Source organism: Oncorhynchus nerka, linkage group LG4 (genome assembly GCF_034236695.1).
Source record: "Oncorhynchus nerka isolate Pitt River linkage group LG4, Oner_Uvic_2.0, whole genome shotgun sequence".
Taxonomy (NCBI): Eukaryota; Metazoa; Chordata; class Actinopteri; order Salmoniformes; family Salmonidae; genus Oncorhynchus; species Oncorhynchus nerka.
In genome coordinates, this window is record NC_088399.1 from 50,201,307 (window position 1) to 50,778,022 (window position 576,716).

At 43.0% G+C, this 576,716-nt stretch overlaps 15 protein-coding genes, 4 long non-coding RNA genes and 1 other non-coding gene across 31 annotated transcripts; 10 read left to right on the plus strand and 10 right to left on the minus strand.

Annotated features, from left to right (window-relative positions):
* Nucleotides 1-2,694: 2,694 nt before the first annotated feature.
* LOC135571518 (cryptic protein-like) lies at nt 2,695-6,670 on the plus strand. Its single transcript, XM_065018115.1, is given in 6 exon segments — nt 2,695-2,764; nt 4,553-4,732; nt 5,304-5,412; nt 5,558-5,672; nt 6,574-6,611; nt 6,613-6,670. Coding segments are annotated over 6 exon segments (570 nt in total).
* Nucleotides 6,671-13,101: 6,431 nt separating this feature from the next.
* LOC135571297 (uncharacterized) lies at nt 13,102-14,764 on the plus strand. Its single transcript, XR_010463708.1, has 3 exons — nt 13,102-13,198; nt 13,889-14,219; nt 14,371-14,764. It is a non-coding gene; the product is annotated as an uncharacterized LOC135571297 (long non-coding RNA).
* Nucleotides 14,765-49,951: 35,187 nt separating this feature from the next.
* Nucleotides 49,952-91,519, minus strand: LOC115127043 (hippocampus abundant transcript 1 protein-like). 2 transcript variants are annotated; one of them, XM_029656695.2, is made up of 12 exons: nt 91,343-91,519; nt 73,243-73,341; nt 70,589-70,651; nt 70,080-70,207; nt 58,977-59,091; nt 58,149-58,367; nt 57,896-58,009; nt 57,299-57,370; nt 56,818-56,930; nt 56,381-56,478; nt 55,781-55,944; nt 49,952-51,823 (listed from the first exon to the last, which is right to left on the minus strand). In XM_029656695.2, the coding sequence occupies exons 1-12, from the start codon at nt 91,397-91,399 to the stop codon at nt 51,581-51,583; spliced, it is 1,485 nt and encodes a 494-aa protein (XP_029512555.1). In that variant the 5' UTR covers nt 91,400-91,519; the 3' UTR covers nt 49,952-51,580. The 2 variants fall into 2 exon arrangements, with proteins under 2 accessions (XP_029512555.1, XP_029512549.1); XM_029656689.2 differs by lacking the exon at nt 91,343-91,519 and adding an exon at nt 76,763-77,207.
* Nucleotides 90,881-118,672, plus strand: LOC115127059 (spindlin-Z-like). The gene is made up of 6 exons (XM_029656702.2): nt 90,881-91,042; nt 97,811-98,538; nt 110,255-110,300; nt 111,914-112,173; nt 112,433-112,666; nt 113,026-118,672. Exons 2-6 carry the CDS (start codon nt 98,484-98,486, stop codon nt 113,223-113,225), a joined length of 795 nt encoding a protein of 264 aa, XP_029512562.1. The 5' UTR covers nt 90,881-91,042; nt 97,811-98,483; the 3' UTR covers nt 113,226-118,672.
* Nucleotides 118,673-118,871: 199 nt separating this feature from the next.
* Nucleotides 118,872-120,258, plus strand: LOC115128961 (nucleoredoxin-like protein 2). Its single transcript, XM_029659099.1, has 2 exons — nt 118,872-119,418; nt 119,780-120,258. Exons 1-2 carry the CDS (start codon nt 119,117-119,119, stop codon nt 119,949-119,951), a joined length of 474 nt encoding a protein of 157 aa, XP_029514959.1. The 5' UTR covers nt 118,872-119,116; the 3' UTR covers nt 119,952-120,258.
* A 4,564-nt stretch (nt 120,259-124,822) lies between these two features.
* LOC115127070 (chondroitin sulfate N-acetylgalactosaminyltransferase 1-like) lies at nt 124,823-172,617 on the plus strand. 2 transcript variants are annotated; one of them, XM_029656717.2, is made up of 9 exons: nt 124,823-125,518; nt 132,464-132,583; nt 136,728-138,087; nt 152,196-152,412; nt 153,855-153,956; nt 168,004-168,182; nt 168,380-168,474; nt 168,580-168,661; nt 170,693-172,617. In XM_029656717.2, exons 3-9 carry the CDS (start codon nt 137,361-137,363, stop codon nt 170,983-170,985), a joined length of 1,695 nt encoding a protein of 564 aa, XP_029512577.1. In that variant the 5' UTR covers nt 124,823-125,518; nt 132,464-132,583; nt 136,728-137,360; the 3' UTR covers nt 170,986-172,617. The 2 variants fall into 2 exon arrangements, with proteins under 2 accessions (XP_029512577.1, XP_029512568.1); XM_029656708.2 differs by having other exon boundaries at nt 132,467-132,583.
* A 10,429-nt stretch (nt 172,618-183,046) lies between these two features.
* On the minus strand, nt 183,047-189,537 carry LOC115127113 (uncharacterized). Of its 2 annotated transcripts, none has more exons than XR_003863311.2 (4): nt 188,361-189,537; nt 188,056-188,245; nt 187,676-187,947; nt 183,047-183,783 (listed from the first exon to the last, which is right to left on the minus strand). It is a non-coding gene; the product is annotated as an uncharacterized LOC115127113 (long non-coding RNA). The 2 variants fall into 2 exon arrangements; XR_003863310.2 differs by having other exon boundaries at nt 188,060-188,245; nt 188,361-189,534.
* Nucleotides 189,538-190,492: 955 nt separating this feature from the next.
* LOC115127098 (phospholipid phosphatase 1-like) lies at nt 190,493-226,456 on the plus strand. Its single transcript, XM_029656744.2, has 6 exons — nt 190,493-191,004; nt 216,337-216,488; nt 219,314-219,597; nt 223,247-223,304; nt 225,346-225,522; nt 225,813-226,456. The coding sequence occupies exons 1-6, from the start codon at nt 190,947-190,949 to the stop codon at nt 225,933-225,935; spliced, it is 852 nt and encodes a 283-aa protein (XP_029512604.1). The 5' UTR covers nt 190,493-190,946; the 3' UTR covers nt 225,936-226,456.
* LOC115127087 (exosome RNA helicase MTR4) lies at nt 226,308-275,541 on the minus strand. Its single transcript, XM_029656727.2, has 26 exons — nt 275,403-275,541; nt 274,671-274,814; nt 273,023-273,089; nt 272,818-272,880; nt 272,556-272,668; nt 271,815-271,989; nt 271,426-271,641; nt 270,803-270,901; nt 269,867-269,987; nt 269,575-269,706; nt 263,937-264,016; nt 262,810-262,920; nt 262,484-262,585; nt 254,685-254,810; nt 247,298-247,448; nt 246,095-246,267; nt 245,800-245,868; nt 245,452-245,580; nt 243,260-243,370; nt 242,630-242,818; nt 238,458-238,621; nt 235,511-235,616; nt 229,248-229,304; nt 228,303-228,465; nt 226,984-227,088; nt 226,308-226,536 (listed from the first exon to the last, which is right to left on the minus strand). Exons 1-26 carry the CDS (start codon nt 275,492-275,494, stop codon nt 226,484-226,486), a joined length of 3,111 nt encoding a protein of 1,036 aa, XP_029512587.1. The 5' UTR covers nt 275,495-275,541; the 3' UTR covers nt 226,308-226,483.
* LOC115129103 (small nucleolar RNA SNORA35) lies at nt 271,106-271,234 on the minus strand. The gene has a single exon (XR_003863625.1). It is a non-coding gene; the product is annotated as a small nucleolar RNA SNORA35 (small nucleolar RNA).
* A 5,063-nt stretch (nt 275,542-280,604) lies between the features above and the next one.
* Nucleotides 280,605-282,567, minus strand: LOC135571298 (uncharacterized). Its single transcript, XR_010463709.1, has 2 exons — nt 282,312-282,567; nt 280,605-281,831 (listed from the first exon to the last, which is right to left on the minus strand). It is a non-coding gene; the product is annotated as an uncharacterized LOC135571298 (long non-coding RNA).
* Nucleotides 282,568-287,210: 4,643 nt separating this feature from the next.
* On the plus strand, nt 287,211-296,530 carry LOC115128962 (uncharacterized). The gene is made up of 5 exons (XR_003863574.2): nt 287,211-287,387; nt 287,567-287,727; nt 288,001-288,825; nt 289,609-290,038; nt 295,399-296,530. It is a non-coding gene; the product is annotated as an uncharacterized LOC115128962 (long non-coding RNA).
* Nucleotides 296,531-303,822: 7,292 nt separating this feature from the next.
* LOC115127122 (proline-serine-threonine phosphatase-interacting protein 2-like) lies at nt 303,823-321,986 on the minus strand. 5 transcript variants are annotated; one of them, XM_029656777.2, is made up of 14 exons: nt 321,849-321,986; nt 320,829-320,929; nt 312,631-312,705; nt 311,801-311,835; nt 311,559-311,665; nt 311,225-311,287; nt 307,739-307,837; nt 306,463-306,508; nt 306,253-306,332; nt 305,095-305,193; nt 304,810-304,906; nt 304,499-304,583; nt 304,284-304,315; nt 303,823-304,141 (listed from the first exon to the last, which is right to left on the minus strand). In XM_029656777.2, exons 1-14 carry the CDS (start codon nt 321,879-321,881, stop codon nt 304,125-304,127), a joined length of 969 nt encoding a protein of 322 aa, XP_029512637.1. In that variant the 5' UTR covers nt 321,882-321,986; the 3' UTR covers nt 303,823-304,124. The 5 variants fall into 5 exon arrangements, with proteins under 5 accessions (XP_029512637.1, XP_029512631.1, XP_029512624.1 ...); XM_029656771.2 differs by having other exon boundaries at nt 304,279-304,315; XM_029656764.2 differs by having other exon boundaries at nt 304,273-304,315.
* Nucleotides 321,987-322,894: 908 nt separating this feature from the next.
* On the minus strand, nt 322,895-337,466 carry LOC115127157 (activated RNA polymerase II transcriptional coactivator p15-like). Its single transcript, XM_029656802.2, has 5 exons — nt 337,337-337,466; nt 335,236-335,317; nt 332,427-332,555; nt 323,656-323,764; nt 322,895-323,277 (listed from the first exon to the last, which is right to left on the minus strand). Exons 2-5 carry the CDS (start codon nt 335,314-335,316, stop codon nt 323,198-323,200), a joined length of 399 nt encoding a protein of 132 aa, XP_029512662.2. The 5' UTR covers nt 335,317; nt 337,337-337,466; the 3' UTR covers nt 322,895-323,197.
* Nucleotides 337,467-342,511: 5,045 nt separating this feature from the next.
* Nucleotides 342,512-352,269, minus strand: LOC115127167 (Golgi phosphoprotein 3-like). Its single transcript, XM_029656812.2, has 4 exons — nt 351,757-352,269; nt 351,104-351,235; nt 344,862-344,976; nt 342,512-344,581 (listed from the first exon to the last, which is right to left on the minus strand). Exons 1-4 carry the CDS (start codon nt 351,958-351,960, stop codon nt 344,157-344,159), a joined length of 876 nt encoding a protein of 291 aa, XP_029512672.1. The 5' UTR covers nt 351,961-352,269; the 3' UTR covers nt 342,512-344,156.
* A 24,487-nt stretch (nt 352,270-376,756) lies between these two features.
* Nucleotides 376,757-441,685, plus strand: LOC115127174 (integrin alpha-1-like). 2 transcript variants are annotated; one of them, XM_029656823.2, is made up of 30 exons: nt 376,757-377,106; nt 411,502-411,622; nt 415,852-415,964; nt 417,288-417,376; nt 418,041-418,155; nt 419,294-419,421; nt 420,272-420,420; nt 420,569-420,719; nt 421,207-421,381; nt 422,385-422,458; nt 425,015-425,159; nt 426,236-426,378; nt 426,856-426,999; nt 427,277-427,534; nt 427,826-427,956; nt 429,069-429,244; nt 429,496-429,641; nt 432,273-432,380; nt 433,732-433,808; nt 433,985-434,111; nt 434,901-434,981; nt 436,945-437,021; nt 437,137-437,226; nt 437,354-437,462; nt 439,007-439,120; nt 439,322-439,426; nt 439,508-439,612; nt 439,715-439,810; nt 439,911-440,024; nt 440,248-441,685. In XM_029656823.2, the coding sequence occupies exons 1-30, from the start codon at nt 377,064-377,066 to the stop codon at nt 440,305-440,307; spliced, it is 3,564 nt and encodes a 1,187-aa protein (XP_029512683.1). In that variant the 5' UTR covers nt 376,757-377,063; the 3' UTR covers nt 440,308-441,685. The 2 variants fall into 2 exon arrangements, with proteins under 2 accessions (XP_029512683.1, XP_064873709.1); XM_065017637.1 differs by having other exon boundaries at nt 376,758-377,106; nt 427,274-427,534.
* A 6,308-nt stretch (nt 441,686-447,993) lies between these two features.
* LOC115127184 (integrin alpha-2-like) lies at nt 447,994-481,112 on the plus strand. The gene is made up of 29 exons (XM_029656834.2): nt 447,994-448,407; nt 456,062-456,185; nt 460,993-461,102; nt 463,349-463,440; nt 464,641-464,755; nt 466,556-466,683; nt 466,929-467,077; nt 467,889-468,039; nt 468,297-468,462; nt 468,610-468,683; nt 468,859-468,997; nt 469,259-469,404; nt 470,387-470,530; nt 470,849-471,052; nt 471,576-471,706; nt 472,410-472,573; nt 472,720-472,868; nt 474,273-474,383; nt 475,922-476,007; nt 476,934-477,075; nt 477,179-477,271; nt 477,365-477,441; nt 477,551-477,737; nt 477,877-477,987; nt 478,876-478,986; nt 479,104-479,217; nt 479,338-479,427; nt 479,669-479,785; nt 479,962-481,112. Exons 1-29 carry the CDS (start codon nt 448,359-448,361, stop codon nt 480,052-480,054), a joined length of 3,567 nt encoding a protein of 1,188 aa, XP_029512694.1. The 5' UTR covers nt 447,994-448,358; the 3' UTR covers nt 480,055-481,112.
* Nucleotides 481,113-485,756, minus strand: LOC115127209 (molybdopterin synthase catalytic subunit). 2 transcript variants are annotated; one of them, XM_065017638.1, is made up of 5 exons: nt 485,667-485,756; nt 485,337-485,457; nt 482,668-482,821; nt 482,367-482,490; nt 481,113-481,553 (listed from the first exon to the last, which is right to left on the minus strand). In XM_065017638.1, the coding sequence occupies exons 2-5, from the start codon at nt 485,455-485,457 to the stop codon at nt 481,485-481,487; spliced, it is 468 nt and encodes a 155-aa protein (XP_064873710.1). In that variant the 5' UTR covers nt 485,667-485,756; the 3' UTR covers nt 481,113-481,484. The 2 variants fall into 2 exon arrangements, with proteins under 2 accessions (XP_064873710.1, XP_029512716.1); XM_029656856.2 differs by having other exon boundaries at nt 485,337-485,482.
* A 2,975-nt stretch (nt 485,757-488,731) lies between these two features.
* Nucleotides 488,732-496,028, plus strand: LOC115127194 (follistatin-A-like). Of its 2 annotated transcripts, XR_003863328.2 has the most exons (7): nt 488,732-488,966; nt 489,765-489,956; nt 490,239-490,457; nt 491,306-491,530; nt 493,274-493,504; nt 494,332-494,498; nt 494,604-496,028. XR_003863328.2 is itself a non-coding variant. In XM_029656843.2 (6 exons), exons 1-6 carry the CDS (start codon nt 488,873-488,875, stop codon nt 494,346-494,348), a joined length of 978 nt encoding a protein of 325 aa, XP_029512703.1. In that variant the 5' UTR covers nt 488,732-488,872; the 3' UTR covers nt 494,349-496,028. The 2 variants fall into 2 exon arrangements, 1 of the variants encoding a protein (XP_029512703.1); XM_029656843.2 differs by having other exon boundaries at nt 494,332-496,028.
* Nucleotides 496,029-509,700: 13,672 nt separating this feature from the next.
* On the minus strand, nt 509,701-575,102 carry LOC115127244 (ADP-ribosylation factor-like protein 15). 2 transcript variants are annotated; one of them, XM_029656880.2, is made up of 6 exons: nt 574,727-575,102; nt 562,819-563,073; nt 547,354-547,498; nt 547,013-547,072; nt 540,073-540,281; nt 509,701-512,257 (listed from the first exon to the last, which is right to left on the minus strand). In XM_029656880.2, the coding sequence occupies exons 2-6, from the start codon at nt 562,870-562,872 to the stop codon at nt 512,105-512,107; spliced, it is 621 nt and encodes a 206-aa protein (XP_029512740.1). In that variant the 5' UTR covers nt 562,873-563,073; nt 574,727-575,102; the 3' UTR covers nt 509,701-512,104. The 2 variants fall into 2 exon arrangements, with proteins under 2 accessions (XP_029512740.1, XP_029512745.1); XM_029656885.2 differs by lacking the exon at nt 562,819-563,073.
* Between the last annotated feature and the right edge of the window lie 1,614 nt (nt 575,103-576,716).

Sequence of the window (576,716 nt, forward strand, 5' to 3'; positions counted from 1 at the left end):
CACAGGTGCATGTTCATGGATCATTGAACAAGCATGGGAAACCGTGTTTAAACCCTTTACAATGAAGATCTGTGAGGTTATTTGGATTCTTACGAATTATCTTTGAAAGACAGGGTCCTGAAAAAAGGACGTTTACATACATATATGTCAGAACGGCATTGGGCTAAGATGCAGTGACATCGTATAGAGTACAGTATATTTATATGACATGGGTGTCGCAATATTTGCAAACAATTAAAATGACTAAGATACCGTAGAATAGCATAGAGTACAGTTTACACATATGAGGTGAGTAATGCAAGATACAGAGACATTATATACATATAAAATGGGTGATTCGATATGTAGACACAATTGAAAAGTGACTGAGATATCTTAGAATAGTGTTGTGTACGGTTTATACATATGAGAAGAGTAATGATAGATACGAGAACATTATTAAAGTGGCTACTGGTCCATTTCTAAAAGGGGCCCATGATTCCTAATCTATGTCTATAGGCAGCTGCCTCTAATGTGCCAGTCATGGCTGTTTTGCAGTCTGGTGGCCTTGAGATCGAAGATGTTTTTCACTCTTGATCCCAGCTTTGATGCACCTGTACTGACCTCGCCTTCTGGATGATAACATGGTGAACAGGCAGTGGCTCGGGTGGTTGATGTCCTTGATGATCTTTTTGGCCTCCCTATGGCATCGGGTGCTGTAGGTGTCTAGGAGGATGGGAGGTTTGCCCCTGGTGATGCGTTGGGCAGACCGCACCACCCTCTGGAAAGCTTTGCAGTTGTGGGTGGTGCAGTCACCACACCAGGCGGTGATAAAGGTTTGTGAGGGTTTTAGGTGTTAAGCCACAATTCTTTAGCCTCCCAAGATTGAAGAGGCGCTGTTGCGCCTTCTTCACCACACTGTCTGTGTGGGTGGACTATTTCAGTTATTCAGTGATGTGTAAGCCGAGAAACTTGAAGCTTTCCACCTTCTCCACTGTGGTCCCATCGATGTGGATATGGGGGTGTGCCCTCTGCTGTTTCTTGAAGTCCACGATCATCTCCTTAGTTTTGTTGACGTTAAGTGAGAGGTTATTTTCCTGGCACCACACTCCCAGAGCCCTCACCTCCTCCCTGTAGGCTGTCTCATCTTGTGTTTGTAATCAATCAAATTTCAATCAAATGTATTTATAAAGCCCTTTTTACATCAGCCGATGTCACAAAGTGCTATATAGAAACCCAGCCTAAAACCACAAACAGTAGGCAAAGCAGATGTAGAAGCACGGTGGCTAGGAAAACCCCCCTAGAAAGGCAGGAACCGAGAAAGAAACCTAGAGAGGAACCAGGGTTTTGGGGGGCGGCCTGTCCTCTTCTGGCTGTGCCAGGTGGAGATTATAACACGACATGGCCAAGATGTTCAAACGTTCATAGATGACCAGCAGGGTCAAATAATAATAATCACAGTGGTTGTAGAGGGTGCAACAGGTCAGCACCTCAGAAGTGAATGCCAGTTGGCTTTTCATAGCTGATCATTCAGAGTTAGAGACAGCAGGTGCGGTAGAGAGAGAAAACAGCAGGTCTGGGACAGGTAGCACGTCCGGTGAACAGGTCAGTGTTCCATAGCCACAGACAGACCAGTTGAAACTGGAGCAGCAGGACGACTAGGTGGACTGGGGACAGCAAGGAGTCATCCGGTCAGGTAGTATTGAGGCATGGCCCTAGGGCTCTGGTCCTCCGAGAGAAGACAGAAAAGAGAGAAAGTAAGAGAGTTAGAAGGAGCATACTTAAATTCACACAAGACACTGGATAAGACAGGAGAAATACTCCAGATATAACAGACTGACCCTAGCCCCCCGACACAAACTATTGCAGCATAAATACAGAAGGATGAGACAGGAGGGGTCGGGAGACACTGTGGCCCCGTTCGACGATACCCCGGGACAGGGCCAACGAGGCAGGATATAACCCCACCCACTTTGCTAAAGCACATCCCCCCCACCACTAGAGGGATATCTTCAAACCACCAACTTACTACCCTGAGACAAGGCCGAGTATAGCCCATGAAGATCTACCCCACGGCACAACCCCGAGGGGGGCGTCAACCCGGACGGGAAGATTATGTCAGTGACTCAACCCACTCAAGTGACGCACCCCTCCTAGGGACGGCATGGAAGAGCACCAGTAAGCCAGTGACTCAGCCCCCATAATAGGGTTAGAGGCAGAGATCAAGCCTACTACTGTTGTGTCATCTGCAAACTTGATTGAGTTGGAGGTGTGCTAGGCTATGCAGTCACAGGTGAACAGGGAGTAGAGGATGGGGCTGAGCCCCAGTGTTGAGGATCAGCGAAGAGGAGGTGTTGTTTCCTACCTTCACCACCTGGGGACGACCCATCAGGAAGTCCAGGACCCAGTTGCACAGAGCGGGGTTCAAACCCAGGGCCTTGAGCTTGATGATGAGCTTGGAGGGTACTATGGTGTTGAATGCTGAGTTAATATCAATGAACAGCATTCTTACTTGTGTGCAGTGTGTGGGCGATTGCATTGTCTGTGGATCTATTGGGGCGGTAAGCAAATTGAAGTGGGTCTAGGGTGGCAGGTGAGGTGGAGGTGATATGATCCTTGACTAGTCTCTCAAAGCACTTCATGATGACAGAGGTGAGTGCTACGGAACGATAGTAATTTAGTTCAATTACCTTTGCCTTCTTAGGTACAGGGACAATGGTGGCCATCTTGAAGCATGTGGGGACAACAATGCTGGATGGATGCTTTTCTCCAGAGAGTATCGCATGTGAGGAGCAGTATTTCTTTTTATTTATTTCTCTTTATTTTACCTTTATTTAACGAGGCAAGTCAGTTTAAGAACAAATTCTTATTCTCAATGACGGCCTCGGAACAGTGGGTTACGTAACTGCCTGTATCACGTGTTAACTACTAATACTGTGAACCATCAGATCCTCCTCTCCACCCTCTCCGAGTTGGGCATCTCCGGCGCGGCCCACGCTTGGATTGCGTCCTACCTGACAGGTCGCTCCTACCAGGTGGCGTGGCGAGAATCTGTCTCCTCACCACGCGCTCTCACCACTGGCGTCCCCCAGGGCTCTGTTCTAAGCCCTCTCCTATTCTCGCTATACACCAAGTCACTTGGCTCTGTCATAACCTCACATGGTCTCTCCTATCATTGCTATGCAGACGACACACAATTAATCTTCTCCTTTCCCCCTTCTGATGACCAGGTGGCGAATCGCATCTCTGCATGTCTGGCAGACATATCAGTGTGGATGACGGATCACCACCTCAAGCTGAACCTCGGCAAGACGGAGCTGCTCTTCCTCCCGGGGAAGGACTGCCCGTTCCATGATCTCGCCATCACGGTTGACAACTCCATTGTGTCCTCCTCCCAGAGCGCTAAGAACCTTGGCGTGATCCTGGACAACACCCTGTCGTTCTCAACTAACATCAAGGCGGTGGCCCGTTCTTGTAGGTTCATGCTCTACAACATCCGCAGAGTACGACCCTGCCTCACACAGGAAGCGGCGCAGGTCCTAATCCAGGCACTTGTCATCTCCCGTCTGGATTACTGCAACTCGCTGTTGGCTGGGCTCCCTGCCTGTGCCATTAAACCTCTACAACTCATCCAGAACGCCGCAGCCCGTCTGGTGTTCAACCTTCCCAAGTTCTCTCACGTCACCCCGCTCCTCCGCTCTCTCCACTGGCTTCCAGTTGAAGCTCGCATCCGCTACAAGACCATGGTGCTTGCCTACGGAGCTGTGAGGGGAACGGCACCTCAGTACCTCCAGGCTCTGATCAGGCCCTACACCCAAACAAGGGCACTGCGTTCATCCACCTCTGGCCTGCTCGCCTCCCTACCACTGAGGAAGTACAGTTCCCGCGCAGCCCAGTCAAAACTGTTCGCTGCTCTGGCCCCCCAATGGTGGAACAAACTCCCTCACGACGCCAGGACAGCGGAGTCAATCACCACCTTCCGGAGACACCTGAAACCCCACCTCTTTCAGGAATACCTAGGATAGGATAAAGTAATCCTTCTCACCCCCCCCTTGAAAGATTTTGAAAGATTTAGATGCACTATTGTAAAGTGGCTGTTCCACTGGATGTCTTAAGGTGAACGCACCAATTTGTAAGTCGCTCTGGATAAGAGCGTCTGCTAAATGACTTAAATGTAAATGTAAATGTTAACTGAATGTTTACTTTAGCCTGTTGCAATAGGCCTAGAAAAAGCATTCTGCATGTGAGCTTGGATTATTGGCAAACTCCGGGAGAACAGAATGAGTTTGGCAACTTTTTGGGTCGGCCATGTGTACAGATGGATTTTTTTGTCACATTTGTTTTAAGTTCAGAAATGTCTGTAGCCTATATTTATTTCAACATCAAATCAAATAAACGACCCCCTCATGTATTTTATGGTTTTCTTGTCGGCAGTTGTTGCAATTACAATTGGATCACGTAGGCCTTTGTCAATATTTTGTTAACAATTTGAAACTGGCCCTTGGCCCTAGTTTGCTCATCTGAAACTGTTTACACGCTATACCTAAATATTAGCCATTCTCTCTTATCCAAGGCTGTGAAGGATCTGAATGTACCAAAACCATAGAGGTATTGACCAGAGCAGTAGACTCTGGGAAAACGATCCAGCAGAACGCTGATTACCTGAACCAGTTCAAAGAGATGAACTCTCCTGCTGGGGACAGAAAACATTGTGATGCGGGCTTGGTCTTACCCTTCGTCGGCCTCACTGGAAGTAAGTTGGGAATTAATTGCGTAACATTACTGATATCAACCTACATGGCCTCCATAAACTCACTGCAGTGAATTTGAGTTTGACTTTGGGTGAATTTATTTGGCCTGTCTTGCCTTGTAATACGATTTATGTTCCCTCTTTATCGCACGTTCGTTATCCTGCATCATTTGTTTGTTTGTCTTACTTCACCAAAACAACATAGCCTAAGCCTCAGTCAAGCTGTTTTCTCAGCTGTTATCGCTCTGTCATTGAAAACATGGTTCTGAAGGAATGTGTTAAAACTGTGTTTGCCAGTCTGATGGCCAGCATTCTGGACAGTGTCTCCAGGGCCATCTTCAGTAGGCAAATGTTGTGAAACATTGCAGATAGAAATGTCATGAATAGAACCAACATGATTCCTTATTCTACATGTCAGAGAGGCATGTCTGTTCTACATGCTATATCTCTATCTCAACGTTGTACAATTGCTGTGCCCTGCTGAATGTACCCCAGGGCTAAAGCCTGAGTGTAAATACAACACTCACAACATCCATATTAAACTTCTACCCTATGTCTTTCTCTTTTCCCGAAGGTCCAAAGCATAGTCGAAACTGTGGTAAAAATGGTGGCACCTGTATTTTGGGAAGCTTTTGCGCATGCCCGCCACCCTTCATTGACCGGAGCTGTGAATACCACGAACGTCGGGTCATTTAATTTCCCAATAATTAACATCCCAATATTTCCAGGCCTGTTTGACCGTGGAGGAAACACATATTCAGTCGTCTAAAGTGATGTAATCGAGCCTGTTTTGACGTGTATCTCTCTGCTCTGCTCTGCTCCCTGTCCCTGCAGGAGCTGTGGTATCATTCCCCATGGAGAGTGGGTGCAGAAAGGCTACTCATACTGCAGGTGTGGATTTGGGGTCCTGCACTGTTTCCCCCGGGTGTTCCATGAGGACTGTGTTAAGAGAAGACACTTTATGACACTGACGGATGTTTTTTTAAATTCTCTCCAAAATGTCACAAAATTGTTTGAAACACACTGGCCTATGCTTTTGAGGCTCAGATAAGAGCGACAGACCTTGTTGTGCAACTGGCATCAGTTGAAGAACTGTGCTCTCCATTTAATTTGTGGCATTCCTATTGTAGCCTGCTGTTTGCTGATTGTAAACTAAAAATGGCATCATTCACATTTAAACACGAGCTAGCCTGTATAACCTCAATGGTATATCTGCTAAGGCCTTCTTACTTAAAAGCTCCTGAGTGGCGCAGTGGTCTAAGGCACTGCATCTCAGTGCTAGTGGCATCTCAACAGACCCTGGTTTGTATCATAACCGGCCATGATTGGGAGTCCCATAGGGCGGCGCTCAGATTGGTTAGGTTTTGGTAAGCCGTCATTGTAAATAAGAATTTGTTCTTATTTGACTTGGCTAGTTAAATAAAAAATTAAATAAATGCACAAGTGTCTCAATTCATATCACCCAGACATGGTTTGTGTTGATAAAAAAAGGAGTGGTCGAGCAGGTTTCTTTGCTAATGCCTTTGTGAGGGGCAGCTATTATCAGAGGTGGCACCAGTTTGGCTGATGATAAAAACCATTTTCACCTCACTGGGCAGCCAAATGGGCTCCTGTGATTCATCACAGGTTCCTGTTCTGCCCTGAAAAGCCACAAAAGATTATTCAGAGACCACAGAGGCCTGGTTTTCAGGTCTGAGGATGTGTTAACGGACATTTTTCACTGATTCACATTCCTCCATTTCAGTTCATGCTAAAGTTACTGTCATTTTTCTTTCTCTCCTCTCTTTCCATTTCAGTTTAGTCCCCTTCATTTATGCTAAGTTCCTGTATTTCTTCTCTTTTCAGATGAGGACCAGGAAGTCCGCTGGTTTCGTTCGATGGGTGTTGCAGACTAAGTAACTACTGTGTCTAGTACCTCTGTTTCTTAGTTTGCTCATTTGAGAAGCTAGGGATGAATTAGATGGATTTCAGCCTCAAAGGCCTCAGAATGAAATGACTACTGGTTTTGGGCAGCGTACTGAAATATCTGCGTCACTGAAATTAAAATGTTAATCCTAGTGGAAGTCGGAGCTACAACTTGCTGGGTTAAAAGCAACTGTCTTGTAAGTGTGAAGGAGGCTGTACATAAGATTTTTATAACAACTATTTTGTATTGTGCTTTTTATTCTCAATCTTTCTAGATTTGATGAATATGTGTTTTGGTGGTTGAACGCCTCAATCATTTCATGTGTCCTTTGTTGTACATTCTTGCTTTACAAATGGAAAATTATGAAGTACACTATATATACAAAGTATGTGGACACTCCTTAAAATTAGTGAATTCGGCAATTTATACACCTGATATTGACAGGTGTATAAAATCGACCACACAGCCAATGCAATCTCCATGAACAAACATTAGCAGTAGAATGGCCTTACTAAAGAGTTCAGTCACTTTCGATGTTGCACCGTCATAGGATGCCACCTTTCCAACAAGTCTGTTAGTCAACCTTCTGCCCAAGTGGTAGGCCACACAAGCTCACAGAACCAGACTGCTGAGTGCTGAAGCACATCACAATTGTCTGTCCTCGGTTGCAACACTCACTACCGAGTTCCAAACTGCCTCTTGAAGCAACGGCAACACAAGAACTGTACGTCAGGAGCTTCTTGAAATGGGTTTCCATGGCCGAGCAGCCGCACAAAAGCCTTAGATCGCCATGAGCAATGCCAAAAATGGGTCCCCCTGTCACCACCCCATGGGTCTCCCGGTTGTGGCCGGCTGCAACAGAGCCTGGTCTCGAACCCGGATCTGTAGTGGCACAGCTAGAACCGCAATGCAGTGCCTTAGACCACTGTGCCACTCAGGAGGCCTGGAATGAGATGTTTGACGAGCAGGCGTCCACAAACGTTCATGTAGTGTATGTTTGTCTCTGGTAGTACACATTGTGACCAGTATTAATTATTGCATTTTTTTACTGTTTTAAATGTATTCTCAACAGACTTATTCACTCTGAACCATGTTCTCTTTGACTCATCTTATTAGTTGTATTTGCAGTTAAAACATCTGTTTAATGTTCCTATCTGCAGGGACTGGGAGAGAGCTTGCGCGACCTGTGATTGTTGACCTTTTGCCTGTATTCCCTTATCTAAGATAAACAATTAGACCAGCCAATTGATCACCAGCGTTGACGGTCCAGGTTGGTGTGTTAAAACTTGATTTTATTTTATTAATAGTCGCTGCTTGGTCAAAGCTGTTTGTATTGGATGTTGACCTCTTTTCAGAGCAGGGGTCTCTCCTCCTTCAACTGGGCAGGTGTCCTATGTTGACCTCTTTTCAGAGCAGGGGTCTTTCCTCCTTCAACTGGGAAGGTGTCCTATGTCGACCTCTTCTCAGAGCAGGGGGCTCTTCTCCTTCAACTGGGACGGTTTCCTACTTTGTTCTCCCCTCAGAGCAGGTGTCTGAGAAGAATTCTATCCTTTGTGTTCCCTTCCAAACCCACAGCACTGCCAGTGAAGCGGAGCTTAGACTTCATCCCCATTTCCTCCATTGACGGTCCGATCAGAATGTGTTACTTGCGTCTTTCTCTCAGCCTAGCAGACATGTCCTGGATGAATCGGATGGACTGGCCATGGGTTCATGTCATTCAAATTCAGATAACTTGATATTGACTGTTTATTTGTGCAATCATATTATCATAGAACAACTGGGCATCTGGTATGGCTGATAAGGTTGACCCTATGCAATTTGCTGGCATAATTAATTGGAATGCAGGCAAACCAACAGAGATCCTATTATTGGATTCTATGTGTAATAATATTGTCAAACCCATTAAAAAAAGTTTGTAATGTGGCATGGTAAAACAAAATAAATGGACTTAATAGCAATAGCATTTAATAGTAAAGAATTTGTAATGTGAATCAGAACGCCAGAGAATCTTTTTTTATAATTGAATCTCCATTTTTAAGAGTTGTAAATAAAACATGTTTAAACAAACTACCAATTGATTGGTTTTGTAAATATAATTTGGCCCATTGTCTCTCCCAGCTAGTGCTGAAACACAAGGACCCCTCAAAGCTCTATTTTGTTATTTTATTTATCTGTTTTAGTTTCTGCAGAACATAACACAGATTAGATTTGGCACTGAGTCGTGACACAAGGGGAGGGAGAATAAAGTAGACTTTCGAGTTAATCAAACGTTTGTTGTCTATGTGCTGCTATGCCCATGTCAGGACTGAAGGTCCACTTCCTGCTCTTCCGCTGTGACAGGCTGAACAAATCAAGGGGTCAGCCACTGAACACTCTTCAGAAATAGAAAGGGACATAGTTAGAACTCCCAGCTCACTGATGGCTCTCCTTCTTTGGCACTTCCTCGGTCTACAAGGTCAACTGGATGTTGGTTCAATCAGCCTCAGCCAGAAACCCAAAACCACTGATGGCTCTTCCTGTGTAGTGTGTACCAGGTCTGAGTAAACAGCCTCAGCTTAGACAAACTCTAAATCACTGATGGCTTTCCCTGTGTACCATGACTGAATGTTGGGTCAGACAGAGACAGACGGACAGACAGAGATTTTCAGCGCTAAAACAGCATTTTGATTTACTTTCTTAGTGACAAGAAGCATTTGTGGGCCAGTTTCATAGACAGAGATTAAGCCTAGTCCTGGGCAGTTGTTTAAAGTATTTAAGTATGGCAGGTAGCCTAGTGGTTAGAACGTTGGACCAGTAACCAAAAGGTTGCTGGATTGAATCCCTGAGCTGACAAGGTAAAAATATGTTGTCCTGCCCCTGAACAAGGCAGTTAACCTACTATTCCCCGGTAGGCCGTCATTGTAAATAATAATTTGTTCTTAACTGACTTGACTAGTTGAATAAAGTTTTTTTTTAAATATATAAAAAAAATAAAAGTGCTTTAATAAAGTATTTTTATTTAAGTATTTTGAGGGGTATCTGTACTTTACTTTACTATTTATATTTCTGACAACTTTTACTTTTGCTTCACTCCATTCTTGAAGAAAGAATGTACTATTCCTGACACACAAAGGTACTTGTTACATTTTGAATGCTTAGCAGGACCAGACAATGGTCCAATTTACGCACGTATCAAGAGAACATCCCTGGTCATCCCTATTGCCTCTGATATGGCGGACTCACGAAACACAAATGCTTTGTTTGTAAATGATGTTGGAGTGTGCCCCTGGCAATCCGTAAATACATAAAAACAACAAAATTGTGTTGTCTGATTTGCTTAATATAAGGAATTTGAAATGATTTATACTTTTTCTATACTATTTATACCAAATACTTTTAGACTTTTACTCAAGTATTATTTTACTGGGTGAACTTCACTTGAGTAATTTTCTATGAAGGTATCTTTACTTTTACTCAAGTATGACAATTGGGTACTTTTTCCATCAATTATCCTGGGCAAATAAGCATTGTCAGTGAAAATTATTATTGAAAAGGTTCTTCTTACTGGAGGACCCATGAAACTGGCCCTGTAATGCAATGAGGATTGTTAACGTATAAATTGACAGACTGTATAGGAGGCCCATGTCATGTCTTACTCTTTGTCATGATGGGATTGAGTTGCTGGTAAAGAGATGGTAGCTAAATGCCCTGGACTAATCCCCCCATCCAACACAGTGATTTATTGAGCTGGTCCTGTGTGCTGCCTCTCTCTCTATCTGCCTCTCTATCTCTGCCTCTCTCTCTCTGCCTCTCTCTCTCTGCCTCCCTCTCTCTGCCTCCCTCTCTCTGCCTCCCCCCCCCTCTCTCTCTCTCTCCCTCTCTCTCTCTCTCTCTCTCTCTCTGCCCCTCTCTCTGCCTCTCTCTCTGCCTCTCTCTCTGCCTCTCTCTCTGCCTCCCTCTCTGCCTCTCTCTCTGCCTCTCTCTGCCTCCCTCTCTCTCTCTCTGCCTCTCTCTATGCCTCTCTCTATGCCTCTCTCTCTGCCTCTCTCTCTGCCTCTCTCTCTCTGCCTCTCTCTCTCTGCCTCTCTGCCTCTCTCTCTCTCTCCATTCACCGAGGGGACAGGACAGTAGAGTCAGGGAAATCGAAGAGGGGAGGGATTTGCCTCTTCATCAACAACAAATGGTGACTCGAGCGCAGTGGAAGTCTCGACACGTTTTGGAATACCTGATGGTCAAATATCGACCTTTCCACCTCTCCAGGGAGTTTTCAGATGTTATCTTGACTGTTCTATAAATTACACAAGAAACAAGTAATATAGAATCATCAAATGAGCTAAAGGACCTCTGTATCAGGTGGTGTGAAAGGAATGCCAGGAAAATCTTTAAAAATCCAGCCGCCTAAACCATAGACTGTTTTCTCTGCTTCTGCGGTACCGGTGCATAAAGTCTGACACCAACAGGCTCCTAAAAAGCTTCTATCCCCAATCCAATAAGACTACTAAATAGCTAACAAAATGGCCACATGCACTATGTGAGTAGACCGTTTAATATTTGCACACTCACAGGAATCTATACAGTTACACACACTGACACTCCAACACACACATAGCATGCACACACATGTAAACTGACTATGCACACATGCACACCCACTCACATACAATCCTCATTTGCGTTGATTTTACTCTGTTTATCATACATCCTGATACCTAGTCACCTAATATACTACCTAAATCCCTTCAGTGTCCCTGCACATTGTAAATACTATAGTTTCTTACTTAAAAAAAAAAACTTTTTTCTTACTTATTACTTTTTTTTTCCTACCTTATTTTATTTTTAGTGCTTGTGGCGGAAGAATCAGAATTACTTGGGTAACATAGATAATTCAGATATCTTATCTGCATAATATGCTTATATTATATACTTGTTATTAGAATATATCCCGTCGGACTCTGGTGTTGGCAGTTGCACTTCTTCCCTCAGCTGGGGCTCAGTCACCTGGGGCCCAGAGAGGGGAGAGGTCAGGCTTGTCTTTCACATGTCCCTGGTGCTATGCAGAATATCAGAAAGGGAAGAGGACAGGAGGGAGCATTGTCTTCCGGCGCCGACAGAGATGGCCGCCTCGCTTCGCGTTCCTAGGAAACTATGCAGTTTTTAGTTTTTTTACGTGTTATTTCTTACATTGGTACCCCAAGTCATCTTAGGTTTCATTACATACAGTCGAGAAGAACTACTGAATATAAGAGCAGCGTCAACTCACCATCAGTACGACCAAGAATATGACTTTCGCGAAGCGGATCCTGTGTTCTGCCGAAGCGGTCTTCTGGTCAGACTCCGGAGACGGGCACATCGTGCACCACTCCCTAGCATACTTCTCGCAAATGTCCAGTCTCTTGACAACAAGGTTGATGAAATCCGAGCAAGGGTAGCATTCCAGAGGGACATCAGAGACTGTAACGTTCTTTGCTTCACGGAAACATGGCTCACTGGAGAGACGCTATCGGAGTCGGTGCAGCCAGCTGGTTTCTCCACGCATCGCGCCGACAGAAACAAACATCTTTCTGGTAAGAAGAGGGGCGGGGGCGTATGCTTCATGGTTAACGAGACGTGGTGTGGTCACAACAACATACAGGAAATCAAGTCCTTCTGTTCACCTGATTTAGAATTCCTCACAATCAAATGTCGACCGCATTATCTACCAAGGGAATTCTCTTCGATTATAATCACAGCCGTATATATTCCCCCCCAAGCAGACACATCGATGGCTCTGAACGAACTTTATTTGACTCTTTGCAAACTGGAATCCATATATCCTGAGGCTGCATTCATTGTAGCTGGGGATTTGAACCCTTTCATGCGTGAGTTCCAAATATCTCTAACGGTCGCCCCAGCGTGAGTTTTTTTATGCACGTGATGTTAGAATGTTCTCTCCATTCCAGAATGTGATTGATACGTAACAGTACATTTTATCCGCGCTGCCCTCAAACTAAAGCACGCAGCCTGTTTATATTTATAGGTTGTTTTAACTTCAATTTCAAATGATTTTCAAACAAGTTTTTATTTTCTAGGTGTGTTCCGCCTCCTCATTCATTCACATAAAAATAGTCATTTTTACTTTTGCGGATAATTACATTTTTGGGACATTTTTGACACGGACAAAATTCCCCAAGCACTTCCCAATTGTTTGTGCAGTTCACGTCTGCAGACATTTGCTCATCTCCCGTCAGAACAGGATCTGCACACGTGTTCACATTTTCTATTCCACATTTCTATTGTAGCGTACTGTATGTATGGAGCATAATATATTTGTGTATATTCTTTATCACCGCGGACACGTGAGGTAACGTTACTCATTTTATAACCTTTATGGTGTTATAGTCAATCGTGCTTATGTAGCCACATTCTTCTATTAGCTCTGTAAAACAATGCTAAATGCGTCAGAGAAGTATTATCTTGTGTTGCATTTTGAAGCTACCATGGCCTTATGACTCTCAAGTGGCGCAGCGGTCAAAGGCACAGCACATCAGTACTAGAGGTGTCACTACAGACTCCCTGGTTCAAATCCAGGCTGCGTTTCCATCAAAGTAAGTGCCTTATTACGTTATAATAGTTATAATAATAGTTTCCGTATGCCGTTTCTGCTGTAGCTGTAGATCATAATATATTCCTTATAACTGCGGACACGTGAGGTAACGTTACACATTTTATAACCTTTATGGTGTTATTGTCAATCATGCTTACCTAGCTACATTATTCTATTAGCTCTGTAAAACAATGCTAGTTGCGTCAGAAAACTATTAGATTGTGTTGTATTTTGAAGCTACCCTGGCCTTATGACTCCCAAGTGGCGCAGCGGTCTATGGCACTACAGACACCCTGGTTCAAATCCAGGCTGTATCACAACTGGCTGTGATTGGGAGTCCCATAGTGCAGCGCACAATTGGCCCAGCGTTGTCCGAGTTTGGCCGGTGTAGGCCATCATTGTAAATAATAATTTGTTCTTAAATTACTTGCCTAGTTAAATAAATACAAAATATGACCATGGTTTGTTTATTTGGTCTATTCAGCAAAGCTCTGTTCTGCCCTGCCTTGCCCCCTTGTGGAGCTCAAAAGTTAGTTTCTTACTGTTATAACTCAAATCTGTGATTTTGTCAATCCAATAAACTATTTTTTTATAGCAGTGTTTATTATGTTACTTCTTTGTAGTTTTGTTTTATTGCTATATCCTTATATTGTATTCTAATGAATAATTCCTCTTTATTCTGTACTTTCAGAAACCAGAAACATTATTTGCCAATATCATAACTGGAGCTGGACATCTTTGGAGCTGAAGAATGAGGACAGCTTTTGTATGCTAACGTACACTCCTTAACAGTTGTACTGGATGAAAACACAGCAAGAAAACACATATGCCAATATGTAATATTCATCTATTTTATTGCAGTACTGGTAGTTGGTTCAACAACTTGTTTTACTAGAGGACAAAAAACTGAATATGCATAACCCATATTTAATATCCATGCAGTGACTGAACAACAACTGCATTTCCACCCCCATCTCTAACGCATAGTATCATGGCTGGTCACCTGTCAAGTCACATGTCAGGTCAGTCAGTCATCTATTGCTGCAGATGTGCTCAATAATGCTTGAGCATGTGATACTCCTCAAAGCATGGTGAAATACATAGAGGTGTATCACAAGCTAGACACATGTATTTTGTCATCTTCCTCTGCTTACTTCTCCTGGCGCCAGACAGGCAGACTTTGCAATGCCTCCGTGTGCGACTACCTTGAGAAGCAGTTTGAGGGACTTTGCAGGGAAAATGTCGTGCAGTGAGGCGTAGGGGATTGTCTACAGCAGGACGACCCCCAGTGGATGGGCGCCGAGGGGTGTGGTGCTCCTCCGGCAGCTCTCTCATGAGGTTCTCTCTGTATTTTTGGTAGGTAATTACTTTACCTATGAGGGAGTGGGGAGGATGAGGAAAGTTAGAGGATGATGAGGCAGTGGGTAGGTGGGTGAGATATTGTCACTATAATTGCATAATGGATTTGTATGTGAACTGTACATCCAATTACAAAAATACCTTGTTCAGTAATCATCTCACCTGTTAGTTGGCGGTGAACTATGCTGCCGTTGAGGACAGCAGTGTCGATCAGATGGAAAAATATCTTCTTATACCACTTGTTCGTTTTCCGTGTGCATTCCACAAACCTGTTTATCATGTCTGCCTTATCCACGGCCCCCATTTTGAGGTTATAATCAAGCACACAATCTGGTTTGATCTTTCTCTCTCCGGTCAGGTGGTCCACCTTCCCTGTGGCCGACATGGTTACTGTATGGACAGTGGAGAGGACATGGACATCTCGCTTGTCATGCCACTTTACTGCCAGCTGTTGACCGTTCTCCTGGAATTCCACCTCCCCTCTCTGCATCTTCCTGCATCCGAATGCCGGCATCCCCTTCCGGTTCGACCTGACTGTGCCACAGGCCCCTGTGCTGTTGGAGAGCAGATGCTGGAAGAGTGTGGGACTGCTGTACCAATTGTCCACGTACAAAGTGTGTCCCTTGCCGAGATGAGGAGCCAGCATGGTCATCACCACGGACCCTGACACCCCAAGCCTCTCATAATGTTTGATGTCAGTGGTGGACCCTGTGTAAACTATAATATCCTGGACAAATCCTGTCTTCACGTCGCACATGACAAAGAACTTGACTCCAAACCTGTGCCTTTTGGAGGGAATATATTGACGGAACGCCAGCCTACCTTTCCATAACATCAGGGACTCATCAATGCATAGGTCCTTGTATGGCACAAAGACCCGACCAAATGCTGATGTCAGGCTGATAAGAACATTTCTTATGTTGTATAACGGGTCACTTAGGATTGCAGTAGCATTGTTGACAAAATGCAGGCATCGCAGCAGAACTAGGAAGCGATCTTGGGAAAAGAGGGAGGCAAAGAAGGGAGTTGCAAACATAGGATCTGTGCTCCAGTATTCTCTTAGGGAGTTCTTCTTTACTATTCCCATGAGAAGGACTGTCACCAGGAAGGTATACATTTCACTAATTGTGGTTGTCACCCATTTAGCGAGTTTCCTCCTCACTCCTGGCTCTCTCTTCTCCTGTAGCTCTAAGGCATAGCGATTGGTCTCCTCAACTATCTCTCCCACCAGCTCCTCTGTCAGAAACAACTTGAAGCACTCTGCCTCAGTTGGAAATGGCAAGGGGCGTTGCACTCCAGACTGGGACTCGTCAAAGCAGACAGCAGGGCCAGGTGGGGTGAAATGACTGGCGGCCTTCCAGCTACCACAGAACTCCGGTACTTCATCCACTGTCGGTCTGCCTCCATCACCACCAGCATCTTCAAAGGGACCTGGTACTTCCTCAGTTGACAAGGGAAATTCAGATTCAGGGTTCTCAATGGCTACAAGGTTGAGGGGCAGCTCCTCACTGTCACTGTCAGAATCTGATTCCTGACTTTCATACTCAGACTCATTGTCAGAATTCTAAAAAATCTCCAGAATTTCCACATTTGTGAGTTGTCTCCTTTTGAAAGACATTGTTGTAATGCTACAGCTTAGCTCACTAGCTACATACATAAACAACAACACTGAATGGCGCAGAGTGGGAGGTTACGTGGTTGACTGCCGGCACGCGCCACTTGTATCAATAAATCACTATCAGAAAATGTTTTGTGTGGTAATTATTTGTGTATTTACGATTTTATTCACATGTTTTCAATTCTAGGTGACAACTCATGCATTCCGATTCTTGCACAGATTGTAATGGGCACATATTATGTGTGTAAAATACTTTTTTGAAGGTTGTACTGATTATGATGAGCTAAGCTAATTCTGGCTGTGTAGCCATGTTTGTTGACATACAATGCATTCTGGGATTCACGTCTGTTTGACCAAAGATGTTATAACAAAATGAGGTGAGTAAGAGTTCACAAATTTTTTGAGGACTTCCGGAAATTAATGGTGGGATGTGAACGACGGTAGATGACACACCCCTTCAACATGCATACTACAAACAGACCAAACTCATCTCGTCTTCTCTTATTAACTTTGGTTTCTGTGAGGAAAAAATGCATGGCTGCGCGCTGAAACTAATCGTCGGATTACTTTCGATTTCTATAAAGTGTTTAACCTAGTTATTTCGATCAATGGTGAGCTCACCCGTGATGTGATTAATTATATATAGTAATTGCTATTAGCTAATTCATATTGTAGTTTACGTCAGCCGAGAGTTAGAAAATAAATCTTTCCTCAGCGCTAGGACAAATGTAGCCTACATTTTTCCGGTTAGGATGATTGTGTTATGCTATATTTACTTCTGTGAATATCTGAACAATGCATCCAAAAATAAACTGCTGACATTCTGGACATAACTTTGTAAGGACTGTGTTTGTGTAAATAGTTTCTGAAAAAAAGTGTGGCCAGCTCAAACGCTGATTGTTGCGTCATTCGAAACTGCCGTTCTAAACGAGCATTCTAAATGAGTGTTCTAAACACACGGGTGTGATCGTACACTTCAGGGACCACTGTAGAACGATCACACCCGTGTGATGGTACGTGTAAAAGGGTTAACAAGGCTAATCTGAAAACAAGACTCCCTAAATTGTATCAGCATATCGATTGCGCAACCAGGGCTGGCAAAACCTTGGATCATTGCTATTCTAACTTCTGCGACGCATATAAGGCCCTCCCCCGCTCTCCTTTCAGAAAAGCTGACCACGACTCAATTTTGTTGCTCCCTGCGTACAGACAGAAACTAAAACAAGAAACTCCTGCGCTGAGGTCTGTTCAACGCTGGTCCGACCAATCTGATTCCACACTCCAAGACTGCTTCCATCACGTGGACTGGGATATGTTTCGTATTGCGTCAAACAACAACATTGACGAATAAGCTGATTCAGTGAGCGAGTTCATTAGAACGTGCGTTGAAGATGTCGTTCCCATAGCAACGATTAAAACATTCCCAAACCAGAAACCGTGGATTGATGGCAGCATTCGCGTGAAACTGAAAGCGCGAACCACTGCTTTACCGGAAACATGACCGAATACAAACAGTGTAGCTATTCCCTCCGCAAAGCAATCAAACAAGCTAAGCGTCAGTATAGAGACAAAGTAGAATCACAATTCAATGGCTCAGACACAAGAGGTATGTGGCAGGGTCTACAGTCAACGGACCAGGATGTCTTGCTCCCAGGCAGACCAAATAACTTTTTTGCCCACTTTGAGGACAATACAGTGCCACTGACACGGCCCGCAACCAAAACATGCGGACTCTCCTTCACTGCAGCTGACGTGAGGAAAACATTTAAACGTGTTAACCCTCGCAAGGCTGCAGGCCCAGACGGCATCCCCAGCCGCGCCCTCAGAGCATGCGCAGACCAGCTGGCTGGTATGTTTACGGACATATTCAATCAATCCCTATCCCAGTCTGCTGTTCCCACATGCTTCAAGAGGGCCACCATTGTTCCTGTTCCCAAGAAAGCTAAGGTAACTGAGCTAAACGACTACCGCCCCGTAGCACTCACTTCCGTCATCATGAAGTGCTTTGAGAGACTAGTCAAGGACCATATCACCTCCACCCTACCTGACACCCTAGACCCACTCCAATTTGCTTACCGCCCGAATAGGTTCACAGACGATGCAATCTCAACCACACTGCACACTGCCCTAACCCATCTGGACAAGAGGAATACCTATGTGAGAATGCTGTTCATCGACTACAGCTCGGCATTCAACACCATAGTACCCTCCAAGCTCGTCATCAAGCTCGAAACCCTGGGTCTCGACCCCGCCCTGTGCAACTGGGTACTGGACTTCCTGACGGGCCGCCCCCAGGTGGTGAGGGTAGGCAACAACATCTCCACCCCGCTGATCCTCAACACAGGGGCCCCACAAGGGTGCGTTCTGAGCCCTCTCCTGTACTCCCTGTTCACCCACGACTGCGTGGCCACGCACGCCTCCAACTCAATCATCAAGTTTGCGGACGACACAACAGTGGTAGGCTTGATTACCAACAACGACGAGACGGCCTACAGGGAGGAGGTGAGGGCCCTCGGAGTGTGGTGTCAGGAAAATATCCTCACACTCAACGTCAACAAAACTAAGGAGATGATCGTGGACTTCAGGAAACACCCCCCTATCCACATTGATGGAACAGTAGTGGAGAGGGTGGTAAGTTTTAAGTTCATCTACAAGACCCTGCTAGGTAAAGTCCCCCCTTATCTCAGCTCGCTGGTCACCATAGCATCTCCCACCTGTAGCACACGCTCCAGCAGGTATATCTCTCGTCACCCCCAAAACCAATTCTTTCTTTGGCCGCCTCTCCTTCGGGTTCTCTGCTGCCAATGACTGGAACGAACTACAAAAATCTCTGAAACTGGAAACACTTATCTCCCTCACTAGCTTTAAGCACCAACTGTCAGAGCATCTTACAGATTACTGCACCTGTACATAGCCCACCTATAATTTAGCCCAAACAACTACCTCTTTCCCAACTGTATTTTATTTATTTATTTATTTTGCTCCTTTGCACCCCATTATTTTTATTTCTACTTTGCACATTCTTCCATTGCAAAACTACCATTCCAGTGTTTTACTTGCTATATTGTATTTACTTTGCCACCATGGCCTTTTTTGCCTTTACCTCCCTTCTCACCTAATTTGCTCACATTGTATATAGACTTGTTTATACTGTATTATTGACTGTATGTTTGTTTTACTCCATGTGTAACTCTGTGTCGTTGTATGTGTCGAACTGCTTTGCTTTATCTTGGCCAGGTCGCAATTGTAAATGAGAACTTGTTCTCAACTTGCCTACCTGGTTAAATAAAGGTGAAATAAAAAAATAAAAAATAAATACACATCACGGACAAACTGAATTGGTCCACCCACACAGACAGCATCGTGAATAAGGCGCAGCAGCGCCTCTTCAACCTCAAGAGGCTGGAGAAATTCGGCTTGTCACCAAAAGCACTCACAAACTTCTACAGATGCACAATCGAGAGCATCCTGGCGGGCTGTATCACCGCCTGGTATGGCAACTGCTCCGCCCACAACCGTAAGGCTCTCCAGAGGGTAGTGAGGTCTGCACAACGTATCACCGGGGGCAAACTACCTGCCCTCCAGGACACCTACACCACCCGATGTCACAGGAAGGCCATAAAGATCATCAAGGACAACAACCACCCGAGCCACTGCCTGTTCACCCCGCTATCATCCAGAAGGCGAGCTCAGTACAGGTGCATCAAAGCTGGGACCGAGAGACTGAAAAACAGCTTCTATCTCAAGGCCATCAGACTGTTAAACAGCCACCACTAACATTGAGTGGCTGCTGCCAACACACTGACTCAACTCCAGCCACTTTAATAATGGGAATTGATGGGAAATTATGTAAAATATATCACTAGCCACTTTAAACAATGCTACCTAATATAATGTTTACATACCCTACATTATTCATCTCATATATATACGTATATACTATACTCTATATCATCTACTGCATCTTTATGTAATACATGTATCACTAGCCACTTTAACTATGCCACTTTGTTTACATACTCATCTCATATGTATATACTGTACTCGATACCATCTACTGTATCTTGCCTATGCCGCTCTGTACCATCACTCATTCATATATCTTTATGTACATATTCTTTATCCCCTTACACTTGTGTGTATAAGGTAGTAGTTTTGGAATTGTTAGTTAGATTACTAGTTGGTTATTACTGCATTGTCGGAACTAGAAGCACAAGTATTTCGCTACTCTCGCATTTACATCTGCTAACCATGTGTATGTGACAAATAAAATTGGATTTGATTTTATTTGAATGTGTCTTTACCTATTCTTAAACCATGTGAAGGGATGGCGTGATTAATGGGGAAACAATTACTTGTCTCCACATTGTCTGTGCGCCAGTCACTCCCTCCTTTGGCGTTGGGGAGATAAGGTTTGAGACAGATGTGTGGGGTAGTGTCTGGAACCATTGTATGTCATCTCTGATGTTGCACTTATCCTGGGATAGTGTATGACCAAGAGGCTCACTCCCCTCAGTGAGCTTGTCCATGAGTGGGGTCAAGAAGGGGTTTTACTTGAGATGGGAGTATCTGGAGTTGACAATTGATTTATGCCATTGGATGAGTTGGTGTTTTTGTGCTATGATGTACCAGGAACGAGATTGTAACCTCGTTTTAGAAGCCAAACTGAACGATAAGAACAGAATTTATAGTGAATGCTATCTGGCTACGGGATACTCCTTTCTCATTGAAAAAGTCTCACCTTGTGACCCGTTCCAAACATCTGTGGTTTGTTATGTCGCCTAGAGGGTGGAACTTTGCCATAAAAGATCTCAGTAGCCTTTGTGTTGTGGCTCTCAACAAATCATCTGAGGGTGATTCATCGACCAGCCATCGCTATTGCAAAGCTCTTACTAATAAAGATTCAGTTGAAGTATAACTCTGACTTGTATGATAAGTTTGTCTCTCCTCATTTGATAATACAGAAATGAACCACCACACGCTACATTGATATTGATTACTGCATTGTTGGGTTTGGAGCTTACAAGAAAGGCACTTCACTGTACTTGTGTGGGGGGAGGCAGTTTGCTCTTTGGTTCTCTAGTGCTCCTCTATTTTTCCTCAAGCAAGGGGGAAGGCTGATGACATCATGGATTACCATCAGACCAACTCCTTGAATGGCCTGCTCTTTGGAAGTTTGCAGTTGTGTGTAAAAAAATAAAAATAACACTATTGTACCCTTTAGTGTGTACTTTACTGTATTTATACTTGGGATATTGCTTTTCAACAGTAAAAGTGTTTTTATACGTGGCATCTACTGTTCTTCAGAATTCTAAAAGGTTCTTGAAATGTATGGAAGCCTGCAGATGTGTCCCTTTCATTGCACACAGCACATTGGTTAGTGTTGATTTTTCAGTGTAACATTTCTAATGTTGATTCAAGAGTTTAATTACAACTCAGTGGTGTAAAATAACCCCAGGTTTGGTGTTAATAACCATCCTTGAACTAAAACCACTCCCATCATTATCATATGTCCCAGCATGCTCTATTGCAGGTAGATTTTTAGAATTGTTAGTTTCCGTATCTATGTTTTTGCATGTACATGGTTTGATTAATTCATAATATCCTACTCAAATATACATTTTTCTAAATTATTCCAATCTCTTACTTGGACTTATTGCACCTGTTACTCAAATGGTTGTTCCAAATGGTTGTTCCAGTTTTGATGTCTAAAATAGTTTCAAATCTTAATCTTCCCAACCCTGGCAATTATTCTGGCAGTGAATAAAAATGCTGGACTTGAAGGCCTGATATGGCCTTTAAACTATGAGTTTCAGGCCACCGTATTGGGGTAAAACTAGACCCTCAAAAGAAGGCCTTATGAAATATAAATCGTCTTAAACAATGCAATTTTAATGGCAACATATTCACTTAGGATCTCACTTGGTGAAGGCCAGAGGACTGAAAATGAATGAACACAACAACCATGTCTCTGTCAGTAGAAATCACAGTCATCGGTGGTACTGGTAACTAAAATTCATTCGAAAGGCACCGGGTGAAATATGCAAATAAGGCTTGAAAACCGACAGCAGGGCTATTTAATTCCGGTCCTGGAAGGAAGAAACATTTCTTGTTTGGGATTTTTGTATGTTTTTAAAATAAAAAAACTCCCATTTATGGTTCTTCCGAAACAGCCGACCCTAAAATGGTTCTCCTATGGCATCGCTCTCAAGAACCTTATTTGGTTCCAAATTCCGTCTTTATTACGTCTTTTCTGTCTTTATAGTCTATGACAGGTCCTCCTGAATCGACTGGGTCCCAACCAATGCCTGCTGACCTGGGAGCATATAAACTCAATCACCAGCAATGCTCATGTCTGGATCAGTCTTGACAAGTCACGGCTAGATCTCATAACATGATAACACACATACCCTATTTAGGCCGACAACTATCCCCACAAACATCCTTATAAACTCCTCACTATTATAATGGAGATGGAGTCACAACTGATCCAGGTTTTTTTTTTAAAGGGATTTTCTAGTGAGCCAATAGTAGTGAGATTCCACCATGCTAGTTTTGAGGATGCCGCCCACCATTCAGGACAAGTCTTAAATCCATGGAGTCCTTCTTCAGAGATAGTGTATTTCTTTTCTTTTATCTCCTTCACCCCACTGGCACACAGGGGCAGAGTCAATGACCCTACTACACGTAATCATGAGAAGCTCTGAGATGTGTGTGTGTTGTGTGTGTGTGCTCGTGCATGTCTGCGTGCCTGCCTGCTTGCGTTTATGCGTGTGTGTGCGTGCCAGCGAGGGATTTAGTTTTGAAAGTGAAACTAAACTGAGTTTGTAACAGATTAAAGATGCCTAGGGTTACAACCAAGAAATCTTTAGAATCCCATGGAGATGGACTCATGCATGGGCAGACTGATCTCTCTCCTTCTGATTCAATGTCCTCTGAGGCAGGAGTCCACGGTACAGTCAATAGATACATGTCAAGAATCGTAGAAACACATTTTATACAAGAATTCATGTGATCCATAAAATCGGTATAGCATTTTACAGTTGAGATGTGAGCTGCACACTGCTTCATGAAAGGCAGAAAAATCTGCTTCTCCAAAGAGAATTGCAATCTTTCTTTTGTGTATGATGTCTTGATTATTCCATAAGGGTTGAAGAGAACATAAGATGAAAACAAGAAACATTAAAAGCTTCTCGCAAGGCTTCAAATCATCACCCTAAAGTGTGTCCTTCCTTATCTGTTATTTTTTATGTTTTATACCAAGAGCATGCAGAATGAAAATGAAATCGAATGGAAGGAAGGAAGGATAATAGGGAAATCTTTAAAGTGAAGAAGTGTTTCTTTCATTGAACAACAAACATCAATTTACACAATAATTTATGTTACATTTTCAACAATCTCTAATGCATTTTCTAGTAGGCCTACATTACAAATGTGTTAAAAGCAAAGACCTTACACTTTTCTTGACTTCTTTGTAAGGCCTGAACCCTAAAATGTATATTTTCTCTCCCTTCTTTGGGACAGTTGAGAGAGTTATTTGTGGAAGAGAGAAGGTCCTATCTGGACTTGATAAGACAACATGAAAGATGCTTCCGTATCCCCTCTGTAAGTGGAAACCCTTAGTCACTGGGCATGAACTCAGTGCTTCAAGTGGCTGAATTCTACAGTAAGTTGTGCTTCTCTGAGCAAGGTTAATAGGGGGTTTCTGAATTTAGCTGCCCTCCTCTAACCTCACAAACCCATTTAGAATTGTGAAATAAGCCCTTTGTCTTTGGTGAATTAATATAGGCCATATTGGATCTAATTCAGTGCACATGACATTTTCTTGCAAAACTTGCAAAAGCACATCAACATGTTTGATTTTCAGAAGAGAAAATGATCCAAATGCTGGATTAATGCTTCTCTTTCAAATTGTAATGTGTTTTTAATCAGATCCAATTATGAGAGAGAAAGGGTAGCATCTAAATTTCTCTCTCGCACCCTCCCACTTTCCCTTTACCTCTCCCTCTCCCCCCTATTTTCATCCCTATCCTCTCACTGTCTCTTTCTGGAAGGATCAGAGTGTCCATCCATTGTGACAGAGTGACAGTGGTGAATGTGTCTATTCTTTGGCAGTAAAGGCAGAGCTTGGTAAACAGACAGGCTGGCAGCCAGGGGATGGGATGGGGCTGGCCGGTGGGAGTTCATCAGGCGCGGGGTCTGAGTGTGTGTCCCAAATGGCACCCTATTGCCTATATAGTGCACTACTTTGACCAGGGTCCATAGGGTTTTGGTTAAAAAAAAAATGCACACTACATAGGCAATAGGGTACTATATTATAAGCAAAAGTGTGCCACTTGGGATGCACTTTAAGATGGGAATCTAAACAACACAAGGGGGAGAGGATGGGATAGCAGGAGAGTGCTGTGTGACGTACAATAACACAGCAGACAACATTATACATCACACTGGCAGGGGACGTATTTACCCTTAACAAGCTAATGGGGGAAGGAGTTGGAGAGGTTAGAGAGAGGAGAGCGAGGGGGGGGGTGGTAATCTATAATGAAATTAAACACTTTTCCAAGATACTGTACTGGAATCTAAATACAAGTATTTAGTCAGCCACCAGTTGTGCAAGTTCTCCCACTTAAAAAGATGAGAGAGGCCTCTACTTTTCATCATAGGTACACTTTAACTATGACAGACAAAATGAGAAAAAAAATCGAGAAAATCACATTGTAGGATTATTAATGAATTTATTTGCAAATTATGGTGGAAAATAAGTATATGGTCACCTACAGACAAGCAAGATTTCTGGCTCTCACAGACCTGTAACTTCTTCTTTAACCTCTTACGTCGACCCGACACGCATGCGTCCCATCTAGCCATCTGGAAATGCAAATGCGCTACGCTAAATGCTAATAGCACTCGTTAAAACTCAAACGTTCATTAAAACACACATGCAGGGTACTGAATTAAAGCTACACTCGTTGTGAATCCAGCCAACAAGTCAGATTTTTAAAATGCTTTTCGGTGAAAGCATGAGAAGCTATTATCTGATAGCATGCAACACCCCGAAATACCCAAAGGGGACGTAAACAAAATAATTAGCATAGCCGGCGCTACACAAAACGCAGAAATAAAATATAAAACATTCATTACCTTTGACGATCTTCTTTGTTGGCACTCCTAGATGTCCCATAAACATCACTATTGGGTCTTTTTTTCGATTAAATCGGTCCATATATACCCTAAATATCGATCTATGGAAAGTGTGTGATCAAGGAAAAAACAGCTTTTTAAAACGCAACGTCATTTTTTTAAATTAAAAAAGTTGACGATAAACTTTCTCAAAACACTTCGAAATACTTTTGTAATGCAACTTTAGGCATTAGTAAACGTTAATAATCTATCAAATTGATCACGGGGCGATGTGTATTCAATAGCTCCACGTCTTGAAATCATGTCCGGAAATTTCTCATCCAAAACATCCTGTCGGAGACCGGAAGGAATGGGCTCTCTCTTACTCGTTTGGCCAAGAAACAAAGCGCAGGCAATTGACAAGACTGGCAACATCCTGTGGAAGCTGTAGGACTTGCAATATCAGCCCCATTTAATTTGCTTTCTAATAGACAATATATGCAAGTGGCGCATTGATATATTTTCCAGTTTTCAGTGATCAGTTTTTCTTCCGCTTTTCGATGAGACACACGTTCTGTTATAGTCACAGCCGTGATTTAACCAGTTTTAGAAACATCAGAGTGTTTTCTATCCACACATACTAATCATATGCATATACTATATTCCTGGCATGAGTAGCAGGACGCTGAAATGTTGCGAGATTTTTAACAGAATGTTCGAAAAAGTAGGGGGTAGACTTAACAGGTTTTAAGAGGCTCCTCTGTCCTCCACTCGTTACCTGTATTAATGGCACCTGTTTGAACTTGTTATCAGTTTAAAGGACACCTGTCCACAACCTCAAACAGTCACACTCCAAACTCCACTATGGACAAGACCAAAGAGCTGTCAAAGGACACCAGAAACAACATTGTAGATCTGCACCAGGCTAGGAAGACTGAATCTGCAATAGGTAAGCAGCTTGGTTTGAAGGAATCAACTGTGGGAGCAATTATTAGGAAATGGAAGACATACAAGACCACTGATAATCTCCCTCGATCTGGGGCTCCACGCAAGATCTCATCCCGTGGGGTTAAAATGATCACAAGAACGGTGAGCAAAAATCCCAGAACCACACGGGGGGACCTAGTGAATGAACTGCAGAGAGCTGGGACCAAAGTAACAAAGCCTACCATCAGTAACACACTACGCCGCCAGGGACTCAAATCCTGCAGTGCCAGACGTGTCTCCCTGCTTAAGCCAGTACATGTCCAGGCCCATCTGAAGTTTGCTAGAGAGAATTTGGATGATCCAGAAGAAGATTGGGAGAATGTCATACGGTCAGATCAAACCAAAATATAACTTTTTGGTAAAAACTCAACTCGTCGTGTTTGGAGGACAAAGAATTCTGAGTTGCATCCAAAGAACGCCATACCTACTGTGAAGCATGGGGGTGGAAACATCATGCTTTGGGGCTGTTTCTCTTCAAAGGGACCAGGACGACTGATCCGTGTAAAGGAAAGAATGAATGGGGCCATGTATCGTGAGATTTTGAGTGAAAACCTCCTTCCATCAGCAAGGGCATTGAAGATGAAACGTGGCTGGGTCTTTCTGGGTCTTTCAGCATGACAATGATCCCAAACACACCATCCGGGCAACGAAGGAGTGGCTTCGTAAGAAGCATTTCAAGGTCCTGGAGTGGCCTAGCCAGTCTCCAGATCTCAACCCCATAGAAAATATTTGGAGGGAGTTGAAAGTCCGTGTTGCCCAGCAACAGCCCCAAAACATCACTGCTCTAGAGGAGATATGCATGGAGGAATGGGCCAAAATACCAGCAACAGTGTGTAAAAAACTTGTGAAGACTTACAAAAAATGTTTGACCTCTGTCATTGCCAACAAAGTGTATATAACAAAGTATTGAGATAAACTTTTATTATTGACCAAATACTTATTTTCCACCATAATTTGCAAATAAATTCATTAAAAATCCTACAATGTGATTTTCTTGATTTTTTCTCTCATTTTGTCCGTCATAGTTGAAGTGTACCTATGATGAAAATTACAGGCCTCTCTCATCATTTTAAGTGGGAGAACATGCACAATTGGTGGCTGACTAAATACTTTTTTGCCCCACTGTATATGGTATTGTCAGACGTAATGAATAGGCTTGTGGGTAACATGCTGACCACACCACTCGTGTCGCGCTAGTATTTCCAAATAAATTTACAATCATTCAATCATTGCACACACACTGCTTGCGCGCCTCAGCGAGCGTCTGGCCAGGCGTTAAAATAGAAATTGGTTCTATTTGTGACGCTCAACACGCTGCAAGTCCGGCCTCTCCCATCTCCTCATTGGTTTTTAGGAGCATATACCCACATGCCATCTCCTCATTGGTTTTTAGAAGCATATACCCACATGGGTGATTGAAAGATGAACTTAGGTCCACACTCCGGTCGGTTGTGGTAATGCTGTAAAGTTGGTTGCCAAACACCATATAAAGTCCAAAGAAGAAAAAGAAGCCTGAAGGAAGGAGATGACTAGAAACAAATTTGGTTTACCGTTTTATCTGTGGATTAATTGTCAGAGTCGAGGACCTTGTGCATTTCAGGTAAAATAACAACCCAATGTTTATATACCAGGACAAATTAGTTAGCAACAGCAAGCTAGTTAAGCTATATTGTAATAAATGTTCAATGCTTTTTGACCTGTCCCCAAATTAATATAATTTGTTCAGAGTTTGTTTTAATATTTAAATCTGCATGTCCTGATCGCTTCTGGTGTGGGTGAACTAAATCAACGTGTGTAACGCGATGACACATGTGCGCAACCAGTTTGGTCAGCATATTAGAAAGCAAATGGAAGCGGAATGAGAAAAGGGGAAGTTGTGGGAAAGTATGTTTTTGGTTTCACATTGGTTGTGTAAACGAATCCATAAGTTTCCTGACTGGTAAAACTGAATGTTTTATAAACATTCTGAGAAGTGAAAGGGAACATTTATTTTTTGGTTGCAGTGAGGTTCTGAGAATGTTTTTACTCTGGTTTCTTGAAAGTTTTCCTGGAAAGTTTTATTAACACTCAGAGAACGGAAATTACAGTTATTTGAAAGTAATTTAATAACATCCTGAGAATGTTTTCTGAACGTTACTAAAGTTTTTTCTTGTGGTTTTTTATGTAACATTTTCTTAACTAAATGTAAAAAAAAATTGAGTTTTTTGAATAACCATCTTAAAACTTTCACCAGATGTTTCAATAAAACTTTAATAACACTACTGGCACAGATACAGTAGGACACATTAACTTCTAATGGCTGCAGGGGCACTATTGAGTAGCTTGGATGAAAGGTGCCCAGAGGTGCCCAGAGTAAACGGCCTGCTCCTCAGTCTCAGTTGCTAATATATGCATATTATTATTAGTATTGGATAGAAAACACTCTGAAGTTTCTAAAAGTGTTTGAATGATGTCTGTGAGTATAACAGAACTCATATGTTAGGCAAAAATCCGAGACGAAATCCAAACAGGAAGTGAGAAATCTGAGATTGGTATATTTTTAACCCATTACCTATTGAAATCCCGTTGGGATATGAATGAAGATACATTTCCTAGGGCTTCCACTAGATGTCAACCATCTATAGAAATGAGGCATCTACTGTGTTTTGGGACTGAATAAGAGGGGAATGAATCAGACTACTGGCAGAGAGCCAGTTTCAGGTCACGCACATAGTACATGATATCTTCCTGCGTTCCGTTCCTCCTCAAGACACAAAGGAATTCTCAGTTTGGAACTTTATTGAATATTTATGATAAAAACATACTAATGATAGATACTGTACTTAGTTTGAAATGTTTCTTCGACCTGTAATATAACTTTTTGAAGTTTTTGTCCAAAGAAAAGGTCGACCAGCACCAGCATTTGGATAGGTGTACAAAAGTAGCTAATTGGACATAAATAACGCACATTATCGAACAAATCAAGCATTTATTGTGGACCTGGGATTCCTGGGATGCATTCTGATGAAGATCATCAAAGGTAAGGGAATATTTATCATGTAATTTCTGGTTTATGTTGACTCCAACAATGGCGGCTAATTTGACTATTTTTCTGAGCGCCGTCTCAGATTATTGCATGGTTTGCTTTTTCCGTAAAGTTTTTTTGAAATCTGACACAGCGGTTGCATTAAGGAGAGGTATATCTATAATTCCATGTGTATAACTTGTATTATCATCTACATTTATGATGAGTATTTCTGTTGAATCAACGTGGTTATGCATAATCACTGGATGTTTTTGGAACTAGTGAATGTAACGTGCCAATGTAAACTCAGATTTATTAACTTTATCAAACAAAACATACATGTATTGTGTAACATGAAGTCCTATGAGTGTCATCTGATGAAGATCATCAAAGGTTAGTGATTAATTATATCTCTATTTGTGCTTTTTGTGACTCCTCTCTTTGGCTGGAAAAATGGCTGTGTTTATTGTGGTTTGGTGGTGACCTAACATAATCGTTTGTGGTGCTTTTGCTGAAAAGCATATTTGAAATCGGAACAGTGTGGTGGGATTAACAACAAGACTCCCTTTAAAACGGTATAAGATACATGTATGTTTGAGGAATTTTAATTATGAGATTTCTGTTGTTTTGAATTTGGCGCCCTGCACTTTCACTGACTGTTGTCATATCATCCTGTGAACGGGATTGCAGCCCAAATGTATTTGCTTAAGCATGCAAACATTTCTCATCAGTGAGCTTCAAACCTATGATCTTCTGTTCTCTATCCCTGGAATCAGTCTACTGTGCCACCAGGATGGAGCTAGCATGCCATGTGTTTTGATGCAAACATAGCTGTTCATTTGAATCTATTCAACCAGACCCTATTTCAAAGGAAACAAGCACTCATTAAGAGCAGGTATGGCTGATTAGTGGGCACAGCCAGCAAACCTGAACACACTTAACCAAATACAGGATAGAGAGAGTTTTGTTGATGTTGAGAACGTAATGTACCGTATGTTTTTAAAAAACATTCTTAGAACATTTTCTGAACATTACTAACATTTCGTGTGTTTTTTAAGGACATCTTTCTTCATGTTATGAGAATGGGATGTACATGGTTTAAAATAACATTCTTAGAACGTTAACTGATACTAACTTTTTTGTGTTTGTTATGGAACGTTTTCTTCATGTTCTGAGAATGGAATTTAGAGATAATTGATGTTAATATAGAGAAGTACATTTGTTTAGAACATTCCCAGAATATTGCCAAGAACTGACATAAAAGGGAACCATAGATTCTTTGAACGTTCTGAGAACATCGCTTAAATCACACAATTTTTTGAGAACGTTCCCAGAATGTAGTAAAAACATTACATTTTTGTAGAATGTTCTGTGGAAGAACTGAAATCCCCACAGAAGAATGTTGTTTCTTAATGGGTTTTTGTACTATTTGAGAACATTCCCAAAGTGAAACCAGTTGGAGAATGTTCATAGAACATTACCAACAATGAAATGAAAGGTGCAATATGCATAACTCGCTCCACTATTTCCTGGTTGCTAAAATTGTAATAGTTTACCTAATTTCAGTTTGTGACATCTCATTGTACCATCTAAACTGTGAAATATTAAATTAATCACGTAACAATTAACTCATTAGGATTTGGGGCGCCACGGTTAAAACCTGTTTGGGAGTAGGGGGCAGTATTTTCACATCCGGATGAAAAGCGTGCCCAAAGTAAACTGCCTGGTACTCAGGCCCAGAAGCTAGGATATGCATATAATTGGTAGATTTGGATAGAAAACACTCTACAGTTTCGAAAACTGTTAATATAATGTCTGTGCATATAACAGAACTTATTTGGTAAGCAAAACCCCGATGACAAACCATCCAGAAAAAAATAAAATTGAGTTCACTGTGCTTTCAATTAATTTTCTATGGGAACCTAGATTTCTGTGGGACTTGGTTGCAATTCCTATTGCTTCCACTAACAGTCTTTAGAAATTGGTTGATGTTTTTCTTTAGAGAAATTAAGAAGTATGGCTATTCAGAACGAGGGTCCAGCCTAGTGTACTCCTTTGTTTAGGGCGCGTGACCTGAAGCTCTCTCCACTTTTATTTTATCAGCTATTGAACACAGTGTATTCTGTCTTAAATTATATTGATTACTTACGTTTTAAAATACCTAAAGATGGATTAGGAAAGTTGTTTGAAATGTTTGGACCAAGATTACAGGTAATTTATTAGATAAATGGTAGTCATGTTGGGCGAGTTGGAACCGGTGTTTTTCTTAATCAAATGCGCCAAATAAATGGACATTGGAGATATAACAACGGAATTAATCAAACAAAAGGACCATGTGTGATGTTTATGGGACATTTTGGAGTGCCAACAGAAGAATATCTTCAAAAGTAAGGCATGAATTATATTGTTATTTCTTAGTTATGTGTCGCGCCTGGCGGGTTGAATTATGATTGGCATGTGATTGTTTGATGGGGTGCTATCCTCAGATAACAGCATGGTTTGCTTTCGCCGTAAAGCCTTTTTGAAATCTGACACATTAAAGTCAAGCTTTAATATGGTGTATTGCACTTGTGATTGTATGAAAGTTAAATATTTCAAATAATTGTTTTTGAATTTCGCGCTCTGCAATTTCACTGGATGTTGTCGAAACGTTCCGCTAGCGGAACCACCAGCCGTAACAGGTTTTAAGAGTTACCATCTCCCGAATTAAACTCTATAAGGTATACATCTATTACATTGATAAACAGTCATCTTATTAATCATTACCTCTTATCATATCATCATTCTGAACAGTCGTAACCTTGGATCTACAAAAACCCTGGCCTTTCTAACAATTCAGTACTACATAAATTAGTTAATTATTTATTTACTAGCTAAATTTACTAGTTAAATGCAGAAGACACATTTCAGTTGAATACATTCTGTTGGACAACTGAATAGCTTTTCTCCTATTGTCGTGCCGTTCATCCACTGCTATTACCTTCTGCTTCAGCATGATAATGCGTAGATCCTGCAACCATGGAGCAGTACATACCTGTCTATTTATGGAAAACAACTGATTAGCTCCTTAGTCATATTTCTGTTTATTCACTTACGTATGGCGCTGCCTACATGTATATATTATCTCAATTACCTCGACTAACCGGTGCCCCTGTATACCTGTACCCCCCTGGAATATAGCCTCGCTACTGTTATTTCATTGTGGCTCCTTAGTAATTATTATATATTTTTTTACTTCAGTTTATTTTAATAAACACTTAACCAACAATGAAGTTAAGAAAAAAATTGTTAAGGGCTTGTAAGTAAGCATTTCACTGTTTGGTCTACACCTGTTGTATTCGGCGCATGTGACAAATAACATTTGATTTGATTCATATTTAGCAGGTGTTATTGCAGGTGTAGAGAAATTCTTGTGTTCCTAGCTCCAACAGTGCTTAAGTATGTAATAATGTTTACATACTGTTTTGCTCATTTCATGTGTATATTCTGTATTCTACTGTGTTTTAGTCAATGCCACTCCGACGTTGCTCGTCCATTCTTTCACTTTTAGATTTGTGTGTATTGTTATGAATTGTTAAAGTGACTCGTGTTCCATTATTAATGTGACCAGTGATTCCATATCTATCTGCATAGGGCAGCAGCCTCTAAGGTGCAGGTTTGAGTAAACGGGTGGTAGCCGGCTAGTGGTGGCTATTTAACAGTCTGATGGCCTTGGGATAGAAGCTGTTTTAAGTCTTTACCTTTACTGACCTTGCCTTCTGAATAGGCCGTGGCTCGGGTGGCTGATGTCCTTGATGATCTTTTTGTCCTTTTTGTCCTATGACATCGGGTGCTGTAGGTTTCCTGGAGGGCAGGCAGTGTGCCCACAACGATGCATTGGGCAGTCCGCACTACCCTCTGGATAGCCCTGCGGTTGTGGGCGGTGCAGTTGCTGTACAGACAGAATGCTCTCAATTGTGCATCTGTAAAAGTTTGTGAGGTTCTTAGGGGCCAAGACAAATTTCTTCAGTCTCCTGAGGTTGAAGAGGCGCTGTTGCGCTTCTTCACCACACTGTCTGTGTGGGTGGACCTTTTCAGATGGTCTGTGATTAAAAATCATATGAGCAAAAAATATTTAGCTTTATCTGGGACACATGCCTAGATACAGTATATAATTAATATGACATGGGTGGTGTGCAAAGCTGTCAGCAAGGTAAAGGCTGGCTACTTTGAAGAATCTCAACCATAAAATATATTTGATTTGTTAAACACTTTTTTTGGTTGCTAAATGATTCCATATGTTTTTATTTCATAGTTTTGATGTTGTCACTATTATTCTACGATGTAGAAAATTGTACAAATACACTTTTGTCCAAACTTTTGACTGGTACTGTACATAAATTCTGTTAGTTTTAGTTTTGGGGTTTTCAAGCTTTTTTTTCGACTGGGGTTTTCGAGCTTCTGAATCTGGTGGGTAAATGCTGCCAGCAAACTGCCGATGTTTCAAACAGGCCTAGCTTGTGCATCACTATCACTAGCTATCACTAGCGAACAGGGAAGAAATACTGAGTACGGATTGTGACTGGGCCAAGCTAGAACAGCTTGTGAAGATTCTGGAGCTGTTCACAATCCACACTGACCAACTTCAAACTGATAGCCAGGCGTTGTCTGGTGCCGTGCCTTCTCAACTTTGAGGCACACTTGCAGTCAACTACTGTTGTAAAACAGTTGGCACAGGTCCTCCTGAAGTCACAGCAGGAGTGTTCCGCATGCATAGGGCAGTTTAAAACTCTGTTGTTAAATAAATTCAGTGAAGTGTGCAATTGTTTCAATTGATTATTATAACTTGTTGTAATTACCTGATGTAATGTATTTATAGCTGTCTTGTAGTTGTTGTTTTTTATATACTTTTGTTGTTGCTTTATTAATGTAATATTTGTCATCAGGGCACCATTGTAAATGAGACAATGGCCTCAATTGGGTTCCCCTGAAGTAATACAAGTAAATCAAAATATATGGGACTTTGAGCAAACTGTTGCTTTGAATTTCACCAACACGTCGCCTGTGCCACAAGGGGAGAGAAGAAGCTTGATCACTGTTATTCTCCCTTCCCGAAATGACTACAAGGCCCATCCCCAACCACCCATTGGCAAATCAGATCACGGCTCCAATCTGCTTCTCCCCGCTTTACATGCAGAAATTAATCAAATCAAATTGCATTTGTCACATGCTTCATAAACAACAGGTGTAAACTAACAGTGAAGTGCTCACTTAAGCACCCATGGTAAGGTCTGTGCAATGTTGGCCTGACCAATCTGAATCCATGCTACAAGATTGATTTGATCACATGGACTGGGATATGTTCCAGGTCACCTCTGTGAGTAACATTGACAACTACACTGACTCTGTCACCGTGTTCATCCGGAAGTGCATAGAGCAGTGGACAAAACATTGATATAAAAAAACAACAACGATAAAGCCTTGCATTCCTATTTTTTTCTGTCTCACGCTGTTGGCAGTAGGTGCACTTGTTTCACAGCACAGGCAGTGCTGCAGCAAATGTACATTATCCCAGGGGCATTGGCAGACACAATGTAAGTAACTGAATTTATGTCCCTCTCACTGCCTCTGTTGATCCTACAGCTATTGTATGCAGTAATCATGTGCCTATGAACCAGCGTCATGCTGTTAGCACTGAGACAGTGTGCCCTAGTAGGAAGTCTACTGTGTGCTGCTCGCCGTGTGCTATCAGCTCAAACATAAATAACATGAGCATGTCTACTTCTGATAAGCTTCCCAGTAAAGCAATAAAAACAATCAAGCATCCCAGAAAAGTGCTAAAAATAGCACACATTAACGTATGTAGCCTACGGAACAAGTTTCAAACTATAACCAGTGCCTGCTACTTGGTTCAGGTTGTCAGTCAACCCACCAGGGTAGTTACAAACAGCACAGAAACGAAATCATCAAACATGTATTGATCACATTTTTACTAATGCTGCAGAAGTGTGCTTTAAAGCCCTATCCAAATCCATCAGATGTAGTGAACACAATATAGTAGCCATATCTAGGAAAACCAAAGTTCCAAAGGCTGGGCCTAATATAGTGTATAAGAGGTCATACAAGAAGTTTAGTAGAGTTTCCTATATTGATAACGTGAATAATATTTGCTGGTCTGTGGTGTTTGATAAGGAGCAACCTGACTCTGCAATTGACACATTTATAAAATGGATTATTCCAGTTACTAATATGAAAGCACCCATTAAGAAAACAACTTTAAAAATGGTTAAATCCCCTTGGGTTGATGAGGGATTGAAAAATTGTATGGTTGAGAGGGATGAGACAAAAGGAACTACAAATAAGTCTGGCTGCACAACTGAATGGCAAACACACTGCAAATTGAGCAATCATGTGACTAAACTGAGTAAAAAGAATAAGAAACTATTCTATGTACAGTGGGGCAAAAAAGTATTTAGTCAGCCACCAATTGTGCAAGTTCTCCCACTTAAAAAGATGAGAGAGGCCTGTAATGTTATCATAGGTACACTTCAACTATGACATACAAAATTAGGAAAAAAATCCAGAAAATCACATTGTAGGATTTTTAATGAATTTATTTGCAAATTATGGTGGAAAATAAGCAAGATTTCTGGCTCTCACAGACCTGTAACTTCTTATTTAAGAGGCTCCTCTGTCCTCCACTCATTACCTGTATTAATGGCACCTGTTTGAACTTGTTATCAGTATAAAAGACCTGTCCACAACCTCAAACAGTCACACTCCAAACTCCACTATGGCCAAGACCAAAGAGCTGTCCAAGGACACCAGAAACAAAATTGTAGACCTGCACCAGGCTGGGAAGGCTGAATCTGCAATAGGTAAGCAGCTTGGTTTGAAGAAATCAACTGTGGGAACAATTATTAGGAAATGGAAGACATACAAGACCACTGATAATCTCCCTCGATCTGGGGCTCCACGCAAGATCTCACCCCGTGGGGTCAAAATGATCACAAGAACGGTGAGCAAAAATCCCAGAACCACACGGGGGGACCTAGTGAATGACCTGCAGAGAGCTGGGACCAAAGTAACAAAGCCTACCATCAGTAACACACTACGCCGCCAGGGACTCAAATCCTACAGTGCCAGACGTGTCTCCCTGCTTAAGCCAGTACATGTCCAGGCCCGTCTGAAGTTTGCTAGAGAGCATTTGGATGATCCAGAAGAAGATATGGTCAGATCAAACCAAAATAGAACTTTTTAGTAAAAACTCAACTCGTCGTGTTTGGAGGACAAAGAATGCTGAGTTGCATCGTAAGAACATCATACCTACTGTGAAGCATGGGGGTGGAAACATCATGCTTTTGGGCTGTTTTTCTGCAAAGGACCAGGACGACTGATCCGTGTAAAGGAAAAAATGGAAAGTAGAAAATCTTTGGAGGGAGTTGAAAGTCCGTGTTGCCCAGCAACAGCCCCAAAACATCACTGCTCTAGAGGAGGAATGGGCCAAAATACCAGCAACAGTGTGTGAAAACCTTGTGAAGACTTACAGAAAACATTTGACCTCTGTCATTGCCAACAAAAAGTATATAACAAAGTATTGATCAACTTTTGTTATTGACCAAATACTTATTTCCACCATAACTTGCAAATAAATTCATTAAAAATCCTACAATGTGATTTTCTGGATTTTTTTCCTACTTTTTTGCCCCACTGTAAATAGTCTCCCAGTCCCTGTCACTGAAAAACATATCCACAGGATGATTCTGCCACCACCATGCTTCGCCGTAGGGGTGGTGCCAGAATTCCTCCAGGTGTGAATCTTGGCATTCAGGGCAAAGAGTTCAGTCTTGGTTTCATCAGACCAGAGAATTTTGTTTCTCATGGTCTGAGAGTCTTTAGGTGCCTTTTGGCAAACTCCAAGCTGTCTGTCATGTGCCTTTTACTAAGGAGTGGCTTCTGTCTGGCCACTCTACGAAACAGTCTGCCCCAGAGGTAATTGTCCTTCTGTAAGGTTCTCCCATCTCCACAAAGGAACTCTACAGCTCAGATTGACCATCAGGTTCTTGGTCACCTCCCTGACCAAGGCCCTTCTCCCGCGATTGCTCAGTTTGGCAGGTCAGCCAGCTCTAGGAAGAGTCTTGGTGATTCCAAACGTCTTCCATTTAAGAATGATGGAGGCCACTGTGTTCTTGGGGACCTTCAATACTGCATAAATGTACCCTTCCCCAGATCTGTGCCTTGACCCAATCCTGTCTCGGCTCTCTACAGACAATTCCTTCAACCTCATGGCTTGGTTTTTGCTCTGATATGCACTGTCAACTGTGGGACCTTATATAGACAGACTACCTGCCCTCCAGGACACCTACACCACCCGATGTCACAGGAAGGCCATAAAGATCATCAAGGACAACAACCACCCGAGCCATTGCCTGTTCACACCGCTATCATCCAAAAGGCGAGGTCAGTACAGGTGCATCAAAGCAGGGGCCGAGAGACTGAAAAACAGCTTCTGTCTCAAGGCCATCAAACTGTTAAACAGCCACCACTAACATTGAGTGGCTGCTGCCAACATACTGACTCAACTCCAGCCACTTTAATAATGGACAAATTGATGTAAAAAAATGTATCACTAGCCACTTTAAACAATGCCACATTATGTCATGTTTACATACCCTACATTACTCATCTCATATGTATACACTGTACTCGATACCATCTACTGCATCTTGCCTATGCCGTTCTGTACCATCACTCATTCATATATTTGTATGTACATATTCTTCATACCTTTACACTTATGTGTATAAGGTAGTTGTGAAATTGTTAGGTTATATTACTCGTTGGTTATTACTTACTGAACTAGAAGCACAAGCATTTTGCTACACTCGCATTAACATCTGCTAACCATGTGTATGTGACAAATAAAATTTGATTTGATTTGGGGGTCCCTGATAAATGCAAATACAAACCCAGGTTTAACATTTAAAGCATTAGACCTCTCACTAAAGGCATTAGTCATACAAAAGTTATACTTAAATCTGATCTGGTTCTCTAGTAAATTAGTAAGAATGTCTCATCCCATGTTCAAGAATGGCCTTTTTCCCTTTATTCAGATTGCAACCGCTCATTTTCGTTAATTTGAAAGCAAAATAATAATCCAAAATATCGTTATTTTTTAAACAAGCCATAGAAACTTGGTTGCAATTTCATTCTTTGACTGGTGATTGTTACAAGTTGTTTGAATGAATGCTTTTGTTTTTTGGTAATTGTTTGTATTTGATTCACTTAAGTGGGATTGGTTATTTGTTTGAAATGTATACTGTTTAATTCATTTGATTAGAAATTTTAACATGTAACCAAAGTAATTGACCTTCAACACCATACTGCCCTCCAAGCTTGTAACTAAGCTCAGGGCCCTGGGTCTGAACCCCTCCCTGGGCAACTGGTTCCTAGACTTCCTGATGGGCTGACCCCAGGTGGTAAGGTTAGGCAACAACTCCTCTGCCATGCTGATCCTCAACACGGGGGCCCCCCAGTGGTGTGTGCTCAGTCCCCTCCTCTACTCCCTCCGTACCCAAGACTGCGTGGCTACGCACAACTCCAACTCAATCATCAAGTTTGCTGATGACATGACAGTGGTAGGCCTGATTACCAACAACAATGAGACAGGAAGGAGGTTAGAGCCTGGGTGGAGTGGTGTCAGGAAAATAACCTCTCCCTCAATATAACAAAAAAAACAGGAGCTGATCGTGGCCTACCGGAGACAGAGGAGGGAGTGGAGAGGGTGAACAGCTTCAAGTTCCATGGCTTGAAATAGTCCGACCACACCAACACCATGGTGAAGAAGGCCCAACATCGCCTTTATAACCTCAGGTGGCTGAAGAAATTCGGGATGCTCAGCCACCTGAATCACGGTCTGTTCACTCTGCTACCATATTGCAGACAGAGACAGTACAGGAGCATCAAAGCAGGGACCAAAAGACTGAAAAACAGCTTCTATCTCCAGTCCACAGACTGTTGAACAGTTATCACGACATTTCCTGTAGTAAGAGACAAAGAAAGACTCACTCACACAAAATGCACACACACACACACACTTCATACACACGCAGACTCCTGCACTCACATATAGACTCACAGACGCATATGCCTATGCCCACAAACACACAAACTCACCGCCAATGCTGCTGTCCCATGTATATAGATACATTCAACACTGAAGCATGTATTTTATACTATTATTCATACTGCGTATTCATCCAATGTGTTCTTCAATTAGCTTATTCTAATATATCAACTACTGTACATTGCATTTTGTTACACTATTTACAGTTGAAGTCGGACATTTAGATACACCTTAGCCAAATACATTTAAACTCAGTTTACCACAATTCCTGACATTTAATCCTAGTAAAAATCCCTGTCTTAGGTCAGTTAGGATCAACACTTTATTTTAAGAATGTGAAATGTCAAAATACTAAAGAGAATAATTTATTTCTGCTTTTATTTATTTCATCACATTCCCAGTGGGTCAGAAGTTTACATACACTCAATTAATATTTGGTAGCATTGCCTATAAATTGTTTAACCTGGATCAAACATTTTGGGTAGCCTTCCACAAGCTTTCCACAATAAGTTGGGTGAATTTTCTCCCATTTCTTCTGACAGCTGGTGTAACCGAGTCAGGTTTGTAGGCCTCCTTGCTCGCACACGCTTTTTCAGTTCTACCACACATTTTCTATGGGATTATGGTCCGGGCTTTGTGATGGCCACTCCAATAACTTGACTTTGTTGTCCTTAAGCCATTTTGCCACAACTTTGGAAGTATGCTTGGGGTCATTGTCCATTTGGAAGACCCATTTGCGACCAAGCTGTAACTTCCTGACTGATGTCTTGAGATGTTGCTTCAATATATCCGCATATTTTTCCTGCCTCATGATGCCATCTATTTTGTGAAGTGCACCAGTCCCTCATGCAGCAAAGCACCCCCACAACACAATGCTGCCACCCCCGTGCTTCACGGTTGGGATGGTGTTCATCGGCTCTCTTCGGGTTGTTCTTCGGTCCTTTTTTCCTCCAAACATAACGATGGTCATTATGGCCAAACAGCTCTATTTTTGTTTCATCAGACCAGAGGACATTTTTCCAAAAAGTACAATCTTTGTCCCCATGGGGGTTTTGGAGCAGTGGCCTCTTCTTTGCTGAGCGGCCTTTCAGGTTGTGTCGATATAGGACTAGTTTTTACTGTGGATATAGATACTTTGTGCCTGTGTCCTCCAACATCTTCACAAGGTCCTTTGCTGTTGTTCTGGGATTGATTTGCTCTTTTCGCACCAAAGTACATTCATCTCTAGGAGACGCATCTCCTTTCTGAGCGGTATGACGGCTGCGTGGTCCCATGGTGTTTATACTTACGTACTATTGTTTGTACGGATGAATGTGGTACCTTCAGGCATTTGGAAATTACTCCCAAGGATGAACCAGACTTGTGGAGGGCTACAATTTTTTTCAGAGGTCTTGGCTGATTTCTTTTGATTTTCCCATGATGTCAAGCAAAGAGGCACTGAATTTGAAGGTAGGCCTTGAAATACATCCACAGGTACACCTCCAATTGACAAGAATTATGTCAATTAGCCTATCAGAAGCTTCTAAATCATTCTCTGGAATTTTCCAAGCTGTTTAAAAAGGCACAGTCAACTTAGTGTACGTAAACTTCTGACCCACTGGAATTGTGATACAGTGAATTATAAGTGAAATAATCTGTCAACAATTGTTGGAAGAACTACTTGTGTCATGCACAAAGTAGATGTCCTAACCGACTTGCCAAAACTGTAGTTTGTTAACGAGAAATTTGTGGAGTGGTTGAAAAACTAGTTTGAATGACTATGTGTATGTAAACGTCTGACTTCAACTGTATATAGTGGACTATATCTGTAATATATCTACTGCTGTACATATCATTCTTTGTGTGTCTTTTTGGTCATAGATTTTATTTCAGTTGTTAACTGAATTCGTTCTGCCATTCATAATTTCTTGTTCCTAGTCGTTTGACATTTTTGCTGCACTGTCAGGAACTAGTAACACAAGCATTTTGCACCCACTAGAACATCTGCTGAACTGTGTACGCGATCTCTAAACTTTGATTTGTGTATCAAGCTGCGATCCTAAGTCTGTCACTTCATGTGACCTGGAGTCACCACGGAAAGGAATGTGAGGGGAGGGAAAAGCATTTCCTCAACTGATGATCTGAAACATAACAACTATCCTCAGCAAGGCATCATACATGTGTCTGCCTTGAGGGAAAACACTGTCCAAACAGACATTTCACACTGGCAGCACAAATCTCGCATCGGGATTTCTGTTGGGAAAACACAGTAAACTACACTGCACACCACTGCCACCAAGTGATCAAAATATGAACACGCAGCTTAAAAAAAAGAAAAAAAGGTTACTTCCGTCATGTTGTTTTTATTAATAATTAAACCATATTTTTTTAAGACAAGACATAAAATGTATACATAGCCCATGTACATCTAATTTGTTTGTGCTATCATGAGCAATAACATCCACTCCATGTACACCGTCAGCATTTACATATGCTCCGTCCCCAAATTGCACCCTATTCCCCATATGGTGCACTACTTTTTGACCAGGGCCCGTAGGGCACTATATAGGCTATAGGGTGCCATTTGGGACAAACTTCTAGTTATTTTTCTGATCTTCAAAAATGAACATGTTCACTTGTTAGGCACGTTTTGTATAATAACCCTCTCGTAAAGATGCTGGGTGCAGACACGGACATAAAGAACACACGGTGGAATGTGTTGTCTCGTGGTTTGAAACCATCCTGCAAACACAACTATGAAGTTGATGTGTTGTTCTAATCATTTTACACCGCACAAAAGCGACAAAAAAATACTTCATGGGTGCATTTTAGATTTGTGGGCAAAAGCGTTCTAGAACTGTTCCAAAACTATAGCGGTCATAGAGATATCTACTACAACCATTCCCGAGATACTTTTCCATAACATATACATTACAACGCAATAGTCTTCATCATAGAATTCATTATACTAATATACTGTACATAGTTCATTTTACTCTTACAGGCTGGGTACAATATAACACTGGAGGAAATTCAACAACAGTCACTCTGACTGACAGTAGGGGAGAGCGGGGTCAATTGAGAATTTCTTTACATTCCGCGTCACTCTGGCAAGGGAAATAAACAGTATTGTTTTAACTAACAAAGATGTCTACATATATTTCAGGATGTTGTGTATCCCTGGCAATAATCAGAATTCATTAAAAATATTACAGTTTCCAAAACATAGCTTGTCCAAAGAATGTGGTCTCTTGGTACAATTTACACCAGGTATGGGGTAAGTTGAGCCACGGGACAGGGTGTTAAGGCGCTTTCAAATGTCTTTATTGAATGAAATGCTAACACTACCTTTTTAAAATCATGTCTATGTCTATTTCCCAAACATAAACAGAATCAGCATAGTTTTTGTTGTTGTCTGGTAATTGTTTTAAGAATTTTTTAACACAGGCTTAACACCTAACAAATACATTAACATCGGCAAAGCCCTGTTATCTCATATCCCAGCGAAAATGCGTTGCATTAAACCGGTCAAGAAAACACTTACATTTGCTCAATTTACCATTGGATCAACTTACCCCAAGGCAAACATTTAGTCTATATTAGCCCACACAGCTACAAGGTTGTACTTTCAAGCTTGGTTTAGGACCTCATATTGAAGCTTATAGAGACCCCAATTGATATATAGAACAATCTTAAAATGATCTACTTTGCTTTAGATACAAGCATCATGAAACCTCAAACAATAAATTCCTTTGACTTCTTGAAAATATGTTTTTTTTTAGATCTAGCTTGCTTATCACCTTTTCCATGTGGTATCTTCCTTCACAGACTCCATGAAATGATGGCATCTTCCTAAATATTTGGTCAAATTATACATTTGTGTATGGTTTGCTAGAAACCCCTTTGGTTCAACTTACCCCCACTGTTAACCTCCTCCACTGTTAACCGCTCGCTCCGGGTTGGAGCGAGCGGTCGCATCTGCACTCGGTCCGCAGGTAGTATTACATTTCATTATAGTACAACGGTTTGATTTGTCTAATCTTAGCAATTTTTCTTCTTAGCTAGCTACATAGCCGTCTTTGTATCATAGATAATTGCGTAATTATCGTATTTCGTCGTCCTAACGCAGTCTACACCGCCCTGCAGCTAGCTAGCTAGTCCACCGTCTACCGATTAGCAGCACAACTTACACTCAACTGAACGACTTGATTAGTGTAGTGTTAGCTAGCTACATAGTTGTCTTTGCTGTCTTCGTATCCAAGATAATTGTGTAGTTTAGAGTGTGTAGTTTCAGAGTGATTATCTTAATTTACCGAGGTTAGCTAGCCAGCTATTTGTCGTCCTTAACGTAACAGAACTTCCGCACTCAACAATCCGGTCGCATTTCGCTTCGCTCCACAGGTAGTATCTCATTTTTCATTTCATTACAGTACAGCGGCTTGATTTGTTTGATCGTAGCTAGCTACATAGCTAGCTACATAGCCGTCTTTGTATCAAAGATAATTGTGTAGTCTTGAGCGATTTCCTAGGTTAGCTAGCCAGCTATTGTCGTTCTTTTAACGCAACGTAACGTAAATCAACACTGCTAGCTAGCCAGCTAGCCCCGAATTGCAGCACAGTAGCACAGTAGAAACCATTACACTCAACGGAACGACTTGATTAGTGTAGTGTCAACAACGCAGACACTGCCAGCTAGCCTACATAGTCAACAACGCAGCCTCTGCCAGCTAGCCTACTTCAGCAGTACTGTATCATTTTAATCATTTTAGTCAATAAGATTCTTGCTACGTAAGCTTAACTTTCTGAACACTCGAGACGTGTAGTCCACTTGTCATTCCAATCTCCTTTGCATTAGCGTAGCCTCTTGTGTAGCCTGTCAACTATGTGTCTGTCTATCCCTGTTCTCTCCTCTCTGCACAGACCATACAAACGCTCCACACCGCGTGGCCGCGGCCACCCTAATCTGGTGGTCCCAGCGCGCACGACCCACGTGGAGTTCCAGGTCTCCGGTAGCCTCTGGAACTGCCGATCTGCGGCCAACAAGGCAGAGTTCATCTCAGCCTATGCCTCCCTCCAGTCCCTCGACTTCTTGGCACTGACGGAAACATGGATCACCACAGAAAACACTGCTACTCCTACTGCTCTCTCTTCGTCTGCCCACGTGTTCTCGCACACCCCGAGAGCTTCTGGTCAGCGGGGTGGTGGCACCGGGATCCTCATCTCTCCCAAGTGGTCATTCTCTCTTTCTCCCCTTACCCATCTGTCTATCGCCTCCTTTGAATTCCATGCTGTCACAGTTACCAGCCCTTTCAAGCTTAACATCCTTATCATTTATCGCCCTCCAGGTTCCCTCGGAGAGTTCATCAATGAGCTTGATGCCTTGATAAGCTCCTTTCCTGAGGACGGCTCACCTCTCACAGTTCTGGGCGACTTTAACCTCCCCACGTCTACCTTTGACTCATTCCTCTCTGCCTCCTTCTTTCCACTCCTCTCCTCTTTTGACCTCACCCTCTCACCTTCCCCCCTACTCACAAGGCAGGAAATACGCTCGACCTCATCTTTACTAGATGCTGTTCTTCCACTAACCTCATTGCAACTCCCCTCCAAGTCTCCGACCACTACCTTGTATCCTTTTCCCTCTCGCTCTCATCCAACACTTCCCACACTGCCCCTACTCGGATGGTATCGCGCCGTCCCAACCTTCGCTCTCTCTCCCCCGCTACTCTCTCCTCTTCCATCCTATCATCTCTTCCCTCTGCTCAAACCTTCTCCAACCTATCTCCTGATTCTGCCTCCTCAACCCTCCTCTCCTCCCTTTCTGCATCCTTTAACTCTCTATGTCCCCTATCCTCCAGGCCGGCTCGGTCCTCCCCTCCCGCTCCGTGGCTCGACGACTCATTGCGAGCTCACAGAACAGGGCTCCGGGCAGCCGAGCGGAAATGGAGGAAAACTCGCCTCCCTGCGGACCTGACATCCTTTCACTCCCTCCTCTCTACATTTTCCTCTTCTCTCTCTGCTGCTAAAGCCACTTTCTACCACTCTAAATTCCAAGCATCTGCCTCTAACCCTAGGAAGCTCTTTGCAACCTTCTCCTCCCTCCTGAATCCTCCTCCCCCCCTCCTCCCTCTCTGCAGATGACTTCGTCAACCATTTTGAAAAGAAGGTCGACGACATCCGATCCTCGTTTGCTAAGTCAAACGACACCGCTGGTTCTGCTCACACTGCCCTACCCTGTGCTCTGACCTCTTTCTCCCCCTCTCTCCAGATGAAATCTCGCGTCTTGTGACGGCCGGCCGCCCAACAACCTGCCCGCTTGACCCTATCCCCTCCTCTCTTCTCCAGACCATTTCCGGAGACCTTCTCCCTTACCTCACCTCGCTCATCAACTCATCCCTGACCGCTGGCTACGTCCCTTCCGTCTTCAAGAGAGCGAGAGTTGCACCCCTTCTGAAAAAACCTACACTCGATCCCTCCGATGTCAACAACTACAGACCAGTATCCCTTCTTTCTTTTCTCTCCAAAACTCTTGAACGTGCCGTCCTTGGCCAGCTCTCCCGCTATCTCTCTCAGAATGACCTTCTTGATCCAAATCAGTCAGGTTTCAAGACTAGTCATTCAACTGAGACTGCTCTTCTCTGTATCACGGAGGCGCTCCGCACTGCTAAAGCTAACTCTCTCTCCTCTGCTCTCATCCTTCTAGACCTATCGGCTGCCTTCGATACTGTGAACCATCAGATCCTCCTCTCCACCCTCTCCCTGGGCATCTCCGGCGCGGCCCACGCTTGGATTGCGTCCTACCTGACAGGTCGCTCCTACCAGGTGGCGTGGCGAGAATCCGTCTCCACACCACGTGCTCTCACCACTGGTGTCCCCCAGGGCTCTGTTCTAGGCCCTCTCCTATTCTCGCTATACACCAAGTCACTTGGCTCTGTCATAACCTCACATGGTCTCTCCTATCATTGCTATGCAGACGACACACAATTAATCTTCTCCTTTCCCCCTTCTGATGATCAGGTGGCGAATCGCATCTCTGCATGTCTGGCAGACATATCAGTGTGGATGACGGATCACCACCTCAAGCTGAACCTCGGCAAGACGGAGCTGCTCTTCCTCCCGGGAAGGACTGCCCGTTCCATGATCTCGCCATCACGGTTGACAACTCCATTGTGTCCTCCTCCCAGAGCGCTAAGAACCTTGGCGTGATCCTGGACAACACCCTGTCGTTCTCAACTAACATCAAGGCGGTGGCCCGTTCCTGTAGGTTCATGCTCTACAACATCCGCAGAGTACGACCCTGCCTCACACAGGAAGCGGCGCAGGTCCTAATCCAGGCACTCGTCATCTCCCGTCTGGATTACTGCAACTCGCTGTTGGCTGGGCTCCCTGCCTGTGCCATTAAACCCCTACAACTCATCCAGAACGCCGCAGCCCGTCTGGTGTTCAACCTTCCCAAGTTCTCTCACGTCACCCCGCTCCTCCGCTCTCTCCATTGGCTTCCAGTTGAAGCTCGCATCCGCTACAAGACCATGGTGCTTGCCTACGGAGCTGTGAGGGGAACGGCACCTCAGTACCTCCAGGCTCTGATCAGGCCCTACACCCAAACAAGGGCACTGCGTTCATCCACCTCTGGCCTGCTCGCCTCCCTACCACTGAGGAAGTACAGTTCCCGCTCAGCCCAGTCAAAACAGTTCGCTGCTCTGGCCCCTCAATGGTGGAACAAACTCCCTCACGACGCCAGGACAGCGGAGTCAATCACCACCTTCCGGAGACACCTGAAACCCCACCTCTTTAAGGAATACCTAGGATAGGATAAAGTAATCCCTCTCACCCCCCTTAAAAGATTTAGATGCACTACTGTTCCACTGGATGTCATAAGGTGAATGCACCAATTTGTAAGTCGCTCTGGATAAGAGCGTCTGCTAAATGACTTAAATGTTAAATGATGTAAATGTAATTTATGGATTCTTGGTCAAGATATTTCATAACAGGATTGGGGTTGGAGGTGACAGATGGTAAAGCTTTACCTTCTCCTGCTCACTTCAACAATGCGTACAGGTCCCATAGCATAGAAAACAAGGACATGACTGGCAACCCGTAAGGGCAAAGCAGAAGCACTGACACATTCTACTGTCTGGGCACAGGCAATAACCTGGTATAATAAAACGGTATACCTAATATGCTGTCCATCATATCATTTCAGGGACAGTCAAGAAGACATGCTGTATATGTAGCTCTGTCTTCTGTCCCATTGGCCACTTTGTTTGAAATATAAATACCTTCACACAATAAGTTCACATACAAGTATGACACATTTTTGGAACTTTCTAATATTATACTCTTTTCAAAATCCAGATGTCCCATGGACAGCTATTTACGATTCATGTATTCAAACAGGAATCTCCTTCAGTAAATATTCAACTTAACACAGGCATGAGCCTCGATCGATCGATAGATCGAAAGATAGATAGATACAGTGTGGCAAAAAAGTATTTAGTCAGCCACCAATTGTGCAAGTTATCCCACTTAAAAAGATGAGAGAGGCCTGTCATTTTCATCATAGGTACACTTCAACTATGACAGACAAAATGAAAAAAGAAATCCAGAAAATCACATTGTAGGATTTTTTATGAATTTATTTGCAAATTATGGTGGAAAATAAGTGTTTGGCCAATAACAAAAGTTTATCTCAATACTTTGTTATATACCCTTTGTTGGCAATGACAGAGGTCAAACGTTTTCTGTAAGTCTTCACAAGGTTTTCACACACTGTTGCTGGTATTTTGGCCCATTCCTCCATGCAGATCTCCTCTAGAGCAGTGATGTTTTGGGGCTGTTGCTGGGCAACACAGACTTTTAACTCCCTCCAAAGATTTTCTATGGGCTTGAGATCTGGAGACTGGCTAGGCCACTCCAGGACCTTGAAATGCTTCTTACGAAGCCACTCCTTCATTGCCCAGGTGGTGTGTTTAGGATCATTGTCATGCTGAAAGACCCAGCCACGTTTCATCTTCAATGCCCTTGCTGATGGAAGGAGGTTTTCACTCAAAATCTCACGATACATGGCCCCATTCATTCTTTCCTTTACACGGATCAGTCGTCCTGGTCCCTTTGCAGAAAAACAGCCCCAAAGCATGATGTTTCCACCCCCATGCGTCACAGTAGGTATGGTGTTCTTTGGATGCAACTCAGCATTCTTTGTCCTCCAAACACGACGAGTTGAGTTTTTACCAAAAAGTTATAGTTTGGTTTCATTTGACCATATGACATTCTCCCCATCTTCTTCTGGATCATCCAAATGCTCTCTAGCCCTGGCGGCGTAGTGTGTTACTGATGGTAGGCTTTGTTACTTTGGTCCCAGCTCTCTGCAGGTCATTCACTAGGTCCCCCCGTGTGGTTCTGGGATTTTTGCTCAACATTCTTGAGATCATTTTGACCCCACGGGTGAGATCTTGCGTGGAGCCCCAGATCAAGGGAGATTATCAGTGGTCTTGTATGTCTTCCATTTCATAATAATTGCTCCCACAGTTGATTTCTTCAAACCAAGCTGCTTACCTATTGCAGATTCAGTCTTCCCAGACTGGTGCAGGTCTACAATTTTGTTTCTGGTGTCCTTTGACAGCTCTTTGGTCTTTGCCATAGTGGAGTTTGGAGTGTGACTGTTTGAGGTTGTGGACAGGTGTCTTTTATACTGATAACAGGTTCAAACAGGTGCCATTAATACAGGTAACGAGTGGAGGACAGAGGAGCCTCTTAAAGAAGAAGTTACAGGTCTGTGAGAGTCAGAAATCTTGCTTGTTTGTAGGTGACCAAATACTTATTTTCCACCATAATTTGTAAATAAATTCATTAAAAATCCTACAATGTGATTTTCTGGATTTATTTTTCTCATTTTGTCTGTCATAGTTGAAGTGTACCTATGATTAAAATTACAGGCCTCTCTCATCTTTTTTAAGTGGGAGAACTTGCACAACTGGTGGCTGACTAAATACTTTTTTGCCCCACTGTAGGTAGGTAGGTAGGTAGGTAGGTAGGTAGGTACGAATAGTTTGCCTAATTTCAGTTTATGTGACAAAACAAGCAATGCATAGTGTGGAGAATCATTGCATCATCTAAACCGCTGTGAAATAGTATTTTCAGCTGTTTGAAGCTGGTATACAAAACTGAAAGTAAATTTAGATGCAAAAATGAAACAGAAAGGGAAGCGTAGAATAATGCACATAGAACAGATCTACGCTTTCAATGAGAATGACAGATCTATAACTCATATTTCTATGTGAATTTGGTCAGGTAGACCAAAAAGTTACAAATTGCAGCTTTAATTCAATACAGTATGTACATATAAAACATGAACTATGGACATTTACACATTGTGACAACCTCACAGGAAAGAGAAGGATGATTGTGTACCATAATAACGTGCAACTCATGTATTTGATCGGATGAAATAGTTTTCACTTCATTTATATTTTATAAACCCTGGGTTAGTTAAATTTGACTCTTGGGGTGTGAAAACTATTTGAGCTAACGATGGTTTTGCAGATGTTAAAATCAGACTTCAAAATAAGGAATTTGAGTTAGCTAGTAACACTTGGACATATTTATTGATGGAAAAAAAACAATGATTGAAATTCATGATTTTGTCATCCAAATAAAAAAGGAAACCTCACCTTATATCCACCCCTATAATATACTTCAGAGTAAGGTTATACTTAAGTGACCATGAAGAATCCTCCCAAAAATTACAAAATGAAAACCAGTAAAAATGTGTCTCACTCAAAGTTGAATATAATATTTTTACTACCAAAGTAGCCTAGACATTTCAGTCAATATGTTGCAGAATGTTAGCAATATTATTTTTACAGCATGGATAACAGGGTTGGGTCAATTCAGGAAATACACTAAAATTCAAACTCGAATTCCAATTCTCTTCAATGCTTTTCAATGAGGAAAATGTGGAATACTTTCTAAATTGACTGGAATTGCCCCCAGCCCTGATGTATAATATCAATAAAATACATCATAAATACATCTTATAAATTATATTCTTCAAGATAAAAAAACTTTTTTTTATACAGTAACAATCAAGATTTCACAGACTGAACAGAAACCGCAGGGCACTGCATGAAACCATAACGCTCAGCAAAAATTATGGCATCATTAACACCTCAATTCTGCCTCAAAATACTGTAGTTCCATGTTCTCACCATACAGTAACACTTTTAGCAGTTTCTCTAGGAGCGGTGGTTCAAGTACCAAAACTCTGCACAATAAAGTGTGAGATGAGATCTTGGGAGTAAAAGAATTACATCAAGATCTCATCTTCCTATGCCAACTACTCTACCATCCTAATCCCCCATGTCTCCCTACCCCTTATAAGACAATGATATGATAAGTGCTCTCTGAAAAAAAATGTGAGTTGTTGTAAGGCTCGTGAACAGAAGATCCCATGGAAATATCGGACTAATATCTGAGCCCTTTTAATTATGTCATAATCGTACGGCTGCTCATAGTGACATAGTTCCTCTATGAACAGTCTTCTAAAGTAAATATGTTAAGTGTTGTTGACTACTGGCACAGTTCTCCTTCTTGTAATCGAAATGATGCGCAGCGGAGTTTGAAAATGCGTTGAAGCAATCAAATGCAGGGCACAGCAAGCTCTTTCTGTTCTACCACCATTAAACATAGTGCTATAAAAAATAAAAATTTGAAAAAAAACAAAAAAACGCTCAATCTCCCCAGCGGGCAAAGCTGGTTGAAATGGCATCATTACAACCAGATTTACAACCAGTAACCAGTTTTGCCCGCTGAATCCACTATCTCCGCTATCTCTCCTTTCAGACTCTTGCAGCAAAAACAAGGTCCAGAGTCCTATAGGTGAAAAACTAAAAACACTGGGGTAACCATCCCCCAAAAGATCACAACATCATAAACAGTTTATCAAATCCTCTTAAATAAATAAATAATTACTAGTTCCTATTGGGTAAGGGCGGAGACAGGGGCGTAGACCAGGGAATTAATGGTTGGTTGTGCAGTGCAGAGTTGCACACAAAATTGAGTTAGGTTAGCTAGGCCCCTGTCCCATCCCTATTGCCCCCTTTCTCTCTCTCTCCTCCTCCTCCATTGGGGATAGATAGGCTACATAATTGGCGTGTTGGGGTAGTTCCAATAGCTGGGTGTAACAATACCAAAGCCGCCTGCTGCCCGCCCTCAGTCACACGACGCTGTCCTGCAGCAGGGGCTCAAAGTCCTCATCGCTGGTCGGCACCTGCGTGTCCTCGTCGCTGCCCGGCAACGGGGTGTTGATGTGGACGCCAGCGAGCGTGGAGGTTTCCTTGGAATCGGCGCAGGTTACAACTGGAGACTCAGTGTGTTCGGGGATAAACAAGGCTACCAGGAACGCCACGACAACCGTGCACGAGCCCAGGAGGAAGGGAGGGCCGGGGATCAGTGATTTCTGTATGGAGAGAGACAGTATATTATAGATATGAAGAGTTTGATTCCAAAACAAGATATAGCCATTTTCAGAAATGTTGTCAAATTGACATGATTTAAAAACACATCTTGTGAAAGACCTAGAGCTAGAATTCTTTCATCTTACCATGACATGAGTTAGTGAAAACCCAGACATGATTTTGACCAGGTATACATCGACCAGTTAAATCAAGGTGAAAGCTATGATCCATTATTGATGTCAATTGTTAAATTCACTTTAAATCAGCAGAGATGAAGGGGAGGAGAAGGGTTAAATAAGTATTTTTAAGCCTTGAGACAGTTGATGTATGGATTATGTGTGTGTATCATCCAGATGGTGAATGGGCAAGACAAAATATTTAAGTGCCTTTGAATGGGTTATGGTGGTAGGTGCCAGGCGCACCAGTTTGTGTCAAGAACTGGACGCCGCTGGGTTTTTCACGCTCAACAGTCTCTCGTGTGTATCAAGAATGGTGAACAACCCAAAGGACATCCAGCTAACTTGACACAACTGTAGGAAGCATTGGAGTCGACATGGGCCAGCATCCCTGTGAAATGCTTTCGACAACTTGTAGAGTCCATTCTGTTCTGAGGGCAAAAGGGGGGGTTGCAACCCAATATTAAGAAGGTGTTCTTAATGTTTTGTACACTCAGTGTATACTGCAAGGTCATTTTATTTTAGAGTGACAAAATGCTATTTTTCCACCCCAAACAACAGAACTCCCGATTGGGTTTTAAACAGTTACATGTAATAAAGTAGGCCTATCTATACATAAATAAATATGAAATGATCCCAAACAGTAAGTCTGATTACATGTAAAATAGCCTTTTGAGTGACTAAAATATAACCCATAATCTTTATTGGGGCTAGAAATGTTCAAACTAGCAGGAAGTTTGAAAATCCAGGAGTCGATGGAGCTGTTGGAGGAGGGAGATCAGAGTGAGATGTTGTTCAGGTGTATTCTGCACCACACTCGCCCTGAAGAGCGTGTCATCAGTCCGGTGAAACCTGTGCCGGCTCCATGCACCAGGCCTCCAGTGCGCTTCCTCAGCCCGGTACGTCCTGTGCCGGCTCCCCACGCTCGTCCTGAAGAGCGTGTCATCAGTCCGATGAAACCTGTGCCAGCTCCAGGCACCAGGCCTCCAGTGCGCCTTCCCAGCCCGGTAAGTCCTGTGCCGGCTCCCCACACTCGCCCTGAAGAGTGTGTCACCAGCCCTGAGCCTCTGCGCTGGTGCACAATCCAGGCGCGGCCTCCAGTCCCGCTCCATGGCCGGAGCCTTCCTCTGCACCGGTGCCCAGTCCAGGCACGGCGTCCAGTCCCACTCCATGGCCGGAGCCTTCCTCTGCACCGGTGCCCAGTCCAGGCACGGCGTCCAGTCCCACTCCTTGGCCAGAGCCGTCCTCTGCGCTGGTGCACAATCCAGGCGCGCCCTCCAGTCCCGCTCCATGGCCGGAGCCTTCCTCTGCACCGGTGCCCAGTCCAGGCACGGCGTCCAGTCCCACTCCATGGCGGAGCCTTCCATAGGCCAGGGTATGACTAGGGGGTGTTCTAGTCTTTAATTTCTGTTGGTGTGAGTATGGCTCCCAATTGGAGGCATCTGATGATCGTTGCCTCTAATTGGGGATCATACTTAGTGTGGTCCTTCTCCCACCTGCGTTGTGGGATATTGTTTCGTTTAGTGCTTATGTGCGTTAAGTACTGCACGTTCGTTTATTTATTTGTTCTTTGAAGTTTCACCTTAATAAATATGTGGAACTCTACGCACGCTGCGCCTTGGTCCGCTCATTTCTACAACGAACGTGACAATCACATAGCGATTTATTGTATCCAGAGTATACAATGTGTTCTCTCTTTTTGGATATTTAAGCAATTAAAAAAAATGTTATGGGAGTTTTACGGGGTTTTCTGCTAGGATAAAACACAGGAAGGTTTTTGAGTTTTATTATGTACACTTTAGGAAAGTATTTAAGGATTAATAAGGACGCAGTTGTTTGCAGTGTTTCCCGCCGCTGGATCTTGGTTTTCTCCTTTTCATGAACATGTTTAGAAAGTTATCTTTCGGCCAACAGGAACAGATATCACAGACTCCAAAAACTGTTGAAGGGATCCATAATAATCAAAAGGTCAAAAAGTCCATGACACTCAAAGCTAACATAATGCTAGTTAGCCAATGTGCAAACAGCTGAGATAGAAAGCTTTCTATCACTGCAGGTTAGCCATATACAGTGCAGTGCCTTCAGAAAGTATTCGCACTAGTGATGTAATTATAATGTCAAAGTCAAATGATGTTTTCCTCAATGTTTACAAATTAATAAAAAATGAAAAGCTGAAATAAGTTCAGGAGTAAAAATGTGCTTAACAAGTCACATGCTGCTAACATTTACAAGTGACTTTGTGCAATTAACAAAAGTTTTGATGCATGCTTGTCTGCCCTGCGAAGATAGGGGAGGAGCACAATGGCCGAGAACAGAGGAGAAAAGCGCAAGGAAATCAAAAGATGTCTGTACATCTGCCACTGCTAACTCATCCGAAGGGCTTTGACTTCTCAAACACTGCAGAAAGCTTACACAATATGATGCCCCGTCACCTTACTAATTTAGTAACTTACTTAGATAGCAAGCTAAACTTAGGTGTCACGTTAACGCAAAATGTGTTATTTTTAATACAGGAAAGAAATATTAAATGTGTAAGATTTCTCTTGCTGCATTTTGTAAACGCAGATCTAAAATGCTTCTTATTGTAATTTCTGCCCAGCATCAGACATCGTGCTTCTACACCTGCATTGCTTGCTGTTTGTGGTTTTAGGCTGGGTTTCTGTACAGCACTTTGTGACATCAGCTGATGTAAGAAGGGCTTTATAAATAAATTTGATTGATTGATGAAAACTGTCTGAAGGCACTGTATCTAGAGAGTTGGGACAACTTTTCTATTTTTTTAAAATGTTGTTCTAATTCTAGGCATTCGGAAACATGGCATTTAAAAAATATATATTCCCTGTGTAATGATAATCGGATGAGAACATGGCTGCCATAGAATGTTGTCGTGTCATGTAAATGCATCATAATGCAGAAAACCCAATGTCCCAACTCTCTATACACATGGCTCTGGATATAGCTCATTTTGGTATGAAACAAGTGTGTCGCATATCGCCTTTAGCAACAAAAAAAATGTTGTGGTATCCAATTGTTAGTCGTTACTGTCTTGTCTCATCGCTACAACTCCTGTACGGGCTCGGGAGAGGCGAAGGTCGAGAGCCTTGAGTCCTCCGAAACGCAACCCAACCAAGCCGCACTGCTTCTTAACACAGCGCGCATCCAACCCGGAAGCCAGCTGCACCAATGTGTTGGAGGAAACACCGTACACCAAGCGACCTGGTCAGCGTGCACTGCGCCCGGCCCGCCACAGGAGTCGCTAGTGCGCGATGAGACAAGGATATCCCTACCGGCCAAACCGGCCCTAACCCGGACGACACTAGGCCAATAAAAAAACACATTTTAAAGAACATCTAAAGTAAATGTTATAAAAGTATGAGAACAACCATAATTCATACACATAGAAAGGGATCCCGAGCATTCATTTCAGACAGTGACCCACGAGCATTCATTTCAGACAGCAACCCATGAGCATTCATTTCAGACAGCGACCCATGAGCAATTTCATTTCAAAATGTGTGTTTATCGTGTTTTGTGAATCAAACCCTTCAGATATAACTTGTTTTTCTGTAGGAACTTGATTTCACATTCATATAAAACACAAATAACATAATCCATCTCTGAATAAAGAAACAGAATGATTCAGGATTACAGCTAAGGAAAGATTGCAAGTGCTTACTTGTTATAAATATGTTTTAAAGCTAAAGAAGATAGATGTATACGACTAGTCTGCCTGGCCCGAGAGGCAGAATGAGAATGTGATATTGGTTTTAGTAATCCATTTACCTCAGCCGGTGGGTTTATAGGTATAGGGTCGATGGGGTATTCTCCCTGGATGGGGTCAATGGTGTTCAGCTCTACGTTGAACATGAAGAAGATAAGGCCATACAGCGCTGGGCCCAGACCGTTACACAGGCCCCGGATACCAGTGATCATTCCTTGCACCAGACCTGAGGAGAGAAAGGTTAGTCGTTTATTTGTCAGTAACGATGTGTAAACACATGTAGCTACATAGACCATCTGCGGTTCCTGGGCAGAACACACAAAACAGCATGACATCACAGAAAACACAGCATATACATAACCATCCATGAGGGTCTGGTTCTGATAAATAGTCTATTATTTAAAAAAAAACAAATTCAAACGATAACAGGATTTGTCTGCTATGAAATCAAACAGTCCACTTTAAAAACATCCATGCATTCATACGCTGTGATGTGTCTTAATGGAAAATGGTAGTAAAAGAAAAAAATGTCTCCAAAAATTAAATAACATTTATTCACTTTCAAAAAAGGGTAACGGCGGAGGAAAGGTAGTACCGTAGAGAACGGGATGAATGGATAGATTACATACAGTAAAGGGCAATAAGGGGAATGTTTTATTTACCCTGCTTATCTGGGTCTGCGCTGTGAGACACCAGGGCGCTCACTGCAGGAAAGGTGATACTAGACATGGCTGCTACTGCACCCGCTGCCCACATCATCCTAAAAGCCACAGCGAGAGAGAAAGAGACACAGAGGAGACCGTGGTTAGCTACAGACACATACCGTACGAGACATCACTTAGCTAAATGGACCCACTCTAAGGAGTCGCACCCTCATGACCAGCCCTACTGAGCATGCTCAATGATCTTTGACAAAAATCGATTCCCGATCCTCCTTCTCTTTTCTTTTCATTTTAGATAGATTCTAAAGACGGGGTGGGGGGGAAGATATACCAGTAGCTACATAAACATACACATTTTGACATGTAACACATTTTAGGACAGCTCTGTAGATCATACTCCACTAACCACAGTGAAGAGAGAGTTAAAGGTGACCCACCATGGCTCTGACCCAAAACCGTACCAGGCCAGCTGTAGAATCTGGAAGCCCAGCCCCAGTAGAACTGTGTTCTTGTTCCCGATCGTTCTCATCAAGACTGTCAGGATAAGTGTCTGCAACGACAAATAATCAATGAATCAAACAAAATGTATTTATAATGCCCATTTTGTATCAGAAGTTGTCATTGGTGCTTTACAGATGGCCAATTCATTTCTTCAGAAATATTGTATGCATAGGAATGACACGAGTTGCTACATTACATTAGAATGCTTTTCTTTTAAGTAGGATAGACCGGGCTATGTCGACATGATGTACATCTAAACGTGGAGCTCGATTAAATACATTCCAAAGGACAGTCACACAGTTGAACTGAGACACATGCTGTTAACCTAAGAAACGGATTGTTCGTTAACACATTGCAGTTCCCCACAGACACAGTTAAATGGACTAGCAGAAGGTCACCATTGAGTCAGATACGTACCTGGGCTATGATGGAGAGGATTCCAACCACCCCGATGAACACCGCGATCGTTGCCGATGAGAAGTTAATGACCTGAGTCGGGGTAGAGAGAGAAAAAAAAGAAAGAAGGAGAGAGAAAGAGAGAGAAAAAGAGAGAAAGAGAAAGGACAGAGAGAAAAAAGAAAGAACGAACGATAGAACGACAGCATTAGCCTCTCTTTCTCTCTTTGCTCCAAGGGTCCAATGCAAAGTAACAGAACTATGCTAAATGACTAGCACTTGAATGTGCTCAATGGAGATAGAGCTGTACAAGTGGATCTAAAAAGAACAGCGAAAGAACACTCTCTATAATTATAGTCACCGTACTAAAACGAACTGAACCAGAGGTACTTTGAACACTGTGCATTGAAATAACTTTGCTGTTCTTCATCTCTTGTTGTTGCACTTGTAGTTTATGTAGATGATGTTATCATTTGCAATTATGGCATGTCTTTCTTAATTTCCCCTAAGGGGATAAATAAAGTTTTACTGAATTGAATCTTATGTTTACTGCCAGATGGTGCAGGTAAATGTAGAGGAGTTGTTCTGCCTAAGATACAGGACAAGCTGGATATTTACCTGTCTAAGGTAGAGAAAAAAGCTGGAGTATTGGCCCGCTTCGGGTAGGTAGGACAGGAACACGGTTATACAGATGAGAAGAACCGTGGGATCCTTCCCCACTTTCCTCATCGACTGCAAACAAGAGATAGACCAAAGACTTTTAAACAACAGAGAGACACCAAAGTCTTTAAAAAAAGGACACACCCTAATGAAACCATTAGCTGATGTAGCCTTCTCAGCATAGCATGGCATGTCATGGCATAGCACTCACCTGGAAGGGGTCGGCCTGCTCCCAGGTGATGGGTGCACCCCAGGTGTTGAGCCTCATCTTCTCCGGGAGGGACTCTGGCACGGCCAGCAGGATGAAACAGATGTCTGCCAAAGCAACCAGTGTAGCCACCAACACCACCAGGTTGTCACCGTAACACGCGGACAGGTACGCCCCGATGGCTGGACTCGTCACCAGGCTGGCAGCAAACGTAGCCGATACCTAGGGACACAGGAGGAGAATTTAGTTTCAAACACAGTTGTTTCGAGGTCAGTTTATATTTCATCATGATAGTCCACTCAGTGACAATTGTCACTGTTTTCCATCAAGTCCTGTCGTATGTTTTGTGTTGTGTAATTTTAGAATTGTATGGGAGCCAATAGCTGTCAACGACCCAATTGTCAGGGATGCAGTATTTTTTTTTTTTACAAGTGGTTGAGCTACAAAGGAAACGGAATTTATGTTCATTCAATGCCAGGGCTCAAAATACAAAGAGAAAAGGGAGGAAGAATTCAATGGGATATGGTATACTACGAGCATTTGGCTGCACCTGCTACCATCTACTAATCATGCTGTGACCTCAAGGGATCCATCATGACACAACAGTATGAGATATGAAAACCACCGTGTGAAGGATAGGCTTGCAGAAACGTGACACTACCAACATCTATTCTCAGCACAAAAGGGCACTTTGCATGACCCTTATAGAATTACAGAACTTGATCTTTACTCACATAGATAGAAAAGTTAAATGATCCAGTACCCTCTTCCCCAATCGACATGGGAATCAAATGAGACAGATACTGGGCATCATAATTAAAAACTTTTTACCAATCCGTATGCGGTGCTTCTCTCATGCTCCTCCGTGACATCAGCGACATAAGCGAAGATGACAGAGAAGGTGACAGAGAAAGCCCCTGACATGGAAATCGCTGCAAAGTACCACCTGAGGGAGGGAACATTGTCAGTTAGACTCTTTTCAAACTACCAGTCAGTCACATTCAAGCAAGAGAATTTCACCCCATGTACTTGACAAATAACATCAACAAATAATCATTCAGACTCTAAAGATAAAGATTCCGTGACCGATTCCATGACAGTCTTAAAGTGTTTACCAATTACAAATGCTGACTAAAATTGGTTTTTAAAAAAGCTATATGGTGGTATGTGCATGAGGGATAATACAGTATTTTAATCTAAAACAGCACTGTTACATTTGGACAAAGACTACACTCTTAGACAAAATTTGTGAGGGATAGGGTTCTACCATCTGAAGATCCCTTTTTGGAAGACAATGGTTCTTTGTAAGGCAAAGCGTTCTACCTAGAACCTTTAATTTCCTAAGAACTGTTTTTTGGAAGAAGGGTTCTTTGATGATTCTTTGGAAGGCAAGAAATATTATTTGGAATAGAAGAAAGATTCTTTGGAAGGCAAGAAAGATTCTTTAGAAGGCAAGAAAGATTCTTTGGAAGGCAAGAATGATTCTTTGGAAGGCAAGAATGATTCTTTGGAAGGCAAGAATGATTCTTTGGAAGGCAAGAATGATTCTTTGGAAGGCAAGAAGGGTTCTACATACAGAGCATTCTGAAAGTATTCAGACCCCTTGACTTTTCCACATGTTGTTGCGTTACAGCCTTATTCTAAAATGTAATACATTTTGAACAGCCATTTTTGCAAATATATATAAAAAATTAAAATAAAACAGAAATATACATTTACATAAGTGTTCAGAGCAATACTCAATACTTTGTTGAAGCACATATAGCACCTATAGCAGCGACTACATCCTCAAGTCTTCTTGGGTGTGACATTACAAGCTTGGGAGTTACTCCCATTCTTCTCTCCAGATCCTCTCAAGCTATGTCAGACTGGATTGGGAGTGTTGCTGCACAGCTATTTTCAGGTCTCTCCAGAGATGTTTGATCGGGTTCAAGTCCAGGGTCTGGCTGGGCCACTCAAGGACATTCAGAGACTTGTCCCAAAGCCACTCCTGCATTGTCTTGGCTGTGTGCTTAGAGTCGTTGTCCTGTTGAAAGGTGAACCTTGGCCCCAGTCTGAGGTCCTGAGCGCTCTGGGGCAGGTCTTCATCAAGGATCTCTCTGTACTTTGCTCCATTCATCTTTCCCTTGAGCCTGACGAGTCTCCCAGTCCCTGCTGCTGAAAAACATCCGTCCTCAACTGGCAGCTTCATTAAATAGTACCCGCAAAACACCAGTCTCAACGTCAACAGTGAAGAGGCGACTCCGGGATGCTGGCCTTCTAGGCAGAGTTGCAAAGAAAAAGCCATATTTCAGACTAGCCAAAAAAAATAAAAGATTGGAAAAAAAGTGTTACAGACAGACTAATCTAAGTTTGAGGTGTTCAGATCACAAAGAAAAACATTCGTGAGACGAAGAAAAAATGAAGATGCTGGAGTGCTTGATGCCATCTGTCAAGCATGGTGGGGGCAATGTGATGTCTGGGGGTGCTTTGATGGTGGTAAAGTGGGAGATTTGTGCATGGTAAAAGGGATCTTGAAGAAGGAAGGCTATCACTCCATTATGCAACGCCATGCCATACCCTGTGGACGTAGCTTAATTGGAGCCAATGTCCTCCCACAACAGGACAATGACCCAAAGCACAGCTCCAAACTATGCAAGAACTAAAATGACTGGCAATGCACAAACAATACTTTACAAAATGTAAACAATATAATTATTGAGATAAACCAACATGAGAGAAATATTGAACTTTATTACTGTTTCAATGGAACCAACCAAAATCATACAATTATTTAATACAAAATAAATGAATTTTTTTTTCATAATTATTGGCACTCCTCATTTAATACTTAGTGCCACCACCTCTGGCAAGGATAACAGCATGGAGTCTTTCCTGTAATGTTTGACAAGGTTAAGGAACACATTTGGAGGGATTTTGGACCATTCCTCTATGCAGATCCTTTCAAGATCCTTCACATTCTTGGGTTTGCGCTTATCAACTGCCCTCTTCCACTCAGCCCACAGGTTTTCGATTGGATTGAGGTCTACTGAGATGGCCATGGCAGAACATTGATTTTGTTTTCACAGAACCATTTCTGTGTGGATCTTGAAGTATGTTTCGGGTCATTGTCTTGTTGAAAAGTCCACCTGCGGCCAAGTCCCAGCCTTCTGGCAGAAGCAACCAGATTGTCAGCCAAAATTGCCTGATACTTGGTGGAATTATTTATGCCGTCATTCTTAACCAGTGCCCCTGGACCTCTGGAATTAAAACAGCCCCAAAACATCACTGACCCCCCCTCCATGTTTCACCGTGGGTATGAGGTGCCTCTCCTTGTATGCATCTCTGTTTCGATGCCAAACATGCCAAAGCTGTATCTTACCAAAACGTTCAATTTAGGTCTCATCTTACCAGAACACCTTCTTCCAGTCAAATTTTAAATGACTTTTGGCAAACTCCAAGGGCTTGGGGTTAGAAATGACTTTCTTCTGGCAACCCTTCCAATGTGCCTGTGGTTGTGGAGGTGGCGTCTGATGGTTCTTTTTGAAACCTAGTGACCCCAAGGCCTGCAATTCTTTCACAGTGATTCTTGGGGATTTTGCTGCTTCTCTCACCATACTCCTCCCTATCCTGGGGGGCAAAATGCATATGCGTCCTCTACCCGTGAGGTTTTCAACTGTTTCATATCTTTTGCATTTTTTAATAATTGCCCTGACAGTGCTCAGTGGTATATTCAATCGTTTGTGGATCTTCTTGTAGCCATTGCTTCAACACCTGCATTGCTTGCTGTTTGGGGTTTTAGGCTGGGTTTCTGTACAGCACTTTGAGATATCAGCTGATGTACGAAGGGCTATATAAATACATTTGATTTGATTACCAGATTTATGAAGGTCTACGACCATCTGTCTCCTTTGAACAGCCAGTTCTTTTCTTGTCTTTCATGGTGTTGGATGACAGCGGGATATTGCGTGTGTTACCTCATTTTTATACCCTAGTGAAACAGGAAGTGATGTAATGGCTCAATATAGTTCCTTAAGACTTAGATAAACTTAAATAAGTGGAATTTAATTTGTGGTTAAATTTTGGTAGATGTTATTTACAATAATCTTTAAGGGTGCCATTAATTGTGAAACCTTGATTTGGAGGACATTGATTTTTAATTAAATCAATACATTATTTTGGTTGGTTCCATTGAAACATTAATAAAGTACATTATTTCTCACATGTTGGTATTTTGAGTTTATCTCTATAATTATGTTGTTTATATTTGTTTAAACATTGTTTGTGCATCGCCAGTCAAGGGTGCCAGTAATGTTGGGGACCACTGTATTTAGGGGATAAGCAGTCAGCTGGTATTCTGTCTATAATGGAGTGGCCAGCACAGTCACCAGATCTCAACCCTATTGAGCTGTTGTGGGAGCAACCTGACCGTAAGAAGTACCCATCAAGCCATTCCAACTTCTGGGAGGTTCTTCAGTAAGCATGGAGTGAAACCTCTTCAGATAACCACAACAAATTGACAACTAGAATGCTAAAGGTCTGCAAGCTGTAATTGCTGCAAATGGAGGATTCTTTGAAGAAAGCAAAGTTTGAAGGACACAATTATTATTTCAATGAAAAAACATTATTTATAACCTTGTCAACATCTTGACTATATTTCCTATTCATTTTGGAAGTTCATGTATGTTTTCATTGAAAACAAGGACATTTCTAAGTGACCCAAACCTTTTGAACGGTGTATATATATATATATATATATATATATATATATATATATATATATATATACACATATATATACATATGTGTGTGTATATATATATATATATATATATATATATATATATATATATATATAAAATATAAATATATATATACACACACACACACACACACATATATATATATATATAAACATTGGGGAGGGGGGCTTGCCTGTTTTGCAGGTTATTTTAATACGTGTCACATATCAGTTTGCAAACAATGTAGAAAATGATATATATATCATTGAGTTAATAAAGCCGCATACAAACATGGACTGTTTCTTGTTTTCTTGAGTAAGGCAGCTCCAAAATGCAGGTGTTTCAGCCTCGCTCAGTGTTTTCTGTGGTGGTAAGGCACACCAGCAGAAAATAGGAGCATTGCACCGTGAATGACTCAGCATTTCACCGTGATTGGCTCAGTGTTCTGTCACTCATGGGGACACACGTCACCTGCCTTTAGTAAGGGTAGACATCAAGAATGTGAGCCCTTTGGGTCCTGCCATAGACTTAGATTAGAAGTGCCCTTCCAAAAATGCTCAAGGTCATTTGCCACATATAAAATGACGTCAAATCACGTTATATCTACAGTAGCTTTGATTGGATCATCAACATTAAATCAAGTAGACAATCTACTGGCAAATCCTTTTTAATCATTGTCATATAAAGAGAAATAATGAAGAGAAATTATAGATAAAACGTATCGGTGCTCATTAGCCATTGGACATAAAAATTACACAACAAGTTGGAAATCGCAAATTCAACAATGAGTCGTTTGGAAGGAATCACTGGCTAACTGCAAGTGTTGCAAAAAAATAAACATTAACGTTAGCCTGCTATTCAATGGTATGGCTGTGAGTTCCCACCATAAATCCAGAGAATGCCAGACTACGATGACAAAGTTTGATGACAAAATTTTCCCACAAAGGACCTCTGCGCCACTGTAATATGCAAGGGATAAATGTATACTGTCGCTAAGAAAGTAATACCAAGTGTATGTTGTGTAGTAAGCTGTTAGTAGACCATATGTGTCTCACCCTAATAATTTGGTCTATTTTCGCCAAAGCGGTATTGTAAACACATCACTGGTGGTCCGGTGAGTGCTTGTTTGGATACTTTCTGTACATCTTTGACAGTGCTACTGATAGTAGTGGTGGTGCATAGCTTGCACGTGCAAATTCAGCACATACAGGATTATATAATAGAATTGTGTTATTTGATGTGTTCAAATTAAAAGCTTATTTAACGCGTCAAATAGTGTTATATGATGTGTATATTTTTTGATACGCAAAGACCTAAATGGCGTTCAATGTGCCTCACCCTAATAATTTGGTCTATTTTCACCTCTTGATTTCGCCTACTGTTCTAACTTGGTGGTGCACCTAAAGCCTACAACCTGTTTCAGAGAAATGTAATCATTGAATATTGTAAGAGCTTTCATTGTCTGTTTATATGGCCCCTTTATTTATCCTACGGTTTTGACTTGTACAGGGAGTACACTGTAAGAACGGCCCAAGTTCTGAATTCAGTCGCTGCACATTTCAAAAGTGCTGATCAAATAGTTATATTGACTATGTCCGGCGTCGCTTGCTCTTTAATGTCTTAATCGAAATTACGGATTGCCTCTTATCTGCTTGTCGTTCACTTATGCCATAATTTGTACATCTCAATTGTCAGTAGACACCACATTTGTTTAAGTAAGTCAGCCATATCAGCTATGTTTTTTTTAAAAGCAGTAAATGAGGCTGAATTAACTGTTTTGCTACCAGACAAGGCTCTGCTGAAAGCCAGGTGTAGCAGTGGTAAGGTGTGGGGACTCTGCTGTTGGGACTCTGCTGTTGGGACTCTGCTGTTGGGACTCTGCTGTTGGGCCAGCTTTATGTAGGCCCTAACAGTTTGTGGGCACCGTTTGTCACCGTTATAGTGCAAGTCATGTCTTGTTTAGTGTTGTGTCGTGTAGTGGCTTTGCTGGCATGCATCCCACATTTTTTTGTTTGCCCCCAACAAGATTTACATGCTAAAATCGCCACTGAGCTGAGCTCAATTTTGAGTCTCATAGCAAAGTGTCTGAATAATTACGTAAATAAGGTATTTCTGTTTTTAATACATTTGCAAAAATGTCTAAAAACCTATTTTCGCTTTGTCATTATGGGGTATTGTGTGTAGATTGATGATAAAAAATAAATAAAAATTAATCCATTTTATAATAAGGCTGTAAAGTATCATAATGTGGAAAAAGTCGAGGGGTAAAAATACTTTCCAAATGCACGGTATAGACATAGGATTAGGATGCTGTACAAAGCATTTTAAGATATTACAACAAAAGCGATAAACAATACTTGTCCAGACTTTGCTGCTATGCTTGCAGATGTGCATGATATGCTGCGCCCCTAATCAAAAAAAGTATTTAATAACTTACAACATCCTATAGCTACCTTTTGGTTATTTTAACATTTAAACTAAAAACATGGTTTACAAAATTTTTTTGCACTGCATGGATCACTTGAGTGGTGCAAGGCAGCATTGCTGTGTGGTGCACTCAAAATGTCCTGCAGTTGAGTAGCCAACTTAGGCTACTGCTCAAATGTTACTGTAACAGGCTTACATTTTTCTCTTTTACATTTTGTTTTGCTGCAGTTAAAAAAAATATATATATATATATATACATTTTTAAGCTTTAAAAACTGAAGCCAGACTGCAACATTTTAGTAGCCTAGCTAGGACTGTGGCGTGTGTCTGTGCACTTTCCCTCCCCTGCGCGCTGTAAATGGGATGGGACACATGAAAGCAGCACAGTTGAAGTTTGAATTAATGATAGGAGCACATCAGGCTGCAATTTCATAAAGTAGAACTGTTGACTCATTTGTAAGTCGCTCTGGATAAGAGCGTCTGCTAAATGACTTAAATGTAAATGTAAATTTATACTCGCTTGCTTGTGTGTCCTACTTGGCCCGCAGGCCTTGTGTTGTGTCTACAGTCAATCACGGACTACAAGAAGAAAACCAGCCCAGTCACGGACCAGGATGTCTTGCTCCCAGGCAGACTAAATTACTTTTTTGCCCGCTTTGAGGACAATACAGTGCCACTGACAGGCCTGCAACGAAAACATGCGGACTCTCCTTCACTGCAGCCTAGGTGAGTAAAACATTTAAAACATTTAAACGTGTTAACCCTTGCAAGGCTGCAGGCCCAGACGGCATCCCCAGCCGCGCCCTCAGAGCTTGCGCAGACCAGCTGGCCGGTGTGTTTACGGACATATTCAATCAATCCCTATACCAGTCTGCTGTTCCCACATGCTTCAAGAGGGCCACCATTGTTCCTGTTCCCAAGAAAGCTAAGGTACAGTGCCTTGCGAAAGTATTCGGCCCCCTTGAACTTTGCGACCTTTTGCCACATTTCAGGCTTCAAACATAAAGATATAAAACTGTATTTTTTTGTGAAGAATCAACAACAAGTGGGACACAATCATAAAGTGGAACGACATTTATTGGATATTTCAAACTTTTTTAACAAATCGAAAACTGAAAAATTGGGCCTGCAAAATTATTACTTTCGCAAGGCACTGTAACTGAGCTAAACGACTACTGCCCCGTAGCACTCACTTCCGTCATCATGAAGTGCTTTGAGAGACTAGTCAAGGACCATATCACCTCCACCCTACCTGACACCCTAGACCCACTCCAATTTGCTTACCGCCCAAATAGGTCCACAGACGATGCAATCTCAACCACACTGCACACTGCCCTAACCCATCTGGACAAGAGGAATACCTATGTGAGAATGCTGTTCATCGACTACAGCTCGGCATTCAACACCATAGTACCCTCCAAGCTCGTCATCAAGCTCGAGACCCTGGGTCTCGACCCCGCCCTGTGCAAATGGGTACTGGACTTCCTGACGGGCCGCCCCCAGGTGGTGAGGGTAGGCAACAACATCTCCACCCCGCTGATCCTCAACACTGGGGCCCCACAAGGGTGCGTTCTGAGCCCTCTCCTGTACTCCCTGTTCACCCACGACTGCGTGGCCACGCACGCCTCCAACTCAATCATCAAGTTTGCGGACGACACAACAGTGGTAGGCTTGATTACCAACAACGACGAGACGGCCTACAGGGAGGAAGTGAGGGCCCTCGGAGTGTGGTGTCAGGAAAATAACCTCACACTCAACATCAAAAAACCAAGGAGATGATTGTGGACTTCAGGAAACAGCAGAGGGAACACCCCCCTATCCACATCGATGGAACAGTAGTGGAGAGGGTAGTAAGTTTTAAGTTCCTCGGCATACACATCACAGACAAACTGAATTGGTCCACTCACACAGACAGCATCGTGAAGAAGGCGCAGCAGCGCCTCTTCAACCTCAGGAGGCTGAAGAAATTTGGCTTGTCACCAAAAGCACTCACAAACTTCTACAGATGCACAATCGAGAGCATCCTGGCGGGCTGTATCACCGCCTGGTACAGCAACTGCTCCGCCCACAACCGTAAGGCTCTCCAGAGGGTAGTGAGGTCTGCACAACGCATCACCGGGGGCAAACTACCTGCCCTCCAGGACACCTACACCACCCGATGTTACAGGAAGGCCATAAAGATCATCAAGGACAACAACCACCCGAGCCACTGCATGTTCACCCCGCTATCATCCAGAAGGCGAGGTCAGTACAGGTGCATCAAAGCTGGGACCGAGAGACTGAAAAACAGCTTCTATCTCAAGGCCATCAGACTGTTAAACAGCCACCACTAACATTGAGTGGCTGCTGCCAACACACTGACTCAACTCCAGCCACTTTAATAATGGGAATTGATGGGAAATGATGTAAAATATATCACTAGCCACTTTAAACAATGTTACCTAATATAATGTTTACATACCCTACATTATTCATCTCATATGTATACATATATACTGTACTCTATATCATCTACTGCATCCTTATGTAATACATGTATCACTAGCCACTTTAACTATGCCACTTTGTTTACATACTCATCTCATATGTACATACTGTACCTGATACCATCTACTGTATCTTGCCTATGCTGCTCTGTACCATCACTCATTCATATATCTTTATGTACATATTCTTTATCCCCTTACACTGTGTATAAGAAGTAGTTTTGGAATTGTTAGTTAGATTACTTGTTGGTTATTACTGCATTGTCGGAACTAGAAGCACAAGCATTTCGCTACACTCGCATTAACATCTGCTAACCATGTGTATGTGACAAATACAATTTGATTTGATTTGATTTGACACATGTGCGCTAGCCTATTAACCATGTTATGACTGACTTGTGATCACTGCCCTTGCTAGTTTGATTGTATTGTGTCTAGTTAGAGTAGTCCGTTTTGTTAAAAATATTGACTCACTGAAACGGTGGTGGAGGCAAACAATGTACCAGGCCAGCTGATATTTACAACCTGATAGCAATAGTTTTTTGGACTACCAAGAAATGTATTGGTGTATTATACTAAGCATGCATTGGTATTAAGATTGTCTGTTTCATACTGTATACGCAAAGTAGTTAAACAGTTCCACTTTAAATACTGCCTAAGCATTCGTATTTCCCTCAGTGTTTCAACGTAACATCAGGAGTATGAGTAATCTGATTAATTTAAAAAGATAGGTGTGAGAATGTTTTAATAAGCAGAGTTGAGTGAGATTGTGTTATTTTTACTAGAGTAAAAGACTAAACCATGCCAATTATTAGCATATTTCCCAGCATGCTCTATTGAAGGTAGAATTTCAGAATTGTTTCAATATCTGTATTTTTGCATGTACAGTGAATGGTTGATAAATAGCATGCATTTTTATAAACTATTCCAATCTGTTAGTAGTTGGATTTATTGTACCCGTTACTGAGATTATTATTCCAGTTAAGAAGTTTCAGGTAGACTCTTCTCTACCATAGGAGTCATTTTCAATGCAGATTGCTAGTGATGTTACGTTTGATATAACGGAGCTCTGAGACATATGTCGAAATTGTTAACCAGTTTACTTCAAAGCAGTGTGCCGGTATCAATTTTTCAGACTCACGTGATCAATGACAACCGAAGTTTTGTTTAGTCAAACAACCACCTGAATGGTTTGATATTGGTTTCGGTAGAAAACATAAAGACTACCCTGCGTACGGGCTGCTCTGTTTGGGATGTCATATATAATAATTTGGCTGCTCTAAATTCTTTTGACCAGCAGGTGCCACTAGTGTACACTTTGTTGATCAAAGCCTTGAGTATTAACCTATTTTCGACACAATGGGCTGGATAGCCTCAATGCTTCAAGAAGCTTAGTTTCCCCATCACGAAGGATTGAGGGTGATCAAAAGTTTCAATTGTGAGATATCCTCAATCTGGCTGGATTCCAACAGGAATTACACTTCACATTCCAAAGTGAGCATTACCGTGCCTTGCAGGCCTGATGTGGCCTGTAGACAAGGAGTATAACTAGGCCCTCAAAGATAAGGCTTTAGATATATGTAATTTACTGTCATAAAGGCTTTTAACTTTAAAGGTTAATACGGCTGGTGCAAACACTCATTGAGGGTTCTAGGAAGAACCCTTCAAAGATTAAAGGGTTCTTAGTAGAACTGTTAATATCAAACCAAATCCAATTTTATTGGTCACATGCGCCGAATACAGGTGAATACCGTGAAATGCTTACTTACATGCCCTTAACCAAACAATGCAGTTCAAGAAATAGAGTCAAGAAAGTATTAACTAAATAAACTAAAGTAAAAAATGTAATAAAAAGTAACACAAAATAATAACTTGGCTATATATAGGAGGTATCGGTACCGAGTCAATGTGCGGGGGTACAGGTTAGTTGAGGTCATTTGTACATGTAGGTAGGGGTAAAGGGTCTATTCATAGATAATAAACAGCAATGTAAATAGTCCGGGTGGCCATTTGATTAATTGTTCAGCAGCCTTATGGCTTGGGGATGGAAGCTGTAATAGAGGGTTCTAGGAAGAACACTTCAAAGAGGGTACATAGAGGGTACTAGGTAGCACCAAAAAGGGTTTCCCTATGAGGACAACCCGAAGAACCCTATGTGGTTTTACTTTGACTCTTTGTCTAACTGTATATTTCATGTTTAAATGTGCTTATTGTTTAATTCTAATCAAATAAACAATGAATACTAAACCAAATCACAACAGTGATTTTTTTTCTTGGCCAGCAGAAACGGGCGGTCTTACCAGGGACTGAGTCTCATTAGCGGGATGGGGGCGCAGGTGAAGAACACAGTGACCAATAGGAAGGACCGTCTGCCCCACACGTCTGACAAGGCACCAATCAGAGGGGCGCTCATGAAGGACAGAAGACCCTGTTGAGGAGGAGGGTGAAGAAGGTAGGAGCCTCTGTTAAAATTGCCATGGTTACCGGGAACCCATAATGAGAAGGCTCATTCATCTTTAAAGGAAATGAGAGCGAGCTTGATTACAATCATGTTGCAGCACAAAAATGGCTCATTTTATGACCTATAATAAACCTACAATAAACATGCACTTGATATGAAATAATAAGATACTGAAAAAAGATCAGCTGGAGTACACAGAATAAAGAATGTGCTGCTTTTGTTCAACTCTATGGGGGGGTCCTCTGTAGCATAGAGGTGATCAATAAATGGCATTGTTGGTTCATTTTTTGGGGAGATATACTGTTCATAGTCTTTGCTAAATAGTTATTTCTAAGCCTGATGTCTTACCTTCACCCCTTGAATGAGACCATTCATCAGAAACGTGTGCTGTGGAAAAGTTTCATGTAAAACCTGCAAAGAACAGAAAAACCACAAACATCTTAAACAGGGCTGTTCGATGGAAAGGCTGCCAAGAAACCATAACAGTCACAGACACACACACACACACACACACACACACACACACAGTATTTTAACAAGACAAGAAACCTACCCTAAAAAACAACACAGGTGCGTTTTACTAGAACATTCAAAAGGGAAGGTTGACAGAGAGGGAAGGTGAGAATAGAAAGTAGAAGAGGAAAATAAGAGCAAGAGAAGGATGACTGTACAGTGTCAGAAAGAACAAGATAGAGAGCGATAGAGACCTATAGACAATTAGTATTTCTGTAATTCCTCATTACCTCCTTTCTCGCCTCCTTCTCAACCGTATTGGAGGGAAAGGCCAAGGGCCATCGGTCCCAATGAGTTTTGAGAAGATTTATCTCAGTTAACCGAGAACACTCTGGGTCCATATGTGTTAAGAGAAGAGATAGAATGAGGATCGGAACAGAATAGGAGTAAAAAGCTCCACCCTGTCTCTTTGCAAGTTAAGGGAAAGTCTATGGGCCAAATGTCCCCTCCACTTCCAAAATTTGAAAAGATGCTAACACCTGCGAAGTCATGATTTGTCCAAAGCACCAGAACAAATGCTGCTAATTATCTCACGCATCCCCTTGTATCATGACAGACCTCTGGTACCATTTACAGTTGAAGTCAGAAGTTTACATACACTTAGGTTGTAGTCTTTAAAACTCATTTTTCAACCACTCCACAAATGTATTGTTAACAAACTATAGTTTTGGCAAGTTGGGTTAGGACATCTACTTTGTGCATGACACAAGTAATTCTTCCAACAATTGTTTACAGACAGATTATTTCACTTATAATTCACTGTATCACAATTCCAGTGGGTCAGAAGTTTACATACACTAAGTTGACTGTGCCTTTAAACAGCTTGGAAATCTCCAGAAAAAGATGTCATGGCTTTAGAAGCTTCTGATAGGCTAATTGACATAATTTTAGTTAATTGGAGGTGTACCTGTGGATGTATTTCAAGGCCTACCTTCAAACTCAGTGCCTCTTTGCTTGACATCATGGGAAAGTCAAAAGAAATCAGCCAAGACCTTAGAAAAAAATTTGTAGACATCCACAAGTCTGGTTCGTCCTTGGGAGCAATTTCCAAACGCCTGAAGGTATCACGTTCATCTGTACAAACAATAGTATGCAAGTATAAACACCATGGGACCATGCAGCCGTCATACCGCTCAAAAAGGAGACGCATTCTGTCTCCTAGAGATGAACGAAAATCAATCCCAGAACAACAGCAAAGGACCTTGTGAAGATGCTGGAGGAAACAGGTACAAAGGTATCTATATTCACAGTAAAATGAGTCCTATATCGACATAACCCGAAAGGCCGCTCAGCAAGGAAGATGCCACTGCTCCAAAGCCGCCATCAAAAAGACAGACTACAGTTTGCAACTGCACATGGGGACAAAGATAGTAGTTTTTGATTTGATTTTTGATTTGATTTGATTTACTTTTGGAGAAATGTCCTCTGGTCTGATGAAACAAAAATAGAACTGTTTGGCCATAATGACCATTGTTATGTTTGGAGTATAAAGGGGGTGGCTTGCAAGATGAAGATCCCCATCCCAACCGTGAAGCACGGGGGTGGCAGCATCATGTTGTGGCGGTGCTTTGCTGCAGGAGGGACACGTGTACTTCACAAAATAGATGGCAGCATGAGGAAGGAAAATGATGTGGATATATTGAAGCAACATCTCAAGATATCAGCCAGGAAGTTAAAGCTTGGTCGCAAATGGGTCTTCCAAATGGACAATGACCCCAAGCATACTTCCAAAGTTGTGGCAAATTGGCTTAAGGACAACAAAGTCAAGGTATTGGAGTGGCCATCGCAAAGCCCTGACCTCAATCCTATGGAGCGAGCAAGGCGGCCTACAAACCTGACTCAGTTTCACCAGCTCTGTCAGGAGGAATGAGCCATAAGTCACCCAACACATTGTGGGCAGCTTGTAGAAGGCCACCCGAAACATTTGAACCAAGTTAAACTATTTAAAGGCAATGCTACCAAATACTAATTGATTGTATGTAAACGTCTGACCCACTGGGAATGTGATGAAAGAAATAAAAGCTGAAATAAATCATGCTCTCTCCTTTTATTCTGACATTCCACATTCTTAAAATAAAGTGGTGATCCTAAATGACCTAAAACAGGGAATATTTACAGGGATTAAATGTCAGGAATTGTGAAAAACTAAGTTTAAATGTATTTGGCTAAGGTGTATGTAAACTTCTACACTGTAAATAGACCTGGAGAGACCTAGCTAGCCCAATTCTGATATTTTGCCAAATTACGGTCAAAAGAGCTTATCTGATTCATCAAAATACCAATTACTGGAAAAAGATCTGAATTAGGCTGATGTGTAAATGGAAAAATATCATAATTAGGCAGAGGCAGTCTACGTTTTATTACAAAAATTTGTATTTTGACCAATCGCATCAGATCTTTTCACATCAGCTCTTTTTCAAAGCTGATCTGGTTGGTCAAAATACCCATTTGAAAGATAGGCAGGCAAGCCAGATAGAGATGGAACTCACTGTCAGCATTGGAGTGGTAAGGAGACCCCAGGCAAAGAACTCCAGGAAGATGACCACCACAGCATGGGAAACACTGGGTCTGCCAATACCCTGGCCCGGCTGCAACACACAGTAAAGAAAGTCAGCCATTTTAGAACATATTGTATTCCATGTTAAAACATACACTATGGAAATGAGCAGCTCTTACAGTGTTAGAAAAATGTAAACAGCTTTTCAAAAAGGTAACTTGAGATGATCAACATCCACCATGTCACCATACTCACAAAGCATATAAAAAAAACACTATCAGGACCCTGTAAATCGGTTTGCTGTATTTGAGTGCCTAGACTTATTTTGACAAATGCAGTCTATTCTTTTGGGAAGCAGACATACAATATGCACTATTAGGAAAACAATTTACTAAGGCAACCATTTATTGATCTCCACTCTATACTGTAGATCGTTCTTCTGAATGGGATGGTCAAGAGGAGTCCAAACAAAAATTATCAATAAAAAAAGCCCACTGCTTCTCTATCAATATGAATCAGTCACTTTGCTATTTGAAGACATCCACGTGGCCATTGTCTCCCAGGACACCCCTGAGCAAGGACAGACAGCAGTGGTATTTGAGGAAGGCAGTGGCATAGAAAAGATAGATAGATTAGCACAGGCCCCTAGCTACTTCACAGCACAGCGTGAGGCAGCCTGCAGCTTGGGAAGCTTGGGACATGGCCGTTACATAACAGTGGAGACGAGATGGGCCCCCCAATTCCCTAGTCCTCACAACTTGAGTGCACCAAGTTTGCTGTGTGTATGTAATATGTATGCGTGAGTGAGGACTGGAGGAGATTGAGACGTGGTTGTGTTCTCAGCTCGCTGTCACGCAAAGAGCAAATCACGTCATCGTCACCTAGTCTAAACTGAGAAATTAGACATACAGTGGGGCAAAAAAGTATTTAGTCAGTCACCAATTGTGCAAGTTCTCCCATTTAAAAAGATGAGAGAGGCCTGTAATTTTCATCATAGGTACACTTCAACTATGACAGACAAAATGAGAAGAAAAAAAAAGAAAGAAATCGAGAAAATCACATTGTAGGATTTTTTATGAATTTATTTGCAAATTATGGTGGAAAATAAGTATTTGGTCACCTACAAACAAGCAAGATTTCTGGCTCTCACAGACCTGTAACTTCTTCTTTAAAGAGGCTCTTCTGTCCTCCACTCGTTACCTGTATTAATGGCACCTATTTGTACTTGTTAGCAGTATAAAATACAACTGTCCACAACCTTAAACAGTCACACTCCAAACTCCACTATGGCCAAGACCAAAGAGCTGTCAAAGAAACAAAATTGTAGACCTGCACCAGGCTGGGAAGACTGAATCTGCAATAGGTAAGCAGCTTGGTTTGAAGAAATCAACTGTGGGAGCAATTATTAGGAAATGGAAGACATACAAGATCACTGATAATCTCCCTCTATCTGGAGCTCCACGCAAGATCTCACCCCGTGGGGTCAAAATGATCACAAGAACAGTGAGCAAAAATCCCAGAACCACACGGGGGGACCTAGTGAATGACCTGCAGAGAGCTGGGACCAAAGTAACAAAGCCTACCATCAGTAACACACTACGCCGCCAGGGACTCAAATCCTGCAGTGCCAGACGTGTCCCCCTGCTTAAGCCAGTACATGTCCAGGCCCATCTGAAGTTTGCTAGAGAGAATTTGGATGATCCAGAAGAAGATTGGGAGAATGTCATATGGTCAGATGAAACCAAAATATAACTTTTTGGTAAAAACTCAACTCGTCATGTTTGGAGGACAAAGAATGCTGAGTTGCATCCAAAGAACACCATACCTATTGTGAAGCATGGGGGTGGAAACATCATGCTTTGGGGCTGTTTCTCTTCAAAGGGACCAGGACGACTGATCCGTGTAAAGGAAAGAATGAATGGGGCCATGTATCGTGAGATTTTGAGTGAAAACCTCCTTCCATCAGCAAGGGCATTGAAGATGAAACGTGGCTGGGTCTTTCAGCATGACAATGATCCCAAACACACCATCCGGGCAACGAAGGAGTGGCTTCGTAAGAAGCATTTCAAGGTCCTGGAGTGGCCTAGCCAGTCTCCAGATCTCAACCCCATAGAAAATCTTTGGAGGGAGTTGAATGTTGCCCAGCAACAGCCCCTAAACATCACTGCTCTAGAGGAGATCTGCATGGAGGAATGGGCCAAAATACCAGCAACAGTGTGTGAAAACCTTGTGAAGACTTACAAAAAATGTTTGACCTCTGTCATTGCCAACAAAGGGTATATAACAAAGTATTGAGAAACTTTTGTTATTGACCAAACACTTATTTTCCACCATAATTTGCAAATAAATTCATAAAAAATCCTACAATGTGATTTTCTGGATTTTTTTCTCATTTTGTCTGTCATAGTTGAAGTGTACATATGATGAAAATTACTGGCCTCTCTCATATTTTTAAGTGGGAGAACTTGCACAATTGGTGTCTGACTAAATACTTTTTTGCCCTACTGTACATTGTAGCCAGGCCTAATGGAGATTGAATCACTGTTTTCTTACCATGCTGTGAAAAATAGATTTAGGCCTAAACGTTAATTTGTGTTGTTTGCTACAAATTAAACCACTGATCTAAAATGAATGTCCCAATCCACTTTGCTGTGATAGCTCAGATTACATAATAGAATAGAATCTTGTTTATTTTTAAATTAGGCCATCTGTAATTTTGTTTTTGGTCCAGGTCCCCTTTCCAAGGAAACACCATGGTAACACCTTTTATGGTCCTCACAGCTGGCTATTGGCTAGTGTTTAGCCTATGAGGAGGTTTAAATCCGAGGGCACTGTGGGACACACAACTTGCCTGGAGCACCTCCAACATCATCAACACCAACAGTTCATGAAAGGATAGAGGTTACTGCAATAAAAAAAAGTGTCTTATTTTTATTGCAGGGGATCTGGACTCTATTATCTATACATAAAATAAACAAATAGGCTTTAAGCATTTTTATGGCATTATCATGATAATGCACCAGTCAATGAATATGATTATGGAATTATCATGCAAACAGATTGCGTTGAGAGGGTGTTATGTAATACAGTAGGCTAATGGCAGCCGCATGACAATGTTATACAGTCTTCATTCAATACGCTATCTGCAGCTAGGCCGACTGAAAGACGCAACCCCGATATATTACCGGACGCGTCCTTCCAATAGAGGTTGCAATGTACCCATCTCCTATCACTATCTATTAACAAATTGATACAAATTTCAAAGCTGTTTGGCAATAGCATTACGTAAAACTGTGGTGCACTGTACGCTGACAGAGCCGTAAAATGTTTCACAAGGTACAGTATCTCGAGCGCATAATGTCCGTTTATGTCATAACCTGCCGCTACCGCAGGCGCACTCACAGCTGATGTTGCATCCTTTGCCGTTTATGTGAAAACCAGTTACATTGTTGCATACACATTCCCGGTTACAATTGGTAGGATACCGAAATAAAGACAATTAATTCACATACCGTGGGCCCATCTTTCATGATAATTTTCTTGACCAACACTATACGGCTGGTACCCTGATGATCTTTCTCTCCCGGAGCCATCTCCTCATTACATTTTACCGGAGTTACATAGAATCCATGCTGCGTAGGGATCTTCGGTGCACCCGTTTCGTCCAGGATGCCTTCTGATTTAGCCTTGAAAGGCTAGCGGTTATTAAATGACGTGTTTATAACCCAGTAGCCCAAACCGAATTGACAACACCGGCAAATGTACAAAATGGATATTGCACACGTCCTCTCGAATGTCTCTCTGTGCCGAGGACAGCGCACTATGCGATTGAATTTTAGAGCGGTGCTGAAGGACTGACTGTGGATCAGTGCGCGGTTTAATGGCGTCATTTTATGCATCGGCTTGGTGTAGGCTGAAGGTTGGAAAAGCTGGTCTGAAATCAGATTTATGGCTAAGCAGCGCTTCTTTCTGCAGCCACAGTAGACTACGGGAAACCACGTGGCACTTGTCTATTAAGGTTTATTCTCCCTCTGGTACAAATAAGACATTAATTTGTGGTTAAATGTATTGAACTGAAAGTACATGACCTAATTTTGGCCTATTCTGAGAAAACATGAGCTGTGATCAGTTATTCAAAATAATATAATTGGGAGGCTCTATGAAATATGCTGCATTGAATTCTATTGTTTTAGTCTTACATTCACTGTCAAAAAAAGGTTATATCCACTTGCATTCTATTGACAAATCATGCAGTGTCTGTTTTTCTTCCAGCTTTTGCATTCTAGGCTATCAAGTGTAGCATTCTGCATTCACAAGGTCATTTTTTCTTCTGATATATTTATATTCCATGCCCATAAAGTGTGTACTAGGTGGGTAAGTCATGTGAAATAAATTGCTTTACTTTCTGCTCCATGGGGTCTGTTTGTGGTCATTGCTAGGGTTTAGCCAGCAAACTATACTAGGATCTCCTAAGGCAAATTCCTTCTCCTCCACAATACTTATGGTAAAGCAAATAAGATCAAATAACATCTTTAGACCGACCCACTTGTGTCTGTTTCTATAGACAGAATGGCCTTAGCAAGTGGACACAGGGTTGACAAGGAAATAAAATATGAACCGCCAAGCCCCAGGTAAGTAACTCACTCTGTCTGTCTGTCTGAAACATGAGAGAACATGATCCTCTAGAACAGAGTTTCCCCAAACTCAGTCCGAAGGCTGGGTCCTGGGGCCTTCCCTGGGTGCACATTTCATTTTTTTGCCCTAGCAATACACAGTTGATTCAAGTAACCAACCCATCATCAAGCTTGGATTATTCAGCTGTATAGCGCTACTGCAAAAACCAAAGGTTCACTATGCCCCAGGACTGAGTTTGGGGAAACACTTTTCTAGAGGATCATGTACCCTCAAACATACACATTTTTATTGTATCCTCAGACAAGCACACCTGATTCAACTTGTCAGCTAATCATCAGGCCCTCAATGAGTTGAGTTATGTTTGTCAGGGACCACAACAAAAATGTGTGCTGCTGGGGGTACTCGAGGACTGGAGTTGGGAAGCACTGTTAGAGGCAGATGGAGAAATGTGTGCTGCTGGGGGTACTCGAGGACTGGAGTTGGGAAGCACTGTTAGAGGCAGATGGAGAAAGTTGTTTCCATGTTATTTCTCCATTACCACGTCTCTACCTCCCCAGGCATGGCCATGCACTAGCAGTGGCTGGGAATATAGCTTTCGTGATTGGAGAGGTATCCACCATGTTCCATTAAGTAAATCCCACTACTTTTATTTTACCAATTGGTATCAGTAGAACATGCTAATGAACCTAAAAATGTATTTCCCTGTCTTTTGTAGGATGACCTGTCAGTATATCTGAATAACTTCTACATGCTCACAGTTTCAGTATAATTCTACTCTATGAGCTAAACAAAACACATGTAGGCTATGACTAATACCCTTGGTGATGGCCTGGTTAAATCATAATTCCAGCCTTCTTAAAAATGCACTGTGATGTGATTATATCCATGATTACTCACTTCACTTAACAAGTTGTATTGTGTTGTAGTTTCACCCACTCATCACATGCGAGGCGATGCCACAGAATGGTAAATTATATAGTGTATACAGCATCTGAACAATTAAATACAATTGTCACACCATACTATTACTGTATGCAATCTGTCTTCAAATCAATCACGGACACATTCATTGACACATCAGTTGAGATGTACTACATACCAGAGGTTGACCGATTAATCGGAATGGCCGATTAATTAGGACCAATTTCAAGTTTTCATAACAATCAGAAATCTGTATTTTTGGCCGATTTTATTTTTAATATATATATATATATATATTTTACACCTTTATTTAACTTGGCAAGTCAGTTAAGAACATGTTCTTATTTTCAATGACGGCCTAGGGTTGGTGGGTTAACTGCCTTGTTCAGGGGCAGAATGACAGATTTTTACCTTGTCAGCTCGGGGAATCAATCTTGCAACCTTACAACCTAGTCCAACGCTCTAACCACCTGCCTCTCATTGCACTCCACGAGGAGCCTGCCTGTTACGCGAATGCAGTAAGAAGCCAAGGTAAGTTGCTAGCTAGCATTAAACTTATCTTATAAAAAACAATCAATCAATCCTAATCACTAGTTAACTACACGTGGTTGATGATATTACTAGTTTATCTCGCGTGTCCTGCGTTGCATATAATCGATGCGGTGCGCATTCGCGGAAAAAGGACTGTCGTTGCTCCAACGTGTACCTAACCCTAAACATGAAAATGCCTTTAAGGTTTTTAAACCTGCATATTTAGCTAAAAGAAATCCAGGTTAGCAGGCAATATTAACCAGGTGAAATTGTGTCACTTGTCTTGCGTTCATTGCACGCAGAGTCAGGGTATATGCGATAATAATAAACGTTTTGTTTTCGAAATGATAGTTTCCGGATTCTACCATATTAATCACAAAAGGCTCGTATTTCTGTGTGTTATGTTATAATTAAGTCTATGATTTGATATTTGATAGAACAGTCTGACTGAGCGGTGGTAGGCAGCAGCAGGCTCGTAAGCATTCGTTCAAACAGCACTTTCATGCGTTTTGCCAGCAGCTCTTCCCTGTGCTTCAAGCATTGCGATGTTTATGACTTCAAGCCTATCAACTCCTGAGATTAGGCTGGTGTAACCGATGTGAAATGACTAGCTAGTTAGCGGGGTGCACGCTAATAGCGTTTCAAACGTCATTCGCTCTGAGACTTGGGGTAGTTGTTCCCCTTGCTCTGCATGGGTAACACTGCTTCGAGGGTGGCTGTTGTCTAAAGTGCCTATAAGAACATCCAATAGTCAAGGTATATGGAATACAAGTGTTATAAAGAGAAATAGTCCTATAATTCCTATAATAACTACAACCTAAAACTTCTTACCTGGGAATATTGAAGTCTCATGTTAAAAGGAACCACCAGCTTTCATATGTTCTCATGTTCTGAGCAAGGAACTTAAACGTTTAGCTTTCTTACATGGCACATATTGCACTTTTACTTTCTTCTCCAACACTTTGTTTTTGCATTATTTAAACCAAATTGAACATGTTTCATTATTTATTTGAGGCTAAATAGATTTTTATTGCTGTATTATATTAAGTTAAAATAAGAGTTCATTCAGTATTGTTGTAATTGTCATTATTACAAATATATATATATTTTTTAAATCGGCCGATTAATCGGTCTTGGCATTTTTTGGTCCTCCAATAAATCGGTATCGGCGTTGAAAAACCATAATTGGTCGACCTCTACTACATACCTTACACAGCCATATACTGTACATGTACGGCTGATATCTATTCTCCCTCCCTCCACAGTGGGGTTAAAGGCAAGCACTACCTATTTGGAGATGTCCAATCTGCAAGCTGGAGAATGTCTTTCTGCACTCTTAAAATAAAGGTGCAAATTGGAACCCAACTCCAGTCCTTGAGTACCTCCTGCAGTACACATTTTATTGTAGCCCTGGACAAGCACACCTGATTTAACTTGTCAACTAATCATCAGGCCCTCAATGAGTTGAATTAGGTATGTTTGTCTAGGGATACAACAAAAATGTGTGCTGTTGGGGATACTCGAGAACCGGAGTAGGGAACCACTGCCATAAGGGAACCATTTTATGATCTCTGAAGAACCAGAAATGGGATGGGATGGTTTCTTTTTGAAGAACCATACTAAAAATCTATGTCAGAAATGTTTCTGCCCTCCAGGACAGGAATTGAATAGCCCTGCTTTAGGGGTTTAAGCCTTATTTGCATATTTCCCAGGGTGCCTTTCGAATTAATTTTAAAGTTACCAGTACCACTCATGAGTCTGTTTGCTAGTGACAGAAACATGGTTGTTCCATTCATTAATTTTCAGTCCTGTGGCCTTCACCAAGTGAGATCCTAAGTAAATACGTTGTCATACATTTTTTATTCTTAAACACAAAGCAATACATATTTCATAAGGACTTCTTTTGAGGGCCTAGTTTTACCCTAACACAGTGACCTGAAACTTAGTTTACAGGCCACATTATGCTGGCTTGCAAACTGATATATAATTCATATTGGAATCCAGCCAGAGTGGGGATATACAGTGGGGAGAACAAGTATTTGACACACTGCCGATTTTACAAACATAAAAATCATAGAATGTGATATTCTGGATTTAAGTAATTAATTTGCATTTTATTGCATGTCATAAGTATTTATTATCACCTACCAACCAGTAAGAATTCCGGCTCTCACAGACCTGTTAGTTTTTCTTTAAGAAGCCCTCCTGTTCTCCACTCATTACCTGTATTAACTGCACCTGTTTGAACTCGTTACCTGTATAAAAGACACCTGTCCACACACTCAATCAAACAGACTCCAACCTCTCCACAATGTTCAAGAGCAGAGAGCTGTGTAAGGACATCAGGGGTAAAATTGTAGACCTGCACAAGGCTGGGATGGGCTACAGGACAATAGGCAAGCAGCTTGGTGAGAAGGCAACAACTGTTGGCGCAATTATTAGAAAATGGAAGAAGTTCAAGATGACGGTCATTCACCCTCTGTCTGGGGCTCCATGCAAGATCTCACCTCGTGGGGCATCAATGATCACGAGGAAGGTGAGGGATCAGCCCAGAACTACACAGCAGGACCAGGTCAATGACCTGAAGAGAGCTGGGACCATAGTCTCAAAGAAAACCATCAGTAACACACTACGCCGTCATGGATTAAAATCCTGCAGCGCACGCATGTCCAGGTCCGTCTGAAGTTTGCCAATGACCATCTGGATGATTCAGAGGAGGAATGGGAGAAGGTCATGTGGTCTGATGAGACAAAAATATAGCTTTTTGGTCTAAACTCCACTCGTCGTGTTTGGAGGAAGAAGGATGAGTACAACCCCAAGAACACCATCCCAACCGTGAAGCATGGAGGTGGAAACATCATTCTTTGGGGATGCTTTTCTGCAAAGGGGACAGGACGACTGCACCGTATTGAGGGGAGGATGGATGGGGCCATGTATCGCGAGATCTTTGCCAACAACCTCCTTCCCTCAGTAAGAGCATTGAAGATGGGTCGTGGCTGGGTCTTCCAGCATGACAACGACCCAAAACACACAGCCAGGGCAACTAAGGAGTGGCTCCGTAAGAAGCATCTCAAGGTCCTGGAGTGGCCTAGCCAGTCTCCAGACATTTTTGGAGGGAGCTGAAAGTTGTATTGCCCAGAGACAGCCTCGAAACCTGAAGGATCTGGAGAAGGTCTGTATGGAGGAGTGGGCCAAAATCCCTGCTGCAGTGTGTGAAAACCTGGTCAAGAACTACAGGAAACGTATGATCTCTGTAATTGCAAACAAAGATTTCTGTACCAAATATTAAGTTCTGCTTTTCTTTTTTTTTGATTACACTTTTTTTTAAACATTTTTAGTGTCCAAGCTGCAGGATGGCGAATGTCTTCCTCTATTCTTAAAAATAATTACTGCCAGAGTTGGGTAAACAACAACATGAGATTACCTTAAACATCTAAACTGGAACAACAATTTCAGTACATATTACCTCAATCAATCTCCCAACTACCTCGTACCCCAGTACACTGACTCTGTGCCGGTACTCCTTGTATATAGACTGTATATAGCCTCGTTATTGTCGTTTTATTGTGTTACTATTTTATCTTTATGTATTTGTTAATTTTCTTATTTTTAACTGCATTGTTGCGAAAGGGCTCGTAAGTAAGCATTTCATGGTAAAGTCTACACTTGTCGTATTCTGTGCATGTGACAAATAAAATGATTTTTTTCTTTTATTGTTACACTGAAAATCAACACCCGTTTATACTGGCCAATTTCTATGAAAGGGACACCTCTGCACACTTCCAAACATTTTAAGAACCTTTAAGAATTCTGAAGAACACTAGATGCCACATCAAGAACCCCACAACTTTTTTTCAGTGTGGAGTCTACTGCTTTGATATAGGTAAGCTTACAGGACAGGGCAGGGAGTCTAGTCTGTCTACCCCTGGGTTAATAAAGGGAAGGAGTGTAGATGATAGGAAGAACACAGCCTCAACTCTCAAAGATGAAGGCTAAAATATCTGATTAAAACCCAGCTTCTTTGCTACTTCATTTTTGCCAATGTCAACAGATGGGATGATGGATCTTAACTTCCCAAATGAATAACAGCCACTTTGAAAGAGTAGTACCCATAGCATTCATTATTTCCACAAGCCTTATATTCAGGATCTTTAGGGTGGGATTGTAATGTTCATTACTGAGTTTGCTGTGCAATTTATCATTGCTAAAACTATAGTCTGATACACAGTCACAATATACAACGCCTCTCCCCCGTGAGACCTAATTGTTGTGTGTTTATAGAAATTTGTTACAAATGACGGAATCATCCATGATTCACCCAAATATACAGTTGAAGTCGTAAGTTTACATTCACCTTAGCCAAATACATTTAAACTCTGTTTTTATTTTTATTTTTTACAATTCCTGACATTTAAACCCAGTAAAAATTCCCTGTCTTAGGTCAGTTAGGATCACCACTTTATTTTAAGAATGTGAAATGTCAGAATAAAAGTAGAGAGAATTATTTATTTCAGCTTTTACTTCTTTCATCACATTCCCAGTGGGTCAGAAGTTTACATACACTCAATTAGTATTTGGTAGCATTGCCTTTAAATTGTTTAACTTGGGTCAAACGTTTCAGGTAGCCTTCCACAAGCTTCCCACAATAAGTTGGGTGAATTTTGGCCCATTCCTTCTGACAGAGCTGGTGTAACCGAGTCAGGTTTGTAGGCCTCCTGGCTCGCACACGCGTTTTCAGTTCTGCCCACACATTTTCAATAGGATTGAGGTCAGGACTTTGTGATGGCCACCAATACATTGACTTTGTTGTCATCATGCCATTTTGCCACAACTTTGGAAGTATGCTTGGGGTCATTGTCCATTTGGAAGACCCATTTTCGACCAAGCTTTAACTTCCTGACTGATGTCTTGGGATGTTGCTTCAATATATCCACAAATTTCCCTTGCTCAGGATGCCATCTATTTTGTGAAGTGCACCAGTCCGTCTTGCAGCAAAGCACCCCCACAACATGATGCTGCCACCCCCGTGCTTCACGGTTGGGATGGTGTTCTTCGGCTTGCAAGCCACCCCCTTTTTCCTCCAAACATAACAATAGTCATTATGGCCAAACAGTTCTATTTCTGTTTCATCAGACCAGAGGACATTTCTCCAAAAGTACGATTTTTGTCCCCATGTGCAGTTGTAAACCGTAGTCTGGCTTTTTAAATGGCAGTTTTGGAGCAGTGGCTTCTTCCTTGCTGAGCGGCCTTCAGGTTATGGCGATATAGGACTTGTTTTACTTTGGATATAGATACTTTTGTACCTGTTTCCTCCAGCATCTTCACAAGGTCCTTTGCTGTTGTTCTGGGATTGATTTGCACATTTCGCACCAAAGTACATTGATCTCTAGGAGACAGAACACGTCTTATTCCTAAGCGTATGACAGCTGCGTGGTCCCATGGTGTTTATACTTGCGTACTATTGTTTGTACAGATGAACGTTTTTCTGAGGTCTTGGCTAATTTCTTTTGATTTTCCCATGATGTCAAGCAAAGAGGCACTGAGTTTGAAGGTAGGCGGCAGGGTAGCCTAGTGGTTACAATTGGACTAGTAACCGAAAGGTTGCAAGTTCAAATCCCCGAGCTGACAAGGTACAAAATCTGTCGACTGCCCCTGAACAGGCAGTTAACCCACTGTTCCTAGGCCGTCATTGAAAATAAGAATTTGTTCTTAACTGACTTGCCTAGTAAAATAAAGTTTCATTAATTCAAAAAAAAAATACCTCCAATTGACTCAAATTATGTCAATTAGCCTTACAGAAGCTTCTAATGCCATGACATAATTTTCAGGAATTTTCCAAGCTGTTTAAGGGCAGTCAACATAGTGTATGTAAACTTCTGACCCACTGGAATTGTGATACAGTGAATGAATTATAAGTGAAATAATCTGTCTGTAAACAATTGTTGGAAAAATTTCTTGTGTCATGCACAAAGTAGATGTCCTAACTGACTTGCCAAAACTAGAGGAAGCAAAATATTTTAAGCATATGTTATCATTTCAGTCTCCTCCATCGCCACTAACTGAAGTTAATTGTAAGGATTCATTTTTTTATTAATAACGTAAAATTAACAGCTGTACAGAAAGACTCATCTGAAGGAAAATTACAGAGGAGGAACTTGTTGGTGCAATTAAAGCCTTTCACTCTGGGAAAACTCTGGGGCTGGATTGAATACCAGCTGAGGTGTATCAAACATTTCCCCATGAACTCAGAGGTCCGTTTTAAGCATGTTTTAACCACTCCTATAAAAATCGTAGACTATCTGATACTCAGCAAGAGGGTACATATAAAGATCCAGTCTACCTAAAAACCACATTAGTGTTGTGATGCAAAAATTAGAGCAAAATGCATAGCGCATAGAATAAAAAAGCATTGTCGGATATTATACATCCTAATCAAGTTTTTTTTTTACATGGAGATACATTGGAGATAATATAAGACAAGTACTTGAAACAATAGAACACTATGAACAAATTGGGAAACCGGGCCTAGTACTCATAGCTGATTTTGAAAAGGATTTTGATAAAGTACAACTAGAATTTATGTATAAATACCTGGAGTATTTGAATTTGAAAATCCAGCAACGATGCAGTTCTTGACACAAACGGGTGTGACTGGCATCTACTACCATACCCTAGTCAAAGGCACTTAAATCTTTAGTTTACCCTCTGAATGGCACACATACACAATCCATGTCTCAATTGTCTCAAGGCTAGAAAATCCTTCTTTAACCTGTCTCCTCACCTTCATATAACTTGATTGAAGTGGATTTAATAGGTGACATCAATAAGAAATCATAGCTTTCACCTGGATTCACCTGGTTAGCCTGCCATGGAAAGAGCAGGTGTTCCTAATGTTTTGTACACTCAGTGTACATATTTGGTGGGCATTTAAAAGATGTTTGTGTTATTCCCTCTGGAATAACGGGCCGGGTGCAATGCACGCTGACACGGTCACCAGGTGTACGGTGTTTCCTCGTGACACATTGGTGCGGCTGGCTTCCGAAGCAGTGCGGCTTGGCACGGCTCTCGACCTTCGCCTCTCCCGATGTGACAAGACTGTAACTACCAATTGGATACCACGAAATTGGGGAGAAAAAGTTAATTTTTTTAAAATTAAAGGTGATAAATCTGGCAATGGGCCTTGAGCAAGGCCCTTAACCCTAATTTGCCACAGGGGCACCGTACTAATATGGCTGACCCTGTAAAATAACACAGTTCACTGCACCTATCCAGTGGGTGACAGTACAACATATATATATTTTTTTATTCCAGGAAGAATGACAAAAGCTTTGTTTGTGGTTTAGTATTGCAGGAACTACAGGAAATGCTTGAGAGACACAGAGCCCAGAACGAGACCTGGCTATGGGCTCAGGCAGAGGATAATGACAAGGAGAGAAAGGAGCTGTGTAAACTCAGTGTTTTTTGTGGTAACACCACCTTCACACCCAGCAGTACAAACATAAACAGACATGTAACATTTCCAGGCCATTCTAAATCTAGGTACGAAACATAAGAGACAGATTATGAAAACATGTATTCTATTCAGTTTTATTTATAGTGGATTATCGGCATTATCGGTCTTTGGGGAGTGTGTGACAGTCGTACCTTCCAGCACTGGGCTACAAGAAAATCCCACCTGTTCAGAAAAGATAGCCGTCCATCTATGAATACATCAATGTGCTTTTGAACTGAAGTGTACTGTAAAAAGCCATGGGGCTATCGTGACTGAATTTTCTGATTTTCAAGGAGGAAGTTGTGCATGAGAAGGAGAAACTGAAAGAAGAGCAGGGAAACATCCAGAAATGCAGTGATCAGCTCCTATCCATCATGCAACAGTTCAAAGGCATGTAAAGACATATGTTTCCATGGCAACCACCTGGAGGAAGCAGATTGCCCATGTTTGTGGGTGTGGTTTACTTTCCCAAGGATGAAAAACCAAAGGGGTCAACTCAAAAGTCTCTGTGAAAAGGAAATGTGACATTCATTTGTCTTTTTCCACTGGTGTTTAAATAGTTAGCATTTTGCCCGTAGCTGAGATGAACTTTTGCTGTCTTTTGCCAGATAGTCCATAATATTTTAGAGAGATGGGGGACAAAGGGATTATTTTGACCTTGTCAAAAGAACAAATCACTCATGGCATAATGTTGAAATCTTTGGAATTCCTATTTGGGCATTTCAAAGTAGGTCTGTATCATAATTTCCCCAGTGGCTACCCCTCCTTCAGGACAGGTGGAGCAGCAGCCAGGGGAAAATACAGAGCATAGGCATTGGTAGTGTCCTCTAGTTGCGCTCTGATTGGCTCAGTGTTCTGTCACTCATGGGGACAATATGTCACCGCAGAATCTACAGGGAGTGCTAAGGCAGTTCAAGTCGCCTTGGGTGCTGCCATAGATTTACATTTGAAGTGCCCATCCATAAAGGCTCAAGGTCATTGGCCGCAGATAAAATGACGTCAAATCACGTTATATCTACCATAGCTTTGATTGTACTGATAATGTCAACATCATACTTTCAAAATCTCAGCTAGCAAGCAGTCATCATTATAAATCACGTCGAATCACGTCGACAATCTCCTGGGAAATTATTTTCAATCCTTGTCATATGACGAGAAATTATTGATTAAACTTTTCTGCCGCATTCAAAACAACTTTAAAACTTTAAGACCTGGGAAATCTCAGACTTCAGTGAGTTCAAGATAACTGGGAACTTGGAAAGAAACCGGCTCCGACTGGGAAAATACGTTTTGAACGGTCATCCAACTCGGAACTTGGGCCTCTTTCTAGAGCTCCGACCTGAAGATCACTGACGTCATGATTCAACCTTGTTTTTTCAAAGTTCCCAGTTGTCTTGAAAGCACCATAAATCCAGAAAAAGACAGACTTTGATGACAAAGTTTGAGGACAGAATCTGCCCACAAGAAGGACCCCATCCTGTTTAAGTGAGCACAGCACAACGATGATGAATCCAGAAATGTCCTGTATGCTGCTGCATATATGATGTAATATCCGCTCTCTCCACTGGCTTCCAGTTGAAGCTCGCATCCGCTACAAGACCATGGTGCTTGCCTACGGAGCTGTGAGGGGAACGGCACCTCAGTACCTCCAGGCTCTGATCAGGCCCTACACCCAAACAAGGGCACTGCGTTCATCCACCTCTGGCCTGCTCGCCTCCCTACCACTGAGGAAGTACAGTTCCCGCTCAGCCCAGTCAAAACTGTTCGCTGCTCTGGCCCCCCAATGGTGGAACAAACTCCCTCACGACGCCAGGACAGCGGAGTCAATCACCACCTTCCGGAGACACCTGAAACCCCACCTCTTTAAGGAATACCTAGGATAGGATAAAGTAATCCTTCTCACCCCCTTAAAAGACCTAGATGCACTATTGTAAAGTGGCTGTTCCACTGGATGTCATAAGGTGAAAGCACCAATTTGTAAGTCGCTCTGGATAAGAGCGTCTGCTAAATGACTTAAATGTAAATGTATATGCTAGGGAGTTATGTATACTGTAGCTAAGAATGTAATACTAAGTGTATGTTGGATAGTAATTTGGTCCCTTTCCCCCTCCGAACTTAGCCTACTGTTCTCACTCACAAGCTTTCTTTGTTTGCTTATATGCCCCCTTTAATGTATCCCACGGTTCTGACTTGGTGTACAGGGAGAAACTGTAAGAATGGCCCATGTTCTGAATTCTGTCACTGTACATTTCAAAAGTTGAACAAATAATTATATTGACTATGTCTATCTTAGCTCGCTCATTAATGTCTTAATCAAAATTACAGATTTCCTCTTATCCCCTCATTGTTCTCTTATACATTTACATTTAAGTCATTTAGCAGACGCTCTTATCCAGAGCGACTTACAAATTGGTGCATTCACCTTATGACATCCAGTGGAACAGTAGTGCATCTAAATATTTTAAGGGGGGGGGGGGGGGGGGGGGGGGGGTGAGAGGGATTACTTTGTCCTATCCTAGGTATTCCTTAAAGAGGTGGGGTTTCAGGTGTCTCCGGAAGGTGGTGATTGACTCCGCTGTCCTGGCGTCGTGAGGGAGTATCTCTTATGCCATAGTCTGTACATCTCAATTGTTATAAGCCTTTTGCTAATACAATTTCGGTCTATCTCATTAGTATCTTATTCAACATTTTAGGCAACGTTGGAATGATTTCATTGTTTTCCTTACTTTGTGTATTATAATTAGCTTGTGCTTTTCTTGACGAGAAGGAGATACTGTATAATGTGATTGGGTCTGTAACCATGTTTGCAAGTAACAGTCTCTTCCCATTCAAAAAATGTTTTCAACAAAATGATCAGTAATAGACCCATGTAATTCCAGTTGATATTGTGAGGGTTGTTTTGTTTGTGCAATGCGCTGTCTGTATATTGCATATAAAGTGGATCCTCATGATTGTATTTTCCTTCCTTTTTAGACAACATAGGCCAAATAAAATACCTCAAATGGTAGGCTAACCAAGAGTCTCTCTCTCTCTCTGTGTGGTGACTTAAAGAATAGTAAAGTTAAGGCCATATTTCTGAATTCATCTGAACTAACATCTATCGGAATTTCTGTCGGTGTCCATTTTGAAAGTGCTGACCGAATAGGCCTACCTCATTGCAGCTCGTTTGCTTGCACTTGCTTATAATTAGAGCTAAGTGTTAATGATATAAGAATAAAAATTATGAATTTACTGAACATAAATGTAATGTTTGTGTATGGTTCAAAAGTCAAAACTCATTTTGGCGTTCATTATTATTGAAGAATGCGGTTCTTATCGACTTACACAAATCCACATGGAGTCAGTAGTAACCATATTTGTTTAAGCAAGTCAGCCATATCAGCTATGGTTTTTAAAAAGGCAGTAAATGTTGGGACAGCTTTCTATAGGCCCAAACAGTTTGTGGGCACAGTTTGCCACCGTTATAGTGCAATTAATCAATTGTTTTGTGTAGTGGCTTTGCTGGCATGCATAAACAAATACATGAGTTTGCCCTACCAAGATTTACATGCTAAGACCACCAATGGATAGGCCTAGGGAATAGGTTGTGAAGGAGAATAATTAAGAGTTGTTGATTCATGTAGCCTAATCATGTACATTAAAATGTTGGAAGGCAATGCAATACTATTTGTAGTCTTGTCATATCTGCATAAAACAAACATTCTGTTCCCTTTTCTTTCAAATGCCACACTGAAGGATTACACTTTTTAAAGAATACATTTAAATAATTAGGGCATATTCCATTCTATTCTAAATGTGGGCAAATTAGGCGAACCTGGCAGGTGCATGGGTATAGATAATACAAAAAAAAGTAGCCTATAGGTAAATGATCATTATTAATTTAATCAGACATTGACAAGACTGGTTGTCAATTAAATAGTTTACTCAAATAGTTCTTGTCCTCAAGTTGTTCCGAGCCCTGTCGCAGTCACACATGCGCAGGTGCAGAGCTGTCGGTTCGGAGAACGCGCAATGACTCACTATTTTGCAGGAAGATGGAATTTACTGCGCCAATTGTTTCTCGTGCTGTAACACTATTTGGCAGCGGAAGAAGAGGGGAAGGTTTTTGGCCATAGAATCGGTGTTGCCATCAAACGGAGACTGGCTTGGCACAGGGGACAAACGGGAGACGAAAATATCCTTCATATCTTGCTATAATTTCACAATAAAGCGGGTAAGATATCCCGACAGACAAACATATATTGTCAGACAGGAAGCCAACCACAAATATGAATTCGAAAAGGTCTCTATGCGCGCGTAACATGGGTTTTCAAAATTGGGGTGGGAAGTAGGCTGGTTTGAGTCATTTTTGTTGTCATTTGAAAATGTGTTTCTTGTCAGCCAGAGTACAGTACATCCTTTGTTCGACTGTGCGGTTAATAGTAATGCAATATGGCTGACATTGGCTGCTGCAGCCACTAACGTTAGCTAGTGTAGCTAATTATGCGCTGTTTGCAGACTGCATTTTTCTTACCATTTCAAGACCATGATCACGTTTACATGCGCACAAGTATTCCTGATAGTAGCTCATATCCCGCTTAATGTCAATTTAGGCTTGATCCCAAAATGTAGTCGGAGGCTTAGTATGGAGGGCGTGACGCAATTGCGTAGTCATGCAGAGGCAAGACAAACTCTGTACTGCATCGCCTTGCCCTTCCGAACTATGCGGAGGGCTCCGTATAGGACCGCATTGACATGATTGGTTGACGGTAGGTGGGGGCGGTACATCCTGTATAAACAATAACTTCCCCGACAACTTCCTTCACAATTGCTCTGCTCTGCTAAGCGCAAGAAGTATGAAAGCCTTGACATCTGCGGAGGCTGCATCTCAGTAAATGCTGTACTGCCACAGATGTCGGAATGACCAATCAGAGCCTTTTAAGGTCATATTCGGGATAAACTGTTTACATGAACCTTTGATATACTGTTTATATTAACCCGTGATATCCTGATCATGAGTATCCCTGTAACCATGAATAAACATAATTTTCCTAATTTAAGTATATGGGTTAAATTGAATAGTAACTGATATATGGACACTGACTGTTGGCCTATAACCTCTCACATGTAACGTACTATAACATGAACTCCTGCTGATTTATCCATTTCTTGCAGAGGAATTATATAACCAATGTTAATTTTGTCTTGGGAACAGGAGTGGAGAAATATATATATATTTTTCTTTCAGTATCTCTTGACAAAATGTGAATGAGTGTGTAATCATTGACACTGTTATGCAAGCAGACAGTATTTCAAATCAAATGTTATTGGCCACATACACATATTTAGCAGATGTTATTGAGGGTGTAGCGAAATGCTTGTGTTCCTAGCTCCAACAGTGCAGTAGTATATAAAACAATTCACAACAATACACACATCTAAAAGTAAAAGAATGGACATCAGAAATATATAAATATTAGATTGAGCAATGTCGGAGAGGCATTGACTAAAATATAGTAGAATAGAATACAGTATATACATATGAGATGAGTAAAGCAGTATGTAAACAATATTTAAACATTATTAAGACTAGTGCTCCATTATTAAAGTGGCCAGTGATTCCATGTCTATGTATATAGTGCAGCAGCCTCTAAGGTGCAGGGTTGCGAAGCCGGCTAGTGATGGCTATTTAACAGTCTGATGGCCTTGAGATAGAAGCTGTTTTTCAGTCTCTCGGTTCCAACTTTGATGCACCTGTACTGACCTGCCCTTCTGGATAATATATGTGTGAACAGGCCGTGGTTCGGGTGGTTGATGTCCTTGATGATATATTTGGCCTTCCTGTGACATTGGGTGCTGTAGGTGTCCTGGAGGGCAGGTAGTTTGTCCCCGGTGATGCATTGGGCAGACCGCACCACCCTCTGGAGAGCCCTGCGGTTGCGGGCGGTACAGTTGCTGTACCAGGCAGTGATACAGCCCGACAGGATGCTCTCAATTGTGCATCTGTAAAAGGTTGTGATGGTTTTCGGGACCAAGCCACATTTCTTCAGCCTCCTGAGATTGAAGAGGAGCTGTCGCGCATTCTTCACCACACTGTCTGTGTGGATGGACCAATTCAGATCATCAGTGATATGTACGCAGTGGAACTTGAAGCTTTCCACCTTCTCCACTGCGGCCCTGTCAATGTGGATAGGTGCGTGCTCCCTTTGCTGTTTCCTGTCCACGATCAGCTCTTTTGTTTTGTTGACGTTGAGTGAGGGGTTATTTTCCTGCCACCACTCTCCCAGGGCCCTCACCTTCTCCCTGTAGGCTCATCGTTGTTGGTAATCGTGCTTACCACTGTTGTGTCGTCAGCAAACGTGATGATTGAGCTGGAAACGTGCGTGGTCACACAGGCATGGGTGTACAGGAGGGGGCTGAGCATGCACCCCTGTGGTAGGAGAAGGACCATACCATTTGAATCATTCATTAATTCCCTTCATGATTGAATGATTCATGACTGATTTGATGACTCATTCTAGTTATATGTGTAAGACAGGGCTAATTTAGTGTTTTGATTAGCCTAGTCCTGGTATCTAATGGTAAAATTTGAGTGACATAGGGTGGATGGTAACAAAACAGGCTTCTCCTTCACCTTGGCGATCATCACTTCAATGTAACTGACTACATACATGGCTTGGATACATTCCGATAATACACATGAAATCAGGGTCTCTCACTGTTGCCATGACATCCCCACACCAGTGGGAAGAAATAATTGTTTTTTTTAAAAGCTACAATACCAGTCCAAAGTTTGGACACACCTCCTCATTCAAGGTATTTTCTTTATTTTTACTATTTTCTACATTATAGAATAGTAGTGAAGACAACAAAACTATCATGTAGTAACCAAAAATGTTAAACCAGTCATTAAACCAATCAGATTCTTCAAATTAGCCACCCTTTGCCTTGATGACAGCTTTGCACACTCTTGGCATTCTCTCGAATAGCTTCACCTGGAATGCTTTTCCAACAGTCTTGAAGGAGTTCCCACATATACTGAGCACTTGTTGGCTGCTTTTCCTTCACTCTGTGGTCCACCTCATCCCAAACTATATCAATTGGGTTGATGTTGGGTGAGGCCAGGTCATCTGATGCAGCACTCCATCACTCTCCTGCTTGGTCAAATATCCATTACACAGCCTGGAGGTGTGTTGGGTCATTGTCCTGTTGAAAAACAAATGATAGTCCCACTAAGCGCAAACCAGATGGGATGGCGTATCGCTCCTGCATGCTGTGGTAACCATGCTGGTTAAGTGTGCCTTGAATTCTAAATAAATCAGTGACAGTGTCACCACCAAAGCATCCCCACACTATCACACCACCTACTCCATGCTTCATGGTGAGAACCACACATGCAGAGATCATCCAATCATCTACTCTACGTCTCATAAAGACATGGCGGTTGGAACCAAAAATCTCAGAATTGGACACATCAGGCCAAAGGACATATGTCCATATGTCCAAGCAAGTCTCTTCATCTTATTGGTGTCCTTTAGTAGTGGCTTCTTTGCAGCAATTCGACCATGAAAGACTTTTAAACATATATATTTCACCAGGTAGGTCAGTTGAGAACAAGTTCTCGTTTACAATTGCGACCTGGCCAAGATAAAGCAAAGCAGTGTGACAAAAACAACACAGAGTTACACATAAACAAACGTACAGTCAATAACACAAGCAAAAACATCTATGTACAGTGTGTGCAAATGTAGATTAGGGAGGTAAATGCAATAAATAGGCCATAGATGCAAAATCATTACAATTTAGCATTAACACTGGAGTGATAGATGTGCAGATGGATGATGATGTGCAAGTAGAGATACTGGGGTGCAAAAGAGCAAGAAGATAAATAACAATATGGGAATGAGGTAGTTGGGTGTGCTATTTACAGATGGGCTATTTGCAGATTGGCTGTGTACAGGTACAGTGATATATGAACTGCTCTGACAGCTGATGCTTAAAGTTAGAGAGGGAGATAAGTCTCCAGTTTCAGGGATTTTTGCAATTTGTTCCAATCATTGGCAGCAGAGAACTGGAAGGAAAGGCGGCCAAAGGAAGTGTTGGCTTTGGGGATGACCAGTGCGATATACCTGCTGGAGCGCGTGCTGCGGGTGGGTGTTGCTATGGTGACCAGTGAGCTGAAATAAGGCGGGGCTTTATCTAGCAAATACTTATAGATGACCTGGAGCCAGTGGGTTTGGCGACGAATATGTAGCGAGGGCCAGCCAACGAGAGCATACAGGTCGCAGTGGTGGGTAGTATATGGGGCTTTGGTGACAAAACGGATGGCACTGTGATAGACTACTTCCAGTTTACTAGTAGAGTGTTGGAGGCTATTTTGTAAATGACATCGCCGAAGTTAAGGATCAGTAGGATAGTCAGTTTTACGAGGGTATGTTTGGCAGCATGAGTGAAGGAGGCTTTGTTTGCGAAATAAGAATCTGATTCTAGATTTAATTTGTATTAGAGATGCTTAATGTGAGTCTGGAATGAGAGTTTACAGTCTAACCAGACACCTAGGTATTTGTAGTTGCCACATATTCGAAGTCAGAACCGTCCCGAGTAGTGATGCTAGTCGGGCGGGCGGGTGCGGGCAGAAATCGGTTGAAGAGCAAGCATTTTGTTTTACTAGCATTTAAAAGCAGTTGGAGGCCATGGAATGAGTGTTGTCTGGTATTGAAGCTCGTTTGGAGGTTTGTTAACACAGTGTCCAAAGAAGAGCCAGATGTATACAAAATGGTGTCGTCTGCGTAGAGGTGGATCAGAGAATCACCAGCAGCAAAAGCGAACTCATTGATATATATACAGAGAAAAGAGTCGGCCCCTAGAATTGAACCCTGTGGCACCCCCATAGAGACTGCCAGAGGTCCAGACAACAGGCCCTCTGGCCTGAACTCTATCTGAGAAGTAGTTGGTGAACCAGGCGAGAAACCAAGGCTATTGCGTCTGCCGATATGAATGCAGTGATTGACAGAGTCGAAGCCTTGGCCAGGTCGATGAAGGCGGCTGCACAGTACTGTCTTTTATTGATGGCGGTTATGATATTGTTTAGGGACCTTGAGCGTGGCTGAGGTGCACCCACGACCTGCTCGGAAACCAGATTGCATAGAAACCAGATTGCATGATCTGTATGTTAACTTGGCTTTCGAAGATTTTAGAAAGGCAGGGCAGGATGGATATAGGTCTAGAGTGTCTCCAAATTGGGGGGGGGTGACCGCGGCAGCTTTCCAATCTTTGGGGATCTCAAACGACACGAAAGAGAGGTTGAACAGCCTAGTAATAGGTGTTGCAACAATTTTGGCGGATAATTTTAGAAAGAGAGAGTCCAGATTGTCTAATCCAATTGATTTGTAGTAATCTAGATTTTGCAGCTCTTTCAGAACATCAGCTGTCTGGATATTTGGGGGAAGGAGAAGCAGGGGGTGCAGAGCTGTTGGCCGGGGTAGGGGTAGCCAGGTGGAAAGCATGGCCAGCCGTAGAAAAATGCTTATTGAAATTATCGATTTGCGTGGAATTATCGGTGGTGACAGTGTTTCCTAGCCTCAGTGTAATGGGCAGCAGGGAGGAGGTGCTCTTATTCTTCATGGACTTTACAGTGTCCCAAAACTTTTGGGATTTAGGATGCAAATTTATGTTTGAAAAAGCTAGCCTTAGCTTTCCTAACTGACTGTGTATATTGGTTCCTGACTTCCCTGAAAAGTTGCATATCGAGGGGGCTATTCAATGCTAATGCAGAACGCCACAGGATGTTTTTATGCTGGTCAAGGGCAGTCAAGTCTGGCCTGATTCACGCAGTCTCCTCTGAACAGTTGATGTTGAGATGTGTCTGTTACTTGAACTCTGAAGCATTTATTTGGGCTGCAATTTCTGAAGCTAGTAGCTATAATGAACTTATCCTCTGCAGCAGAGGTAACTCTTCATTTCTTGTGGCAGTCCTCATGAGAGCCAGTTTCGTCATAGTGCTTGATAGTTTTTAGGACTGCACTTGAAGAAACTTTCAACGTTCTTGAAATTTTCCAGATTGACTGACCTTCAAGTCTTAAAAGTAATGATGGATTTCTCTTTGCTTATTTGAGCTTTTCTTGCCATAATACGGTCTTGGTCTTTTACCAAATAGGGCTATCTTCTGTATACCAACCCTACCTTGTCACAACACAACTGATTGGCCCAAACGCATTTAGAAGAAAATAAATTCCACACATTTAACAAGGCACACCTGTTAATTTAAATGCATTCCAGGTGACTATCTTGGCATTTTCTCAACCAGCTTCATGAGATAGTCACCTGGAATGGTTGAGAAAATGCCAAGTGTGTGCAAAGCTGTCATCAAGGCAAAGGGGGGCTACTTTGAAGAATCTCAAATATAAAATATATTTTGATTTGTTTAACACTTTTTTGGTTACTTCATGATTCATATGTGTTATTTCATAGTTTTGATGTCTTCACTATTATTCTACAATGTAGAAAATGGTACAAATAAAGAAAAGCCCTAGAATGAGTAGGTGTGTCCAAACATTTGACTGGTACTGTACATCTTGATGATTTAGCCCACACTATTTTGGGTGTCTGCTTTGGTATGTAATGGATATGAAACACAATGTTCTCCTCTTTTTTGAGATAATGTGCAAAATTAGTCTTTTAAAAGTGACTCAATAGAATTAAGCAATAAGGCACGAGGGCGTGTGGTATATGGCCAATATACCATGGCTAAGGGTTGGTCTTAGGCACAACAGACAGTGCCTGGATGCAACCCTTAGCTGTGGTATATTGGCCATATACCACAAACCCCCAAGGTGCCTTATTGCTATTATAAACTGTTACCAATGTAATTAGAGCAGTAAAAATACATGTTTTGTCATACACATGCTATACGGTCTGATATAGCACGGCTGTCAGCCAATCAGCATTCAGGGCTCGAACCACCCAATTTATAATCACCTTTATAATTTATTTTGGTTTGCAGGTCTTCGCAGAGACCTGACGTGACCGTCATCCCTGAACAGAGCCATCCGCCTGCTCCGAAGTCAGTCCTTAACCATCATTGGGCAATCTGGGTTGAATATTATAATCCGTCCCTATCCCTTTTTTCAGCTTTCACTGGGTATCATAGATAGACACTTTACTTTTTAACTCCCTCCCTCCCACTGGGCAAAAACTGGTTGAATAAAAGTTGTTTCCTCATCATTTCAACCCCCAAAAAACAATATGTTGACATTGAATCAACATGGAGAAATAATTGGATTTGCAAAAAGTCATCAACATAAGGGCATTTCGTAATTTTTTCACCCAACTTTTAACCTAAATCCAATGACATGGTGACATTTTTTGTTGATTTCATGTTCGTTGACAACTCAACCAAATGCAAATCAAAACTAGATGTTGAACTGACGTCTGTGCCCAGTGGGCAGTTTCCATTTTCTGAATTGGTTGCCATATAGATTTTCACTATCTCACTTCCTCTGACTGGACCCACTGGATTCTATTAAGATTTATTCCCTGGCTGTTGTCCATCTCTCTGGGCTATAACATAAATCATTAATGTTTTCATTACGTTCATATTTTTAGACCCCAGACTTGGTACCATAGATATTTTCACCCTAGTCTGGCAGCTAGGCTGCTCCCCTATATGCTGATGAATGAAGACCCCATTCAGGAAGAGCGCGCCGGGCCAGAGATCCAGAGCTGATGCAGGTTAGTTTGGCTTTAATCAGGCTCTTTATAGATGTGTTTTTCTGCATCCCAAATGGCATCCCATTCCCTTTACTTACTTTGGGAGCATAGGCCATCAATGACTTCTCTCCATCGCACTCTGTTCTAGTGTTGTATGGTAAGCTGAAATGTCTGTACTTTTTTATACTAGAACATGAGAAACGGTTCAGTACTAGAATTTGTATTACTCTCGGTACTTCTGTCAAATGTCTCATGGCGTCTACTGATTTGAAAGAGGATCAAGTCTGTCTATCGAGGTGCTCTATGAGGATTATACCTTTTTATATTCATAGCTACATCCATCGTAATAAGAAATAGATGACAATGGTAGTCATCTCGATTCCTTGTATTTTTTCTCAACTACTATGACTGATTGGTGGCGCAGTCCGCTAGGACAGTTGGCTCATAGTTCAATAGATGGGTTAGCTGACAACGTCACGAAAACTTTATGCACGCTTCCATGGGGCAAAAGTCAGCATGTTGTTGTGATTTTGGGTGGCCAGATTCCTAGAAAGAATGACAAGAAACTGCCATGTGGGGAATCATAAGTGGCTCGTTTCATCTTGTTTTTGATACTAAAGCTGTGTTCGAATACCAATACTAACATACTGTATACTACATACTTAATGAGTATATATTACATACTATTAGTTCATTTTAGTATACTGTAAACTAACGGTATCCTTTCAGTTGATGTATTAGGCTTCGGCTGTCTACCTGAAGTTGATGCTGTTGCTATGCAACCTATTGCTAGTTTCGGGTGTGTTCATAAATTCAATCCAGAGCGTTGTCAGATTGTCTATTTGCAAATTCAGAATGTTTCGCTCTTGGAGCGTACACTGGATGCTCTAGCCGAAGAGTAGGGTTGATCCGAGCGAGTGTTCTCACCTCACAATGGTAGTCAAGCACCCAAGCTAACGTTGGCTAGCTTGCTAGCTACTTCCAGACACAAATGAGAGAACACCTCACTCTGACCATTTTACTCACCTTAGCAGAGCAGGTTAGGCTGTTTTAATGTTATACAGGTGACTAACTGTGCTGCTGGCAACAATTTAATTACGCTTGTTTTTGCAGAAGTTTACTGACACTGGCCATATTCAATAGGCGTTGAGCGTTTGTAAATCCTTCTGTAATTCTGCGCTCTGGCACACTCAGACGAGAGTGCTCTGAAATCGGAGTAGATAGCCAAAATGAACAATATCCATTGAGAACTCACAACGACTATACCACTTAGCTAAGAATGACATGAATAATAAAAACAATAAATATTGGGGTAGTTAGTTAGCATATAGTTAATATACTGCCTGGCAAGTTCATTGGAATAGTAGCCAACTAATGTTAAGTAACTAACTAACATACCGATACATACTGTTGTAATGCTATGCGGTTGGTAAGGATAGCGTAACTAACAAATTGTCAGCCAACATAACGTGTAACGTAACTTATTTGAAAAGTCATTACTTTATTACATTGCTCAACATGTTCTTAAACATTTGTCATAATTAGTTAAAGCAATGAATTTTGTATCTGCTCTCTTCAACTTCAGCTGCATATTTTCCGCCATTTTATTCAAATCTGAAAACGTTGTGAAACCACGCCCATTTTCTGAAGAATTTCATTATGAGCCCTAAAAGCACAGAAATAGTGTCAACTGCTTGAACACTTCGTATTTTGGCGAAATTAGTATGACATCCGGGAACTTTTGGAATACTAACTATATCCATACTATGACCAAAAAGCATACTACATACTCAATTTACGTCACAAATAGTACAGTTAGTGTAGTTGGTATGAGTATTCGAATATAGATGTCTTGTTTTGACTGATTTCATATCAATGCTAATATGGCTAAATTTCGCTTGCCAGATAACCAACACCTGTAACCATGTATTTGTGCAAATGTATTTATGTTTTCAATAAACATTGGAGACGAACTATACATGTCAACAACCTAAGCTAACCCCCTCTATTTTTTTCCAAGTAGTTGCGCGTGCCTTGGTTTTGTTGCTAAACAACCAACCCGTCTATGGTCGCGAGATCTAACCCCAGATGGGGTAGATATCTTATATTTTATCCTTTATTTACAATATTCATGCCTTGCCCACACACTGAATTCTGAAAAGTGAAAGCATACCTGTGAGAGAGGTCGCCCTGGTAGTAGTTTTTATGTAGTACCCACGACCAATCTGTGAGTTAATTTGACCATTGGAAAAAGAGCTACTGCATAACCCCCCCCCCCCCCCCAATTGAGCCCCTAAATCGTAAGGGATGATTGTTATTTTCTTTCCAACACAATAAATGTTAGTCCACATTTCAACGGGTTTTTTTTTTGCGCCGCAAGTGGCAATAGGTGTCAGGAACTCAGGAACTTGGCGCCTTACCACTGGTTTCCACTAGTTACCACAGCCACAAAGTCAGGTTGGCTATAGCATAAAGATGAATGAAAACAAAAATTAGGCATAAGTTAGGGTTGTGTTAGGGAAAAGTTAGCAGTGTGGTTATGTTTAAATTCAAATTTTAATAAGATACGTTGTAGAATTAGGTGGCCAATATGACTTTGTGGCTGTGGTAACTTGTGACGACCCATACAGGGGTTAACTGTCCTAACTGCCCAGTGCCGTATTTGCTCGCAATGCACATAATTGTATTATCAGAGCGTGCCAGTGGACCTCTGGTAAGTAGGCTATGTTTTATTGAGAAAGTTTACCTTGGTAGGCCGTCATTGTAAATAAGAATTTCTTCTTAACTGACTTAACTAGTTAAATAAAGGTTAAATAAATAAAAATGAAATACCCCCAAAATGAATATTTATGTGCAATTCTCCCAACCCACAACTTCTCACCTGAATTACTTTTTAATTTTACAGGAGGCTGCGAATTTTTGCAGCTTTTTGTTAAAAATCGCGCAAAATTTCAACGTCCTGCTACTCATGCCAGGAATATAGTATATGCATATGATTAGTATGTGTGGATAGAAAACACTCTGAAGTCTCTAAAACTGGTTAAATCATGTCTGTGACTATAACAGAACGTGTGCAGGAGGCAAAATCCCAAGGAAAACTGTTCACAAAAAACAAAAACAAAAAATATCCCTCCGCCAGTCTCTGTATTGTCTATGGCAAGGGAAAATAGATAGCGTGCAGTTTACAATGCCTACAGCTTCCACACGATGTCGCCAGTACTGGCATTTGAGTTTAAGTTTATCCTTGGTTAGATGAGGAATAGGCACTTCCTGTCTTCGGGTACACCAGAGGAAGTTATGAAAGGGAGAATATGGACCATGATTTCAAGACTTGCTGCTATCGAATACAGATCGCCCCGTGATCAATTTAATCGATTATTAACGTTTACTAATACCTAAAGTTGGATTACAAAAGTAGTTTGAAGTGTTTTGTCAAAGTTTATAGGCAACTTTTTTAATTTTAAAATATGACGTTGCGTTTTTGAAAGCAGTTTTTTCCTGATCAGACGGGCTTCATAAATGGACATTTTGGGTATACATGGACGGATTTAATCGGAAAAAAATACCCAATTGTGATGTTTATGGGACATATAGGAGTGCCAACAAAGAAGCTCGTCAAAGGTAATGAATGTTTTATATTTTATTTCTGTGTTTTGTGTAGCACCGGCTACGCTAATTATTCTGTTTACGTCCCCTTTGGGTATTTCGGGGGTTGCATGCTATCAGATAATAGCTTCTCATGCTTTCGCCGAAAAGCATTTTAAAAATCTGACATGTTGGCTAGATTCACAACGAGTGTAGCTTTAATTGAGTACCCTGCATGTGTGTTTTAATGAAAGTTTTGAGTTGTATCGAGTACTATTAGTTGTCACTCTGAAATTTCCGCTGATGTTGATCCCTGTACAGGGACAGCTGCCATAAGAAGACAAATTATGTGCATATATTAAAGCAACATTTCAAGACATCAGTCAGGAAGTTAAAGCTTGGTCACAAATGTGTCTTCCAAATGGACAATGACCCCAAGCATACTTCCAAAGTTGTGGCAAATTGGCTTAAGGACAACAAAGTCAAGGTATTGGAGTGGCCATCACAAAGTCCTGACCTCAATCGTATCGAAAATTTGTGGGCGGAACTGAAAACGCATGTGCGAGCAAGCAGGGCTACAAACTTGTCTCAGTTACACCAGCTCTGTCAGGCGGAATGGGCCATAATTCACCGAACTTATTGTGGGAAGCTTGTGGAAGGCTACCAAGTTAAACAATTGACCCAAGTTAAACCATTTTAAGGGCAATGCTACCAAATAATAATTGAGTGTATGTAAACTTCTGACCCACTGGGAATGTGATGAAAGAAATAAAAGCTGAAATAAATCACTCTCTCCTATTATTCTGACATTTCACATTCTTAAAATAAAGTGGTGATCCTAACTGAATTAAGACAGGAATTTTTACTTGGATTAAATGTCAGGAATTGTGAAAAACTGAGTAAATGTATTTGGCTAAGGTGTATGTAAACTTCCGACTTCAACTGTACATACATAATGTATGCTACAGTAGAAACAACACGAATTACAGAAAATAAGGCACTTACTTTGAAAGGAACGCACACATGTCCAGTTATTATTCGTAAGGAAAATAACAAGTAAGGCATTGCGAGCGCCAGCCAGAAAATGTTCAAATTCGTGCAAAACTGTGCAAATGTCTGCATACTTGATCTGCAGAAGCATTGGTGAAGTGCTTGGGCTGTCCTCGAAGAGGCTCAGTAAAGCCTCAAACATAAATTGTCCGCAACACTGAAATTGGCTACTTCAATGTGAATTAATGAGGTGGAACACACCTCAATTCAAACTGTTGTTATTAAAAGAAATTGACAAGTTGAAACAGCCTATCAATAATTAACAGGCAGCGCGTGTTCACTGTCCTGTTGCGTCACAAGCGCATTTTGGGGCGACCTTTATATATTTGGAACTCACATGTGAAAAGGTTTTAAACATTTGATTTTTGTTTGGTACATTTTTGTCATCTCAACCAATGCCATGTAGTAAAATGGTAATGTAGTTTTCATTATAGGACTCCCATATTTTTTTAAACACGCATTCAAAGATGGTTGAAAACCAGGAGGTGAACATTAGCAAAACCGAACCTCATTTACCACAATTTGTTTGTACTAGTTGTGTATAAAATTGGGAAAATATAAGGTTGTAAAACGTTGTTGACTTCTAAAACATAATTTGAGAATGATTAAATTACTAATATATTTTGGTTTAGCAATTTTAGGAACTCTTTAAAAATATGAACTACCGGGCAGTTAGTTGCCCATTTAAAGGAATGCTAAACTCAGCAAAAAATCGTCCTCTCACTGTCAACTGCACTTATTTTCAGCAAACTTAACATATGTAAATATTTGTATGAACATAACAAGATTCAACAACTGAGACATAAACTGAACAAGTTCCACAGACATGCATCTAACAGAAATGGAATAATATGTCCCACAATAACATAGCAAATGTTATTGTGGGTGTAGGGAAATGCTTTTCTATGCATTTATCTATCAAAGTTTAAATTATGTAAACAACAATTCTTTACTTATGGCATATACTGAGGCTAAATATACATATTTTGCAGCATTTGTTTGTTTATATTTTTTGTCGGTGTGCCAGTTACAGCATTAAACCAATCTGTGTATATGGTCATTTTTAGATATAACGTTTATTACTTCATAATCAGGACAGCAATCAGTTTTGCGAGCAGCACCGCATGGTTGAAGCAGGAGATCCTCACTCCCTAAACACTACCAAACGATCAAAAACATTACTTTTGAGACGGGGGTGAAATCCAAATGTGTGCTATATTCAGTATTCATTGTAATAGCTGCCATGGCTATTATATTGATACATTACTAACTCAAACACTTTCAATCTGGAAAAATGAGAAGTGGTTGATGGTGATTAAATTATGTGAAATAAAAAGCATATATTGCCCCCCAATCTGATAGTGGGGTGGTAGAGGCCTGCTAGTCTCCCTTATGGCTCAGCTCAGGTGACTACATACACTATAGACACACAGTGCATTCGGAAAGTATTCAAACCCCTTGACTTTTTCCACATTTTGTTACGTTACAGCCTAATTCTAAAATGGATTAAATAGTATTTTTCCCCCTCAGCAATCTACACCTGACCAGGTGGCGAATCGCATCTCTGCATGTCTGGCAGACATATCAGTGTGGATGACGGATCACCACCTCAAGCTGAACCTCGGCAAGACGGAGCTGCTCTTCCTCCCGGGGAAGGACTGCCCGTTCCATGATCTCGCCATCACGGTTGACAACTCCATTGTGTCCTCCTCCCAGAGCGCTAAGAACCTTGGCGTGATCCTGGACAACACCCTGTCGTTCTCAACTAACATCATGGCGGTGGCCCGTTCTTGTAGGTTCATGCTCTACAACATCCGCAGAGTACGACCCTGCCTCACACAGGAAGCAGCGCAGGTCCTAATCCAGGCACTTGTCATCTCCCGTCTGGATTACTGCAACTCGCTGTTGGCTGGGCTCCCTGCCTGTGCCATTAAACCCCTACAACTCATCCAGAACGCCGCAGCCCGTCTGGTGTTCAACCTTCCCAAGTTCTCTCACGTCACCCCGCTCCTCCGCTCTCTCCACTGGCTTCCAGTTGAAGCTCGCATCCGCTACAAGACCATGGTGCTTGCCTACGGAGCTGTGAGGGGAACGGCACCTCAGTACCTCCAGGCTCTGATCAGGCCCTACACCCAAACAAGGGCACTGCGTTCATCCACCTCTGGCCTGCTCGCCTCCCTACCACTGAGGAAGTACAGTTCCCGCGCAGCCCAGTCAAAACTGTTCGCTGCTCTGGCCCCCCAATGGTGGAACAAACTCCCTCACGACGCCAGGACAGCGGAGTCAATCACCACCTTTCGGAGACACCTGAAACCCCACCTCTTTCAGGAATACCTAGGATAGGATAAAGTAATCCTTCTCACCCCCCCCTTAAAAGATTTAGATGCACTATTGTAAAGTGGCTGTTCCACTGGATGTCTTAAGGTGAACGCACCAATTTGTAAGTCGCTCTGGATAAGAGCGTCTGCTAAATGACTTAAATGTAATGTAAATGTACACACAATACCCCATAATGACATAGCAATGGGTCTGAATACTTATCTAAATAAGGTGTTTCTGTTTTTCATTTGTAAAAACTTATAAAAAACAGTTTTTGCTTTGTCATTATGGGGTATTTTGTGTAGATTGATGAGGATTTTTATATATATACAGTGGGGAGAACAAGTATTTGATACACTGCCGATTTTGCAGGTTTTCCTACTTACAAAGCATGACGTAATCTAAAACAAAAATCCAGAAAATCACATTGTATGATTTTTAAGTAATTAATTTGCATTTTATTGCATGACATAACTATTTGATCACCTACCAACCAGTTAGAATTCCGGCTTTCACAGACATGTTAGTTTTTCTGTAAGAAGCCCTCCTGTTCTCCACTCATTACCTGTATTAACTGCACCTGTTTGAACTCGTTACCTGTATAAAAGACACCTGTCCACACACTCAATCAAACAGACTCCAACCTCTCCACAATGGCCAAGACCAGAGAGCTGTGTAAGGACATCAGGGATATAATTGTAGACCTACACAAGGCTGGGATGGGCTACAGGACAATAGGCAAGCAGCTTGGTGAGAAGGCAACAACTGTTGGCGCAATTATTCAAAAATGGAAGAGGTTCAAGATGACGGTCAATCACCCTCGGTCTGGGGCGCCATGCAAGATCTCACCTTGTGGGGCATCAATGATCATGAGGAAGGTGAGGGATCAGCCCAGAACTACACGGCAGGACCTGGTCAATGACCTGAAGAGAGCTGAGACCACAGTCTCAAAGAATTAGTAACACACTACGCCATCATGGATTAAAATCCTGCAGCGCACGCAAGGTCCCCCTGCTCAATCCAGCGCATGTCCAGGCCCGTCTGAAGTTTGCCAATGACCATCTGGATGATCCAGAGGAGGAATGGGAGAAGGTCATTTGGTCTGATGAGACAAAAATAGGGCTTTTTGGTCTAAACTCCACTCGCCATGTTTGGAGGAAGAAGAAGGATGAGTACAACCCCAAGAACACCATCCCAACCGTGAAGCATGGAGTTGGAAACATAATTCTTTGGGGATGCTTTTCTGCAAAGGGGACAGTATGACTGCACCGTATTGAGGGGAGGATGGATGGGCCCTATATCGCGATATCTTGGCCAACAACCTCCTTCCCTCAGTAAGCACATTGAAGATGGGTCGTGGCTGGGTCTTCCAGCATGACAACGACCCGAAACACACAGCCAGGGCAATTAAGCAGTGGCTCCGTAAGAAGCATCTCAAGGTCCTGGAGTGGCCTAGCCAGACTCCAGACCTGAACCCAATAGAAAATCTTTGGAGGGAGCTGAAAGTCCGAATTGCCCAGCGACAGCCCCGAAACCTGAAGGATCTGGAGAAGGTCTGTATGGAGGAGTGGGCCAAAATCCCTGCTGCAGTGTGTGCAAATCTGGTCAAGAACTACAGGAAAAGTATGATCTCTGTAATTGCAAACAAAGGTTTCTGTACCAAATATTAAGTTCTGCTTTTCTGATGTATCAAATACTTATGTCATGCAATAAAATGTCTTGGCTGATTTCTTTTGATTTTCCAATGATGTCAAGCAAAGAGGCACTGAGTTTGAAGGTAGGCCTTGAAATACATCCACAGGTACACCTCCAATTGACTCAAATGATGTCAATTTGCCTATCAGAAGCTTCTAAAGCCACGACATGGCTTCTCCGCTATGCAATCTGGTTTCAGAGCTGGTCATGGGTGCATCTCAGCCATGCTCAATGTCCTAAACGTTGTCATAACCGCCATCGATAAGAGACATTACTGTGCAGCCGTATTCATCGACCTGACCAAGGCTTTCGACTCTGTCAGTCACCACATTCTTATTGGCAGACTCGACAGCCTTGGTTTCTCAAATGATTGCCTCGCCTGGTTTACCAACTACTTCTCTGATAGAGTTCAGTGTGTCAAATCGGACTTCTGTTGTCCGGACTTCTGGCAGTCTCTATGGGGGTTCCACAGCGTTCAATTCTCCGGCCGACGCTCTTCTCTGTATACATCAGTGATGTCGCTCTTGCTGCTGGTGATTCTCTGATCCACCTCTACTTAGACGACACCATTCTGTATATTTCTGGCCCCTCTTTGGACACTGTGTTAACTAACCTCCAGACGAGCTTCAATGCCTTCCGTGGCCTCCAACTGCTCTTAAATGCAAGTAAAACTAAATGCACGCTATTCAATCGATCACTGCCCGCACCTGCCCACCCGTCCAGCATCACTACTCTGGACGGCTCTGACTTAGAATACGTGGACAACTACAAATAACTTGGTGTCTGGTTAGACTGTAAACTCTCCTTCCAGACTCACATTAAGCATCTCCAATCCAAAATTAAATCTAGAATCGGCTTCTTATATCGCAACAAAGCATCCTTCACTCATTGCTGCCAAACATACCCTCGTAAAACTGACCATTCTACCGATCCTCAACTTCGGCGATGTCATCTATAAAATAGCCTCCACCACTCTACTCAACAAATTGGATGCAGTCTATCACACTGCCATCCGTTTTGTCACCAAAGCCCCATACACTACCCACCACTGCGCCCTGTACGCTCTCGTTGGTTGGTCCTCGCTTCATACTCGTCGCCAAACCCACTGGCTACAGGTTATCTACAAGTCTCTGCTAGATAAAGCCCCGCCTTATCTCAGCTCACTGGTCACCATAGCAGCACGCGCTCAAGCAGGTATATCTCACTGGTCACCCCAAAAGCCAATTCCTCATTTGGTCACTTTTCCTTCCAGTTCTCTGCTGCCAATGACTGGAACGAACTGCAAAAATCACTGAAGCTGGAGACTCATATCTCCCTCACTAGCTTTAAGCACCAGCTGTCAGAGCAGCTCACAGATCACTGCACCTGTACATAGCCAATCTGTAAACAGCCCATCTATCTACCTCATCCCCATACTGTATTTATTTATTTATCTTGCTCCTTTGCACCCCAGTATCTCTACTTGCACATTCATATTCTGCACATCTACCATTCCAGTGTTTTAATTGCTATATTGTAATTACTTCGCCACCATGGCCTATTTATTGCCTTAACACCCTTATCTTACCTCATTTGCACTCACTGTATATAGACTTTTTTTTCTTTTTCTACTGTATTATTGACTGTATGTTTTGTTTATTCCACATGTAACTTTGTGTTATTGTTGTATGTATCAAATTGCTATGCTTTGTCTTGGCCAGGTCGCAGTTGCAAATGAGAACTTGTTCTCAACTAGCCTAGCTGGTTAAATAAAGGTGAAATTAAATTAAATAAAAAACATAATTCTCTGGAATTTTCTAAGCTGTTTAAAGGCACAGTCAACTTAGTGTATGTAAACTTCTGACCCACTGGAATTGTGATACTGTAATGGTTTTCATCTGAACGAGAGGCGGACCAAAGCGCAGCGTGGTTGTTTTGATTCATGCTTTAATAAATCACTTCACATGAACAAACTAACAAAAACAAGAAATGTGAAAACTCAAAACAGTCCTATCTGGTGCAAACACAGAGACAGGAACAATCACCCACAAACACACAGTGAAACCCAGGCTACCTAAGTATGATTCTCAATCAGAGACAACTAATGACACCTGCCTCTGATTGAGAACCATACTAGGCCGAAACATAGAAATACCCCAAAACATAGAAAAACAAACATAGACTGCCCACCCAACTCACGCCCTGACCATACTAAATAAATACAAAACAAAGGAAATAAAGGTCAGAACGTGACAGATACAGTGAAATAATCTGTCTCTAAACAATTGTTGGAAGAATTACTTGTGTCATGCACAAAGTAGATGTCCTAACCGACTTACCAAAACTATAGTTTGTTAACAAGAAATGTATGGGGTGGTTGAAAAACGAGTTTTGATGACTCCAACCTAAGTGTATGTAAACTTCCGACTTCAACTGTAATTAGATTGGTAAAAACGGAAGTCAGTGGTTGTATAATTGATTCATTAATGCATACATGACTGTCTCTGAAAAAAGATGAACATCAAAAATGTCAAATGTAATTATACCTCAAAAGATCTGTCTGGGTCAAGTGCCATTCTGTGACTTTGGCGTTTTTGTTGTTGCTGTGGTATCGAGTGTTGCGATACTTAACCTGGTATCAAAGTCAAACTCCTGCTATCATGACAACTCTGCTCTTTTCTGGGCAGTCTTCTCTAGATCGTTCCACTCTAAGCCGGTTCTCTTTGTATCTGCCTCAAGCTCCCACCTCCAGGTGTTTCTCGTTTCATTTTGCCAGCCTTGTGAGTTCCAGGATCCAGCTTGCCTGGTGATGTTGGAAACACCTGGACACCTATTCCCTTTTATAGTGCACTACTTGTGTTTCCTTAATAATGCACTTCTTTGGACCAGGGCCCATAGAGGCTTTGATCAAACATAGTACTCGGTAGGCCTATAATAGGGAATAGGGTGCCATTTGAAGGGGACAGACTTTGTGGTTTGCTTTTGTTGTCTTCAGATAATAATCAGGTACATTTAGCATACTTATAAGAGTAGAGTAACTTAGCTACTGAAAAGATTTACTACATTAATTTGCATTAGAATAATTTTAAAAAATGTTTTTGTTTTTAAGGGCACTCAGGTGTTTCTGCAAATATGAAGAAAAAGAACTCCCACAAGTAAGCCAGGAATCCCCTACTTACCTTAGCTATTATGTACCCTTTGTGATTGTGCATTTGTACAACATTCAGCATTCAACTGTTTTGAATAGACATTTTGCTTAGTAGGCCTATTAAATGAACGGCTAAAACCATCTGCAGCCTACTTTTGACTATGTAGAGAACAGTGGATAAGATACATAGATTATTTAGTCTAGTAGTGCCACGCTGAATACCTGAATATCTGATACTGGTCTTTAGTGGCCTGCTGAAGCGAATACTGGGCTAGTATCAGCTGTGCAGTGACACACTACCATGGTATGGTCAGTACTATATTCACACTTCAAAGTACACAGTCTTTACGGGTCTCATGTAGACAGATCCAGGGAATGAAAGCAGATCAGAGTACACACTTGACTATTATATTGCCATGGGCTACAATGCATTTTGGAAAGTATTCAGACGCCTTGACTTTTTCCACATTGTTACCTTACAGTCTTATTCAAAACATTTTTTTTTTATCCTTATAAATCTACACACCATACCCCATTATGACAAAGCAAATAAAGGTGTGTAATTTTTGCAAATGTATTAAAAATAAAAGAAGAAATAACTTATTTACAAAAGTATTCAGACTCGAAATTGAGCTCAGGTGCATCCTGTTTCCATTGGTCATCCTTGAGATGTTTCTACAACTTGAGTGGAGTCCACTTTTGGTCAATTCAATTGATTGGGCATGATTTGGAAAGATATACCTGTCTATATAAGGTCCCACAGTTGACAGTGCATGTCAGAGCAAAAACAAAGCCATGAAGGTCTCTCAGACCATGAGAAATAAGATTCTCTGGTCTGATGAAACCAAGATTGAACTCTTTGCTATCATGCTATAGGGATGGTTTTCAGCGGCAGGGACTGAGACTAGTCAGGTTCGAGGGAAAGATGAACGGAGCAAAGTACAGAGAGATCCTTGATGAAAACCTGTTCCAGAGTGCTCAGTACCTCAGACTGGGGGCGAAAGTTCACCTTCCAATGGGAATACCAAGACAACGCAGTAGTGGCTTCACGACAAGTCTCTGAATGCCCTTGAGTGGCCCAGCCAGAGCCTGGACTTGAACCTTGAACCTAGCTGTGCAGTGACTCTCCCCATCCAATCTGACAGAGCTTGAGAGGATCTGCAGAGAAGAATGGGAGAAACTCCCCAAATACAGGTGTGCCAAGCTTGTAGCGTCATACCCAGACTCAAAGTTGTAATCAATGCCAAAGGTGCTTCATCACAGTACTGAGTAAAGGGTCTGAATACTTATGTAAATATGATATTTCCGTTTTTGCTTTGTCATATGTGGTATTGTGTGTAGATTGATGAGAGGGAAAAAATGTGTTCATCAATTTTAGAATGAGGCTGTAACGTAACAATGTGGAAAAAGTCAAGGAGTCTGAATACTTTCCAAATGCACTGTATATATTTAATCAATTCAAAATTTTAGTCTATTTGCTGTACTATAAAATGGATCTAGTTAGATTAGTAGCTAATGTAAGGGACTGACAGCCATCAGGTTTTCACCCTTTTCATTGGCTAAGTGGATGTTTGTTCCCCAAATTCCCCTTTTTCATAAGTTATCTGAAACATCGTTCAGGAAACAGAAGAACAGCGTGGGCCCCAACAAGGCAGTGTCGTCGGCGCCACGGCGTAACATCGTGGGCTGTCGTATCCAGCACATCTGGAAGGAGGGGAGCGCTACATCTCAGTCGCAGTGGAAAGGCACGGTGCTGGACCAGGTGCCTGTCAACCCCTCGCTCTACCTCATCAAGTACGACGGCTTCGACTGTGTCTATGGCCTGGAGCTGCATAAAGATGAGAGGGTACAGGGCCTCGAGGTGCTCCCTGACCGTCAATGTAAGACCTTGGTCTATGTATACATATGGTTTATATTGATTGTCATTTGGTATTGATTGATTAACGCAAAGTCGCGGACAAGTTTCTATTTGTGCTCTAATGGTGTCACACCGTTCATGGTGCTCCTCAAATGTTAATAATATGAATTGTGAGTTTGATCGTTGATATTCACGCGTTAGTAAGTCTTCCAATGTATACGTTAAATGTGGCGAATAACCTTGAAACTAGATGTTACCATGTGCCATGTACTCTGTTGCAGCCTCTACGCGCATCAGCGACGTCAACCTGGCTGACACGATGATAGGGAAGGCAGTGGAGCACATGTTTGAGACGGAGGACGGAACTAAAGACGAGTGGAGGGGCATGGTTCTGGCCCGGGCACCCATCATGAATACCTGGTTCTTTATCACCTACGAGAAAGACCCCGTCCTGTACATGTACCAGCTCCTAGACGACTACAAGGAGGGAGACCTGAGGATCATGCCTGACTCAAGTTAGTCCTGTCCTTGGAGTTAGGCTGCACTTCAAAATAGACAATAGACCACTCTCTCTTGATTGTAAAGACTGCTTAAAGCTAAGATGTGTGTACGAGTTTATGAACATTTTATAGGCATGCATGAGCCTTTATAATGTCTATACTCGCCTGATGATGGGTGGGTTGCTTTTCATGATGATAACAGGCTACTCTCTCTTCATGATAAAAGCGTTGTGTTCTTCAAGGTCTCTCTTCTAAAAGAGATGAACCAGGTTGAATAAATAGATAGGTGAACATGTTTGAGTTTCCAATGATATCCCATGAAAGAGTTACATATGGCAAATGAACTTAAACTTGTGTTGTTGTTTGTCTCTTAGATGACGCTACGCCGGCGGAGCGGGAGCCGGGGGAGGTGGTGGACAGTCTGGTGGGGAAACAGGTTGAGTACGCTAAAGAGGACGGCTCCAAACGAACTGGCATGGTCATCCACCAGGTGGAGGCCAAACCCTCCGTCTACTTCATCAAGTTCGACGACGACTTCCACATCTACGTCTACGACCTGGTCAAGACCTCCTAAGGGCCACCTTTGACCTCTGACCCCCTTTTCACACTACTGAGCCGAATCGAGCAGTGCTGGTCTGTTTACGTGTCTATCCGCCATTGCTGAAAAGGACTATGTGGGGGAAAAATATTTCATAGCGAGCCAGTATAGCCTGGTTCGGGTCAGCGCGGTAGTGTGAAAAGGCTACTGGGTCGCTGGGCCCAGAGGACAGGAGGCCTGTCTGGGGAGTTAACGATGGATGCGGAGGTTGTGGGGAAACTCTACCATGCAGGAAAGACGATCAACCACCACCATCACCACATGGAACCTTATCTTATCCACCAATTTTCCCAAAATATCTCTTCAACGTTTCGTGCAAATGCTTCTTTGAGATGTGACAGACGGACAGCTGGATTGGATATTTCACTGAAGCCTTTGGATTTCTACTCATGAAACATCTCTGATAGCTCTAGTCAGAGAAGGAAAAAGGGGGCACTGTGCATCTGAATTAGTGGCCACAATTTGTTTCGTCCACTGTCTATCCCCTGTAGTTGAGTGATCCTATGGATACATCCCATCAATCTCTAAGGGAAGGGACAGAGAAAAGATATCAAGCCTTATATTTGCACACTGCATATAAAGTTGGTTGGCATCTCATTCGATTTTTTTCAGTGATTTGATGACCAAGCCAGTCATAGCAATGTATCTCCTATATATGTGTGAGTGTATGAGCTCTTGTGTTCATTTTTTTTTTTTTTGTACATGCAGTTCTGGAGTCCCCATATCTTACGGTGGTCAGTAACTACAGTACTTGGGTTTGTTTCAGTCTCGTAGAATCATTCAAACTCTGACTATGATTACATTTGTTTCTTTGTGATGTTGAAAGATATGCAACAACATATGCAGTGAGCAAAGAAATGTGTGGAAGTTACGAGAGGGAGGTAGGTGTCCAGTGTTTTAAAAGGATGCTTTGGGATTTTGGCAATGAGGCCCCTCATTTACTTCCCCAGAGTCAGATGAAGTCGTGGATACTATGTGTATGTCTCTGCGTGCAGTTTGAAGGAAGTTGCTAACTAGCGCTAATGCAATTGCTAACTAGCGTTAGCATAATGACTGGACGTCATTGCCAAAATCCCAAGGTATCCCTTTGATTCAAACGTTTTATTTTTTTTCCAAGAACTTGTTTACTTTATACTGTATTTAATGTATATTCATAGAAAATGATAGTTTGATACAGATTTAGTTCTATCACAGCACTAATTTCAAAAAATCTTCTTAGAAAACAGAGGATTTAAGAGCACTTGTTTGTTTGAGTTTTTTTTGTCTGAAAGGACAATCATATTTTGATCATCTCAACAACACTATTCAAAAATGGTTAACCAGTGAGAGCGTTAATCTGTTGTCCTGAGAAAGATTTAGTTTAATATGCCTTGCCAAATCCCTCGACCCTTATAATTCATTATTCATTCATAATAACAGCAATAATTATTCAGATAATAATTGTTTATTGTTGTTCCTGTATTCATATGTTTACAACAGTTTGTTTTGTTGGGAAAATCTATTTTCATTACTATTTTTACTTAATCATCACATTCTTCTTGACCTCTGTGTTAAACACACTTTCTGTTTAATTGTTCTAGTAACATTTTAGTAAACTGTTTTCTCATGCCTTTTAAAAACTGAAGATGGTATGGTAAAAGCACTGCAAAGTAAGACGATTATTTAGAAGTGAAAATTCCATACCAGCTCCTGAAAAGTGTTCTAAATTCAGCAGTACCAGTACAACAGCACTAGAGTGATTTTCGAAACATTTTCACACAACTGTTAATACACAAGAAGTATTCAACACTTTAAATGCAACACCCACTTTATGGAGTGCATGAAATATTGTACTTGAGGAAAGGTTACTCGCCCTGAAAGAGATTTTTATTTGCTGCGTGCGTGTGTGTGTGTGTGTGTGTGTGTAACCAAACTACATGTTCCACCAGATGACCTCTTAGTATGCTCCTTTAGGGAAGTTACCCCTGTTGTCAGAGAAACAGTGGGCAACTAAGTGGTCTAGAACCTCTAAGATACAGATGTTGTTAATTAGTTAGAAACGTAAACGTTCCATGTGACTGTAACTCCCAACACTCCACCCTTACTGCTTTCTCCATGACACTGAAGCAGTGTATGTTCAGATGCAGTCTCCGAAGAGGGGTAGTACTGTCCTTTACAGTATTCTGCGTAGTAACAGAACAGATGAGCTGTTGTGACTGATTTTGAGATTAAGTCCCTCTGTTAGAGGAGTAGCTAATGCTTACTCTAGGTTATACACAAACTATGACTGAATGGTAGCTTTAGGGATGGATAGAAAAACCTGAGAGTATGTATATCGGTTATAATAAAGATTATAATTTTAAGACCGCATACAGTATAAAGCCCCTCTATACCAGAAAAGCTACACACAAGTAAATATCTTCTATAACCTGTTGTATTCCAAGCCGCAAACTGATTTGTGTTTTATGCAAGATGTCACCTTCAGAAAACAATTGAAAGGGTTTGATGAATTGGCCTTTCACACTTGAGTACTGTAGTGTTGTACTGTGTTTGATGTCAGCTCATTGTGGGATAGAAAAAAAGACCATTTGTTTTGCATGAGTAGCGAAAACAGAACTGTAAGTGGAAGTTAGTGTGAAAAGTGAGATGCATGTGTGTATCTCTTATTTTTTTTTAAGTTTTTCTATGTTCAATGTGTTTCTTATTGTGACATTCCCTTTCATTCCCTTTTCTTTGCATTTCTAAAGAAAAACAGTCATTTTTTTGTATTCAATTTTTTACCCTGCTGTATGTGTTGTATGTGGTGACAACAGAATAGCCACAGGGTGGTGGTGTTACACAGTATTTGAGGGATTATGTCTTTCACATACAAAACTGATGTTGTCCAAAATAATTATTTATATGTATCTCTTTTGAGTGCCACAAGGAAAATATGAACTCAAAGAAAAAGGCCTTATGAAATTGGTAGGGGTGGGGAAATGTTTATATATAAATATAGTATATATATATATATATATATGGTGTGTAAGTGTATGCATGTGTGTGGATGTATAAGGTAGGTAGCACATCTTAGTTACATATCCGAGGAATAAATAATGTACATAGACATTTTTCTGAAAAATACACTACAAGAGTATGTGGACACCCCTTCAAATTAGTGGATTCAGCTATTTAATCCACACAGGTTGCTGACAGGTGTATAAAATAGAGCACAAAGCAATGCAATCTCCATAGACAAACATTGGCAGTAGAATGGCCCATACTGAAGAGCTCAGTGACTTTAAATGTGTTACTGTCATGTGATGCCACATTTCTAAGTCAGTTTGTCAAATTCTGGCCATGCAAGAGCTGCCCCGGTCAACTGTAAGTGCTGTTATTGTGAATTGGAAAAGTTTAGGAGCAACAACGGCTCAGCCGTGAAGTGGTAGGCCAGACAAGCTCACAGAGTGGGACTGCCGAGTGTTGCGCATAAAGAACGTCTGTCCTCGGTTGCAACACTCACTACTAAGTTCCAAACTGCCTCTGGAAGCAAGGTCAACACAATAACTGTTTGTTAGGAGCTTCATGAAATGGATTTCCATGGTTGAGCAGCCTCACACAAGCCTAAGATAACCATGCGCAATGCCAAGCGTTGGCTGGAGTGGTGTAAAGCTTGCCGCCATTGGTCTCAGTGGAAACGCATTCTCTGGAGAAACTAATCACGCTTCACCATCTGGCAGTCTGACGGAGAAACCTGGCTTTGGCGGATGCCAGGAGAACGCAACCTGCCCGAATGCATAGTGCCAACTGTAAAGTTTGGTGGATGGGGAATAATGGTCATGGTTTGGGCTAGGCCCATTAGTTCCAGTAAAGGGACATCTTAATGGTACAGCATTCAATGACATTGTAGACGATGCTGTGCTTCCAACTTTGTGGCAACAGTTTGGGGAAGGCCCTTTCCTGTACCAGCATGGCAATGCCCCCGTGCACGAAGTGAGGTTCATACAGAAATGGTTTGTCGAGATCCGTGTGGAAGAACTTGACTGGCCTGCACAGAGCCATGACCTCAACCTTAATGAACACCTTTGGGATGAATTGGAATGTCGACTACGACCGCACTAATGTTCTTGTGGCTGAATGGAAGCAAGTCCCTACAGCAATGCAACATCTAGTGGAAAGCCTTCCCAGAAGAGTGGAGGCTGTTATAGCAGCAAAGGAGGACCAACTTCATATTAATGCCCATGATTTTTGAATGAGATGTTCGATGAGCCGGTGTCCACATACTTTCTGGCATGTAGTGAATACACTGAACAAGAAATATAAACGCAACATGCAACAATTTAAAAGCTTTTACTGAGTTACTGTTCATGTAAGGAAACCAGTCAATATGAATACATTCATTAGGCCCTAATCTATGGATTTCACATGACTGGGTAGGGGCACAGCCATGGATGGGCCTGGGAGGGCATAGGCCTACCAACTTGGGAGCCAGGCATACCCACTTGGGAGCCAGGCCCACCAACTGGGGAGCCAGGGCCCAGCCAATCAGATTGTTTTTTCCCCACAAAGGGACTTTTTTAGAGACAGAAATACTCCTCAGACGATCCGACATGAACAAGCCTGATGTGGAGGTCCTTGGCTGGTGTGGTTACACATAGTCTGCGGTTGTGAGGCAGGTTGAATGTACTGCCAAATTTTCTAAAAAGACAGTGGTAGAGCAATGGACATTACATTTTCTGGCAGCAGCTCTGGTGGACATACCTGCAGTTAGCTTACCAATTGCACGCCACCTTAAAACTTGAGACATTCGTGGCATTGTGTTGTGTGATAAAACTGCACATTTTAGAGTGGACTTTTATTGTCCCCAGCACAAGGTGCACCTGTGTAATGATAATTCTGTTTAATCAGCTTTTTGAAATGCCACACCAGTCAGGTGGATGGATTAACTTGGCAAATGAGAAATGCTCAGTAACAGGGATGTAAACAAATTTGTGCACACAATTTTATAGGAATACGCTTTTTTGTGCGTATAGAACATTTCTGGGATCTTTTATTTCAGCTCATGAAACATGGGATCAACACTTTACATGTTGCGTTATATTTTTGTTCAATATATATAATTAGGGTTTTCATCTCTCAGTTACACTTAATTGTGTTTTTAAAAAAAATAAAAACGATATGATTTATATGGCCCTTTTGGATGATGTTGCTCTTTAATAACTTTGTAAAATACAGTGCAATTGGATGGTTGCAGATACATGTAATGTATAGTTGATTCTTCATGTTCGTTGTTGTCTCCTTGGCTTATATTGACCGCATCATCTTTTATTGTTCTGAAGAATGTAGATAGTTCATTTTATTTGAATGTAGAGGTATACACACATTTAAAAACATATACTTTTTATATAATTATTATGTAAGTATCCATATAACATTTGAACAAATTAAAACTTTATGTGAAGTTGTATGTTGGTCTCTTCGTGGTTTCTCTCCTTTTAGGGATGACAGACTCTAGTCTAATTGATAGTCTGTAATATTCATGAGGTTATTTGTATTGTGTTAATATTACAGATTGTACCTTTAAATAGTTCTGTAGGGGACGGAGGACACTGATTGGCCTCACGAGATGTCAATCAAATTGACCGTTTTTTTTAAGCCAACCAACATCAGCAAGCGCCACACAGCAGTGAGTACAGTTTGTTATGACCAGGTTATGACTGGGAGTAAAGTGATTCAAATAGTGATTGAACACTGAAAACTATGCCCGTGTTGTACTTGGACGAGTGATTAAGCGTCTTGCTTCAAAGTAACGGTTCACGGCGAGTAAAGCTGCAACGGTGACCGTCCTGAACTTGTTTTGGCTACAGTTGCCTAGTTCGTTACTGTTGCGCGAGTTCACTGACCCGACCATGGTGGAGGTATTTGTTGGGAAAACTCTCCTCAATAAAGAAGGGGATCTTATAGACCCAGAAGAAGCTCTCAGGAATAAAGTAGTTGGAATATATTTTTCTGCCGGCTGGTGCCCGCCTTGTCGAGATTTTACCCCTATTCTATGCGATTTTTACACGGAACTTGTCGAGGAGAACGAACCACCTGCACAGCTAGAAATCGTTTTCATATCTTCTGACAAGTCGAGTGATGATATGGTGGAGTATTATCATGACATGCACGGAGATTGGCTGGCCCTGCCTTGGACGGATCAATACAAACAGTAAATTCTTATGACTGTCTTATCTTTCATGTAGCCTATTCCCATTTGAGTTATTGGAAAGGGATAGTATTGATAAACATGGTTGAACTGGTTTTAGGCCTATATACTTTCCTCCACTGTCTAGCCATAGTACAGCGATTGTAAGCAACAGGCTTTGTAAGAGGTTTATGGGTCACCCTTTGAGGGATTAGGTTTAAAAATAGGGCAATGTCTCTACCTGCCTGATGAGGCAAGTGATTGGAGCTCAGCAAGGCTAGCCTACTGTATTCCTCTGCTAGATTGGGACCTGTATTTTGTATGGTATAATCCATAGAGTTATAAAGTCATGATTATGCCCTGTGCTCTTCCACTTTCCCTCCAGTGATTTAAAGAAGAGATTCAATATCACAGCGGTCCCTAAGCTGGTGATTGTGAAGGAGAATGGAGACGTGATCACAGACAAGGGAAGGAAACAGATCCGGGACCAGGGACTAGCCTGCTTCAGGAGCTGGTTGGAGGTGGCCGAAGTGTTCCAGAACTTTAAAGCTTTATAGACATTCTAGAGTACATAGTTATACATTTATAGAGCACCTTCCTTCTTCTGACTTATAAAAACAATTATTTTTGAACAATAGTGGCAATACTAAACTTCTGCACTTCAACAAAATAGGGCTTTTTTCCTTCTTAAATAGGCTTTTATAATACCAGCTACAATAGAAACAATGAACAGACATGAGTGGCTTATATTTTCAGAATACATATTTTGAGGTGTTTCGGCTATTTTTATATTTTGTTTTATATGACTTAAAATGCACAATAATTAAATCCTTTGCTGTCTGTTTACAGTGTAGTTATCGTTGACTGTGGAGTCTTGTGTTGTTGTGTTATGTATGGAACATTCATGTCACTGTCATTCCCCAGTGTGCCATTAGTATGCTTCTAGGAAAGCCCATAGGATAGTATTTCCACCTTGGCTAATACACCTGAGTGTCACTCCTCATTGCCTTTGCACCTCTTTGCATTTAAGCATCATTTTGTTTTACTTGTAAATTGGCAAACTCCTCAACTTGGATTATGATAGTCTAGTCACTCAGCACACATCCCAGTCTCTGTAGATTTGATTGTTTTTAAGGTTACCTAAGGGCCTTCTTGTAATCATGCAAAGCAGGCTCCAGAGATTCTATCATGACAAATCATGATGTACGTGAATTGAAAAATGTCCTCTTGCCGCTCTTGATGACTGTAAACGAGGTAAGGTAATGCTAATATCTTTGCACTTTATTTCAGGGATTTTATGGCAAGTTCACTTAATAACCTCAAGATGTCGCCATAGACTCACCTATGAGAGTACATCCTCAGCTAAAGATTGTTTGAAACAGCACTACCTCTCATTGCCTCCTAGGTTGTATGTTTTTCAACCTTATTTTGGGAGAACATTTATTGGAAACAATGCCCTTTTAAAATAACATTTTAAGATAGTTTCTATTGCAGTATGTCAAACAGGGAAACTAGTTTGAGGGGGATTTGACCAAATGTTAAGCTGAATTTGACTCTGAAGTAAATGAGGCTTTACAAATTGGAGGAATTTTGTGTTAAACAAATCTCTCAAAATGCCATAGGCATAGCCCTTGCTAAGTAAGCTCCTCCCCTCCGATTACATTATGGTCTGACTGAAATACTGCCTATATAGTGCTTAGTGGGCCATTCGGTCTTCGGTTGAATATTTTGCAATAATGAGGAATTATGTCGATCTGTGGAAGAAACGTGCCGTCCTTACTCAACTGAAGTGCCTTTAGGTCATCGTCTTGACCATGAAAATGTCTATTTGGGCTTTGATTAAAGTTTTTTTCATTTGTCAAGGTGGGCAACAGGTGATCAGAGCTACCTTTCAACCTTGTTCACCGGTCTGACAGCTGCTCTATGTAACTGTAGCGAGCTGCCGCCAATTTAGTCATTAAAGAGGCTTGAACTAGTGAGCGTATGATTACGGGGCTAGCTCAAACCTGTGCCATATAGGTCAAGACCTCTCGGCAGAGGCCATAGTTTGCTCATGTAGGCTTCCGAGAAGCTATAGTCTTACCAGGTATGAGGCGAAGAGTCCCTCCGATGCTAGACAAAACTGACAATATACGATATTTGTTAGCTCTTCTTGATGGGACCATGATATATCACTTTGCCCAGAGAGCAAACTAAAACCCCTTCGGCTGTTTGACCAGTTTACACTGCTTGAATGCATGGCACACAATCACTTGCGCCTTCCTCAGAGTATGCGCAGACCGGCTGGCTGGAGTGTTTACGGACATATTCAATCTCTCTCTGTCCCAGTCTGCTGTCCCCACTTGCTTCAAGATGTCAACCATTATTCCTGTACCCAAGAAAGCAAAGGTAACTGAGCTAAATGGCTATTGCCCTGTAGCACTCACTTCTGCCATCATGAAGTGGTTTGAGAGGCTTTCTTTTGCTTCTTAATGTTTTTTATTTAACCTTTACTTAAGTAGGCAAGTCAGTTAAGAACAAATTCTTACTGACAATGAGAGGCTAGTTAAGGATCATATCACCTCTAACTTGACACCCTAGACCCACGTCAATCCCCCCCCCCCCCCCCCCCCCCAATAGATCCACAGACAACGCAGTCACACTGCACATTGCCCGATCCCATCTGGACCAGAGGAATCTATGTAAGAATGCTCTTCATTGACTATAGCTCAACATTCAACACCATAGTAGTACCCTCTAAGCTCAGGTCCCTGGGTCTGAACGCGGCCCTCTGAAACTGGGTCCTGGACTTTCTGGCGGGCCGCCCCCAGGTGGTGAAAGTAATAAAAACACCTCCATTTCGCTGATCCTCAACACGGGCCCCATAAGGGTGTGTGCTCAGCCCCCTCCTGTACTACCTGATCACCCATGACTGCGTTGCCACGCATACCTTCAACTCAATCATGACGTTTGCAGATGACACAACATAAGTAGGCCTGATTACCAAAAATGACGAGACAGCCTACAGGGAAGAGGTGAGGACCCTGGGAGAGTGGTGCCAGGAAAAGAACCTCTAACTCAACATCAACAAAACAAAGGACCTGATCGTGAACTTCAGGAAACAGCAGAGGGACCACGCACCTATGCACCTATCGACATTGACGGGACCGCAGTGAAGAAAGTGGAAAGCTTCAAGTTCCTCGGCATACATATCACTGACGATCTGAAATGTTCCACCCACACAGACAGTGTGGTGAAGAATGCGCGACAGCGCCTCTTCAACCTCAGGAGGCTGAAGAAATGTGGCTTGCCCCCAAAAGCCTCACAGATTTTATATATGCACAATTGAGAGCATTCTATCGGGCTGGATCACCACCTGGTATGGCAACTGCACCGCCCGCAACCGCAGGGTTCTCCAAAGGGTGGTGCAGTCTGCCCAACGCATCACCGGGGACAAACTACCTGCCCTCCAGGACACCTACAGCCCCAATGTCACAGGAAGCCCAAAAAGATCATCATGGACATCAACCACCCGAGCCACAGCCTGTTCACCACGCTATCATCCAGAAGGCGAGGTCAGCACAGGTGCATCAAAGCTGGGGCCGAGAGACTGAAAAACAGCTTCTATCTCAAGGCCATCCGTCTGTTAAATAGCCACCACTAGCCGGCTTCCACCCGGCTTCCACACTGTTACGCAACCCTGCACCACCGGCTGCTGCCCTATATACATAGACTTACTGCTTTACTCATCTCATATGTATATACTGTATTCTATTTGACTGTATTTTAGCCAGTGTCACTCTGACATTGCTCAATCTAATATTATATATTTCTTAATTCCATTATTTTACTGTTAGATTTGTGTGTATTGTTGTGAATACTTTTAAATACTACTGCACTATTGGATCTAGGAACACAATTATTTTGGTACACCCGCAATAACATCTGCTAAATATGTGTATGTGACCAATAACATTTGATTTGATTTGCTTGAGTCAGACTTCCCAAGTATCCAAATGAACTTTCTGACCACAACCACTGCACTGAGACCGGTTCTCAGTGTGCTTCGAGACACAGCCAGTGCGTGAGTCTTGAGTGCAGCCCTGATGAATAAACCACTATTTTGTAGCACCGGATGTGGTTTACATACCGCTGCTCAGCTCTTCTTCTAAACCGCATTGTCAACAGAACAGAGTTGCAACAGGAGGACCTCAGTACTTCCTTTCCTTAACTGACAAGAGACTCATATTACCGAAAATAATGGACCTGATGTTGGGAGCAAAAAGGATTAGGCTTTTATCCATCAAATTGATCTTGATTTATTTCCACATGCATGTTAGCCAAGAACAGTAGGCCTACGTTTGACATTTCACCACCACAGTTTTACTTGTTCATACTAGATCAAAGGACAGAATCGAGTGTGGAGCGCTTTATAGCATGCTTGTGTGTCAGGGGCGTATCTCAACTCTCATCTCCCCGATTTCTTCACATGGGATTGTCATGTCTATTTCAGGGCCAGACCAAATAAAATACAGCACAAGTTACGCAAATGAAATTGTGCATAGACAAATCCAGATCCACATGTCTAATGCATTTAGAGATTCAATCAAATAAGACTACTTTCTTGCTGGTCTGTGTATGAACAACCTGGTCTCAGAGAATTTCGTATTATTCTGTAAGTATATCTGAGATACTCAATTTAGTATGATATGTTACGTTTTGTGTGGTTGGCCTATGTTTTAATTTGTGGATGTCCTTCACCCATTTCCTTGCAACACAGTCTCACAATCAATTCGTGCATATATGTACAAAATGCATTTCAGCTAATTTTGTGCGTTTTTGTGCGTTTTTCTAGCTTAATTTGTGAGAAAAGACACGAATTTATGTGCTTCTTAATTCATGCGAAAAGACACAAATTTAACCAGTAGGCTACACACAAGCCTTTTCAACAACCATATAGACGCGATAGTTTATATTTAATTTTTGTTCTTAAACTCGATGTAGGATCAGGCAAAATCTAGTTTGGTTTCTAGTTTTGAGTCGGTTGATCCACTTCCATCTCTGACACGTGGAAACCGGAGGGGGGAAGGGAGGGGGTGCACTCCACACATATGCGAGTAGGCCGGAGGGGTCCGGGAGCGGCCGGCCAAAGTTGTGGGCCCCATGGTTGCCCACTTGTAGATTGACCCATTGGTTGGGTTAAAGAGTCGTCTGTCCGTAGGGTGGGGGTTAGGGTTAGGTCCAGTTGGAGTTAGGGTTAGGTATAGTTAGTATAATGGTTAAGGTTAGGGTTAAGGTTAGGGTAAGGTATAGTCGCGTATATGGTTGTTGCAAAGGCTTGTGTGCCTACTGGTTAAATTCGTGTCTTTTCGCACAAATTAAGTAGCACATGAATTAGTGTATTTTCGAACGAATTGAACCACACAAAAATGCACAAAAACGCAAGAAATCTGCTGAAATACATTTTGTACATATATGCGCGAATTGGATGTGAGGCTGGGCTGTTCTATGATATGTTATGAATTACAATTCATATTATATGTCACGAATTTGCAAAACGTACAACAGGGGAAGGGTTAGCTAACATACAAAATAGAGAAAAAGTACTAAGTAGTTGAAAAGTTGCTAATTTGTTAAAATGCTAAAGTTGTCTGCGATGACATTTGAACCCACAACCTTTGGGTTGCTAGACATTCAGGTTGTATGCCTACCCATCCACTCTGACCAACTAACCTACTTTAGCATTTGCTCTAACAATCTGTTTTATGTAACCATACCAAATTTACTTTATCACACTAATTTGAGTGTACCGGATTTATGTTTACTATGTTAAGTCTAGTCTATGAGACCAGGCTGGTATGAAAGCCAGTAGTGTTTCTTATGCTAATGGCATGCTGAATCAGGTAACAACACATCCATTATGTGAGTTGCGAGAGGAGAGGCGGAGGAATCACCGGGGCGGACTCGTGGATCCTGTTCCTGTCAGAGTATACATACACACACACACACACACACATACACACTCTTTAGGCTCGTGTTCACGGACTCAGGAGCTCGAAGACCGGTCCAGGTTTGGGTACCGCACCGTGCGCTTCAGCGAACCCCTCCGCTGGAATTAAGAGAAATGGATGAATGAAACTGAAAGGTACGTAGAGATTACAAGGATTATTGTTAAATATTGTCTAAAGCGTGAGATTGCGATGCTGTGGGTAAGTAGGGTACACTTTGCCATTGGTTGGCTATTGTTTGAGAGTTGCGGTTGATGTGAGCACATGTTGCCATGTACACACAATTAACTGTTCACATTAGGACGTTTAGAGTCTCTTTACTTGAGTGTAAGATTTGGTGAGGAAATTGTTTCGATTTTAACTAGTCAGTTCAGCCATTTCATTTCAATTTGTAAAATTATTTGGCATGACAGGATAGTGGAATGTTTTTTTTAAACGATGGGAGGGCAAGATAATATTGAGAAGAGAATGGACTAATAGAATATGGATAGCCTGGAGTGGAAATGGGATTGTGTCTAATGAGATGAAAGAGGGTAGTGTTGGAATGAGATGAGACAGTATCCTACTCTCACTTCTCCAGCAGTAAGCTATTGGGGATAGAATGGAAGGGGTTTAGTGAAGAGGAGCGGTGTGCACGGTTCTCTCATGTTAATAGACATCATAATGACACATTCTCTTCTGTGGGAGAGACAGACGGGCACTCTGACTTAGAGGCATTATGTTGCAACGCTCCTACCTTTTCTTGTGTGACTAGAAACTGTCAATGGTACCACAGGTTACCTATTAGTTCTCTCTCTCTCTCTCTCTCTCTCTCTCTCTCTCACACACACATATATGGGGAGAGAGTGATGAAGTGTAAATCAATAACTGAACAGGGAGAGGTCATGATTTCAATTAGTTTTGTGCGCAGTCATGCACCCACACACATTCAGTGCATTCGGAAAGTATTCAGACCCCTTCACTATTTCCACATTAGGTTACGTTACAGCCTCATTCTAAAATAGATTTTTGTGTTTGTTTTCTCATCCTCTACACACAATACCCCATAATGACAGAGCGGAAAAAGGTTTTTAAAATTTGACAAATGTATAAAAACTTTTTTTAAATCACATTTACATAAGTGTTCAGACCTTTTACTCAGTACTTTGTTGATGCACCTTTGGCAGTGATTACAGCCTTGAGTCTTCTTGGGTATGATGCTAGAAGCTTGGCATGCCTGTATTGGAGAGTTTCTCCCATTCTCTCTGCAGATCCTCTCAAACTTTGTCAGGTTGGCTGGGGAGCGTCGCTGCATAGCTATTTTCAGGTCTCTCCAGAGATTTTCGATCGGGTTTAAGTCCAGGCTCTGGCTGGGCCACTCAAGGACATTCAGAGACTTGTCCCAAAGCCACTCCTGCGTTGTCTTGGCTGTGTGCTTAGGATCATTGTCCTGTTGGAAGGTGAACCTTTGCCCCAGTCTGAGATCCGCTCTGGTGCAGGTTTTCATCAAGGATCTCTCTGTACTTTGCTCCGTTCATCTTTCCCTCGATCCTGACTATTCTCCCAGTCCCTGCCACTGAAAAACATCCCCACAGTATGATGCTGCCACCACCATGCTTCACCGTAGGGATGATGCCAGGTTTCTTCCAGACATGACGCTTGGCATTCAGGCCAAAGAGTTCAATCTTGGTTTCATCAGACCAGAGAATCTTGTTTCTCATGGTCTGAGACTCCTTTAGGTACCTTTTTAGCAAACTTCAAGCGGGCTGTCGTGTGCCTTTTACTGAGAAGTTGCCCTGACACAATCTTGTTTCTGAGCTCTACACACAATTCCTTCGACCTCATGGCTTGGTTTTTGCTCTGACATGTACTGTCAACTGTGGGACCTTATATAGACAGGTGTGTGCCTTTCCAAATTATGTCCAATCACAGGTGGACTCCAATTAAGTTGTAGAAACATCTCAAGGATGATCAATGGAAACAGGATACGTCGTAGCTCAATTTCAAATGATCTGAATACTTACGTAAATAAGTTATTTCTGTTTTTTATTTTTAATAAATTTACAAGCATTTCTAAAAAAAAACAGCTTTTCTTTTGTCTTTATGGGGTATTGTGTGTAGATTGTTGAGGGAAAAATAATATTTTTTTAATATGGCTGTAACGTGACAGGCACTGTACATACACACTCATCCAGCCAGCCCACCCACCTCTTGTGGGCGGGTGGGCTGTACATAAATTCTGATGACAATTGGGGAGATTAGCAGTAAAATATTAAAGTCGTGAGAGACTAAAGTGTCAGTATTTGGGTTGTTTCACCATAGATTAACCACGTCACAACATCAGATCTCCTATAGCCTATAGCCGCAATTCTGCTCTCTTACAATTCAACCTCTTGATTTTAGTCAGGAAAGTTGGGGTTAAGTCCCTCACTGCTAAATTATTTGTCCATAAAAAATCCTGTTGTTTTCTAAACCATGAAAAACCCAACTGGGATTGATTGAAATTAGTTTTTTATGAATGACTTAGTCAAATATTTTAACTATGAGCACTGGCAGTCAAAAATCAGCCACATTCTATTTTCCTTAGTAGTGTCAGACCCCATGCTGTAGCAGTGAAATGACTAGTAGTCACTTGCCAAACATACACTACATGGCCAAAAGTATTTGGACACCCCTTAAAAATTGTGGATTTGGCTATTTCAGCCAAACCTGTTTCTGACGGGTGTATAAAATCGAGCACACCGCCATGCAATCTCCATAGACAAACACGGGCAGTGAAATGGTCCGTACTGAAGACCTCAGTGACTTTCAACTTTCAATGTGGCACCGTCATAGGATGCTACCTTTCCAACAAGTCAGTTTGTCAGATTTATGCCCTGCTAGAGCTGCCCCGGTCAAGTGCTGTTATTGTGTTATTGTGAAGCCTCTGGACGTCAGCACAAGAACTGTTCATCGGGAGCTTCGTGAAATGGGTTTCCATGGCCGAGCAGCCGCACACAAGCCTAAGATCCCCATGCGCAATGCCAAGTGTCACGACTTCCACCGAAGGTGGCCCCCCTGCCTGTTCGGGAGGCGCTCGGCGGTCGTTGTCGCCGGTCTACTAGCTGCCACCGATCCCCTTTTCTGTTTGTTATGTCTTACTGGTTGCACCTGTTTCTTGTTTGAGTTTTGGTTCAGGACTATTTAAGCCTGTTAGGCCCGCCTGCTTTTGTGCGGGCTTGTTCTCTGTTAGTCTAGGTTGGTTGCGTGTTATGTTCACTGACTGTTTGGAGCTCAGTTTTGGGTTGGACATATTTGTTTTCGCCTGTTGGTTTTGGCGTTACTTTTGGATACCGTAATAAAGTTTGGTTTCCCCCATTATCCTCTGCTCTCTGCGCTTGACTCCACACCCACCACTCCTGGCTGTGTGACACCAAGTGTCAGCTGGAATGGTGTAAAGCTCATCACCATTGGACTCTGGAGCAGTGGAAATGTATTCTCTGGAGTGATGAATCACGCTTCACCATCTGGCAGCCAACGGACGAATCTGGGTTTGGCGGATGCCAGGAGAATGCACGGTGGCAAATGTAACGTTTTGGCGGATGAGGAATAATGGTCTGGGGCTGTTTTTCATTGTTCAGGCTAGGCCCCTTAATTCCAGTGAAGGTAAATCTTAAAGCTACAGCATACAATGACATTCTAGACGATTCTATGCTTCCAACCTTGTGTCACAGTTTGGGGAAGGCCCTTTCCTGTTTCAGCATGGCAATGCCCCCGTGCACAAAGTGAATGCCATACAGAAATGGTTTGTCGAGATTGGTCTGGAAGAACTTGACTGGCCTGCACAGAGCCCTGACCTCAACCCAATCGAACACTTTTGGGATGAATTGGAACTCCGACTGCGAGCCAAGCCTAATCACCCAACATCAATGCCCGACCTCGCTAATGCTCTTGTGGCTGAATGGAAGCAAGTCCCTGCAGCAATGTTCCAACATCTAGTGGAAAGCCTTCCCAGAAGTGTGGAGGCTGTTGTAGCAGCAAAGGGGGGACCAACTCTATATTAATGGCCATGATTTTGGAATGAGATGTTCAACAAGCCATGTAGTGTATGTTGTCCACTTAACTTTCTGTTTAGGAGGGTATGATTTACCTTAGTGAGATGCTTAATACAACAATACATTATATGTCTGCATCTGTGTGTGAGTCCAATGTCCATCTGTTAGAGATGTTCTGTTGTTTACTGTGTGAAATATTCACTAGTTAGTACTCTACTGGCCTGCTGGTGGTGCTGATGTGACGTTTAGCTCATGTTACACAGATCAGGTGTCAGTCATCCTCTCTCTGAAGTACAGTCCATCTCTGAAGTACAGTCCACTGATATACACTCAATCGCCAGTTTATTAGGTACACCACGCTGTTCAAGAATATAATTCACTCCTACAGACAGTAAGTCATGTAGCCATGGCTTGCTATATTAAGCAGGCAGACAGGCATCGAGGCATTCAGTTACTGTTCGATGGAATGTTAGACTGGGCAAAATGAGTAACATAAGCGACTTTGAGCGTGGTTCCAGTATCTCAGAAACGGCCGGCCTCCTGGGCTTTTCCCACACAACCGTGTCTAGGGTTTACTGAGAATGGTGCGACAAACAAAGCCAGCGGCAGTCCTGTGGGCAAAAACAGCTTGTTACTGAAAGGTCGAAGGAGAATGGCAAGAATCGTGCAAGCTAACGGGCATGCCAAATAGGCAAATAGCGGTGCAGTACAAGAGTGGTGTGCAGAACGGCATCTCAGAAACGCACAACTCGTTGGTCATTGTCACGGATGGGCTATTGCAGCAGGCGACCAAACCGGGTTCAACTCCAATCAGCTAAAAACAACAAGGAGCGTCTCCAGTGATCACCAACACTGGACAATATGAGGAGTGGAAAAACAATGCCTGATTCGATGGTTCCTGTTGCATCATCCCGGTTCCTGTTGCATCATGCTGATGGCAGAGTCAGGATTTGGCATACGCAGCATGAGTCCATGGCTCCTTCTTGCCTGGTGTCAACGGTACAGGCTGGTGACGGTGGAGGAACAGTGTGGGGAATGTTTTCCTGGCACACATTAGGTCCCTTGCCACCAATTGAGCAACATTTTCATGCCCCGTACAAATCAGGCTGTTCTGGAGGCAAAGGGGGGTCCAACACGGTAGTAGATGGGTGTACCTAATAAACTTGTCGCCCTCATCGACCCAGCTCCACACACACACACACACACACGCACACACACACAGACACACACACACACACCAGCCCTGGCCACATACACTAACTCCACCTCTCATTGTGTTATGTAACCAGTAGTCTTGGCTACCAGTCAAGTGCACATGTATTCACACTGGCTCCATTCACTGATCTTATTCCAAGATCAGTGAATGGAGGCTGGCATCGCTGGCCAAAGTATTACACCGTTTTCTTGGAAAAGGTCGCTGGAATCTGCGCTTTAATTTGCCAGAAATCCGGTCCATCATGTATTTCACAGGCAGCTGGAAAGCGGAGGGGAAAGAAGTGTGTGGGAGTGCATGCCAGTTTGTGCGCGCGTGTGATCTTACATTTACATTTAAGTCATTTAGCAGACGCTCTTATCCAGAGCGACTTACAAATTGGTGCATTCACCTTATGACATCCAGTGCATGTCTTTGAGTGTCATACAGCCATGCCATCTGTGCAGATAAGATGTGACCTGAGGCTAGATGGTCATGCTGGATGTGTTTTCAGGCAAATCATTGGACATGGGTGGTGAGTGCCAAGGCACTGAGGGCAGAACACACACATTCAGTACACGTATATTATCACTGAAAACTATAGGCTGTCACAAGCACCTCCTGCCCCTCTGAGTGTCTGTGACGATGGGATAGGAAATTGATCATATAGACTAGGGCAGGGGTATTCAACTCTGACCCTACGAGGTCCGGAGCCGGCTGGTTTTCTGTTCTACCTGTGGTCCCAGGTCTAAATCAATCCCTGATTAGAGGGGAACAATGAAAACACGTGGTGGAACTGGCTTTGAGGCCTCGAGTTGAGTTTGAGGGGACTAGAGGAACCACATGATCTCGCTACGCTAAGAACCCACTAATAAACTAAAACTAGTTGTCTGGTTGAAGGACATAGGAAGGAAGTAAATACCTTTTTAAGACACTAGTTTAACCAAAAGACAGCAGGATGTGGGGTTTGAAGCCCAGAGACACTGAAATCAAGCCCAGCGATCCCTTCTCACACATTATTTAAAGAGTTGTAATTATAGGGATGGATTTTGTGCGGTATTAAAAACATTGTGACTTTTTATTGTGATGCACTAAGGATGTGCCCTGTAATTTTCCTCATCTGTGCATTGTTTTATGAAAGGCAATGTTATAGTGTTTATGGTTCAAGTACCATTGCTTTAGGCAAATATAGATTAGTACTTACGCTGCCGTGGCAAAGTATTTGACCACTTTCTAATTTTCTCTACTTTTGCATATTTTATGATACTGAATGTTATCAGATCTTCAACCAAAACCTAATATTAAATAAAGGGAACCTACTTTTTCACAGCAATGTACACGCAGAACTAATTGCACTATTTGTAGTACCTATAAAGACGTAGCCTAGTTGAGAGAAGTTGTGAGCATCTGGAAGAAAGTACATGTGAAAGTACACAGCAAATGTTTCAATACCCAGGTATAATGTTCTCTTTGTGTTTACTAAGTATAGGGTATAGGTCTACCATTTGAAATACTTTGTGACTTTGTTGTATGTCAATGTGTGCTTTTGTGTGTCCTGTACACCGATAGAGAGGTGGAGTGTGTAACTGAGAGATGTGTTTAGTGTGTAGCAGAACAGATGGGGGTTTTTAAGAGCTGAGTGGGCCAGATGGTGGGTAGGGTAGGCGAGGATACGGCTTGGGTCTGGCACTGAGGAAACCAGCTACCAGTAAGCCTAATCAAGGGGAAGGAGAATCACCTGAGGGCCAGAGGGACATCAAAAAGCCCCTTCTCTACCTCTAACCCTCCCTCTCTTCCTCGCTCTATAGATCACTCTACCTCTAGCTCTCTTTCTTCCTCTAAACCCTGTCCTCCATTTTTTCCCCTTCTCTCTAAAGCAGGTTTCCCACAAACTTGGTCCGGAACGTGCACCCCGAACTCCTCTCCAATGACATCTGGGACTGGTTTTGCGTGCTCTCCTCCTTTCTCTCAGGGATGGACCTGATGATGGGGTTATGGTAAGGCAGTGAAACCAGGTGGCGCGGCACGGGCAGCCCCACCTGGAGCTTTTCCTGTATGTCACAGTAGAACATCCTCCTTTAACCACGACCAGTTCAGACCAATTCGCTGTAAAAAGCCTATGTCAAAAAAAAGCCTAAGGGAAAATAAAAGAAAGAAATACAGAGATCGCAGAGTATTTTTAATAGGGTCAGAAGCCTTGTGGTGTGTTAAGGTGGTTCATTTTCTTGTTTTTAGTGATTGCAGACCGACCACTGCTTATGCCTTACGGGGATGTAAAATGTAACGAATGCACCTTGTTGAAATTATCACTATGGTGAATTTTTGTACATTCTAGCTTCTAACATTCTAGCATGTGTTTAGTAACGCACGTGGGTACACACACACACACACACACACACAGTCACACGTTGAACTACTGTTTATACATTTGGAGACTGCCACAGAATCATACCTCAAATACTTCACACTTCACAGAGACAGTCTGATCTGACCTTCGCCCGCCCGACTCGCCACCTCACCTCGCTCTCTTTTCTGTCGTTCCCTCTTTTCCCTCCCTCGCTCGCTCTCTATCAATCAGTTTTTCCTCTGTCTGTCTGTCTGTCTCGCTATCTGTTTCTGTCTCTCAGAGTGATTGCAAGTCCCCCCGAGAGGAAAAATACACCATTTATCATAGCTCAGTCAGATCAGGAAATGTTATTTCCGGTCACCGCACTTCTGCATCTTCTACATTTGTATACAAGCGTTTATAAATATTTATAAACACTGTTTGCGTAATGATCATATAATGACTCGGATTTAGCCACTGTGTAATTAAAGATTCTGAATCTGGCTTTACTGCTCCAAAGGAACAAACCAATCACTCTTATAGTCATGAAAATATACAGGAAGAAAGTCAGAAACATGAGCAGACGTAACAGCAGCAACTGTAAGACAGAACCCACTGTGGTACGTAACTATTTATGCACAGCAGCACAAATCAGAGGTGAGTAAACTCATGTAAACTGTCTCACCACAGTTACTTCTCTCTGATTGGACAGTGACCACTGCTGAGATGAGACGTGCCAAAATGAGGAGGGAAAAAAAGGCACATCATTTCCTGACTGCAGTACAATGGCAGTTTGTTTTACTTCAGTTGGAAATTAAGTCACGACTTATAGGTTAGCTCAGTTGACAAATTACCCGAGGTCCCAGAAGTAGATGTAGATGTTAGGCGTTCTTTAGATGTTACTTTTTCGTACTGATCTTATTCAAGTTTCACACGAGGGTTACATTGTGCTAAATGTCGATAGAATCAGTATAAGGATGCTGTAATTGAATAATAAATCATAATTTAGCACGTCATCCCGTAATATGATTTAGAGGTTATATATTGTGGTATGACAGCCCAGTCCATTCCCTTGGGGAGTTAAATGACAACCAGTGGATCTATCCATTGAGAGTCAGTGAGAGTCAGCGGTTTGGCTGTGAGTCACCATTCATTCAGTCTCTCCTCCCAACACCCAGTCCCTGGCTCTGTGGGGTGGGAATCTCTGCTGCTAGAAGGATGCCTGGTAATTACAGGCTATATAGACTCATAGAGTAGGCTACATCTCAATAGTCTTAACGTCACATCCTCTCGTCTCCTTTGCAGTTTATAACGTAGCCAGGCAGGTGAAAGTTCATTCCTATCATTCAGGCTCCCCCACATTGTGTTCACTTACGCAGTCAACCTCAGACCAGCAACGATGAAGGAGAGGAGACAAGAGGAGGAAGCCACTTTAGATTCTTGAGTTCGAAAGTAGTCGTGGTGCTGTTGCAGGAAGGCCAAAGTCATCTGGGAACTTTTTTCTCAATGGTGTCTACATCCGTAACACATTCATAATCCCTACATAATGCATTCATTTCGTAAATGCTTATGTACGCATCAGCGACTGGTTTGACCCAGCAGCCCAGGCACAGAGCACAGGACCTATACAGCCCACTATTCTGACATAACTGGTCTTTTCATTAGTAGTAGGCTGCATTGAGCCTACACTACCGGTCAAAAGTTTGGGCCCACCTACTCATTCAAGGGTTTTTCTTTATTTGGACTATTTTCTACATTGTAGAATGATAGTGAAGACATCAAAACTATGAAATAACAGATATGGAATCATGTACTAACCAAAAAAGTGTTAAACAAAATATATTTTATTTGGCTCTCACGAGGACCACCACAGGAAAGGAAAACCCAGAGTTACCTCTGCTGTAGAGGATACGTTCATTAACTGCACCTCCAGATTGCAGACCCAATTTTTTCAAGTAACAGTTCAAGTAACAGACACATCTCCACATCAACTGTTCAGAGGAGACTGCGTGAATCAAGCCTTCATGGTCGAATGGCTGCAAAGAAACCACTACCAAAGGACACCAATAAGAAGAAGAGACTTGTTTGGGCCAAAAAACACAAGCAATGGACATTAGACCGGTGGAAATCTGTCCTTTGATCTGATGAGTCCAGATTTGAGATTTTGCATGAACCATCGTGTCTTTGTGAGACGCAGAGTAGGTGAACGGGTGATCTCCGCATGTGTGGTTCCCACCGTGAAGCATGGAGGAGGAGGTGTGATGGTGTGGGGTTGCTTTGCTGGTGACACTGTCTGTGATTTATTTAGAATTCAAGGCACACTTAACCAGCATGGCTACTACAGCATTCTGCCATCCCATCTGGTTTGCACTTAGTCCCACTATCATTTGTTTTTCAACATGACAATAACCCAACACACCTCCAGGCTGTGTAAGGGCTGTTTGACCAAGAAGGAGAGTGATGGAGTGCATCAGATGCCCTAGCCTCCACAATCACCCGACCTCAACCCAATTGAGATGGTTTGGGATGAGTTGGACCGCAGCCAACAAGTGCTCAGCATATGTGAAGCTGGTTGAGAGAATGCCAAGATTGTGCAAAGATCTCATCAAGGCAAAAGGTGGCTACTATGAATAATCTAAAAATATATTTCGATTTCTTTTAACACTTTTTTTTGGTTACTACATGATTCCATATATGTTATTTCATAGCTTTGAAGTCTTCACTATTATTCTACAATGTAGAAAATAGTCAAATAAAGAAAAACCCTTGAATGAGTAGGTGTGTCAACCTTTGACTGGTACAGTATAAAATAGATCATTGTGTGGTGAGTCAACAGGGAGATACGCGTACAGACACACTAACTACACATTAACTACACTCACAAACACACGTGAATCCGCGCTTCCATTTTGCACAGCACACATAAATAAACCTGCACAAGACGTGCACCACAGGCTCGGAAACATAGGCCTAACATGCAAGCAGTCTTTTTCTATCTCTGTCCATACAGTCTTCCTTCATGTGATTACGGAAATGTTCTTGTGGACGAGAGAGAAAGACAGAGAGACCGAGATAAAGAGAGAGCGTTTGTGTGGGTGTGTAAATGGCCCGTTTTCTTGCTTGTTTTGTGCTTGTGCTTGTCTTCTACTGATCCAGTTGTTCCACAGTGAGAGGACAGGCAGGCAAAAGTGTCCACATACATCTACAGTCCCTAATGCTTTTAGAACAGCCCACATAGTGCCACACTGTCATCACTGGCAACATTGTTAGAGGGATTGCAAGATGCTTGGCATTGGCTTGGCTGTGTCGCTAGGTAGAAACCCATGCTTTCAGTTCACATCAAAGTATATGAACATTTCAAATTGAGTGGCATGTTTTGTAATCTTGAGTTAGATATTGAAACTGTTTTCCTTCCCCACATCCTCATGCAATAGACATTAGACCTCATGCAGACCTCTAGCCCTCCCAGGTTTATGATTTTGAAAAATGTATCTCTGAAAATACAACGTCACAGTGTTATACTGCAGCATATCGAGAGCTTTTACCACAAAGGGAAGCTCTTCATTTTCAGAGAGCCAAGCAATCGTATATAACAAGGCATATGTCTAGATGAAGGAGATTTGAAGAAATTGATTCTGATGACTATGGGATGTTAATGACAGTGATGACATCATATACTCAGGAACCTTAACGGCGCTTTCATACCAACTGAGTTTTAACTCTCTCTCACTCTCTCTCTCCTGCTATCTCTCTCTCTCTCCTGCTATCTCTCTCTCTCTCCTGCTATCTCTCTCTCTCTCTCTCTCTCTCTCCAGAAGGCAACTCATGGAAGATATATACACCATGAAGAAACTGCGAACAACCAAAAATGTTCATTCACTTTCTTTTAAGGGATGTGGTTTGTGTTCTCACTCTATGCAGTTTACTCAATCAGGTCCAGGAAGACTAGTCATGTGTCATCACCCCTCAACATGAGTCCAGTGGAATAAACAACGAATCCCAGACAGACATTCTCTCAGTGGCCTGTAATGCAACAGCAGCATCAGACAGGAAGGAAAGAGCAGGGTGCACAGAGAAAGTAGTGAGACCATATGTGATATGAGTCACTGGTGAATGGCGTCTGTTACCAATGACCGGATCGGAAATAGAAATAGCCAGGTTCTGGACCTCGTCAATCCTTACTGGGTCCCAGCCAGTGGGGAAGGAGAAGGAGACGTGACCAATGGGCCTCACCCTTGACCGCAAACATAAGGATGAGGAATCCAGACAATGGTATGAGCAATGTTGAGATGTCCCTTATAATGGCCCAAATGATCATTCAGGCGGATCTTCTTTGGTTAGTCAGACATTAATATCAATCACAAAGACAATCATATTTTAGTGGGCGGTGAGACTGCTGGAGGGTAAGGTGTGTGTGTGTATCCCTGGATCCTCTGGGTGATAGCGGGATGCTGCGGAGGGGTCTGCTGGCCTGGGTGTCCCGTGTGGGCGTGCTATTGGTCCTAGTGTGCTGCTCTCTGTCCCTCCTCTACGTCATGACCTGCAGCCCCCACTCCGAGGACAACCTGGTGAGCCACGCCCTGCCACGCCCCGGGCTGGGGGTAGGGGCAGCAGGGGGCATAGGGGCGGGTCAGAGCGGACCCCCGGGGCGGGAGGACTACCAGGCCATGCTAGCGGAGCGCGAGGAGCAGCACAAGCTACACATGGCGAGTCTGAAGAAGCAGATCGCCCAGTTAAAAGAAGCACTGCAGGAGCGTAGTGAGCAGCTCAAAGGAGTTCAAGACACAATGGAACGGGCGGCTGGGAGAGGCCAGGGCGGACAGTCCCCAGGAGGAGGTGCCCTCGGGGAGGGGGGCCAGGGGCCTGGGGCTGACAGGAGCCACACGGACCTCCAGGAGTTCCTCCGCAGTCAGCTGGGCCGGGCGGAGGTCCACCAGGGGACCAGACTACCCAATGAGTACGCCGTGGTGCCCTTTGAGAGCTTCACCCTGCAGAGGGTGTACCAGCTGGAGATGGGCCTGACCAGGCACCCTGAGGAGAAGCCCGTGAGGAAGGACCGGAGGGATGAGCTGAGTGAAGCGCTGGAGACAGCCCTGCGGAGCCTCAACACACCCCGAGACGGAACAGACAAGGGCCGGACCACCAAGGTCTACTCCCCATCAGACTTCATAGAAGGTGAGTCACTAAGCTCCATACCGGAGCCATATGTATACAGCCATAATGATATACAGACTGTGTATGTATAATTGGTGAGGACGGGCTCGTGGTAATGGCTGGAGCAGAATGAGTGGAATGGTATCAAATTGGTGTCATTCCATTTGCTCCGTTCCAGCCATTATTATGAGCCATCCTCCTCTCAATAGCCTCATGTGTATGGCATATATACAAGGTTCTGCTCCACACTACTCTATGATAGCTTACAATAGCTACATTGTGGAGTGGCAGTTGGAATACTGACATGGTTTGAATAAAAATGGTATGGAGTAAAAACAACTAATTCACCAAATTGAACTCCAGCCCGAACAAATAAATAATCAGCACATCCCCATTTCCAACTAAGAAAATCTAACGATTGTTTCTGTATTTTCTCCAGTAAACCACATCCGTAAACGAACATGTTCGTGTGTTCCTTCTTGTTTTTTTTTGTTGTTGTCTTGCTTTGCTGTGTGATAGCCATAATAGAGGTGCTGAAGAGCCACAGCCAGGATATCCAGCTAGTCTAGCATGATGTGGAGTAGGAAATGAGTGCAGCTGCTTTCCATTCAGTTTGTAGCATCTCTACAAGCTCAGAGAGAGGGGCCGCTTCCTCTGAAAGGTCAACATCTTTACTGGGGCCATGTCTGACTAATTCCTACGTGTACCTGGGAGAGGGAAAGTGTGTGTGTGTGTGTGTGTGTGCCTGCCTATCTGTGTCTGTCTGTGTGTGTCAACATACCAAAAATATACTGAAAACACATAATTGTTTATGTACCTCTATCTCTCCCTTGAAGTACTTGTTCAGGTATCGGCTCTTAAACATACTCATAAGGAATTAAGAGTTTCTTTCCAAAAGGCGATATAGAATAATAGTGAAGACATCAAAACTATGAAATAACACATGTGGAATCATTGTAGTTACCAAAAAGGTGTTAAACAAATCAAAATGTATTTTAGATTCTTCAAAGTAGCCACCCTTTGCCATGATGACAGCTTTGCACACTCTTCACATTCTTTCAACCAGCTTCATGAGTTATTCACCTGGAATTATTTTCAATTAACAAGTGTGCCTGGTTAAAAGTTCATTTGTGGAATTTCTTTCCTTCTTAATCCGTTTTAGCCAATCAGTTGTGTTGTGACAGGGTGGTATACAGAAGATAGCCCTATTTGGTAAAATACCAAGTTCATATTATGGCAAGAACAGCTCAAATAAGCAAGAACTTTCTTCAAGTGCAGTTGCAAAAACCATCAAGCTCAATGAGGAAACTGGCTCTCATGAGGACCGCCACAGGAAAGAACCAGAGTTACATCTGCTGAAGAGTTCATTAGAGTTAACTGCATGTCAGGAATTGCAGCCCAAATAAATACTTCACACAGTTCAAATAACAGACACATCTCAACATCTACTGTTCAGAGGAGACTGCGTGAACCAGGCCTTCATAGTCTAATTGCTGCAAAGAAACCACTATTAAAAGACACCAATAAGAAGAGACTTGCTTGGGCCAAGAAACACAAGCAATGGACATTAGACCGGTGGAAATCTGTCCTTTGGTCTGACGAGTCCAAATTTCAGATTTTTGGTTCCATCCACCATGTCTTTGTGAGACGCAGAGTAGGTGAATGGGTGATCTCCACATGTGTAGTTCCCACCGTGAAGCATGGAGGAGGAGGTGTGATGGTGTGGGGGTGCTTTGCTGGTGACACTGTCAGTGATTTATTTAGACTTCAAGGCACACTTAACCAGCATGGCTACCACAGCATTTTACAGCGATACGCCATCCCATCTGGTTTGCACTAGTCCCACTATCATTTGTTTTTCAACATGACAATGACCCAACACACCTCCAGGCTGTGTAAGGTCTATTTGACCAAGAAGGAGAGTGATGGAGTGCTAAATCAGATGACAATCTGATTTAGCCACAATCACCTTGACCTCAACCCAATTGAAATGGTTTGGGATGAGTTGGTCCACAGAGTGAAGGATAAGCAGCCAACAAGTGACCAGCATATGTGGAACTCCTTCAAGACTGTTGGTAAAGCATTCCAGGTGAAGCTGGTTGAGAAAATGCCAAGAGTGTGCAAAGCTGTCATCAAGGCAAAGGGTGGCAACTTTGAAGAATCTAAAATCTAAAATATATTTTTTGGTTACTACATGATTCCTAATGTGTTATTCCATTGGGAATCAAACCGCTCAAACACGAGACGTATGTGTCAGGGTCTACAGTCAATCACAGATTACAAAAAGAACACTAGCCCCGTCGTGGACATTGACATCTTGCTCCCAGACAAGCTAAACAACTTCTTTGCTCGCTTTGAGGACAATACAGTGCCATTGACACAGCCCGCTACCAAAACCTGTGGGCTCTCCTTCTCCGTGACTGACTTGAGTAAAACATTTAAACATGTTAACCCTCGCAAGGCTGCCGGCCCAGACGGCAATCCTAGCCGCGTCCTCAGATCATGCGCAGACCAGCTGGCCGGTGTGTTTATGGACACATTCAATCCCTATCCCAGTCTGTTCTTACCACATGCTTCAAGATGGCCACCATTGTTCCTGTTCACAAGAAAGCTATGGTAACTGAACTAAATGACTATAACCCCGTTGCACTCATTTCTGTCATCATGAAGTGCTTTGAGAGACTTGTCAAGGATCATATCACCTCCATCCTACCTGATAGCCTAGACCCACTTCAATTTGCTTACCGCCCCAATAGGTCCACAGACGACGCAATCGCAACCACACTGCACACTGCCCTAACCCATTCTTACCTATGTAAGAATGCTGTTCATTGACTACTACTCAGCATTTAACACCATAGTACCCTCCAAACTCGTCATTAAGCTCGAGACCCTGGGTCTCGACCCCGTCCTGTGCAACTGGGTCCTGGACTTTCTGACGGGCCGCCCCCAGGTGGTGAAGGTAGGAAACAACATCTCCCCGCTGATTCTTAACACTGGGGCCCCACAAGGGTGCATTCTCAGCCCTCTCCTGTACTCCCTGTTCACCGTGTCTGCGAGGCCATGCACACTTCCAACTCAATCATCAAGTTTGCAGATGACACTACAGTGGTAGGCTTGATTACCAACAACGATGAGACGGCCTACAGGAAGGGCCTTCGGAGTGTGGTGTCAGGAAAATAACCTCTCACTCAACGTCAATAAAACAAAGGAGATGATCGTGAACTTCAGGACACGGCAGAGGGAGACACCCCCTCCCCCATCCACATAGACGGGACAGTAGTGGAGAAGGTGGAAAGTTCCTCGGCGTACACATCACGGACAAACTGAAATGATCCACCCATACAGACAGTGTGGTGAAGAAGGCATAACAGCGCCTCTTCAACCTCAGGAGGCTGAAGAAATTTGGCTTGTCACCTAAAACATTCACAAACTTTTACAGATGCACAATCGAGAGCATCCTGTCGGGCTGTATCACCGCCTTATACAGCAACTGCACCGCCCTCAACGGCTGGTACACAGCTGGTACACTACCAGAGGGTAGTGCGGTCTGCACAACGCATCACAGGGGGAAAACTACCTGCCCTCCAGAACACCTACAGCACCCGATGACACAGGAAGGCCAAAAAGATCATCAAGGACAACAACCACCCGAGCCACTGCCTGTTAACCCCACTATCATCCAGAAGGCGAGGTCAGTACAGGTGCATCAAAGCTGGGACCGAGAGACTGAAAAGCAGCTTCTATCTCAAAGGCCAGCAGACTGTTAAACAGCCATCACTAACATAAAGTGGCTGTCAACATACAGACTCAAATATCTGGCCACTTTAATAAATGGACTTACTGTAATAAAGGTATCACTAGACACTTTAAATAACGGCACTTTAATAATGTTGTCACGACTTCTACTGAAGTCGTTGCCTCATCTTGTTCGGGCGGTGCTCGGCGGTCGATGTCACCGGTCTTCTAGCCATCATTGATCCATTTTTCATTTTCCATTGGTTTTGTCTGGTCTTCCCACACACCTGGTTTCAATCCCATTCATTACCTGTTGTGTATTTAACCCTCTGTTTCCCCTCATGTGTTTGTCAGAGATTGTTTTATATCAGTGTTGTTTTATGTTTGTATAGGTGCGCGACGGGTCCTCGTACCCATGTTTATTTATGTATGTATATATTAGTGTTTGGAGCATGTTAAGTTGACATTTATTAAAAGACTCCACTTACACTCCGTTTGACTCTCCTGCGCTCTCCTGACTCTGACAAATGTTTACATATCCTACATTACTCATCTCATATGTACAGTTAAAGTGGGAAGTTTACATACACTTAGGTTGGAGTCATTAATACTCGTTTTTCAACGACTCCACAAATTTCTTGTTAACAAACTATAGTTTTGGCAAATCTACTTTGTTGCATGACACAAGTCATTTTTCCAACAATTGTTTACAGACAGATTATTTCATTTATAATTCACTATATCACAATTCCAGTGGGTCAGAAGTTTACATACACTAAGTTGACTGTGCATTTAAACAGCTTGGAAAATTCCAGAAAAGGGTGTAATGACTTTAGAAACTTCTGATAGGCTAATCGATATCATGTGAGTCAATTGGAGATGTACCTGTGGATGTATTTCAAGGCCTACCTTCAAACTCAGTGCGTCTTTGCTTGACATCATGGGAAAATCAAAAGGAATCAGCAAAGACCTCAGAAAATAAATTGTAGACCTCCACAAGTCTGGTTCATCCTTGGGAGCGATTTCCAAATGCTTGAAGATACCACGTTCATCTGTACAAACAATAGTATGCAAGTATATACACCATGGGACCACGCAGCCGTCATACCACTCAGGAAGGAGACGCGTTCTGTCTCCTAGAGATGAATGTACTTTGGTGCGAAAAGTGCAAATTAATCCCAGAACAAGAGCTAAGGACCTTGTGAAGATGCTGGAGGACACAGGTACAAAAGTATCTATATCCACAGTAAAAACTAGTCCTATATCGACACAACCTGAACGGCCGCTCAGCAAGGAAGATGCCACTGCTCCAAAGCCGCCATAAAAAACTGCACATCGGGACAAAGATCGTACTCTTTGGAGAAATGTCCTCTGGTCTGATGAAAAAAAATGTAACTGTTTGGCCATAATGACTATCGTTATGTTTGGAGGAAAAAGGGGGATGCTTGCAAGCCGAAGAACACCATCCCAACTGTGAAGCACGGAGGTGGCAGCATCATGTTGTGGAGGTGCTTAGCTGCAGGAGGGACTGGTGCACTTAACAAAATAGATGGCATCATGAGGAGACAAATTATGTGCATATATTAAAGCAACATCTCAAGACATCAGTCAGTAAGTTAAAGCTTGGTCGCAAATGGGTCTTCCAAATGGACAATGACCCCAAGCATACTTCCAAAGTTGTGGCAAAATGGCTTAAGGACAACAAAGTCAAGGTATTGGACTGGCCATCACAAAGCCCTGACCTCAATCCCATAGAACATTTGTGGGCAGAACTGAAAAAGCATGTACATGCAAGGAGGCCTACAAACCTGACTCAGTTACACCAGCTCTGTTAGGAGGAATGGGCCAAATTCACCCAACTTATTGTGGGAATTTTGTGGAAGGCTACCCAAAATGTTTGACCCAAGATAAACTATTTAAAGGCAATGCTACCAAATACTAATTGAGTGTATGCAAACTTCATACCCACTGGGAATGTGATGAAAGAAATACAAGCTGAAATAAATAATTCTCTGCCTTTTTTATGACATTTCACATACTTAAAATAAAGTGGTGATCCTAACTGACCGAAGACAGGGAATTTGTACTAGGATTAAATGTCAGGAATTGTGAAACACTGAGTTTAAATGTATTTGGCTAAGGTGTATGTAAACTTCCGACTTCAACTGTATGTACTGTTCCATACCATCTACTGCAACTTGCCTATGCCGCACGGCCATCGCTCATCCATATATTTATATGTGCATATTCTTATTCATCCCTTTACATTTGTGTGTATAAGGTAGTCATTGTGAATTTGTTGTAATTTGTTATATTACTTGTTATATATTACTGCATGGTCGGAACTAGAAGCACAAGCATTTCACTACACGTACATTAAACATCTGCTAACCATGTGTATGTGACCAATAAAAATTGATTTCACTATTATTCTACAATGTAGAAAAATGATACATTTGTAACATCAATATTTTAAAAATAAAATGACTCAATACAGTAATATGAGATCTGTATGTAAAACGTTGATATTTGACATTTCCGTCATTTAGCAGATTCTCTTATCCAGAGTGACTTACAGTTAGTGCATTCATCTTAAGATAGGTGGTGGAGACAACCACAGATCACAGTCGAATATACGTAGAGTATACGAACATTCTAATCCAGCTCAACGATGGATATCTAGCGTTTTGAAAAAAAAAAATCACATTTTTAATACACACCTAAAATCTATGATTTACAAATCTGAGAACAGCAATATTTGACACACATGAAGGTATCCGTAAGCAATGATTTCTGGGGAAAATACACGTGAAACATTGGTAGATATAGCTTTTTGGAAATAAACTCTTTAAATGTGTTTTTTTTTTGACCCTGTAGATAGCCAATTTGTTCCTGGGTAATCCAAAGAGTACTCTGTAGTTGGACGTGGCTGTGTAGCAAGTAGCAAACAACAACCATTGTTCAACAACAAAAATGAAAACGGCCGTGTAGGCTACTTAATGAACTGTCTTTATATTAGCAATGAAGTTCTCCTTGCCCGTCCTTTTAAATGAGTTGTACCAGTGGACAAGTACCTTTTCATTCATCCAGACAACTTGAAGCTTGTTGAGATGCTGACGATTACAAAGGGAGCATTAAGACCCCTGCCAATTCTCAGTTAGCGAGCCGCGACTGAACACAAATACTGAACACCACCCATTGGCTGTACTGAATGGTGTTTTTCAGGAGCTGCCCTGGGTGGGTTTGCTCAGCTGTCGCACAGAAAGTATGAGAGTGGCGCAACGGGACAACAAGGAATAAGAGGGACAGAGTAGAAGGGGAGAGAGAGCGAAGGAAACGAGAGGGAGAGACAAACTAGAAGAAAAAAGAATGAAAGCAAAAGAGAGGGTTTGGGTGGAAATGGAGTGGTACAGGTGTAGGATCTTAATTTGAGCCAGTTTGCTACAGCAGGAAAATAATCATGCAGCAAGAGGAAATGTGAATGATTATGGCTGCTATTAGAGAGGCAGCCCAATTCTAATCTTTTGTTCACTAATTGGTCTTTAGACCAATCAAATCAGCTCTGAAAAAGATCTGATGTGAAAATAGTTTTTTTTAATGTAACTAGGCAAGTCAGTTAAGAACAAATTCTTATTTACAATGATTGCCTACTGGGGAACAGTGGGTCAACTGCCTTGTTCAGGGGCAGAATGACATCTCAGAGATTTGATCCAGCAACCTTTCGCTTACTGGCCCTTACGCGCTACCCAATAGGCTACCTGCCGCCCCTAAAAGAGCTGATGTGATTGGTCAAAATGAGTGGAAAAAAATATCAGAATTGGGCTGCCTGTGGATTACAGTTAATGGACATTTTCATAGGGGTTGATACATTTTTTGCAGTAAAGTTATCCTGCAACAGGGTGATCAAATGAATATCCTATCCTGTATGCTGTGTGAATGTGAAAAACATGTTTATGTGGTACATGGAGTCTGGGCTGAGGAGCCACAGCCCACCCTGTCCCCAGAGTTAAGAGAAGATGGCTCTTATCACAGGAAGTTAGTCTTGCCACTATCGGACTGGGGATCACAAGCTATTCCCGCTCGGCTTTAGCAGCTTCCTGTGTTTTCTATCGGGAGAATACAGTATGAGGATTTTGATACTGTGCTAGATTCTGCTGCATTGTTGCGTGACTTAAAATATCCCGTTTTTATTCTTGGAGTAATCGAAAGTAGAATGTTTTGAAATGGGAGTAAAGTACATACATTTTCTGTAGAGAAATTCAAAAAAAAAAATCGGGACAGAATTTGCTTTCATGATGACGAACCTCACACTCTTGCTGTGTTTTTGTTCAGTCCAGTCATGTCATCTTTGAAACAAGAGGTTTTGACTGACAGTGCACAGCTGTGAAGGGGGGACTGAGTAAACTGTATTGTTGTTGAGTGATATGTCTGGGTATTAACTACTGTGAGGCGTTGTAAATCCAGTGTAAGTAGGATCTCTATGCATGACCAGTCTCCTTCAGCTGTCATAGTGGCAGATGGCCCAGGGCCCCAGCCAAGTCCACCTAGGAGCAGAGAGGAGAGGCCGGGGATCTTTACATTGGCCTGAAATGCCCTTTCTGGCCATCTCTCTCTGGGCATAAAATGCCCTGTCATAATGCCCTGTCTCTCTCTCTCTCTCTCTCTCTGTCAGTTTCAGTTTCTGTCTCTCTCTCGACCCCCCCCATCATGCTCACTCTCAATTCAATTTCAATGTCAGTTTAAGGGGCTTTATTGGCATGGGAAACATGTTTACATTACCAAAGCAAGTGAAATAGATACTAAACAAAAGTGAAATACACTATACAAATTTAACATTACACTCACAAAAGTTCCAAAAGAATAAAGACATTTCAAATGTGATATTATGTCTATGTACTGATGGGTTCTGACTTCTAAACTTGAAATGTTGAAGGGAGGGAGAGTGGAGAATGCAGAACATGTTATTGTTAGACATCAGGTATCCTATGGAAAGGAGAAGGGCCGCAGTCTGGTACAAGTCAAGAGGACAGCCGTCAGTTGGGGGAGGAGTGAGGAATTTGGGCCGAGGTCAGGTCAGATGAAGTGAGAAAGAACATGCATCACTAACGTCCTGCCTAGCAACCGAGATGTATTGGCTGTCCAGATGTGTAAGGAGGAGACTCAGCATAGGAGGCGGGTTTAAAAAACAGCTTTTCATAGTTGTCCTTCACATTTTACCCTGTTATTTAGAACCTAACAGTAGTGTTTTAAGGATATGCAAATAGTTAAAGTACAAATGGGAAAATAAATAAACAAAAATATAGGTCGTATTTACAATAGTGTTTGTTCTTCACTGGTTGCCCTTTTCTTGTGGCAATAGGTCACAAATCGTGCTGCTGTGATGAAACACTGTGGTACTTCACCCAATAGATATGGGAGCTTATCGAAATTGGATTTGTTTTCGAATTCTTTGTGGGTCTGTGTAATCTGAGGAAATATGTGTCTCTAATATGGTCAAACATTTGGCAGGAGGTTAAGAAGTGCAGCTCAGTTTCCACCTCATTTTGTGGGCAGTGTGCACATAGCCTGTCTTCTCCTGAGAGCCAGGTCTGCCTTCGGCTGCTGTACATAGTCAAGGATTTCCTTAATTTTGGGTCAGTCACAGTGGTCAGGTACTATTTCTCTCTCTCTCTGTGTGTCTCTGTCTGTCTGCCGGTATGCCTGCCTGCCTGTCTGTCCCTTTCTCATTCCGTGGGCCTGAATTGCCCTGTTTGTCTTTCTCTCTCTCCCTGGGCTTAAAATGCCCTTTCTCTCTCTCCCTGGGCTTAAAATGCCCTTTCTCTCTCTCCCTGGGCTTAAAATGCCCTTTCTCTCTCTCCCTGGGCTTAAAATGCCCTTTCTCTCTCCCTGGGCTTAAAATGTCCTTTCTCTCTCTCCCTGGGCTTAAAATGCCCTTTCTCTCTCTCCCTGGGCTTAAAATGCCTTCTCCCTCTCTCCCTGGGCTTGAAATGCATTTTCTCTCTCTCCCTGGGCTTAAAATGCCCTTTCTCTCTCTCCCTGGGCTTAAAATGCCCTTTCTCTCTCTCCCTGGGTTTAAAATGCCCTTTTCTCTCTCTCCCTGGGCTTAAAATGCCTTCGCCCTCTCTCCCTGGGCTTAAAATGCCCTTTCTCTCTCTCCCTGGGCTTAAAATGCCCTTTCTCTCTCCCTGGGCTTAAAATGTCCTTTCTCTCTCTCCCTGGGCTTAAAATGCCTTCGCCCTCTCTCACTGGGCTTAAAATGCCCTTTCTCTCTCTCCCTGGGCTTAAAATGCCCTTTCTCTCTCTCCCTGGGCTTAAAATGCCCTTTCTCTCTCTCCCTGGGCTTAAAATGCCCTTTCTCTCTCTCCCTGGGCTTGAAATGCCTTTTGTCTCTCTCCCTGGGCTTAAAATGCCCTTTCTCTCTCCCTGGGCCTGAAATACCCTTTCTCTCTCCCTGGGCCTGAAATACCCTGTCTGTCACTCTCTCCCTGGGCCTGAAATACCCTGTCTGTCACTCTCTCCCTGGGCCTGAAATACCCTGTCTGTCACCCTCTCCCTGGGCCTGAAATACCCTGTCTGTCACTCTCTCCCAAGGTCTGAAATGCCCGGTCTGTTGCACTCTCTCTCTCTCTCTCTCACTTAAATGCCCTGTCTGTCCCTCTCTCCCTGTCCTGTATCTCTCTCTCTCTCTCCCTGAGCTTGAAATGCCCTGTCTGTCTATCCCTGTCTCTCTGGGTCTGTCTCTCTCTCCCATGGCCACACAGCCAAGGACTATCCTTCTCTTTTAAAAAAACCTTCAGATTCAGGCAGCAAAGTGGAGAAAATATTCACCAGTTGACAAAACCCAGGCAGATTATCCACAATGCACTACTGGATAGCCATCAACATTATAACACCAAATAATGAAATAAACTGAACTGCAGTTCAGCTGTGTGTGCTAAATGACTTAAATGCCCTTTCGTAACGTAACCAACACTGCTAGCTAGCCAGCTAGCCCCCGAAAAGCAGCATTGTAGAAACTTCACACTCAACGGAACGACTTGATTAGGGTAGTGTCAACAACGCAGCTAGCCTACCTCAGCAGTACTGTATCATTTTAATCATTTTAGTCAATTAGATTCTTGCTACGTAAGCTTAACTTTCTGAACATTCGAGACGGGTAGTCCACTTGTCATTCCAATCTCCTCTGCATTAGCGTAGCCTCTTCTCTAGCCTGTCAACTATGTGTCTGTCTATCCCTGTTCTCTCCTCTCTGCACAGACCATACAAACGCTCCACACCGCATGGCCGCGGCCACCCTAATCTGGTGGTCCCAGCGCGCACGACCCACGTGGAGTTCCAGGTCTCCGGTAGCCTCTGGAACTGCCGATCTGCGGCCAACAAGGCAGAGTTCATCTCAGCCTATGCCTCCCTCTAGTCCCTCGACTTCTTGGCTCTGACGGAAACATGGATCACCACAGACAACACCGCTACTCCTACTGCTCTCTCTTCGTCCGCCCACGTGCTCTCGCACACCCCGAGAGCTTCTGGTCAGCGGGGTGGTGGCACCGGGATCCTCATCTCTCCCAAGTGGTCATTCTCTCTTTCTCCCCTTACCCATCTGTCTATCGCCTCCTTTGAATTCCATGCTGTCACAGTTACCAGCCCTTTCAAGCTTAACATCCTTATCATTTATCGCCCTCCAGGTTCCCTCGGAGAGTTCATCAATGAGCTTGATGCCTTGATAAGCTCCTTTCCTGAGGACGGCTCACCTCTCACAGTTCTGGGCGACTTTAACCTCCCCACGTCTACCTTTGACTCATTCCTCTCTGCCTCCTTCTTTCCACTCCTCTCCTCTTTTGACCTCACCCTCTCACCTCCCCCTACTCACAAGGCAGGCAATACGCTCGACCTCATCTTTACTAGATGCTGTTCCTCCACTAACCTCATTGCAACTCCCTCCAAGTCTCCGACCACTACCTTGTATCCTTTTCCCTCTCGCTCTCATCCAACACTTCCCACACTGCCCCTACTCGGATGGTATCGCGCCGTCCCAACCTTCGCTCTCTCTCCCCCCGCTACTCTCTCCTCTTCCATCCTATCATCTCTTCCCTCTGCTCAAACCTTCTCCAACCTATCTCCTGATTCTGCCTCCTCAACCCTCCTCTCCTCCCTTTCTGCATCCTTTGACTCTCTATGTCCCCTATCCTCCAGGCCGGCTCGGTCCTCCCCTCCCGCTCCGTGGCTCGACGACTCATTGCGAGCTCACAGAACAGGGCTCCGGGCAGCCGAGCGGAAATGGAGGAAAACTCGCCTCCCTGCGGACCTGGCATCCTTTCACTCCCTCCTCTCTACATTTTCCTCCTCTGTCTCTGCTGCTAAAGCCACTTTCTACCACTCTAAATTCCAAGCATCTGCCTCTAACCCTAGGAAGCTCTTTGCCACCTTCTCCTCCCTCTTGAATCCTCCTCCCCCTCCCCCCTCCTCCCTCTCTGCAGATGACTTCGTCAACCATTTTGAAAAGAAGGTCGACGACATCCGATCCTCGTTTGCTAAGTCAAACGACACCGCTGGTTCTGCTCACACTGCCCTACCCTGTGCTCTGACCTCTTTCTCCCCTCTCTCTCCAGATGACATCTCGCGTCTTGTGACGGCCGGCCGCCCAACAACCTGCCCGCTTGACCCTATCCCCTCCTCTCTTCTCCAGACCATCTCCGGTGACCTTCTCCCTTACCTCACCTCGCTCATCAACTCATCCCTGACCGCTGGCTACGTCCCTCCCGTCTTCAAGAGAGCGAGAGTTGCACCCCTTCTGAAAAAACCTACACTCGATCCCTCCGATGTCAACAACTACAGACCAGTATCCCTTCTTTCTTTTCTCTCCAAAACTCTTGAACGTGCCGTCCTTGGCCAGCTCTCCCGCTATCTCTCTCAGAATGACCTTCTTGATCCAAATCAGTCAGGTTTCAAGACTAGTCATTCAACTGAGACTGCTCTTCTCTGTATCACGGAGGCGCTCCGCACTGCTAAAGCTAACTCTCTCTCCTCTGCTCTCATCCTTCTAGACCTATCGGCTGCCTTCGATACTGTGAACCATCAGATCCTCCTCTCCACCCTCTCCGAGTTGGGCATCTCCGGCGCGGCCCACGCTTGGATTGCGTCCTACCTGACAGGTCGCTCCTACCAGGTGGCGTGGCGAGAATCCGTCTCCTCACCACGTGCTCTCACCACTGGTGTCCCCCAGGGCTCTGTTCTAGGCCCTCTCCTATTCTCGCTATACACCAAGTCACTTGGCTCTGTCATAACCTCACATGGTCTCTCCTATCATTGCTATGCAGACGACACACAATTAATCTTCTCCTTTCCCCCTTCTGACGACCAGGTGGCGAATCGCATCTCTGCATGTCTGGCAGACATATCAGTGTGGATGACGGACCATCACCTCAAGCTGAACCTCGGCAAGACGGAGCTGCTCTTCCTCCCGGGGAAGGACTGCCCGTTCCATGATCTCGCCATCACGGTTGACAACTCCATTGTGTCCTCGTCCCAGAGCGCTAAGAACCTTGGCGTGATCCTGGACAACACCCTGTCGTTCTCAAATAACATCAAGGCGGTGGCCCGTTCCTGTAGGTTCATGCTCTACAACATCCGCAGAGTACGACCCTGCCTCACACAGGAAGCGGCGCAGGTCCTAATCCAGGCACTTGTCATCTCCCGTCTGGATTACTGCAACTCGCTGTTGGCTGGGCTCCCTGCCTGTGCCATTAAACCCCTACAACTCATCCAGAACGCCGCAGCCCGTCTGGTGTTCAACCTTCCCAAGTTCTCTCACGTCACCCCGCTCCTCCGCTCTCTCCACTGGCTTCCAGTTGAAGCTCGCATCCGCTACAAGACCATGGTGCTTGCCTACGGAGCTGTGAGGGGAACGGCACCTCAGTACCTCCAGGCTCTGATCAGGCCCTACACCCAAACAAGGGCACTGCGTTCATCCACCTCTGGCCTGCTCGCCTCCCTACCACTGAGGAAGTACAGTTTCCGCTCAGCCCAGTCAAAACTGTTCGCTGCTCTGGCCCCCCAATGGTGGAACAAACTCCCTCACGACGCCAGGACAGCGGAGTCAATCACCACCTTCCGGAGACACCTGAAACCCCACCTCTTTAAGGAATACCTAGGATAGGATAAAGTAATCCTTCTCACCCCCCTTAAAAGACCTAGATGCACTATTGTAAAGTGGCTGTTCCACTGGATGTCATAAGGTGAAAGCACCAATTTGTAAGTCGCTCTTAAATGTTAAATGTAAATGTATGTAAGTGTGTGTGTGTGTGTGTGCGTGTGTGCGTGCGTGCGTGCGTGCGCATTTGACAGCCCTGGTGCGTGTACGTGTATGGGTAAGCTCACTCTTCTCCCTTCCCCAGGTATCGCTCGGACGGAGAAGGACAAAGGCACTCTGTATGAGCTCACCTTCAAAGGGGACCAGAGCCGTGAGTTCAGGAAGCTGGTTCTGTTCCGTCCCTTTGGGCCCCTGATGAAGGTGAAGAACGAGAGGGTGGACACGGCTAACGTCCCCATCAACATCATAGTGCCCCTCTCCCAGAGGGCCGACAAGTTCAGACACTTCATGCACAACTTCAGGTGAGAGCCACTTAGTTATTCATGCATGTTATTGGCCTTTTCGCCCCTCTCCCCGGGTTGTTGTGGTAAATCAGAATGTGTTCTCCGGCAAACCTACCTCACAAAAAAACAACAACGGTAAAATAAGGGTTAATGAAGACATTTTAAAAAGCATGTTCACTTGTATTAACTACGATAATGTTTGGCAACAACCGAGTTAAAGGGAACGAGAAACAGAATATGCAGTAGTTATCCATGTTTGACATTCCTAGTTTGTCGCGGCAGTAATGATTCGGAGTATAGAAGGTATGAAGGTTCTGTTTGTACTCTGATAGCCACGGCATGTCTGTCTGTTAGAGACCTTTTCATTCCTGTAATTTGTTACACTCCTGCACAGCTGCTTATCAAGGCTTTGAGGGTGTTTGTTTTTTCTGGCAAATCCTGCTTAGTAGCAGTCTTAAACCCAGCACGTTAAACTGCCCCCTGGACTCAGAGGGAACCTGTGATAAAGTGGTGCTGTTCATGCTGTACAAAGGTTCCCTGAGTCGCTGAGCAAATGCTTTGGTCTCATCCATTTTTTAAGGGAGGAGGGGGAAGTGGTATGTGTGTGCGCGCGTGTGTGTGTGTGTGCGCATTCACGTGGAGAGAAGAGGAATGTGAGGTCGAACTGACAGTCTTTCAGAAGCCATGTGACTCATTTACTGAGCACAGCATATACATTTGGCGTGTCTCCATCAGAATGTCTGCTTGCTAGAGTTCTAGAATGTCGCACTAGTGCTGGAGATCGATCGCTCTAGGCTTCTGTCTGGTGCCAGGTCCTCGTTGTGTGACTCTTATATAAAAACGTAACATACTGTATGTAGCCTGTGCATATACCGGATGCACCAGTGGAGGCTGTTGGGAGGAGCTATAGGAGGACGGGCTCATTGTAATGGCTGGAATTGGAATCCATGGAACGGAGTCAAAAATGTGGTTTCCCATAAGCGCCGTGTGTTTGATACAGTTCCATTGATTCCATTCCAGCCATTACAATGAGCCCGTCCTCCTATAGCTCCTCCCACCAGCCTCCTCTGGTATGTGCCTACCCTTGAGGGTACTCTCTGATCTCGCTGTAACCCCATTTTGAACTGACCTCTTCTATTGATACAATATGTGTTTTCTTTCAAACACTTTGAACTTTTTGTCTCGGCCTACCTTCAGTGCAAATGTGCAGGGTTTGGACCTTGGCGATTATTCCATCGGTTCCGTTGCGCCAGGAAAGCTTCAAACGCAGCGAAGAACGTCTGCTGAAAGCAAAACAAATGATTACAACCTAAGCTACCTGCCCCATGGCCCTCTCTGTACTTGGGTTGTGTATAGTAAGTCCCCTGCTCTGTTTGATTCATTGTGTCTTAATGTGTTTGTGTGTGTGTGTGTGTGTGTGTGTGTGTGTGTGTGTGTGTGTGTGTGTGTGTGTGTTGCAGAGAGGTGTGTGTGCGGCAGGATGGGCGTGTCCACCTCACAGTGGTATATTTTGGGAAGGACCAGATGAATGAAGTCCGGAGCACCCTGGAGAACACGTCTAGGTGGGTGGAAACACACACCCACACAATCACACACCCACACGTGCTCGCACATGCACAGATGAGCAGACATGACTGAGTGTATGCGTAAAAAAAAAAGGGGAAATTATATTATTTTATATTCATAAAATTGCTCAGAGGAATTATCTAAAAATGATAGGGGTCAAAATTATTGACACCCCTGTTTTCAATACTCCAGCACCCTCCCCTTGCGTGGAAAACGACACAGAGCCTTTTTCTAAAATGTTTTATTAGATTGGAGAAAACATTGGGAGGGATCTTAACCATTCCTCCATACAGGATCTTTCCAGATCCTTGATATCCTTTGTCTGCTCTTATGAACTGCCCTGTTCAATTCAAACCACAGGTTTTCAATGGGGTTCAAATCCGGAGACTGAGATGGACATTACAAAATGTAAATTATGTGGCCAATGAACCATTTATTTGTGGATTTTGATGTGTGCCTGGGGTTATTGTCTTGCTGGAAGATCCACTTGTGGCCAAATGTCAGCTTCCTGGGAAAGGCAACCAGGTTTTTGGCTAATTTGTAATGGTCCTCGGTAAGGGTACAGTGCTAGAGTATTGAAAACAGGGGTGTCCAAAATGTTGAAACCTATCTTCCAAGATGGCATAGCAGTTCAGACGTCTTTTGTCCTCGTCTTGTCGTGTCCCGTATATATATATATATATATATATATATATATATATATATATTTACAACTTTTTTCACATACATTTTTTTTATTTTCCATAAACTCATCTTCAAAACACTCTCCTGCAACCCGCCTTACCAATTTATATTTATAAAAAAGTATTATTTACCTCAAATCTGTAATCCTCCAAGAAGCTAGCCAGAAACTCCAAGAAGCTAGCCAGAAACTAGCCAGAAGCTAGCCAGGAGCTAGCCAGAAGCTAATCCAGAAGCTAATCAGAAGCTAGTTCAGAAGCTAGTTAGCTTCTTTACTGGCAAATCGTTAGTATTCAGCTAACCACGGTTTGTGGTCATCAGCTATCCTTTAGCTCGAAAATCTATCGCCAGTTTTGTACGGCGCAGCGCAGCGCGGCTCGGAACAGAACATACCGGCCCAAATTTTTCTCTCCATGTCCCTGGATTTCAACCGCTAACTCTGGACATTCATACCTGGATCTCACAGCTAGCTAGCTGCTATCCGTGTGACTATCGGCTTTCGTCGATTCCGGAGCAAACATCAATTATTCCGGAGCTAGCCAGCTGAAGAGTTCCATCAATCACTCCCGGGCTGCAGTCCCCTCTCCGGACCCATTTTACTGCCTACGCGGAGCCCCACCGGGCCTTCACAACTGGACTGCCGACGTTATCTACCTGAAGGAGTTATCCGGCTGGCTCCTCCGTCGCGACGTTACCTGAACACCCATCTGCGGCCTGCTAACCGTTAGCTGTCTTATCGGCTGCTATCTGAATAGACAGTCGGACAATTTATTTATTTATTTTTATTATTATTTATTTTTATTTTTTCTTCTTGGGCCTCTATAACTATATCTATTGTTTTTATTTTTGTTGTTGTGTGATTTGGATTAATCCCCTCTACCACACGGAACCCCACTAATCTACTGACGGAACGCAAGAGGTGGCTAAGGAACGCAAGAGGTGGCTAATAACAGACCTCCATCCTATGCTAGCTTGCTACCGATGGCCTGGCTAGCTGTCTAAATCGCCGTGACCCCCAACCAACCTCTCCACTCACCAGACCCTTTTGATCACTCGACTAAGCATGCCTCTCCTTAATGTCAATATGCCTCAGATCCATCAGATCCTCCTCTCCACCCTCTCCGAGTTGGGCATCTCCGGCGCGGCCCACGCTTGGATTGCGTCCTACCTGACAGGTCGCTCCTACCAGGTGGCGTGGCGAGAATCCGTCTCCACACCACGTGCTCTCACCACTGGTGTCCCCCAGGGCTCTGTTCTAGGCCCTCTCCTATTCTCGCTATACACCAAGTCACTTGGCTCTGTCATAACCTCACATGGTCTCTCCTATCATTGCTATGCAGACGACACACAATTAATCTTCTCCTTTCCCCCTTCTGATGACCAGGTGGCGAATCGCATCTCTGCATGTCTGGCAGACATATCCGTGTGGATGACGGATCACCACCTCAAGCTGAACCTCGGCAAGACGGAGCTGCTCTTCCTCCCGGGAAGGACTGCCCGTTCCATGATCTCGCCATCACGGTTGACAACTCCATTGTGTCCTCCTCCCAGAGCGCTAAGAACCTTGGCGTGATCCTGGACAACACCCTGTCGTTCTCAACTAACATCAAGGCGGTGGCCCGTTCCTGTAGGTTCATGCTCTACAACATCCGCAGAGTACGACCCTGCCTCACACAGGAAGCGGCGCAGGTCCTAATCCAGGCACTTGTCATCTCCCGTCTGGATTACTGCAACTCGCTGTTGGCTGGGCTCCCTGCCTGTGCCATTAAACCCCTACAACTCATCCAGAACGCCGCAGCCCGTCTGGTGTTCAACCTTCCCAAGTTCTCTCACGTCACCCCGCTCCTCCGCTCCCTCCACTGGCTTCCAGTTGAAGCTCGCATCCGCTACAAGACCATGGTGCTTGCCTACGGAGCTGTGAGGGGAACGGCACCTCAGTACCTCCAGGCTCTGATCAGGCCCTACACCCAAACAAGGGCACTGCGTTCATCCACCTCTGGCCTGCTCGCCTCCCTACCACTGAGGAAGTACAGTTCCCGCTCAGCCCAGTCAAAACTGTTCGCTGCTCTGGCCCCCCAATGGTGGAACAAACTCCCTCACGACGCCAGGACAGCGGAGTCAATCACCACCTTCCGGAGACACCTGAAACCCCACCTCTTTAAGGAATACCTAGGATAGGATAAAGTAATCCCTCTCACCCCCCCTCCCCCTGAAAAGATTTAGATGCACTACTGTTCCACTGGAGGTCATAAGGTGAATGCACCAATTTGTAAGTCGCTCTGGATAAGAGCGTCTGCTAAATGACTTAAATGTAAATGTCCATTGCTGTTCTGGTTAGTGTTTATTGGCTTATTTCACTGTAGAGCAGGGGTCCCCAAACGTTTTCCTGTGAGGGCCACATAACTTTTCCCTTCTCTGATGGGGGCCGGTGTCAGTTTGTAACAGAAAAAGTGTGACGATCGTAGGGGAGCTTAAAAAATGTATTGTTTTCCATAAAGCCACACATAACCAAATAACCCTTTCCAGGTTCTTTACAGAAAAAAAGTCAGGAAACAAATAATAACACTATTAATGAAATAAATAATAACTAAATAACCCTCTCTGGGTTCTTCATAGAAAAAAACAGGAAATAAATAATAACTAAATAACTCTCTCTGGGTTCTTCATAGAAAAAAAAGCCATGGAACATTAACTTTCTGTCGTGCCATGCACAATCTTAACAGATAAAAGTTCAGCTCAGTAGTCAGAGCAGAATCTCTCTGACACATATGAGCAGTCTCTTAAAGTTCTTGTGTTCCTTCCTTATAATCCTTTTGTAGGTTCCAGTAGGCTTGTAGACACCGCTGTTTGCAGCTCTCTCTCATCAACTTCCCTGTGAAAACCACAAAAGAAGCAGGTTGAGAAACTGAACTAAGTGATACAGCACCTACACAGCACAATACATTTCACTACCAGTATGGTTGTAAAGATGGATTTTATCCCAGTAGATTTTATTATGATTATATTTGTTTATGCTCAGAATGACTCATTCAAGTCAGAAAAGTGAGCTTACCTATGTATGTTCATCAGTGTGAACTGTGGGCCTGCATCTGGCTGGTGAGAAGTTGAATATCAGGTTCCATTCTAGTTACAGCCAGTCTCAAGCACTGATGCAAATGTTCATCTGTCAATCTTGATCTCATCGGGGTTTTCAGCAGTTTCATGCGAGAAAAGGTTTTCTCGCAGATATACGTGCTGCCAAAAACTGTGGACATTTTCATTGCGTGTTTTTTGATGTTTGGATATGTGTCGTTTGGGAGGGCGGCATAGAAGTCAATGAGACTGTTGGGCTTGAATGCGTCTTTCAGAACATCACAGTTCTGTAACTCAGCCAACTCAAACTGATATGAAGGCTGGGAATAAAAATGAGCAGTTGCGCTGTGTCTTGCACGTCCGTGCTCTCATCCAGTGCTAATGAAAAAAGTCAAATTCTTTCGTCTTCTGCTGCAGCTGGGCATATACATTACTCCCGATTTCTTCAACGCGTCTGGTGATTGTACTCGCCGACAGACTTACGGCATTAAATGCATCTTTCTTCTCGGGACACACCTCCTCCGCGACAGCATCCATACATTTCTTAACAAACTCTCCGTCAGTGAAAGGCTTACCGCTTCTTGCTATCAGTTTAGCAACCCGAAAGCTGGCCCGAACGGATGCCTGGTTCAGCTGAGCTTGGCGTACAAATGTATTCTGCTGAGATAGTAGTCCACTTTTTAGCTTTGAGAGTTTGTCTGCTCGTATTTGGCCTTGCAAGCTATCGTACTTGTCTTTGTGACGGGATTCATAGTGTCGGCGAAGATTGTATTCTTTGAATACCGCCACCGTCTCTTGACAGATGAGACAAACAGCCTTTTCTTTGCATTGAACAAAAAAAAAATTGTTTGTCCACTGCAGGTTAAATACCCTGCATTCTGAATCAATTTTTCTCTTACCTAACCTTTTCGCCATTATTCCGTTCTCTCTTTGACAGGGCCGGGCCTAGGATTTTTTTTCTGGAGGCCAAATAGGAAAAAAATTCGATAGCGTCTCTGGTATTGTTCAGAGGGCCGGGCCAAATGTGCTGACGGGCCGTATCCGGCCCGCGGGCCGTAGTTTGGTGACCACTGCTGTAGAGCCTCTAGTCCTGCTCACTATACCTTATCCAACCTATTAGTTCCACCACCCACACATGCAATGACATCTCCTGGTTTCAATGATGTTTCTAGAGACAATATATCTCTCTTCATCACTCAATACCTAGGTTTACCCCCACTGTATTCACATCCTACCATACCTTTGTCTGTACATTATACCTTGATGCTATTTTATCGCCCCCAGAAACCTCCTTTTACTCTCTGTACCAGACATTCTAGACGACCAATTCTTATTGCTTTTAGCCGCACCCTTATTCTACTCCTCCTCTGTTCCTCTGGCGATGTAGAGGTGAATCCAGGCCCTACAGTGCCTAGCTCCACTCCTATTCCCCAGGCGCTCTCTTTTGACGACTTCTGTAACCGTAATAGCCTTGGTTTCATGCATGTTAACATTAAAAGCCTCCTCCCTAAGTTTGTTCTATTCACTGCTTTAGCACACTCTGCCAACCCGGATGTTCTAGCTGTGTCTGAATCCTGGCTTAGGAAGACCACAAAAATTCTGACATTTTAATTCCAAACTACAACATTTTCAGATAAGATAGAACTGCCAAAGGGGGCGGTGTTGCAATCTACTGTAAAGATAGCCTGCAGAGTTCTGTCCTACTATCCACGTCTGTACCCAAACAATTTGAACTTCTACTTTTAAAAATCTGCCTCTCTAAAAACAAGTCTCTCACCGTTGCCGCCTGCTATAGACCACCCTCTGCCCCCAGCTGTGCTCTGGACACCATATGTGAACTGATTGCCCCCCATCTATCTTCAGAGCTCGTGCTGCTAGGCGACCTAAACTGGAACATGCTTAAACACCCCAGCCATTCTACAATCTAAACTTGATGCCCTCAATCTCACACAAATTATCAATGAACCTACCAGGTACCTCCCCAAAGCCTAAAACACGGGCACCCTCATAGATATCATCCTAACCAACTTGCCCTCTAAATACACCTCTGCTGTCTTCAACCAAGATCTCAGCGATCACTGCCTCATTGCCTGCATCCGTAATGGGTCAGCGGTCAAACGACCTCCACTCATCACTGTAAAACGCTCCCTGAAACACTTCAGCGAGCAGGCCTTTCTAATCGACCTGGCCGGGGTATCCTGGAAGGATATTGATCTCATCCCGTCAGTAGAGGATGCCTGGATATTTTTTTTAAATGCCTTCCTAACCATCTTAAATAAACATGCCCCATTCAAGAAATTTAGAACCAGGAACAGATATAGCCCTTGGTTCTCCCCAGACCTGACTGCCCTTAACCAACCCAAAAACATCCTATGGCGTTCTGCATTAGCATCGAACAGCCCCCGTGATATGCAGCTGTTCAGGGAAGCTAGAAACCATTATACACAGGCAGTTAGAAAAGCCAAGGCTAGCTTTTTCAAGCAGAAATTTGCTTCCTGGAACACTAACTCAAAAAAGTTCTGGGACACTGTAAAGTCCATGGAGAATAAGAACACCTCCTCCTGCCTGCCCACTACACTGAAGATAGGAAACACTGTCACCACTGATAAATCCACCATAATTGAGAATTTCAATAAGCATTTTTCTACGGCTGGCCATGCTTTCCACCTGGCTACTCCTACCCCGGTCAACAGCACTGCACCCCCCACAGCAACTCGCCCAAGCCTTCCCCATTTCTCCTTCTCCCAAATCTGTTCTGAAAGAGCTGGAAAATCTGGACCCCTACAAATCAGCCGGGCTAGACAATCTGGACCCTTTCTTTCAAAAATGATCTGCCGAAATTGTTGCCACCTCTATTACTAGCCTGTTCAACCTCTCTTTCGTGTCGTCTGAGATTCCCAAAGATTGGAAAGCAGCTGCGATCATCCCCCTCTTCAAAGGGGGGGACACTCTTGACCCAAACTGCTACAGACCTATATCTATCCTACCATGCCTTTCTAAGGTCTTCGAAAGCCAAGTCAACAAACAGATTACCGACCATTTCAAATCTCACCATACCTTCTCTGCTATGCAATCTGGTTTCAGAGCTGGTCATGGGTGCACCTCAGCCACGCTCAAGGTCCTAAACGATATCTTAACCGCCATCGATAATAAACATTACTGTGCAGCCGTATTCATTGATCTGGCCAAGGCTTTCGACTCTGTCAATCACCACATCCTCATCGGCAGCCTCGACAGCCTTGGTTTCTCAAATGATTGCCTCGCCTGGTTCACCAACTACTTCTCTGATAGAGTTCAGTGTGTCAAATCGGAGGGTCTGCTGTCCGGACCTCTGGCAGTCTCTATGGGGGTGCCACGGGGTTCAATTCTTGGACCGACTCTCTTCTCTGTATACATCAATGAGGTCGCTCTTGCTGCTGGTGAGTCTCTGATCCACCTCTACGCAGACGACACCATTCTGTATACTTCTGGCCCTTCTTTGGACACTGTGTTAACAACCCTCCAGGCAAGCTTCAATGCCATACAACTCTCCTTCCGTGGCCTCCAATTGCTGTTAAATACAAGTAAAACTAAATGCATGCTCTTCAACCGATCGCTACCTGCACCTACCCGCCTGTCCAACATCACTACTCTGGACGGCTCTGACTTAGAATACGTGGACAACTACAAATACTTAGGTGTCTGGTTAGACTGTAAACTCTCCTTCCAGACCCATATCAAACATCTCCAATCCAAAGTTAAATCTAGAATTGGCTTCCTATTTCGCAACAAAGCAACCTTCACTCATGCTGCCAAACATACCCTTGTAAAACTGACCATCCTACCAATCCTCGACTTTGGCGATGTCATTTACAAAATAGCCTCCAATACCCTACTCAACAAATTGGATGCAGTCTATCACAGTGCAATCCGTCTTGTCACCAAAGCCCCATATACTACCCACCATTGCGACCTGTACGCTCTCGTTGGCTGGCCCTCGCTTCATACTCGTCGCCAAACCCACTGGCTCCATGTCAACTACAAGACCCTGCTAGGTAAAGTCCCCCCTTATCTCAGCTCGCTGGTCACCATAGCATCTCCCACCTGTAGCACACGCTCCAGCAGGTATATCTCTCTAGTCACCCCCAAAACCAATTCTTTCTTTGGCCGCCTCTCCTTCCAGTTCTCTGCTGCCAATGACTGGAACGAACTACAAAAATCTCTGAAACTGGAAACACTTGTCTCCCTCACTAGCTTTAAGCACCAAGAGCAGCTTGAGCAGAGCAGAGCTCACAGGTTACTGCACCTGTACATAGCCCACCTATAATTTAGCCCAAACAACTACCTCTTTCCCAACTGTATTTAATGTATTTATTTATTTTGCTCCTTTGCACCCCCTTATTTTTATTTCTACTTTGCACATTCTTCCATTGCAAATGTACCATTCCAGTGTTTTACTTGCTATATTGTATTTACTTTGCCACCATGGCCTTTTTTTGCCTTTACCTCCCTTCTCACCTCATTTGCTCACATCGTATATAGACTTGTTTATACTGTATTATTGACTGTATGTTTGTTTTACTCCATGTGTAACTCTGTGTCGTTGTATGTGTCGAACTGCTTTGCTTTATCTTGGCCAGGTCGCAATTGTAAATGAGAACTTGTTCTCAACTTGCCTACCTGGTTAAATAAAGGTGAAATAAAATAAATAATAAAATAAAAAGATGTTTTGTATTAAACAAAATGTCTTTCTCTGAACAATTGTATTAATATCAAATAATATACTTAAAAATATGTGAGCATACAATATAGCTCAGTATTTGTATTATTTATTTTATACTGTATTTTTTGCTAGGGTGCCTATAATTATGGACCCCACTGTACCCCCCCCCCCCACACACACACACACACACTTTTAGCAACTCAGAAACCTCAGCCCCATCTGATGAATAATGTAGGAGTGTGGCCACCCAGAGGCACTCAGTGACCTCTGCCAGTGTCGGATATTACAGGCCTGGGATCAGGGATGACAGCGGTCGCAGTGAAATTAGTGTATTGCCCGCAGATACAATTACAGGTTCAGGGTCAATTTGGAATCGCCTTGTGGGTGAAATGAGTTCACGTGGTACTCTGGTACTGTGCTGATTATCTGGTAGGTTGCCATGGAGACGCTGTGCCCACCAATGGCCGGATGGTTTGCAGGGGTAGAAAGAGAAAGAGGGAAGGAGAGAGAAAGAGTTGCACACCTCATGCTAGGCTTTGAGCCGGTTTCAGATGTCACACTACAGCGTTCTTTCTCTCTCTCTCTCTCTTTCTCTCTCTCTCTCTCTGTCTCTCTCTCTCTCTCTCTCTCTCATTCTCTCGCTTTCTTGCTCTCAATGACAACGAGGCAGACAGTATTGTCTGGAAAGAGAAATCTGATGAGAGCCAAGGTCTTTCGCTCAAAGATATCTCATTCTCAACAGCTCTCATGTCTCTGCGAATGGCCCTGTGATGGAGTGAATAGTTAAAGGGGGAAAGGCAAGACGGTGTCCTTGTGCATTGTCTCTGAGACAGTGACCTCCGCAGCTAATGTGTTGTCTCACTGTGCAAGGGAAAGAGCTGTGTTGGTCCTTGGAGGATGTGTTTGCTTTGTTCCCAGGAAATACCATCGACACCGCCTGCGTGTAACAAGACGTATGTTGACACCTGCTATCTGCACAGTCTCGCTCACCTAGTTCACAGGCAACTGAGCACTACAGTGCCTCGTTCTTGCTAGGCGTTTTGTATCACAATTGCTCTGATAGTGGGTATCTTCGCAGCCATAACAGTCCCACGATTGAGCTCACATCAGACCTGGGTTCAAATAGTAATTGTGTACTTTCAAATGATTTAGCGGTGTTTTGTGAGCTTGCCCTGTGCTCCCCAGGCAGACTCAATCAAGCTCTTTCAAAGTAACACTATTTGAAACCCGGTCTGCTACAGTTCAGGATGGAGCTCACAGGATGCCAAACATATCTACTGTGCAAATCACGGTCTGTCCTCTTGTCACCTTATAAACAGCTCTCGTAACACTTCATCGGACTCTGGATCAGGCACTGTAATCGAGCACGGATCTCCTAGAGGGAAAGATAACAGCATCCAAACTCCAATCTCTCCCTGTTCCTTTTTTTCTGTTGAATTGGTCTGAATGGTTATTGATTTGTGTGATGTCAATGTGATGTCAATGTCTGTTTCCAACAGCAGGCACCGGGTGGATCATTTGCTGCTGCTGCTGCTGCTTCTGCCCTGACTAAATCAAAGTTGTCCTTCCCTACCCAAAGACGATTTGTGTTCATAATCATGGGGGCAAGCTCCGTATCCAAGTCAGTTAAATCACATCATCAGAGTAGAGCGACAGAGCAGGTTGAAATCAAGTTCAATTCCTTATGCTCTATGTTAGTGAGCTGCACCAGACAACGAGACACGATTATCACGTCGAACGCGCTTCCACCGCTAACTGTCCGTCACTCCGGTTTGAGATGGACAGAGACACACCGAGCTGTTTGAAGAGTGGGGGGAATCGATAGACATGAATAAATGAGTGTCCATGAGGGAGCGAGGAGAGGAGAGGAGAAGAGATGCACCGAAGAAAAGACACGGCAGAGAAGAGAAGAGAAGAGAAGAGAGAGGAAGAGGAGAGCGTTTTGAGCCCAGGGTGATAGCTGAGTGCCTGTGAACCACAGATGTCCTCAGAGCATAAACACCAGCCCAACAGCTAACGGCGCACAGTAAATGCTAATGCACCATTCCTACATCTCCACAGAGGGACCAGCTCCTCATGGAGAGAGACAAAGCACTGCGTCCTTTCAACAACAACAACAAAAAACTTCATCACAGGGTAGTGTAGGATTTCATATGGATGACGCAATATTTTGGCTTTTCAGGAAACTGGAAGCTGATGTTGATGTTTATCCACGTAAAGTACATTTAAATCTGCCTCTCATTATGCTCTTGTCTTTCTCACACACACACACACACACAGACACACACACACACTTAAAAACCACTTCAGCCCTGCTTAATGGGGCCTTGCCTGAGGCCTGCGTCTATACACGTCTAAATTTTTAATGACCAGTGCTGATGATGTTTCTTCAAAACATTTTACTGAATCCTAACTCTCCAGGGTCCTCCAAAACACTAGAGGCCCCGGCTGTCAGACAAATGGGCGGTGAGTGCTCTCCCTCAGACATACATATGCACACACACTCACATGCACACACACGCACACGCACACACGCGCACACACACAGGAAGTGAGTCTCCTCAGGGTGTTAACAGTAGACAGAGAGGGGTCTTGAACTCCTAGTTGAAGATTTCCTCTCCCTGGAGGCAGAAGACGGGACAGGGCAGACAGACAGACAGGAGCTCCTTCCTGTGCTTGTTTGACATGGCAGTACTGAGGATGGCTGGAAAATGGATAGAAGGATGTAGAGGGAGAGGGAGAGAGAGAGAGAGGGGTGGGGGGGTTTCCCAGACCAGCACCAGACGGACATACCAAACCAGGATCACAAAAGGAATATCCAGAGTGTGTTTTGGCCTGAGGCTTGGTGCTGCTTGAATCACAGTGAAAACACTCCAACAAGCAGCATGAATCCTAAAGTAATCCCACTCCTACCCACTGTTAAAGTGATTTGAATTAAATCATGTTTGCCTGCTTTTAATTACTCTGGCCCACATACATATTTAATGTTTTTTTTAATATAATGTGTGGTTTAAAAGGTATTTATCAAATGCGGGAACAAACTCCCACGGGGCTTTGCAAACAATGTTTTAATGTCCTAAGAATTTCTGGAGACTTAAAAGATTTTGTGCACCTTCAATAAACAACAGCTGGCTGGGAATTCTAGTGGCAACATTTACAAGCATACATTCTGCACTAGTATGAGTTTTAGTATGTGTATGTGGTAGGCATGCATGTGTGCATTTTTGCATTTGTGGGTGTATCTGTGGGTGTCTGTGTTTCTGTCTGTCTGTATTTGTCTCCCAGTCTGTCTGTCCGTATGCCTGGGCACACCAACCAACACGGGGGGGGGGGGGGGGGGGTCTGTTCTGGCCACACCAGCCAAAACGTGGGTGTTTTTGTTCTGGCCACACACCCACCTATTGGCTGGTATCGGTTTGATCACACCAGCCAAAACGCTGGTGTATCTGTGTGTGTCTACGCAGGATTAAGCTCATGTATACTGGTCCTAAATCTGTTTTCTTTCTGACAGCAGACATAAATCGGTCTCCATACAGATGAATCTGAAATCAAATACACAGTTGATCTATTCCAGAGCCCCCAGGAAGGAGAGATGGAGCCCTTCCCTCTGGTTCAGTTTGGCTAGATGCTGATAGAGAGATGATAAGAGACGGGGAGAAGGACTCCGCACTGGGAATAGCCTACAGGCTATAGTGTCAGGCTGAACTACAGATGCCGTATCTTGATTTGACCCAGTTTCTCACAGCAGGAAAAGAATGTGAATTATTATGTGGATTATAATGAATGTTAATTTTTGTTGTTGTAGGGGGTTGATACATTTTTCATTAGGGAAAATTCATCATGACAAACTGTCGGAACCAAGTAAGACTAGCTGTCGCCATTGACGTCGGCTAATAGGTATCCCAATAAATCGAATCCAGTCTCATATTTTTAAATGGAAATTTGAGACTTTGGAAGCATTTTTAAACCTTCAATACACTACAAGTTTGCATTTCCATTTTGATCAAATTAAGATACGGCATCTATACTACAACTGTCACGTCGCCTCCCGCCATATAACTACCTTGGAGTAACGTCTAACCCTGCAGTGGAAAGCTAGAGATCAGGCTGCAACCATTGTCATCTTATAGCCACCATTCAGAACTATCACACAGTGCTATAGCGGACCATAAATTAAAGGCTCATGAGTCAAGTTTCAATATTATATTTGAATAATAACTCAATAATAAAAAAAATTAAAAACGGATTATGTTCCTCATGGTCTTTGGTCTGCTGGTGGGCTACAGTTGAATCTATGGGTTGTCCCTGGAAATATTATCCGGTTATCTTCTGCTACCAGACCTGTGAATAAAATACACCACAGTACATCATCATTTATGTCACAGATGAGTAATTATGTTGTCTTTTTAACTGGAAAGTTGAATTTCTGATCCATTTTGGGCATGCATATGTGATCATGTGAGAGCGTTCATTAATAATGTATTAACAACTTTATAGTGTTCACATCTCAAACAATTAATTGCAATGTTTTCTTGCTATTTCCCCCTAGTGCAAGGCCCAAGGTTAGGAATGGATGTATAATTTATCCCGATGGATCCTGCTGTGTATGTATGTGTGTGCGTGCGTGCGTGCGTGCGTGCGTGCGCGCGTCTTTGAACTCCCATAGCAGTCCTCTCTCTGTCTGTCTGTCTGTCTGTCTGTCTGTCTGTCTGGCTGTCTGTCTGTCTGTCTGGCTGTCTCTCTGTCTGTCTGTCTGTCTGTCTGTCTCTCTGTCTGTCTCTCTGTCTCTGTACGTTAGCAGGCTTGTATTTGAGTTGAGCCCACAACGTGCCACTCTATCCACAAGGGCCTAATCCCACACTGATAACGGCACATCAATCAGTGGTTGTTTACCGTGGGTGGATGATAATAATGCCTAAAGGAGGCGGTGATGTCACAAAACACATTTGTCATGTTGACAGAGTAAATAGCACATTAACTACGTAGGGCATACACTGTAGGTGCCATTTGGGACCCAGCCATCATGTAGCCACTTTACAGACCTGATCTTATTAGTTCTGCTGTTGTCAAAGGGGAAATTAGGTTCACTACAGCATACAGGGGTAGTGTGTGTGTGTGTGTGTGTGCGTGCAAGAGGGCAAGAGGGTGTGTGTATGTGTTGTAGTTTAATGGTACAGTACAAAGACAGAGCTGTGTATATTGTATGCAGTGTCTGTATTCAGACTCAGTTGGGCCCTCTGCGCTCATAAGACCCATTAGACACGGATTAATTAAGCCTGTCCCACTCCCTCTACTAAATTAACTTTAAACCAATGATGCTAATTCATTTTTGGTCCATTTCTTTTGCCACACTGTCTCCCTCTGTCTGGTATCCGTTGGGTTCTGTCTCTGAATCAACTCCGATTTCATCTCCAATTCTGTCAAATTCTCTCTTCCCCTCTCTCTCTCTCTCTCTCTCTGCTCCAACCTCCAACCTCAACCTGTCTGCATGTGAGTTTCTTTCGGAGAGGTTGGGTTAAAGCAGAAGACCCATTTCTGTTAGACATTTGTGTATAAAGGACAATAAAGTATTATTCTTCTCTCTGCAGGGAGATCAACTTTAAGAACTTCTCCCTGCTCCAGCTGAATGAGGAGTTCTCCAGGGGACGTGGCCTGGATGTGGGCGCCAGGGCGTGGAAGGGAGGAAACGTCCTCCTCTTCTTCTGTGACGTCGACATCTACTTTACCGCCGACTTCCTGAACACCTGCCGTCTCAATGCTCAACCTGGTACTACAGTACACGGAACAAATCCACATCAGTGCTATGTTCGGCGTGGGCCGCTGTGCTTTTTGGTTTTCTAACAAAGCTGAGATTTGAAGGAAATAACTGTTGAGATGTTGTTTTGTTATTAACCATTGGTAATTAATACTTTGGAAATCTTAGATTTGTTTGGTTACATTTTCATGTATTTATTTCTTCCTCAGGTAAGAAGGTCTTCTATCCTGTTCTGTTCAGCCAGTATAACCCAACCCTGATCTACGGTAATCATGACCACATCCCGCCAGTTGAACAGCAGCTGGTAAGAAACCTGCTTTCGCAGATGTCCTCAAAAATATGTGCAACAGCACATTTTCTTACCTTAAAGATTTGCCTGTTCTTTTTTTGTTGTTGCTATTTTTAATAGGTGATTAAAAAGGACACAGGATTATGGAGAGACTTTGGCTTCGGAATGACGTGCCAGTACAGATCAGATTTCATCAACATAGGTAACTATCATGTTACCGTGCTTGTCGCTGTTAAATTGTCATATCCAAACCATCTGCGATATTATTATGGACTCAGGCATATTGGCTCTCAGGACAGGTTTTGCCTCAATGCATTTTTCCACCTCAGTCGAGGCCATTGGATGAAGTCACAGGCTATAAACTATGATGTAAATAAGGGTCGTTTCTGGACAGTGTCTGCGTCCCAAATGGCACCCTATTCCGTATATGGTGCACGACTTTTGACCAGGGCTCGTAGGGCACACGTGTCTAGGCCAGAAATACACACACACACAGAGATAGACAGAGATTTTACTGTTTTGTCATTGTAATTTCATTTGCCACTGGCAGAACATTTAATATTACTGTGGAGGGAGACAGAGGTACAGCATCTGTCTGACCTTAAACTCTCAGGAGAGAGACACATCGCACTACAGTGTGACCCTATAATACATCAAATACTCCTTGCAACTCTAGGGCGAGTGATTTGAGATTTAGATGTGATGTGATGCGAATGGTGATGAATAATGAATTTATCTGTGATGAGATTTTCACCCAAAGTAAGAGAGAGATGAAGGGAGGTAGAGAGAGGCACGGACAGAGAGGTAGAGAGAGGCAAGGACAGAGAGGGAGAGAGAGGCACAGAGAGAGAGAGAGAGAGAGAGAGAGAGAGAGAGAGAGAGGAAAATAAACAATGTGCTTCTCACAGTGAGGTGAAGAGAAAAGCCGGTTTGACTTCAGACAGAAGGGATGTTTTTAGGCCCTGGTGTACACACAAATACACAATTTCCCAGCTTCCTGGTTCGGTTCATTGTTTAGCCCCTCAGCACTGAGCAGTCTGCAGTCATTTTAAAAAGAGAGAAAGAGAGAGAGAGGTGGGGGGAGAAAAACCGCACTCGTGCATCAATAAGCGAAACATGATTACCCGTGTCACCTAGGGTATGAAGAGGATGTAGTCCAGTTGGTTGGAAAGAACTGACGTCTGAAAGTCACGTTGGGGCATGTCCTGAGGTTCTATCGTAATATTTCATCACTCCACTGCTGTCATATCATCAGACTCCATGCGTTATGCACGTAGAAAAAACTGGTAGAACATAATACACTGCGTGTACAAAACATTAAGAACACCTGCTCTTTCCATGACATAGACCAACCAAGTGAATCCAGGTGAAGGCTGCGATCCCTTGATGGAAGTCACTTGTTGAAGTCACATCAGCGTAGATGAAGTGGAGGAGACAGGTTAAAGAAGGGTTTTTAAAGCCTGGAGACGACGGAGACATGGATTGTGTGTGTGTGCCATTCGGATGATGAATGGGCAAGACAAGAGTTTGAAGTTCCTTTGAATGAAGTATGGTAGTAGGTGCCGGGCGCAACGGTTTGTTCAGAACTGCAATGCAGCTGGGTTTTTCATGCTCAACCGTTTCCCATGTGTATCAAGAAAGGTCCACCACCCAAAGGACATCCAGCCAACTTTCCAAAAGTGTTGGAGTCAACATGGTCTAGGGGGGGGCACGCATCTCAATATTAGGAAGGTGTCCTTAATATTTCGTAGACTCAGTGTTCTAGATTCAGAGTGTTTAATGCTCACATGTACAGGGTTGTAGGCGTGATTGCAGGGTACAGTGAAATTCTTAGGCTAATGAAAATGGTAATAGGAAAACAACAATAGAAATAGAAATAGCCCTAATATAATAATAACAACTGTAGATACATTTCCGTTGTGGTGGAAGCAGAGTAAAGACTGTTGAGGGGGTGTGGGAGAATGATCATTGAGTGAAATAAACAACAAAAAAGAAGTTACAATATACATATTTACAACTGCAACAGTGATGAATGTCGTTGGGGTGGGGGCAGAGTAAAGTCCGTTGGAGGGGGCGGAATGTCAATAGGGGGAGTAGAATGGAGGGGGCAGCAGGAGAAAGAATGTCCACGGGGAAGTAGCAGGGGGAGGGGGGAGCAGGTAGCTGACTAGTGGTGGCTATTCAGCAGCTTGATTAAAGTGAGTTTATGAGTTCATGTTGTCCCTCCTTCCAGGTGGTTTTGACGTGGACATCAAAGGTTGGGGTGGTGAGGATGTTCACCTTTACAGGAAGTACCTGCACAGCAACCTGCTGGTGGTCCGGTCCCCATCGCGGGGCCTCTTCCACCTGTGGCACGAGAAGCGCTGTGCTGACGAGCTGCCCCCGGAGCAGTACAGGATGTGCATGCAGTCCAAGGCCATGAACGAAGCCTCACACGGCCAGCTGGGCATGCTCTTCTTCCGACACGAGATCGAGGCACACTTGCGTAAGCAGAAACCCCAGCGGTCCATTGCCAAAAAGACATGAGGGGAATCACACAGGAATCTAGACTACGGGAGGAGGGCATGACAGTATGACAGTCAGAGACAGTGAGGGGGGGAAACAACAACAAAACAGAGATCTTCTGTTATGAACAGTGATGACATAACAGTACTGACTCACTATAGAGGAAAAACACTCCAATATATCCTCCCTTTTGTTGTGCCAAAAAGGGCATAACAAAATACACCTAAGACACCTGCCGTTACTTGAAGAAGTGCAAGCACTGTGAAGACGACAGTTAAAATGGCCAGCAGAAGTATTGTATTGACTGCTCCTCTGTGTTTTGGTCTAAAATCATGTGCCTCATGTTGACTGACTGACAGCTGTGGCATTGCTGGTTTCTTGAAGGAGGCTGGAGGAAGACTGGAACACGATTTCCCTGTGTCTTACTAGAGCCACCTTGTGGACAGGAGGAAAACAGCATGACAGTGAAGGGAATGTGGACACTGAAGCTCAAGTCATGTAACCTGGTTACATGACAATACACTCAGACAGATGGTCAATCAATAAATGAAAACAGGTGTTAGTGATGCTTATTTAGCGAGCCAATGACAACAACAAAGGAGGGACACGGACACTGTTAGACATTCATTATTTCTCAAGCTCCACAGAATCATTATGGTGCTCTGCTTTTTCACGAGTTTTATTAATCCTGCCTGCATGTGCTTTTATGTGGTTTTTCATCATCAAGAAACAAAACAGTGCAGTTTTGTCTTGTTTGAAGGGTCAAAATAAATATACTATATTTTTTTACACTGGGCAGTATTTTGGTTCACAGTTTGAGAATGAAGCTACAGTACATGTATGACGAAGATTATATGGCCCTGAGAGAAAATATGGGTACAGTGTCCTTTGTTTTGAGTATAGGCTAACATTGTGCAAATAATATATTTTAGAATAGATGTATTACACTTCTGTTCCATAATTAAGTTATCCAGTGATAAAATTACAGAATGAATTTCACACAACTTTTGTTGGAAAAAGAAAATGCTTATTTAATATTAACAATTGTTAGCTACATCACTCATTTGCCTATTCTTTCTTAGAAGCTGAAATGGCGGTGGCTTGACACAAGTCTACATGAGCCAAATTAAGTTTAGTGGTAGTATAATGCTTCCGTGTCTACAGAGCACTATAAGACCAGGACAAGGAAGGGTAGGAAAAGGCCTGTATGAAAGTGCAAATACAATCTGAAATGGAATGTTAATATGGAAAGAGGGTCTGATATTTGAACATGGCAAATTGTTTTGACGTTAATCCTGATGGATTTCTACTGAGAGTATTTCTTCGGAGATGTATAGCCTATAGATAAATACATTCTCACAGGCTTGACATTCACAGCGAGTGACAATTGATTTTATGCCTTTATTTAACGAGCTCACTTAATCGTCTTAAAATAAATATTGAGAGATTTGATTTAATTCCCAGGTCTTTCGTTTTCAAGAAAGCACTTGGGTTGCTTCACATGGAAGAATTTGTATGAACCTACATTTGTGTCGGATGACCAAAACCTGTAAAAAGAGTCAGGAGGATGCACCTTTTAAATTGTTTTACGTTTTATTGTTTCGTGAAAGGATACGTCTATCTGTTAATAATAAATATAACTTTTCTGATGAAGCTCTTGATTAATTCTCAATAAATGATGCTTGATGCTTGATGCTTCTTCACAGATTTGATTGGACTCCAGTATGTAAAAACTGCAGTAGTCTGTAATCTACTCTACTGTAACTCTACGTTATGCTTTATTCTCTACTCACCTGTGGTGCAGCCTGCGAAATGTCTATAAAAAAAGACTCAGTGGTATTGTGTAGTGATGTACACAAGATGGTAGTCTCATCATCACATTGTGTTCAGTAGTACACCTCTAGATGGAAGCATTGCATCCCAGTCGAGGAACCAAAGTGACAAAAACCTATGAACAGATACTGTATGTTGGCTATGAAATAGATCAAATGTTGTGGAGAGGGGTGTCTGAATTATGGGGTGAGCCAGGGATCGTTCATCTCCCCTGAAAGAGACATGAGCTCATCTAAAGGCAACAAAAGTCCAACTTGGGGGGGGGGTCTCTAAATATTGATAATTTGACCAGAACGCGTGCGGACAGCAAAATGCATCAATCTCACCGGAGAATGCATCCTATCGAGCGAAACAGCTCTCCTCCATAGCTCATGTATCTGATGGGGTCTGTCCAAAAAAAAGTATGAAATGTTACTACACATGCTGAGCCAGGGGGGGCGCTGTTTCGCTCTCTCATACTGTATGCTTTCTCCGCTGAGATAGATTCAGCCACTTGCGAATTGAAGGGAAATTATGAAACATTATTTAAAATTGTTTTATTTATTATTATTGTTCAGATTGTTGGGGAAAGCGTGGCTTCCCTTGACACATATAAATACACACCGCTGTAGTAGGCCTAATGAAAATCGCTGAATGACATTACACTTTTGTAACAGATGTCTCTTTCAATTCATCAGTTGGTGCGTGCACAGTGCACTGTTTGGATATTGGAATTATTTTGGAGTAGCCTACTTTTTGAAGTGATTTGTTTGACAATCAGCCTAATACATTTTTTACCATTAAATGACTTCTTTCCTATTAGGCCCATAAAGAATTTACAGTGTCGTGAAAAAATATTAGCCCCCGTTCTGATGACTCTATTTTTGCATATTTTTGATACTGAATGTTATCAGATCTTCAACCAAAACCTAATATTAGATAAAAATAACCTGAGTTTACAAATAAACAAAAAAATATATATACTTATTTTGTTTATTTAATTAACAAAGATATGCAACACACAATTCCCCTGTGTGAAAAAGTAATTTCCCGCCATAACACTACCACCACCATGCTTGACCGTTGGTTTAAGGTTCTTACTGTGGAATGCAGTGTTTGGTTTTCACCAGACATAGTGGGACCCATCTCGTCCAAAAAGTTGACTCAAGTTTTCCAAAAAGGACCTGGAAGCTCCTGGATTATCATCAAGACTCTTGAAAGAATGTTCTATGGACAGATGAGTCTAAAGTATAACTTTTTGGACGACATGGGTCCCATTATGCCTGGCAGAAATCAAACACTGCATCCACAGTAAGAACCTTATAAATCAAATCAAATCAAATTGTATTTGTCACATACACATGGTTAGCAGATGTTAATGCGAGTGTAGCGAAATGCTTGTGCTTCTAGTTCCGACAATGCAGTAATAACCAACAAGTAATCTAACTAACAATTCCAAAACTACTGTCTTATACACAGTGTAAGGGGATAAATAATATGTACATAAGGATATACCAATGGTCAAGCATGGTGGTGGTAGTGTGATGGTTTGGGGATGCTTTGCTGTCTCAAGACCTGGACGACATGCCTTAATAGAAGGAACCATGAATTCTGCTCTGTATCAGAGAATTCTGCAGGAGAATGTCAGGCCATCCGTCTGTGAGCTGAAGCTGAATCGCAGCTGGGTCATGCAGCAAGACAATGATCCAAAACACACAATCAAGCCTACATGAAAATGGCATCAACAACAAAAAAAAAATGTGTTCATTTGAAGTTTTGGAATGGCCTAGTCAAAGTCCAGACCTAATCCCAATTGACATGTTGTGGCACGACTTGAAACGAGCAGTTCGTGCTTGAAAACCCACAAACGTTGCTGAGTTAAAGCAGTTCTGCCTGGAAGAGTGGGCCAAAATTCCTCTACAATGACGTGGGAGACTGATCAACAACTACGGCACAACCAGTTATTGAGTGTAAGGGGGCGATTACTTTTTCTACACAGGGACTTTGTTTGTGAAATAAATTAAATGAGTATGAAATTGTTGTATTATTTTTTCATTTGTTCCCTTTATTTATATATTAGGTTTAGTTTGAAAACCTGATAATTCAGTATAAAAAAAATATGCAAAAGTAGAGAACATTTGAAAGGGGGCAAATACTTTTTCACAGCACTGTATACCCAATAGAGGCTCCCCCTAATGTCACAGTATAATTTGTACTCTGTTGGAAAGGCTATGATTTCAGACACTATAGGGCTTTTGCAACCTGAAACTGACCTTCAGTGCATCCTGTAACATCCGATTACAATATATAATGTTCTTTTATCAATTCGATTGCCTCACCTCCTGCATCCTCTCTCCACCATCCTTTTGAACAAGGTCAAAGGTAATCGAGGAAAGTCGGCGAGGAGAGTGAACTTGCGTGGAAATGCACTTGCTTTGACATGAGACGGTCCTTCTCCACTCGTGCGTCATTAGGCAAATTGCATTTACAGGGGTGGATCCCCCCAAAAAATGGGTAAAGTGATCAAAACAAATGAAGTTAGTTGTGTAAGTTATTAGGAGTCTATTGACGCACCCGTGCATCACTAAGTAACATAATACAAAAATCATATTAATCCTGTAACTAAAAGTGATGATATAAAACATTTATTTTAATTATTTTTTTACAATACAAAACATACACATACAAACAACAACATACAAACATCCACAACATCACCCCAAGGTCTCTGGTCAAAAGTGGTGTACTATATAAGGAATGGAATAGGGTGCCATTTGGGACGAAGAATGAGAGACTGGAGTGTCCAAACATTGTAATAAACAGTGTTGTTAGTCACCTCTCTGTGTATTAAACACAGTGTATTATTAATAAACCTCCCTGTGTTTTATTTTTTCAAAACAATGCAAAACATACAGTACCAGTCAAAAGTTTGGACACACCTACTCATTCACGGGTTAATCTTTATTTTTACTATTTTCTACATTGTAGAATAATAGTGAAGACATCAAAACTATGAAATAGCACATATGAAGTAGTAACCATAAAAATATTAGACAAATCAAAATATATTTTATATTCTTCAAAGTAGCCACCCTTTGCCTTGACAGCTTTGCCCACTCTTGGCATTCTCTCAACTAGCTTCATGAGGAAAGCTTTTCCAATGGTCTTGAAGGCGTTTCCACATATGATGAACACTTCTTGGCTGTTTTAACTTCACTCTGCAGTCCAACTCATCCAAAACCATCTCATTTGGGTTGAGGTCGGGTGATTGTGGAGGCCAGGTCATCTGATGCAGCACTCTATCACTCAACTTTGTCAAACAGCCCTTACACATCCTGGAGGTGTGTTTTGGTTCATTCCTGCTGAAGAACGAATGATATTGCCACTAAGCGCAAACCAGATGGGGTGGCGTATTGCTGCAGAATGCTGTAGTAGCCATGCTGGTTAAGTGTGCCTTGAATTAGAAATAAATCACTGAAAGCGTCACCAGCAAAGCACCCCCACACCTCCTCCTCCATGCTTCACGGTGGGAACTACACATGCGGAGATCACCCGTTCACCTACTCTGCGCCTGGTTTTTACGACTGCACTTGAAGAAACTTTCAAGGTTCCTGTAATTTTCTGTATTGACTGACGTACATTTTGAAGGTATAATTTGCAAATAAATTCATTACAAATCCTACAATGTGATTTTCTGGATTTTTTTCCCTAATTTTCTCTGTCATAGTTGAAGTGTATCTATGATGAAAATGACAGGCCTCTCTCATCTTTTTAAGTGGGAGAACTTGCACAATAAATTCATTACAAATCCTACAATGTGATTTTCTGGATTTCTTTCCCTCATTTTGTCTGTCATAGTTGAAGTGTATCTATGATGAACATTACAGGCCTCTCTCATCTTTTTAAGTGGGAGAACTTGCACAATTGGTGGCTGACTAAATACTTTTTCTGCCCCACTGTATCTACAGTAGCTTTGATTGGACTGATCATGTCAACATCATACTTTCAAAATCTTAGCTAGCAAGCTAGCAGTCAACATCATGGATCAAATCGACAATCTACTGGCAAATCCTTGTCATATGAAGAGAAATAATGAAGAGAAATTATAGATAAAACGTATCGTGATCATCGGCCATTGGACCTAAACATTACACAAGTTGGAAATCGCAAATTCGATAATGAGTGGTTTGGAAGGAATCAGTGGCTAAATGCAAGCATTGCAAAGCAATCACTTGCCTGCTATTCAGTGGCGAGGGTGTGTGGTGCCAAGTCTGTTTATGTGCCCATGAGCAAGGCACTTAATCCTAACTGCTCCTGTTAGTCACTCTGGATAAGAGCATCTGCTCAATTACCGAAATGTAAATGTATTGAGCCATCATCAATACAGCTGATCAATGAATGTGCTTAATGATCCCTGAGCCTGTTATATTTCATGTCGTATAGGCCTAAGCCTATTTATTTTCATGATTGTTGTATATAAAATCATCATGCATTTATTTTCTGTCTATCTAGGCAATACAGACTGGTCTCTTATCGGATCACCCTGGAGTGGAGAACATCTATGTTGAGGCCAACGACGGCTACTCCCAGCCACTGTGGTGGCAACAATTACATCTAACTACCCTGACCCCAACAGCAGCTACATTGGATTCCAGGAAGTTGAGGAGGCTCATAGCGTTTTATACAAATATTATTTTCAAGAAACAACATTGTATTTGAATTTATTTATTTTTATAAAGAATTTGTTATTTTAAACAACAATTACACAGTTACAATGCCATTCACACGTCACTCAGCATTAGTTACAAACATGTTCCTGAAGAGCAACTGTCTAGTAGGTTTTCACTCCAACAAGTGAGCTTGATTAGGGGTTGGGTTGGATTGAAATCCTATAGGACGGTAGCTCTCTAGGTACAATGTTTGAGAACTGTTGGGTTTTATAAAACACAGGGAAAATTCCAATTGCATACTCTATCCTTCCCAAAACACATTGGATGAGAAAGCCAGAGGAGCTCTGGATTTCTCATCCAATGTATTTTGAGAAGGAGACGAGGAGAGGACGTGAGGGATATGCAATTGAGATCTTCCCAGCTAATCCTACTCATTACTCCATGTGTTGGCTCACGCCTGTTCCAAAACTTCACCTGATGCACTGTAGGGATGGTGCCAGGTTTCCTCCAGACGTTAGGCTTGGCATTCAGGCCAAATATTTCAATCTTGGTTTCATCAGACCAGATAATTGTGTTTCTCATGGTCTGAGAGTCCTTTAGGTGCATATTGGCAAATTCCAAGCGGACTGTCATGTGCTTTTTTACTGAGGAGTGGCTTCCGTCTGGCCACTCTACCATAAAGGCCTGATTGGTGGAGTGTTGCAGAGATGGTTGTCCTTCTGGAAGGTTCTCCCTTCTCCACAGAGGAACTCTGCAGTTCTGTCAGAGTGACCATCTGGTTCCACTGTGTTCTTGGGGATCTTCAATGCTACAGAAATGTTTTGGTAACCTTCCCCAGATCTGTGCCTGGACACAATCCTGTCTTGGAGCCTTACAAACAATTCCTTCGACCTCATGGCTTTTTGCTCTGAAACAGCGATTCCTCCTTTAAAAGTTTACACCGCAGGATTTAGAGGTACCCAGTGTCATGGCTTCATTGCTCCAGACCACCACAAGAGGGAGGTAGAGCACTCATTATGCATTTGGGTCCCAAGGTTTTTATATGACCAATCATATCGAGTGGTTCCAATGACGAATTTGACGCTAACCACCCGTCCCTGGTGACTTTCTTCAGCCAAGATGGCTGACAAAACATTACAGGGAAGCAAATGTAAGTATTTATAACGTCAAGCAAAAAAAATTACAATGAGAAGAATATGTTAGTTAATGTAGAGACAAACAATTATGCATATTTTTTTGTCATAAAGTTCATTTACAAAAATCACTATTTAGCAAGTTTTTTTTCAGTCATATCCAATACCAAGTGTATCAAACTCCATTATTTGAATGATGCTGTGTCTGCATGTATGTATTACAATTATACACTTCAACAGTGTTTACCACTCCTGCTCCTGGGACGTCAAAGATTACACATTGTAACTATGCAAAAGACTAGAAACATGATTGATTTGTAATTCATATATACAGAATAAAAAACAGTACACAAGCGTGCTGAACGATGCGTGGAAAAGAGCGAGGAACAAGATGGGAGTAATAATCCAGGCTATTTGCTCTGAGACCTGCATAATAATGTAATGAAAAAAGAAGGAAGCAGGTTTCGAACCCTCAACATTCTAGCCCGAAGTCTAGCACGCTATCGACTGTGCCCAAATGCTCTAGGTTAGGGTTGGGGCCGATTATGGTTAAAAACACTTTATTAATTGGAATCTTTAACAAGTGGAAAGGGGAAAAAGTACACTGCTCAAAAAAATAAAGGGAACACTTAAACAACACAATGTAACTCCAAGTCAATCACACTTCTGTAAAATCAAACTGTCCACTTAGGAAGCAACACTGATTGACAATACATTGCACATGCTGTCGTGCAAATGGAATAGACAACAGGTGGAAATTATAGGCAATTAGCAAGACACCCCAAATAAAGGAGTGGTTCTGCAGGTGGCGACCACAGACCACTTCTCAGTTCCTATGCTTCCTGGCTGATGTTTTGGTCACTTTTGAATGCTGGCGGTGCTTTCACTCTAGTGGTAGCATGAGACGGAGTCTACAACCCACACAAGTGGCTCAGGTAGTGCAGCTCATCCAGGATGGCACATCAATGCAAGTGTCCAGAGCATGGAGGCGCTACCAGGAGACAGGCCAGTACATCAGGAGACGTGGAGGAGGCCGTAGGAGGGCAACAACCCAGAAGCAGGACCGCTACCTCCGCCTTTGTGCAAGGAGGAGCATGAGGAGCACTGCCAGAGCCCTGCAAAAGGACCAGCAGGCCACAAATGTGCATGTGTCTGCTCAAACGGTCAGAAACAGACTCCATGAGGGTGGTATGAGGGCCCGACGTCCACAGATGGGGGTTGTGCTTACAGCCCAACACTGTGCAGGACGTTTGGCATTTGCCAGAGAACACCAAGATTGGCAAATTCGCCACTGGCGCCCTGTGCTCTTCACAGATGAAAGCAGGTTCACACTGAGCACATGTGACAGAGTCTGGAGACGCCGTGGAGAACGTTCTGCTGCCTGCAACATCCTCCAGCATTGCTGATTTGGCGGTGGGTCAGTCATGGTGTGGGGTGGCATTTCTTTGGAGGGCCGCACAGCCCTCCATGTGCTCGCCAGAGGTAGCCTGACTGCCATTAGGTACCGAGATGAGATCCTCAGACCCCTTGTGAGACCATATGCTGGTGAGGTTGGCCCTGGGTTCCTCCTAATGCAAGACAATGCTAGACCTCATGTGGCTGGAGTTTGTCAGCAGTTCCTGCAAGAGGAAGGCATTGATGCTATGGACTGGCCCGCCCGTTCCCCAGACCTGAATCCAATTGAGCACATCTGGGACATCATGTCTTGCTCCATCCACCAACGCCACGTTGCACCACAGACTGTCCAGGAGTTGGCGGATGCTTTAGTCCAGGTCTGGGAGGAGATCCCTCAGGAGACCATCCGCCACCTCATCAGGAGCATGCCCAGGCATTGTAGGGAGGTCATACAGGCACGTGGAGGCCACACACACTACTGAGCCTCATTTTGACTTGTTTTAAGGACATTACATCAAAGTTGGATCAGCCTGTAGTGTGGTTTTCCACTTTAATTTTGAGTGTGACTCCAAATCCAGACCTCCATGGGTTGATAAATTTGATTTCCATTGATAATTGTTGTGTGATTTTGTTGTCAGCACATTCAACTATGTAAAGAAAAAAGTATTTAATAAGAATATTTCATTCATTCAGATCTAGGATGTGTTATTTTAGTGTTCCCTTTATTTTTTGAGCAGTGTATTATTATTCGTTTTATCACAAGCGTAGCAGGATGGGCTATTAGCTGAACAATAGATTATTCAACCTTTACCAACCCCCCCCCCCAACAAATCATTTGTATCTATCTACCTACACACATATCTACCTACACAAGGTTAATGTTCTGGAGAAGAAAAAAATATATATATATCATAAAGAAGGTCGACGACATCCGATCCTCGTTTGCTAAGTCAAACGACACCGCTGGTTCTGCTCACACTGCCCTACCCTGTGCTCTGACCTCTTTCTCCCCTCTCTCTCCAGATGAAATCTCGCGTCTTGTGACGGCCGGCCGCCCAACAACCTGCCCGCTTGACCCTATTCCCTCCTCTCTTCTCCAGACCATTTCCGGAGACCTTCTCCCTTACCTCACCTCGCTCATCAACTCATCCCTGACCGCTGGCTACGTCCCTTCTGTCTTCAAGAGAGCGAGAGTTGCACCCCTTCTGAAAAAACCTACACTCGATCCCTCCGATGTCAACAACTACAGACCAGTATCCCTTCTTTCTTTTCTCTCCAAAACTCTCGAACGTGCCGTCCTTGGCCAGCTCTCCCGCTATCTCTCTCAGAATGACCTTCTTGATCCAAATCAGTCAGGTTTCAAGACTAGTCATTCAACTGAGACTGCTCTTCTCTGTATCACGGAGGCCCTCCGCACTGCTAAAGCTAACTCTCTCTCCTCTGCTCTCATCCTTCTAGACCTATCGGCTGCCTTCGATACTGTGAACCATCAGATCCTCCTCTCCACCCTCTCCGAGTTGGGCATCTCCGGCGCGGCCCACGCTTGGATTGCGTCCTACCTGACAGGTCGCTCCTACCAGGTGGCGTGGCGAGAATCTGTCTCCTCACCACGCGCTCTCACCACTGGCGTCCCCAGGGCTCTGTTCTAGGCCCTCCCTATTCTCGCTATACACCAAGTCACTTGGCTCTGTCATAACCTCACATGGTCTCTCCTATCATTGCTATGCAGACGACACACAATTAATCTTCTCCTTTCCCCTTCTGATGACCAGGTGGCAAATCGCATCTCTGCATGTCTGGCAGACATATCAGTGTGGATGACGGATCACCACCTCAAGCTGAACCTCGGCAAGACGGAGCTGCTCTTCCTCCCGGGAAGGACTGCCCATTCCATGATCTCGCCATCACGGTTGACAACTCCATTGTGTCCTCCTCCCAGAGCGCTAAGAACCTTGGCGTGATCCTGGACAACACCCTGTCGTTCTCAACTAACATCAAGGCGGTGGCCCGTTCTTGTAGGTTCATGCTCTACAACATCCGCAGAGTACGACCCTGCCTCACACAGGAAGCAGCGCAGGTCCTAATCCAGGCACTTGTCATCTCCCGTCTGGATTACTGCAACTCGCTGTTGGCTGGGCTCCCTGCCTGTGCCATTAAACCCCTACAACTCATCCAGAATGCCGCAGCCCGTCTGGTGTTCAACCTTCCCAAGTTCTCTCACGTCACCCCGCTCCTCCCCTCTCTCCACTGGCTTCCAGTTGAAGCTCGCATCCGCTACAAGACCATGGTGCTTGCCTACGGAGCTGTGAGGGGAACGGCACCTCAGTACCTCCAGGCTCTGATCAGGCCCTACACCCAAACAAGGGCACTGCGTTCATCCACCTCTGGCCTGCTCGCCTCCCTACCACTGAGGAAGTACAGTTCCCGCGCAGCCCAGTCAAAACTGTTCGCTGCTCTGGCCCCCCAATGGTGGAACAAACTCCCTCACGACGCCAGGACAGCGGAGTCAATCACCACCTTCCGGAGACACCTGAAACCCCACCTCTTTCAGGAATACCTAGGATAGGATAAAGTAATCCTTCTCACCCCCCTTAAAAGATTTAGATGCACTATTGTAAAGTGGCTGTTCCACTGGATGTCTTAAGGTGAACGCACCAATTTGTAAGTCGCTCTGGATAAGAGCGTCTGCTAAATGACTTAAATGTAATGTATATCATGGCTCCCGAGTGGTGCAGCGGTCTAAGGCACTGCATCTCAGTGCAAGAGGCTTTTACTACAGTCCCTGGTTCGAATTCAGGCTGTATCACATCCGACCGTGATTAGGAGTGCCATAGGGCGGCACACAATTGGCCCAACGTCATCCGGGTTTGGCCGGGGTAGGCCTTCATTGTAAGTAAGAATTTGTTCTTACCTAACTTGCCTAGTTAAATAAAGCTTCAATTTAAAAAACAACTGCCAGCAACCGCAGCGCAATCAATAGGAGGTGAACAGTGGCTGGTGCTGAAAATATAGCTAACTTGTTACGCAGGTTTTGCACACCAACAGATGGAAAAACCTACACCAGTCGAGCAATTCATTTCAACAATAATCTTCATTTTAATTTGACTTTACAAACAACAAGAGGGCTTTATAGGAGTCTAGAATGTATCCCATCATGCAAATGTTTCCTATTAGCAGGACAATATATTTTTATAGCCCAACTACTGTTGTGAAAATCACTCAACTTGCAATGTATTCGATGCTTAAGTACTCTAAAGTGTTACATTTTTAACTCAAAACAGCATTTCTTCATCAACATCTTTATGCTTTTGTTAATCTTCTTGATCTTCTTCCTTTTTTTCTGTAGCAATTTTGAGCAAATTGCTCAAGGGCCACGGTTGATTCGTCTGTGAAGATGACGTTATTGAATGTCTCGCCAGCTTTGATTCATGCCTGGGCCTGCAGGACACAAAGTTATTTGTTTGTCAGACGAATCACTAGAATCATTGACTCACTCACGCACGCATTGAAAAGGGCGAGGAACGAGATGGAGTCACAATCCATGTCAGGCACACCTGTGAGCTCTGGAATTCCACCTCCGACGGGCAGAGTCAACATACGTGGCGGGTTTGTCAGGTCTTCGGTTCACCCTGACATTTCCATTTCTCTTCTGACAACTTGACCAACTGCTCACCAGGCACAGCAAGGGCCGCCCGGACCGTTATGCTGTTCTGCTATTCCAAGGATGTGTAACTGAAGAGAGATTCCATGAATGGGCACAGAATACATAGCCTTCCCACTGCGGACGTCTATTTCAGCACCGTTTCACGCTGCTCCGAGACAAGCATTGAGAAACAAAAATGTTCAAATATTCCATGATATTCTGAAGATATGTGTTGACTTGAATGTCTGCAAAATAATCAAGTTAGGTTTCTCCAGAAATAAATTATTAAAAATAACAAACTGGCTTTATTTAGAAATTAGAGAGAATGCCTCACTCCATGTTCAAGAATTGCCTTTTTCTCGTCACTCTAGGTTAAATTACATTAAATTAATAACATTAAATAACATTTTTAAACAAAGCGATTATTATTATTATTAATTAATTTAGAATTATATAAAAGCCCTTTAGATATTCTCAGATATTCTCACAGAAAAATTATTGCATCGATACTACAGAACAGTACAAAACAAGCGAGCACACATGGTTAATATTCTGATCATTTAAAAAATAAATAATATATATAACATTTTTCACCGAGCCTTAACATAAGTCCACACAAGTTTCTTCAACTCTCTTCTGACTGTAATTAGAGAGAAACCCCTACAACTATTTTAGCATGGTTTCGCGCTGCTCTGAGGCAAGACTGGTCTTGATAAATCAATGAGATTTTTATTTTCACTTCATCTCTGTTTGGGTATTGGTTAGACAATAATTAGAAAATTAGGGTGCAGAAATGTTATGCTCTTAGTGTAACCTTTATTTAACTAGGCAAGTCAATTAAGAACAAATTCTTATTTACAAGGACAGCCTACTCCTTCCTCGTGCCCTGCGGGGAGTCTTTAGCTATATAGCCCAGTAATGTACTGCCGACTGTCACGTTGTACAGTGCCATATTTTCCATTCCATTCTGAGGGAAACCAAGAGGGTTTTTTGTTTTTCTTGGAATAGAAAAAACATAATATGAATCAAATGAATTAAGCAAGTACCATTCAAAGTTTGGACACACCTACTCATTTCAGTTTTTTTTACTATTTACTACATTGTTGAATAATAGTGAAGACATCACAACTATGAAATAACACCGGTCTCCCGCGTGCCCTGCATTCTGTAGTACAGACATGGCCTGCTCTCCCTTATGTAAGGAATTAGGCACCTTCCCATGTTTACTACAGTATGTATTGTAGACTGCACACAATCGAGAGCATCCTGGCGGGCTGTATCACCGCCTGGTACGGCAACTGCTCCGCCCTCAACCGTAAGGCTCTCCAGAGGGTAGTGAGGTCTGCACATCGCATCACCGGGGGCAAACTACCTGCCCTCCAGGACACCTACACCACCCGATGTTACAGGAAGGCCATAAAGATCATCAAGGACATCAACTACCCGAGCCACTGCCTGTTCACCCCGCTATCATCCAGAAGGCGAGGTCAGTACAGGTGCATCAAAGCTGGGACCGAGAGACTGAAAAACAGCTTCTATCTCAAGGCCATCAGACTGTTAAACAGCCACCACTAACATTGAGTGGCTGCTGCCAACACACTGACACTGACTCAACTCCAGCCACTTTAATAATGAAAATTGATGGGAAATGATGTAAATATATCACTAGCCACTTTAAACAATGCTACCTTATATAATGTTACTTACCCTACATTATTCATCTCATATGCATACGTATATACTGTACTCTATATCATCGACTGCATCCTTATGTAATACATGTATCACTAGCCACTTTAACTATGCCACTTTGTTTACATACTCATCTCATATGTATATACTGTACTCGATACCATCTACTGTATCTTGCCTATGCTGCTCTGTACCATCACTCATTCATATATCCTTATGTACATATTCTTTATCCCCTTACACTGTGTATACGACAGTAGTTTTGGAATTGTTAGTTAGATTACTTGTTGGTTATTACTGCATTGTCGGAACTAGAAGCACAAGCATTTCGCTACACTCGCATTAACATCTGCTAACCATGTGTATGTGACAAATAAAATGTGATTTGATAAACAAATACACATTTCATTAATAAAATAATGATGAAAAAAATACTCTTTCAAAATGCAGATGTTGATTTAGTTATGGATCCATAACGAATTACTATGGGAATAAATATCACTGATTTACAGAAATATTGGAACAAAGTTGTCTAATGAAGGCAAACATTTTAGAATCCTCCAATCCTGTAGCCTATTCCCCGACCGTCGCGTTGTACAGTGCCATATTTTCCATGCCATCCTAACAGAAACCCTGAGGGTTTTGTTTTTCTCTGAATAGAAACACCATAATATTAATCAAATGAATTAAAGCAAATTTCTTAAAATCAATCCCATATACTATGTTACTACAAAAAAAAAAAAAAATCTCTGGTAATGTCAATACAGAATACTATCAAATGCTTCTCAAAGAAGCACTCTGGTGGTCAAACTAGCAATAACTTGAAGTAACAGAAAAAAAATGTCTGACAATTAAATGACGTGCCACAGAATGCTGTGGCAGCACGCAAGGTGTGCTGCAGTATGACGCAACTTTTAAAGGAGGAACCTCCGTATGTACTGTCAATTGTGGGACCTTAAATAGGCAGGTATGTGCCTTTTCCAAATCATGTCCAATCAATTGAATTTACCACTGGTGGACTCCAATCAAGATTTAAAAACATCTTAAGGATGATCAATGGAAACAGGATGCACCTGAGCTCAATTTCAAGTCTCATAGCAAAGGGCCTGAATACTTATGTAAATAATGTATTTCTATATTCCATTTTTAATACATTTTTTTTAAATTCTAAAAACCTGTTTTCACTTTGTCCTTTTGGGGTATTGTGTGTAGATTGATGAGGGAAAAATATTTTCATCCATTTTAGAATGAGGCTGTAGCGTAACAAAATGTGGAAAAAAGTGAAGGGGTCTGAATACTTTCCTAATGCACTGTATTTAATGAGATGATTAGTGATTAATTTACATTTGTCCCTCATTTAGCACATTTAATTTCAGTCATATCCAATACCAGGTGTATCAAACTCCGTTATTTGAATGATGCTGAGTCTGCGTGTATGCAGATAGACAGACTAGAAATGTTTTAATAATTTCATTTGTTTGGGTGAAGCTTGCCACTCCCTTTAGCACACAACATGCTTCGATTCACCCTGTCACAAGGAGATGTATGGTTGATTTAAGAAGAAATTGTCAACCCTGTTACATTCAACCCTCTTACTTTATTTGGTACTTAATAGGCACTTATGATAGTCAAGTTGATCATGTGCTCTTTTTTTGACCGAATGTTAAAATGAGGCGAATTAACACTTCTCAAAAGGCCCAGAATTGGTGGAATGATCCATGCCATGTTAGGGTATTAGGGGGTAACTAGCACCCCTAAGAACAATGTTGAATTGCTGACACAAAAATACATTTTTGGTATGTGCATTTAACCTATGAAGGTCATGCTAAGGCAAATAAAATATAAAGTTAAATAAATGGCTACAGTTTACACTTTTTTTGTTATTTCATGAAATGTTGTTTTTAGATAGGGGTGTTTTTTAAGTACCGGGGTAACTGCCCCCTGAGTAGAAGATTATGGCATAGAGTTTCACACAACTGTGTTAAAATCCATTTAATCAGTTTTATTTAGAAATTATTTAGTAAGTAATACTTAAAAGCTAAATCTAGCTGTGTTATTTTAATGATTTACAAAAGAATATTGGTGTAAATTGTGTTGCACATGTCACTATTAATATCTGCACTATGAGGAGATTTGATGTAAAGTCCCTCTTTTTAACTCACCTGCACATTCATTTTCTTTGTTTCATTGTTGCTTCTTTTCCTTACAATCCATTATGTACAATTTCACTAAATAGTATTGGAATAATGCAAGATTTTAAATCCCTGCAGTCTTTAACTTGACATTCAGGAGCAAAAGGTTTTCAATAGCTTTTTTAAAATTCATTAAAAATAAATATATTAATTGGAATATAATATTGTCCCCACCTGTGACTGAAACCAGCACCTCACAGAAAAGACCCTCCGCACCCCCTTCTTTGGTGGCTGATGTGGCTTGTTGTGTTGCACCAACCTTCTTTGAAGAACCTGATTTGTTTTCTTACTCTCTCTCTTTTCTTCTTGTTGATGTTTCTGTCGAGCATTTTCCTCCAGCAACCTTTTGTAAGGTGAGGCTGTCAGTACAGCTGCAGACTCTGCCTTCCTCTTCCTCTGCCTCGCCTCCTGGAGCCTCGGCCACAACTCCAATAGAACTGCTGCAGCTGTTGGTTGTTGGTTTAAGCAAAAACAACAGGAACACATTGTATTGGTACAATAAACACTGCTAATCACTATATGCAAATATATATTCCCTAACAAATATATATTACCAACATTTGGAGCAAGGGTAGGCTGCACGGTGGAGGTTGTGGCGGAGGTAGATGTGGTGGAGGTAGAGGTTTTGGCGTTAGAGCTGGTGGCGGTGTAGGTAGAGCTAGTGATGGTGGCTGTAGAGGTGGCGGTGGTAGAGCTGGTAGCTGCATCGGTGGCAGCGGTAGAGCACTGTGGTTGAATGGATTCCTTGCATTGAAAATAAACGACCATAACAATACATTGGTGTAAGTACAATAAACACTTTCTACCAAGTAGATGCTTCTTCTGCTACTTTTTGTTAATTTAAATAACTTTATCTTACTGGCAATGGGCTCAGGCTCCTCTATAACCTCAGTGACCATGAAGTCTGGGTCTTATGGGAGTGGTGCCCATCGAGGATGAGGATGTGGGGTTCCTCAGGGGTGCAACCAACACTGTGGCTGAAGTTGTGGAGCCAGTCGACAAAGATGGTACTGTCGACTCAGCCTGAGTCACTCACCCTTCCAACAGACCGTGCAGGTGCTCCAACCAGCAGCTGTTCGTTCATCCTCTTCCGAGGGAAGATGAAGAGGGGCAGTACGTACTGCCTCGCTACACTGATAGCACAAATTACTGTGACTGTGAAGCCACTCTGCGCTGGTCAACCATGCAACACGTTTTGTTCCCTTGGTGGCCACCACAGGCAACAGTTTCTGGACTTTTGTCCATGTTCCAAATCTTTGTTTTCCCAATGTCCCTGATGCTGTTTAAAATGTCCTTGTAGGCCATAAAAAAACTGGTCAACCTTAAGCTTATTAAAGCCCACGGCCCTCGCAAGACTGGTTGCTTGCGATACTCAAACTGACAGTTGAGGGTTGCGCTTCATTAAGCAACTGAACCAATCCACCCATGCATACCCCTTTCCTTTGATGAACCTGTGATTCCCATCCTCTCTGTCAGATCAAAGGCGAGTCTTCTCACGTCCCATGATGCGATTGACGAGGTCACTTTCAGACGTGAAAGAGAAGACTGACGCCCCACCCATTTGGCTGAAGCCTGGGTTTTCCACCTCCTTTCCTCTGTGGTGCCATAGGGTTCTTGGTGGAATGTTGAACACCCTGGCACGCCCCTTTAAGGTCTATTGCCTTCAGGGGATGCTGTATCACCCCCGAGACACAGCTTCCATGGTCTGTCTTCTTCCTGTATGTTCTCTTCTGAAAATAAAAACATGAAATTATATTAGTAACTGTAAGGAACTGACCCTTAACCTAAGCCCCGACCGACCACAAATCTAACAGATGGCCCCTAACCCTAACTACCACACACAGGACTGTGTACCTCAAGACAAGTCACTTTCTTTCAAACCACCTGACTCAAAGTATTATTAGCCCATAGGGGGGAGAGGTGCCAATTTAAAAGCTCTCTCTTAAAAACGTAGCTAGATATCTAGCTATATGATATAAAATGCTGTGTAAAATAGCTAAAAGGCTATAAGGTAAGATCAGCTATCAGTAAAGCTATCAGTCACTAGTGGAAACATTTTAAACTGCAATTAAGTTATATTATATTTTTTTATGTATTTTACCTCAGATGATCTTGTAGTAAAGTTGCTAGCTAGCACTGCTAGCAGATTATGCTAACTAGCATTTACTGCTAGTGAGGTTGCTAGGTAGCAGGTTAGCATAAACTAGCACTAACTAAATGTCTAAATGACAGGTAGAAACATTCATAACCATAAGGAGGTAACTAGGCCAGATTCCCCCTAGTGTTGGGGGTGAATTTCCCCAACACACCCATCCAACATTTTACTAACGTTACTTTACTCAAAAATGATCTATATTTTTCTCTCTAAACAAGTGGATTATTTATCTTAAGGCTTTCCTACTTGTATATTAATATATACATATATAAATCTAACTTCATTGGAATATAGCTACAACTTTTTCAACGTTTACAATGGTTACATCAGTTTACCACAAAATCGTTTTGTTGAAATACCTCCAAAAGTTGTCATGACACAGCGGTCATTTTTGGTTGAGCAAGAGCAGCTGCAGCCAGGGAAATTGTTGGGAAAATAATTTGGTGACAACTTGTGGTTTTAATGTGAATAACATGGGGGGGGGGGTTACCCCCTAGTACCCTAATAATGGTATCGAGTGAGAATGACTAACAACATCAGTGGGGGCCCTCTGGAGGTCAGGGCCCCTGGGCACATGCCCTGCGTGCCTGGTTGGTACTCAGCCATGAGTACTACAAGTTTAGTTAGCTGGCTCTATTAAACAGCCTGTGTAGTATTTTCTTCCAGATATCTGTGTGTCTTTTCCTCAATTAGTTATTAAAGGACCATAATAACATTGCTACAGTAACTGAGAAAAGTAACGCAGCAATGGGACAGATTATTAGAGTAAGTACCGAAAGGGGACGTGACCTGTGTTCTCATATTGTGCTGGCAAGCAGGCGATAGGCTCTTCTGTTGATCCTCGTCAGCTGCTATCATGAAACCCCACTGTGCCCATGGCTTGGTGTGCAGTCCGGTACAGAACTCCACCGAATAGTTTACGGCGGCGGCCAAGCGATTTTGAATGAGACGGCAGAGACCGTCTAATTTAACTTTGATTAGAATTTCGATGCGCGCTATAATTCGGTAATTCCAAGGGGAAGATCAGCTCTGCATTCCGTGTCACATTACGGCGACTGGGCTGTCTGTCGCCATTAGGGTAGCCCTCCAATGGTAGGCTACTCGATTGACGGTTTTTAATAATATTTTTAGGTAGAAGTGTAGTTTTAGTCTAATGATATCTGCGGTTTACTGATAGGCTTGGCTTCTGCGCTTTCAAGGATACGACAACGACACGTCCGAGGAGCAATTGACTCGTGCGAGTGTTTTTTCTCATCTGTGTCCACGAGCTGAGGAGAAGAAGCCGCAATCATGTTCGAGGCGAGAGGGATTCTTTTTATTCTGCTTGACATAGCCTGTTTAATTATCGGTATGTATCTGGTTGACTTGACTTGCGTATTATGTTGTTACATTGTAATGAGTTAACCTTGTTTCCGTAAAGATGTTTTTGACAATCGCTGTCACGTGCATGCATAGGCTATGGCGTTGGGAGACTGTGGGTTTGAGATTCGATATTAGCCAGACATTCGGACCTTCAAATTCAATAGCTCGTTAACGACTTGAGGTACATACCTCAGGTTAAGCTGTTTACGAAGGCAAAAGTTGTTCAACATTGCACAGGTCTTATTTTTTAATAATCATATGGTAACGGTGTAGGCAGTGTGGCTCACCGTCAATGCAATCAGTTAGGGACCGTCGACAAAGTACATGATCACAATATTGAAATGTCAATAGCTCTTCAACCACATGACTTAGCAACATATTTTCAGTTGTCCATTATTCCTTACAACGAGAGCTGTGTTGCACATCCGTTGGCTTTGTCATAAAATTATTCTATAAAGAAATATAATTTAATTAAAACAATTCTCACAATTCAATACCTCCTTGATCACATGACCAAGGCACTTCAAACCAATTTTGTATTGCTCAATGGAGAGGGGGCCACATTGCACACCCTTTGGTAAAAAAAAAGAAGCACATATACGATTTTATATAAATATTGAAAGTTTAGAATTTCAATAGCTGTTCACCCACGTGACTTAGCAAAGTCATTTCAACTGTCATTTTACATGTAAATGCCAATATTGAATTATTACGCTGTTGCTCTGGATAAGAGCGTCTGCTAAATGACTTAAATGTAATGTAAATGTTGTAGTTGGCTATACATTCAGTAGCATTTTATGCCTTCACAATGTTCATGGCTAGTGCAGAGAGAAGTTTCATACACAGGTCTGTAGAGATGTTAACCTCAAAGTCTAAGCCGTGGGGTAGGGGGGTTCTACTAAGCTAACATATGGAATTGTTTTAAGATAGTCATACCTTGGATCATTAGGCTATCTGATTCAGAATTTTAGGACCTGTTTAAGTATACTTTTTTTTAAATGAAATAATATAGAATTGCCTTCATTACTATAGCGCATAGAAAAAGGTTGAATTGGGCTTGGGCAGTATCCAGATTGTCATACCGACCTTGTGCCATACCAGGATATTTGGTAGTACTGGCACTGAACACAAGGGGCACTATTTTCAAACCCCACAGATCTTCTGTTATCCAAAAGTTAGCATTGCTAACATGTACATTTAAAATCCCATAGAGAATGCTAACTAAATTCTAACGAGCGCATTGCAAGCATTTTATACAGTCTGACTTAAAGTATTTGCAGGACAGACTCCCCAGTTCATAAAGTTATACAAGTAACTAAAAAATGCACCTCATAGTTTGATGCATGCACAAAACAAATATTAGACAGCAAAGCTCTTGATCCATGAGGGGATACTGATCAAGAGCCTTGCTGTTGCCAAGCTAAGCTTGATTTTGGAAGTAACTAACCACTTAGCTAGATTGCTAACTAGCTATTAAATGAGCAAACCAATGCACAACTGCAGAACATTAAGCACAGTTTAGATATAAGATAGCTATACTGAACAAAAATATAAACACAACATGTAAAGTGTTGGTCCCATGTTTCATGAGCTGAAATGGAACATCATAGAAATGTTAAATGTGCACAAACATCTTTTTTCTCTCAAATTTAGTGCAGAAATTTGTTTCTCATCCCTGTTAGTGAGCATTTCTCATTTTCCAAGATAATCCATCCACCTGACAGGTGTGGAATATCAAGAAGCTAATTAAAAAGATTTATCAGTACACAGGTATGGGCAGGCATAAGCCTGTCACCCATTGAGCATGTTTGGGATGATCTGGATTGACAGAGTGTTCCAGTTCCTGCCAATATCCAGCAACTTCGACAGTCATTGAAGTGTGACAACATTCCACAGGCCACAATTGACAACCTGATCAACTCTGCGAAGGAGATATGCTGCGCTGCAATAGGCAAATAAATGGTGGTTACACCAGATACTGACTGGTTTTCTGATCCATGTCCCTAAGCTTTTTTTAAAGGTATCTGTGACCAACAGATGTATATCTGTATTCCCAGTGATGTGAAATCCATAGATAATGGCCTAATGAAATTATTTCAGTTGATTTGCTTTCCTTATATTAACTGTAACTCAGTATAATCTTTGAAGTTGTTGCATGTAGCGTTTTATCTTTTTGTTCAGTGTAGCTTGCAAGCATTTAGTTGTAAATTCCATACTGTAACTAGATCACCTGGTGTGTGCTGCACAACAGTGAGTGAATCACAAGGTTTCGGTGTCTCCTCGTTCTGTGCTTGTAAACAAATACTACATGACTGGGGACTACCGGCAAGCTTCATCATGAACAATTGTGACCGGTGAAATGGAGAACTAACATATTGCACAAATTGAATGCAGGTATTTACTTAAGTAGCTACAAATATTCACATTTATAAAAAATAAAAAACTTAGTTTCAATGATATTGACGGTATTGGAAAAACCATCTCTTGGCTGTATCCAAATACCCCGGTATACAGTATACCTCCCAAGCCTATTTAATTACATATTCATAAATGGGGAAAAAAGACAGTCAAAAAATACATCTTAAGGTTTTGAAGTGTAAGAAAGCTCAGGAAATATCTGTTTTTTTGGACACATTTAACCCTTTTATTTTTGTTGGCACAAAACTACCTCCATACTTCCATTAATTTGTATGGGTTACCTTCAGATGAGTCCCTTGACACCTGTAGGGGTCGTAGAGCAAGACAGAGAACATCATTGTGTTCGTGAGAGTCTCCCTTTCCACAGTGGGGTCATATCGGTGTCTCATGGTCTGACAAACGTCGCTGTAGCTCGGCCACTTTCCACCGCAGATGCGGAAGGACGACAGATTTCTCTAGTCTAAAAAAGGCCCGTTTTATTGCTTCTTCAATCAGAACAACAGTTTTCAGCTGTGCTAACATAATTGCTAAAGTGTTTTCTAATGATCAATTAGCCTTTTGAAATGATAAACTTGGATTAGCTAACACAATGTGCCTTGGGGTTGGGGTTGTTGCTGATAATGGGCCTCTGTACGCCTATGTAGCTATTCCATTCAAATCTGTAGTTTCCTGCTACAATAGTCATTCACAACCTTAACAATGTCTACTGTATTTCTGATACATTTTATGTTATTTTCATGGACAAAAAATGTGCTTTTCTACCAAAAACATGGACATTTCTAAGTGACCCCAAACGTTTGAACGGTTGTGTATGTTGGAATCTTTTTGCGAGAACTAAAGGCTATGCAATTTGCCTTTCTATGTAAGGAATAATATACAATTGAAATGAGAGTGCGTGGTTGAGGAGCTATTGAAACGTAAATATTGTGATCATGCACTTTGTTGACGGTCCCTAACTAGTTACATTGAAGGTGTGCCAGGCTTTCTAAACATTGCGGTGTGATTTATGAATCTCCGGTCCAAATTGGGGGACATAAGACCTGTGCAATGTAAACCTAGTTTCCTTAATAAAGAGCCTAACCTGAGATGGGTAGCTCAAATCGTTCGCGAGCTATTGAAGTTCGAATGTCTGAATTTCTGTCCGATATTGAGTCTCAAGCCAAGGTGGAAGACCAAGGGTGTGGTTATATGTGTTGCCTATTGGTCAAGCGAGGGTGCGGTGCATCTTTCTTCAATAACTTGATTATAAATCATAAACAGCCGAACAAGTATTTTATTTACTGCTGCTGCTGGTTTACAGTAGTTGATTGATGTTGATCAGTTTGTTGCAATGTAATAGACATTGGTAATAAATGTAACTGTTGCGGTCTCGAATGATTGTTGCAATGTAACTCCCTAAAATTTGTAGAACCATGGCGTGAGCATTGCTGTTGTTTAGATTGTATCGAGTTCCAGCCAACACCTCTATCGTGCATCCACACCATTATCTATTCAAAGCTGTCTTCTATTTCAGGCAATATTGAATTGCCATTTATTTGTGATGATTTATCCATTGTTGCCTGGAAACGTATTGTGTTAGGGATTCTCTTAAGAGCTTTATGGATAACCCAACCTGTCTCATCATATACTTATGAATTCTAAAATCATTACCTGGTCAATTTGTGTCAATTCTGCACTCGTGCATTTTGTAATTTAGGCTACTTCTAACAATGCCTGGTTTATGAGATACTAGGCCTAAGTAATATAACATATAAAGTTCTGATAATCTCCTTTTCAGATTATGACTCATCTCAATAGATTTGTGTAGGGGTTTAATCTCATTCTGAATTATGGAAGTCCTGGATGAGTCATAGATAATGTATTCCAAAGTGCAGTGATCTAATTTAATTTCCCTGTGTGCTGAACGTTATCTAAGAGGCCCATGAACCTCAACATGTGAAGTTAATAGGACCGTGACAAATTAAAGCTAAGAGTCTATTTTATTTGGGGGGGGGGGGGAGAATTAAGGCATATACAGTTTTTACCATTTTCCATCCTTAGTTTTAGAAAAATGATTTGCCTTCTGTAAAATGTAAGAAGCATTTCCTTGTGCCTTGTAATTCTGTTACCAAAAACCCACATATCGTAAAGATATTTAAAAATGTCTCTCCCTCATGAGGATGAAAGTTCACAGAAGTAAGTAAGTAAAGGTAGACTTACCAATTAGTTGGTGTTTTACTGATATCACATTTGTTTATGAATTAATAAGTGATTAAAACTCGTAATTCTGTAACAGAATTACAGAAAATGTGTAACGAAATTACTGCAATTGAATTGGCTACAATGGGAACTCATAGTAGTCACAAACCACAGTTGGGTCACCTGCTACTGTCCTCCCTTCCACTGACACTGTTATGTTCAGCTGTTTTCTTTCTGTTGTCTGGTGGTCAAAGCAAGACTGTGAAAACAACAGTCTGGACAATCCTTCCCTCTTACTCCCTCCCTCTCTGCCTCGCTCTCCCTCTCTCTTTCCAGTTAATGTCACCTCTCCCTGCTCTTACTGACAGCTACCATGGCACCACCACCGACCCGCTTTCCATTTACTGTAACAAGCCAAGTCGAATTTAATTTGTCACACGCACCAAATACAACAGGTGTAGACTTTACTGTGAAATGCTTACTTACGATCCTTTTCCCAACAATGCAGAGTTAAAAAGTAAGAAATTAGCACACAAAGGAAATAGTAACATAATCAAATTATATACAAGGAGTACCGGTACCGAGTCAATGTGCAGGGATACGAGGTAATTGAGGTAATATGCACATGTAGATACGGGGTCAAAGTAACTAGGCAATCAGGATAGATAATAAACAGAGTAGCAGCGTATGTGAAGAGTGTGATTGTGAGTGGAGTCGATATGGATTTGTGTGTGTGGTTGGAGGCCAGTGAGTGTGCATAGAACCGGGGCAAGAGAGTCCGTGCAAATCAAAAGGGGATCAATGCAAATAGTCGGGGTAGACATTTGATTAACTGTTCAGCCGTCTTATGGCTTGGGGGTAGAAGCTATTCAGGAGCCTTTTGGTCCCAGATTTGGTGCTCTCTGCTGCCGCTTGCTGTGCGGTAGCAGAGAGAACAGTCTATGGACTTAGGTGACTGGAGTCTTGGCCATCCAGGACCTGGTATAGAGTTCCTGGATGGCAGGGAGCTCGGCCACAGTGATGTACTGGGCCGTACGCACTACCCTCTGTAGCGCCTACGGTCAGATGCCAAGCAGTTGCCATACTAAGCGGTGATGCAGCCAGTCAAGATGCTCTCAGTGGTGCAGCTGTAGAACAGTGAGGATCTTACAGCCCATGACAAATCTTTTCAGCATCCTGAGCAGTAAAATCCTGAGATTTTAGCATGGAAATCTTGGTGGGGCAAAAATCAAGTGGAATGCATGCCAGGGAAGCCTCTAAACAATACATTAATTGCACTATAACGGTGACAAACAGTGCCCACATAAAGTTGTCCCAACATCTTACCACTGCTACACCTGGCTTTCAGCAGAGCCTTGTCTGGCAGCGAAACAGTTAATTCAGCCTCATTTACTGCGTTAAAAAAAAACAGCTTATATAGCTGACTTGCTTAAACACATTTCTAATGACAATTGAGATGTACAAACTATGGCATAAGGGGACGACAAGCGGATAAGAGGCAATCCCTAATTTTGATGAAGACATTAACGAGCGAGCTAGGACGGACGTAGTCAATATAACTATTTTTTCAGCACTTTTGAAATGTACAGCGACAGAATTCAGAACATGGGCCGTTCTTACAGTGCTCTCCCTGTACACCAAGTTAGAAGTGTAGGATAAATAAAGGGGGCATATAAGCAGACAATCAATATTTGATTATTATGTTTCTCTCGAACAGGTTATAGGCTACAGCAGAACAGTAGGTGAAATTAAGAGGAGTAAATAAACCAAATTATTAGGGTGAGGCACATGGGCTACTAACATCTTACTACACAACATACACTTATGTATACTGTAGATAAGAAAGTAATACTATCTCCCTGGCATATGAATCAGCATACAATACAGTTTTCGACTCACATTGTTGTGCTCGGCTCACTTGAACAGGAAGGTGGTGCGGCGGTCCTCCGAGTTAAGTTGTTTTGAGCGTAGCACAAATCATGCTTTATTGACAGCATGGCCAATATTGAATGTTTATCATTTAAAACTTAATCCCAGATTTGGGACCACACAGCCACTGTCACTGATTCCTTCCAAACCAGTTGTTGAATTTGCTATTTCCAACTGGTGTAATGTTTGTTCAATGGCCGATGAGCACCGATGCGTTTTTATCTATAATTTCTCTTCATATGAAAAGGATTTGCCAGTAGATTGTCGACTTGATTTATGATGATGACTGCTAGCTAAGATTGGACTGATCATGTCAACATAATACTTTCACAATCAAAGCTACTGTGGGGCAGCAGGTAGCCTAGTGAGCGTTGGGACAGTAAACGAGAGGTTGCTGGATCGAATCCCCGGGCCGACAAGGTAAAATTCTGTCGTTCTGCCCAAGCAAGGTAGTTAACCCACTGTTCCCCGGGCGCCAAAGACGTGAATGTCGATTTAAGGCAGCCCCCCGCACCTCTCTGATACAGAGGGGTTGGGTTAAATGTGGAAGACTTTTTCAGTTGTACAACTGACTAGGTATCCCCTTTTTCCTCCTAAATAAAACATGATTTGATGTCATTTTATCTGTGGCCAATGACCTTGAGCCTTCTTGGATGGGCACTTCTATGGCAGCAGAATTTTCAATGTTTCTTCTTACACTTGGCAGTGATGTAAAGTCCCCATGAGTGACAGAACACTGAGCCAATCATGATGCAAAACTGTATTTTCTGCTGCCTTGCCCCACCACCACAGAAGGCTCTGAGCTAGGCTGAAACACCTGCATTTTGGAGCTGTTACAAACATGGTCTCTTTTTTGTTTTGTTGAGTATGTGGCTTTATTAACTCAATGATAAAAATGATATATATATATATATATCATTTGTTACTTTGTTTGCAAACTGATATGTGACACGTATTAATGCCAAAATAACATGCAAAAAAGGCAAGCTCCCCAAAAATATATATAATTTGCAAAAATGTGGGGCTCAAAACAGGTGGGGCTCTGAATGACGGGTCGTCACTGCTCCTGAGGGGGAAGAGGCATTTTCATGCCCTCTTCACGACTGTGTTGTTGATGTGGACTCTGAGGAACTTGAAGCGTTCGACCTGCTCCACTACAGCCCTATCGACGTGAACAGGGGCGGCTCGGCCCTGCGTTTCCTGTAGTGCACGATCAGCTCCTTCGTCTTGCTGATGTTGAGAGGTTGTTAAATAAACCATTGCCAGGTCTCTGACCTCCCTATAGGTTGTCTTATCGTCGTCGGTGATCGTGTCTCCGGCATACTTAATGACGGCGTTGGAGTCGTGCGCGACCAAGCAGTCTTGGGTGAAGGAGGGGACTAAATGATTCCATATGTGGTTACTACATGATTCCATGTGTTATTTCATAGTTTTGATGTCGTCACTATTATTCTACAATGTAGAAAATAGTAAAAAGAAACACCCTGGAATGAGTAGGTGTGTCCAAACGTTTAACTGGTACTGTACATGGACACAATAAATACAACAGAGTAACTCTACATGTAATAACATGAATATAAACAGAGCAAATGAATGGAATACAGTATTGACGGCAATAGCACAATATTGATAGTGATAAATAGAACAAAGGACTGTATGAATATAAACAAACATGTAATAACATGCAGTGCAGGACCAGCTAGATGTCCTTAGCCAATCAGAGGGTGCATGGTCAGTTCAGAGTGTGGGGCAAGCAGGCACCAGCTGATTGGCTGAGACCCATGGGCTGTGCGCTGATCGATATCTCACAATGAGGAGAGGTGGACTCTGCAGAGCCAGCCAAACGTAAACCGATGTGCACATAAACAACGTGAAATAGTGTCTACAATGAGTGTTTTTATTCACTTTGATTAGCAGATGGTGCCGTAGGAGCTCTGTTAAGGACCCTCGTCCAACTACGTCAGCATTTGCAAATGGCTGATTTATAGAATTTGTTAAATGGACGTCCAGCTGGTGTTGTTAGCAATAGCATAGGGCTAAGTATGTCAGGTTATCTGATGGTTGAAAAGGCTTGTTCCATCGCGTGCCACTATGTCCAAGATTTTATTTGGTAGATGAGGATTTAGAGACTCAACGATTCAAACTGTTTCTAATATTCACAAGTATGGCCCCTCAATCACCAATGTCATAGATTTGTGACTACGGATAACTTCATAGCTGTCTCTTGAAATTGTGGTCTATCGGTAAATCCTAGGGATGTGTGTGTTTTGTCAGGCTTGCTCACATAACTAAACCCATATGGTTGGTTTTAAGTTACTCTGCCGGTCGCAAGAAACCTTCATGTACATATCATGGCAGCCTGTGTGTGGTGCTTTTACCTCTGCACTTTCACAGACAACCAAGTAACCTAAACATATTAAGGTGTTGTAACAGCCTATTTCAATGTTTGTGACTTGACTTTTCAATGTGACCACACTCTTTAACTACACTCTTTCCCTGGGCCCAGAAGATTCCTAGCGTAGTACTAATGGAGTGTATTGGTGCATGGATATCTCTGCACTGAAGCTTAACCATGACCACAGTCCTCCCTTGTCCTCTTTGAAGAGAGGAGGCCAAGACAGGATCAGATTATGATCGAGAGAGGGAGGGAAGGGAGTCCTGGGATGTTGTTGTGGCCTGCTGTGTTTTACACACCCACAGGCGCTCTCAGCTGTCACTGCCACTCAATTTAACGGGGTGGCACAGCTGACAATGAGAAATGAAAAACCCAGATATAGTTACCAGACAGGAAAGAGAGAGCAGCTTGGAAGGTTTGGTTGTGGCTGGCTACTAGGCTATAGGTAGCAGGGTTGGGGTCAATTTCATTTTCAATTCAAGTCAAAAACTCCTCAAAACAATGTAAATTCACTTCCTAATTGACAGAGTAGTAAACTGAATTGACCCCAACCCTGTTGGACGTGTACTCTGAACATGCACTGACTAGCTGGCAAGTGTTTTCACTAACATTTTCAGCCTGTCCCTGACCCGGTCTGTAATACCAACTTGTTTCAAGCAGACTACCATAGGTAGTGCCCAAGAACGCCAAGGTAACCTGCCGAAATTACCATTGCCCCGTAGCACTCGCAAATATAGCCATGAAATACTTTGAAAGGTTGGTTACATCAACACCATCATCCCAGCCACCCTGGACCCACTCTAATTCAAATCCCGCTCCAACAGATCCACAGATGAAAAAAATCTCTATTGCACTCCACACTGCCCTCACCCACGTAGACAAAAGGCATACCGACGTAAAAATGCTGTTCATTGACTACAGCTCAGTGTTCAACACCATAGTGCCCTCCAAGCTCAGGACCCTGGGACTGGACACCTCCCTCTGCAACTGGATCATGGACTTCATGACAGGCCACGCCTAGTGAGGGTAGGCAACAACACATCCGCTATGCTGACCATCAACACGGGGGCCCCACAGGAGTGTTTGCTTAGGCCCCTCCTGTAGTCGGTTTACCCACGACTGTGTGGCCTCCCACGAATCCAAAACCATCAGGTTTGCTGACGACATGACGGTGGTAGGACTGATCACCGACGATGATGAGAGAGCCTATACGGAGGAGGTCAGAGACCTGGCAGTGTGGTGCCAGAACAACAACCTCTCCCTCAATGTCAGCAAGACAAAAGAGCTGATCGTGGACTACAGGAAAGGGAAGGGCGGCTCCCTGCCATCTATACTAGGCAGTTTCTAGAGCAAGGCCCCCCAAATAACTGACTCCAGCCACCTAAGCCAAAGACTGTTCTCTCTGCTACCACACGGCAAGCGGTACCAGGGCACCAAGTTTGGAACCAACAGGACCCTGAACAGCTTCTTCCCCCAAGGCATAAGACTGCTAAACAAAGCTGCTAAATAGCTAATCAAATGGCTACTCAGACTTTATTGACCCTTTCTTTTACTAACTCAATACGCACACGCTGGACTCTACCCACACACATACGTAGGTGTCCGCATGCTTCCCAGCTGAAACAGTTCGGAAAATGGCGTATATTTATTATTATGTTTTTTCTTTTTTTGGCATTGTTTTTTTTCCGGCTGTTCGGGCACAATTTGTTTTCTAGAAGCAAGCCGAAGTCAGTAGCCGAAGTCTACGCCCCCTCAGTGATTGGTCAACAGTAGAGATTCTTCGATGAATTGCCTGTTGTCATTCAACAAGAGACTACTCGTTCTCATGCACATTCTTTCACTTGAGAAATACTGCACCAAACATCCTAGTCAGATGCAAAATTGCGCAACTAAGATCTCTACAACAACAAAAACGCTAAACATTAAATGACAGCTTTCTTGAGTTATCTTCGATTAATCCGGATTATTTTTATACTGGCTACTGTGTTTAAAAATGGACGAACAGTACTATTGCTACTTTTTTCAGGCGAAGGTCTTTTTAAGGGAGTATGGGAGCACACTCATTCGGTTTGGCTAGCCAAGTTTGGCTAGGCGCCAGCTGAACTAAAGCATGCTGATGCCTTTACACTGACATCCCAACACACACACACACAGTTGATGTCTTACATACACCTTTGCCAAATACATTTAAACTCTGTTTTTCACAATTCCTGACATTTAATCCTAGTAAAAATTCCCTGTTTTAGATCAGTTAGGATCACCACTTTATTTTAAGAATGTGAAATGTCAGAATAATAATCTGCTTTTATTTCTTTCATCACATTCCCAGTGTGTCAGAAATGTATATACACTCGATTAGTATTTGGTAGCATTGCCTTGAAATTGTTTACCTTTGGTCAAACATTTTGGGTAGCCTTCCACAAACTTCCCACAATAAGTTGGGTGAATTTTGGCCCATTCCTCCTGACAGAGCTGAGTCAGGTTTGTAGGCCTCTTTGCTCGCACACGCTTTTTCAGTTCTGCCCACAAATTTTCTATATGATTGAGGTCAGGGCTTTGATGGCCAGTCCAATACCTTTGACTTTGTTGTCCTTAAGCCATTTTGCCACAACTTTGGAAGTATGCTTGGGGTCATTGTCCATTTGGAAGACCCATTTGTGACCAAGCTTTAACTTCCTGACTGATGTCTTGAGATGTTGCTTCAATATATCCACATAATATCCCTTGCTCATGAAGCCATCTATTTTGTGAAGTGCACCAGTGCCTCCTGCAGCAAAGCACCCCCCCGTGCTTCACGACTGGGATGGTGTTCTTCGGCTTGCAAGCAGTTCTATTTTTGTTTCATCAAACCAGAGGACATTTCTCTAAAAAGTACGATCTTTGTCCCGATGTGCAGTTGCAAACCGTAGTCTAGCTTTTTTTTATGGTGTTTTTGGAGCAGTGGCTTCCTTGCAGGTTATGTCAATATAAGAGTTATTTTACTGTGGATATAGATTATTTTGTACCTGTTTCCTTTAGAGGTTGACCGTTTAATCGGAATGGCTATTTTAATTAGGGCCGATTTTTCAAGTTTTCAAAACAATCGGAAATCTGTATTTTTGGGCGCCGATTTAAAAAAAATAATAATAAATTTAAAAAAAAAAAATTAAATGTATTATTATTTTTTTCTTCTTTCTTTTCAATAACGGCCTAGGAACGGTGGGTTAACTGCCTTGTTCAGGGGCAGAACGACAGATTTTCACATTGTCAGCTCGGGGGATCCAATCTTGCAACCTTACAGTTAACTAGCCCAACGCAACAACGACCTGCCTCTCTCTCGTTGCACTCCACAAGGAGCCTGCCTGTTACGCGAATGCAGCCAAGGTAAGTTGCTAGCTAGCATTAAACTTATATTGTAAAAAACAATCAATCATAATCACTCGTTAACTACACATGGTTGATGATATTACTAGATATTATCTAGCTTGTCCTGCGTTGCATATAATCTGACTGAGCATACAAGTATCTAAGTATCTGACTGAGCGGTGGTAGACAGAAGCATGCGCGTAAACATTCGTTCAAACAGCACTTTAGTGCATTTTGCCAGCAGCTCTTCGTTGTGCATCAAGCATTGCGCTATTTATGACTTCAAGCCTATCAACTCCCGAGATGAGGCTGGTGTAACCGAAGTGAAATGGCTAGCTAGTTAGCATGCGCTAATAGCGTTTCAAACGTCACTCGCTCTGAGTCTTCTAGTAGTTGTTCCCCTTGCTCTGCATGGGTAACGCTGCTTCGATGGTGGCTGTTGTCGTTGTGTTGCTGGTTCGAGCCCAGCGAGGAGGGGGACGGAAGGTATACTGTTACACTGGCAATACTAAAGTGCCTATATACTGTTACACTGGCAATACTAAAGTGCCTATAAGAACATCCAATAGTCAATGGTTAATGAAATACAAATGGTATAGAGAGAAATAGTCCTATAATAACTACAACCTAAAACTTCTTACCTGGGAATATTGAAGACTCATGTTAAAAGGAACCACCAGCTTTCATATGTTCTCATGTTCTGAGCAAGGAACTGAAACGTTAGCTTTCTTACATAGCACATATTGCACTTTTACTTTCTTCTCCAACACTGTGTTTTTGCATTATTTAAACCAAATTGAACATGTTTCATTATTTACTTGAGGCTAAATTGATTTTATTGATGTATTATATTAAGTTAAAATAAGTGTTCATTCAGTATTGTTGTAATTGTCATTATTACAAATAAATGTGAAAAAAATCTGCCGATTGAATCGGTATCGGCTTTTTTGGTCCTCCAATAATCGGTATCGGCGTTGAAAAATCATAATCGGTCGACCTCTAGTTATCTCCAGCATCTTCACAAGGTCCTTTGCTGCTGTTCTGGGATTGATTTGCACTTTTCACAACAAAGTATGTTCCTCTCTAGGAGACAGAACGTGTCTCCTTCCTGAGCGGCATGACGGCTGCGTGGTTCCATGGTGTTGCAGGAACAATTACTTGTGTCATGCACAAAGTAGATGTCCTAACCAACTTGCCCAAACTATAGTTTGTTAACAATACATTTGTGGAGTGGTTGAAAAACAAGTTTTAAAGACTACAACCTAAGTGTATGTAAACTTCCGACTTCAACTGTACACGCTACATACGCCCACACACTCATAACATACGCGCACACACGCTACTGCTCCACATACGCTGCTGATACTCCTAAGTCTATTTATCCTGTTACCCCTACTTATAAACTCGGCAAAAAAAGAAACGTCCTCACACTGTCAACTGCGTTTATTTTCGGCAAACTTAACATGTGTAAATATTTGTGTGAACATAAGATTTAACAACTGTGACATACACTGAACAAGTTCCACAGACATGTGAGTAACAGAAATTGAATAATGTGTCCCTGAACAAAGAGGGGGTCAAAAGTGTGGCCACCAGCTGCATTAAGTACTGCGGTGCTGCACTGCAATCTCCTCCTCAAGGACTGCACCAAATTTTCCAGTTCTTGCTGTAAGATACCCCACTCTTCCACCAAGGCACCTGCAAGTTCCTGGACATTTTTGGGGAGAATGGCCCTAGCCCTCACCCTCCGATCCAGCAGGTCACAGAAGGGCTCAATGGAATTGAGATCCGGGCTCTTCGCTGGCCATGGCAGCACTGATATTCCTGTCTTGCAGGAAATCACGCACAGAACAAGTGGTATGGCTGGTGGCATTGTCATGATGGAGGGTCATGTCAGGATGAGCCTGCAGGAAGGGTACCACATGAGGGAGGAGTATGTCTTCCCTGTAACGCACAGTGTTGCGATTGCCTGCAATGACAATAAGCTCAGTCCGATGATGCTGTGAGACACCGCCCCAGACCATGACGGATCCACCACCTCCAAATCGATCCCGCTCCAGATTACAGGCCTCGGTGTAATGCTCATTCCTTCAACGATAAACGCAAATTTGACCATCACCTGGTGAAACAAAACCGCGACTCGTGCCCATAGGCGACATTGTTGCCGGCAATGTCTGGTGAGGACCTGCCTTACAACAGGCCTACAAGCCCTCAGTCCAGCCTCTCAGCCTATTGCGGACAGTCTGAGCACTGATGGAGGGATTGTGTGTTCCGGGTGTAACTAGGGCAGTTGTTGTTGCCATCCTGTACCTGTCCCACAGGTGTGATGTTCGGATGTACCAATCCTGTGCAGGTGTTACACTTGGTCTGCCACTGCGAGAACGAGCAGCTGTCCGTCATGTCTCCCTGTCTTAGGCGTCTCACAGTACGGACATGGCAATTTATTGCCCTGGCCACATCTACAGTCCTCATGCCTAAAGCACGTTCACACAGATGAGCAGGGACCCTGAGCATCTTTCTTTTGGTGTTCTTCAGAGTCGGTAGAAAGGCCTCTTTAGTGTCCTAAGTTTTCATAATTGTGACCTTAATGGCCTACCGTCTGTAAGCTGTTAGTGTCTTAATGACCGGTCCACAGGTGCATGATCATTAATTGTTTATGGTTCATTGAACAAGCATGGGAAACAGTGTTTAACCTCATAGTCCGCCCCATCCCGCATGCGGTATCGTTACTACAGCCTCAAGCTCATTACCATAACGCAACGTTAGCGATTTCTAAAAATCGCAAATTAAATTAAATAAATATGTCTGCTCTCAAGCTTATCCTTTTCTTAACAATCCTGTCGTCTCAGATTTTCAAAATATGCTTTAGAACCAGAGAAAATCAATAATTTGTGTAAGAGTGGTGATAGCTAGCTTAGCATTTAGCGTTAGCATTTAGCACGCAACATATTCACAAAAACCAGCCAAGGAATCAAATAAAATAATTTACCTTTGAAGAACTTCAGATGTTTCAATGAGGAGACTCTCAGTTACATAGCAGATGTCCAGTTTTTCCTGAAAGATTCTTGTGTAGGACACATCGTTCCCTTTTGTTACTATGCATTTGGCTACCGAAACTAACTGAAAATTCAGTCACCTACATGTCGAACTTTCTTCCGAATTAACTCCATAATATCGACTGAAACATGGAAAACGTTGTTTGAATCAATCCTGAAGGTGGTTTGTCATATATCTCTCCATTGAAAGCACCGTCCTTGTAGCCTGGTTTGTTCTGAGATTCGAATGGAAAAATACTGGGAGCTGAGTTTTGCGCACCAAATGCCACGCAGACACCAAGAGGGACACTTGGCAATTGTAGTCTCTTATGGTCAATCTTCCAATGATATGCCTACAAATACGTCACAATGCTGCAGAGACCTTGGGGAAACAAGATAAAGAGTCCGTTCATTCCTGTCGCATTCACAGCCATATAAGGCGATCATGGAAAACGTAGCCTCAGAAATCCTGTGCATTTCCTGGTCGGTCATACATCTTGGTTTTGCCCGAAGCATTTGTTCTAAGGGACTCACAGTGAAAATCTTTGCAGTTCTGGAAACGTAAGACTGTCTTCTTTCCAAAACTATCAATTCCAAGCATATTCGAGCATATTTTCGTGACAAAATATTGCGCTTAAAACGGGCACGTCTTTTTATCCAAAAATGAAATACTGGATTTTAACAAATGATCTTTGAAAGACAGGGTTCTGAAAAAGGGACAATTATTACCTCATACCTCTGCACATCGACTCGGTACTGGTGCTCCCTGTATATAGCCACTTTTTTTTTTTTACTCGTTATTCACTGTGTATTTATTCCTCAACACTATTTACATTTAAATGTAATAAAAAAATGTATTACAACGTTAACCCCTTTACCTCCTCTCTCCATCCACAGGGGACTGCCCCTGGCAGCCTTTAATTTGGGCAAAATCAAGCCCTATCAGAGGGGCTTTTTCTGTAACGATGACAGCATCAGCTACCCCTTCCACCAGAGTACAGTCACCTCCATTGTGCTCTACACGGCGGGCTTCGCTCTGCCCATTTGCTGTGTAAGTAACAATAGTAGAATTTACAAACTAAGATATTTCTTAGATTTTAACTGACCAAACATTGAACAGCCGTGTACATAATTACCAATGCGCCTCTGTTACTGTTAGTACTACACAATGACTAACAAACAGGCGGCAGTTCTATCTCAGTGAAAAGTTCAACGCATTGATATAATATAATACACATACGTATCACATAAAGATCCATTTAGTTCTTATGTTACACCCCTGGTCATGATGCGTATCGTATCAGTAAGGCTTCAACATTAAGGAGGATGTCCACTGTGCTTAGGTGACCGAACCGAAGGGTTAAGTTCAACAAGGTCATACCCAGTAAGCAAAACTAATTGATGCCATTACAACCCTATAAACTGGTTGTAATCATGTTATTTCAACCAGCTTTGCCAACTGTGTAAGGGTTAACTCAAGAGAGGACATCCAGTCCACAAACAGTTCCCCATTCCCATGTCCTCATTTCATTTCACATATCCTGATTTCCACATGTCATTTCAGTCACCTGAGAAGCTTTTACAACACGAGCTACAGAGAGGTTTTCATCAACATTAGGCCTTTAGAGTCCAACGGGTCAGCGAGGAAGTCCTGGTGTTTGCAGGCGACTCACAGGAAGGGGGTTCTGGGGTTGAATATCAAAGAGCATGTAAGAGAACTTAAGATGAATGCACTCCCTGTAAGTCGCTCTGGATAAGAGCATCTGCTAAATGACTGAAATGTAAAAGGATATTAGAGGACCTGAGAATAACCAGCAAACCCCTGTGGTCAAGCGGTTTATTTTGTTACCCTGTTAACTAGACCATTCAAATGTGATTTAAAGTTTAACTAGGAACGCGCATGCCCTCGCCTACCTCAGGATCTGTCTATTTCAGCCATCTATTTCCTGTGTTTTGAGGGGTGCAAAATCCACATGTCACTTCAATCTCGCTAGATTGATTTTACTCCTGCAACACGCTTTCATCCTCTTGCTTGTGCCTATCAATTTTTCCCGTTTTACGTTACGACCGCGGAAATGTTTGTAATGACCTGTCAAATGGTCTTAATGGAATACGCTAAAGCTTAGTCTGGGATATAACGCACCGTCTCGACACTTGCATCACAAGAAAGAGAAGAAAAATGACTTTTGATGGGTGTTCTTTTTTTGTGGTATTGAAAAAAGTTCTAATTTAGTAGTTGAAATGTTCACAAATTACATGCGCTGAAATTAAAAACTTCAGAAAATGAACACTCAGATTGTAGTGAATATTATGTCTGATCTCACAAACAACGTAAAGTAAGTTTAGATGGGAGTAATCTAAAGCCAAGCGTGTGATAAAAAAAAAAAAAGTAGTATCCTGCTATTGACACACTTGTTGAATTATGCAAGAGAACGTGACAACCGTAATAAATGAGGCAGTGTAGACTGCGCAGGGGAGTGCAGGTGGGGTAGCAAGTGGTTGGAAGGTTGCAGCCCTGTTAAACCCCCTTATGTTAATTCATGAATATATGCATATACACCCAGTGTTTTTATGCAAATGAGGTACATCATTTTATTTTAACACAAAATATGTAAAATAAGAAAATTTATGTTTCACAATAAACGTAATACTATAATTCCCACAAAACCCCCTAAACTTCATTCATTACTTGTCTGTGCAGTAAAATATGCTGATGGATTATTTTTTTTAAAATTAAGTTTGGAGTATCTTCATCCATTGTCCAACTGTTGTATTTATTATAATTGTTTTGAATACCTTTGGCAATTTCGATGACCGTTGCTAGTTTAAGGTCATGTCCATGTAAAAGGACCCATGAGCACCAACTTGAAGTTCATATGAGCATGTCAAATGAAAGCAGAGAGTCCTTATTTTGGAGAAATGAAGACATACTGTGCCTTCAGAAAGTATTTGGACCCCTTGACTTTTTCCACATTTTGTTATGTTACAGCCTTATTCTAAATGTGATTAAATCGTTTTCCCCTCATCAATCTACACACAATACCTCATAATGACAAAGCAAAAACTAATTTATAAAAAATAACAAAAAATATATATGTATTAAGACCCTTCACGTAGTACTTTGTTGAAGCACCTTTGGCAGCGATTACAGCCTCGTCGTCTTGGGCAAGCTGTGGCACACTTGTATTTGGAGAGTTTCTCCCATTCTTCTCTGCAGGATCCTCTCAAGCTCTGTCAGGTTGGATGGGGAGCGTCACTGCACAGCTATTTTTCGACTTTCGATCGGGTTCTGGATGGGCCACTCAAGGACATTCAGAGACTTGTCCCAAAGCCACTCCTCCGTTGTCTTGGCTGTGTGCTTAGGATCGTTGTCCTGTTGGAAGGCGAACCTTCATCCCAGTCTGAGGTCCTGAGCACTCTGGAGCAGGATTTCATCAAGGATCTCTCTATACTTTGCTCCGTTCAACTTTCCCTCGATCCTGACTCGTCTCTTGTCCCTGCCGCTGAAAAACATCCCACAGCTTGATGCTGCCACCACCATGCTTCACCGTAGGGATGGTGCCAGGTTTCCTCCAGACATGACGCTTGGCATTCAGGCCAAAACGGTCAATCTTGGTTTCATAAGACCAGAGAATCTTATTTCTCATGGTCTGAGAGTCTTTAGGTGCCTTTTGGGAAACTCCAAGCGGGCTGTCATGTGCCTTTTTACTGAGTAGTGGCTTCTGTCTGGCCACTCTACCATAAAGGCCTGATTGGTGGAGTGCAGCAGAGATGGGAGAACCTTCCAGAAAGACGACTATCTCCACAGAGGAACTCTGGAGCTCTGTCAGAGTGACCATCGGGTTTTTGGTCACCTCCCTGACCAAGGCCCTTCTCTCCCGATTGCTCAGTTTGGCCAGGCAGCCAGCTCCAGGAAGAGTATTGGTGGTTACAAACTTCTTCCATTTAAGAGTGATGGAGGCCACTGTTCTTGGGGACCTTCAATGCTGCAAAAAAAATGTGGTACTCATCCCCAGATCTGTGCCTCAACACAATCCTGTCTCGGAGCTCTATGGAAAATTCCTTCGACCTCATGGCTTTTTGCTCTGACATGCATTGTCAACTGTGGGACCTTTTATAGACGTGTGTTTTTCCAAATCATGTCCAATTAATTGAATGGACCACAGATGGACTCATCAAGTTGTAGAAACATCTCAAGGATGATCAATGGAAACAGGATGCACCTGAGCTCAATAGCAAAGGGTCTCATAGAAAAGGGTCTGAATACTTGTCAAAGTATTTTTAAATTGGCTAACATTTCTAAAACCCTGTTTTTAGCTTTGTCATTATAGGGTATTATATGTAAATTGCTGAGACAATTGTTTTACTTAATCAATTTTAGAATAAGGCTGTAACGTAACAAAATGCGGAAAAAGTCTAGGGGTCTGAATACTTTCCGAATGCAACATTTTACAACCATTTTCCATTGTACAAATTTGGAATAAGCAAAGGCTTTGATTTCTAGTCAAACAGATGGAAAAGGGGTCTTAGAGAACATATAAAACACAATCTTGAAGACCCCTGCCAACTAATATCAACACTTATATTTAGTTTTGGACATATTTTTCTGCCTTTTTTGAGTTGCCTTGTGTGCCTTGATATTCCGTTATCAAAGAAACTACATTTTAAAGATATTTTATAATATCTCTCCCTCATTAGGAGGGAAAGTTCACAGACTTATGGGAGTCCCATAGGGCGGCGCACAATTTACGCTTGTCCCCATTACCAGTAAAACATCATCAAAACCTATTTCTTTCACTTACTTGCTGTGCTGTTTCTATGTTTATTTGTTCAGTCGTTTCATTCTCAAACAGGATTTCATCATACATGTCAAGTAGTGAATTTTCAGCGCTGTCTGTCAGTGGCCTCTTCCTCGGTGCGCACTGTCACTGTGTCCGTTTCCATCTTGTCCAGCTGTGTATGTAACATTTCACCGTAAACCCTGTTTCTTGTCTGCATTGAAGTAGCAGTCCTTGTACATAGCAACGAGCTTGGTGGCGACACAGTAAAGGGAGAATTCCACCTAATAGCTTGTTCACAGCCTGTGTCGGCAGTTTTGTTGAGCAGGCGTTTCAATTCCATGACAGAGGGTATCACGTCTGCTGCAAGCATAGTTGATGAGCTTTTTTCTTGAGTCAGTTGTTTGAATTGAGCTTGCTAGTGTGTTCATGTTTCCATGTTTGAAACATGTTCTCAAATGCCATTGAAATGCAGCAGCGGTATGACAACCAGCACATTCATGAGCATCAAAACACCTTTCCTCAGTACGAAATCCTCGAAGACCCACTGTGCTGTCAGACTCCGCATGATATATCGCTGGTCCAAATGTCAGCCGTGAAGCTAATAGCAGTGACGATATTACCGTGTAACTCCGGTAGGGCAACATCTGAAAAATAGCGCACTTGGTAGCGTGTACTGGTGCTCGACTAGTCTGCGGAAGCCAACATCGCCCACGACAGAGAACGGTTGATTGTCAAGGGCAATGAATTCCATTATCTTGGCGTTAATGGATTTCTCCTTTTGAATTGTCTCGCTGAAATGTTCTTACTCTTTCAAATGACTGCTCGAGCCACACAGCAGATGTTGTGTGCTAGGTTAGGAATGCTGTGTTGCACGTGTAGCGCTACATTTTACGTGGCGTCATTACGTCATGTACCTACGTTTTATATAGGTATTCACGTCAGCTTTGACATCGGGTTTGTACATTGCCATTAAACTAGACATCGGGCCGATGTTTGCATTTTTAGCTAATATCGGCCGATTCCGATATGCTCACCGATATATCGTGCATCCCTACTATCAACTAGTTAAGTGTTTTTATAAATTATTAAGTGATTAAAACTAAAAACCTTTACCAAATCGGTAATGGAATTTCCGAGGAATCCGTAACATGAAATGTCTGCAATTTGATATGGCTACAATGACAAATCATAGTAGTCACAAACCACAGTTGGATTTACAAGTTTGGGCAGCACAGTAAAGTATAGTTCAGTACAGTAAAGAAAAGTACAGTAGAGTTTGTTACAGTAGAGCACACTAGAGTTGAGTACTGAACTCTACTGTACTGAACTATACTGTAATTTAGTGTACTGTACTCGTACTATACTCTACTGTTCTTTGCTGTGCTTTGATGTCCCCTACTTGAGAAACAAAATACATCTCTAATTGGTTCAAATTTGGTCTTGTTTGGGGCAGAGCTCATTAAATAATAGCCCGTGTGTAGAACAATACCCAAATATGCGAAGGAGGATATTGCATATTTATACCTTTTTGTGTACCTATTTAGGATACATCACCATATCCCTAATTATAAATTTCTACAGATTAGGGACCCATGATGATATTCCGTTACCGGGTATAAATCCAGTTCACTTACTGTAGTTCAATAACCAAAATAAATTGTTTTTTCAAAGTCAATGGGTCATGTCATCAGTGAAAACCTATTCTTTCTGTAGACATCGTTAAATCTTCATTTGGAGTAGATACAGAATTTAAGTTTTTTTGGAAACATGGGAGATTTTACCTAAATTCTATTACAAAACTTTGCATCTGCACAGTTCTTTCAGTAAATGTGTTTTTGTAAAATGTTGAGTGTCAATTGTTAACAGTAGTCTTTGTTTTTTTTTATGGTTTTGTTAAACTTTGAAATCAGTTTTTTTTGTTTGGCATACATTTTAAGTGAAAAATAAGTCTCAGCGTAATTACGTTATTGTGTAATTACCCTTAACCACTTTTTCCAACTTTGGCAATAGCAAACATAATTGATCCTAAGGTTTATCTGCCAACACAGAAATTAGATTTAGAAGAATTTCAACATGTTTGTTATTGAGCTTTGGATGTAGAGATGTTATTAAAACTTGAGGATCCTGTTGATAGGCTTTGGAACAAACACTGTCTACTTTCTCTGTCCAAAAATAACTGGAATACTTTCCTGGAACACTCTGATTTGAGTATGTTGATACACACACACACACACACACACACACACACACACACACACACACACACACAACTATGTCTCACTATACTTGTGAGGACTTTTTGAGGACCAACAATTGATTCCCATTCAAAATCCTATTTTCCATTACCCTAACTCCTAAAAGGCTATTTAATAGCCTTTTATTTATCTTTTATTTATTTTTACAATTGAGGACCGGCAAAATGCCCTCACTTCTCTGAATTTTTGTTGGTTTTCTATGCATGTGAGAACTACTGGTACTCGCAGGTATAGTAAAACGTGTACACAGACTCTAGACTTTTCTTTTGCCATTACCTATACTTAATCTGTCATAATCTACTGGAGTCCCATACATAAGTCTCACTGCTTCTGTTTGCTATCTCCACTCCAGTCCCCTGGACAAGACTATTTATGGTTTACACTGATTTATTTATATGTACACATCAACCTGTTGCGTGGCAACATTTTTCAAACTGTGGTGCTTCACAATGCAGCTTTCGCTCTAACGAACAGTGGGTCTGTAAAGCGAGAGTGAATCTGTCACTTGACTCTGTGTTGGACCAGTTTCTCCTCTCAGTCCTTGACAGCCAGACTGTTCTGGGGTCCTTTGTGATGACAGCAGCATGATCGGACTATGATAACATCCAGAAATACAACCTCTTAGATCAGTCGTGGAGAGTATTTGCATACTAATGTGAATTAACGTCAACTATTTTGGGGGGCTTTCGACATGTCCAGTTCCTACTTTCTTTGGGTCAATGTGTGTTGTGGAGCTAGCAGTGTGGGATTTTACAGTTTTGTGTTTGTTACTAACTACTAAAATTGATTTACCTGTTTATATAAAGGTTTAACAAAAACTTATTTCACAGCACGTTTGAAGCTAATACAGTTTCCCTAATGTATGTAGTGTGAAACTCTATTGTGATGTTTCTTATGTAACTAACATTGCACCCAGGTGAATCTTCCTCAGAGTTACTTGGGCGATTCATCGCCATTGGAGCGGAAAATGTTTCTGTATCACAGATTGTTCTCGCAATTCTCACGTAGGAACTTCATTGGGAGGAATGATGTTTGACATGCCTTTTAAACATTTATATCATTTGTTTTGAGAACATCGTGATGAAAGTGGGGGAAATCATGATGAAAGTGGCCCATAATTGGCCTTTAAAAAAAAAAAACTATACATGCCTCCTGTAAGACACTATGATATGTGAACCCTACATGACACAGACAACATCTTGGTGTCATTATACACCTTATCGTGTGCGTCAACTTATGGAGTATGTCTTGATTCTGAAATGCCAATTCTAACATTACATTTATTCAACATTAAAACAATAATATGAATATCTCAAAAATACTATTTTCGATTTTGCTTATGTTTAGACATATTGTTTGAAACGATATACTCTTCAAACGCATCAAATTTCCAGTGGGCTCTGGTATTTTTAATGATATGACTCACTTTATACATAGAAATTGAAGTTATGGGTCATTAACCAATCACAGCCCTCCTTTAGGATTGCACATTCAGAAAATCACAAGCAGAGGCAGATCCCGTTTAAATCCATTTAACATTCATGGTGATGGTGGTGCTCCTAAAATGTATCAGAACTTCAGAATTAGCAGAGAGCCCCCTCTGGAAATGTTATGTTCTTGTGGAGTATATTGTTCCAAACAAGATATCTTTAAATGAACAAAACCAAAAAGGGTAATTTTGAGATATTCATATGAATATTTTTTTCATGTTGAAATATGTGTATTTCAGAACCTAGAAATACTCCATAGGGCACACTATAAGGAGTATAATGACACCAATATATTTTCTGTATCTTGTACGATTCACGGATCCTAAGTTATTTTTATAGGAGGCATGTTTAGGTCTAAAAAGGCCTCAAACTGATGATTTTCAAAATAAAATGGTTTGTGATAAATGTAGGAAGGCAGGTCAAACATCCTTCCTCCTAATAAAGTTTCTATGTGTGAATTGCCAGAACAATCTGAGATGCCCCCCCCCAAATGAAAATCGCTCCCGTTGGCATGGAATCGCCCACTTCCAAAAGGATGAGCTGCTGTGCCCTTAAATGAACCCAGAGAGGGAGATGAAGAGAGAACAAGCACTATTGAGAGATGTTGTGGAATGGACAACGACTTGTCATATTGCATGTCCAGTCCACTGCACTCAAGCACGAAACGGCTGTGAATCAGTGCAGAGGAATAATTTGGGCATGGTTTGTTCTTCCATTAACACCATCTCTTCACCACGGGTGTGAGTAGGGGCTGTTGCCATGACAACTCTCTCACCACAATGTTTTAAACTTTTCATTCCTTTATGTTCCTGACAGCCTGCGATGTTTAAATATCTACTTAGATATGTCATGACCTTCCTCTCTGAATGTTCTCTTCCTGTCAGTCTTAAGGCGTCAGCATGCTTCAGCTTGGCTGGAGCCTAGCCGAACCGAACGAGTGCGCTCGCATACTCAGAATGAATCGAACTCAAGAAATCTGTCATTAATTGACAGTTATGCCAAAGAGATATTAGATATTTATGTAATTAAGCAGACGATCATATCCAGTGCAACTTACAGTAGTGAGTGCATACGTTTTCCCATACTGATTCCCCGCCATGCTCTACCAATTGAACCCATCTAACCAAGATGTTTGGTGTAGTATTCTTCATTTAAAAGAATGTGCATAAAAGCGAGTCATGCCTCGTTGAATGACAGACTTTCTTGAAGAATCCCTCCTGTTGACCAGTCACTGATGAAGGGGTGTATACTTTGGCTCCAAAAAAACGAACAAAAAAAAAACTCACTGAAGTCCAAAACGAACAAAAACGTCACACAATGTCGCCATTCTATGCACGAACTCTACCGAACTGTTTCGGGCTGGAAAGCATGCGGACGCCTTTAGACAGGTGTGCATTGTCTTTATATGGGTGCGGGTTAAGGAGGGTGTTTCGAGCCTACTCCCCTAACTGATTTCTCTTGTTCTGTTTTCTCTCTCTTTGCTTTTTGCTAGCTGGACTCCCATTCGCAATACTCACACCGCTACACAATCCCTTCAAACGTGGATTTTTCTGTAACGATGATTCAATCAAGTACCCTCTAAAAGAAGACACCATATCCTATCAGTTGTTAGGTGGAGTTATGATACCCATCACAGTACTCACTGTAAGTGCACCTGTTTTTATGTTCACTAGATAACTTTATCTTTCTCTTCCTTTCCCAGTCTTAGTGCTTGTCATTAATTAATGCTATACATACATCATTGTAGCAATGATGTGTGTGTATGTGTATATAGTTTAACTACTTGGCTTCATTAATCACATTCTCACACTGTCTGTGTGAAAGTAAATAAATGGAGCATCATATTCCTTGCAAAAGCAAGCAAGCAAACAAATAATCTGATTTGTAAATTGAATTGCATATTTTAGAGATGCTCAAAGTATCACTTGAGAACTGAAAAATCAAACAAATCCCCAACTCTTGCTAGTTGCTTCTCTATGTACTCCTAGATCACAAACGTATCAGACCATGGCAGTTGACCGTGAAAGTCCCAGTAGCAAAGACCTCTCCATAAGTCTACTCGGTCTCTATCTGAACGATACAATAGGAATGGCCAAACTGTCCCTCCCTCTGCCTTTCCGAGATATCGCTTGACTCTGGGCCAGTATTCTGACTGTCTAACATGCTGAGCACACCGCCCGTGCGAGCTTTGCTAAATATATTTACACATGTTATTCAATCATTTCATCCAAAACTGCTCGCGAGCATATGCGTAGCCAGGCGCTAAAAATGAACTTTGTTTCATAAGTCCCGCCTCTCCCGTCTCCTCATTGGTTTTTAGGAGCGTATACCCACGTGGGTGATTGAAAGATGAACTGAGGTCCACACTCCAGTCAAAGTTGGTTGCCAACTGCCATATAAAGTCCACAGAAGAAGACTAGAAGATAAATAATTTGAAACTAACTAGGTTTCCCCTTTTTATCTGTGGATTAATTGTTGGGAGTAAAAAAAATCTACAAAGATCCAGGAAAAAAAGGACCTTGTGCATTTCAGGTAAAATAACAACCAAATGTTTTATATCCCAGGACAAATTAGGTAGCAACAGCAAACTAGCTAGCTAAATGTCCATGAATGTTTGTTTCGACCTGCCCCCAAAATAATTTAGTTGGTTCAGAGTTTTTGTTTTTATATTTCAACCTGCTTGTCCTGATCGAGTTTGGTGTGAACGTACAAAATCAACAAGCGCGCGATTGGCTACATACGGATTCACGCCCCTGGTCTAGTTAGTACGTTTCCTGGAGAGTTTCTAGATAGTTAAACTCAAAGCACAGAGGCCCGTATTCACAAAGCATCTCGGAGTAGGAATGCTGATCTAGGATCAGGTCCCCCTGTCATCATGGTCTAAAACAGTGGTTCCCAAACTGGGGGAGGGCCCGAAGGGTCGGCATGGGTGGCGCACATCCGGCAGGGATGACCTCCACATCCAGCTTCTTCACCTGCGGGATGTTCAGAGGGGGGACAGAGTGCAGAGGAGTATTTCTGTCTGTATTAAAGCCCTTTTGTGGCTTTGCTGGTGACACTGTCAGTGATTTTCTTTTGAATTCAAGGAGCACTTAACCAGCGTTCTGCAGCGATACGCCATCCCATCTGGTTTGTGCTTAGTGGGACAATAATTTGTTTTTCAACAGGACATAACCCAAAACACACCTTCAGGCTGTGTAAGGGCTATTTGACCAAGAAGGAGAGTGATGGAGAGCTGCATCAGATGACCTGGCCTCCACAATCCCCCGACCTCAACCCAATTGAGATGGTTTGGGATGAGTTGGACCGCAGAGTGAAGGAAAGTCAGCAAACAAGTGCTCAGCATATGTGGGAACTCCTTCAAGACAGTTGGAAAAGCATTCCTCATGAAGCTGGTTGAGAGAGAATGCCAAGAGTGTGCAAAGCTGTGTTAGAATCTAAAATATATATTTTGATTTAATACTTTTTTGCTTACTACATATGTGTTATGGAATCATATAAAATCAGTCCTAACTCTGAGACTTTGTGAATATGGGCCAGATGGATACTGGTAAAATGAGGCACTCTAGGAGCCTTGTTTTGGCTGTTATCAAATCTTACTTATCAAGTCCTTCTTTTGCAGCGTTCAAAATCAAAAAGCCTTTTTAGTTCCATTAAATTGACATGCAACAGACACATGCTGCATTATAATTGACGGGAATAGACAAAAAGGTTCACATCCCACGGTCCGCATACATTTCCAGTCAGCCAGTGTAATTGTACTCAGCAAGTAGAAACCCTCACAGAGGTTGTAACTCATTTACAGGTCATGAATGAAAGTTGGTGACTCCCTCTTATCCTCAAGACAGTTCCTCCACCATTCCTTCACACACAAAGGCTTTCAGGTTATGACTTGATGGTATCTGTGTCATGGTGGTAATTACCCTTGAGGTTTAAACGGTTGGAACAGTCAACCGTTATCAGGTCAACGCCCACCTCCTTGAGAGTAGAGTACAGTAGTAGGCACATGTTAATGTTGTAGGCCTATTTCCAGATAGGGGAACGCAAATACGCACCCAGGTAACTGCTTATGCTTTCAGGTCCATTGTCACACGGTGTGGTAGAGAGGTGTGAGTCAGAAAGTTGTCACACTATTTATTTGACATTTTTAAAAAACCACTTCACCAACCGCCCACAATGTTTAAATGACACGTTTGTTGCACTCAACAATGGTCTCAATCTGCATTGGGATTATTTCCCCCTTTTTAAAAAGGCCTTTACTCATTTCACTTTAGACATGTTTCTCCGTGGACATCCTTGTTAGGCCTTTATAATATATTCACTCAGATGGACATTCTTCTAAAAAAAATACCTGTAATTTTTGTGACTTGACTTGAATTACAATACTAATGTGCAAATACTTGTAAATCTAAGCTGTGAGGGATGAGTAAGTGATCTAACCTCTACTTCCTCTCCTCCCTTCCTCACAGATGGTCTTTGGAGAGTGCCTTTCAGTCTATCTAAAGCGCATCAAATCAAAGTCCTCTTTCAGCAACATGTATGTGGCCAGTGTTTACAAAGCCATCGGCACCTTCGTGTTCGGGGCTGCCATGAGCCAATCGCTCACTGACATCGCCAAGTATTCGATTGGTCGGCTGCGACCTCACTTCCTGGACGTGTGCAAGCCCGACTGGAAGCTGATCAACTGCACGGCGGGCGCCTACATTGAGGATTTCACCTGCACCGGGGATACGCACATGGTCAACGAGGCCAGGTGGGTGCTGTTGAGAGGAAACTGACAGCTGGGCTGAATTCTTCTCCCTACCACTTAGCCCTCCTAGCCCTTCAGTGTTTACAGATCGGGTGGGTATTAAGCATATCTGAGTCTGGAAAGGTATAGGCAGTAAAGTGGTGGAGCTTCCATTTTTATGCCTAAAAGGCTTTACATGGTCAATCCGACATATGCAAGTGGCTGTACAGCATTTACTGTGAATGCAGCCTCCACAGAAGTCGGATCATTCATACTTCTTGCGCTTCGTGTAGCTGTCATGGGCATCCAATAAATTGGTCTGCGCCGCACCACTCGTAGTGATTCAGGGCTTATCTCTATAGCCATCCAACTAATTACAAGCAACTGGCTAAGTGAAAAGACAATACCTTACCTCTTCTGAGATGTTGGGAGTATGTTTCCCGGTGCTTAACATAGATCAGCCAAATTAGCATGAAGTAAAAAGACTGCGCAGTTCTCCCACCTGCATCTCCATCCCAAAATGTGCCTACATTTAGGCTATTGTTTATATGTGTATTACACACACTATGTTGAGATAAAAATCTGAGTATAATACTTGAATGGATGCCAGCCCCAATACATGTTCATGTCATCGTCAATCAACTGCCTTATAGTTAAAAACTACTTTGAATACCACCATCGATTTCTGTATGCTAGCTATCCTACCAGCTCGTACGAATGGGAATTAGCATTTAGCAGTCACTTTTTCGAAACCTGAAAAGGGACAACTTCTAAATGTTACACAGCAAAATATATCCACATTGTGGGCCTGTTACAATACATCAACCATGACAGATTTGACCAAAAATAACAACACTTTGTTAGATCAGATTTGTTGAAAGTGCGCCAGCGTCCTTCTGTCCTCCACGGACATTAACCTCTTTATCGCGTCTACCTCCCCGATCTCTTTCCAGGAGCTCAAACTCATTTTTGTGTCATTGAAATCCCTACACGAGGTATCATAAAATGTTTTATTTGTGAACTTGTTGGATAGCCTTTTGTCAAGGAAGTTAGTGTTTATACAGGATGTACTGCAGGTGTCCCAGTACTTTTGCTATGGGCTCTGGTTAAAAGTAGTGCAGTAAATAGGGAGCCATTTGGAACATAAGAGAAACTTCAGTGTGGACTTGCTTACTCAACAATGATCTCATGGTCAGCATATCAAAACCATAGAAATATAATATATTGGACTCTATTTCTAGGAACAGAACATAATCAGCAATAAAGCAGGAGATATTCTATTTCAGTGGAAGTATGATATAATTGAGTCAGAAGATTTGTAACAAGCATCTCAGCTGGTCCCAAATCATTCCTTAACCCTTCCTTTGATGTTTGCAGAGCTGTGAACGTCAATTTATGCTTGATCAGCAATGCTGTACGGAGGATGTGACGCAATTGCGGAGCCTCCGCGAGCTCTGTACCGCATCGCTGCGCCCCTCCCAAATGTTGTAACAATGCGGGGGGCTCCGTATCGCTCCGCATTGACATGATTTATTGCTGATTATGTTCTGTTCCTAGAAATATAATCCAATATATTATATTTCTATTGTTCTGATATGTTGAGTAAGGCAAGCCCACACTTTGCATTTTCCTTTGTGTCCCAAATGGCTCCCTATTTACTGCACTACTTTTGACCAGAGCCTTTAGCAATAGGGCACTATATAGGGAAAATGGTAGCCATTTTGGATTCAGGCTGTGCCCTGTTGAACAACTGCTCAGCTGGAAATCGTCTATGAAGACTCACTGAGGGGATGTGTCTGACACTGACTACTAGGCTGGCTGCTTATCAGGGGGAAATTACTTCAGCTTAGAGCTCTCTCTGTACTTTAACCTTTACAATGTTTTGCAATTCCACAAATAACTGTGGGAGTCAAGGCCTAACTGGAATAAACAGAAGTTGGTCTATTGCCTGTCTCTAGCTCCTACATTGTACTGGGACACCTGGGGTTGCTTTAAGCCCTAATTGCAATGGACTAGGAACCATGGTTTTACCTCTATTTTGCCTTTGGGTAAATGGGTCTTTCCAGGTCAATAGACCCAGCTTTGCAAGCCTGCTGCAGAGCCGGACGTGGGTCTGAGTTTAGAAGTTCCATACGAATTCTGATTCTCTGAGCTTTCACTGAAAGCTGGTCTCCAAGCAATACTCGTTATCACCACGGAGACCATGGTTATAATTACCAGTATCAGATAAGACAGGCACTAACCAAATTCTGTAAAACAGTCACTCTAAATTTCAATCTGACAAGATTAGAACATCCTCCTTTTTCATCTACTTGAAAACAGACAGATGTACAAAGGAGAGGAAGTCTGTCTTTATTTAGATTTTGAAATCAACATCTAGGACTTGTCAATTATAGACCAACAAAGGTAAATGGAGGCCTAGTTGTCGAGTGCCTGCCGGTCTGTCCCATCCTCAGTCGTACCAGTGTTATTGGCAGTGGTGGGTAGTTAGTTCGCTGGCTGTCTCTATACAGACTATACACTTTGGCTGTGGTGTATCATTACCTCATGTGGTAAGCCTCTCCCGTGTTACCCTAGAAACCTGAGTATACCCCATACAGAGACGACTCTAATCTCTACCATGATCCCTGGGTGGGCTCTCCCAGTCTCGTGTGGCCCCAGGTCATATTTACCTGGGTGTTGCTCTGGTCTCCCATGGCAGCCCTTCCCCGGTCGAGGGCCCGGTTCTGGGTGTTTTCTTTGGGATGGTAGTCATTAATAGAACAAATAACTGCCTGGTGGATCGAGTGATGAGAGCAGGTCAGATCAACTCCCCAGTTCCTCTTTCTGCAACGTGAGCCTTTCTCTCAGGGAAATGAGGCTCGCTGTCGGTCAGAACCTCTGCTTGTGTGTGTCCCAAGTGCCTTACACTTGGAAACCTCCCTCAGCGAATCAACATTATTCCGCTATATAATGGTTTACAGGGGGGGTTTTGGGTCCTGTGGGTTGAACATATCAGTCTTCCCTCATTGCTGTACTGTCCTCACATGGTTAATAAAGATAATTGAATTAAGGGAGTTGAGTTAGAGCTCTCTTGGCTCTCTCTGTGTGATGTTTTAACCTGTTTTCAGCCTTTACCACTAGAGAAGCTGTATACAGCTCTCTATTATGACATTAGGCTGGTGGATTATGTTACAGTACTGTGGACTTTTTCGGTCAGTATGGTCAGGCTTTCACCCAACACTAACTAACTAGTGTCCACTTTGGTACCAGGCTCCAGGGCGTTGTCTGTGGGCCTACAGCTATCCCCACTGTTTCAGTCATTTGCTGGGCGGGCGGATGCCTCCGCTGGGTAGCGCTGCTTAAGCAAACAGGAAGACACTAAAGGCGGCCGGGTAAGTGGGCTAGGGTAGCGGCCCTCTAACCGCCCGCCCAGGGCAACTGATGCTGTCTCAACCCCCCCCCCCCCCCCCCAAAAAAAATCAGTGCGCCATAACAGACGTCAGCGGACATCCCTCCCCAGCACAACTCTATTACCCAGAAAGGGGTGTGTCAGTTTTTCCAGTGTGTGCTTCTGTTGTTCAACAGAATAGGGATTTATCACCAACACTGAGCCGATTTGAAGTGGGTGAATGTGTCCCCCCCCCCCCCAGTGCACACAGCCATCCCATGATGCCATTGTGTTATGTTGCAGGCTGTCCTTCTACTCCGGCCACTCCTCCTTCTCCATGTACTGCATGCTGTTCCTGGCAGTAAGTATGCTCTATGGGGTTTCCTCTGTGTGCACTCATGTCTCAGAGCTGGGTGATATGGACAGATATAATTCAGATACTGAATTTTAACGATAAATTGAAAATGTGCACGAGTTGTTTACCCTTAACTACTACTTTAAATGTAGCCATCAACTTTTCAATCATGACATTTCTCTCGTAGGGCCCTATAGGTTATTGTAATGAATGTCAGCAAAATGTCCAGTGTCGATTATTTTTGGTTTATCGTCCCAGCTCAAATGCATCAATTCATTTAATAGTTTACAGTACGTCATTGGACGTGTTTTATATGAATATTTAATACTTGAAATGCAAAAATACCATGAATCTGATACATACGTCGGCAAGTAAATCAGATATATATAAATGCAACAATTTTAATGAGTTAGTTCATAAGGAAATTAATCAGTTTAAATATTTATTAAGCCCTAATCTATGGATTTCACATGACTGGGCATAAGCCTACCCAATCAGAATGAGTTTTACCACATACAGAAATACTCAGTTTCATCGGGTGGCTGGTCTCAGACGACCCCGCAGGTGGACGTACTGCCAAATTCTCTAAAACAATGTTGGAAGCAGCTTGTGGTAGAGAATTTAATGTTAATTTATCTGGCAACAACTCTGATGGACTTTCCTGCAGTCAGCATGCCCCCACATAACTTGAGACATTGCATTGTAACAAAACTATACAGTTGAGTGGCCTTGTAATGAGCATGCTTCTTGATATGCCACACCTGTCAGTTGGATTAATTATATTGGCAAAGGACAAATGCACAAAATAAGCTTTGTGGGTAAGAAACATTTCTGGGATATTTTATTTCAGCTCATGAAACATGGGACCTACATGTTGCATTTATATTTTTGTTCAATATACTTAATAGTACATGGTTCAGATTTATAGAGAACTGAATTTACCTCAAGTTCATGACAGCGCAGAGACATGGGATGATAAATAAAGGCCCATTGCGTACATTGAATACCGGTACTCAATGCAGCAAAACATCCGTGCACTGTGTTGATCTTCACTGGGGTGTACAGTTGCTATGGATGGTCAACATAGTGTATTTGTGTGAGCTGGGTCTCTGACTCACAGAACACGAGGGACCCTTTGGTTCATCTTAGGCAGGACTCGGTTACAGTAATGCTGAACACAATACACCCTTTCATTACCTACAGTAACTTTTGGTAAGGTGGCATAGCTTTCTACAGTATGCCGAAGTCCTGACAATCGCTGCAGCAAATGAGTTAAGACCAAATAGCAGTTCTAAAGTTCAAGAACAGAGAGAGACAAGTCCAGTCTATTTTAAGAAGTGTCGCAGTTAGCTTTCCATTCACGAATAGACACACACCCATTATTGTACAAACGCATTCAGAACTGCTGATTTTTGTCCCATTGAACAAAATGGCCCAGAAAGGCCATAACTCAACCATGTACACTGATTTGGAAACTATTACAAGCAGTCACCTTTGGAAATGGCTGTAAATTGAACATTAGGTTATATTACTTGTTTTGATCATTTCTATTTTTCACTCAACTGTATATGGAATTAAGTCATTTAAACTAAGTTTTAAGCCTAGTAAAAACAGCAGACGAAGGCTGATTGGTTGGTTAAATACTAATTTGGAAGTTTCAGCTGTGCAGTATGTTTATATCCAAGAGTTGACGCTGCCATGTAGAGCAAACAGGAGTGAGCAAGATCTCACAGCATCAACATTAGAATGATTGTTACAAACACAACCAGCTCACGCACATCAATGATGGATCAGACCACTTTCAAACAGTAGCCAGCACTTAAACCAATCTCAAGTAGAAAACCAAGAGGATTGAAGCATGTCAACGACTGGTTTCAACCTACAATTGCTCTGGCGACATTGCGGTCCTTGTGACAGCAAAGCAATTTGTCAAATTAGTTAGAATTAAATCCATTTTAACTGACCAAACATGTTAGTAGTAAAAAAACAAGGCTTTTAATTTTTTCTTAAGTAGGCAAGTCTTAACTCATTTCCACCTGTCTCCCAGCTATACATCCAGGCCAGACTGCAGGCAGAGTGGGCTAGACTCCTGAGACCAACACTCCAATTCTTCCTGATCGCTGCATCCGTTTACACTGGCCTGTCCCGTGTGTCCGACTACAAACACCACTGGAGCGACGTCCTGGCTGGCCTTATTCAGGGAGCACTCGTGGCCATACTAGTGGTGAGTTAATCACACTGCTCCATTTGGTTAAGGCAATTCAGCTTTATTTGTCCATTTGTTACAATAGAAATTGGGTAATAGTAGCAGAGAGCACAAGACCAGAGGGTAGAGGGGTATTTCATCTAGACCCAGTGGATCGTAGTCAAAAAGTCTCCTGACCTATACGTGTCCCACTTTAAAAGCCTTACTTCCTACTAAGTAGCCATTCTCTTCAATAAAATCATTAACTCTGAGGTAGGTCAACCATTTCCCTCCAAAGCTGTCCACTGACACTTGTCTTTCACCTGCAGGTATTTTTAGTGTCAGACTTCTTCAAGAAGAGGGTGGAGCCCCAGGAGGATGTGGAGATTCCCCACACCAGCCTGCAAGAGACACCCACTAACGGAAACCATTACGACAGCAGCCCCAACTAAGCTATAGAGAAGAGGAACCGTTTACTGCATGCACATCATACCCCAATAAGGGTCGGACCACTGGGGTGGAAAGAAATTATGCGTCTCAAATGGTACCCTACTCCCTACATTGGGTCCTGGTCAAAACTAGTGCACTCTGGAGGGAATAGGGTGCCATCTGGGAATGAACCAGACATGTGAATGTAACCCTGCTTTGTGCTTTCCTGACCTATGACCTGGAGCCAAGCTGTCTGAGCTCCCTATTGGACTCTTGAGTCCCACCCATGTTGCCTTGGCTGGACTGCTACTATTACAGCTTCCTGTGTATTATCCAGACCAATATAATGTATCTTCACCTGAAGCAACAAAAAAACATTTTGTTTTATCCAGCTGTATGTTAGAAGAAATCACTATACAGACATTTATTAAAATTGTTGAAGTATGTACAAATGTTGCACTTTTTGGAAGGAAAATAAGCCATTTTATGCTTATTAACACATTAAAAAATTGTCTGGATGATGTCAGACACTCAAACCAACAAACACAGGTCTTGCAAAGGTGTCACTCAATCACAAATATAAACTGGCAGCAAACACAATATCCCTCTTGATTTTCGTAATACCTATAATGAAAAACAAAAGAAATACATGAGTATAATTGACGTTGAAATTGTTCAATGTACACTGCTGTAGACCATACAGTATCTCCAAGCTTGACTACAACTTAGTCCTACAATCTAGGGTCAAAACTGCACTAGTTGGAATTAGGATTGTAAGTATTAAGCTGACAGACAATGATGTTTGGACTTTAGTTTTGTGAGCTGTATTTTAACTACGGGAGATGTCTTGACTTTGGGACACAGGCACAACCGATTCTCTGAGCCCTGGTAGTAGTACACCACGTTTGAACTCTGGCAAACGTGAAGATCGGGGGCAGTCAGAAGAGATCAGATTACCCTCTGCAGACTTGTTCTCCTACTATTGGTTTAAACTATAGACTTACAGACCACACACACACACATTCTGTCAGCCTGAAGGCTGCAACCACTAGATGTAGAAACCGATCTTACCCTCCGCAAACTTGTTCTCCAGCTCGGTGTTACCGATGGCCTTGGCTGCTTGACACATCTGACGGAGCAGCTCCTCCAGGCGACGCATGCAGCGGATGATACTCCCTACAGAGACAGACAGACACAGGGTTAGCAAGCAGAAGATACTCCCTACAGGGACAGACCGACACAGGGTTAGCAAGCAGAAGATACTCCCTACAGGGACAGACCGACACAGGGTTAGCAAGCAGAAGATACTCCCTACGGACAAAGACGAGAGAAGGTCAGCCGGAGCAGAGAGACCGGGATCCGTATGAAAACTCAACTTTGCACAGATCAGTGAGACATGGGTCAGTTTGCCTGGAGTCAATCCAATAGAGGATGTGTGTGTGTATATAACTTGGGAGATTGTCAATGGGGGAGTTGCCTGAAAGTTTGAGTCTTCAGTTACGATTCGGCCAAAGACCGTTCCATCAGAACTACACGACAACATGATACCATTAATGTGTGACCAGAACCCCAGCCCTCCTTATAAAAATGCAACCACAGTTTACACAGCTTCACAATGAATCCAGAGCCAAAATCTCAGAAGGATCTGATAACTGAACTATGATCTTGTGCGTCGCAATTAAGAGGGGAGTTGCATATTTTCCTGCTCATGTCAGGGTGAAATACAGAGCCAAATACCAGTCTTATCTCTAGAGTTACTTTGAAGAGAGAATGAGAGCATTGGGGGGGGGGTGATCTGTTTCAGCTATTTCTCATCATTTTAAATCCTCTACACATGGTGCCTTAAAAGCTACAACCTGGGATTTGTTTTTCAGCAAAACAGCAACTCTGTCACTTGTTTTGGTATACAGCTGGGGGATGGGGTAGGGGAAATGTAACCTATGCATTGCCCATTACAGCTCATACACGAGGTAAAAATCTGTTATTCCCTGAAGTGTACCTCAAAGACAGAAACCTTTCCAGCCATAAAGGACCAGGCCTACAGCCAATTCAGAATGCAGAGGAAACCATATATTTCAACATGAGAGTTCATCACCCGGTCTTCTGGCTCTCCTTCCATGTACTACAACATGCCCAGTTTGCAAAACAAATAAAACAGTTATCAACTGCTAGATAGAGACATTGGCCATCAGAAAAACAACACTTGGAAGGCTGTCCATTAGATTGGCTCTGAACTTGTGTTTGGTGAGTTACCTTGCACTGATTGCAAGTGGCTCTAGATAAGTATACCTGCTAAATGACTCAAATGTATGGGGCTACCCCACACGGAAACAGAAAACCTACATTTGGAGCACGCCGTCCATTTCATAGGCACTGGACAGGTGAGTTACCTTCAAAGACGTCGGTCATCTTGCAGATCTGTGCGAAGGTGGAGCCGTTAGCCCAGGTGTAAACCACGTCCATCAGGTGAGGCTTGAACTTGTCCAGGTAGGTGTCCTCATCCACCTCCAGCTTAGCCTCCGCAGACACCTTGGCAACGCGCTTGGCACACTCCTGACAACCAGACATCCAATTCCAGGTTTTATTACATCCATATGACAGTCATAGGCTGCGTGCAAAATGGCACCCTATTACTTTCATAGTGCACTCATGTTGACCAGAGCCCTATGGATACTGGTCAAAAGTAGATCACTACATTTGGAACACGTCCAGGTCCCAAAATACATAGCTATAGGGTATAGGCTAACATTTAAAAAATTAAAAATAAATTAAAAAAGGGAAAACAAACTTAAAGTACGAATGAAAAGTACGTGGCATATCTTGCACTTTGATTATACAATTTCAGCAAACATCCACTCACATGAAGAGAGACCCAATCTAATCTTTCACCAAACATCTAGGCTGACAGGTTTCAGCAGACAGAAACAGCAGTAAGTCAATAGAATAGGTAGACTGGTTGGATTCCAAGTCAAACATACATTGCAGTGTAGATAAACATGCCGGTGTATGCCTTGGTTCACAAACAGCATGAGCTAAGTGTTAGAAACCACACATCTGAAAAGCAGACTAAACCACGCCTGAGGGGTGCATCACAAAGCAGAATTAAAGCGTTGAGTTTGTTACCATCCCCATTTCAATTCCACATTTAAGTTATTTAAATCATATTTAGAAAAGCCTGCCGCTAAACTCATTGGCCATATCCCAAATTGCACCGTAATTCCCTACTGTATGCAGTGCACTACTTTTGACCTGGGCTAGACATATTGATCCTGCTTTGTAACCTATGCTAACCACCAGGACAGTGCAGATTCTGCTGCGGAGTGAATAATGTTTACCTGCATCTGTCTCAGAGGTCCAGCCAGCTGCTCTGTCAGCTTGGGCATCTCGTTAACCTGAGGGAAGGAAGAGAACAAAAAAAACAACACAATGACGTCAGTCTAAAGCTTTGGACACACCGCGACCACCTGCTGGGTGTCAAGGAGCAAACGTGTTTTTGCCAATTCAACATGATTAATCCTTTGAAAATTGAAAATGTTGGCCAATACTGTGGTAAGAGGCACTTGGTAGCAGGATTATTGATCAGTCTCTGCCTTTAGTACTCCTAATAAGAAAAGTGTCAACATTACTGCTGCCAGTAGGTTATTGATTTAAGGAGAAACATGCAGTGAGCTAGCTCAGTAATGGGAGCGAGCAGTCTTCTGTTTCTTTACCTCATCATTTCTACAGTGTAGGCTACTGTGCCTTCAGAATGTATCCATACCTCTAGACTTACTCCACATTTTGGGTCACAGCCTGAATTCAAAATGTATAAAATATATTTTTCCCCCCTCACCCATCTACACACAGTACCCCATAATAACAAAGTGAAAACATGTTTTTTAGTAATATTAACACATTTATTGTAAATGAAATAAACCTCAGGTACATAAGTATTCATACCCCTTTGCAATGACACTCCAAATTGAGCTCCGCTGCATCCATTTTTCCTTTGATCATCTTTGAGATGCCACTACAACTTGATTGGAGTCCACCTGTGGCCAATTCAATTGATTGGACATGATTTAAAAATAAACTGGTCTTTAAGGTCCCACAGTTGACAGTGCACGTCAGAGCAGAAACTATACCATGAAGTACAATGAACTGTCCGTAGATCTCCGAGATAGAATAGATGAGGCATATCTGAGGAAGGTTTTAAAACCATTTATAGAGTGTTGAAAGCTTCCAAGTGCACAGTGGTCGCCACTATTGGGGGAAAAAAATATAGATCTATTGATCTACCCAGACTGTGGCTAGAGCTGGCCGTCCAACCAAACTGATCAACCGGGCAAGAAGGACCTTGGTCAGAGAGGTGACCAAGAACCCAATGACCACTCTGACAGAACTACATCCTTGGGAGAACCTGTTACAAGGACAACAGTCTCCACAGCGCTTTATGGGAGAGTAGCCAGACAGAAGTCTTCCTGAGAAAAAAGGTACATGACAGCACACCCATAGTTCACAAAAATCACATTGAAAGTCTGGAAAGACTTGAAGATTGCTGTTCACTGCTGCTCCCCATCTAAATTAACAGAGCTTGAGAAAATATGCAAGGAAGAACGGGAGAAAAGCTGATACAGACACACCCTAGACGACTCAAATCGGTAATAACCGCCAAAAATGCTTCTACAAAGTATTGACCCAGGGGTGTGAATACTTATGTAAATTAGATATTTCTGTATTTCATTCTCAATAAATTTGTAAACATTTTTTAAAACATGTTTTCACTTTGTCGTTATGGGATATTGTGTGTAGATGGGCAAGATTTATATTTTTATTTTATACATTTTCAATCCAGACTAACAAAATGTGGAATAAGTCAAGGGGTATGAATACTTTCTGAAGGCAACGTAAATGTTTCTTCTCAAAAGGTCACGGATGACCGCACTGATGACCTTAGCCTTTTCTCCCGCCACCTCCACTCTAGCTGGCTAAAAGTCTGACTGGTAAAGGTCACGGATTGCTGTCCACTCTCCAGGTAGAGTCACCATTGTTATCCTTGTTAATAGTAGCTCAAATATTGTTAAATTGACTTAAGGCAAAGTGAAGTCAAAACCATGATTACATACATAAACTCAGGAGATGCACTGCAGTACTTAATGCAGCTGGTGGCCACACCAGATACAGACATCAACTATTCAGAGGAGACTGAGTAAATCAGGCCTTCATGGTCGAATTGCAGCAAAGAAACAACTACTAAAGGACACCAATAAGAAGAGACTTGCTTGGGCCATTAGAGCGGTGGAAGTCCAAATTTGAGAATTCTGGTTCCAACCGCCATGTCTTTGTGAAACGCAGAGTAGGTGAACGGATGATCTCCGCATGTGTGGTTCCCACCGTGAAGCATGGTGGTGGTGGTGTGATGGTGCTTTGCTGGTGACACTTGTCAGTGATTTATTTAGAATTCAAGGCACACTTAACCAGGATGGCTACAACAGCATTTTGCAGCGATACACCATCCCATCTGGTTTGCTCTTAGTGGGACTATCATTTGTTTTTCAACAGGACAATAACCCAAAACACACCTCCAGACTGTGTAAGGGCTATTTAACCAAGAAAGCGAGTGATGAGTGCTGCATCAGATGACCTGGCCTCCACAATCACCCGACTTCAACCCAAGTTGTTGGACTGCAAGGTGAAGGAAAAGCAGACAACAAGTGCTCAGCATATGTGGGAACTCCTTCAAGATACTTGGAAAAGCATTCCTCATGAAGCTGGTTGAGAGAATGCCAAGGTTTTGCAAAGCTGTCATCAAGGCAAAGGGTGGCTTCTTTGCAACAGCTGGTGCACGATATCTAAGGAAGTCTCAAGCTATAGCTTGCCTAAGGTAAAGTATCTCATGATAAGCTGTAGACAACACTACCTACCGAGAGAGTTTATCTGTATTCTTTGTAGCTGTTTACATACCACCACAGTCAGAGGCTGGCACCAAGACAGCATTGAATGAGCTGTATTACACCATAAGCAAACAAGAAAACTTTCACCCAGAGGCGGCGCTCCTAGTAGCCGGGGACTTTAATGCAGGGAAACTTAAATCCGTTTTAGCGAATTTCTATCAGCATGTTAAATGTGCAACCAGAGGGAAAAGAACTCTGGACCATCAATACTCCACACACACAGATGCATACAAAGCTCTCCCTCACCCTCCATTTGGCAAATCTGACTATAATTCTATCCTCCTGATTCCTGCTGACAAGCAAAGATTAAAGCAGGAAGCACCCGTGACTAGATCAATAAAGTGGGCGGATGAAGCAGATGCTAAGCTACAGGACTGTTTTGCTAGCACTGGAATATGAAAGCACTGGAAGACTGGAATATGTTCCGGGATTCCTCCGATGGCATTGAGGAGTACACCACATCAGTCACTGGCTTCAACAATAAGTATGTCGATGACGTCGTCCCCACAGTGACCGTACGTACATACCCCAACTACAAGCCATGGATTACAGGCAGTATCCTCACTGAGCCGATGGCTAGAGCTGCCGCTTTCAAGGGGCGGGACTCTTACCCGGAAGCGTATAAGAAATCCCACCATGCCCGCCGACGAACCATCAAACAGGCAAAGTGTCAATACAGGACTAAGATCGAGTCGCACTACACCGGTTCTGATGCTCGTCGGATGTGGCAGGGCCAGCAAACCATTACAAACTACAAGGGGAAGCACAGCCGAGAGCTGCCCAGTGACACGAGCCTGCCAGACGAGCTAAACTACTTCTATGCTCGCGTCGAGGCAAGTTACACAAACGTGCATGTGCACCAGCTGTTCCAGAAGACCGTGATCACGCTCTCCGCAGCCGATGCGAGTTATCCTTTTAAACAGGTCAACATTTACAAGACCGCAGGGCCAGACGGATTACCAGGACGTGTACTGCGATCATGCGCTGACTAACTGGCAAGTGTCTTCACTGACATTTTCAACCTCTCCGAGTCTGTAATACCAACATGTTTTAAGCAGACCACAATAATCCCTGTGCCCAAGAACACTAAGGTAACCTGCCCAAACGACTACCGACCCGTAGCACTCACGTCTGTAGCCATGAAGCACTTTGAAAGGCTGGTCATGCCTCACATCAACACCATCATACCAGGAACCCTAGACCCACTCCAATTTGCATACTGCCCCAACAGATCATGCCATCTTCATTGCACTCCACACCACCCTTTCCCACCTGGACAAAAGGAACACCTATGTAAGAATATTCATTCACTACAGCTCAGCGTTCAACACCCTAGTACCCTCATCGATAAGCCAAGGACCCTGGGACTAAACGCCTCCCTCTGCAACTGGATCCTGGACTTCCTGACGGAGCGCCAAGTCTAGGTCCAAGAGGCTTTGAAACAGCTTCTACCTCCAAGCCATAAGACTCCTGAACATCTAGTCAAATGGCTACCCAGACTATTTGCAGTTCCCCCCCTTACACCACTGCTACTCTCTGTTGTCATCTATGCATAGTCACTTTAATAACTCTACCTACATGTACATACCACCTCAAATAACCTGTGCCCCCCACACATTGACTATCGGTACCCCCCCTGTATATAGTCTCACTATTGTTCTCTCACTGGTGCTTTTTAATTACTTGTTACTTTTATCTATTATTCTTATCTGTATTTTTTTTTAAACTGCATTGTTGGTTAGGGTCTCGTAAGTAAGCATTTCACAGTAAGGTCTACACCCGTTGTATTCGGCACATGTGACTAATAAAATTTGATTAGACTTTGAAGAACATCTACAAAAAATACTCTGATTTGTTTAACACTTTTTTGGTTACTACATGATTCCACGTGTTATTCTACAATGTAGAAAATAAGAAAAATTATGAAAAACCCTTGAATGCGTAAGTGTGTCCAAACTTTTGACTGGTACTGTATATATGCACACCAAGAGGTTGGAATAATAGTGTGAAAATTATGATCATGTCCTTTTAGTGTAAGGGCTGTGGTAAATTAGTTAAGACTAATAAGAAAGTTAAATTAGTTAAAAGGGAAAACTCCACCAAAAAGTATATTTTTGAAAACTAGATTTCTGACATGCAAAACATTTTGGGACTACATCAACAATGGACTAATGAAACAAATACCAAAACATCGTTTTGGGGTGGAATTTTCCTTTAATAGACCAATAGGAAATCTCTCTGCCAATAACAGATAATTTTCAGTTTTCCCCTCCCCACTCAGACCACTCACAGTCTTAGCAAAATTCTTGCTTGAGAAATTGCTGTTTGCTAAGAAGCTATTTTTGTTTTCAATTAAAATGGTTGAAAACTCAGTAAGGTAATTAATTACTCAAAATTGATTTGATATTAAAAAGTGCTGCATTGGACCTTTAAAGGTCAGTGGTGAAGTGAAAGTCTACCTCCTGCAGATGAGGGGGGATACAAGACCGTTACCCCAATTCTTGTCTTTATAAAGATTCCCACTTGTTCGTGGGAAATAATAATTGGTGTGACTCTATCTTGATCCCATTTCCCACTCTCCCATGGCAGTGCCTCAGCGCGCCCCCCCCCACCCCAGCTTCCTCTCTGTGCCCTACTCCCAAGCCTATTGTATCTCTGGCTCAGTGCCCCGGGTGACGCCCCATTAACCCCTGATGTTTTTAGCCTGTCATGATATCTTCTCTGCCTGCCTCAGCCCTCATCAGCCTCTCCAGCAGCAGCAGGTGGAAGCTCTCCCTCCACACAGAGAAGAGTGAGCAGCTGCATAAATATCATCATACAGCACACTAAAGCCTTTATGCGGGGTGACAGGACACTGGACGACAGCTGCATGCGAATGTCACAGAGCTGATCTGCTAACAGACAACAGAGAGCGCAAAAGAGCGAGAGAGAGAGAGCGCGAGACTTGCAGGCAGTAGAAATGACACATATAGAAGCCTAAATCTAAAATTGCAGTATAAGCCAGTAGACATGACAATACACAAACACAGAGCTAGACCCTTAAATGTAGTGCTGACATGATGATGCGCACACGGCACTAGACCTTTGCTCAAGAATACACCTGTACTGTCATTACACGATGATACACACAAAACACACGGAGCTAGAAAGAGCAGCATTTCACACCCCACCACTAAGCTGGGACACACCCTTAGGGCTGCCATACTGGGACCAGCAGTGAAGATGCTGTGGCGCCCTGCTTACAGAGAACAATGAACACTCAGAGGGGAGAAACGTGCCGGAGAACTAACTGTTTAGCAGAGTGACCACCTGCCTGTACGATGGAGTTTAAAAATAGTGGACTTTGTTATTGCGGAGGTCAATAATCAAGGAAGCCAAGGCAAAGTTTTCAAACATTTGACACAGGAATTCCTTGTTTTGAGGGGAAGCATCAAGAGGATGTACTGAGGACTTGATTAATTTAAACACTTAACATTCAAGATATGGGGGGACATTAGACTACTATCAGACTTGACGTAATAGGTCAAAGTGCTTTTAGTGAAAGGGTGTAAGAAATGTTGTGACGGCATTTGAAGTTGTAGAGTGTGGGGAAAGAAGATGGCTGCTTATCTGGCCAAAAGTATGTTTTAACGGATTGCGCAGGAAAAGGTGTGTTTGCGACTTACGTTCTCCTGGAAGATGAAGACGCTGAGTAGAGCGGTAACCTGTTCTGCCGACAGATCGTTGAACAGGCCGTTGAACACCATCTCAGTCAGTAGAAGCTCATCAGCACTGGATCAAAAACAGGTCTCAGACCAGTCAGTGTTTTTTTAATAGCATGTCGATACAGATAACTGTTCTAAGAACAGCTGAACACCATCTCAGTCATCAGCAGCCAGGGGTTAAAGCAACAACAAAAAGAATCCCATGAGAAACTTAAGCAGATCGCAGATGGATTGTCTCGGGCCAAGTTAACGTCAAATTTCATGTAAGAAAGTCATGACCATCATTTAATTTGTATGTGTATTAAACTGCCAAGTCCAGTCCTCCCTAGGAAAATGTTATATATTTAACTAGGCAAGTCAGGCAAGTCAGTTAAGAACAAATTCTTATTTTTATTGAAGCCCTAGGAACAGTGGGTTAACGGCCTTGTTCAGGGGCAGAACGACATTTGAACCATGTCAGCTCGGGGATTCAAACTTGCAACATTTCGGTTACTAGTCAGACGCTTTTAGGATGCCATTGTCCCCTTGGAGCTCTTGCGTAGTGATGGGCATTCCGAGTCTCTTCTGTGAGCCGAATCATTTGGCTTCATTCACCTAAAGGAGACGTTAATTTGGCTCCCAAACGGCTCTTCGTTCAGTAATGCTTACAAATTGACCGAAAACCATTAATTTAAAGCCTAAAACGTTGCTAACCATTATGTCAGATTGTGAAATGTTAGTTGAAATACATTTTTACCTGACCAAATTATTAGATGGCCAGCAAAATGAATGTGGACCAGAACGAGTCTCTCCCTCACTCTCGTTCCAGCACGGAAAAATGTATATATTTTTTTAAATGTATTTTCGTTTTACTATTATTTAAGCCTTTTTTTATATCCCTTTATTCCCCCCAATTTCGTGGTATCAAATTGGTAGTTACAGTCTTGTCCCATCGCTGCAACTCCCGTACGGACTCGGGAGAGGCAAAGGTCGAGAGCCGTGCATCCTCAGAAACACGACCCAGCCAAGCCGCACTGCTTCTTGACACAATGCCCACTTAACCCAGTAGCCAGCCGGGAAAACACCGTACACCTGGAGACCGGGTCAGCGTACATGCGCCCGGCCCGCTACAGGAGTCGTTTGAGCGTGATGGGACAAGGATATCCCCCACCGGCCAAACCATCCCCTAACCACTGGGTCAATTGTGTGCCGCCCCATGGGTCTCCCGGTCGCGACAGAGCCTGGACTCTAACCAGGATATCTATAGTGGCGCAGCTAGCACTTCCATAGACCACTGTGTCACTCAGGAGGCCCCAGATAATATTTTTATAATTTAATCTCCAGATAATCGATGTCCCGAATTCAAAAAGCAATAGTAACAGTATTGAAATTAGGGAGCCAGGTGAGCGGCTCTTTAAAATACGCAATTCGGTTACCGGCGTTCAAAAAAATGGCTGATGGTTTGCGAACAACCTGTCACTACTGTTGCACAAGCTGCTCCACCATGCTTGAAACTGTGTTTCTAACGTGCAGTTGTAAAACGATGCCACTCGTGCAATTGAAGGACTAAAAAAATGACATGGTAGCAACGGGAAAACTGGGATCCCCTCTTTTTAACAAAGGCCAAAACTGCTTTCAAACGCGTTTTCCCACGATTGAATTAACAATTGTTGTGCATCGACTGCTTGTCAGAACACATTCCCTCTCTATGGCTTCGCGCAATTTGAAAGCGCCTGCATAGAACACACACCAACAAGCCGACTAGGTAACTCTACTACGAGGTTGTCTGCTTTTGTTTTAATAACATTATATGGCAAAAATAGTCGTTTGAACGACAAGGTGGTGTGCAGAATATACTATTTAATTCACTTCATCTGAACATCGGAGTGTCAGCAACAATCCTGCAAGTCAATTCAATGCAAAAAGTTTAACAGAGAATATGTTTGAGAATACATTTGGGAATACAGTGAGCCCCAATATGATATTTCTGCATCTAACTTTCTCACTCATTATTATTCACGACTCATTCGGGATTATCCGTAATCATGGGAGCGTCCACATTAATGTATTACTGAGTAGAAACATATTATATTCTTATTTACAATAAAAGTGACTCCAAAGGGACAATACTTTATTTACCATTTATTTATATTGGGCACAAAATAATCTGAAACAACCAAAACTAAGAGCAAACGCATCCAACAAATGTGTTGAGTCAAAAGGTTGATGTAGTCATTGTGTGCTAAAAATATGGGACCAAATTCTACACTTTTGACTACTTTACACAAGTAAATTTGTCCCAATACTTTTGGTCTCCTAAAATGTACATGAAGAGCTGTAATTTCTAAACCACAGAATCCAGACATAATTTAATAAAACAATATGTAAAATATATATAACTGGGCAAATTAATGTTCTAAGTTATAAGACACTTAAAATGCATCAGTGATTTAGTTTCCTGCAACTTTGACACACGACAAGAATGCCCCAGTGTGTACACTGTGTAACTGTTAGCAATTAGGCTAACTATAACCACCTGGTAGAGATGGAAAGGCTTTGCCAAAAACATCCTCAATTAAATGTTAACTACAAAGTAGCCTAATGCACCTGGCAGAATGATATGATTATTTGCATTAGTCAAGTGACCATTTGCTTTGCAAACTCTGCAATCACATCGCTAACGAAACCATGGGCCCCTCCCTGGTGCACACTTGAATTAAAGTGTAACTACACCCACAAAATTCGTATATTTTTCCCAGACCTGAAAAGTAGTCTCTTGATGTGTTTTAAGCATTGTTGTGGAATTGTTTTCTATATTAAAAAAAACTATTGAGAGCAAAAACATGGAGAAAGAGGCAACAAAAATAAAACTAATTTTATAAGGCCCTTATTTGGGTGAAGTGTTACCGGTGGCTCTTCTTTTCCTTACCTGCTGATCTCGCAGGCCACTCGGCCCTTCATTTCGATGACATCCGAGGAAGTCGCAAACCCGAGACGCCTCAGGACGCGCTTCCTGCACTTGAGCTCGTCCATCTGCAGCACGGTTCGAGCCTTCTTCAGCTCCCGCTTGGCCCCTTTGATATCCCCCGCAATCTGACATACAGACACAGGACAACATGACACTTAAAACCCATTGCGCCCTAGTAAGGAACCAGAAAATATGACTGATCTCAGTGCTAACAACCAGACCATAGACCGCTTTCAAGGAAACAAATATGTGCATTTGTCATTAGGCTGAACAATCCATTTAAAATGTACCATTTTATGCATATCATAAGGCCATATTGTAATGTTTCGAGAGTCCAGATGAAGATTTGTCGTGCATGACTGAAGCTGCAAACTGTGGCATTCAATCCAATCAGAGCTCAGCCATAGCCAAGACTGACAGCCGAGGCGGAGGTAGTGTTGGTTAACTGTCTCGGTCTGTTACAGGCAGCTGTTTTCCTCTCCTCCACACAGTGCCCAACAGTCCCTTCTTAAAACCATTATCCAATTACAGGCTCACCCATCACCATTATATCATGCTGCAGGGAGAGTCTGACTGAAAACACGGGGCAACTAGACAACACCAATATTAGGCAACCTCACTTTTGTTTTTACATGTGTTGTGGAGTATACAGGTTACGAGATGTGGGCGCCGAGTGACATCACTTAGTAAAGTAAAAAAGTGGGCGTAAGGTACGAATGGTGTTTGACCGGAGCATTGCAGCTTTGTTTAACCAACATTTAATTTGTCATTTAGCAGATGTTTTTATTCAAAGAGATTCAGGGTGTTCACACTACGTCCCTTACAGACAATTTTTGTGAAGTGTGAACACTCCAAAAGGAACTCAGAACCCTCAAAAGTGCCCCGAAGTGAACCGAGACCAATCGAGAGGTGGTCCGAGTTCAGTTCGCTTGAATTCCGTGGTACGGTTCCCTTTTTTAAGGACAATGTGAACACAAAGCTCCCTAGGTTCACTTGTCATTATTCCCGCACCACACACTGGACTACTGCAACACTGTTTCCACTGCCATAACACCATTGGTGCCATAAATGAGAAGATGAGCAGGTTCGTGGGAAAAAAAGCTTTGGATATTGATTAGCGATTGTCAAGGATGCACAGAAAGAAAGTTTTGGGTTCAGATTATTTGTTTGCAATATGTGATCTATAGGCTAAGAGAGCATCATAAGTTGTTCATTATATTGTTGGGTTTGAATAGTGTGCGAAGACAACATATTTGGCGAGAATTACAACATAGGGTACAAAATCAATTCTAGGGGCAGTACCTTACATTGGGTGTACAGCATTAATTAATCTGCAGTTATTATTCTGTTATTTATTCAGTTACCGTTCATATTAAATGTTAATATTATCTTCTGATGACAATTATGTATAATATTTTAACTAAATGCAATCTATCAGCTTCCAACTGTAAGTGGGCATATCTAGCTGTCCAATAACACATTCTGATGGAATGGCAGAGTGCATTGAGTGAATGTTGGAAAAATATATTGGTTCCTCCTAAACATAGCAATGTGAATGCAAAGAGGACTCGGACCACAAAGTAGGTGAAGTGAACTGACAAAAGAGTTGAGTCCTCATTCAAAGGCAAGGGCAGTGTGTCTACAAAGAGAACTGGTCTTTTTTTAAACATTTTTTTTTTTACCTCAAGAGTTCACTTTAAAGAGCACTGAGATCAGAACTTATGTGTGAAAACAGTCTTACAGTAGTTAATGCATACATTTTCATATCCCCCCCCCACAATATACTGGTCCCCCATGGGAGTTGAACCCACAGCCATGGTGTTGCAAGCGCCATATGCTCTACCAACCGAGCCAGACAGGACCCATACACATAAAGAACAAGCTACACACGTGAAGGCCACCGGTCGGCTATTAGTCTTTCTCTGGGTCACACGTCATAAAACCTACATTGAAAGGTATGTTGTTTCATTCAATTGAAATGTCATGGTATATCCTTGTAGTATGTAACAAAGTCAAATGGATATTTTTATCAAATTTTGAAAAAGCCTGTGTTAAAACAAGCATTTCATTTTTGGGGGTGTAAAAATGAACTCACAAGTTTCCAATACTAATCGTCCGTTCGGATATTCGAATAACCATGCACGTCCCTAGTGTAAGGTTACGCCTAGGAATTTTATTCAAGCCCAAGTCAACCCAGAAAAACCACCCAGAATGGAACCAGCTTTGTGTTACTAGTGAACGTGCACGTCTGTATGAGTCTTTCCTTCTGTAGCAGGCCGATCAGTAGTGTGCGGTGGTCCAATCCCAGAGGCCAGGCAGAGGATTGGAGATCTTTTTCGAGCAGGTGTAAATCTCACGTCATGCCTAATCAAACATGGTGTGTCTGTGTGTGTGTGTGTGTAATCTGGTTTACAGGGCTTTATCCCTTCCCATGTGCAGACATGTTATAATGCCCACACACAGAGATAACAGAGGTCATGACCTAGGCCAGTTGTTGGAGCAGGGAATGGAAAAATATAAATAACCAACCCAGCACAGTACAGCTCGCGACTTAAAAGGAAAGATTCACCCATTTTGAATGCTATATTGCTTGTGTGCATCTGAGCGATGTTCGATCGATTCCAGGGTCATTTCATGTGTATCTGAGTAATTGCCGTTCAAGCAGGCAGAAATTAGTCTGGTATTACGTAGCACTGTGATAAAGTCGCTCTCACTACACTGGAAGTTTATAGGAATACGACTTTTGGATGGTGAAAACGTCTATCATAACATGTCAGATTTCAATACTGGCCGGTGTCATAACGCGGGAGAGGTTGTCTTTGGAACGAGAGCCCAACACACCTCTCCTATTTGTCTAACTCTTCGGTTCAGGGTGCATTGCATGGAGCCTTTGCATTGCCGCTGTGAACATCAGACTTCACTCTGCAAGGCACATCAATCTGCAGATTGAACATGGTGAGATTGTAGACTCCTTAAATTGATAGTGCAGTTTGTTTAGGCAATTTTACAGCCAACTACCTACTTCACATGCTGAACTGTACTTGGATTATTGTATGTTACCCAGCAAGCCCATAGACAGCATTACATGGGTTTTGTAGTCGCCTTGAGCTGCAACAGATTTCCACATGTTGCTACCAACATTATGACAAAAGGAAACATTTGTTCACAACAACAAAAAAATGTCACGTGTTATTTAACACTGGAAATTACAAGGAATGGGTGGTTTTGAATAAATGTTTCCTTTAAAGCTGGAACATGTAACTTTTTGGGCTTCCCAACCAAATTCGCATAGAAAGGCGTTATAAATCTCTCATTGAAACAAGTCTAAGAAGTTCTATGGTGTGCCATTTCTATGATTCCCATTCTTAAGTTTTGTTTTTGTGTCTTTTACTTTTGGTTTTGTACATCAGCTTCAAACATGTGAAAATACAATGTTTCTGGTTATGAAAACTATATTTCACAGCGGTTTAGATGATTCTATACACTAGACTTGGTTGTTTTGTCACAAACTGAAATTACGAAAATTCTTAATTTTTGCAAACAGGAAATAGCGGAGCAATTTCTCCATAGTGCTTCTTCAACACGCATCCTCTCACAGGTACTTGGCATCACAAATATTAACTTTATTCCTCATTTCATAAATATCTCCCTTCTTGGCATTTTAGAGCTAGCCAATTAAAAGAGACACAGTCGGTTGGTGCTGAATGTTCTGCCAAAATTAGATGAATGAATGAGAGCGATCTCATTTCCATCAGATATTGTACTTCGCCACACCCTATGTCTATTTCTGTCAGTAAATGGCCGTTTCCAGCTCAGGCGGACAGGAAGAGACCGAAAACAATTGTTCTGATTTAGGCTAGATCTACTTAAGTGACCTTGGGGTGTGGGCACTTGGAGGATTTAGTACAGAACCTTTGATTTAAGTTCAAAATCATTCAAATATTTTTCGTCAATGTCTCTTGAACCACAACCTATCCACAAAACATAATACTCATCATAGCCCCACTGACAAACTATCAATCATTACTTACTGACAGAACATTATATGGTGCCAGCAATACAGTGGGCAGTGTGGCCCTACAGGACATGAACCAACCAACCATCCCAAATACCACCACCCCACCCATCCTCACCAGGGCTTTCCTCTCGCAGAGGGAGTAGACTGCCTCCAGGCTAGGGTCAGAGTGCATGGGGTGGGAGTACATCCTGTGTTCAAACGCCTCCACCTTCTGGATGACCTTCTTCAGGCCCGGGTCCTTAATGCCCATGTCATCGATGGGGTCCAGAAGGGGAACGCCGTCCGGGAACCTCTTCTGCACCTCCTGTGTGGTGGAGACAAGACCAGAGAATGATCCATGAGAAAGCCTTTGATCGCCGTTGACAAATAGATTTATTCTATCTACAGTACCAGTCAAAAATGTGGACATCTACACGTTTCTCTTTATTTTTTACTATTTTCTACATTGTAGAATAATAGTGAAGACTTCAAAACTATGAAATAACATTAGGACTCATGTAGTAACCACAATGTTTATGATAAATGTTTCTCATGGTGTTGTCCCCTCCAGGAATGCAAACTGGCGAGGGCCCAAAAAAAGTGACAATTTCTTTTGCGCAGATTTTTTTTTATATTGGTGTAAACTGCAAGGAAATGTGCCTATTTTCAGAGTTGGGTTGTCACAATACCAACATTTGACTAATGATGTGATACCAGGCCAAGTATCACGATACCGAGAAGTAGTTTGATACCACAGGGTTCTCACCTGTATGGATTTGAGCATGCTCTGTCTGTTGTCATAAGGCCGCAGGTCTTTGGGGCTGTAGAGACGAACTGAACTGATGGAGGTCAGGAGGTGGAGCATCACAGGAACCACCTGATCAGAAGCAATACAAAATCATAAGTATATTAGTTGATGCATACAGTTGCTACACAAACACATATGCATCTATTTACTTAGCATCATCCAATGTAGCTGTCATCATAGCTATCATCATTGACTGAGGCAGGAGATCCTGAACACTAACTAATGGGGTTTTAAATGCATATAAAGAACTAAGACGCAATCCTGTCTGCTGCCATGTCTACAGGATCTGTATATTGGCACAAACTGCAGAACACCTGATTCAACTAGTCAACCTCTCCATTTAAATCAAATTTGTTCCCCTAGTCTGTACTTTTTAATGCCAGAAAAGCCACTGGATATTGGTCTGCAGATCCCTCCAGTCCACACACTGCCAGATCGACGGCACAGGCTACAGAGGAGCTGGAAGAGCTTGGGGAGAGTGGGACTTTGCCGTACTTTGACAGTGAAGGGGAAGATATGAGGGAGAGAGTGGGGAGAGAAAGAGAGGCTTTGCTTTGACAGAGGGATTCATCGTAACGCGTTTAACAGGAGTGAGCCCAGAAAGCAGTGCCAGACAGCATTTCAGCTAGAGTTTAAGGGCTACTCTGAGATATGGAAGAATAATACGAGACGAGAGACAGGCAGGCAGCTAAAGTCATCCAGATCTAGACGGGGCTCACAGAGGAGTTTAGGACAGGAGGACTGCACTAAATAACAAGACAGACTCTAAAAGGACTAGTGCAAAATGGTGGAAACGTGCACAGGCAGCAAAAGACACAGCAGTTTTAAAGCATGGTACTTGGCAAACTTGGATTCAAATACTATTTGACGTCTTTCAAATACTTTGAGCATTCGATTTAGCCTGCCTGGAGTGCCAGGTGGGCGAGTGTTGTAGTTGAGAGTTCTCTATTGGTTCCATTGCAACAGGCAAGCTCAATCATGCACAGAAACAGTATTTGAAATGATTCAAACAGTATTTGAACCCAGGTCTGGTGGTATTTGGGTAGAAGACAGCCGATATAGTGAGAAGGGTAGACAGAGAGAGCCAGGGGGATATGGGATATATGAGAGGGGGAGAAAGAGAGCGGGATGAAGTCAGATTTTTAAAAAGTGTCTGTGCCCATATGAACATAAACTAAGACAGAGTGTGTGTGTGTGTGTGACTGGATATGAACCTAAACTGAGAGAAGTCTAAAAGTTGAAATGGTGTTTATATTATATAGAGGGTTACAAAACCAAAGGAAAATAAATAAATGTTTTATACGAGGACCATCGATCCCGACCCCACCATTCATGGTGTTTCAATGTGAACATGAACATACTGTATAAGACAACAAATGAACATAGCATACAAGCTCATTTATCCTGAAAACAGAGATAAAATATGTGCTCCATGTCCATTACGTGGTTGTTGCTTTAAGTTAAAGGGAAGCTCTGGGACACAGCACAGCAGCAGTTTCACTATTAACGACTTGGCCATGTTTGATTTCCTTCAGGCTCAAGGACAGTTACAGTGTAGTAACCCCTCCCGTAAATGACTTGTGTGTGTGTGTGGTCCACATTCTAGAAAGAACCACTTCAAAATGTTGGATTCCATCCTGCGGCAGACCACCAAACCAGGAGTACATAGTATCCACTGGTATTATTGTATCATTGCATTGGCTATGTCTGAATTAGCAACCCATCAGGTCTTTTGACTCTGTGTGAGGCCATATAGGGTCAAAAGTAGTGCACTAGGGCACTGGTTCCTCCCCTTCAATCATTGGGGAACATCCCACACCTTTCTCCCCCTGCGATTCTATACATTTCACCATGGGGTGGATTTTTCCTGCAATTCTACACATTTTGCCATGTCGAATGTGCTGTCGGAGTGACTCAAAACATTACAATACATATGTGCAACAAAAAAAAAAAACTAGCTAAAAACTTTTGACAAGTTATAAATACCTCTGAAATTCCTAATTAATACAATACCCAATTTCAAAATTGCACCTTGTGCATTCTACTATCACAACTTAAGAGTAAGTTGAAAGCCCGAGTTCCCTAAAAAAAATAAAGGAACCACCCCCATTTCTGACGGAGCCACGTCGTCCCCAATCATATGTACCCACCTGCATTTCCCCCTTCTCCCCAGCGGCAGCGGGTTTGGCAGCCTCTGTGGTGGTGTTCTTCACACTCTCCTTACTGCAGTGGACCAGCACCTCTACCACGTATAGAGGGTCTGCGTCACCCGTTATGGCCTGGAGGGAAACAATCACATACCCTCAACATGGGTGCAACACTAAGCATTATGGGGTAACCTGAAGGACAACAAATGCATAACAGAGCCCCAAAACACATGCTATAAAAACACACGCTATAACACAAGGTGTATCTACATTGTATTTAGTTTTAATACCAAAAAAAAAGGTTGTGTTTTCACAGATCCTTTCTGATAACATTCAACATATCAAAATTACCTTGACATTTGACTTCTTCGAGAAATTAACAACCACACCCCACCCAAAGTCAGCATCTTCGTTTTTGACCTGGAAAATAGTTCAACATTATAGGCACGTCTGTATGTACAACAAACGCTCATATTGTTCCTTATCTCAGAAAAACTACATTGAAAAAAATAACATTTTTTTATCTGCGTAAGCCCTTTTGAACAGCACATGAAGACCAAAGAACGGTGGTGTACATTTTGTCTTTGGGCTGTGCTACATAGTAAGTATTTGAGTTGGTGGTATGAGTGGTATTTGGGTCTCTAACCTTGACTAGTCTGCCAGGCTGGAGGAAGGGAAGACAGTATTTTGGTTTGTGGATGAAGTCTTCTATCTCCTTGCTCAGTTTGGCCAGTTGTTGGCGGATCTTATAGTAGGTCACCACACTCTCCTCGTTGGGGATCTCTATGGCGTTGTACATCTCTTCCAGCTTCGCCATCTCTGTGGACATCAGAGGAAAGGCAGTCGTACACACAGAAATAGAATTACTAGAATGGGAACGCACACCAATAGAGTGGGGATTCCCGTTCTGGTAATTCCGGTCACACGGTATGGAACGAGCAGCTAAAAAATTGCACCTCAAACCGATGAATGATACACACAGACATTCTAATAAATGTATGCTATCGCTAAAATTACTGTGTGTCGCAAGTTCGATGGATCGCGGTGATTCTGCCCTAAGTTTTATTTAAAAATAGAGCTCACAGGGTCATTTGTTTGTTGTTTGTCAAGGATAGGGGATTTGGAATGAGAAGCTGTTATTTTTGATACTATACAGACATCAACACGTCTTACCTGCGTGTGACTAGGAGTCACTTTTTGGCACTCCGTTTACCTGCCTCTGTCAATTCCAAGGTGCACTGCTAAATCAGATTCTAATACATACAAATTGACAATTGATACTATTCTCACCCATCAGACTGTCAATTTAATCTCGTTTTTAGGCCAACTATTGTAATAAATATGTGTGAAATTAGTTTGGATATAGTTTAGGTGTAGTTTCAAGCTGACTGCCAGAGAATGACTCGCTGTGAATGACGGGCAGGGGGAGAAATGACATGTTCTCTTAAACTGCTTGTAACACATTCTTTTTGTGATATTAAGATTCAAACAATGTCGGTGTTTTAAAACAGACACGTTAAGGAAAAGTCAAGAACAGGCGGGAGATGCGACTTAAAATGGTAAGAGTAATACTTTTTTTTTTTAAAGCACATTTGGCTCGAGTCAACATGACTCTCCTAAAGTTAAGAGGATCAAGAATACACCAGCAAGTAGGCAACATCAAAACATGTCTTTATAAAGCTTTGCATGTACTATATTTGGCCAAACCATAATCAGCAGAACAGTCTACCGAATCAATCTGATCTATTCTCTTGAATAAAGCACGACTAGCAGGGGGGATTCCCAACCAATGGAGAGGTTGAGAACCAAATCCAGGACTGGAGTAGGTAGGCCTATATTCTGTACTCACTCTCTACGACCCCGGGCACAGCCCTGTAGTGCTGAAACTGGTAGAAAGACTTCTCCAGCATGTACTCCGGGTTGATCTCCTCCACCCGCAGCAAGTTGAGAACCATGTTGTAGGTGAGGTGGAAGGCACTGTTCAGAGGGTCTGCCGAGCCCTGGGGTGGGAGAAAGGAGAAGATGGGAGGGAGAGGTTAGGTTTAGACAGATTGAACGTATTCACCAGGGTGAGCACGATGTTGTAGCTGAGGCGGAGCAGGAGAGAGGACGATGGTCATTCAGCTGATTATTCAAAGAGACACACTCGCGTCATATGGAAAGCCGAGTAACTCAGGGGACAGTTTAAACAAATAGTCCTTGAATCAGTCAAACATTGTCACCACGTCCTACTCTGACAAGACCTCTAGTTAGGGACTGAAACAAGGAGTTTGGATCCCCCATTCAAATCAACACAAGCTGATGGTGAGTGACTAAATGTACCAAATTGTGAAATCACATTACAACAGAAAAGTTATCCATTCTCCAAGGAAATGTTTGAGGCCACTTGTCTATGAAGCCAAGGGCAGTTGGAGTTTCTCAGAATCTTTCTTTCGCAATCAAAACTGATCCTTCAGTTGTGGTTTCCATAAAGCGATTACAACAGTACAGTAAGAAGATAAATGATATCTACTCCAGAGCAGCCAGATGTCTCATTAAAATACATTCCTGCCATTAATCTGTCATGTGTTAGCCAGTGTATTCCACAAACACATGAAGTAGCCAGCCAAATAGATAAAGTAGCTTGCCAGGACCCCCCGGGCAGTAAGCCCCCCCCCAGCGGGTTTAAGAATTGTTTGCAAAAAATATTTTTGGTGGCCTCTGGTACCTTCTAATGCCTTGATACCATCAGAAATACACAGCAAAATGACTGAATACTTTGAGTTGCCCTCAGACTGGACACATTTTTTGTGGTATTGTTTACAATTTCAAATAGTGACAATGTATGAATTCACTGTATTGTTAGCTTTTTGGGATTCGTCTAGGCCTGTATGATAAGGACTATTTTCTAAGTAAGAGAACATTAAAACAGAATAGCCTTACCTAACTTTAAAAATTAAAATAAAAAAATACAATTGTGCGATGGGCACTTTCTCTAATGGGAAAATGGGTCTCTAAAATAAACAGAGCAGATGTTCAATTAAGTTCTGGGTTAAGAGCTAGAACAAAGTCAGTTAAATTAGTGAAAGAATTTCAAATAGTGTGCAACTTTGGGAATGGCAGTAAGTCAGTTATAAAACTGAACGACTTGATTAGTGTAGTGTTAGCTAGCTACATAGTTGTCTTTGCTGTTTTCGTATCCAAGATAATTGTGTAGTTTAGAGTGTGGAGTCTTAGAGTGATAATTGCGTTATTATCGTATTTCGTCGTCCTCCTATCTGCCTAGCAGCTAGCCAGCTAGCATACGTTCACCGGCTACCGTAGCACTGTAGTAACTATCACACTCAACTGAACGACTTGATTAGTGTAGTATTAGCTAGCTACATAGTTGTCTTTGCTGTCTTCGTATCCAAGATAATTGTGTAGTCTTAGAGTGATTATCTTAATTCACCGAGGTTAGCTAGCCAGCTATTTTGTCGTCCTTAACGTAGGAGACACTCCTAGCTAGCCAATAGCCAGCCAACGTCTACTGAATAGAACTTTCACATTCCGGTCGCATTCCGCTTCGCTCCACAGGTAGTATCACATTTTCATTTCATTTCATTACAGTCCCAACGGTGTGATTTGTTTGATCGTAGCTAGCTACATAGCTAGCTACATAGCCGTCTTTGTTTCAAAGATAATTGTGTAGTCTAGAGCGATTTTCTAGGTTAGCTAGCCAGCTATTGTCGTTCTCCTAACGCAACGTAACGTAACCAACACTGCTAGCTAGCCAGCTAGCTCCCGAAAAGCAGCATTGTAGAAACTTCACACTCAACGGTACGACTTGATTAGGGTAGTGTCAACAACGCAGCTAGCCTACCCCAGCAGTACTGTATCATTTTAATCATTTTAGTCAATTAGATTCTTGCTACGTAAGCTTAACTTTCTGAACATTCGAGACGTGTAGTCCACTTGTCATTCCAATCTCCTCTGCATTAGCGTAGCCTCTTCTCTAGCCTGTCAACTATGTGTCTGTCTATCCCTGTTCTCTCCTCTCTGCACAGACCATACAAACGCTCCACACCGCATGGCCGCGGCCACCCTAATCTGGTGGTCCCAGCGCGCACGACCCACGTGGAGTTCCAGGTCTCCGGTAGCCTCTGGAACTGCCGATCTGCGGCCAACAAGGCAGAGTTCATCTCAGCCTATGCCTCCCTCCAGTCCCTCGACTTCTTGGCTCTGACGGAAACATGGATCACCACAGACAACACCGCTACTCCTACTGCTCTCTCTTCGTCCGCCCACATGCTCTCGCACACCCGAGAGCTTCTGGTCAGCGGGGTGGTGGCACCGGGATCCTCATCTCTCCCAAGTGGTCATTCTCTCTTTCTCCCCTTACCCATCTGTCTATCGCCTCCTTTGAATTCCATGCTGTCACAGTTACCAGCCCTTTCAAGCTTAACATCCTTATCATTTATCGCCCTCCAGGTTCCTCGGAGAGTTCATCAATGAGCTTGATGCCTTGATAAGCTCCTTTCCTGAGGACGGCTCACCTCTCACAGTTCTGGGCGACTTTAACCTCCCCACGTCTACCTTTGACTCATTCCTCTCTGCCTCCTTCTTTCCACTCCTCTCCTCTTTTGACCTCACCCTCTCACCTTCCCCCCTACTCACAAGGCAGGCAATACGCTCGACCTCATCTTTACTAGATGCTGTTCCTCCACTAACCTCATTGCAACTCCCCTCCAAGTCTCCGACCACTACCTTGTATCCTTTTCCCTCTCGCTCTCATCCAACACTTCCCACACTGCCCCTACTCGGATGGTATCGCGCCGTCCCAACCTTCGCTCTCTCTCCCCGCTACTCTCTCCTCTTCCATCCTATCATCTCTTCCCTCTGCTCAAACCTTCTCCAACCTATCTCCTGATTCTGCCTCCTCAACCCTCCTCTCCTCCCTTTCTGCATCCTTTGACTCTCTATGTCCCCTATCCTCCAGGCCGGCTCGGTCCTCCCCTCCCGCTCCGTGGCTCGACGACTCATTGCGAGCTCACAGAACAGGGCTCCGGGCAGCCGAGCGGAAATGGAGGAAAACTCGCCTCCCTGCGGACCTGGCATCCTTTCACTCCCTCCTCTCTACATTTTCCTCCTCTGTCTCTGCTGCTAAAGCCACTTTCTACCACTCTAAATTCCAAGCATCTGCCTCTAACCCTAGGAAGCTCTTTGCCACCTTCTCCTCCCTCTTGAATCCTCCTCCCCCTCCCCCTCCTCCCTCTCTGCAGATGACTTCGTCAACCATTTTGAAAAGAAGGTCGACGACATCCGATCCTCGTTTGCTAAGTCAAACGACACCGCTGGTTCTGCTCACACTGCCCTACCCTGTGCTCTGACCTCTTTCTCCCCTCTCTCTCCAGATGACATCTCGCGTCTTGTGACGGCCGGCCGCCCAACAACCTGCCCGCTTGACCCTATCCCCTCCTCTCTTCTCCAGACCATCTCCGGTGACCTTCTCCCTTACCTCACCTCGCTCATCAACTCATCCCTGACCGCTGGCTACGTCCCTCCTGTCTTCAAGAGAGCGAGAGTTGCACCCCTTCTGAAAAAACCTACACTCGATCCCTCCGATGTCAACAACTACAGACCAGTATCCCTTCTTTCTTTTCTCTCCAAAACTCTTGAACGTGCCGTCCTTGGCCAGCTCTCCCGCTATCTCTCTCAGAATGACCTTCTTGATCCAAATCAGTCAGGTTTCAAGACTAGTCATTCAACTGAGACTGCTCTTCTCTGTATCACGGAGGCGCTCCGCACTGCTAAAGCTAACTCTCTCTCCTCTGCTCTCATCCTTCTAGACCTATCGGCTGCCTTCGATACTGTGAACCATCAGATCCTCCTCTCCACCCTCTCCGAGTTGGGCATCTCCGGCGCGGCCCACGATTGGATTGCGTCCTACCTGACAGGTCGCTCCTACCAGGTGGCGTGGCGAGAATCCGTCTCCTCACCACGTGCTCTCACCACTGGTGTCCCCCAGGGCTCTGTTCTAGGCCCTCTCCTATTCTCGCTATACACCAAGTCACTTGGCTCTGTCATAACCTCACATGGTCTCTCCTATCATTGCTATGCAGACGACACACACAATTAATCTTCTCCTTTCCCCCTTCTGACGACCAGGTGGCGAATCGCATCTCTGCATGTCTGGCAGACATATCAGTGTGGATGACGGATCATCACCTCAAGCTGAACCTCGGCAAGACGGAGCTGCTCTTCCTCCCGGGGAAGGACTGCCCGTTCCATGATCTCGCCATCACGGTTGACAACTCCATTGTGTCCTCGTCCCAGAGCGCTAAGAACCTTGGCGTGATCCTGGACAACACCCTGTCGTTCTCAAATAACATCAAGGCGGTGGCCCGTTCCTGTAGGTTCATGCTCTACAACATCCGCAGAGTACGACCCTGCCTCACACAGGAAGCGGCGCAGGTCCTAATCCAGGCACTTGTCATCTCCCGTCTGGATTACTGCAACTCGCTGTTGGCTGGGCTCCCTGCCTGTGCCATTAAACCCCTACAACTCATCCAGAACGCCGCAGCCCGTCTGGTGTTCAACCTTCCCAAGTTCTCTCACGTCACCCCGCTCCTCCGCTCTCTCCACTGGCTTCCAGTTGAAGCTCGCATCCGCTACAAGACCATGGTGCTTGCCTACGGAGCTGTGAGGGAACGGCACCTCAGTACCTCCAGGCTCTGATCAGGCCCTACACCCAAACAAGGGCACTGCGTTCATCCACCTCTGCCCTGCTCGCCTCCCTACCACTGAGGAAGTACAGTTCCCGCTCAGCCCAGTCAAAACTGTTCGCTGCGCTGGCCCCCAATGGTGGAACAAACTCCCTCACGACGCCAGGACAGCGGAGTCAATCACCACCTTCCGGAGACACCTGAAACCCCACCTCTTTCAGGAATACCTAGGATAGGATAAAGTAATCCTTCTCACCCCCCTTAAAAGACCTAGATGCACTATTGTAAAGTGGCTGTTCCACTGGATGTCATAAGGTGAAAGCACCAATTTGTAAGTCGCTCTGGATAAGAGCGTCTGCTAAATGACTTAAATGTAAATGTAAAAATGTTGTTTAAAAAAAAAGTCTGCTGACTTCCCCAGGATTCAAGCTTCCTTTCAAGAGAAATTTTCTCAGCTATCTGCAATACTGGTATGTTTGAAGAACGAAGCAGGTGTTAATCATGAGCTTCACTACACAGAAAGCAGCAGTTGACTACTCCGACACGGATTAAATGAATTACATACATCAATATCTTTGAAAATACCATATAAAAGTAAATGTTTAACACAATTCAATCGATTTTCTTTTATCATATTTTGGACCAGAGTGAGGCTATTGCTCTACTACTAGCCTAACAATTTATCTGCGGATAATCGCCAAAAAGCTTACCGGTATGCAAATTAGGGAACCAAATGAATGGCTCGCTTACCAACGCGATTGGGTAGGCTACTGACAAGTCACTCACTTTAACGTCACTGCCTGGCAAGTCCTGATGGACCTCAGATGGAAAATACAAAAGGAGATCTTTAGTTGACTTGTCCCGATGCGATACCATGGACACGTAAACTACGTTGAATGATTTATAAATGGCAAAGACGTGACATCGACCTCAGTCAGTTCCACACCTTTTACCAATTTTCAAGCTTGCTGTTCGTCCAAGTACAGTAATAGCCTACGCACCAGCACTTGGTGGCTGCATATGAAATACACGAAAGAAAATAAATGAAAGTGCCAGAAAATAGGATAAGTGAATTTCGACTCATCGTTCCCACATTATATGGGACGTGCAAATCGACTCAGACGAAGGAACATCATGCCCTCCCCTCCATGTAAAGACATTTGAGTTCAACCACCACAGCGTCCACACACACACACACCAGGAGGAACAGACAGCAGACTGTCACACCATCAGTGTTTCCCTGTCATCGCTCACTTTGTGACTGACAGGCACCTGTCCTATCTATAAATCGCACATCGCAGACTTATTTTCTAACTTATGAATTAACTAGGCTAGTTTTCAATAAGCATCACTTATTTTAGAAGGAGGGGGCTCAGCCGAGTTATTTTCTGACTTGCGAATTGTTTTTTTTTTTTAACTAGTTAATTTAAGTGGGAAAAGTATCCGGATGAAAATGATTGTGTATAGTCGACAGTGGAAAGCAGAAAAACACGGGTTAAGACCAAGATTAACTGCCTTTGTAGTCTGTGAAAGATGTTGTGCAAGCCTTAAGATGCTTCAACCCAGGACCAACGACACAAGGGACCAGGAAGAGATGGAGGACAGACCGTTCCCCAGAGAGAACCTCTACAATACAGGAGCACCTAAATGGAAAGAAAGGTTTGCGCTTTGGGGTTTCAGGCTTGCAAGTCAGTTAACCAAACCAAGGCTCCAAGGGTCCCTGATTGTATTAAGACTCCCTAAAGACTTGAGGTTTGAACACGAGAGTCAGTTAAACAAACCAAGAGCTGATAGATCCCTGATTATATCAAGACTAAGGATTCCCTATAGGTTAGGAGAAGTGTTTGGCTGAGGCTGAGTGAGTGTGTACTTGCAAATGACCTGAAGGTTAGGAATGAGCTACAGTTTAGGGGAAGTGTTTTTCTACACAGGCATGTCTATCTGTCCTTGTCTCTCTCTGCTCTGTGTGTGTGTGTGTAAATGACCCGAGGGTCGGGAAGTAGCTCTGTGACCCAGTAGAGAACCCCAAAACGACCGACTCACTCCATTACTGCGGCTCAGGAGAATATTAGGGTTCTTGGCTCCGGTTGTGCTTGTAAACCCCTGCCCTCTCTTCCCCCCCCTCTGTGCAATCATTCATAGAGCCTGTACGTCACCCGGACAGTGTGTGGAGGAGAGAACTGCGTCGTTTTAAAAACACTAGGGGAGATGTCTTGGCCCGAGAACTATTGTGAGATCATCGCAGCAGGGGTTAGGATCAGTGCAAGATTCAAGAGTAACTGATCTGGTGCTGAAAGTGTTTTACAACTGGACTACTAGGTGTTCTGGGACTCATATAGTGTACATACTAAGATGTGTTCTCTAACCCCTAAAATAAAAGATATCAGATCAATGCCAACACTGCAGGCATCCCAATCATTCATGTGTGTGTATTGACATTCTGTACACACACACACACGGAGAAAAGTTATGAGGATGATCCTTCTGTATGGAAATGACACACACACAGCTGTTATTCAAAGCCCCAGTGTGCAGTCTGTGTTTCGTCGGTACCTTAAGCAGCTGTTTCCCAATTGCAGGGCTCATCTTCTCATCCACCATGAAGATGACGATACCCCTCTCATCCATCCCTCTCCTGCCAGCTCGACCGGACATCTGGATGTACTCACCAGACGTGATCTAACACAGAGACAGAGCACAGCACATAAATATTGTCACTAATAATAGTCACAGCTGTCAAAACACACATGCTTGCTCGCTCACAGACACACAAATAGCAGCCACGTCAATATTCACACATGCATGGACATCTTTTGCGTGGGAGAAGTAGTTCAGAAATGTGGAGCTAGTACCAATGACAGAAGGTAAACTATTTGGCCTAATCGTCATTAGAAATGTGTACGGAATCAGATTAATTTACTCAAATAAAGGCCAATTCTCTTTTAGATGTCAAATTCCTCTGAAAAAAAGCCAGAACAGTGAATGGAGGTTTGTGGAGGATCCGCAAGTCACTATTAAGAAGGTGTTAAGTTTTGTACACACACACAACCAGTCAGAAGTTCACATTCTCATTCAAGGGTTTTTCAAAATGTTTACCATTTCCTATGTTGTATAATAATACTGAAGACATCAAAACTATGAAATAACACATATAGAATAATGTAGTAACCAAAAACAAGTGTTACACAAAAAACATGTTATATGGGAGATTCTTCAAAGTAGCCACCCTTTCCCTTGACAGCTTGGCATTCTCTCAACCAGCTTCCTGAGGTAGTCACCTGGAATGCATTTACATTAACAGGTGTGCTTTGTTAAAAGTGAATTAGTGGAATCGCTTTCCTTCTTAATGCGTTTGAGCCAATCAGTTGTCGGGGTGGTATACAGAAGACGGCCCTATTGGGTTAAAGACCAAGTCCGTATTATGGCAAGCAGAGCTCAAATTAGCAAAGAGAAACAACAGGCCATAATTACTTTAAGACATGACGGTCAGTCAATACGGAACATTTCAAGAACTTTTACAATTTCTTCAAGTGCAGTTGCAAAAACCATCAAGCGCTATGATGAAACTGGATCTCATGAGGACTGCCACAGGAAAGGAAGACCCATAGTTACCTCTGCTGCAGAGAATAGGTTCATTAGAGTTAACTGCACCTCAGAAATTGCAGCCCGAATAAATGCTTCACAGAGTTCAAATAACACAAATCAACTGTCCAAAGGAGACTGTGTGAATCAGACCTTCATGGTCGAATTGTTACAAAGAAACGACTACTAAAAGGACACCAATAAGAAGAAGAGACTTGCTTGGGCCATGAAACATGAGCAATGGACATTATACTGGTGGAAAACTGGCCTTTTGTCTGATGAGTCCAAATTTGAGATTTTTGGTTTCAACCGCCGTGTCTTTGTGGGACGCAGAGTAGGTGAAGGGATGATATCCACATCTGTGGTTACCACCGTGAAGCATGGAGGTGGTGGTGTGATGGTGCTTTGCTGGTGACAGTCTGATTTATTTAAAATTCAAGACACACGTAACCAGCATGGCTACCACAGCACTCTGCAGCAATATGCCATCCAATCTGGTTTGCGCTTAGCGTGACTATCATTCGTTTTCAACAGGACAATGACCCAACACACCTCCAGGCTGCATAAGGGCTATTTGACCAAGAAGGATCATCTTCCAACAGGACAACGACCCTAAGCACACAGCAAAGACAACTCAGGAGTGGTGTCCTTGAGTGGCCCAGCCAGAGCCCAGACTTAAACCCGATCAAACATCTCTGGAGGGACTGAAAAATAGGTGCGCAGCAACGCTCCCCATCCAACCTGACAGAGCTTGAGAGGATCTGCAGAGAATAAAGTCCTGAGTAAAGGGTCTGAACGCTTTTGCAAATGTAATCTTTTTTTATAAAATGTTATATAAATTTGCGGGGCATTGTGTGTACATTAAGGTGAAAACGATATATTTTAGAATAAGGCTGTAATGTAACAAAATGTGGAGAAAGTAAAGGGGTCTGAATAATTTCCAAATGCATTTTGTGTGTGTGTGTGTGTGTGTGTGTGTAATAATAATTTCTTTTACCGGTTATGATGGTTATTTTATTTTAATTTTATTTATTATTTACCTTTATTTAACTTGGCACGTCAGTTAAGAATACATTTTTATTTTCAATGACGGCCTAGTAACAGTGGGTTAACTGCCTTTTTCAGGGGCAGAATGATAGATTTGTACCTCGTCAGCTCGGGGATTCGATCGTGCAACCTTCCGGTTACTAGTCCGACGGTCGTCATCCATAACCGTAGGTTATACGGTAATTGTGCCAGCACTAGTTGCAACGAGCACTAACACCTATTCAGAACATTATCATGGAGAAGAGCTGCAACGGCTTGATTTGCCACTTGGTTTATAAACCCTCTGCTTTACAAAAAGCTGCCTGCCACACATGGCCCTGATTAAATCACCAGATTCCATTTGGTCTCGGACATAAACATTACTGACTCTGCCACGAACGAGCTAATCGAAACAGTTCCTTTTATGCCTTTGTCAAGCAGATTCAATTCTAATCTCTTGGGCATTGTTGGTGCTCTACAACATTTGGTCCCGAGTTTAACACTGGCACGGGGCTATACTCTCTCCTTACATCTCGGAGATACTCGCACACACCATGACAGAGCCAGAGGAGAGCTAAGAGGGGGCAGTCACCCCGTGAAGGAGCCCTGGATCTCTCCCTTTTGCTTTGTGATGGGAGGGATGGAGGGAGAGGAGGAAGGAAGGCCTTGACTGCATGCGTGGTGTTCTGGCATCAGTTCTCCCACCCCAGATGTTCCTCGTAAGCCTCTTGGACAACAGTTTCCTTTTTCTCTCTCCCGCTCTCTATCCAGCGAGCAATCGCTCTCTCCTCTCTCTCTCTCCCTATCCCCGAGCGGGGTAATAATCCAGCCATTTTATTCCCAACAGCTTGATTCACGACCGGTCCTGTGACCCCCAGCTCCTCACATAAACAATACGTGGCTGTTTATCTTTGTCAGAGCTTCCCTGGCTCCCGCCATGGCTTTATAAAGACGTCGCACAAACATGCAGCGGAAATGAGGAAGCCTCAAGATGAAAAGTCAAACAGAGAGAGCTCTGCACTACATCAAGTTAACCCTGGGTTCATCTGTCAGTCTGGTTGCAATATAGCAGGGATTACCCAGATTGAGACACGTGTACTGTGTTTATCCAAACCCAATGATGGCTATTAATCATTCCAGGGAGTGATGAAACTAGGGCTGTGGCAGATTGTCAAGCAAATAACTGTCTCAAACACATTTAGCATCTCCTGGCTTCCACGTATAGCCTACAAGCCACTGATGCAGACCTTTGAAACATCTACATTTTAAAAAGTCTAATAAATTAAATACATCACAATAAATCCATTATTTTATTTTAGACAGGTCTAAAGAAACATGATATGAAGAAAATGTAGTCTACTTCAGAAGAACAGAAAAGCATACTCTGCGTTGTCCTGATGTTAGGTCCTGATCTGGCTATGGGCTACACTAATTTAGCAGACAAGATGTGCTTCGAATTCCGTGGCATTATATTATAGTATGAAGAACACAACTGAATATAGCTGAATAAAACAGGATATTTGAGGGAGTATTTGAGGGAGTGTGCACATTCTGTGTTGTAAAAAAGAAACAGGTTTTCCTATAGGCTTAATTGGAGTTACTCCTGGCTGGGCACACCAAAGCACAACTCTTACATGGCTCTCAGTCACGTGATCGAGTCTCTCTCACAGGCTACAAGTGAAGACCGTCACATCTGGGACACAACTGCGCGCGTCTGAAGCTATTGGAAGAACTGTCCACATTTAATTTGTCAGCCAACAAGATGAGTTGGCCTAACGAACAGCAAAAGCACTAGCCTAGGTCAATCTACGATCCCCCATAGTATTCTATCCTGTGCGACACTTGCACATGCGATAGATCCCAAATTAATACAAACACCAGCATCCCTGTTTTTTTTTTAGTAATGAGGCTTACGAAACAGATCATAACATTTAGCTTAACATGTTGATTAACCGTTAGACTATTTGTTCAAATTATAAGTGCAGTAACGCGCACACGGCAATCGGCTAAAAGTGTTCAATTTGAAAAATAAAAGGAGCCGCTAGCCAGCACCTCGCCTAAATAGGTGTGCGTTTCTTTCGCCTCTAGATTAAAAGTGTTCCATTAGCAGGAAAATACCCTTCTCAAAAGTGACTGCAAATACGATTATGCATGTAACGCTTTTATTATAAAAAAAGGTACATTTTTATGGTGAACATTCGTCCTACACTCGCGCGCTGCATATGTATGCCAGTTAGGCTCGACACCCGTTGAAAAGCAGAAGAATGTTCTTAATTTTAAGTAGTAATTTGGCCACTTCAGTTGTGATACAAACGTTGGGCCATATGTCTTGATTCAAATACATTCAAAGGGTACAAGATGCGACTAACGATATGAAAAAAGTTGCATGCGCTGCTTAGTTTTTTTTCCGCAGGCTGTACACACTTCATCAGTCTCGCATTCTCAATTTGACAAGCATTTGATAATGACTTGAATTTCCTGGTGGCAAATATATCATTCACAAGTGATACGCTAATATTGTCACCCATCAGACTATTCTTGATTTAATCTGGTCTTTATATATACACTAAATAATATACAGCGTCTCAGACCACTTGACTTTTACCACATTTTGTTACGTTAGCCTTGTTCTATAATGTATTAATTCAAATCGTCAGCAATCTGCACACATTCACCCCATAATGACAAAGCGAAAACAGGTTTGTAGAAATGTTTGCAAATGTATTAAAAATGAAATATTTTATTTACATAAGTAATTTGCAATGAGATTTGAAATTGAACTCAGGTGCATGTTGTTCCCATTGATCATCCTTGAGATGTTTTTGCAACTTGAAGTCAATTGATTGGACATGATTTGGAAAGGCACACACCTGTCTATACAAGGTCCCACAGTTGACAGTGCATGTCAGAGAAAATACCAAGCCATGAGGTCAATAAAAATTGTCTGTACAGCTCCAAGACAGGATTGTGTTGAGGCACAGATCTGAGGAAGGGTACCAAAACATTTCCGTAGCGTTGAAGGTCCCCAAGAACACAGTGGCCTCCATCATTCTTAAATGGAAGAAGTTTGGAACCACCAAGACTCTTCCTAGAGCTGGCCAAACAACCAATCTCTGTGGAGATAGGAGAACCTTCCAGAAGGACAACCATCTCTGCAGCACCAATCAGGCCTTTATGGTAGAATGACCAGACAGAAGCCACTCCTCAGTAAAAATTACATGACAGCCCGCTTGGAGTTTGCCAAAAGGCATCTAAAGACTCTCAGACCATGAGAAACAAGATTCTCTGGTTTGATGAAACCAAGATTGAACTCTTTGGCCTGAAGTAGAGGTCGACCGATTAATCGGAATGGCCGATTAATTAGGGCCGATTTCAAGTTCATAACAATCGGAAATCGGTATTTTTGGGTGCCAATTTGCCGTTTTTTTTACACCTTTATTTAATCTTTATTTAACTAGGCAAGTCAGTTACACATTCTTATTTTCAATGAAGGCCTAGGAACGGTGGGTTAACTGCCTCGTTCAGGGGCAGAAAGACAGATTTTCACCTTGTCAGCTCGGGGGATCCAATCTTGCAACCTTACAGTTAACTAGTCCAACGCAACAACGGCCTGCCTCTCTCGTTGCACTCCACAAGGAGCCTGCCTGTTACGCAAATGCAGTAAGCCAAGGTAAGTTGCTAGCTAGCATTAAACTTATCTTATAAAATACAATCAATCATAATCACTAGTTAACTACACATGGTTGATGATATTACTAGATATTATCTAGCTTGTCCTGCGTTGCATATTATCTGACTGAGCATACAAGTATCTAAGTATCTGACCGAGCGGTGGTAGGCAGAAGCAGGCGCGTAAACATTCATTCAAACAGCACTTTTGTGTGTTTTGCCAGCAGCTCTTCGTTGTGAGTCAAGCATTGCGCTGTTTATGACTTCAAACCTATCAACTCCAGAGATGAGGCTGGTGTGACCGAAGTGAAATAGCTGGCTAGTTAGCGCGCACTAATAGCGTTTCAAACTCCACTCACTCTGAGCCTTGGGGTGGTTGCGTCCCTTGCTCTGCATGGGTAACGCTGCTTCGATGTGGTGGCTGTTGTCGTTGTGTTGCTGGTTCGCGCCCAGGGAGGAGCGAGGGGGGGGACGGAAGCTATACTGTTACACTGGCAATACTAAAGTGCCTATAAGAACATCCAATGGTTAATGAAATACAAATGGTATAGAGGGAAATAGTCCTATAATTCCTATAATAACCACAACCTAAAACTTCTTACCGGGGAATATTGAAGACTCATGTTAAAAGGAACCACCAGCTTTCATATGTTCTCATTTTCTGAGCAAGGAACTTAAACGTTAGCTTTTTTACATAGCACATATTGCACTTTTACTTTCTTCTCCAACACTTTGTTTTTGCATTATTTAAAGCAAATTGAACATGTTTCATTATTTATTTCAGGCTAAATTGATTTTATTGATGTATAATTTTAAGTTAAAATAAGTGTTCATTCAGTATTGCTGTAATTTTCATTACAAATTAATGTATTTTTTATTATTTAATTAAATTGGCCGATTAATTGGCATTGGCTTTTTTTGGTCCTCCAATAAATCGGTATCGCCGTTGAAAAATCATAATCGGTCAACCTCTACTAGCAACCTTGCGGTTACTGGCCCAACGCTCTAACCACTAGGCTTCCTGCCGCCCCTGATTACCGTGACTAAACAGTCACTTGGAATTTGACTGCCATCATGACTCGTTACCGCTACACCGGCGGTCACAAGGTCACCGTAACAGCCCTAGATGAAAAATAAAATGCCCCCATGAGTCAGTCAGTCACTAACATAATGATATGACCCGGTCTTTACTAATGTGACACAATCCCAGTCCTGGGTTTAGCCAGTCAAACAGGAGGGACTGAGGACGTTGGGAGATCAACTGGACACTTCATTCACTGGAAGGGGAATGCTATGACCGTACAGTGGGTTATGCTCCTCCATGAACTAAGATTATTAACAGGGACGTGCATCGTTCCCTTTCAAAACCATTTGATACATATCTACATACACGGGCTCCGATACGATACAGTAACACTGCGTTTTAGTTTGAAACGATCCAGTGTAATTCGGTTTGATTAGAAGAACGAATTGATGAGATTCGGTTCGATATGATTCAACGCGCTAACATTTTCCATTCCACATTAAAAATCTGCTGTTGATGGAGGGTATGAGTTGCCCCAATTAGTATGTAGGCTATAGCCAGATGAGAGTTGTCTCCCCGGCGGTAGCTACGGTTACTTTCATTCAGGTAAAACAATTTTCAACAGCGTATTTGATTCCAAAACATTACTTAGCAAAATACTTTGGTTGTCACTCAACTAATAAAGCCTAATATTGCGCAAGTCATTTTACAGAATAGGCCAACCTCATTGGTCAGCGCAAGAAGCTGCTCACAGCGCACAGTTTGACTAGGCCTGGGGATGTCCGGCATGCAAATGATTTGTAGATCAATGAGTGTCGACACAATTTCAATTACATGCTTAGTTCCACACGGAAGGTATAGTAATATGTGCAAAACATTTTAGTGAACCAGCGATTCTAACGTTTGAATCGATTTCCTAATCGATGGTTTGTGGTCCCGAGGACAGATGCACTCGTAACCCGGACCGATGTATATCTGTGAATCTTTACATCCCTAATGATAAAGTAGTTGCTAAGTAATTAACAGAAGGCTTTTTTAAAAGGAGTATTACCCAGCGGAAGTCTTTGCCATCAAACTTGCGTGCGTTGGTGAACAGGACAGTGCGGGCGGGCATGTTGATGCCCATGGCAAAGGTCTCTGTGGCGAACAAGGCCTGTGGAGAGAGGATAATATCACATTCAGCATACTTACTCCTATTGAAACACAAAGCAAGGCCTTCGGGTTATAGCCTTTTCACACTACAGAGCTGAGATGAGCAGAGCTGTACTGGCCTTGTTATGCATCCATAATAGTTGCTGGAACGACAATATCCGAGCCAGCACAGAATAGTGAGTGAAAACGGTTGGTATAATCCAGGTGAGCTCCAGACAGGCCTACCTTGAGAAGCCCCTCAGAGAACAGGATCTCGATGGTTTCCTTTAGGATGGGGAGCAGTCCTCCATGATGAATCCCTATACCTCTCTTCAATAGAGGCAGGACGTGCTCCACCTGGAAACACACAGCAAGAATAATCAGACATTTGATTAACAACACATTTCTTGTCAACGGTAGCACAAAGATATGCCAAAGATAGCAGAACAAAGCCAAAGCTGGCACAGTCTACAATAGAAGTGAAGCCTTACAACAATCAAGTAAGATCAAATGTATACAAAAGCTGCTCACACTACATGAGGCAGCAATCCATCTTAAGGACAATCGAAAGAATGTGCCTGTCCTCCTCTGACCCTAGCAGAGCCGCGATCCCACATGGTCGTGACCGCTAACATAGCATAGCAGCCTTCTCCTGACATCTGTACTGCTCTACAAAATAACGACCACCACTGAGTCTAACGAAACTGCACTATGAGAGACAACCGCACAGAAGAACAAATCCAATACAGCCTGAACTTACGGCATCAAGGGAACGAAAATACTGTGTGTGTGTGTGTAAAATCAAAGCCACCAGAAGGAGCCACAAAGAGAGTGTGGAAACTTTTACAGTGCCCTCTTAAAAAGCTACTTATATAGAACCTCCAAAATAAACTCAGCAAAAAGTCCCCTTTTCAGGACATTGTCACTCAAAGATAATTCGTAAAAATCCAAATAACTTCACAGATCGCCATTGTAAAGGGTTTAAACACAGTTTCCCATGCCTGTTCAATGAACCATAAACAATTAATGAACATGCGCCTGTGGATCAGTCGTTAAAGACACTAACAGCTTACAGACGGTAGGCAATTAAAGTCACAGTTATTAAAACTTAGGACACTAAAGAGGCCTTTCTACTGACTCTGAAAAACACCAAAAGAAAAATGCTCAGGGTCCCTGCTCATCTGCGTGAACATGCCTTAGGCATGATGCAAGGAGGCATGCTGCCCAGTCATGTGAAATCCATAGATCAGGGCCTAATGAATTTATTTCAATTGACTTAATTCCTTGTATGAACAAAACTCAGTAAAATAGTTGAAATTGTTGTGTTTATATTTTTCAGTATATTTCCAAATCAATCAATGAGAAGTACTCACCTGGGGCAGCTTCTTGTCATCGTCTGACAGACAGTCTATGGCATTGTTGAACACCTCCTCCACCAGCTTCTTCTCTTCATCTGGAAAAACAAACGGAACAGATTTACATATTCATTCACACATTTAATTAACAAATCAGACTTGTGTATTGTGCATTCTGCCACCTGACCGATAGAGGAGTCACTCAAAAGCTAAACGTTATCCTTCTGACAGAGCAGGGAGTGTGTTTTGTTCTGTCCGAGGCCAATGTTGAATACTTTGTAGAAATACAGAAAAGTACTCATGCTTGATATGGATTCAACGTCATTGGAAGACAAAGTCGTTTGGATGTGATAAGACTAAGTCTTAGTTTCTCAGCCATCATCCAACCACAATTCGATGGTGTAAAAGAAATCGATTGAGAAAGAGATGCGGAATTCAGCCCCATTCTGTGTGATTCATGCAGGCTTTGTAGGTCTGATGCAGATCTGATTATCATTTCCATATATTCCACACCACAAAGACTAAGCCACAGGTGTCAAACTCATTCCAAGGAGGGCTGTGTCTGCACTTTCACGCCTCCCTTGTACTTAATTGACCAACCAAGGACACTCATTTGTAGGAACTCCCCTCACCTGGTTGCCTAGGTGTTAATTGGACAGGAAATAAACAAGCAGACACTCTGCTCTCAATGGAAAGAGTTTGGTGTAAGCCAATGTGCATCAGAGTGTGCCTCTCCTCACCCTCCACCCAACTGCCTGTCACAGATGTAGGCCTAACCAGAACTGACTCTCTAGTTGAGAAATGGTTCCTCAGGTTATAGCTAGAGGACGACTGATTAAATCGGCATGGCCGATTAATTACAGCCGATTTCACGTTTTCATAACTATCGGTAATCGGCCTTTTTGGACGCCAATTATGTCCGATTACATTGCAACCCATGAGGAAACTATAGGCTGACCACCTGTTACGCGAATGCAGCGTCAAAAGGACCGTGTGGCTGCGATGAGCCACGGTAAGTCGCTAGCTAGCATTGAACTTATCTTATAAAAAACTATCAATCTTCACAATCACTAGTTAACTACACATGGTTGATGATATTACTAGGTTCACTAGCTTGTCCTGCGTTGCATATGATCAATGCGGTGCCTGTTAATTTATCAGCGAATCACATCCTAATTCAACTTCGCCAAACGGATGATTAAACAAAAAAACGCAGTCGCAAAAAAAAGTACATTCGTTGCACAAAATGTACCTAACCACAAACATCGATGCCTTTCTTAAAATCAATACAGAAGAATATTATATTAAACCTGCATATTTAGTTCAAATAAAAGCATGTTAGCAAGGCAATATTAACGAGGGAAATTGTGTCACTTCTCTTCCATTCAGTGCAAGCAGAGTCAGGGTATATGCAACAGTTTGGTCCTCCTGGCTCGTTGCGAACTGTGTTTCTTCCTAACAAAGACCGTAATTAATTTGCCAGAATTTTACCTTATTATGACATAACATTGAAGGTTGTGCAATGTAACAGCAATATTTAGACTTAGGGTTGCCACCCGATTGACAAAATAAGGAATGGTTCCGTATTTCACTGAAAGTTTCCGAATTTGACCATATGAATGACCAAAGGCTCGTATTTGTGTGTTTAATATAATTAAGTCTATGATTTGATATTTGAGAGCAGACTGGCTGAGCGGTGTTAGGCAGCAGCAGGCTCGTAAACATTCATTCAAACAGCACTTTGCGAGCAGCTCTTAGCAATGCTTGAAACACAGCTCTGTTTATGACTTCAAGCCTAAAAACTCCCGAGATTAGGCAGGCAATACTAAAGTGCCTAAAAGAACATCCAATAGTCAAATGTACATGAAATACAAATGGTATAGAGAGAAATAGTTGATGCGTCATAATTCCTATAATAACTACAACTTAACTGGGAATATTGAACCACCAGCTTTCATATGTTCTCATGTTTTGAAATGTTTGCTTTTTTACATGGCACATTATTGCACTTTTATTTTCTTCTCCAACACTATGTTTTTCCATTATTTGAACCAGATTGAACATGTTTCATTATTTATGAGACTAAATAGATTTTATGTCTTATATTAAGTTAAAATAAAAGGGTTCATTGTTCATTCAGTATTGTTGTAATTGTCATTATTACAAAGATATATAAAAATCGTCTTGATTAATCGGTATTGGCTTTTTTTGGTCCTCCAATAATCAGTATTGGCATTGAAAATTCATAATCGGTCGACATCTAGTTATTGCTGTTAAGTGTCCATAGTAAGGCTGTGCCATGGTCCACTGCTCCCCGAGAAGGCCTACACTGCAGTGAGGACAGTCCCAGGGCAGCAGTAAAACCACATGGACCAGAATGACAGAAGGAGAGAGCAAGCAAACAAACCACAGCCTACGGGTAGGCCACTTGGCTTACGTCAGCTCTCTGGCACTGGGCCCAAACGTAAACACTTTCAAATACACACACGTAGACCTACACATACACACACAAATGCATTTCCACACACACACACAAACTAGTTTCCATCACATGGAGATAAACTCATCTCAAGAGTGATATAATATACACATGGATACCGTTTTGGCTCAGAGATCTCATAACAGAAACAGTCACACGTTAAACTCTAAACACACAACTGCCATGCGACTACGGGCACAAGAGGTGCCTGAGTAGTGTGTAAAGTAGAGTGGTGTCAGCATGACCACACCAGCAATCCATAGTAACCAGGTCAGCACCAGAAAAGTATTCTAATTAATTATAAAGCCCATCTGTCTGATATACTATTTATATAACAGTGTGACTTCATCAGATAACCATTATATATTGAACAAAAATATAACGCAACATGTAAAGTGTTGGTCCCATGTTTCATGAGCTGAAATAAATGACGTCCGAAATGTTCCATACGCACAAAAAGCTTCTCACATTTTGTGCACAAATTTGCTGCCAAGATAATCCATCCACCTGACAGGTGTGGCATGTCAAGAAGCTGATTAAACGGCATGATCATTACACAGGTGCACCTTGTGCTGGGGGACAGTAAAAGAGCACTAAAATGTGCAGTATTATCCCAACATAATGCCACAAATGTCAAGTTGAGGGCGTGTGCAATTGGCATGCTGAATGCAGGAATGTCCACAAGAGCTGTTGCCAGAGAATTGAATGTTCATTTCTCTACCATAAGATGCGTCCAACCTTTTAGAAAACTTGGCAGTGCGTCCAACCGGCCTCACAACCACAGACCACGTGTAAACACGCCAGCCCATACTTTACATTAGCGGCGGAGATGTTGAAAAAGTGTTCTCCAGCGCCAAGTAAGACAACAGATGGCAACCTATGATTAAAAAAAGCAAGCCATTTCATATTCAGGAAATGCAGGACTGATATTTTGATGTGCAACCTGGCGAATTTGACGACATCTTGCTAAAGGCTATAATATGGATTAGGATAAGGTCCTACTAAAACTTCACAGCGCTACTTGATGCAGGCATATCCACTGCAAATGGAGCGCCCTGCACTGGTCTGACTACAGCCTACTCCGGTTGTAAAGTGGTGCTATGTAATCTATATAAAAAAGATATAAAAAAGTTAAAAATACATAATGTACTCAAGTCCCCTAACTAAAACAATGTTATTTGCTTTAAAAATGTACATTTTTTCCTACAATAGCATTTTGAGCAACAGTTATATGCTTGTGCGTCTCAGAATGCATCTCTACCACCTCCGTGCCCGGGAGAGGGATTGAGAGTTCGCAGCAGACAGTGAAACAAGCACAGGCAGATACTTTCATAGCCTACGCAATATGAGTCGTGCTCTCATTGTTGAACAAATAACGGTTTGAGAACAATCTACCCGAATATTGTGTCGCAAAAAGCACAGAAAGTTAGACGGGTAAGAGGAAGGCTGCGTCGGTAATTTTCGGGTTTATCGTCAAAGTTCTAGTCAAGTGGCCCGATCCAGTGTCACACAGCTTCCTTGCATGCAGAGTAAGCCATGCAGGCACCATAAGCCGCGTAAGTAAGCCATGACCGACAGTTCCATAAACACAGCCTAGAAACAAATATGTCAAAAGATTAAAGCCCAGTCAGTTCATTAATTAAAAGAGAGCGAGAGAGATGGAGAGAGAGAGAGTCAGAAGGGGAAGTGGAACGTGGCTCCAATTAGGCTACTACCACCCTCTTACACCACAGAGACATAATATAGCTAGCCTAAACCTGAAGCTCTGTTTCTATAAAGACTACAAATACGAAACTACGTCTTATCCCACAACAGTGCTGCAGCTTATTAAAAAAATAAATTAAACGCTCATCTATTAAGTAATGTGATAAACAGGCATTAGGTTCAGAAGAGAGCAAGACTGAAAACAAAAGTATGACTTTCCATCATATAGGCACGTCACTCAAGCGAGAGCACTACCACCGCCTAGATAGGTCTTGAGGAATTCTTCGGAAAATCCTCAGTATAAACCACACCTCGTATAGTCAGATTGTTTGTTTGTGTAAGTAGAACATCTTACACCAGATGTGTCAGTGTGTTGCAAACCAAACGAACGAGAAACGCACAACGTCAAAATATTTGCTCGGGAACTGGAGCACATGCTCAAGTCTACTCCATTACAAACAGAATCCTCCTGTGGTCAGGATGGGGGGGGTAGAAACCTCTGTTGCCAAGGGCCTGGCTCTAGCCAAGCCAAGAGAAATCTGCTCCATCTTTATCAATACACTGTCGTCTCTCCTCCCTCCAGAGACTGACCGGGCAGATGAGAAAGTACAACACCCATATTCATATCAACTCGATGAGAGATCGTTCACATCATGCCCAGTGGAAAGAGAGCATTTGGCGTTCTTGGATGTTATAACTGACTTCATCGAAATCGCACACAAAAGCGTGACGATTCGCCAGCTACGCAGGGCGGACTCTGACACGCGCGTTCTTCACAGTTAGGCCTAACCAAATTAGATCTGCAGCCCAGATTCATCCTGCTGCTCAGGGTCATCTTGCAAAGAATCAGCACAGGCTGCATAACCTACTGGCAAAGAGTGTGTAGTCAAGTATTGGGGGGCAAATCTATGGCAGCGTCTGAAGTGACACCCTATTCCCTATATAATGCACTACTTCCAGTGGCGATGACTCAAATGGCACTATATAGGTAATAGGGTGCTGTATTGACAGGATGCCATGCATTTCTGAGTGGTATGTGCGTTCACATCAGCGGATTTAGTTAGTATCATCAGTCACCCCCCCCAAAGAGAGCGAGAACAGTGAGATGTGTACAGTTAATAGAAAACATAACATTGAATGACTTGAATGATGCCGATTATTAAAAACACCCCTAGCAAACTTCATGACATATACCTGCCCCACCCTTCGAGGGAGTACATGATCGACTTCATTCGGCACCAAACAGAAGGGAGGGGGGGAGACACACTACCTGAACGTCTCCAATTAAGGAACACCCTTTTCCGTGGGAAAAGCGCTTTGCTACGGTGTGCCCTAATGAATTTCCATTGGGGCACGGTGTTACCCACATCACTCATTGAAGGAGTAGCTACCGCTATTGAAGTCGAGCTTGGACACCTGCGGGGAGTATCGTTAGGCTATTAAACTGTATATTATTATGGGGATAACTAATACCTGTGTTGAAGTCGAGCTTGGACACCTGCAGGGCGTAGGCCTCACACTCCTTCTTGCTGAAGCTAAAGATGATGACCGGCTGGAAGTTCCGCTCCATGATCATTTTAACAATCTTAAACACGTTGGATGGCCCTAAAGAGAAACACAACCACGTTGAGAACAAAAAAGAGCAACCATTTTGAAACCCTAATTTAGATGACACAGAATCCCCTGACAAAACTACTCCCACAAATACTTCCGCTATTCTAAAATGACATAATGGTTTATCGGTCTTAGTCACACACACACACACCTCGTGTCCCTCCTTTGCGCCCCTTGGGGTCCCATTTTCCCCCTCCGCTACTGCCTCCAGTGTCACCAGTGTCTCTCAGCACCTGCATGGCCGTGTTGAAGTTGTCCTCCCTGAACTCTCCCTGGAGGAGGAGACAAGTCAAGCAAAGGAGCAACAGCCAACTTTAACCCGACAGTACACCAGGCAGACAAACTGGCCCCATTTCACATTCTGCAACAAGCTGACTAAGATCAAACCACAACTCAGGTGGGTCTTGTTTTATTCCCTGTACCCTTGGTAGTGAGATTGTTGTGTGTTCAGTACCTAATGAGAGTAAACTCTCGCCTCATTTTATTTGTTGAAAGTGTGGAATATGTCAGTGATGCGGGAGGCATTCTAATCACAAATCGTGCGCGGGAATCTTGGGATATTATGCACCTGGCCCCATTGTTCAGGAAACAACACATCGAGCTATTCCTGGAGGTGTGACTGGTCCGCACTCTAAGCTACTAATTGTATGTTTAGCCTAATACCTAACAGCATGTTTAGTCACTGACCGACATTGTGCACCAAACCTAAATAAGTGAGAGGAGTTCTGTTTGTTTCCCGGCACAGAAAGGCATTCTGGGCTGGGTTTCCAATGAGCATGGTAGCACTAAGATGATTTAAATTCTACTGAAACTAAATTGACTAAAGATTATCTTAGTGCTATGATGCCTTTGGGAAACCCAGCCCTGCTCAACACAGCACTAGATTATCTTTTTGGCTACATCTATTCAATTATTGTACAAGGAACCAAATGAAGTATATTTCCACTGACATTATCTCTGTGTGTGTGTGTGTGTGTGTGTGTGTGTGTGTGTGTGTGTGTGTGTGTGTGTGTAGTAAATGCAGAATGTCATGTATTATTGTCCTAGTCAAGACCGAGGAAACCTCGAGCTGTGTGCGTTTCCTTACGTTCTCATCCACCACAAGGTGAAGTCCGTCGCCACCTGCTGGGAAGATGTAGTGCTGCAGGGGGGTGGGCCGGAAGTCAGTGTACACCACGTGACAGGGCTGCATGGGGACAGGTGGAAGTCAACAACATGAGCACCTAACGACAATCCCTGAAATTCTTTTAAACCATTTTGTTAAAACAATTACACTTGATGCATGTCTATACAGTTAACACAAACACGCTTACAAGAGACAAGAACAAGTCAATTGTATGAGCACCTGATGCTTGATACACAAGTAAGCACACAAGGGATATTTTTGGCTGTGTTTTCTCAGCCTTCGAAATGGAGAGGCCGGTGTTGTGGCCCTGCCTTTCTGCGGACTGAGGTTTATCTGGCAATGGAAGGAGACTGGACAGCCAAGGGGACAGCAGCTGATCACTAGACAGGGCAGGGGTAAGGGAAATGCCTTGTAGGGTAGTCCCAACCAGGTCTCGACGAACCTTTGGACCTTTTAACGGTCACCCCGACAGCTTGGCCCAAGCGATTCAAACCCCTTGACGAGGTCTCTAGTTGTTGGGTTAAGGTCGCTCCGTGGTAGCCTACACACATCGATAAAAGTAAATACATTTATTCTTTCTTTACCTGTCTGTGGAGGTGGCAGATCCATTCAGCGAACTGCTTGGCGTTTGGGATGGTGGCGGACAGGAAGACATAGTGGACGTTGTCAGGAAGCAGGATGATGGTCTCCTCCCACACCACGCCACGCTCGGCATCTCTCATGTAATGGATCTCATCAAAGATGACCCAGGCCACCTCTCTCATGACCTCTGACCCTCGGTACAACATGCTCCTCAGGATCTGAAACACAGAAACAAATTAAATGTCAACATAATCGATCATTTTCAAACTAGACATACTAGTAACACTAGAGAAATGTAAGTACAGCTTAGTCATATCCTAGCTCAGCCTAGACACAGTGGAGATTGTTTGCGAGAATAATGTAAATATAATGGGAAGCTGTAAAGTCATACTTCGGTAGTCATGATAAGGCAGGAGGCGGTGGGGTTGATGGTGACATCACCGGTCATCAGGCCAACATCCTGGAACTCTTCGTACATCTCTCTGTACTTCTGGTTACTCAGGGCTTTGATGGGGCTGGTGAAGATGACCCTCTGCTTCTCCCTCAGAGCTAGAGCTATGGCATACCTGGATGAGGAAGGGAGAGGGCGGGAAAGTGAGTAAGAGGCATTTTCTGGTGGGGGCAAAGCCAATGGCGCAGATTTTAGAGGTCCTCCCGTTGGCTGCGGTGACAATTTAGCTGTTTTAAAGCTAATTTCCTGCAATTCTACACATTTTGCAATTGCTTATGCTATTATAAGCGGAACATTAGAACAAAATAAATGCGGGGCCATGACAAATAAAAGACTCCTGAATGCATACTTTTGATTCTCCCAGACTTTAAAATTGTATTTAGTGAGTGTCAATTCTCAAAGATGATCTTACAAAAATTCATACTTAATATCTTGTTTTAGTTGTTTAAGTTCATACTGAAAATACCGTTTTGGATGGAAAAATGTTCTAAAAAAACTCTGTTGAAAACAATCCAGTATTTCACTCATCAAACGCGCAAAACATCTGAACACACTCGTACTCTTTTCCCACCATCTTGCTAACCCGATACATACTGTGCTGCACAGTACATTACAGCTCGGCGTAGTTCGGCCAAACTCAGTAGTGTTAAACCTGAAAGGGTATCAGCATATCAAACTCACTCTGCACAGACAGTCTTTCCTGCAGAGGTGTGGGCAGACACAAGCACTGACTGGTTGTTATCGATACACAGAATGGCCTCACGTTGGAAGGGATCCAGAACGAAGGGGTACTCCTGAAAAAAAGAGATCAGTTTGATGTTAGCAGGAACACAGATGGGTGGGCTGGAGTCATTTGACAAGGCAATGTCAAAGGCCATGAGTTTCAGACTGCGCTCTCAAAGTATCCCAATCCAATCAGTGGACTGATGTACCGTTACAGTACCTTGGCTGCTTTCCCCACACGAGGCTTAAGCTGTTTGTACTCCTCATTAGCTGGTAGGGCCACCTGTCAAGGTAAAGAAAACAGATTTTCAGTAAAGGGAACCAAGTTGTAATATTGAGATATTGGCCTACCTAGGTTGCATAAATTCATTTTTTTAAATGAAGTCATTAAATTCGTATTTCAAAAGTCCTGTGAGCGCTCTTACCTCGTGGTTGCATCCTTCCACTGTCTCAACCGGCTCCACCCTCACCTTGGGCATGCAGTCAGCAAGACTGAAAAAGCGAGTTTCACATTCATCATTATTCAATCCATTAACCAATCTTGATAATAATTCACATTTCTTTGCAGATCATATAGTGATGAAGATAATTGTGTCTATAACAAGACAATAACACCAGACAATAACACTAATCTTGCCCCGCCATATTGTTCTTTTTTCCTAAGGAGTGCGGCAGTCGTTAGAGATGAAAGATAGCGAGTGTGCAGAAATAACAGTGGGCTGGATTAGAACCCCTGAGTGTGGTGTCAGGAAAACAACCTCTCACTCAACGTCAACAAAAGAGATGATCGTGGACTTCAGGAAACAGCAGAGGGTGCACCCCCCTGTCCACATCGACGGGACAGTAGTGGAGAGGGTGTTAAATTCCGTAGCGTACACATCACGGACAAACTGAAATAGTCCACCCACACAGACAGTGTAGTGAAAAAGGAGCAACAGTGTCTCTTCAACCTGAGAAGGCTGAAGAAATTTGGCTTGTCACCTAAAACCCTCACAAACTTTTAGATGCTCAATCGAGAGCATCCTGTCGGGGTGTATCACGGCCTGGTACGGCAACGGCACTGCCTTCAACCGCAAGGCTCTCCAGAGGGTAGTGCGGTCTGCGCAACACATCACCGGGGGCAAACTACCTGCCCTCCAGGACACGTACAGCACTCGATGTCACAGGAAGGCCAAAAAGATCATCAAGGACAACCACCACCCGAGCCACTGCCTGTTCACCCCGCTATCATCCAGAAGGCGAGGTCAGTACAGGTGCATCAAAGCTGGGATCGAGAGACTGAAAAACAGCTTCTATCTTAAGGTCATCACTAACATAGAGGCTGCTGCCAACATACAGACCCAAATCACTGGCCACTTTAATAAATGGATTTAATAAAGTTATCACTAGTCACTTTAAATAATGCCACTTTAATAATGATTACATATGAGATGAGTAATGTAGGATATGTATATACTGTATTTTATACCTATTGCATCTTGCCTATGCCGCACGGCCATTGCGCATCCATATATGTATATGTACATATTCTTATTCCATCCCCTTACAATGTGTGTAAAAGGTAGTCATTGTGAATGTGTTATATTACTTGTTAGATATTACTGCACTGTCGGAACTAGAAGTACAAGCATTTTGCTACACTCGCATTAATCTGCTAACCATGTGTACGTGACCATGTGTACGTACACCACAAAGCGTGTTGTCACCCAAAAAATACTGTCGGTTGCAACTGTTAAAACCATTGAATTGTTAGATGCTACTCCGCTGTTGGGAGCGATGAACACAAGCATTTCGCTACACACGCAATAACATCTGCTAGAAATGGGTATGTGATCAATAAAGTGTTATTTGATCAGGTTACAGTAAGTGTGTATTTTGTATTTGTGAAATTATTTTTTTATGTGATATGAAAGGTATTTATATTTCAAGAACCGTACCATTTAAACAGAACACGCAAGGTCCTTGGACTAAGGAGTAAAGTTAGGCTCCATTAGTCCAATATTGGACACATTCAATATTGGGCTAAGACCACCCCTGCCCAAAAAATCTAGCCTTGTTCAAAGTCAATCTTACTTGATCTCCTCTGTAGAAACAGTCTCCAGCTTGGACCTCTTCCCAAAAACCACCTCATCTGTCCCGTTGTTGTCTGCTTCCCGCTTACTCTTGGCTGCATAGAACTCAGCCTTTCCTCCTTTGCCATTTTTACTGGTCGATTTCCTAATGGAAGGGAATATTTTACGGCAATGTTACTTTAAGACAGAAACAAGTAGACTTTCTGCATCCCCATATGTTGGTAGGTGTTATTCCTCAACCATTCCTGGCTGATATTTGAATATTTAAACTTAAATGTTATCTAGCTAAGGAGCATAGACCTGCCAATCAAAATAATCAGATATGAAATCCAGGACAATACCACCACTTAAAAAAATATTCAAATAGCTAATCACTACATATGACTACGGAGAGTATGGAGGGCCAGATAAAATAAAAGTTGACACACTGGACTGCATCATACATAACTAACATAGTTCACATTTTCAACAAATAAAATGTTGAGAGAGCTTATTCTCATTAGCTAGGTAGTAAACACACAACAATCTAACTACCAAGGGTCTGGGATGAAACAAACACAATGCCGGTGTAAACGTGGGCAATGTGCTGTAGCTAGCTAGATGCTGTAGCATTAACATTGAGGTCTAACGTTAGCCCTGATGCCCCCTAGGTGCGTTCTCATTTGATAGTTGTCCATGTCACTACTTGAACGAAACATCTCCCTAACTGAAATAAACCCCATAGCATACATACCCCTTTTCAGGTACCGCTAGTTTCTTTTTAGTTGAAGTTGTTTGTTCTTCATCAAACACGCTGAACAAATCGTCACCAAAGGCATCGGCCATGATTGCAAGAGGAAAGCACACAAATCCCACAATGCAAATGCATCAGCAATATCACTTCCTGTACAGCATCCGGAAACGATCAAGTCATAACACGGGAAAAATATTTTTGACTCGTTTTACTATTCATAAAACTAGCCACAGCATTATCAAAGACAGTACAGTATGAGGATAGGATAAAACTGCTTCTCCAACAAAAATCCCCTTTCACACTTGTCGGTCATCGGGTGTCTCACGCCGAGCTGCGCATGTGCAAACTGTCAAATTAAAGGCACTCCTTCGATATAATGTTGTTTTTGACGATAATGAAAACGTGTCAGTTTGTCACTCTCACAAGATTTGAGTAATAACATGTTCAGCTATTTAATACATTGGCTTATACCTAGGTTGTACCTTTAGATTTCGAGAAAATGAACAACTCAGGAACAATTTGTGCTTCTCTCATTGACTTCTCAAACCCCGGTCTGATCTGTTTGTCTGTTTCGCAAGCTTTCCCAAAAGTCTCGCAATGTGCGCATCTGGTTTTCTTTTTCTTCTATTATATAACTGCAGTCCGCAAACCAATGTTAAAAGTGTATGCCGCCACCTACTGTGTTGGAGTGTGTGGTCAATCACTGTTTACAACATTTCTAAATCCCCCTACCTAACTCAGTACTTCTGAGAAAATAAAAAACAGCCATAATAACTTGTAATAGACCCTTCCCCATCCCCAAAATCGCTTCCAACCCCCCCCCCCCCCCAACCCCATTCAACCTCAATGACCCTACACTTCAATCTTTCCATCTATTCAGCATACTTACAACAATATAACAACACATGCTCCAACGTTTCATCGACCATACACTCCATACACAAACCATTCATATACTTGCCAACCAGATGTAATGACGAGTTCAATGTACAATATCCTAAGCGCAATTGAGCAAACACCACCTCTTCCTTCCTAATCTGACCTTTGAATCTTTGTCCACCAACCTTTCTTTGGAGGGCATATGAATGCCGGCCCTTGTGCTCGGAGTCCCATCTCTTCTGCCGCACATCTATCAAAATGGCTCTGATCTTACATTTGGCCTCACCTCTACCCAGTGGAACATTAATATCAACCATATCTCGTTTCAAAGCTCTTTTGGCTAACTGGTCTACAATTTCATTCCCTTCCACGCCTGAAAGTGAAGAAGAAGAAGAAGAATCTCACTACTACACCCATTCTCTCAATTCTCCATAATAACATTAATACCTCCAATAGAAGGTCGTTCCTATTAGATTTACCAGATGATAAACTATTCAATACAGACAGAGAATCTGAGTCTACTATAATTCTAACAGGTTGAACATCCTCCGCCCTCTGGAGGGCAACTATTATCGCCAACAGTTCAACTGAGTATACTGACAGTTCATCTATTAGTCTTCTACATATCCGCACATCAAATTCAGGAACGTATATGCCTGTTCCTGTGCGCCCACTATCTGGGTCCTTGGATCCATCTGTGAAAAACGGTTTTAAAAAAGCATAAAAACTTCTACCAATGTAATTGTCAACCAGTTTCCCTATATCACTGATTTCTGACCAATATTTCCTTTTCTCTATCAAGGCTAGATAAACAACAGGATCTGGGAGCAACCATGGAGGAACATCCCCTATCAACACAGAAGGGCCAACCTCTAACTCCCTCAAACCACTCTCATCAGCAAGCTTTGCAACTGTCCAACCAAAACCCCTGCCTTGTCTACTAGTATATCCCCAACAGTCATCTAGAACAGTAGCAGTGGGATGCTCAACCTCACAGCTTTTCAATCTAACCCAACAAGCTAATGACAATGTACCGTATATCCAAAGGCATCTCACCTGCCTCCACTAGTAAGGCACATGCAGATTTGGATTTAAATACACCAATACATATCCTTATTTAGATTTTCTATTTAACCTTTAATTAACAAGGCAAGTTAGTTAAGAATCAATTCTTATTTACAATGACGGCCTACCCCGGGCAAACCCTAACCCGGACGAATCTGGGCAAATTGTGTGCCACCCTATTGGACTCCCAAACACAGCCGGTTGTGATACAGCCTGGAATCAAACCAGGGTCTGTAGTGATGCCTCTAGCACTGAGATGCAGTGCCTTAGACCAGATTTTTTTAATATACTGGATTTTGTACAGCTTTTGTTCCATAAACTATACACCCATAATCAATTGTCATCCTGACTGGAGCTCTATAAATATCTATCAACGATTGTTTGTCAGCACCGCATTCATAACCAGAGACTGAGCGCATACAGTGTATTAGGAAAGTATTCATACCCCTTGACTTTTTCCACACTTTGTTACGTTACACCCTTGTCCTAAAATGGATTAAATCATTTTTCCCACTCATCAATCTACAGTCATGGCCAGAAGATTTGAGAATGACACAAATATTAATTTTCACAGTCTGCTGCCTCAGTTTGTATGATGGCAATTTGCAAATACTCCAGAATGTTATGCATTTCAGCCCTGCCACAAAAGGACCAGCTGACATCATGTCAGTGATTCTCTCGTTAACACAGGTGTGAGTGTTGACGAGGACAAGGCTGGAGATCACTCTGTCATGCTGATTGAGTTTGAATAACAAGGGGCCTCCCGGGTGGCCAGAGACTCTGGGTTCGCGCCCAGGCTCTGCCGCGACCGGGAGGTCCGTGGGGCAACGCACAATTGGCATAGCGTCGTCCGGGTTAGGGAGGGCTTGGCCGATAGGGATATCCTTGTCTCATTGCGCACCAGCAACCCCTGTGGCGGGCCGGGCACAGTGCGCGCTAACCAAGGTTGCCAGGTGCACGGTGTTTCCTCCGACACATTGGTGCAGCTGGCTTCCAGGTTGGATGCGCGCTGTGTTAAGAAGCAGTGTGGCTTGGTTGGGTTGTGTATCGGAGGACGCATGACTTTCAACCTTCGTCTCTCCCGAGCCCGTACAGGAGTTGTAGCGATGAGATAAGATAGTAGCTACTAACAATTGGATACCATGAAATTGGGGAGAACAAAGGGGGTAAAAAATAATAATAATAATAAAAATAAAAATAAAAGAGTTTGAATAACAGACCGGAAGCTTCAAAAGTAGGGTGGTGCATGGAATCATTGTTCTTCCTCTGTGAACCACGGTTACCTGCAAGAAAACACGTGCCGTCATCATTGCCTTGCACAAAAAGGGCTTCACAGCCAAGGATATTGCTGCCAGTAAGATTGCACCTAAATCAACCATTTATCGGATCATTAAGAACTTTAAGGAGAGCAGTTCAATTGTTGTGAAGAAGGCTTCAGGGCACCCAAGAAAATCCAGCAAGCGCCAGGACCGTCTCCTTAAGTTGATTCAGCTACGGGATCGGGGTACCACCAGTACAGAGCTTGCTCAGGAATGGCAGCAGGCAGGTGTGAGTGCATCTGCAAGCACAAGACTTTTGGAGGATGGCCTGGTGTCAAGAAGGGCAGCGAAGAAGCCACTTCTCTCCAGGAAAAACATCAGGGACAAACTGATATTCTGCTAAAGGTACTGGGGTTGCACTGCTGAGGACTGGGGTAAAGTAATTTTCTCCAATGAATCCCCTTTCCGATTGTCCGGAGAAGACAAGGTGAGCGCTCCATCAGTCCTGTGTCATGACAACAGTAAAGCATCCTTAGACCATTCGTGTGTGGTTGCTTCTCAGCCAAGGGAGTGGGCTCACTCACAAATTTGCCTAAGAACACAGCCATGAATAAAGAATGGTACCAACACATCCTCCGAGAGCAACTTCTCCCAACCATCCAGGAACAGTTTGGTGACGTACAATGCCTTTTCCAGCATGATGGAGCACCTTGCCATAAGGCAAAAGTGATAACTAAGTGGCTCGAGGAACAAAACATCGATATTCTGGGTCCATGGCCAGGAAACTCCCCAGACCTTAATCCCATTGAGAACTTGTGGTCAATCCTCAAGAGAATGCAAGAATGGGCTGCCATCAGTCAGCATGTGTCCCAGATGTTAATTGACAGCATGCCAGGGCAGATTGCAGAGGTCTTGAAAAAGAAGGGTCAACACAGCAAATATTGTCTCTTTGCATCAACTTCATGTAATTGTCAATAAGAGCCTTTGACACTTATGAAATGCTTGTAATTATACTTCAGTATTCCATAGTAACATCTGACAAAACTATCTAAAGACACTGAAGCAGCAAACTTTGTGGAAATTAATATTTGTGTCATTCTCAAAACTTTTGGCCACGACTGTACACACAAGACCCCATAATGACAAAGCAAAAACAGATTTTTAGACATTTTTGCAAATGTATTAAAAATAAAAACTGAAATACCACATTTACAGAAGTATTCAGACCCTTTACTCAGTACTTTGTTGAAACACGTTTGGCAGCGATTACAGACTTGAGTCTTCTTGGGTATGATGCTACAAACTTGGCACACCTGTATTTGGGGAGTTTCTTTCATTCTTCTCTGCAGATCCTCTCAAGCTCTGTCAGGTTGGAAGGGGAGCATTGCAGCACATCTAATTTCAGGTCTCTCCAGAGATGTTCGATTAGGCTCACGTCCAGGTTCTGGCTGGGCCACTCAAGGACATTCAGAGACTTGTCCCATGGCCACTTTTGCGTTGTCTTGGCTGGGTGCTTAGGGTCGTTGTCCTGTTGGAAGGTGAACCTTCGCCCCAGTCTGAGGTCCTGAGCGCTCTGGAGCAGGTTTTCATCAAGGATCTCTCTGTACTTTGCTCCGTTCCTCTTGCCCTCAATCCTGACTAGTCTCCCTGTCCCTGCCGCTGAAAAACATCCCCACGGCATGATGCTGCCACCACCATGCTTCATCGTAAGGATGGTGCCAGGTATCCTCCTGACATGACGCTTGGCATTTAGGCCAAAGAGTTCAATCTTAGTTTCATCAGACCAGAGAATCTTGTTTCCCAAGATGTTGTCTGTACCATCTACATCACAGATCCAACCTGTGCTCAGGGGTAGACGAACAATAGATGACTTTCTCTCTCATAATCTGTCACATTGACCCCAAAAACACATTTGGAAAGAGGAGGATGTTAGCTTTCTAATGAGATCAACATACAAGGTGTGTCACCAAACCATGTTTTTGTGAAGAAAAAAAAAATGTTACTTTTAAGACGTTTATTCAAATAATTAATAACAACTTAATATAAAACACAATACATGAAATCCATCGGCATGAGTGTCCATGTTCTTCTTTGGCACACACTCACGCACGCACGCACACACATCTTGCTCTAACTATACAGACACAGTGTCTGTCTGCATCGTCGTTGGACATACACGTGCACAAGTACGCTGCCAGTCAAAAGTGTTAGAACACCTACTCATTCCAGGGTTTTTCTTTATTTTTATTTTTTTAAACAATTTTCTACATTGTAGAACAATAAAGGGTGGCTATTTGAAGAATTATCAAATATAAAATATATTTAGATTTGTTCAACACTTTTTTGGTTACTACATGATTCCATATGTGTTATTTCTTAGTGTTGATATCTTTCACTATTATTCTACAATATAGAAAATAGTACAAATAAATTAAAACCCTTGAATGAGTTGGTGTTCTAAAACCTTTGACCGGTAGTGTATATGTGCAGGTATATACAGTATGTGCATACATTTGTACACATACAGTACATTTGTACATATACAAACAACAGAATGTATTGGCTACATTCAAAAAAAATCACACATGCTTGTGCAAAGCTGTCATTGTGGCAAAAGGTGGCTACTTTTAAGAATTTCAAATATAAAATATATTTTGATTTGTTTAACACTTTTGGTTGCTACATGATTCCATATGTGTTATTTCGCAGTGATTCTACAATGTAGAAAATAGTCAAAATAAAGAAAAACCCTGGAATGAGTAGGTGTGTCCAAACTTTTGGCTGGTACTGTACATACATATGTACGACAGCGAAATACTCTCACACACTACACATGTTCACGCCGTGATATGTTTGAGGACTACATGTGATGTCCACGAATATATCATGGTTGTGGCCCGTCGTTTATCATGGTTGTGGCCCGTCGTTTATCATGGTTGTGGCCCGTCGTTTATCATGGTTGTGGCCCGTCGTTTATCATGGTTGTGGCCCGTCGTTTATCATGGTTGTGGCCCGTCGTTTATCATGGTTGTGGCCCGTCGTTTATCATGGTTGTGGCCCGTCGTTTATCATGGTTGTGGCCCGTCGTTTATCATGGTTGTGGCCCGTCGTTTATCATGGTTGTGGCCCGTCGTTTATCATGGTTGTGGCCCGTCGTTTATCATGGTTGTGGCCCGTCGTTTATCATGGTTGTGGCCCGTCGTTTATCATGGTTGTGGCCCATAGGCTTGCAAGGATAAATAATGAATAAATTACCATGTTAAATAACACCTTCTATAAATCCATGTCACAGAGAATGTGTACAGGCTATAGTCAAACAAATGTTTTCCGTCTGACACGTCCCTGGGCACAGCACACAAAACATGCAGATGTGCCCAAGCAACCCTCCGACAAACCCAGGACCTGAATTTTTATGACAGTCACACAGACTAAATGACACCTGAAAAGACCTCAAACAAGGAAGTGGATGGAGAGGGTGAGAGGTAAAAAGGGTCGGAGTAAGGTCTGGTCTCTAAGCAGCAACTGAAATGAGAAATATTAAACCAAATCTGACCACAAACACACGTCACAAGAGAGTAAGGACAGACAGTTTCTTTTTGATCCGATTCGTAGGGGCTTAGTTTAGTGTCCTTGTCACTGGTCCACTGGCTTGAGCTGACGAACGTTTGATACAAATATAAGTATCAAGATTTAGGAAAACACTCACCATGATCACACACCAAAGTGTTGTACTTGCTCCACACAGAGGACTTGCTCTCAAATGTCGGTAGCACCCGAATGTCTACCCGCTTAAAAACAGGGATCATTCCTGGGAGGAGCATTCCGTGGACATCGGAGAAGTTGTTGACATCGTGGACGATTTGTTGAATGTCCTCGTAGGACAGCACCTGTTTGCTGGCAAGACGACCACCACACCTCTTCTTTCTTGGAGACAGACCATGTTCATTGTAGAACTATCACTGCAGTCAGCTTTTTGTAGAAATTCTGAAACCAGAAAATAAATAGTTTAAAACATGCCTCTAATACGTGCTGAAAGGCACAATGTATTTTACTTATATTCATGATACAACCTACTACTCATAGGTTCTTAAATACGTCATTAACTTTTTAATACTGTTGCAGCCACAATAATAACAGAAAACATCAAGCTGTATTACACGTGTAGAAACTTGAATGTTTCACTGCAAATGTTTTTTTTTTAAATTGAACCTTTTTTTAACTAGGCAAGTCAGTTAAGAACAAATTCTTATTGACAATGACGACCTCGGGAACAGATGTGTTGGCTATCAACGAAATATGAAGTCCTCTGATGTTTCTTTTCTGTTTGTTTGCTCCTTTTGAAGATGATCGTTTCCTTGCAGAGGTTCATGGAACCGTTCAGTTATCGTCATAATCTATTCTAGCCAATACAAGCAATATCAACACATTTTCAGTAACACACACTGACTACACATACTGTAACCTGCACTCGTTGAAATGCATGCATGAATCTCACACACACATGCACTCACACACACTCACACACACGTCAAACAGTACACACACACACTTTTACTAGTATTATAAATGTGGCATGTTTGATACTGTATAATGGTATGTGATAACTTTATAGATGGCCATTTTATGTAACCTTTCTTTGTAACACACACAGGTCCCATAAGTTACTAGCTACATAGCTAGCTGGGTTGCATGGGCTACACATCCCCCACTTCTCTCTGCTTTCTCTCCCATGCCACACATTCACACACACACACTTGGCTTTAATACACTAGCTAGCCAGTCAGTCTACTTGCGCCTCCTCCTACACAGACAGATAGACAGACACAGAAACACGCATACATTACTCATAACAGCCATCTTAACTTAACTAATAGTTGAATGTCAAACACGTAACGCATTGGTGAGTTAATTCATCTGGTCATGTCTCTTGACTATCTCATGGGGGGGAGGGGGGGGGGGAGCAATAAACATGGCTTGCCTTCGCTGGACTTGCAAGTGCACCTGAACTCGTAAGCCTTTTACATTTTTCTTGCCCAGCATCATTGACCTATTGCCCCTCGACCGACTGAAGCACCGTAACTGACAGATCCACCATTGACAGGTGGTCTTACTCGGTTGCCTCCTCCAGGGGCTCAGCCTCGACTTCAGAGTGAGCTCGTCTGAGTCGCTGTCTGTGCTGTCTGTGGAGTCGCTGATGGAGACGCTCTCTGGCTCAGGTTCAAAAGGTCTGAACCAGCTCCCACAGCCAGCAAAACATTACTATTAAAACATTGAGCGATTTCTCTTTCTGGGAATCTAGCGATGCAGTAGACAGCTAAGCTAGCTAGCTAAGGTGTAGGCAGTAGTTACAGTGTGACCATGTATGATGGGTTTTTGACAGATCAGAAGTGCGAGAGGGCCTGAGGTATACTTTTTGTTTGTTTGATTGGGCAAACAGGAAAATGATCCAATTGAATAGCTTATGGTAGCTTGATTCAAAATATATAGCTAGCTAGCTAGTTTGTATAAATATATTTTTTCATCTTACAAATGTAGGATGAAACCTAGCAACGGCACACATTCACTTCGGATCGATGAATGCTAACTTGTAAACACATCACATCAGGGCTTTCGCGGCACTATCAAAACCCTCCCCTATTCTGAAATCATGAATGAATGAAGATACTAATGTAATGTTTTTTTTAGAAAGAAATGCGTGTCAGCTAATCTAACAGCAGCTACATGTTTTATTATGGCAGCCATGTTTGTTTATGTTTGACTTGACACAGACTCCATTATCCCAGAATGCCATTCACCTTAAAATGCAAATAAACAAAGTAAAGATGGCTGCGCTCATTGCCTGAGAAATGTTAACGTAGTTTAGACACTTTTAAGCACATTACAAATCGTCAATGTACTTGTTACAGAGTATACAAGAACCGGAGCACATGACTTGACTAGTCTAATACCGTTTTTGACAAATTGTACAATTCATTCTAATTATATGGTAAGAACACACCAGCCCCTTTCAGGTCCAAAATGTCCCCTTTCTGGTCAAAAATTCTAGAACGGGTGGACTGGCAGCCATTTTGAGTGTCGCCATAGCAGTAAAGCAGGAAGTATAACTCTATTTCAGGCCCTGTCAAAGACCCCAGCCTCCCCAGTCATAGACCGCATGGCAAGCGGTACCGGAGTGCCAAGTCTAGGACAAAAAGGCTTCTCAACAGTTTTTACCCCCAAGCCATAAGAATCCTGAACAGGTAATCAAATGGTTACCCGGACTATCGGCATTGTGTGCCCCCCCAACCCCTCTTTTACGCTGCTGTTACTCTCTGTTTATCATATATGCATAGTCACTTTAACTATACATTCATGTACATACTACCTCAATTGGCCTGACCAACCAGTGCTCCCGCACATTGGCTACCCGGACTATCTGCATTGTGTCCCGCCACCCACCAACCCCTCTTTTTACGCTACTGCTACTCTCTATTCAACATATATGCATAGTCACTTTAACCATATCTACATATAGATACTACCTTAATCAGTCTGCCTAACCGGTGTTTGTATGTAGCCTCGCTACTTTTATAGCCTCGCTACTGTTTTCACTCTTTTTACTGTTGTTTTATTTCTTTACTTACCTATTGTTCACCTAATACCCTTTTTGCACTATTGGTTAGAGCCTGTAAGTAAGCATTTCACTGTAAGGCTACACCTGTTGTATTCGGCACACGTGACAAATAAACTTTGATTTGATTTGATTTCTATGGCTCTGAACTGATCTGTCCTCCATCGTCAGGTGTTCCATCTGGAGGACAGAAGAGACGGGCTATGTGCTGGAGAAGGACTGAATACAGCCAGAAGATCCTGGAGGAGGAGTTAATGCTATTTAGCAGTCGCTTTTATCCAAGGTGTCTTACTTTGGTCCCGGGAATCAAACCCACTATCCTGGCATTGCAAGCGCCATGCTATACCAACTGAGCTACAGAGAACTAATCTCTCCATGAAGGCTATAACCTTTGTATCAACAAAATACATTACATTCGGGAAGTATTCAGACCCCTTCCCTTTTTCCACATTTGGTTACGTTACAGCCTTATTCTAAAATGGATTCAATACATTTTTGCCATGGTGGGTCCGACAGTGTAGTGGAAATACTTCTTAAAAATATCTCTTAGACACCAGAGCTTTTGAGTTCAATAATAGACTTTATTACAAAGTAATAAGTCGAGCTGGTCCATGGAGCAACTGCCGGTCCCAGACTCAGAGATCTCTTTATATACAGTTTCAATCTGACACAACATACACAGTCACTCCTCTTTATGTATATGATTCTCATCTTTTGGTATTCTGCCACTATTGTTTCCTAATCTTACTTCTAGTCTGTCTACGACCATCTTTACTTGGTTTCTCCTCCTCTTCTTGGCACATACTTCAGGGCATAGATTATATTGGTGGCGTAACCATAGCAATGATACAAAAAAATAATACAGACATTCATTTATAATGCAGGTGCATGTCCAAGGATACCCACAGGACTAGACAACGGCCTCCATCAAGCCCACAATGGCCCAGACACACACACACACACACACAATGGCCTCCTCCCAATCCCACATTGATTGTACTCAACACTCCGAGACAAAACAACACATGCACCAGAAAATCCCCCATAATAGCTAAAGTGGTCTTGGTCAGGACCCAGGCCCCACCAGAGCTTGAGACTTTCACTATGATCTCCTGAAGAACACACACAACACCATGAGTTACGTATTGGTTCCTGATCTAGGTCATGGATCAGTTCTGAATTATTTACAGCAGTGTAGAATAGGATAACACAATGATTGAGTATAGGAAATAACAAGGCATTTCTACATTTACCAGATGCTCTTTATCCAGAGCAACATTACAGGAGGAATTAGGGTTAAGTAACTTGCTCAAGGGCACATTGACAGATTCTTCACCTAGTTCGCTCAGGGATTCAAACCAGCAACCTTTTGGTTACTAGCCCAACACTCTTAACAGCTAGGCTACCTGCCTCTCATTTCCATAGTGTTTTCAGAGACAAATCAGTTACTTGGCTATCTGACCCTGAGACCCAATGCGGCAGGTACTGTAACAAGGCCCCTCATACCCAGAAATCTCACCCCTGTCTGTCATAGTACCCCATCTCACCTGGTGCTGCATCTTCTTCCCTCCTTTCAGAGTGACGTTGATGTTGACCTCAGATTGGTTTATGTCTCCCTACTCAGGGTCAGACTGGTAGCTCGACACTCGTCCAAGGACCAGGCAGCTGTGTTTACAGTGTCCCCTGCTGGAGTTTGGAAGGTACTGGGGTTTATTTCTCTAGTGCAGTGATGAACTGAGATACTGCTATGAATGAAAAAAGTGAAACAACAATTGCCCACATTACCCTGTCTCTATTTTAGATTGTGCTGTCCACAAACATAGCGGAAACTGGAGTCACCATACCTGATGTTGAGTGAAAACAAGTACCATGAGAGCAGTCAGATGAGTTCCCTGGTGGAGACGTTTGTCAGCAAGGCCAGCGCCCTCCAGAGGCAAGACAGGGCAGGACACGTACGGAACGGGTTCTGCTTCCGCCTCTAACCCAAGTCCAGGTCAGGTTCTCTCTGTGAACCACAGAACAAGTTACCCTCTACAGCCTTATTGAAGTCAGCACCTCCACAAGTAACAACCTGATTGTGAATGTTCCTTCTAACAGGTTTCTGGCCTTCATGGATTTCTCCATACCAGAGATACTGAGGGTTCACTGGAGGATCTGTGACTTCATATCGTGGTACAGTAACAATTATTTTTAATCAGAGGCGAGCAATTAAAAAAAACACACAAAGTAACCACAGACCCATACTCCAAAATAACTACTTACACATGGGTATAGAATAATGACTGTCTTACCACTCAAACACATGATCTCACCCCAAACGACTTCTGTTTCCGATTCTGTCCCCTCTACAGCAGTGTGAGTACGGCTCCCCATAAGAGTTCCTGTGCAGAGCCCTGGATGCGCCCCAGCCCCAGACAGTGAGTAACGCTGTGTGCCTGTTCCAGGGGATTGGGGCGTGCATGCCGGAGGGTCATGCCCTCAGCCCTCTGGGTTGCCACTCTGCCCATAAATGGTAAGATTCTTATTTTCGGCACCATCTTGGGCTGCCTGGAACCAATTGTAAGTTATGTCCATCAACGGTGGCATAAATTATGTCTGAATTGCAAAATGAGCAGTTATATGTTGTTACTTTCTCTGCAATATTGTGATATTTATTTAAAAAATATGAAATAGTGTGTTGGAACTCATATCGGTAAAAACTGTATAGCTCTGGGTTTAAAAGGTGCTCTTTGAATAGGGTAGTCTCCAGTATAGTCTCCATACTGAATGTAATTGTATATTCCAGGTGAATATAGAGGCAGCCATCTCGGAGAAGTCTCCCTTTGCCACACCCATGAACCAGAAGGATCAGGCCAACCTGGCTAAGGCACGTTAAAACGTTCATAGATTACCAGCAGGGTCAAATAATAGCCGTGGTGGCTATAGAGTACAGTTCAACACCTCAGGAGTTAATGTCAATTGGCTTTTATATAGGCAGGCATTCAAAGTGTCTCTCCGTGCAGCAGCCGGTAGGGAGGGGGGTCGAACAGCATGTCTACTCTACTCTATTCTCTCTCACACAAACTTGTGCATGTTTTTCTCATCTTGTGTCTTACATCATCATGTGTCTTGTAACACTGAGCATGTTTTGTAACTGATACGGTATACAGTGTAAGTAGTGATCTGACCTTTAGAGTGGCTAGTGAGAACATTTACCAGAGATGGCGTCTAGTCTTGGTTCGGATCTTGGTGGCTCCAGTCTTGACTCCATCTCTGACATTTACCTGGATCTGCTCCCCGTCAGTACATCAAACAGGAGCTGATAAGGATGATGGACCAGGTCGCATTCTCTTCTTCCTCCAAGTCCGGTCGAGGACCAGCTTCCCGGGACCGGTCTGGCCCGACGGGAGCCCCAGGCTCCCCTCACCCCTTTGGGTAAGGCTCAGATCTGTGTACTGAATGCAGTGGTGACGGGTGGTGACGGGAGGGCTGTGTGACAGTGTGGGGCGGATCCTCTACACGCCCTCTGTGGATACGCTGGACCCGGGTGGCCTATTCTGTGGAAACCTCCGAGGGGAAGGCCCACGTCCACCCCTCCTCCTTCAACCGCTGCCTGCTCTTCCAGGAGAAGGTCAGTTGGATAGAGATAACACTATCGCTCTCACTCTCGCTGTTTCCTTATCTGTCTGTATATCTATTAATAGACCATCAATACACCTTTTGTATCTGTCTCCATCTTACTCAGGGAGGCACTGAGGTAGAAGATGCCCTTATGATTTAGGATCAGATTACCCAACTCCCTCAATCCTATCCATAATAATTTAGGAAGTGAAAAATCTGACCCTGTATCAGTGGTTAGGGGCAACCTCTAACTACTCCTAGGGAGGCCCCAATAAATTGAAGTACTAAATGTGTTTCCTAATCGGATGTAAAAGACTTGATGTTTTAATGCCATTTGGACTCTTCCTCTGATCCACCTGCGGGACACAACCCTGATATCTCCATTCGCCATGCTACTGTTCAGAGGGGACATCGACGTGCAGCACTGTGAACGACTCATATCTCTGGTCGAATGGATCGAATAGAGTTCATTTCTGGGCCAGCTGTATTACATTTGTATTATTATACTGTATGTGTCATGCATGACTAGAGGGCTGTGTTACTGATACAGCAGAGACATAGAGGATAGACAAAGATAAAGAAAATCAAACTATTGTAGCCAATTTCCCAGACTCAGATTAAGCCTACTTCTGAACTGAGAAAAAGTGTTCAATAGAGAATCTCCATTGTAAGTGCTCTCATGTCCAATACTAGGCTGAATCTGGGTCCAAGAAACGGACCTGTGTCGTTGTTGAGCATACTGTAGCAAGCAGGGCTCTGTTTGATCTCGGCTCCTCCCCGTCCCCTCCCCCAGGCCGCAGTGAGGATTGGAGTGATCTTTAAACACCTGAGGAAGCTCTTAGACTCACGACTGGAGAAGATGCCAGAGAACCCAAGGGACGAATCTAGAAAGTCATATTCTACCCTTTCTCTGTCTTTCCCCTTCCTTTAAAAAAATAATAATCTTGTATCCTTTTCTCATTTTCTAATTTCAAATGCTGTATTTTGTGTGTGTGTGTGTGTGTGTGTGTGTGTTCATGAAATTAAAAAATGTTCCTCTGTGTTTAGCACGGTTTAGCACTGTGTAGTGGCTCATGGTATTATTTACTCTCTTTTGTCTCTCAACTGTAGATGAGAAGACCATCCAGTTGATTAAAGAGCTGATCAAGATGTTGAACGTCTCCTGACCCCTGTGACTTGTCATTGGAGACCTCAGCTATGGAGATGTCCCTGAGACAGGATGGGTGGGTAGATGGGCCAGATGAATGACCTAAGGATAAGAGGGTGGTGGCGAGTGTATAACGAAATGTAAATCGTGAAACAAAATAGCCAAACATCAAATAAAACTACCTTTGGTGTTCATGTTGAATATACGTTTTAGGAAAAAATTATTTATTCATGGCTCCCTTCGCTCGGGATGTAACAGACATCCTTTGGTGAGTGTTTAATGTTTTTTGTTTTCCAAAAGACAGAAACAGAAGTGTAATAGCTTTGTGTTTGCTTCTGGTAAACATCCTTGAAATATTCCTGTAATTATGTCACTGGTGCTGCCTGAACATTATTTCTTTAAGAATAGAATAGAACATCTCCAAACAATAACGAACGAGAACAGCTGTGCCCAGCGCTGTAACCCAAGACTTTCTCTGTCTGCGACACAAACAAACAACATTGCTTTAACGACTATCAAGGGATCTACCCACCCTAGCTAGCTTCATGTATTATGATGTAATTTACTTGACATTTAGAAACCACAGAAAATAAGTGGCCATGCACACAGAGGGTATACAAATCTATTTCGATTTTACTCTGTACACTCTTAAGAAGAAAGTGTTTCCTGAAAAGGGTTCTTCAGCTTTCCCCATAGGAGAACCCTTTTTGCTTCCAGGTATAACCCTTTTGGGTTTCATGCTGAGCCCTCTGTGAAAAAGGTTCTGCATTGAACCCAAAAGGGTTCTCCTATGGGGACAGCCGAATAACCCTTTTACGTTCGACGGTACTAAGTGTACTGTGTACACATGCGAGTTCTGGCAGTGTGGTTACGTTTACACTTTGATTTCCCGAATACATAATAAAGCTCTTTAGGTCCAGGTCCATGTTCATTAGGCACCAAATGGAAGAAAACGGACTGAAACAGGGATGGATTACCTTTACTTCTACAATATAAAACGCTCAGTTCAAACATTTTGAAAAATGTTCCCTTGTGTGCGCTAATGAACACAACCCAGGTTAGATGCCTCTGCTTTAATAAAGTGCAGTCCCTCTTGACCCCTCCATGACCACTTGCGTGACAAAACATACCAATATTTATGAACACCGACTGACATCACACAGTGACTGGTCCCTTGAAAATAATATTTCATCTCAATAAGATCACCATGTTAAACAAAAGGACACATTTTGAAAAACTCTGTCATGATCGTCTCCTCCCTTGTGTGACAAAACTCTCCCACACATCACAGTTAAGAAACAATTGTATTGCCGTTTTAACCACCAGTTGGCGTTTTGGACAGTAGTGTGTTGAAACGTTATTTTGTGTCATTTCCAATTTCTGCTGAATCTATCACTGTGTTTTCTCAGGCCTTACCCACTTCTGTATTTGTGTGGCTGAGGCTCGCTCAAAAGAATAAGGCCCAAATATGGACATTACTGTCTTTCAAGGATATGATGTGTATACTTGGTTTACTGCAATATTAGCTCTTAAGGGGACTAATTTAATTGAATGATTTGGATGTTATCTGTCGGAGATCTGTCTCACTTTCTATGCATTTAAAAAACAACACATGGTTTATTTGTGAATGACAGACTATGAATCTCCACAGCTACATGCCATGCCACACTGAGCAGAAAACAGGAAGAGATCTTCAGTTGAAAACAGCAAATACCCATCTCAAAGAGTTTACCAGACAGCTGAACACTTTGCATCCATATTAGGGGCTCTATTTTAACAAACCTAACGCAATGTCAAATCTTAGCACTGGCAGTAGTGTTATAGGTTCAGGAGTGAGTCAGAAATAGTTTTGCTATTTTCACAACCGGAATTATGAGCGCATTACCTGGCGATGGTGCAAAAGGGCTGGGTTTTGATTAATTTTTATTTATTTCACCTTTATTTAACCAGGTGGGCAAGTTGAGACCAAGTTCTCATTTACAATTGCGACCTGGCCAAGATAAAGCAAAGCAGTTCGACACATACAACAACACAGAGTTACACATGGAGTAAAACAAACATACAGTCAATAATACAGTAGAAAAATAAGTCTATATACGATGTGAGCAAATGAGGTAAGATAAGGGAGGTAAAGGCAAAAAAAAGGCCATGGTGGCAAAGTAAATACAATATAGCAAGTAAAACAATGGAATGGTAGATTTGCAGTGGAAGAATGTGCAAAGTAGAGATAGAAATAAAGGGGTGCAAAGGAGCAAAATAAATAAATACAGTAGGGGGAGAGGTAGTTGTTTGGGCTAAATTATAGATGGGCTATGTACAGGTGCAGTAATCTGTGAGCTGATCTGACAGCTGGTGCTTAAAGCTAGTGAGGGAGATAAGTGTTTCCAGTTTCAGAGATTTTTGTAGTTCGTTCCAGTCATTGGCAGCAGAGAACTGGAAGGAGAGGCGGCCAAAGGAAGAATTGGTTTTGGGGGTGACCAGAGAGATATACCTGCTGGAGCGCATGCTACAGGTGGGTGCTGCTATGGTGACCAGCGAGCTGAGATAAGGGAGGGACTTTACCTAGCAGGGTCTTGTAGATGACATGGAGCCAGTGGGTTTGGCGACAAGTATGAAGCGAGGGCTAGCCAATGAGAGCGTACAGGCCGCAGTGGTGGGTAGTATATGGGGCTTTGGTGAGAAAACGGATGGAACTGTGATAGACTGCATCCAATTTATTGAGTAGGGTATTGGAGGCTATTTTGTAAATTACATCGCCAAAGTCGAGGATCGGTAGGATGGTCAGTTTTACAAGGGTATGTTTGGCAGCATGAGTGAAGGATGCTTTGTTGTGAAATAGGAAGCCAATTCTAGATTTAACTTTGGATTGGAGATGTTTGATGTGATTCTGGAAGGAGAGTTTACAGTCTAACCAGACACCTAGGTATTTGTAGTTGTCCACATATTCTAAGTCAGAACCGTCCAGAGTAGTGATGTTGGACAGGCGGGCAGGTGTAGGCAGCGATCAGTTGAAGAGCATGCATTTAATTTTACTTGTATTTAAGAGCAATTGGAGGAGAGTTGTATGGCATTGAAGCTCGTCTGGAGGGTTGTTAACACAGTGTCCATAGAAGGGCCAGAAGTATACAGAATGGTGTCGTCTGCATAGAGGTGGATCAGAGACTCACCAGCAGCAAGAGCGACATTATTGATGTATACAGAGAAGAGAGTCGGTCCAAGAATTGAACCCTGTGGCACCCCCATAGAGACTGCCAGAGGCCCGGACAACAGGCCATCCGATTTGACACACTGCACTCTATCAGAGAAGTAGTTGGTGAAACAGGCGAGGCAATCATTTGAGAAACCAAGGCTATCGAGTCTGCCGATGAGGATGTGGTGAATGACAGAGTCGAAAGCCTTGGCCAGGTCAATGAATATGGCTGCACAGTATTGTTTCTTATCGATGGCGGTTAAGATATCATTTAGGACCTTGAGCGTGGCTGAGGTGCACCCATGACCAGCTCTGAAACCAGATTGCATAACGGAGAAGGTATGGTGGGATTCGAAATGGTCGATAATCTGTTTGTTGACTTGGCTTTTGAAGACCTTAGAAAGGCAGGGTAGGATAGATATAGGTCTGTAGCAGTTTGGGTCAAGAGTGTCCCCCCCTTTGAAGAGGGGGATGACCGCAGCTGCTTTTCAATCTTTGGGAATCTCAGACGACACGAAAGAGAGGTTGAACAGGCTAGTAATAGGGGTTGCAACAATTTCGGCTGATTTGTAGGGGTCCAGATTTTGCAGCTCTTTCAGAACATCAGCTGACTGGATTTGGGAGAAGGAGAAATGGGGAAGGCTTGGGTGAGTTGCTGTGCTGTTGACCGGGATACGGGTAGCCAGGTGGAAAGCATGGCCAGCCGTAGAAAAATGCTTCTTGAAATTCTCAATTATCGTGGATTTATCGGTGGTGACAGTGTTTCCTATCCTCAGTGCAGTGGGCAGCTGAGAGGAGGTGTTCTTATTCTCCATGGACTTTACAGTGTCCCAGAACTTTTTTGAGTTTGTGTTGCAGAAAGCACATTTCTGTTTGAAAAAGCTAGCCTTGGCTTTTCCAACTGCCTGTGTATATTGGTTTCTAGCTTCCCTGAAAAGTTGCATATCACGGGGGCTGTTCGATGCTAATGCAGAACGCCATAGGATGTTTTTGTGTTGGTTAAGGGCAGTCAGGTCTGGAGAGAACCAAGGGCTATATCTGTTCCTGGTTCTAAATTTCTTGAATGGGGCATGTTTATTTAAGATGGTGAGGCATTTTTTTAAAAATAAAAAAACAGGCATCCTCTACTGACGGGATGAGATCAATATCCTTCCAGGATATCCCGGCCAGGTCGATTAGAAAGGCCTGCTCGCTGAAGTGTTTCAGGGAGCGTTTGACAGTGATGAGTGGAGGTCGTTTGACCGCTGACCCATTACGGATGCAGGAATAAACAAGTTGTTGATGTGTCGAGCCTTGGCCCCTCATTGGCCATCAGAATGTGCTCTTTGGCTAAATATGTGGTTGCTTCAAGTTGTGTATTTAAGGTCTGGCCCCCCAATGGTGGAACAAACTCCCTCACGACGCCAGGACAGCGGAGTCAATCACCACCTTCCGGAGACACCTGAAACCCCACCTCTTTAAGGAATACCTAGGATAGGATAAAGTAATCCCTCTCACCCCCCCCCCCTTAAAAGATTTAGATGCACTATTGTAAAGTGGCTGCTCCACTGGATGTCATAAGGTGAATGCACCAATTACTAAGTCGCTCTGGATAAGAGCGTCTGCTAAATGACTTAAATGTAAATGTAAAATGTCTGTTAGTCCGATATAGCCTAGTTTGTTAAATAGCCTGCACCATATTTGCTAAATACGTTGAACAGATTCTTATAAATATGAAACAACTTGTTTTAAATAGGCTATGTCTACATGCAGTTCCAGGCATCTTAATTGCTCTCTGTGGATGTCTAATACACACAAGGCAACTTAGACTATGGAGGGTTTTACGCACATGCAAACTTTTCACAGGAGCATGATAAGGATTCAATATAAAGAGGAAGGGGGCTTGTCCATTCACCGTTATACTGCTCATGAATGTAATGTTTTATAAACATAATGGAACCATCTGACAGATCATATTTGCACTTCTCCAGAAATAGCAGACGAAGTTGCATTACATTCGAGAATCTTTCCAATAAATTAGGTTTTTAATCAAATTAAAATGAAAAACAATCAATTAGCTTTTTAAATTAACAACAATATTTCTAAATAGGATCGGGTCAGAAGTATGATATAGGTTAGGTTCCTGCGTACCCACTCATTTGTTCCTCAGTTTGATTGTACAGTATGGGGTGTCATGACGTTGCCCTGTTGGCGAGGTTTATGACCCCCATAAATACCTTATCCACTTTTCTCTCTCTACTCTACAGATTGGACTCTTAGAAAGCCCTTTGTCAACATAGAGAGAGTCTGGTAACATCAAAAGGTTGGGAACGGAACCATATTTCAGTAATCCAACCAGTTGAAAATATCTGTTGGTACTTAAAGAATATGATGTCAGATCAGTTGTCGTCTGAGAGATTATTACTGATGATAGGATGACATAAACTGTATCTTGGAAAGTCTACACATTCTAGTTATCAGATTCGCATGGAATTGTTGTGCAATTTAAATGTTTAAATATGAAACTATTTGTGAAAAGAGTAAATGTCATTTTAGCTTCTAAATGAGATAATGGTTTTCATAAGTGAATTATGCTCACTCAGTGGCCCCGCCCAAGTGAACAGACATTGGTTGTGAACTATGAAACAACGCCATTCTCTCCACCACTACAAAGCTCATTGATGAAAGTCAACCTTGGGTTCCCGATGATGTGAGGACTGCTGTCCATATGTTAAAAAAGGCCAAATTTCAACGTGGAGGTGACGATCGACAAGCTGGAAGGATGAATTTCGACTATACCAGTCAGAATATAGAATGAGCTTGTAGCATAGCAAATTGGTATGAACTTTGAACTCTTATTCACTAAAGAAGTGATACATCCTAGACGTCGAGTTAGCAGCTGTAAACGTGGGCTAGGAAAGGACAGACAATCTCTTCAGAAAGACAGGATACTACAACGTATCCATTCTACCACTCAATGACGGTACTAGAACGTAACCGTTCTTCCACAAGACATATTCTTCAAAGGACAAGGGGGATCTCTGCTGGGCAACCCAGACTTCCATCTTCGACCAATCTATATAAGCGCAGCTCAGAGTAAATATTTATTGCATTTTCCTTTTCCAAATGGGCGGTTATTTAGAATGCATAAGATTCTGTATTTACGATAGCATAGCTTCATAAGGTTCGATAGAAACCCAATCCTTTTGTTCCTCAGTCTTCCCGCGCTTTCATTCAAACCCAACCCCCTTTCTTTGTGTAACCAGCTGTCATATCGGTTCCGTCCGCTAAGGACGTTTTCTTGTATGACATAATTAGTAATCAATGTATGATCCATCATGTGTATATGTAATTATGTGTGATTATATACGTATTTAGTAAATAAATAATTAAACCAAATGTTGTATTGCTGATTCAACTTGCTAGCCAGGGTTCGTGAAGATAACCAAGAATTTTACAACGTTCAGAATTGACTGCTATTGATTTTTTAAGATTACGAGGTCTTTAAGAGTTTATTCGGAAGACAACAGCTCTATAAACATTCTTCCGTGATGCCCCAACTTCCTAGTTAATTACATTTACATGATTAGTTTAATTAGGTAATATTAATTACAGAGAAATGATTTTATAAAAGAGCATGTCATATATCACTTAATCCATAGCAAAGACACGACAGGGGAAAAACCAAGAGTACTTGGAAGTACCCACCCCTCATAACAAGCAAGTCTGTCAGGGTTTCAAAACATAATTTATTAATAATTTATGAATAAAATAACAATAAGGAGGCTATACACAAGGGGTGCCGATGTGTAGCCCGTGCTTCCTAGCTAGATATGTAGCTTGTAACTTGTAGCTTGTGTGTGTGTGTGTGTGTGTGTGTGTGTGTGTGTGTGTGTGTGTGTGTGTGTGTGTGTGTGTGTGTGTGTGTGTTACATAAATGGTTACATAGAAAGGTTACATAAATGCATGAAATGGCCATCTATATAGTTAGCACATACCTTTATATAGTATCAAACATGACACATTTACAATAATAACAAAAGTGTGTGTGTGTGTTTTGTGTGTGTGTGTGCACGTGCACATTTCCTGAAAAGGTACAAAACCAATACCTTTTTTTGAAAAGTCTCAGGTCCTGAATTTGTTCTAATGCTATTTTAAGCTTAAGGGTTAGGTTTAGGGGTTAGGTATAGGTTTAGAGGTTTGGGGGTTATGGTTAGGTTAAGGTTTATGGTTAGGCTTAGGCTTAGGGGTCAGGGAAAATAGGATTTTTAATGGTGAAACATTTTAACACTCCAAAAGGTCACATTTCACGAAAACACAGCTGTGTGTGTGTGTGTGGCATCAATATGCATGTGTGTGTTTTGTGTGAGTGTTCATGTTCGTGTGTGTGGTTAGAGTCCAGTGAGTGTCCATCGAGCCTGTGCAAGAGAGTCAGTGCAAAACATAAGGATACATAAGAATCAAATCAAATTTTATTGGTCGTATACATGTATTAAGCAGATGTTATTACGGGTGTAGAGAAGTGTTCCTAGCTCCAACAGTGCAGTAATATCTAACAATACACAACAATGCACACAAAAAAGTAAAAGAATGGAATTAAGAAATATAGAAATATTAGGAGGAGCAATGTCGGAGTCCGGAGTATAAATATACTGTATATATACAGTGCAGAAAGTATTCAGACCCTTGACATTTTCCACATTTTGAAACGTTACAGCCTTATTCTAAAATTGATTCAAATTGTTTTCCCCCTCATCAATCTAAGCACAATACCCAATAATGACAAAGCAAAAACAGGTTTTTAGAAATTGATGCAAATGTTTGTTTTTTTAACTACTGAAATATCACATTTACATAAGTATTCAGACCCTTTTGTCACGTCTACTCCAGCTCTGCCTCTCTGGTACTCATTGTCACCAGTTTACTTATTATTACGCACACCTGCCACCATTGTTATGCGCACCTGTAGCTACCGAGGATGCCACAGCTGGCTCGTCAGGCTTCCATGCCTCAGCTGGCTCGTCAGGTTCTCAAGCCTCGGTTGGCTCGTCAGGATCTCATGCCTCAGCCAGCTCGTCAGGCTCCCGCACCTCACCCGGCTCGTCACGCTCCCGTCCCTCATCAGAGGCAACCGGCCATCTCCTGGTCCCGCACATTAGGGAGGGGTTACTGTCACGTCTACTCCCGCTCCCCCTCTCTGGCGCTCATTGTCACCAGTTTACTTATTATTATGCACACCTGCCACCATCGTTACGCGCACCTGCACCTCATGACACTCACCTGGACATCACTTCTATGATTACCTCCCCTATATCTGTCACTCCATTTCATTCTTTCCTCAGGCATTATTAGTTATGTTTCTCGTGTCCAGACACTACCCATTTGGTATTGTTACCTGTTTTTTGTATTATTAAATTCACCCGCTGTACTTGCTTCCTGACTCCCAGAGTCTAAGTTACACCTTTACTCCATACTTTGTTGATGCACCTTTGGCAACGATTACAGCCTCGAGTCTTCTTGGGTATGAAGCTACAAGCTTGGCACACCTGTATTCAGGGAGTTTCTCTGCAGATCCTCTCAAGATCCTCTCAAGCTTTGTCTAGTTGGATGGGGAGCGTCGTTGCGCAGCTATTTTCAGGTCTCTCCAGAGATTTTCGATCGGGTTCAAGTCCGGGCTCAGGTGGGGCCACTCAAGGACATTCAGAGACTTGTCCCGAAGCCACTCCTGCATTGTCTTGTCTGTGTGCTTAGGGTTGTTGTCCTGTTGGAAGGTGAACCTTTGCCCCAGTCTGAGGTCCTGAGTGATCTGGAGCAGTTTTGGTGCACCTGTACTGACCTCTCCTTCAGGATGATAGCGGGGTGAACAGGCTGTGGCTCGGGTGGCTGAGGTCCTTGATGACCATTTTGGCCTTTCTGTGACACCAGGTGTGGTGTGAGGGGGACAATGCAAATAGTCAGGGAGCCATTTGATTAACTGTTCAGCAGTTATGGCTTGGGGGTAGAAGCTGTTAAGGAGCCTTCTGATCCCAGACTTGGCGCTCCGGTACCACTTGCCATGCAGTAGCAGAGAGAACAGCCTATGACTTGGGTGGCTGGAGTCTTTGACCATTTTTAAGGCCTTCCTCTGACACCCCCTGGTATAGAGGTCATGGATGGCAGGAAGCTCGGCCCCAGTGATGTACTGGGCCATACGGACTACCCTCTGTAGTGCTTTGCCAAGCAGCGGTTATGACCTACGGTTATGGATGACGATGACGACCGTCATGGTTATAGCATTGGACCTGTAACCGATCGAATCCTCCGGGCCGACAAGGTAAAAAATATGTCGTCCTACCCCTGAAAAAGGCAGTAAACCCACTGTTCCTAGGCCGCCATTGGGAAAAAAAAATCTTAACTGACTTGCCTAGTTAAGGAAAGGTCAAATAAAATACAAGGGGTCGATGCCCCATGGTGCAGCTTTTGATCTTTTGGAGGATCTGAGTTCCCATGCCAAATATTCTCAGCCTCCTGAGGGGAATAGGCATTGTTGTGCTCTCTTCACGTTGGTGTGTTCGGACCATGATAGATCCAAGGAACTTGAAGATCTCGAACCCGCTCCACTACAGCCCTGTCGAAATGTGTCCTCCACGATGTGCATTAATACCACTAGAGAGCAATGTTACCTCCAGACTATTCACTTGTCTATGCAACCTTAATCTGACATGTGTTCATTTGTCTCCACAAGATCTGTTAGCAATCACCAACCAGAAACTAGCCTGCGTCACACAAGGTACTGTGTACCAGTACAGGCCGTGAGATTACCATAGACCACAACAGGAAACAACTACGTGGTACACAGACGTTTGTTAAATAAATGAGTGACTGTCACAAAAAAAATATTTATTGATCCACAGCAAATATTTAGATGAACTTATACATAAGTCATTCTGACTTTATCAAGCAACTCTAAGAATTTTAGATCATGCACCTGTATTGTTCTATATTCATGTACGAATCAACAAACAAAATTAGCCCTCTTGTATTGAAAGGTTGCAATATGCTTTGGACAGTCTGGTGTCATGTCTGGTGTCAAAGCTCTTCTTTGTCCACCCCGATGTTGGAACCAGCTTCCCCCTGAAGCTAGGAGAGCAGTGTCCCAGCCCATCTACTGAAAACATCTGAAACCCTAAGTCTTCAAAGCGTTTCTTAAATAATCCCACAGCACCAACCCCTCCCCGCCCCCTTCTTCCCCCATCCCAACAAAATCCCTATGTCACTTGATACATTCACTTGAATCATTGTAGATGAAGGGGAGGAGACAGGTTAAAGAAGGATTTGTAAGCCTTGAGACAATTGAGATATGGATTGTGTATATGTGCATCCAGGGAGTGAATCGGTAAGACAAAAGATTTGAGTTCCTTTGAACAGGGTATGGTAGTTGGTGCTGGGTTTTTCACGCTCAACAGTTTCACATGTGTATCAAGAATGGTCCACCGCCCAAAGGACATCCAGCCAACTTGACACAACTGTGGAAAGCATTGCAGTCAACGTGGGCCAGAATCCCTGTGGAACGCTTTCAACACCAAGAAGAGTAGCTGCTGCATGTGAACTTTAAAAAGAAAGTTAGCAAAAATAGATAAAATCTTGCTACCATGGAAAGTTAAATGCCTGACTATTTGTGGAAAAATCACCCTGATTAATTCTTTAGTCATATTCCAGTTTACCTATTTACTTCTGGCCCTGCCTACACCGAACAATTTGTTTTTTAAATGATATGAGCAAAACATATTTCACTTCGTTTGGAACGGCAAGCCAGACAACATTTTACTTGCTTATTATTTATATAATGAATATGAGTTTGGGGGGGAAAAAAAGTTATACCCAAACTGGTTCTCCAGTAGATTAATAAGAATATCTCACCCCTTCCTCAAAAATTGACATTTTCCCTGTATACAAGATTACAGCCTCTCACTTTCAGTTAATTGAAAATGGAGCACATTGACCTTGAGCTGCCGAGGAGAGCCCCAGATGACAACGTGGGCTACACATTCAGTCTCTACTGAGGACATCTGTAAGACATTCAAACGTGTTAACCCTCGCAAGGCTGCCGGCCCAGATAACATGTCTAGCAGGGCCCTCAGATAATGTGCAGACCAGCTAGCTGTTGTATTCACTGACATTTTCAATCTCTCCCTAGCTGAGGCCTCTATCACCCACCTGCTATCATCCCTATGCTCAAAAAAGGGAAAGTAACTGAACTGAATAACTACCGACCTGTAGCACTCATTTTCATCATCATGAAGTGCTTCGACAGGCTGGTCAAAGACCATATCACCTCCTCCCTCCCTCCCACCTCCTCTCCAACTCGCCTACCGCCCTGACAGATCCACGGACGACGCAATCGCCATTGCACTGCACACTGCAGTCACCCACTTGGACAAAAGGAATGCCTTTGTGAGGATTCTGTTCATTAACTACAGCTCATCCTTCAATACCATAGTGTCCTATTAGCTCATTACAAAGCTCACGGCCCTGGGTCTGAACTCCTCCCTATGCAATTGGGTCCTGGCTTCCTGACGGGCCCTCCCAAGTGGTGGAGGTAGGCAACATTACCTCCTCGACACTGATCCTCAACACGTGGGCCCCACAAGGGTGCGTCCTCAGTCCCCTCCTGTATTCTCTGTATACCCATGACTGCGTGCCCTCACATAGTTCCAACTCCATCATCAAGTTCTCTGACAACACCAACAATGATGAGACAGCCTACAGGGAGGTAGGCACTCTGACGGCATGGTGCCAGGTAAACAACATCTCCCTCAACATGAGCAAATAAAAAAAGCTGATTGTGGACTTCAGAAACAAACCAGGCTGAACACTCCCTCATCCTCCTCAATGGGGCCGCCGAAGAGACGGTCAATAACTTCAAATTCCTAGGCGTACCCATCTCAGAAGCTGAAGTGGTCTAGCGTAGAAAGCACGACAGCGATTCTTCAACCTCAGGATGCTGAAGAAATTTGGCCTGTCCCCCCCAACCACCACAAGCGATGCCCTGTTCTCCCCGCTTCAATCACAGACACAGCCAGGACAGGAGCACCATGGCAATAACTGAAAGACTGGCCAATAGTTTCTACCCTGAGACCATCAGGCTGCTGAATAGCCACCACTAGACAGCTGCCTGCTCCCCCTCCCCCTGCTACTCCCCCTATGGACATTTCCACACCCTCAATTCTCACTTACCTAACCTCCCTTTCTAAAACAAGCCATACAAAGCTGGTTGCAATTCCAGTTTCATCCTCCAGAAAACACAGGACAAATGTTACAACAAATATTACGGTTCAACTCAAACATACTAATTGATACAAATGTAAATGATTTATAGAAAAATAGGAATGGTCTTTGTTTATTATTTTATGAATAGGAAAGGTGGAGTTATTTCACATATGCAGCTAACAGTTTTTTTGCGCTATCCACAATTACAACCAACTGATTGCAGCATTACCGCAAAAAAATTAAGGAGTGGGTAGGGAACCTCCAAAAAGCATTTCTTACCCCAGTATACTTCAACTGGTGACCATCCGGGAGAATAAAGAGAAAGGAACGCTCTGTTTTTGCGTAAATCATATAGATTTATTGATGAAACAAACAAACAATAGGCTTACATTTCGGCATGAATCGCCTTCTTCAGAGCCTTGAGCAGGAAATGTGTGGGAGGCACCTACTCTGTCAGTATAATAGTAGTAGCAGGTTATTCAAACAAGAGTATGATCATCATTCAAGATTCCTACACATACATTTGAGAATTTGTTTTGTCTGCCCTTTATTAAAGACCAAAATTGGCCAAAACAATCGTCATAAATATAAAAAATATTCCTGTTTCATTTGAGGGCCAAAATGTTCACTGCAGCCCCATACAGGTTACAAAATAGATGAGAAGAGATTTTCAATGTGCCAATTCCATGGCACATTGTTTATAAACGGATACAAAAAACAACGCTTGATTCAACGTTTTTCCAATTGAAATTATTGTACAAAATTCTTGCCACCAACAGAATGCTATGTCTATGGGGCATACAACCATCTCAGCTCTGCAGAGTTTGCTGCGAAGAGACAGACTCATTAGATCACGTATTCTAGTATTGCCCCTGTGTAGCTTGTTTCTGGTCACCGGTTCAGAAATGGCAGAAAAATCTCAACATTTACCTAAAATTTACCCTACAAATAGCACTGTTGGGAGATTTGGAAAGCAATAGTAAATCTATCAACAACATAATACTTTTTGTAAAAATATTAATCTTTAACTTACAATCTGTAGATACTGTGCGATTAGAAAGGTTCAGAATTTATGTGAAACATCACAGCACAGTTGAAAAATATACGGCACATGGAAATCATAAGAGGGCAATTTAAGGAAATAGGTGAGATGGACTGAGAGTAGCTGAGGGGTGGGTTTAAAAGCTCATGCTCTATAATAGCTGACTAAAAACACAATACATAATGTATAGCGTATGCGTTTGGGTACCTTCTATCTGAATGTGATGTATGTCAACTATGTAACTACTGTAAAGAAAAGAAAGAGAGATGTGCCATGTATGAAAGATGTGTGTACAGTAGATGTACATTTAAGTTTTATTCTGGTCCAATTATGTTGGTCCTCCGAAGAGGGGAGGTGGTGGATGGGCCAATAAAAAATAAATAATAATAATAACAAATAGTTGTAGTGATTACTTTTATTTTTGCTTTAACAATATTTCCTGGTTTAGACTGTACAAAAACTAAATATATTACCAATTGACATATATTGTATATGAGCTATGACACTTAACCTTACTGTTTATAACACAGCTATAAAACCACAATGATGATGACATAATCAAAACATGCTGTACTTAACGTCAGCGTTGGTGGTGTTTCTGAATTAGTTTGTCAAGGCTGTTGAATGCACAAAGCACAAAGTCCACTCTTTACATCCATCACTGAAGGGATCCACACTCAGCATTCCACCAGGCAGTCGATATCAATACCCATAGATAACTGGAAACGAATAGTGTAAAAAAATAAAAAATAAACATTTAAACGAATAAAACCATGGTTTTAGGTGGGCTCAAACTTATTGTGATGACAATGGTCATTTGACTGAAGCTGTAATACTGAAGAATACACACATATACCTCACCTCCGGTGTTGGTTGGATTAGGCAGTGGTCTCCTGATGTTCACAAAACAGACAAAATAGAAATCGACATGACATGATGAGAATTACAATAAAAAATAATATTTTTTTGGTAAGGGGAAAATCATCCTCTGTTGTGCGTGTTGTTCCCCTTTCAATATATTATTGGTTTGCCCCCCCCCGAAAAAACCAAACATTTATTGATAAAATCACACTCACCTGGTGATAGATGGAGCCATTTGGGTGACTGATGGTGCTATGGGGACCCTCTGACTGCCGTAGAAGTTATCATACAGAATAGGAGCTGAGAAGTGAGGACCGAGCAGGTCAAGGGGTGAGTAGTGAGTACAACTACAATAAACAACTAGACTGTCAAGGAGGGGGGCCCGGACACGAATAACAAGGCTAATGCCTACATAAAAGTATCAAGGATGACACACACGCCCTTAAGATGACCTATAATGTACTGTAATGTGCCTGTTGTTTTCTTTGGATGACAAAGCGGACCCGTGAAGAGTGAGGAACTGTACCTGGTGGTTTATCCCCAGTCCGTCTGAGGTTCACAAAGTGTTCAATGTCCTCCTGTATGTCGCAATGTTCAAGAGACTTCCTCACTTCCTCATATAGCTGAACACACAGACAAACAAGTTAGAAACAAGCAATATGGAAGGTCCCTTACAGCCACAATCCTTCACGCTATTCTTTGCGTATCATTTACAACAACAAAAAATTAACATTGACTACCAGTAAGTAACTACTGCAGATTGCACCTTGATGAGTCCCTAGGAAATAAAGCATTTGAAGTGTGACTTTACCTCATCGCTGGTGACACACTGCTGGGAGAGCTGGTTGAGATGAGTCCACACCATGTTCCTTAGAGTGTTAATCCTCTCAACTTCCTGCTTCTCAAATACCTGGATGTAACAGAGCACTAAATGGTATACGATGCCTTCAAAAAGTATTCATTTTTGTTGTTTTGTTGTTACAGCTTGAATTCAAGATGGATTATTTAATTTTTTTTAATTCTCACCAATCTACACACAATACCCCTAACGACAAAGTGTAAACATGTTTTTACAAATGTCAGCAAATTTAGTGAAAATAAAATACATAAAAAACGCGCTTACATCAGTATTTACAATCCTGAGACAATACTTGGTAGAAGCACCTTTGGCAACGATTACAGCAGTGTGAGTCTCTAAGAGCTTTCCACACCTGGATTGTTCGACATTTGCCCAAAAAGTGAATGGCATTGCCACATTTTTTTTTCAGTATTACTTTAGTGCCCTGTTATAAAGAGGATACATGTTTTGGAAACATTTTATTCTGTACAGCAGGGTTGCCTAAACTCGGTCCTCGGGACTCCAAGGGGTTGCGTTTTGATTTTTGCACTAGCACTATACAGCTGATTCAAATAATCAACTAATCATTATGTGTTGATCATTTGAATCAGCTGTGTAGAGTTAGGGCAAAAAAACAGCTGTATAGAGTTAGGGCAAAAAAACAAAATGTGCACCCCTTGGGGTCCCGAGGACTGAGGTTAGGATACACTGCTGTACAGGCTTCCTTCTTTTCCCTCAGTCAAAAAAAAAAATATCAAAATCAAATGTATTTATATAGCCCTTCGTACATCAGCTGATATCTCAAAGTGCTGTACAGAAACCCAGCCTAAAACCCCAAACAGCAAGCAATGCAGGTGTAAAAGCACGGTGGCTAGGAAACACTCCCTAGAAAGGCCAAAACCAGTCAATTAGGTTAGTATTGTGGAGTAACTACAATGTTGTTGATCCATCCTCTGTTTTTTTCCTATCACAGTCAATAAACTCTGTAACGGTTGCCATTGGCCTCATGGCGAAATCCCTGAGCGGTTTCCTTCTTGTCCGGCATAGTACAAATATTACAAATAATGTACAAGTAATACAGTATTCAACTAACAAACCAACAAAAATACTCTGATGCTTTCTGGCCCTTACCTCGCATGCTTTGACATGCTCCTTCTGCCAGTCCTCCCTGATTCTTCCCAGCGCAGTCACATTCTGCATGTATAGCCTGTCTGGGATTCCAATCAGAGAACATACATCTTTGGAGACCATACTATCAGCACATAACCTAGATGATGATTTGTGGTTTCCCCTGTTTATGGTGGACAAGAGTCAAAAGGGATAATAGGTTGTCATTCTTACCAGCTACCTCAGCATTCATTTTTGCTTGATTTGTTCTCGCAAATAGCTGAAAGATGACAAGGAAAAACACTGAGGACATATTCGGTACTTTATGTAACCCTTCCTTGTGTTCAGGTCGTTACTTTACTTATTTTCTTTTCTTTTAAGTGTACAGTAAAAGTATGTCGTCATATTGGAACATGTCCACTTCACAAACGGTGTACAAGCTAGATAGCCGTGTTCTTCCTGTGGTCAGTGTAGGCCTAATTCTTGCGGTCTAATTCCTGTGGTCAAAATAGGCCTGCTGTTTCCTTAGCTCAACAGATTCTCATGGCTCACTCAGCTCATTTAGTGTCGCCAGCATTTTTGTTTCTTTTTGAAGCCCCCAAGCAGTCTTTTTAATGACATGTTTAAATCATCACTGTATGTCTAATAAATCACTGTGTGTTTATTTCACAAAAATAAACACAAAATAGGCTTTTTTTTAATCATTTATTTCCCTGAGCCTCCTTTTGCCATTGAAATGCTCAGTCTGATTGTGTGGGCGTGTTGATACAAATGTGAACACAGTATATTGACATACACAGCCCTGTTTGGAGGACTCTAGACTAGAGCCTACCCCACTTATCCCTTCAAAGTAGCAGGATACATGTAAGAGATAATTCATGTGGGGCTATTCGTTCTATGGAAAATAATGAATGACGAATCCCATTAAACAATGCCAATAAGTTTTTTTAAATTCGACTTTTGCTTTCAAAAGCAGTCCAAACATAGAACATGTAAGAATGAAATATAGCCATTGAATTCTACCGTGTTGATATACCGTGCATTAGAAGGGAAATAATGCACGGTCTAAAAAGCCCTTCAAGCCAATCACAAACGAGTATTCAACAATGAATTGGTGTAAATGCAAATGAAAGATGACTGCTCATTGGTCAGAATAATCAGATCAGATTGGGATGACATGCGGTGGGACAAAAATACCATCCCACTTGAACAGGCTGAAATTTCAAGTGTTTTTTTTCTTTCAAAAAGCACTAAAAGAGCATTATCATGATTTTCACAAATTCAGAGTGTTTCGACCCCATTGTGTTGAAATATTGTTTTTAAAAAAAACAGGAAAACCACCATTTTGACTGCACTGTCACGTTCATGTTTTTTAATATTTTTTTTATACAGTGAATAAGTTATGGAGATGGGGGAGATAGAGGAGAAGGACATAGAATGGAAAGTGGTGCAGTCAGGGTTTGAAACTTTGCCTCCGGGACAATGTGTGGTCCGTTTCTCTGAAGCTTACCTTTTCCTGCTGCTTGGCGTTACTGGTGCTTGCATTTCGGTTCATGTTCTGTTCTGCTTCCTCTTTGTCTCGACACTTTTGCTCATATGTCTTCTTTGACTTTGGTTAACGACATAGAATAACAGGGGAAGTGGGGTTACACGTCTGAATGTGTGAAAACGCTTTACTGACTATGCTATTCTTCACTGAACGACTGACAACAGGAAAGTCTCTAAAACATTGTCACTTGTTTGAAGTCAACTACCACAGTGTTGGTTCTGTCAATTGCTGCTACCATAGGGAAAAAAACTGAGGTCTGATATGATGGTGTTACCTTGAGTGCTGAAGTCTCACAAACCATAGAACCCATTTAACAACCTGTGTTCATACCGCAGCAATATCCCCCACCACCAAGCAGAGAACAGGATAACATGACAGCACATTATAAAGCACAAGCCCCCCCCCCCCCCCCCCCCCCCCGCAGCAGCACTGGCCAGCTCGTGGTCTAGGACGGATGGGAGATACTGTCCAGTTACATCAACAGCGATATGAACCACAGGTAAAGTATCCCGGTTCCAGCCGAGACACAGACCAAGGGTGAGAGAAACAGCACAGTTCCAGCAGAGATATGCACCACAGCGATACTATGCAACCCCAAACCGTGCCCATATGAGAAGGTGCTTCCACTGCCATCAGAGCAGATCAGATAAGTACTGCCAGCACTGCTACAGATGTGGGAGCAGCGACCACTTCCTGGCAGGCTGTTGGTTTAGAAGAAACAAGGCCAACCAAAGAGGTTCCTTTAAAACGAAGACAGGTTGCCCCTGTGGAACAGGGAGTAATCAGTCACACAGACACGTCCCAACACTGTACAACCTGTGGAATGAGAGAAAAGGGCCATGCACTGCAACAGTGCCCATCCTGTAAGAAAACACTCTACTGTTCGAGAGAACGGCAAAATGAACTCTGGGCTGAACACCGGAAATACTGCACACAGAGACGAATGGTGAAAGACTACGTGCATGACCTGATAGCACAGGGTTGGGTGGAGAAGTCCAACTCTCCTTACTCTTCCCCAGTCGTATGTGTAAGTAAAAAGGACGGTAGCTTACAACTGTGCACAGACTACAGGGAGCTGAACAGGAAGACTCACCCTGACCGCCAGCCAATACACAGAGTACAGGATATCATGGACAGCCTTGGAGGACATTCCTGATTTTCACTCTTGGATCAGGGAAAAGCATATCACCAAGGGTTCATTGCAAAGGAAAGCAAGCCCATGACAGCCTTTGTGAGCCCCTGGGGACTGTATGAGTGGGTTCGGATTCCGTTTGGACTCATGAATGCACCCGCAGCCTTCCAGCGCTGTATGGAGGAATGTTTGGATGGCTTGACAGATGAGATCTGTATCCTGTATCTGGACGACAACCTCGTCTTCAGCAAGACCTTTGAGAACCATATCGACATCCTTAGAAAAGTACTACAGAGACTAAGAGTTTATGGGATAAAGCTGAAGCCCAGAAAGTGTGAGATATTCACAGCGGAGGGATCGCTCTTTAGGGAGAATAGTGTCTGCCCGAGGGAAGCAAAATCGATCCAGCTGATACTGCAGCAGTCAGAGCTCTGAAGGACAAAACACCAAGTACACGAGAAGAGTTCAGAGGAACCATGGGGTTGCTGAGCTACTATAGGCAATGCATCAAAGACTTCTCACGCATTGCTAGCCCCCTCTACAACCTGCTCACAATGTCTCCTGAGAAGTTACAGGTACACACAACAAAGCAAAGAAATGGTAGACAAAGGGGGAAACAAGAGGATTGCCCTCTCACAAATCAATGACGTGGACTGATACGCTTCAACAGATAATGGAGCGGCTGATAGACCGTTTAGTACAGCCTCCTGTGCTCGGTTTCCCAGACTTCTCGAAGCCGTTTATCATTCACACAGACGCGTCAGACAAAGGTTTAGGAGCTGTGTTGTATCAGAAACAAGACACAAAAAAAACTGCGTATGATAGCCTATGCATCTCGGACCTTGACTGCACCTGAGAAAAACTACCATTTCCACTCAGGAAAATGTGAGTTTCTAGCCCTGTACTGGTCAATCACAGTAAAGTTCCGATTACTTGTACTGTGCACCGACCTTCACAGCCTACAGTGACAACAATCCGCGTACCTACGTCTTGTCGACCGCCAAGCTGGAACGCAACGGAGTGCGTATGGGTTGCAGAACTCGCCAATTTCCATTTCACTATCAGATATGGTCCAGGCAAAGAGAACATTGACGCTGATCGTTTGTCCAGAATGCCAAATAGACATCGAAACACTGATGACAGAATGTTCAGAGGAGTTGAAATCGATGCACAACAAGACTCAAACATATCCTGGTCAATGGCAGTCTCCGCTGTGTATGCAGCAACAACAGAAACCAGATCCATCATGCCTTTCTCAAAAGCAGAGGTGGTGACAGGTACAAAGAGAAGGTGAGAGCATCGGCCCAGTGATGGAACACAAACTGTCAAGTTCAAAACCAAAAGGGCAAGAACCGGAAACATTCAACACGAAAAGCAGATGTCTTCTTCAAGAGTGAGACAAGCTCAACTTGGATGAGCGTGGTATCCTCCATCGCAAGACACTATGGGGTATCGTGTGTAGGCCAGTGACAAAAAAAATCTCTGTTTAATCCATTTTAAATTCAGGCTGTAACACAACAACATGTGGAAAAGGTCAATGGGTGTGAATACTTTCTGAAGGCACTGTATGTAATAATAAAATGTACTAACTTTTTTATTTTACCCTTTTTTTCTCCCCAATTTCGTGGTATCCAATTGTTTTAGTAGCTACTATCTTGTCTCATCGCTACAACTCCCGTACGGGCTCGGGAGAGACGAAGGTTGAAAGTCATGCGTTCTCCGATACACAACCCAACAAAGCCGCACTGCTTCTTAACACAGCGCCATCCAACCCGGAAGCCAGCCGCACCAATGTGTCGGAGGAAACACCGTGCACCTGGCAACCTTGGTTAGCGCGCACTGTGCCCGGCCCGCCACAGGAGTCACTGGTGCGCGATGAGACAAGGATTTCCCTACCGGCCAAACCCTCCCTAACCCGGACGACTCTAGACCAATTGTGCGTCGCCCCATGGACCTCCCGGTCGCGGACGGTTACGACAGAGCCTGGGCGCGAACCCAGAGTCTCTGGTGGCACAGCTGGCGCTGCAGTACAGCGCCCTTAACCACTGAGCCACCCTGGAGGCCAAAATGTACTAACTTATAATAACTTCCCCTTCATTCGAGGTGCCTCAGTACATATAATGTAACTTCCTATTTATTTGAGAGGTTCCCCCCCTTATTCACTTCTCATGGCTGTTGAGGAAGGATGACTTATATTACAATAGTCTGTTTCACATTTTGGTAACATGATGACTGAAACTAGACATGACTTTAGATGACAGAATGGATGATAACTGGTGGTTTGACTAATAATATAGGAAAGTTCTCCAGCTTACCTCCATGGTTTTCTTGAACTGAGTGGCCCTCTGTTTGTGTAGGGCATCCATCTGTTGTTCAACCTGCGAAGAAGAAGTGTCAAAGATATTATATTGTACCTAAGACGATAGAGATGATAAATCCCTGATTTGCAATTACAGTGCGCATTGTCACATCCATGCAGGACGATTTGATGTAAGCAGTTATAAGTGGTTGATCACTATAAACGCATTCACTATTAAGCAGAGTGCACTGTATTAGCAATGCATTATTAGGTCTATAAGTAACTAAAGATGTTTTAAATTTCCTACATTTATTTCAGGGGTTTAAGTAGTTGATAGAATGCAATGGTACCTTTTTCCTTGCCTCTTTCTGTCTCTCCCTGAAGTCCCCAAGTTTTTTTGCCTCATCCCTCATTGTTTGTGCCAGTTGTAGGTGTGACAAACTCACATGTTCAGTCTCTATGTTGTAGAAGAGGGTTTGAGTGAATGAGTAAATTATGTGGATGACACAACACACATCACATGGAAATACCAACTCGTAGCACAGTTTTCATCATATATCATCAGGCACATTGTTGTGACTGCAACACTTACGCAGTTTGAACACATCCAGCGATCTCTTCAGTGTGCTAAAAAAAACACACAAATGATGTAAAATGATGAAATGGAATTTATGAAAAACAACCTGACCTCACATAACAAAGAATAACTAAGAATGAAGAGAATGAGCCCCCCCCCCCCCTTACCAGAAAAGGCCTTAACCACAAAACCATTTGAAGCATGTGACCGAGCTGAAACAGGATGGACACTCAAACCACTGACAGAATCCTTCCCGACAGAAAAAGGCCCCAACAATAATTCAATCGTGTAACACAAATGCACTAATAACGCTCATGCGTGTAGTGCTGCGTGGTCAATGAGCCGTTGAAGCGTGCAAACCATCATACAATGCGCAAAGACAGTGCTATCAGTGGGCAGATCCACAGCCTTCTAGTGTGCCATCTGAAGGCTGCATGCCAGGCAATATCAACAACCCAAATATAATAACAACAAAACTAAAAAAGGTTTTTGCGTCGTCATTATCGGGTATTGTCTATAGACTAACGAGGGAAAAAACTATTTCATCCATTTTTAGAATAAGGCTTTAATGTGGAAAAAGGCGTCTGAAAACCTTTCTGATTTCACTGCAAGTTTGCATTTACTTGTCTTGTTTGAGACAGATTGGCACCAGGGTAATAAGAAGGCTATTACACATGTTATGTGATGGCTTTTAAGGGCTTTCAACAAAGCCCATTACAAGGGCATCTCTACCTTCAATAGCAGGCCTTTCAAATGATTTCTGTATACATTTTCACAGTGTCTGACTGATGGCAAGCAATATCGTCTACAGCATGGATAACATCGGCAACAACAGACGGACTTACTTCATCTCATTGCACCCACACACCTTCTTGGAGAGACCCAGTAGCTCTTTGGCATACTTCTCCTCTATGGATGCTCTGAAAGATGACCAAACACATCTCTTCAGAGGTGCATTCAACAAGGTAAACAGTTCACAAATGTTATCTACAACATGTGCATGAGAGAAGATTTGGCTATAGTGTGAAGATTTGCACCACCGAAGGGTCCTAGTGTCCATGAGATAAAGAAAATTCAACTGCTTTTTTCAAAAAAAAATTCTACATATGACTGCAATATATTTGCAAAACCACACTTTATATCTTTCAATATGATATATATGTATTTTTGTGTCAGTGTAAATGACGGCGGGTCCGGGAGCCGCTACCGGCTCCCCTGCCTCAGCCGGCTCCTCGGGCTTTCATGCCTCAGCCGGATCGCCAGGCTCCCCTGCCTCAGCCGGTCTGGCAGGTTCCTGCGCCCCAGCCGGCTCAACTATACTCCCTCTCCGGCCTCTAGGTCGCCAGGCTGCTGATTATCCCGCACACCTGTCAACATCGTCAAGCGCACCAGCGTGACACTCACCTAGACTCCATCACCTCTTTGATTATCTTCCCTATATCTGTCACAACCCTTTGGTTCTTTCCTCGGGTGTTATTGACTCTGTTTCATGTGTTGTTTGTGTTTCGTGTTAATTGTTTTGTTTGTTTATTTATTAAAACACTCCCTGTCCTTGCTTCCCGACTCTCAGCGCAGTCGTTACAGAGACAACAAAATCAAACATAGAAATTATTCATAATATGAACTTTGGTGAACTATGCTGTATCAGTTGGTTAGGAAAGGTGTCTATTTAGATTAGGGGAAAATTCTCCCCCTTCAAATCGTGTGGTGTATTACACAGTAACTAGGTGCTATCTGGAACCTTAAAGGGTTCTTTGGCTATCCCCATAGGATAACTCCTTGAAGAACCCTTTGTGGTTGCAGGTAGAACCCTTCTCTACGGAGGGTTCCACCTGGAACCCCAAATAGTTCTACATGGAACCACTTCGTCTCGGGCCTAACAACACCCGTGCCATTATATCCTCCAAACGCCGGCTTCTCGGGCATCATCCCTTAAATGACTTCCTTATCTTACTTCTGTGTCGTGGAACGAATCCTCAATGCCCTTTGAAAAGGTCAGCCTACAACAACACATTGCTGATATTCGGTGAAAACAAACAGACAACAACAAGAACGACATGGCAGCAGAGCCTGTGGGCGCTGTCACCTATAACAGAACCATGGCATTCATAGTCTCTTTTCCAGAGCATATTCTCTGTAGTACACTGTTAACAAAATAGAGAGACTAAAAAAGGCAGCATCAACTCATAAAAAGTATGTTTTGGCAGACGGTCTCGCATCCAATCTGATGGTTTTAAATTGCAAATGGTTTATGGCATAAATATTGATTGATGATGATTTTCAGTCAATATTTGATTGATGATGATGTTTAGTCAATATTTGAATCAACATTTTAAAGAAGACACTGGGAATTGAATACCTATTCTAGGATAGACCGTGGCACTAATTATGGGCTACATTTGCCAGGACCCATTGTAAGATGATGATAAATATTGTTACAATCAAAATGTTTAGGGCAATCTAAGTTATAGCAGAGGTACCATGAGGTAATGTGTAAAATGGTCCTTCATCACTGGTATTCATGTGAGGTGGATGTGAACCCGGGTCCTGCTTGTCAAAACACTGCCTTAATGCTCTCAGCCAATCTTCAGGACTAAACGGTTGTGCTCAACCGCCCTTGTTATACTGAGCACATGTGGCCCGATTCAGACTTGAGATAAGTAGACCTAGCATGGACTCAATAAAACATGGATTCAAGTAATGTTAAATCAACTTATCTCAAGTCTGAATAGGGCCTAGGGAGATTTTTTGGGGAGGCGAAATTCCATCGTTATTATGGAGTGAAAGTTGGAAAGGCAGAAGAAGGAATTGAACCCCTGAACCTCCAATTTCTTTGGAATTTTACCCACTCAACCACACAGTCACGTACCGTATGATGAATTTGGGCCCCCTATTTAAAGGCAAAGGTTTAAGATTAAAGGCAAAATGAAAACGTCAAACTGTCACAACCATGATCTGTTTCACTTGTCGTGTACTTGTCTTCACCCCCCCACCGGGTGTCGCCCATTTTCCCCTGTGCTTTCTGTTTGTCTGTTGCCAGTTCGTCTTGTCTCGTCCAGCCTACCAGCGTGTTTTGTCACGTACTCCTGTTCTCTCTAGTCCCTGTTTTCTAGTTCTTCCGGTTTTGATCATTCTGCCTGCCCTGACCGCCATTCTGTACCTTACTGACTCTGCCCTGGTTTACTGACCTCTGCCTACCCTGAGCCTGCCTGCTGTTCTGTACCTTACTGACTCTGCCCTGGTTTACTGACCTCTGCCTACCCTAAGCCTGCCTGCTGTTCTGTACCTTACTGACTCTGCCCTGGTTTACTGACCTCTGCCTACCCTAAGCCTGCCTGCTGTTCTGTACCTTACTGACTCTGCCCTGGATTACTGACCTCAGCCTGCCCTGAGCCTGCCTGCTGTTCTGTACCTTACTGACTCTGCCCTGGATTACTGACCTCAGCCTGCCCTGAGCCTGCCTGCTGTTCTGTACCTTACTGACTCTGCCCTGGATTACTGACCTCAGCCTGCCCTGAGCCTGCCTGCTGTTCTGTACCTTACTGACCTCAGCCTGCCCTGGATTACTGACCTCAGCCTGCCCTGAGCCTGCCTGCTGTGACTCTGCCCTGGTTTACTGACCTCAGCCTGCCCTGACCTGCCTGCTGTTCTCTGCCCTGGATTACTGACCTCAGCCTGCCCTGAGCCTGCCTGCTGTTCTGTACCTTACTGACTCTGCCCTGGATTACTGACCTCAGCCTGCCCTGAGCCTGCCTGCTGTTCTGTACCTTACTGACCTCAGCCTGCCCTGGATTACTGACCTCAGCCTGCCCTGAGCCTGCCTGCTGTTCTGTACCTTACTGACCTCAGCCTACCCTGAGCCTGCCTGCTGTTCTGTACCTTACTGACCTCAGCCTGCCCTGAGCCTGCCTGCTGTTCTGTACCTTACTGACCTCAGCCTGCCCTGAGCCTGCCTGCTGTTCTGTACCTTACTGACCTCAGCCTGCCCTGAGCCTGCCTGCTGTTCTGTACCTTACTGACCTCAGCCTGCCCTGTAGTTTGCCTGCAGTTTGCCTGCCCCCTGTTTTGTTATTAAACATCTGTTATTCGAACTCTCTGCATCTGGGTCTTATCCTGAGTCCTGATACAAACATTGTGCTGCCGTACTGTTCAGAAATCCCCCAAGTCTGAGGCATGGAGGTGGAGAGGGGGCACTTCCGTCATCATGAAGTGCTTTGAGAGACTAGTCAAGGACCATATCACCTCCACCCTACCTGACACCCTAGACCCACTCCAATTTGCTTACCGCCCAAATAGGTCCACAGACGATGCAATCTCAACCACACTGCACACTGCCCTAACCCACCTGGACAAGAGGAATACCTATGTGAGAATGCTGTTCATCGACTACAGCTCGGCATTCAACACCATAGTACCCTCCAAGCTCGTCATCAAGCTCGAGACCCTGGGTCTCGACCCCGCCCTGTGCAACTGGGTACTGGACTTCCTGACGGGCCGCCCCCAGGTGGTGAGGGTAGGCAACAACATCTCCTCCCGCTGATCCTCAACACGGGGCCCCACAAGGGTGCGTTCTGAGCCCTCTCCTGTACTCCCTGTTCACCCACGACTGCGTGGCCACGCACGCCTCCAACTCAATCATCAAGTTTGTGGACGACACAACAGTGGTAGGCTTGATTAACAACAACGACGAGACGGCCTACAGGGAGGAGGTGAGGGCCCTCGGAGTGTGGTGTCAGGAAAATAACCTCACACTCAACGTCAACAAAACTAAGGAGATGATTGTGGACTTCAGGAAACAGCAGAGGGAACACCCCCTATCCACATCGATGGAACAGTAGTGGAGAGGGTAGCAAGTTTTAAGTTCCTCGGCATACACATCACAGACAAACTGAATTGGTCCACTCACACTGACAGCGTCGTGAAGAAGGCGCAGCAGCGCCTCTTCAACCTCAGGAGGCTGAAGAAATTCGGCTTGTCACCAAAAGCACTCACAAACTTCTACAGATGCACAATCGAGAGCATCCTGGCGGGCTGTATCACCGCCTGGTACGGCAACTGCTCCGCCCTCAACCGTAAGGCTCTCCAGAGGGTAGTGAGGTCTGCACAACGCATCACCGGGGCAAACTACTTGCCCTCCAGGACACCTACACCACCCGATGTTACAGGAAGGCCATAAAGATCATCAAGGACATCAACCACCCGAACCACTGCCTGTTCACCCCGCTATCATCCAGAAGGCGAGGTCAGTACAGGTGCATCAAAGCTGGGACAGAGAGACTGAAAAACAGCTTCTATCTCAAGGCCATCAGACTGCTAAACAGCCACCACTAACATTGAGTGGCTGCTGCCAACACACTGTCATTGACACTGACCCAACTCCAGCCACTTTAATAATGGGAATTGATGGGAAATGATGTAAATATATCACTAGCCACTTTAAACAATGCTACCTTATATAATGTTACTTACCCTACATTATTAATCTCATATGCATACGTATATACTGTACTCTAGATCATCGACTGCATCCTTATGTCACTAGCCACTTTAACTATGCCACTTTGTTTACTTTGTCTACATACTCATCTCATATGTATATACTGTACTCGATACCATCTACTGTATGCTGCTCTGTACCATCACTCATTCATATATCCTTATGTACATATTCCTTATCCCCTTACACTGTGTATAAGACAGTAGTTTTGGAATTGTTAGTTAGATTACTTGTTGGTTATCACTGCATTGTCGGAACTAGAAGCACAAGCATTTCGCTACACTCGCATTAACATCTGCTAACCATGTGTATGTGACAAATACAATTTGATTTGATTTGATTTGATTCGTGGAAGGTGTGCCCTAACAGCTAACTCTATGGTTGAGTAAAAAAAACTGCCACGTTTGTTGGTCCTTCACGAACTCAGGTGAAAACACACCAGACGCTCAGATTAAACTCTCCAAAACAATCCAAGGAAGTATGTGTCAATGAAAATGTGAGTACAAAATGTTTTCACGTTAAGGAAGGAAACATAAAAGGAATTCACTCAATGAGAACATGGGTTTTGTGTAGAATATCAGCCACTAAAGCTTAATAGTAATTTTGATGAGTTTTCATGATGCCACATGTCATTGTTTGCAGTTTTGCTCCTTTCGTGCACTTGTTGTAAATTACGGCAGGCTTTTCAGTTAATACTGCTGGCTTGTTTGCCTGGTAACTTTATGAGCTGTATCTATTATTTGATGTATGACCCACATGTTATACGCTACAGTAAATAGCCACTGCAAATGTAGCCTGCTCTAGCATTGGCCTACCCCATTCATGGATGCTAACTGCTGTAGCGCCTATTGACGATCCTTACCAAAGCCAGCGAAGACAAGACTCACAAACTCATGCCAACTGAATTGTCAGCTGTCAATCATATCATCATCTTAACTCTACTGTCATTCAATCCACTGAACATAAAGACTCAGGTCTGAGACATTAACGTAATGGATGACTTGAGCCCTGGTCTGAAGTTTTGCACAAGGTTTGTTTAAGTGCTAATGCTCACATAAGCAGTCTTTGCATGTCTTTTCCCCCCATTGATATACAATATAATTCTACATTTCTGTTACTTTTGAAGAATATTAATATGATAAATAGCTTAGAGATCTTTGAACTTTCTTTATGAATATAAAAATATGAAAGACCTGTTCAAGTTGTCATTTGATCATTTGCAAAGAAAAATAACGCATTTGAAGCTTCAGAATCATGTGTTGAAAAAGCTATTTTGTACAAATGAATTATCGAAACGTATTAATTTGTTCTTTCACAAAACAATCTTGTGTCCTATGTTAAAGCGTAATGCGCATTTGAACTTTTGGGATTACTGTAGAGTTTGTCAACATGCCATATAAGAGCAGTGATTATACACTAAGAAAAGGGATACCCATTTACAGCATTTGGAAACTATTTCTGCACGAGACAGTAGGCTTAGGCGGTATATCGTATATACCGTATACTGAAGTATTTGGAAATAGCAATTGGATTGTTTTTCAATACCATTGAAACTATGTATTTGAAGTTTTTCAATACATTTGTATATTTTAAAGTTTTTACCGGAGAAAAGTAGGCTAGCTACACCAAGAAAACTATTGGAGAAAAGTAGCTACACATCAGTCAGAGCTAGGGTGACCACATGTCCCGGATTGTGCGGGACAGTCCTGCATGTCGTTCCTTTGTCCCGCAACCAAACAATTATGTGCCACATTTGATCAACAAATGAAAATACCACTAATCTAAATTAGATAGATTTGTTCCGTATTTCATTCAGACTTCCTACTAATTCGATGAGAATTTACATTCCAACCTCTCTTTTGTGGTCACTTTGCGCTTATGACATGATATTACATCATGAGGATGTGGTGCTGGTGACAAATACTTCTCCAATCATTGATGAGATCCGATATTTACATAGGCCAGTGTCTTATCGTCAACAAATCACATGTGTCAAATCCTTTTAGGCTAAATTCCAGTTGAACTTGGAGAAGACAGTTAACTACCGGTACTTACAAAAAGTGTGGGTCTAACGAAAAGCTACAAAAGTAAGTAAATAGCCGTATTAGACTGAAGAATAAGATAATTTCGTCAAACTCTCAATGCTCATTCAACATATTTGCTGCTACTTTACTCAAGCCCGTTTTAAAAGTCTCCCTAACTAAGACCAACCAGAAATGTTTCCTTGGCCACATATTCCCAGATTGTCATAAAACAGCCACAGTCTCTCATTTCTGGATCACAACATTTTGTGGGAGGCTTGCTCGTTGCAGCGGGAGGGAGATTTTTGTGTGTGTGAAAAACATATTCAGGTGTAGGCTACACTATACTGCAAATGTCCCATTAAATTATCCCGTTGTCCCGCATTAGGGTATTTTAAATGTGGTCACCCTAGTCAGAGCGCTGTCTGCTGACAGAAAGCCCGTTTGTGAATTCTCATCCGAGTGGAAAGTGCAACTGAAGCACAAAATTAGTCTGATGCCGAGCAGAAATGACAAGAAGCATTCTAGATCTTTGTTTATAAAATGCAGCAAGATATTTCTTATGAGTAACAAAAAAAATCCTGCGTGAAATATGCAGAATCCTGCATTAACTCGACCCCTAATTTATAGTGTTCGCTTTCTTCCTTGTTTGAGAAGTCAAAGCCCTTTGGGTGAGTTATCTGTTCAGCTGCCACTGCTCGATTGCCTTGCGTTTTTTCTCCTCTTCGTTCTTGGCCTGTCTGCTCCGAGCATAGTACAGTGTGAACACATGCTGCTTCAGAGTCAGTACTGTTCTTCCTTCAGACAAGCATGTGTCAAAAGTTTGTTCATTTGCACAATGTCTCTCGTTCACATTCGCTTGTAAATGTCCAAACTCACCAAAAAATACCTTACCTATATATTGATAACTTTATGGGTTGGATTGACTATCTTTGCAATTTATTTATTTTCGTTTGTGCTTGTTAGCATATTTAGCTATCAGCCTTCAAGGAAAATCGCAATTACTTGTGCTAATTTTGTTAGCATTCTGGTACTAGAGGCTCAATGAGCTTTTTTTGCATTTTTGACTCCACTTACTAAGCCAGTAATACTCTAAATCGAAGGACTGTATAACGTTATGAATATCTGGATACCGCACAACCCTACTAGACAGGATTTGAAACACCACAATAGTGTTTTAGAAGATTTAGAGAGAGGAAACGACACCAAAAGAGAAGTAATCTAATTCTTCACCACATAGGACTCGAAATGCCATAATTTCAAACTTTTCCGGGTTAGTGCTCCCAGGCTATTGCAAGGTGTTGCACAACTCTTGATTATGTGGTGCTACAACACGCCATATTCCATAACCCCTCAGGATGAATGTCTCACAACCATATGTTTCAATAGCAGCAAAGATTTTCTTTAAGGTGGTGCCAGTTCAGTTGGGCACTAGTTAGTGTTGCAAAGCACTTCATTTTTAACAGTGTAATCTGAGGATTCAATGCATGGTTTCTATTGGATGATATCTTACATGGCTTCTCACCTGGCTTTCATGAAGTCTTCTATCTCCTTGCATGTCTTCTTGCCATCGTTGAGGTGCTGGATGATACTTTCATAACCCCCAGTGCCGGTGAAATCCCTGTTCTGGCAATTTTGGGAATGTGGAAAAGCAATACGTAATCACGGCACACAATGGAGTGCCTCTCACACCCTCCCAGTAGTGGTCATTTGAACCCCTATACACCTCACTGTATTGCCATTTAACAGTCTATCAAAAAGGAAACAACTCCATTCCAAAAATTCAGTGAGAAGACCCCCAAAGTGCTCCAACCAAAATGATCCATAATGTAAAAGATTCCCTTACATACAGCACACGATACATCAAAGAATGCAAACAATACAGAAAACAGTAATGAAGCAATAGAGGTATTTTGTGAGCATGAATAAATTGGTGTTTTTTTTTGTGTGCTAAACTGCAGTTGAAGTTACCTGTAATGTATGTCTGCATGAGAGAATGGCATAATCCTTTTAACCACATGTGATTTGAAAGGTACAGTAGGCCTACAGATGTAGAATGATTCAATTTGAGCCAGTTCGCTACAGCAGGAAAATAATCCTGCAGCAACAGCAAATGTGAATTCTTATGTGGATTGCAAATTAATGGACGTTTTTGTCAGTTTACAGTTTACTTATGGTAAAATCAAATGAGATGAAATGACCAACTACAAGAAGACTTTTTAAACCTCAAAAACGTTACAAGTTTTACATTTCCTGCATTGATATAGCCTACACTGTATGGGGTATACTCCTGAACCCTGCCATTCTGATTTGCATCTAGACATTACAAGGTTTTCAAAAGGACCAGAACCAAATCCATGCAGGTATGTAATATTCTAAAAAAGTTTAAATTACTTAACAAATAGACATAGCTAGACCTGTTCTATTATTGTATAGGCTTATGTTGTGTTTACACCCTTACAAATGAAAGAACACATTTGCATAACTTGAAAATCACATTTAGATCTCTAAAAACAAATCGCTCTGCAATCACATTTGTACTCACCCAAAAGCAATCCTTAAAGTGAAGTTCTCTCATTGTAGACAAGAATAACGGCAGTAGAACTCTTCAAATTCCGCAGCTTGCTACCGTGTGAGTGACTGACGAACTTCTCAATGGAGGGTGCGTTCACGACTCCACTCATACCGCGGAGCACTAAACTCCTTCTCTGGGTCCTAACGACCGAGAGACTCCCACCGACCTACGAGCAAGATAGATTCTGTTGGATTTGGTGCCACTTGGTGGTCACAAGCAGATGAGCAGGAGAAGAAAGGACCTCCGAGTCTGCCAATTCATATATTATATTGCCTCTTGGTTCCTCTTTTATCTGTATTTATATCATTCTCTTGTAAATATGCTTTTAATAGATGTGATGAAATTGGGATATATCTGGATAACAGTTAAACATCCTCATTTACAAGCTGACATACAGAAGTGATACAAACTACTGTAATAATAGCACCATAGCACGCACTCCAGTGGGTTTAGCTCACTGGCCACCCCCAAAGCCAGTTCCTCCTTTGGTCGCCTTTCCTTCCTCTGCTGCCAATAACTGGAACAAACTGCAAAAAAAAAAATCACTGAAGCTTGAGACTCATATCTCCCTCACTAGCGTTAAGCACCAGCTGTCAGAGCAACTCACAGATCACTGCACCTGTACATAGCCCATCTATCTACCTCATCCCCATACTGTATTTATTTATATTGCTCCTTTGTACCCCAGTATCTCTACTTGCACATTCATCTTCTCCACATCTACCATTCCAGTTTTAATTGCTATATTGTAATTACTTCGCCACCATGGCCTATTTATTGCCTTTAACACCCTTATCTTACCTCATTTGCACTCACTGTATATAGACTTTTTTGTTTTCTTTTTCTAATGTATTATATTGACTGTATGTTTTGTTTATTCCATGTGTAACTCTGTGTTGTTGTGTGTTGAATTGCAATGCTATATCTTGGCCAGGTCGCAGTTGCAAATGAGAACTTGTTCTCAACTAGCCTACCTAGTTAAATAAAATAAATAAAAACATTTCAACAAAACATAGTCCCTTTAAATGGCTTTTATTGATTACTTATTATAGCAAACCCAATAAGACACAAACACACATACATCTGAAGCACTCAACAAGCATAACATACATTGGGTTTTCAAACACAGCACAAGAAGTAAACAGAAACTTAAACCTTAAAATATACACAATGTTGTCTTGGTCGGTCACTTAAAAAAATGTGGGTCTCTTCCTTTAAAAATGTTTCAATAATAATATAAAAAATGGTGTCAAAGTTAAGAACACAAACAGAATGTATGGTTGTGGATGGTAAATCCCAGGCAACCAGAGGCCTCCCTCTTATATCGCCTTCACAGCGTCGTCGATCTCAGAGATTTGATCCTTCAGCTGGTTCCACTGCTCTGGGTTTAGTGAGATACCTGGGCACGGAACAGAGGAAAGTTAGACAGAGGAAAGTAAACTGATCTAGGTTCAGTTAATGAATCCAGAAAAGTAGCATCACTGGGCTTGATGTCAAATATGACATCTGGGTACCACTGTATCTCAGAACAGAGGTGGAAAAAATAAACATAGAAATTGTGATAACACTTAACATTTGTTATCCTTTTAAAATGTTTGTAAAGGGCACATGGATTTGATAAATCATCAATAAACCGTTTAACTCATTGTTCGAAGCACCGAAACGACGATAAAACTATTTCAACCAATGATTCATCATTCCAAATCCATGTGTGTTTGTAGAGTGACTGCATGACAGTGGGCTCAGGGGGCCAGGGTTCTGCTGTGACAAATCTTACCTTTCCTGCCCGGCTTCATCTCTCCCTCCTGGTCCATCCAGTACTCACGGATGTCAATCAGACACTTGCCTTTGAATTCACGAACACTCACATACCTCATCTTCCCAATCTGAAATAAACAAAAAGATGCACGTGAAGACAACCATATCGCAGACCTTCCAACTTTGAATCATTTTTATGAGTATGCTAAAATCATAGTCTCATTCATTATGTAGCCTAGCCCATAGGCCTAAATGTTTTGTATCACAACTGAAGTGGCCAAATAGCTCCATACGTATCCTACAGGCCTAGGACCCCTGAAGCATGGTTGGAGAGCACAGAGCCCACAGAGCCTAGTGTTCTTAAAAGCCCCGTCATTGAGCAATCCCGTTTGAAAACAGTTCTGACAGGCCACTATTTAATAAAATCATATCTCAGCTTTCTCTATTGCGAAATTTGTAGAAATTAAGCACATTAATCTGCTTTCCAAACAGTGTAGCCTATTAGGCATATAAAAATAAAAAATACTGCATGTAACCTACATTTCGCTATGCGAGTGCGGGCTATGGACATATTTTTTTGTCTGTGGGCAATTCTAACTCAAAAAGAATTCCACACATGCTGTGTATCGGGCTCCCGAGTGTCGCAGTGATCTAAGACACTGCATCTCAGTACAAGAGGTGTCGTTGCCGTACCTGGTTCAAATCCAGGCTGCATCACATCCGGCCGTGATTGGGAATCCCATAGAGCGGCACACATTTGTTCCATATATTATTATTTTTGTACATTTTTTATTTAACCTTTATTTAACTAGGCAAGTCAGTTAAGAACAAATTCTTATTTACAATGACGGCCTACACCGGCCAAACCCGGACAAAGCTGGCCCAATTGTGCACCGACCTATGGGACTCCCAATCACAGCCAGTTGTTTTACAGCCGGGATTTGAACCAGGGTGTCTGTAGTGACATCCCAAGCACTAAGATGCAGTGCAACTCTGCGCAACTCGGGAGCAACTCGTAAAGACCAGATTATTACATAAAGACCAGATTCAACTGAGAATATTGCATGTGAATATGATCAAGTGCTTGTCAAATTGTGAATGGGACTGATGAAGTGTGTGTAGCCTGCACAAGAAACAGAGCAGAGCAGTTCCCTTTCATTAAACTTTTTTTTTTTAAATATATATTTTTTTGTCATCATTTGTCGCATCATGCAGCCTTAGAATGTATTAGAAATCAAAACATTTTGCCTTAACGGTTGCTTTAAAAAAAATTACAAAATAAAGCATATAGGAGGACCTGTTTGTTAACCGCTCAACACAGAATAGCCACATGCGCGCACACTCCCTCAGAAATCATTTAGGGGGGGGGGAATATCCTCTCGATTTTATTTAGCTATGTTCATTGTATTTTTCTTATTAAAAAATATAAAGTAATGCCACAGGAATTCTAAGCAAATCGTGTCTGCTAAATGAACTAGTGTAGCCCACAGCCATATGGCCTAACAATGACATAATGACAGTTCTTAACATAATGACAACTCAGAATATGCTATTCTGTTCTTCTGAAATAGGCTACATTTTGTCATATCATAAAGTTTCTTTATCCCTGCCTAAAATAAATATTGGATTTACTGTGATGGTGTAGGCTATATTAAACGGAAGCCTACTTATTTTTTAAATTGATGTAGGCTTGATGTTCCTGAGGTCCGCACCAGTGGCTCGTAGGCTATGCGTGGAAGCTAAATATGTTTATGTTAGTTAACGGTCAATTACCGTGAGACCGGCAGTTATTTGAAAGACAATCACTGGTTGACAAAATTTCATGACCGCCACAGACCTGCGCTACACTCTTAGAAAAAAAGGTTCCAAAAGGGTTCTTTAGCTGTCCCCATAAGGAGAAAGCTTTTTGGTTCCAGGTAGAACCCTTCTGGTTCCAGGTACATGGAACCAGAAGGGTTCTACCTGGAAGAAAAAAAGCTTTCTCCAATGGGGACAGCTGAAGAACCTTTTTTTCTAAGAATGTATATAGACTTATGGGTACTTGGTAATTGGTTGACCTTCAGTAGCTAACTAGAAACATGTTTAAAATGTACAAAATCAGGGTTCTCCCTCTGATTTAGGACTACAGTTAGTTAGGGGGGAGGTCCGGAGGGTGTCCATCAACTTCCCCCTCAGGTAGTTGGCGCATTTAGCATTTTTGAAAAACCATTAACTGACACTTCCTGAAACCTAGAATCTAAAAATATATCCAACCATGCAGACAGCACTTGAGTCTTGTGTATGATCCTAAAAGAAATTGAGTTGGTCTTAATGACACTTTTCTATGTCAAATCTTGGCGTAATAATTTCAAATGAATAGGTGCCTTTATGTGGATAGTGAAGTGACAACGGAAACTGTCATCCTAATTTAGTTTGGGGAGAAAATCTGAATAATTCAATTACTGGATACAATGCAGTAGTCTAACTTACTGTAGGCTATTTGGAATATGAAACAACTGAACTAGACCTACTGTATTGTTTCTGGATCTCCATCCCATCAAGTTAGTTTTGACTTCTAGGTTACCATTCATTCAACATGCCTTATTGTCATCGGTGAACTGAATAGGATCACATCATTAGAAGCCTACTGTTGACATACAGCTACAGTGTATAACGACGACACCAGATCAAGAACTGATTAAATAACATAGGCCTACTAACCCTTAACAGCAACATACAGTCGAAGTCGGAAGTTTACATACACTTTTACACTCGGTTTATCACAATTCCTGACATTTAATCCTAGGCAAAATGCCTTGTCCTTACGTCAGTAAGGATCACCACTTTATTTTAAGAATGTGAAATGTCAAAATAATAATAAAGAGAATGATTTATTTCATCATTTTCTTTCATCACATTCCCAGTGGGTCAGAAGATTACATACTCAATTAGTATTTGGTAGCACTGCCTTTAAATGGTTTAACTTGGGTCAAGTGGTTTGGGTAGCCTTCCACAAGCTTCCCACAATAAGTTTCGACCAAGCTGTAACTTCCTGACTGATGTCTTGAGATGTTGCTTCAATATATCCACATCATTTTCCTTCCTCATGATGCCATCTATTTTGTGAAGTGCACCAGTCCCTCCTGCAGCAAAACACCCCCACAATGTGATGCTGCCACCCCCGTGCTTCACGGCTGGGATGGTGTTCTTCGGCTTGCAAGCCTCCCCCTTTTCCTCCAAACATAACGATGGTCATTATGGCCAAACAGTTCCATTTTTGTTTCATCAGACCAGAGGACATTTCTCCAAAAGGTATGATCTTTGTCCCCATCTGCAGTTGCAAACCGTAGTCTGGCTTTTTGATGGTGGTTTTGGAGCAGTGGCTTCTTCCTTGCTGAGCGGTTATGACGACATAGGTCTCATTTTACTGTGGATATCGATACTTTTGTACTGGTTTCCTCCAGCATCTTCACAAGGTCCTTTGCGGTTGTTCTGGGATTGATTTGCACTTTTTGTACCAAATACGTTCACCTCGAGGAGACAGAACGAGTCTCCTTCCTGAGCGTTATGGCAGCTGCGTGGTCCCATGGTGTTTATACTTGCGTACTATTGTTTGTACAGATGAACGTGGTACCACCAGGCGTTTGGAAATTGCTCCCAAGGATGAACCAGACTTGTGGAGGTTTATAATTTTTTCTGAGGTCTTGGCTAATTTCCATGATGTCAAGCAAAGAGGCACTGAGTTGTAAAAATTACTTGTGTCATGCACAAAGTAGATGTCCTAACTGACTTGCCAAAACTATAGTTTGTTAACAAGACATTTGTGGAGTGGTTGAAAATCGAGTTTTAATGACTCCAACCTAAGTGTATGCAAACTTCCGCCTTCAACTGTAACTTTCTGTGAAGGACAGTATTAGCAGAACAGCGCTCTCTGCCACGTCTGCGGCAGAATGAACTACCGCAACACCGCACATTTCCTTGCTCGTCAATGCACTCGCACCTACTACCGTTGCGGAGATCAAAGCATGTGCAGGCAAGTAAGTGTGCTCGCTTAGTTGACTAAACGCTGTAGCTAACTACCTTTGTTGCAATGACGCCTTAGCTAAGGAGCTAAAGACTAAACAATCGTGGTTATGTGCTTAACTAGCACATAAAAATGTAGGAAAATGTATTTGACAAACAGTTCTCCATTTTGCCTACCCCTTTCTCCTCACACGTCACTGGTATCAACGGACAAAGTGGAGAGCTGCCATCCAGCTCGAGGGAGGAAAATAGTGTTGTTAACTCGAAATGACAAGGTTCCAGTTGAACAAAGTTTACTATACCGTATGAACACACTACAAGGTAGCCATCGCACACCAGGCTAGGTCCATCAACAGCAAGCCTTCCCGCGCAAGCACACTCTTGACAGAGTGATAGCCCCGTAATAACAGAAATATGGGGATACTTAAAACATGAACTTGACAGTCTCCCACTTTTCTTTAAAGACAAATAAAACATCAACAACATCATTAAATGTCCAAGTATTATTCAAGTTCCCCATTACAAATGGATTGTGTGAAAAAGTTTTGTATTACTCAAGCTACCACTTTCCATTTACTGAGTGCCTATAGGAGCACAAAACCAGATGCTCCTTTTTTTAGTCAGACAGTCTGCAAGCTGTTGTCAATTCCATCCACAAGGGCAAGTGTTTCTCCAGCAAGTGTGCTTCGGACAACCCTTCTGATCCTTTTTGACCGCCAACAGATAGGTGAGAATCTTCCTCCTTCACCCATTAACACGATTAGATGCCCACCATGCGTGCCTCCATCTGTAAGGTTCCCTAGGGAAGCATCCCTGAAGACAACTAGTTTCAAAAAGTCATCTTTTCCAACATGCTGAAACTTTTTAAAAAAGTCACTTGTTGTGATTTCAGTTGACGAACAACTTTGTTCGCCTCATGAATGGTTTGTACAGTGGCGTGTTTTGTGGTTAGATGCCAAGTTGCAACCATCAAACATTAACATCAGGTCTACTCTGTCTAGCAACCCATAGAATTTGTCCTATCTTTGACCTCAATTGATCCGCTTCAATTCCACAGAGGGGAATTCCTTTGTACGGCTCTTGAAGAATCCACATGAATGGGTTGAAGATTCTTGATATAGCTCTCCTGTTGCATCAGTATTGTTCCATCAACTGTCATTAACTCTATGCCAACATAAACATTATCATGCTCCTCACGGCCGACCTGGAAAACAGCTTTGAGGTGTGGAATCACAGTTGAAGCAAAGGTCTGTGAGCCACCCCAGATAAAGTCATAAACATGACAGGCAAGTACTCCAGTCACATTGCAGTCTTGATCAAGCCAATAGAAGACTGCAGGATCCACTTGTGACATTTTTCCACCTGTATTCAGCATTGTTGCCTTGACTTTGTTGTACCAGTAGAGTGATGCATCTGCCAGTCCAGACACACACTGTTTTAGTTCCCACAGTGTTCCTTCACCCTTAGCTTCAGGCGGAGGTCGGATGTGAATGTCCCTTGACAGCTTTGTTCCCTGCAAAAATGCAGATTTGATGTCTATGGAATTCAGTTTCCATTTCTTCTGGCAGATCACCATCATCAGCAATCTGAGTGACTCTGAGGTACATGTCAGTGAGTCTTTTGGGAGTTCTTTAGCAGCCAGCTCTAGATGTGCTTTAGGCACTATTCCAGTTAAGGATTCTTTAAAGGGTATACACCCACCTTGTTGAGACACTTTTGGCTAATGTCTTTAAACTTCCTCAAATACTCAATTTTTCATCCAATTACTGAGCTCATCTAGCTTAGCTGAGTCAAATGACACATCCTTTGTTTCAAGTACAGAAAGTGTAGCTGGTACTGCAAGTTGTACCAGTTCTGGTGTTTTCCTTTTGCCTTTCCTGCTCGTCCAATGACGGTTGCTGTATGTGGAATACCACTTTCTCTGTCCAGCTTTCAGATTGGAACAACCATGTTCTCTTAACACGTGTGGCTGTTGTTGAATGTTTTCCTCATTTGAACGCTCAACAGTATTATCTGTGGCATGGTTTAAGGTCTCTGCTCCATTTCCTGTGTCAGTTTCAGCGCCCATATCATTGGATGCGACATCTGGTAGGTTTGTGTTTGTTACTGTGTCCTTTTTGTCATTTTTCATTGGGAGACAGAGGGGCTGTTGCTGAGAATCAATCTTGATAATTTACTTTCCGCAATCTTGAGTGATGCACCCTGACTAGGGTGCACCCTGACTATGGTGCCTCCGTGCCTCACAAATATCACCACACCATCTTGGCCAATGACTACTCCCGGTCCACTTCACTCTTGACAGTCAACTCGTTTGTAGTACACTTTGTTTCCAGTCTCATACTTCTCATCGGTGGGTCGTAGCGGTTTCCGCAGAGCCCTGCGAATTCTCTCTGAGCACTCTGCTTCGGTGGACGCTTTTCTCGCTGCATGTAGTGCTGAAAGGTGCTGTCCCACCCCCATGCACCCACACTGGTCCCTTCTAGTGCTCGTGGCTTGTCAACCAGTACAGAGGGAAGATAGGGTTCTGCCCGAACACTAGTTGCTATGGGCTGTAACCATGAACACTGTGCAGTGAGTTTTCTTGCATTCAAAGCCCAATCTAGGGCTGTTTTACAGTCACATCCATTGCCTTGCTTCACTCATTGTCACTGTATAATTTCTGGGGCGGGCCAAGCAAGCACACTTATCCAGGAATGAATGAAGTGCTTGACCATTTCACTGTGTTTCTTTTATTCACAATGCTTCTAGCACTGAAGTGTGCGAAGTGGTGGATTATGTGAAGGTACCACACACTTGGTCCTAGCTCATGTAGATATACAGCCACTGTTTCATTGTACTTGGAAGCCAGTGGCAAACCAACAGCTGGTCTGGGCTTTTTGACATGTCTCACAGCTGTTAAATATCTGCTGTAGAATGGAAATACTCTCATCATCATTATTCCCTGACCTGCTGAGTACTTTCTGACGGCTGTCAACTGTAGCATATCCAAACTGTTTGTGAAGCTTTAACAATACTTAGTGTTTTTCTTTGTGTTCATGTTGTCTGTGACTTTCAGAATCTCCATGTGCTCTGTGTCCATTAGAATCTCATTTTTGCATGGACTCTGTGTAATGTCTTTGTTAAAAATGTTGACACAATAGTGGCCTGAGGTAGTAAGTTCAAGAGTCACTGGTTGTTTAAACATCACTGCCGTGTCATTTTTTTTTATGTCTAGTCCCTTCTTGAGGGAAGCTTTGCTTAATTGTAAGGGGGTATCTGTAGGGACCACCTCTGTTTCAATGTGACACTTAGACTGACCAATTTTTGCTGGTATCTTAACTCTTGGTAGAATGGATGATTCTCCCATCTCCAAATTTGAAAGCTCTGTTGCTTGGTGTCTCAATCATATTTTGTACCCCTTTCATATTTAGTTCACGGACATAGCTATCAAGCCATTTTGCACCACACACTGTCCGTGTACATGCAGTATCAATCACAGCAGAGCCTAAGGATTCAACTATAAAAATCTCAGTATCAGAAGCAGATTAGTTTGAGAACAGTGTAGTGTTACACTGCTCTATGTTTTCACATTTTCCTGTTAGATTAACTTGTTCATTTTTATGAGGCCTGTCTGTAACCCAATGGTAAGTGCTTCGACAAATAGCACATTTTGATCTCCTTCCATATTTGCCCAGTCGATTTGTGCCGGGCAATTGGCGCCCCCTTCTGGTTGTCTTGAGAACGTGACTTGTTTGCGCCTTTTCTCTGCTGCTCAGTGTAATATGCTGTGTCACTCACTTGCATTCCATCTGTTATTGGCGTGACAGACGTCAATAACATTATTATTTAGTGCCGACCTCATTGATGCAAAAGTCAGCACAGTACAAGCAGTCGAAGCCAACTGAACCATGTCGTACTTGCGCATCCTATTGTACCTCTGTTCGAAATCAATGGTCTAGTCCGTCATTGCAACCGAAATATCTCTCGTAACACTGTCAAAGTTTGAATATGCCTCGTAGGCACGGTCTTTCTCTTCTTTAAGAAATACAGAATCCAGTGCTCTGATCAAAGTTCCCATACCACCACCCTTGTTCAAATCCTCAACGGATATTTCCAGTGCTGTGTCTCTCGCTCTTCCATCGAGCGATAATAGCACCGCAAGTGCTTGCTTTTTCGTGTCCCGATTAGTAACCCGTGTCCAGATTCCAAGTTCATTTTTCCAACTGTCGTACAACCTCTTCTTGTCGAAGCGAGGTGGCACATTGTAGTTATTAACCATCCTCTGCTACCAATGTTAACTCGAAATGACACAACGACAAGGTTCCAGTTCAACAAAGTTTACTATGGCGTATGAACGCACTACAAGGTAGCCATCGCACAGCCAGGCTAGGTCCATCAACAGCAAGCCTTCCCGCGCAGGCGCACTCTTGACAGAGTGACAGCCCCGTAATAACAGAAATATAGGGATACTTCAAACATGAACTTAACAAATAGTACTGCGACTACGGGGCGGACGGAGCGGAGAGCTAGAGATGTCTCTCCTTGCCCGTCCTCCAAATGTCTCAGCTCCAACTGCAGACAGTTGAGTCAAAAAAACTATAACGTGCAAACTAGAAGCCTATTTTTGCGTATTTTGAGGGTAGTTTTCATACCAGCATGCTTTGACCTCAAATGTCATCCATGGCATGCAAAAGGTTGGATATCGACATGCAACGAACGTCGCATCTTTTGTACTGGGGATGGACTGACACCGTGTTCCTCTGTGCTGGAGTCTGGTCGAGCGGCAACACAGAGCTGGGATCTCCCTACCTGGAACTTGTTGTCGTCCTTGTCCTTGTTGCTGCTTCCCTTGGAGGTTCCACCAGGTTTGGAACTCTCCCCTCCTTTCGGTTTCTTAGATGCTAGTTTCTCTGGCGCTGCTTGCTTTCTCTTCTTGGCCTATGAACAGGGGGTTCATTTCCACACATATAAAAATAGACTTTCTCTTCTGAAAGTACAAAAGGCGAACCTCTGATTTATAATATGAACTGTAGCAGGTTAGCGTTTTTCGTCATGAATCTGGTTCTGGAGGCAGCCCTGCAGTGGTCACTAGCTGGCAAGGCCACAAAGTCATAAAAATCAGAATTTAAACTTGACGCTAGCCTTAACCCTAACCACACTGCTAACCCTAACCATAACCTTAAAATTATGACCAAAAAGCACATTTTTGTTTTCATTAACTTTTACAATATAGCCCCTATTTTACTTTGCAGATGGTCCATCTAGCAGAAATCGCTCAGTTCTGCCTCAAGGACATGACTCATCCCAATAAACGTCAACCTGCTTCTCAGTGTGAGAGGCGTCATTACAGATACCCTAGTTCAAATCCAGGCTGTGATTGGGAGTCGCATAGGGCGGCGCACAATTGGCCCAGCGTCGTCCGTGTTTGGCTGGCATTGTAAATAAGAATGTTCTTAACTGACTTTAAATTTAAAAAATCTAATATATGCAGCCATATTAAAAACCCGGCTTTGAATCTAGGTACACTACCGTTTGAAAGTTTGGGGTGACTTAGAAATGTCCTTGTTCTTAAAAGAAAAGCACATTTTCTGCTATTAAAATAACATCAAATTGATCAGAAATACAGTGTAGACATTGTTAATGTTGTAAATGACTATTGTAGCTGGAGACAGCAGATTTTTTATGGAATATCTACATAAGCGTACAGAGGCCCATTATCAACAACCATCACTCCTGTGTTCCAATGGCACATTGTGTTAGCTAATCCAAGTTTATCATTTTAAGAACCTAATTGATCATTAGAAAACCTTTTTGCTATTATGTTAGCACAGCTGAAAACTGTTGTTCTCATTAAAGAAGCAATAAAACGGGCATTCTTTAGACTAGTTGAGTATCGACATTTGCGGGTTCGATTACAGACTCAAAATGGCCAGAAGCAAAGACCTTTCTTCTGAAACTCTTCAGTCTATTCTTGTTCTGAGAAATGAAGGCTATTCCATGTGAGAAATTGACACAAAACTGAAGATCCCGTACAATGCTGTGTACTACTCCCTTCACTAAACAGCACAAACTGGCCTAACCAGAAGAGAAAGAGGATTACAAGAGACACCGGTGCACAACTGAGCAAGAGGACAAGTATATTAGATTGTCTAGTTTGAGAAACAGATCCCTCACAAGTCCCCAACTAACAGCTTCATTAAATAGTACACACAAAACACTAGTCAACATCAACAGTGATGAGGCGACTCCAGGATGCTGGCCTTCTAGGCAGAGATCCTCTGTCCAGTGTCTGTTTTCTTTTGCCCATCTTAATCTTTTCTTTTTATTAGCCAGTCTGAGATATGGATTTTACTTTGCAACTCTGCCTAGAAGGCCAGCATCCTGGAGTCGCCTCTTCACTGTTTACATTGAGACTAGTGTTTTGCGGGTACTATTTAATGAAGCTGCCAGTTGAGGACCTGTGAGGTGTCCGTTTCTCAAACTAGACACTAATGTACTTGTCCTCTTGCTCAGTTGTGCACCGGGGGGCCTCCCACACCTCTTTCTATTCTGGTTAGGGACAGTTTGCGCTGTTCTGTGAAGAGAGTAGTACACAGCGTTGTACCAGAGCTTCAGTTTCTTGGCAATTTCTCGTGTGGAATAGCCTTCATTTCTCAGAAAAAGAATAGACTTACGAGTTTCAGAAGAAAGGTCTTTGTTTCTGGCCATTTTGAGCCTGTAATCGAACCCACAAATGCTGATACTCCAGATACTCAACTAGTCTAAAGAATGACAGTTGTATTGCTTCTTTAATGAGTCAACAGTTTTCAGCTGTGCTAACATAATTGCAAAAGGGTTTTCTAATGATCAATTAGCCTTTTAAAAATTATAAACTTGGATTAGCTAACACAATGTGCTATTGGCACACAGGAGTGATGGTTGCTGATAAATGTAGATATTCCATTAAAAAACAGCTGTTTCCAGCTACAATAGTCATTTACAACATTAACAATGTCTACACTGTATTTCTGATCAATTTCATGCTATTTTAATTGACTTTCTTTTGCTTTTCTTTAAAAAAAAAAGGCATTTCTAAGTGACCCTAAACTTTTGAACGGTAGTGTAGATCTGAGCATTTTTAAATATTTGTGTCCTTTTCAGTTCTTTTGACAGAAACACAATGTCTTTACTTTGTGGCTTTGGATACAACACAGGAGCAGGGGGTGTCTGTTTAAACAATGCCACTTCATATAATGTTTACATACACTACATTACTCATCTCATATGTATATACTGTATTCTATACCATCTACTGCATCTTGCCATCTTGATGTAATGTATCACTAGCCACTTTTATATGTTTACATATCTTACATTACTCATCTCATATGTATATACTGTACTCTATACCATCTACTGCATCTTGCCTATGCAGTTCTATACCATCACTCATATATTTTTATGTACATATTCTTATTCATTCCTTTACACTTGTGTGTATAAGGTAATTGTTGTTAGATTAGATTACTCGTTGGATTTTACTGCATTGTCGAAACTAGAAGCACAAGCATTTCGCTACACTCGCATTAACATCTGCTAACCATGTGTATGTGACAAATAAAATTTGATTCAATTTTACCTTGGTCTCAGCCTCACTGTCTGAGTCACTGGCACTGGCACTGCCAGAAGTAGATGACAGAACTTCCTTTGACTTGGGCATCCTGGGGGAAAAAAAGATGATACAATGACTGAATAAATACCATCCTTTCGTAAGACGTCAATGCACAATGTTATCAAAAATAAACCTACATTCCAAAGTGCATGATTTTGTTCTATTGCAGCGTAAACTCTGATAATCCGCTTTATTATGTCTGTTTGTTACTGTGTGCAGTAACACTATACAGTAGTTAGCAGATTAATGATAATCAGTGACCTAGTCTATAATGCACTCTTAGAAAAAAGGTGCTAAGTAGAACCATACAGGGTTCTTCGGTTTGTCCCCATAAGGGAACCCTTTTAGTTCTGGGTAGAACCCTCTATGTGCGGTTCCTCAAAGAGCCACCTGTATATGGTTCTACCTAGAACAATAACCATTTTGTCATTTAAAGGTTATTCCTAGAACCCTCTATGAACGGGTCCAGCTTTACCAGCCTTTAAAATTGTATTATTTAGGACAAAACATTACATTTATCATCAGACCTTTCATTGAGGAACTAGTCAAAAATGTGTTTAACTAAACCACAGCCTGTCGTTTCAAATGGGAACAAATGAGCCAAAGTGGGCAGAACAAGCAAGGAGGTTAGCAGAGTCAAGCACGAGCTAGCGAAATCCTAGTGGCGCATTCTAGCATGCATTTCCAGATTTCCGTTGGGGAACGCCTACTCTGTAACGTGCATGTGTGCAATAACTCAATTTGCCTTTGAACGCCTTCTAAACAACCCAACATTGGCAAGGGATAAAGTCTACAAAACTTTGTCCACCCTGTTCGTAACATATTGTAGTTTTGGGAAAAGAAAACTGTATTGAGATCAAATGCTTAATTGATGAGTAAATTAACAGATTGTCGGCCTAAATCCATCTCTTTCCATCACTGCCGGCCCCCGGCTTTCCCTTGCTACCATATTTGATAGTGAGTGGAAACGCCAACCGGGTGCTTCACATCTATACATCCAGTGAAATATCTGTCTCATTGTTCTATCCGTGGCCTAGTTATACTCTTAACACAGCGGTGTTCAGAATCTCCTGGTTTACAGGCCACCACGGGCCTTCAAGTCACATTGTGCTGGTTTGCAAAGTGATGTGTAATTCCTATTGGAATCCAGCCATAGTTAGCATATCCAACAAGTGTAATTGTTAATCCCCACAACCTGCATTCAGAATGATTGCCAGGTTATGGAAGTCTGAATTACTGAGACTTCCTCAGTCATCTAAACTGGAACAACCATCTAAGTAACGGGTGCCATAAAACCAACAGATTGGATCAGTTTAGAAAACAGTATGTTCTTTATCTTTGTGTAGCATAAAATGTATTAGCCAATCAATGTACATGCAAAAACATATTTTACAGAAAAACAAACTATTCTGAAAATCTCCCTACATGCTGGGAAACATTATAGATGGTTATATGCAGCACCCTCCATGCCTTCCAAAAAACGTCCAAGAACCCTTTCTTCCAAAAACGGTTCTTATGATGTTAAATGTTTCAGATGGAACACTTTGCCTAACAAAGGATCCTTGTCTTCCAAAAGGGGTTCTGATCAACAATTGTTATTGGTAGAACCATATCCCTCCGCAAAGAACCGTTTACTACAAGTAAAACCGTTTACTATGATGTAAAACAACTGATGTCGATATATACAGAAATCAACCACATTTCCACTGGACATTTTCCAACCTAAAAAAGAAAAAAAGAAATGCTACACGGGTTCCCTCACGCTGACCCAGATGTAGTCCACGTGACCACCGAATGTGTACATTCAAGTAAATGTTATGGTTATTATTTCCATTTGCAATCTAGGACGGATTCGCTCGAATTATTGCACAGCTCGTCGATTTACTGTACAAAATAGCACGCGCATACTCTGGATAGGTAGGCCTGAATTAACCAACAATCCAACAATGTATCACGATCAATCGAGTTTGTAAAGCTCTTGCAGCACGGCTACAATGTTGCATTTGGGTTTGCACCATTGTTTGCTCCAGGTAGAACATCTACATAGTAACAACAATACAGTACTTACGTGCAATATTTCACTGTATCAGGCTCGAGGGTCGTGTACGCGGATACTGTGAAGGCGCGAGATAAAGGCCTGCAAATCAATAATTTCTTGTCTTGTCAGAACCTGCGCGGTTTACCAAATCTTCCTTTCAAATGAACTGGACGAAGTAAAAACAGCACAAGGCTTTCATCCCGTTCATGTGATCTAGAAATCAGCGGCGCAAGTTTTGCTGCAGCTTCGATGCATCCGGAGGTAAACGGTATATTTGTGGGAAATGGGAGTTGTGGGAAATGGTGTTCTCTGATTGTGCTCCTGCTTACAGTTAAAGGCGCTGCATGGTCAATTCTATGTTTTTATTTGACCTTGATTTAACTAGGCAAGTCAGTTAAGAACAAATTCTTACTTACAATGACGGCCTAGGAACAGTGGGTTAACTGCCTTGTTCAGGGGCAGAACGACAGATTTTTTACCTTGTCAGCTCAGGGATTCTATCTAGCAACCTTTCGGTTACTAGCCCAGCTCTACATTTGGTAACAGTTCAAAACAATAAAAATGCATACATTTCGGCAATCACTGAAAGTAATAGGGCCTTAATTATTCTATCAATAACCTTGTAATAGAGTTGTAGTAGCAGCACATAATAAATAATTATTTGGTGGGTGCTTATATTTGTATAATATAATATACATGTGTGAATTGGACATGTTTTTTTTTTGCGTATTCCAACTCACTCCTAAGACACATTCAGAGAGTAAGGTCACAGCCAGGGTCAGCCATTATCAATGGCGACCCTGGAGTAATTAGGGTTAAGTGCCTTGCTCAAGGGCACATCAACAGATTTTTCACCTTATCAGCGCTGGGGTTTGAACCTGCGACCTTTCGGTTAGTGACCCAAAGTTCTAACGGCTAGGCTACCTGTCATGTTCTGTGAAGTACAGTATATCATTTTTTTTTTACATTTTTTATTTCACCTTTATTTAACCAGGTAGGCTAGTTGAGAACAAGTTCTCATTTGCAACTGCGACCTGGCCAAGATAAAGCATAGCAGTGTGAACAGACAACACAGAGTTACACGTGGAGTAAACAATTAACAAGTCAATAACACAGTAGAAAAAAAGGGGAGTCTATATACATTGTGTGTAAAAGGCATGAGAAGGTAGGCGAATAATTACAATTATGCAGATTAACACTGGAGTGATAAATGATCAGATGGTTATGTACAGGTAGAGATATTGGTGTGCAAAAGAGCAGAAAAGTAAATAAATAAAAACAGTATGGGGATGAGGTAGGTGAAAATGGGTGGGCTATTTACCAATAGACTATGTACAGCTGCAGCGATCGGTTAGCTGCTCAGATAGCAGATGTTTGAAGTTGGTGAGGGAGATAAAAGTCTCCAACTTCAGCGATTTTTGCAATTCGTTCCAGTCACAGGCAGCAGAGAACTGGAACGAAAGGTGTTGGGTGTTGGGTGATGAGGTGTTGGCTTTAGGGATGATCAGTGAGATACACCTGCTGGAGTGCGTGCTACGGATGGGTGTTGATATCGTGACCAGTGAACTGAGATAAGGCGGAGCTTTACCTAGCATGGACTTGTAGATGACCTGGAGCCAGTGGGTCTGGCGACGAATATGTAGCGAGGGCCAGCCGACTAGAGCATACAAGTCGCAGTGGTGGGTGGTATAAGGTGCTTTAGTGACAAAACGGATGGCACTGTGATAAACTGCATCCAGTTTGCTGAGTTGAGTGTTGGAAGCAATTTTGTAGATGACATCGCCGAAGTCGAGGATCGGTAGGATAGTCCGTTTTACTAGGGTAAGTTTGGCGGCGTGAGTGAAGGAGGCTTTGTTGCGGAATAGAAAGCCGACTCTTGATTTGATTTTCGATTGGAGATGTTTGATATGGGTCTGGAAGGAGAGTTTACAGTCTAGCCAGACACCTAGGTACTTATAGATGTCCACATATTCAAGGTCGGAACCATCCAATTCTTTAAAAAATAATTCATAAACCGAAGCATGTTTGCTCCACTTCTAATGTGAAAACATCTTCTATAATCTTCCTTGATACACTGTTTAGGATGTGTCATAAAGTACACGTAGTTGACCTTAAGGAAAGATAAGATGATTCTGCTAAGTGCCTTGGAACAATGGTTTATTGGACCTCTGGGTTAAACCAAGGGTCATATTCTTTAGGCACCAAATGGAAACAAAACAGACTGAAACAGGGAGGGACTACCTGAACTTGTCTAATAAGAACCTTTTCTGTTGCAAAACGTTTTGCAACAGTGTGCATCAAATGAATATGACACAGGAGTCAGCTGACAACAGGTCCACTCATTGCAAACACTGTAGAACTGTACAGTACTTCCCCATCTGACAGGCACGCCCACAATACAGGACAAGCCATAACATGTTAATCACTGCTATTACTGTTGTGACCAGGGATACGAGAACACTCATGATAGGAGGGAAATTATGTCCACATCAGTTCTGAACCTGGTGCCAGTGCAGGTCTTTGAAACATATGCAGTATTGTTTGAAAACCCATAAACATTTGCAGTGAGTGCCCTGGCCTGAAATAAACCTAAAAAAATACATATTTGGGGAACTAGCCTAGGGTCAAATGTGCTCTGTAATGTTCATTAAGGACACACATTCCTTACCATCTATTAGAAACAACCGCCAATCAATATTGCACAATCTAGCCTTATCAATCGTTGTTTGTCATTTTATCAATAGAGGTATGTTCCAATCACAGTTGAACTGTTTTATAAGGCATGGACAGATGCTCCTGTCCTGCGTTGTTATTCCGTCTACCAGTGAGTACATTGAGCAAGCCAATTCATTTTGACAACTGTTTTACGTAAGTGAGCAAGCATCCTCCCGGTGATATCAATCAAATTACATGTTGTGTCCTAACCCAGCATGCTATTGATTGCAGGTGTGGTGTTCCTAACATACACACAATCACTTTCGACAGGTTATTTCTGACAGGTTATATGGACTGTCGCTTGCTGCAGTGGAAAGTGTACTGTGCCAATCAACTTTCAAGTGGAGACCAAGAGAATAACCCTAATTTACATTTTCCAATATTCCATTTAATTTGGTAACTGTCTAGTATTTTATGAATCAATATTTCAGATATTTACGTGTCTTTTTGTTCCACAAAATAATATAAAATAGTGTAACTATCTGTAGTCCTTAATTCATCTTTACTTGGGAAATTGGGCACCCATGGTCAGTGAGGGCCAAAGGAATATCCAGAATTAGTTTATGGATAGTGTAATGTGATTTTTTTCTAGGCCCACACCACAAACTTCCAAGTGAATTAGCCTACAATGATAATCAGCTGCCTATTTGATTGCAAAGTCATCTTTGAGGAAACACAACACACAACATTGTAATAACAAAGAGGACTGAGCATAACCCAAAACAACAGCTGATTAGGAGGCGAGACTTGCACAGGGGATCCACAATCTACGTCACCAAGGAGATATAACGAAGCTAACTTCCGACTTTAGCGGAGACCTCACTTCTGACTGATAAGAATTACAGAGCTGCATGCATTCAGATACTCAATCTACTCTGTACCACAAGCACAACATAGCTCTGGAAGAGCTCAACAAAGAAACACAACGCAAGCCCAATCAATATGACCGGAAAAGGTCATTCATATTTCTGCCATTAAGTTTTGTGCTTACGATTTTACCACAAATGAGACATTATCATATGTTAAACTGACCGACTAAACGGTTACTTTCTCTTCTCTCCAGATCTAACTGCCGTTCTGGACTGTGCGCATCAGCTGTGTAAAGTTGGAGACGGCCTCGCTAGTGACGTCCTGGACTGGAGATCCAAATGGTTGGAGATATTGACAACACATTACAAGAATATAATCAAAGTGAAGTGAGGAACTTCAACCCACTCTCTGAAGATCACTGAAACAAGAAGACTGAATACTACCTCAGTGCCCGAGGGCAACGGTTTTGTTAACCATGCAGTGGGCGGGATGGAGGGTTCCAGTTCACCCTCAGTGATTCAGGGGGGAGAGGTGAAGTCAAGAAGATACTTTGCCTGGACCTGGCCCACAATCAATGCCAAGGTGGCTGGTGCTCCCCACGTAGTCATGGAGAGAGTGAACCTGTGACATTGTAATGGCAAAACCAGTACACCATCATGCGTCGTTTGACATTTGGCCAGGGGTGGAAAAAGTACCCAATTATCATACTTGAGTAAAAGTAAAGATACCTTTAAAAGAAAATGACTCAAGTAAAATACTACTTGAGTAAAACTTCAAAAAGTATTTGGTTTTAAAATAAAGTCAAGTATCAAAAGTCAATGGAATTGCTCAAATGTAAAATAGTATCAAAAGTAAAAGTGTAAATCATTTCAAATTCATTATATTAAGCAAACCGATTTAGTTTTTTACATTTACAGATAGCGAGTGTTACACTCTAATAATTTAAACATTTGTGTTTATTGATTCTGCCAGATCAGAGGCACGAGGGATGACCAGGGATGTTTTCTTGATAAGTGTGTGAATTGAACCATTTTCCTGTCCTGCTAAGCATTCAAAATGTACTTCTGGGAGTATGGAGTAAAAATAACATTTTCTTTAGGAATGTAGTAAGGTAAAAGTTGTCAAAAATATTAGTAAAGCAGATACCCCCAAAAAAGACAAGTATTTTTACACCACTGCATTTGGCAGACCTGTGGCCAGTCATATGGACCATCCGACTCAAAAAGGGGGTCCAGAGCAACAACAAAAAAACTATCATACAAAGTGTGATGAAACAAATGATTATCTGTCGTTGGGGACAAGTGTCCTATCACGTTCAACTACATAGAGATCATGGACACAAAGTGGCCTTCAAAGCGCCATACTGTGTTACGTGGAGGCCAGAGGCCTAGGAGTTATTTTTGCTTCCATTAATTACTACATGTGCCACTAAAAGCTGTGTTCAAAAAAACTGCATCTTGTGCAGTTAGTTATCCATTGTTAGTGTTTTTGATTCTGTTAAAAAGACAGAAAAAAAGTTAGACAACACATACCGTATGTTTCAGTCAGGACCGGCGAGTCCTTTTTTTACACTCCGTTGTAGTGCAATCAATCTGGAGGCGTTTGTTTTGAGTACTGGTATTTCATTCAAGGAATTATCATACAGAAGGAAGCCAATAAAGACAGGAGCTCTAACAGTGCTAAATTCAGGCACTTAAAAAGATCCATCCTTTATTGTGTGGTAAAAAAAAAAGAAGCATACACAAGATCCCTTTCATTACGCTGTACATTAATTGATCAAATTTGATATTATAATCAGTTCCTCTCAGGAAATCCATACTATATAAATCATCCCCATCCAATCCCTCCACCATACTTTGTCTGTACACCCTCCAGATGAGTCAAATGCTCAAGGTAGAAGTTAACCCCCAACCACAGATCTAGGATCAGATAACCCTTCCCCCTGTCCTAACCTTTTAGGCAGATCAAATAGTATCTGACCCTGTATCAGTAGTTATGGCCAACTCCTAGTGATGAATAGTACAACCAACTAGCAGGCATAAAAGAAAAAAAAAAAGAAAAAAAGCCCAAACCATGAATGAAGACCAACTAAATATGAACGTAATTATGTGAATTATATTAAAGCAATAGAAATTGGCTCAAGTAGAAAAGAAAATATACATTTTAAGGATAAAATCAAAAGCGTTAAGATTATACTGCCAGAGCGCGACACGTATAATATACAATTAGCCCGTTTTAGGAGATGTTTCTTCTACCTAGTCATATGCCACAATATTTTTCTCTTCTTCTCTCAATACACTAACTAAATGACATAGATATTTGGCCAATTTGAGAGAGTTTCCTTCTTGGAAACTGTACCTCTTCAAAACATGACTGCACACATGTACACCCGAAACCAGTTTGCCTGCAAAGAGGAGACGTGCAGTGTCTGGAATAGGATGATAGAGTTGCAGAGAATATAGTCTCCCATCTGAAACGGATGGAAAGCACAAGCTACGATTCTTTAGTACATGGAGAGGGGGACACAAAGTCAAATTGAACAGGAATGAAGCATGCACTTGGTTGGTACCCTGAACAAAATAAAATGGTGCTTCGGAATTCAACTTCATGATTTTTTCTGCTTGTTTTTACAAATAGTAAACTCTTCTATATCCCGTGTTGAATGTGCAAAATGGTTTGGAGATGGTTAACATTTATTAACAACAAACAGACGTGAGATCTATAGGTCATGTCAAAAGAAAAACTCCTCAAAGTGACTAAACGCAAAAGACAAAAACAATGACTTATGTTCTGTATGATCATGTCAGGTCATCATGGTAGGTCTGGGCCATTGATGGTCACGCAAAACCTGGCGGTTTTAAAAGTCCCTCCTATAAGAAAGGACACAGACCTGGGTGGGTGCCAGCTACTGACGCAAGTGCTTAAAGTTACACTAGGTCTCACAGTGAACAGAAAGGCCACAACCCAAATGGCACCCCATTTCCTATGTAGTGCCTTCTTTTGATCAGAGCCATTAGGGCCCTGCTCAAAATTGCCTTATATTAGGAAACAGGGTGCCATTTGGGACGAACCCACAGGGTACTTGATGTCAACCAACTGGCCAGGAGATAACAGGACAGTGACTCCGAGAGGTCAGGGGTCACAGCACTGTCAATACAGAGGGAGAGCCGTGCTTTGTGATCTTCATCGTAGTCTTCCTCACTGCCAACACCATCATCGTCCTTGTCGTCGTCATATCAGAACAGGGGAGATCTGAGAGCTCTGAGCCCCAGAGGTCTGTAGTGTTTTTTAAAAGTTCCGTCTCACGTTGGTTTCCGGTAGGGCTTCATTTGGTGAAGGCGGCCACCACGGCCCACAGCAACTCGTTAGCGTTGGCCTTGGTGCTCTCCGCCTCTGGCTCCAGGTCCAGCAGCAGACGTACCCTCTTCATGGCCAGGTCATACTGTTCGTCCAGCAGCGGGGCGAAGGCGTTCTCCAGCACGTCTGATGAGTGGGCCAGGAAGATCAGGGCCAGCACGCGCTTGTCGAAGCGCCCCGGATCGTTCACCCACTTGTCCAGGACGGACTCCTGGACCTTCTTGACCAGCCGCTGTTTGATGGTGTCGTTGGTCAGCGGGTGTGTGGTCATGTCGAAGAGGAGGAAGTTCTGTTTCTCTGTGGTCAGAACGCCTTTCTCGACCAGGTTCTTGGCCAGACGTTCACGGACATTCCTAAGCTGGTAGTGCAGCTTCAATGGGTTCCACGTCTCACCTGGACAACAAAACAAATTACGGGTCATTTCTGTACAATTTTACTTGGAAACCTAATAGGATAGCTATTGTTTAAAAAAACAAACATCAAGACAAACCCATTTCATTTCAAACAGGACTGGGAAGGGGAGGTGGCACAGTGTGGTAATATCAAATAATCATGGTGATAATAAAGAACAAAACACTAAGAACGGAAGACAGACAGATATAGCACAACAAATACAGTAGTTTAAAAATAGGGGGAGTAATGGAGGGTGGGCGTATTCAATATGGCTTCTCACCGCTCAGCAGCTCTATCCAGCTCTGGACTGTCTCTGGGGGCTGGGTTTCTTTGACATGCTTCAGAGCCTCGTCCAGCAACATGTCTCCTGTAGGGGCGGCTGACTTACAGATAACCTGACAAAATAGATACCATTTTTTTTTTAAGGTTGAATTCACACACACACACAAACAAAACCTTACTGTAACATTGGGATATACACACATAAGCATAAACTTCTAGAGTTGGCAGACTCTGCTGGTCTACCACGTTGCAATACCACACACACGGCAGGTTGCCTAGCGGTTAACACCATGGATGATGAAAGCGTTCCACTGGGATGCGGGCCTGTTGACTCCAATGCTTCCCAACAGTCAGGATGTCCTTTGGGTGGTGGACCATTCTTGATACACACGGGAAATGGTTGAGCATGAAAAACCCAGCCGCATTGCAGTTCTTGACACAAACCTGGTACCTTCTACCATACCCCGTACAAAAGGCACTTAAATCCTTTGTCCTGTCCACTCACCCTCTGAATGGCACACATACAAAATCGATGTCTCAATTTTCTCAAGGTTTAAAAATCCTTCTTTAACCCGTCTCCTTCCCCTTTATCTACACTTCTACTGAAGTGGATTTAACATTTGATTTCAATAATGGATCATAGCGTTCACCTGGATTCACCTGGTCAGTCTTGGAAAGAGTTCTTAATGTTTCGTACACTCAGTGTATAAGCAAGTGGGTTTGTAGGCTGTTGACACTTGAGAGAGAGGTGGAAGAGGATGTTCTGTGTGAAACCGACAGCTGTGGTGACGGCACGTTGGAAGAAGATACGAGTGTTAAGAGTGGCGAAAAAAAGGAAATAAGAGAAGTAAGGTTCCGGTGGAATCTTGTAAAACCAAGTATAGTTCTGCCTCGTTTTTTTAGTCCGAGTGAGGGTTTTGGACTGATGGGAGTTTCCCGGGACATCTGATCAATACAAATCATTGGGTAATGTGACATCAGTTAGGGTAACAAGAAGATACAGTGCCTTCAGAAAGTATTCACGCCCCATTGACTTTTTCCACATGTTGTCGTGTTAAAGCCTGAATTTAAAATGGATGTTTAACTAATTGTGTCACTTACCTACCTACACACAATACCCCATACATTTTCATCCGGAATTTTGTTTGTAGATTTACTGAAAAAAATAAATTATAATAATGAAGCACTTTTGGGTAGCGATTACAGCTGTGAGTCTCTCTAAGAGCTTTGCACACCTGGATTGTACAATATTTGCCCATTATTGTTAAAATTATTCAAGATCTGTAAAGTTGTTCAGGCTGTAACACAACAAAAATGTGGAATAAGTCAAGGGCCAAGGGATATGAATACTTTCTGAATGTACTGTAGCTGCTTAACTAACAAACCCTTGACCTGCACTTTCTGGTGTGCTGGTGTAGGAGTGGATAGGTATGGGGAGTGGCCGGTCTGCGAGGCATTGTCACAGACTATTAAATAACTCTGCATTTGATTGAATAAAGACAATGATGTCAGATGAAACTACTTAGGAATGTGTGTGCGTATGGTTGTGCGAATGTGTGTGCGTATGGTTGTGTGTATGTGTGTGCACATGGTTGTGTGTGCATATGGTTGTGCGTATGTGTGTGCATATGGTTGTGCGAATGTGTGTGCGTATGGTTGTGCGAATGTGTGTGCGTATGGTTGTGCGAATGTGTGTGCGTATGGTTGTGCGAATGTGTGTGCGTATGTGTGTGCGTATGTGTGTGCGTATGGTGTGCGTATGGTGTGCGTATGGGTGTGCGTATATGGCGAATGTGTGCGCGTATGGTTGTGCGAATGTGTGTGCGTATGGTTGTGCGAATGTGTGTGCGTATGGTTGTGCGAATGTGTGTGCGTATGGTTGTGCGAATGTGTGTGCGTATGGTTGTGCGAATGTGTGTGCGTATGGTTGTGCGAATGTGTGTGCGTATGGTTGTGCGAATGTGTGTGCGTATGGTTGTGCGAATGTGTGTGCGTATGTTTGTGCGAATGTGTGTGCGTATGTTTGTGCGAATGTGTGTGCGTATGGTTGTGCGAATGTGTGTGCGTATGGTTGTGCGAATGTGTGTGCGTATGGTTGTGCGAATGTGTGTGCGTATGGTTGTGCGAATGTGTGTGCGTATGTGTGTGCGTATGGTTGTGCGTATGGGTGTGCGTATGGGTGTGCGTATGGGTGTGCGAATGTGTGTGCGTATGGTTGTGCGAATGTGTGTGCGTATGGTTGTGCGAATGTGTGTGCGTATGGTTGTGCGAATGTGTGTGCGTATGGTTGTGCGAATGTGTGTGCGTATGGTTGTGCGAATGTGTGTGCGTATGGTTGTGCGAATGTGTGTGCGTATGTTTGTGCGAATGTGTGTGCGTATGTTTGTGCGAATGTGTGTGCGTATGGTTGTGCGAATGTGTGTGCGTATGGTTGTGCGAATGTGTGTGCGTATGGTTGTGCGTATGGTTGTGCGGATGGTTGTGCGGATGTGTGTGCGTATGGTTGTGCGGATGTGTGTGCGTATGGTTGTGTGGATGTGTGTGCGTATGGTTGTGTGGATGTGTGTGCGTATGGTTGTGTGAGCGTGAGAAGTCAGTATAAAATGAATTTGCTTTGTATTCTTGACTTTAGAACGTTCCCGTGAATAAACCTTTGACTATTTTAGCTGGGCCTCCGTCGGTTTCATTCGACCAGGATCTTACAAATTCTGGTTTGCAGACTGAGTAATATAATTAAATTGGGTTTATGTACCCGGAGAACATAATTCTCTTATCAATGGTGTGGTCTACAGCTTATCATGAACTACTCTACCTCAGACGAGCAATACGTTGAGACTTCTTTAATATTAGACATTGCGCATCTGCGGTTATTGACAAATAAACACACAACTCCACCCCATCTTACCAGACGTAGCTGCTCTGTCCTGACGCAACTTTATGTACAAAATATGTTAACTTAATTTTTTTAATTTTTTTTTTTAAATAGCACAGTTGGGTAGGAACCCGTGAAACGGCAGCCATCCCTTCCAGCGCCATTAACAATGTAGACCAATCAGTGTACTTCAACAACCTATTTAATACCAATGTTTGTACCTAATTTTTTACAGTTGCTTTTATAATTATTTGTTTTTTTTATTATGATTTTGTCTCTTTTCCCAGCCATAGGTAAGAGATGGGTTGGTGGGGTTGTGGGGGAGAGGGTAGATGGGAAAATTGGGTGAGGGTATAAGTGGGTGGGTAATAAAAATAAATCCTGTAGGATGAATTACTATTACGTCACTGTGCGGAAATAGTTGTGAAAACATTGTTTTTGTTTTATTTTGGGGGTTTGTGTGTACGTGGAGCCGAAGAAATATGCTTTGTTCCGTGTGTGGCTCTTCAATGCAAGGCTCCTATCAATGGGGATTATCTCAAGGGGTGGTGCTGGAAGTGAATGCAGATGTCGACTGACCAGTAAAGTGGATGGAGTGAAGAAGTTTACTCCATCCATACTATTGTTCTTTGATGAACAGTCTCTCCCTTCACATATAAAGTTTGGCTTTATGACATATTCTGTAAGAGCTTTCGTGCCAAATCCCATCAAGTATGGTAAAATTAAAAATATTTGGTCATGTGGCAAGTGTATGCAGATGGGAAGAGTATTGTATGCCAGAGGTGAAATGTGGTGATGAACATGCCTCCATTGAAGGGGCCTTCCCCAAACTGTTTCCACAAAGTTGGAAGCACAGAATCGTCTAGATTCTAGAATGTCATTGTATGCTGTAGTGTTAAGATTTCCCTTCACTGGAACTAAGGGGCCTAGTCCGAACCATGAAAAACAGCCCCAGACCATTATTCCTCCTCCACCAAACTTGACAGTTGGCACTATGCATTCGGGCAGGTAGCGTTCTCACCCCAGAGAACACGTCTCCAATGCTCCAGAGTCCAATGGTGGCAAGCTTTACACCACTCCAGCCAACGTTTGGCATTGCGCATGGTGATCTTAAGCTTGTGTGCAGCTGCTCGGCCATGGAAACCTATTTCTTGAAGCGCCCGATGAACAGTTATTGTGCTGACGTTACTTCCAGAAGCAGTTTGGAACTTGGTAATAAGTGTTGCAACTGAAGACAGACGATTTTTACGCGCCATTCTACTGCCAATATTTGTCTATGGAGATTGCATGGCCGTGTGCTCGATTTTATACACCTGTCAGCAACGGGTTTGGCTGAAATAGCAGAATCCAATCATTTGAAGAGATGTCCACATACTTTTGTATATATAGTGTATTACATGTTAAAAAGGTGGACTTTGTATAATTTATTGCAATGGTCATAAACTGTACAGCACAAGTGGAGAAGGAATCGGAGAAAATGTGCATCATTGTGAGTGCGGCTGAATGTTTTTGGACATTGTGATTTCAGAGCCTTCGAAGGAATCCTGCTGACAACTGTTCCACCCTCACAAGACCCTGAGCCTGTGTAGGGTTAGTGTGTTTTGGATTGGAATGTGACTGAAGGAGTTGGATGGGTTTTGTTTGAAGAAATGGCCCACCGCAAATAATACGAAAAAGACGCAAGCACAGTTAGAACAATGAGCCAGATCTTTCACTGGATGTGAAGCATCCGGTTGGCATTACCGCTCATCACCAAATATGGTGATGAGAGGAAACCCAGTGGCAAAAGATGGAGCGAGATGGATTTTGGCCGATATTCTGGAAATGTTCATCGACGAAACATCTGATCTCAATACAGTTCTCTGTTCACAAAACTAGAAACTATTACGAAAAGAGTGTACTAAGTTTTGTAGACTATTGCCTTCGCCAAAGTTTTTTAAATAAATGGTGTTGTTTAGAAGGAGAGCAAGGGAAAATTGAGTTATTGCCCTCGCGCACTTCAGAGTAGGCGTTGCCTAACAGAAATATGCAAATACAGGGTAGAACGTGCCAATAGGATCTCGCTAGCTCATGCTTTGCCCACTTCCTTGCTTGTTCTGCTTTTTATGATTCATGCTCCCATTGGAAACAACAGGCTGTGGTGGGGAGCAATGGCGGAAGCATTGTGTGATTCTGTGGGCGCGAGTAAAATTGGTGAGAATGAGTGTGGACGACGGTGAAGAGTGGAATAAAAAAGGCCTCAAGTTGGACAGGAGCAGAAGTTTGTTGGAGTGCGATTCACCAGCATGGTTTTTTTTTGGGGGGGGGGGGGTGACCCGTTTTGCAGTCTCAAAGATGGCGAAGGACAAATTGGGAAAAGTGGAATTGGTCAGAGTGACCAGGAGCGGTATGATGGTGATTTTGTGTGTGTCAAAAGAGCAAAAGCTCTATCGACCTATGATGTGGAAAGCTAAGATTTTCTGAGTAGGGCACCGATTAAAAGGTGTCATCTCTGGTGTCTCGTTGGACAGAGGCTTCATGGTTTAGGGAGAACATGCCAGGGGTGGTAGAAGCACGAACGCTTGAACCGAATGATACACCGGAAGAAGGTGGAAAGTCTATCGGCTTTACTGTCATTTGACTCAAAGTAAAACTTAGGTATATGCGGTGTGTACAAAAACCACTGCAGCGTTACAATTGTAAAAAGGTTTGCAGAAGGAATGATGAAGAGTCTGAGAAAGCATGGTGCTGCAATTGTGGTGGGAACCACATTCCCAAGTTCCTGGAGTGCCCAGTAAGGGTGAAGGAGGTCACAGTATCTAGGATCAGGGCTTGCTCCAGCAGGTCTCCTTTGTGGAGGCAGTACAAATAGCTGAAGGAGCGAGTGGAGATTAAATGGTAGTGGATGCCCAACAGCCTGTAGTGAGATGGTGTTCATCAGAGATCCTGAAATACTAATAGTGAAGAAAGTAGACTGTTGCATTTTTGCACAATTGAACTGGACAAACTAATATATAAAAAATATATGAAACTAGGTATCATTGTTAAAGGTGGCAAAAATATTTCAGGATCTCCAGGACCTCAGGACTGAAACGGTGCAGGGAATATTCCACCCCTCTCAGGCTCCGGAGCCTGTGTAGGGATCTGAGTACACATTTTGTTTCCTTTTAGAATACTCGGAGCATGTTTTATTTTCACCTATTATTTCTGTTTTAAAGTTTCTCAGTTTTCAACCTATCCAGTAGGTGGCGGCATGCACATCTAATACTTGTTTGCGAATAACCATAATACCATGGAGGAAGATGACAGGCTGTGATCTATCTTGGGTTAGTTAAAATATATATTTGACACAAGTGTGGTAACCAAGTTAATCAGTGTGTTTTCCTCACCTTTCTGGCCAGCAGGCTTTTCCTCCTCATGCCACAAGCCTCTAGTTGCAGTCTCCCTCTCAAAGCCAGTTCGATGAGCATACAACCTCGGAGACCAGAAGAAATGCAGTCATTCCAGAATGAAGTGTAGCCCTGTTGGAGAAAAAAAAAGTCAAGCATTTGGTGAATGCTTCACATGATGACACGTCCTGGTTCAATTAAGCAAACATCCTACTGGTGACAGAAGTGACACGCACAAAGTGACACGTTTGAAACCCTTTCAGAACAAATGGGAACACGGAAATCTCAAACTTCGGAGAGTTCAAGACAACTGGGAACTAGGGCAAAACGAGCTTAGAATGGGGGAAAAATAGTTTCCAACTCGGAAATTCGGGCATTTTTCTAGAGATCCGACTTCCCGACCTGAAGATCACAGACGTTATGATTTTCTCGTTCCCGCTCCCAAGTTCCCAGTTGTATTGAAAGCACTATTTGTTTGCAACGTTGAATAGACATGACGGTAAAGCTAACTAGCTAACGTAGGAAAAGCACATTAGCTTAGCTAGCTATGTTAGCACATAACGTAAACTGGTTGGAACGTAAACAAACAGCTAGAGTTACTGTAGCTAGCTAACGTTATAGCAACATGCTAACGACGATAACTAACACCATACCTCTCGATCTTTCAATCCCAATAGCAACACTTCTTCCATCAACGTCAGTCGAGTTTCTTTGGAGTCTCCTTTCTCATCCTCTTCCTCTTGACGTGGCTCGTAGTCCTCATCATCTGACCCCCTCTCCTTATCGGCAGCTGCATTGCGAGAGGCCTCGGTCCTCCTCTGCACCAGGCCCGAACTTCGCTGTGTTAGGGAAGTCATACTCTGGATGCACGTCCCAACAACAGGTAAATACAAATGATTTGATATCTCCTGAAGGTTTTAGTGTTTCCGGTGCATAAATAAAACCCAGTTTATCGTAAAATTGGGTGAAAATTGAATTAATATTCGAATAACTACAACAGCAAACCTGCAACAGATTTCCACTTCAATACTTTCCACTTCCTGACCCAATATGGCGACACGTGATGAATGGATACACGTGATGACGTCAGAAGAGGATGTGCCTCTCAATTCAATTCAATTCAAGGGCTTTATTGGCATGGGAAACATGTGTTAACATTGCCAAAGCAAGTGAGGTAGACAACATACAAAGTGAATATATAAAGTGAAAAACAACAAAAATTAACAGTAAACATTACACATACAGAAGTTTCAAAACAGTAAAGACTTTACAAATGTCATATTATATATATATACAGTGTTTTAACAATGTACAAATGGTTAAAGGACACAAGATAAAATAAATAAGCATAAATATGGGTTGTATTTACAATGGTGTTTGTTCTTCACTGGTTGCCCTTTTCTCGTGGCAACAGGTCACAAATCTTGCTGCTGTGATGGCACACTGTGGAATTTCACCCAGTAGATATGGGAGTTTTTCAAAATTGGATTTGTTTTTGAATTCTTTGTGGATCTGGACCAGGACCAGCTTGCTTAGGGGACTCTTCTCCAGATTCATCTCTCTGTAGGTGATGGCTTTGTTATGGAAGGTTTGTGAATCGCTTCCTTTTAGGTGGTTGTAGAATTTTAACGGCTCTTTTCTGGATTTTGATAATTAGTGGGTATCGGCCTAATTCTGCTCTGCATGCATTATTTGGTGTTTTACGTTGTACACAGAGGATATTTTTTGCAGAATTCTGCGTGCAGAGTCTCAATTTGGTGTTTGTCCCATTTTGTGAAGTCTTGGTTGGTGAGCGGACCCCAGACCTCACAACCATAAAGGGCAATGGGCTCTATGACTGAATCAAGTATGCCTCTCTCTCTCTCTCTCTCACACACACACACACACACACATTTACATTACATTTACATTTACATTTAAGTCATTTAGCAGACGCTCTTATCCAGAGCGACTTACAAATTGGTGCGTTCAGCCTTAAGACATCCAGTGGAACAGCCACTTTACAATAGTGCATCTAAATCTTTCAAGGGGGGTGAGAAGGATTACTTTATCCTATCCTAGGTATTCCTGAAAGAGGTGGGGTTTCAGGTGTCTCCGGAAGGTGGTGATTGACTCCGCTGTCCTGGCGTCGTGAGGGAGTTTGTTCCACCATTGGGGGGCCAGAGCAGCGAACAGTTTTGACTGGGCTGCGCGGGAACTGTACTTCCTCAGTGGTAGGGAGGCGAGCAGGCCAGAGGTGGATGAACGCAGTGCCCTTGTCACACACACACACAAGGCATAAACATGGTTGAGTAGGCATACTTAAATCCATAGATTATTGTAGGTTGTAATACATTATGTTGCTTGTACAGGCAGTAGGTCCTTGTTTTTCATGTTGTGATGCAAACTCCATTGTCTTCTGAGCTCTCAACATTCTGCAAAACATGTATTACTGATGCATTCACTCATGTCTTTTTCTCCTTTTAGTTCCATTCATGCAGTCTAATTGAGAAGCACAGTCTGATGAGAGAAGACTTGTCATAATCCCTCCACAGTAAACAAGATTAATTCAGCCGATTCTGCTGCAAAACGTTTCTTAAACAGAACGAAATGGGGAGGGACCTGCCTGAATTTGACTTCCATTTGGTTCTGAAACGGTAAACGGGTTTCCGTAACGAATATACACCCTTGCTACTTCTCCATGCGTGGCAGCTCTTATGATGCTTTCACCTCTGGCCTACATTGGCAACTTAAATTAAGATTAAATTGACCCAAGCATGTAGATTAGATGACCTAAACCTTTTAGATGGGTTCACTTGCAAGGTTTTAACTGATGGGGGGGACTATGGTCTTCTTCTTATGAACAGCAGAGACAAGAGTTCAAGCCAGATAGCTTTGATGATAACAGTCCTTTATTGTCTGAGTCTGACCGTGGCTCCTGTCGTGTCTTTGGCTATGCCGGATTAAGTGATATGACATGCTATTCTGTAAAATAATTTCTCCGTAATTAATATCACCTGCTTGAGCTAATCATGTAAATGTAATTAACTAGAGAGTCGGGCACCACAAAATAATATTTATAGAGCTGTTATCTTCCGAATAAACTCTTAAAGACCTAGTAATATTTTACATCAATAGCAGTCAATATTAATCGTCCTCTTAATTCAGTCTCATCTGAAAGTTGTAAATTCTTGGTTATCTGCACGAACCCTGGCTAACAATTTGAATCAGCAATACAAAATTGGGTTTAATCATTTATTTACTAAATACCTAACTAATCACACAGAATTACACATACACATAATTAAATCATAACTTGATTACAAATTACGTCATAAAGGAAAACATCCCTAGCCGGGCAGAACAGATATGACCGCTTGTTACACAAAGGAAAAGGGCTGGGTTTGAGTGAAAGAGCGGGAAGACTGAGGGACACAGGGAGAAGCTGTGCTATCGTAAATACAGTATCTTATGCATTCTAAATTACCGCCCATTTGGAAAAGGAAAATGCAATAAATATTTACTCTGAGCTGCGCTTCGGTAGGTTGGTGGTAGATGGAAGGCCGTCTTGTCCAACCGAGTCCTTTGAAGAATGTCTCTGGTTGTCAATTGGATATGTTGTAGTAACGTCGTTGGGTGATAGACGGGATACTCTGTCTGTTCCTTCCTAACCCTTGTTTGCATCTGCTGTTGCTAACTCAAAGTTCATACCATTCGCAACCAAAGCTCACGCTGATGTTGGCTTCATTCTGTAGTTATTATCTGAACCATTCTGACATCGGACCGTTGTCCTACATCCTCGGAGCAGGGGGTTATATTGTCGTCAAGGGCTTATATAGGAAGGGAGTGGAGGGTGTGTTTGAAAAGTTTTATAGCCCTTGTCCCTTCACAGGGGCGGGCCACTGATTGAGCAGCCCTATCTTATGAAGACCCAAATCTCACATTTTAGAAGCTAAAATCACATTTCATCCCATCACAAATAATTGAATATTCAAACATTTAAATTGAACAACAATTCCATGTGAATCCGATAACTCTGGTGTGTAGACTTTCCACTGTAGAGTTTGTCATCTTATCATTGATGAGAATGTCTCAGATGACAACCGAACTGACATCATATTGATTAAGTAGCACTGCATATGTTCAATTGTTCAGATTACCAGAATATAGTTCATTTCCCCCCACCTACTGATGTTCCCAGAATCTCTATGTTAACCAAGGGTTTTGCAAATGTAACCTCCATAGGGTAGAGAGAGGAAAAAGGGGGGAAGAGGTATTTATGACTGTCATAAACCTACCCCCCCAGGCCAACGTCATGACACTCCCCATCGCTGCTTGCTGGTCTTGCAATCTTATTCTTGTTGTTTCAACTCCTCTTAAGTGTATCCCGGCTCAAATGAATAGGGTTGTATGTCCCTATGGAAGAAAAAAACATCCAAAACATTTCTGTCCTCTGTCAGGCTATAGTCTTTACAAATCCAGGTTAAATGTGTCAACCTAAATGTCCTGCAATGGCTCTATTGAACAAGGACAACTATAGCTACTTGCTGCTAGGAAGCGTGATTGCGCATTCGGCAAAACACAAAGGCCACAATAATTGCTCCAAAACATGACTCCATAACTTTTTTGATCAGACAACAGGCTCAATCAACCAATGACATCAACCAATGTGTGTGTGTGGCCTGCAAATCTGGAACAGCATTGATCTTTATTGCTCCCTGTTGGGGAACACGAGCCTTCATGTTTTTCTTCTTTGGGAAATAACAGGACGAAATACACACGCAGTCTGCCCGCTGTGAGTCATCTGTGTGTAATACACAATTCATACCACAAGATGGCAGACTAAAAGCAAGTAAAAAGATGATACCTTTTCAATGACTTGCTGTACTGTACTGATACTGGTAGCACTGTTGTTGTAGAAGCTGTTAGTAGTTGTAGTCACAGCATTTATCTTTTCACCGGTTTCTCTTCTAGCCAGAAAAACGAACATGTGAAATTAAACTTTTGACATACCAATCTAAAAAGGACATGTATTTGATTTTCATTACAAAAAAAAACAACCCTGGAAATTTCTCCCTTATAAATCCCATTGATTTCCCCTGCAAATAGAGATGTGCTAGTCTTAGTCTTAATCACATCCGTTTGGGAACTTCAGGGAATCAACAAGTAGCAACATATATGACACATGGGCTCGAGTGGCACAGTGGTCTAAGGCACTGCATCTTGAGGCATCACTACAGACACCCTGGTTTGAATTCAGGCTGTATCACAACCGGCTGTGATTGGGAGTCCCATAGGGCGGTGCACAATTGGCCCAGCGTCGTCCGGGTTTGGCCGGTGTAGGGCCGCCGATGTAAATAAGAATTTGTTCTTAACTGACTTACCTAGTTAAATACAGGTAAGGACATTTATAATTGGCCCTTGATTCCCATTGTGAGCAGAAAAGCTGCCCTCTCGTGCTCACAGTGAAATGAGATAGCTTTAGCACTCCTGTGAGAAAACAGTGGAGAATCTTCGGCCCAATATTAAAATACACTCTCGATTCCCAGCATTCAGATTCAGAAAGAATTTCTGTAAATGAAAGCTGTGTTTTAGGGACATGAGGATGACATGAGGAGGATGACTATGATGACCCATATGGACGTTGGAACAGTGTTGAATTAACACACTGCTTGGTGTAAAGCCCTATTTCCCAGAGTGCCATGCCTTTCGAGTGAATTGTAGAGTTACCACCCATGACTGTATTTGTTAGTGACAGAGATGGTTATTGCACTCATCTATTAGCAGTCCTAGGAACTTCACCAAGTGAAATCCCGAGCTAATATATCATCATTAAAAAGAGCAGGGTAGTGTGGCCGAGGAGGGAGGTGGTCAAGAGGCCCAGGTCCAAGGGGGAGGCTTGCCTGACCTATACAGCGTTACATCTCACTCTTGCCATCTCCCCGGTCAACAACAAGACCCAGGTCCTCGCACGGTTCTGGCTGGGATCTTACCTCAGAACACTGAGGCTGATCCCAATCGACCTGCGAGCCCCAGTCTCTTTCCTGCTCCTTATAACAACACTACGCCCAGCCCCGGATATTTTTAAGACATTTTAAACTGGAAAAAGAAGCAGTCACGGTTTTAACTAAACACCGCTCTCTTCTCTCTCTTGTGCAGGAGTGGGAACCTGTGTGAGCCCATAACGGTTTGGCGTAACGGTGGCCCATCCTGCTCTCCTGAATCGGCACCGGGACCATCCTGGATGGTCGCGCACGAGATCCTCCCGGTCAGGGCCGTTATGCACTCCCGGGGTATGACGAGGATATCGGCGTGCCCCCGACCAGGCTGTGGCTAAGAGGAGTCAGTGAGGCACTTTCTCTGGGAGTGCAGAGCCGCCAGGGACCTGTGGAAGGAAGCAGGCCCCCTGATCTCCCTGCCCCAGCTTGTGCTGTATGGGGTTGGCCCGAAGGCCTATCCCACCAAAGGCCTCACGTGTCTGAAGGAAGCACTGTGGTCCTCCCGCAACCTGCCGGTAGCGAAACGGTAGAGACCCCCCCAGGCAGTGGCCATGGTAGCCACGGAAGCCCTGGGGTGGTACAAGCGAAGGGTCCCCCACAACACCCAAGGTCCCGGCGGCCACGGCCTGACAGCACTGCGGCGCCTAGGGCGATGCACCTAGGGGAGGGATCTCCTCTGGGCCCCAAAGGACGGCACTGGAATTGATTCGGAAGAGCAAGAGGAGGCGAGTTTGATAAGGACTCACGCCGCTCATGTGCAAAGGACCAAAGACAGCTTCTTAACAAAGTGACTTTTTTGACATGTCTTCATGTCTTAAAAAATGTTTTACTTTTGTTAAATAATTTGTACACATTTTAAATGGCTTTTACAGAATGTATGTTTTTACAAAGAAAAGTACTTTTATTCATGGTTTGTTTCTATTGTTTTTAACATGTACTTTTTAACAAATTTAATTGTAATAGTCATGTGCTGTGTTTTATGCTTTTATGCCATTTTTATGTGTATAAAATGATGTACAAAGATATATATGAGCTGTTTTTAAAGGAAATGGAACAATAAAACTTTTCCAAAAGAAAGAAATCCTCATTAAAATGTAATTGTTTAACACAATACAATATTATTTTTTTAATTTTGAATTTTTTTACCTTTTATTTTACTAGGCAAGTCAGTTTAAGAACAAATTCTTATTTTCAATGACGGCCTAGGAACAGTGGGTTAACTGCCTGTTCAGGGGCAGAACGACAGATTTTGTATATGCATTTCTTAAGGCAGCGGTATTCAACTCTTACCCTACGAGGGATGGAACCTGCTGGTTTTCTGTTCTACCTAATTAATTGCACACACCTGGTGTCCCAGGAGAACAATGAAAAAATGCAGTGGAACTGGCTTCGAGGTCCAGAGTTGAGTTTGAAGGTCATAAGGCCTTATTTTGAGGGCCTACACTCTAAACGTATCAATTCACTCTGTAAGTGTTGAATTAACACTCATTGGTCTAAAATAACTCCAGTGTTTCCATCATGCTCTATTGCTGGTTAATTTTAACAATCGTTTGTTGTAATATCTATGTTTTTGCATGTACATTGATTGATTAATTAATCTTATGATTCTCAAATATAAATGACATACATTTTCTAAACTAATCCAATATGTTACTTGAACTTATTGCTCCCTTTACTGAAATGGTTGTTCAAGTTTAGATGCTTTATGTAGTCTAATAATTCAATCTTTCCAAACCAGGCAGTCATTCTGAATCCACGTGATTAAACATATATGTTAGATATCCCCACTCTGGCTGGATTTCACTTTGAATTAACATCACTTTGCAAGCCAGCTTAATGTCACAGGTTGTGTCAATAACCTGAAATATTGGTTGTTTGGGTAAATGTAACCATCAATTGAGGTTTTATTCACTTTCATGCTGGGTTAACCAAGCAGCTGTTTAAAAAAAATGTAATCCATAGATTATTTTCAAGAGGCGTGGCTTATTAGAGGCATGGCTTTTATATAGTTACATTTGGCCACCCGTGAGAGGAAATGTCAATCCTGTTAAGTTTGTACACTGCAATGTTACATTTCACTTGAATATTATTGCACATTACATATTCAATATTTACATATTGCAATGAAGTGGGTAGTATCACATTGGAATTTGCATAGGCTTTTAAGGAACACATACACTTCTGTAAAAGGTCATTTTATTTGGCTATTCCAAAATGTATTATAGCGTAAAATGATCTACAAGTTCAAATTTAAACCATCATTTATTAAAAATGCCAAGTAATAAACCATTCAAACACTAAGTAATCAATTCAAATTAGGCAAAGACAAATGGTCATCCAAGCTGGGTCTGTACAGGGGAGGAAGGACAACCTGAGGAGCAAGCAGACACACCTGGAAGCACAAGACCCGGAGGTCAGTGGTGGTACTCCCCTGTGGTATGCTCGCTCCAGGCATCGGTCTAGAGCTTTAGTCCTTCCTCCGCACCTCTTTTGGTGTGGTGATGAATGGTTCCTGGTCCTGGTGTGGTTCTGTGAGAGGCAGAAGTGCAGAGGGAGGGAGGGGGAAAGGGATGGAGAGAGAGAAGGGGGATGGGGGTGGGTATTTCCATTGGCCCGGGCTGGTTGGTGTTGGGGCAGCAGCGATACGGCAACCAGGCTGGACGCTGGAAGCTGAAAGACAGTGGGAGCAAACAGACTCACCTGGCCAAGGAGCACTCACAAATAGTTGGTATGTGTGTTCAGTGGGAGTGCCTCTGTAGGGGCAGCTCTCTATATGTACAATGAGCCATCTATAGATGGATTCCCTTGAGGGGAGGCAACCATAAAGAGCCGTCTAGGGAAATTTCTTCTGTTTGGAGTGTATTGTCATGGTCATGATGATGGATTATTGGGGGGAGGTTGGTGTTGGTCATGTCATTACATATTTGGATGAGGGCATCTAGTGGGTTGTTTGTGTTAGGTGGTTCTTGGCTGTTCCTTGGTCTTGGCATGCCTTCCCACTGACTGCCTGGTGAAACCCTGTACTGTCTTGGTGATGGCATGGGGGATGCTGGGAGGGGTGAAGGTGGTTTGGAGGGTTCGAGAGGTCTGGACTGAGGCAGCCTGGTTTGATGCTGTGCAGGCTCAGGGGCCGGGAGGGATAAGGAGTGTGGATCTGGTTTGCTAAGGAGCAGGGTGGAAGAGTCAGGGGCAGTAGGGGGTATGGTAGGAGGGTCAGGGGCCATTGGTGGTGGGAGTGAGGATTCAGGACAGTAAGGGATAGGGAGGAGAAATCAGAGGGCATCTCAGTTTGGGTTCTGGGGTAGTTCTGGTCTGGTCTCTTGTTGGTATTTTCTGTTTCGTAAATTTTGTCCAATTTGGGTCATCGTTGTCATCTAAGAACTGGAGTTGTGTGGTCAGGGGGTCTTCCGGTTGTATGACCTCTCTCTCAACCAGCTCCTCTTTGACCAGGGGTTTGGAGGGGGTGGAGGAGGCAAGGAAGGGATTTGTTGGGACTGTAACGGTGGAGGGGCCAGCAGGGGTGGGGGCTGTGTCTGGGGCGTCTAGTGTGGTGACAGGGATGAGGGCCGTTTTTGAGACATCTTGGGTGGTTGGTTGGGTGTTGCCTGTGGAAAGGGATGGGTCTTCGTTGTTGTTGTCTGATGGAGGGAGTTGGGGAATGGTGGGTTTGGGATTTGGGTCGATGACGTTGATGTTGGCACTTGCTCTGCCGGCATAGTACCTGGGGAAGGTTCTGATGAAATGGCCCCCTTTCCCTCACAGGTTGCAGGGGCATGTGGAGGTACAGTCTGAGGTAGGGTGGTTGTCTTTACAGATCTAGCAGATGGTGGCTGTGCAGGCTGCGGCCGGAAGGTCCAGTTGGCCGCAGTTCCTGCACAGTCTGGGCATGGAGCCTCTGTTTCCCAGCGTGATGGTGCTAGGGAAGTGTTCATGGCTCTGTCATAACCTCACATGGTCTCTCCTATCATTGCTATGCAGACGACACACAATTAATCTTCTCCTTTCCCCCTTCTGATGACCAGGTGGCGAATCGCATCTCTGCATGTCTGGCAGACATATCAGTGTGGATGACGGATCACCACCTCAAGCTGAACCTCGGCAAGACGGAGCTGCTCTTCCTCCCGGGGAAGGACTGCCCATTCCATGATCTCGCCATCACGGTTGACAACTCCATTGTGTCCTCCTCCCAGAGCGCTAAGAACCTTGGCGTGATCCTGGACAACACCCTGTCGTTCTCAACTAACATCAAGGCGGTGGCCCGTTCTTGTAGGTTCATGCTCTACAACATCCGCAGAGTACGACCCTGCCTCACACAGGAAGCAGCGCAGGTCCTAATCCAGGCACTTGTCATCTCCCGTCTGGATTACTGCAACTCGCTGTTGGCTGGGCTCCCTGCCTGTGCCATTAAACCCCTACAACTCATCCAGAACGCCGCAGCCCGTCTGGTGTTCAACCTTCCCAAGTTCTCTCACGTCACCCCGCTCCTCCGCTCTCTCCACTGGCTTCCAGTTGAAGCTCGCATCCGCTACAAGACCATGGTGCTTGCCTACGGAGCTGTGAGGGGAACGGCACCTCAGTACCTCCAGGCTCTGATCAGGCCCTACACCCAAACAAGGGCACTGCGTTCATCCACCTCTGGCCTGCTCGCCTCCCTACCACTGAGGAAGTACAGTTCCCGCGCAGCCCAGTCAAAACTGTTCGCTGCTCTGGCCCCCCAATGGTGGAACAAACTCCCTCACGACGCCAGGAAAGCGGAGTCAATCACCACCTTCCGGAGACACCTGAAACCCCACCTCTTTCAGGAATACCTAGGATAGGATAAAGTAATCCTTCTCACCCCCCCTTAAAAGATTTAGATGCACTATTGTAAAGTGGCTGTTCCACTGGATGTCTTAAGGTGAACGCACCAATTTGTAAGTCGCTCTGGATAAGAGCGTCTGCTAAATGACTTAAATGTAATGTAATGTCTTAAATGTTCATTCCGCCCACTCCGGTTGCATCTGGTCTTAACAGTACCAGCCGTTATCTTGCCCCAGTCCAGACGATGTCTTCGTCCAGGACCCTCCTAGCCACTGACTTGAGGTGGCGAAGCTGCTAAACCAAACTTGTAAGTTGTAGTCCTGAATGCATTCGTTGTGAAACTGTACTGTAACTATCTTGGACTCTGGAGGGTATGTTCGGAGTTTGTTTAACAGGACTGTATCTTTGCACTTTCTGTAACTTGGGGGTCTTGAAACTAGCTTCAAATGATTCCTGTGGCCCTGGGGGTTTCACCAGGCAGTTCAGGTCAGATGGCACAAAGCCCATATCTCTCTGGAGAACTGCCCTGCTGAACTCCAGGCGGGTCATGGTTTCAGGTCTGACGGTTGTTGTTGCTGCTCCCCGGAGATTAGCGTCTCCTTCCTCAGCAGCCTCCTCATTGGGGATTTAGTGCCAGCCTCACCGTGTTGTAGCGGCACCTGTGGTGGCAGTTTTTTTTTCTTTTGGAAAAGTATTTTTTTTATTGCATTTCCTTTAAAAACAGCTCATATATATTTTTGTACAACATTTTATACACATAAAAGCGTTGTTTGAATATTACATTTACATTTGTTAAAAAGTACATGTTGTTAAAAACAATAGAAACAACCATGAATTAAAGTTGAATTAAACTTTTTCTTGTAAAACATCCAATCTGTAAATGCTATTTAAAATGTGTACGAATGACTTAACAAAAGTCCCCAAAAAATAATTATGACATGAAAACATATAAAACAAGTCACTTTGTTAAAAAGCTGTCCTCAGTCCTTTGTACAGGAATGAGGTGAATCCTTATCAAACTCGCCTCCTCCTGCTCTTCCGAATCAATAACCGTCCTGTCCTTCAGGGGCTAGAGGAGGTCCCTCCCCTAGGTGCATCGCCCTAGGCGCCACAGCGCTGTCAGGCCGTGGCCGCCGGGACCTTGGGTCATCCAAACAACCCAGTATTGTTTAGTGTAAAAGAAGAACTGAAAATGGATGAATGCAACAGCCATGTCTCTGTCACTAACAAATTCAGTCATGGGTGGTAACTCTACATTTCACTTGAAAGATAACACACTCTGGGAAATATGCAAATAAAGCTTTACACTAAGCAGAGTCTTAATTCAACACTTCAGTGGGTCCACATTTTCAGTGTTCATTTAAACGTGAGGAATTTGCTGTGTGAGAAAGAGTTGGCTAAAACATTCAGATGTTTATTTTAACTAGGCAAGTCAGTCAAGAACAAATTCTTATTTACAATGACCGCCTACCCCAGCCAAACCCAGACAACACTGGGCCAATTGTGCACCGCCCTATGGGACTCCCAATCACAGCCAGATGTGATGCAGCCTGGATTTGAACCAGGGGCTGTAGTGACACCTCTTGCACTGAGATGCAGTGCCTTAGACTGCTGTGGCACTCGGGAGCAGAGATGTATCTCTCTGTTAATTAAAAAATCTCATTAGGAACCACTTCTACAATCCTATCATCACGCCTTAGTTTAGTTCCTAGACTCTTTCATCCACGTCTGTTGTACAGCGGGGAGGCCCAATGGCTGAGAGAAGCCTCAGAAGCTCTCAAAGAAATTATCCCCAAAAGGTATTGAACTATGTCCAGTTTAGACAAAACTCCTCCTGTAGACAGTCTCAGCCAAGGAAATGCAGCTCGTCTCTCTGACCATGTAAGTAACATATTTGCACACTATCCAAGATGACAAGATACACAAGCAATGCTCTCTGGAGAGTAGCTGTCTATGTCCCAAAGGGCAGCCTATTCCCTATATTTTGACCAAGGCCCATAGGGTTATTTTCAAAAGAAGTGCACTATATAGGGAATAGGGTGACATTTGAGACAGACACCGAATCTGACTCCTAGCTTTATCTTCACACACAAAAAAAGCCAACTGTTGTAAACTGAAACTGTTGACAGTTTTCTATATTTGCAGCTGGTATTAATCAGAGGAGGCTGATGGGAGCAGCTGTAGGAGGACAGGCTCATTGTAATGGCTGGAATGGAATTAATGGAACTGTTTCAAACACATATACAATGAACCTGCCCTCCTATACAATGAACCTGTCCTCCTATACAATGAACCTGTCCTATACAATGAACCTGCCATCCTATACAATGAACCTGCCCTCCTATACAATGAACCTGTCCTCCTATACAATAAACCTGCCCTCCTATACAATGAACCTGTCCTCCTATACAATGAACCTGTCCTATACAATCAACCTGCCCTCCTATACAATGAACCTGTCCTCCTATACAATGAACCTGTCCTATACAATGAACCTGCCCTCCTATACAATGAACCTGTCCTCCTATTACCTTAACTTAATAGGAGGCCAGCAGCGTAAAAGGATACATGGATATGACATTGGATAGTTTGTGACACAACATTTCCCCTTAAACTAAAATCCTAATGAATGACTTCCCTTCAAATATTTACAATATTTTCAGTTTGAGATCTCTTCCCCAAAACAAACTATCTCCGAAAATATATATGATCGTTTACAATCTATTTTTGAATTAGATAATAGCAAGGTCATAGGTGTTCTTCTCCGAAACGATTGTTTGGCTTGTACGTATGACTCAATAAAAGCGAAGCACAATTTTTCACTGCACATTTTTGCTTGCTGAACCAGAGTTCCATAGCCTGACAAGAGCCTTAAATCACTCCCTGGGGTTTTAAGAGAGCCACACTCATATTTGAGCCATTTCCTGTCTCTTGAGTAGGCAAGAGGGGGTGACTTGGACCCCCAGACCCAACACCCCGAGCCCAGGGCTCAGGGCACGCAGTGCACCCCTCTTTTAAGTCAACACCCCCACACTGAGAAACAGGGGAGTCATTTTCCAGAACAGAAGAGCAGAACCCAACTGCAGAAAGCAAATATCTGAATAGTTCACACAGATCACTGAGGTCACAGGATATGTCTTACATATAATTAATAGGTGTTAGAAAAATGCCATCATCTTTAAAAGGTAAATACATTGCTCAATTTTAAAAGCCCAGTGAGGCGATGGTCTTATGGTCTGTGGAACTCTCCAATGACTTCTCAAATATGTTTCTTGCTCCCTGTTACAGTAATAGAAATGTGGGCTATTCTCTAGTAAAGGTGCGAGGAAACATCTGAGATCGGAGACGAGAGAATTTAGTGCCCAATCTATCCATATGCAGGAGTTAGTTACTTGGCTGATCTTGCAGAATGTTGGTCTGCTGGTGTGAACTTGATGCGCACAGTGAAACAAAAGCCTGATGGCTTTCTGCTGCTGTGGCTCAGTCGTGGTCCTATTATGGTAAGAGTCGAGGACGCATTATTGTTATTTTTCTGAGTCCACGTTCCGGATGGACTTACTGTAATAAGGCCCTGCCATCGCTTCACTACCGTGGCACTAAAAACGCTAGACAAAAGAGAAAACTAGGAGAATGAGAGAGAGAGGGAGGTGGGGGAGAGTAGATTGACTTGAATTGAGAGAATGAGAAAGATGTAGAGAGAGAGAGAGAGAGAGAGACAGAGAGAGAGAGAGAGAGAGAGAGAGAGAGAGAGAGAGAGAGAGGGAGGTGGGGGAGAGTAGATTGATTTGAATTGAGAGAATGAGAAAGATGTAGAGAGAGAGAGAGAGAGAGAGAGAGAGAGAGAGAGGAGAAGAACGAGGAACGAAAGAAAGCGATTTCACCATCTGCTCTTTGCCTTGACAATGGTAGGAAGTGGTGTTCTGTAACTTCCCATCGGTAGAGTGGACTGTACCATAACAATGACATTATGGGGAATTGGGAGGGGGAGACAACAATAACACTGATGCAATCCCTACTCATGGCCATTCAGTAAGAGGAAGTCACTTAGTCAATCGGCGTTTGTTGGAATGTTATGTCATTGTGACTTTTCATATTGGTGTTAAGTGTTACATTCGTTAAGGCGATACTGATTGCCCAAAAATATAATTTTCGTCTTCTCCCATGCTTAGCTAGAGCATGATTTTCTCCAGGGTTGTGGTCAATTCCATTTCAAAAGCAAATTCCTTTATCTCATTTCCACATTTTTCACATTGAAAATCATTGAAGAGAATTGGAATTGGAATTTCAGTGTACTTCCTGAATTGACTGGAATTTTAAATGGAATTGACCCCAACCATGGTTTTCTCCATAGCGTTCAAGCCTTTAATGGTATGCAGTTCTTAAAAATTCTCAACACTGGAACAAATTCTCAAGGCAAAAGAAAATGTACGCTACAACTTGGAATATCTCCAGAATATTGACTGTTTGTTCGTGTTTAATTCTCACTTGGGGAGGTCTTTTTGTTCCGCGTAGGTAGGCTACTGTGCGGCTTGCAGCTTGCTGCCAAACACTGAACAGTGAACTACATGATCCTCCCTTTCCTCCACCCCCTAGGGGGATCTGCTCAGGAAACACTTAACAATAGAACCCCCACTGCCTCCAAACCCTTCTGAAGCCCCTCCCACTCCGCTTTGAAGAAACACAGTGAGGGAGAGAAACCTACATTACAGGGCCCTGACTGGCCAGCATCCAGTCACTTCATAGGAAGTCACGTGTTCTATTCTCTATTACCTAGGTTGCTTCCCGACTTTCTATCCTTCTCCCAGATTTTAGTGTAAGCATCGGCTGGAGGGAGGTGGGAGTTTCCATCAATGCTACATCCATGACACTGAGTGTGCAAATGTGTCTCAAACACAGAGGGAGCGAAGGCCCCTTTATAAACTGCAATAGAGCATGCTGGGAATATGATAAGGATGAGCGTGATTTTGCAGATCAGTTTGACCGGCTAGCTAGGTCATGCTGGACCAGTATTGACAAAAAAGGTTATTGAGGGGTTCGTTGTCAGGAGCGAGGGCAATACAGCATGTGTATCAGGAAGTGTTCTTTACTGCTGTGATGGTTGTGGAGAATCATCCTGTTCTTTCCCTCTCCACCATGTTTTCCTTTTATTGATTAAATGCTACACTGTTAAACAAGTTCCTGTAAATTTGCGAGGCACTACAGGCTAGTGGTTGCAGTGAAAGTATGGTAAATGAAGGTGTTATTGCTGTAAAAGGACAGCATGCTGCTGAATGCTGGTTACTTGGAAATATGCCTCACTTGAGATTCTGAACTCACATCTGAAATAACCGGAAATTCCTCTTATGCCAACATCTCTGTGGGCATGACAGAGATTGCATAGTGACTATGCACAGATAATAAACAGTGAGTAGCAGCAGTGTACAAAACAAATGGAATGGGGGATCTGCAAACCACTCCCATGGTTGTCATTTTTCCCAGCATGCTCTATTGCAGTTAGAGCTTTAGAATTGTTTGTTTCAATAGCTGTGAGTTTGCATGTTCTTTGATTGATGAATTCATCAATTCATTTATCTACACAAATATAAATTACGTAACATTTTCTACACTAATCCAACCTGTTAGTCGGGTTTATTGCACCCATTACTGAAATAGTTGTTCCAGTTTAGAAGGTTTAGATAGTCTTGTTCATCCACCTTTCAAACCCTGGCAGTCATTTTGAATGCAGATTGTGTTACTCCACTCGGGCTGGATTCCATTAGGATTTACATGTCACTTTTCAAGCCAGCATAATGTGACATGGTGCTGGTTTGCTTATGCTGGTCACCAGTTTTAAAAATACAGTGCATGCTGGTCACTGGTGTTAAAAATACAGTGCATGCTGGTCACCGGTGTTAAAAATACAGTGAATGCTGGTCACTAGCAAAAACACAATGAAGGCTGTTCTGCTAGCATAACCAGCTATAGACCATGCTAGTTGGCCAGCAGAACCAGTTACACCATGCTGGTCAGACTAACTTGACCAGCTAGACCATGCTGGTCAGATCAGCTTGACCAGCATTGGCAAGCATGGAACATCATAGACCATTATAGACTGGCTTGACATTTATGCTGGTCTATGCTGTTTCTTTCAGCAAGTTTGCTTCCTCATTCTCTGCGCTTCTCCTGAAGTATTGAGTTCTGCCGAAGTATGACTGATTCCCTGTCATGAATTTACAGTAAACACATTGGATTGGTGTAATTATTGGCTGGAGTTTCCACCACTGGGAAACCATGAGAGGGAGCACACTTCAGGAGAAGGCTAGAAAATCTGGAACGCACCCTAATTCACAAAACAGAGGAGTCACTGTCAGTCCTTTTGAGTTTTGAGTCTCTCCCAGACAAAGTCGTTAGGATATATCAGTTATCCTGTTTAAGCTTTTGCGCAGAATCCACTGTGCTGTTTTAGGTGCAATGTTTATAGTCATGTTGCAGCAGTGTGTAGGAGGGAGATTCCAAGTTGTGGGAAGTGTGCAGGAGGACATGGGACAGAGGATTGTGTCGTTTCGGTGGATGTGTATCAACTGTAGGGATGCTCATGTTGTTGGGGAACGGAAGTTTCGTGTGCGAGAGAGGCAGGTTGATGTGGCCAGAGTCAGAGTAGTGCATAAGGTGTCGTATGCTGAGTCCAGTGAAGAAAGTGGAGGAGGATGGGTCAAGGTTGAGGGTTCCTGAGAGGATCCAAGTGAGTAGTAGATTTGTGTCAGCACAGAGCGATAGGGCAACGAGTGAGTTATGCTTCAGTAAGGTTGGCTTCTTAGCATTCATGGCAATGGTGATCAACTGTACATCAGAAATGGAACGTAAATAGATGTTGTGGTGGCAGCTGCAGACAAGTATTTGGGTATAAGAGATTTGACGTCAGAAGAGTTACAGGGTGTGTTGAGGTGTGGTGTCTCATCCTCCCAGGCCGTTGGCATGGTGCAGGAGCAGATAGGGTCCAAGTAGTGGAATGGGGTAGTGGATTGTAATGAGTGTAGGTGTGGCAGCTGCAGAGAAGCACCTGGGTGTATTTTTACTGATTTTACTGCAGAGAAGCACCTGGGTGTACAAGATTTTACTGCAGAAGAGATAATGGGGTGGTCATTTTTTTTTTTTTTTTATGAAATAGTGGTATATAGGTATAGGGTTAGTTGGTGGTGCAATTTTTCCCTTTCAGGAACAGGAATAATGAAGAGGATTTACTGTAGGTTAGCTGTGACTGGCCTCACACTTTAGTACAGTAGGTGGCGCTGTATACACCTTTGAGTTGGATGCGATCCGCCAACCCAATCCCACAGGAGATGAAGTTAAAGAACCTAACTTACACTCAACCTAGACCTGCTTGCTAAACCAAAAAGACAGTGAATGAAAACCAGTGGAGAGAGAAAAAAAACAGTGAAAACCTTTTATCCACGGCGAACCTGCCCTCCAGCCTATAGGCTGTCTGTCAAGCGTCAAAGGCTAACTTGTGTTTCAATCTGAAATGAAAGTGTTTGAGGGTTTGAAGTCATCTCAGTGTGAGCACCACAAGAGAGCATAGCAGCCCGATTACAGGCAATTTAGCATGGGTCAACTCAGCCTCTACAACATGGTTCAACTCCCCATCATATTGCAGACACTTGAGGAGATTTGACTCCCCTGAAGTGTCTCAATTGTAATGTCACATAGCCCTGGTAGATTGAACTCACCATGGCCAAAGGAAATCTGTCCAACTAGAAGTCACTAAACGATGAAGGTACAGTTCAGACTGCCATACTGGTCCCGCATGAGAGATGTTGTTTCACAATCAAACGTGTCACAAAATGAAAGCAAGCAGCATCACTGGTCCTTTAGTTGTTGTTGATGCTGTCGGCTTTGTTGTTATTGCTGTGCTTAACAAAGGGCCGCCCCATGTCCACATGAATAATTGAAATGCCTCGCCGAAGGGCGTGTAGATCCTAGAAGCCTGACATTTGTTGGAATTGACCTTGCAAGTCTGATCCCCGGACCACTTCGCTACAGCACTCTGGCATGCCATATGTCACACTTGGGACTTCTCCTGTTCAGAACTGCAGAGGGGCAGAATCCGATATCCTCCAATCACACTGAGCGACGGAAATGTGCGGAATGGGATGTCACATGTGGTAGACTGGGAGTCGTAAAAAGAAAAGAGAAACAGTCTCTGAGTTCCTCAGACGATATTCTCACAGGACCACTGCTGGCATGCTGTAACCTGGGGAAAGCACTGTAGCTTGGCATTCATTACAATTGTAATGGTTCACGCCACTTACTGAGGGAATAACAAATTATTGCAGGAGCTGATTTAAAAATATATATATATATATATTTGCAGGCGCAGGTAGAAGTATCTTTCATAAAAACATAGAGTTCACCATGTAGTGCATTGTATTACAAAATGGCTTCTAACTTTTGAACTCTCCCTTCACAACAATGCAGTTTAGCCCCATCGAATATGTCAACGGTAAACGGATCGCAGAGAAAATATGTTTCACAACACCAAAAGTAACTGGACCATGGGAGAGAGGTTATGACCTTGCTGTAACCTCCAGCTTTGAGCCATTGTTGACAGAGCCAAAAGGCCAGGGCACCCTGATGGCCTAGGCATGGCCATTAGGACAGAGGGGAAGATAGGGCATCCAGGGGCCTCAGGAAGGTACATGGGGGAACCAGAGTTACATGGCCCTAAGTGGCCAGGATAAGGTTGTGTCTCATCAAACCCAGAAAGATTCAAGTTTCAAAGTTTATTCGCCACGTGCACAGGATACAACAGGTGTAAAACAGCACATTCAAATTCTTACCTTGTGCGCTCTTTCCCAACAATGCAGTGACAATAATAATAATAGAAAATATAATTTAAAAAATAACAATAATAATAGAAAAAAAACTCTGGAAGTACGATATAGGTAAAAGAAACATGAACATTTTTTAGTATATACAGGTCAGTGCCAGTACCTTATTCAATGTGCAGTGGTACTGGAGTGGTTAGAAAAAAGGGTTCCTAAAGGGTTATTCGGCTGTCCTTATAGGAGAACCCTTTTTAGTTCCAGGTAAAAAAAAGGGTTCTACCTGAAACCAAAATGTTTCTGTCTTGAACCAAAAAGGGTTATTCAAAGGGTCCTCCTACGGGGACAGCCAAATAACCCTTTTAGGTTCTAGATAGCACCTTGTGTAGGTTTATACATAAGCATGTAGGGTGGAGCCTTTGGCAATGTTTTGGGGCCTTCTCTGACACCGCCTGACATGTATGTCCCGGATGGCTTGGATGTTGCCCCCCGGGATGTGCTGGGCAGTCCGCACCTCCCTCTGTAGGGCCTTCCGGTCAAGGGCGGTGGAGTTCTCATACCAGACGGTGATACAACTAGTCAGGGTGCTCTCGATGGTGCAGCAGTTCGTGAGGATCTGAGGGTACATGTCAAATCTTTTCAGCCTCCTGAGGGAGAAGAGTCTCTGCCGTGTCTTCTTCAGGAATGTGCTGGTGTGAGAGGACCATGTTAAGCCCTCAGTGATGTGGATACTGAGGAACCTGAAGCTATTGACCCTCTCCACTGCGGCCCCGTTGATGTGGATGGAGGTGTGCACCCCCGTTTCCTGTAGTCCAAGATCAGCTCCTTGGGCTTGCTGATGGTGAGGGAGAGGTTGTTGTCCTAGCACCACACTGCCAGGTCTCTGACCTCCTCCCTGTGGGCTGTCTTGTCGCCGTTTGTGATCAGGCCTACCACCGTAGTGTCACCAGCAAACTTGATGATGTTGTTGGAGTCGTGCATGGCAACACAGTCATGTGTAAACAGGGAGTACAGGAGGGGGCTAAGCACACAACCCAGGAGGGGTCCCTTGTTGAGGGTCAGCGTGGCGGAGGTGTGGATGCCTACTTGTGTCATTGGACACTGTGCTATCTAACCTCCAATCGAGCTTCAATGCCATACAACACTCCTTCCGTGGCCTCCAACTGCTCTTAAACGCTAGTAAAACCAAATGCATGCTTTTCAACCGATCGCTGCATGCACCCGCTTGCCCGACTAGCATCACCACACTGGATGGTTCCGACCTTGAATATGTGGACACCTATAAGTACCTAGGTGTCTGGCTAGACTGCAAACTCTCCTTCCAGACCCATATCAAACATCTCCAATCGAAAATCAAATCAAGAGTCGGCTTTCTATTCCGCAACAAAGCCTCCTTCACTCACGCTGCCAAGCTTACCCTAGTAAAACTGACTATCCTACCGATCCTCGACTTCGGCGATGTCATCTACAAAATGGCTTCCAACACTCTTCTCAGCAAACTGGATGCAGTTTATCACAGTGCCATCCGTTTTGTCACTAAAGCACCTTATACTACCCACCACTGCGACTTGTATGCTCTAGTTGGCTGGCCCTCGCTACATATTCGTCGCCAGACCCACTGGCTCCAGGTCATCTACAAGGCCATGCTAGGCAAAGCTCCGCCTTATCTCAGCTCACTGGTCACGATGGCAACACCCATCCGTAGCACGCGCTCCAGCAGGTGTATCTCATTGAGCATCCCCAAAGCCAACACCTCATTCGGCCGCCTTTCGTTCCAGTACTCTGCTGCCTGTGACTGGAACGAATTGCAAAATCGCTGAAGTTGGAGACTTTTATCTCCCCCTCACCAACTTCAAACATCAGCTATCTGAGCAGCTAACCGATCGCTGCAGCTGTACATAATCTATTGGTAAATAGCACACCCATTTTCACCTACCTCATCCCCACAGTTTTTATTTATTTACTTTTCTGCTCTTTTGCACACAAATATCTCTACCTGTACATGATCATCTGATCATTTATCACTCCAGTGTTAATCTGCAATATTGTAATTATTCGCCTACCTCCTCATGCCTTTTGCACACATTGTATATAGACTCCCCTTTTTTTTCTCTACTGTGTTATTGACTTGTTAATTGTTTACTCCATGTGTAACTCTGTGTTGTCTGTTCACTCTGCTATGCTTTATCTTGGCCAGGTCGCAGTTGCAAATGAGAACCTGTTCTCAACTAGCCTACCTGGTTAAATAAAGGTGAAATAATTTATTTTTTTAAATACTCTCACCACCTGGGGTCAGCCCTTCAAGATCCAGTTGCAGAGGGAGATGTTCAGTCCCAGGGTCCCGAGCTTGGTGACGAGCTTGGAGGCCACTCTGGTCTTGAACACTGAGCTGTAGTCGATTATCAGTATTCTCCCATACTGTAGGTATTGCTTGTCTCGTAGAGTGATGTTGGCGATTCATTCCCAAAAAGATGTTTCCTGTTTATTTTTGTTTGAAAAGTGTGTTTCAAACAAACTGTCTAAATACCGTTCCTAAAAGGACAAAGGGAGAAGTACAAAGGTGAAAACAAATCTGATCTGGAAATAGTCTCAAAGGACATTCAGTAGGAATCTCTCTGCTTTATTTCATACTGAGTTGTCAGAACGTAGTTTGAAGTCTTTACCATCCATGTCCCCTGTGTAGTAAAAAGGTCAGTGACTCAACATCCACCTTGAGCTGAACAGGGTTTCGCTAGCTGTGCTATTCGCCTGTAAAAGGGAGTGGATGGAGGGTTTTCAACAATGGTCAGAGAGAGAGACATGAAAGCAGTAAATCTTTTTTTATTTTTATGAATGAATAGACTCTGAGAAAGCAGACTTCTTACTCTCTCTTCTTCTTCCTTGTCATGACTAATTAGATTATTTGATTCAGAGAAGGGAGCTTCCTCTGCTCTATCTATCTTCCGTCGTTAGTTATTCACATTAACTATGAGTTTATTGTTTTATGAGTGAGTTTCTGATTGACTTCTTCCGTAACAGGCTAGTATTATCAGCTATTAACTCACCACCAAATGACAGCTTAAAAGCTTTTCTTTGAAAATCAGATCATTGGTTTCTAACAGTCTAACATGGGAATGGATGGGAACATTTGTAATTTGGGGGTGAATATGTCAAGAGAACGTTGTAAACATATAACCATAAATAGCTCCAAAACAATAATCAAAGAGGAGCATTGGAGCAAGTCTGTAAGTCAAAGTAGTTTTGAAAAAGATACCACTATCAATTATGAATAAAATTATTTCATATAGTTTACATTCAAATTGTATCACTTAGATAATACAGATAAGGTGTGTGTATTTGGTATTCTATCCAAATATCCATGAGATTTGGTTCTGGGTTCCAAAATGAATATTTTGAGAATATGAAAACACCACCGAGTTTAGTGTTAAGTGGGTGAGTTAAATGGTGAGCAACAAAGGCTCAGCCGCGAAGTGGTAAGCCACACAAGCTCACAGAATGGGACCGCCGAGAGCTGAAGCACGTAGAACGTAAAATATAGTCTGTCCTCGGTTGCGATACTCACTACCGAGTTCCAAACTGGCAGTGGAATAACTACACTGTTTGTCGGAAGCTTCATGAAATGGGTTTCCATGGCCAAGCAGGCGCACACTACCTAAGATCACCATGTGCAATGCCAAGTGTCAGCTGGATGGCGTAACCTCAACTAACCAGTACCCCCGCACATTGACTCGGTACTGGTACCCCCTGTTTTTCATGGTTCGGGCTAGGCCCCTTAGTTTCAGTGAAGGGAAATCTTAACGCTGCAGCATACAATGACATTCTAGACAATTCTGTGCTACCAACTTTGTGGCAACAGTTTGGGGAAGGCCCTTTCCTGTTTTAGTATGACAACGCCCCTGTGCATAAAGCGAGGTCCTTACAGAAATCGTTTATCGAGATCGGTGTGCAACAACTTGACTGGCCTGCTCTGTGCACCTTTGGGATGAATTGGAACGCCGACTGCGAGCCAGGCCTAATCGCCCAACACCAATGCCTGACCTCACTAACGCTCTTGCGGCTGAAATGGAAGCAATTCCCCGCAACAGTGGTCCAAAATTCTTTGAGGAAAACCCGAAGAGTGGAGGTTGTCATAGCAGCAAAGGCGGGACTAACTCTATATTAACGCCGTGACTTTTGGAATGAGATGTTTGACGAGCAGGTGTCCACATACTTTTGGTCATGTAGTGTATATAATGTACAGGATATACTCATTCCAGATTCTTATGTATTTGACAGATTCCTTGTATGTAACCGAGTCCTAGTTGTTCAGAGATATTAAGCATATTGTTTCTGTGGCTTTTGGCTAATTCGATGACCAATATTGTTATGTCACACAATCCAAAATAATTCAATTCATTTCAAAGGATTTGCTCAGGATATGCATCGTCGATAAGCCGCCTGTAGCATGTACACCTCCTATACCACGATCCACATTCTCCATTCTGCCATCAACAGGCAGTGACAATGGGAAGGGAAGGGGACAACATGAACACTAATCAGTGTCTTTCTTAAAATGTAGTCATGGAAGATATCTGGTGGGCTGAAGACACAGGAAATACTTTTGTCTGTGTGTGTGTGTGTGTGCGTGTGTGCGTGCGTGCGTGTGTGTTGTGCAAGCACATGTGCTTGTACGTGTATGCATGTGTGTGTTTTGTGTGTGTGTGTGTGTGTGTGTGTGTGTGTGTGTGTGTGTGTGTGTGTGTGTGTGTGTGTGTGTGTATGCTTGAGTGCATGTGTTTGAGTCACAGAATCCATGAACAGTAAATAACAGTCATCTGTAACGTGTTAACTAACAGATGCAGTGAACCCCCAGCGAATGACATCCTGTGTGTACGAAACATCTAGAAATATTTATTACACGGTACTGAAATGGACACACAGTGTTGATGCCACTGAGTGATTGTAGAAACAGAGACGGGGAGCTATCTGCTAAGGCATTACCTCCCAAATGGAAAATGACGGGTCAAGGTAAATAGGAACACATCTCATGTAACCAGTATCCAAACACAGTCTCAATCTGTCTCAATTTGAAATGGAAACCTTCAGGAAAAAAGAGGGCTAACGAGAAGAATGTCAACAATGGCGATGGGTCAGTGGTGAGTTGAAGGTTGCCACTTCTACTGTTTCTGCGGCTGCATGTTCTCTTACTTATGAGATTTTAACAACAGAAGGTCATCACAATCTCGCCTGGAATCCAAACTGATATACTCCAAAACAGAACATATTAGTTTGGGTTCCAGGCTAATCCCAAACCCCTCATACAACTACTTTATGATTGTTGTTCCCTGTCTACCATGTAAAATATGTGCACGCATGACTGTAAATTGCTTTGGACAAAAGCGTCTGCTAAATGGCATATATTATTATATATTTTTTTTTAAACTCTCTTCTCCAGAACAGGTGTAGTGAATTAATTTTCAGTAGGGTTGTGAAAGTCAACCATACTGTGTACATGCTAGTCATAACTCCATAAGCCAGAAGCACGCCCCAACACCTGAATCTAAAACTAATGTTATCCTGTAATTACAACTCAGAAAGTACAGAAATGGTTATTTGTCCAGATTGTGTTTATCGATGAGGTGGTGGTAAATGTGATGTTCTTTAAGACAACAGTGATAGAGCTATTTCCTCAAAACCAAAGCAAAGCATGACTGAAGGGTGATTATAGCTGGCAAAATATTTTGAGTGACATGGTTCCATCATGTGAGCTCCATTGCTTTTCTTACTGTCAATTCGTTTTCTTTGACATTATCATTTTAGTAATGCTGTATATTTAAACATGACATTTCAGGGAAAGTTTATAGAAAGGTTGAAATCACCTACTGTTTTTTTCATCACTTTACAAGACCTGGCAAGGGAATGTCTTTTGAATTATATATTGGCTATGGATAACACTAATGGTGGTGATTTGGATTGGTGGTGATTAAGTAACTACTCTTATATACAGAGTCAGACCTCGCTGTCATTGTTTTTTTGCAGGATAAGATTTGCCCATGGGTTGGCTTGGCAAGCCAACTCCCACAAACTTGTTCTCCCTGCCCGGTCCACTCCACGCAGTAGCCTACGCAGCAGCAGAGGATATGGAGCGGTGACGTGCCACTGCGCAGAAGAATAACACTTGTTTTTTTAAACGGAATAAGTTTAGGTTTAGTGGCACTTACAGGGTTCCTCTTGTACTTCAAACGCAGATGCTAGAATACAGGAAATGTCAGGCGAATTCTCAGAGTAGTTCAGTCACCCCTCGCGCCTCTAGAGAGATCTGTCTTTAGTTGAATATTGCGCGTCAGACGGGAAGGGTCGAAGAATACCGCTCCTGCCGCCCTGGAGACCGATGATACCAAGATGCTAGCGCGAATGCAGTATATTAAATTAACGACAGCACTCGGTAAGTGAGCTTTACTCGAATATGCATGTTATTACAAGCGAACAGTCCATCGTGCCGTGCGCGCATGGTTTACCTAACTGGGTCTAGGTTCTATTGTGCGCATCCGACGGGCACAAATCATTAGGGTTGTTCTATATTATTTATGAGTAATCGTGACCCATTAAAGCATCCATTAGTTGTAAGTGACTTTTGGATTGGATTGATCCCTTTTTTAACCTGAAGGTTAAGCAAGTTCATCACGTGCACTGCCATGGTTTATTAGAATAGACCTCAGAATCGAACGGTTTTGAAATGGTCCTTTTCGGCCGGTATAAATGTTTCTCTGGTGAATATGATAGCGGGACTCGTACAGTTATGTACCCATATGCTATTCCTTCCCATGTCTAACTATGGAAATCCACTGCAATTAGACCCTAATTATTTCAGCTCTGTTTGGGACATTTTAAGAGAGAACAACGCCACCTGTAAATCTGGACACAGAAGTTAAGTCTTCATGAGTGATGATCAGATCAAGTCAAATCAAATTGTATTTGTCACATGCGCCGAATACATCTGGTGTAGACCTTACTTGCGAAATGCTTCCATACAAGCCATTAACCAACAATGCAGTTTTAAGAACAAATAGCTACAAAAAATCTGAAATAAAAGTAATACAAAATTAAAGAGCAGCAGTAAAGTGACGGGGCACCGGTTAGTCTAGGTAATTGAGGTAATATGTTGTCGTGTCTTTGGCTATGCCGGATTAAGTGATATGACATGCTATGCTATAAAATAATTTATCCGTAATTAATAATACCTGATTGAGCTAATCATGTCAATGTAATTAACTAGAGAGTCGGGGCACCACAAAATAATATTTATAGAGCTGTCATCTTCCGAATAAACTATTAAAGACTTAGTAATATTTGACATCAATAGCAGTCAATATTAATCGTCACCATAATTCAGTCTCATCTGAAAGTTGTAAATTCTTGGTTATCTGCATGAACCCTGGCTAACAAGTTGAATCAGCAATACAAAATTGGGTTTAATTATTTATTTACTAAATACCTAACTAATCACACAGAATTACACATACACATAATTAAATCATAACTTGATTACGTCCTAAAGGAAAATGTCCCTTTCGGGCGGAACAGATATGACAGCTTGTTACACAAAAGAAAAGGGGCTGGGTGTAATGAATTTCCTCCTCTTCCTCTGAAGAGGAGAGGCGAAACGGATCTGAGGACCAATATGCGTCGTGGTAAGTGTCCATGGTTCTTTTTAATACGTTAAGGTACACATGAACAACTGACTACAAAAAACAAGAAATGTGAAAACTCAAAACAGTCCTATCTGGTGCAAACACAGAGACAGGAACAATCACCCACAAACACACAGTGAAACCCAGGCTACCTAAGTATGATTCTCAATCAGAGACAACTAATGACACCTGCCTCTGATTGAGAACCATACTAGGCCGAAACATAGAAATACTCAAATCATAGAAAAACAAACATAGACTGCCCACCCAACTCACGCCCTGACCATACTAACTAATTACAAAACACAGGAAATAAAGGTCAGAACGTGACACTGGGTTTGAGTAAAAGAGCGGGAAGACTGAGGAACAAAGGGCGAAGCTGTGCTATCATAAATACAGTATCTTATGCATTCTAAATTACCACCCATTTGGAAAAGGAAAATGCAATAAATATTTACTCTGAGCTGCGCTTCAGTAGGTTGGTGGTAGATGGAAGGCGGTGTTGCCAAACCGGATCCTTTGTCCTTTGAAGAATGTCTCTGGTGGTCAATTGGATACGTTGTAGTAACATCGTTGTGTGATAGATGGGATACTCTGTCTGTTCCTTTCTAACCTACGTTTGCAGCTGCTGTTGCTAACTCAACGGCTAGGAGGTATCACTTCTGTAGTGAATAAGAGTTCAAAGTTCATACCATTCGCAACCAAAGCTCATGCTGATGTTGGCTTCATTCTGTAGTTATTATCTGAACCATTCTGACATCGGACCGTCGTCCTCAAAACAGCAGGTTACATTGTCGTCAAGGCTTTATATTGGAAAGGAGAGGAGGGCGTGTTTGAAAAGTTTTATAGCCCATGTCCCTTCACGGGGGCGGGCCACTGATTGAGTAGAGCCCTGCCTTATGAAAACCCAAATCTCACATTTTAGAAGCTAAAATCACATTTCATCCCATCACGAATAATTTCATATTCAAACATTTAAATTGAACAACAATTCCATGTGAATCTGATAACTCTGATGTGTAGACTTTCCACTGTAGAGTTTATGTCCTCTTATCATTGATGAGAATGTCTCAGATGACAACCGAACTGACATCATATTCATTAAGTACCACCGCATATGTTAAATTGGTCGGATTACCAGAATATAGTTCATTTCCCCCCACCTTCTGATGTTCCCAGAATCTCTATGTTAACCAAGGGTTTTGCAAATGTAACATCAGTAGGGTAAAGAGAGGAAAAAGGGGGGAAGAGGTATTTATGACGGTCATAAATAAACCTACCCCCAGGCCAACGTCATGACAATGTACATGTAGGTAGAGTTTTTAAATTGACTATGCATACATAATAAACAGAGAGTAGCAGCAGCGTAAAAAAAGGGGTGGGGGCAATGCAGATAGTCTGGGTCGCCATTTTAATAGATGTTCAGGAGTCTTATGGCTTGGGGGTAGAAGCTGTTTAGAAGCCTCTTGGACCTAGACATGGCGCTCAGGTACCGCTTGCCGTGTGGTAGCAGAGAGAACAGTCTATGACTCGGGTGGCTGGAGTCTTTGACAATTTTTAGGGCCTTCCTCTGACACCGCCTGGTATAGAGGTCCTGGGTGGCAGGGAGCTTGGACCCAGTGATGCACTGGGCCATACGCAATACCCTCTGTAGTGCCTTGCGGTCAGAGGCCAAGCAGTTGCCATACTAGGCAGTGATGCAACCAGTGGTGAAGCTGTATAACCTTTTAAGGATCTGAGGACCCATGCCAAATCTTTTCAGTCTCCTGGGGGGGAATACGTTTTGTCGTGCCCTCTTCACAACTGTCTTGGTGTGACAGTTTGTTGGTGATGTGGGCACCAAGGAACTTGAAGCTCTCAACCTGCTCCACTACAGCCCCATCGAGGAGAATGGGGGCGTGCTCGTGTTCTCCTTTTCCTGTAGTCCACAATCATCTCCTTTGTCTTGATCACATTGAGGGAGAGGTTATTGTCCTGGCACCACATGACCTGGTCTCTGACCTCCTCCCTATAGGCTGTCTCATTGTTGTCAGTGATCAGGTCTACCACTGTTGTGTCATCGGCAAACTTAATGATGGTGTTGGAGTCGTGCCTGGCCATGCAGTCATGAGTGAACAGAGAGTACAGGAGGGGACTGAGCACACACCCCTGAGGGGCCCACGTGTTGAGGATCCACTTGGCCGTTGTGTCGTTACCTCCCTTTACTACCCGGGGGCTGCCCGTCAGGAAGTCCAGTATCCAGTTGCACAGGGAGGTGTTTAGTCCCAGGGTCCTTAGCTTAGTGATGAGCTTTGCGGGAACTATGGTGTTGAACGCTGAGCTGTAGTCAATGAATAGCATTCTCACATATGTGTTCCTTTTGTCCAGGTGTGAAAGGCCAGTGTGGAGTGCAACAGAGATTGCATCATCTGTGGATCTGTTGAGCCGGTATGCAAATTGGAGTGGGTCTAGGGTTTCTGGGATAATGGTGTTGATGTGAGCTATGACCAGCCTTTCAAAGCCCTTCATGGCAACAGACGTGAGTGCTACGGGTCGGTAGTCATTTAGGCAGGTTACCTTAGTGTTCTTTTGGCACAGGGACTATGGTGGTCTGCTTGAAACATGTTGGTATTACAGACTCGGACAGGGCGAGGTTGAAAATGTCACTGAAGACACTTGCCAGTTGGTCAGAGCATGCTCGGAGGACACGTCCTGGTAATCCGTCTGGCCCTGAGTTCTTGTGAATGTTGACCTGCTTGAAAGTCTTACTCACATCGGCTACGTAGAGCGTGATCACACAGTCGTCCGGAACAGCGGATGCTCTCATGCATGTTTCAGTGTTACTTGCCTCGAAGCAAGCATAGAAGTAATTTAGTTCATCTGGTAGGCTCGTGTCAATGGGCAGCTCGCGGCTGTGTTTCCCTTTGTAGTCTGTAATAGTTTGCAAGCCCTGCCACAGTTCACGAGCCGGTACAGCTGCCACTTCTTGAAAGCGACAGCTGTACCCTTTAGCTCAGTGAGGATGTTGCCTGTAATCCATGGCTTCTGGTTTGGGCATATACATACAGTCACTATGAGGACGACGTCTTTGATGTACTTATTGATGAAGCTAGTGACTGATGTGGTGTACCCCTCAATGCTATCGGAAGAATCCCGGAACATATTTCATTTAACCACTTTTTTATTGACCCAGTCACTGGTGCTTCCTGCATTAGTTTTTGCTTGTAAGCAGGAATCAGGAGGATAGAATTATGGTCAGATTTGCCAAATGGAGGGTGAGGGAGGGCTTTGTACGTGTCTTTGTGTGTGGACTAAAGGTGGTCTAGAGTTTTTTCCCATCTGGTTGCACATTTAACATGCTGGTAGAAATGAGGTAAAACGGATTTAGGTTTCCCTGCATTAAAGTCCCCGGCCGCTAGTAGCACCGCCTCTGTATGAGCGTTTTCCTGTTTGCTCATTGAGTGCGGTCTTAGTGCCAGCATCGGTTTGTGGTGGTAAATAGACAGCTACAAAGAATATAGATGAAAACACTCATTGTAGATAGTGTGGTGCCTAATTGAGCAGTTGAGTCAGTGGTGCAACTGACTGTGAGAAACAGTGAACCTGCATGAGTGTAGCCTCTAGAACTGTCCTGGTTCTTATTAACTATTATTATGTCTTAGGGAAGAATATTGATATAATACACTTTCTTTTTTTCTTTTTTTTCCCAAAATGTTGATAGCTTGTAATTTCGAGTACAAACCGTTTACTGTGTATGATAACTGGGAAAAATTGGGAACACACCTCCAATAAATAATCTGAAGTGAATTAAATTCAGTTCCTGTGTGGTGTTAGTCCACAGCCAGACCTCATGTCATGCAACCAACCAGGTGTGGGGTTTCTGACACTGCTAGTGAAGACCAATTATTGAACGTTTTTGGAAATAGATATGCCTGTTACTGGTATTGGGAAGTCCCTCAGTGACTGAGCACTCAGTTATAAATCCAGCAGTACTGAATTAACCTCTCAGGTCATGTTCTTGTCGTGCAAGAAGGGAGGAAAGTACCAACAACATATTGGAGACTGGGCCTGCCTCCCTGGCACCTACTGTATATGTTCCTTATAGTGTGCCCTACTTTTGACCAGAGCCCTATGGGCCTTGGTCAAATGTAGTGCACTATATAGGGAAGACGGTGCCATTTGGGACACAACCTGGAACTGGGTCTGAAACCCTGAAACGCTCCTCTGTTTCTGTAAAGCCAACTCTGACTCTCAGATTCCTACGCTCACATGTGATGCAGGCCCGTGATCATCATTAGAGAATTGAGTTAGATATGCAGCTGGAGATAGAGGCTCACATTAGCAGCTATCACATCACACCAAGGCTGAGTCCCAAATGGCACCCTATTCCCCATGGGCCCTGGTCAAAAGTAGTACACTATATAGAGAATAGAGTGCCATTTGGGACAGGGACACGGACTAAGAGTTTCCCTGTAACCTCTGGGTCCCATCCCCACTGACCACCTACTACACACCCAGGCAGCCTCAGTCCTTGCATTACAGCCTGGGGAGAGCTAGAAATGCTCATTCTGCTGCAAAACATTTTCCATTCCATGCTCTAATGAAACTGACCCTAGACTGCTATAGTCCAGATGGAACACAGCCATATCCACAGCTATAGTAGTGGGAAAACGTCTTCCATACATGCCCTCACATCGACTCGGTACTGGTACCCCATGTACATAGCCAAGTTATCGTCACTCATTCTGCATTTATTATTACATTTATTTTTACAGGTTTTACTTTTCTATTATTTCTCTATTTTCATTCTCTCTGTAAGAAAGCATTTCACTCTTAGTCTACACCTGTTGTTTACAAAGTGTGTGACAAATAACGTTTATTTGTATTTTTTATTTGACACCTCCCCTTCTTGGAATAATAACCGTGTGAGGAGCTTTGTTTAATGGTTACTGTCCTAGCTACTCTTCCTGAGTATTGGTCTCGTCTATAGCCTTGTACCCCTCTGTGAGCTGCCTGATTGTTTATGAATAAGAGGGGCTGGGCAGGAGCATACTGGTTGGGACCATACTGACAAATCTCATGTTGTACTAGGAGAGCTGTTCCAGCATGGCTCAGGGGCCCACATCTGGTTACTGCGGTGGCAGCATTTAAACCTAACGCTAACAGAGATGGGAGTGCAGGTGTTTGGTTTAGGACCTGGAGGAGAGCTCATCTGGCTTCAATCAGAGGTGTGTGGGACTGGAACAAGTCAACTTACTCTGGACACTTGAAAACACACACACACACGCACACACACGCACACACGCATTACACCATGACATTCATGGGGGAGGGTGGACTCTATGTTGAAAGCAAGCGCTTTGCACATACTTTTTTTATGGGCCTAAATAATAAAGACGTAATTTAAACTGTGAACAATTATGACCTTTTAATGTGGCGTGAACACCAGTCATGGTATTTTTATTTGATTGTCAAACAAATCCCTTTAAAAAAGTAGGCTACCTGTCCATGTTCCTGCGCCATTTGATGAATGGAAATAGACATCTGTTACAAAACACCAAAAAGTATGCCTACTGACAGCGATTGCCATTGATTAGGCCTGCATTAATTGATGCGTCTTGCTGACAAATGTACCTTTTTGTTGTAGCCTGAAAAGTTTGGACACCTGAAATGGGGCTGAAACTGTCCCGGGAAAAAACGGGATGGTCACCCTAACACACATGGTCAACTTACTAGACTAGGCTACAATTGTTAATCGACTAGCTGGGCTGTAATCGACTAGCTGGGCTGTTCCCCCGGACCCCGTATGAGAGACTTATACAATGCTTGAAGAAGGCTATTGAACTTGACATTTGTGTCTGTCTTTATTCTTTTCTCCAATATATCGTACTGGAACATGGTATCAGAAAGAAGTGTCTCGAAACCCACACGTTTGTTATTTTTGTAGCTGTAGTATCTGTGATCTCCATCTGTTTATATGAGTTACTGTGCTGTTACTAAGCAGTAATGTATTACGGCAGTGTTACGTTACTACACCTAATAGGAAATGCACATGCACACTATTGTGCCGGGGGCTGTAGAGCACGAGAGGTTTTGACTAAACTAAACTAATTGTACTCCCGTCTCCTGCCTGGTCATTTCTCCACAACACAAATATTACAGTAGTTAAGTTACAGTATAGGCGCAGTTACGTTCCATATGTGAACACACGCCGTTTCTTACTGTTAACGTTAGTCAAACCACTGATCAACTCGTTGTTAGCTGGCTAGCTAGCATCACCACCTACCTCGAAGGCTGAAGGCAAAGAGATCTCCTATCCCATCGCTGTGGCAGCGAACATTCCGCCACCCAATCCCATGGTTCTCACAGGGGACTGGAATACTAATTGGGACAACTTCAGGGATGAATTCGAGGACTATGCGCTGGCGACCGGTCTACATGAGAAACCCAACGAGGTCCAAGCGGCAACTCTGAGGAGCTTAATGGGCAGCGAATGCAGGCCTATCTACCGGCACAATCTCACCCTCACAGCACAACAACAGGGTGATGCAAAGGCCACACTGGATGCATTGGAGAATTACTTCAAACCCGCCAGGAACGTCATTTACGAGCAGTTTGTTTCTGGAAGCTGCAAACAGGAAGAGGGTGAGTCAGTACACAACTGTGTAACCCGTTTGAGAGAAAGATACGGTACTTGTGAATATGAGGGATTGAAAGATGAACTGATTCGTGACAAATATTCCTGGGAATTTCAAATGAGGACGCGCGCCGGCATCTACTAAGAGTGAGAGGCTTAACATTAGTAACTGCCATTGAAGTGTGCCGCACTGCTGAAGTCACTGACATGAGAATGAGAGCAATGGAAATCGAAACCCCAGGCATCAACGTTGATACTGTTCACGCTGTTGCCAGGCAGACATTCAGACAAACCAATCAAACGGTGGACACAGACCACCCCATATCATGCAAATACTTTGGAAATGCACACGCACGAGGCAAAGAGCACTGCCCTGCCTATGGAAAAACCACGCAGAGCTTGTGGAACCAATAATCACTTTGCAAAAGTGTGCCTCAAAAACAAAAGAAGAGGGAGTGAAGGCAAGATTCACTGTGTTGATGATGTCACTCAGTGAAAGTGACATTTACATGCACGAATCCATTGGGGCTGTACACTCGAAGGAAGAAATGGTTTGTGACACTACGATTACACAAGATGCAACAATGTCAACTGGATTATGGTGCTACGTGCAATGTAATGAGCTACAAAGACAAATCTTTTGCCCAGAGATACTAGACTAAAGCTGTACTCAGGAGAACTAATGAGCTCTATGGGTATCTTTGAGACCGAATGTGTTATTTGGGGACACAAACACAAGCTGGAGTTTGAGATTGTGAAAACCAGTCAACATCCTCTCCTCTCAGACTCTACATGCGAATACCTGGGAATGATGCAGTTCACCGTGTCAAATGACCTGCACATCGTGGAGCATGTCCAGCATGGACCCCTGTCCAAAGAACAGCTACTCAGCAGATATGACAATATATTCAACGGGCCCGTTGAATCAGTACCTGTGGAGGTGCACTTTGAATTGGATGAGAGCATCACTCCAGTCTAGTGTGCTCCTCGCAATGTGCCCATTGCAATGAAAGTGGCCTTGAAGGCCCAGCTGGACAAGTATGAGGCCGATGGCCACATGGCATCTATGACTGAACCAACTGACTGGATCAGCAATATGTTCAAAGTTAAAAAGCCAGAGAAGATGAGAAGATGAACCAAGAAATGAACCAAGCATCTGAACCAAGCATCTGAACCAAGCACTGAAACACTCCCACGACATCATGCCAACACTGGAGGATGTCCTCTACAAGCTTCCCATGGCCAGGATTTTCACCTTGGTGGACGCCCGAGATGCATTCCTTCAATGCAAGCTGGACGAAGAAAGCAGCTTCATGACTACCTTCTGGACCTCCTGGGGTCTGAAACGCTGGCTCAAGCTCTCAAGCAGCACGAGTTACTGGCTGGGCTCAAGGGCATTGAACCCATCGCTGATGATGTCCTAACTGTAGGCTGTGGTGACAGAGACGAAAAAGCAGAACGCGACCACGATGTGAAGCTCCTGGCACTGATGGAGCGCTGCCGATCAGTTAAGCTGCACCTTGGCCTGAAGAAGCTGCAGTTCAAGGTGAAAGACGTCCACTTCCATGGCCACATTCTCTCGGCCAAAGGCCTGAAGCCAGACCCAGACAAAGTCAGAGAAATCCTCGACATGCCAAACCCGTCTGATGCAAAAGGAGAGCAGCTTCTCATCGGCTTTGCAAACTATCTTGCAAAGTTCATGCCACACCTATCAGCAGTCTATGAGCTTCTGCGCGGATGCTGGACGAAGACACACCATGGCACTGGCTACCCAAACACAGACTATTTGCATTCTCCCCCCTCTTCTACACTGCTGCTACTCTCTGCTATTATCAATGGATAGTCACTTTAATAACTCTACCTACATGTACATATTACCTCAGTTACCATGACGCCGGTTCCCCCACACATTGACTCTGTACAGGTACCCCCTGTATATAGCCCCACTATTGTTATTGTTATAGCCCCACTATTTGTTATTCTTTCTCTGACTTTTTTTTAGGTATTTTCTTAAAACTGCATTGTTGTTAAGGGCTTGTAAGTAAGCATTTCACTGTTGTACTCGGCGCATGTGACAAATAAAATTTGATTTGATTTCGATTTGATTTGAAACACGAGGCCGCAGTGCCGGAGATGAAATCTCTGACTTCATCCATGCCAGTGTTGCGCTAATGCGACGTCACGAAGCCTGTCAAGGCCCGCCCGTTGTGTTTGAAGCGAGAGCACTCACCTCCACCGAACAAAACTATGCACAAATTGAGAAAGAGTGCCTCAGCATTGTCTTCTCCTGCCAGCGCTTCCATCACTACTTATATGGTTGAGAGCTGGTCACTGCTGAAACTGACCACAAACCACTCATTGACATATTCAGTAAATCTCTTCTCAATTCGCCCAAAAGGCTTCAAAGCATGCTCCCGACTCTGCAAACCTACAGCCTGAAGGTCATCTACAAGCCAGGACCCGATATGTACATCAGTGAGACACTGAGCAGTGCAACAGCACAATGTACAGGCAGAGACACTGCCTATCAGCGGCATGCCATCTGTTCGCCACAGCAGGAACAACAAGATGTTAAACAAATCAATCAGGCAGACTACTTAAACGTGACAGATCACTGCCTAGCCCAGATCAGGCAACACACGGACAAGGACGAACACCTACAGTCACTGAAGTCCATGGTTGGCCGTACCTGAAATAGGAGACACCTTTTCCAGTGAGAGATTACTGGGCCTTTCGAGATGAGATCAGCGTGCAAAATGGCATCTTGTTCGGAGGTCAGAAGATCATTATCCCCAAATCACTACGTCCAGAGATGCTTACCCGCATACACTCCAGTTTTAGGTGATGTATGCTACCGCCAGACATGTGAAACAAGCAGAAATGAAAGACTTTGCCAGCAGCTGTACCACATGCAACGAGTACCCTCATGAACAGCCAAAGGAAACCATGATGTCACACAAACTTCCCACAAGGGCCTGGCAAATCGTCAGCATGGACTTATTCAGCCACGGACAAAAGGACTATCTTGTCATTGTTGATCACAACTCTGACTTTTGAGAAATTGAACTGCTCCCTGACTTGTCTACAGAGATGAAGAAGGTCGCAGTTTGCAAGGCAGAGCCAACCTGACAAGGTCAGCACGGACAATGGCCCACAATTCACTAAAAAGTTCAAGCGTTTCGCCTCAGAATGGGCGTTTGACCACAGGACCACCTCTCCAAGACACCCAAAGGCAAATTCAAAGCAGAGTCAGCTGTCAAGATTGCAAAAAACCTATTACACAGGGGCTTGCATGACAGCAACGACCCCTGGAAAGCCATCTTACAGTTGAGGAACACCCACCGAAAACATGGACAGCAGTCCAGCGCAACGCCTTCTGAGGACTACCATCCCTGTAGCTAACAAGCTACTTGAGCCCTGCGACATGGTCACGGACAAACTGCACCACAGAAAGCAGCTCTCTAAGTGCTTCTATGACCTGACGGCTCGAGACCTACCAGAGCTGGAGGTGGGCGAAACGATAAGGATGAATCCGCTGCTGAGAGACACAGAACTTTGGAGGCTGGGCAAGTGCTTATAGAGAGTTGCACCACATTCTTACCGGGTGGATGTTGGTGGCTCCCTCTATCGTCGCAATCGGGTGGATCTGCACGTAGCAGAGCAGACAACAATCCATATGTCTGTCAACTGAAGTCAATGCAAAGAGAATCCTCAGCATTCTTTAGAAGAGTGACATTTTCCCTTCGCCATATTTCAGCCTGTGTGTATAGGCACTACAGTGTATCTATCTCTACTCCCCTAGATAAAATGGACAGTCTACATTTATTTCACTGTCTGAAGGCTGATTTATGTATGGAACCCTGCTGCAGCTGATTTGATTAAATGACTAATTCACTGGCTGTTAGAAGATAAGTGCGGTGGAAGCTGGTCGGTTTGTCTTTAGACATCAGTGCTCTGGCTGAATTTATGAGTCTGGAGAAAAGGAGACTGGCTGAATCCACAGACCCACAGCAAATGATTGCAACAGTTGCTAATTTGATATGCACTGTATATGCCAAAAATAGGATAATATCATTTATTTTCATCTGGTGAACTCCACTCCATTGCCTCATGCAATGGAACCAAGGAAGTAGTCCCAAAAGTTAAAATCGCCCATCTGGCACTCTAGGCAGGTTCAACAAAGGTATTAGAAAGAATTTCAACCCAGGTCAGGGTATAACAGAAGAGGGGGAGAGGGAACGATAGTCAAGCTTTGTCCAACAGAAAAATGGCCAATCCCTCACCCTAACCAAGGTCCTGGTATTGGGAGTCCCTCCTCTGCCCTCAACCAGCACTCTAGGCAGGCCAAATCAAACTATATACAGTTGAAGTCTGAAGTTTACATACACCTTAGCCAAATACATTTAAACTCAGATTTTCAAAACTCCTGACATTTAATCCTTGTAAAATTCCCTGTCTTAGGTCAGTTAGGATCACCAGTTTATTTTAAGAATGTGAAATGTCAGAATAATAGAGATAATGATTTATTTCAGCTTTTATTTTTTTCATCACATTCCCAGTGGGTCAGAAGTTTACATACACTCAATTAGTATTTGGTAGCATTGCCTTTAAATTGTTTAACTTGGGTCAAACGTTTTGGGTAGCCTTCCACAAGCTTCTCACAATAAGTTGGGTGAATTTTGGCCCATTCCTTCTGACAGAGCTGGTGTAACTGAGTCAGGTTTGTAGGCCTCCTTGCTCGCACACGCTTTTTCAGTTCTGCCCACAAATTTTCCATATGATTGATGTCAGGGCTTTGTGATGGCCACTCCAATACCTAGACATTGTTGTCCTTAAGCCATTTTGACACAACTTTGGAAGTATGCTTGGGGTCATTGTCCATTTGGAAGACCCATTTGCTTTAACTTCCTGACTGATGTCTTGAGATGTTGATTCAATATATCCACATAATTTCCCTTCCTCATGATGCCATCTATTTTGTGAAGTGCACCAGTCTCTCCTGCAGCAAAGCACCCCCACGACATGATGCTGCCACCCCCGTGCTTCACGGTTGGGATGGTGTTCTTCAGCATGCAAGCCTCCCCCTTTTTCCTCCAAACATAACGATGGTCATTTTGGCCAAACAGTTCTATTTTTGTTTCATTAGACTAGGTAACATTTCTCCAAAAAGTACGATCTTTGTCCCCATGTGCAGTCTGGCTTTTTTTATGGCGGTTTTGGCGCAGTGGCTTCTTCCTTGCTGAGCGGTCTTTCAGGTTATATCGATATGGGACTTGTTTTACTGTGGATATAGATACTTTTGTACCTGTTTCCTCCAGCATCTTCACAAGGTCCTTTGCTGTTGTTCCTGAGCAGTATGATGGCTGCGTGGTCCCATGGTGTATATACTTGCATACTATTGTTTGTACAGATGAACGTGGTATCTTCAGGCATTTGGAAATTGCTCCCAAGGATGAACCAGACTTGTGGAGGTCTACCATTTTTTTCTGAGGTCTTTGCTAATTTCTTTTGATTTTCCCATGATGTCAAGCAAAGAGGCACTGAGTTTGAAGGTAGGCCTTGAAATACATCCACAGGTACACCTTCTACTGACTCAAATGATGTCAATTAGCCTATCAGAAGCTTCTAAATCCATGACATAATTTTCTGGAATTTTCCAAGCTGTTTAAAGGCACAGTCAATTTAGTGTATGGAAACTTCTGACCCACTGGAATTGTGATAAGTGAAATAATATGTCTGTAAACAATTGTTGGAAAAATGACTTGTGTCATGCACAAAAAGTAGATGTCCTAACTGACTTGCCAAAACTATAGTTTGTTAACAAGAAATGTGTGGAGTGGTTGAAAAATGAGTTTTAATGACTCCAACCGAAGTGTATATAAACTTCTGACTTCAACCGTAGCTACTTGAAAGAAAGCAAATAGTATTTGAACCCAGGTCTGATGAGAGTAATGGTCAAGCTTTGTCCAACAGACAGACGTCCACTCCCTTCCCTTACCCTTACCAGGACATTGGCAGTCTCCCCTCTCTCCCCTCTGCGTGGTCGGTCGTAAATCCAGAGCATCCCCCTGACGGATGCTCCAGATCTCCCAGAAGACCTCACTCTGAACCGACTCTCTCCATACTTGGAGCTTAAAAAAAAGACATTCCTTTACTGTCCGTTTGACGGGCCGAACCACTGTCTTCTGTCTTCTCTTTTATCGGCCTAAATGAAACACTGGAAGCAAAGAAGCTTATTGTTTCTTACAACAAGTCTTTTTTGTTGTTGTTGTGAGAACCAAAAACTAGATATCAGGAAGGTTTTATTTGTGAGGTTACATCAATGTGGTGTAGTGGTCACAGAAACGAAATATGAGAACTGAAATATCAGAATACATATGACTTGATGTGATCTATAACCAGTAAACAAATAACGTGTAAATAGTGAAACAAGACATCGGGTAAAATATCCAAGAAAATGTGCATCCAGGGGATAGTATCTACTGTAACAAGCATGGAGTTTGACTCCTGGAAGCAGATCCTATGTATTCACAGATCTCATACACAGCTGGTGTTTGCAAAGCTTTTAAGAGCCCGGAATAGTGATGTTTCCCATTAAGAAAAATTACCTTGTGGAAGTGTTTAGCTTTGGAATATCAAACACCAAATGACCTAATGATCAAACATCACTGTTAGTACATGCCAACATACACAAGTACTGGCTTGGAAAGCAGCTAACTATAATACTTGAAGGAATTTAATGTCTATACACATAATTGATTCAGAACTATCAAAACGTTTGTGTTGAATGCAAAATATAACAATCGTGCTGTGAGGAAACCTAAACCTCAAGTGAGTTGTTAGGTGAACATCTGTTTTTGTGTATCACGATGTTGATATACTGTTACTTTATGTTCATTGACAGTGATGGTTAGTAGATAGAAGATCAAGAAAAGTGCTACTGCCGCTTCCTATTGCTGAGGTGGCTGTAAGGCTATCAAGCAAAGGAAGAATTCTGAGTGCAGGCAGCATGTTTATGTACACAGTTGTAATTGTTTTGTTGTTTTGCTGGCAGATTGTGGGTCGTAGGCATATCAGATATGGCAGGGGCACAAGTTTCCATCAAGTTAACAAATACACACTGCAGTTTGGCAGTAGACACAAGCAGGAACTGGCAGTAGACACAAGCAGGAACGTCGCTGGCTCGCACCATAAAAATAATTGCCTATCCACAGACTGGATAAATCTCATCCAACGCTTGTTTAAGGCTAACCGAGAGCCTTTCCTACGTTTGTTTATCAGTTTGTTAGTGTTTGTTAGTGCCTCTCCTCGGTGCACCACGAAATTAAACATTTAAGATTCTTAGCATTCAACATTGCAGCTATGTTGTCTACTTCAGTTTTTTGTTTCTTGTTTGTTCCTTTGATGCTGAGTTGCAGCCAGGAGAGGAAGTGTTGAGCAGGATGCATGAATGTGTGAGAAAGCTGCAGGATGCTCTGTCTGAGAAACGGTTTGAAAACGTATTGAAGCTGCAGGGGAGGCTGGCGCTGACATCGTGTGTCATCATGTTTCTTACGAATCTGTACTCATATGCACGCGGTCAAGCCATGTCTCGACAATCACACCTCGGAGTCTGTGGTCGACGCTAGTTATCGACTTTGCAGTCAAATGTATTTCCTCTTACACACGCTGATGTTCTATGAAGTATGCCATAGCAGCATGGACACACAATGCTCTTGGACATGTAAACTCCGCTATGTAGTTCCAATCTCTCTCACACTCTGTTCTAAGAATTCTCCAGGTGTCCATGCTGGATAATTCTTAGAAGTTCATTGAGTGTGAGAGACTATGACCGGATATATCATGGCATTGTTGAATACTTGTTTTTGATTGTCTTGAAGGTCATTCTAGAGAGTACATTATTTCCCTTTATACAACTGGTGGGTCAAATCCTGGACGCTGATTGGTTAAAACCGCATTCCAGCCGGTGTCTATTCTACAAGTTACCACCAGCTACTGCTATAATGTTAAAATGCCTATTTACTCTGTTCCATCTCACTGCACAATCCACTGTCTCATCATCCCAGCCAAACAATTTATAAACTTGATCTCCACTCTAAAAAGCATGTAGACATTATCTCCCATTTCTTTTAGACTAGCAATTTGTTTTCAATAGCACACATTTGTATAAACCTCGCTGTCTCTCTGACATTTGCAAAATTGTTTCAATATTCAGATTCGATCTCCTGCTGTCCCATAGTAATGAACAGACAGGCAGGCAGGCAGGCAGCTTCACTCAGCCAGTCGAAATCATCAATCAGCATCATGGGGTGGCAGGGTAGCCTAGTGGTTAGAGCATTGGACTAGTAACTGGAAGGTTGCAAGTTCAACTCCCCGAGCTGACAAAGTACAAATCTGTCGTTCTGCCCCTGAACAGGCAGTTAACCCACTGTTCCTAGGCCGTCATTGAAAATAAGAATTTGTTCTTAACTGACTTGCCTAGTTAAATAAAGATAAAAATGTATAATGATATATGCAAAGAAATTTCAATAGAAAACAGGTCAAATTAATTGAAGTGCAGGTTGTTTACAGCCTTTTCAGTTTTAAATCACATTTTATTTGTCACATACACATGGTTAGCAGATGTTAATGCGAGTGTAGCGAAATGCTTGTGCTTCTAGTTCCGACAATGCAGTAATAACCAACGAGTAATCTAGCTAACAATTCCAAAACTACTACCTTATACACACAAGTGTACCGGGATAGAGAATATGTACATAAAGATATATGAATGAGTGATGGTACAGAGCGGCATAGGCAAGATGAAGTAGATGGTATCGAGTACAGTATATACATATGAGATGAGTATGTAAACAAAGTGGCATAGTTTAAAGTGGCTAGTGATACATGTATTACATAAAGATGCAGTAGATGATATAGAGTACAGTATATATGTATACATATGAGATAAATAATGTAGGGTATGTAAACATTATATTAAGTAGCATTGTTTAAAGTGGCTAGTGATATATTTTACATCAATTCCCATCAATTCCCATTATTAAAGTGGCTGGAGTTGAGTCAGTGTGTTGGCAGCAGCCACTCAATGTTAGTGGTGGCTGTTTAACAATCTGATGGCCTTGAGATAAAAGCTGTTTTTCAGTCTCTCGGTCCCAGCTTTGATGCACCTGTACTGACCTCGCCTTCTGGATGATAGCGGGGTGAACAGGCAGTGGCTCGGGTGGTTGTTGTCCTTGATGATCTTTATGGCCTTCCTGTGACATCGGGTGGTGTAGGTGTCCTGGAGGGCAGGTAGTTTGCCCCCGGTAAGTGATTGTGCTAGCTGTGTTGTTGGCTAGGTGACCTTTGTCAGGTGAAATCGAACACATCATTAGTTCATTGTTATGGATGTCTTCAAATAAATGTCTCTAGAAAACAGCCTAAACAAATGCAAATGCAACTACTACAGTGAGGGGGAAAAAGTATTTGATCCCCTGCTGATTTTGTACATTTGCCCACTGACAAAGAAATTATCAGTCTATCATTTTAATGGTAGGTTTATTTGAACAGTGAGAGACAGAATAACAACAACAAAATACAGAAATTCGCATGTCAAAAATGTTATAAATTGATTTGCATTTTAATGAGGGAAATAAGTATTTGACCCCTCTGCAAAACATGACTTAGTACTTAGTGACAAAACCCTTGTTGGCAATCACAGAGGTCAGACGTTTCTTGTAGTTGGCCACCGGGTTTGCACACATCTCAGGAGGGATTTTGTCCCACTCCTCTTTGCAGATCTTCTCCAAATCATTAAGGTTTTGAGGCTGACGTTTGGCAACTCGAACCTTCAGCTTCCTCCACAGATTTTCTATGGGATTAAGGTCTGAAGACTGGCTAGGCCACTCCAGGACCTTAATGTGCTTCTTCTTGAGCCACTCCTTTGTTGCCTTGGCCGTGTGTTTTGGGTCATTGTCATGCTGGAATACCCATCCACGGCCCATTTTCAATGCCCTGGCTGAGGGAAGGAGGTTCTCACCCAAGATTTGACGATACATGGCCCCGTCCATCGTCCCTTTGATGCGGGGAAGTTGTCCTGTCCCTTTAGCAGAAAAACACCCCCAAAGCATAATGTTTCCACCTCCATGTTTGACGGTGGGGATGGTGTTCGTGGGGTCATAGGCAGCATTCCTCCTCCTCCAAACACGGCGAGTTGAGTTGATGCCAAAGAGCTCCATTTTGGTCTCATCTGACCATAACACATCATTGACAAGATCCTCCCGTGTAGTTCTGGGCTGATTCCTCACCGCTCCTCCGCTCTCTCCACTGGCTTCCAGTTGAAGCTCGCATCCGCTACAAGACCATGGTGCTTGCCTACGGAGCTGTGAGGGGAACGGCACCTCAGTACCTCCAGGCTCTGATCAGGCCCTACACCCAAACAAGGGCACTGCGTTCATCCACCTCTGGCCTGCTCGCCTCCCTACCACTGAGGAAGTACAGTTCCCGCGCAGCCCAGTCAAAACTGTTCGCTGCTCTGGCCCCCCAATGGTGGAACAAACTCCCTCACGACGCCAGGACAGCGGAGTCAATCACCAACTTCCGGAGACACCTGAAACCCCACCTCTTTCAGGAATACCTAGGATAGGATAAAGTAATCCTTCTCACCCCCCTTAAAAGATTTAGATGCACTATTGTAAAGTGGCTGTTCCACTGGATGTCTTAAGGTGAACGCACCAATTTGTAAGTCGCTCTGGATAAGAGCGTCTGCTAAATGACTTAAATGTAATGTAAATGTTCTCATGATAATTGCAACTCCACGAGATGAGATCTTGCATGGAACCCCAGGCCGAGGGAGATTGACAGTTCTTTTGTGTTTCTTCCATTTGCAAAAAATCGCACCAACTGTTGTCACCTTCTCACCAAGCTGCTTGGCGATGGTCTTGTAGCCCATTCCAGCTTTGTGTAGGTCTACAATCTTGTCCCTGACATCCTTGGAGAGCTCTTTGGCTTTGCCATGGTGGAGAGTTTGGAATCTGATTGATTGATTGCTTCTGTGGACAGGTGTCTTTTATACAGGTAACAAGCTGCGATTAGGAGCACTCCCTTTAAGAGTGTGCTCCTAATCTCAGCTCCGCTAGCGTGCCGTGGAACATCTCGGCGTTCATTATTTTCCATAGAACGCATCGCCCCTCGGCTTTGGATATATACTGACCAAAAATATAAACACATCATGTGAAGTGTACATCATGTTTCATGAGCTGAATTAAAAGATCCCAGAAATGTTCCAATTGCACAAAAATGTTGCATAAAATGTTGTGCACAGATTTGTTTACATCCCTGTTAGTGAGCATTTTATCCTTTGTCAAGATAATCCATCCACCTGACAGATGTGGCATATCAAGAAGAGGATTAAACAGCATGATCATTACCCAAGTGAACCTTGTGCTGGGGGCAATAAAAGGCCACTCTAAAATGTGCAGTTTTGTCACACAACACAATGCCACAGATGTCTCAAGTTTTGAGGGAGCAAGCAATGGGCATGCTGACTGCGGGAATGTCCACCAATGCTTTTGCCAGAGAATTGAATGTTAACTTTTCTACCAATGTCATTTTAGAGAAATTGGCAGTATTTCCAACCGGCCTCACAACCGCAGACCATGTGTATCCACACCAGCCCAGGACCCGCACATCCGACTTCTTCACCTGCAGGGTTGTCTGAGACCGTCCACCCAGACAGGTGGTGAAACTGTGGTTTTGCACTCCCGGAGAATTTCTGCAAAAACAGTCAGAAACTGTCTCAGGGAAGCACATCTGCGTGCTTCTTGACCTGACTGCAGTTCGGCATCGTAACAAAGAACACAATTGCATTTTATCAATGGCAAATTGAATGCACAGAGATACCGTGAAGAGATCCCGAGGCCCATTGTCGTCTCTTTCATCCACCGCCATCACCTCATGTTTCAGGAGGATAATGCACGGCCCCATGTCGCAAGGATCTGTACACAATTCCTGGAAGCTGAAAATGTCCCATTTTTTCCATGGCCTGCATACTTACCAGACATGTCATCCATTGAGCATGTTTGGGATGCTCTGGATCTACGCGTGTACGACAGCATGTTCCAGTTCCTGGCAATATCCAGCGACTTTTCACAGCCATTGAAGAGGAGTGGGACAACATTCCACAAGCCACAATCAACAGCCTGATCAACTCTATGCGAAGGAGATGTCGCGCTGCATGAGGCACATTGTGGTCACATCAGATACTGACTGGTTTTCTGATCTACACTCTACCTTTTTTATTAAGGTATCTGTGAACAACAGATGCATGTCTGTATTCCCAGTCACATGAAATCCATTGAATAAGGCCTTGATTTCCTTATATGAACTGTAACTCAGTAAAAATCTTTGAAATTGTTGCATGTTGTGTTTATATTTTTGTTCAGTGTAGACGGCTCTTGGACATGCAGACTCAAGTTCCTCAGAGATGGATAGTGCGTGCAGACCAAGGCCATGTGAAGACATTATCATCTGACTTCACTGTACTGTAGTCATAAGGGCTTCGCAAACCCAGCAATGAAGGAAATGTCTGTCTGGAATTCACATAAATACACACTATGGCACAATTCACATGGTTCACCCACTTCAAACAATCTGACAAACCCACATCCACATAAGTTTGACATGAACCACACACACACACACTCACACACACACACACACACACACACACACACACACACACACACACACACACACACACACAGCGAGCAGATGCCAATATATCCTCCAAATGCCGGCTTCGAGAGCATTATCACTTTTATACAACGGGTTACCCAGTGGTGTAAAGTACTTAAGTAAATATTTAAAATACTACTTAAGTAGTTTTTTGGGGTATCTGTATTTTACTTTGGTATTTATATTTTTGACTACTTTTACATTTACTTCACTACATTCCTAAAGAAAATAATGTACTTTTTACTCCATACATTTTCCCTTACACCCAAAAGTACTTACTTGTTACATTTTGAATGCTTAGAGGGACAGAAAATGATGAAATGCACGCACTTATCAAGAGAACTTCCCTTGTCATCCCCACTGCTTTTAATCTGGTAGACTCAGTAAACACAAATGCTTTGTTTGTAAATTATGTGTTATCCGTAAATTTAAAAAATTTAAAATAAAGTTGTGCCGTCTGGTTTGCTTAATATAAGGACGGTTTTATTATTCAAGAATGACAATTCGGTACTTTTTCCCACCACCGGGGTTACCAACATATTAAAATAATTATTTACATATTTTCATATTTTTATTTTATTTTGATGGCCTGAGTTTGCCTCTGTGTTCAACTTGACCAAGAAAACAATGATTTCTATTTGATTGGCCCTGTTGTACAGCCCTGATTTGTTTTGAGGGAGAGAAAAACATGTTACTTCCTGGCAGTAGCGTTTGAGCTTCCTGGTGTGTTGTGTTGGAATAATCCCCATCTAATTAAACATAATAGGGATAAAAGCCGAGTTTCGCCCATTAAAATGTTTTCAATAACAGCCGGGACTCTCTGGTGGGGCTGGAGCAGGTGTGACGGCACATTTCGGGGTCAGCTCATCTAGCGACCCCAAGGTCCCAGATGTTAAAGCTGTACCTGTTGAGGTTTTCTGAGAGATGACCGTTCTGTTCCGTTCACTTCAATAATTGCAGGATGATGATTTATTCTGCAGAGGTTTCTGATATCCCTTTCACACACGGACTCATACACAAAATGAGTGTGAAAGTGATGTCGCCTTGTCTCCTTAATAATCAAATCAAATTTTATTTGAAACGTGTGCCGAATGCAACAGGCAGTGAAATGATTACTTACAAGCCCTTAATAATGAATCCAAGTGTGTAACATGGGATAGGGGACCAGTAACTTTATGATCAAACTTTATCAATGGAGAAGCAACAGGTTTCCTTCAAATATCATCCAATCACGAAAAACATGATTTTGTTCAAAAAAACAAAAAAAACTTTAAAAATACTATATGATCATTGGTGCAAGCTACATACCCTTCCTAGTGTTAAAAAGGCTGTATGACGTACTGCATAACACAAAGTGTTAATTCCCTAACACTGACAAAGTGTAACAGCATCAGCACTAAGCACAGTGTTAATTTAAAACACCATCAGTTTTGATTTACCACTGGAGAATTTGCTGTGTATAAACATTGCCTTACATTTTTTTTTACACATAATATACCACATCTTCTGTCTGCAATGGGTATGAGTAACTTTAGTGGAGAGTATTTTTCCGTCATGTGACCTGACAGTGTGCCGTGTGCAGTTGTTGTGGGGCATCGGGAAGGAGCAGAGGGGAAGTGGGGCGAGGGAGAGAGGGGAAGGGGTGGGCAGGAGATCTAGGGTAGTTGGGGTGAGAAGAGGGAGGAGGATGGTGGGAGGAGGAGGTGAAGGAGGAACGAGGAAGTAGGTGGATGGGGGTAGATTACATTATCTTCACTTTAGCACAACAACATGAACAACAACAGTGGGGAAAAGAGGCTAAAGAGAGGCTAAAGAGAGGCTAAAGAGAGGGTAAAGAAAGGCTAAAGAGAGGCCAGACACCAGTTAGAGCAGCCAGGGCCATTAGGTTCACAAATAAGCAGCTCAGCGCAGAGGAAAGTCGAGCTCTTCAAAAGGCAACACATAGGCTGGTGGATACTGGGCAAAACAAATGTGTTTGTCGTTTTCATGTGGTATTTATGGAATTCTTATGGAATCTTCTGATGGAAATGTAATTATTTGGTTATGGAAAATTGTTCTGGTGTGCCTCTTGATGGTGTTAAAGTAAGTAATCCTTTGTAACACAATGCTTTGAAAACAGAGAACACAGTCCATGGTATTTTCTCTGGTGTTCCAGATGTCATATCAACACCCCACCATTGCACGCACACACACACACACACACACGCACGCACGCACGCACACATGCACACACACACACACACACACGCACACACACACACACACACGTCAGGATCAGCAGTAGTCAGCAGATTCTCAAGACCCCTGAGTGATGACAAAGTGTGGGTGTGCGTGGGTGCACGCATGTTTTGTGCATCCGTTTTGTGCATCCGGCCGTGTGTTTCTGTATGTGCTTCAGCCTTGCATCAGACTGCACCAGAGCAGTGATCAGACCAGACCCTATATCCTCTCACCCCCCAGCAGGCTAGGTTAGGGCCCATCCATCACCCTGGCATCACACTGAGATGATGTGCAGGCTGCACGGGGCAGCTCGTTCACATTAACCACAATCCTCAGCTATAGCAGGGCAACACGCAATGCTCTTACAGAGCCTCCACTGTATTGCCATGTTGTTCTCCTCCAAGACATGCTTTTTTCCCCACTAAATGTTCTTCTGATCTAGGCCAGGAGGGCAACAAGCAATGGATGCTTGATGTTTTTCTGAAGGACAATGTGCGTGGTTAGTCAGGAAAATTGAGGTAATATGTACATGTAGGTAGAGTTATTAAAGTGACTATGCATAGATAGTAGACAGAGAGTAGCAGCAGTGTAAAAGAAGGGGCGGGGGGAGGGGGTAGCAATGCAAATAGTCTAGGTATCCATTTGATTAGCTGTTCAGGAGTCTTATATGGCTTGAGGGTAGAAGCTGTTAAGAAGCATTTTGGATCTAGACTTGGCGCTCCTGTACCGCTTGCCGTGCGGTAGCAGAGAGAGCAGTCTATGACTAGGGTGGCTGGAGTCTTTTTAGGGCCTTCCTCTGACACCACCTGGTATAGAAGCTTGACTCCAGTGATGTACTGGGCCAAATGCACTACCCTCTGTAGTGTCTTGCGGTTGGAGGCCAAGCAGTTGCCATACCAGGCAGTGATGCAACCAGTCAGGATGCTCTCGATGGTGCAGATGTAGAACCTTTTGAGGATCTGAGGACCCATGCCAAATCTTTTCAGTCTCCTGTTGGTGATGTGGACGCCAAGGAACTTGAAGCTCTCAACTTGCTCCACTACAGCCTGTCAAATCAAATCAAATTTGATTGGTCACATACACATGGTTAGCAGATGCTAATGCGAGTGTTGCGAAACTCTTGTGCTTCTAGTCTCCGACAGTGCAGTAATATCTAATATCTAAGTAATCAATTCAACAACAACTACCTAATACACACAAATCTAAAGGGACGGAATAAGAATATACACATGTAAATATATGGGTGAGCAATGACCGCGCAGAATAGGCCAGATACTATAGATGGTATAAAATACAGTATATACATATGAGATGAGTAATGTAAGATATGTAAACATTATTAAAGTGGCAGTATTTAAAGTGACTAGTGGTCCATTTATGTTAGTGGCCAATGATTCAAGTCTGTATTTAGGCAGCAGCCTCTCTGTGTTAGTGATGGCTGTTTAACACTCTGATGGCCTTGAGATAGAAGCTGTTTTTCAGTCTCTGTCCCAGCTTTGATGCACCTGTGCTGACCTCGCCTTCTGGATGGTATAGCGGGGTGAAAAGGCAGTGGCTCGCTCGGGTGTTTGTTGTCCTTGGTTATCTTTTTGGCCTTCCTGTGACATCGGGTGCTGTAGGTGTCCTGGAGGGCAGGTCGTTTGCCCCCGGTGATGCGTTGTGCAGACCGCACCACCCTCTGGAGAGCCTTGCGGTTGAGGGCGGTGCAGTTGCCATACCAGGCGGTGATACAGCCCAATAGGATGCTCTCAATTGTGCATCTGTAAAAGTTTGTGATGGCTTTAGGTGACAAGCTAAATTTCTTCAGCCTCCTGAGGTTGGAACAGCGCCTTCTTCACCACACTGTCTCTGTGGGTGGACTTTTTCAGTTTGTTCGTGATGTGTACGCCAAGGAACTTAAAACTTTTCACCTTCTCCACTGCTGTCCCGTCAAAGTGGATAGAGGGGTTGCTCCCTCTGCTGTTTCCTGAAGTCCACGATCATCTCCTTTGTTGACGTTGAGTGAGAGGTTATTTTCCTGACACCACATTCCGAGTGCCCTCACCTCCCCCCTGTAGGCTGTCTCGTCGTTGTTGGTAATCAAGCCCACTACTGTTGTGTCATCTGCAAACTTGATGATAGAGTTGGAGGCGTGCATGGCCACGCAGTCATGGGTGAACAGGGAGTACAGGAGGGGGCTGAGCACGCACCCTTGTGGGGCCCCATTGTTGAGGATCATCGAAGTGGAGATGTTGTTTCCTGCCTTCACCACCTGGCCACCTGGGGGCGGCCCATCAGAAAGTCCAGGGCACAGGGCGGATTGAGACCCAGAGCCTCAAGCTTAATGATGAGCTTGGAGGGTACTATGGTGGTGAATGCTGAGCTGTAGACAATGAACGGCATTCTTACATACTGTAGGTATTCCTCTTGTCCAGATGGGATAGGGCATTGTGCAGTGTGATGGCGGTTGCATCGTCTGTGGACCTGTTGGGGCAGTATGGAAACTGAAGTGGGTCTAGGGTGGCAGGTAAGGTGGAGGTGATATGATCCTTGACTAGTCTCTCAAAGCACTTCATGATGACATAAGTTAGTGCTACGGGGCAATAGTAATTTAGTTCAATTATCTTTTCCTTCTTCGGTACAGGAACAATGGTGGCCATCTTGAAGCATGTGGGGACAGCAGACTGGGATAGGGAGCGATGGAATATGTCGGTAAATCAAATCAAATCAAATCAAATTGATTTATATAGCCCTTCGTACATCAGCTGATATCAAGCAATGCAGGTGTAGAAGCACAGTGGCTAGGAAAAACTCTCTAGAAAGGCCAAAACCTAGGAAGAAACCTAGAGAGGAACCAGGCTATGTGGGGTGGCCAGTCCTCTTCTGGCTGTGCCGGGTGGAGATTGTAACAGAACATGGCCAAGATGTTCAAATGTTCATAAATGACCAGCATGGTCAAATAATAATAATCACAGGCAGAACAGTTGAAACTGGAGCAGCAGCACAGCCAGGTGGACTGGGGACAGCAATGAGTCATCATGTCAGGTAGTCCTGAGGCATGGTCCTAGGACTCAGGTCCTCAGAGAGAGAGAAAGAAAGAGAGAAAGAGAGAATTAGAGAGAGCATACTTAAATTCACACAGGACACCGGATAGGACAGGGGAAGTACTCCAGATATAACAAACTGACCCTAGCCCCCCGACACATAAACTACTGCAGCATAAATACTGGAGGCTGAGACAGGAGGGGTCAGGAGACACTGTGGCTCCATCCGAGGACACCCCCAGACAGGGCCAAACAGGAAGGATATAACCCCACCCACTTTGCCAAAGCACAGCCCCCACACTACTAGAGGGATATCTTCAACCACCAACTTACCATCCTGAGACAAGGCCGAGTAGTCCATAAAGTTCTCCGCCACGGCACAACCCAAGGGGTGGCGCCAAGCCAGACAGGAAGATCAAATCAGTGACTCAACCCACTCAAGTGACGCACCCCTCCTAGGGACGGTATGAAAGAGCCCTAGTAAGCCAGTGACTCAGCCCCTGTAATAGGGTTAGAGGCAGAGAATCCCAGCGGAAAGAGGGGAACCGGCCAGGCAGAGACAGCTAGGGCGGTCCGTTGCTCCAGAGCCTTTCCGTTCACCTTCACACTCCTGGGCCAGACTACACTCAATCATATGACCCACTGAAGAGATGAGTATGTATGGATTGAAGGTAGAAGCAGAAGTGTTTATTAGTTTACTCCAATTGGGGGATCGGCGGAAAGGTTTGCGGGGAATAATAATAAAGGTATATTCTTTAAAAAGTATGTATGTCTATATAAGTATGTGTATATATATGCATGCGTGTATGGATATACAGTGGGGCAAAAAAGTATTTAGTCAGCCACCAATTGTGCAAGTTCTCCCACTTAAAAAGACGAGAGAGGCCTGTAATTTTCATCATCGGTACACTTAAACTATGACAGACAAAATGAGAAAAGAAAATCCAGAAAATCACATTGTAGGATTTTTAATGAATTTATTTGCAAAATATGGTGTTTAAATGTCTTACTCACGTCTGCCACGGAGAAGGAGAGGAGGGGCCCGCAGTCCTTGGTATCCTCAAAGCGGGCAAAGAAGGTGTTTAGTTTGTCTGGAAGCAAGACGTCTGTGTCCGTGACATGGCTGGTTTTCTTTTTGTAGTCTGTAATTGCCTGCAGACCATGCCACATAGGTCTCGTGTCTGAGCCGTTGAATTGCGATTACACTTTGTCTCTATACCGACATTTCGCTTGTTTGATTGCCTTGTGGAGGGAATAGCTACACTGTTTATATTCAGCCATATTCCCAATCATCTTTCCAAGGTTAAATGCGGTGGTTCGCGCTTTCAGTTTTACGTGAATGCTGCCATCTATCCACTGTTTTTGGTTAGGGTAGGTTTTAATAGTCACAGTGGGTACCATCTCCAATGCACTTCCTATTAAACTCACTCACCAAATCAGTGTGTAAACTGTCAATGAGAATGGTGGTGTGCTCGGTCCTCCTTTTCCTGTAGCCCACAATCATCTCCTTTTGTTTTGATCGCGTTGGGGGAAAAGTTCTTATTCTGGCACCACAAGGCCAGGTCTCTGACCTCCTCCCTATAGGCTGTCTCATCGTTGGAGGTGATCAGGCCTACCACTGTTGTGTCATCGGTAAACTTAACAATGGTTTTGGAGTCAGGCCTGGCCATGCAGTCATGAGTGGACAGTGAGTACAGGAGGGGACTGAGCACGCACCCCTGAGGGGTCTCCGTGTTGAGGATCAGCATGGCAGCTGTGTTGTTACCTCCCCTTACCACTTGGGGGCGGCCCGTCAGAAAGTCCAGGATCCAGTTGCGGAGGGAGGTGTTTAGTCCCAGGGTCCTTAGCTTAGTGATGAGCTTTGAGGGCACTATGGTGTTGAACTCTGAGCTGTAGTCAATGAATAGCATTCTCACATAGGTGTTCCTTTTGTCCAGGTGGGAAAGGGCGGTGTGGAGTGCAATGGAGATTGCATCATCTGTGGATCTGTTGGGCCGGTATGCAAACTGGAGTGGGTCTAGGGTTTCTGGGATAATGTTGTTGATGTGGGCCTTGACCAGTCTTTCAAAGCACTTCATGGCTACAGACGTGAGTGCTACGGGTCAGTAGTCATTCAGAGAGGTTACCTTAGTACTCTTGGTGCAGAGGGACTGTGGTGGTCTGCTTGAAACAGGCTGGTATTACAGACTCAGTCCGGGACAGTTTGAAAATGTCAGTGAAGACACTTCCCAGTTGGTCAGCGCATGCTCGGAGTACAAGTCCTGGTAATCCGTCTGGCCCTGCGGCCTTGTGAATGTTGCCCTGTTTGAAAGTCTTACGTAGTGCATCCCAAGTGGCGTTTTGTGTGTGTGTGTGTGTGTGTGTGTATCTTCTCATTCTCCTTCGGCACATCCGTTTCCAATCCAATTTCAGCGTTGGGAAGTGAGCTGGATAATGTCCTGAGCCGAGATCAGGGCTGCTGTGAAAGATTCCTGTTAGCCCAGGAGGATTTGGGGGTTCTCTCTCCCTCTCTCTCATGTGAGAAAGCCCTGACATTTCCATCAGGGCAGAAGCTGGACATCCGATGCCTTCTGATACACTCTCTTCTGAGAGAATTCATCCCATTGTCTGTCTATATGCTGTACTTAGCAGTGTTACTGTGTAGAACAGAGCATCATGCAGTGTGTTGTACAGATCATTACGACGTATTTCAGTCTAGCAGGAAAAGGAAACAGCTTAGTGCATCCCAAGTGGGTTGTTATTGCTCTGAGGCTTATGAAACGTTCCATAAAAATGGGCAAGGTATGAAATCAAAAAACGGCTTGTAAAACATTACTATATCATTCAATAAAAGGATAACGAATAAGCACGTTAGTTAGATATTGTTTATTACATGTAATCCCCTTCATCTGCCATCGCCACGCAGAAATGATAACTGTTCTTCTCTTTCCTCATCCCATGTTGTCCGCCAAACCTTGATAAGCCCACTGCAGCATTGTACACGCAGAGATAACAAAGCTTATGCAGTATATTGTTCTATCGTCTACACATTGGCACCACATACGGGACGATCTGCTACAGTATGGGTCTGGTTTATAAATCAATTCACCGTCGACAGTTTATTGTGGACCGTGGACCGTTTACTCACAAACCTTGCTGCCCACTGACTCTCTCAAATTACACTCATGACTATTTGCTTTAGGTTGCCTATGGGGAGATAGAGGATGTGAACCCTGTAACATCACGAGGGGGATGTATTTTTAGTCTCTCCGTGAAATGTCTATTCAAGCACAGCTCCCTTTAGACTGCCTAGGGCCCAGCTGTGTGCTGTAAGTTAGCTCCGCTGTTCAGCGCTTTTTGAGCATGCATCTGTTGTGAATGTTTGGATGTGGGTTTGGAATAGGGTGTGGGTGTGTGATAGAACATAATTGGGGATGGATGGGGAGTTTGGTGTCGACCCCGGTCCCCCTGATTGGAGGGGGGATTCTGGGATGAAAGCCTTGACAACCGGCAGGGAGTATTATGTCATTCCGTGGGCGGCGACTTGTATTCCTATTCCTTGTTCCGGGCCAATAAAAATCAGCGCTCCAAGAATACATCTGGACGTTCCAGTTCCAATATGGAATCGGACATGGCAGGCATCTCTGTGGACTCGATATACATTTACATCCACACACAGTGACTGAATGGGAATAGTCCCAATTGAATGAATAAGTCAATCGGAGAGGTTTCAATTGAAATTCAATTGAGGCATTATGTTACGGTATGGTTTCCATGGTTGTCCATGTTTAATGTACAGCATCCTCTGCCTACACACATTCCAGCTAACACTTGACTTGACCCACAGGAGTCAGCTTATGTTTACTCAGCCCAGTCTTCAATGTATATTAAAACGGATAGTACAACCTACACACACATCCAATTACTTTACTTTGAGATTGACGAGGGCCTATAGATAAATAGCCACATCTATGAGTAGAGATGACTTTGTAGCTTAATTACATAACCATCAAACAGTAACTAAGCAAATAGATTAATTGCTGACGGAAGTGACCGCAGCAGAGGTTGAAGCCACTCCATGCCAACAAATGGAACAGAGTCCGGCTGAGACGGAATCCATCTCATTAGAGAGCAGAGCAGTGTGCTGCTGACGTATCTGAATCCTTTCCACTGGTCGGATGGGTCAAACACGAGCCAAATTATTTAGTATCAGTTTTTATCACATCAGTCTTTCTTAGCCTGAACTGAGTTAGTGACCATTATCTGCTTAGGAGGGTGAAATGCCAGACATTGAAAAGTTTGACTGCTCCATATGTTGGAGTGGACCAGCAGCACCTCTGCCAGATGACTGATTTAGAATAAGTTTTATCCAATTATCAAGGCACACCTCATCGCTAGCCTGAACTGATTTGGTGACCAGAGAGAGCTACCTGGGAGGGTCAAATGTCAGATGCTGATATAGGATCAGTTATAACATGGCCCACCACCCTCTTGACTTTTTCCACATGTTGGTACGTTACAGCCTTACTCTAAAATTAATTTAAAATGTATTTCTATGTGGGCGATCGAGGTAAGACAAACAATATTTATAATTGTATTTTTTTGCATTTTGAATGCATTTTAATGTAGGCCTATAGGGGAAAGCTGTTCATATTGAAACATGTTTTTTTTTTCATTGCTAACTTGTTTGATAAGATTAGTATAGGTTTTCTTACGGGACGACACATGGGGCCCCGACCCCACGTTTGAGAACCACTGTACTAACCTATGCTGGTAGACAAGTCAAGATCATGGGATGGTTTTAAAAATGGCCTTTTGTCTGGCATCTCGCAAACACACTGTCAACAGCGTCTCTAGTTGCCTACTTGAGCCGACTCCGAGCTGGGGTAGTTCGTTTCACGTCTCAGGCCCTCGGCCTGTGTCGCGAGAGGGCGGAGTTAGCCGTTTGAATGTGCTTGTAAAAAGGCAAATCTGGGGGACGCAGGCGAACATAACGAACAAACCACTGTTCATGATTCCAATTATTCGCAAAGAGGCAGGCGCGATTAGAACTCGGTCAGATCAAGAGTATAAGCGTTCTGAGCTTTGATCCAACCTGGGAGAATTATTTAGACGTTGACCCGTAATTGACTTTCTTTATTGTGTACAACATACATTTGTTTATTTTAAAATGACCGAGGCCCGGACTTCAGGGGCCTCTTAAGAAGTTACGTCCCAGCCTGCGTGTCTTCTACCTTTTAAAGCTTTTACTCAATCAAGAGCATTGTTGTCCACAAATGTCCTCAAATGTGATCCACCATGTTACCCACCACACGTCTTTCATTTGGTTAAGATCTGTTTGTGAGCTTGAGGGTGGCACTAGGCTGTTAGGCCCTATCACCGTGTAACCTGCAACACCGTGTCTTATTTGATTATGGGATGTGTAAATGACTTACTCCTCCATCCTGTGCTCAGTGTCCAGAGACGATGGATATGAGATTGGTTATTCTGGGAGCCACTTCAGGGTATATCTGTGCCTTTTGGCCGTCTTTGGCCGACGATTTGGGAGCTAGATACACACGATGAGCTTCCTCTGCAGTCTCCGATGTGGCTTGTAAACAACACACATCGTCTGCGTCCCAAATGGCACCACATTCCCTATGTAGTGAAATACTTTTGACTAGAGTCCTATGGGCCCTGTTCAAAAGTAGGGCACCATGTAGGGAATAGGGTGTCATTTGGGATGCCACCAAAGTCTGTTGTTTACAAGCCACATCGGAAATTGCAGAGGAAGCTCATCATGTGTATCCAGCTCCCAAATCATCTCATACCCCCCAAATAAAACGTCTGCTCCCAAAGACAACAGAGACCGATGATGACCAGCCATAATGTCCGTGCGGATGTTCACAGGGTCATTCAGGTCAGACAGGGGTGGTGCAAAGAACAGCTCTCTAGCAAAACAGAGACTGATGAACATCCACATCCATGATGACTACAGGCAGGGCCATTCAAACTGTTCTCCTCGTCCCCAGGCTAATTGCGTACGGAACCGACTTGCTTCCGAGCTACAGTAAGGGAGGAAGTCTGGTTTTGTGAGACTGGGACAGAGGTGATGCCAAGAAAACGGAGCCTGATTATAAGACCGACCGTGTCCAGTCGTGTCATAGGGATGTACTGTATTCACAGAGGTGATGCAAAGACAGGATAGACTCAGGACAGAGTACAGCTCCTTCTCAAACAAAGTTGCTTCCTAAGATAACCCCTCAAACTCAGGACAGAGGTGGTAGTGGTGATGATGCAAAGAAAAAGGGAGACTGATGAGCAACCACGTATCGTTTGGTCTCAGGGAGTTGGGAGCATTCACACTCAGGAAAGAGAAGAGCTGGTGCAACGAGAATGACTCGTTTTGGAGGAAGGGCCATGGTGTCTGAGTGGCTGCAGTGGACAGACCACTTAATATGTTTAATTAAGAGGCCTCTATAAAAGGCCTGTTGGACAGAATGTGCGCCACCAAAGTAGATGAAGCACTGGAACTTGAGAGTGGCCTGGGAATGGGAACACTTACAGTACATACCGTGAGCTTTGTAAGGAAGGCCTGTGGCTAACTGGTTGCACATGAACCATTCATATTAACCATGTCTGCTCTGCGACACACACTAGAGTAGAGTGTTGTACAGTACACTGATCCCTCTGTTTGCTTCTGTTTGTCTGTTACAAATACATCATGGACTAACCCAGCAAACCAAAATGGGTTCTGTGAATGTTCCCAGAACATTCATTAGGTTGCCCCAAAAAGTTCTAATAACATAACTGTCCAGTTGTGCTGGTGATTATATAATGTTTGTATAAAACATTCGCCTGATGTTGCAAGAACGTTCCCAGAACACATTTGGTCTGTTCCTTAAAGATTCCCAGAATATTTCAAGGTTGTGAGAACATTAGGAGAACATTGCTGTAATGTTTTCTCAGAACCATTTCTATTGCTCCCACATTTTCTTTTGTGGCAGTATGTTCTAAAACCATTACTAGGACATTGTGTTATTACATTACCTGGAAACCTAATAAGAACCATAGGGAAATGTTCTGTGGTGGTTGTTACAGACGTTGTGCACAACATTAGTGAACGCTAGGAGAACTTTCCAAGAATATTTCATTTGAAACGCTTTCTGGAAGAAGAAAAAACATTTTTTTATGAAAAACGTTATTTGAATGATAGATAAAAGCCTAACTAGAACGTAATGGGAATTTCAACTAATGTCCAGGGAATGTTCCCGGGTTTGCTGGGAAGGCTTCCTGCATGGGTCTGTGTTTAACTCCAAGCGTAGTATAAAGTGAATATGAACTCCCACAGCTGATCTCCATATACTGTAGGCTACTACAGTATGTTATTGGGATGTTTGGCTGTGGGATGTTCAATCATACTCATTAGAGGACAAGTGTCCTCTGTGAGTTACTGTGTTTGGTCACCCCTACTAACCTGTTTCTTGGCCCACGTTGCAGTGAGCTGCTAATCCTAAAGTCTCCCTCACGAATCCGGGAATTTAATACAATACTCTGTGTCAAGGGTGCGTAACTGGTGGCAGGGAAGTCAAACGCAGGAGAGCAGAACTTGGTAAATAGCCGGAGCCGTTTAATGTACATCACTACCGGCATACAAAAATAACAAAACACATGGGCACAAGATCCGTCTCGCACCAGTCACAGAAAGCACACATACTTACAATAAACAATTCCCGACAAGGACATGGGGGGGAAACAGAGGGAAAATATACAACATGTAATTAGGGAATTGAAACCAGGTGAGTGAAGACAAGACAAAACAAATGGAACAAGAAAAATGGATCGGTGATGGCTAGAAGGCCGGTGACGTCGACCGCCGAACAAGGAGAGGAACCGACGTGACACTGTGAAATTCACAAAAGAATGAAAAGGCAATGAGATGTGTCGTCGAGGACTGCATTTAGATATTTAGCGACTATGTATTTTAGTTCAGGAGCTCAGTAGCATACTGAGGATGGGGTCTGGAGAAGAAGTCATTGTGCTAGAGCAAGGGGTATTCAACTCGTGCCCTACGAGGTCCAGATCCTGCTGGTTTTCTGTTCTACCTGTTAATTGCACCCACATGGTGTCCTTGTTCTAAAACGGTCCCAGTGGGGGGAAAAATGCAGTGGAACTGGCTTCGACATCCAGGGTTGAGTAAGGAGGGTCCTAGAAAGTCAGATGTCAATGGAGGTGGACTCTGAGACATAATTCTCTTATGATGACATTGCTCTGGCTTCTTTTGACACTGGAAGGGCACTCTCTGTACAGTAGATAGGGTTATGATTTCCATAAAAAGTTTAATAAAAGTGGGGAAAGTAAACAGTTTGTATTTGTGCAACTGGCTTTTTATTGCTTCTTGTTTGTTTCCTGAAACATATTGTATAACTATTTATGCATATCTTCTTTTTCTGCTTGCCAATAACTTCTCTGTAAATATGAAGTTCAATGATACTGCAATATTTTGTTTTACAAAATTACACAATTTGTTAACATTATACTTGTTAAAAGCTTATAGCTCTTTTCTCCAATGAGACATGTTTGATTGCTCTGTAGTAACAAGTTACATTTTCTTGCAGCGTTGCTACCGTGTGTGTTCTCCTTTAACGTGGATGACAAGAATGGGCTGAATTTCCATGGTTCGCTGGAGGACATGTTTGGATACTCAGTCCAGCAGTTTGAGAACAGTGAAGGGAAATGGTGAGTCAACTCATGTTATCCTCCACATAGTGATAGTTTTCTTTGAAATACTTAAGCTGCCCTTGATTTAGTTTGGTTCCATGGATGGAACCAATGGAATAGTCCCAAAGGTGTAAAAAGCTAACTCTGCCCATCTGGCACTCCAGGCAGGCTCAATGAAATGCTCAAAGTATTTAAGGGGCAATCAGTTGCTACATCCATTTTTGGACTTTTAATGGTATTCAAATTCCAATGATTTTCAATTAGTAGCATTTCAAATTGGAATTGTTTACTTTCTGAATTGACTGGAATTTAAATGGAATTGACCCCCAACCCTGACAGTAGTTTGGTTTCCTGTTAACAAGACAACTTCAACATTGAGATATCTTAAAATACTGACTGCATTACATGACTCATGGGTCCCTCCCTGTAACGTTGACTGTTTCTACTATTTTCAAACATCTTTACCAAAATCACAACAAAAAAAAAGTTATGTAAGGCACATGGTTTTATCTAGAACCCTTTACACAAGAACCGTTTTTGGAAGGAAGGGTTCTTTTGAATATTCTTTGGAAGTCAAGAAGGGTTCTGCATAGAACCATATAATACTTGGGTCTCGAGTGTCGGATACATTTTTACTCGACCTTGATTCGGTCTCGGACAATTTGTACTCGTCATTTCTCCTCGAGACCAGCAGAGTAAATCATACAGCTTAAACAGCTTCCATTCAATCACCATATAAAACCACTTCGCCAGGCCAAATACCGTATGTACGCTCCTTTCGCGAAACATGAATATCTTATCGCCTATTAACCTGCGAAGAGCAACATTACTCGTAACATTACTGTTCTTTACTTTCGTTGAAAAAAATCCTAAACCCTTGTCGCGCTCGTCATAATTTCCTTGGTTCGCTGGTAGGGAAGAGTGGGGGTGGTTGTTTGAAAGTTGCACGCTCACTATTAATAAGGGGAGACATAGGCACCAACACGGATAATGCTACCAACAACTATAACCACATTGCTTACACAACCTATGGTAGCCTACAAAAACACAACCATTAGTCTAAGCATTTCCCAATAGAAATGTACAACTACTACTACCGTGATACTCAGTAGAAAGCACTTCAATTCGGCAGGCAGACCGGTGCACTGGTCGCCGGGTTATCGACTCGTCGTGCAGCCCAATCAGCCACTCAAAACGTTCTTGAGCGGCAACAAATCTGCTCAATTAGCTGATTTTCTTTCCATACACCCACTCCTTCGGACAAACCCGCTCATACTCCTGTCGCCATATTGGGCTGCATCTACCCATACTTGACACAAAGTGATTGGTTGATTCCACTGCCACTCCAAAGTTCTGCCCTAATACAGTGGAATGCCGGAGGCCTTCTATCTAGCTTCTGATGGCGTGGCTAATGGCTGATTTAGCTAGCTATACTAAACAAAAATATAAACGCAACATGTAAAGTGTTGGTCGCATGATTTCATGAGCTGAAATACAATTTCCCAGAAATGTTCCATACACACAAAAAGCTTATTTCTCTCAAATGTTTTTGTACAAATTTGTTTACATCCCTGTTAATGAGCATTTCTCAATTGGCAAGATAATCCATCGACCTCACAGGTGTGGCATATCAAGAAGCTGATTAAACAGCATGATCACTACACAGGTGCACCTTGTGCTGCAGACAATAAAAGGCCACTCTAAAATGTGCAGTTTTGTCACACAAGTTTTGCGGGTGCGTGCAATTGGCATGCTGACTGCAGGAATGTCCACCAGAGCTGTTGCCAGAGAATTTAAAGTTCATTTCTCTATCATAAGCCGCCTCCAATGTCGTTTTAGAGAACTTGGCAGTACGACCATGTGTAACCATGCCAGCTCAGGACCTCCACATCTGGCTTCTTCACCGGATAGCTGATTAAACTGAAGAGTATTCCTGTATGTATTAAAACCTAATTCTAATTGACTGGGCCTTGCTCCCCAGTGGGTGGGCCAGTCTGGGTGGGCCTATGCCCACCCAAAGCTGCACCCCTGCCCAGTCATGTGAAATCCATAGATTAGGGCTTAATTAATTCATTTCAATTGACTGATTTCCTTACACGAACTGTAACTCAGTACAATATTTGAAATTGTTGCATATTGCGTTTATATTTTTGTTCAATATATTCCTTTCCAACAAAAACTGAAGAGATTCAATCAGAACATAATTGAAAAGAATAATGTAATAATAATAATAATAATAATTAGACTAGTAAGGCTGGTGGAACCATTCATAGAGGTTTCTAGGAAGAACCCTCCAAAGATAAAAGGGTTCTTGGTAGGACCCTTCATAGACGGTTCTTGGAAGAAACTTTAGATGTTAAACTGGTTCTCGGCAAAACCCTTCATAGAGGGTTCTAGGTAAAACCATATACAGGCTTTTCTTTGAAGATCCCTACATAGATGGTTCTATGTCGAACCCTCTGCAAAGGGTTCTACCCAGCACCAAAAAGGGTTCCCCAATGGGGACAAACTGAAGAACCCTGTATGGTTCTACTTGGCACCTTTTTTTTCTAAGAGTGTAGTCCTGTGGTCAAGACACTGGCTCAAATAAAGAGTCCTCCATGTGTATCAGTTAGGCCTGCAGCTTAACACCGTCTGTCTCATAAAGACAGAGCCCCCCCCCTCCGCCTGTTAAGTGGAAACAACCCACCAGAGTATGCATCCAGTCTGCCAGTAAAGGCACCGTGAAACCACGCGTCTGTGGGCCCTCTCTTAATTGGTGAAGGAGCACATTTTTACATGCTAGTTAACTCAGTCTGCCTCCCTTTAGAGAAAGGTACAGTCCCCCACAGACAGAGAGACAGCCGGTCCCTACACTACGCCACTAGAGGCTCATACCTTGTGATCCCGGCCCCTAAATAACTAGCTCACTATTCCCCTTTTTGTTACATGCTAGTAAACTACTTCTGCCTCATTTAGAGAAATGAACAGTCCACCTCAGAGACAGCCGGTCTGTATAGTTCTCTACTGGAGTCCCTTACAGTGTGACCCTGGCCCCTAACTAACTAGCTCACTATCCCCATACATTCAGCTGGAATGGGCTTGTTAAGCTCATATGGGATCAGTTACAGTGATTTAGTCCTTCCCAATCAGCAGGAGCAACTGTGATGAGGAACGATGAATGATCCCACAGCTTTCTCGTGTAGATAAGGCTCCTATAGGCCCAGTTACTCTCACTTATACACAGATACCATTGTGTAACGAGTGATGAGGGCTATATGTTCCGATATCCATACTGGCGTACCACTTTAAGGAATTTTCACACTGTCAATTTCACACAGTGATAATGTAAAGAAAGACCTGATAGTTCCAGTTAAATTATATTAACCAGATACCTATGTATACGATTGATGAAGATATGATCCTTCCATTATACATACTAGCATACCTTAGAATGCATGGCTATATCATAGCTTCATTCTAAGAAAAGTATGCTAGTAGTATGTATGTGTGGATATTGGAACAGAGCCTTTATTTGGGTTGGTAATTCACAGAAATCTCCATTGGAGACAAAGGGAGAGAGAGATTGTGTCTCGATGCCTGTGTCACTTAACCTGGGTTACTGTAGATGTGAGGTGAGTTATCAATCACAGATGGCACGGCCCCAATTGAAGGCTCTCATTTAGAGTGAGTGCTGTCGCTGAAAGTGAGCCAGGCCCAGTGTGGATCAGGCACAGATGTCTGTTCTCTGTGCAGTGTGTCACTTAGCTGTGAGCTTTGAGATGATGACTGATTGTGTTCCCGCTGGGGGCACCCTCTTTAGTTGATCAGCGGTCATTAGGAGAGTGGAATGTTAATTAGGCAAACTGTTTACGTTCTAGCAGATAACTAGCTCAGCTTAGCATTATATCGTGCCCACAAGATTTCAGGTGAGAGAGAACCAGCACTGGACCACAAAGATTACACTCACAACAACAGAGCCCAGCTAACAAGCTGTACTCCGATGTAAAAGCATGAGTTACTCGCTCAGAAATACATAAACAATGTTATGACGAGTAAACATAGTAGGGGTAAAGTGCTAAATTGTGTACTTTCCACTGCACCACAAGCATTTTAGATCATTTTTGTAATACATTTAAATGGCCTTTTTTCGTGGGAAAACACAAAACCCAACGCTAGGTCGTTGAGAGGAACTCTAGTTGTTGCTTTTATGTTTATGCTGGGTGGGTATGGAATACTAACCTCTTCCCCTGTTTCTGTCTTTAAAGGGTACTTATCGGTTCTCCCTTGGCCGGCCAGCCAGCCAAACGGACTGGAGATGTCTACAAATGCCCTGTGGATCGAGGACCAAACCCTAAATGTATCAAACTGGAGCTGCCTGGTGAGCCCTCGTTTACAGTGTGTGTATGTGTTTGCATATGTGGGTTGCATGGGATTGCTATTGATACTCCCTCTAGTAGCTGCGTCTGAGTTGAGGTTTTAGCAACCAAACACACAGCCTCGCATCGTCCAGTGTGCTGGTCTGGGACTCCTTGCCTTGTGTGCTGGACAGGACGTGAGCCAAAGCAGCAGCACAGGAAGACACCACATAAACAGGATTTGAATGTCTCATCTCATTCACTCATAATTATATCATGCTAATCAGATAAACCCGCTCTGCTGCATGCGCGTCGTTCACCATCCCTCGGGGCTTCTGATGGCTCGATACTGAACAGGGTTGGGGGTCAATTCCATTTCAATGAAGTCGATTTAAGGAAGTGAACCCGAATTGACTGAATTGAAATGGAATTCACCCCCAACCTTGATACTGACTCACTCCCAAAAGGCAGGGTTGAGATGAATTAGGATTACTAAATCAATTTAGTGGAACAAAAATCAATTCATTTTGGGGATGTATTCAAATTCTGCAACACATTTAGTTGACATTATCTGTTGTTTTGTTAAGTATTTGGATGTGTATACCTATTGTTTATGTATTTTTTTTTAATATACAGTTTATCTTTTGTAATGTTATCCGGTAAAATTATAAGAATATTTGTCCACCATACAATCTGGTCATATACAGTGTGAGCCTGACAATGACTGCATTATGCTACAGCTTGACAGGGCCGTGCGTTGTTCTGCGGTCACTGGACGTGACGTGAATTATGAGTACAGAGAGAGGACATTATGAGATTAGCCTGCATGATTCCCCATAAGACGTCTTTGAAAAATGCTTCTAGACAGAGAGCACATTTGAATTATACATGGAATGCCATTTAGCAGACCCTTTTTAGCCAAAGAGACTTACAACAGTGTATTCACATACATTTGAGTATTTGTGACCCCCAGTCGGAATTGAACCCACAACCCCGGTGTAGCTAGAGCCATTATCTTACAACCACACAGGACAAATTCAGCACACGCTGCTAACTACGCTGCAGTATTTATGCTGGAAAACAAAAGGAGCGCGTCTGCTTTTACCGGTAAAGACGGTAGCAATAGCCCATAGCCTATGCATAATTATCTGAGGTAAATAAAATAGCTACATTTCAGTAGTGCACATCGTTAAAAGTGAGGTCCGGAGAGTTCCATGGTTCTGGAAGGGTCGTCTGACTTTCTGCCTATGGGAAAATTGACAGAGGAATTTGACCAGCTGTTCTTTCTCTTCAAGGACTCATTCTTTCTTTCACTGACTTTATTTATTTATTTCATATTTTCCCAGAAAACACAACCATTCCTAACTTACACGAAGTCAAGGATAACATGACCATGGGAACGACGCTGGTTACCAACCCTCAAGGAGGCTTTCTGGTAAGAGGCCATGTGGAAATCTAGATGTCAGCCCTGGACTGCAAGAGGCAGTACGGTTGTTACTATATGTAGAGCTGACATATATATCACACACCCACGCCAGTGGAGGCTGCTGAGGGGAGGACGGCTCATAATAATGGCTGGAAACGATCGAATGGAATGGGTTTGATGTATTTGCCGCCATTCCACTTACTCCAGCCATTACCACAAGCCCGTCCTCCCCAATTAAGGTGCCACCAACCTCCTGTGGCACACTCTCTCTCTCTCTCTCTCTCTCTCTCTCTCTCTCTCTCTCTCTCTCTCTCTCTCTCTGTGTCTCTGTCTAGAAGAATGGGTCTGAGTATTTATAATGATGACATAAGATATACATTACAAAGCCCGGATCTGACCAGAACTTTCCCCCTCTGCCACTTCACTGGGCTTGTACCTCACTGCTCATATAAGGACTGTTGACTAGAGAGTCCTAGCCGATCAGAAACTGTACTTCGGAGAGTCAGTTACTCCAAGTCCAGGTTAACCCAGTGAGCATGTGTGTGTAGCGTTCATGGTCTCATGATGAGGTAACGTTAGCGCTGCTTCTTCAAGACGTTTCAGGGGGAATGTCCTAATGACCTTATTTCAGATTCCGCCGTGACGCGTGTGTGTGTGTACTATTTTCGTCCAGGCTTGTGGTCCCCAGTACGGCTACATGTGTGGTCAGCAGACGTACATCTCTGGGGTATGTACCAACGTCAGCTCAACCTTCCAGGTACTCAACTCCATCGCCCCGGCCGTGCAAGGTACAGGACAACAAAACACACACACACACACACCGAGAACTACAGTCAGACCAGTGCTGCATGATCCCTCACCTTGGTGTTCCTTTTACATCCTACCCCAGACAGACCAGAGCAGAGCTTTCTCTCTCTACACCCCCCCCCCACCCCCACCCCCCACCCCATTCCTCTCTTCACCCCCTAACCAACCAAACCCCTCGAGCCACGTGGCCCAGAGAGAAACATCGCTTGTGTACATAAGAGCATTCCACTGAGTGTAAACTACTCTCCAGTCTCTTGCTGCCATGCATGCCCAAGTTAGGACAGATTTTGAGAGAGACTTGTCATCGCTGTCTTAACACTGCACATTGACAGCAAGAAGCCCAAACAGATATAATATTTGACTAAAACATAATCATTTCAAACCTTGTATACGATCACATTACAGTATGTCTCTCTATTATGCAGGGGGGGGAGGGGGTACTTTGGAACGGATTTCCAGGAGTACAATCACTTGGAGCTGATTTGCTGGTGTTTTTATGGTATTTTATGTCCAACAAGAAGAACAAAAATTTGGTCAGAAAACTTTGGGGGGCCAAGTAAAATCACCCCGCAAGGCCACCAGTTGGGGAAACCCTGGTGTGGACTATTAAACCTCACTATAGATGAGATACAGCTTTCCACCTCTGTGTAGTCTCACTCTCAGACACTGTATTAGACATGCATTCTAAGCACATTATCGTGTAGTCTGTGGCTGTGTTCCGATATCCATTCTGGCATACTGTACCACTTAGAATGCATGTCCAATAGAATGCATGTCCTCTGCTTCATTCTCAGTAGTATACTATGGTAGTGTGGATATTGGAACGAGGCCTTTTTTTTTTTTTACAAGACTCAAGAGGGACTACTGTAGATGGGAGAGCTTCTGGGAATTGTAGTGTTCTCCCTCTCTTCACCTCTCTCCACTGCACAAACCAACTGTTTAATGCATTTATTGTATATAAACTGTTGGCAACTGCTTTTTTAACAGTTTAAACATTGACGTACAAAACACATGTCTGTTTCCCCAACTAAATTCCACATTGCGTGTAGTATGTGATATATTCGGTTGTGTTACACAGATCATAACGGCCACATTATTTGAATCCCTCTTGTATTCCAGAGTGTGCCAAGGAGCTTGACATTGTCATGGTGCTTGACGGCTCCAATAGTATATGGCCATGGAACAGCATCATTGAGTTCCTGGTCAAGTTTCTGAAAAATATCGAAATTGGACCGAAACTGTCCCAGGTGATTTCTCCTTTCTGTATACTAGAGGGGCAGAAAAATGGGTAACACTTTAGATTACGGTACCTGTCGAAGGACCCTTTAAGAACACAGTATCAACTCTGGGACACGACTGAGAGAGGGACAGAAGGGAGCGATGGATAGAGAAAAGAGGAGGGACACGGAATAGAAAGATGCCAGCAGCAATCAATTGCAATTCGCTGTATTTTAATTATGTAACAGCACAATATAATAATAATACTTCGTTGCCTTGCCTTTGAGATGCATGCATATACGATGATCATCTATTCATGACAGTCTCAGAAGCACTGTTAAATCATCACTCATACTGTTATTAGTTTAACAGTCCAAGGGCATTATGTGTTAAATAAAGGTTACTTAAAAATAAAAAATAAAAATGGTTTTATGTGAATGGGGAGTCCTTTTTAGAATACCCCCTGCCTCTGGAGAGGAGCTGGTTCACAGTGGTTTAGCTTAATGGTGAAATTACAGTTTTCCTCTGTGCTGCACTGGAAAATATTGTCCTACAAAGTTCTCCCTTTATAGATCCCATATTCCATAGCTGGATAAGTACCCATGCGTGCTATATAAAGAGAATGACATCACACTAGACTCACCAGACCAAACCACATAGCCTTCTTTACCAGACTGTCTCGGAGTGTTGGAGTCTCGGAGTGTTGAAGTGTTGGAATGTGCCACGGGATGGGACAGTTAGAAAAGAGGGAACTGGAGAGAAGGGCAGAGAGTGAGATGAGGGTAAAGGAGGTTAAAGGGAAGAGGGCGAGTGAGATGAGGGCGAATTTGTACGTTCGAGTGAGTGTCGGTCTGTCTGAATCCCGCCTTTTTGTTCCAGGTGGGCATTGTGTCATATGGAGAGCAAGTCATTCACAATGTGAACCTCAGCCAGTTTAATAACACTCTATCCCTGCTGGGAAAAGTGATGAATCTTGAACAGCAACAGGGTGTCAGGACCATGACCTTCCTGGGTATCGACACGGCAAGGTGCAGTACAAGAGTCTGGTCCTGCTCAATTTACAAAAAATGTACTTAATTTAATTGAGTTCAGTTGAATTTACTGTTCCACTCAGTTAAGTGTGTCTATTTCTTGTACAATGTGTGAAGTGAGTTAAAAATGATTTATGATTTTCAGGAAAGAGGCCTTCACCGTGGAGCGAGGGGCGCGGCCCGGGGTCAAGAAGGTCATGATAATCGTGACGGACGGAGAGTCACATGACTCTCATAACCTCAAAAATGTCACCGCAGAATGCGAGAAAGACGACATTGAGAGGTTCGGTATTGCAGTGAGTATAAGACCATCAAAACCATGATACCTCAATATTAATACCTCAAATAGCCTCACCACAGTAAAAGCTGTAACATACCTTTTAGTCAGGACAAGATCACAGTCACAGCCCTAACAGACCTCAAATAAACACACCGTTTCTCACGTAGTTTAGATGGTTTGGTATGAGGGTTGCAAAATCCCCAAGAATTCTCAGATTTTCCAGAAATCCTGGTAAGAGGCTTCTATGAATCAGGAGAGAATAAACAGTATGGGAATCCTCCAACTAGGAGTCTGCAACTGGGAATCTTCCAGCCCAGGCAGGCCAAGAGTTATGGGTTCAAATCCTGTTCCCTACATGGACCACATTCTGTATATAGAGGACTGTTTTTCAGACTTGATATCGTCGTTGCGAATACGAATCTGTTCTTAGTTGACTTGCCTGTATAAATAACGGTTCGTTAAATAAATCAAACTAAAAAACGACACTATTTGTTTCCCTTCAGGTGCTTGGTGATTACAACAGGAACAACAGAAGCATCACTGAAGTGAAAAAGTTCATTGAGGAGATCAAGAACATCTCCAGCGATCCTGTGGGAGATCACTTCTTCAATGTGTCCGACGAGTTTGCCTTGCTCACCATCGTAGACGCTCTGGGAAGCAGGATCTTTGCCTTGGAAGGTAGGCTGAGCTACATTCTTCTAGTTAAATCGCGACGACATGCTTTGTGCTACTTTGATCTCAGGGACAACGGTGGCCAAGGGCGGGTTCTTCTCCGGAGCTGTGCTCGAGTTCTTCTCTACGTAGTGAAATAAAGAGAGATGAGATTGTGTTTTATTCATCCCCAAGGGGGAAGTGAGTTATCATCCAAACAGCCACACAGTCGTACAATTTAGAAACAATAACGACAATTAAAAACAGTCCGCAGACAGTTCCAATGAAAATGGATCAGTGAGAGTGATCGTATCGTAATGTGAGCGTATAGTAATGGATCAGTGAGAGTGATCGTATCGTAATGTGATCGTATAGTAATGGATCAGTGAGAGTGATCGTATCGTAATGTGATCGTATAGTAATGGATCAGTGAGAGTGATCGTATCGTAATGTGAGCGTATAGTAATGGATCAGTGAGAGTGATCGTATCGTAATGTGATCGTATAGTAATGGATCAGTGAGAGTGATCGTATCGTAATGTGATCGTATAGTAATGGATCAGTGAGAGTGATCGTATCGTAATGTGATCGTATAGTAATGGATCAGTGAGAGTGATCGTATCGTAATGTGATCGTATAGTAATGGTTCAGTGAGAGTGATCGTATCGTAATGTGAGCGTATAGTAATGGATCAGTGAGAGTGATCGTATCGTAATGTGATCGTATAGTAATGTGATCGTATCGTAATGGATCAGTGAGAGTGATCGTATCGTAATGTGATCGTATAGTAATGGATCAGTGAGAGTGATCGTATCGTAATGTGATCGTATAGTAATGGATCAGTGAGAGTGATCGTATCGTAATGTGATCGTATAGTAATGTGATCGTATCGTAATGTGATCGTATAGTAATGGATCAGTGAGAGTGATCGTATCGTAATGTGAGCGTATAGTAATGTGATCGTATCGTAATGTGATCGTATAGTAATGTGATCGTATAGTAATGGATCAATGTGAATGTGTTTTCCACAGCAACGTCAGGTAACTACACCTCATCGTTTGAGATGGAGATGTCCCAGGCAGGATTTAGTGCCCACACCTCTAAGGTGAGTCCACATTGCCTACTGTTGTTTCCTTCTACTCCTGGGACGTATTCATTACGCCGATTCTGTTGCAAAACATTTCTTAAACGGAGTCAAACTGAAGGGAGGAGGGACCTAGATACATTTGTCCAATAGAGACTCTTGTTTTGCTCTGCTTGCTTCTGTTTGGTTCTGAAACGGTTTTTGTAATAAATACACCCCTGCTTTCATTTCCCCTTTCCAACTAACTCCTTCTACCCCTGCTTTCCACTATCCTATACTGTTAAAAGAAACAGTTGCAACTAGGCTTTCCCAACACCCAAGGGCAACTAATTGCATAAATCTATCAAATGTTTTATGTTTCAAAATACTCTCTTTTAATAGTGTACTCCCACTGTCCTAGCCCACTGGGCTAAAGGGTGCAGCATATTGCCACGGGGATCGGTTTATAGGATATCACGTTTGTGAATCTGTGACTGCAAGCTGATCAGCCCCAGTCAGATACAGTACAGAACGACGGTGGGTGTTGCGTTATTCACTTGGCACAGACATCACTTCAACGTCTATTCCACATTAGTCCAACGTTATTCCATTTAAATGAATTTCATGGAAATGATGTGGGAAACGATATTGATTCGACCGGTGTGTGTGGCCAGTGAGATCTTTCATTCACCGTCTTGTCTATCCCTGTGCTGGTTCACCATGATCCAACTAAAGAGGGACCCTCTGTCCTCTCTTTCCTCTCCTCTCTCAGCCCAGAGATATCTGTGCTGTGGGGGAGAGGAGAACTAACAAGAGATGCCTTTTCCGTGAGAGGATGTTCACTTTGAACAAACAAAACACTTTTTTTTCTTCTCCCAAACCTTATTCATCAGGCATTTCCCCTCTGTCGATGAGTTGGAGTGAACATGCACTACACTCTTACAAAAAAAGGGTTCCAAACGGGTTATTCGGTTCTCCCCATAGGAGAACCCTTTTTGGTGGAAAGGGTTCTACCTGGAACCAAAAGGGTTCTACCTTCTACCTTTTGGTTTCACCTCATTTTTTCATTCTGTCATAAAGAACACATGTTCAACTTAATAAAAAGCATGTTTTCCCATCTCAAAAGGTAAAATAAAATAAAAATGACTATAGTAAGTGCATGTTAACTGCCAAATAAAGTAACAAGGTTGACTGTAAAATGGTTGACAATTTGTTCTTAAATCAGCCAAAAATCCTATTGTGACAGTGCTAATGGAAGCGTTTTGTGGGCAACAGAGGGTGACAATTGAATGCAAGCTTCACAACAACAAAAAACGTAATCGTTAAAACATTCGTAGCCTGTTTATCTATGGGCAACAGGGTTGACATGTTCTTTTCAACCCGCTCAGTTTTCCACCACAAAACACCAGCTCACCTGCTTTTACTGAATTGACTATTAGATGTTCACTGTTTCTTTTGAAAAACATTTTTTTTAAGGAATAGTTTCACCATATTAAAACAAATGGACCCAAAAGGCACTTATTTCGTGGAACGACCCAGTTCCATCTTGTGAAATACTTTACCCTGTCCTGTCTTCCTGTATTCATGAAACGGGGTTCTGTGGGAGAAATGGCTACTTGACACTGTATTGCATTCAGACTTGATATCGTCGTTGCGAATATGAATCTGTTCTTAGTTGACTTGCCTGCATTGTGACAGTGGTCTTTCTCACTGTGGTCACTGGTCTGTTCAGCCTTCACTCAAATGAGCATTTCCACTTCCTGGGGGGGTCTCTTCCTGTTTCCTGTGCTGTAGCATAATTGTCCCAAAGAGTTGGATGGAGGCCCTTAATGTCACTGCCCATGCTGTCACAGAAGACGACATTACAAAGACAGCAGATTAGCTTTCTAGTATTTCTATGAGCTGTTGTCTCATCTGACTCTTTAATTTTTTTATGTGTGCATTGTTGTATTAGGAACAATGTGCTCTTGTCCGGACCTGCTTTTTTTCGGCCCTCTCTCTCTCTCCCTCCCTCTCTACCGCACCTGCTGTCTCGACCTCTGAATGCTCGGCTATGAAAAGCCAACTGACATTTACTCCTGAGGTGCTGACCCGTTGCACCCTCTACAACCACTGTGATTCTTATTTGACCCTGCTGTTTGTCAGTGAACGTTTGAACATCTTGAAGAACCATCTGGCCTTAATGGCCACGTACTCTTATAATCTCTACTTGGCACAGCCAGAAGAGGACTGGCCATCCCTCAGAGCCTGGTTCCTCTCTAGGTTTCTTCCTAGGTTCCTGCCTTTCTAGGGAGTTTTCCCCTAGCCACCGTGCTTCTACATCAGCATTTCTTGCTGTTTGGGGTTTTAGGCTGGGTTTCTCTATGAGCTCTTTGTGACATCTGCTGATGTAAAAAAGGGCTTTGTAAATACACGTTATTATAGTCCTTAATACAAAATTATGTCTGTCACAGGTGTGTAGGTTTGGAAAAACAGAATGATTGAGAAGACAGATACTGTACATATTGTTGTACTCACATGGCTGAGGGAAATGTATTTTATAGTTGTTAAATAAATTCATTCATTCATTCATTCGTTCGTTCATTCATTCATTCATAGGAGGGTGTGATGCTGGGAGCAGTGGGAGCGTATGAGTGGAACGGGACAGTAGTGATGCACACAGACCAGGGTACCATGGTTCCTCTAAACGCAGACTTCCATGACCCCCTGGACGAGAGGAAGGAGAGCCTGGCGGGATATGTGGGTAAGTACAAACGACACACACACACAGCCTGGTGGGGTACGTGGGTAAAGTCCAGACCCGACCAGACAAACCACCCACATGGATGACACTGTATTTATTTACCTTTTTAAACCAACCATACATGGTTGTTTTATGACGTTGAATTCCTGCCCTGTCCTCTGTTGCTGTAGTTATCTATGTGTAAGTCTAGACCTACTGTTTTATATGAGCCACTCCACGCATGGCATTCCCTCAAGGGAAAAAAATATATATATATATTTGAATTGAAGACAGTTAAGAAGAACAGCTTCTTATTTAGATTACGGTACAATGACAACCTCTACAATAACAACCTGTACTGACACTTTGGAAACTGGACAGTAGGCTAAGTCCTTAGTGCCTTCCAGCTCCTGTATAAACAGCCCAGGGTAGCATGGTGGACTACCAGCCCCATTACTCTACAGTAGACAGAAACATTGTCTACGTCCCAACTGGTTCCCTATTCCCTCTATACTGCACTTCTTTTTTGACCAGGGCCCGTAGGGCTCTAGTTAAGAGTAGTGCACTATGTAGGGAATTGGGTGCCATTTGGGACGCAGATATGCTTATACTCCAACTGAAATAACAGACCCGCGGGGCTTACAGTAGCCTACATCTCTTACTACCTTTTACGGGCTGTAGGGAAGACGCTGTGTGGGATTAAAGAATAATGTTATTTAAAAAAGGTGTCACGGAGAACAATCTGGGTGGCTGTTCGTCTCAGACCGGGCGAACACAAACACTGAGTGTGTCTGACATATCAACTGTCTGTGGTATAGTGTTCTTCAGAAAAACGAACCACACACACACACTCATGCAGGCACGCGCGCACACACACACTCCTCTCTGTTCTCTGGTGTTTTACTGCTTCCTCTTAACAATGAGACTAAACTAAACTAATGCCAGGAGACCAATGTACTCAAATAACCCTCTAATAGAGACTCTGTGTCCTTATGCTGTGGTCCTGAACTGTGTGTGTGCGTGCGTGTGCGTGCGTGTGCGTGCGTGTGTGTGTGCGTGTGTGTGTGTGTGTGTGTGTGTATCTGCCCACCATGCAGGTTATGATGTGCAGTCGGCATCAACCCCTAATGGTGTATTATATATCACGGGGGCACCGCGGCACAACCACACAGGCAGAGTCATCGTGTACAAACTGGATGGGCAACACATCACAGTCACACAAGTGCTGAAAGGAGAGCAGGTGACCAATCCTCAAACCATCCGTCATCAATCTTCCACCACCGTCATCACGATGCGTTTACAAGCAGCATCTTTACGTTAATTACTGTAGTTGCTTTGTCAAACGCATGGGTTCATGTGGTTAGACACAGCGGGTGTGGGAAGAGACTATACTTTCTTTTTTTTTTACCAACGCAACAAGAAATAGTTTTAGGACATCTTTGGTATGCATTAGATAGAAATGAGATACTGCAAAGTGAGCGGAAAATAATGTACTCTGGAATTCACAAGAGTTCACTTATGTCGAGGCATTAGATCACGCAGTATTTCTACTTCATTTTGAGCATGGAATTGAGAAGAGGCTAAGTAAAGGTTTATATTAAAGCATGTATTTGGACTTACGTTTGAGTGGTTATAATGTAGTTTGACCCATGGACTATATAATCCAGGATTTAGAAGTTCCACGCCCGTTCTATGGATCCTGTCTGTCTCCTTGTAGATTGGCTCCTACTTTGGCAGCGTTCTCCAGACGGTGGATGTTGACCAGGACTCGTACACAGACATCCTGCTGGTGGGAGCTCCTATGTACATGGGCCCAGAGAGGGAGGAACAGGGACAGGTGTACGTCTTCAAACTCAATGAGGTGTGTGGTGCACTGTGTGTGTCTTTGACCTGTCATCGTAAATTAAGTTCAATGAAAAATGCATTTCCGTGAAGGTTAATAAGTGAATGTAACTATCTAGTTGGAGATCAGACCTCGGGGATGTTTGTCTGATACAATACAAAGTCTCATTAGAAAAAAAGATGGCATTGGATTAGAACAAGGGTCTTGATGCTCAAACATTTGTCTCCCCCCTTTGCTTCCTTCTTTCTTTCTCTCTCTCTCTCTCTCTCTCTCCATCACCCTACACCACCAGAAGGGCATGTTTGAGCACCAGGCCACGCTGAAGCCGGACAACCAGACGTGTTGTACCTCGGCCCACTCCCATGGCTGCACCAACGTTCGCAAGAATGACCCGTGTGGCGCCCGTTTCGGCACCGCCATCGCCGAGGTCAGCGACCTGGACCTGGACGGGAACCGGGACGTGGCCATCGGGGCACCGTTCGAGAATGACCACAGAGGAGCCGTCTACATCTACCACGGAGCCAAGAAGACGATCAAGGAGAAATACGTCCAGGTGAAGAAAGAAAAGGCCAGGTGGTCAGGCTGTTCCCCGTCTGTGGAGTCTGGTGTCACCAGAAGTCAAAGGCCGGGCACATTCTAATGGCAGGAATGGAATGAATGGAACACATGTGAACCATATCCTCAGATTTCTCCCTCCACCAGCCACCACTGGTCCTCATCTGTAATCAATGTGTGGGATAGGGGTTTGTGGATGGACACTCTGCAGTAGATATGCAGTTACAGTAGATACCGTAGAAGTATTCCTGTTCGACCTCTGAATGTGTGTGTGCTGGTGTGGTTTCAGCGTATCCCAGGTCCTGGAGACGGGGTGAAGACCAAGTTCTTTGGCCAGTCAATCCATGGAGTCATGGACCTGAACGGAGATGGAATCATAGACGTTACCATCGGAGGTCTGGGAGGCGCTTCTCTGTTCTGGTGAGTGTTCAGTACCTCTGCGTTTAGAGTCAAAACATAAAATTCATGCCACGCATGTAAGCAGGAACACACACACTCACACACACTCACTCTAGCACTCAACCTGAACTATTTGTAATAGCAGTAACCTCATATCTCAAACAACTGTATTATTATATCTTTAGCTCATCTATCAAAGACTGTCACTCTGGTTTACACAGCTGTGTCCCTCTCGGGATTTGAACCAACAACCCCCTCCTCTCTATGTTCAAACCCCCTGGCCCTCCTCTCCTCATAGAGTTCATGGAGCTGAACCCTCTTCACTCCTTTCCTCCCATCTCATATAACAGAGTTGAGCTCTCTACACACCACAGGGCCCCCATCCAGGGATCCCTCACACCCACTCAGTTTCTGCTGTTACGAGCCTAGCTGACCGGGGTTGACCAGGGCTGTGTGAAAAACTCCAAATCCCAGCAGGCAAAGATTTTAAAACATGATTTGGCAGCTCTTCCTCCTGGGCTCTTGGACCTCTGCTTAACAGAGCGGGGCTGTAGACTGTTGGAGAGTCACTCCCTAATTCCAGAGCGTCCATGGCAGTGGACGCTAACTGTGGCGCTAACAGTTTGATACTGCAGCTGTAGAACTCGGTTACGCCACGGAAACCAGTGACCTCCGTCATAATGGATTCCTTTGTAGAGTTGCCATGGGCCCGCGATGTGGTTTAGAGCGCGGTCGCAAACCTCTTTTCATGGAAGACATGAATAATGTGCTTCATATGTTCTATTTGGGGGTTACTTTTTTTGGAAACGTGTATTAATTAAGTTTAATTCACAGGTCATTCACTTTTGCAACTTGAATGTGCCAGTTCCATGTGCTAATGCCGTGTTCAAAACAACTGGGAACTGGGAAATCTCCAACTTTAGTGCGTTTAAAACCACTGGGAACTATGAGAAAAATGTGCACCGACTGGGATAAATCGATTTGACCGGTCATCCAACTCGGAATTCCAAGTCGGGAACTCGGGCCTCTTTCTAGAGCTCTGACTTTCCGACCTGAAGATCACTGACGTCATTATGTTTCCCAAGTTCCCAGTTGTTTTTGAACGCTGCATAAATCTGGTGTTTGTCATCCAGGTCCAAGGATGTTGCTGAGCTTTATGCCAACATGACCTTTGACCCGAGCAAGATCAACCTACAGCAGCCCTCTAAAGGCTGCATGTTGGGCGGGAGGGAAACTGCGTGTGTGAAGACCAGGGTCTGCTTTAGCTACAGCGTCAAGTCTGAGAAGGACGACACTAACTCGGGCACAGGTGAGAGTCTGATCAACCCCTTTCCTTTCATACAGTATGTTTACATGTTCACAGTGTAAACCTCCTTCAATAATATGCAGCGAATTAAAGCGGACTCTCGATAAGAACAGTAAAAAGGAGTAAAATAGCAAGCTTTCATTTTGAGGTTGCTGTAGCTAACCCTAACCAGGATTTATAGAAAAACTAGGCATTTTGGGAAAGTTGCTGGAGTTTTGCAACCCTAATCATGACTGGTGTTTGTTGTGTTTCAGCCATTAAGTACAGCCTGACGCTGGACTCTCTGAGGGCGAAGTCGAGGGCTGCGTTTGTCAACATAGACGAGAAAAGTGAGAGGAAGGCCCAGGCCACCGCCAAGATCATAGACAATCTGTGTGTGGAGCATTTATTTGCCATGAAGGCAAGTAAATCCTTCCTCACCCAGCCTGGTCCACATGGAGAGAGAGAGAGATGCAGAAGGGAGTCTGGGGGGAGATGGAGAGAGAAAGACAACAGAGAAAGATAACAGAGAAAGATAACAGCCCCATAGAAAAACACCTTTTCTTACATAGTTTAGTAGAACATTGCTAAATGGGTTACTGGCTGCAGATTTTGAACTAGAGAGGGGAAATGGGCTTCAGTTTGTAATTCTGATGGCGTCAGATAAAGCGCAGTGAAAGAAAAGTGCCTTACCGTAATCAGCCTGGTTCCAGAACTTTTTATGCTTTATAGCCAACTCGTATCAACTATCATATGTTTGGCATGATAATGACCATTGCATTTGGGCAAAACAGCACAAACAGATTTGGGCCCAGCCTAAAGGACCATTAGTATCTCAGTGGGCCATTAGTATCTCAGTAGACCTCCTCAAGAGACTGGCTAGTGGATGTAGTGGATGGATGTATAGTATGGAGCCTAGTTGCTCTGGTATTTATTCAATGTAGGACAGCCTGGCCTCAAAGACGTAACATATTGAACGTAAATCTGTGATTCGCCTATGTTACACTCTTAGAAAAAAAGGTTCCAAAAGGGTTCTTCGGCTGTCCCCATAGGAGAACCCTTTTTGGTTCCAGGTAGAACCTGCAACCAAAAATTGTTTTTCGAAGGGGTTTCTTTTGGGGAAAGCCGAAGAACCCTTTTGGAACCTTTTGATTGCATAAGAAGGAAGGTTGCTTAAGTCAAAAATGAAAGGAAGGAAGTTGGTCGGGGAGGATGGATGTGTGGGCGTGTAATGTAAAAGTCTAGTAACCCAAAGGTTGCGTGTTCGAGTCACATCACAGACAACTTTAGTATTTTAGCTAGTTAGCAACTTTGCAAATACTTACTACTTTTATCTACTTTGCAACTACTTAGCATGTTAGCTAATCCTTTCCCTAACCCCTAACCCTAATCCCTAACCTTAACTCCTAACCCTAATCTATAGCCTAGCTAATGTTAGCCACCAAACTAACGTTAACCACAACAAAGTGGAATTTGGAACATATCATACGTTTTGCAAATTCATAACTTATTGTACGAATTGCAATTCGTAACATATCATACAAATTGTAATTCGTAACATATTATACGAAATGGTGGGAGACAGTTTACATTTACTGTGTTACGTCTATCCCTGAGTCCAGGTTGGGTAGGAACGCTCTTAACATGAAAGTGGAGAAATATCTCCCTCCCTTGATCAAAGGGAAAAGGGAAAACAACCACTTTTACAAAAGGCCCATTACTGTAAATACAAACATTTCAGCTTAAAAGTGGCCTAAAAATAGATTCACTTTACATTGATTGTTAATTGTGCTATTGGTTGTTTTGTATCAGATAGTTGTACATTATACGGTTTTAGTGAGGAGGCCAGATGAAAAGAAGAGAGCTTTTAAATGACAGAAGACCTTGACTGTAATGGGAACCAGAACCAGCGCTTTACTGATCAAAGCAAGGTGAAGAGAATGCCCCGACGATGACTATTAAACTACCCACAGGACCTCAGAGAGAGAGAGAGAGGTGGAGAGAGAGAGGTGGAGAGAGAGAGGTAGAGAGAGAGGTGGAGAGAGAGAGGTAGAGAGAGAGAGGTAGAGAGAGAGAGGTAGAGAGAGAGAGGTGGAGAGAGAGAGAGAGAGAGGTGGAGAGAGAGAGAGAGAGAGGTGGAGAGAGAGAGAGAGGTGGAGAGGTAGAGAGGTAGAGAGGTAGAGAGAGAGAGAGAGTCGCTAAAATGTTTTGAATGCAAGTTGTTGGGGGGGTCCCCCTAACAACATTTCACTTAGGGCCACCCAAAAGGCTAGGGCCAGCTCTGACTGTATATGTGGGTATGGATGTGGGTACACAGACCTGCTAGTCTACTGCGGCCCATCATGATGAGTTCAGGTTTTTGGTGGCCCCCACCCCCATCAAAGTTGCCCATCCCTGCTCTAGTGCATACAGTATCTTCAGTGGAGGAGGAGAGAGAGTGTGGAGTGACACACACACCACGTTCGATTCGATTTTTAGCAGCCGGTGAAGGGCAGGAGGTACGTTTGTAAATTAATTTGATCAAGCTACGTAGCCTCTTGTTTCCTTCTTGATGAATACATAAACCAAAAAAATATTTAGTTGTTTCTCTGTAATTGAGTTGTTTCTCTGCTAGCCAGATAGATAGGTTCCCAATCTCCCAACCTCATAACTAGCCACCAAGCCATTTCAGGCTATCGCTCAAGTTAGATTAGCTTGTCTAACTATTTTAGCTGACATGCCTGCTGGAAATGTTGCTAAACTTTAGAAATGATCATTAAAATAACAGTTGAACAGGTATAAAGAGGTATACTTAGATAACCTATGCAGAGAAATAGACATTTTTATTTATATACATATATATATATATTTTACATAGAATGAAGCATAACGATTATGTCTCTAGCTTACAGGTAAAGATGTTTCAGATGTTAGAAAAATGCCAAATGATCCCTGATTGTCCAACCACCACCCCTCCCTCCTCACCTACATCACGCCCCGCTCTAAAATAAATGGTGCATGATGCCCCTGGATACATTGTACATGTAATTACATTAGCCCCTCCTCCCTTTAGGCTAAATTGGACTTCAGAGACCCAATCATGGTCTCCTTAGAGTTTGGCCTGGCTGAGGACACGGGTCCTGTCCTGGATGGAGATCTACCAACGTCACTTAACAAAACGGTAAAATAAACCACACTGCGCCAGATTTAACACACACACACCAGTAACTTTTGGCTTGCCATGAATTGTGTATACCTTGGCTTGCTTCCCTCTGTAGCCACTAGAGGCCCTCACTGGCTATGTGTGCACACATTGATTTCCTACCTTACTGATTGGATTCTACCTCAGCTATCACATAATACAGTGGTGAATATGCAATGTGTGAGCAGAGAAGTCAGTAATCAGTACTTTACACAGTCATGCTCTCTGCAGCACTTATCATCAGCAACAGCTGTCCTCCATCCTTCACTAGTTCATATAAGAGGCTTATGAGCTTTAAAACACTGACAGGCAGTTGTCCTGTTTCCATAGTGGCGCTCCCACACACACATAGTTCTTATGAGCTATTTGCCAGACGGACGGAGAGCCAAAACATGTGGCTGGAGAATAACGCGGTGGTCGAACAGGGATTTTCCTCGAAGCCTCAAATTCCTCAACACACGACAGAGTGCGATTACATCCAAGTTTACATGTCTGTTTAGTAAAGTTAGCACGTGTTCACTGGTTCTCAGGCCTGAGTTCTCATGCTATCAAACACACCGCACCACTCTCAGTACAGCCAGAGAGGAAGTGGCGAAGTGAGAGGGTCCACTCCCGTCAACATCTGTCCACACAGGAATACAGTGATAAGCTGACCGATAAGCAGACTGATAAGCTGACCGATAAACTGACCGATAAGCTGACCACTTGCCTTCCTGTCTTTGGGACGACTCCTATTATTAGGGCGGAGACAATACCATCTCGTCAACCACAGGAGGTTGGTGGCACCTTAATTAGGGAGGATGGGCTCGTGGTAGTGACTGGAGCGAAATGAGTTTCCATGTGTTTGATGCCATTCCATTCGCTCCTTTCCAGATATTTTTATGAGCCGTCCTCCCCTCAGCAGCCTCCACTGTTATATACAATGTTTCTGGTACAACATGCTACTCAGGGTCATGGAGGATGCTCTTCTGTTACACTAGAGGAGTGTGCCCTCAGTATACAGTAACAGGGCGTGGTGTTGGAACAAATACACGAGTGCACACACACACACACACACACACACACACACATAGTTATCACACGAAAGCGCTACGTTTTCCCTAAGACATTGTATAAAATCCCAGATTGTCATTCTTGGGAGCAGACACTTGATCTTGATCAAATGTTAGGAATGCATTTCACTATTTCAGTCAAAAGCAAACAAGAACAGAGACAATTCACTGTCTCTTGACGCAACTGCTAAGCAAGTGAATTCGTTTTTGACTGCTTTCTTGCTAGTTCTGTCTTGTACATGTTTTGTATTTCTTGTAACCATGCACATGTCATTCAGATTCCTTTGGTGGACTGTGGGACCGATGACAAGTGCATAGCTGACCTATCGCTGAAGGCTGTGCCAAGTATACAAAGGTATTATCACAATGATTGTATTTCTTCAGTCCATCAAACTGTCAACAGTTATGTGACAGTTCAGTAGCAGTTATGTTGCCCTTGAATGGTACTTTGGCGCCCTCTTGTGTTGCTTCAGTTGAAATGCCCAAATTACATTTACCCTGCTACGGTAGTAACTTTCCTATTCTTTGCAGTCTTGTGATCAAAGCGAACAAGGAGAAGTTCCACGTTCTGATCACCACTAGAAACAGCAAAGACAATGCGTACAACACCAAAGTTATGCTGAGCTTTACTGAAAACATAAACTACGTCAAGGTCGAGGTGAGGTTCCTCGCTGTCTTTATAACAGTTGTGTAATTTTATATATATATATATATATATATATATATATATATTCACCTTTATTTAACCAGGTAGGCTAGTTGAGAACAAGTTCTCATTTGCAACTGCGATCTGGCCAAGATAAAGCAAAGCAGTTCGGCACACAACAACACAGAGTTACACATGGAATAAACAAAACATACAGTCAATAATACAGTAGAAAAAAAGAAAACAAAAAGTCTATATACAGTGAGTGCAAATGAGGTAAGATAAGGGAGTTAAGGCAATAAATAGGCCATGGTGGCGAAGTAATTACAATATAGCAATTAAACAGACAAATCACACTACAAGCAAAAGACTTAAAACAATAAAATTACAAGAGTAACTCGATCATTGTGTTTACTTGATAGCTACTTACACAAATAGCTAGCTAGGACAAAGTGTTAATAAGATAAATTCATTAAAAATATTAAAAGCAATACAAATAAGTGTGCAGAAGATGAATCTGCAAGTAGAGATACTGGGGGTGCAAAGGAGCAAGATAAATAAATAAATACAGTATGGGGATGAGGTAGTTGTATTGGCTGTTTACAGATGGGCTATGTACAGGTGCAGTGATCTGTGAGCTGCTCTGACAGCTGGTGCTTAAAGCTAGTGAGGGAGATATGAGTCTCCAGCTTCAGTGATTTTTGCAGTTCGTTCAACTTCTACTGTCTTGAACATCCAAATTTCATTTCTCAGTTATAATTTCTGTCAGTATGTTTTGACATCTCTCCCTTTACTCCGCAGCCCAAAGAAAAAGACTGTAGTCTAAATAATACCAAAGTTGAGTGTGCTGTGGGATATCCATTCCTCAAAAGCAATGTAGAGGTAAGACGTTTCTTTATTATTATATATATATATATATATATATATATATATATATATATATATATATTTTTTTCCCCTTTTATTTAACCAGGTAGGCTAGTTGAGAACAAGTTCTCATTTGCAACTGCGACCTGGCCAAGATAAAGCATAGCAGTGTGAACAGACAACACAGAGTTACACATGGAGTAAACAATGAACATATAAATATGTATCTATTTTTTTTTATTGATTAAAACATTTTAGGGGGTAGATCAGCTTTAATATTGCAGATAGATTGTATCTTCCATCAATGTAATTGTCTGCATCATTTCCAATCCTGCATCATTTCCAATCCATTTCCAATTTTTTTGTAAATATATAGTACCAGTCAAAAGTTTGGACACACCTACACATTCAAGGGTTTTTCTTTATTTTTTCTATTTTCTACATTGTAGAATAATAGTGAAGACATGATAACTATTAAATAACACATGGAATCATGTAGTAACCAAAAAGGTGTTAAACAAATCCAAATATATTTTGGGGATTCTTCAATGTAGACGCTGTTTGCCTTGATGACAGCATTGCACTTTCTTGGCATTCTCTCAACCAGCTTCATGAGGAAAGCTTTTCTAACAGTCTTGAAGGAGTTCCCACATATGCTGAGCACTTGTTGGCTGCTTTTCCTTCACTCTGCAGTCCAACTCGTCCTAAACCCTCTCAATTGGGTTGAGATCGAGTGATTGTGGAGGCCAGGTCACCTGATGCAGTATTCCATCACTCTCCTTCTTGGTGAAATAGCCCTTACAGGTGTGTTAGGTCAGTGTCCTGTTGAAAAACAAATGATAGTCCCACCAAGCCCATTGCTGCAGAATGCTGTGGTAGCAATGATGGTTAAGTGTGCCTTAAATTCTAAATAAATCACAGACAGTGTCACCAGCAAAGCACCCCCATACCATCACACCTCCTCCTCCATGCTTCACGGTGGGAACCACACATGCGGAGATCATCCGTTCACCTACTCTGCATCTCACAAAGACACGGCGGTTGGAACCAAAAATCTGAAATTTTGACTCATCAGACCAAAGGACAGATTTCCACCGCTCTAATGCTCGTGTTTCTTGGCCCAAGCAAGTCTCTTCTTATTATTGGTGTCCTTTAGTAGTGGTTTCTTTGCAGCAATTCCACCATGAATGCCTGATCGACACAGTCTCCTCTGAACAGTTGATGTTGAGATGTGTCTGTTATTTGAACTCTGTGAAGCATTTATTTGGACTGAGCCTGGAACTCTAATTAACGTATCCTCTGCAGCAGAGGTAACTCTGGGTCTTCCATTCCTGTGGTGGTCCTCATGAGAGCCAGTTTCATCATAGCGCTTGACTGTTTTTGAAAAGTTCTGGAAATGTTCCGCATTGACTGACCTTCATGTCTTAAAGTAATGATGGACTGTTGTTTCTCTTTGCTTATTTGAGCTGTTCCTGCCTTAATATGGACTTGGTATTTTAGCAAATAGGGCTATCTTCTGTATACCACCACTACCTGGTCAGAACACAACTGATTGGCTCAAACGCATTAAGGAAAGAAATTCCACAAGTTAACTTTTAACAAGGCACACCTGTTAATTGAAATGCATGAAGCTGGTTGAGAGACTACCAGGAGTGTGCAAAGCTGTCATCAAGGCAGGGTGGATACTTTGGAAAACTATAAAATTGATTTTTATTTGCATAACAATTTCGGTTACTACATGATTCCATGTGTGTTATTTCATAGTTTTGATGTCTTCACTATTATTCTACAATGTAGAAAATAGTAAAAAATAAAGAAAAACCCTTGAATGAGTAGGTGTATCCAAACTTTTGACTGGGACTGTATATGTATAAGACAATCCTTGCAAAATTTTGCAATAATACATATATATGCTCCTACCATTAGACTCACTATGGACTTCAGGCCGCTGATGTGTCTGCTTGTTCTCTCTCTGCAGGAGGTCTTTAAGATCCTGTTTGAAGTCAACCCTGCACATATCTGGAAGGAAATTCAGATCAACGTAACTGCGACCAGGTACAGTAAGCCATGGTGTCACACTAAATCTAAACGACAACAGAAAATACATGAGCGATCAAAAGAAGTATCGTAATGTCAAAATTCGAATGCAATGGCTTTCCCCTTACTACAGTGACAGCGACGAAGTGAACAGCACCCTTTTTGATAACTCTGTGAAAATCTCCATCCCTGTGAAGTACGAGGCCGGACTTAGATTCACAGCGTGAGTACAGACAGAGCCTGCAACGCATGCAGCGCATTCTTATTTGCACAGGTTCCAAAAAAAAAAAAAAAAGTTTGACCGTTTTCCAAATCTTTCCGTTTCCTTTCCTCATTCCTCCGTCTCTCAGTGAGAGGCACATGAAGGAGGACCACATCATAGTGAAAGAGGGAGAGCAGCACCCCAGGGTCTTCAACGGCACCAGTGTGATAGGAGAAGAGGTCAAGATCAGCTACACGGTAAGACATGCGGCACCAGTCCAAAGTTTGGACACACCGACGCATTCCAGAGTTTTTCTTGATCTTTACTATGCCAGGAGTGGGCAAAGCTGTCATCAAGGCAAAAAGAAGAAATTTGAAGAATCTCAAATCTCAAATATATTTTGGATCTTTTAACAATTTTTTTGGTTACTACATGATTCCATGTGTGTTATTTCATAGTTTCGATGTCTTCACTATTCTACAATGTAGGAAATAGTCCAAATAAAGAGTCCAAATCCCTTGAATGCGTAGGTATATCCAAACTTTTGACTGGTACTGTACATACATACATTATCATCCCAGTTATACACTAGTGAGACCTGGTTAGTCAGAGTCTAGTGAGACCTGGTTAGTCAGAGTCTAGTGAGACCTGGTTAGTCAGAGTCTAGTGAGACCTGGTTAGTCAGAGTCTAGTGAGACCTGGTTAGTCAGAGTCTAGTGAGACCTGGTTAGTCAGAGTCTAGTGAGACCTGGTTAGTCAGAGTCTAGTGAGACCTGGTTAGTCAGAGTCTAGTGAGACCTGGTTAGTCAGAGTCTAGTGAGAGACTAATACCTGTTTAGATATGGGCAAGTGGTGTGCCCGAAAAAGTAAGACATCTCTTACAAATATGTACCACGGTACTACTATTTACCTTGGTATTACATCTATTTATCACTTATTACCGTGGTATTGCATCTTTTGTACCACGGTATAGATCTGGAACATGGAAATGTACCATAATTTGAGCTTTTAAATATGACGGTACTGCCATGCACCTAAATAACACCATGGTGTTGCCTAATCTTTACCATGGTATAGAGGGGGGTCGAACATGATTACACCACCGTAAATGGAGAAATATACACGTGAATATAACATTTTCTTTTTGTACTTGTTGCAATTGCATCAACTCAAAGTTCTCTCTAAGTGACCACACTATTTTGTTGAGTTTAGTTATAGACTATGGCCGTTTAGTTATAGACTATGGCCGTTTAGTTATAGACTATGGACGTTTAGTTATAGGCTATGGACATTTAGTTATAGGCTATGGCCTTTTAGTTATAGGCTATGGCCGTTTAGTTATAGGCTATGGACGTTTAGTTATAGGCTATGGACGTTTAGTTATAGGCTATGGCCGTTTAGTTATAGGCTATGGACGTTTAGTTATATGCTATGGCCATCTTTTTGAGCGACGCTCTGTATAGCCTGTAGGCCTACTTGCTGTCTGCATGGCGTGGTCGCATGCAGCGCTTTGAATTCATGCCGACTTTGTGCAAGTAAATGGGCTACAACAGCACACACACTCACAACCACACACTTGAGTGTTGATGATTGATCATGCAGATATCAGAGCAGAGAAGACAGATTCAGATGTAACGTATTATTTAACAGCTCCATTTCACGTCACACTGCTCATAGAAATCATTCATTACAATTCACCAGTTTCTCAACATCATTTATCCCCTGCAACGAGAATGAGTTTGGGTGGGGGAAATCTCGGTGAACCCGGCTCCCGCTATTAAACCGTATCTCTAACCTCCAGATTAATAGGGATGTGGATATGGCGACTCCTCCTCTGAAGCTAAGGGTGAAGTACCCGTACCTCTCACCCAGAGAGAACATCCTGCTTTACCTGACTCACGTCACCTCCTCACAGGTAAGGCCTCTCTCTCTCGCCCTGTGGTACATGTGCTGTAGCATAGAGGGAGACTCTGCACAGGGTTCTCTGCCGGTCAACAGATAATCACACTGTGAAGTCAACCAGACTGCAGAATTTTAGTGGTGTGGATCAACTCGATCCAATGTGATGGATTGACTGATGGTTGATTTGTCGGTGGATCTTGTCTGTCTCCCACAGGATGTGAGATGCCATGCCGGCCATCTGATTAACCCTTTAAAGATCAACCACAACAATGTCCACACTCTCAACCTTAAAAAAGAGACCCTCAGTGACTTCCTGGTGGTGAGTCAACAATGTGTGTGTGTGTGTGTGTGCGTCTGCGCTTGTGCGTGTGTCTCACAGTGTGTATCCTCTTCTTTGCAGGGCTGTAAGGACCACCCATGTGAGTCATTTGACTGCTCCATCCCTCACGTCAACAACAGCCAGGTCAATGTTACCTTCAGGGTGTGGAAGCCCACCTTTATCAAAGTGAGTATAATGGAGTGATCGATTGATTGAATGAAAGATTGAATGATTGTGTTTTTTGACTGATTCTGATTCACTCATCTGATTCAATTCTTTGCTGAGCAGGCAGAGTTCACCAGCCTTCATATGATAGTTCATGCCACCCTGGAGAACCAGAACACGGATCTCTTCATGTTGAGCACCGCGAATAACGCCAGAGATGTGAGAGCAATGACCTATACATTTTCATGCGATTTGATGTGTTTGCTTGTTGTCCTTTTTGTTGGTTTTCTGGGCCGTGTAACACTCGTTTCTATCTCAGGTGAAGATCCAGGTGTCTAAAGAGGCTTTGGGAGGTATACCGCTGTGGATCATTATAGTCAGTATCCTAATAGGACTTCTCATTCTGGCACTGGTCATATTCGCCCTATGGAAGGTATGTGGGTGTTCACGATCTTCTGCCTGCTTGTGTCAATCGGGAAGAGATAACATAGCACAGGCTTGCATTATAGAGAGGTTCAACATGTGTGACCATGTGTGCAATATACTTTCAAATCCATTCAAATCCAAATCCATTTCCATTCAAATCCAAATCAAACTTCAGACTTGGATTGAATTGGGTTGTAATTCCATGTTTTCTCCTTTGCTCCGTTTACCAGGCTGGATTTTTCAAAAGAAAATCCATGGAGGACATGGAGAAGGAGGACATGAAGAATTAACCCTTCCCACCACCCTGTAGGTCTGTCTGTGCCCCACTGTCTTTAGGTCTGTTATCAGGTCAGTGAGAGGAGATACCGTAGGAAATACCACAACAACCCATTCACCTGAATGCCATCAGGTCAGAGGAAAAGCCAGAGTTTATCTATGGTTCTGCACCAACCTATTCACCTGAAAGTGATGTGGCCCATCTATATGAACAACATGGTCTACCAGACGTAATAACAACTTGGTCCGGGTTCAGTGGAAAGAGAAGCCTTGGGAAACATTGAACTTGTACACTGTGGTCTTCCGTCTATCCAACTTGGGTACCAAGACCTGGACCTTAAGGACCTAAGCTAGAAGAGACATCAGAAGACCTAGATGTATGGCATCCTGACTCAGAACTGATCATATGATGCCACAACCTTATCAGCTTTTATACAACAGAACAAAACATTCTCAGGTTTACTTAGAACATCCCAATGCCACTAAAAAAAAAACAGACTATGGCATTAAACCAAAGTTGCCCAAGTCCACGTGAACTCTGGTGGGTTTGCACAGACAATCTGCGATGGGTTCGAATCCTGTGTCCTAGTTGTTTGATACTTTTTAATGAAACACTGTCAACCTATGGTATATCTTAAAACGTGTTATTAATTCTGTTTTGGCACATTCCTCATCTTCTAAGCAGAATGTTTGCTTTTGACACACTGACATTTGCAACATGTTCTAGTCTTACAAGCTCAGTCTTTAAGTTTGATTTTTTTGTTGTTGTATGTTTTAACAAAAATGTTCCTCCGAGTAGTAAAGAGCTGTATGCGAGTGTACCCACCAAAAGAATATATTCTGTATAAAAGAAGAGGAGGAATAGATGCTATTGACATAAATACTTTTATTCATCTTGTCACGACATGGGGGTAGAGAATTTACCGATTGCACCTTTACAGTATTAGGAAAACCTTTGATTGTGCTGTTAATGTAAGTGAATGTAAAGCTTGTACATAAAGTTGTTTGCAACAATTCCTAGAATCTAAGCTAAAACGGACATAAACCCAGCATGTATCAAGAAGGCCCTACACTCTTAGAAAAAAAGGGTTCCAAAAGAGTTCTTTGCAGAGAGAGAGTTTTTTTTTACCAAGAACCATTTTTGATCAGAAGAACCCTTTTCGGAAGACAAGGGTTATTTGTAAGGCAAAGGGTTCTACCTAAAAAACTTTAACATGCTAAGAACCATTTTTGGAAGAAAGGCAAGAAGGATTGTACATAGAGCCATATATAGTATTTCCCAGCATGCAGGGATATTTTTTGACTGTAATATCTCTGTTTTTGCATGTACATTGATTGGCTAATACATTTTATGCTACACAAAGATAAAGAACATACTGTTTTCTAAACTGATCCAATCTGTTGGATTTGTTACTTAGAAGGTTGTTCCAGTTTAGATGACTGAGGAAGTCTCAGTATTCAGACTTCCATACCCTGGCAGTCATTCTGAATGCAGGGTGGGGCTGATTAATAATTCCACTTGTTGGCTATCCTAACTCTGGCTGGATTCCAATAGGAATTACACATCACTTTGCAAGCCAGCATAATGTGACTTGCAGGCCTGATGTGGCATGTAAACCAGGAGATTCCTAACACCACTGTGTTCGGCTATAACTAGGCCCTTAAAGATAGGCCTTATGATATATGTTATATATATTGTCATAAATAATTAAAGGTGAAGGCTAATAAGGCTGGTGGAACCATTCATAAAGGGTACTAGGAAGAACCTTCCAAAGATAAAAGGAAGAACCTTTAGATGGTGATGATAAAACGGTTCTTGGTAGAACCATATACAGGGGGTTCTTTGCAAAGGATTCTACCCAGCACCGAAAGGGGTTCCCCAATGGGGACAAACTGAAGAACCTGTATGGATCTACTTAGCACCTTTTTTCTAAGAGTGTACATGTCAGTAATAGAGAGAAAATAACTCATTTGCTCCAACGTTTCTCAGGTGCTCAGGTGTATGATAGTATGGTGATAGTATAATGAGTATGTTCGGCCTTAATAATATGGAGTATATGGAGCTTTGACATCATCTGAATTAGATAAAAACAAACAAAAGTAGTATTTTAAAATACAAACATTGGTCTTATATTTTGATCGAAAATCAAAATGTCCAACAAAATGTGCATTGGAACTAGATTCATTTAGCCTCCATCCGCTAAGATTTTAGTTTTTTGGCTCTTCTTTTCTTATTTTGGGAGATTGATTCGTGAGGTAGCCTACAGTCACCCAGAAAGCCTCTCAGTGGAGTGTAACCTGATTCCTGATGTCTTCATTTGACCGTAGCGCCGAAAACAAAAAGACGTTTGTCATGAAGACGGTCAAAATCGGGGAAACTTGGGCGATTGACGGTCACATACTGGGGGTGATTTGACAGCCTATGACGGACCGGTAGAGGTTTGAAATCACCATGTGACACTCGTGACTGTGAGTTGCATCCCCCCCTTTTGATATTTATGCACCTTGGCTTATCCTCCCCCTGAATCTATCTGCATTTTGTTCTCATATTTTGCATACGTTGCATTGTATATAAGAGACACTCATCAGCTCACTCATCACTTTTGAAAGCACAAGTAATAAAGATCAAATGTCTGTCCAATGTGTAAGATAATGTTAACACAGCGATCCTCCATCCTGTCCCCTCCTGGAGAACTGATTTGTCACAGCTCGGCGGTGATGGAGTCAGCCGATGAAGGCGTTGAAGATTTGATTACGGATGAGTTGAATCAGTAACCGTACTCTGAAACCCAGAACCAAATTTGTGTGTGCTGACCAGCTCCTCGATTTGACATTTAATAACATTCATGTTAACAGTCTGTCTCAAGGGGTTGTTGTATCAGGTGTGATGGCGCTACGGTTGCATAACAACCTGCATTACTTTGACTCTCCAGGAGCAGGTTTGAGGATCACTGATCTATCGTCTCAGTCCACTTTGACCGAGGGAGGGAGGGAGGGTGGGATGGAGGGAGGGGGCTGAGCCTGCATCTGACTGATATGGTCCAGTCATACACACTGCTGTGAAATGTCCACTTAATGCACTGGTTTGTCATACTGTATGTACTCTCATTAGCACATATTTGAAAGCATTTAGAAAGCATTGCACATGTTGTCAAGGATCTTATGCAAAAAAAAATAAAGCCTTGTTTTTTAATGTTGGACATCAATGGCGTAAGTCATGCCATAAAACTGAATTAGTATAATTGTAGGCTATAGCGGATGAGTTAGTTGTGTGCGTGCATAAGTGTCACGTTCGTGTGTATGTTTGCGTGAGTTTTTGCTGTGTGCTAAAAAGTCAACGTTTTCTCTCTGAAGGGCAGGCAGCAAGCCAGCTATTTTGTGGCAGACAGGTTGCTCATGCATTTGGGATTACTGTACACATCAGTTAATCCTTTCAGCTGGATCTTGTTCACAGTCAGTGGGCAGTCTGGGCGATGCAGGCATACTGACCCCATTACACACACAGGATGGGCTTCATGGTTTCAGATTGAAAGGAAAGGGGCGATGCAGGCATACTGACCCCATTACACACACAGGATGGGCTTCATGGTTTCAGATTGAAAGGAAAGGGGCAAGGCAGGCATACTGACCCCATTACACACACAGGATGGGCTTCATGGTTTCAGATTGAAAGGAAAGGGGCAAGGCAGGCATACTGACCCCATTACACACACAGGATGGGCTTCATGGTTTCAGATTGAAAGGAAAGGGGCGAGGCAGGCATACTGACCCCATTACACACACAGGATGGGCTTCATGGTTTCAGATTGAAAGGAAAGGGGCGAGGCAGGCATACTGACCCCATTACACACACAGGATGGGCTTCAATGGTTTCAGATTGAAAGGAAAGGGGCAAGGCAGGCATACTGACCCCATTACACACACAGGATGGGCTTCATGGTTTCAGATTGAAAGGAAAGGGGCGAGGCAGGCATACTGACCCCATTACACACAGGATGGGCTTCATGGTTTCAGATTGAAAGGAAAGGGGCAAGGCAGCTTCCATTATGATTATGCTTGTGTGTTCTAGGTGTTTGTGTCTTATAAAGAACAATAACTAAAGAGACAGACAGACAGACAGACAGACAGACAGACAGACAGACAGACAGACAGACAGACAGACAGACAGACAGACAGACAGACAGACAGACAGACAGACAGACAGACAGACAGACAGACAGACAGACAGACAGACAGACAGACAGACAGACAGACAGACAGACAGACAGACAGACAGACAGACAGACAGACAGACAGACAGACAGACAGACAGACAGACAGACAGACAGACAGACAGACAGACAGACAGACAGACAGACAGACAGACAGACAGACAGACAGACAGACAGACAGACAGACAGACAGACAGACAGACAGACAGACAGACAGACAGACAGACAGACAGACAGACAGACAGACAGAGACAGACAGACAGACAGACAGACAGACAGACAGACAGACAGACAGACAGACAGACAGACAGACAGACAGACAGACAGACAGACAGACAGACAGACAGACAGAGAGAGAGAGAGAGAGAGAGAGAGAGAGAGAGAGAGTTTGTGTTTTCATCCTCCAGGAATTCATGACCATATTATTGTGAAACCTGCCACTTCACTGTAAATGCGGAGAGCTGTGGTTCTGTTTCATTTATCTCAGTCTCGGGTCAGGTATATAACACCACATGGGTATTATTTGGGGTTCTGTGGTGTGAGACAGAGAGAGAGAGAGAGAGAACCCTGACCACCGCTCCGCCTCGGAGTTCCGTAATACTGTTTACTATGTCTCTCAACCTCTTTTGATGTGAAGTGGGAAGACCAACAGTGTGTTCAACGAATAATATCTTAAACACATTGTAAACAACACCTGTATTATCTCCGAAGGGTAGCTCCGAGGGTACTGTATCCGTCACTGTCCCAAGATCAAACCTATGGGTCAGAATATTACTGTAGTGCAGCTGGTATTGTCTCATGGTATGTCAGTTGCTGTAGAGGATTGTAACGAACACACCCTGATACTCAGGTCCAAACAAGTTTGGAGAAATATGTTCACATTTACTACCTGACCGAATAGTTGGAGACTTTTTGAGAGCTTGAGGAAATGGTGTATAGTCTTTCAGGGAGGTAACTGTGAATGGACGGGGGTCAGGGGCGGGGTGGGCTTGAGTAAGAAATAGTCCAAGAGTCCCCTGTCACACTTCTGTGCCGTATTATCTGGAAACTTATAGCCCGCAGACACAATGCAGATCCCCTAAATCAGACTACCGCATCACGGCGATGACTCATTGGCGAATGTCCATGTCTGTGTTGAAAGACAAAAAAGAGGGTGTGTCACTAAGCGCTTGAATTGTAGCAGGTACTGCATGACTAAGTTTGATTGTCATGTGCACAAGCACAGTGAAATGCCTTTCGTGCCAGCTCTTTCCCGACAATGCAGTAATCAATAGCAGTAGTACTATAAAGTAGTGCCCCCGCCAGAAATAAAATAAGAAGAACATGAGAAAGTAAGTAAGCTACATACTTCGGATATACCGGGTCAGTTCCAGGGTCAGTGTCAATACCATATTTACAAGGGATACTGGAGTGGGAAGGGTAGATATGTATAGTGGGGTAGATATGTATAGTGGGGTAGATATGTATAGTGGTAAGGTGACTAGGCATCAGGACAAATGATCAACAGAGTAGCAACAGTGTACATGATTGTGTGTGTGTGTGGAGTCAGTATGAATGTGTGTGCATGTTATGTGTATGAGCAAATGAAGTGTGTGTGCACGCGTGAGTGTGTGAGCATATGAGTGTGCACCACTTGCCGTCTGGAAGCAGAGAGAACAGTCTATTGCTTGGGTGGCTGGAGTTTTGAACAATTCTCCGGGCCATTCTAACACACCGCCTGATATAGAGGTCATGGATGGGATGGTGCTCGGCCCTAGTGATATACTCTGGGCTGTCCACAACACCCTCTGTAGCACCATGCGATTGAGGGCGGTGCAGTTGCCATACCAAGCAGTGATGCAGCCAGTCAAGATGCTCTCAATGGTGCAGCTGTTGAACTTTTGGAAGATTTTGAGAGCCCATTGCCAAATCTTGTCAACCTTCTGAGAGGGAAGAGGCACTGTCATGCCTGCTTCACAACTATTTGTGAGTGTGTGGACCATTTGAAGTCCTTAGTGATTTGGACCGAGGAACTTGAAGCTCGCGACCTGACCTGCTCCACTGCAGCCCCGTCGGTGCAGATTTTGGTATGTTATTAGGATCTCCATTAGATGTTTCAAAGCAGCAGCTACTCTTCCTGGGGTCCACATAACATGAAACATGATATAACACAGAACATTAGTAGACAAGGACAGAACTACATCAATAAATGTTTTTTAAAGGCACACATCAATACATATAAACAAACTATCTAGGTCAAATAAGGGAGCGGTATTGTGCCTTGAGGTGTTGCTTTATCTGTTTTTTTTTTTAAAACAAGGTTTGGTGTTCGTTTGAGCAATGTGAGATGGAACAGAGTTCCATGCAAAAATTGCTCTTTATAATACTGTACGCTTCCTTGAAATTGTTCTGGATTTGGGGACTGTGAAAAGACCCCTGGTGGCATGTCTGGTGGGGTAAATGTGTGTGTCAGAGCTGTGTGTAAGTTGACTATGCAAACGATGAGATTTTCAACACATTAATGTTCCTTATAAAAAATAAGAAGTGATGCAGTCAGTCTCTCCTCAACTCTTAGCCAAGAGAGACCGGCAGCATAGTGTTTATATCAGCCCTTTGATAACACCGAAGAGCAAGGCGTGCCGCTCTGTTCTGGGCCAGCTGCAGCTTAACTAGGTCTTTCCTTGCAGCACTGGACCACACGACTGGACAATAATTAAGATTAGACAAAACTAGAGCCTGCAGGACTTGCTTTTTGGAGACAGCCCTCACCCCATCTTTACAACTAGTGAATCTACACGTTTCGGCCATGACAATTTACAATTTAAGGTAACACCAAGTAATTTAGTCTCGTAAACTTGTTCAACAGCCACACCATTCATTACCAGATACAGCTGAGGTCTAGAATTTAGGGAATGGATGGGGGTGTGCTTGCCCCCCTGTTTCCTGTAGTCCACGATCAACTCCTTGGTCTTACTGACATTGAGGGATAGGTTGTTGTCCTACGTCAGCCTACGTACAGTATACAGCAGATAGTTATCTTGAACGGATGATCTTATAAGGAGTCTAAAGAAGATAAAGCACTTCCTGCCTGTATAGAATGGTCCCAGAGAACTTCACACACTGTCACCACACATACCTCACCACATCCCACAGTGTGACTGTTGTAGGTGCAGTGTTATATTATGAAGTCATCATGTGAGATGTGTCTTTGCTAGTAAACTTCATGTTGAGTAACTAAGAAAATAAAGACACAACCACAATCTACAAAATTAGAAAGGGATTTGTGAAAGAAAATCCAATGTTGCTCCAGTTTACAAAATGTTTAAAAAGATGTTGCTTAGGGCCCCCAAATGGCTAGGGCCGGCCCTAATTCATAGGTGCCTTTTCACTCAGACAAGTTATATTAAAATGGGCTTAACATGTGATATTAAAAGGGGCTTGTTCATGTTGGTGTCATTCTCTCCACATAAAAGCGTAGTCCTGTATTTGTATGCTACTCCTTGAAATGTCAGTACCCTGGTTGTCTCTGCCGTCCCAAGCAGGCTGTTACTGGTTACCACAGCCACAAAGTCATAGCTATGGCTAAACCTCGCCTATTTCCAAAATGTTTTTTTTCCCCAAAAAATCTGATGTTAAACCTAACCTTAACCACACTGCTAACCTTGTGCCTAACCACAACCTTATATTAAGACCAAAAAGCTTTTTTTCCCCCATGATATCCATTTTTACTTTGTGGCTTCGATAACTAGTGTCAACCGACCCGAGCGCCCCGTTCTGAACTTCAACAACGGTGAGAGGTCTGCTGAAGTTAAAACTGCACGGGGAACGAAGAGGCGCCCGCTTTCATCACCTAGTTTTTTCTCATTCTTGGAACGATGGAGTTGAATCCAAAGAGGACTGTTTTGACGTTGCTTTTGATCCAATGTAAGTACTTTTGCACTTCTATGGATTTAGATTAAGATTAGAAAACGTTATTTTGCTAAACGTGTCAAGTGCCAGAGATATTCCAGTGCAATACAGGCTACTGATGCAATTGTATCAACGCTATGATTACGCTAGTTGGCTCTCTATGGAAAGTATACAAATGTTTCTAAAGGCTCCCCTGAGATACCTGGGCACAAGATAACGTTGCTTCAATCTCTCAGTGACATTCCTTTGAAAACATGTCAGTACAGATGAGGCTGGAGGGGTACCAAAATATTTAAGATATTATGGATATCGGGAATAGAAGACTGGATTTGGAGTGCGGGTGTATTGTGATTTTAGGACTAGTTATCCGCTGGATTTAGAAATATAGTGTTTTCTGCAGTTGAACGTCAAGAGTGTTGGGAAAGCAGCACTATTGCAGGTTAGATCAGGCTCTATTGCATTTCCATGTGTTCTCAGGTGAGAGCTGGGTTGGCAACCCGGTGAGATATTCTGTTGCCTGAAGCTATGAAAATGATTGTAAGCCAGGCATGCTCATACACTACATCACCAAGAGTATGTGGACATCTGCTCCTCGAACATGTCGTTCCAAAATCATGTGTTAATATGGAGTTGGTCCCGCCTTTTGCCACTATAACAGCCTCCACTCTTCTGGGAAGGCTTTCCACTAGAGCTGTGGAGCTGTGGAGACTTGCTTCCATTCAGCCACGAGCATTAATGAGGTCGGGCACTGATGTTGGAGCTTAGGCCTGGCACACAGTTGGTGTTCCAATTCATCCCAAAGGTGTTCGATGGGGTTGAGGTCAGGGCTCTGTGCAGACCAGTCAAGTTCTTCCACACCGATCTCGACAAACCATTTCTGTATGGACCTCGCTTTGTGCCCGAGGCCACTGTCATGCTGAAACAGGAAAGGGCCTTCCCCAAACGGTTGCTATGGAACTAAGGGACCTAAGGGACCTAGCCCGAACCATGAAAACCAGCCCCAGACCATTATTCATCCTCCACCAATTTTTACAGTTGGTACTACGCATTGTGGCAGGTAGCGTTCTCCTGGCATCCACCAAACCCAGATTCTTCCGTCGGACTGCCAGATTATGAAGCGGGATTCATCACGCCAGAGAAAGCGTTTCCACTGCTCCAGAGTCCAATGGTGGTGAGCTTTACACCACTCCAGCCGACACTTGGCATTGTGCATGGTGATCTTAGGCTTGTGTGTGGCTGCTCGGCCATGGAAATCAATTTCATGAAACTCCCGACGAACAGTTATTGTGCAGCCATTGCTTCCAGAGGCAGTTTGGAAATCGGTAATGAGTGTTGCATCCAATGACAGATGATTTTTACGCACTATGCCCTTCAGCACTCTGTGGTCCCATTCTGTGAGCTTGTATGGCCTACCACTTTGCGCCTGAGCTGTTGTTGCTCCTAGACGTTTCCACTTCACAATAACAGCACTTACAGTTGACCGGGGGCAGCTCTAGCAGGGCAGAAATTTGACGAACTGACTTGTTGGAAGGTGGCATCCTATGACGGTGCCACGTTGAAAGTCACTTAGCTCTTCAAGAAGGCCATTCTACAGCCAATGTTTTGTCTTTGGAGATTGCATGGCTGTGCGCTCGATTTTATATACCTGTCAACAAGGGGTGTGGCTCAAATAGTTGAATCCACTCATTTGAAGGGGTGTCCACATACATTTGTATATACAGTGTATCCTCATGATGAGGTTTACAATGAGCTGTGCGAAGGAGGAGGACACACCTACTTCTCTGGCAGAGGTTTGTAGAGGTGTGTAGAAGAGCGTGCTGCGACAACATTCTGAAAGCCACCGACTTCATTCTTTCGACTCTTGCCCGAAGAGTTTCAAAGCGTAGTTAAAATGACACAGTTAGGCAACTGTATATTAATGTATGGCATGGTTCCTCCATGTTTTCCCTGAGAGAGATGCCGACTGCAGTTCTCACCCGCCTAAACAAGCCATGTTCGCTATCATGCCATGCAGCTGTTTGAAATGTTAGAGATGGTGAAAAGGACAGCATAGATTCGTTCAGGGACTACAGATTTGACTGACCACCTGACATGTCCAGCACGATCTCTAGTTTTATCTGATCTTGATTAGAGGTCGACCGATTATGATTTCTCAACGCCGACACCCATACCGATTAATGGAGGACCAAAGAAAGCCAATACCGATTCATCGGCCGATTTTTATATATCTTTGTAATAATGACAGTTACAACAATACTGAATGAACAATGAACCTTTTATTTTAACTTAATATAATACATACAATTTATTTAGTATCATAAATAATTAAACATGTTCAATTTGGTTTAAATAATGCAAAAACACAGTGTTGGAGAAGAAAGTAAAAGTGCAATATGTGCCATGTAAAAAAGCTAACGTTTCAGAACATGAGAACATATGAAAGCTGGTGGTTCAATATTCCCAGTTCTTCAATATTCCCAGTTTTTATTTATTTATTTATCCGTTATTTTACCAGGTAAGTTGACTGAGAACACATACTTACAGTGCCTTGCGAAAGTATTCGGCCCCCTTGAACTTTGCGACCTTTTGCCACATTTCAGGCTTCAAACATAAAGATATAAAACTGTATTTGTTTGTGAAGAATCAACAACATGTGGGACACAATCATGAAGTGGAACGACATTTATTGGATATTTCAAACTTTTTTAACAAATCAAAAACTGAAAAATTGGGCGTGCAAAATTATTCAGCCCCCTTAAGTTAATACTTTGTAGCGCCACCTTTTGCTGCGATTACAGCTGTAAGTCGCTTGGGGTATGTCTCTATCAGTTTTGCACATCGAGAGATTGAATTTTTTTCCCATTCCTCCTTGCAAAACAGCTCGAGCTCAGTGAGGTTGGATGGAGAGCATTTGTGAACAGCAGTTTACAGTTCTTTCCACAGATTCTCGATTGGATTCAGGTCTGGACTTTGACTTGGCCATTCTAACACCTGGATATGTTTATTTTTGAACCATTCCATTGTAGATTTTGCTTTATGTTTTGGATCATTGTCTTGTTGGACGACAAATCTCCGTCCCAGTCTCAGGTCTTTTGCAGACTCCATCAGGTTTTCTTCCAGAATGGTCCTGTATTTGGCTCCATCCATCTTCCCATCAATTAGAACCATCTTCCCTGTCCCTGCTGAAGAAAAGCAGGCCCAAACCATGATGCTGCCACCACCATGTTTGACAGTGAGGATGGTGTGTTCAGGGTGATGAGCTGTGTTGCTTTTACGCCAAACATAACGTTTTGCATTGTTGCCAGAGCACCTTCTTCCACATGTTTGGTGTGTCTCCCAGGTGGCTTGTGGCAAACTTTAAATGACACTTTTTATGGATATCTTTAAGAAATGGCTTTCTTCTTGCCAACCTTCCATAAAGGCCAGATTTGTACAATATACGACTGATTGTTGTCCTATGGACAGAGTCTCCCACCTCAGCTGTAGATCTCTGCAGTTCATCCAGAGTGATCATGGGCCTCTTGGCTGCATCTCTGATCAGTCTTCTCCTTGTATGAGCTGAAAGTTTAGAGGGACGGCCAGGTCTTGGTAGATTTGCAGTGGTCTGATACTCCTTCCATTTCAATATTATCGCTTGCACAGTGCTCATTGGGATGTTTAAAGCTTGGGAAATCTTTTTGTATCCAAATCCGGCTTTAAACTTCTTCACAACAGTATCTCGGACCTGCCTGGTGTGTTCCTTGTTCTTCACGATGCTCTCTGCGCTTTTAACGGACCTCTGAGACTATCACAGTGCAGGTGCATTTATACGGAGACTTGATTACACACAGGTGGATTGTATTTATCATCATTAGTCATTTAGGTCAACATTGGATCATTCAGAGATCCTCACTGAACTTCTGGAGAGAGTTTGCTGCACTGAAAGTAAAGGGGCTGAATAATTTTGCACGCCCAATTTTTCAGTTTTTGATTTGTTAAAAAAGTTTGAAATATCCAATAAATGTTGTTCCACTTCATGATTGTGTCCCACTTGTTGTTGATTCTTCACAAAAAAATACAGTTTTATATCTTTATTTTTGAAGCCTGCTAACATGCATTTATTTTAACTAAATATGCAGGTTTAATATAATATTCTTCTGTATTGATTTTATGAAAGGCATCGATGTTTGTGGTTAGGTACATTTGTGCAACGAATGTGCTTTTTTTGTGAATGCGCTTTTGTTAAATCATCATCCGTTTGGCGAAGTTGAATTAGGATGTGATTCGATGATAAATTAACAGGCACCGCATTGATCATATGCAACGCAGGACAAGCTAGTTAACCTAGTAATATCATCAACCATGTGTAGTTAACTAGTGATTGTGTGAAGATTGATTGTTTTTTATAAGACAAGTTCAATGCTAGCTAGCAATTTACCTTGGCTCATCGGAGCCACAAGGTCCTTTTGACGCTGCACTCGCGTATACAGGTGGTCAGCCTGCCACGCAGTTCCCTTATGAGTTACAATGTAAACGGCCACAATTGCCGTCCAAAAATGCAGATTACCGATTGTTATGAAAACTTGAAACCATGCCGATTAATCGGTCGACCTCTAATCTTGATTATTGTCCAGGCATATGGTCAAGTGCTCAAAAGAAAGTCCATGTTAATCTTCAGCTGGCCCGGAACTGAGTGCAACGTCTTGATCTTCAATGTAATCAAAGGGCTAAAATCAATACGATGCATGCCAGTCTCTCTTGGCTACGAGTTGAGGAGAGACTGACTGCGTCACCTCTTGCTTTTATAAGAAACATTAATGTGTTCAAATTCCAAATGGTTTGCATAGTCAACTTACACACAGCACTGACAGACACACTTACCCCACCAGACATGCCACCAGGGGTCTTTTCACAGTTCCCCAGGTCCAGAACAATTTCAAGGAAACATACAGTATTATACAGAGCCATGAGTGCATGGAACTCCCTTCCATCTCATATAGCGCAAGTGAACAGCAAACTTGGTTTCAAAAAACAGATAAAGCAACACTTCACGGCACAACGCCTCTCCCTCATGTGACCTACTTGTTGTGTGTATGTACTGACATGTATGTGTAACTAATAGATGCACACACACACTGCATTATCATATTTTTCAATGTATGCAAATTGTAAAGTATTTTGTATATAATGTCTTTCTCGTTATATGTCGAACCCCAGTAAGACTAGCTGTTGCCATTGGCGTCGGTTAATGGGGATCCTAATAAATTGAATCAAATCAAATAAACTCCCAATAGACATGGATTCACCAGAGCCCTCCGCTACCCAGCCACTGTCCAATGAGGTGCTCAGTCAGTCACAGAGCAGGGATCTAAAGTGGGTTATCCAGCTTGCTGCACACAATGCACCCAGCCGGCTGGAACCACATTGGGACTGAATCAGCAAGGTTTACCCAGGGCCAGTGGGGACTCTCTCTGTATCTCTCTCTGTATCTCTCTCTGTATCTCTCTCTCTCTCTATTGGTCGGTCGGTCTGTGTATACATGTACAGTACCAGTCAAAAGTTTGGACACACCTACTCATTCCAGAGTTTCTCTTTACTTCTACAATGTTCTACATGCAGCCTTCTACAATGTTCTACATTGTAGAATAACAGCGAAGACATCGGCACAATGAAATAACACAGACGGAAATCATGTATCATGTACCATGGTGCTTGCCTACGGAGCTGTGAGGGGAACGGCACCTCAGTACCTCCAGGCTCTGATCAGGCCCTACACCCAAACAAGGGCACTGCGTTCATCCACCTCTGGCCTGCTCGCCACCCTACCACTGAGGAAGTACAGTTCCCGCGCAGCCCAGTCAAAACTGTTCGCTGCTCTGGCCCCCCAATGGTGGAACAAACTCCCTCACGACGCCAGGACAGCGGAGTCAATCACCACCTTCCGGAGACACCTGAAACCCCACCTCTTTCAGGAATACCTAGGATAGGATAAAGTAATCCTTCTCACCCCCCCCTTAAAAGATTTAGATGCACTATTGTAAAGTGGCTGTTCCACTGGATGTCTTAAGGTGAACGCACCAATTTGTAAGTCGCTCTGGATAAGAGCGTCTGCTAAATGACTTAAATGTAAAAATGTAAATGTAAATGTAGTAGCCAAGAAACATCCATCAGTGTGACCACAACTCACGCGTGTGACTAATAAGGTGATCGTCACCTGCTCACATCCTGTTCTAAAATGTCTGCCCCGCCACTTGCCTAGCAGGTGGATTCATCTCAAAGCTGCATCCAAAATGGCATCCTAGTTCCTATGTAGTGCACTACTTTTGACCAGGGCCCATAGGGAATAGCCTGGTCTAAAGTAGTGCACTACACAGGGAATATGGTGTCACTTGGAGCCTTTGGCCCTCTCACAGCCCTGTTTTAGTGTTTGGATGTGATGTGATGCTGAATCACGATAGCACTTAAGTGACTATACTATCATATCTTAGCTGTCTAGTAGTATGGAGGAAAATGCTGCAATTACGCAACCGGGATCCCTATTTCTCTATTTGTTTGGAAGGGTAAAGTTCACCTGGCCTGTGTTAGGTTAGGCCCTGTATGGTATGTGAACTTAACCTGAGTGTGGTGTTTAAGTGTTGGTCATTTGGCAGACGCTCTTACCCAGAGACAACGGTCATAGTGAGTAAAACCTTTTCTCAATAAAGCAGCAATCAGCCAAGTCAGTGCTGGTAAGACAAGACAAGTGTGGTGTGAGAAAAGGGAACGGGTGTTAGCTCAACAAAAAGAAAAGTCTTTCTATTCTTTCTCAGCGTCTCTCTGTTCAGCGTCGGCTCTGTTCTAGACCTTATGGATGGTGCCGTGACGTGACTTGTCGTTCTGTCGTCTCGAAAGGCCTCGCCAGTGGATTGATATCACTCACCCTCATCTCAATAGGCCCCCCTCGGGTACTGTGTGTCCTCTGTAAGCAGCCACTGCACTGACACGTCTGCACCTTAGACCAGCAATCTGTGCACACTGTCGTGCTTCGACTCGTCCAGATTGGGGATCGCACACAGCCAGATCCCGGTCTCTAGTCGAATCCATCTTCAAGTGCCGTTGGGAAATGTAAGGCCGTTGGAATTCTTACCTTGCTTTCACAATAGAACAACGAGAGCATTTTCGGTCTGCTGTATGTGTGAATTGTGATAAATGCTAGCAAGGTCGTCTTAAAAACAAGAGTTGAGTGTTATTACCACTGTCGTTATATTTTGAGCTTCAGTTCACATGGTGGAAAAATACTTTCTTTACGTTTCACTATGGATGCCTAAGGTGTTATGCCTTGAAGGATGTGTTCGAATGTCTCTGACATCTTTACTATCGCAAGGCCTGACACTGCATAGTACTGCATTGCCGTTGGTATTAGGAATTTGTTGTTATTCCTGGTACAGCCATAGTATCCTGGGAACAAAGATAACACACACACGCGCACTTACATGCGCACACACGTAAAAGCTAAGCACCTCATAGCACATATCACAGACGAAGAAGGTGTGGTGTTTTTTTGTTTTTGTTTTTGACATTCAATTCATCTCCCCCGTCTTACACAACCCTGAACCTCGCTGCTGCAGCATATTTGTGGTGGAGGAGAGTGTTATTTATGATAGCAGTGTGATCTCTCGCTCTCTCTCGCTCTCCCTCTCTCCCTCTGCAGGTTGGAGCATCCCCCGGGCCCTATCCTTTAATGTGGGGACGGCAGGAGCCAAGGTATTCTCTGGACCTGCCCTCGAGGAGTTTGGATACACCGTGAAACAGTTCCGAAATCACCAGGGAAAATGGTGAGACGAGACTACGGAGTCATGCATAGGCCGCCCTACACAAGCAGTACAGAGTGGTAGAAAGTGCTAGACAGTGTTACGTTCTGACATGGTAAGAACAGCATCTCAGCACCTCCACAGATGCACACTTGCACTACGCTGTGCTGATGTACAGTTACGACAGTAGCACTGTGTCCAAATCACTCTCGCACGCCGTACAGGGGCCAGGAGAGCTAAAAACAAGCCCGAGCTTTGTTTGGGTCTGAGAGATCCAGAACTGTTGTGTAGCTGCTGGATTTGGTGGAACCCCTGCGGTGAGCATCCGTTTTCTCAAGCTAATGCTGTTCCTGTTCTTACAGTAGGTCACATGACCCTCAGCAGGGTTGGCAACGGAGCAAGATCCAGGCACTTCAACACTATACTACACACACACACACACACACACACACACACACACACACACACACACACACACACACACACACACACACACACACACACACACACACACACACACACACACACACACACACACACACACACACACACACACACACACACACACACACACACACACACACACACACACACACACACACACACACATGCCCACACACTCACATTATAGAGTTATACTGCTGATCATCACAGAGCAGACGTCACAGACAGGGTTCTTGGGTTCACGTCTCGCTCACACACACACACACACACACACTTCCTGTAGTCCGCAGTGCCGTCTGTCTGCATCCGGGAGATCTCAGAGGAGACATTTTCCTTTTGAATACATCTCTCCAGGGACATAGCTGCCTTCCTTTCGTTTCCCGTCATAAACAGACATGGAGACTGAGCCTGGGTTAACCTATGGCGTATTAATAACTATGTGTGGATGGGAACATTGTTAAACAAAGGAAAGGGCTCTGAGAAACATTTAACTTGAGGTTTGAGGGAGGGAAATGATTGACAAACACAAATAACTAGATGTCCACCACTTAGGCTGATGATGGGTTGCATAATTGCGTCAAGGACTTAAGTGGACTTCAATTGAATGTGGTTTTGACTCACCTCGTCCCCGGACTGACTCAACAGGAAGAGAGCTGGCTGGTGGACGAGACTAGGTTTTGACAACATGACAGTGGAAAGAGGTTTACGGTTTCGTCATTTGTAATCTTGATAAATACCCCATTTGAAATAAGAGGCATAAAGACCTCGTAACCCCAGAGAAAAGAAGTGCCTTGTTGCGTTGAAAGCCAGAGTGTATGACATCACAGAGATGGCCAGGTGACAGTTCTCTCCCTTTGTCTAATTGGCTGCCTCCTGTCTCAGAATGTGGGCTTTGGCTCTAACACAAAGTCAGTGGGGGCGTAGGGGGGTTTTGGGATATTCAGAGAAACCACACCGAAACACGAATGCCAACCATTGGCAAACGTGTACCAAGTTCATAATGTTTCTTTAGTTGTCATCCCGTCACCATGGGAAAAGGCGTCGAACTCACAAATTAAAAGAGACTAATGGTTGTTGACTTTCAGAAATCAGGCAATGTGTAATTTATTTGTATTTTTTTTAACTCTAAACCAAATACTCAGCTTACCACTATTATGGCAAAATGAGGATGTTTAAAACCACTGGAACAGTGCTTGCCCCGACACGCAGTGAGGGCTTTGGCTCTAACACAAAGTCAGTAGGAGCGTCTGGGAGTTTTGGGATATTCGGAGAAACCACAACAAAACACGAATGCCAACCGTTGGCAAACGTGTACCAAGTTCATATATGAAACTGAAATGTTTCTTCAGCTGTAACCAGTGGAATACATGTTAATATCTGTAAAAACTAGCATGGTCGAGGAAGTGCTGTTATCTGACAAGCCTATTCTCCTGCATACTACTGATACCAGAGGTCATGCTTTGAGCTTCTATTCTGTCTATATTCGGTTTAATATCACACCAACACACTGTGTCCTGGCCAAAAAAAGATATACAGTCATGACTGAAATTATATGCACCCTTGATAAATATGAGCCGAAAAAAGACTGTATAAAACAAACAATACAAATACTGAGCAATATTGTACACTCAAAACAATGGAGAGACAAAAATAGAGAACGTGCGTGTAAAATCCGTTTGTCATCCGTCACCATGGGAAAACGCATAGAACTCCCAAATTAAAACAGACAAATGGTTGTTGACAGACCATGTGTAAAAAATAAAAATACACCGCTTACTGCCATTATGGCCGAAATGAGGACGTTTAAAACCACTGGCACGGTGGTAAACTTCCCTGGTAGCGGACCCAAGTGTATCTTGCCCCGACGCGCAGTGAGAAAGATCATTTAGGAGGCAAAAAAAAGGCCAAGGGCCATCTCCAAATCTCCAATTAGAAGCCACCTTCAGGCCAATAGGCTATTTGGAAGGGTTGCCATTTAAAAAAAAGCCTTTATTGAAAGCAACCAACAAATGTAAATGTTTGAAGTTTGCTAAACTGCATTGGCACTTGGATTTGTACCGGGTGCTATGGTCCGATGAGACGAAAACAGAGCTCTTTACCCATGCACACCAGTGGTGGGTTGGGCCTCAAATGAAGGATGCATATGCAGAAAAGAACCTCGTACCTACTGTGGATCTTTGATGTTATGGGCCTATTTTGCTTCAACTGGTCCTGGGGTCCTTGTTAAGGTCGACGACATCATGAAATATACCGAGTACCAGGACATTCATCTGGTTGCCGCTGCCAGGAGGCTGAAACTTGGCTGCAAGTGGTTCTTCCAGCACACATCGAAATCTTCAAAAAAATGGTTAATTGACCACAAAATCAACATTTTGTAATTGCCATCTCTGTCTCCGGTCTTGAACCTCATTGAAAACCTGTGGTTTGAATTGAAGAGGGCAGTGCATAAGCGCAGAGGATATCAAGGATATGGAAAGATTCTGCATGGAGGAATCAAAGTGCAATTATCCTCGCAAGGGGAGTGTGCACAAAGTATTGAAAACAGGGTTGCATTTTTAGATCATTTTTTTTATTACTCGTTTAATCAAATATTTACATTTGAAATGTTTTTGGAGCATCAGTATTTAAGTAATAAGCACTAGAACCCAGGATTATTTGTATGTTATCTCCTGACTAAGACCTGTTATTATCACACGACATGGCCTGGGTTCGACGGCCTTATTGCTTTTATAAAATGGTTGCCAATATGTTGTTGTTTTTTTAAACGATGAATGACATTAAAAACATTATTCAAAATGTTATTTTAATGAGTAAATTCGTTTTATTTCACCCTTCCACCAGATAATATAGTCCCGGCCAAAAATCCAGTTGTTAGTTCTGAGGTTCTGAAGTTTGTAACCAAACAGGCTGGTCGTTAATTCTATTCTCTAATTCATGCATTCAGCATGCCAATTACACGCTCCCTTAAAACTTAAAACATCTGTGTCATTGTCTTGTGTGACAAAACTGCACATTTTAGAGTGGCCTTTTATTGTCCCCAGCACAAGGTGCACATGTGTTAAAAAAAATCATGCCGTTTAAGCAGCTTCTTCATATACCACACCTGTCAGGTGGTTTGATTATTTTGGCATAGGAGAAATGCTCACTAACATGGAAGAAAACCAATTTGTGCACAAAATTTGAGAGAAAAAAGCTATTTGTGCGTATGGAACATTTCTGGGATCTTTTATTTCAGCTGATGGGATCAACACTTTACACGATGTGTCTATATTTTTGTTTTGTATAAATTGACTGGCTGGGTTGTGATAAATCTAATGGAACTGTTAACAGGCATTGCACATGGAATGTGGGGATTGTGGTGCTATAACTATCAACCAATCAGCATCCAGGATCCAAACAACCCGTTTTATAAAGCTCAGTAATTGTACTATATATTTTATACTGCCTTTTTTGCTCTCCTTTATCAAGGGTACCGATAATTTCGGTCATGACTGAAGATTCAAAGCCAGCAGAATATGAAATAGTTTACAGATCAGCTGCTGAGTGGTCTCTCTGTTCACACTGTAGTTGGTGGCAGGTAGCCTAGCGGTTAGTGCGTTGGGCCTGTAACTGAAAGGTTGCTAGATCGAATCCCTGAGCTGACATGGTAAAATCTATTGTTCTGCCCCTGAACAAGGCAGTTAACCCACTGTTCCTAGGCTATCATTGTAAATAAGAATTTGTTCTTAACTGACTTGCCTAATTAAAACAAATAAAAGTAGTCTAGCAAAGTGGGGCTTTCCTCAGTGATGTGTAATGGAGTGGGCTTGGTGTGTGTGTGGTCATCAAGAAAGGATAATGAGTGTAACTTGTTTCTTGTGTGGTAGGCTGGTCTGACGTCACGCTGTGTAATATAGTGGCCGTGTGTGTCCTGACTGATTGACTCACATGGCAGTAACACCATGGATCCTGAGCCACCAACAGCACTGGCACTGGTCATTATGGCTCTCTCCTTCTCATGCAACAGGCAGAGTCTGAAAACATCCTTTCACTGTAAATGTCACTGTCCTTTGCCCTTCAGAGTTAAGGTGCTTATTATACTTTCCCCCCTAAGGTTAACTGTTAATGATGACCTTGGTAGAGTATGTGTTTACCTTCCACATCTGTAGATAATGAAAAACTCTGTAACTGCCATTGTCTTGTTGTGAATGTATGTACTGTATCCAAATATGAAGTACAAGGACAGTAACATCAGTCTATTCCCTAACAATGGTATGAGCTACCAATAATTGTGTGTAATTTAGACATACATGCCATTGTAATTATTATGTAATCAGTATGCACATTTCTGTCTGTCTGTCTGCCTGCCTGCTTGTCTGTATGCATGCATGTGTGTGTGTTCCCCCAGGTTGCTGGTTGGTTCTCCCTGGAGTGGATACAACCAGGACAGGAAAGGAGACATCTACAAGTGTGAGATCAGAGGGTCCAGTTCAGGCTGCCAGAGACTCAACCTGCAGAGTAAGACATAGTTCATTCTCTTCATATTGTATATACTGTATACTCAACCTGCAGAGTAAGACATAGTTCATACTCTTCATATTGTATATACTTTATACTCAACCTACAGAGTAAGACATTCTTCATATTGTATATACTTTATACTCAACCTGCAGAGTAAGACATAGTTCATACTCTTCATATTGTATATACTTTATACTCAACCTGCAGAGTAAGACATTCTTTATATTTTATATACTTTATACTCAACCTGCAGAGTAAGAAATAGTTCATATTGTATATACTTTATACTCAACCTGCAGAGTAATACATTCTTCAAATTGTATATACTTTATACTCAACCTGCAGAGTAAGACATAGTTCATATTGTATATACTTTAAACTCAACCTGCAGAGTAAGACATACTTCATACTCTTCATATTGTATATACTTTATACTCAACCTGCAGAGTAAGACTTAGTTCATATAGTATATACTTTATACTCAACCTGGAGAGTAAGACATACTTCGTACTCTTAATACATACTTTATACTCAACCTGCAGAGTAAGACATACTTCATACTCTTCATATTGTATATACTTTATACTCAACCCGGAGAGTAAGACATAGTTCATATTGTATATACTTTATACTCAACCTGGAGAGTAAGACATACTTCGTACTCTTAATACATACATTATACTCAACCTAGAGAGTAAGACATACTTCGTACTCTTAATACATACTTTATACTCAACCTGCAGAGTAAGACATACTTCATACTCTTCATATTGTATATACTTTATACTCAACCTGGAGAGTAAGACATAGTTCATATTGTATATACTTTATACTCAACCTGGAGAGTAAGACATAGTTCATACTCTTAATATATACTTTATACTCAACCTAGAGAGTAAGAAATACTTCGTACTCTTAATACATACTTTATACTCAACCTAGAGAGTAAGACACACTTCGTACTCTTCCTACATACTTCATACTCAACCTACAGAGTAAGGCATACTTCATACATACTTCATACTCAACCTACGGAGTAAGATATACTTCATACATACTTCATACTCAACCTAAAGAGTAAGACATACTTCATACTCTTCATATTGTATATACTTTATACTCAACCTGGAGAGTAACACATAGTTCATACATACTTCATACTCAACCTAAAGAGTAAGACATATCTCATACTCTTCATATTGTATATACTTCACACTCAACCTAAAGAGTAAGACATACTTCATACTCTTCATATTGTATATACTTTATACTCAACCTGGAGAGTAAGACATACTTCATACATACTTCATACTCAACCTAAAGAGTAAGACATACTTCATACTCTTCATATTGTGTATACTTTATACTCAACCTGCAGAGTAAGACATACTTCATACTCTTCATATTGTATATACTTTATACTCAACCTGGAGAGTAAGACATAGTTCATATTGTATATACTTTATACTCAACCTGGAGAGTAAGACATGCTTCATACTCTTAATACATACTTTATACTCAACCTAGAGAGTAAGACATACTTCGTACTCTTAATACATACTTTATACTCAACCTACAGAGTAAGACACACTTCGTACTCTTCCTACATACTTCATACTCAACCTACAGAGTAAGGCATACTTCATACATACTTCATACTCAACCTACGGAGTAAGACATACTTCATACATACTTCATACTCAACCTAAAGAGTAAGACATACTTCATACTCAACCTGCAGAGTAAGACATTTATACGTTTCATACGACATTCAAACAGCTCCAGCTATTCATTAGCCCTGGTGCCAGATCTGTTTGTGCTCTTGCCAACTCCATTGTTCTTATTGTCCAGCCAAACATGGAATTGGCATTACATTCCATAAAGTGTTGGCAAGGGAGCAGAAACAGGCTAGCGCCCAGGCTAGCGCCCAGGCTAGCTATTCCTTCTCCCCTCCTGTATCTCTATAAACTCCTCCCCTTTTTTAGCAGTCGCTTTATTGCCTAGCATTAGCTTGTGTTTCCCCACATTATTCCATTTAAATCCCATTTGAACCCGGTCAAATCAGTCTGTCAGTCAGAGCGATGGCCACTGTGGTTAGACAAGGAACCGTGTTCTTCGGAGTGTTGCAGGATCTCATTGTGTGTTTTCATGAGTGATGAGCACTGTAATTGCACCATGAGAATGTATTCGTTACCGAACACAAGGACACTGTAACAATGTATTTTCTCTCTCCTGTACTTCAGACTCAGTCAGCATGTCAACGGTGAAGAACATCAATGTCAACATGAGTCTGGGGCTAACCCTCACCCACACAGCTACAGAAGACAAGTTCATGGTAAACCTGTTTTTACACACCACTACATCTGTATAGAACTTCTAGCTATCCTAACCCTAATCCTCACCCGCACAGCCACACAAGATACATCCATGGTTAACAGATCTGGAATCATTGCATCTGATTCTTTACAGCCACACAAGATAGATTCATGGTTAACACGTTTGGAATGATTACATTTGATTCTTTACAGCCACACAAGATAGATTCATGGTTAACAGGTCTGGAATCATTACATCTGATTCTTTACAGCCACACAAGATAGATTCATGGTTAACATGTCTGGAATCATTGCATCTGATTCTTTACAGCCACACAAGATAGATTCATGGTTAACAGGTCTGGAATCATTGCATCTGATTCTTTACAGCCACACAAGATAGATTCATGGTTAACAGGTCTGGAATCATTACATCTGATTCTTTACAGCCACACAAGATAGATTCATGGTTAACAGGTCTGGAATCATTGCATCTGATTCTTTACAGCCATAGATTCTTTACAGCCACACAAGATAGATTCATGGTTAACAGGTCTGGAATCATTACATCTGATTCTTTACAGCCACACAAGATAGATTCATGGTTAACAGGTCTGGAATCATTACATCTGATTCTTTACAGCCACACAAGATAGATTCATGGTTAACAGGTCTGGAATCATTACATCTGATTCTTTACAGCCACACAAGATAGATTCATGGTTAACAGGTCTGGAATCATTACATCTGATTCTTTACAGCCACACAAGATAGATTCATGGTTAATCATTGCATCTGATTCTTTACAGCCACACAAGATAGATTCATGGAATCTGGAATCATTGCATCTGATTCTTTACAGCCACACAAGATAGATTCATGGTTAACAGGTCTGGAATCATTGCATCTGATTCTTTACAGCCACACAAGATAGATTCATGGTTAACAGGTCTGGAATCATTGCATCTGATTCTTTACAGCCACACAAGATAGATTCATGGTTAACAGGTTTGGAATGATTACATTTGATTCTTTACAGCCACACAAGATAGATTCATCATGATCAACAGCTTTAACAGCACTGCAGCTGGAGAGTTCATATAAGATCTTATCAGTCAATCAATCCCACATGTTTATGGACTTGGGATTGATAGCCTGAATGTAATGTTGTTTTGGATGTTTTACCTTATATCTTGTGTGTCGTCTTGTTCTCCTGGTAGACATGTGGACCTCTGTGGGCTCAGAAGTGTGGCAGCCAGTATTATTACCCAGGCATCTGTGCAGAAGTGAACCCTCTCTTCAACCCCCTGTCTTCGTTCTCACCTGCCCTTCAAAGTAAGAGTCCTTCATCATTTGAAATATCCTGCATTTACATTTACATTTAAGTCATTTAGTAAGAGTCCTTCATCATTTGAACAGCCACTTTACAATAGTGCATCTAGGTCTTTTAAGGGGGGGGGAGAAGGATTCAGATCTCCTCCCTGATGGTTATTCAAGAGCAGAGAGAGAGAGAGACACAGACACAGAGGAGAAACTCAGAAAAGTGGACAGAGCGAGAGAGAAGATTGAGGAGAGAAACCAGAGGCTGACTAACTCCCAGCACATCCTTTACAAGACCCACAAGATAGATTCATGACATCTGTTCTGAGGAGTCACCAATGGCCCAGAGTTCTTAACAGCACTGAGACTCATGGTTACACAGGTCTGGAACACTGCACATCTGTCTCTCTCTGCACCAACTTCTACTGCCTCACAAAAGACAAGCCCACTTATCCATCACACACAAATCACATTGCCAGACAATTAAGCCAAGTCCTCAGAACTTCTCCATCAGGAGCACCGGAGAGGGATCTAAACAACCACTAATCTCATCTCATGAACTTCTCCTCTGTCGCCATGTTGTCTTGAAGAGGCCTAGTGTAATGTTAACGGCAGCCATTGAGTTCGCTGTGTGACTTTGCAGTGGTCATTTTACATTTACATTTAAGTCATTTAGCAGACGCTCTTATCCAGAGCGACTTACAAATTGGTGCGTTCACCTTAAGACATCCAGTGGAACAGCCACTTTACAATAGTGCATCTAAATCTTTTAAGGGGGTGAGAAGGATTACTTTATCCTATCCTAGGTATTCCTGAAAGAGGTGGGGTTTCAGGTGTCTCCGGAAGGTGGTGATTGACTCCGCTGTCCTGGCGTCGTGAGGAGTTTGTTCCACCATTGGGGGCCAGAGCAGCGAACAGTTTTGACTGGGCTGCGGGAACTGTACTTCCTCAGTGGTAGGGAGTGAGCAAGAGGTGGATGAACGCAGTGCCCTTGTTTGGGTGTAGGGCCTGATCAGAGCCTGGAGGTACTGAGGTGCCAACCCCCCTCACAGCTCTGGTCTTGTCGGAAGCCAGTGGAGAGAGCGGAGGAGCGGGGTGGCGTGAGAGAACCTTGCACCAGACGGGCTGCCTGGATGAGTTGTAGGGGTTTAATGGCACAGGCAAGCCAACAGCGAGTTGCAGTAATCAGACGGGAGATGACAAGTGCCTGGATTAGGACCTCGCTTCATCATTGTTGTGAAATATGTTAGTTGAGAACGACAGGGTGTTGTCCAGGATCACGCCAAGGTTCTTAGCGCTCTGGGAGGAGGACAATACATACGAGTTATGTATTGTTTTCACCATTGATTAAAAGTATAAATTAAAGCTTGAGTCCTCATTTGAAACAATAACAAGGCGGTCCTCCCCACCCCCGTTGTGCTAAAAAGCTAAGGGGTGGGACTAGAGAAAGGTAACCACTCTCAACTTCCTAGAAAGAGCGGCGGAGGTACATTTGCCACCACATTTTGAGGCTATGTATTGTTTATTTGCATTTATGTTGTTCACAAGTGTACACATTGCCGTAAAACAAGCTTATATTTTGTGTTCTGATAGGGTACCAAAAAGTTGAACTAAGCTCATGAGGCATTTCTAAGTTCTATTCTTCAAGAACCAATGGGTACACAGCTGTAGAAAAAGGGATGTGGCAACTAAGGATTCTAGCTTTCAGTCCTACTGTATGTTATATTTAACGCCCCTTTGTGGTTGGAGTTATGAATGATTACCATGGAAAATGCACGTGTTGACATGAACTCAATTCTTATCTTGTCTTTCCAGCTTGTGGGGGTCCAATGGATATTGCTATTATTGTGGATGGATCCAACAGTATATATCCCTGGCCACCAGTTGTGGCTTTCCTCAAGAAACTGTTGGAGAATTTAGATATTGGACCGGATAATACTCAGGTAAGTGTGCTCACAGTTATCAATGTATATCATTTGCCACTTGTCAAGGTTATTGACAATGCATCTTTTAAAGGCAATGTTCCCCCCCCATCCGCAGAGATCTCATTCATGGTTAACACTGCATATATCAGCTCAGTCGGAGATCGCCTTTAAAAGCTGCATTGTGGACCACCCGCAGTCGGATTGAATCTTGGCCCGAGTAAATGATCTATCTGTTTTTGTTGACTTTATGTTCATGTTTTCAGGCAAGTATTATACAGTACGGGGTTGAGCCAGTCGTTGAATTCCATCTGAACGCCTACAAAACCAAAGACTCGATCATTGCGGCTGCAGCGGACATTCTACAGAGGGAAGGCCTGGAGACAAACACCTTCCGCGCCATTGAATTTGCTCGGTGTGTCTCAGTCTACAACACTTTCTATTCTTGCAGTTCAACATAGTCTAAATTCTGCACCCCAAATGGCACCCTATTCCCTACATAGTGCACTACTTTTGGCCAGAAATAGTACACTATGTGGGTGCCATTAGGGAGGCAAGCCTAAGGCATTTCCTCCTGTTCTCTGCTAGTCAATGGGTCCTTAGGATCACTCTTTTGTTGCGGCAAATTGTCCTGTACAGCAGGAAATGCAAACTTGTAGACTATTCAAGGTTTACAAAGGCTTCTAAAGTTTGTAATTTCCACTTTAAAATGTCAAACTTTCCACTTTAAAATATCAGATCAAGCCCTACAATTTTTTAAAATTAGAAGCCACATAATAATTCACATTTTCTGTTGCTGCAGGATTATTCGCTGTAGAAAAGTGGCTCAAATTAAGATCCTACATCCCAATGATGCAGACGATTACATTGATGGAAGCAACAATCATTCCACAATATTAAAGCTGATCCACCCACAAAAACTTCTTTTTTTTAAATACAAAAATATCCTACATCTGTAAGTGATCGTGACCCTCATGTAATTTAAATATATATATCCTGACTCTATTGACTCAACATATTTATAAAAAATAACAACAGGATTAGAATCTCTCTGTATATACACCCCCAAATGGGGTTAGAATTGAGCACTTGAATGGAATAGAATGGAATACAACACAATGAAATGTGTTCCGAACAAACGTTTTAAGAAGCTTTTTCTTTACATTGGGTATTGAATTGGGTTGGAATATGTTGAGATGGGACACTTTTTTGACCTCGTGTCTCAGACAGAACGCGTTCCTGCCCGGGAACGGGGCTCGACCCGGAGCCAGCAAAGTGATGGTGGTGGTGACGGACGGAGAGTCTCACGACAAGAACCTCCGAGACGACGTCATCAGGAAGTGTGAGAGTGAGAAGATCACCCGCTTTGGTATTGCTGTGAGTAAATATCCCACCTATTTGGTTGATCCTTTATTTATCCAGGTGAGTCTCTCGTTGACATAAAATCTCTTTGGCAAAAGACACCTGGATATACAGTACGTACAGTGTTGAGTGTGAGGTATTAACATTTACTGTTTGAGACCTTTGATACACCTATAAAATGGCATTATTATTATTACGGTATATCAATCTTCCCTTTCATTCTAATATCAATGATTTTAAAACTAATTCTTTATTATGTCGGTTTTTTCTAGGTCCTTGGGTATTACATAAGGAATGACATTGACACTAAGAACCTGATTGCGGAGATCAAGTCCATCGCCAGCACCCCGACAGATAGGTATTTCTTCAACGTATCAGCTGAGGAGGCTCTGCTCGAGATCGCTGGATCTCTGGGAGACCGCATCTTCAACATCGAGGGTAAAGTTGTGTTCTAAAGCAACGCTGAATTTGTATCGCGGTCCATTCGAAGAAGAATGAGTTACCATTTACAAAACCAGAAATAGTAGCACGGCCACTTTATTGCACTTAACCTAACCTGTCCGTTGTGTTTTCTGTGGGGGTTAGGTACTGGGAAAGGTGGTGACTTTCAGATGGAGATGTCCCAAGTGGGATTCAGTGCCCACCAAACCAAGAAGCAGGTATGGGATACAAACCCCCAACTCTTACTTTAAATCAGTTAGTCTATTTGGTAGCATTTTATTTCACGGGTGTCTTACGTAACACATTCGTAACACATTCGTAACACATTCGTAAGCAGTACCTGAACATTTCTTAGTGTGTTTTTAACAGGTACTCTTCTTGCTCTCATTACAGAACATGATTATGCTGGGTGCAGTGGGGGCCTATGGCTGGAGTGGTACTGTGGTTCACTACACCACCCAGAAATCGGACATCTTCCCCAAGACGGCCTTTGAGAGAATCCTAGAGGACAGAAACCACAGCTCACTGTTAGGTAAGTGAGCTTGCAATCATCTACGAGTCAATATTGTCTCCTTTCTCTTCATTTGATGTTGTGCTATTGTATTATGAGTTAATCAACACCAAGCCATTCTAAGGCCTCTTGCTTTTCCAACAATTTCTAACTTCCTTTGAATGTGTATTAGAAGCTCAAACAATAGATATCTTTATTTACAGTGTGACTGGCAGTAAGACTACTAGCGCTGGACATTCTTACATGTTTGTCCATAATATCCCGTTTGGCTGTTCTGCACAGGCTACTCTGTGACAACGCTGAATGATGGCAGCACAGAGTACTATGTGGCTGGCGCTCCTCGGTCCAACCACACTGGACAGGTCATAGTGTACATCATCAACGGCAAGGGACAACCCACCGTCATCGACTCCCAGAGAGGAGACCAGGTAAGGCTCTCTGATTAAAATGGAAGAGAAGAGCGGTTGACAATGGTGACAGTTCTGTAAGTGGCTTTGGATGGAAGTGTTTGCTAAATGAACCATATTGAAAAGAAGAGCACGTCAATTGGTGTGTTGTCAGATGTTATGGCTCTCTACTATCTCTATCTATCATACAGTATATATCTCTCTCTACTATCTCTATCATACAGTATATATCTCTCTCTACTATCTCTATCTATCATACAGTATATATCTCTCTCTCTCTCGCTCTCTCTCTTTCCAATGATCTATCATACAGTATATATCTCTCTCTACTATCTCTATCTATCATACAGTATATATCTCTCTCTCTCGCTCTCTCTCTCTCTCCAATGATCTATCATACAGTATATATCTCTCTCTCTCTCGCTCTCTCTCTCTCTCCAATGATCTATCATACAGTATATATATCTCTCTCTCTCTCGCTCTCTCTCTCTCTCCAATGATCTATCATACAGTATATATCTCTCTCTCTCTCGTTCTCTCTCTCTCTCCAATGATCTATCATACAGTATATATATCTCTCTCTCTCTCGCTCTCTCTCTCTCTCCAATGATCTATCATACAGTATATATCTCTCTCTCTCTCGCTCTCTCTCTCTCTCCAATGATCTATCATACAGTATATATATATATCTCTCTCTCTCGCTCTCTCTCTCTCTCCAATGATCTATCATACAGTATATATATCTCTCTCTCTCTCGCTCTCTCTCTCTCTCCAATGATCTATCATACAGTATATATCTCTCTCTCTCTCGCTCTCTCTCTCTCTCCAATGATCTATCATACAGTATATATCTCTCTCTCTCTCTCTCCAATGATCTATCATATCTGACTTGTCTGATTTGTTCCCATCTGCTCCGTAAACGTTGTTATCCTTTGTTTCTGCTCATTGATTCAAAATATATGTTCCTCTTAATAGTTTGCTGTATGCGCTTTCGATTCTGTAGATAGGCTCCTACTACGGCAGCGTACTCTGTCCTCTGGATGTGGATAAAGATGGTGTGTCTGATCTACTACTGGTTGGAGCTCCCATGTTCATGAACGAACAGCAGAAGGAGATTGGGAAAGTCCATCTCCTCTCCTTCACAAAGGTAAGCCACACATCTTATTTTTGTTCACCTTTATTTAAGCAGGTGGGCCAGTTGAGAACAAGTTCTCGTTTACAACTGCGACCTGGCCAAGATAAAGCAAAGCAGTGCGACACAAACAACAACACAGAGTTACACATGTTTATATGTTTATATTTTTTGAGTGCAGACCCACCACTGTACATTTCATCTAATGGTTTAATTTTCGGTGTGTGTACACACGGCAATCTCTGAGCACAGTGGTTTCAAGATCTTTTGAAAGTCACGCCTTCCTCAAGTACACAAATATTCACGGTTTGTTTTCCATTGGTGCTTCCATAGGGCATCCTAAGTGTTCAGGGGTTCCTGAAGGGTCCGTCCCCAGTGGAGAACGCTCGTTTTGGGATGTCTATCTCAGCGGTGCCTGACCTCAACATGGATGGCTACAGTGATGTGGTGGTGGGAGCCCCACTGGAAGACAACAATAAAGGTGTAATCTATGTCTTCAACGGGGACAAGAAGAGACTCAGGACACAGTATTCCCAGGTAGCTGCGGGTTGAGGATTGTCCTCAGTGCTATCACTCAACGCAACCTTATCCCAGCTCTTGTCACTCGCTAGCACAGGGGTGGGCCAACTACGGGCCGGGAGCCCAGTCAATCCGGCCCACGGGAGGTTTTAATAAAAAAACAACTTTTATGGTGGGGGTTAGGGTGGTATTTTGGGTTGAAAAAGGCCACACTTGAACGTCTAAAACGACATAGAAAGTATATAAAAATGATAATAGATCTATATATTTTTAATAACTGACATTTTTCTGGCCTGCAATTTTTTTTAAAAATCTGTGCGGCCTCCTGTTGAGTTTCTAAATCTCGACGTGGCCTTCGAGCCAAGACATTTTCCCACTCCTGCCCCACCGCCATGTCACAACTGAACCTGTTGTGTCTACATAGAATTATCTGACGCTTTGGGATTCACTAGAAGTGTTTCTCAATCTGATGGAATCCAGCCAACGTGAGCATCTGATGTGGGATCAAGGGTACAATCATGTTTTATCCTGTTCATTTCAGAAAATCCTGGGCTCCAAGCTGGACCCTGCGTTGCGGTACTTCGGGAGGTCCATGGACGCCAGCTCTGACTTAAACGATGACACCATACCAGATGTCTCAGTGGGGGCTTATGGAATGGTGGTCCAGCTCTGGTGAGACTCGCTCACTCGTTTCTTTCTCTTTTTTTTTTTTTTATATATATATTTTTTCTTAACCCTGCTCTTTCGGGAAACAACTAAATCATTTGGTTTCCCTCAAATCACACGCGTCTCACAGGTTATCTACTCGAGTGTTTACTTTAGACTTGATATCAGCACATTGGCAGCTGTTCTTTGCAGCTGAACAACTTATTTTGGTTTACAATAACTCCAAACCCGAAGAAATGAAATTACAGTAGAGGCTCTGAGAGAAACATCTCATACTTACTGTATCTCCTCAAGTTTCAGTTGACTGAGTGAGATGTGCCGCCTCATGGAAAGCCTTCTCTTACATAACTGTGGGAAAGCATTTAGTCTTGTCACCTCCTCCCACTCCATCTAGAGAGCAAAACAGCTGCGTGGATTTGGTTTAAAGAGATTGGATTATGCTGACCATTCCCATCTGGATCTGACACTGCTGCTAACCACTTCCACGTAGTTGCTGATGTCACTTATACAATCAATACATCAATCAATCAATCAGTCAACCAATGAGCCAATCAGTTAATCAACACATTAACCAATCTGAAGTTGACTCATGACTCATGAAGTTGCCTTGTGATTGAAGCATCTCTCAGTAGATGTAGTCATTCATAAACATAAAAGAGCCAGTTAGCTTGATATATGATTATGACTCACTGATTATGACCTCTCCCAGGTCTCGGGGTATGGCCGTGGTGACAGCGAGGGCAACCTTCAACCCTGACACGGTCAGCATCCTGAGTAAGACGTGCAGGGTCAGTGGGAGGCTGGTGTCCTGCTTCAACACCTCAGTCTGTTTCAGCGCCACCTTCAGGCCCAAGATACCTGTAGGACCTGTGGGTAAGCCCTGCTTCTTTTCATCTCTGTCTCTCTCGGTCTCTCTCTCTCTCTCTCTCTCTCGGTCTCTCTCTGTCTCTCTGTCTCTGTCTCTCTGTTAGTATCTCCCTCTAATTGTGTCTTGTTGCCTGTGCTAATTCTCACCTCAGCTATCAGGTTCAACCTGACCCTGGATGCTGAGCTCCAGTCGTCTCGTGTCACCTCCAGAGGTCAGTTCAGGAACTCAGAGAGAGTCCTGCAGAAAGACATCCGGGTTTCCATCGGGGAGGTCTGTGAGACACTAGAGGTCTTTGTCCAGGTAAAGAAAGATAATATGAAAAGGTTTGATGATGATTTGCTGAATGAGGTGTGTCTGTTTTTTCTCCTTTGTCAGGCCTTGTTGAATTACTGTGTTCATTTATAATGGAGGAAACATCCTTTTAACAAACTCTTAAAACTCTCTTTCAGGAACATCACCAAGACTAATGTTTACTTGTATGTACAGTACCAGTCAAACATTTGGACACAGTTTTTCTTTAGTTTTACTATTTTCTATATTGTATAATAATAGGGAATACATCTACATTATTAAATAGCATATGGACTCATGTAGTAATCAAAAAAGTGTTAAACAAATCAAAATATATTCTAGATTTTAGATTCTTCAAAGTAGCCACCCTTTGCCTTGATGACAGCTTTGCACACTCTTGGCATTCTCTTAACCAGCTTCACCTGGAATGCTTTTCCAACAGTCTTGAAGGAGTTCCCACATATGCTGAGCACTTGTTGGCTGCTTTTCCTTCACTCTGCGGTCCAACTCATCCCAAACCATCTCAATCGGGTTGAGGTTGGGTGATTGTGGAGGCCAGGTCATCTGATGCAGCACTCCATCACTCTCCTGCTTGGACAAATAGCCCTTACACAGCCTGGAGGTGTGTTGGGGCATTGTCCTGTTGAAAAACAAATGATAGTCTCACAAAGCGCCAACCAAATGGGATGGTGTATCGTTGCCGAATGCTGTGGTAGCCATGCTGGTTAAGTGTGCCTTGAATTCTAAATAAATCACTGATGATTTATGATGATGGACTGTCGTTTCTCTTTGCATATTTGAGCTGTTCTTGCCATAATATGGACTTGGTCTTTTACCAAATAGGGCTATCTTCTGTATACCACCCCTACCTTGTCACAACACAACTGATTGGCTCAAAGGAAATTAATTCCACAAATGAACTTTTAACAAGGCACAATTGTTAATTGAAATGCATTCCAGGTGACTACCTCATGATGCTGGTTGAGAGAATGCCAAGAGTGTGCAAAGCTGTCATCAAGACAAAAAGGGTGGCTATTTTGAAGCATCTCAAATATGAAATATATTTTGATTTGTTTAACACTTCTTTGGTTACTATATGATTCCATATGTGTTATTTCATAGTTTTGATGTCTACACTATTATTCTACAATGAATAAAATAGTAAAAGTAAAGAAAAACCCTGGAATAAGTAGGTGTGTCCAAACTTTTGGCTGGCACTGTATGTATGTATGTATGATGATGAAAAAAAACCAATGCCCACTACTTTTCTGTATTATCTTGTGGTTTTCTTTTGGATACTTATACAATTCCAATAAGTTCATTGAGTTCTGATCCCGTTGATGAGAATTAGCTTTGTAGTCAAATTAATGAAACTAATACATAAACTCCTATATTTTGCTTACTGTCTGACAGGAGGCCCCTGACTTTGTGAGCTCAATCGGTCTGCGTGTGGACATCACTCTGCAGGACCCAGACTCCAGTCCTGTTCTGGATGTTCTCAGTCCCACTGCCTGGGAGTTCTTTGTGAGTTACCACTCAATTAAAATAGCAATAATATGGGATGTACATTAAATATATGTTGATGTTGCAATTGCTTGCAGTTGTTAGTAGGAATTAAAATATTGTAGTTTTAGACTATTACAGTAGGTAGCGTTATGGTTGTGGAGGAGGCTATGGTTAGGGTTGCACCCGTATGTGGACATGAAACTAGGGGTTAGAGCTACGGTTGTGGCTAGGGTTAGGGTTGAACTGGACGTGGACATGAAGCTGGGATTAGGTTTTGGGTTGTGGTTGAGTGTTAGGGTGGACGTGGGATGTAGACATGAAGCCAGAGTTAGTGTTACAGTTGTGGTTGAGGCTAGGTTTGGGGTTGAACTGGGATACGGCTCCTCCACAGTTCCCAATACAACAGAATGCTGGGGCTAAACACCTACCACTGCAACTGGATCCTGGACTTCCTGACAGGCCGCCCCCAGGCGGTAAGGGTAGGTAGCAAAACCTTTGCCGCGCTGATCCTCAACACACGGGCCCCTCAGGGGTGCGTGCTCAGTCCCCTACTGTACTCCCTGTTCACTCATCATTAAGTTTGCAGATGACACAACAGTGATCCTGATCACCGACAACGACGAGACAGCCCATAGGGAGGAAGTCAGAGACCTGGCCGTGTGGTGCCAGGAGAACAACCTCTCCCTCAGTGTGATCAAGACAAAGAAGATGATTGTGGACTACAGGAAAAGGAGGACCGAGCACGCCCCCAATTTCATCAGCGGGGCTGTAGTGTAGCAGGTTGAGAGCTTCAAGTTCCTTGGCGTCCACATCACAGGAGACTGAAAGGATTTGGCAATGGTCCTCAGATCTTCAAAATGTTCTACAGCTGCATCAGAGAGCATCCTGATGGGTTGCATCACTGCCTGGTATGGCAACTTCTCTGCCTCCGACCGCAAGGCGCTACAGAGGGTAGTGCATGCGGACCATTACATCACCGGGGCCAAGCTTCCTGCCATCCAGGACTTCTGTACCAGGTGGTGTCAAAAGAAGGCCCTGAAAATGGTCAAAGACTCCAGCCACTCTAGTCATAGACTGTTCTCTCTGCTACCACACGGCAAGCGGAACCAAGTCTAGGTCCAAGAGGCTTCTAAACAGCTTCTACCCCCAAACCATAAGACTCCAGAACACCTATTCAAATGGCTACCCAGACTATTTGCGTTGCCCCCCCCCCCCCCCCCCTCTCTTCTACGCTGCTGCTACTCTCTGTTCTTATCTATGCGTAGTCACTTTAATAACTCTACCTACATGTACATTTTACCTCCGGTGCCCTGGACTAACCGGTGCCCTGGACTCTGTACTGGTACCCCCTGTATAAAGCCTCGCTATTGTTTTCTTACTGCTGCTCTGTAATTATTTGCTACTTTTATTTGTTACTTGTTTTTTAGGTATTTTCTTAAAACTGCATTGTTGGTTAAGGGCTTGTAAGAAAGCATTTCACTGTAAGGTCTACACCTGTTGTATTCGGCGCATGTAAAATCTGATTTGATTTTATGTCGTGTGAACTCTTACAACAGATCCCATTCTCCAAAGACTGTGGCTCTGACGATGTGTGTTTGAGTGACCTGCTCTTGAAGTTGAAGAAAGGAGAGATGATTCCCAGGTGAAATCTGACACTCTCTCAACCTAGCCTAGTAAAACCAGGCTGAACACCGGGCTCAATGTTGAGCACAGCATTCAGTCTGGTTAAACCAGGCTACTCTCAACCTACACTCTTCCTCCAAGAGCTCAGGAATAACAGACATGTCTCGTATTATTAGACAAGTATTCCCATATGTTTTTCTATGGGAACAGACAAATAGGTCCTGTTCTGTTGGTCTGGTTTAGTGGGAATACACTTCCTCTATAAGTTGAATGACACAGACCGGGATTCAAGCAAACCCCAATGTGCCGACATTGCACTGCACTTGACTTTCAGAAGCAATTTCCTTGACTTTCACAGAGACGGCATTTGCAGTAAACACTACAGATGCGGCTCAAACATAACTAACCTTTAACAGTCAAATGCAGTGTGATTTGTTTGAATACCAGCCGTTATATGAGACAGACAGACAGACAGACAGACAGACAGACAGACAGACAGACAGACAGACAGACAGACAGACCCTCTCATGCCAGGTGGGGTACCCAGCTTTAAGGCAGAACCAAGAGGTAAGACAGACAGACAGACAGACAGACAGACAGACAGACAGACAGACAGACAGACAGACAGACAGACAGACAGACAGACAGACAGACAAGGTCGTTATGACACACAGTAGACGTACAGACACAAACGCACAGACAGCACCTCTTAAAGTGAGTGGTAAGGTCGTAAACCTTGGCCAGTCAGAAGGACATATGTTATTTTCACTGCTCCAGTTAATGGTGACACCATATATGGCCCCATGAGATCTGTTCATGGATCCCCCATCAAACTGTGGTGTCTTCATTCTACAGCATTGCATTTCCCCACATACAGGTAGAATTATACATTCATTCTGACCCCCTCAGTATTGTTCTGAGTAAAACGAGTGTTGTGTTTTGCAGCTCGTCTAGGATGCTGGTCAGCTTCAAGGACAAGAGGCTATCCTTCACTGTGTCTGTGACCAACAAGAAGGAGAATGCGTACAACACCCAAGTCACGGCCACGTACTCCAAAAACCTCTTCTACGCCTCCATCAGTCCTCCAGTACGCATCAGCATCTTTGCTTTGTACACACACGCATGCCCTAGAGGAGGGCTATTTTGATATTTATCAGTAAGCATTTACCTAACGTTGTGTTTCATTTCAGAGTGATGGAACAGAGGTGAAGTGCACCTCCACCAAGGAGTCTCTTACCCTCTCATGCCAGGTGGGGTACCCAGCTTTAAGGCAGAACCAAGAGGTAAGACCTGACGACAAACGACAAGACAGCCGTCGTGTGTAGGTCTCTGTCGGCCGGGGTTGCTGTTCCTAAACAATACACTGTTCCCTGCAGGTGACATTTGGAATCAACTTTGACTTCAACCTGAATCAACTGCAGACCGAAGCCGACGTGAGCTTTGAAGCTCTAAGGTAGCACTTGTTTGCTCGTTCGTGTACCAACCACAGTTGATCATGTAGTGTTCTCTGTTAGGACTCTGGGTCTTCTTCTGTTGCACGGGCTTACTTCTCCACTCTACAGTGACAGCACAGAGGCGAACCCGTCAGACAACCAAGCCTCTATCTCCGTCCCTGTCCACTATGACTCAGAGATCTCCCTCTCCAGGGAAGCCAATCTCAACTTCTATGTTGTTGACATGGACAATGAAGCGAAGACCGCAGTTAATACCTTCAATGACATCGGTCCGGAGTTCAAATTCTCTCTGAAGGTGAGATATCATGCGCACACAGCTACACGGTCCTTTTAGTGCTTTACAATGTACACTGGTTTGCCAGTCTGTGGTAAAATACTTCCTTTCCCCTTGTGGTAGATATGGTAAGAAGTGAAGTGTCTTCTCTTCTGTTTAGGTCTCTACAGGGAACTTCCCAGTCAGTCTGGCCTACCTCACAGTCTCACTGCCCAGTGCTACAGCAAGAGGGAACCCATTGCTGTATGTGACAGGAGTCAAAACGGAACCTGTGGGTATAAATATCCAGTCAACCTGCCTTGTCTCCAAATAACTAGCTTTGGCAGAGTTTTGTGCCCCTCGTAATTCTGTGTCAATAGTCTTTGCTGCCAGGTCCCATGCCAGTGTTGTTTTGGAATACAGCTGGGTTGTGCTCAGGAGAGAGAAAACAGAGGGAAACAGATTAAGCGCAACGCGGGGCTCTATTCAATCCACAATGTTCCCGCGGTCGGACACTGCATTCCCGTTCCCGCGGTTGGACACTGCATTCCCATTCCCGCGGTCGGACACTGCATTCCCCGTTCCCGCGGTCGGACACTGCATTCCCTTTCCCGCGGTCGGACACTGCATTCCCCGTTGCCGCGGTTGGACACTGCATTCCCTTTCCCACGGTCGGACACTGCATTCCCAGTGAACGGTGCATATTTCAGCTCAATCGGAAATGACCTTTACATTTTAACGTGTATCTTCCCCGATACTTCAGTGTGTCACGAACTGGCTCGTAGCCCGTAACAAAAAGGGAGACAACGTGGAGATCAAGGAATAACAAAAATATATTTATTCACTAAAGTAAACTATAAACAAGTAACAATGGTGTGTGTAGTCAGTAGTGTAAGTGGTTGCGTGCAGACATGCAATAATGAGGGGTGTTGAATGGTGCCAAAGCAAACAAACAAACAAAACAGCCACAAAAATGCCACGACCAAAATCTAATAGTGTGTCTGCGTGGAGAATGTCCCATTTCACTGACGACCCTCTGCACCCCGGCATCCTATCAAGAGCAAAGAGAGAGAATTTGGCAGACAGAGTGGGAGGGTCGTCGCAAGTGAAACGGATTGAATCCAGCCCGAGGACGTGCCACCTGACCAATACGAATACAAATGTTGTTGCTGTTTTGCAGGCTGGCGAAGTGAGCTGTGAAGTAACCAGCCTCGTCAACCCTCTGAAGATCAGTGAGAAGCCTTACACAGCATCCTTCTCCAAGGAGAACCTAATGGGCACAGAGGATCTGGTGTGTGTGTGTGTGTGTGTGTGCTCTTTTGACAGACAGAGACAAAGATAGAGTCACAGTGTATATCTGATGATCTCCTCTGAATTACATGTCCCTATTGTTTTCTGATATTTCCAGAACTGTAGGACAGCCAAGTGCCAGCCTATGAAGTGTGTCCTGAAAGACATGGGGATAAAGAGCGATTTCTTTGTGAACGTGACTACGCGGATATGGAACGGTACCTTTGCTGCTGTACGTATAGATCGCACATTCATCTACTCCTCGTCATTTAGATGCTTGCTGCTCCTCCTCCCATGGAGCGGCGTCCTCTCATTGCCTCTTTCGTTCTCCTTTTGTCTTGTCTCTGAGCAGTCATCCTTCCAGTCCACTGTGCTGACTGTGAGCACAGAGATAGAGACCTCCGAGCCTGAACTGCTGGTCGTCTCTCACAAGCACCTGACGGTACAGGACTAATACATAAAAGACATTTGAATACAGCCTCACCTAATATCTTTGAAACCCAGAGAGAAGCTGTAAAAATACAAATAAAATTTAAAGTGCCTTGTTTTTGTTGTTTTGTACAAGTTCTACACTGCCCTCTCCTGGATCTAGGATGAACAGCATATTAACAGCTACCAGACTTGAATTGCCTGACCGTTCGTAAGCGTGATACATCCCGCCTCCTGTCCTGTCCTGTCTGCAGGTTGGCGTCACCATCAGTAAACCAGGGGTGAAAGGAGAGGTGCCTGTAGGCGTTATTGCGGGCAGTGTGATTGGAGGCCTGCTTCTATTGGCTCTGGTCATTGGTCTGCTTTGGAAGGTATTGTATGCGTTCAGTCTTTTGTTGACTTTACTGCTGTAAAACTCTCTTCACAGCAGATGCTCTGAGTTTATCCTACCAAGACCAAGAAGTACTACCATGTCATATTTTACGTCTGTGTGCCTCTCTCCCTCTCTGTCTCTCTCTCTCTTTTTCTCTCTCTCCCTCTCCCCCAGTTTGGCTTCTTCCGGAGAAAGTACAAGCAGCTGATGCAGAACACTGAGGAGGATGAGGCAGAGACCGAGGGACTGGAGAACACAGCAGCGTGAGAACCAGGCACGGGAAAGAACCCATCTCGGAAACGACAATGTGCCTACAGACTGAGAACACATAATGGCCAACGGACCACAACCACACACAAACAGTAACTGAACAAACATGAGTTGTACATACATATTGAACCAAGGGCTTGTTAGTGGAAAGGGGCTGTCTGCTTGGGTTGGTGGCTTTAAAATGGTTTGGGTTGTGAAGTGAACGGAGTGTTTTGAGTGAGCAGAAAGACATTGGCCCTCTGACCATCAAACACATCCATACAAAGACCCCATTATGTCTGCCATCTTGGATCCTCTATAGGAAAGTAAATAATCTACAGTGCATTTTTTACTTGCTGAATTCATACTTGGGTACTGGTTTGTTTTTGTTCAAATAATTGTTGCTTTTTTAGTCATAGGCCTACTGTTGGATAAGAAGCTTGTGTATATAGTCATTTGTCATCTCTCTGGATGTTACTGTGCAATTTACTGTGCAATTTACTGTGCAATTGGTTGGAAAGCACAGAAGTATATTATAAATAGCCTTTCAAATGGATATGGAAAATAACCTACGCATAAGAGATTGTAGACAATCGGCATGGTTATCATATGTTGGCATTTGGCATGCTCAGCGTTTCCCTTTGCAATGGGAGGGGTTTGACATTCCGTTGATGCTGAGGCATCCTTTGTGTGTGTACCTAATAGCAACATTTGAACAGAATCCACAACCCTTCTTTCCTACTTTCACTGGTGCACTTCCTGCCTCTGAGTATCTCAGTCGCGGTTTTCCAGAGACAACACTGTATAGTTACTACCAGCCGTACAACTGTGAAAACACTGTTTTAGAAAATACACTGTATTCAGATCAGATGACTATAAAAATGGATGGATTTACTATTTGTAAAAATGTTGCGATATCAGAGCAAAAGGCAGTTTTTGAATGTGTAGAAAATGAGAATATTTATTGTGTGTCTTAAATATGAAATATGTATCATTCAGATACATTATCATCCATTTAAAAAGTGTTTTACTTATTCCCTACACAGCGAAAGTAGAAATAAAATATTGGAAGCGTGTACTGGTTCATTTGTTTATTTGTAAAGTTACTGTATCATGATTGGGAGAAAAGCGAAGCTCTGTGTTAAGGTATGCGCAGTAGCAAAGACTAAACCCTCTGAGAGAATGTTTACGAGAAAAAATGTTGCACTGTTATTTTTCCAGATATATTTTCAATGGGTACATACCACTTCTTTCCTGAACATTTTATAGCATTCAAACATTTGGAAAGTGTTGTATATATACTGATGGTACATTTTATTTCATTAAAACTTTACGTGCATAAAGGTGTGACTGACTATATTTTTGGATTAGGGACAGCTTTAAAAAACGGATACAGTGTGTATTACCTAATATTTGGCATAACAACAGCTCCTAGATAAGGTTAGAGGTCAACTCTGGCATGTCCACTGGCACTCTTTGTTCTCTTTCCAACAGGACTCGTCAGCTTCATACACCTCCTACCAAAGACAGAAAAATCCCCCCAGCATTAGCTTCCTGTGGAACTAATTGCACTAATTCAAACTGTGTCTTCAGACAGGCTCTGCAGCCATGTAACTGAGTCACTTGACAATGATTAGTTTAGTTGTGGAAGTTCACACAACTCTTACTTAAAGTTAAACTTCGGGATTTTGGCAGTGATTGTAGTAATTACATTGTTACTGCACAGGTATATGAGCAACTTAATTGAAAGTGTTTACTAAATGTATGTATGGGTACAATGTAGTACAGAATGGTCACAAGACATATGGTAATCATTAAAGGGATACTTCAGAATTTTGGCAACTACTTCTACTTCCCCAGAGTCAGATGAACTCATGGATACCATTTTAATGTCTCTGCGTCCAGTATGAAGGAAGTTAAGAGGTAGTTTTGCTAACCCGTGTTAGCGCAATGACTGGAAGCCTATGGTATCTACGAGTATGCTAACAGTTACCATAAGACTTCCAGCCATTGCGCTAACGCTAGTGAACAATTTCCGTCAAACGGCAAACAGAGACAGAAAAAATGGTATCCACGAGTTCATCTGACTCTGGGGAAGTAGATTAGGGGTTCGTTGCCAAAATTCTGAAGTATCCCTTTAATGATTACCATATGTCTCGTGACCATTCTGTACTACATTGTACCCATACATACATTTAGTAAACACTTTTAAAAGAAGTTGAATCGATACCTGTGCAGTAACAATAACGACTACAAAAACAACATTGTGTTAACAATAGGAAACCGTCTGCGCTTCTCCGTCTCTAGCCACATGATCAGGTCCTGCTCACCTTCTTCCATATGGGCACGGTGGCTTTCAGGGTATCTATACAGTACTGCACTGCCTCCAGAGAGTCCCCCCGGTGAGGAGACGAGATGCCGATGATCACACTGGCCTCAGTCACAGGCACCACCCTGGAAAATAAAATAATACATGTTTTATAGCATAGTTATCCTATAGTTAGTGTCACAGTTCCCCCACCCATAGTCCGACATACAGTAGTAACTAGTAGTAACTAAGTGTTAGGCAGGAAGGCAGGCAGGGTGGGTAGTTTACCAGGAATGAGACAGTAAGAGATTTGTGAATCTCACCCCAGTCGATGATGGACACAGATGTGCCTGACAGTCGGCCATCTTGCCCTGATGTCAGTGTATATCTTCCTGAGTTCTGATTCGGCCATGGGGATGTAGGCTTCATACTCCAGCTGCATCACTTTCATCCCTTCGAAACTGTCCCTCGTCGTCCCTGAAATAATGAATCACAATCATCACTGGCATTATGGCCTCAGCTTGGACTGAACATACTATGTGCCACAACTCTGTGTTAGCCTGCTGAACTAAAAGCTAGGCATTCATCGAACCACCTCCATTAAACATGTCAAATTCAAATCAAATTTCATTGGTCACATACACATGGTTAGCAGATGTTAATGCGAGTGTAGCGAAATGCTTGTGCTTCTAGTTCCAACCGCACAGTAATATCTAACAACTAATCTAACAATTTCACAACAACTACCTTATGCACACAAGTGTAAAGGAATGAATAAGAATATGTACATATAAATATATGGATGAGCGATGGCCGATGCCATCGCAAGATGCAGTAGATGGTATAGAGTAGAGTATATACATATGAGATGAGTAATGTAGGGTATGTAAACATTATATAAAGTGGCATTGTTTAAAGTGACTGGTGATTACATCAGTTATTACAGTTATTACATCCAATTTTTAATTATTAAAGTGGCCAGAGATTTGAGTGAGTATGTTGGCAGCAGCCACTCAACGTTAGTGATGGCTGTTTAACAGTGTGATGGCCTTGAGATAGAAGCTGTTTTTCAGTCTCTTGGTCCCAGCTTTGATGCACCTGTACTGACCTCGCCTTCTGGATGATAGCGTGGTGAACAGGCAGTGGCTCGGTTGGTTGTTGTCCTTGATGATCTTTTTGGCCTTCCTGTGACATGGGTTCTGTAGGTGTTCTGGAGGGCAGGTAGTTTGCCCCCGGTGATGCGTTGTGCAGACCTCACTACCCTCTGGAGAGCCTTAAGGTTGTGGGCGGTGATACAGCCCGACAGGATGCTCTCGATTGTGTATCTAAGTGTTTTTGGTGACAAGACACATTTCTTCAGCCTCCTGAGGTTGAAGAGGCGCTGTTGCGCCTTCTTCACCACGCTGTCTGTGTGGGTGGACCATTTCAGTTTGTCTGTGATGTGTATGCCGAGGAACATAAAACTTTCCACCTTCTCCACTACTGTCCCGTCAATGTGGATAGGGGGGTGCTCCCTCAGCTGTTTCCTGAAGTCCACGATCATCTCCTTTGTTTTGTTGATGTTGAGTGTGAGGTTGTTTTCCTGACACCACACTCCGAGTGCCTTCACCTCCTCCCTGTAGGCCGTCTCGTCGTTGTTGGTAATCAAGCCTACCACTGTAGTGTCGTCTGCAAACTTGATGATTGAGTTGGAGGCATGCATGGCCACGCAGTCGTGGGTGAACAGGGATTACAGGAGAGGGCTGAGAACGCACCCTTGTGGGGCCCCAGTGTTTAGGATCAGCGGGGTGGAGATGTTGTTTCCTACCCTCACCACCTGGGGGCGGCCCATTAGAAAGTTCAGGACCCAGTTTCACAGGGCGGGGTCGAGACCCAGGGTCTCAAGCTTAATGACGAGTTTGGAGGGTACTATGGTGTTAAATGTGTAGCGTCATAGCATTCTTATAACAGCATTCTTACATAGGTATTCCTCTTGTCCAGATGGGTTAGGTCAGTGTGCAGTGTGATTGCGATTGCGTCGTCTGTGGACCTATTGGGGCGGTAAGCAAATTGGAGTGGGTCTAGGGTGTCAGGTAGGGTTGAGGTGATATGATCCTTGACTAGTCTCTCAAAGCACTTCATGATGACGGAAGGGAGTGCTACGGGGCGGTAGTCATTTAGCTCAGTTACCTTAGCTTTCTTGGGAACAGGAACAATGGTGGCCCTCTTGAAGCATGTGGGAACAGAAGACTGGGATCGGGATTGGTTGAATATGTCCGTAAACACACCAGCCAGCTGGTCTGCGCATGCTCTGAGGCCGTCTGGGCCGGCAGCCTTGCGAGGGGTAACACGTTTAAATGTTTTACTCAGGTCGGCTGCAGTGAAGGAGATCCCCCAGGTTTTGGTAGTGGGCCGTGTCAGTGGCACTGTATTGTCCTCAAAGCAAGCAAAGAATTAGTTTAGTTTGTCTGGGAGCAAGACGTCGGTGTCTGTGATGGGGCTGGTTTTCTTTTTGTAGTCCATGATTGTCTGTAGACCCTGCCACATACGTCTCGTGTCTGAGCAGCTGAATTGCGACTCCACTTTGTCTCTATACTGACGCTTAGCTTGTTTGATTGCCTTGCGGAGGGAATAGCTGCACTGTTTGTATTCGGTCATGTTTCTGGTCGCCTTGCCATGATTAAAAGCAGTGGTTCGCGCTTTCAGTTTTGCGCGAATGCCTCCATCAATCCACGGTTTCCGGTTGGGGAAGGTTTTAATAGTCACCGTGGGTACAACATCACCAATGCAATTGCTAATAAACTCCCGCACCGAATCAGCGTATGCATCAATGTTGTTGTCTGAGGCTATCCGGATCTCACAGGTTACTCACTCAATCCTGCTTAATCATCCTTATTTTAAACAGAAATATCCATGACACCTTACATTGGTCAGTAAAACAGTTGAGTGTTTTCTTATAAAACAGTAGACATAAAACAGTAGTTGAGCTGAGCTGTGTGTAGTCCCTACCCACCTATGAAGATGGAGATGGCTCCACAGGAAGGGCAGGTGACAGAGTCTGACACTGTGTCCACAGAGAGTTTGTCATGTGTCAGTTTAACGAGATCCCTGGGATCCCCTTCCGCCTCAGCCATCTGGGTTAGGAATGAGGGATGAGGACTAAAAGAAGCAGACATTTGACATTGAATTGAAATTGGTGGAGATTGTGAAAAAGTAGTCTAATTTACCGCAAGGGACAAAAATCTGAACCTAAAGGCAAAGTAATTCAAAAGGACAATACTGCATATGCAATATGAATTTGTCTTCCATGATTAAGAGAGTAAATGTTAATTCATTTTTTTACCTAAATTATGTTTGATTTATCCTCCACTTAACGGCGGAATAACAGCAACCTCATCCCCATCCCTAAGGCTCACACGCACGTCCCCAAGGGCCAGGTACTCCTGTCGCACAGCCAAAACAACTGAATCGCGCACAGCAGATAGTCTTGGGAATAAAGAAAATACATTACATTAATAAAGTAACGAGTTAAATGACTAAGATATCTTCTAATTGAACTTGTAGGGTCTCGTATTTACCTGGGGTGTCTGCTGACAAGGTCTTGCCACAGCTCGACGGTCGTCAGTTCTGAGGCGACCCTGATCGTCTCCGATTTGAGTCCCGTCAGCTCGGCACTTTTGGCGAAATAGAACACTGACACCTATTGAACACGTAAAAACACACACATTGCTGTAGGCCTAACTTTGACAGATATGAAGACACTGACAGTCCAGAATAATATTGAAATAATTCTGCTTCCCACTTGGTTTATTTTTGGCAAATACAAACCGCCAAATGCGCTTACCTCGATACACACATTGCTGTAGGCCTAACTTTGACAGATATGAAGACACTGACAGTCCAGAATAATATTGAAATAATTCTGCTTCCCACTTGGTTTATTTTTGGCAAATACAAACCGCCAACTGCGCTTACCTCGATAGTCATGGATTAAGTTGTATCCGCAACATTGATAAATTAATGTAAACTACTATGTTACTACTGCAGGACTCCAGACCCGTAGACTACCAAGGGAGAATCTCAATTGCAACCTCCGGGCGTCCTCTCTCCTCGCCTCCTTCTCAAACAAAACCCATTGGATGAGATAGCCATAGATCCCGCCCCTCTGAGCTTCTCCTCCTATGGGTTCTGAGAAGGAGGCAGAAGCGAGACCGCGAGGTAAAAATCAATTGAGATTTTTCCATTCATATCTACGTTTACACTCACTCCTCCTTGCAGTCAGCTGACTAGAAGGCAGGAAATAGGTGGAGCGTACATTCACTCCAAAACTAACAGACAGGCCACCAGATGTCCCCATAACACATTACAAATGTAGGCTAGACCCAAAGAAAAAAATCTAAAACCACATTTCCCCCCTATCATTCACAGCTGTTATGCCATACTCTCTACTTCTACGTCTCTCTGGTAATTGCTATTTGAGGTTTAACCTATGTAAACTAGTACTAATATGTATCGGTTGCAAAAGGTTGTAAATGTCAAATTAACCATTTAAACGGGCAATCTACAGTTGCCATATCCATTTTTGGACTTAGAAATGAATGATATGTACCAATTGATCCTTGAAGAATATAAACGTATAAATGCCCCGTGAGCTTAGTTCAACTGTCGTACCCCATCAGAACCCACAATGTAAGCTTGTTTACTCAAATGTTTGTAAACAAAGTAAATGTAAACAAGCACTGTATAGCCTCAAATTATGATTAATATAATGTTGATATCGATGTTGATATCATGGATGGGAAAAGGCCTTGCATCCATAGCAGCTGTCTCTTCATTTGAGAGTGGTTACATTTCTCCAGCCCCATAGAAATATAAAGAGATTCTCCAGCTTTAACCTTGAATGCAACGTGAGATGCTACCTGTTGACCCGTTGAGACATATGAGGAAGAACCATATTACAAGCATCACTAAGGCTGTTCAGCGGGCAACTAAACTTTGGTTAACGAATTACGTTTATCTTTAAAAGCCTCTTTGGAGACGGGATTGGACAGCCTATATTTATATATTTGACCCCAGCGAAAGAGGGCCAAACAACTGTCCAATCTATTATTGGAATGGTGGTATTCTAACAGCTATTATTATCATCTGTTAGTCGCTATCTATTCACACTGCAATGGAGCACTTAAAAAGATTAACGCATCAAAACTGGAGCTGAGGCCACAGCCTATGCTTGGTGGTACTAGCCCACTGGAAAATAATTCTGCCCAATCCAGTAACTCTATTGCATTTGTATTTCTCGCTTGACAAGAAATCACTCTTGTAATATATTTTTTTGTTGCATCAAATGAATTTCAATGGCAATTTAAAACTGTATGACATTTTACTCAACACGTTTTTTTGAGCAAACAACAGCAAGTGAGCTGTGAAACATACACATCGTATGGTGTTCAAGTATCTGTACAGTTCATGACACAGGTAGCCTACAAATTTATGAAATCTGAATAAAAAGGTGCGAGTCCCATCGTAAAAGCCTGCACGTTTTGGACTTCTAACCTCTTTTAAACCTTGTGTGTTTGAGCTACAGACTTCCGGGTTGTACCATTGGATTTGTCTATTTCTTCTACATCTGTCGATGCCAACCATTAGTCTGTGTGATTTAACAGGGGCTGAGCTAGAGCGGTGTTTGAGAGAGTCCTGAAGGCGCCGGTGGCTTGGTCTTTTTACAAAAATGTATGTAGAGTCCGAATGGTTTGAGCTGCAAACCATTCAAACCTATTCATGAAAAGATGATACTCTCACTACCACATGTTTCGCTCTATGACGCTACACAAGAGTGATTAGAAAATAAGGGGTTCTTCTACATAGAAGATCACAGAAAATATCGGGACATATAATGTCTATAATACTGTAATAAGCTCACATAGTTGATGTCACAAACTCAAACTCCACACAGTATACACATATCATTGATATTCATTCATACATTTTTATCAGGTATTTGCTTTGGCAGACCTTATTTCTGTATTGACATTTGAACAACTACTTATATCAAATTGTTTTGTGTTCTACTTGTAGCCATGGTTGTCGTGAAAAGAAAAAGGGAAAACACTTAATTGCGAGGCTAAATCTAAGGGCTGGACATGCAGATAAATGAAAGTCAGATAAATGAAAAGCCGATCTTTTCTGGGATTTCGGGACTGATATTTAATGCCCTCTCTGGTCAGCATTGTGGTCTTGCCACGCACCTCCACCATCAGTACTCCTGCCCCCAAAGCAGTCTTTAATGCACGCTCAATATTGAGTTGCTCTTCAGTAGACTACCTGATGAAGGGGAAGCTATAATATAATATATCTCTCTCTCCACCCCCCACCAATTTGAAGACCGCCCACTTCAGATATTTTGCTTGAGGAGACCCCTTTAAAGATTTAAAAAGAGAGACGGAGTCGGACAGTTTGACAGTCACTCACTGAGGGTTGGCATTGCGTGCGCACAGACACAACTTCTTCGCTGCGCGTCTAGTCGCTCACGCCAGTCCGCCTTCTGTTCTCATGTTTAGGATGCTACAAACACCGCAGCTCCGCCAAGGCGTCATTGCGCTTTTCATGTGGTTCACTCACTTTATGGAGGACCACAAAGTCCAGGGTGAGTATGCTATGATTAATTATGTGATATGGCATAACTTTTTAAGGTCTAGTTGTAGGCGACATTTGTCATTGGTGCATCAGTCCATGGGAACCTTCATTCAACCTAGTGACATATAGTAGTGTCTTATCTCATACAACATGGAAAGGCGACTGCATGGGTGTGTAACTTTGAGTTAAATCTTTGCTTCTGACTTTCTGGACTGAATTCAGTTGTAGTTATGTACTTTCATGTTTTTTGCACTTCCAAATTACCACATTTTCTAAGAAAACGCGGTACCAAGCTCAGTAAATGCATCTTTCAAATACGTCATAAGAACATATGGGTGATTGTGTCTGAAACAAAAGATGTTGGCTCTAATGAAGTTCATGGCAAAATGCTATCCGTCATAAAATTACGCGTGGGTAGTCTGAAGAAGGAATCTATTGCACATGGAGATTGGTCAACATGACTCCCTATACCTTTACAAGTGGGTCAATGTCCTGCGAGCTGAGCTGAGACAGATGGACTGGTGAGTCCCAAGGAGGAGTTACGCGCGGCTCCTCTCGTGCGTCCTTTGGTGAAATCCCGCTGCGTTGGGATTTATTGGTCTTTACGCAATCAGACACATTTGGCACAGCCTGTATTGTAGAACTTTACTCTAAACACACACACACTTTTTTGCTTAGAGCAAAGTTCTAGGGTGCTATAGGGGGAAATGTGGTGTTGTTTACGCTGTAGCCTGCTCAAATAAGGCTCTACTTTACCGTTATACCTGTGATATGAGACGTTAATTGGACATGGGCTGTCTCTCTCCAGCCGGTAACTGCTGGTTGCAGCAGGGTAAGAACGGCCGGTGCCAGGTGCTCTACATGTCCGGGATGACCCGGGAGGACTGCTGCCGGAGTGGCCGCCTGGGCACGGCCTGGACCGAGGAAGACGTGCCCAACAGCACGCTGTTCCGGTGGATGATCTTCAATGGAGGCGCGCCTAATTGCATACCTTGTAAAGGTGAGTGAAAGTGTGTGGTAATGATGAATGTCCTCATTGCAAGCGGTGCAACACTATCCTGGAAACCTGGTGGAACTTCTTGCAAAAAAAACTCCAACATGTTATAAAGTATGTGGCATGTAATGCTAAGTAATAACTCCCACATAGTATCCTGTGATAATGGGTTTTGATAAAGGCATTTGTCCTTATATCAGACGGACCCATTATGTATGATGACCGGTTCCTCCATCCGTCCATCCATCCATCCACCCACCCAACCATCCATCCATCCATCCATTTCAGAAACATGCGACAGCGTCGACTGTGGTCCTGGGAAGAGATGCAAGATGAACAAGAGGAACAAGCCTAGGTGTGTGTGTGCTCCGGACTGCTCCAACGTCACAGGGCAGGGGTCCGTCTGTGGGTCCGATGGAAAGTCCTACAGGGACGAGTGCACCATGCTCAGGGCCCGGTGCAGAAACCATCCCAACCTGGAGGTCCAGTACCACGGGCGCTGCCGCAGTAAGTCCCTCTCAGGATTAGGGTAGCAAAATTCGGGAAACTTTGCCAAAATTCGTACGTTTTCCAGATACAGTATCCCAGTTGTAGGATCCCTCCCTGCTTACTCCCTCTTGATTCTGGGAATTTTTGGAAACGTTTCAGGAATTTTGCAACCCAGCCAGTTCATTAATACAGGGTCAAATGAGGACATGCTCTCACTTTCAGTGAGGAACTTTCAGCCAGATTTAGCTTCCATTTCCAGTCTTTCACTTATATGTATTATTTCGGAAACAATTGTCTGACTTGTGAGACTATACCAGGTTTAGGTTAAAAGACTGTTTTCCCATGTATGGCACAAGGGGCATACTGTACTTACTGTTTATGACCCGGAGGCAGTAGACTAGGCATTACTAGGCTCCCTGCCTAAAGTGGGCCAGGATTCACTCACTGGTAGACGGTGCACACACTTCAGAGTGTGTGAGGCTGAGTATCAACTATTGTAGACTGGTGTACCAACCTGATTCTCAGCACATGTTCTGGTGCATGGGCATAGAAACAGCTGGTTTAGACAACTTTAGAGTATTGCAGGTCCAAAAAAAGACTAGAAGTGTGAGGCGAAGTCTGTCATCTGACTTCACACATAGGCTAAGTCAAACTTGGGCAGTAAGGAAAGCTTATATATTACTGCTCCATAGCAGCAAAGGGAAAAACAAACATCACATGTGAGTGAATACTCACCTGGCGTGATCTGAGATTGGTGAAGTGAAATGATCTAATTGTGTGTAATTGAATGGTTCACGTGTCATGAACAGTGTCACATTAGTCAGTCATGCCTCTAAATGTTTCTGTGTGCGTGTTTCCATCCACAGAGACATGTCATGGAGTCCGCTGTCCCGGTAGCGCGTCGTGTGTCGTGGACCAAACGAATAACGCCTACTGTGTGACATGTAATCACCAGTGTCCAGAGGTGACGTCACCAGACCAGTACCTGTGTGGGAACGATGGTGTTGTTTACGCCAGCTCCTGCCACCTGAGGAGAGCCACGTGCATCTTGGGAAGGTCCATTGGTGTGGCCTACGAAGGGAAATGCATTGGTAACTACTAGAGCGTCAATTTGTGGAGTTGTACGTGAAGTTGATACATCAGTTGTCGAATGGAGTTTGGACACACCTGCTCATTCTAGGGTTTTTCTTTATTTTGACAATTTTCTACATTGTAGAATAATAGTGAGAACATCAAAACTATGAAATAGCACATATGGAATCATGTAGTAACCAAGAAAGTATTAAACAAATCAAAATATATTTTATATTTGAGATTCTTCAAAGTAGCCACCTTTGCCTTGATGACAGCTTTGCACACTCTTGGCATTCTCTCAACCAGCTTCATGAGGTAGTCACCTGGAATGCATTTCAATTACAGGTATACCCTGTTAAAAGTTAATTAGTGGAATTTCTTTCCTTCTTGATGCGTTTGAGTCAATCAGCTGACAGTCAATCATTACTTTAAGACAAGATGGTCAGTCAATCTGGAAAATGTCAAGAACTTTGAATGTTTCTTTAAGTGCAGTCACAAAAAACCTTCAAGCGCTATGATGAAACTGGCTCTCATGAGGACCGCCACAGGAAAGGAAGACCAGGAGTTACCTCTGCTGCAGCCCAAATAAATTCTTCAGAGTTCAAGTAACAGTTACATTTCAACATCAACTGTTCAGAGGAGACTGTGTGAATCAGTTCTTCATGGTCGAATTGCTGTAAAGAAACCACTACCAAAGGATTCCAGTAATAAGAAGAGAGTTGCTTGAGCCAAGAAACACGAGCAATGGACATTAGACCAGTGGAAATCTGTCCTTTGGTCTGATGAGTCCAAATTTGATATTTTTGGTTCCAACCGCCATGTCTTTGTGAGACGTAGAGTAGGTGAACGGATGATCTCCGCACGGAGGAGGAAGTGTGATTGTGTAGTTTTTTTTTTGCTGGTGACACGGTCTGTGATTCATTTAGAATTCAAGGCACACTTAACCAGCATGGCTACCACAGCATTCTGCAACGATGCACCATCCCATCTGGTTTGCGCTTAGTGGGACTATCATTTGTTTTTCAACAGGACAATGACCCAACACACCTTCAGGCTGTGTAAGGGCTATTTGACCAAGAAGGAGAGTGATGGAGCGCTGTATCAGATGACCTGGCCTCCACAATCACCCGACCTCAACCCAATTGAGATGGTTTGGGATGAGTTGGAGCGCAGAGTGAAGGAAAAGCAGCCAACAAGTGCTCAGCATATGTGGAAACTCCTTCAAGGCTGTCGGAGAAGCCTTCCAGGTGAAGCTGGCTGAGAGAAGGCCAAGAGTGTGCAAAGCTGTCATCAAGGCAAAGGGTGGCTATTTGAAGAATCTAAAATATATTTAGATTTGTTTGACACTTTCTGGTTACTACATGATTCCATATATGTTATTTCCTAGTTTTGATGTCTTCACTATTATTCTACAATGTAGAAAAAAAGTTTTAAAAAAAAAGAAAATACTTGAATGAGTGGGTGTGTCCAAACTTTTGACTGGTATTGTAGATTGATGAAGATTTTAGTGCTTTGATCTGCCAAGCTTTCGGTCACAAAGACCTTTGTCAGATAATACTGGAGTAGTAGGTCTACTAAGCATCAGAAAATGTGTCTGTTCTGTCCGTTCTAATTCACACAGGCAGGGCACTAAAGTCTATTGGCGCCATCACCAGAATCATGCTGTCTGTTTGAGTCAGAAAATGGATCTGCACTGGCCTGGGCCTGTGAGGGAGTGTAACAATAGTGTCTGATGCTCTCTGTGTGCGTCTCCTCTCCAGGCGCCAGGTCATGCGAGGACATTGTGTGTCGGGGAGCAAAGCGTTGTCTGTGGGATGAAGCGAGTGGCCGCGGACGCTGCTCCGTGTGCGATGAAGCGTGTCCAGATAGTCGGCATGCCGAGAGTGTGTGCGCCAGTGACAACAACACCTACCCCAGCGAGTGTTCCATGAGACAGGCCGCCTGTGCTCAGCAGCGCCTCCTGGAGGTCAAACACTCAGGATCCTGCAACTGTAAGTACACGGTTGCATTTCAAATGGCACCCTATTCTCTATATAGTGCACTACTTTCGACCAGAGCGACGCATCCATTGAGAACTTAGGAGAAAGTGGCTCCAACTCCAATACATGCATTTCGCCAGTCAGTTTACCCAAATGTTTACCCAAGGTCATCATTGAGGGGAAAATCCTAAGTAACATCAATGCGTTACTAAGTTAACATTTGACTTAAGTGGAAGTTAGGATAAAAATAACTCCAATCCATCCCTCATCCCATTTTCACAATGTGATGTTATGTTAAAGTTGTCTTAGTGTGCCGATTGTGGCAAAGTCACTTGCTTGTACAAGTATGATAGTGCAGTCTTTATCTCAGCCTGGGGATGAGGTTAGATACAATGTAAAGGCAAACCTTATGACCGACCCCCTCATAAATGGACTGTTATTCTATTGTTCCCGTGATGTTTGATTAATTCAAAACATGGATGAATGTATCCCATCCTATAAATACCACAATGCCTTGTATTTCTCCTGTAAACAGTAAACAGTAATGTTGCTGTGATTAAATGATTTCAGCATGTGGATTATGAGGACTGGGTTTTGGATGGTTTGTTTTTTGGATGGGGTTTTGACTACATCTGCCTGTGGATGTTTGTTATGAAGATAAATATTTTTAAAGGGCAAATACCACACTAACAGGGTGGTCCTTTGCAGAAATGGGATAGGTCCCAGTCCCGTCTTGTGCGTCAGCTGAAAGCGGAGTTTCACAACGCAGAAATGAAGTTGTATTATACTGTTTTGTAAGGATGAGTATATGAGCTCTGTTCTGCTCTCTCTATTTTCAGGTTTAAACCAGGTTTAAACCACTGAGCCAACTAACCCTCATACACCACCACTGCCCTGCCCAGCCCAGCCCAGCCAACACCCCAGCGTCTCAGCCTCCCAGGACCCAGCTTCTATGATAACCAGAATCACCTTGCTTCATGTCCCATGCGGGAGGAGAAGACCGCCAGTGAGTCAAGTCAAGGAAAAGAAGCTAAATGTGGCAGTGAGATTCTCTGCCGTTGTCATGTTCACTGATGCAACAGCAAGTGAACCGTTTTCTTCTTCCATTTAGTCATCATCAGACACGCAACTTTGAGGAAGAGGAGGAGGAAGAAGAGGAGGAAAAAGAGCAGGAATACTAGGAATTTCCTCCATCAATACGTCCTCCAACACAGACCGGATGATAAACATTCATAATAGCTGAACAGTGTTTCCGTTCAGCCACAGAATACTGTTCATATTGTACATAAAGTGTATAATTATTTATTGTGCTGAGCCCAGTTTCCCCAGAGGCATCTTAAGGCTAAGATCCTATGGTTCTTAACCACAAACTTAGCCTTCAGATGCTTTTGGGAAACCGGACCTATAGGAAGAGAAGAGGAACTAAGCAATCGTATATATTTCGAAACGTCTGTGCGTTGGTTTAATTGTATGTATTTATATATTTTGTTTATTATTATTTATACATTTACAGTGTCAGTCTGTCTTACTGTGTATACTCTTTTGTCTCTCGCATTTTATCCAAAGAGAAAGTGTATTATTTATTTGAGGTGCAATGCTACCCACATTGATGTTCTTCTCATGTAAACTCCTGTAACGCAATTCTCTTATCTGAGCTGTACACATCCGCTTGTCGTCGGGCAAAAATTTTGATTTTTCCCCCATCTTACCGTGTCCCTCCATTGTGAAATGTTGGCTAGCTAGTTGTGTGTGTTCCAGTTGATTTTATTGAGAACCTTTTCTCACCGATGTATATACACCCTTGTGAGAGAAAGGCCCTGGTTTTGTTTACAACTCAAAGCTGACAAAAATTGGCTTTGTCTAGTTTTTGTTGAACAAAAGTTCCCCGTCCTAGTCCAGTGCATACCAATACTTTTAGTCAAATAGTCTCTTTCCCCATCAGAAATGTTATAGCTTTTGTGCATTATGGGGAAGAGGATGGAGAATACTGTGACTGAAACAATGTATGTATTATGTTTTATACAACATCGGAGTAGGATTTGTTTTTTTTTCATTTTTGAGTTGACAATATTTTTGTTTTTCATATTTCATAACGTGCCATTTGATACTCTTGTACACTTTGATTTGCCAATGTTTTTCAGTGCGGTCAATCATTGAATGACATCACTCCCTCTGAGCCAAGTAAATGCAATTTACCACACAATGTTCATCACATACAATATATCACACTTAAGCATGTTGTTTTTCCTCACACTTTTGGGGGATATTCATATGACTTAACTGCTGCGGTAAATTTACTACCTGTTTGTCCAAAACAGAAATCTGTTTTCAGAAGATAACAGCTGCTAAATTTACAGTGGGGATAAACATCGATGAATAAACCCTGGTCTAATTTTGTTATATTATGTTGAAGAGATTCAGTCATAAATATATAGTTTTGTATTTTTTATGTGAATGTTAAATGTACATAATAGCTATTATGATGATATTTGTACAGGGCAAGAGAGTAAAGAATAAAATCATTTTTTCCCTCAAACTTTTTGTGCTTTGTCTACCATTTACACACGACACAAAGCAAATACCTATCTTTCCTCTCCTGTCTACTCAATCCAGTGTTCTACATCATCATCAGATTTGCATTAATACAATCACAGCCAGTCAGTCATTTTCTCTCCTCAACTACCTGAGTGTTATCTGTTACTTGTGCTGAAGGACCACATAGATAGATACTGTATTTATCTCCATGTGCAGGACAGAACTGTGTCACTCAGTCACAGCCATATTTAAACCGGTAGATTAAACTTGTGGCTGATCGACTGAAGCTTGTTTGGCATCGTTTCCCCAGCCGTGTGAAATGCTGACTTAGCTTCTGTGCTAAGTGGTCTGGTCTGGTCTAGTCTGGTCTGGTCTGGTCTGGTCTGGTCTGGTCTGGTCTGGTCTGGTCTGGTCTGGTCTGGTCTGGTCTGGTCTGGTCTGGTCTGGTCTGGTCTGGTCTGGTCTGGTCTGGTCTGGTCTGGTCTGGTCTAGTCTAGTCTAGTCTAGTCTAGTCTAGTCTAGTCTAGTCTAGTCGAGTCGAGTCGAGTCGAGAGAGAGAGAGAGAGAGAGATCGGGGGCATCAGGGTCCAGCAGACATGAACCAGCCCAGCAGCTCTCTTCCTCACCATCCCTCTCCCTGCTCTGCCTTGGATCTGAACCCGAGACTCTCATCTAATCACATTTCAGCAGCAGTAAATGCGATCCTAATCGTACTGTGTGTGCCGTGACTGGTCCTTGTCTGTCTTTTTTTGGAAAATGCTGCCTGGGCCTGGGAGTCCACACTGCTAATATAACAACATTATGGAAATGCTGATGCGACAGTCTGAGCCGAGGCTGAGCTGAGTGGGAGCATTTCCCATGGTGGCATCAGAGGTGAGGTTACTCCCTCTCTCTCTTCTCTCCTGTCCTGACCTTGGCATAGAATGAAAGGCAAAACCTGGAAGGTTGCACTGAGAACCAGTGACTCATCACTAAAGTTACTTTAATAGATTATAAAGTCCTAGAAATGATTGCACATACAGTAGACATTGAAACAGGATTGCAGAATGTAATGCCTGTTTTTAATAGGAGAAGAGGACATTTTGAGCGAGGGAGGGAGGGCGCGAGATAGATAGGGGAGAAAGAGAGGCAGACAGAGAGAGAGACAGGCATAGAGAGAGAGAGAGAGACAGAGAGAGAGAAGTGAGTGAACCAATGACTCGAAAAAGGAGGTGTTGCTGAAGTTTCATACGAAAAGTGTTAGACGGTAACAGTGCTTGACAGGGTGCTCAAAGTGCTGCCCACACACAATGCCGTCTGCCAGAAACTGGGGACCATTTTGGACTAGTCTAGTTAGACGGACCGGATGAGCGTGTTATATGAATCCTTTCCTCTTTCCTGTTCACAGACAGACCCCTGTAGCCCTGACAGACTAGACCCGACCCCACTAGCCCTGGCAGACAGACCCAACCGGACACGCCACAGAGCCCTGCTGAGCTCCTCTTAGGAGTTCAATAGAAACGTGTGAAAATGTGTAGCTTTCTGTGGAAAAGGACTGTATCAAGTCAGTCACAGCAGGTCTCCGCAGGGCAGGGGGCTGGCTGGGAGCTGGGAGCACATCACAGCACAGCGTGTACGCTACCACTTATACTCTCTGAAAAAGGAATGAACTAACACTGGGGATCTATTGAAATTTAAACAGTACAATCCCACTGGGCACACACTGGTTGAATCAACACAATTTGTCGATGTATTGTGAAATGGAATCAATGCGGAAAATACACTGGATTTGAAAAAAGTAATCAACTAGTACTGTTTTCATCTCATTTCAACCAGCGTTGTCAACATTGAAATTAGGGTAAAACTTCAACTTAATACTTTGAGTTAACCTGACTAACAGGTTGTTAAATCAATTTAATTTCAACTTAATCATCAGATGTACACTACCGTTAAAAAGTTTGGGGTCACTTTGAAATGTCCTTGTTTTTGTCACGCCCTGATCTGTTTCACCGGTCTCTGTGCTTGTCTCCACCCACCTCCAGGTGTCGCCCATCTTCCCCATTATCCCCTGTGTATTTAAACCTGTGTTTTCTGTCTGTCTGTTGCCAGTTTGTCTTGTTCGTTCAAGTCAACCAGCGGGTTGTCTCAGCGCCTGCTTTTCCCCAGTCTCCCTTTTTCCTCGTCCTCTTGGTTTTGACCCTTGCCTGTCCTGATGCTGTGCCTTTGCCTCTACTCTGGATTCCTGACCTGACCCTGGGCCTGCCTGCCGTCCTGTACCTTGGCCCCACTACTCTGGATTATCGACCCCTGCCTGCCTTGACCTGTTGTTTGCCTGCTGAGGTTGTTACAATAAACATTGTTACTTCAACACAGTCTGCACTTCCGTCTTACCTGAAACCGGATAGTTATTTTTAAAGAAAAGCACATCTTTAGTTCATTATAATAACATAAAATTGATCAGAAAAACAGTGTAGACATTGTTAATGTTATAAATGACTATTGTAGCTGGAAACGGCTGATTTTTTAAAATGGAATATCTACATAGGGGTACAGAGGCCCATTATCAGCAACCATCAGTCCTGTGTTCCAATGGCAAGTTGTGTTAGCTAATCAAAGTTCATCTTAAAGGCTAATTGATCATTGGAAAACATTTTTGAAATTGTTAGCACAGCTGTAAACTGTTGTCCTGATTAAAGAAGCAATACAACTGGCATTCTTTAGACTAGTTGAATATCTGGAACATCATTTGTGGGTTTGATTACAGGCTCAAAATGGCCAGATACAAAGACTTTCTTCTGAAACCCGTCAGTCTATTCTTGTTCTGAGAAATGAAGGCTATTCCATGATAGAAATTGCCACGACGCTGAAGATCTCATACAACGCTGTGAACTAGCTTCATTAAATAGTACCTGCAAAACACCAGTCTCAACGTCAACAGTGCAGTATAGGCGATTTCATCTTAATATTTTATTTTTATTGGCCAGTCTGAGATATGTCTTTTTCTTTGCAACTCTGCCTTCAGCTGTGCTAACATAATTGTAAAAAGGTTTTCTACTGATCAATTAGCCTTTTAAAATGATAAATTTGGATTAGCTAACACAACGTGCCATTGGAACACAGGAGTGATGGTTGCTGATAATGGGCCTATGTAGATATTCCATAAAAAATCTGCCGTTTCCAGCTACAATAGTCATTTACAACATTAACAATGTCTACACTGTATTTCTGTTCAATTTGACATTATTTTAATGGACTAACATGTGCTTTTCTTTCAAAAACAAGGACATTTCTAAGTGACCCCAAACTTTTGAACGGAAGTGTATATGTTAAAATTGCAATAAAAATTCCACGTAGAAACGTTAAAATCCTATATTCAATATACTGTACATTGAATGGTGGAATTTCATATTTGAGTAGACATATTTTATTTGACCTTGTGTCAATGTTAATAGTAAAATGGTATGTTTGAATCAACGTAATTGTTTCAGCGTAATGCTATCAGCTGAAATAAAGATAAATATTATGTAAAATAAGCCACAGTCCGAGTTCTACTCGAACAGTGACTCCTACTGGTATATGAGGGATATTACACTCTTCCTGCTTATGTTTCTAAACGTTTCAGCTGAGCTATCATCCCACCACATTTAGACATTGACCAGGTTCCATACTTATTTGCGTAGACAACCTAATTAACATTGAATAGTTGAAAGTAAGTCCTTTAACTTTTCTTACACAAGCTGAATGTGAAAGTAAATTCGGAGTGAGGTTGGGTTTATGTAGGCTACATTGACATTTGATTTGCTCAATTGGTCACCATCAACTCAAAGGGAAGCTTAGTAGGTATAGTAGGTATACTATCATTCATCCATGGTTGGTTTGATCTTTGGAAGTTTAGAAGTAGTTAGCATTAGCCCTTAGGATGCCAAATTCATTATATTAATAATATCATTTTACCTTTGGATGTTGTCTTGTACATGGTTGGTTGATTTCAAAGTGAATCTATAAATTATTAATATTATGGATTATCTCCATCAAAACTCTAACTTGAAGAATAGGACTAAATCGAAATAAACTTTATTTCAAGCGCATTTAAAGTTTGATTTGATTTAGTACTATTCTTTAACTTTCATTTTTGGTTGAGATGGAGACGGGAATGGAGACTGGCTATTGAATTATGAACGCATCCAAATATCAACAATTGAAGGTGTATCTTCTGCTTGGATAGTGTATATTATGAAGGGTGTGCAAAGCTGTCATCAAGGCAAAGGGTGGCTACTTCTAAGAATCTATAATCTAAAATATATTTTGATTTGTTTGGCACTTTTTTGGTTACTACATGACTATGTTATTTCATAGTTTTGATGTCTTCACTATTATTCTACCATGTAGAAAATAGTAAAAAATAAAGAAAAACCCTTGAATGAGTAGGTGTGTCCAAACTTTTGACTGGTACTGTAGTTCTGATGAATATGTTGAAATTCGATTTATGTAACAACCTGTTAGTCCAGTTAAATCAATATACACTGAACACAATTATTTTACTGAGTTATAGTTCATTAAAGGAAATCAGTCAATTTCACATGACTGGGATTACAGATAACTTTAAAAAAGATGGTGGCGTGAATCAGAAAACCAGTCAGTTTCTGGTGTGATCACCACTTGCCTCATGCAGCGTGACACATCTCCTTCACATAGAGTCGATCAGGCTGTTGATCATGGCCTGTGGAATGTTGTCCCACTCCTCTTCAATGGCTGTGCAAAGTTGCTGGATATTGGCGCGAACTGGAACACGCTGTCGAACACATCGATCCAGAGTTTCCCAAATATGCTCAATGGGTGACATGTCTGGTAAGTATGCAGCAGACCATGGAAGAACTGGGAAATGTTCAGCTTCCAGGAATTGTGTACAGATCCTTGCGACATGGGGCCGTGCATTATTATGCTGAAACATGAGGTGATGGCGGCGGATGAGTGGCATGAAAATGGGCCTCAGGATCTTGTCACGTTTCCGTGCATTCAAACTGCCATCGATAAAATGCAATTGGATTCATCGTCTGTAGCTTATGCCTGCCCATACATAACCGCACCTTGGGGCAAAATTGACTTTGAAACCAAAAATCAACATGCAGCAAAAAAGCATTCATCAATTGGCAGAACATATGGTCAGCGGACTGGCGGTAGTCCCCGGCTGCAGTCTTTGGCCCGACAGACACTTTTCCCATTGGCCTTTTATATCTGACAGGGAACGAGAAAAGGCATCCTCTGGAAATGTGAAAAGGATGTTAAAATGAGCTGAAAATCCCATGTCTGACTTCCCTTCCCTAAGATCACGTTTCAAAGTGGTATTCAGAGCAGGTTGGCATTTCTTGTCATGAATCTTACACTGGAGGCAGCTCTGTACAGCCACACAGCCACAAAGTCATAAAACCCTAACTTTAACCACACTGCTAACCCTATTGCCTAATCCTAACCTTAAATCTAGACCAGCATTTTTAATACATGTTTTGAATATTGCCAATTTGGATTTGGCAGCTGTACCATCTCGCGGGAATCGCTCAGTTCTTTCTCCGGGGCAAGAGTCATGACAATAAACCTTCGCATTCAGAAAGCGCCCCCCAGAGTACGAGCACTGATCTAGGATCAGGATATCAGGTCCCCGTTGTCCACATAATTATGATCTAAAAAAGCAAAGCGGATCCTGAGACACTTTGTGAATACGGGCTAACATGTCCCATAAGAGTGAGTGTGCGTGCATGCCTCACTGATCCCATATACAATCAGCCTCTCGAAATGAAGAGATGAAAGATTGAAGGAATGCTGCTGCTCCTCTTTCATTAGGGCCATTAAGTTGAGCAAACGTCTAGTACGACATGGACAGTTAGTTGGGTCACGTTGACCCAAAGTTTTGCAACAAGGATGTCAGTGTTGTACTGTGGTAGGGGCCACAGCGATATCTATTTGTTTATTTAAAGCTGGTAACTTTTAGGCATAAATGTACTATACTTAAGCAATTAGGCATGACGCAACGCAGCCTTTAGCCGTGGTATATTGGCCATATATCACAAACCCCCGATGTTCCTTATTGTTATTATGAACTGGTTTACCAACGTAAATAGAGCAGAAAAAATACATGTTTTGTCATAGCCGTGGTATACGTTCTGATATGCCACAGCTGTCAGCCAATCAGCATTCAGGGCTCGAACCACCCAGTTTAAAATCTTGTTTATAAGGTGTCTGAAGTGAGCGAACACAGAGCACAATTCCATAACACCCCATGGATCACTTTTTTTGTCATTTACATGTATTAATATGTTATTTTATCACCTATACGTGAAATATTCCATTGTCTATTGAAGTATAATACGTTTTCTACTCTGTGAACATTATATGAAATGTTACATTACAGCATTATGATTGATATTTTCCTCAGGGTTGCGAGATGTGTCAGAAAAGTAAGTGATTCTGGGTGAGAGTCATTCTTTAGTCTTGTTTGCTGAGAAACTTTCCTGGGAAATGATGTGCTAATGTCCAGGTGTATTGGAAATGGAGGATTAGACTTTTTAAAGAAGATTAGTGTAACACTGTCTAGCCAGACCCTCGCTGGATAAAAGCGAGAACAGATTTAAAGTTTCTGTCTTGCAGACGGCTTTGTAAAGTTGTTCAGACATGGTCTAAGTTTTCAGATTAATCCCAAGTGTTCATCTGTCTGCATACTAATATTTGTCTGGGACAGACAGGGACAGAGACAGTCAGAGCAATGGACTTAACTACTTTTTAAATATAGTTTCTCGCCCGAGACGGAATACGTGTTGTTATAAGAATGATCGAAGAAAGTAAAAGTACCATTGTTTCATTTCAAGTAATTAGCATTTCACAGCAGTGAGAGAATGTTTTCAAGCTCCGTTAAGCTAGAAACAAAGAGAATGACTTTCTCTATCCTGTCCTTCAAACTGTGGTTCTAGACTGCATATTTTGGGAAGGTTTATATTCTGTTCAGTAGCATTGATTATATATCCTATGTACATTATTATAAAACTATAAAATATATTGATTTGATCCTTCAATCCATGCAACACCAAAGCCAACTAATGTATGTCATTTCAACCATGAACACTTTACCTAGTCTGACACACATATCATATAGATCTCCATCAAATGATCATCAACCAAGCAGTGTGAACTCCTACATGTATGAATGTCACCATTTGGACATGCAAGAACATAGCACTGAATACAGAACACAGTGTATTATACAGTCAGGGCTTACGCCAAACAAACATCTCTCCATTGTCTTGGCATTCAGATCAAAGAATGTAAAAAAGATAAGAGACAACATATCCAAATAAGGACTTCCTGACAGAAAACTACCCTGTGACATCAACACGGTATTGACTCGGCACGAAACGGAAGAAGATATGACGAAATGGTAAGGTACTATCTGAACTTCTGAACTCTATCCAATAAGAAACACTCATTTTAGTTTTCCGTCGCACAGCGGTTTGCAACATTTTGCTACTATGTGCCCTGTGAATACGACCCATGTTTGTCAAGCTATGACATGGTCCATGTAATAGGGACTTCCTGACTTATTAACACCCTTGATAAAGATGAGCAAAAATAACTGTATAAAATAAATAATTCAAATACCGAACTATACTGTTATTTAATTATATAATTATATTTTATACTAACACAATTGCTCAGAGAAAATAGATTTTTGTTCAACAAGTGATAGCATACACCTCTGTTTCAATTCCTCACCTTGCGAGGATAACTGCACTGAGCCTTTTTCTAAAATGTTTTATGAGGGAGAACACATTCGGAGGGACCTTCGATCATCCCATACAGAATCCTTCCAGATTACAGATATCCTTCGTCTGCACTTATGGACTTGCCTGCCCTCTTCAATTCAAAACACAGATTTTCAAATCCAGTTTCAAATCCAGAGACTGAGATGGCCATTGCAAACATGTTGATTTTGTGGCCAATTAACCATTTCTTTGTGGGTTTTAATGTGTGCTTGGGGTTATTGTCTTGCTTGAAGATATACTTTTGACCAAGTTCTAGCCTCCTAGCAGAGGCAACCAGGTTTTTGGCTAAAATGTCCTTGTACTGGGTAAAGTTCATGATGCCATTGACCTTAACAAGGGTCGCGGGATTCTTGGAAGCAAAAACAAAAGACCCTTGGAAGCAGAAAAGAACCCCATACCTAATGTAAAATATGGTGGTGGATATTTCATGTAACGGGGAAATTTTGCTTCCACTGGTCCTGGGGGCCTTGTTAAGGTCAACACTCAACAGCATCATGAACTTTGGACAGTACCCAGGACATTTTAGTCGAAAACCTGGTTGCATCTGCCAAGAGGCTGAAAATTGGCCTGAAGTGGATCTTCCAAAAAGACATTAACCCCAAGCACACATCAATTGGCCACAAAATCTATATTTTGCAATGGCCATCTCTCCGGACTTGAAACCCGTGCAAAAGCGGTACCGGAGTGCCAAGTCTTGGTCCAAGAGGCTTCTAAATAGCTTCTATCCCCAAGCCATGACTCCTGAACATCTAATTAAATGGCTACCCAGACTATTTGCATTGCCCCCCCCCCCCCACCATTGCCACTCTCTGTTGTCATCTATGCAGTCACTTTAATTAACTCTACCTACATACTACCTCAACTAACCGGCACCCCCCTCCTGTATATATTGTGATCTTTTATTGCTGCTCTTTAATTACTTTGATCTCTTATTCTTATTTTTTTTCTCGAAACGGCACTGTTGGTTAGCGGCTCGTAAGTAAGCATTTCACTGTACAGTCGACACCTGTTGTATACTAATACATTTGATCTGATTTGATTTGAAAACCTGTGGGTTGAATTGAAGAGGGCAGTCCATAAGAGCAGATGAAGGATTTGGAAAGATTCTGTATGGAGGAATGGTCTAAGATCCCTCCAAATGTGTTCTCCAATCTAATCAAACATCTGAGAAAAAGGCTCAGTGCCGTTATCCTCATAAAGTGAGGTATTGAAAGGTGTTGAAAGCAGGGGTGTCAATTCATACCCCTACCTTACATTTATTTAATTTTTTTAACAAAATCACTATCCTTAAACAATTGTAAATAATAATAATAACATCATTATATAACTAAATACAAATACAGCTCAGTATTGATTTAATTATTTTACACAGCTATTTTTGCTCATCTTTATCAAGGTTGTAATAATTTCGGAGCCCACTATTTATCTCCTGTCAGACAAGATGTCACAGGTGTTCGTTTTTTTGTCAGGAAGTCCCTATTACATGTACCATGTCATTGTTTAGCTTGACAAACATGGGTCATATTCACAGGGCACATAGTAGCAAAATGTTGCAAACCGCTGTGCAACAGAAAACTAAAATGAGTGTTTCTTATTGGATAGAGTTCAGAAGTTCAGATAGTACCTAACCATTTCGACATATCTTCTTCCGTTTCGTGCCGAGTCAATACCGTGTTAACGTCACAGGGTAGTTTTCTGTCAGGAAGTCCTTATTTGGATATGATGTCTCTATCTTTTTATATTCTTTGATCTGAATGCCAGGACAATTAAGATGTTTGTTTGGGGTAAGCCCTGACTGTATACTTGTCTACTGTATGACTCATCACTGTACACAACACACATGTACACACACACACACACACACACACACACACACACACTTGGGGTAAGCCCTGACCGTAAACTGTACTGAATGAGTCACCATTAGAGAAATACTATGAGCAGTTCCTCTTGCTTATGGCTCTAAGTGTAGCAGGCTGCAGGGAGAGGGTTTGTGGTATCAGTGTAGCAGGCTGCAGGGAGAGGGTTTGTGGTATCAGTGTAGCAGGCTGCAGGGAGAGGGTTTGTGGTATCAGTGTAGCAGGCTGCAGGGAGAGGGTTTGTGGTATCAGTGTAGCAGGCTGCAGGGAGAGGGTTTGTGGTCTCAGTGTAGCAGGCTGCAGGGAGAGTGTTTGTGGCAGAGGGTTTGTATCAGTGTAGCAGGCTGCAGGGTGTAGAGGGTTTGTGGCCTGCTGGCAGAGGGTTTGTGGTCTCAGCAGGCTGCGGGGAGAGGGTTTGTGGTCTCAGTGTAGCAGGCTGCAGGGAGAGGGTTTGGGTCTCAGTGAGGGTTTGTGGTCAGGCTGCAGTTTGTGGCCTCAGTGTAGCAGGCTGCCAGTGTAGCAGGCTGCCGGCAGAGGGTTTGTGGCCTCAGTGTCTCAGTGCAGGCTGCGGGCAGAGGGTTTGTGGTATCAGTGTAGCAGGCTGCCGGCAGAGGGTTTGTGGCCTCAGTGTATGTAGCAGAGGGTTTGTGGCCTCAGTGTAGCAGGCTGCCGGCAGAGGGTTTGTGGCATCAGTGTAGCAGGCTGCGGCAGAGGGTTTGTGGCCTCAGTGTAGCAGGCTGCGGTGACGGCAGAGGGTTTGTGGTCTCAGTGTAGCAGGCTGAGAGGGTTTGTGGTCTCAGTGGCAGAGGGGTTTGTGGCCTCAGTGTAGCAGGCTGACGGCAGAGGGTTTGTGGTCTCAGTGTAGCAGGCTGCCGGCAGAGGGTTTGTGGCCTCAGTGCAGGCTGAGCAGGCTGTGTAGCGGCTGCCGGCAGAGGGTTTGTGGTCTCAGTGTAGCAGGCTGACGGCAGAGGGTTTGTGGCCTCAGTGTAGCAGGCTGACGGCAGAGGGTTTGTGGTCTCAGTGTAGCAGGCTGCCGGCAGAGGGTTTGTGGCCTCAGTGTAGCAGGCTGCGGGGAGAGGGTTTGTGGTCTCAGTGTAGCAGGCTGCTCGTGTAGCAGGCTGCCGGCAGGGGTTTGTGGCTTCAGGCTGTAGCAGGCTGCTCAGGGGCTGCCGGCAGAGGGTTTGTGGTCTCAGTGTAGCAGGCTGCCGGCAGAGGGTTTGTCAGTGTAGCAGGCTCAGTGTATGTGTAGCAGGCTGCGGGAGGGTTTGTGGCCTCAGTGTAGGGTTTGTGGCTTCAGTGTAGCAGGCTGCCGGCAGAGGGTTTGTGGCCTCAGTGTATGTAGCAGTGTAGCAGGCTGCCGGCAGAGGGTTTGTGGCCTCAGTGTAGCAGGCTGCGGGGAGAGGGTTTGTGGTCTCAGTGTAGCAGGCTGCCGGCAGAGGGTTTGTGGCCTCAGTGTATGTAGCAGGTTGCGGGGAGAGGGTTTGTGGTCTCGGTGTAGCAGGCTGCCGGCAGAGGGTTTGTGGCCTCGGTGTAGCAGGCTGCGGGGAGAGGGTTTGTGGCCTCAGTGTAGCAGGCTCAGTTTGTAGCAGGCTGCCGGTGGTCAGAGGGTTTGTGGTCTCAGTGTAGCAGGCTGCCGGCAGAGGGTTTGTGGCCTCAGTGTAACAGGCTGAGGCTGTGGTACGTGCAGAGGGTTTGTGGTATCAGTGTAGGCAGGGCCTGTGTAGCAGGCTGCCGGCAGAGGGTTTGTGGCCTCAGTGTAGCAGGCTGACGGCAGAGGGTTTGTGGTCTCAGTGTAGCAGGCTGCCGGCAGAGGGTTTGTGGTCTCAGTGTAGCAGGCTGACGGCAGAGGGTTTGTGGCCTCAGTGTAGCAGGCTGACGGCAGAGGGTTTGTGGTCTCAGTGTAGCAGGCTGCCGGCAGAGGGTTTGTGGCCTCAGTGTAGCAGGGGTTTGTGGCCTCAGTGTAGCAGGCTGACGGCAGAGGGTTTGTGGTCTCAGTGTAGCAGGCTGCCGGCAGAGGGTTTGTGGCCTCAGTGTATGCTGAGGCAGGCTCAGTGTAGCAGGGGGCAGAGGGTTTGTGGCTTCAGTGTAGCAGGCTGCCGGCAGAGGGTTTGTGGCCTCAGTGTGGCCTCAGTGTAGCAGGCTGCGGGGAGAGGGTTTGTGGTCTCAGTGTAGCAGGCTGCCGGCAGAGGGTTTGTGGCAGAGGGTTTTTGTGGCTTCAGTGCAGGCTCAGAGGGTTTGTGGCCTCAGTGTAGCAGGTTGCGGGGAGAGGGTTTGTGGTCTCGGTGTAGCAGGCTGCCGGGAGAGGGTTTGTGGCCTCAGTGTAGCAGGCTGCGGGGAGAGGGTTTGTGGCCTCAGTGTAGCAGGCTGCCGGCAGAGGGTTTGTGGTCTCAGTGTAGCAGGCTGCCGGCAGAGGGTTTGTGGTATCAGTGTAGCAGGCTGACGGCAGAGGGTTTGTGGCCTCAGTGTAGCAGGCTGCCGGCAGAGGGTTTGTGGCATCAGTGTAGCAGGCTGACGGCAGAGGGTTTGTGGCCTCAGTGTAGCAGGCTGACGGCAGAGGGTTTGTGGTCTCAGTGTAGCAGGCTGACGGCAGAGGGTTTGTGGTCTCAGTGTAGCAGGCTGACGGCAGAAGGTTTGTGGCCTCAGTGTAGCAGGCTGCGGGGAGAGGGTTTGTGGCCTCAGTGTATGTAGCAGGCTGCCAGCAGAGGGTTTGTGGCCTCAGTGTATGTAGCAGGCTGCAGGCAGCAGAGGGTTTGTGGCCTCAGTGTATGTAGCAGGCTGCCAGCAGAGGGTTTGTGGCCAGTCAGTGTATGTGTAGTAGCAGGCTGCCAGCAGAGGGTTTGTGGCCTCAGTGTATGGCTGCCAGCAGGCCTCAGTGTATGTAGCAGGCTGCCAGCAGAGGGTTTGTGGTGTATGTAGCAGGCTCAGTTTGTAGTGTAGCAGGCTGCCAGCAGAGGGTTTGTGGCCTCAGTGTATGTAGCAGGCTGCCAGCAGAGGGTTTGTGGCCTCAGTGTATGTAGCAGGCTGCCAGCAGAGGGTTTGTGGCCTCAGTGTATGTAGCAGGCTGCCAGCAGAGGGTTTGTGGCCTCAGTGTATGTAGCAGGCTGCCAGCAGAGGGTTTGTGGCCTCAGTGTATGTAGCAGGCTGCCAGCAGAGGGTTTGTGGCCTCAGTGTAGCAGGCTGCCAGCAGAGGGTTTGTGGCCTCAGTGTATGTAGCAGGCTGCCAGCAGAGGGTTTGTGGCCTTAGTGTAGCAGGTTGCCAGGAGAAGGTTTGTGGCTTCAGTGTAGCAGGCTGCGGGGAGAGGGTTTGTGGCTTCAGTGTAGCAGGCTGCGGGGAGAGGGTTTGTGGCTTCAGTGTAGCAGGCTGCGGGGAGAGGGTTTGTGGCTTCAGTGTAGCAGGCTGCGGGGAGAGGGTTTCCTTGTTCCTACTCACAAGAGGCTCAGTCTAGTACAGGGGAAGAAATAAATGCAACAGAATAATACAAAAAAAATCATGCTTTTTCAAATGTCAAACTAAATCTGATCGAGAGAATAATATTAAAAAACATCCTATCAATGACTCCAGAATAACAATTCATATTTAAGTTGCATGTTAACGTACTTGTAAATGTCAAATTCCTCGAGGTCTGGGGTGAATTGGGGTGCTCCATTTTACAGTGACACCATCATCAACATCAATGGGTAGCCGTAAGCAGTAATCATTTCACATATTTTCCTTTATGTTTCAGGGCTCAAAGAAAGACAACAACTAATTATCTGGTGACAAAATAGAATTTATGAAATTATACTATTCATCTTGAGGTTTGAATATCTTTCTTAGGATCGTTCTTTTTTTTTATCTGGTAAACTGCAGCCATACTACAGTACATCTACAGTACACCTACAGTACATCATTCAAAAGAGGGTCTGAAATAGAGTATGAGATAGTTCTTGACAGAGCCATATCTCTTTATATGGCTCTGATTCTTGATACTTAAGGTATCCTAGCAACCTGACAATGAAATAATTGATGGAGTGAACACAAATGTCCTCTTTTTTGTTGTTGTTGCCTTTATTGTCCATGTTGCCAAGTGGAGTTATGCATAAATTATGTATATACACAGTAGACCTTCAGAATAGACTAAGCCAGTAAAGCAAACTGCTAAATGTCAATTTCTTCTTCCAGTATAAACACAGACACGTGCCTGCCCTTGCGGATTAGAACAAAACCATCTGTAACAAAATGTACAAATTGATCTTGATATAGATATAAATGAATTCGAAAATAGGCCGTTTGAAGAGTTTGGCTATCAGGGTATAAACATTTGATCGATACGTTACTATAAATACAACAACGTGTTTAGATATTGGTATACTTCGCTCTACAAAGACTAAACATATACCGGGTATCCTAGATCTAGCACTGTTGATACACACCTGTGGCACACGGCTGGTCTGGTAACCACGGAAACCAGGTGGGCCATCTCAAAGGTTCGGGGGGGGCGGAGCGACCAAACACATGACGTCATCAGCAGGGAACAGCAGTCGCAGATGATTGACAACATTGGTTATAATAACGAATGATCGACAGCATTGAGGCACTAATTGACAACATTAGGTGTTGACACGCTCAGGTAACAGGAGTGTTTTTCTTACATTCAAGTGACAGTAGCAACATCGTCACTGTACACGAAACACACCGTCCACTGTGAAGACTCTGTGCTATTCTTTGAAATTCTTCATCCTGATATAAATTGAATTGGCTGCGCCGTGCAAACTGCATCCAATCGCACACTACACTTTCTCTTAAAACACAAGAGGGGCAGGAGCTTTGCCCCTCAGTAACAAGACTATCAAATTACTCAAATACTTAAAACATAACATCTAAAGTTAATTCTACACCATATGTATTTCAGTGAAAACAGTGGGAGAACATTTCAGTTTGAATTAAAAGCCTCGTCTCACCTCTACCTGCATCCAGCAAATTGATGTTGTGGAGTTGTAACCAACACTTGTTTGTGAAGACACTTGTAAAAGGTTTGGCTTTGAAACACATTAAGGCAGTGAAGTAGAAACATTTGTTACAGACCAGAAAGCGTTGTGGGACAAATCACTATTGAGCATGATACACTGAGTGTACAAAATATTACACCTTCCTAATACCGAGTTGCATCCCTTTTGCCCTCAGAACAGCCTGAATTCGTCAGGGATGCCGGTCCATGTAGACTCCAATGCGTCCCACAGTTGTATCAAGTTGTCTGGATGTCCTTTGGGTGGTGGATCATTCTTGATATAGATGGGAAACTGTTCGAGTGTGAAAAACCCTGCAGCATTGCAGTTCTTAACACAAACCACTGGGCCTGGCACCTACTACCATACCCAGGTCAAAAAGGCACTTCAATATTTTGTCTTGCCCATTCACCCTCTGAATGGCACACACACACAATCCATGTCTCGAATTTCTCAAGGCTTAAAAAGCATTATGTAACCCGTCTCCTCTCCTTCGCCCACACGGATTGAAGTGGATTCATAAAAGGGGACCATAGCTTTCGCCGGGATTCTCCTGGTCAGTCCGTGTCATGGAAAGAGCAGGTGTCCCTAATGTTTTGTGCACTCAGTGTATATTTGTAGAGAAACCATACTTGCGTTCTTATCTCTCCCTTTTCGTTACTGTATTTGTCAAGCACGCCGAAATGCGTTCTCTGTAAGACATGTGCTACAGTGATGAAGCCTATTCCAGCTACTCTAAACGCCCCGCAGACGTGTTCACTTCCTACAGACGGTCTCAATGTGCAACTATCAGTCATCCAAGAGCACAAGAACAGTGACGAGTGAATAACAAGCATGATAATAACACAGATAGTGTCTCACTGCTGTTCGCTTAAGTCTTAAATAGGGATATTGATTTTGAGTGGAGGCAATGCATTTCCTAACACGAAATGTGGTCCTTCTTTCGTGCAGTCCACTAGGTTTCTGCAGCTAGAAAACCGTAGTTGACTTTTCCTCCTCTCACCATGAAAACCCTGGAGGCCCATAGATTCTCGGTGGCGGGGAATGACTCCATGCTCTATGACTCCTCTGGGATCAGGTTGCTCCATTGTGGTTTGCCATCCCGTTGGCTTTGTAGCTATGATGTAGCTCCTGTTCGGTCCGACTACAGACTGACGTGGGGTTTATAGTTCCTATGGTTAACAGGACCGTGTGGGGTTTGTAGTTCTTGTGGCTCAGCACGTCCTGTGAGATCTGTGGGATTTGTAGTCTCTGTAGCTCAGCAGGTCCTGTGGGACCTGTTGGTTTCGTAGTACCCAGTAGATGTACAGGACCTATGGGGATTGTAGTTCATGTACTCGGCAGGTCTTCTGGGATTTGTAGTTCCCTGTAGATGTGCAGGTTATGTGGAGTCTGTAGTTCCTGTGGGATTTGTAGTTCCTAGTAGATGTGCACATCCCGGCTCATATCCTGCCCGTGTCTTGGTCCTTGTCCTCCAGCAGCTCAATAAGCTGAGTGAAGCTCTGCTTCACGGCATCAATGTTGTCCACTGAGCTGCCCTCTAGAATCCAGCTCTTCCCTCGGGCCAGAGGCTCCAGCTCAAAATACTTCTTTATCTAGCAGAGAAGCAGACATAGAAGGAGAGAGGACAGAGGTTTAACACCATCATTTCAAGTAACATTTCAACAAGAGAGAGAGAGACAGAGACAGAGAGAGAGAGCAGAGAGGGAGAAACCAACCGAGAGGAGAGAGAGAGAGAGAGAGACAGAGAGAGAGAGAGCGAGAGAGAGAGAGAGAGAGAGAGAGAGAGACCGAGAGAGAGAGACCGAGAGAGAGAGACAGAGAGAGAGTGACAGAGAGAGAGAGAGAGGAGTGCAGAGAGTGAGAAACCAACAGAGATGAGAAAGAGAGAGACACAGAGAGAGTGAGAGCTCAGCGGTTTGGACACATTGAAAAACACATAACAGTGAATAAATATCTGTAACATTATCTCATTTGGTATTTCCTTCTTGATGCGCGGGTGTACGGCATAGTATAAGATAGCTGATTTTGAATAAATAGTTTTCATTCCCATGTAATTACACCAATATCTGCCAAAAGCTTTGCATTCCATCTAACAAGAGCCAAGTGGAGACCACAAACTAGGCCAAAGTTGTACTTAAAAAGAGTGCCTAAAGAAATTAAGCAATACAACTATGTCCAACCATGGAAGCGGGTCCCATGTTGAAAGTCCGCACGCGAGCAAAACAATAACAATCAATCCAGGAATCAAATGGGAGAAAGGTTACCCTTGTGGTTTCCGCTGACTCCCAGTTGAGCTGAAATACACACAATTTTGAAAACAAGAACAGTGTCCAGCTATGTCAAAAATGTGGAGAGAAAAAAAAACAACATAAAACACAGCTATGATTCGCTCGACACTTTAAAAACTTCTGCGCAAACACTTGACTCGCATTGATAGGTGGTCAAGCCATCATAGCAGACCGTTTCTGGGAAGGTTTACTACTTGATAACAGGCATCCCAGGAATATATGGGAACCACATATACAGGACCACTTATATATGAATCCGTAAGCCTAAGGCCATAGTGGTCAGTCTCTGTGGTGGTTTACAACCAGAGGGGGGGTGATGAGGCATGGCCAACCAGGCCATAACCATATAAATATAATTATATTTCTATAGCCATTAAGTAGGGCATCAGACTGTTTCAGTGAGAGTTTACTACCAAGGTGATGTAAGGCCATGCTGGTCTCCTGGTCATCAGACAGTGCGGTGACGGAATGCTACTTGTTGCCCTCTCCGGGTAATAATGATCTGAGAGAGCAGAGTAGTGTCTGGAGAACCTTGACCCCGCACAGGCCAAGAATAAATACCTGGCAAAGCCTCACCCGAGTGTCAGGCCAGTACTCGGAGGAGTCTTTTTTCACATTTGGAATACAACTGGCCTGGATAGTGGATACTATAGCAGGGTCGTGGTAAGTAGGGCAAGAAAACGGTTAGAAACGGATTGAAACGAGGCGCTGCTAAATGCTGGTTGTCGGGGGGTTCACGGAAAAATGTTTTGCTACGTTGTGCCCTAAGGAACATGACTCAGCACTTGGATAAAAAGAATAGGAAATTAGGTCAAATAAATAAAACTATTTGAGTAAACAGAGTCTTAACGGTGAACTTTCCAAACAGATTCTTGTCCATCTGTGTTTAAAGAGGAGAGTCCAGTGTTTGGCTGTGTGTGCCTGTGTGTCTGTCAGTGCCAGTCAGTAGGGACAACTTCCTCTTCTCTGTGCAGACTGAGGAGGAGGGGGGGGGGGTATCATGTTCAAACCCATTCAGAGAATAGGACTAGGGAGGATATCATAGGATACCCTAGGACACCACACTGCACTGATGGCCAAACCGACAGGAACAAGAGAGACTAGAATCTGCACTGACAGGCTGTAAAAAGCTCTACAGAAAGTGCTGGAGCTGCTCTTGCCCTTTTCCTTTCAGAGCAGAGAGAAAGAGAATAAATAAATAATCAAACAAAACATCCTTTGAGCCAAAGCTCCCATAGCATGCCAAGAATGCTGATTAAGATTTCCCTGTCTGGGACTTCATCGCTCGCTGCTATGAAATTACACAATCCTCCTCCTCCGAGAGCGAGAGAGAGCGAGAGAGAGAAAGAGAGAACAGGCTTAGAAGGAGCCGCAGCTTTTGTCTATTGTTTTTATTTTTGTGTGTGTACTGTGTGTGTGTGTGTGTGTGTGTGTGTAACAGTGGGAAGAATGTTGATGAAATTCAACATGGAGAAAGCAACAGGTCGATGAAGGCTAGGTTAAGAGAGGTTAGGGGTCAGAGGGGTTCGAGGCTAGCCTGATACAGTACAACAATCCACTGTCTGGTGGAAAAGGCTGACACAGCAGAAACCTTCCCATTCACAAGTCTCTCTTTGCCGGGCATCTCAACGGGGTCAAGATGGGCAAGCTGGTAGCCTCGCTTGGCCCAACTTAGCCCACGTGTAGGCGGAGCTAGCTAACGCAAGACTTTGCTAACAAGCCGGAGGAGAGATGTTGGTGGGACAAATCAGTAAGACCAGAGGGCTTCTCTTTACAGACTGGGGTTTACCTATCAGCTAGTCTTGTGCACCAGACAATTAGCCTGGGGACAAAGTTACCTGTCAGGTACATGAGTTTCTCTCTGCTTGACGTCTCAGCAGGGTCATGATGATAGGCAAGCTGGCACGCTTCGCTTAGCTTGACTTAGATGTAGGCGGAGCTAGCTGACACACGGCAAGTATAGGGTGCGAGGCAAATAAGATGAAGTGGATGTGGGAAGGTCATTCAGTGTGAACAGCAGATAAAGGGTTGAAGGCATAGAAATAGAATGATTAGAACGGGCTTGGAACCTCTAACCCTGGCAATTTGACTGGTAAACTCATGGGTACACTCGCAACGGCTGCCTCGAATTGTGATGCAATATTTTCCATGGTAATGCAGAATGTTCCAGCAACTGATGCTGGATTACCATGGTACTGTAGAATGTTAATTAACATTTTGCTAACTGATGTGGCTCATGCAATGGAATGTACTTGCTGTAATGTCAGATGAGTCGATTCAACAAATCACAGCACAGACTGATGTGTACACTTCCCGATGTTACTTCCTGCTTTGCTTCTATGGGTACAATCCCAATGTCCACCAGTCCACCCATTATGCCATCGTCGACTTGAATGGGGACTCCTCTTCTATTCATTATATTTCTATTGTTTGACTCTACGGACTGTGGTGGCGTGACCTATACGTCACACAGCCCCAGAAGAACCCGCTCAAAGCTGGGATCAATAGGATATGTGTTTCCAGGGCTGACGAGATCTAATCTGATCAAGATCAAGATCTGTTGAAAAACGGTGGGAGGCTGGGAGCTGAAACCACAGTAAGATGGTGTTAGCCTGAGGAAGGGCCACGTGCTTTAAACATAATGATCAAAGTGGTAAGAGTTCATTTGAGGAAAGAAAAACTAAACTCTTCCAAAACATGATTGTTCCTCCCGTGGTGACAGTTCACAACTGCGCAAATCCAGACCTGCATCTGGAAGACAACTGTGTCATGTCCAGTAGACAAAATGTTTTGAAACAGGAAGGTATTACCTAAAGCTGTTCCATAAGAAATGCTTGTTTTGTTTTTCCTTGTGCCCTGCTAAATATGACCCTGAAGTAGCTAGTAACTTCCTGTTCTGCTCAGAGAGTATGGTAGATTGTATATGGGTATAGGTATGAAACAGGGTGCTGACTGACTGTTTAAGCCTTTCCTCCAATGCACCTTGAGAGGGAGGTGAGGAATCAAAGACAGGAGAAATCAAGGGTTTGACCTCTTAAAACACTTTGACAGACCCTATTGGTACCATAGGGTGCTGCTGAGTGACTCCTGTATAACCCCCTGTGTAGAAACAGGGGCCTCCCTCTAAAAAGGAGACCTGTTTCCCAACAGGCCTCGAGGGGATGTGGAGGAGGCAGCGAAACACCCCTGGTAGATTTACAGTAACTCAATTTTACAGGGGGGCTACGACTACGAGCCGCCTGAATGGGCTGACAGCAAACATCTGGTCCTGAGGCTGGAGCTGGGCTGGGGAGCTGGCAACATGCCATGTCATCAGCAGTATCAGTGGAAAGGAGAGGGCCCCAGACTCCAGCCCTCACAGGTCTCCCGCCTTTCCTTCCTCCCTCCCCACCCTGTCCATCCATCTATTCATCCATAAATTGAGAAATCCACGCAAGGCTTCACAAAGAAAACAACTCATTGATTGACAGGTGACCCAATACTTTAACACCAAGATACTCTGAGATCTACCAATCAATCTGAAGGGGATTTACACACACAAGGTAAAACTGATGTCTTTTTAATGGCTTACATTCTACATAACTTTCATAGTCATGGGAGACCTTTCCAGGACCGTTCTTATTAAGTGGAGGCTGATGACAGCCACAGTAACATGCAATATTTGACTAAATATCTCACTGATTGGGGGGGGAATGTAGCCAGGAAGATCATGTAAATCCGTAATATTGAAAACATCTCAGAAAAAGAACTTCAGCACGCCAAAACAACAACAACGGCTCCATCTGAAAAGTGAGATTCAATTGTGATGGCCCGACGTGCCTCTCATATTTCAGACAAAGGTCGGATCTTTTGGGGGTAGCTCCAGTTTAGTATAAAATCGGTGGAAAATCCGGACCGTTCCAAAAACCCAAACCGCCTGTTAGACCTGTAAAACCTCCACAAACAAGCCTTGGGATCATCCCTGCTATTTCCCCACAGCAGTGGAGGGAGTAATATTTCATGGTGGAGCAGTAGGAGGGCCAAGCATTGGGGATTCCTCAGCGGTAAAAACATAGCTCAGTAACCAACGCTGAGCCAAGACCCCCGATTCCCATTTTATAAACGGCAGAGACGCCACGCACACATAATATTCCCGAACACGGCCTGTGTGTGTGTTCCATGAAATTGCTCTGTATGTACATTGGCGTTCTTGTGTATTACGTACGCACCATATTGTAATCGGATGGCATATTACAGACATGTCGCACAACAATGTTCACAGAGCACGGAGAACAAGGCCTGGATGAGGTACTAACCTAGGTAGCCCACGTATGTAGGTACTACGTGCGAGTACCTACACATGCGTCGATAAAACGCTGCGCTCGCACACCACTTATGAGCCATATCCCAAATCTAACGGCAAGCTTCTGAGGAGCACTTACCTCTTTTCCTCTCTCATTCCTTCGGTCCCAGTCTCCCCTTTCAAATTTATTTTTTTTTTTTTTTAAAAATGGCAGATTGAGGGCCCCTAATTCCCTATATGGCGCTGTACGCCATTTGGAATGCAGCCGGAGTCTACAGTGAAATGTTATGTGCGAGTGGGGTTGAGAGGCTGTGATAGCCCGTGAGCAACAGTGGCCAACATAAGCCCACCTGAGATAAAAGGCCCCATCTGGTGCCATCATTCATCTGTGTGATGAATCTCTCCTCACGTCATGCCTAGTGACACCACTCCATTAAGCAAGGCTGGTGTGTGAGTTTTGGCTGCTGAGTGGAGTGGGTGGCTGGGTCTGGGGTAGGTAGTCCATAACTCACACACGGTGTAGTAGACTGGGTCCGGCTGGTTGGGGCCCTCAGAGGCTTCAGCGCCAGAACAACTGAAACACATCGGGGTGCGGCAGGAGCCTCCATAGGTCGGGGGCCACAGTCTAGGGGTGTGTACCGAACAGCATCCTATTCCCTATATAATGCAATGCTTTTGACCGGAGCCATTTGGGACACAACCTAGTCCAGTTAGACACACATCTTGGCGCAGAGGAAGCTCCTCCACTCGAACACATGCCACAGCCACAGTAACACACTCCCTCCAGGGTTGGCCATCAGACAGAGAGGCCCCTGGGAACACAGGAGCTATTGCAGACCTCAATTATAAACACATGTAGTTCTATCCTTGTGATGTACCGGTCTATGAATGTTAACTATTATGTCATGTTTTGTGTGGACCCCAGGAAGAGTAGCTGCAGAATCAGCAGTAGCTAATGGGGATTCTAATAAATGAGTAAATCGATATAAGCACCACGCACGCACACATGTACACGTTCAATTCATCCATCGATTCATGCACACACACACACACACAATGCCGTGCACCCAGTAACACACACACTCACAAAACCAGACTTCCCACTCAGACATACAGACCTGAAAATCTAATTGGATAAAAATACCTATTGGTGAAAGTTGTCTACTCTACTGCCATGAGAAGAAGTCTAGCTAGCAGTTAATGTGATTAGTCTGCATGCTCTGGCCAAATGGGATCTGGACACACACACACACACACACACACACACACACACACACACACACACACACGGCATAGTGAGATAGATGTCAGCAGGCTGTCTGGGGCTGTCTGGCCGGTGAAGACAGGGTCGAGGGGAACAGGGGGGACAGAGGGCCCGTGTTGTTCCTGTTACTCGAGCATCGTGGGTAAAGAATGTGGAACTGTCGCTCTGCAATAGGTGAAGTTTACATTTAGCCCAATACGGTTGGTTGGAGTGGCTGTATGCAATATGTAGGTACATTAAGCCTGGTGGGAGGAAATATTATGCACGATGTTGGTTTGAATGCCTATATAATTAAATCGGTCGAGACGCATACATCAGCCATGTATCCACACATATGTATGACTGCATCCTTTAATGACAGTGAAGGCCAATACGTAATGTGTGTGTATATGTCTGTAAATGCATGTCAGAGGCGCACGCACGCACGCACACACACACACACACACACACACCAGCCTGTGTGACAGCAGCTGTCTAGACAGTACTAGCTGTTAAAAGGTAGACGTAACACAGGTGGCGTTGGGGACAGCAACAAAAGGAGCCAGTGGGTTCAGCAGACCTGGCCAATGCCACCAGACAGTGTGTGCGTGCGTGCATGGACCTGGCCAGTCATGACAACCCCTCTCTGTGTGACCGACTGGCGCGGCGACCTTTCTCCAAGAATGGGAGCGCCACACAATGGTGTCTGGACTCCTCTTCCCTTCTCTCGCTCTCCCTTAAACACTCTTTCCCCCCCCCCTCTCCTTCTCCCCCCTCTCTCGCTCTCTTTCTGCCGCTCTCCCTCTCTCAGGGCAGACAGAATGTAACACACCCCAGGACATGCCACTGTCACAGTCCCGCCTCTGTCTGTCTGTGAGACACACAACATGGCCTTTGTCTGCCGCCTCTCAAACGCATCTTTCAATAAGTAGAAAAGAAAATCTACAGCCCCCCCCAAATTGTCTAAATGATCGAGCATGAACGCAATGAAAAGCTCTCTCGTTCTTTTACTTCTCCTCTCCTCTCCTCCCCCCTCTCTTTTTACATCTAAAGCGTGGGTACTGTTCACTTTGAGCAGTGCATTTACACCTACGCTGATCGGGCTAGCGCTGTATCTTTACGGGTAAAAATCACTCCCCTGCAACAGTTTTACGTATATCAAAGGGAATACGAGCATCTCGGTTACGCTACACTTACGAGTGACCTCGGGACAGAGAACACACCAGAAGGTCGCGAGAGAGATTGAGAGATCTGGACGAGGTCTTCCTCTACTAGCGGCCCCCACGTGCTGTGCGTTTCCTAGGCATCCGTCTCTATCAGTCAGTCATAACTCTATTAGGTGCAGATGCTGGGTAGGGATGCTCTGTCTAGTCTCTCAAGCTGAAGTAATTCTATTATTGTTCGAAATGACCAGCCAGATCAGGGACGGGAGGAAGGGAGATGGGGGAGGAGGGGTGAGACCCCAGCAGATTATTTTAAAGGAAAGGCATTGACCCCCATTACTGCACAGAGGGAGGGCAGCCTCCCCAAACCGGGGGGGTGTGGGCAGTAAATTACCCCAGATAGTCAAGCCTGGGCTGGGTAGAGTTTCAGCTGCCATGGGGGTTTAGTTATGGAGAGAGTGGAGGCTTAAGGGCACCGCACATCAATAATCAAAAGAGCAAAAGCCTTAGTTTTATAATGAGGATAAGAGCACAGAGGTTTACTCACCGACTGTGCATGTGTGCTCATGATGTGCATGGGGGGGGGGGGGGGGATGCATACACACAGGCACGCACACAGCAGTACGTTGAGGAGGCAGCTGAGGTGATTGTCTTTCTTACCCCAAAATATTGGCACACGTTCTACCTAAAGCTATGAGTGAAAATGATCTTTATAAAAGGGACGGCCAAGACATGTTGCCTTGCCTTGTTGTCTTGGGCTTCAGACAGAGAAAGGGGTGTCACTGTGCCTGTGTGTGCTTCCTGCGGTATTACCATCCATGGTGGTTCTTCCCCACACTAGGAAGTGTCATAGGAGAAGGATGAGGGGGTTCCTAACAGACAGAGGGAGGGAGGACGGGGGTTGTTGCTGTGGTTTGGTGTGTGTGGTTTGGTGTTCCTTCTGCTGATCAGACACTGGCCTTGGCACCCATATTAGGCATCGATGCCAACGTCGCCTGAGTGAATTCCCATCCCTCTGCAGAAAACAAACGGGCCCGTTGTGGTCGGAGCGGAGAGCGGAGGGCGTGCCGTCTGTCAGAGTTGCTGAACACAGGGACAAACAAGGACACAAACACAGATTCCAACAGACTCCACAGACTCTGGTCCAACAGACTCCACAGACTGGTCCAACAGACTCCACAGACTCTGGATCTGAACAATTTCTAATAGTATTTGAACCCATGTCTGCCTCCCTCCACAGCGTTGTTGGCCCACTGGAATATAGAATCCAGAACATTCCACTTGAGTTTCAGGAGGGAACAAGAGCAGGTTGATTCCAGACCCAAATTATTTTCCTTCTGAGTCCAATACCAACCTACTACACCTACCGCCCGTGGTGCAGACTGGCACACAGTTTGTGGCATATCATATTTGTTTCTGATCTGCCGTAATATCAAAATGAAAATTCCAGCAAACTATTTTTCATTTTTCACCCGTAGAGCCCTAGTTACCCAGACCATGCAGGTTGCAGCCACACATAGATAGGTGCTTCCTAGTGTCCACAACAAGCGTTCCATCCAGATGGGTCTTGCTTGGGTCTGCCTGTCAGTTCTGCTAAGGGCGCATCTCATTGGTCCACAGAGGCTTACTCTCCTTGTCTCCTTCCCTTAGCTTAAGCCGTCCCAGTCAGTCCTCTTAGACCTGGGCTCCATCTCAATAGTCTACAGCTTCTTCCTCTCCTTGTCTCCTTCCCTTAGCTTAAGCCGTCCCCGTCAGTCCTCTTAGACCTGGGCTCCATCTCAATAGTCTACAGCTTCTTCCTCTCCTTGTCTCTTTACCGTAATTTGCACTGATTGGAAAAGATTTGACAGGTCAAATCAAATTGTATTTGTCACATGCAACGGATGTAGACTTGACCGTGAAATGCTTTCTTAAGAGCGCTTTACAAACAATGCGGAGTAAAAAAATTCTAACAAAGAAACATATTAACACGAGGAATAACATGCACCAGAATTAAGCTATAGACAGGGAGCACCAGTAACAGACCAATGTGCAGGGGTACGAGGTATTTGAGGAAGATATGTACATGAAGGCAGGGTAAAGTGACTAGGCAAAATAAAACAAAGCAGCATATAGCAGCATATAATGACTATAAAAGTGTGTGTGTACAGTGGGGCAAAAAAGTATTTAGTCAGCCACCAATTGTGCAAGTTCTCCCACTTAAAAAGATGAGAGAGGCCTGTAATTTTCATCATAGGTACACTTCAACTATGACAGACAAAATGAGAAAAACAAAATCCAGAAAATGACATTGTAGGATTTTTAATGAATTTATTTGCAAATTATGGTGGAAAATAAGTATTTGGTCAATAACAAAAGTTTATCTCAATACTTTGTTATATACCCTTTGTTGGCAATGACAGAGGTCAAACGTTTTCCGTAAGTCTTCACAAGGTTTTCACACACTGTTGCTGGTATTTTGGCCCATTCCTCCATGCAGATCTCCTCTAGAGCAGTGATGTTTTGGGGCTGTTGCTGGGCAACACGGACTTTCAACTCCCTCCAAAGATTTTCTATGGGGTTGAGATCTGGAGACTGGCTAGGCCACTCCAGGACCTTGAAATGCTTCTTACGAAGCCACTCCTTCGTTGCCCGGGCGGTGTGTTTGGGATCATTGTCATGCTGAAAGACCCAGCCACGTTTCATCTTCAATGCCCTTGCTGATGGAAGGAGGTTTTCACTCAAAATCTCACGATACATGGCCCCATTCATTTTTTCCTTTATACGGATCAGTTGTCCTGGTCTCTTTGCAGAAAAACAGCCCCAAAGCATGATGTTTCCACCCCCATGCTTCACAGTAGGTATGGTGTTCTTTGGATGCAACTCAGCATTCTATGTCCTCCAAACATGAGGAGTTGAGTTTTTACCAAAAAGTTATATTTTGGTTTCATCTGACCATATGACATTCTCCCAATCTTCTTCTGGACGGGCCTGGACATGTACTGGCTTAAGCAGGGGGGCACGGCAGGATTGGAGTCCCTGGCGGCGTAGTGTGTTACTGATGGTAGGCTTTGTTACTTTGGTCCCAGCTCTCTGCAGGTCATTCACTAGGTCCCCCCGTGTGGTTCTGGGATTTTTGCTCACCGTTCTTGTGATCATTTTCAGCTCTTTGGTCTTGACAGCTCTTTGGTCTTGGCCATAGTGGAGTTTGTAGTGTGACTGTTTGAGGTTGTGGACAGGTATGTTTTATACTGATAACAAGTTCAAACAAGTGCCATTAATACAGGTAACGAGTGGAGGACAGAGGAGCCTGTTAAAGAAGAAGTTTCTTGCTTGTTTGTAGATGACCAAATGCTTATTTTCCACCATAATTTGCAAATTAATTCATTAAAAATCCTACAATGGGATTTTCTGGATTTTTTTTCTCATTTTGTCTGTCATAGTTGAAGTGTACATATGATGAAAATGACAGGCCTCTCTCATCTTTTTAAGTTGGAGAACTTGCACAATTGGTGGCTGACTAAATACTTTTTTGCCCCACTGTATGTGTTGTGTCATGTGCGTTAGCACATGTAGTGTATGTGGATGTGTGAGATACACAAACAACCAGTCAGCTAAGCATTCATGGGTTTTTCTTTATTTTTACTATTTTCTACATGTAGAATTATATTGAAAAAGTCAACACGATGAAATAACACATATGGAATCATGTAGCAACCAAAAAAGTATTAAACAAATCAAAATATATTTATATTTGAGTTCTTTAAAGTAGCCACCCTTTGCCTTGATGACAGCTTTGCACCCTCTTGGCATTCGCTCAACCAGCTTCATGAGGTAGTCACCTGGAATGCATTTCAATTAACAGGTGTGCCTTGTTAAAACCTTTTAGGGATAGGGGGCAGCATTTTTCACTTTGGATGAATTGCGTGCCCATAGTGAAATGCCTCCTACTCTGTCCCAGATGCTAATATATGCATATTATTATTACTATTGGATAGAAAACACTCTGAAGTTTATAAAACTGTTTGAATTATGTCTGTGAGTATAACAGAACTCATAGGGCAGGCAAACTTCCAAACAGGAAGTGGAAATTCTGGGGCTGGTTGATTTTTGACTCATCGCCTATTCACATCCAAATAAGATATGGATCTGTTCGCACTTCCTACACCTTCCACTAGATGTCAACAGTCAGTAGAACGTGGAATGAAGCCTCTAGTGTGATGTGGGACCGGATGGCAGCTATTTGAGTCACTGGTCTGGCAGAATGCCAGTTCCTGGTTACGCAGTAGTCATTATATCGCCTTGCATTCCATTACTCTATAGACAAAAATGAATGCTCCGGTTGGAACGTTATTGGATATATATGATAATAACATCCTGAAGATGGATTCTCTACTTAGTTTGACCAGTTTATTCGACCTGGAATATAACTTTTTGAAGTTTTCGTCCGAGTTCGCCTGGACCAGCGCCAGCTTTTGGACATGTGAACTAAACGTGCTAGCAAAAGTAGCTAATTAGACACTAGTAATGGACATTATGGAACAAAACAACGATTTACTGCGGAACTAGGATTCCTTGCACTGCATTCTGATGAAAGATCATCAAAAGTAAGGGAATATTTATGATGTAATTTCGTATTTCTGTTGACTCCAACATGGCGGAGAAATATATTTACGTCTGAGCGCCGTCTCAGATTATTGCATGGTATGCTTTTTTCGTAACGTTTTTAAAAAATGTATCTGACATAGCGGTTGCATTAAGAACCAGTGTATCTTTAATGATTTGTAAAACATGTATCTTTCGTCAAAGTTTATGATGAGTATTTCTGTTATCTGGCGTAGCTCTCTGTATTTACTCCGGATATTTTGGAGGCATTTCTGAACATCGCGCCAATGTAAACCGAAATTTGTGGATATAAATATGCATATTATCGAACAAAACATAAATGTATTGTGTAACATGATGTCATATGAGTGTCATCTGATGAAGATTATCAAAGGTTAGTGATTAATTTTATCTCTAATTCTGCTTTTGTGACTATCTTTGGCTGGGAAAAACGGCTGTGTGTTATTTTTGGATTTGGTGGTGATCTAACATAAATACACTGCTCAAAAAATAAAGGGAACACTAAAATAACACATCCTAGATCTGAATGAATGAAATATTCTTATTAAAGACTTTTTATTTACATAGTTGAATGTGCTGACAACAAAATCACATAAAAATTATCAAAGGAAATCAAATGTATCAACCCATGGAGGTCTGGATTTGGAGTCACTCAAAATTAAAGCGGAAAACCACACTACAGGCTGATCCAACTTTGATGTAATGTCCTTAAAACAAGTCAAAATGAGGCTCAGTAGTTTGTGTGGCCTCCACGTGCCTGTATAACCTCCCTACAACGCCTGGGTCTCCTGAGGGATCTCCTCCCAGACCTGGACTAAAGCATCCACCAACTCCGGGACAGTCTGTGGTGCAACGTGGCGTTGGTGGATGGCGCGAGACATGATGTCCCAGATGTGCTCAATTGGATTCAGGTCTGGGGAACGAGCGGGCCAGTCCATAGCATCAATGCCTTCCTCTTGCAGGAACTGCTGACACACTCCAGCCACATGAGGTCTAGCATTGTCTTGCATTAGGAGGAACCCAGGGCCAACCACACCAGCATATGGTATCACAAGGAGTCTGAGGATCTCATCTCGATACCTAATGGCAGTCAGGCTACCTCTGGCGAGCACATGGAGGGCTGTGCGGCCCCCCAAAGAAATGCCATCCCACACCATGACTGACCCACCGCCAAACCGTCATGCTGGAGGATGTTGCAGGCAGCAGAATGTTCTCCACGGCGTCTCCAGACTCTGTCACATCTGTCACATGTGCTCAGTGTGAACCTGCTTTCATCTGTGAAGAGCACAGGGCGCCAGTGGCGAATTTGCCAATCTTGGTGTTCTCTGGCAAATGCCAAACGTCCTGCACGGTGTTGGGCTGTAAGCACAACCCCCACCTGTGGACGTCGGGCCCTCATACCACCCTCATGGAGTCTGTTTCTGACCGTTCGAGCAGACACGTGCACATTTGTGGCCTGCTGGAGGTAATTTTGCAGGGCTCTGGCAGTGCTCCTCCTGCTCCTCCTCGCACAAAGGCAGAGTAGCGGTCCTGCTGCTGGGTTGTTACCCTCCTACGGCCTCCTCCACGTCTCCTGATGTACTGGCCTGTCTCCTGGTAGCGCCTCCATGCTCTGGACACTACGCTGACAGACACAGCAAACCTTCTTGCCACAGCTCGCATTGATGTGCCATCCTGGATGAGCTGCACTACCTGAGCCACTTGTGTGGGTTGTAGACTCCGTCTCATGCTACCACTAGAGTGAAAGCACCGCCAGCATTCAAAAGTGACCAAAACATCAGCCAGGAAGCATAGGGACTGGGAAGTGGTCTGTGGTCACCACCTGCAGATCCACTCCTTTATTGGGGGTGTCTTGCTAATTGCCTATCATTTCCACCTGTTGTCTATTCCATTTGCACAACAACATGTGAAATGTATTATCAGTGTTGCTTCCTAAGTGGACAGTTTGATTTCACAGAAATGTGATTGACTTGGTGTTGTGTTGTTTAAGTGTTCCCTTTATTTTTTTGAGCAGTGTATACTTTGTTGTGTTTTCACTGTAAAACATTTTTTTAAATCGGAAACGATGGGTAGATTAACAAGATGATTATCTTTCATTTGCTGTATTTGACTTGTTAATGTGTGTAAGTTAAATATTTCCCCAAAATATTTTTGAATTTCCCGCGCTGCCTTTTCAGTGGAAAGTTGGGGGGGTTCCGTTAGATGAAGCTGTGTCCTAGACTGGTTCAAAGTTAATTGGTGGAATTTCTTTCCTTCTTTATGCGTTTGAGCCAATAAGTTGTGTTGTGACAAGGTAGGGGTGGTATACAGAAGATGGTATTTTACCAAATAGGGCTAAATCCATATTATGGCAAGAATAGGTCAAATAAGCAAAGAGAAACAACAGCCCATCATTACTTTAAGACATGAAGGTCAGTCAACGCAAAACATTTCAAGAACTTTTAAAGTTTCTTCAAGTGCAGTCGCAAAAACCATCAATCTCTATGATGAAACTGGCTCTCATGAGGACCGCCACTGTCACGTCTACTCCCGCTCCTCCGGAATACTAACCACCAATCATGAGATCCATCATTACGCACACCTGGCATCAATCATTACGCGCACCTGCACATCATCATTAGGCACACCTGGACTCCATTACCTCACTTATTACCTCCCCTGTATTCTTTCTCCAGTCAGTATTGTTCATGTGTTTACGCGTAGACGATACTGTTATGTTGTCTCGTTCCATGTTTGTTGTTTTACTAAACGTTTCACCTGCTTCAACTCACAGCGTCTTTGTTACAGCCACAGAAAGGAAGACCCAGAGTTACCTCTGCTGCAGAGGATACATTCATTAGATTTACCAGCCTCAGAAATTGCAGCCCAAATAAATGCTCCTAATAGTTCAAGAAACAGACATTTCAACATGTTTAGAGGAGACTGCGTGAATCTGGCCTTCATGGTCGAATTGCTGCAAAGAAACTACTACTAAAGGACACCAATAAGAAGAAGTGACTTGCTTGGGCTAAGAAACATGAGCAATGGACATTAGATCAGTGGAAAGTCCAAATGAGACTTTTGCTTCCAACCGCCGTGTCTTTGTGAGACGCAGAGTAGGTGAATGGATGATCTCTGCATGTGTGGTTCCCACCGTGAAGCATGAAGGAGGTGGTGTGATGGTGCTTTGATGGTGACACTGTCTGTGATTTATTTAGAATTCAAGGCACACTTAACCAGCATGACTACCACAGCATTCTGCAGCGATACGCCATACCATCTGGTTTGCACTTAGGACTATAATTTGTTTTCAACAGGACAATTACCCAACACACCTCCAGGCTATGTACGGGCTATTTGACCAAGCTGGAGAGTGATGACCTGGCCATCAGATGACCTGGCCTCCACAATCACCCAACCTCAACCCAATTGAGATGGCTTGGAATGAGTTGGACCGCAGAGCGAAGGAAATGCAGCCAACAAGTGCTCAGCATATGTGGGAACTCCTTCAAGACTGTTGGAAAAGCATTCCAGGTGAAGCTGGTTGAGAGAATACCAAGAATGTGCAAAGCTGTCAAGGCAAAGGGGGGGCACTTTGAAGACTGTAAAATATATTTGGATTTGTTTAACACTTTTTTTTGGTTACTACATGATTCCATATGTTATTTCATAATTTTGATGTCTTCACTATTAATTCTACAAAGTAGAACATAGATATTTGACGTTGAGACTGGTGTTTTGCGGGTACTATTTAATGAATCTGCCAGTTGAGGACTTGTGAGGTGTCTGTTTCTCAAACTAGACACTAATGTACTTGTCCTCTTGGTCAGTTGTGCACCGGTGCCTCCCACTCTTTCTATTCTAGTTAGAGCCAGTTTGAGCTGTTCTGTGAAGGGAGTAGTACACAGTGTTGTACGAGATCTTGAGTTTCTTGGCAATTTCTCGCATTGAATAGCTTTCATTTCTCAGAACAAGAATAGACTGACAAGTTTTAGAAGGAAGGTCTTTGTTTCTGGCCATTTTGAGCCTGTAATCAAACCCACAAATGCTGATGTTCCAGATACTCAACTAGTCTGAAGGACAGTTTTATTGCTTCTTTAATCAGAACAACAGTTTCAGCTGTGCGAACATAATTGCAAAATGGTTTTCTAATGATCAATTAGCCTTTTTAAAATGATAAACTTTGATTAACTGACACAACGTGCCATTGGAACAGTGATTGTTGCTGATAAATGGGCCTCTGTACACCAAATGAGATATTCCATTAAATATCAGCAGTTTCCAGCTACAATAGTAATTTACAACATTAACAATGTCTACATTATATTTCTAATTTATTTGATGTTATTTTAAAATGGACAAAAAAAGTGCTTTCCTTTAAAAAACAAGGATATTTCTAAGTGACCCCAAACTTTTGAACGGTAGTGAGTGTGTATATATATATATTTTATAGTACCCGTCAAAAGTTTTGTACAAACTTACTCATTCAAGGGTAGGTGTGCACTTGCTGAGCACTTGTTGGCTGCTTTTCCGTATCGCTGGCGTATCGCTGCAGAACGCTGTGGTAGCCATGCTGGTTAACTGTCCCTTGAATTCTAAATAAATCACCAAAAGTGTCATCAGCAAAGCAGCCACCAACACCATGTTTTGTACACTCAGTGTATATAGTCTAGTATGTGAGTCAGTGCAAGATAAGGCCAATGCAGATAGTCCCGGTAACCATTTAATGAACTATTTAGCAGTTTTATGGCTCTTTAGCAGTCTTATGGCTTGGGGGTAGAAGCTGTCCAGGAGCCTGTTGGTCTGAGTGGCGATTCCCCAGTACTGTTTGCCGGGCGGTAGCCGAGTGACCAGTCTATGGTTTGGGTGGCTGAAGTCTTTGGCAATTTTTCAGGCCTTCATCTGATACCGCCTGATATAGTGGTCATTGATGGCAGGGAGCTCGGCCCCCGTGATGTCCTGGGATGCCCACACCACCCTCCTTAGCGCTTTGCGGTTGGGGGCGGTGCATTTGCCATACCAAGCGATGATACAGCCAGTCAACAACTTTTTTCAGCCTCTTGAGGAGCAAGAGGCACTGTCGTGTCCTCTTCAAGACTGTGCGGGTGTGTGATCATGTTAAGTCCTTGTGGACACCAAGGAACCTGAAGCTATCGACCAGCTTCACTACTGCCCCATTGATGTGGACGGGGGCGTTCTTGGCTCTCTTTCCTGTAGTCCACGATCAGCTCCTTTGTCTTGCTGATGTTGAGGGAGAGGTTGTTATTCTGGCACCTCACTTCCAGGTCTCTGACCTCCTCCCTATTGGTTGTCTCATCGCTGTCGTTGATCAGGCCTACCACCATTGTGTTGTCAGCAAACTTGATGATGGTGTTGTAGTCGTGCGTGGCCATGGAGTCGTAGGTGAACAAGGAGTACAAGAGGGGACTACGCACACATCCTTGAGGTGCCCCCCATGTTGAAGGTCAACATGGCAGAGGTGTTGTTGCCTACCCTGACCACCTGGGGCCGGCACATCAGGAAGTCCAGGATCCAGTTGCAGAGGGAGGTGTTCAGTCCCAGGGTCCCTTGCTTGTGATGAGCTTGGGAGGGGACTATGGTGTTGAACGCTGAGCTGTAGTCTGAACAGCATTCTCACATAGTTATTTCATTTATTGTCCAGTTGGGAGAGGGAAGTGTGAAGTGCAATTGAGATTGCTTCATCTGTGAATCTGTTGGGGCGGTATGCGAAACTGGAGTGGGTCCAGGGTGTCTGGGATAATGCTCTTAATGTGTCTCATGATGCAGCCTTTTAAAGCAAGATCACACAGGTGAAGGCTCATCATAAGACTGGCTTTCACCTGGTCAGGGATGAGGCTAGACTAGAAAGAGACTTTAGACTATTGAGAAATAGGCTACCCCCGGACAAAGGCTATCCTACCTGCTAGAAGGAGGCAGAATGAAGTTCCGGACCGAGTGAAACCCTCTCTATAGCTTAACCTACAGCATACATCAAAACCTACAGACTACATTCCCCATACATAACTACTAGTCGTCAAACTGTTATGGGCTTTGATGTTCCCAGAACAAAGACAGGTAGTGAAAGAAAGCTGACTCGAGCTCATTTGACCTCTAATGCTGAACAAATGTTTCGCTACAACAAATCAAGTTACAAAAGTCAACCAAGAGGAACATAATTCAATGAAGCGCTTGCCTTGCCTGTCAGGCAACCACAGCAGCGCTAAACAATACAATATTACTGCCCAAAACACAGCAGGGAGTACTGTTGGACAAAAACACATTATCAAATGGTCATTCCAAGTCAACGTGTTCCGAGCCAGCCAGATAATCCATCATCATTATCCCCCTTAAGTATCACATGGAACAGGCCACTGGCCCCCACATCCTCGCTCATCATGTACACACACAAGTACATGCACGCACACGCACACCATACAAACATACACACACCCACGCAAACACACACACACACACATCCCCATCGTTTCTAATGTATTGGATGGAGTGTTACTGCCCGCATCCCAGAGGTGTGTGAATTGCAAAGGTGAAATATTTGAGGGCAGTATTTCGGAAGAAAAGTATCACCTCACAGGAACGGTAGAATAGGGGAATTGTATTTCATGCAAGTGAGTCGCACATTTTTGCACCATACATTTGGCTGACTGTACTGAGCCGAGTCCAGCTGAACCGCAGGATACATACTGTGCACCTCTATAGAGAAAGCACAATAAAGTTGGATTTAACTCATTGAGAAGTAGACCATTGTAACGATTCAGACTGACTGGTTCAACTACCTTTAAAAGATAGATACGATTATACATTGTGCATGGTGTGCTAATCTCCCCTCTCTAGCAGTGTGCACATGCAGGGTTATAAATCAGATGGGAGTCTCGATTACAGTGGCCGATTGAAGATTTTCCATGTTAGTTTCGTCGCACATCATCAGCTGTTGGTATCATATGCAAGCCTCCTGCAGCTGATCTGAGACAAATCTGAGTGCAACACTGCCCAAGAAAGTGCACACACAGTGTATAACGAAAGAGAGGCGCATGCGCACGCACGCATTGGGAGGTGAGGTGATACTCTATAAGGGGCTGATATTTACTACCCACCTAGGACTACTGCTCAGCCAGGTCATTAGAGCTCTGGGTTTTCACTTCCCCCCTGGAGCCTTCTATAGCCCCAGCCTGATACAGACCCATTTCACCATGACCTGCAGTGCCGAACACACGCATTCGAGCAAGCGAATACACAAGCACGCACACGAGTGCAAGCAGACACACGCACACACACAATTTCCATGCTCACTACAAACTGCGCACCTAGAAAACATTCCATTCAAACCTGATCTACTTCCACCACAAAATGGGGGGGGGGGGGGGACACCCCGAGACTCAGAAAAATGGTAATGTGAAAAGGTACATTATGACAAAAAGCATTGAGAGATAATACAGTGTTAAAGATGACAGAAAACATCTGCACCTCTGGTTAGTGCATCGAGACAGGCAGACTGCAGGTCATGAATAAGGTTGCAAAGTTACCGGAATCTTTAAAACAGTTGCAGAGTTTAATGGCTGTGATAGGAGAAAACTGTGGATGGATCAACAACATTGTAGTTACTTCACAATACTAACCTACTAATGACAGAGTGAAAAGAAGTAAGCCTGTACATAATACAATTTTCCAAAACATGCATCCTGTTTGCAATAAGGCAGGCACTAAAGTAAAACTACAAAAAATGGGGCAAAGAAATTAACTTTAAGTCCTAAATACAAAGCGGTATGTTTGGGGCAAATCCAACACAACATCACTGAGTACCACTGTCCATTTTTCAAGCATGGTTGTGGCTGCATCCTGTTATGGGTATGTTTGTCATCGGCAAGGTCTAGGGAGTTTTATTTAGGATAAAAAGAAACAATAGAGCTAAGCACAGGCTGAATCCTAGAGGAAAACCTGGTTCAGTCTGCTTTCCACCAGACACTGGGAGACAAATGCATCTTTCTGCAGAACAATAACCTAAAACACAAGTCCAAAAATACACAGGAGTTGCTTACCAAAACAACATTTTATATGTTCCTGAGTGGCCAAGTTACAGTTTTTACTTAACCCATTATGTGAGTTCCAAAGCGTGAGTTGTTTTATGCACGTAATGTCAGAATGCACTCACTGTTCCAAAATGGGATTGTTACGCAACAGGTTAGTTGGCCTTGATAATTAGTGTTACGTTTCAATTTGTCAATTTCAAAAGTTTTATTTTCTAACAACAGTCTGAATTGAAGTGTGTTCCACCTCATTAATTCACATAGAAGGAGCCCATTTCTGTGTTGCGGACATTTATGTTTGAGGCTTTACTGAGCCGGACAAACTTCTCTCTTCGAGGACAGCCCAATGTTTCCGCAGATCAGGTATGTAAAAATGTGCGCAGTCTTGCACGAATTGGCACATTTTCTGGCTGGCGCCCGCATTGCCTGCCTTGTTGTTTTCCGTACAAATAATAACTTTGGACATGTGTGCATTCCTATCAAAGTAAGTGCCTTATTTTCTGCATATTGTGTTGTCATTTCCATTGTAGCATACAGTATGAATGTATGGAGCATAATGTATTTACAGTTTTATTCACGTTTTCAAGTACTGGTGACAAATAATGCACTCTGATTATTGCATAGATTGTAAAGGGCACCTATGATGTGTGTAAAATACTTTCTGGAACATTCTACTGTTATAATGAGCTAGTGCTAAGCTATTTGCCACCTATGTGTGGCGCAATGTTTGCTGACATTATACAATGCATTCTGGGTATCACGTAAACGTCTGTCAGACCTGTGATAATGATGTGAAGGGTAAACTTCTGGAAGTGAATGATCATAGACGGCACAAACCCTTCAACATGCAATACTGCAAACAGACCAAACTCATCTTGTCTCCTCTTATCATCATCTATGATTGACGAGAAAAACAAACATGGCGGCGCACACAAACTACCCATCGTCAGATTACTTTTTTTTTTTTACTGAATTATTTAGATCAATGTTGAGCTCACCCGTGATGTGATGAATTAAATAGTAATTGCTATTGGCTAATTCATTTGGCAGTTTCCGCTTGTGATATGTCAATTTCCCGGTTTGGATGATTGTGTATGTTGTCGCTACTGAACTGGTCACATTCAGGACAGAATGCTGTAGGAGCCATGCTGGTACAGTGTGCCTTGAATTCTAAATAAATCACAGAGTGCCATCAGCAAATTACCATCACACCTCTTCCTCCATGCTTCACGGTGGGAACCACACATGCGGAGACCATCTGTTCATCTACTCTGCGTCTCACAAAGACACGACGGTTGGAACCAAAAATCTAAAATTTGGACTCATCAGACCAAAGGACAGATTTCCACCGGTCTAATGTCCATTGCTCATGTTTCTTGGCCCAAGCAAGTTTCTTCTCCTTGTTGGTGTCCTTTAGTAGTGGTTTCTTTGCAGCAATTTGACCACAAAGGCCTGATTCACACAGTCTCCTTTGAACAGTTGATTTTGTGATATGTGTTACTTGAACTCTGTGAATCATTACTTTGGGCTAAAATTTCTGAGGCTCGTAACTCTGATGAACTTATCCTCTGCAGCAGAGCTAACTCCGGGTCTTCCTTTCCTGTGGCGGTCCTCATGAGAGCCAGTTTCATCATAGCGCTCGATGGTTCTTGCGACTGCACTTGAAGCAACCTTTCAAAGTTCTTGAAATTTTCCAAATTGACTGACCTTCATGTCTTATCACATTTTTAATTCAGGCTGTAACACAATGAAAAGTGGAATAAGTCAAAAGGGTATGAATACTTTCTGAAGGCACCGTACCCTCCTTTTGCAACCCTACTCGGGAATGCTGTGTTCCCATCCAGTTTTCCCTCAGACTTTTTCAGTGATAGCTAGCTGCTAGTGAATCCATTAAAACTAAATAATAATAACAAGGAATAATAAGGAAAAATCCACCCAAAACCACATATTCCTTAAATTTACAGTACCAAATAACACTAATGTGTGAGAATGTTTTTTTTGGTGAACAAATGTTTCATATAGTGAGGTTGGTAGCAACATGGACAATTGTTGTGGAAATCTGTTGCAGCTCAATTCCACTACAAAATCCAAAATGCAATGCTGTCTCTATGGGCAGGCTGAATGGCTAGCTTGCTAGCAAACATAGCTACACACAATAATACCAAATACAATATCAGCATGTAACATAGCTAGTTAGCTTTAAAAATCGCCTAAACAAACTGCACAATTAGTCCACAATCTCACCATGTTCAACCTGCAGATCGATGTGCTTAACAATTTGGAGTCTAACATTCGCAACGGCAGATATACTTCTGAGGAGATGGGAAACGTTGCCCATGTCACATCAATATGGCGCGTAATGCATTCTGGGCGGTTTTGGGACAAAGGAGGCTATTGGGCTTAAAGCTCAAAAACCCAACACGAATTTGGGTAACAAGAAGCACAACATTACACATATTTTCCGATATGTGAGATAATTATCTTGCCATCTGTAGTATCGTATATCTTTGGAATCGTGACATTACGTACTTTAGAAGAAAATAGGCACGTTTCTCGACATATACTTTAAAAAAATTCTCGACATATACACTGACTTTGAGTAGGGATTGCGTGACACGTTAGTTTATCAATCGCGTGGCACAGCATTATAACGTGGACGCGATTGGTCGACAGTCTGCTGGGTGCGGCGTGAAACGTTTCTTCATTCATTGGATTCCTATCTCCTTTGTATAATATCTCTGGCAACTGCACAATGCAAATGTGCTAGACCCTACATTAAATGACAAATTTCTCGAGGTAAGAAAAACATGATTAATGGCTCATTCGAGAGAAGACATCCTCCCGAGATAGTCATTTTAGATCTAAAAGCGACAGTGCTACGTAACACCAGACGGATTTCTGCCTGCTTGAACGTCAATAACTCATATACACATGAAAACATGAAATTACCCAGGGAATGGATAGAACATCACTCAGACATGCACAAAAAACAGTATAACATTCAAAATGGGTGAACCTTTATTTTAAGATATGTGTACCAGGCAGGGTCAAAGACCAGTGACTGAGACAGACAGGAGTTACATCCTAAATAGCACCCTATTCCCTATATAGTGCACTACATTTGCACAGAACCCAGTCAGTCCTGGTCAAAAGTAGTGCACTACATAGGGAATAAGATGTCATTTGGGATATAATCGGGACTGATCGCAAGACATAACAATTCATGTACATCCTGTTTACAACTTGGGACAGAACTTTTACTGTTTGTTTGTTGTTGGTTTTTACCTCAGATCAATATGAGAACTCTACAGTACCTAGCTGAAAGAGCAGGAGAGAAGTGCGGTGAGGGCAGGCGTGAGAAGGTGTGAGACGAGACATGATTAAATACCTCACCCACCTTTATTCTTCCCTGTTTTTGTGTGTTGTTTTACTGGGATAGGACAGTGAAGAGGAGCCAGGATAGGTAGGACAGAGTGCGAGTCAGAAAGGCAGCGGCGTGGATTCAAACCCACACCAATGGCGACTCTCGTATACACGTGTGCCGGGGTCCACGACACTAACTGCTGGACCACACAGGCCTCACATACCTGACAAACAAACACTTAGCCTCCATGACCAAATCCTCTTCGTCGTCAAAACTAAAACGCAGCAGAACCACACCGCCAGCCACAGCTGAGGCAGTAACGCAATTACCATTTACCGGCTGCTTTAAAATAGGCAGGTCAACAAGGGTAATCAGACAGCTACTTTAATTGGTTTAGCTCGCAAGAGCACGGCTAACCTTAAAACAACTCTAGAGTGGTATCCATGACGACAGCCTGACCCCCACTGTAATCACAGGGCTGCGCTGGGGCATCATGGAATTCTGATTCTATTAAACACAAAAACTATATGTTTTGTGTGAGAAGTAGGCACCGCCTACTGTTGGTCTATCGTAATTCAAACAAGGTGTAGGCAGGTTGCTTAGGATTCAACACTCAAAAAGCCTAATTCATACTCTTAGAGAAGGTGCTCCCACAATAATGTGATTTGCAATGATATCATTGTGATGTCTTTTAGAGCTTCATAGTCTGGTTGATTGTATAAAACATGTTTATTTGATTGTAATCTTGATTGTAGTTAAGAAGTTAGTGCAGGTCAGTGCCTTGCAAAAGTATTCAGGCCCATGGATTTCTTAACATTTTATTGTGTTATAAAGTGAGATTAAAAATGTGAATTGTAATTTTTTTGTCAACAATCAACACAAAATACTCTAATGTCAAAGTGGAAGAAATGTTAACTTTTTTTTAAAGATGAATAAAAATGAAATATAATTGTTGGGTAAGTATTCAGTTCCCTGAGTCAATACATGTTAGAAACACCTTTGGCAATTACTGCTGTTAGTCTTCTTGGGTGAGTCTATAGGAGATTTGCACACCTGCATTGTGCAGTATTTGGCCATTATTCTTACAACAACAAAAAAGCTCTGTCAAGATGTTAGGGATCATGGCTAGATAGCTATTTTCAAGTCTTGCCATAGATTTTAAAGCAGGTTTAAGTCAGAACTAACTTATTGTTAAGTCACTCCAGTGTATAATTGGCCTTGTGTTATAGGTTATTATCCTGCTGAAAGGTGAATTCCTCTCCCAGTCTGTGGTGTGGTTTTCCTCTAGGATTTTGCTTGAGCTTAGTTCCATCCCATTTCTTTTTATCCTGAAAAACTCCCCAGTATTTGCCGATGTCAAGCATACCCATACCACGATGGAGCCACCACTATGCTTGAAAAAAAGGAGGCAGTTACTCAGTGATGTGTTGTATTGGAATTGCCCCTAACATAAGGCTTTGCATTTAGGCCAAAAAGTATATTCCTTTGCTTAGTTCTTTTGCAGTATTACTTTAGTGCCTTGTTGCATACAAGATGCATGTTTTGGAATAGATCTTATTTTCACGCTTTAGGTCATTATTGTGGAGTCTCTACAATGTTGTTGATCCATCATCAGTTGTCTCCCATCACAGCCATTGAACGTTTTAAAATAGTAACTCATAGTAATTGAACGTTTTAAAATAGTAACTCATAGTAACTTATTTAGCCAAATTTTACACCTGAATTAATTTAGGCTTGCCTAAACAATGGGTGCTTAATACTTATGCAATGACTATATATATTTTTTTAAAGTATTTTGTATAGATTGTTGACAAAACAAAATGACAAATCAATTTTAATACCACTTTGTAACACAAACTCGGGCAAAAAAAGAAACGTCCTCTAACTGTCAACTGCGTTAATTTTCAGCAAACCTAACGTGTAAATATTTGTAACGTAACAAGATTCAACAACTGAGACATAAACTGAACAAGTTCCATAGACATGTGACTAACGTAAATGGAATAATGTGTCCCTGAACAAAGGGGGGTCAAAATCAAAAGTAACAGTCAGTATCTGGTGAGGCCAACAACTGCATTAAGTACTGCAGTGCATCTCCGCCTCGTGGACTGCAACAGATTTGCCAGTTCTTGCTGTGAGATGTTACAGCACTCTTCCACCAAGACACCTGCAAGTTTCCGGACATTTCTGGGGGGGATTGGCCCTAGCCCTCACCCTCTGATTCAACAGGTTCCAGACGTGCTCAATGGGATTGAGATCCGGGCTCTTCACTGGCCATGACAGAACACTGACATTCCTGTTTTGCAGGAAATCACGCACAGAACGAGCACTGTATGGCTGGTGGCATTGTCATGCTGGAGGGTCATGTCAGGATGAGCCTGCAGGAAGGGTACCATATGAGGGAGGAGGATGTCTTCCCTGTAATGCACAGTGTTGATATTGCATGCAATGACAACAAGCTCAGTCCGATGATGCTGTGACACACCGCCCCAGACCATGACGGACCCTCCACCTCCAAATTGACACCGCTCCAGAGTGCAGGCCTCGGTGTAACGCTCATTCCTTCGACGATAAAAGCGAATCCGACCATCACCCCTGGTGAGACAAAACCGCGACTTGTCAGTGAAGAGCACTTTTTGCCAGTCCTGTCTGGTCCAGCGACGGTGGATTGTGCCCATAGGCGACATTGTTGCCGGCGATGTCTGGTGAGGACCTGCCTTACAACAGGCCTACAAGCCCTCAGTCCAGCCTCTCTCAGCCTATTGAAGAGAGTATGAGCACTGATGGAGGGATTGTGCATTCCTGGTGTAACTCGGGCCGTTGTTGTTGCCATCCTGTACCTGTCCCACAGGTGTGATGTTCGGATGTATCGATCCTGTGCAGGTGTTGTTACACGTGGTCTGCCACTGCGAGGACAATCAGCTGTCCGTCCCGTCTCCCTGTAGCACTGTCTTAGGCGTCTCATAGTACGGACATTGTAATTTATTGCCCTGGCAACATGTGCAGTCCTCGTGCCTCCTTGCAGCATGCCTCGCAGATGAGCTGGGACCCTGGGCATCTTTCTTTTGGTGTTTTTCCAGAGTCAGTAGAAAGGCCTCTTTAGTATCCTAAGATTTCATAACTCTGACCTTAATTTCCTACCGTCTGTAAGCTGTTAGTGTCTTCAACCGTTCCACAGGTGCATGTTCATTAATTGTGTATGGTTCATTGAACAAGCATGGGAAACAGTATTTAAACCCTTTACAGTGAAGATCTGAAGTTATTTGGACTTTTACGAAGTATCTTTGAAAGACAGGGTCCTGAAAAAGGGGCGTTTCTTTTTTTTGCTGAGTTTATAATGTGAAGAAATCCAAGGGGCCTGAATACTTTTGCAATGCTCTGTAAGTTAGAACTCTATATGGTGCCTACTGGCCTATAACCAGCATCTATAACTGGTTAGAGTGACATCATTACAATGTCTTTCATGACTCCATTGGCAGGTCGTATACTGGTTGTATGGGGAAGACGTCTTTACCTGACCGTAATGTGCCAAGTTATGCCTGCTAGGTATGGTTTTTAGTGTTCGTCGTCTGTTTGAATTCAAAATGTGCAAAAAGGTGCGTAAAAAGCCCACTGTCTAAGTGTTATGTTACCATCATTGATCTACTTGAGTGTGAAGCTGCGTCACCAGGCCCAGGGTTGGTGTTAGTTTGTATGTCAGTGTTGCCATAAGTTGCCTTGTCTGGGCCAGAACATCCCTGTACCCTGAGGCAGCTTGATGTACAAGCACACCCCCTGGATAGATAGCTAGTCTATCGTTACCATAGATATACACTGAGTGTCCATGACATAGACTGACCAGGCGAATCCAGGTGAAAGCTATGACCCCTTATTGATGTCACGTGTTAAATCGACTTCAATTAGTGTAGGTGAAGTGGAGGAGACAGGATAAAGAAGGATTTTTAAGTCTTGAGACAAATGAGTCATTGATTGTGTATGTGTGCCATTCAGGGGGAGAATGAGCAAGACAAAATATTTAAGTGCCTTTGAACGGGGTATGGTAGTAAGTGCCAGGCACACCTGTTAAAGTGTGTCAAGAACTGCATCGCTGCTGGGTTTTTCACGCTCAACCGTTTCCTATCTGTATCAAGAATGGTCCAACACCCAACTTGACACAGCTGTGGAAAGCATCGGAGTCAACATGGGCCAGCGTCCCTGTGGAACACTTTCGACACCTTGTAGAGTCCATTCCCCAACTAATTGAGGCTGTTCTGAGGGCACATGGGGGTGCAACTCAATATTAGGAAGGTGTTCCTAATGTTTTGTCCACTCAGTGTACATATTTTACTACATATATATTATACCATAATCTATAGCGTTGATATGCATCATTGGTTGTTTCCTCCTGTTCGGGGCGTGTAGCAGGTGTGTGAGTGTGCACCGGTGTGCGCGTTCGGCCTACCTCTTGTGTGGTGCGAGCAGCTGGTTTGTCCTGGTGGTTGGCCAGTATGAGGAAGGGCAGGGTACAGAGCTGGGGGTGCTGCAGGGCAGAGTGAAGCTCAGTTCGGGCCATCTCCAGATCCTCGTCTGTGGAGGCGCTGTCCAGGACAAACACCACCCCCTGGGAACCCTGGTAGTACCGCGACCAGTACTTCTTTATCGAGTCCGCTCCTGGAGACAGCGGCGAACAGGCAGTCAGAAACAGACATGTACACATAGACACACAGCAATGCAGGCACACGTACACACAGTTAGTACCAGCACAGTACTTGGAGTCCACTCCTGGTGACGCACACATGGACAGTAAGGCACAAACACAGTACCAGTTCAAGTATCTCTTACTTTAATCAGCCCCTTCAAAAATTGATACAGGCCCCCTATACAAACTATACCAACACGCACACATATATATATACTGTATTTACAGTGCATTCGGAAAAGTTTCAGACCCCTTAACTTTTTCCACATTTTGTTATGTTAAAGCCTTAATATAAATGTATTCATTTGTTTTTCCCCCACCTTCATCAATCTACACACAATACCTCATAATGACAAAGCAAAAGCAGGTTTAGACATTTTTGCCCCCAAAAATTATAATAATAAAAATTACATAAGTATTCAGACCCTTAACACAGTACTTTTTTGAAGCACCTTTGGCAGTTATTACAGCCTCGAGTCTTCTTGGGTATGACGCTACAAACTTGGCACATCTATATTAATCTCTGTAGATCCTCTCAAGCTCTGTCAGGTTGGATGGGGAGCTTCACTGCAGTCTGAGGTCCTGAGCACTCTGGAGCAGGTTTTCATCACGGATCTCTCCGTACTTTGCTACGTTCATCTTTGCCTCAATCCTGACTAGTCTCCCAGTCCCTGCTGCTGAAAAACATCCCCACAGCATGATGCTGCCACCACCATACTTCACTGTAGGGATGGTGCCAGGTTTCCTCCAGATGTGATGCTTGGCATTCAGGCCAAAGACTTCAATCTTGGTTTCATCAGTCCAGAGAATCTTGTTTCTCATGGTCTGAGAGTCTAGGTGCCTTTTGGCAAACTCCAAGCGGGCTGTCATGTGCCTTATACTGAGGAGTGGCTTCCGTATAGCCACTCTAACATAAAGGCCTGATTGGTGGAGTGCTGCAGAGATGGTTGTCCTTCTGTAAGGTTCTCCCCATCTCCACAGATGAACTCTGGAGCACTATCAGTGATCAATGCGTTCTCGGTCACCTCCCTGACCAAGGCCCTTCTTCCCTGATTGCTCAGTTTGGCCAGGAGTCCAGCTCTAGGAAGATTCTTGGTGGTTCCCAAACTTCTTCCATTTAAGAATGATGGCCACTGTGTTCTTGGGAACCTTCAATGCTGGAGACATTTTTTGTACCCTTTCCAGATCTGTGCCTCGACACAATCCTGTCTCAGAGCTCGACAGAAAATTCCTTCCACCTCATGGCTTGGTTTTTGCTCTGACATGCACTGTCAACTGTGGGACCTTATATAGACAGGTGTGCCTTTCCAAATCATGTCCAATCAATTAAATTTACCACAGGTGGACTCCAAGTTGTAGAAACATCTCAAGGATGATCAATGGAAACAGGATGCACCTGATCTTAATTTTGAGTCTCATAGGAAAGGGTCTGAATACTTGTGCTTTGTCATTATGGGGTGTTGTGTGTAGATTGTTGAGGAAAAACGGAAAATGTAATCCATTGTAGAATAAGGCTGTAGCGTAACCAAAATGTGGGAAAAGTCAAGGGGTCTGAACACTTTCTGAAAGCACAGCACTGCACACACACGCTATTGGCCCTGGCTACAGCATTCCTATCAAAGTTAACACACTGTCAAAAACCATTCAAATAGTTTATTTTAGTGCCAGTCACATTTTTCTGCAACTAAACTGGCTTTTCAACCTCATACTTCCAGAGGATCATTCCACCTAATTCAATTGTACGTTGATAATCCGGCAAATAAAAATGAATGCCTATGAGTAATGGAGACCTCCAGCAAGAAAGGGTAAAAATGCATCGAATTTCAACATCGTTTCAAATCGGAGCACGTCTGGAGTGCATTTTGCAAACGCTTCCACCCTCCTTTCATAAAATCTTTGCGGATATTGCATTATATATTCTTCAGACTTCAGGACTGCATGCCAACTTTTAGCCTTCTGCACTGCGCTGGGGGGGCCCGGTGGGGAAAACGACATGTCTGTCTAAATGAAGTGTGTTCAACACACAAAACCTGTGGCCCAATGACAACCTATTCCCTTTATAGTGCACTACTTTTGACCAGCGCCCAACAGGGGCCTGGTCAAAAGTAGTGCACTCTAAATGGAATAGTGTGCCAGTTGGGAGGCATCCCAAGATTCTCTTTAAAGCAGAAACAACTCAGAGAGCACATTAAAGCAGTTTCCTATGCTGGCCACTCTACAGCACAGTTCAAATGAACCTTCTTCTTTTACAATGAACATATGGTTCCTTTTCTGCACAGCAATTTGGGGGTACAAAAATGTGGCCACCAAGGCTCACAAGGCAGGGCATGGCTTTGGTTAGCATGAGTGACAGAGTGGTGGAATAGAACCAGAAACCCATAGGAAAAGGGTCAGTTGTGTCAGTTAAATTACTCTCCCTGAGTGTGGCTGGAAAAACAACCACTTATTTTTTTCTGAAATCTGCAGAGGAAGAGGAGGAGGAAGCCATGGTTTAACTCTTCCATCTTTGGGGCTATAGTAAAAGTGGACCTGACTGCAATTTGACCACGCCCACCATCATCGCTAGTAAAATAGGTTCCTCATCTCGGTGGCAGTCATTGGGGCATCAAATGGAGGAAACATTTCTAAAACAGGGAGGGACTACCTGGGCTTGTTTTCGTTTTCCATTGCAAACCACATTGAAACATTTCGTACAAAAGGGCCCGAATGAACACGACCCAGGCTAGTTTACGGTGAAACGCCGCCCCTCGTTACAAGTGTTTACAGGCGATTAGCCTACTACGACCCTGTGGGAATCCATGAACAACTCTACCCCCAAACACTTGACCAATATGCCTGCTCTAAAATTAAGTAATATTGCGTGGCAGTAGTATTATGAGCTGAAACAGCTTACAGATTGACTATTAAGTTTCAAAACACCTCCAATAATTGTGTGAGGGGGATGCGGGTTAGAGGGGAGGAAGGAAGGAAGTTAAGTCTCAACCAGGCCATATTATCAAGGACTAATGTATTGCTCAAGAACAGATGCTAAAAAAATCTGCCAAGCATAAGAGCTAGGCTATCCATCACTATTGTGGCCCGGCCTGTTCAATTCTGCCTCCTCCTGGTTCTAGCTACAAAAACCAAAAGAGACTTCGGTGGTTGTGCTCCGAGGCTTTAGAGGAATTTACAACATGAATCTGGGGATGAATATCGAAACCAATGTTCAAACGTCATCCTGCTGAGTGATGTTTTACAGACTATTATAGCAACAAGTCTCCAGTCATTCCTGTAACAATGTAGGTTATTGCCTATTGTGTTTATCTCACTCTCTACTTAGATGTAGCTTTAGTGTAACAAAAACATGACCACAAGCCAGTTTACCAGAAAACATATTGTGTTACAATCACGTGTGACAGTAACAGAAACCACACTTTCCACAAAATGGCATTACATCATGCTTGGTTTCTGAGGAAAATAAAGAGTGTGAGATAAGTGGTTTCAGATGCCTGGGCTACACACTAACTGACTGACTGCTACACACTGGTCTACTCTAAACCGGAGCATCTGGGCATTCAGAGCATCTTCCCGGGGCGATCTGCCAACCGACCAGGTAGACGGGCTCGAACTCAATTCCATCTTTCAACGATTCCTCACATTCTAGTTCCTCACCTTTGTTCTCAACCTTATTGCCGAAGGTCCAACCCACTGGGCACAGACGTCAATTCAACATCTAATTCCACGTTCGTTTTCGTTTTTAATTGAATTGAAATGACGTGGAAACATCATTGAATCAACCAGTGTGTTGCCCAGTGGGAAGGCCCCCCCTTGTCACTTCTTCTCCAAAGCATCGTGGGGAAAGATGGGAGGAGAGATGGCGCATATTAAAAGGTCAGCGACAAAACATATCCTCGACAAGGTGGGCAGCATCAACAACAACGAAGTCAGCGAAATAGATTATACGGCATAAATAAAAAAACATGTATTTGGGTGTAAATATTGACCTAATAGCATCACGTCGAAGTAAACTTGGAGTCACCAGCTGATATGTTACATTTAGGAACGTCACAGGATTATCGCATCGTGATGGGCATATGGCCTACTGTACACGGAGGGGTTTCGTGATGGGCATATGGCCTACTGTACACGGAGGGGTTTCGTGATGGGCATATGGCCTACTGTACACGGAGGGGTTTCGTGATGGGCATATGGCCTACTGTACACGGAGGGGTTTCGTGATGGGCATATGGCCTACTGTACACGGAGGGGTTTCGTGATGGGCATATGGCCTACTGTACACAGAGGGGTTTCGTGATGGGCATATGGCCTACTGTACACGGAGGGGTTTCGTGATGGGCATATGGCCTACTGTACACGGAGGGGTTTCGTGATGGGCATATGGCCTACTGTACACGGAGGGGTTTCGTGATGGGCATATGGCCTACTGTACACGGAGGGGTTTCGTGATGGGCATATGGCCTACTGTACACGGAGGGGTTTCGTGATGGGCATATGGCCTACTGTACACGGAGGGGTTTCGTGATGGGCATATGGCCTACTGTACACGGAGGGGTTTCGTGATGGGCATATGGCCTACTGTACACGGAGGGGTTTCGTGATGGGCATATGGCCTACTGTACACGGAGGGGTTTCGTGATGGGCATATGGCCTACTGTACACGGAGGGGTTTTTAACACACATCCAAAATAACAATAGGAGCTGGCTAAAATACCATACAGTAGCCTACATAGATGTTGTTTTTTTAAAGTAGATGTCCTCTCAATGTTTTCTTGCTCCCAAACGTGATCTTTGAATAACCTAGGCGCAAGCGAGCTCATATAAGACCGACAGGTAAATTACCAAACCTGGCGCTGGACAAAAAGTGCCGCCAACTATAACAGGTTGAAATTGCAAACGAGCACTGAAACTAAGTGCAAACGTGCTTTTATATACACTAAATCGTCACGCACAGAATTCATTTTATTCTCAAGTCATTTTGATGGAAACATACCTTGTGGGAAAATGTGCATATATTTTGTATACAGATTTTTTAAAGAACCTATCCCATGAAAATCTGTTGCCAATTGGATGGAAACCTAGCTACAGACAGACAGGCAGACAGATGGACAGAGGAATCACACACACACACACAGTATGGTGTCACCATCCCATTGATGGGAAACTGGCTTTGAACTCCCATCTCATCTCTCATAAACACACAGACACACACACAGACACAGAGACACACACAGAGACACACACACAGAGACACACACAGAGACACACACAGAGACACACACAGAGACACACACAGAGACACACACACAGAGACACACACACAGAGACAAACCAAAAACATCCCAGCCAGGGGGCAGACGAACCAACAACACTAAAACCCGTAGCAGACAGACAAGACTACAGTCATGGAGATAGAGAGAGAGTGAAACCCAAACAGAAACATTACCAGCACTGTTTGACCTGTTGACCTCCAAACACCCCACAGATAACCTAGAAAAACATTACAGTACTGTCTCCCGAACTACACCAGACACCCAATGATTCATTCTTTAGTGATGGACTAAATGACAAAATAGACAGTGCCGACGAAATGGCTAAAAGCAGTGGGTGCCGGGTGGCCATTCTATCTAACAACATCATCGGCCATTATTTTCTGTTCATTTACCCACAATTCTACATGTTGAATTACCACCATTCGCCGACGCCCAGCAGGTGATCTATTGCGCAAGGCGTTCGTTATGGTGTGTCCTTAACATTTCAGCACACAAATGCTTTCTTCGAAACCTTGGTTTGGTCCCTAAAGAATAAGGGAGTAAAGCCTAATACATTAAACTGATTAGAGGGTGCGGCGATCATTGTTTTTCCCCCCCAGGTTTACGGACTGTTACTCTGCACCTTGTCAACATTTTGGGGTGTGTGTCTCCAGCTTCTAACTGTAGGATGAGAGGCTGAATGTTCCCAACTTCAGGGTGCATCCCAAAATGGCACCCTATCCCCCTATATGGTCCACCAGAGCCCTATGGGTCCTGGTCAAAAGTAGTGCCCTAAATAAGGAATAGGGTGCCATTTGGGACACAGTTTCAGAGAACAGCAGCTAGGTGATCCCTGTCTGGAAATAAGGGAGAGTCCCTGTCCACACCAATGATGTCATACAGCACCCCCCCCCCCTCCCACCCCACCCACATCACAGAAAGGACTTACGCATTACTGCCTCTCTGACACAGTTGCACGCCCAGCGGGCGAGTGACATTTGAGGGGATGTGTTAGCTACTTCATTTGCGTGTTGTCTGTCTGACACGTTGCTTTCTGATGCAAAGATCATCAGTTGAGAGATAACTATGACTCATCTTCACAGAGGATGTGTGTCATTGGAGGCCTCAATAACATTTACTATCTTAGGGGATTCTAACATTTAGCTAGCAAAGGAAAAGTTCCTTAACATTGTTTTAGGACCTTTAGGGTTTCCTATATGTTTAGATTTTGCAGATATTCTTGGACTGTGCACAGCTAGGGTCATGTTCAGTTGGCACGGAATGGGAGTCAACTTTTTGTGAAACAGAGGAAGTCCCATTGACACTTGTCCAATAAGAAGACTCAATAAGTGCAACAAAAAAAATGTTTTGCCCACTGAACTACACAACTTGAGTACGCTGACAATGGGAACATTGTGTTCACATCATAATGGAAAATAGGTGAAAATAAATACCTCCGAGCTCTTTCACGTTCAGAATGGCATTCTGGAATGGAACAGCTTTGATGCTGAAACCTAGAAAGGAGAATTAAATGTAAAGCTTCAAACAGGAAGACATTGCTTAAAAAGAGGCAAGAGAAAGTACATGTATAAGTGCTGGAAAATACTCATATCGTGCTCTTTTCTGCAGGTAGGGAATAGGTCCCGAAAGCTCACCACTTAACTACTGACACTAAACTGATTCAATGCATAGGATACTTGACTGCTCTACTGCAAAAAAAAACTTTATGCAGAGTAAAGAGAACTGTACAAGGAGCATTTGGACTGTGATTTCATCAGGTGGAGTCGAACCTCACCCGTGGTTGGCCCAATGTTGTCTGTGGCTTCACTGCAGAGTCTTGACAGTAGGCTGGTCTTCCCAGAGCCTGTGAGTCCAATACACACCAGGTCATACTCTGGTCTGGGAGGGGGCTGTCCTTTACAGCACAGTGTCCTGAAACACTGGAGGTAGGAGGGAGAGGGGGACGGAGAGAGAGAAAGAGAGAGAAAAGAGGTGATCGAGAGCGGGGGAGAAGAGAAGGGACACAGAGTCAGAGGACAGTCGTGAGAGGTGTGATGGGCAGCGCTAGTGCACAGCGAGTCTGTGTTTTGGCGTTTGGACACTGCACTCGCGTCACCCACTGATCGACTCTGTGACACTACTGACGTCTGCTCTGTCACTGAGCACGCCACTCGCCACTCTGGAGACGCCGGGCAGGATCACATCTGTTAACGCCATCTGTTTCCAGCCAAAGATACTGTAAAATTTGGAGAGGAAAAAACATTGTGTCCTCTCGCTCTCTCTCTCCGCTTTCATTTCAATTGAGATGTGCTCAGCCACACGACATGTCCTTTGAACTCACATAACCACTGTGATATAAGGAACCTTTGAGTCGTATATAGCCTATAGAATGCACACTACAGGCACCCTGTGCATAGTAAGAGTGGACACACTGATACTTGTGTAGGGGCCCAGGATGTTGTGAGTGAAGTAAACCTCAAGATGTGGTATGCAACATGGTCAAGGGACTGAGGGACTGCTACTCCGTCAACACGGAAGATCAAAGAGAAAGGGGGCCTCCTATTGAAATAGAAGCCAGGGACGCTGGCCACGGTCTCACGCACGCGCACAGAGCATACACAGGGACAGTAAGGGCCCCGATAGAGGTGATGTCATGTTTCTTCCTACACAACAAGCAAATCGGCCTCCAGTCTCCGGTTTGTTCAGTATAAACAGATCCCAGGTCCCTCACCTTTCTCTGGGTGCTGATAAAGGACATGACACGGGTCAGACTCTGTAGATTTACTGTGGACTCTCCGCAGGGTTTCTCAGCAGACAACGCAGGTCAAACACAGAAACCCAAACCAGAAGTATGCTCTGCTCTGTAAAAAAACGGCAGCCCCACTGACCTCCTTTTTGCTCTACGAGATAAGACAAGGCAAACCTTTCATGATGCACAGATGCTGCACCAGATAAGCACGTGCATCACTGGTACATACCCACTTACAGATCTGCGTGTCTACCAGAGTCTGAAATAACAACTTAAAATGTATCATAACATATACAGGAAAGGATTAAAAGGTAGGTCAGGTTGAAATTTTGAAAGTCTACATCAGTATATGATAGATAACAACACAGGGACAGTGTAATCAATGCTCCGTAACTGTTGGCTACCATTACAAGGGACGATACTGCGCTCTGGTGGTGATTATAGGAACTGCGCCAAACTACACTGAATATATGGGAGATTATCTTTTGGGTAAAAGACCGTTCTCTGTCTGGTCTCGTCCATCCTCTCTCCTCCATAACCCGGAACCCTATAAGTGGTTGAGGAGTGTGTCAATTCGTTAGTAGGCTTATGGAAGAGTGTCGTCCCCGTTATGAGCACTTGCAAACGTAAAATTTGGCTAATGGAGAACGACCGTTTCATTTCAAGTGCGTTTCCATTCACATCAACTCTCCTCGATTATCTTTGAACTTTTTCAGGAGGCGAGGGAGGTCAGAGTGGAGGAGAGAGGGTGAAGGAGGTGAGCAAATCTAATTGATGAAAGGCCAAAAGCTCATTCTCTCACATCACTATTATGAGATATGGTTATGGCAGGACCAGTCTGGAACAGAATATCTCAAAGAAAAAAAAGAAAAATCTGAAAGAGATAGCAGGCTCATGTAGTATACATAAATATACCTCATCAAAAGGTTGAAAATAATACCATTTTCAGAAATACTAAAGAATGATGATCCTCAACTACCCCAAATCAAAATGTTCAGCTTGTGAATTACACTGAACAAAAACGTACAGTGCTTTCGGAAAGTATTCAGACCCCTTGACTTTTCCCACATTTTGGTTACGCTACAGCCTTATTATACCATGGATTAAATTCATGTTTTTCCTCAACAATCTACACACAACACCGGATAATGACAAAGCGAAAACAGGTATTTATTTACATAAGTATTCAGACCCTTTGCGATGAGAGTCGAAATTGAGCTCAGGTGCATCCTGTTTCCATTGATCATCCTTGAGATGTTTCTACAATGTGCTTGGAGTCCACCTGTGGTAAATTCAATTGATTGGACATGATTTGGAAAGGCACACACCTGTCTATATAAGGTCCCGCAGTTGACAGTGCATGTCAGAGGAAAAACCAAGGCATGAGGTCGGAACTGTCCGTAGAGCTCTGAGACAGGATTGTGTCAAGGCACAGATCTGGGGAAGGGTCCCAAAACATGTCTGCAGCATTGAAGGTCCCCAAGAACACAAAGGCCTCCTTCATTCTTAAATGGAAGATGTTTGTAACCACCAAGACTCTTCCTAGAGCTAGGCGCCCAACCAAACTGAGCAATCGGGAGAGAATGGCCTAGGTCAGGGTGGTGACCAAGAACCTGATGGTCATTCTGACAGAGCCCTGGAGTTCCTCTGTGGAGATGGGAGAACCTTCCAGGACAACCATCTCTGCAGCACTCCATGCACTCCATGCCAAGAGTCAGTTCTGGAGGAAACCTGGCATCATCCCTACGGTGAAGCATGGTGGTGGAAGAATCATGCTGTGGTGATGTTTTTCAGCGGCAGGGACTGGGAGACTAGTCAGGATCGAGGCAAAGATGAACAGAGTAATGTACAGAAAGATCCTTGATGAAAACCTTCTCCAGAGCGTAACAGGATAATGACCCTAAGCACACAGCAAAGACAACACAGGAGTGGCTTCAGGACAAGTCTCTGAATGTCCTTGAGTGGACCAACCAGAGCCCAGACTTGAATCCGATGAGATCCGAAAATCTCTGGAGAGATCTGAAGAAAATAGCTTTGCAGCAACGCTCCCCATTCAACCTGACAGGGCTTAAGAGTATCTGCAGAGAAAAATGGACGAAACTCCCGAAATACACAAGAACACTCAATGCTGTAATCGCTGCCAACAGTGCTACAAGAAAGTACTGAGTAAAGGGTCTGAATACGTATGTAAATGTGATCGTTTTTTTAATACATTTGCAAACATTTCTAAAAACCTGTTTTTGCTTCGTCATTATGGGGTATTGTGTATATAGTTTTTTTCTAATAAAACAATTTAATAGATTTTAGAATAAGGCTGTAACGTAACAAAATGTGGAAAAAGTCAAGGGGTCTGAATACATTCCGAAGACAGCGTAAATGCAACAAATTAAAATATTTTACTGAGTTATATGAACTGTAAGGAAATTAGTCAATTGAAATAATTTCATTAGGCCCTAATATATATATACAGTTGATGTCAGACGTTTACATACACCTAGCCAAATACATTTAAACAAATGTTCACAATTCCTGTAAAAATTCCCTTTCTTAGGTCAGTTAGGATCACCACTTTATTTTAAGAATGTGAAATGTCCAAATAATAGTAGAGAGAATGATTTATTTCAGCTTTTATTTCTTTCATCACATTCCCAGTGGGTCAGAAGTTTACATACACTCAATTAGGTAGCATTGCATTTAAATTGTTTAACTTGGGTCAAACATTTTGGGTAGCCTTCCACAAGCTTCCCACAATAAGTTGGGTGAATTTTGACCCATTTCTCCTGACAGAGCTGGTGTAACTGAGTCAGGTTTGTAGGCCTCCCTGCTCACGTGCATGCTTTTTCAGTTCTGCCCACAAATTCTCTATAGGATTGAGGTCAGGGCTTTGTGATGGCCACTCCAATACCTTGACTTTGTTGTCCTTATGCCATTTTGCCACAACTTTGGAAGTATGCTTGGGTCACTGTCCATACGGAAGACGCATTTACGACCAAGCTTTAACTTGACTGATGTCTTGAGATGTTGCATCAATATAGCCACAAATTTCCTGCCTCATGATGCCATCTATTTTGTGAAGTGCACCAGTACCTCCTGCAGCAAAGCACCCCCACAACATGATGCTGCCACCCCTGTGCTTCACGGTTGGGATGGTGTTCTTTGGCTTGCAAATCTCCCCCTTTTTCCTCCAAACATAATGGTCATAATGGCCAAACAGTTCTATTTTTGTTTCATCAGACCAGAGGACATTTCTCCAAAAAGTACGATCTTTGTCCCCATGTGCAGTTGTAAACCATAGTCTGGCTTTTTTTTAATGACGGTTTTGAAGCAGTGGCTTCTTCCTTGCTGAGTGGACTTTCATGTTATGTCGATATAGGACTCGTTTAAACTGTGGACATGGATACTTTTGTCCCTGTTTCCTCCAGCATCTTCACAAGGTCCTTTGCTGTTGTTCTGTGATTGATTTGCTCTTTTCGCATCAAGGAACGAGTCTCCTTCCTGAGCGGTATGACGGCTGTGTGGTCCCATGGTGTTTATACTTGCGTACTATTGTTTGTACAGATGAACATGGTACCTTCAGGCATTTGGAAATTGCTCCCAAGGAAGAACCAGACTTGTGGAGGTTTACCATTTTTTTCCTGAGGTCTTGGCTGATTTCTTTAGATTTTCCCATGATGTCAAGCAGAGAGGCACTGAGTTTGAAGGTAGGCCTTGAAATACATCCACAGGTACACCTCCAAATGACTCAAATGACATCAATTAGCCTATCAGAAGCTTCTAAAGCCATGACATCATTTTCTGGAATTTTCCAAGCTGTTTAAAGGCACAGTCAACTTCGTGTATGTAAGCTTCTGACCCACTGGAATTGTGATACAGTGAATTATAAATTAAATAATCTGTCTGTAAATAATTGTTGGAAAAATTACTTGAGTCATGCACAAAGTAGATGTCCTAACTGACTTGCCAAAACTATAGTTTGTTAACAAGAAATTTGTGGAGTGGTTGAAAACGTGTTTTATTGACTCCAACTTAAGTGTATGTAAACTTCTGACTTCAACTGTATGTATGTATGTATGTATGTATGTATGTATGTATGATTATTTATTTAAATTTCACATGACTGGGAGTACAGATATGCATATGTTGGTCACAGATATCTTTACAAACAAAAAGTTGGGGCATGGATCAGAAAACCAGTCAGTATCTGGTGTGACCATTTGCCTCAAGCAGCGAGACACCTCCTTCACATCAAAGTTGATCAGGCTGTTGATTGTGGCCTGTGGAATGTTGTGCCACTCCTCTTCAATGGCTGTGCGAAGTTGCTGGTTATTGGTGGGAAATGGAATGCGCTGTCGTATACGTCAATGCAGAGCAATGCATTATCATGCTGAAACATGAGGTGATGCTGGTGAATGAATGGCACGACAATGGGCCGGCCTCAGGACCTCATCACGATATCTCTGTCCATTCAAATTCCCCATCGATAAAATGCAATTGTGTTCTTTGTCTGCAGCTTATGCTCGCCCATACCAGAACCACACCGCCACCATGGGGCACTCTGTTCACAACGTTGACATCAGCAAACTGCTCGCCCACAAGACACCATACATGCTGTCTGCCATCTACCCAGTACAGTTGAAACCGGGATTTAGCTGTGAAGAGGACACTTCTCCAGCGTGCCATTGGCCATTGAAGGTGAGTATTTGCCCACTGAAGTAGGTTACGATGCCAAACTGCAGTCAGGTTTAAGACCCTGGTGAGGACGGCGAGCACGCAGACGGGCTTCCCTGAGACCGTTTCTGACAGTTTCAGCTGAAATTATTCAGTTGTGCAAACCCACAATTTCATGAGCTGTCTGGTTGGCCGGTCTCAGAACATCCCGCAGGTGAATAAGCCGGTCATGGGCTGGCGTAGTTACATGTGGTCTGCGAATGTGAGGCTGGTTGGACGTACTGCCAAATTCTCTAAAACGATGGGGGCGGCTTATGGTAGAGAATTTAACATTCAATTTTCTGGCAACAGCTCTGGTGGACATTCCTGCAGTCAGCATGCCAAACTGCATGCTCTCTCAAAACTTGAGACATCTGTGGCATTGAGTTTTGTGACAAAACTGCACATCCTTTTGTTGTCCCCGGCACAAATAAGCTTTTTGTGTGTATTGAACATTTCAGGGATGTTTTATTTCAGCTCATGAAACATGGGACCAACATTTTACATGTTGTGTTTATATTTTAGTTCAGTGTAGTTCATTATTTCAACTCCAACACCAGGTGGCATGTGCTAGCAAGTTATTCCATTACTGAGAATTTCAAGATCAGATGGCAGAGCTCTAGCAGTCCTATAACAGACAGGCAAGTCTAAGAACAAACAGACAACTTGACTAGTGTGTTTGTAGTTGGGCTCCCGTGGGTTGTAGGGGTTTTAGGAGCATGAACAACAGGTTGAACCAGCTGATCAATAGCCAATGAGTCATACCTGAGGAAGTCCTTGCAGACCCCTACTGCAGGCTTGCTATAAGAGGTGGTCAGGAGCAACAAGACACACCCACACTAACATAAACATAAACTGAGTGTACAAAACATTAGGAACATGCTTTTTTCCATGACAGACTGACCAAGGTAATCCAGGTGAAAGATATTAGACAATTGAGTCATTGATTGTGTATGTGTGCCATTCAGAAGGTGAATGTGCAAGACAAAATATTTAAGTGCCTTTGAATGGTGTATGGTAGTAGGTGCCAGGCGTACCGGTTTGAATGTGTCAAGAACTGCTAAGCTGCTGGGTTTTTCACACTCAACACGTTCCTGTGTGTGTGTTAAGAATGGTCAACCACCGAAAAGGACATCCAGCCAATGTGGTTACCTAGGTAATGAACCACATGCATTGAGTCCACTGTACTACACGACGTTGTGGAGGCTGCTTGCTGTGACCGGAGAGATTTCTCTGGCCTATTCTTAGCCGACTCTGAAAATATCCCAGAAAGAAGGAAATTGAGGCGTGTGAGATTGCTTCCATGTCATCGGAGCGGATGACACCAGGCTTTGTTAAGGAAGCATTTTTACCTCCTCACTGACAGAAAAATGCTGCCTTGAGGACACACAGGGTCCAGGAAAGACTCACTTGCCAGACTCATGGCACGCCTACCCCCTGAGTGTCAAAGGCATAATGGCTGTGGGAAAAGCCTGGTCCATGACAAACTTAGTAAAGTGTAGGTAGGGGCAAAGCCCTCTTCAAAACTTATCAAAATAGGCCTAGTGCTTAAAATCTTTTTAACATTTTTTTTTTATATATCCTGTATGTTCCATAGACTGAAGCACAATCAACTGTAGGTAGGGACTGGGCCGAGCTCACTCTCCAACCCTTTACAATCAACATCAAAATAGGTCATAAAATCTTTTCAAACAATGACATTGCATTTTTTAAAGGGAAACTTCACAGCTAGACACAATCTGGGGAGTTGTTCCAGTCTCCCTACATAATTATGAACGATGAGAGGAATGATGAGAGGGCGTTTCAGACATTAATATGCACAATAGCTGTATTTTAGAATTTTCGTGCCGGGAGAGTTCAACCAATGATGTCATTGGTTGATTGAGATTGTTGTCTGATCTAAAAATGAATGGAGTCATGTTTGTATAAATTTTTGTGGCTTTTGTTTCGCCGATCACGCGAGTAGATATGGCTGTCCTTGTTCAATAGAGCAATTGGATTTTTCTCAATGATGTTCCTATCTGCCAGGACATTGCAGGATATCTAGGTTGACTCATTTTCCCTGGCTTTGTAAAGACTACAGCCTGAAGGGAGCCATACAGTCTTGTTCCCACCCTCGAAGGCAGGCTTTTCAAAACGGGGGTTAAAAACTACCCATCCTATCCCATGCCCCCAATTGCTGTAAACTTAAGAAATCAGTGCCATGGCAACACAAACAATATGAAGAATGGACTTCATCCTTCTGTTATTAAAATATTGACACCTTGTTAGTCAGCATCAACCTGACTGAATATAAGCGGATGTGGGTCACATTCTCTGAATGTGGAAAATACCTTTGTCAGATATACACAATAACTGTAATGCCTCATCTTAGCATGTAAAGATTTGTGTTTGCTTTGTGTTGATAGTAAAGATAATAGGTAAAGAAGATGATGGAGGGCAATTCCACGGTAACAGAATGAGGCGGACTAACTTTTCACTATAAAAGTACGCCAAACAAAAACCATTGATTGCAAGTTAAACAAATCATACAATTCTATGAACAAGGACTACTTTTAAGAATTTAGATTGAAAGTTTTAAAAAACACAAAAAAACACATATTTATTCAAAGAACAGTGCAGATGTAAAGTTTGGTAACAGAATGACGGTAAAAGCTCCCTCAGTTTTCCAAAAACTCTTAAATATCTACTCTGAACTAGATGGTAATTTTACAAGAAAAGTAGTGGGGCTTGCTAAAGCTCTTTAAAATACTTTTTGTGGTAGTGGAAGAAGTAAAACAAAACATTGTACTAATAATTATATTACTAGAATAGTGAAATCATTTCATATGCCCATCCCTAGTCAGCAGTGGTCTTTAGTTTATCAGTAGTAGTGGTCAGTGGTTGTGGTTAGTAGTTGTCATTTGTAGTCAGTAGTTTGGTTGTGGTCAGAAGGTTAGGTCAGTGGTTGTGTGGTCACTAGGCGTGTGGTCAGTAGTTATAGTGATTTAATGTGTGGTCAGTAGTTGTGTGGTTAGTAATTATGTGGTTGTGGTCAGTATTTTTGGACAGTAGTTATGTTTGTTGTCAGTAGTTGTGGTCAGTAATTGTGTGGTCAATATTTGTGTGGTTGTGGTCAATAGTTGAGGTCAGTGGTTGAAGTGAAGAGTTGTGTGGTTAGTAGTTGTGTGGTTGTGGTCAGTAATTGCGGTCAGTAGTTGTGTTAAGTAATTGTAGTCACTCTTCACCCTGGTCATAATTTTTGCCCTCTGCGTCTGAGTATACATAGCAACAGCTCCGTTTGGGCTGCTCAATGATGACACAGAGAGCTGTTAGCTGACGTTATCTAGCCATGTTGTCACTCCAAACTTTTTATTCCTAAATTTGCTCTATCCAATCAGAGGCATACAGCTCACCATTCCTCTTTACAGACAGGCAAACTAGCCAGTTGAGCTATTTAGCGCAATGAACGTGATTCTGAGGAGGACGACGAAGCTAGTGAGCATTAGAAATCGACTCTTTATCATTCCAGGTCGTCCAGACAGGGGAAGCATTAGAAATCTTTGCGCTAGCTGTTCGGTTCGAAAACAGATTCACAAATCATGGGAATTTGTCGAGACATGAAGAAGTTCTCCCTCCGAGTCAAGTTGATAGGCAACAACAAAGTTTTTCTATTAAACTAAAGAAATACTGCACTCTGACCCACACAACTTATTTGTTGTTAGACAAAGCAAGGAAGTTGTTAGACAAAGCAAGGAAAGTCAGAGTGATTAGAGGGACAATATAGTGCTGATTACCAGGCAGTTAGCAAGTTTGGTAAGCAACTAATGATCATCAGCGGCATCAGAGCTTGGAGGAGCCTAATTTTGTGACTAAACGGTTACGTGGAATTTGACTGACATCATGACTCGTGACCGCCGGTGTGGCGGTAATACTGACAACGTAACAGCCCTAGGATGCACCCTTGTGGGGCCCCCCATGTTGAGGATCATTGTGGAGTAGGTAATGTTGCCTACCTTCACCACCTGAAGACAGCCGGTCAGGAAGTTCAGGACCCAGTTGCATAGGGAGAAGTTCAGTCGCTGGGCGATATAGCCTAAAACTCATATCTCAATTTTTTCAAAAGCGTATGGACAATAAACGATATATATATCTCAACAACAACAAAAATCCCCTAAGGATCTGACACTTTTTTCCCGCCTACAAATTACATACCCAAATCTAACTGCCTGTAGCTCAGGACCTGAAGAAAGGATATGCATATTCTTGATACCAGTTGAAAGGAAGCACTTTGAAGTTTATGGAAATGTGAAATTAATGTAGGAGAATATAACACATTAGATCTGATAATAATGTATTATTCCAGCCCAGGCACAATTTATATTTTGGCCACTAGATGACAGCAGTGTATGTGAAAAGTTTTAGACTTATCCAATGAACCATTGCATATCTGTTCAAAATGTTGTATCAAGACTGCCCAAATGTGACTAATTGGTTTATTAATAGATACAAGTTCATAATTGCGCACTCTCTTCAAACAATATCATGGTATTCTTTCACTGTAATAGCTACTGTAAATTGGACAGTGCAGTTAGATTAACAAGAATGTAAGCTTTCAGCCCATATCAGATAGGTCTATGTCCTGGGAAATGTTCTTGTTAATTACAACCTCATGCTAATCACATTAGCCTACGTTAGCTCAACCGTCCCGCGGGGGGCAACACCGATCCCGTAAAGGTTAAAGGTACAATACACTGCATTTCAAACAGTCAATAATAATCTAATGAATTCAGGGCTTGTGAAATTAAACCCAGGCTGTGAGCTTTGTTGTGAGTTTAAAGGGCAAGCTGTAGTCAAGGACAATTACTTGAATGATAGCTATACAAACCTAGTTAAATAAGAATGTAATTTTAAAAAACAGCACAGAACAGGCAGGACAGGCTTCTGTAGCTTTCCCCTGTGAATGCATACACTCATTAGCTACAGAGCTATACAAAACCAATAATCAATATTCAACATTGTCATGTCAAACAATGTCTATTGATAACACAACAGCAATGTGTGTTGCAACCGTACTTGTATAGCCACAGACAGAACAAGGAGACAGATGTTTAACTGGGTGTACCGTATGGGTAAAACATTTTAAAAAGCAGACTAACTCAGTTGCCGGAGAGGAAGGAAACCGCTCAGGGAATTCACCGTGAGGCCAATGTTGACTATAAAACAGTTACAGTGTTTAATGTCTACGATAGGAGAAAACTGAGGACGGATCAAAAACATTGTAGCTACTCCACAATACTAACCTAATTGACAGCACCATGTTATGGGTATGCTTGTAATTGTTAAGGACTAGGGAGTTTTTCCAGGATAAAAAATAAACGGAATGGAGCGAAGCACAGGCAAAATCCCAGAGTAAAACATGGTTCAATCTGCTTTCCACCAGCCACTGGGAGATGAACTCACATTTCAGCAGAACAATAACCTAAAACATAGGGCCAAATCTACACTGGAGTCACTTACCAAGAAGACAGTGAATGTTCCCGAGTGGCCGAGTTACAGTTTTGACTTAATCTGTTTAAATACCTATGGCAAGACCTGAAAATGGTTGTCAAGGAATGATGGACAACCAATTTGACAGAACTTGAAGAACTTTGAAAATAATAAATGGGAAAATGTTACAGGTGTGGAAAGCTCTTAGACACCTACCCAGAAAGACTCAGCTGTAATCACTGCCAAAAGGTGATTCTAACATGTATTAACTCAGGGGGGGATGAATACTTATCTAATTAAGTTCAAATGTTTTTTTATTTTGTGAAGATCTTTGATTTTTTCGACTCCACTGATGGTTTTGTAACGTTATATAGCGAATGTGCCCACTGTGGTATTGACACCTGCACTCTACCCAACAACTCGCAGATACAGCTCGGGTATAGCCTACATGATTATCATGGACAAAATAGCAAGACTTTCTTTTTGACTTGTCAAACGGCAGCCAGGCATTGATCATCACGCCACCAGAATAAGACCCTCAATATTTATTGGAAAGGAGCATCAAGCTCACCCTCTAGCACTTGCATCATAATCTATTTCATCTGTAGCCTAATAAACTGCATGCTTTCCTGAGGCGTAAGTGGGAGGTCCACACGACATGTCGTTTCCACTGCCATTTCTCGCATAATTAATATTGCCGAGACAAAAAGATCAGACCTTGTCTAGCATGTTACAAACACACTAAATTATTCAGACTGAACAAACATCCTGTATTGCACATGGGGGAAGAACTTCGCTAATGCAAAACTAGCCTGGCTCTTTGCTGTAACATACAGCTATTTATGATACATCATGATGATTGTTGTTGTTTGGCATGACAATGAACCATAGACTGCAATGAACGAACGTTGGCTGGCCACTAAAGCACAAACAGGCTGGACCACGAGGCTAGACCTAATGCAAAACCACAGGTACAGAATCACAACAGGAAGTAGCCCGCAGCGTGAAGTGAGTTTTCCTATTCTGGTCACCATGGTAACCGTGGGCAGTGCCAGGCCAAGGCCAGAGAATCGGACCCAGGGAACAACAGGAAACAGGAAAGGGACTTTGAATTGGAGGTTATAAAGACTGGGACTCAACTGAACTGAGGAAGTGCATAATTGGAATTGAAAACATTCAAAAGGCTACAGAAATACACATTAACAGCACACAAACACATAGCAGAGATGCTTAAATCACTTCAAACTATATTTGGACTTTAAATCCCTGTCCGCTGTGAATGGACATATCATCAATGCTGATCTATAGACGCACCTTTACGAGAAAGAAGTTGGATCCCTTTCTTTTCACACGACATGTCTGAAAGAGATTATACGTCTTTGAGATACCCTACCCCAAGGAAATCAGGAAATCTGTACAGTATAGATGCCATATCATCCAATAGACCTGGAGAAGTGTACATGAGGACATTAGCCCTCTCCAGTACGTACTCTCTCTCCACTCAGTGGTGAAGTAGAGTGCAACATGATGCAACAGAGGGATGCTTCTGTATTCATATTTCAGGATGTTACGACTAGCGTCAAACTCCGCAAAGCTCCTGCTAAGAGCTAAACTGTGAGGTGGTCCCCTGCTGTCTGTAGCCCAGTATCATTCACATGCCATCCGTCCGTTCGGTTTGGCAGAGAAAGCTAGTGTGAATTACAAATGGCAACATATTCCCTATATATTGCACTATTTTTGACTAGAGCAAATAGGGTGCCATTTGGGAAGCAGTGCATTGTTCCTCCCTGGCTGGCCCTGCATTCAGACAGTCTTGCTAAGGCTCAGAGCTCTGGCTAATCTACACTGAGTGTACAAAACATTAAGGACACCGTCCTAATTGAGTTGCACTCCAATGCTTCCCACAGTTGTGCCAAGTTGTCTAGATGTCCTTTGGGTGGTGGACCATTCTCGATACAAAATGGGAAACTGTTGAGTGTGAAAAAACGCCGCAGCGTTGCAGTTCTTGACACAAACCGGTGTACCTGGCACCTACTACTATGCCCCGTTCAAAGGCACTTTAATATGATGTCTTGTCCATTCACACTCTGAATGGTACACATACATAATCCATGTCTCAATTGTCTCAAAGCTTAAAAATCCTTCTTAACCTGCCTCCTCCCCTTAATCTACACTGATTGAAGTCTATTTAACAAGTGGCATCAATAAGAGATCATAGCGTTCACCTGGTCAGTCTGTCATGGAAAGAGCAGGTGTCCTTACTGTTTTGTACACACAGTGCATGATCGTAACTCAAATTCTGAGCAAAACAGAAAAAGCTGTTGAGAGGGTAAATCATGAGCTAAATCTGTAAATCATCAGCTGAGTAAATCAGAATCTGTTCACGAGAGGGGTTGGATAAACATTTGATTAAGTGTAGAATGGCCAGTCAGTACGTTGGGTAACTGACTGGTCAGTCTACCTCCTCCACCAAAGTCTCTTCCCGCAGCCACCCTGTCTTACATCTGGCAAACAAGGCTGCCTCCACCATGGCCTATGGGTTAATGTTCCAGACCCGTGAGAAGCACAAAGCAGACGTCAATCTTTGTTTCCCCTAAACTCAAACAGCCCATTCAGTGGATGTTTTTCTCCAATAGCTTCCTGTTTGGGCTTGTTAAGGCCCTCATTTCCCAGAAGGCCATAGGGGTGGTTGCCTTGGCCGCATAACGGCAGGGTCAATCTCAGCTGAATAACTGAACCGTGGGATATTCCCCTTGGTGGGGTGGAACGACCGACAGGCCGGCCTGCCACATCCTGCTTTATCAAAGTGAGGAAGTGCAGTGCGCTGGGTGGAGCCCAGTAGCCTATATTCAGCACCCCCCTCCCTCCAGAGTCCAGACATCACCTATCTCCACTCCACTCTATGACCCATCAAATGTATACCAACACATAACAGGGGTTGGGATTTGAGACCACATAAATATTTCATAATCACCATAGGCTTAAGTCTCACCATCATCAAGCTTGAACTGACAACTTTCAGGCCTTTACAAATTCCCTGTCGTAGGAAACTTGGGGTGGCCAGTCCTCTTCTGGCTGTGCCGGATGGAGATCATAACAGAACATGGCCAAGATGTTCAAGTGTTCATAGATGACAAGCAGGGTCAAATAATAATAATAATAATAATAATAATAGGCCTAGTTGCCTACTGCATGTGACACGTCTTCGTGTAGCCTAATATGTCTGTTTTTTCACAGTTCATTGAGCACAGTTCCCCGAGGCTGTTGAATAATGATGATATCTGTGAACTTCTAGAACAAGGTTCCGGTTACCCCGTTTCCCCCTTTAGGGAGAGATCAGGCAGATAAAAGCGATTTTAAAACACAATTACCACTTCCACTAAAGACCAGTGAGCTCTAATGACAGACATTAACACCCACAGCCACGAGCGCTGGCCACTCAACCAAACCTACCTATTATCACACGGCCTAGGCCTAACCAGAGCCCCCACGCCCACCCCTAAAGAAAAATCGCTCAAAACCACTCAAACATAACTGCTGAAAAGTGTTAAACGAAGCAGCCAGTGTACTGTAATAACAGCATCATAACATTTTTTCCATCGGATGGCTTGCTGATAGGTCATCATCTTTCCAAAGGTCAACTGGCCCAGGAACATCTGATAAAACACACGTGATAAACAACTGACTCCAGTCCAAGCACAACATCTAAGACATTTCCACACTCTGGCACTGGTTGGATTCCATGTCATACTGCAACCTCGTACTGAACATAAACAGACAAGCCCAGCAAACCACCACACTCATATTACTCTAGCTCCTTTAACACACATCTGATGTACTTCAGTCCAGCAGCAGGGGAAGCGTTGCCACCCGACTTCTGAGATCAAAAGATTTGTTCCCAGCACAGCTGGAATGTCAGAGATCAGGTGGGTTCCAGCTGATCACTCTGTGCCAGACAGACCAGAGCAGAGCATTCCTGAAGGAAGGCACGACTGGACATGCCTGATCAGAGTTCTCTTCTGGAATCCTGCCTAGAGGGTGAGAGGAGGCCTTGGAGCAGAGGTGGTTCTCCGCCCACAGCTCACAGCACTAGCTGCTCTCTCTAGCTACAGTACAAGCACAAAATAGGCCAAGTATACAATCAACACACATTCCAAGGGAGGAGCAGAAGGAAATAGTTAATATACATTTCATGGGGGGGGGGGTCTTGGAAGATCACACAATCTTATCAACCGACATGAGACTTATCACCAACGTAACAACAGACAGGACAGAGGAGACGGAGGAAGGTGCACTCAAAGCTATTATGCTAAAGACACATGCTGTTGTCCTTACCGTATAGGCGCCAATCCTGCAAATGCATAGGGTGAGATGCATGCACTCAGACATTGTCCACGGCTAAAGGCAAGCGCTTTCCTCAACAACTTAACGAGCCACCGACAGCAACAGACAAGAGGACACAGTCAGAGAGGAAGACAGAACAGAGTGAGACAGAGCAGCAGCAGGAGGAAAGCGACAGGACTCTAGTCAGAGTTATGATCCAACGAAGCCCATCGCCAGCTCTCAGCAACTTCATCTGGGAAGTAGAGGCTAGAGAGAGAGAGAGAGAGAGGAGAGAGAGAGAGACAGGAAATCTGTTCACACTAATTTCGATCAAACGACAGTTATGACACTGGTGATTCAGCAGACTATACGAGGCCTATGGCTGCTAGGCTATGTCTGATCTACAAAGGGTTAGACTAGCGGATCCCACATAACCGGTCCCGACAACACGATGTCCAGTTTGAAGATTAACAGGTCTTCACAATACAGTCAGCATGTCCAGTTTAAAAAAATATATATGTTCTAATACAGTCAACATGCAAAAAAACATCTACTGTCCTCCGGCCTTCCAAACCCTGATTCCACTGAGCTACAGTAAGCTGGTCAAGTCTGTAAAGGCCCTGCAGAGGAGTTTATTAGAAGCAGATCTGGAAAAGGTACCTCTGTTTACAGTCTGTTCTCTCACGGTCTGTGTCACACTCCTATCCTCAAAACCTTTCCCTACGAATGTGAACCAATAGGCTAGTCTTCCACTCCTGTCTTGGTAATGTTTTACAAACTGGTTTCCACACCGCTCACCAATAACCAATGTCTCGGAGTCATTCAGGGACTCTTGGACTGCAAGCTACACTGTTGGATGAAAGGAGGCAGAGGCACTTGGAAAAGTCCACGCGTCATTATTATAAGGATGTCTTACTAAGACTGACTTGTGAAAAACAGAAGACATAAAAAAAAGGACAGATACTTGACTCAAAACTCACTAGTCAAGAAAAGTTACTTATTTTTGTTAATAGGCCTAGAAAATCATTGAGAGGACAGAAAGCGAGAGTGGAATGTTTGAGACTCTAGAACTGAACTGTTTTCCACCTGTGGTTCTAAATCCCATCCAAAGAAAGAGAGTTGAAATTAAGACTTCTAGATCCACAATGACCTCACTTCCTTAAGAGGATGTAGGCCTAGTTTATCCGATGAGTAGGCAGCTCGAGATAATGTAGCCTTCTGTACACAGACGTATTTTTATATAATAACGAGGATAATAATGATGATACAGGGTGACTAATTCCCCACATGCTAGCACTATCAGACCCATACAGTATATTCAGATAATAGCCTACATAAATGTAATCTAAATGATATCTAAATAGGCCATATGGGCGATTCCACGCCAGCGTAAGCAAAACATTTAATGATCTGTGAACGCTACATGGTACAGACGACATCTTGGTGTCGTTATACTCATCATAGCATGCTTTAAAATAAGGACTATGTTTAGATTGTGAAATATAACTTCTCCCATTCATTTATTTAAGATTAAATATATTATTATTAATAGCTCAAAGTACCCTTTTTGATATTTCTTAAAAAAAAAATTTTTTTTACATATTGCTTAGAACAATATAAAATTATATGTGATACAACATCCTTCCTCCCAATGAAGTTTCAACGTGAGAATAGCTTATGCTGGCGTGGAAACCGCCCATAGACCAATCAGCTCAGAAAAAGATCTGCTGTGAAAAGATCTGAGGTAACTGGTCAAAAGACCAATTAGTGGGGGGAAAAAAAGATCAGTATTGGGCTGCTGGTGTGAACGCAGCCTTTGTGATATATCGCTGATCTTTCCCAAGATCCGGGTAACAAAACTAGGCCTGGCTGCAAGCATGAAGTGTGGCCATGACGTCAACTGAACTGTGTGGATATTTCGTCCTATTGCCCTGCTCAGTCATTCAGGCATTGTGGACATTCAAATCTCTTCAGTGATCAAAGGTCACCGTCTGATCATCTGCATTAAACAGGTGGTGCTGCATCCCAAATAGCATGCTATTCCCTATAAAGTGCACTACTTTTGACCAGAGCTCAAAGGGCTCTGGTCAAAAGTAGTGCACTATATACATTTCTTGACCCGAATCAACAGCCTCTTTCATGGAGGTGACCTGTTCCTTCTGTAAGTTAAGGGCAGATAACTTTGTGCCATTCAAAAAAAAATGAATTTGATAATGTCAGGCCAAATCCAGAAATGAATCCGTGTCCATAATACAACAAATGAAAGGACGGTGGTGATGGGAAAAGACAGAAGTTGTAAAAATGTGAATAAAATAACAATAAAAGAAGCGCCCAACCTCTCCTCCACCTCACACAGTGGAGGAAGCCTAGCTCTCTGAAAAAACACAACTGGCAGTTGAAAGAACACTCTTCTCCGTGCCAACCGTTAAGGGCAACGGGTCCACCCATTCCATGTAAGCTGAAAATCTCCCGTGGATGTATTTTTTTCCATCAAAACAGCTGTGATGCACTGCAGGGCTCCAATAATGTTTTCCCTCAACAAATTCTATGGAAAATTGTAATCCTTGAGGTTAAGTAGAGAGTGGACTGGAGAGTGGAGAGCGAGTAGCTAATCTTTAATTTAACTGTTTATTGCCTGTGATCCAGTCTAATGGGGTTCAGTCCCTCTCCATGCACAGTAATATCACTATCCTGATGCCAGATCTGCGTGTGCCGTCTTGCCAACTCCTCTGTACACTTGGGGAGTTTTCATTTTTTCATCCACTTTGACATTAAGAGTATTTTGTGTACAATAGTTGACAAAACAATTTTACAATTCAATCCATTTTAACCCCACTTTGTAAAACAACAAAATGTGGAAAATGTCAAAGGGCGTGAATACTTTCTCAAGGCACTGACTGTATCTTTAAGATATTTTCTAATTTCTCTCCATCATAAGGAAGGAGGATAATGAAAGTTCACAGAAATAACAGGTAAAAGTAGACTTATCAGTTAGTTGTAGTGTTTTTACTGATATCAATTTTGTTTATCAATTCTTCTGCAAATTCATTAGCTACAATGGGAAATTAAAGTAGTTACAAACCACAGTTGGGTTCATAAGTTTGGACAGCACAATACTATACTCTCCCTCACTAGCTTTAAGCACCAACTGTCAGAGCATCTTACAGATTACTGCACCTGTACATAGCCCACCTATAATTTAGCCCAAACAACTACCTCTTTCCCAACTGTATTTAATTTATTTATTTATTTTGCTCCTTTGCACCCCATTATTTTTATTTCTACTTTGCACATTCTTCCATTGCAAAACTACCATTCCAGTGTTTTACTTGCTATATTGTATTTACTTTGCCACCATGGCCTTTTTTGCCTTTACCTCCCTTCTCTCCTCATTTGCTCACATTGTATATAGACTTGTTTATACTGTATTATTGACTGTATGTTTGTTTTACTCCATGTGTAACTCTGTGTCGTTGTATGTGTCGAACTGATTTGCTTTATCTTGGCCAGGTCGCAATTGTAAATGAGAACTTGTTCTCAACTTGCCTACCTGGTTAAATAAAGGTGAAATAAAAAAAATAAAAAAAAAAAACAGTACAGCACAGTAGAGCGCAGTAGAGAAAAGTAAGTAAGTATAGTTCGGTACAGTACTATACATTAGAGTAGAGTACTGAACTATACTCTACTGCACTGAACTCTACTGTAGGGCTGAGAGATATTTTGAATGAAGCGGATTAATTCCTATGTATGTTTTCGTGCGATATTCCAAATGCCTGTATCGCAGAATCGAGGTTGTTTGTAAATTTAGTTTTTATGAGCGTTCATTTCCACTTGTTCTCATGTTGTCTTTTTGGTCTCGTCTGCTCCTTCTGTGCTGGGCACCTTCCCATTTACACCCCGAGATCTATATATAATGACGAGATTCTCATGGTCTCCACCCTAACAATGGGAGTCGTTGTCCCAAAGGCAGGAAGGCAGGCGACAAGCTTAGGTTCAAAATAAGCGCACGGGGCTTTTTGGGACACATTTTTAGGAGTGAAACTTCTCTCTTCGCCTCTTTCTCCCAAGCCCCTCCCTCTACCACTCACAACAACAAAGATGAGAGATCACTTCTTCCTCTCTGACAAACAGCTTCAACTCGCAATCATTTTTACTGTAATAGAGGAGAAGTTAACCTTTCCTTGTATATGCTTCAACTCCTCAAATTTCAATCATAGACAATAATAAAACGCATGTACCAATGAACATTCATTCTGGAAAATTAACACTCGTTTCGTGCACAATTACGGTACCACGTATCGCTAGCAATATTTGAATCAAATAAAGATTGTTATACTAGCGGTTTAGTCTGTGTTTTATAAATGTGCAATAAGCATAAAACAATTATATAAGGAATTGGCAACTCCTTCTCATTCCGAGAAATAAGGTAGGCCACTTTATTTCAACATCTGAACAAAGTGGACAGGCTAGCATGCTGTTGGAGACGGACAGAATGGTGTGTTCATAACCATTCAACTGTTTTACCTTGTTAGCTGAATTCAGAGCTTGTGAAATTATACCTAGATCCAACTTGGCTAAACTTGATTTATAAATATTAGCTGGCTACTCACTAGCACGTGGGCTTGTGCTTGAAAGATTGTTAATGAGGCCAGTGTTCATTTTCTATAATGCCTGCTAGATTATTACTGAATGTGCATTATGCATGGTTTTTATACACAGACCTGAAAGCCAGATCAGTGATTACTGACAAAAATAATGAAATGATTAGTGGGGTCTTACGGTTGTGGAAGGCATATATTTCAGCCTAGGTATAATTTCAAACTCTGAATTCATTCGATTATTGCTGTTTAAAATGCAGTATATTTGACTTTGAAAATTGTACAAAGTTTATTTAGATAATTCTAATTAGTTTTAAATCGAGATGCATAACGCCCAAAGGTTAGAAAAAAAATAGAGATATGAGTTTTAGGCCATATCGCCCAGCCCTACTCTAACTGTACACTAGTATACTCTACTGAACTCAACTTTACTGTTATGTGCTGTACTCTACTTAGCTGTGCTTTGATGTCCAAACTTGTGAAACAGACGTCTACATTCAGATTTGGTCCGGCGCAACCAAATGTCGTCATGCTTGGGGGCAAATAATAGCCAGTGCGTAAAATAATACCTCAAATATGCAAAGGTGGATATTGCATATTTATACATTTGTGTTCCTATTTAGGATTCATCACCATATCCATAATTATGCATTTCTGTGTTGCACAGATCAGGAGTTACAGGGTGTATATCCACTACACTCACTGTAGTTCAATAATCTCAATACATTTTGTCAGTGTCATGTCATAGCTGACACCCCATTCTTTCTGCCCACATCGTTGAATCTTCATTCGTTTCAGATATTTAACAGGGTTTTTGAAAAACTTGGAAACAATAAAAAATTTAAAAAACTGAAGGAGATTTTACCAAAACTCTGTTGGCATCTGAACAGTTCTTCCAGTAAATGGTGTTTTTGTCAAATGTTCAGTGTAAATTGTTAAAAGTAGTCATTGTGCATAGAGCTGTATGGTTTGTTAAACTGTGAAATCAATGTTTTTTGTTAGGCATACATTTTAAGTGAACGTGGAATTGCCCATAGCACAACACCAAAGACAAAACCTCATCATCTGTAACAGTAATAAGAGAAGGACTTCTGCCAATGGCCCTGCAAGTTACACAATCAAATGACAAAGGAGAACACCTAAGATACCTATTCTGTTTAGTCGTCAGGCCTACCCAGACAATCCCTTTTTTTCTAAGCTTGTCACCTGCCTTCCCGCATTTGGGACAATGACTCCCATTGGGGAGGTGCACACAGGACAAAAAGGAGCGAGAGAGACGAGACCAAAAATACAACATGAGAACAAACGGACATAAACGCTCTTGGAATATCGCGCAAAAACATATATTAGGATTCATCAAATTAATTCGATATATCGCTCAGCCCTAGTTCCTTACTAATCAGTGACCTTAAAATTCATCCATCAAGTAAAAGGGAGGAACGAAAACTCGCAGACACTCTGCCATCCGTGGAGCGAGTTTGGCACGTGCTGTAGACCATACTACTTACTAGTGATACACCGATACCGATATCCGATATTTTCCTTGCCAAATAAACCTGATACCGATATTTAAAATGTTTGCGGCCTTTTAAGCATTCTAGCACAGTTAAATAGTTAACACACACACACACGGACGCAGTGGTCTAAGGCACTGCATCTCAGTGCAAGAGGCGTCACTACAGTCGCTGGTTCGAATCCATGCTGTATCACATCCGGCCGTGATTGGGAGTCCCATAAGACGGCGCACAATTGGCCCAGCGTCGTCCGGGTTTGGCCGGGGTACGCCGTCAATGTAAATAAATATATGTTCTTAACTGACTTGCCTAGTTAAATAAAGGTTACACGCACACCACACTGACCAAAACGTTTTGTTGGCATTTAAGTATGTCCCCATTACCAGTAATACATAATCAAAACCTATTTCTTTTACTTACTTGCTGTGCTGTTTCGTTGTTCATTTGTTCAGTCGTTTCATTGTCAAACAGGATTTCTATGGAACGCCGTTTGGGTCTTTGCGTGTCAAAAAAGATACACGTCAAATAACACTATTTGACGTGTGAAATAAGCTTGTTGACCAATCAGGACCTGAATATGACTGCACGTCACATAATAATTTAACGCGTTCAAAAAAAATGTACGTAGTTATTACACATTGATTACGCTATCACTCGTATTTCATATGTCACAAGGATTCATCAATACGTATGCTATGATGCTGGTAAAGTTGTCTCGCGAACCTACAGTGCTGGTCATAAAAAAAAAGCTAGCTAGCAGATGGATGTGTAACGGATGTGTAACGGCTAGCTTAGTTAGCGGTGCACGCTAAATAGCGTTTCAATCGGTGACGTCACTTGCTCTGAGACCTTGAAGTAGTGGTTCCCCTTGCTCTGCAAGGGCCGTGGCTTTTGTGGAGCGATGGGTAACGATGCTTCGTGGGTGACTGTTGTTGATGTGTGCAGAGGGTCCCTGGTTCGCGCCCGGGTATGGGCGAGGGGACGGTCTAAAAGTTATACTGTTACAGATGCAAACAATGTTCCTCCCCAAAAACAAAAATCTGTTCCAGTAGCTATAGTTAGCTAGCTAACTATATAGCTTGGTGTCAACATTTAAAATAACCCTAATCTATAACACAGTTCTTATTTGATTAATGGTGGTCGGACCCATCGATGTGAAGCTAGCCACAATAAGGATTAGCCAAAATAGTGGACTTTGCGGTTAGCCTTCAAAATAAAAGTATGGCACAATTCTACCATTTGTATTCATTTGCATCACTGTCAATGACACACTTATTTTGAAGGCAAACTCCGGTTGAGCCTCAATAGACAGATGAAGCTAGCTGGCTGCTTATAACATTAGCTTTGGGAAACAGGGTTAAGTAGCTGGCTAGCTATTTATTTATCGAACTGAAGTTCAATTTCAATAGGCGAATAACAAGCGGCAACCTAGCTGATACTTACTCACAAGGATTCCTAAATCATTGCTAAGAATAATGAAAATGACTACATTTTGTTCTGGTCATTGTTTTCAGGCTGGTTGTATTGGTGCTAGCTAGGTAACGTTACCAAGCTAGCTACCCCAGAAGTTTAGGTCGAGCAAATTATGCTTTACTACCAACACGGTATTGTAAACACATCGTTCGTGGCAGGTGTTTGCAGACTTTTTTGTACAGCTTTGACAGTGCTACTGTATCTTTTTTGACACAAGCAAAGCTCTAAACGGCGTTCCATAGTATGTATTTTGTGAAGTTAATAGCAGTGATGCTAGTACTGTGTAACTCCGGTAGGATAACATCTGAAAAATAGCGCACTTGGTAGTGTGTACCGGTGCTCGGCCAGTCAGCGAAAGCCAACATCACCCACAACAGAGACCGATTGATTGTCAAGGGCAATGAATCCCATTATCTTGACGTTAATGGATTTCACCTTTCAATTGTCTCTCTGAAATTTTCTTACTCTTTCAAATGACTGCTCAACTTTTTGACTGCTCGAGCCACACAGCAGACGTTGTGTGCTAGGTTAGGAATGCTGTGTTGCACGTGTAGTGCTACATTTTATGTGGCGTCATTACGTCATGTACCTACGTTCTATAGGTATTCACTTCAGCTTTGACATCGGTTTTTCACATTGGTGTTAAACTAGACATCGGGCCGATACCGATGTTGGCATTTTTAGTTAATATTGGCAGATTCCGATATGTTCACCGATATATCATGCATCCCTAACATTTACCAAGAGAGTTTTCATCTAGATTTTTTGTAGCTGTCTATTTACCACCACAAACCAATGCTGGCACTAAGACCGCAATCAACGAGCTGTATAGGGTCATAGACAAAACCAAAAATTCTCATCCAGAGGCGGCGCTCCTAGTGGCCGATGATTTTAACGCAGAAAACTGAAATCAGTCTTATGTCATTTCTACCAGCATGTCACCTGTGCAACTAGATCATCTTTACTCCACACACAGTGACGCATACAAAGCTCTCGCTCACCCTCCATTTGGCAAATCTGACAATAACTCTATCCTCCCGATTACTGCTTACAAGTAAAAACTTAAAACAGGAAGTAACATTGACGCGTTCAATATGAAAGTGGCCTGATGAAGCAGTAGCTAAGCTACAGGACGATTTTGCTAGCACAGACTGGAATATGTTCCGGGACTCATCCGATGGCATTAAAGGAGTTTACCAATCAGTCACAGGCTTCATTAATAAGTCTATCAACGACGTTGTCCCCACAGTGACTGTACGTACATATCCCAACCAGAAGCCATAGATTACAGGCAACATCCGCACTGAGCTAAAGGCGAAAAGCTTAAGGTTTCAGGAAGCAGGACACTAACCCGAACGCTTATAAGAAATCCTGCTATGCCCTCCAAAAAAACATCAAACAGGCAAAGCGTTAATACAGGGCTAAGATCGAATCCTACTACACCGGCTCTGAAGCACATCGGATGTTACAGGGCTTGCAAACTACTATGGATTACAAAGGAAAACTCAGCCGCGAGATGCCAGTGACATGAGCCTACCAGACGAGTGAAATACCTTCAATGCTAGCTTCGAGGCAATCAACACTGAACCATGCGTGAGATCACCAGCTGTTACGGACGACTGTGTGATCACTCTTTCCGTAGACGATTTGAGTAAGACCTTTAAACAGGTTAACATTCACAAGGCTGCAGGACCATACAGATTAACAGGATGTGTATTCAAGAGCATGCGCTGACCAGCTGGCAACTGTTTTCACTGACATTTTCAACCTCTCCCGACCCAGTCTGTAATACCTACGTTTCAAGCTGACCACTACAGACCCTGGTTCGATTCCAGGCTTTATCACAACTGGCCATGATTGGGAGTCCCATAGGGCGGCGCACAATTGGCCCAGAGTCGTCAGTCATTGTAAATACGAATTTGTTCTCAACTGACTTGCCTAGTTAAATAAAGGTTCAATAAAAATATATACATCTACCTCAATTACCTGGTTCCCCTGCACAATTACCTGGTTCCCCTGCACATCGACATGGTACTGTTACGCCTTGTGTATATAGCAAAGTTATTGTTACTCATTGTGTATCTATTATTACTTTTTTGCTTTTCTATTATTTCTCCCCCAAAAAAATCCCTGCATTGTTGGGAAGGGCCCCTGTTGTCCACACCTGTTGTTTAATGGATTTGATTTCACTGCAAGCTCATTATCTTTCTCCCTTCCTTGGTTGGTTTGCAGCCAACATTTGCAGTGATATTTTCAGCCTAGTTACTTCTTCAGGAAGAGCTCCATCCTACGACAACCTCTTATCAGTTCTTCCCATGGGAGAAAACACAAGGACCTTTACAGTTCAAGGGACAACGAGCTAATGAATGGAATGATTCTGCATTCATGAAGGAGTACTGAACTTCGTGGCTATGCCTGTAAACTAAGAAAAAGACAGTCATACCGACAGACAGGTCAAAAGCATTAGCCATATAGTGGCCATCTCCTTCGACAAAGCAGAATCAATGAGTCAGCCAGCTAACTTTCATACATATTTAGAAATAGTGCCTTCATTAAGTATTCATACCCCTGGACTTGTTCCACATTTTGTTGGGTTACAGACTGAATTTAAAATAGATTACATTTAGATTTGTCACTGGCCTACACACAATACTCCAGAATGTCAAAGTGGAATTATGTTTTTCAAAAACCTCACAAATGAATTTAAAAAATAAGAGTATTGTATTGATGTATTGAGTCAATAAGTATTCAACCCCTTTGTTATGACAACTCTACATTAGTTCAGGAATAAAAATGTGCTTAACTCACATATGAAGTTGCAATAATAGTGTTTAACATTATTTTTGAACGACTACCTCATCTCTGTACACATACAACTGTCTGTAAGGTCCCTCAGTCAAGTAGTGCATTTCAAAAACACATTCAACAGCAAACACCAGAGGTTTTACAATGCCTCACAAAGGCAGGCACCTATTGGTAGATGAAAAAATTAAAATTAAAATAAAAAAGCTGACATTGAATATATATATATTTTTTAAATTGTACAACATGGATCCTGTTTGCAACGAGGCACTAAAGTGATACTACAAAAATGTGGCAAAGCAATTAAGCTTTGGTCCTGAATAGAAAGTGCTTGGTTTGACGCAAATCCAATAAAACCCATTACTGAGTACCACTCTCCATATTGTCATAGAAGGCTAGCATCCCGGAGTCGCCTATTCTTCACTGTTGACGTTGAGACTGGTGTTTTGCGGGTACTATTTAATGAAGCTGCCAGTTGAGGACTTGTGAGGCGTCTGTCTCAAACTAGACACTAATGTACTTGTCCTCTTGCTCAGTTGTGCACCGGGGCCTCCCACTCCTCTTTCTATTCTGGTTAGAGCCAGTTTGCGCTGTTCTGTGTATGAGATCTTCAGTTTCTCTGCAATTTCTTGCATGGAATAGCCTTCATTTCTCAGAACAAGAATAGACTGGCGAGTTTCAGAAGAAAGTTCTTTGTTTCTGGCCATTTTGAGCCTGTAATTGAACCCACAAACGCTGATGTTCCAGATTCTTAACTAGTCTAAAGGCAAGTTTAATTGCTTCTTTGAAATCAGAACAACAGTTTTCAGCTGTGCTAACATAATTGCAAAACGGTTTTCTAATGATCAAGTAGCCTTTTAAAATGATAAACTTCGATTAGCGAACACAACGTGCCATTGGAACACAGGAGTGATGGTTGCTGATAATGGGCCTCTATATGCCTATGTATATATTACTTTTTTTTTTAAATGCTGTTTCCAGCTACAATAGTCATTTACAACATTAACAATGTCTACACTGTACTTCTGATCATTTGTATGTTCTTTTAATGGACCAAAAAAGTGCTTTCTTTCAAAAACAAGGACATCTCTAAGTGACACCAAACCTTTGAATGGTAGCGTACATACATACATACATACATACATACATACATACATACATACATACATACATACATACATACATACGATGAAGACCATATAATGTGATTAAAAAATATATTAGAATGAGCTCAAGCTTTAAACAGCTGGTCTAATAGCCATTATGACTAGGCTACTAGCCTATTATGGATAAAACTACAGGCAGTCCAAGATTGTTTGTTGGCCCAGTTTTAATGGTTGCAATTTTTGTTGGTGTAAAATGGTCAATAAACTAGCGCTCCTCCAAGCAGATCAGATCGATAGACTGACCCCAAAAGCCTTTATACGGTGTTCAATTAATCAATTATAAAACACCAAAACTGGCTAATTGTCTGAAGTTAAGGTAAACTAAAGTCACACATGGCAGCACGAAAAGCAGAGGAATATACCATACCAGATAATCCATGAAATTCTTCAGTTTGACGTGCTCTTCAAAAAAGGAGAGATTTCAACTACGAAGTTGGTTGGGGTCGGCGTATTCCAGGTAAAATGGATGCATTCAAATCTTGTTTTGGTGTAAACTATTTAGCCTTTGTATTCCCCACCTTGGCCAAAAACAGCAATATAATCAATGTGTGCAGAGCGTGTTGGTTTCGACGCGTTGAAGCTCTGTGGGTTATGCAATTGCTATTTTCTTATAGACTAGCTAACATAAATCTAAACATGTTATTCTATGCACGGCCTTCTTTTCACCTGGCTTTGTTTTGGTCTTTATTCCCTAGCAAGAATCCGATTTTGGGCTGTACAGGATATGTTGCAGGAAGTATGGATAGTTTTTTCAGGGTCTTCACTAGTTACCACAGACACAAAGTCATAATTATGGCTAAACCCGCCCATTTCTATAATTTATTTTCGTAAAATCCTATTTTAAACCTAACATTAACCACACTGCTAATCTTATTACTAACACTACCCTTATATTAAGACCAAAAATCACGTTTGTGTTTTCATGGATTTTTACGATATAGCCATTTTATATAGCCATTTTGTGGCTGTGGTAACTAGTGATAGCCCTTTATCAGGCGTAGCATTATGAAAGATATTCGAGCGAAACGGTGATATCCGGCTATAGTCTTAATTTGGATACTTTTTTTCACCTTTATTTAACCAGGTAGGCTAGTTGAGAACAAGTTCTCATTTGCAACTGCGACCTGGCCAAGATAAAGCACCTGACTATATGATATATCGCAGACATTTGAAACCCTATACATCAAAATAAATGTTGTTGATGCTATACTATCGATTAAAGTTGGATGGGTTCAAATCAAAACCTCAACCACCGTTTTAGAACTTGGTCGAAACCCGGAAACGTACTTAAGTTGGTTTTCTTGAATTGTATGACCTCCCCCACTCGTCATTGGACGTCGCGTGACCTTTGTACAGTATTTGCTTCATTTACTTGAACGATTAAACATTTTTGTAAGGCTGTCCCATTTGCTACACTAAACCAGTCACCATCGTTACATCTGGGTTTTATTATTTGAAAAACATGACAATTAACTGTATCTTCAAAGTAAGAGAATTTCCTCCCTCCAATAATGTGCGTGTCTTGACCTCTAGTGGTTCATACGTGACGATACAAGTTGTGCTTGGGGCACTCTGTTCATGGGGCACTCTCTTCACAATGTTAATATCAGCAAACCGCTCGACCACATGATGTGATACAGGTGGTTTGCGGTTGTGAGGCAGGTTGGATGTACAGCCAAATTCTCTAGAGAAATTAACATTACATTCTCTGGCAACAGCTCTGATGGACATTCCTGCAGTCAGCACACCCATTGCACACTTCTTGATATGCCACACCTGTCAGGTGGATGGATTATCTTGATAAAGAAGAAATGCTCAATAACAGATGTAAACAAATGTGTGTGCAACATTTTAGAGAATTAAGCTTTTTGTGCTTATGGAACATTTCTGGGATATTTTATTTCAGCTCATGAAACATGGGACCAACACTTTACATGTTGCGTATATATTTTTGTTCAGTATAATTTACAAATGAAGCAATTTTGATTAGTGAGTCTGCCATATCCGAGGCAGCAGATTGATGACCAGGGATGTTATCTTGATAAGTGCACGAATTGGGCCATTTTCCTGTCCTGCTTACCATTCAAAATGTAATGAGTACTTTTGGGTGTCAGGGAAAATGTATGGAGTAAAAAGTACATTATTTTCTTTTGGAATGTAGTGGAGTAAAAGTTGTCAAACATATAAATAGTAAAGTACAGATACCCTCAAAAAACGACTTAATTGATACCCCTCAGAGCCTGGTTCCTCTCTAGGTTTGTTCCTAGGTTCCTTCCTTTCTATGGAGTTTTTCCTAGCCACCATGCTTCTACATCTGCATTGCTTGCTGTTTGGGGTTTTAGGCTGGGTTTCTGTGT

What these genes read in the sequence shown, in the direction of transcription:
- LOC115127043 (XM_029656689.2), bottom strand. Translation starts at nt 76,843, where the DNA reads ATGGCTCCGGGAGAGAAAGATCATCAGGGTACCAGCCGTATAGTGTTG. An exon ending in GTCTCATTCAAGGGGTGAAG is followed by an intron (nt 70,208 to 70,588) that starts GTAAGACATCAG and finishes CCTCCTCAACAG; the next exon opens with GGTCTTCTGTCCTTCATGAG. An exon ending in CGCAGACCCAGATAAGCAGG is followed by an intron (nt 55,945 to 56,380) that starts GTAAATAAAACA and finishes TTCTCTCCTCAG; the next exon opens with GTCTGGTGCAAGGAATGATC.
- LOC115127087 (XM_029656727.2), bottom strand. Translation starts at nt 275,494, where the DNA reads ATGGCCGATGCCTTTGGTGACGATTTGTTCAGCGTGTTTGATGAAGAA. An exon ending in ATGACAAGAAGCTGCCCCAG is followed by an intron (nt 262,921 to 263,936) that starts GTGAGTACTTCT and finishes GTGTGTTTCCAG; the next exon opens with GTGGAGCACGTCCTGCCTCT. An exon ending in TCTCTGAGGGGCTTCTCAAG is followed by an intron (nt 262,586 to 262,809) that starts GTAGGCCTGTCT and finishes CTCTCTCCACAG; the next exon opens with GCCTTGTTCGCCACAGAGAC.
- LOC115127098 (XM_029656744.2), top strand. Translation starts at nt 190,947, where the DNA reads ATGTTCGAGGCGAGAGGGATTCTTTTTATTCTGCTTGACATAGCCTGT. An exon ending in CACATGGTCAACGAGGCCAG is followed by an intron (nt 219,598 to 223,246) that starts GTGGGTGCTGTT and finishes GTTATGTTGCAG; the next exon opens with GCTGTCCTTCTACTCCGGCC. An exon ending in CACTCGTGGCCATACTAGTG is followed by an intron (nt 225,523 to 225,812) that starts GTGAGTTAATCA and finishes TTTCACCTGCAG; the next exon opens with GTATTTTTAGTGTCAGACTT.
- LOC115127122 (XM_029656764.2), bottom strand. Translation starts at nt 321,881, where the DNA reads ATGAGAGAACTTCACTTTAAGGATTGCTTTTGG. An exon ending in GCTGGATGTGTTCAAACTGC is followed by an intron (nt 311,666 to 311,800) that starts GTAAGTGTTGCA and finishes TCTACAACATAG; the next exon opens with AGACTGAACATGTGAGTTTG. An exon ending in AGAAAGAGGCAAGGAAAAAG is followed by an intron (nt 311,288 to 311,558) that starts GTACCATTGCAT and finishes TCTTCTTCGCAG; the next exon opens with GTTGAACAACAGATGGATGC.
- LOC115127209 (XM_065017638.1), bottom strand. Translation starts at nt 485,457, where the DNA reads ATGGCTGAGGCGGAAGGGGATCCCAGGGATCTCGTTAAACTGACACAT. An exon ending in TGTGTCCATCATCGACTGGG is followed by an intron (nt 482,491 to 482,667) that starts GTGAGATTCACA and finishes TTTATTTTCCAG; the next exon opens with GGTGGTGCCTGTGACTGAGG. An exon ending in CCGTGCCCATATGGAAGAAG is followed by an intron (nt 481,554 to 482,366) that starts GTGAGCAGGACC and finishes TGTCTTTGGTAG; the next exon opens with GAGGTGTATGAAGCTGACGA.
- LOC115127167 (XM_029656812.2), bottom strand. Translation starts at nt 351,960, where the DNA reads ATGACTTCCCTAACACAGCGAAGTTCGGGCCTGGTGCAGAGGAGGACC. An exon ending in TGGGATTGAAAGATCGAGAG is followed by an intron (nt 351,236 to 351,756) that starts GTATGGTGTTAG and finishes TTTCTCCAACAG; the next exon opens with GGCTACACTTCATTCTGGAA. An exon ending in CTGGATAGAGCTGCTGAGCG is followed by an intron (nt 344,582 to 344,861) that starts GTGAGAAGCCAT and finishes TTTGTTGTCCAG; the next exon opens with GTGAGACGTGGAACCCATTG.
- LOC115127194 (XM_029656843.2), top strand. Translation starts at nt 488,873, where the DNA reads ATGTTTAGGATGCTACAAACACCGCAGCTCCGCCAAGGCGTCATTGCG. An exon ending in GGAGGACCACAAAGTCCAGG is followed by an intron (nt 488,967 to 489,764) that starts GTGAGTATGCTA and finishes GTCTCTCTCCAG; the next exon opens with CCGGTAACTGCTGGTTGCAG. An exon ending in TAATTGCATACCTTGTAAAG is followed by an intron (nt 489,957 to 490,238) that starts GTGAGTGAAAGT and finishes CATCCATTTCAG; the next exon opens with AAACATGCGACAGCGTCGAC.
- LOC115127174 (XM_065017637.1), top strand. Translation starts at nt 377,064, where the DNA reads ATGCTAGCGCGAATGCAGTATATTAAATTAACGACAGCACTCG. An exon ending in CTCACGTCACCTCCTCACAG is followed by an intron (nt 439,121 to 439,321) that starts GTAAGGCCTCTC and finishes TGTCTCCCACAG; the next exon opens with GATGTGAGATGCCATGCCGG. An exon ending in CCGCGAATAACGCCAGAGAT is followed by an intron (nt 439,811 to 439,910) that starts GTGAGAGCAATG and finishes TTTCTATCTCAG; the next exon opens with GTGAAGATCCAGGTGTCTAA.
- LOC115128961 (XM_029659099.1), top strand. Translation starts at nt 119,117, where the DNA reads ATGGTGGAGGTATTTGTTGGGAAAACTCTCCTCAATAAAGAAGGGGAT. An exon ending in TGGACGGATCAATACAAACA is followed by an intron (nt 119,419 to 119,779) that starts GTAAATTCTTAT and finishes CTTTCCCTCCAG; the next exon opens with TGATTTAAAGAAGAGATTCA.
- LOC115127244 (XM_029656880.2), bottom strand. Translation starts at nt 562,872, where the DNA reads ATGTCTGAGTGCATGCATCTCACCCTATGCATTTGCAGGATTGGCGCC. An exon ending in CAACATTGGGCCAACCACGG is followed by an intron (nt 547,073 to 547,353) that starts GTGAGGTTCGAC and finishes TCTCCTTTCTAG; the next exon opens with GTTTCAGCATCAAAGCTGTT. An exon ending in GAACGTGAAAGAGCTCGGAG is followed by an intron (nt 540,282 to 547,012) that starts GTATTTATTTTC and finishes CGCTGTCTCCAG; the next exon opens with GAGCGGACTCGATAAAGAAG.
- LOC115127070 (XM_029656717.2), top strand. Translation starts at nt 137,361, where the DNA reads ATGCTGCGGAGGGGTCTGCTGGCCTGGGTGTCCCGTGTGGGCGTGCTA. An exon ending in CACTTCATGCACAACTTCAG is followed by an intron (nt 152,413 to 153,854) that starts GTGAGAGCCACT and finishes TGTGTGTTGCAG; the next exon opens with AGAGGTGTGTGTGCGGCAGG. An exon ending in CCGTCTCAATGCTCAACCTG is followed by an intron (nt 168,183 to 168,379) that starts GTACTACAGTAC and finishes TTTCTTCCTCAG; the next exon opens with GTAAGAAGGTCTTCTATCCT.
- LOC115127184 (XM_029656834.2), top strand. Translation starts at nt 448,359, where the DNA reads ATGGAGTTGAATCCAAAGAGGACTGTTTTGACGTTGCTTTTGATCCAA. An exon ending in CAGGAGTCAAAACGGAACCT is followed by an intron (nt 477,988 to 478,875) that starts GTGGGTATAAAT and finishes GCTGTTTTGCAG; the next exon opens with GCTGGCGAAGTGAGCTGTGA. An exon ending in TCATTGGTCTGCTTTGGAAG is followed by an intron (nt 479,786 to 479,961) that starts GTATTGTATGCG and finishes CCTCTCCCCCAG; the next exon opens with TTTGGCTTCTTCCGGAGAAA.
- LOC115127157 (XM_029656802.2), bottom strand. Translation starts at nt 335,316, where the DNA reads ATGCCCAAGTCAAAGGAAGTTCTGTCATCTACTTCTGGCAGTGCCAGT. An exon ending in ACAGTGAGGCTGAGACCAAG is followed by an intron (nt 332,556 to 335,235) that starts GTAAAATTGAAT and finishes CCCTGTTCATAG; the next exon opens with GCCAAGAAGAGAAAGCAAGC. An exon ending in AGGACGACAACAAGTTCCAG is followed by an intron (nt 323,765 to 332,426) that starts GTAGGGAGATCC and finishes TGTTTATTTCAG; the next exon opens with ATTGGGAAGATGAGGTATGT.
- LOC115127059 (XM_029656702.2), top strand. Translation starts at nt 98,484, where the DNA reads ATGAAGACCCCATTCAGGAAGAGCGCGCCGGGCCAGAGATCCAGAGCT. An exon ending in GAGATCCAGAGCTGATGCAG is followed by an intron (nt 98,539 to 110,254) that starts GTTAGTTTGGCT and finishes TTTGTTTTTAAG; the next exon opens with GGCACTCAGGTGTTTCTGCA. An exon ending in AAGAAAAAGAACTCCCACAA is followed by an intron (nt 110,301 to 111,913) that starts GTAAGCCAGGAA and finishes AACATCGTTCAG; the next exon opens with GAAACAGAAGAACAGCGTGG.